Source organism: Schistocerca cancellata, chromosome 3 (assembly GCF_023864275.1).
Source record: "Schistocerca cancellata isolate TAMUIC-IGC-003103 chromosome 3, iqSchCanc2.1, whole genome shotgun sequence".
Lineage (NCBI taxonomy): Eukaryota > Metazoa > Arthropoda > Insecta > Orthoptera > Acrididae > Schistocerca > Schistocerca cancellata.
This window is the reverse complement of record NC_064628.1, coordinates 790,979,685-791,467,271: the sequence shown is the minus strand read 5'-3', so window position 1 is coordinate 791,467,271 and position 487,587 is coordinate 790,979,685. Positions and strand designations below refer to the sequence as shown.

The window sequence follows — 487,587 nt, the reverse complement described above, 5'->3', positions numbered from 1 at the left end:
AAATGGAACATTGTAGTATCTGAGTTTTGGGAAAAGTGGCAGTTCCCTAACTGCATTGGTGCCGTGGATGGAAAGCATGTTACCATTCAAGCTCTGAAGTTATCAGGCACTTTGTACTGGAATTACAAACACTCATGTTCCACTGTACTTCTTGACTTAATTGACCCATGCTACGACTTCATTGCAGTAGACGGAGCCTACGGGAAAAACTCGGATGGAGGTATTTTTTTAAACTCGAATTTTGGAAGAGCTCTGGAGTATGGCCAGCTCAATATTCCCAGGAGTCGAGCACTACCTGGAACAAATTTCTAACTGCCAATGGTAATTGTAGGTGATGAAGGCTTTCCTCTCAAAAGTTATGTGATGAGACCTTATCCTGGAAAAGGTTTGACAGATGACAAGAGGATATTTAACTACCATCTAAGCCGAGCCAGGAGGATTTCTGAAAATGCGTTTGGAATTTTAGTACAGAAATTTCGCATATTCTCCCGACGGTTACAAGGAAATCCGGAAAACATAATGACTTTAATACTAGCTGCATGCATCCTCCACAGTTTCATAAGACAAAATGAAGGAAGTAACATGGCAGCATTAAATGAAAGCTACGATGGTACTGGGAGCACCAAACTCCCTGGCAGGGCCTGCAACCTTCAAGACCTACCCCGTCTACGAGGAGGATCAACACGAGAAGCGTTTGCAGTGCGAGAAATACTCAAGGATTTCTTCAACTCTCCAGTTGAAAGTGTAGAGTAGCAAGCGAAGGCTGCACTGGGAATACAGTGCACCCAAGATTTGACCCCAATTAACTGTGGATTTTAACCTACAAGTAGCGTTAATATTTTGAACTTTTAACTTTCAACTGTGGAAAATTCAACTGTGTTCGTGCGGTAATTCTACGTAAATTCAATTGACAAACACCTGTACATGAACTATACACGGTGTTTTTGAACTCTCTGGACATGCTTTGTAGAAATATAGAAATATTTGTAGAAATATTTATTTTTCAGATAAAAATTATGTATTGAAAAAAACAAAATAGCAACATTTTTACAAAGCATGTCCAGAGAGTTCAGAAACACCCTGTATACGAAATGACATAATATAAAAATGTAACATACCTATGTCTCGGAAATGATTTTCCACACCCTTTGCTTATATTCGACATTCCGATATTTAGAGTAGATCGGGGGAAGATGCCACACTTAAGGTTTGGACACACTTAAGGTTTGGAGTATCAAGAGATTTAGGATCAGCACTGAAATATTGTTCACTGATGAGATTTTTCTATGTAAAGGCCAGTTGGCGTTACGAAACCATTAGTAATTATATGTGTATTTAATTTTTTTATGAACAGTGTCGTTTAGGCATCTCACCCGACGCATCGGGGTGAGATGGCAGTTATATTCCAAGGAGATTTCAGCACTAGTTTTGTACATTTATGATACAACATAACTACATAAGTAATTCAGAAAGCAAATTTATTACGTTTGTAAGGAATAGAATACAAAACAAATTTATAAATACATTTAAGAATAAGCAAATGACAAGAAAGCATCCAAATGAAATCAGAATTCATTTGCACAGTTATTGCACAGGTTTTCGTCCTCTGTACAGGTTTCATGCAACCATTTATTCCAAATGACACACTGAATCAAATCCACCTGTAGTCCATTTTTATCATAGTAATTCTTGGCACACTCAGCACAATAATCACTGGCATTTGCTGAGTTACTTGGTTTGCTAACCTTAGACCGACCTGGAGTTGATTTTTTGCTTTTAATTCGCTGTGACCTAGCTTTTGCTGCTTCTTTTCGACTCCCTTCTGTGAGAACTTCAGCGACTTTCTTTCTGCGCCTAGATGGTAATGGATCCACGATAGGCATAGGACTAATTTCTTCGAACGATGTTCGGGGCAGTGGCTCATTATCAACATGTGCTTCAAGTCTTCTATTGCCTTTCTGTGGGAGAACAACCCGAGCAGATCCTCTACAGTCGGTGTTATATCCTTCATTCTTGTCTGCCACATCAGTAGCAACCAGCTCAGAAATTTGAAATGCCTCCTCTGGAATTTTTTCCGGGTTGTATGGGTACAAGCCACAAGCTTCCAATCCAGATAGAGCATTGGATGGAACTGCTGCTTTCTTCCAGGCTTCGCTGAGGAAGGCGGAATGTGCTCTTGAGACTTTATGTCCAGGATGACACAATGTCCAGTTTCGCATTGTCCTGTAAAGAGCGTGTTTCAGTGATTGGAAAACACACCTGTCAAGAGTCTGAAGGTAGTGTATTGAATGCGGAGGTAAACAAATAATAATCACATCTTTTTCTGTTGCAAGATCAAGCATATCTGAATCAGTAGAATGTGAGATGTGCCCATCGAGAATCAGAACTACTTTTCCTTGTTGTTTTCTGCGAATAAAGTGGTCTTTCATCCAACTCATGAATATATCAAAGTTGACATACCCTGATCTCTCATTCATAAATACAATCGAACCATTCGGAAGTCCATCCTCCCATTCAGACTTCTTTCTTTTACCTTTTAAAATCCACGCTGGAGGAATGAAGTTGCCTTCAGCATTGCAGCAAGTGGTTACCGTTATGGTTTCCCCTTTCTCTTGGGAAATTACTTGATACAAAGAAGGAGAACGTTTTTCTGTTATCACTTTGTCTGGCCTAGGGTTCATCTGAAACCCAGTTTCGTCCATGTTGTACAGGCGGCCAGGCTTAGCCAGTAAAGAATTTGCTGTTAAGACATCCAGAACTAAAGAAAAATATGCTGCAATAGCTTCTCTATTCATTCCCATAGCCCTATCAATAAAGAGACCTTGTAGCTTCTTCGTAGCTAGCTGTGCGTTACGTTTGAGAGAGGACTGTAACCAGTCCCAACCTGCCATTTGATTTTCTTTAGAAAATCTATGAGGAATTCCATTTCTTTCCGCAAACCGGAATATCAGCCTACTAAGAGTTTCTCCAGTTGGTGGAAATCCACACATTTGCAACTGTCTTATGTAAGTGCGCAATTGTTTCTCATTCCCTTCACCAAGGCTACCTATAAATAATAACAATAATTGTGATAGTTATTCATCACTGAGAAAAGTTTGAGGAATTAAAAAAGTTTAATTCAATCATTAATATTTAGGTGAATTAATATTTCAGTTATAAATTATTCTTATTTTGCTCCATAATCAAACAAAACATTATAATTAATAGAATATTGCTTACTTTGTGGGCCCATGCCATGCTTCCTTTCATCTTTCTTCACCAGATGTCGTTTCAGAGTTCTATATGGGATCCCATATTCTTGGGAAGCTCTAAAACAATTCATTCCACCTGTCCTTACATGTTCCATAGCCATTTGTAGGGACTCTTCAGACCACTGACCCCTGTTTGGTGTTCTAACATACGTTCGAGGCATTTCCTATGAAAAGAAAGTCTGTATACCTGAGGGATACCACTCGGCATCTTACCCCGAGAAAACAGTGGCGTCTCTCTTGAGGGTCGGGGTGAGATGTCACTTACCGTGATTGGCACAACATTGTTATTGTGTGGCAACGGCGGATGGTAACTTAAACTGAAGGTATCTTCTACCCTCAACATGTGCAGCATTTGGCTCTGCTATATAATTCAGACGCTCGTACGCTCTTGAAAATAGGTGTACACTATAACCAAGGCGTCAGTTTTAGCTCTTACCTTGTATTTGTTGCTTCCAAAGCGGAGAAACAATTACCACAGCGCCGCGCGGGATTAGCCAAGCGGTCTAGGCGCTGCAGTCGTGGACTGTGCTGCTGGTGCCAGCGGAGGTTCGAGTCCTCCCTCGGGCATGAGTGTGTGTGCATGTCCTTAGGATAATTGAGGTTAAGTACAGGGTTATTACAAATGATTGAAGCGATTTCACAGCTCTACAATAACTTTATTATTTGAGATATTTTCACAATCCTTTGCATACACATACAAAAACTCAAAAAGTTTTTTTAGGCATTCACAAATATTCGATATGTGCCCCTTTAGTGATTCGGCAGACACCAAGCCGATAATCAAGTTCCTCCCACACTCAGTGCAGCATGTCCCCATCAATGAGTTCGAAAGCATCGTTGATGCGAGCTCGCAGTTCTGGTACGTTTCTTGGTAGAGGAGGTTTAAACACTGAATCTTTCACATAACCCCACAGAAAGAAATCGCATGGGCTTAAGTCGGGAGAGCGAGGAGGCCATGACATGAATTGCTGATCATGATCTCCACCACGACCGATCCATCGGTTTTCCAATCTCCTGTTTAAGAAATGCCGAACATCCTGATGGAAGTGCGGTGGAGCACCATCCTGTTGAAAGATGAAGTCGGCGCTGTCGGTCTCCAGTTGTGGCATGAGCCAATTTTCCAGCATGTCCAGATACACGTGTCCTGCAACTTTTTTTTTTTTTTTTTTTTTTTTTTTGCAGAAGAAAAAGGGGCCGTAAACTTTAAACCGTGAGATTGCACAAAACACGTTAACTTTTGGTGAACTGCGAATTTTCTGCACGAATGCGTGAGGATTTTCTACCGCCCAGATTCGCACGTTGTGTCTGTTTACTTCACCATTAAGAAAAAATGTTGCTTCATCACTGAAAACAAGTTTCGCACTGAACGCATCCTCTTCCATGAGCTGTTGCAACCGCGCCGAAAATTCAAAGCGTTTGACTTTGTCATCGGGTGTCAGGGCTTGTAGCAATTGTAAACGGTAAGGCTTCTGCTTTAGCCTTTTCCGTAAGATTTTCCAAACCGTCGGCTATGGTACGTTTAGCTCCCTGCTTGCTTTATTCGTCGACTTCCGCGGGCTACGCGTAAAACTTGCCCACACGCGTTCAACCGTTTCTTCGCTCACTGCAGGCCGACCCGTTGATTTCCCCTTACAGAGGCATCCAGAAGCTTTAAATTGCGCATACCATCGCCGAATGGAGTTAGCAGTTGGTGGATCTTTGTTGAACTTCGTCCTGAAGTGTCGTTGCACTGTTATGACTGACTGATGTGAGTGCATTTCAAGCACGACATACGCTTTCTCGGCTCCTGTCGCCATTTTGTCTCACTGCGCTCTCGAGCGCTCTGGCGGCAGAAACCTGAAGTGCGGCTTCAGCCGAACAAAACTTTATGAGTTTTTCTACGTATCTGTAGTGTGTCGTGACCATATGTGAATGAATGGAGCTACAGTGAATTTATGAAATCGCTTCAATCATTTGTAATAGCCCTGTAGTATGTAAGCTTAGGGACTGATGACCTTAGCAGTTAAGTCTCATAAGATTGCACACACATTTGAACAATTATCACAGCGATACACGGAGCTGCCTTCGCCCCATACTACAGCTAGCGACCGCCGTGCAGCTTGTGTCGCGATCTGTTGAGAGCCGGCGGAAGTGCCAGCTTTAGGCATCTCACCCCGATAGGCATCTCCTCCTGATCTACTTTATCACTTTGATAGTAGAGAACAGGGAATTTCCGCCCTTCTTCAATAACGTTTTCGCTCTCCATGTTGCACAAGCCCTCACCGTTCTCCGTCAAAAAGTAAACTGAACTAGTCCGTGATGGTGCGGCCTTGGCGCGGTCTCCAAGCACCACGACGGTGCTGGCGTGGTGCGGTGGTGTGTGTCCGTACACGTTCGAATGCCTTGTTTTTATTTCTTGCCGTAGTACGTCCAACACTCGGCCATATGTTGGCACGGGCTCGGTGTGGTTATGTGTGTCCCGACCCTAATCCAGTCCTGCGAATTCCTGCTTTGTTGGTCTGATTGTAACAGAAACTTCAGCGTATATATCAATGTTTCTTCATTGCTTCAAGAAGACTTTGGCGTGTCCTCCTTTTCGTTTTATTTTACACTAGATACAGTATCTCACTCCTACGATGCTTGAGCTCTGAATTTCTGCACCCTCTTTACTTTTTTCTCCTCTCTTTTCTTTCACAATTTATTATTGTTCAGCGTGGTTGAGTCAATTCTTCACTGGTACCTAGGTGACTGTTGTGGACCTGCAGGTTGAAGGAAGGTAAGTGCGGGATTTGGGCAGCTCTGCGTCTGAGGCAGCACAAAATTACATGGAGAGCTGATGTGCTATTTCATATGGTTATGAGTGTGTTGCATTGTTCGTTCTGTTTTCTTATGTGATTGAGTAGGTCTCCCATGGTCACACGACTGTTTTGTGCAGATATCACCTTGTCCAGGATAGCCAGAACAGTTGATTGTAATGTGGCATTTAGTCAGGTTTTCCTTGGCCAAGATTTCGAGTGGTAGGCCCAGCAGTCAAGATAATGACTAGCTCGTCTTTGAGGTTCTGATTACGGTAATGGTGGCAAATAGCTGGGAAGTGTGAACTGAAATGTTGCATGGCGTACTACTCATTAGCAATCCCTGACACTGTACCTCTATGCTCTGGGCACTACTGAAATATCTTTGTTCATTGCAGATGGCAACGACCACGATTGGTTTTGGTACTGAGTACATTATGACCCCATCTTCTGGAAAAAAAAATTTTAATGACATCCATGTGGCAGTTAGTTGCAGGCTTCTCAGAGAAAAACAGAATATATTCTGATGACTCAGGTACAGTGTGTATTCGCTTTGTGGGGCAAACAGTGACTTACCTGCTTCTGCACTCTAGTGATTCCATCATGGACAATAGTACTTCCTCAAATCCTTCGTCATCTTAAATGACTGAACTGACCTAGAAAACATCCTTTGTAAAGGACCTTCAACCTTAAAGTTACACACTAAAGGAAGAAAGACTTCTGGTTTCAGGTATTTTTGAATTGTATGCACTCACGACATGTTGTAATAAGGTGTCTTGCTTATTGTGGCTATTATTCTCATAATAACTTATTTTGTTCAATGTCCTACGCAATCTCTCTGTTCTGCCTTTTGCTTGATTGTGCAGTAGTCGACATAGGTGCTTAAACAGTTCTGACACAAAGTTCGTGCCTTGGCCTGTTGTTGCTGCTTCTCGTGTGTCGAGTTTCAGTAGCCAATAGTTAATGAAATCGTGAGCCAGTGTGTCTGCTCCTTGGTTTGGTATGACGATCAAGGCCAAGGAACGTGGAAAATGATCATTTATGGCTAGTACATATGATTCCCACTGGTGTTTGTGCAAAAGGGCCAAGCACGTTGAAGTCAATTAATTGGAAAGGTTTGTCTTCCTCAGCCACTCTTCGCAAAGGTATTTGCTGACGACTTGGCTCGACTCATTGAGCACAAAGGTGCAGTTCTTCACATAGTTCTCAACATATTATTTCCTCTGCTCTCTGTGTAATTTGGTGCTGCCTCAGATGTAGAGCTGCCCAAATCCCGCACTGACCTTCCTCTAACCTGCAGATCCACAGTAGTAACCTACATATCAGTGAAGGTACCGTAAAGTGGCCGTGTGTGGTTCATTGTCCAATGTTCCCCGTCCTGGCCAATAATGTGTCCTAAGTAATGGACATCCCGGAACACAAAGTGACACTTTTCTGAGAGTCAGCCATGCAGCACACAACCATTCAAATACTTCCCACAGATGCACCATGAGCTCCTAGATGTGCTTGGAATGTACTGTTATGTCATCTAAATATAATAGGCATTGCTTTGGTTTCAGAGCTCATAGAACTCCGTCTAATAAACGTTGGAAAATTGCCTATGCATATTACAGACCAAAAGGCATTTGATGATTTTGGAAGAGTCCAAATGGGACAGAAAATGCTGTCTTAATCCAATCCTCTGCTGCTACTTCTAATTGGTCATAGCTGCTGCATAATTCTAACATGGAGTAGCGGCATTGCCTCTGTGATATTGAGCATGGGCTGTGCATCGATGACCATTCGAAGATTTGTAGTATGTAACTGCAGCAGAACCTATAAGCGTTTTTTAGTCTGAGGACCTGTTGGGCACAATTACTACAGGGGCTAACCAGGAGCTAGTACTTTCTTCTATGATTCCATCCCAAAATTATTGGTCTGTTAACTCCTCGCCGGCCAGAATGGCCGAGCGGTTCTAGGTGCTACAGTCTGGAACAGCGCTACCGCTACGGTCGCAGGTTCGAATCCTGCCTCGTGCATGGATGTGTGCAATGTCCTTAGGTTAGTTAGATTTAAGTTGTTCTAAGTTCTAGGGGACTGATGACCTCAGAATTTAAGTCCCATAGTGATCAGAGCCATTTTTGAACCCCTCCCTTACCATCCACAAATAGTGGAGGAGACTATGGTTTATTGTATACTGGCAGCTTGTTGCCAATGGGAATTCTGTGTTGTGCCAGAAGTGTAGTTGATAGTGGATCAAGGTGCGTTAAGCAGTCATGCATATTCTCCGTATCTACTCTCTCATGCTCTTCCAGATGCGACACTGTTTCTCTCAGTGCACTTAAATCGACAGACTGTCCCAGCTTTTGACATTCTACATTGAAATCCCATTCTAATTCATCCTCCAAAACTTTTAAGTTAGGTGTCAGGGTTCCTGTAGACAGCCTAGCCTCCTCTGAACCAAAATTATCTGCACTGATGGGTACTACTCAGCTACCATCTAACTCTTGCACACATGACAAACTTCGTCATACAAAAATTCGCGCCTGATGCAGAACATCGTTGTCTGGCAAGGTTCAAATGGTTCAAATGGCTCTGAGCACTATGGGACTCAACATCTGAGGTCATCAGTCCCCTAGAACTTAGAACTACTTAAACCTAACTAACCTAAGGACATCACACACATCCATGCCCGAGGCAGGATTCGAACCTGCGACCGTAGCAGTCCCGCGGTTCCGGACTGCAGCGCCAGAACCGCACGGCCACCGCGGTCGCCTGTCTGGCAAGGACTCTACCTCATACACGGTATGAACCGGCTGATTAGTACCTACGTTCATCCAGGCCATCCTTCCTGTTCCTTTGGCTATTATATGCCACGAATCGAGTCTAAGAGACCGTGTACGCAATTTAACCAGCTTACACTACGTCTCGGGTGCTCCTCGCGATAATTCAGCTCTTGCAGCCGTAAAATAGACATGGAAGAATGTCCCGTCCATGTTTGTCGTGCGATGCTGCAGATCGACTTCAGCGTGATGATTACACAGTAAATCCAGACCCAGAATGACGTCATAGCTAACGCCTATGAATGGCAGAAAGTCCACACACATTCGGATGTTTCTTCCATCCACTCGGAAACCCAACAACGTGGAACCAAGAGAATTCACACGAGTACCACCCACACCACTCAACACACAGCATGGTGGGTTCAAATCCACTGCCCTCAATACACCCTTGCTACCACGGGTACCTGTAATCCTGTATTCAACAACTTACACGACCTTCCCTATACACAGCCGCATAGACAGATGTCTGCCACTGATTTTGCATCGGTCTGTCCCGTAGTCGAACTTAGTGGGAACGTTGCATAGTGGTCACACCTCCCCCTGTACCGTTTAACGCAGGGCGCGAGTGTTAACGCTAATTCCACCATGTAAGTGCCTGTGGACATTTTTGAACAGAGGTCCCACCTGATTGCACCTCTGACATTGTGGTTTTGTACAGAATGTGGCCCGAATCACCACAATTACAACACAGAATCTCCTCATTAAACACTACCTGCTTCTGCCTTGGTCCAATTACAGTATCAGTTTCCGTCAAAGCTACTGCAGTTGTCACTGGCTCTCCAGTGTTCTCAAAAACTCCAACCATACTTTCCATAACATTTCGGATGGCAGCCTCCGCGAAAGCGGATCAAGCGTCCCTTTTTCTGCCTACTATAAAATGCCTTTACTGGCACGATCATCATTCGTTAAATTACACTTCATTTAGCGACTCCTGGGCGACTTCCACTCGCCGCTGGTCTTGCTTGAAATTGAACACCTGAAAGATGATAATGAAGTGAAAGACCCACGCAGTGGACACCAAGTGAAAACGCTACTCCTTATGTTTCAGATATAGACTGCCATAATAAAATGCGAAGGAACTGTTACTTAGAACTCAGGGAGAAGTTATAGTCTAATTGACAATCGATTTATTGATCTTAAACATGGCAAGACAACAAAATTAACAAAGAAACATCACAAAAACATTTTTATTTAATAAGCGCCTTACTAACATGGGGTCTATGGGGGACAAAGTGATCTGCTGGGGATCGACACACGACATTAAACTTTCTCTATCTGACTTCGTACACGGGAATCCAGGTTATGGCATCAAACTACGCCACCACCAAGCATCTATATTCTACCATACAAAAAAAAAAAGAAAAATATGGTTTGAAAGTACAGGGTGCTGAGAATTATAGTTGTATATCGCAGCAGCGAATACTTTACCATCCTGCTGGTCAAGGCGGCACACCATGATGCGTTTGGAGACTGAAGTCATGGATGGCGGCAGTCTGTTATTAAATGCGCGTTCCCGAAAAATTCAAGTACGTGGTCGCGGTCTTGCGTTCGGTTAATTCAGAATGCAGGTACTTCCCTATGAGCCTCTGAAACCCCAATGGATTCCAGTGTGCAGGTGCACCCATTTGATGGTCTACTAAACCAATTTGACGCTGTGCCATGACTGTGCATGTTGGACTATGTCAAATGTTTACACGGCCGACTCAAGACAAATAAGTACATGCAGGCATCACTTGTTGTGACCATGATGATATAAGCAGTACCTCTGACGCTTGAGAAGGTGACTGGCACAGGTTCTAAGTCGCACAATAGCAAAGGACACAAGTTTAGGTAGAGACCTGCAGTTGTTTACTAACGAAGTGCCAGTACAAGAGACTTGTACAAGAGTGATCTTTCTTCCTTTCTCATCGCTTTCTTGACTTCCCCCCTTTCGCACAAGCCAATCACAAGCTGGAGCCCGGCATTTTAAGCTCAGAGAATGGTCTTTGCACTGCAAACCAATTTGACCAGTCAGAGACTTTAACGCTAATGGGCAGAAAACAGAAAAAAAATTCAGCTTCGCAGCCTCTTTCCCACGTGTTTGCCATGTGTTTTTCTAACACAATACAGGGTGGAAGCACATTCTCCGTAAACAGCTTGTTACCTCTCCTGTTGCGTCCATTTCAAAGTTTCCAAAGAATGGCCATAAACTCATAAAAAGCTTCATGCTCTTACAAACATCTTTCGAAACAGAGTCTGGATGTCTGGACGCCAGTTTTCCTGTCCCGTGGACATTTGCAGAACGTTTACATTTTTTTGGCCGCTTGCTCCATAACAAGGATCCATCCTCTGCTTTATTCCCTGTCTACAATGCGCTGTCAGCGACATTTCGGCGCTAGGCCGTATACCTGGACGTCTGCCTCCTCTCCGGCCCCAAGTTAATGTGTTTTGCACAATGCGACCGTGGCACACAGCCGTCTGGAAATGTCTCCTCATTGTTCCCCAGAAAAACGTGCTTTATTGGCCTACCAGTGTCGTGCTTTTACTGCAGTCATTTAAGTCGGCACTCTGTTCCTTTGAACGCAGGTAAAGCTTACCGTATTTCCTTCCCTAGAGCAAGCAAACAAGGCCATAAACTACTGCCCACCATTTCATCATGATGTAAGAAGTCAAATCGCAGTAGATTGTATTCCATACACCGAATGAGAAGTGAGAGTGCCCTGCAATCTCTCACACCTCTGGCACAAATTTTTCTGTCCAACGTTTCACACCCAAAAGACAAGTCATTCAGAAATTACAATGGGGAACTTATGAATCCAATACAAGGAAACACAACCTACGAACAAGCAAGAAGAAGATCATACCAAACCAAAATACAGTCAGACAAATGTAATACTGTGTCAGGCACAGCTCTCAGAAACGACATATCCAGGGATCAGTCCACTAAATGGACATATACCGCACAGTGGGTACCAATCTCAGTTTAGTATTGGTTCTGCACACAGTATACACACGAGATACTTTCCGGTTGTCCTCTCACAAATGTGGAAACTATTTCCTCATCAGTAAACACTACTCGCGTCATAGTACCAAGACACTCAATCAACCAGATTTCAAACAGTAGTTACATGGTCTTCGTATAAGCTAATACAGCACAACAGTAGGCCAAATTATACGCCACTATCTTTCACATTGTTAAAATAGCACAGACATGTGTCTCATTACTGATGACACGTCACAGCAGAACCACTCCCAGTGGAAGTATAACTGGTTCCCTAACATGCGAACCCAACAAATGAGGAACAAATATCTCGCTGACACTTGCTACAAACCGACCCTGACAACAGCTTGTGGGTACTGATTGTAGGAAGAATTCTAACTGTTGAACTACCAATGCATACCCGACACATGTGTACCTGGTCCCTGCTAGCACGACACAGCAGAACCGCTTCCTATGATGTTACACCCGATTTCCGAACACACGGCACAAAATAGACCAGGAAAACATAAGCCTTTTACTCTCCCGACAAAAGTAAGCTTGCAATTGCATATCAGTTGCCAGCCACTGGCAAAAACTCTAATATCGTGCTGGTAAAAATTAACTGAGGCTAGACAGTACTTCCACAATTCAAAATAATTTAACAAATTACTTACACTTTCAGCTGCATGCTGAAGCACTAACGCATAACTTTCTTGACTAAACAGAACAGACAGTGGGCATAACAGGCAATATAAGCCTAACCTTGCACTTCAAACACTGAAAGATGAATAGCATGACTAGAGTACTGAACAAACAGTTGACCTTTCCTAGTAAAGCGCTGCAGTCTGGAACCGCGAGGCCGCTACGGTCGCAGGTTCGAATCCTGCCTCAGGCATGGATGTGTGTGATGTCCTTAGGTTAGTTAGGTTTAACTAGTTCTAAGTTCTAGGGGACTAATGACCTCAGAAGTTGAGTCCCATGGTGCTCAGAGCCATTTGAACCATTTTCCTAGTAAAACGAATACTAAACGGTACACAAGCTCACTACATTGTCCATAATGTCATGGCACACTGAAGAGGCAAATATCGTGTAAGCCCCCAAGAGCACTCAGAAATGCTGTATCATGACGTAGCATGGACTAATGTCTGAAGTAGAGCTGGAGAGAACTGACACCATGAATCCTGCAGGGCTGTCCATAAATCCATAAGAATACGAGGGGATGGAGATCTCTTCTGAACAACATTTTGCAAGGCATCCCAGATATACTCAATAATGTTCATGTCTGCGGAGCTTGGTGGCCAACGGAAGTGTTTAAACTCAGAAGAGTGTTCCTGAAGCCACTCTGTAGCAACTCTGGACGTGTGGAGTGTCACATTATCCTGCTGGAAATGCACAAGTCCATCGGAGTGCACAATGGACATGAATGCATACAGGTGATCAGACAAGATGCGTACGTACATGTCACCTGTCAGAGTCGTATCTAGACATATCAGGGGTCCACATCACTCCAACTACACACGCCCCATTAACGAGCCTCCATCTGCTTGAACAGTCCCCTGCTGGCATGCAGGGTCCACGGATTCGTGGGTTGTCTCCATACCCGTACACGTCCATCTGCTCAATACAATTTTAAACGTGACTCATTCGACCAGGCAACATGTTTCCAGTCATCAACAGTCCAATGTCTGTGTTCATGGGCCCATTTCGACGATTGTTGCAGATTGTTTGCTTTCAGACATTCTGCGCCATACACGCCAACGGCAGTCACTCCGATGCAGCATAAAATGCGATTCATCTGAAAAGTCCACCTGTCACCAGTGGACATGCAGTCGCGGTACCGACGTGCAAATTCCAGCATCCAGGTGCTTGCTGCGGAGGCCCATACATAGCAACATTCGCAGAACGCTCAGTGAGAAGACACTGTTTGTAGCCTCTTGGTTTATCGGACAGTCAGCTGCTTAACAGTTGCATGTCTATTCACTTGTACATATCTCAGTAGTCATCGTTCACCCTTGTCGTCTGTTGCACGTGGTGTATCACAGTTGCCTCGGCGTCAGTTTTGGATACTATTTTGCCATCCACGGTGTACTGTAACGAGGACGGCACGCAAACGGTTTACAAACTGAGCCGTTTCGGAAATGCGTCCACCCTTGGTCCGAAATCTAATAATGTTCAAATGTTCCTAAGGAACCAAACTGCTGAGGTCATCGGTTACTAGACTTACACAATACTTAAACTAACTTATGCCAAAAACAACACACACACCCGTGCCCGAGGGGGGTCTCGAGCCTCCGGTGGGAGGGGCCACTCGATCCATGACATGGTGCCTGAAACTACCCTGCAACTCCGCTCGGAAAAGCCAATAATCATGCCTTTTAGGAAGTCGGATTAATCTCTTCCCTTCCGTATTGCGACAATGCCTGCTCTGCTTTCCGCATCCCCCAACACACTTTACATACCCTCCACTGCTAGTGCTGCCACCTGCCATCCGTGGGTGCTCACTGCACATCTTCATCATCGTACTGGACAGTTTCCAGCCTCTGGCAGGGTCCGTATGGAACATAGGCCTCTCCATCGTGTTCTGCCTTGCCACCATCTCTCCGTCTTCACCTTGGTCCAGTCTTCTTCTTTCCTCTGGACGCACTCCTCTACTCCTTTCAGCCATCTGTCCCTCGGTCTTCCTCTTGGTCTGTTTCCTTCCAGTTTCATCTCGTATATGCTCCTGGGTATCCTCTTCTCCTCCGTCCTCTTAACGCGTCCATACCATCTCAGCCTTGATTTTTCTTTGTCCTACTGTAATGGTTCCACCTTCATTAACTCTGTGATCATTTCTTAACCTGTCTATCTTTGTCACTCCAATACTGTTTCTCAAGAATTTCATCTCACTAGCTTGTACTTTGCTTTTCTCTCTTCCTTTCATAACCCAGGTTTCTGATGCATATGTCGGGATTGAGACATAGTATGACCGATATATAACCTACCTGATTTGAAGTACATCCTTACTCCATATCAGGCTTCTGACACTCTTCTCAAATGCTTCTGCTTTTGTCTCCCGCTCGTTTAATTCTCTGACGTTTTTTTACATCTTCCTGTATCAGGCTTCCTAGGTACTTGAAACTCTCCACTCTCCTCAATCGTTCTTCAATAATTGTTATTCCAGTTGTTCTTTCCTGTTGTCATAATCAGCTCACTCTTACTTATACTAAATTTCATCCCTTATTCTTGTACTGTTCGTTCCCATACGTCCAACTCCTCTTGTACTTCCTCCTCCTTATTCCCTCAAATCATCAGATCATCTGCAAACACGGTAGCTTTCATCTTCCTTTCACCAACTACTTGTGCTACCATACTCATTATATCATCCATCACTACAATGAAGAGTAATGGTGAAAGTGCACTTCCCTGCCTCAAGCCATTCCTCTGTTTAATCCAAGCTGGTCTCACTCCTCCCTCTTTCATACAGCTCACACTTCCATGGTACATTTCCCTTGTCCTCCAAATAATCTGTTTTGCTACTTCTATGTTCTCCAGGGCTTTCCACACTTTGCTTCTATGTACACTATCATACGCTTTTTCAATGTCCAGGAAGGTCATAGTGCTGCTCCTACAGTTGTCTTACAGCAAGGAACGGTCGAATATAGGCACATTATTGTTACTGGACCGTGTATAACATATGCAACATCTTTCTTTGCCTTATCTTTATAGGCTTTCGATTTAGTGCCGGCCGTGTGGCCGAGCGGTTCTAGGCACTTCAGTCGGGAACCGCGCGCCTGCTACGGTCGCAGGTTCGAATCCTGCCTTGGGCATGAATGTGTGTGATGTCCTTAGGTTAGTTAGGTTTAAGTAGTTCTAAGTTCTAGGGGACTGATGGCCTCAGATGTTAAGTCCCATAGTGCTTAGAGCCATTTGAACTTTCGATTTAGTGCTTCTCAACCAAGCTAGCTTTCGTGTTGTTTAGCAAACGTTTCCAGCCTTTCCAATTAATTTGCATATCTATGGACATAGCGCCGCTACGAAGATTGCGTCACAACTGAGATTTGCTAGTACAAGCATGAACGTTGTCGGTTCACACCATCAAGCATGTGTACGTTGCTATGTTTGCACAGTTAAAAACGATCAAGCCTCAATCAGCTATCGACAAATTACCTCTGCACACATGCATGCACAAGATACATGCAAATAGGTAGTTTTCAGCATGCTAAAACGCAGCATGTGATGTATCACATTATCTGATTCTAAAAAAGAGTACGAGACCATGTGCTCGGAACGTCTTCTCGCGGCATAAGCTGGAGGCTGGAATGTGTCGGAACTGGCAGGTCCCCCTGTACAGGCGTGGCTCCCCTTCTCCCCCCTTCTTCCCCCTCCATCTCGGCCCACTGCACAGAACACACTGTTCGCTGGAGGCCAGCGCATTGAGTCAGCTCAGCTGTGTGTGCCGCTGTGGACGCAGAACCGGAGCGGGAGGAATACACGATCTTTCAGCCACGTTGGTGAGTGTTAATGCAGGCAGCCGCTGCCGGCACGAGCGCACACGTGTGACAGAGGACATCATTTTCCCTGTGTTCGGGTACAGGATCCTCAAATGTGGAAAAATCCCCTGTGTAATTTGTGTTTTTAGCATGTTAGCTGCCTGAACATAGACACACGCCGGTACAAAAAGTGTGGCGAAAAGGGGACAAAATTATGATTTCATTTTGGGCCTGAACACATATAGAATGCTGTCTAAGAAATCAAAACGTAAAAAAAATTACGCTATCTCTCTGTTTTTGGTAATTTAAGGGCTTTATTTCTGATGTTATGTACAGAATAATTTAGCCCTGACCCGCTGCTAAATTCATTTGGAAAGTGTGATACTTGAACGGTTATGTCAAACGTACTGTTTTCGTTGTGCCTTTCCCGTAAGGTAATGTAGAAAACCGGCTAAGATCGAATTAATACTGCTCGGCCGGGGTTCCAAATGAGACTACTGTCAAAGCATAGATTGCTGTAATTGTGTCAGCTCACTCAGTACTGTGGAGCACTCCAACTGGATTTTTTACATATCGGAGTTTTACACAATGCAGAATAACTGCTTCTGGAGAAGTCTGTAGTTGGGCAAATGACGTGTTGTGCATAAAACGTTGAGTTTTGAGCCAGTAACGAAGTGGAACCACGCATATAAAAGAATGTTAACGGCCCTGGTAACCCGAGCCTTCAATCGTATGACTCAAAGAACAGATCCAATAAATAATTAAAATAATTTTACGAGTATGCAGCGGGGGACCTTGTTTAGAAATTACGTTTGTTCTAAATCATGGAATTTTCAGACTTTGTTCGATTTGGATTTATAAATATTGTTGAAGAGCGATGCCATTTTCTTCATATTTCATGTACTACTGAAACTCTCCTCTCGTCCGCGTGAACTTCTACTGTTATCTCTCAAGATAGAACGATCTGTTTTTATTTTTTGTTGTTGTTGACACTAAGGCTGTCTGAGGAGATAAGTATCAGCAATCATTCATCCCACCGGCATTTATTGCCTCAGAGAAAGCATACGACATGGCGCTGTGGAGTTAAACGTTTCCAAATAGTGAGAAAATTTAAATTAAGGATATGCATTTAAACGTATCGTGTTGCACGGTGAACGCACAACAATCCATAGACTTAAAGAAGCACTAAAAACAGAAATGCTCTGACTAAGATTGAGAATTTTTTTCTGTAGCACCTACTATTTAAACAGGTGTTCACAGCTGCTGCTTCTGACCCAGGGGAGCTATGTGCTGCCTCACATCATCTTGTTTTAAAGTGTGCTGCATTAAAGTCCTAGAAGAGGGTCTCACTCTGCGTTCAACTACTGTTGAACATCAAATCTCTCGATTTAGAAGTTCTTATTGACACCATGCCGAGTGAATGCTATAACAAACATTACAGAGTGTTTCATCTGTCACAAATACCAGTCCTATTAACATTGAAGTTAACAGAAATCTGCGGAAAATTTGAGCCCAGTGTCGGTTAAGAGTGTCTATCGTAGCAAGAAGGAAGAAAAGACGACGGCGATATTAGACACGGAGGACAGTCTCGGATTGGCGAAGAAAGTAAGACGTGGTCTTTCGAAGGCAGCATTTCGTCCTACCGATTCCGGTCCCGCATAAATTTTCATCTTTCGTCATTGAATTATTTCAGTGCCCCGTTGCACCAAAACTCTGGCATTTATTTCTTCAAGTATATGCATGGTGTTTCAGAAGTGATTGTCAATATTCGGGGGTATGACAGGAATGATCATTCGAAACAAGAAAGGCAGGCAAACGTGGGCTCTAAAATGCATGTCTTTAAGAGATCGAACAATTCTTGATCTTCGATACTGTGAAAAATTCTCTTCTACAGCAAGCTCTTTGCTTTCCATATTTTGGGAAGGTAAAACAAGGAAAAAATCCAGTAAACATGTGCTCTAAAACGCATACCTTAAGAGCTATGAGCACTTGTTCATCTATGCTACTTTGAAACACAACTCTTCTAACGAACAAGAACTCATAGCTTTTAAGGTATGCACTTTAGAGCACATGTTTACTGGAAATTTTTACTTGTTTTGGTCTATACTACCACTTCTCAAAATATGGAAAGCGAAGAGCTTGTAGTATAAGAGACTTGTTTCATAAGATCAGAGATCCAGAATTGCTCATAGCTCTTAAGGTAGGCGTTTTAGAGTCCATGTTTACTTGACTTATTTGTTTCAAACATAATTCCTGTCATATCCCTCAATATTTACCATCACTTCTGAAATCCCCTGTGTACAGAGCTGCGGACTGACACGATGGTGAGTGTTCTTTTGGACATGCATGCCCGAACGATCAGACACCACACCTATAACAACACACATTGTATCTATATATGAGAAGACTGACCAACAAGAAACCAACCTTCTCTCATAACTGACGAGTTAGGTGTCGTGACTTTTTTCTTTCATCGTGTATTCGAGCTTCTTTGATGCGGCCCTTGCGATTTCTTCTCCCGGGCTAACCTCTTCGTCTGAGATATCACCTATAGTCCTACACCAAGATCCTCAGTTGCTTGTACGTGTATTTCAACCTCTGTCGTTTTCAATTTTCAAGATTCCTCTAGTACCATAGAAGTTGCTCCCTGGTGTCTTGACACATTTCCAATAATTCTATACTATTTTCTAGTTGATGTTTTCAATATATACCATTCGTCGTCGATATTGTGGAGAAGCGTTGCATACCTTACCTTATGTGCCCACTTAATTTCCCATTCTGTAGCACATCCTCCATTCTCTTCTTTTACGGTATTCTCCACAGTCCTAAATTCACTTTCATACAGCGGTGTACTCCAGAGCTAGGTTCACAGAATTGTCTCTCTCAGGTTCAGACTAGTTCACTCTAAGACAAGGAAAACTATGCACCGCGAAGAAATTAGCCGAATGGGACAGAAATAAGTAGATGTACAGTTCAAAATGGCTCTGAGCACTATGGGAGGTCATCAGTTTCCCAGAACTTAGAACTACTTAAACGTAACTAACCTAAGGACATCATACACATCCATGCCCGAGGCAGGATTCGAACCTGCGACCGTAGCGGTCGCGCGGTTCCAGACTGAAGCGCCTAGAACCGCTCGGCTACACCGACCGGCACATGTACAGTACGTATGCATACAAATAATTACAATTTCAGAAAAATTTGGTGATGTATTCAAGTGAAAGAGCTTCACAAATTGAGCAAGTCAATAATGCGGTGGTTCACCTCTGGCACTTACGCATACAGCTATTCGGCTTGGCAATGATTGATAGTTACTGTATATGCTCCAGAGGGACATCGTGCCAAATTCTGTCCAACTGGCGCGTTATATCGTCAAGAGCCCCGAGTTAGTTGGAGGGCCCTGCCCTTAATGCCCCAAACGTTCTTAATTGAGAAGAGATCCTGTGAACTTGCAGGCCAAGGAGGGCTTGACAAGCTGGAAGACAATCAGTAGAAACACTCGCCATGTGCGGGCGGGCGTTGCTGAAATGTAAACCCCGAATGGCTTGCCATGAAGGGCTACAAAATGGAACGTAGAAATTTGTTGATGTACTGCTGCGCTGTAAGGTTGCAGCGGGTGAGAAACAAACAGGTCCTGCCACGAAATGAAATACTTCTCTGGTTGTCAGGTAGTATGGCGCGCGATAGGTTGGTTTCTCACAGCTGTCTACAGCGTCTCCAGACATGTCTCCGTTGGCCATCAGCGCTCAGTTCGAAGCGGGACTCATCAGTGAAGACAATTCCACTGCAGCCAATGTGATTCCAGACCGAAGACAGCGGTGGGATACCTACCTGACTGCCATATAGCCCGACAACCAGGAGTGTTGGTCTGGGGTGCCATGTCTTGTCATAGCTGTACCCCTTGGATGTCATCCGCTCCGCCCTTATAGCACAGAGGTTCGTCCCGTTTTGTTGCCCTTCATAGCAAGCCTCCACGGCAGTTTCTACTGCTTATCTTCATGCTTGCAAAACCCTAACTTGGCCAGCATGTCGACGAATCTCCCCCAAATTGGGAACGTTTGGAGCATTTGGGCAGGGCTCTCCAAGCAGCTTGGGTCAGAATTTAGCACTGTATCACTCACGAGGACTCATCCAACAATTCTGTCAATCAGTGCGAAGCTGAATAACTGATTGCATAAGGGCCAAAGGTGGACCAATGAATTAATGAATTCCTCAATTTCTCTTGAATAAACCATCCAGTTTTTCTGAAATTATAACTATTTATTTGTCAGTTCAAAAATGGTTCAAATGGCTCTGAGCACTATGCGACTTAACTTCTGAGGTCATCAGTCGCCTAGAACTTAGAACTAATTAAACCTAACTAACCTAAGGACATCACACACATCCATGCCCGAGGCAGGATTCGAACCTGCGACCGTAGCGGTCGCTCGGTTCCAGACTGTAGCGCCTAGAACCGCACGGCCACTCCGGCCAGCTATTTGTCAGTGAATGTCGTCGTATCTACCGATTTCCGTCCCATTCGAATAAGTCTTCTGCCGTGCGTCGTTTGTTTGTTTGTCTTTTTTTTTTCTTAGAGTGTATTTCATACTAGTAGAATTCTTCTGGTGAAGAATCTCTCTCTGCATGTGCTATTCTGCTTCACCCTCCTTCCTTCGTCATTCATGCATTCATACATTCCTTCCCTTTGTCTATTGCCGGCCGCGGTGGTCTCGCGGTTAAGGCGCTCAGTCCGGAACCGCGCGACTGCTACGGTCGCAGGTTCGAATCTTGCCTCGGGCATGGTTGTGTGTGATGTCCTTAGGTTAGTTAGGTTTAAGTAGTTCTAAGTTTTAGGGGACTGATGACCACAGAAGTTAAGTCCCATAGTGCTCAGAGCCATTTGAACCTTTGTCTATTACGTTGTCCCGGGTTTTACGTTAAGTTTGTTTTTAATCTCGTTTCTGCTGCTCCTTCATATTTTCACCATTTTTGTGTTTGCTCTCTATCGATATCCTGCTCTCAGTAGACTGTTCATTCCATTCAATAGGTCCTGTAATGTCATCAGTGAAATTTATGACTGGTATCCTTTAACCCTTATTTTAAATACTGATTCTTTATTTCCGTCGTTGCTTCTTCATTGCAGCGGTTGAACAGTAGAAGGCGGCCGCTGTGACTGAGTGGTTCTAGGAGCTTCAGTTCGGAATTGCGCTGCTGCTACGGTCGCAGGTTCGAATTCTGTCTCGGGCATGGATGCGTTTGATGTCCTTAGATTAGTTAGGCTTAAGTGGTGACCTCAGATGTTAAGTCTCATAGTACTTAGAGCCATTTGAACCAATTTTTTTAACAGTAGATGAGAAAAAATGGATCCTTCCTTACGTTTATTTTAATCAGAGGACTTCTCTTACATTAAATTGCCCCTTCAGAGCCAGACTGGTCTGCCGACATACTCGACGACCAGTCGTACTGTGTATGGACACCAGCGTCTGCTTGACGGACACTACCTGACTGCACCGACAGTGTGAGCAAACTGGTCGACCTGTGGATGGGCCTATGGGGGCTTTTATCTGCTAATATAGGAGCAGATTGTAGCGATGGATTCTGAAAAACCGACAGGGCCTGTTTGTGCATTAAACGCCTCCATACACAGGTGGACCAGTCGGCCGAGTCGTCCGCAGACCGTGTCTGCATCGACCAACTCACCTGTGTATGGGCGGTGGGTCTGCGGTCTGTTCTGTGCTCTGGATGCGACGGTTTGACTGCCGAACTGCTACCTGCTGGACTCGACCGCTACCTACCACTTCACACTCCATCAGTGCAGGCAGATAGGATTCGAAGAGCAGTCGTCGTTGTCCACACACAGTTGGATCGGGCGGCGAGCGAGTAGATGGACTAGCCGGGCTGTGAATGGGGGGTTGTTGAGACACTACCTTCACATTGGTTCTCGGAATCGGCGATCCCGCCTCTCTATCTAGACAAACAAAAGCAGTTTTCTGCAACTGGCCACACTGAGAACGTCTGTGAGTTGTCCTGTGGTTTTTAGGTGAAAGCAAGATTTTGTAGTTTAAAATATGATCAAGGAGTGCACCCGTGACCACATCGAAAAACTTACACAGTTGTACTGTGAAATACTATGAAAACTGGCGTTTGAACATTACACATTTAAGAAATAATAGATCGGAAGAGATGGGTGAAACATTTCTAGACCGTATTACAATTGCAAGCAAGAGAGCTTTGAGTGACGGTTTTTAGAAAAAAAAAATAACGGAGAGGCTGACTTCCTAAATTTAGAGAGAAATGATTGAAAGAAACATCGTCCTGTTCATTTAGACGCTCGCATAGTCATGGGCTGCAGACCTGTGTTCACAATCATTGTACTAACTGAAATACCAAGGGCACTATGATACAAGTTTTATAAGCATTGACGTTGTGAAAGTTGTTCAGTATTGTTGATGCTGAACTTCTTAAATCAGTTGCACGTCACATTTACTTCTCAAATTTTCGGAAGAATCAGTCAAGTTCTGCATTTCGAGAACCATAATTTCTTAGAAGTCATCCTTAAACGGTATACTAAAACGCTGATGAAAAGGTATTAAAACTTTTACACATTTTATTTTCATCAGTTTATTATTACATAAATAAGATTGTATATACACTACCAGATAGAGAAAGGTGAAGCAATCAGAAGACATGGTAAAAGGTAAGGTAAACTACCGCGTTCTGGCGCTAGGCGCGGGAATCGTGCGCGAACAACCCCCTTGTCATCCTCCTCCAATGACGTCATTGGTTGCGGTACCGAGAGGCATACGGTCGACACGCCTCTGTTCCAGTCGTTATCGCATTTCTTTACTTTGAAACCGCTACTGCTCGGTCAAGTAGCTCCTCAGTTTGCTTCATGAGACTCAGCGCATTCCATTCCAATCCCCCCCACGCTCAAGAAAAAATTATTGGCAATACCGGGAATCGAAACCCGGCCCCCGGCATGGCAGTCAGCTGTGCTGACCAGTCAGCTGAGTGTATGCTGAGAAGTAGTACCTCCGAATTTTTTACTGCGTTATCAATAACGGTTGAGGTATTGAATGGCATGCAAATTACTCGGTCGACGTTCCCGCTTCGCTGATGCAAGTTGAAACCCTCTACCTCTAGAGGGCTCCGAATTGTAGCCTGTAAGATGGCGCTCCGTAACGTAATTATGCTGGTGCGTGACAAATAGCGTGCTGTAATCGAGTTTCTAATTGCTTCGAATTGAAATCCTTAGACGAATGAAAGGCGTGCAAGGTGGCGGCTGTACGGACATCAGTAATGTGCGACGTTGGGTTGTTCGCGCTCTTCGTGAAGGAAGCGGTGGTGCTAATATCAACGGCTGTGACAAAGTTGGGAATGGACGAGCGCATACGGCGACCGACGAGACTCATCGGAATCGGATTGACGAACTCTTCAGAGAAAATCATAGGATAACAGAAACATAGCTCTGTTAAGTGTGACATATGACAAGAGCATGTAAAGTCATTGCAGAACAGTGGTACAAAAAACTGTATGCACTATTGGTGCGTCAAATGCTCACTCCTGACATAAAACAAAAATCGGCCACCTGTCAACAATTTCTTTTACGTTTTGAGCGTGACGGTGATGGATTCCCTAGCAACAATGTCAGAGGTGACGAAGCTGGGATCACCATTTTGACCCCGAAAACAAAACATCAATGGAGCTCCGCCGTGAGGATCACCGACGCCAAAAAAGTTCAAGACCATGCCATGAATAGGCAAAGTCATGCTCACTGAGTTCTTGGATGTTCAGGGTGTGATGCATTGAAATTCATGCCTAAAGGCACCATCATAAACTCTGCAAGGTACTGCGAGACCCTCATAAAACCGAAAGTGCGAATTCAAGAGTTCGTCCACGTGGAGCACTCTATTCTTCAGCATGGAAATGCCAGACCATATACGAGCGCTGCGACGTCTGCAGCAATCCGACACCTTGGGTTCGCTGTCATCCATCATCCTCCATACAGACCCGACTTGGCCCCACGCGAGTTTCATCTGTTTCCAAAACTTAAAGAACATCTTCACTATGATACTGATGAAGCGGTGCAAGTAGAGATGACCTTGTGGCTTCAACACATCAAGTATTCTACACTGGAGGAATCGACAAACAGGTGTTGCGATGGGAGAATTGTGTTAGTCGCCAGGGTTTATATGTTTTGAAACAAATGCGTAGACATGATGAATAAATATGTAGAATGTTAATGAAGTTCGTTTTTTAAAAAAAAATCTTGGAATTTTTTTATGTGAAAACTTAAGAGTTCTCACATAAAATATACGGAGCTATTACTTTTCAGCACGCGTTTAGGTTCGCAATTCTCTGTGTCAGGTGGTACAGCCACCAGAATGCATTAGTGCTGCCCGTGTTTAGCGTAGGGTGTATAAAAGGCGTGAACAGCGTAAGAAGTAGAGCGATCACTATGAAGTACAGGAACGCGCTGTGTACTCATGTGAGACAGAGTTATCAGCGATCAACAGAGTTCGAAAGGGGCCTCGTTCTGGGTCGCCATTGTTCAGTTGATCGAGTCGTACATTATCCAGATTTTTAGGGCATTCGGATGCGACAGTGGTCGATGTAGGATTGCTTGGGAAAGTGAGGGGAGGCATAATCGTTGTTAAGGTTCCGATCGATGATGGCTGACCACCACAATGGAGGACTGCCTTATTGTGCAGCAAACACATTGTAACCCCTTCACACCTGTGGCAGCCATCCAAGAACAAGTAATGGACTCTCAGTAGCATTATGTGTCATCACTCACCAAGGGTGGGAAACGAGCAGCAAACGAAATAGGGAATTGCCGTCCCATGAGTAGCCTCCCGTTAGCATCACAATACAAACGGCTGTTTTTGGAGTGGTGATTTCACACGGGAAGAATGGACTGCTAATGAACGCTGTCACTTCTCTTTAGTGATTAGTCGGGGTTCTCCTCTACCTCGGATGACCATCGTCAACAAGTATGGCGGCGACCTTATGAGAGGTCCCATTCTTCCAACGTTTTGGCGACACAGCGGTGTTACTTCTGGCGCCAAGATCTCGAGAGCCACGGGGAATTATTTGAGGTCACAACTGGTAGTTGTTGAGGGAACTCTGATGGCTGAACGGTACGTCACGGACGTCCTGCGTCCTCGTGTGTTACCTCTCATGCGACATTACCATGGTGTCATTTTTCAACAGGACAATCCGCATATGGCACGTACTCTATGAAATGTCTGCATGGTGTCGATTTACCTGTGGTCAGGAAGATCTCCAGATCTGTCACTGACAGAACATGTGTGTGTCCAGCTCGGACGTCAACTCTGTCCCAGTGCCATTACCAAAGATATGAAGGACGAGGTAGAACAGTTGGCGAGCTGGGGGGGGGGGGGGGGGGGGGTAGGGATGTGGGAAGCTTGTCTGAGTAGATAATACGATAGATTTGTGACGTCCTTCCCAACCGAATCAGTGCATGCATCTAGACCAGAGGGGTGCAGCATCATATTGGTATGTGAGCTCAAACTGCCATGATATTTGTAAATTCTACTCGATTGCGTAAACACTGAAATCACATTATATACCTTCTTAACCTGTGAAGTTTCATTTCGTCTGCGCGGTGAAGGCGGTGGATCGCTAAGTGGAGGGGCCCGGGTTCGATTATCGGCCAGATAGGAGATTTTCTCCGCTCGGGGCTGTATATAATGTTGTCCTTACGTTAGTATTGAAATAAGTGATATTAACCTGTTGAGCTGGCTAAATGGGGACGGCCTGAAAGCAAAAAAAGAAAAAAAATCATTTCATTTCCTCCTCATCTTCTGGGATCTCAATATTTTTGTCAGTTTATTTATTTTATAGCTGCTATTAAAATCATAGCTGTACATGACAAGTTAAAGGTTAAAGTAGGCATCACGGCAACGTACATTTGGAGAATGTACGGGGTAGGCGTAAGGTGCGGTTGAAGAGAAAGTAATAAACTGTGACTCACTCAGAACCGAACCCCGGATGCGCATCTGTTCCTATTTAGTTACATTTGATTGTTTCATTTTAAATGACTCTTCACGCATACTCCCAAATATTTAATGGACGTAACTGTTTCCAGGGAATAGTCGTCAGTCGTGTTATCAAGCAGTAACGGATCTTTCTGCCTCTTTTTGTTTCTATTGAGACGGAAACGCTAACCCCTGCACCGAGCTTCTTCCACTGTAGGTCTTCTGCATTTCACTACAATTTTCACTTCTGTACAGGGTGTTTCACAATTCGTATTACATGTTTCTGTGAGTGATTGAAAGTAAGTTTCGATATGGAACACCTGTCCGATAAAATACTCAGAAGAGTATCAGCGATGTACGGGACAAAGCACAACATATGTGTGTAGCGGGTGGACTATGTGAGGAGCCTGTAACCTGCACCATATTAATGCTACTAATTGAGAAAAAGTAATTATTGGCAATTTGTATAATCAATATTAGAGTCTTACAAAACTGTGATAATAGTAATGATATTTTTGAAAACAATTTAGTTTCGTGACTGAACCAGAATCGAATCGTTTCGTATTTACCCCCCATAAAATTTCATTTTAACTCTCAGGGGGTAATTATGCCCAGATTGGGAACCACTGCACTAGGTAATATACGTACTGTGAATAGTAACGGTCAAATTACAAGTGCCTTGGGATACGCCCGAAGCTAATTCTATATCTGAAGATTTCTCTCTGTTAAGACCGACGAGCTGTGTTTTAACATTTAAGTGGAGTTTATACACTCCAAGAAGGAGTTGGGCGACATAAACGAAAGTTGGTAGACGTGTTTCTACATTTGAAAGATGATTTAGATCCAGTCTCATTAAGAGTGGCGGTAGTTGCGCCACTATGAGGATGAAAATCAGATTTGCTTTAAATACACGCTGTAATGGTCGTGAGCATGGACATGCAGAGTTGAAGTTAGTCCACAATGCTTTTAAGGCGAGAAAGACGCCATTATTAACATCTCAGTGAGTTTGAACGAGGTCGTGTAATGGGGCTCGAGAAGTCTGCGGTACTGCAGAAAGACGTGACACGAATGTAGTCGCTGTACGTGATCGCTGGCAGCGGAGGTCACGATTCTGGACGGCCACGTTACATTACCGAGAGGGAAAGTTGAGAGTGTAAAATTCTTGGGATTACAACTTGATTATAAATTCAGTTAGGAGCAACATACTAACGAACTGCAAAAGCGCCTAAACATGTCTGTGTTTGCAATGCGAATGATGTCAGACATAGGAGATATAAACATAAAAAAGTGGCATATTTTGCTTATTTTCACTCCATTATGTCATATGGTATCATATTTTGGGGCAACTCCACAAATAGAGTACAGAAGCGTATAATAAGAGTAATGAGTAGTGTAAATCCAAGAACATCATGTCGAAACCTAATCAAAGAATTGGGCATATTAACCACAGCTTCTCAGTATATTTATTCCTTAATGAAGTTTGTTGTAAATAATACTTTTTCCAACTAACTGCTTAGTACACAGTATCAATACTAAGAATATGAACAATATACATAAAGATTTAAAATCACTTACTCTTGCCCAGAAAGAAGTCCAGTATTCAGCAACGCATATTTTCAATAAGATACCAGCAACCATTAAGAGTTTAGTTTCAGACAAGGCACAATTTAGACATAATTTAAAAGAATTTTTGGTGACCAACTCCTTCTATTCCATCCATGAGTTTCTCAACAAGTGCAGGAGACCATTTTAATGAAAATTTATTATACTTTAATTTTTAACAATACTTGGTTGTAACAGCCAAGTAACTACCTACTGTGTGAATGATGGATGTATGGAAAGCAGATGTAAATCTTAAGTCTGTAAATAGTGGAAGTTTAATTTTAAATCTTGTACATAATCTGACTGTTCTTAACTGAGGATCACAGAAATGAATAATCTACTTTAATTTTTTACAATACTTGGTTGTAATAGCCAAGAAACTAGCAAATGTCTGAATGATGGATTTAATGAAAGCAGATGTAAGTATTAAACCTGTAAATATTAGAAGTTTAAATTTAATTCATGTACGTAATTTTACTGTTTATTAAGTGAGAATCATTAAAATTAATGAAACTCAAGTTTTTCTAATTACAATTTTTGTAGTGTGTTTATCTGACATGTTCCACACCCAGGAGGATTCCCTCTTTTATGGGTCTGTGGTATGAATAATTAATCTAATTTAATCTAATCTAAAACCATTATGTTCGGCGCGTGGTTCTGGCGTATCGTCCTGCATCTGCAGCAGAAATTTGAGCAGTTGGCACAATAGTGACACAACTAACTGTTCCAAATTGATAACTTCACGCCCTGTAGTGTGCATTCCACTGACACTCAAACCACCGCCATCTGAGACTTGAGTGGTGTCAAGCGAGAGCTCATTGAAGGGTAGGGTGAAAGTCTGTTGTGTTTTCTGATGATAACGGATTGTGCCTCGGTGCCAGTGATGGCCGTGTGTTTATTAGCAGGAAGCCAACTGAGGCCCTGCAACCAACCTGTCTGCGTACTGGTCTTTCATCTAAAGCTATTGTCTGGGATGTTTCCTATGACAGCATGAGCAGTCTCGTGGCTATCCCACATACTCTAACTGCAATTTTGTACCTCAGACTCGTGATTCGACTTGTTGTGCTGCCATCTATGAACAGTACTCCAGGGGTTTCTCCAACAGTATAACGCTCTCCCACATACCGCTGTTGCAATGCAACATGCTGTGCAGAGTTTCGACATGTTGCCTTGATTTGCGTGATCACCAACTCCGTCTCCAATCGAGCACATACTGGACTTCATCGGACGACAACTCCAGCGTCATCCACAAACAGCATTAACCATCCCTCTATTGACCGACCAAGTGTAACAGGCATGAAACTCAAGCCGGCCGCTGTGGCCGAGCAGTTCTAGGCGCTTCAGTCCGGAACCGCGCTGCTGCTACGGTCGCAGGTTCGAATCCTGCCTCGGGCATGGATGTGCGTGATTTCGTTAAGTTACTTAGGTTTAAGTGCACTACTGGCCATTAAAATTGCTACATCAAGAAGAAATGCAGATGATAAACGGGTATTCATTGGAAAAATATACTATACGAGAACTGACATGTGATTTCATTTTCACGCAATTTTGGTGCATAGATCCTGAGAAATCAGTACCCAGAACAACCACCTCTGGCAGTAATAACGGCCTTGATACGCCTGGGCATTGAGTCAAACATAGCTTCGATGGCGTGTACAGGTACAGCTGCCCATGCAGCTTCAACACGATACCACAGTTCATCAAGAGTAGTGACTGGCGTATTGTGACGAACCAGTTGCTCGGCCAACATTGACCAGACGTTTTCAATTGGTGAGAGATCTGGAGAATGTGCTGGCCAGGGCAGCAGTACAACATTTTCTGTATCCAGAAAGGCCCGTACATGACCTGCAACATGCGGTCGTGCATTATCCTGTTGAAATGTAGGGTTACGCAGGGATCGAATGAAGGGTAGAGCCACGGGTCGTAACACATCTGAAATGTAACGTCCACTGTTGAAAGTGCCGTCAATGCGAACAAGAGGTGACCGAGACGTGTAACCAATGGCACCCCATACCATCACGCCGAGTGATACGCCAGTATGGCGATGGCGAATACTCGCCTCCAATGCGCGTTCACCACGATGTCGCCAAACACGGATGCAACCATCATGAGGCTGTAAACGGAACCTGCATTCATCCGAAAAAATGATGTTTTGCCATTCGTGCACCCAGGTTCGTACACCATCGCAGGCGCTCTGTGATGCAGCGTCAAGGGTAACCGCAGCCACGGTCTCCGAGCTGGTAGTCCATGCTACTGCAAACGCCTTCGAACTGTTCGTGCAGATGGTTGTTGTCTTGCAAACGTCCCCATCTGTTGACTCAGGGATTGAGATGTGGCTGCACGATCCGTTACAGCCATGCGGATAAGATGCCTGTCATCTCGACTGCTAGTGATACGAGGCCGTTGGGATCCAGCACGGCGTTCCGTATTACCCTCTTGAACCCACCGATTCCATATTCTGCTAACAGTCATTGGATCTCGACCAACGTGTGCAGCATTGTCGCGATACGATAAACCGCAATCGCGATAGCCTACAATTCTACCTTTATCAAAGTCGGACACGTGATGGTACGCATTTCTCCTCCTTACACGAGGCATCACAACGATGTTTCACCAGGCAACGCCTGTCAACTGCTGTTTGTGTATGAGAAATCGGTTGGAAAATGGTTCAAATGGCTCTGAGCACTATGGGACTTAACATCTGAGGACATCAGTCCCCTAGAATTTAGAACTACTTAAACCTAACTAACCTAAGGACATCACACACATCCATGCCCGAGGCAGGATTCCAACCTGCGACCGTAGCAGTCGCGCGGTTCCGGACTGCGCGCCTAGAACCGCTAGACCACCGCGGCCGGCAAATCGGTTGGAAACTTTCCTCATGCCAGCACGTTGTAGGTGTCGCCACCGGCGTCAGCCTTGTCTGAATGCTCTGAAAACCTAATCATTTGCATATCACAGCATCTTCTTCCTGTCGGTTAATTTTCGAGTGTAGTGTAATTCTAAGTCCAGGGGACTGATGACCTCAGATTTTAAGTCCCATAGTGCTTAGAGCCATTTGAACCATGGAATTCCAGGACACAAACTAACAGCCGGTACCTGTACAACACAATGCATGTACGTCTTCATGCTTACATTTGCCAGTCTGATGGCTACACCGGTTATTAATGTACCAGCATTTCACATTTGTAATGGCTTATCTCGAGTTTAGGTTAACATGTGACCTGGCAATGTTAATCACTTATATATGTCACCTAGACAAATGTATTCCCGAAATTTCATTACATTGCATTAATTATTTTTTGGTGTTACAATGTTTTTGCCGTCAGTGTATAAACATCTCAGCAAACGTCCTGGAAGAAATCGTGAATACACGTCGGCAGCCATATCCACATTGTTTGCATGGGTTGATTGTGCGGAACCTCTTCACCTGTTGGACAAAGAATGAGGGGAAGAAAGATAGAGATAGAGAGAGCAAGAGAGATAGTGAAGAAGTCGTGACTTCCTGCGCTTTCTCCGCAGACCGGATGCTTGTTTGCAGGTCACGGCACACTCATAGTGGGCGCTCACGTAGGCAAGTGCTGTTCTTTTTAGCGACGTCCGTGAGGAGACAGCCTTTCAACATGTACATGACGAATTTATTGCTCGCTGGAAAGACGTATGAATACAGCAATAAGAAATGTTAAAGCACTGAAAGTGCTATAAGAATTGTGAACAGTAATGTAGAAAGTAAGGTCGTACACTATTGCAATGTGAGGCATCGTTTGATGAAGCTAGAAAGTTTCTATTCTGAAAGATAGAACGGAAAGCATTTGCGAAGCCTGATGCGTGGAAGGACTGGAGGTGGTATCACCCTGAGGTAATGCTGAGGGAAGTTTCCCTATGTTCTCCTAAATTGGTTCAGGCGTTCTGTTTTTGTTGTTTATTCCTTCAGAGTCGGACAAATACAGTACACAGTTCCATATTGTAAAGATGTAGGCCTCTACAGGTATGACGCTAATGGAAGCAACAAGATGGTGTAACCAGAATGAAATTTTCACTCTGCAGCGGAGTGTGCGCTGATATGAAACTTCATGGCAGATTAAAACTGTGTGCCGGACCGACACTCGAACTTGGGACCTTTGCCTTTCGCGGGCAAGTGCTCTACCATCTGAGCTACTCAAGCACTACTCTCGCCCCGTACCTCGTCTCAGTACCTCGTCTCCTACTTCCCAAACTTTACGGGTCCCGAGTTCGAGTCTCGATCCGGCTCACAGTTTTAATCTGCCAGGAAGTTTGTCAGCGCACACTCCGCTGCAGAGTGAAAATCTCATTCTGGAAACATCCCACAGGCTGTGGCTAAGCCATCTCTCCCCAATATCCTTTGTTTCAGGAGTGCTAGTTCTGCTAGTTTCGCAGGAGAGCTTCTGTAAAGTTTGGAAAGTAGGAGACGAGGTACTGGCAGAAGTGAAGCTGTGAGGACGGGGCGAGAGTCGTGCTTGGGTAGCTCAGATGGTAGGGCTCTTGTCCGCGAAAGGCAAAGGTCCCGAGTTCGAGTCACGGTCCGGCACACAGTTTTAATTTGCCAGGAAGTTTCAAGATGGTGTAACTCGGCCGAAACTGGTTATTATTGTTAAGTAAAAGAAACGCGATGTAGACTGTTTTGTGTATTAAATTATAAAATGGGGTCACTGTTATCACCTCACATTCCTCTTTCTGAAATTTTTAGTGCCATTCGGCAACTCGTTCATGCAGACCACTCACAAGCTATACGGAGATTTGCCAGTTTTTTGAAAGCGTCTAATCTCACTAATATTTCTTCGTACCTCATCTTTTCCTGCAGGTGCAATCCTCTTCATATAATAAAACTAAACTCCTCCCGAACAGGCCTTGAAGGCCCAACGGTACCGACCAGCCGCCGTGTCATCCTCAGACCATAGGCGTCACTGGAAGTGGATATGGAGGGCATGTGGTCAGCACACCGCACTCCCGGCACAACGTCAGTTAACATATACAGGATGCTTAAAAAAGTGTGACATACACTCCTGGAAATGGAAAAAAGAACACATTGACACCGGTGTGTCAGACCCACCATACTTGCTCCGGACACTGCGAGAGGGCTGTACAAGCAATGATCACACGCACGGCACAGCGGACACACCAGGAACCGCGGTGTTGGCCGTCGAATGGCGCTAGCTGCGCAGCATTTGTGCACCGCCGCCGTCAGTGTCAGCCAGTTTGCCGTGGCATACGGAGCTCCATCGCAGTCTTTAACACTGATAGCATGCCGCGACAGCGTGGACGTGAACCGTATGTGCAGTTGACGGACTTTGAGCGAGGGCGCATAGTGGGCATGCGGGAGGCCGGGTGGACGTACCGCCGAATTGCTCAACACGTGGGGCGTGAGGTCTCCACAGTACATCGATGTTGTCGCCAGTGGTCGGCGGAAGGTGCACGTGCCCGTCGACCTGGGACCGGACCGCAGCGACGCACGGATGCACGCCAAGACCGTAGGATCCTACGCAGTGCCGTAGGGGACCGCACCGCCACTTCCCTGCAAATTAGGGACACTGTTGCTCCTGGGGTATCGGCGAGGACCATTCGCAACCGTCTCCATGAAGCTGGGCTACGGTCCCGCACACCGTTAGGCCGTCTTCCGCTCACGCCCCAACATCGTGCAGCCCGCCTCCAGTGGTGTCGCGACAGGCGTGAATGGAGGGACGAATGGAGACGTGTCGTCTTCAGCGATGAGAGTCGCTTCTGCCTTGGTGCCAATGATGGTCGTATGCGTGTTTGGCGCCGTGCAGGTGAGCGCCACAATCAGGACTGCATACGACCGAGGCACACAGGGCCAACACCCGGCATCATGGTGTGGGGAGCGATCTCCTACACTGGCCGTACACCAATGGTGATCGTCGAGGGGACACTGAATAGTGCACGGTACATCCAAACCGTCATCGAACCCATCGTTCTACCATTCCTAGACCGGCAAGGGAACTTGCTGTTCCAACAGGACAATGCACGTCCGCATGTATCCCGTGCCACCCAACGTGCTCTAGAAGGTGTAAGTCAACTACCCTGGCCAGCAAGATCTCCGGATCTGTCCCCCATTGAGCATGTTTGGGACTGGATGAAGCGTCGTCTCACGCGGTCTGCACGTCCAGCACGAACGCTGGTCCAACTGAGGCGCCAGGTGGAAATGGCATGGCAAGCCGTTCCACAGGACTACATCCAGCATCTCTACGATCGTCTCCATGGGAGAATAGCAGCCTGCATTGCTGCGAAAGGTGGATATACACTGTACTAGTGCCGACATTGCGCATGCTCTGTAGCCTGTGTCTATGTGCCTGTGGTTCTGTCAGTGTGGTCATGTGATGTATCTGACCCCAGGAATGTGTCAATAAAGTTTCCCCTTCCTGGGACAATGAATTCACGGTGTTCTTATTTCAATTTCCAGGAGTGTATTTCTGCAGGAGGTAATATCGCTCAAACCTAGAAGGAATGTTCCTATAATTATATATCTCAAAACTATTACCTGTTGAGATATGAGCCAATCTGTCCTCTCATTCCCATCATCTGTGATGTAGAAGTAGACGCTAAAGGCAGTTCTCTGTACGGTTACCATGCATCCTGACAAATCCTTCAGCCCTTCTTAGCTGTGGATCACGCAGTCTTTCGAATATACCTGGTTCCATTCGGCTTGCATCGCATGCATTAGTCGCACGCTCCTGTAATGTCTGCATATTGGGAGTGGGCTGGACATACACGAATGCTTTTAAATCTTTCCTGAGTCAGACATCCAACGGATTTAGGTCCGGTGAACAGGAAGACTCTGGTACCGGCCTCCTGACCAATCCATCTACATGTACATACATACTCCGCAAGCTACCGTACAGTGCATGGCAGGGGGTACCACGTACCACTACTAGTCATCTCCTTTCCTGCCCCAGTGCCAGAGCGAAGAAAAAGCAGCTGTCTGAAAGCCTGCGTAAAAGCCCTAATTTATCGCATCTTATCTTCGAGAAACATACGTTCAGGCAGCCTATAGATTCAGCCTTTGCATTTCTCTTTTCAGATTTTGTAGCTTCCCTTCCACGATGAAACTGCTGACATCCCACGCTCGGACCCGTAGAATGTTATCCTTATTCCATCTTTTTCTCGTCGATACCTCTCCCCTTCGCTGTCATCTCCTGGAGACCTGAATGGCCGGCCACTGCGGCCGAGCGGTTCTAGGCGCTTCAGTTCGGACCCGCGCTGCTGCTACGGTCTCAGGTCCGAATCCTGACTCGGGCATAAATGTGTGTGATGTCCTTAGTATAGTTGTCTTTAAGTAGTTCTAAGTCTAGGGGACTGATGACCTGAGATGTTAAGTCCCATAGTGCTTGGAGCCATTTGAATTTAGACATGAATGGGGGACTAATCCGAAATCTTTTGCCAATAGAAAGATCATTACGACACTTTCCATGTAAAGGCCTCATATATGGATAAACATTGTCCTTAATGTGGTAGTTTCCATTGCCTTCTGCATCCTCATGCCGCTGATCATAACTGATTATTACGCCTTTTAGGGGGATTTCCCACACCAAGAGAAAGAGTGTACCCTTCACCTCTGTCTGTTCATGCGCCCGGTTTGAAAAGGTCATTGGCAGAATGAGGGTGACTTCTTATGGTGGAAGTCTGAGGCCGCCATTGCTGGTGGATTTTTTTCTTGATTTAGGCAGTGACTGGATTCGGATACGGAACCCAGGACATTTTGAGTGCTAGGCAAATACTGTAGCATTAGATCAAAAATGGTTCAAATGGTTCAAATGGCTCTGAGCACTATGGGACTCAACATCTTAGGTCATAAGTCCCCTAGAACTTAGAACTACTTAAACCTAACTAACCTAAGGACATCACAGACACCTATGCCCGAGGCAGGATTCGAACCTGCGACCGTAGCAGTCCCGCGGTTCCGGACTGCAGCGCCAGAACCGCTAGACCACCGCGGCCGGCTCAAAAAATGGCTCTGAGCACTATGCGACTTAACTTCTGAGGTCATCAGTCGCCTAGAACTTAGAACTAATTAAACCTAACTAACCTAAGGACATCACACACATCCATGCCCGAGGCAGGATTCGAACCTGCGACCGGAGCGGTCGCTCGGCTCCAGACGGTAGCGCCTATAACCGCACGGCCACTCCGGCCGGCCCTAGCATTAGATCAAAATGGTTCAAATGGCTCTGAGCACTATGGGACTCAACATCTTACGTCATAAGTCCCCTAGAACTTAGAACTACTTAAACCTAACTAACCGAAGGACATCACACACACCCATGCCCGAGGCAGGATTCGAACCTGCGACCGTAGCAGTCCCGCGGATCCGGACTGCAGCGCCAGAACCGCACGGCCACCGCGGCCGGCAGCATTAGATCAGATCACGTGTGCCTCAGTATAACAATATCGCAGTACAGTATAACAGCGGAGCTTGGTGTGTGGAGCTTAGGCGCTGAGGATACTAGGGGACATAGGCTGCAGCTATACTCTATTCGCCGCGTCATGGTCCTGGAGTGCTGGTTTACCAAGTTCTTGCTACCGGCAGTTTGGGCCAACGAGATCGCCGAAGTCGTTGTTACACGGTGATACGTGAGCGTCACAGTCTTCTTTGAAATGGAGATGAAAAACGGCACCTTGATCTCGTGGGTACGTTAATTGGTGGTATCGTCATGTTTGTTTTGGCGGCGGGTTTTCACCAGACGTCATAGCCGCATACATTGTCGTCACTGGCCATGACGTGCGCCAGTGGTAAAAAGAAAAGTGAAGATCAGAGTACGATGGCTGGCTCGTAATCGGTTTCAGTGCGGCTCGCAGAAGAAATTCGTGGGAGAGAGATGCATTTTGGGATAGTCACAGTTCTGTTGTACGAGTTATTTTAGTTTGCCTTCTGTGCAATAAAGCCGATTTATCCTATCTTCAAGAGATTTAAACTTGTAACTTTTTAAAATGAACAAAGAAATGATGGGTTAATACATTTAGTGTTACAGAAACAGCCTATGCTTGTGCGATCAGTCATAAAATTTATTTTAGCACAAATATTTAAAAATGTTTGGTAATTGTGTTTGTGGAGATTAAGACACTAAATTTCAAACACTCTAGTGACCTGCCTGTGGCCAAAAACCTCAAAAGTTCCTCCTAATTGCTAGTCGACTGTGACTGCCTGTCTCATTGGCGTATTTTGTTTTTCTCTTCCTTCTCGTATTAACATTATTAAATAATTCTTGTCCATTGTGGGTGTATTAGAACACAGTAAATGTTGAAACTGAAAGTAATTTATAATGAAGCAGCTGCAAACATTTGGTTTCACAGGTGTTTATTTTTCAGTGACATTTCAAGATGCTTGGTGTCCGATCATACATTTATATTTATTCGCGTGTCATGCACATTGTTCCTTACTGAGGGCGTTACAGAATTTTGCAACTGAAATTTCTAAGACAGCTGTTGTAAAAAGTCGTAAGTAAAGAAACAATGTTCAAGACATGTAGATAAACGTAAACATCTGAAGATAGTGTGAACATACATCTACATCTACATCTACATGGTTACTCTGCAATTCACACTTAAGTGCCTGGCAGAGGGTTCATCGTACCATTTTCATACTACTTCTCTACCATTCCATTCTCGAATGACGCGTGGGAAAAAGGAACACCTAAATCTTTCCGTTCGAGCTCTGATTTCTCTTATATTATTATGATGATAATTTCTTCCTACGTAGGTGGGTGTCAACAAAATATTTTCGCATTCGGAAGAGGGTGATTGAAATTTCGTAAACAGATCTCGCCGCAGAGAAACCAGCCTCTGTTTCAGTGACTGCCACCCCAGCTCGCGTATCATATGAGTGACACTCTCACCCCTATTGCGCGATAACACGAAACGAGCTGCCCTTCTTTGCACTTTTTCGATGTCCTCCGTCAATCCTACCTGGTAAGGATCCACACCGCGCAGCAATATTCCAGCAGAGGACGGACAAGTGTAATGTAGGCTGCCTTTTTAGTGGGTTTGTCGCATCTTCTAAGTGTTCTGCCAACAAAGTGCAGTCTTTGTTTCGCCTTCCCCACAATATTATCTATATGGTCTTTCCAATTTAAGTTGCCCGTAATTGTAATTCCTAGGTATTTAGTCGAATTGACAGCCCTTAGATTTGTGTGATTTATCGTATACCCAAAATCTAACGGATTTCTTTTAGTGCCCATGTGAATGACCTCGCACTTCTCTTTGTTTAGTGCCAATTGCCACTTTTCGCACCATACAGAAATTCTCTCTAGATCATTTCGTAATTGGAATTCATCTGATGATTTTACAGCGTCATCTGCAAACAATGTAAGGGGGCTGCTCAGATTAGCAGCTAGATCATTTAAGTACATTAGGAACAGCAGAGGGCCTATGACACTACATTGCGGAACGCCAGATACCACTTCTGTTCTACTCGATGATTTATCGTCTATCACTACGAACTGTGACCTCTCTGAGAGGAAATCATGAATCCAGTCACACAACTGAGACGATACTCCATATGCAAGCAATTTGATTAATAGTTGCTTGTGAGGAACGGTATCAAAAGCCTTCTGGAAATGTAGGAATATGGAATCGATCTGGTCGTCATGGGAATAAAGATCTAGCTGCGTTGCACAAGAACGATATTTTCTGAATCTGTGTTGGTTATGTATCAATAAGTCATTTTCTTCAAGGTGATTCATAGTGTTAGAGTTCAGTATATGCTCCAAAATCCTACTGCAAATTGAGGTCAGTGATATGGGTCTGTAATTCAATGGGTTACTCCTATTTCCTTTCTTGAATATTGGTGTGCTACTTTCCAGTCTTTAGGAACAGACCTTTCGTCAAGTGAGCGGTTGTATATGATTGCTAAGAAAGGCGCTATTCCGTCAGCATACTCTGAAAGGAACCTGATTGGTATACCATCTGGACCAGGTAAAATGAATGTACTCTCCCAGACCCATGTTTTGAGCCACTATTTGTTGGCGTGGCGTGTCGATAAAGGCGTGCCATTCATATCGAAGCATTACCCCGTAAACATTGTCACAGACGATACAGTGCCGACTTTCGGAGCGCTGCTGTCACGTCACGCGACGAGGCGGTCCTCGAGCTTCAGTAAGTATGTGAATCAGGTCCGCAGTTCGCCAAAGGCGGCTGCCCATGCTGCTCTAAACGATTTAGAGTATAGAATCTCTAGAAAGGAAAATAAGTATTATAGTTTAACGTTTCATCGACAATGAGGTTATCATATATGAGAGAAAGGATGAGATAGAAAATCGGCAATGCCACGGCATTCATCTTAAGCGATTTAGGGAAATTACGCGTAACCTAACTCGGAACTTCCGAACGTGGATTTGAACCGTTGCCCTCACATATGTGAGTTTAGCGTCTTACTTTTGTTATTATTGTTATTATTATTATTAATGACGTACACTGATGAGCCGATTATGAGCATCCGTTCAGCAGTATGTTGGTTCATCTTCGGAAACACAGTGCAGAAGCGATTCTGCGTAGTACTGATTTAATACGTACATCATGATGATGATGATGATGATGATGATGATGATGATCATAGGTTTATAGAGGCACGCGGCACCAGTTATCTAAGCATACGTTACGAACTGACGTTAATTAGCGGACGGTGCAGACAACCTTGTGGGAAGGGCAACCATAGCAATGAGGAGTCATCTTGGGTATCATGTTGTTATTCTAAAGATTGCTTTAAAAAAACGTTTTTGTACTCGTTATCCCAATATTCCATGTTCTCATTCACCATTTGTGCATCTCCAAAAAGACCACCAATCATTCGGTCGAGCCTGCGCATCCTCAGCACGTGCACAAACGGTGGTATATAAAATTCTGTGTACGTGTGGTAAAGTCTACATTGGAACTAAGAAGAGAAGCGTCAGTTCACGGCTGAAGGAATATAAAAATTGTTACCGACTAAGGAAAATAGAAAAAGCAGCGGCAGCAGAGCACATTTTTCGGTCAGAGTAGCTGCTTTTTATCTTTTCGCCACTGTGCCGATAATTTCGGTACACAAGAGCACCAAACGGTCTAGTACTCGAATTCGAGCCCCTGCATTGTTCGGTATGCATTTCAGAAGCGATACCGTTCGGGTCTAGAGAACCGAAGCGCTGTTGTCGGTTCGCGTCGCGCAAGCCAATCAAAAGCAAGCGGTCGCAGATCTGCACATGCGCACAGCAGCGCGCACAGCCCCACGAACACAAAGCGGCTAGCAGAAGACACAGACGCGCTATTCATCCAAGTACCGAAATTGCGTTTATATGTCATAACGCATGACGCCACATTCGATCGAGCTGACGTGCCCGCCTTCATCGCTCTTGCCTCCTCCTTAAAACAGTGTCAGACGCAGTATATCCATTTCCACGATTCTCAGCTGAAATGCATAGAAATTTTTAGTTTCTCTGACCGCAGGTTTTCATGCATGCATTATAACGATAGCGTATTTGACTGTATTCTGCAGATTGTCGTAAATGCCGCATTATGTCACCTTATTCTCATTCACACTGACATCGTGTTTTGGATTTTACGTTTCGGAAAATGAGTTAGGAATAGTGTGTAGTAGCACATTGTACTAATAGATCTATAAAAACACCCGAAAAATTGATTCTGAGAGTTTCAAAAATAAGAAGATAAACAGAATGTGGTTATAAATCGCTCCTAGAGATCCAAATGATTAAGTAGCCCACTTGCCTATATGATACGTCAACGATTTGGGTCTTAAAAACAGAATTTAAAAAACGCCTTTTCGAGAGCTCCTGCAGTTCGTCGTAGTTTATAAAATGCATCTCATGAATGAAAATGTTTCGTTTATGGTACTACAGTCTAAAAATATTACAGCAGAGATCTTTCATCTCTGTCTGCTGTTGTTGAGGATTCGATCGCAGATAAATACTTTTCACAAGCAAGATTGTGAAGATGGCTACTGCTAGTTACATTCCCAGTAATTTAAATTGTGCTCTTAGATTGGTTGGTTGTTTGGGGAAGGAGACCAGACAGCGTGGTCATCGGTCTCATCGGATTAGGGAAGGATGGGGAAGGACGTCGGCCGTGCCCTTTCAGTGGAACCATCCCGGCATCTGCCTGGAGTGATTTAGGGAAATCACGGAAAACCTAAATCAGGATGGCCGGACGCGGGATTGAACCGTCGTCCTCCCGAATGCGAGTCCAGTGTCTAACCGCTGCGCCACCTCGCTCGGTTTGTGCTCTTAGATTCCTGTCTAACGTCATACTCGGAAATCGCAACAATTCAGAAAAAAATGGTGAATTATTTCTGAGAAGAAAAAATATAAAGGTCACTGTCGGTCGTTTCACTCAACAATTTCATCTCCAGCAATTGCATATTTCATTTTCTAAACATACAGAAATCACGAAATCATTACCGAGGAAGTGCGCTCTTACATGTAAGTAATAACGAATATTGCAGAAAAATCTTATCTTACACGAATAACAAAGTCTCAGAACGTGTTGCATGTATGGAGGGAAAAAAAAACATTTTGCGCCCATCCGTGCGCGAACCCGTATCCTTTCATATCGCATCCCCGCGTCTTAACCACTTTTTTTTTTAATCTCATTTTGTTCGTTGATGTTCATTGCCTTTGTCCGGAGCGGACGTCCCACGACACGCGCGGAAGTTCGTTGTTAATCCTTTTTTTTTTTTTTTTTTTTTTTTTAGGGCTGCTAACCCTCTCTTTCTTTTTTGTTCTTTCATTTTGTTCGATATAGTTCGATGAGTTTGGTCTGAGCGGACGTCACAAGACATCCGTTCAAGTTGATCGTTGATTCCTTGACTCAGTTCTTTTGTTGCAGAGAGCACACAGCCCTCCGACCGAACACGCTGAGCTACCGTGGCGGCACAACTTGGCCACGCCAGACAACGGAAACGCAACGCTTAATTTTTGTAGTACTGTATTGCGTAGAGGAACGTAGGCTGACTTCATTGCCAAACGGTGCTGCGTAAGTCATAAATGCATGATAGTTTGGAAGGTTTCCAAATCAAGCTTCACATAAATGCTTTCTATTGTTACTTGAAAGTTGTAAACACGTTTCGATAATCACTAACTAAACCATTTGTGGGAAAAGTACACGAAGTCACTACTAACGCCAGTTCACACTCATGTAATACATGTAAGCAGAGTCGATGTCTTGATACTTAATTATCTTTAAACTCTTATTTTGAGAGAATATTGACCGAAAACGTGTTTTTTTGGATGTAATCATTCACAGTAGCAACTTAACCTAACCTTATTTCTAATAAAGGAAAATAGTCTATTATGAACTCACTTTCCAATCGGATGTGTCCTCTGGTGATTCTCTAGTAACACAATCACTAAATCGAAAGCTAAAACCGCTAAATATGTTTTAAAATAAATTATTGGTGTACATAAACCACAGCTTACCGATCGACAGGGCCACACCGAAATCAAAATCCTCTCGGTACAATTGTCTTAAAATCGGTGGGAGGACCGTTCGGTAACAGGTCTCAGAAGCCTACTGAATAGGATATTTAGATAAAGAACCGAAAATGACGTCACTACCGAGACAAACCTACTACACTGATCGGTATGAACAATACAGAATAGGGCCCCAGGAAATAGTGAAGTTTCCTGAAATCAAAGTTTTATCAGCAATAAGGAGCTATTATCTACGGCCGTACAGAGAAGCCATCGAAATATATAAACATGAGGACAAGTTTAACAGAAAGAAAGAATCCTCTAGTGATATAAGGACAGTAACTCTGCAAAATCGACAGTTAATTTCTATCTCTGAAAAGGGTTATCCCTGCCGATCACACGTAAACGTATATCACGCCACATTTTCACAGTATTTATGTCGCTCTCAGACATCCGACCCATCTGTCAGGACTCAGCGGAATCTGAAGTATCTCTGAAGATCTGCAGCGCAACTCTAGGCGAAACGGTAGGATCAGCAAAGTTCACGGACCACGGCCACTACTTCTCTAGCATAGCGATAATAGATTATATAACAAACTTTCCTCGTGGATCAGTCTATCTGTTAGTGAAAACCGTATAAGAATCCTTATATAGAGACAGAAAAACGCTGCGGGGAACTTTATAATTTGTATAGATTACAGCTCACGTTAAAATGTAAAATCTAGCTTATTGTAAACTTATAAAGTTTAGACTTCTAGTTAAAAGAAAATTTAGCTGTACATTCCTTATTCTGTGCCACACAATAAAACGTCGAGTCACACTGGTTGGAAAAGCCTGATTATTTGCGCTTAGTGGTAAAAACCAGAGACCCTACATTGCGACATTCGGCGGCAGAGAATAAGCACACTAGTACAGTCTAAGGCGTTAACCATTAAAACAAGCATAAAACCTTCACACAGCGTGATACGCAGACATATTGTAAAGATGCCCTGCGTCTGTGCTCAGAATTGTTGAAAGAAACATAAAATAGGGTCGTAAAAACAGTGTTAAATGACTACGTTATCACTAACATTAGTTCAAACGAGTAGCTGTCGACGTTGAGAGTGTACCGGTTCTCCGAATATTTCGTCGAGCGTCTTACGTCTTTTAGAGAGAGAGAGTATATCAACAACGATTTTATGTGCTTTTTTAACCATGTAAAGCAAATCGTTTCCGTCGCTAACATTGTGGCCCAAACTCTTAATAACGCGCAACAGACTACAGGGAAACATTTCAGATAGAGCTCTGGTGCTCGCTCATAAAACGTAAAATGTGACTTCATAAAATAGTATTACGTAGAATTTATTTTTCAAACGTTCGAACGCATACACGATCTGTGTCAATGATGTAACATTTCCAGGGCGTCAAAAGTCCTACTCAATCATGGTAACGCATAAGCGTACGCAGGAGAGAGGAGGAAGAGTGGGGAGGGGGGAGGAGGGGAGGGCGGTAGTGGGAGACGGGCACTTGGCCCCTCCTGACATCTTGGTCAGAGATTCGTTATTCATTATCGGATTCGCACCATTTTTAGACGTGGTTGTATGTTATGTTACTAAATCACAGATTCAGCATTTCCGAGTGCAATGGGAAAGATTGCGGCCGGGCACCATATAAAAAATGGTTCAAATGGCTCTGAGCAAAAAAATGGTTCCAATGGCTCTGAGCACTATGGGACTTAACTTCTAAGGTCATCAGTCCCCTAGAACTTACAACTACTTACACCTAACTAACCTAAGGACATCACACACATCCATGCCCGAGGCAGGATTCGAACCTGCGACCGTAGCGGCCGCGCGGATCCAGACTGTAGCACCTTTAACCGCTTGGCCACCACGGCCGGCTGGCTCTGAGCACTATGGGACTTAACTTCTGAGGTCATCAGTCCCTTAGACTTAGAACTATTTAAACCTAACTAACCTAAGGACATCACACGCATCCATGCCCGAGGCAGGATTCGAACCTGCGACCGCAGCAGCAGCGCGGTTCCGGACTGAAGCGCCTAGAACTGCTCGGCCACAGCGGCCGGCGAGCACTACATAAATCGGGTTTGTTTGGGTATCGGGAAATTCACGGTAAACGACAGCCTTTTCTTGGCGCGGCGGCGGTTTCGGCGCTGTTTTAAAGTTATGGCGCATGCGGACCTTTAGAGAAAATTGCCGAAATTGTCCCCATCTATCCAGCACAGTGCAACATGCAGGCATCGTGTTACCAGTTGTGCAGTTCATTTGACATGACTGCACAACTGCGTTTAAACCGAGGAGACGAAGGCTACCTTAGTTCAGTCCTAGTTTGTTACGAAAATTCGGTTTTACTGCTCACTTTGAGGGTTAATTGGAATGTTTCACACATTCATCTCGTCAAATTCTGGCCCACAGTTACGTTTTAGACAAGCAACCCAACAAACTGTAGCTTTCGAAACGGATTTTATGGAACTTTTATTATTCCAGTCAACACTAAAAAATACACACATCAAAAAAGTTTTGCATCACCCCGGTTCCGAGAGTTCCGAAACCTGTACACGAAATTAGAATAGAGATCAACATAAACATCATTTCCGCCCTTTTTATTGCTGACGGCCGGTGTGGCCAAGCGGTTCTAGGCACTTCAGTCTGGAACCGCGCGAGCGCTACGGTCGCAAGTTCGAATCCTGCCTCGGGCATGGATGTGTGTGACGTCCTTAGGCTAGTTAGGTTTAAGTAGTTCTAAGTTCTAGGGGACTGATGACCTCAGAAGTTAAGTCCCATACTGCTCAGAGCCATTTGAACCATTTTTTGTTGCTCATGAAAATCACACATTGCATATTGTACCACAATACAGCGAGACCTTCAAAGATGGTGGTCCAGATTGCTGTACACACCGATACCTCTAATACCCAGTAGCATGTCTTCTTGCATTGGTTGGTTCAAATGATTCAAATGGCTCGGAGCACTATGGGACTTAACTTCTGTGGTCATCAGTCCCCTAGAACTTGGAGCTACTTAAACCTAACTAACCTAATGACATCACACACATCCATGCCCGAGGCAGGATTCGAACCTGCGACCGTAGCGGTCGCGCGGTTCCAGACTGTAGCGCCTAGAACCGCTCGGCCACTCCGGCCGGCTCTTGCATTGGTGCATGCCTGTATTCGTCGTGGCATGCTATCCACAGGTTCATCAATGCACTGTTGGTCCAGATTGTCCCACTCTTCAATGGCGATATGGCGTAGACCCTTAGAGTGGTTGGTGGATCACGTCGTCCGTAAACGGCCCTTTTCAATCTATCCCAGGCATGGTCGATTAGAGTTCAAGTCTGGAGAACATGCTGGCCACTCTATTCGTGCGATGTCGTTATCCTGAAGGAAGTCATTCACAAGATGTGCATGATGGTGACGCAAATTGTCGTCCATGAAGATGAATGCCTCGCTAATATGCTGCCGATATGGTTGCACTATCGGTCGGAGGATGGCATTCACGTATCGTACAGCCGTTACTGCTCCTTCCATGACTACCAGCGGCGTATGTCGGCCCCACAAAATGCCACCCCAAAACATCAGGGAACCGCTGCACTCGCTGGACAGTATGTCTAAGGCGTTCAGCATGACCGGGTTGCCTCCAAACACGTCTCCGACGATTGTCTGGGTGAAGGCATCTGCGACACATAAGTGAAGAGAAAGTGATGCCAATCCTGAGCGGCCCATTCGGCATGTTGTTGGGCCCATCTGTACCGCGCTGCATGGCGTCGTGGTTGCAAAGATGGACCTCGCTATGGACATCAGCAGTGCATCATGCAGCCTATTGCGTACAGTTTGAGTCGTAACACGACGTCCTGTGGCTGCTCGAAAAGCATTATTCACCATTGTGGCGTTGTTGCCACTGTTCCTCCGAGCCATAATCCGTAGGTAGCGGTCATCCACTGCAGTAGAAGCCCTTGGGCGGTCTGAGCGAGGCATGTCATCGACAGTTCCTGTCTCTCTGTATCTCCTCCACGTCCGAGCAACATCGGTTTGGTTCACTGCGATACGCCTAGGCCTTCCCTTGTTGAGAGCCCTTCCTGGCACAAAGTAACAGTGCGGACCGCGGCATTGACCGTTTAGGCTCGGTTGAACTACAGACAACAAGATCCGTGTACCTCCTTCCTGGTGGAATGACTGGAACTGATCGGCTGTCGGACCCCCTCCGTCTAATAGGTGCCGCTCATGCATGGTTGTTTACATCTTTGGGCGGGTTTAGTGACAACTCTGAACAGTCAAAGGGACTGTGTCTGTGATATAATATCAACAGTCAACGTCTATCTTCAGGAGTTCTCTGATTTGGGGTGATGCAAAACGTTTTGATGTGTGTATACGAAGAACCCACGGAAAAAACGCGATAAGTGACGTTTAGTACATTATTCAGGAGACTAAAGTTAATCTTTTAAGATGACAAATAAATACTTAAAACACTCCAGTAGAGTGTAACCAATATAATTATGGTGTCAAATTTACGATTATGGGGGAAATACATTAGGGAAAAGTAATAATTAAAATTATTTGATAAAAAAAGACAATACGCGCAAATATAATGTAACTTTGCCACGAAAAGAACCTGGTAGGTCCACCACTTTTTGGTTTGCTTTCGTCCCTTCTTTGCATTGTTTAGCTTTGGAAGTTTATTTTTATTGGTCTTGAATTTGGTTCGTTATGTGGTAGATTGGAATAGATATTTCTTGCATCTTGACCACAAAACTGTTTAAATTCTTGAAGGACTGCCTCTTTTTCTTAAGATATTGCAAAACAGTCTTTATTTACCTTACAAAAACTTTCATATTGCAAGACACACGATGAGGCCATAAGAATTCGTCAGGACCCTGCAGTTGATAATCAGGCTAGACGTGTACTTGTAGACTACCAGAACGTTCCAGATCTATTGGTGTCGAGGTTCTCTGAGCGGTCGTGTCTTCAAAGAACACTACAGTTTGTATCATACTAGTAAAAACGTCGTCCAATCTCGTATAATTTCTTGTTGAACGGGAATGCCTTGGATGCCTTGTGTTTCCAAAAGCCTTAATCCAATCTTCTTATAATTCTGCAATAGTTTTCTCTTTTATCAAACCTAAATTTTTATCGTGTTCAATGTAAGAGCGTCCTCATATTGTAAATACTGTTTAGGTACTATCTAATCTCTTAGTGGCGTGAACGACATAGCGAAGGTATAATAACACTGCATACTTCTTGTGCTGCCCTTAGCACGAATCACAGAATATTACGAGAACCCTTACTTTTGCATCGAGGATTTCGTTCACATAACTGTGCAGAAAATTAATAAATTCTGTCACTCATTTGCCGCTACACATTCACTGTAAGGATAAAATGTTGCATCACTCTGGGACATTTGATAAATGTTAAAACTGTAAAACCATAATTGACGCTTTTAATAAACCTCATTGGAGTTGATACTAGGAAATGGTAGTCTTTTCTTATTTTATATAGTTTATGCATACTGCTTCATTTTCCTCTATCTACTGACTTGCTTTTCGCTTTTTTGAATAAAATGTAACAGCCCTTAGCTAATGAACCTGGTTTTCCGTGCTCATTGACTTAACTTGATTTGTAATTTCTAACTTTTCTTTTTCAGAGATATTTTGTGAAATACTTGCATTCAGACCTTTTAATTCTGCTTGAGCTTTGTCACATGTTGAGCAGGAATCAGTACCAGGTACCCCAATGATAAGTTGAATTTGCTGTTAATTATTTTCCGCTATGTCCCATATGCAACATGACGTTCAGGTTATTTTCCTTTATACATAGCATTTTTTATATAATTCTTCTGCACTGCAAGGTAAATTCTGTCTGTCTTTTCCTTGTCGTAGCGGTTCTTTCTCCCCTTGAATGCATCTATGTGGTTTTTGACGGTTGCCAACTTTTCTTTGGATAGTTTCCAAGACCGGCTAACATGCATGCCTCTTTTGTATTTGAGGGATATTCCGGCATCCCTTGGTGGCCGACTATATAGTCTGCACTCTGTGCTTTGTTATTTTATGTAAAACAATGAATGTCTTTCGGCAAATACGAATTTCATTCATCGTATCATTTCGTTTGATTCTTACAATGTGTCAGAAAAAGCAGTTTCTGGCATTGGAATCGTGATTCCTAAGCTTTCTATGAGCAATTAATGTCACAAAAATTAAGCTGGTTAAATAGGAAGAGTGATTATATCACTTTTCTAACAAATTAAAATTCTTCATAAGCAGTTCTTTTTCGTGGGGACTGATTTATGTTAAACACTCAAACAGTGATCATTTGCAGTCACTGCCTAACTCTTGAAACGTTGCCCTAAGGTCTCCACAGACATTACTCATTCTGGCATAACTTTTTCTCTTTTTAACTGATTGATTATCAGATGCTTTCTTACCGTCGTGTGTGGGATTTTCAAAATCCCAAGAGGACCACACTACTATCACACTTCAAACTAAATACTTTTACTACAAGGAAACAACACAGAGTAAGAAACTCAGTCGATCACGTTTGTAGCAGCACCCCAACTGACCTAACAAGTATAATGCGAACAGTGGAAGCAAATCTTGGACTGGCTCCATTCTTTCCGTGAGAAGACTACAAGACTGATTTACAGCGTTATTTCCGTTACCACGGAAAGTGAAATCCGTTGTATCTTGGTGACTTGCCACGTAATTTGAGTCATTTTAGCTGTCTTGTAGTACCGTCGACTATCCATCAAAATGTGCGGTAAACTCAAATCCTAGTTAAACATAGTTCCCCGTTTTTTCCGTGGGTCTTGATATGCCATGAAAATAAATAGACAAGTCGGTTAGCAAAATGAGAAGTGACGTTTTGTAAAACAAAAAAAAAAAAAACAAAAACAAAAAAAGAAAGAAAGAAAAAAAGGTAGTACCGAAGCAGAATTAGCCTTTTTTTACAAGTTTATTTCCTGTTTCTCTAGTTAGAGGAGTATCAAACTGAAGAATTTTTTATTGTTTATTTTTGCTGATATGTAATAGGTCATCTTCAATGGACCGGTTTTTTTATTTTGTAAGTCAGATTTTTAATGTTCATTATCAACTTAACGTTATTGGCATACGATTAAAAATATATTTAGCAAATATTTTGTAGCTTTACTTCCTAGCTCGTTGGATTTAATAACATTAAAATAACAATCTACAGGCAGTAATGAAGAAAAGAGGAATTCGTAAATATGTGATCCAAGTTCCAAGAAGTTTAAATATGAACACCGGAATTAGAACTGACGTGGATAAAAAGATAATACCTAAAATACAAACAAATCAAGGAGTGAAACAAGGATGTAGCTTCTCACCAACATTATATGACATAATCGAGGAATGGAAAAGAGAGAGAATACCATCAATCATAAATGTTGGTTGGATTTAAAATATTAACACGGTGTTATTCGCGGATGATCGAGTTATCATACAGAACAGTTAAGATAAATTACAAAGAGCATTACATAAACTAAACGAGATAAGTGCTAAATACAATCTGACTATTTCTATAAATGAAACAGCCCTCAGTCATAAACCGATAGAACAGGTAGACCATTTCAAGTACTTAGAAAGTGACATGCTGTATGATCAAGGTATGAATAAACAGAAAAAAGCAATACTTACCAGCGCATATGTAGCACAATAAGAAAACTTAAAGAGTCAAAAACGGAAGTAGGCAAAGCTGAAATTTTATAAAGTCTTGGCAATTCCTACTGTTTTATATGGCGCAGAAATTTGGACGCTGAAAAAGAAAGATTTACGACAACTAGAAGCATCAGAAATGAAATATCTAAGATCTGTGAAAGGTTAAGCTAGGGAAGAAAAAATTAGAAACGAAGTAATAAGGAAAGAATTAGGAATCCAACCAATAACCCAAAACGTAATCGAATACAAAGAAAAAGGTAGAGGATATGTACTTCGTATGTCACTACAAAGACTTCCTTAACTACGAATGAATTATGAACCATGTGCAAGCGAAGTGTGGAAAGACCGAAGATGAGATGGTGAGACCGAAACGTCCCCTAGGCCTAACCCTGGAGTGGCAGAAGAAGAAAATAAGTGTACTTTGCAGATACTGATGAAATAACCTAAGGTATGAAAGCAATCTTATCTTCAAAAACATAATAAGTGAATAACCGTCAAACGTCTAAGATAGAACATTCGTTTCAAAACGGATTCCTTGCATTAATGTGTAACGTCCATCTGGCTACGCTATAACTTTCGTAACTACAGAGACAGCGTATGTCACTGTGCAGCAAGTAAATCTCAGCTGGCTGTGCTGGCTTCTGCGCAACCAGTTACCGCTGGCGCCCCCACGTGCAGACGGAGATTACGTAAATTGCGAGACGGAGGCTGTTCTGTGGCATTGCCCTGACCGGCCGCCACGAGCCAGTGGCTTTGCGTCACGGCCAAGGTAACCAGCGGAAAGGCAACAGATGCGTCGCTAACACAGAGCCCAAGCGGAACTGCTCAAGGGCATGGCAGAGAAAACTGACGCGCCATTGAAATGGAAGGAAGAAACTGGAAACGTTGTTCCTTATATGTGGTCCTGGTTTTTGATACTTAAACGATCTGCTTCCACGTGGAAGTTTTTCATAACGAGAAACATAGGCGGTTTTTAGGTGCTTACGGGGGCTGTCTAGAAAGTAAGTTACGATCGGCCGCGAAATGGAAACGACTATAAAATCCTATAAAGCTTTGCAAAGATGTGTTGGGCAGTGTCTCTAGTATGACTCTAGGTAGAATTATGTCGCTCTTTTCATTCCTGAGCTCTTAGTGAGCGCGTAAAGATGTTATAGAAAATAGTGTCTCCCGCCAAGTACGAGGGCCTGGTGAGAATTTTCCCCTGAAGCTATGCAACCAACATTACATAACTGTCGTGCGGTTTCTTCTTCAAGACAATTCTCAGCCTCATTCTGCAGGGGCAATGAAGGTGTTCCTGCATCGTTTCAATTGGAAATGTTTGGTTACCCACAATACAGCCCGTAATTGTCTCCCACTGAGTTTCATCTCTGCTCAAACGAACCGCAGGCTATGAAGACAACATTTTGGCACAGACAACGAGCTTTAGGCCAGCGTAGAGAATTCGCGGAAAGCGCTGGCGGCTGCCTCCTATGATGAGGGTATTGGAAAGTTGGTACAACGCGACGACGAATGTCTGAGTCAGAACGGCGACTACGTAGAGAAGTAGCTGAAAGGTGTAGCTAACTGTTACAAATGAAACATTTCTGATTTTCACTGTGATTTTCATTTCGCGATCAATCGTAACTTACTTTCTGGACAGCCCTCGTGAGATACTCCATCATAGGGTTATACAGATGTCACTATTCTTTATTTCGATCACTTTCAAGATCGTCGTCTTCTTAAATGGGGTCTATCGTATGTTAAAAACTAAAAGGAGTAAAAGTACAGTATAAGGTAATATAAGGAAAAATGTTCCAGTTAAGAGGCCGCTTGCGACATGATTGCAGATGTCTGGTTATGTGCTGCCACTTGCTTCCGTGTGAAATATTGCACTACGTAGTTAATTTTGTATCCCGCCTTGAAGGCGGCGCGTGGGTCTGCTCCTGAAAAATGAAAGGTAGGCCGAATGACGAAAGCGAGTAGTTGCAGGAGAGGTAAAGCACTTCGGTACTGCGTGTAATATTATATATGTTTACTATAGGCAAAAACAAGTTAATAAATGGTTACATAACTTTGCAGCGCATGAGCACGTAGGTGCGAAACCGTATTTCCGTCGTAAGTAGTACAAAGTCTCAATAGCAACCCAACACCCTCTAAAGTTGACGTTTCCAGGCAGTCTGCTCTTGATCGAAATGGGCTGAACCTGGAGCGGAGCTCGTAGATCTGGACAGCGCCGGCTAGAGCGCGCTGTCGTCGGTGTCGGTGTCGTAGTGCCAACCTACGAAATTGCACCTACGCCGTGACATCGTAGCTACTGATTCCACAGTTACTACTCTCCAAGACAAAAAAAAAAGGATGCACCACGAGGAAATTATCCAAATGGGACGGAAAATGGCAGATGGGATGTACATATACGGACAAACAAATTATTAAAGTTCCAAAAAATTCAATGTACTCAGGCCCTTATGTAAGCAGTTATTCGGCTTGGCACTGACTGATACAGTTGTTAGATGTCCTCCTGGAGGATAGCGCACCAAATTTTGTACAATTGGCGCGTTAGATCGTCAAAATCGCGAGCTAGTTGGAGGGTACTGCCTATAATGCTCATAACTTTCTCAGTTGTGAAGAGAACCGGCGACCTTGCTGGCCCAAGATAGCTTGCCATGAAGGGCAACGAAACGGGGCGTAGAACATCGTCGACTTACTACTGTGCTGTATGGACGCTGAGGCTGACAACCAAATGGGTCCTGCAAGGAAAAGAAATTGTGCTCCAGACCATCACTCCTGGTTGTTAGGCCATACGGCGGGGGACAGTCAGGTTGGTGTCCCAGACTCATCTTCGCTGTTGCCCATTCGCGCACGGTGAGAGTTCCCTTTGCTCGTCTTCGTGCTGGTGAAACCCTACCTTGGCCATCAACGTCACCAGATCTCTGCCCAATTGAGAACGTTTGGAGCATTTTTGACGATCTAAAGCACCAATTCGACAGAACTTGCCATGATATCCTTCAGGACGACATCCAACAACTCTGTCAGTGCCAGGGCGAATAACTGATTGCGTAAGGGCCACAGGTAGACGAATGCGTTATTGACTTTTTCAGTTTGTGAAGCTCTTTCTCTTGAACAAATCATTCGACTTTCCTGAAACTGTAATCATTTGTTTGTGTACATGTGCATCACGTCTATCAATTTTCGTCTCATTCGGATAATTCCTTCGTGGAAAGTCGCTTCTTTGTCTTAGATAGTACAAATGTATTTTAAATGTCAGCTTTACTATTAAGTCTTCATATGTTGTTGTTGTTGTTGTTGTTGTGGTTTTCAGTCCAGAGACTGTTTTGATGCAGCTCTCCATACTACTCTATTCTGTGCAAGCCTCTTCATCTCCCAGTACCTACTGCAACCGACATCCTTCTGAATCTGTTTAATGTATTCATCTCTTGGTCTCCCTCTACGATTTTTACCCACCGCGCTGCCCTCCAATACAAAACTGGTGATCCCTTGATGCCTCAGAACATGTCCTATCAACCGATCCCTTCTTCTTGTCAAGTTGTCCCACAAACTCCTCTTCTCCCCAATACTATTCAATACCTCCTCATTAGTTATGTGATCTACCCATCTAATCTTCAGCATTCTTCTGTAGCACTACGTTTCGAAAGCTTCTATTCTCTTCTTGTCCAAACTGTTTATCGTCCATGTTTCACTTCCGTACATGGCTACACTCCATACAAATACTTTCAGAAATAACTTCCTTACGCCTAAATCTATACTCGACGTTAACAAATTTCTCTTCCTCAGAAACGCTTTCCTTGCCATTGCCAGTCTACATTTTATATCCTCCCTACTTCGACCATCATTAGTTATTTTTCTCCCGAAATAGCAAAACTCATTTACTGCTTTAAGTGTCTCATTTCCTAGCATAATCTGATTCTCTTAGCATCATCCGAGTTAATTCGACTACATTCCATTATCCTCGTTTTGCTTTTGTTGATGTTCATCTTATATCCTCCTTTCAAGACACTGTCCATTGCATTCAGCTGTTCTTCCAGGTCGTTTGCTGTCTCTGACAGAATTACAATGTCATCGGCAAACCTAGAAGTTTTTATGTCCTCTCCATGGATTTTAATTCCTACTCCAAATTTTTCTTTTGTTTCCTTTACTGCTTGCTCAATGTACAGATTGAATAACATCGGGGATAGGCTACAACCCTGTCTCACTCCCTTCCCAACCACTGCTTCCCTTTCGTGCCCCTCGATTCTTATAACTGCCATCTGGGTTCTGTACAAATTGTAAATAGCCTTTCGCTCCCTGTATTTTACCCCTGCTACCTTCAGAATTTGAAAGACAGTATTCCAGTCAACTTTGTTAAAAACTTTCTCTAAGTCTACAAATGCTTGAAACGTAGGTTTCGCTTTCCTTAATTTATCTTCTGGGACTGTGGAAAACTGCTGATGTGGTATCGGAACAATTTGCTGCTTATGTAAGACGACATATCATTCACCAATAATGGATCGTTTGAACAGATCCTGTACCTTAGCCTCAAAGATCATCTTCGTCGATTTTCAGGATTTTTCTGCATAGGGTCATCTGAAAAGTGAAATGTATAGTACTTCCTGCTGATCCGGTTGAAGAACTGGAGTAGCTGTCTTTTCAATATTTACGAGACGATCAGGGTCTTTGAGAGGATCTGTAACTCACTGTAGAGGCAAGTGGAACATTGAAGCCAAATACGAGGACAACGCGTGGAGCGCTTTCCTCAGTTGTAAGTGTACACTAAACGTAAAATGTAATGTAATGAAGTAGTATTCTATTTCTTGTTGAGGTAAGTCATGGGTGAAATTTCAGCCATATTACATGGTACTTAGTCGAAAAGTTTAGTCACATTTGTCTTAACTTTTTTTCTGTGCCAGCATCTTCATGTCAGAGTAGGTCTTAGCAGCTAATATACTAAGCCAATATTTCACACTAATGCCAATTGTGGCTCATATCAGCACCTTTGCTGCAATCACCTAACAAATTATCTGAAATGTAAATAGTGATCAATTTGTTGTGGTAATGTGTACGAATAACGTACAAATTTAAAGTGAATGCGCTACACCGTTGCACTACGCAGTGCAAGGGCAAAGGGTAAGGCGCTTGAATCGGCAAAATTTCCAACTCTTGTCGTCGCTTTAAATCAACATTATTGGCTTTGCTAATCCCATCGACACACGTGTGGTGTGGTAAAATTTTGGCGCACGTTGCGGCGGTACACGCTTTCGTGACGCAACCCAAGTATATTTCCAGACCACGTAACCTATTTCCCATGCTCTCCGCTTCGGTGTGTTATGCAATGACCACATTTCCATGACCCTTAAAACGCACGTTCGCCCTTTGTTTTTCCTTCCTGGGATAGCTCACTGTAATATATAGAGTGCAGCAGATACGTCTTTGCTAGTTGCAGATCTGGTGCGTATACCCGAGGTCGCATGCGCTTTCTGCAATTGTCACCTTTCTCCGTAGCCAGTGCCGTCGGTACACAATATCTCGGCAAATCGTGTAAAATCTGTTCTGTTAAAGTAGCGTCGTATGTACGGAAGGAAGCGTAATATGTCCGTTACTGTTAACGATGCATGCATTCTAAAACAAAAGAAAAAGGAAACGCACCACGAAGGAATCAGCTGAACGCGACAGATATCTGTAGATGTGATGGCATGTACATACAATTTCAGAAAAAATAGATGACTTATTTAAGAGAAAGAGCTTCACGAATGAGCAAATAATTACGGCGATGGTCCATCCCTGGCCCTTATGCAAGCAGTTATTAGTCTTGTCATCGATTGGTAGAGTTATTGGATAGCACTAATCATCGGGGCTCGTTTCGAAGCGGGAGTCATCATCGAAAACAATTCTGCTCCAGTGAATGAGATTCCAGGCTGAAGATGTGTTTAGAGACACTCGGGACAGCGGTGGGATATCAGCCGGACTATCGCCCGGCGTACAGCCCGACAACAGGAGTGATGGTCTGAGGTGGCATTTCATTTCATAGCACAACCGCATTGATTTTCATCTGCGGCATCTTTACAGCGCAGCGGTACGTCGCCGATATTCTAAAAATGGTTCAAATGGCTCTAAGCACTATGCGACTCAACATCTGAGGTCATCAGTCCCCTAGACTTAGAATTACGTAAACCTGACTAACCTAAGGACATCACACACATCCATGCCCGAGGCAGGATTCGAACCTGTGACCGTAGCAGCCGCGTGGTTCTGGCCTGAAGCGCCTAGAACCTCTCGGCCACAGCGTCCGGCTGACGATATTTTACTCCCCGTTTTGTTGGCCTTCGTGGCAAGCCGTCCTGGGCTTACATTTCAGCAATGTATTGCCCGCCCGCCCACGGAGAGTTTCTACTGCGTGTCTTCGTGCTTGTCAGACTCTAACTTGGCCACCAATGTCGTCGGAAGTCTCCCCAATTGAGAACGTTTGGAGTACTATGGGCTGCGCCCTGTAAACATCTCGAAATTTTGACGGTCTAAAGCGCCAAATGGACAAAATTTGGCACGCAATCCTTCAGAAGGACGTGCAACAACTCCATCAATCAATGTCAAACCGAATAACTGCTTGCATAAGAGCCAGAGGTCGACCAATGCGTTACTGACTTGCTCAGTTTGTGAGGCTCTTTCTCTTGAATAAATCATCCAATTTTTCTCAAATTGTGATCGTTTGTTTGTCCGTACATTTGTATCAAATCTACCGATTTCCGTTCAATTCGAGTAATTCTTTCGTGGTGCGTAGTTTTTTTTCTTAAAGTTTACATAGGGACTTCATACTTTATACACAATATCAAATGCCACGCTATGACACACTACACAACAAGATCGGCGTGTCGTCAGAAGAGAGTACTATTTTCCAGGTGTACTGTAGAGACAGGTCCAGTGCGCTACTGATAACAGATGCATTACAGTGTGGGAGTGAAATGACACGGAAAAAACCCCCTGAAATACATAGGACAGTACTATTCTTGTGGGCAAAACGTCTAAATTTCATACAGTTATCGTGAAATTCTGGCAGTGTATGGACCAAATGCAATGTCGCGTCACACCAAGACCTCACATATGTGGGTGGTGCTGATCAGGAAGAAATTCTGTTGACATCGACCTCAAAGGACAGTGTTCACGCAATCGAGAAAGGACATCTGGGGAGAAAGAGATTTTCCTACCATGAGGACGTTCACACAGGTGTTCTTGAATGGCTACATGATGAAGAAGAGGATTTCTATGATTGAGGAACTGAACGACTGGTAGAATGTTCCTACCATCCTTTAGAAACTTGGTGACTCTTGGAAAATGTCGTGCATAGCTCGCGCAGGATACGGTGGCCGCTGCGCAGTGACCAATTTTCGTCCAAAGCGCCGTGCGTGTTCATTCGTTTGTTAGGAAGGGATGGCCGATAGTGTCTGAAATCTTTCGTCCGGTCGCGATGGCGGGATCGAGGCGCACGTCCTGCAATCCTTTTCAAACGATTGTACAGAAACCATTTGGGAAAAAAAAAATTTTTTTTGCTTTACTTATAACTTTATGTGTCAGGTTCACGATGACGTGCCCATCATTTCGTTAATCGTCATAGTTACTATGATGTTTACGTGAAAGTAGGACACTGCGCGAAATTCGAAAAAGCTTGCAATAAAAAATATAGGTCGCTATGATTTTGCGTTTGGTGCATATTACATAATATGTTGCAGCGTATTAAACTTAGCTAACATATTGAATTTTTCGTCTGAATTGCGGAGGTATCTGTCACCAATCTCGAGAAATTTCATCTGACATAGCACACTCATATGCGATCGCGCTGCGCCAGCGATAAAGCCAGAGTGAAATATCCAAACGATTCCTCATATTTTATACACGGTTTTAGATATCGAAATGAGATTTTCGCAAATGGTAGCATGCAAAGAGGAGAGTATTTTGCTATGTGGTTATCATGAAGAACTTCATTATCTACGCAGTTATTCCACTCACTACAATGCAATTTTTAAGGGCCATTGATAGCTGTTGTGACTGCTACGGTCACAGGTTCGAATCCTGCCTCGGGCATGGATGTGTGTGATGTCCTTAGGTTAGTTAGGTTTAGGTAGTTCTAAGTTCTAGGGGACTGATGACCTCAGATGTTAAGTCCCATAGTGCTCAGAGCCATTTGAACCATTTGATAGCTAGTGAAACAAGAAATGCTGTGGTTTTTGGATCAACATAATTGAAGACATTAGATGTTCATTTTGTACTGAGAATATGCTTTTTCATAAGCCACTGACCTTACTTTTCCTCAGTTCCTCATTTAACAAACTTAATAAACCACTTTTTCGGAAGTCTTTTGCAGTTGCATCTGCACACCATGTTAGTGAGGTGAGACTGTGGAACTTCGTTTTTTTTTGCCAAAATAAACAGATTTTAACATGACAAACAGAAAATGTGTATGTTTTACTCAAAATTCGCCACTCGTGACGCTTCTCTGAAAGTTACGAATCATTAACAACCTAGGGGAAAATAAATTGCCGCATTTTAGGTGAAATTCTTTTTATACACTAGATCTTTGTGAATGGCCCCCATGTTAAGTGTGGGCGTGGAGGGCCCCCACTTCATATTTACAGAAAATGTGAGTGTAGGCTTCAGTTTAGAATGGCACTTCCTCTCTAGAGCTCAGCATTTCCCCTACAGCACCTACCCACAGCCCCCACCACTAACGCTCTCCCCACGCCTGCCCAAAGGTCTGCACATCTACCAGCCACAGTATTCTGTGTGCAATATATTCGTGTCACTTCGAGGTATTAGTGCAGAATTCAATATAACTGACTTGGTCTGCCATAATAAGGTGTAACTTACTTTTTGAAGTTTCCTCGAATAAATGACCTGCCAGAGGAAATTTAGCTCTCTGAGGCTGTTCACAGATTATGCACTTATATGTCATGAGGTCATGTTGTTAGAAATGGATAAGTAAATGTAGAGAAGGTACAGAAGCAGGACTTGGTGCAAAGTCTGATAGCTGACACTATGTAGATAGATTTAAACCAACGAACATAAATAAGAAAATCAATTTGGTTTGTAGTTTGTCTCATAGGTAAGAATAATTTTTTCTCGTCTTTTGAAACTGATTTTTAGGGTCTGTAAAAACAGAACCCTTAAAGAATCGCTTTGTGGTCCATCTCTCCGTCTGTCCGACTGTTGACAATCATTTTTCTGAGGAGCCGGTAGACATACTAATTTAAAATTTGTCACATATTAAGGTCTATGCTCCCTTGGCAGTGTAAAAATTTTAAGCTTCTAGGTCAACTCAATCAAACGACACAACCATTTATGTCGCATAATTTGATGCTCGAAAACACTCTCGTCGAAACCTATATGGCGCTTCTTGTTGAACTAGAGTCATGGAATTTGGCAAGAAGCTAGGTTTCACAGTGAAGGTAAAGGAAAAAAGAAAAACAAAAATTGTTAATTTGTAATTATATAACACGAAAAACTATTTATTTTAAATTTTCATTCATGTGTCTTTTTGTCAATACAACATTTTCTCTTGAACAGATTGGCGTATCAAATTCATATTTCTCTCACATACTAAGGTCTAATGCCACATGATGATGTAAAAAAATTTAAGCTTCTAAGTCAATGCAATCAAAAGATACGGTCTTTTAAGCCACATATTTTGATACTCGCAGGCCTATTCTTCAAAATCTATAGGGTTCTTCCCGTTGACCTCGAAATATGAAATTCGGCAAGAAGCAAGGTTTCACAGTACAGATAAAAGAAAAACACGAAAATTGTTAATTTGTAACTATACAACACGAACAAATACACTTTTTGTTATTTTTTAAATCCGTCTGGCTGTCTGTGCGTCAGTCAAGATCCCTTTTTGTCGTCAACAGTGCGGCTTATAAAATTCAAATTTGTGTCACTTATTAAGGCCTATGGTTCCTTGGCGGTGTAAAAAGTTTAAGATTCTACATCAATGCAATCAAGAGATTCGGCCATTTATGTCGCAAGCTCACTCATCAGAATCTATAGGGTGCTTCCCATTGACACGCAATCATGAAATATGGGAAGAAATCTGCTATATCTACGTATACATTGAATTTCCCTGTTCTCTTCTTTTTGTATCCGCGTTAGTCTGGGGAAGTACTGTAGGGATTTTGATACAGTCTTGGAACCCCCGGAGCCAATATCTTGCCAGTAACTATACCGAAAACAGGCAAAAATCCTTGATATTCTCGATTCCCAGGAAGGATGAGCTATATATAAGATTCTCTGTATGTCCATCTTGGTTGCGGGACTCGGCTGTTCGATACAGGATGTCAAATTAAACATCTTTAAGCTATCTAGTTTCCAAAGTTTTACCACGCCGTCTTCCTACCAGTTTCGGCGTTTTACTACGGCATCTTCCTACCTGTAGGTTCCTATACGTCGGTCAGGGGCCTGAAGATGGCTGTAACTGGTAGCATTAAACTTCTTCAGCGGTCGACAAGGAACCTATAAACTATGGATTTTATTCCAGGGCGCCTCCCACGCACATGGAGTGGCATTAGTGACCGTCACGTCCTGCCCCCTATAGAGATATAGTACAGTTTTAATCAGTCAGTTTAAAACCGAATCGCAGATTCAAACAGAAAGGGTAATTACGAGTCCAATGACCGCAATTACGGGTCGATTTCGTGCATGCAGAGTAAGCTAAGAAACTGAAAATTCAAATTTTCTCCGTTAAATCAGTTTTACTAGAGAGTGTAGATCCTCCGATGTGTTGCAAATATACTTGATAAACAGACGATAAGGCCAGAACAAATCTGTGATAACTGCATAGCACGTTATCTAACAAAATCTCAAGATGGCGTGGACGGTTAAAAGAAAAGAAAAGCTGTTTGATTGAAGTTTGTTTCGTGGCCACGCTGTCGCGGAAGAATACGTTTAATAATCGGTGCCCTTGAGCTGGCAACGATATGGAATGGCCAGTTTAACAGCTTGGAAGACACTTCCGCCCACCGCAGAGAAGCAGGATGAGAGACCAGCGCAGCTGCTCCTGTAAGGTGGCGCCTCGGCTGTGCGGACTATTTTTTAACAGCGGAGGCATTCATCCTAGGTACTAGAACTAGCGGAGACACGCTCTATAGCCCATTCTTGCGCAAGTCTCCAGCGTTTGATGTTAGTCGTTCATAAGACTGAAGCAGAAGTCTGCCACCATCTTAGCTTACAGCATGTTCTGGCCTCTGTGCGGTGGCGTTTCAATCGCGTAGCGAAAAGATGTACTCAATTACCGCAGATTCAATGACCACGTGCGCCTGCAATTTGCAGTGTGAGCCGACTGCAAACAGAACTCTCAGACAATTTTGGCAAGCATGCCGCACATGCTGCCTTCGCAACGAGTCTCGGCTACTCTCGTGGCCAACCAATGTGTGCCCTCTCTTTCTCAGACTGCTTTTACGGGCCTCGGGTCCAGTTAGCGTTCTCGAGCGGCCGTAACAAAGTTCTTCGTTATCACTGGTACTCTTTGAGCCGTGCATGGCTCGCCGTCCCACCATTTTGTATTTTACACCCTGTTTTAACGTATTTCCATCTCATAACGTTGATTTAAATTACTGGCGTTAGTGAGTTGCTGTTTTGCCTGACCGTCATCGGCGCTAGTAGCGCGTATCGATGTGTCCGCTCTGATAGGATGTTTGGTCGACTGCTATGACTTCCCGGTTGTCATCTGTCGAGGAGTCAGTCAGAACGTGCGAGGAGGCGGGTTCACGGCGGCAGTTCGGGTCGTGAGTTGGGCCCTGCCAGTCAGTTGCAACGCGTCTGGAGCGCAGCCCGGGACAGCCACGCATTACTTTATCCACTTTCGGTGGATTGTTGGTCGGTCGGTTGGTCCGAAGACATCTCTGTGCGGCGTAGACGACTGGGCCGCTGGCGGTCTCTGCGCAGTGTCGGATTCTGTCTGGAGCTGTCCCATCGGTACGAGCGTCGTCGCTATCCGACCCAGGACGTGAAGTTTGAGTGGTTTTGAGCATTACGTTGTTGGTTCCGGCGTTGCTGTTGTGGAGGTTTTCCTGTGAGCAACAACGAGTGAAGTTTTCGAGATAGCCGCCCTCAGGTGGAATTGATTAAATTATCCATAGTTAAGTGCAGAGCGGAATTTTCTGCCTTGTGGCCGTTGGTGTTCTGGTTATCTGCTCTGGCCAGTGTCTTTTCCTCACCTTTTGTTGCTGTAGTTTTGACAGCCAAGTTCACATACGCGTTTGTTTGGGGGTTTAGTGATAGTTGTAATTTTTTTGCGGGGGGGGGGGGGGGGGGGGGGGCGCGCTTGAATTCTCGTGTACTCCGTCGTGGCAAGCAAGCGGTTGGTCGGTCAGTTCGTGACTGTCCCTTGGTTGGGTTCGCTCGCATTAAGTGTAGTTGGACTCACCACCTGTCTCGCCTAAGTGCACGAGGGCAGACCGATCCACTGGAGACTCCTGAGTGCCGTTCTCTTAATTATGCTTTCGACAGTGTTAATGTCGTTGTAATTTAACTGTATTTTATATTTTTAATTTGGCAAGGTTAGTTGTGGGCCTTAAAGTCCAAACATTATCGCCTTATGCTCTTGAAAGGTTATTGTATGTTCCTTTGAAAGATTTTACAAGTTATTGTTTGCCTTCCGCCGCTGGTGTTGCGAAAAGGAAATTTTTAAACTTAATGTATTGTTTTACCGATTGTTGCAATATATATTTCCTTAATTTGCAGAATTCAACTTTGCGGCCTTCGGCCATCTTATTGCGTTTATCTGTTTCTGTGCACCTTGTGGGCCATCAGCCCTGTTAGCATCTTCCTTCTGCATCTGCTTCCGGTAATCATCATAGTGTATTTCGAATTTTGAAGATTTAATCCAGCGGCCTTCAGCCGCTCCACAAGCCGATCTCATATATGTATACGATTTGTCTTATTCGTAAATTTGTGTCATGTCTTTTCAAAACAGAACTTATTCTAAAGCATCTGTTTGGAGGCCTTCAGCCGCGAAGCACTCTCTTTCAAAAGAGTATTTGTAAATTAAATGATAATAAATTACAATTGTGAAATGAATCCGACCGCAACTCCCTTGGCCCTTTCCACAATCATAATTACCTGTTAGCCCTGCGTGATTCAGCGGGCGTTTCACTCTTATTTGCATAAATTTCTTTACCCTCGAAGAGGGGAACCACTGATCCGGAATTGTGTATTGGTGGTTTTCACGCGATGTGAAGGCTGCCTCACATTTCTTTTGTTTTATTGAGTCTGTATACAGAAATTAATTGGATTTCTGTCTGCCTGTTACTTGTCTGACCTTCCAGCCCGTTCTTAGTTCTTCAAATACTTCCGGGCTGAAGCGTCTGGTGTAGGTTCCGGTTCCAATGCTGCCACGATCAAGGAATCAGGAAGATCTTTACAGAAAAGCAAACATTTGTGTGGAGATAGTAAGAAGAAGTAGTTGTTAGAGCAGCAGGTACGATTATCGCCTCCATCAATATGTCATCAGTGGGGTGTCAACATTTCTTTTAGCATCAACTTTTATTTGATCGTACTGAGTAAATCGTACCTGCCCTTCTACGCCAACATTTCTTTTAGCCTCGATTTTCATTTGATCGTAATGAGAAAATCGTACCTCCCCTTCTGTTATTAACCACCATACAAGCGGTGGCGAGTACTTACGAATATACAGCCAGCGATACAGACTTAAATAGAAATATTTTTTCAGATATCGCGTTCCATGGCAGCGTTTTTACCCTACTATTTAAATTCACAAGTACAGGATTGTGATTTAGCACTCACTTTTAGACGGTCGAATCAGAAGTATGGACGTGAATACAGGCGCATCGATTCTTCATCCTTATGTCGGCTTGAACTCGAAAATAATCGTCTCCGCATTTTTCCTCTGCTCTACGCAACATACAATTCTGTAAAAAGTGTTCACATCCTTCTGCGTTTAGCGTTTTCTTATGTAGAGTAAGGTGACCACACCCTAACCACGAAAAGCACCCCCATGCCATAACACCACCTCCTCCGTATTTCACTGTTGACACTATGCGTGATGCCAGGTAACGCCAAAACCAAACCCTACCATCGGATTACCACAGTGTACAGCGTGATTCATGACTCCAAATCACTCGTTCCCAGTCATCCACTGTCAAATGGCGTCGCGCTTTACACCATTTCGAGCATCGCTTAGCAATGAGTACAGAACTCTGGGCTTATGTGGAGATGTTCGACCATTGTACCCCATTCTTTTTAACTTTCCGAGCACAGTCGTTGTGCTATCGAGACTGCTAGTAGCTCTTTGTAACCCGCGAGGGAATCCTTCGGCTGATTTCACGCGACTTTTTGCAACCACCTTCCGCGACGCTCGGCGGTATTTCCCCATCAGTACACGTGGTCTGCCCGTTCTTTGTTTAGCCGTGGCTGTACCACTTCGCAGTCACATCGCCAACAGTCAAATAGGATCGCTTTAGAAGGTTTGAAATGTCCACGATGGATTTGTTATTCAGATGACATCAAACGACTATTGCACGTTCGAAGAAACTGAATTCTCCTGACTTAACCGTTTCTGCTCTTACTGCTTCTCTACTGACAACACCATACTCCACGCCTCGTTTTATACTGGCGGCACCACCTATCGTTACATTTAGTGATCAATTTCGCATTACATAGAGTGCCCTTGATATTTCTAATCAGTTGTGTATTCCTTTCACATGTACGGGGTGTTCAAAAAGTCTCTCCGCAGTGCCGTATGATTGTTAGCCGCGCCTGCCGTATGCCGCAGTGAATATACCGAAATGATGGTTCAAATGGCTCTGAGCACTATGGGACTTAACTTCTGATGTCATCAGTCCCCTAGAACTTAGAACTACTTAAACCGAACTAACCTAAAGACATCACACACACCCACGCCCGAGGCAGGATTCGAACCTGCGACCGTAGCGGTCGCGCGGTTCCAGACTGTAGCGCCTAGAACCGCTCGGCCACTCCGGCCGACCATACCGAAATGAAACTCAGGGAAATACAAGTTATTAATTTATTGAATACTCATTTTTACTTACAAATTTCCGCATAAAATGTTGAAAGTGTCCCTCCTGTTGTTGAATACACAATTCAGTTCGTCTAATCATGTTTCCAAACACAAGCTGTAACATTTCTTCTGTAACAGAAGCAGTGAAAGTGGATATTGCAGTTTTCACTTCATGGATGGACTTTGGACGGTTTTTATAGACAGTTGCTTTCGCTGCATCCCGGAAGAAAAAGTCAGGTGGTGTTGGGTCGGCGATCGTGGAGGCGAAAGTCCCTGTGAAATTACGCGATCACCAAAAACATCAGCAAGCAGTGACATTGAAACGCAAGCTGTGTGCGAGGGTTGCACCATCTTGTTGAAAATAACCTTTCAATGTTTCACTTAACACAAGTTCTCCTATGAATGGATACAGAATATCACTGCAGTATCGTTGTGCGTTTATTGTTCTTTGTAAAATATGGAACCCACAATCCGACGTCTAGAAATTGCAATCCAAACTCCAGAATGAAATGGTTCCTCATGAATACACAATGGATTTGCAGTACTCCACATACGAGAATTTTACGAATTCATGTACCCGGATAAATGAAACCACGCCTTACAATGAAAAACGTTTGATTAAGAAATCCTATTTTGCTGAACGGGAAGTTTTGAACCATTACCAATAATGCAGTCTCTTGCCATGATCAGTATTTTTCAGTTCTTGCACGACTGTCACTTTGTATGGGAAAAGTTCTATTTTTTTCTTTACAGCTGTGTGGGCCGTCCCGACACTAACATAGATTCCCTGGGCGAGTTTTCTTACTGACTTGTTCGGACTCGTGGACAATTTATCGCAAATATCGAGTAGTTTATCCTCAGACGAAAAGCTAGGACGACCACTTCTCGGTGCATCTGTCACTGAACCTGTTCTTCGAAATTTGTTAATCAAATCACGCACAGTATAGCGATGTGGGAGTGTTGTCTCCGGGAAAACTGAATTAAATGTTTGACAACTGAAACTGTGTACTTACCGCCAGCTTCGAACACTTGTTCGACTAAAAACACGCGTTCGTCAATGGTTAGCATTTTAACAGTGACAAAAACGAAACAACGAACAAAGGAACTTCACTTAAACGTCACACGTAACGACACACACCAACGATACTACTGATGCTGTCTGAGATAAACGAAACAGTGGAATGTTGGGAGAGACCACTTGGAGGGAAGCAACCCAGGTACGCGAACAATCAGCCATGCGGCACTGCGGAGAGACTGCTTGAACACCCCGTACCTCGCTAAAACGCAATGAAGATAAAATTAGAGAGATTAAAGCTCACACGAAAGCTTACCAACACTTTCCTCCCCGCGGACCGTTCGGGCGTGGAACAGAAGTGGGGATAGTGACAATGGTACACTTTGTACACTCCCTCACACACTAGGTGGTGTGAGAAGTATGTATGTAGATGTAGACATTGGCACAGACAGATCGTTGCGTATAATAAGTTATCTCGAACAAAACGACTTCCTCCATGCCAAACAACATAGATTTCGAAAACACACATCACGTGAAATCCAATGCACACTTTTCTCACATGACATCCTGAAAGCCATGGATCAAGGCAATCAGATTGCTGCAGCATCCTCGATTTCCGAAAAGCATTTGATTCAGTCCCTCACCTATGCTTCTTATCAAAAGAACGATCATATGGGGTATTAGACGAAACACGTGTCTGGACTGAGGATTTCTTGGTAGGAAGGAGGCAGCATGTTATCTTGGATGGAGAGGCGTCGATAGATGTAGAAGTAACTCTGGGTGTACCCCAGGGAAGTGTTGGGTCCGTTACTCTTCATTTTGTATATTAACGATCTTGCGGACAAAATTAATAGTAACATCACACTGTCCGCAGATGATGCACTTATCTACAGTGAAGAACAGTCTGACCAAAGCTCTGCAAATATTCAGTCATATTTCAAAGTGGTGCAGTGATTAGCAGCTTGCTTTAATTTTTTTTTAATGTAATATTTTGCACGTTACAAAACGAAACAAAACCTAGTATCCTATGAGTATAATATCAGTGGATCACAGTTGGGATTTGTAAACTCATGCAAATACATGGGTGCAACGCTTAGTAGGGATGTGAAGTGAAATGATCACGTAGGCTCACTAGTGGGTAAAGTAGGTAGCAGTCTACAGCTTATTGGTAAAATACCATGGAAAGGTAATCAGTCTACAGAGAAGATTGCTTAAAAAACACTCGTGCGTAGAACATTGCTCAAATGTGTGGGATCCGCATCAGATAGGAGGGAATACACAGAGAAGGGCAGTACGAATGGTGAAGGAAAGAAGGAAGATCGGGTTTAACGTCCCGTCGATATCGACGTCGTTAGGGACGGAGAACAAACTCGATTGGTGTCAAGGATGGGGAAGGAAATCGGCCGTGCCCTTCCAAGGAACGATGCCGGCATATGCCTCGAGCGATTTAAGGAAATCACGGAAAACCTATATCTGGATGACCGGACGTAGTTTTGAATCGTCGTCCCACCGAATAAGACTCCTGCGTGATAACCACTGAGCCACCTCGATCAGTAGCACAATGGTCACAAGATTTTTGACCCGCAGGAGTGTGTTACTGAGATACTGAAGAAACTGAACTGGCAGACTTTTGAAGATAGACGGAAATTACGCCGATAAAATCTGCTGACCAAGTTTCAAGAACCGGCTTTAAATGATGACTCTAGGAATATAGTAAAACCCCGTACATATCGCTCCCATAGGGTTCGTGATGACTAGATTAATTACAGCACAGGCAGAGGAACTTAAACAATCATTTTTCACACGCTCCATGCGTGGATGGGACGGGAAAAATCCCTAATAACTGGTACAGGGGGACGTACCCTCCACCATGCACTTCACAATAATTCAGAGTATAAGAGGTCTGTTCAAAAAATTCCGGGAACATTCGTAGCTTCGAGCCAACGGTGCGTTGGAGCGGTTGCGGTTGACATTCCTGCGCACTCCTGTGTTGAATTCAAATGGCTCTGAGCACTATGGGACTTAACTTCTGAGGTCATCAGTCCCCTAGGACTTAGAACTACTGAACCTAACCAACCTAACGACATCACACACATCCATGCCCGAGGCAGGATTCGAACCTGCGACCGTAGCGGTCGCGCGGTTCCAGACTGTAGCGCCTAGAACCGTTGGGCCACTTCACGCGGCTGAATGTATAACTGCCGGCTGTTTCATTGTTGTATGTCTGTTAGTTATTGTTCAGTGCTGTATTGAGTAGAACGTTGTGTTGCACAATTTGCGAAGTTCGAGGTGGCAGAGTTAGAGGAGCAACGCGTCTGAATTAAATTTTGCGTGAAACTCAAGAAAACCTTTACAGAGACACACCAAATGACGCGGGAAGCCTACGGTGATGAGTGCTTAAACGGTAGTCGGTTCACGCGGAATAGCCGGACGGAAGTTAAAGATGACCCTCGTTTAGGACGCCCTTCGACGTTTACCGACGACGCTCATGTCAGGAACGTGTGTGTCAATCGAAGACTGACTGTCCGAAACATTGCAGAAGAATGGAACATTTCAGTTGGATCATGTTATGAAATCCTGACACGACACCATGGAAAGCTTCGTGTCGCTGTCAAGTTCATCCCACGGCTCACGAGTCCAGAAAGACCTCCTCGGCATCTGTGTAGATAATTTGTATCGCACAAATGGGAACGAGATGTTTCTTAAGAGAATCATAATTGGCGATAAGAAGTGGGTCTATGGTTATGATGTTGGGACCAAGGTCCATCGTCAGGTAAGGTCAAAGGTCAAAACTATGCTGACTGTTTTCTTTGTCTTTGAAGAATTAGTTCATCATGAATTCGTGCCACAGGGCCAAACTGTTAATCGATGGTACTATTGGGACCTGTTGCGACGCCTGCGAGGAAATGTGAGAAGGAAACGGCCTGAAATTTGGCGAGACAATTTATGGCTCTTGCATCATGATAACGCATCCGCATATTCATCCCTGTTGGTGCGTGACTGTTGCACAAGAAACGAAATCACTGTGCTGCCTTATCTTCCGTACTCTCCAGACTGGCCCCTGCGGACTTTTTTTAGTAATAAAGTTGAAAACCCCTTTGAAAGGACGAAGAGTGGCAATGAGAAACGAGATAAAAGAAAATTCGCAGACGGCGCTTCGCGCGATCCAGCAAGAGGCCCACAAAGTCTGCTTCCGGAAGTGGAAATAGCGTTGGGAGCAGTGTGTCAATCGTGGAGAAGAGTAAAAGGTAAGGGCTTTAGTTGTGTGGAAAGTCCCGGACCTTGTAGACATAGATGTTGATGTGTTTGACCGGCCATGTATGCATTGTGAAAATAATGTCCATTCTGCCCAGACTTTACACTGTGCGCAGACGATCCGTTGTCAGGCGTTTCGCTCATCAAGGTACACGGGTCTGCAGCAATTGAGGTGCAGCCGTGCAGCAGGTGCGTGTGCTTACACGCAGGGTCAGCGACCGACGCCGCGCAGCTGAAGGCTGCGGCACGGACGTGGTTGCCGAACCGGTTTTCTCCCGCAGCAACCGTTGCTTCCGCGGCGCCACACTCACCTGTCCCGTCCCTGATGGCCTTGGCTCTCATTTTGTATACCTATGGGATCTCTGGGATAACCACGTAACTGTTCTTCTTCTATTACTGATTGAGTTAGTACGAGCACTTTCTTGTCTCAGTCGATTATTTTTGGCAACTGAGTCTACTTACCTCAGAAAAACATAACTCCAAGTATTGCTTATATGCCTGGTTTTCAGACTGTACCAGCTGGGGTACGACAGGACACTGTACCAGGACCTCTCGACCTCTCTTATTTCCTATTTATACAGGGTGGTCCATTGATCGTGACCGGGCCAAATATCTCACGAAATAAGCATCAAACAAAAAAACTACAAAGAGCGAAACTCGTCTAGTTTGAAGGGGGAAACCAGATGGCGCTATGGTTGGCCCGCTAGATGGCGCTGCCATAGGTCAAACGGATATCAACCACGTTTTTTTTTTTTTAAATAGGAACCCCCATTTTTATTACATATTCGTGTAGTACATAAAGAAATATGAATATTTTAGTTGGACCACTTTTTTCGCCTTGTGATAGATGGCGCTGTAATAGTCACAAACGTATCAGTACGTGGTATCACGTAACATTCCGCCAGTGCGGACGGTATTTGCTTCGTGATACACTGCCCCTGTTAAAATGGACCGTTTACCAACTGCGGAAAAGGTAGATACCGTGTTGATGTATGGCTATTGTGATCAAAATGCCCAACGGGCGTGTGCTACGTATGCTGCTCGGTATCCTGGACGACATCATACAAGTGTCCGGACCGTTCGCCGGATAGTTCCGTTATTTAAGGAAACAGAAAGTGTTCGGCCACATGTGAAACGTCAACCACGACCTGCAACAAATGATGATGCCCAAATAGGTGTTTTAGCTGCTGTCGCGGCTAATTCGCACATCAGTAACAGACAAATTGCGCGAGAATCGGGAATCTCAAAAATGTCGGTGTTGAGAATGCTACATCAACATCGATTGCACCTGTACCATATTTCTATGCACCAGGAGTTGCATGGCGACGACTTTGAACGTCGTGTACAGTTCTGCCACTGGGCACAAGAGAAACTACGGGATGAAGACAGATTTTTTGCACGCGTTCTATTTAGCGACGAAGCGTCATTCACCAACAGCGGTAAGGTAAACCGGCATAATATGCACTATTGGGCAACGGAAAATCGACGATGGCTGCGGCAAGTGGAACATCAGCGACCTTGGCGGGTTAATGTATGGTGCGGCATTATGGGAGGAAGGATAATTGGCCCCCATTTTATCGATGGTAATGTAAATGGTGCAATGATTTCCTACGTAATGTTCTACCGATGTTACTACAAGATGTTTCACTGCATGACAGAATGCCGATGTACTTCCAACATGATGGATGTCCGGCACATAGCTCGTGTGTGGTTGAAGCGGTATTGAATAGCATATTTAATGACAGGTGGATTGGTCGTCGAAGCACCATACCATGGCTCGCACGTTCACCCAATCTCACGTCCCCGGATTTCTTTCTATGGGGAAAGTTGGATATTTGCTATCGTGATCCACCGACAACGCCTGACAACGACAACATGCATCAGCGCATTGTCAATGCATGTGCGAACATTACGGAAGGCGAACTTCTCGCTGTTGAGAGGAATGTCGTTACACGTATTGTCAAATGCATTGAGGTTGACGGACATCATTTTGAGCATTTATTGCATTAATGTGGTATTTACAGGTAATCACACTGTAACAGCATGCGTTCTCAGAAATAAGTTCACAAAGGTACATGTATCACATTGGAACAACCAAAATAAAATGTTCAAACGTACTTACGTTCTGAATTTTAATTTAAAAAAACCTACCTGTTACCAACTGTTCGTCTAAAATTGTGAGCCATATTTGTGACTATTACAGCGCCATCTATCACAAAGCGAAAAAAGTGGTCCAACTAAAACATTCATATTTCTTTACGTACTACACGAATACGTAATAAAAATGGGGGTTCCTATTAAAAAAAAAAAAAAAGAACGCAGTCGATATCCGTTTGACCTATGGCAGCGCCATCTAGCGGGCCAACCATAGCGCCATCTGATTTCCCCCTTCAAGCTAGACTAGTTTCGTTCTTTGTAGTGTAGTCTTTTCGTTTGTTGCTTATTTCGTGAGATATTTGCCCCGGTCATGATCAATGGACTACCCTATATAAATGACATGGAGACCCCCTTTAATGGTGCTCACATAACCCCGTTTGCAGACGATACGAATGTTGTTGAACTGATATAAACCCGATACTGCCTACATCTGCATCTACAGTTTTCAAAAATTAATTATATCAATTACAGGAAAACAGCCACATAATGACCTGGATATTTGAATACAAAATAAATAAATTGAGAGTGTTGCTGCCACCAATTTTTTTAGTTGTCTACATAGATGAAAATTTCAACTGGAAAGCCTTTATCCCGCAAACATCTGAAGTTCTGTTTGCTTTGCACCGAGCGAGGTGGCGCTGTGGTTAGCACACTGGACTCGCATTCTGGTGGACGACGGTTCAAACCCACGTCCGGCCATCCTGATTTAAGTTTCCCGTTATTTCCGTAAATCGCTTCATGATTCCTCTGAAAGGGCACTGCCGACTTCCTTCCATATCCATCCCTAATGCGCTGGGACCGATAACCTTGCTGTTTGGTCCCTTACCGCAAATCAACCTACCATCTGTTTCCTTTGCGTTACGTGTAATTATGTAATTAGTATTGTAGTATTGTGTGTAGTAGAAGTGTAGCAGAACTGTCTGCTTACATCCATTCTGATATTACCTATGGCCTCACTTTCTGGGGTCATAATAAGACAAACCTAAAAATCATGTTCATTTCTACAAAAATGAGCTATTAGAATAATTATCAACACCATCCAAGCAGTTATTTCAACAACTAAATATTCTACCATGCCTCTTTATACAGAAACGTGTAATTAAAATAAATGGGTACACCTAGAATTTCAAAACTAACTTATATCTGCATTGATATAATAACAAGGGTGTGTAACGATACTAAACTGTATAACAAACATTCTGGTAAATGTAAAAGAAATTAAAAAAACTGTCCTTTAAGAAAGCAATATTTAAATTTTATTTTTTTTAATTTTTATGATCAACTGCTATAAGCAAACGAATACATGCAATGAAGAAACGAATACTTGTATGAACATCAAGAGCTCAGATGGAAACCCAGTTCTAAGCAAAGAAGGGAAAGCAGAAAGGTGGAAGGAGTATATAGAGGGTCTATACAAGGGCGATGTACTTGAGGACAATATTATGGAAATGGAAGAGGAGGTAGATGAAGATGATATGGGAGATATGATACTCCTTGAAGAGTTTGACAGAGCACTGAAAGCCCTAAACAAGGCCCCAGGAGTAGACAACATTCCATTAGAACTACTGATAGCCTTGGGAGAGCCAGCCCTGACAAAACTCTACCATCTGGTGAGCAAGATGTATGAGACAGGCGAAATACCCTAAGACTTCAAGAAAAATATAATAATTCCAATCCCGAAGAAAGCAGGTGTTGACAGATGCGAAAATTACCGAACTGTCAGTTTAATAAGTCACGGCTTCAAAATATTAACGGAAATTCTTTACAGACGAATGGAAAAACTAGTAGAAACCGACCTCGGGGAAGATCAGTTTGGATTCCGCAGAAATATTGGAACACGTGAGGCAATACTGACCCTACGACTTACCTTAGAAGCTAGATTAGGGAAAGGCAAACCTACATTTCTAGCATTTGTAGACTTAGAGAAAGCTTTTGACAACGTTGACTGGCATATTCTTTCAAATTCTGAAGGTGGCAGGGGTAAAACACGGGGAGCGAAAGGTTATTTACAATTCGCACAGAAACCAGATGGCAGTTATAAGAGTCGAGGGACACGAAAGGGAAGCAGTGGTTGGGAAGGGAGTGGGACACGGTTGTAGCCTCTCCCCGATGTTATTCAATCTGTATATTGAGCAACCATGGAGAAGAAATAAAAACTTCGAGCTTCGCCGATGACACTGTAATTCTGTCAGAGACAGCAAAGGACTTGGAAGAGCAGTTGAACGGAATGGACAGTGTCTTGAAAAGAGGGTATAAGATGAACAAAAGCAAAACGAGGATAATGGAATGTAGTCGAATTAAGTCGATTGATGCTGAGGGAATTAGATTAGGAAATGAGACACTTAAAATAGTAAAGGAGTTTTGCTATTTGGGGAGCAAAATAACTGATGATGGTCGAAGTAAAGAGGATATAAAATGTAGACTGGCAATGGCAAGGAAAGCGTTTCTGAAGAAGAGAAATTTGTTAACATCGAGTATAGATTTAATTGTCAGGAGGTCTTTTCTGAAAGTATTTGTATGGAGTGTAGCCATGTATGGAAGTGAAACATGGACGATAAATAGTTTGGACAAGAAGAGAATAGAAGCTTTTGAAATGTGTTGCTGCAGAAGAATGCTGAAGATTACATGGGTAGATCACATAACTAATGAGGAGGTATTGAATAGAATTGGGGAGAAGAGGAGTTTGTGGCACAACTTGACAAGAAGAAGGGACCGGTTGGTAGGACATATTCTGAGGCATCAAGGGATCACAAGTTTAGTATTGGAGAGCAGCGCGGAAGGTAAAAATCGTAGAGGGAGACCAAGAGATGAATACATTAAGCAGATTCAGAAGGATGTAGGCTGCAGTAGGTACTGGGAGATGAAGCAGCTTGCACAGGATAGAGTAGCACGGAGAGCTGCATCATAACCAGTCTCAGGACTGAAGACCACAACAACAACAACAACATTTTATACTCTACTGCAATCGCAAATTTTATAGTTTAGTGGTCTCGGGTGAAATAGTGAAACAGCACAGAGGTATTCAGGAACATACTACAACTCGCTAGTATCGCTCCGGCAGCCGCCGTGAAGACGAGATCAGACTAATTATTATGCGCGCACACAGGCAGTTAAGCAATGGCCCTTTTCGCAGTCCAAATGCTATCTAGTGAGTGGTACAGTGGGAAGTAGAGTACCCTCTGCCATTCAGTTCCCTTAAGTATGCGGAGGAAATATTAATGGAGGCAATGAAAACTTCGTAACTCCATTTGTCTGTGAAAACTCGTAATTCCAGTAACCAGAGGTTTTGAAAGTGCGTGGATTTCCATAATATGTCAATAACCTACTTCCACAGTACAGTTACACATCTAGTAACTTTCTATATTACTTTATATTATTTCTTAAGAAACCGCTTTTACTTCATCCTCAAAATTTAACAGAATGGAGTTATGTAATTTTCATTGCCTACCATCTATATTCATGGTTGCGTTCTATGCACCAAGAGGGACGTAGTATTCGTAAGTACGCCGTAGTACGAGGCTTATGATTAACTGCTCGGTCACGGAAACAGTTATCGGTGCCCTATCCGATACTAAAAAAGGACGATTGCTGGCTGCCTGTGTGTCAGAATGGACCCTTTTGTCTTGTAAATGTTCTGTCAGGCCTCTCCTATAAATACGAGTTTTTTTGTTTTGAGGATGGCTGTAAATCTCTGCACCAACGTGCTATTCTGGTGCATCCAACGACACCATCTCGACAAAGTCCGGGATCGCAGCAGGGCAGCACTTTCTGCTGCCTCAAATCACTGGCTGCTGACCATGTCTTAACTTTTTTCCTGCATGCTATATGGAGCATCTTTGTTTTTACCGTGTCCATCTGCTACGATAATCGATGCCGTTAACGCACGCTAATATGATAGCAGTCGCCCTGGCGATACTCTAGCTGTGCAAAAATAATCTTTTTCACTGTTTGACTGGCAGCGGGAGACAATGTCGGTTACAGTTCGTGATAAGTAAACTGTATACCTCTGCCATGGGTTGAAAACTATACCTCTTTTGTGACTCATAGAGTGAGAGCATGTAATATCAGGAGCGAATCTGGAAGTCGGTAAAGAGGGGGGCGGGGCTAATATTTCGGAAGGGGGGGGGGATGAAATATCGCTTAACAAAAGATCGAAGTTTTTGTCTGGTGTCAGCAGCTTAAGTGTTGGTAGGCATACGCTGCATATTTAGCTTTCTTGATTATTGAAAGTTGTACTCGTACATTAATATACATCCAATGTTGATTAATAAATAATAAGACGCCCATTTTAAGTTAAATGATATTTATTGGTTTAGATAGTAAGCTATTTGCCACTCTTGTTCTTTTGTTAAAATGTGTTTGAAATACATTGCAACCTATATTGCTACCTAATTATAAAAAAAAGATTGAATCTGTTAAAGTAATATATTCGCTGATTTCTGAAGTCATTTTATCCAGTGTAATATGATACTCCATTGGGGGGGGGGGGGCTATAGCCCTCATAGCCCCCCCCCCCCCCCTTGCCACCGCCCCTGTGTAATATGATGAACCATTTATGGGACGGTGGCAGTTGCTTCTCTATATTAGAATAAATAAGCCCTCGGTCACAGGGACCGATGACCGTCGCAGTCTGGTCCCTTGAATCCCCAAACCAACCAACCCTCGGTCACAAATATTAAGTCAAAATTGACCACGTTTCGACGCTACTATGAGCGTCGTCTTCAGAATTAAACTAACTGTTCTAAAACATATTCGGTATATAATACGTTAATAAAATTAAAGTTTGTACTGACAGGAAAGAGATGCAGTACTTACATGTCACATTTTTAAAAATTCTAAGCCGGAAAGGCGACGTCATGAATAGTTGTAAATAAGATGGCGAGCCGCTAAGGGCCGCTCGTACTTGTATGAACAAGGGTTGCAACAAGACTGAAACTAACGTGGGCACCTCAGTCTTGTTGCAACTGTTCACTCAAGTACGAGCAGCCCTTAGCGGCTCGCCATCTTATTTACAACTATTCATGACGTCGCCTTTCCGGATAAGATTTTTTTAAAATGTGACTGTCAGTACAAACTTTAATTTTATTAATGTATTATATACCTAATATGTTTTAGAACAGTTAGTTTAATTCTGAAGACGACGCTCATAGTAGCGTCTAAACCTGTTCAATTTTGACTTAATATTTGTGACCGAGGGCTTATTTGTTCTAATATAATTCTGACACGGTCACTGAACCTTTTCAGCTATGTTCAAAGTTTTAAGTTGCTTCTCTGTTTCTGTTTTAGAGAGTGTTATATGTAGTACTTCTCTCTCACCATCGTCATCGTCAACAACAACAACAATACTATGGGAGCACTACATTGTACAAGCTCATATCACAATAACACACACTAAAAGTTAAACTTACTACATAACCCACAGGCTTCGTCAACGAAATGTGGTAATTAGGCAAAGATTTTTTTTTTTTTTGGGACGTGAAACTATTCACTGAAGTCTTTCAACCAATATAACCACACGACACGAATTTCTTGTTGACAATGTGAATGTACTCGTATACGCAGACACACTAATGATGGGATACGTTCCAAATTCGTAATATTAAATGATTCTGTTTTCAGCATCCATCCACCAGTGACACATAAAACATCGACATTAGTAACTCGAACATTATCATACAAAAAATTACCGGTACGTGTAAAAAAATACCGAACGATTGAGAAAAATCTGCGCTTTTAATTACAGATGTACTAGTATTTACAATGGAAACTCTCAAAATATCACAGTTGAATTGATATTTAATGTGAAAACTCTCGAAGCAATGGAAGTTCTATTGTTGCAAAGGTCATTGTAATTTGTAGAATAGCTGGTGGGCGCCATAGGTAATAATTTAAGTAGACTATTTTGTGGCAGGAATTCCTTAATGGTGTTTTGGACTTTTTTCCAGGAATTATCTAGATGCGGTAGTGTTTGTGCAGCAACATCGAAATGGTCAGCACACCCTCAAAACAGAAAGTTTTTTAGGCGTAAGCAGAAATTGTAGCTGTATTAATAAATATGGAATCTTCTGACTTTTGAGAAACATGGAAAAAAGTAAAATAGCGCACTACTTTTATAAAAAAAAATAAAAAAAAATTGATAAACGTAAGCCTAAATCACTCACTAAAAGAAACTTTTCTGAGCCACGTTAATCAAAACAGATCTGACTACCTTGTCACAGCATTAAAACCAAGAAAACATGTTTCTAAAGGCCCGACTTCTGTGCGCATCATCCCGTATTCGAAAATCGATTGTCGGTGACCCGCAACTCTGTACAGCAGGTCAGTGAAGTAGCATCGTGGTGACGTCATGATGTGTGACCGAGACGAGATGAAAACTGTCACACAGCGGCGTTGGTTGTTTATCCATAACAAGTATGTACGAAAGATTTGAAACCTAAATTCTTGGCTGATGACAGATTTTCATCTTTGTCTGACTGGTGAGTGAGAACAAGAAGGGACAAATTTTCACTACAGAATATTGTGTACGATAAAGAGTAGTGACAATACGCTTGATACCATCTCCAAACGATGGTACAACGCGCAAATTTTTTAATTAAACGACACTATTTTAAGTTTGTATGCGAAAGTTGCAGAATTGAGCGAATGTCAGATTAGAAATGAGCTTTACTGTACTGAGGCTGATAGCTTTTATCAAACAAGTGTGCACAGATTTTGAAGAATTTTTCTCTTTTTTCATTTCGCCGTGGCTGGACGCAATTCCTGTCACTTTCAAACACAGGCCACACCATCTGTCTACAAGTTGGATTAATTTTGTTCTGCGTGTTTCTGAGGCTTCGTTACAATTTTTGTATTCCGATTGACAAAGACGTGTAAAGTTTATATCACAAAGCCAAGTCTGCCATCATAAAATGTAATTAGTGTTTATAATATATCGTGGTTGAAAAGTGAGTTTAGTAATTAATAACAATATACAAATGAAATATTACAAAAGTTGTATACTGTATCTAATGATACAAAAGAACCAATTCACAAAGACATCAGACCTACTTAAAAGCCTATAAATCTGCACCCTGTTGTTGTAAGCTCAGAACACATTGTACAAGATTCATTTAAGGTCCTATGCTAAAATGTCTGCAAATCATTGCACCAATGCAAGCAAAAGTTGGTACCCAGTTTTTTGAAACACTCTTAATATGTTGACTTGTAGAACTGTGCAAAAGAAAACAGATGACCTAATGATATGTTTCTGTCAACCATGAGGCTTTGGATTTAAATTGGACACACACATGCCAACAAACATTATAGGATTGTCACATGTAAAACATTGACTTGTATGCTTTGAACACAACAAATCCTGAAAGGTGTTTGTGGTAGTTTCCTCCTCTAATAAAAAGTCTCATTTTTTTAAACACTAATAGTGTAAGTCATGACAGTCTGGCATGTAGTGCAGCTTATCTGAACAGTGGATTCTGAAAACTGACCTGACATTTGGGTCAAAACTACCTGCAAAGTTGAACATATTTTTAAATTAATGTTGCCTTCACTGTTGGTGCTTTGTGAAATTTAATGATTACAAAACGGGGAGGGGAGGGGGGGCTGCAACATCTTTGCCACTGTTTCCCTGATTCTTACAAAATTTTTGTATAATTGTTTTGAGTGTTACTGTCAGTTCTATGTATAAGCCCATTAACAGTAAGTCTTCTTTTCCCTATTAAGTTACATCTGTATTTAATTATTATTCTTTCTTTTCTCTGACATTATGTCTGCTCAAAAATGGAAAGTGACGCGGACCTTGATCAAGCGTGACTTCCTTTTAACTGTACGGTATATGTTACATTGCATTTAGGAACTTTTGGGTAATTGAACATGTATCAATAATTACAGATTTCTGTAGTTGTATATATAAGTTTGGATGTAGCTGTATTGCGTTGTTATACTGGTGGATATTGTGTGGTATGACTCCTGTAGTTGATAGTATAATTGGTATAATGTCAACTTTATCCTGATGCCACATGTCCTTGACTTCCTCAGCCAGTTGGATGTAGTTTTCAATTTTTTCTCCTGTTTTCTTTTGTATATTTGTTGTATTGGGTATGGATATTTCGATTAGTTGTGTTAATTTCTTCTTTTTATTGGTGAGTATGATGTCAGGTTTGTTATGTGGTGTTGTTTTATTTGTTATAATGGTTCTGTTCCAGTATAATTTGTATTCATCATTCTCCAGTACATTTTGTGGTGCATACTTGTATGTGGGAACGTGTTGTTTTATAATTTTATGTTGTAAGGTAAGCTGTTGCTGTATTATTTTTGCTACATTGTCATGTCTTCTGGGGTATTCTGTATTTGCCAGTATTGTACATCCGCTTGTGATTTGATCTAATGTTTCTATTTTTTGTTTGCAAAGTCTGCATTATTTATCTGTTGTGGTATTGGGATCTATAATAATGATGATAATAATAATAATAATAATAATAATAATAATAATTCCCGTGGAGGCCCGGGAAAAGAATAGGCCTCTGGTATGTTCTGCCAGTCATAAAAGCCGACGAAAAGAACAAACCACTAATAGGGCTAACCCCCCTTTTAGTGTGATTACTTGGTTCAGGACAGAACTAAAGAAGCCTCGGACAAGCGCCGTCATGGTCGGGCACGACACTTGAACCCTATGCCCGCCCACAATGGTAACGACACTGCTAGCCAACTAGAAAAAGATTTAAATCCAAATAGAGGTGTTTTGCAGGATATGCTTCCTGCAACCACCCTAGAAGGAAAACAGACAGAGGATGAGATGGTCAGATGAAGTTAATCGACACCTCATGTTCTGTTATTACCAAGCAACAAACCTAGGAACCAACACAACTGGATACAGATCACAAGTATACACAACATTTATTACCAGATACCCGGAATTAAAATTTTTAACAGAACAACGACTAGCTGATCAGATCCGTGTAATAATCAAAAATAACAGGATACCCCAGTCAGAATTAGGAAACATCAAACAACAAGTACAACAAATACTAGAACAAAATAATGTGCAATCAGAAGAAGAAGAAAATACAGTAATGAACTCAATCATCCCAGAGCAAACAAACAAAGAACACGCATCAATTAAACAATCAGAGGAAAACGAAATATTAAGACAGCCACCAGAACAAGCACAAATAGAACACGAAGTGACACACATGTTAGATATAGAAGAAAAATTTCAGCTGACATATATAGAATACAAAGACACAAATACAGACATTAGACCATTCTTGCACAGACCACCAAATAACCCACAAGTAGAAATGACAATAACAACTATCAACACAATCATACACAACAAAATAAATGAAAATACAACTATGGAAGAGTTACAACTACTGGTTTATGTAGGAGCACTCACTACAGTAAATATACACACTAGGCAGAGATCAGAACCAACCAACACACAGAAGAAACCCACAAAACCAGCATGGCAACACAGGCTACAGATCAGAATAGAAAAACTGAGAAGAGACATCGGACAGCTAACACAATTTATAAGAAATGAAATATCAGGCAAAAAACGAAAAAGGTTAGGTAAAATCTCACAACAAGAAGTAAATAGAGCAATTAGATGAAAAGAAGCAGAAATTACGAGCATTGGCCAAACGACTTAGAAGATACAAAAAAAGTGAAAATAGAAGGAAACAAAACCAAACATTCAACACAAACCAAAAGAGATTTTACCAAACAATAGATAACACACACATTAAAATAGATAATCCACCAAACATAACAGACATGGAACACTTCTGGAGCAACATATGGTCAAACCCGGTACAACATAACAGGCATGCACGGTGGATACAAGCAGAAACAGACTCATACAAGATGATACCACAAATGCTTGAAGTGATAATTTTGCAACATGAAGTCACCCGAGCAATTAATTCTACGCACAATTGGAAAGCCCCCGGAAATGATAAAGTAGCAAATTTCTGGCTAAAGTAGTTCACCTCAACACATTCACATCTAACTAAATTATTTAACAGTTACATTGCAGGCCCATACACATTCCCGGATACACTTACACATGGAATAACCTATCTGAAACCTAAAGATCAAGCAGACACAGCAAACCCAGCTAAATATCGCCCCATAACATGCCTACCAACAATATACAAAATATTAACTTCAGTCATTACACAGAAATTAATGACACATACAACACAGAACAAAATTATAAATGAAGAACAAAAAGGCTGCTGCAAAGGAGCACGAGGATGTAAAGAGCAACTGATAATAGATACAGAGGTGACATATCAAGCTAAAACTAAACAAAGGTCACTACACTACGCATACATTGATTACCAAAAAGCTTTTGATAGTGTACCCCACTCATGGTTACTACAGATATTGGAAATATACAAAGTAGATTCTAAATTGATACAGTTCCTAAACATAGTTATGAAAAACTGGAAAACAACACTTAATATCCAAACAAACACTAATAATATCACATCACAACCAATACAGATTAAGTGTGGAATATACCAAGGAGACTCATTAAGTCCTTTCTGGTTCTGTCTTGCTCTGAACGCACTATCCAACATGCTAAATAATACAAATTATGGATATAATATTACTGGAACATACCCACACAAAATCACACATTTGCTATACATGGATGATCTAAAACTACTGGCAGCAACCAATCAACAACTCAACCAATTACTAAAGATAACAGAAGTATTCAGCAATGATATAAATATGGCTTTTGGAACAGACAAATGTAAGAAAAATAGCATAGTCAAGGGAAAACACACTAAACAAGAAGATTACATATTGGATAACCACAGTGACTCCATAGAAGCGATGGAAAAAACAGATGCCTATAAATATCTAGGATACAGACAAAAAATAGGAATAGATAATACAAATATTAAAGAAGAACTAAAAGAAAAATATAGACAAAGACTAACAAAAATACTGAAAACAGAATTGACAGCAAGAAACAAGACAAAAGCTATGAATACTTATGCTATACCAACATTGACCTACTCATTTGGAGTAGTGAAATGGAGTAACACAGACCTAGAAGCACTCAATACACTTACACGTTCACAATGCCACAAATATAGAATACATCACATACATTCAGCAGCAGAAAGATTCACATTAAGCAGAAAGGAAGGAGGAAGGGGATTCATCGACATAAAAAACCTACATTATGGACAGGTAGACAATTTAAGAAAATTCTTTCTAGACCGAGCAGAAACTAGCAAAATACACAAAGCAATCACTCATATAAATACATCGGCTACACCACTGCAATTTCATAACCACTTCTACAACCATCTAGATCACATAACATCAACAGATACGAAGAAAGTAAATTGGAAAAAGAAAACACTACATGGCAAGCACCCGTATCATCTAACACAGCCACACATCGATCAAGACGCATCCAACACATGGCTAAGAAAAGGCAATATATACAGTGAGACGGAAGGATTCATGATTGCAATACAGGATCAAACAATAAACACCAGATATTACAGCAAGATATTATTAAAGATCCCAATACCATAACAGGTAAATGCAGACTTTGCAAACAAAAAATAGAAACAGTAGATCACATCACAAGTGGATGTACAATACTAGCAAACACAGAATACCCTAGAAGACATGACAATGTAGCAAAAATAATACATCAACAGCTTACCTTACAACATAAAATTATAAAACAACACGTTCCCACATACAAGTATGCACCACAAAATGTACTGGAGAATGATGAATACAAATTATACTGGAACAGAACCATTATAACAGATAAAACAACACCACATAACAAACCTGACATCATACTCACCAATAAAAAGAAGAAATTAACACAACTAATCGAAATATACATACCAAATACAACAAATATATGGAAGAAAACAGGAGAAAAAATTGAAAACTACATCCAACTGGCTGCGGAAGTCAAGGACATGTGGCATCAGGGTAAAGTTGACATTATACCAATTATACTATCAACTACCAGGAGTCATACCACACAATATCCACCAGTATATCAACGCAATACAGCTACATCCAAACTTATATTTAGAGCTACAGAAATCTGTAATTATTGATACATGTTCAATTATCCGCAAGTTCCTAAATGCAATGTAACATATACCATACAGTTAAAAGGAAGTCACGCTTGATGAAGGTTCGCGTCACTTTCCATTTTTAACCAGACCTAAGGTCTGAGAAAAATAGAAATAATAATAATAATTATTATTATTTTGCCAATGTGTACCTAATGTGCAATTTTGTTGTCTATATTTGTTCTGCCTTTAACTTGGCCTAATACTTTTCTTAGTATAACCTTCTGGTGGTTTATAATTTTTCCATAATTATTTTATTCAGTTACCAATTTTCTTCAGCATAAAGTGCTTCTGAGTGAGTTCCCATTGCATAGTAATTAAGGACATTAATTTATTTGTTATAGGCCTAGATATCTTTTGTCAAGTGCCACATTACTTTCATGTTCGTAGCTCTGGAGTGGATTCCTTCTGTTTGACATATTCCATATTCAACTTAGAAACACGATAAAAATTAATTATGAGCAAATGAGATTTATTTCTTAAACCTATTCCTGAAGGCCTAATCTAATGTTTTACCAATTTGAAGATCTGTTTGTTGTGCATTAAATTTTATTTTTCATCATCCAATAATTAATGTCTATAGACTGCCTGAATGAGTGACTGACTGGTTATTTGAGTGATGATCATGTTTTTCTTTTGCCAACAGATGTAAAACATGTTCCCTTGTGGTGCCTGTGTGCTGTGCTATATTGTGCTTGGTGGACTTGCTCTGTTGATTCTTGGATTGTTTTTACTGAAAGTATATGTAAAAGTAACATGTGGTGTTTGCACCAGCACAAAACGCATGGAAGGAAAGACAGTGATTATAACAGGAGCCAACTCAGGTAAAATTTAGAAATAGGCCTAGTAAAAGCACTTAATGATAGAGACTGTGTATTTATCAGATTGTTAGCTCTTTGAACCTGTACTAATGTTGAAAAATCTGAAAGAATCCGAATGTGCTCTTCTCATTAACAGTGTACAATAGCAGATATGAAGCACCAAAATTGCCCTTGGCTGCTGTTTACTTGAACATTGGCTGGGGAAAAAAATTGAATCCAAGTAAACAGAAAATTGCTAATTCAATATTTCTCAATTTTATCATCTAAGTTGTTGGTAGATGTTTAGATCTGCCTATCAAAATATGTATCTAAATCATTGAATAATATATCCAAAAAGAAAGATGATGAGACTTACCAAACAAAAGCGCTGGCAGGTCGATACACACAAACAAACACAAACATACACGCAAAATTCAAGCTTTCGCAACAAACGGTTGCTTCGTCAGGAAAGAGGGAAGGAGAGGGAAAGACGAAAGGATGTCGGTTTTAAGGGAGAGGGTAAGGAGTCATTCCAATCCCGGGAATGGAAAGACTTACCTTAGGGGGAAAAAAGGACAGGTATATACTCGCGCGCACACACACACATATCCATCCGCATATACACAGACACAAGCAGACATTTTCCTGCTTGTGTCTGTGTGTATGCGGATGGATGTGTGTGTGTGTGTGTGTGTGTGTATGTGTGTGTGTGTGTGTGTGTGTGTGTGCGAGTGTATACCTGTCCTTTTTTCCCCCTAAGGTAAGTCTTTCCATTCCCGGAATTGGAATGACTCCTTACCCTCTCCCTTAAAACCCACATCCTTTCGTCTTTCCCTCTCCTTCCCTCTTTCCTGACGAAGCAACCGTTTGTTGCGAAAGCTTGAATTTTGTGTGTATGTTTGTGTTTGTTTGTGTGTCTATCGACCTGCCAGCGCTTTTGTTTGGTAAGTCTCATCATCTTTCTTTTTGGATATATTTTTCCCATGTGGAATGTTTCCCTCTATTATATTCATTGAATAATATCATCTATAAGTGAAACAACAATAGAAATTCCTGGATGGAGCAATTCATAAAGTAAGGGAAAGGCAATGACTCTGTTAACTATAGTGGGACATTGTGTGGAGTACAGAAACGCATAACAGTGCGCGCGCACACACACACACACACACACACACACACACACACACACACACACACACTCTCTCTCTCTCTCTCTCTCTCTCTCTCTCTCTCTCTCTCTCTATGCAGGGGTGGAATTGTGAACATTACAGTTATTGACAATGCAAAATAGACGGCTTCCACTGATGGTCCTCTTCTTTCTTGTTCAAGTTCATTGGTTCTAGCTGTTCAGATGGGTTTATGTTGTAACCATTATGCCACATTAACTAGTTTGATCACTGAAATAACTGTAACTTACCTTTGTATTTCCTGCAGGTATTGGCAAAGAGACAGCATTTGAATTGGCAAGAAGAGGGGCAAGAGTAATTATGGCATGTCGCTCTATTGATGTTGCGAAGAAAATCCGTGGTAAGTTGTAGCTGTAATTATGTCACTGGTAGACCTACAAAATAACTGCACATTAGTGTGTACTTTCATTATGCAAAACTTAAACAGCTGTTTGGGCAAATTAATTCTAATTTATGAGAAATGTAACCATATTTCTTTTTTTGTAAGCCTTAGAATTAAAAATGGGACGGGTGGTGGTGGTGGTGGTGGTGGTGGTGGTGGTGGTGATAATTTACACATCACCCTCTTCCTTACAGCCCAAAATCAAGAAGGCTCTTCATAATATGAAATTAACAAAGCGGAACATTAGTACGCAGATGTAACTATTGTAAACTATTTTGCATATTGTGCTAAGCATTAACAGACTGATGACAGGCAACTTTGACACTTCTATGGACAAGCAGCTGATCATAGAACATGACTTAAAACACTAACTTCAGTGTCAATATAACAGATAGATTATGCTGTCTGTATTCTTGGATAATTTGTGCAAAAGTCTTGCCCCCATGCAAATGGTTTAAAATAAAACGTTGGGTGTGTATAATTTATACTCATCTCCCAAAATAATTTTGTTTGGTTCCCTGACATTACATCAGGTATTGCAGTTGGTGCCACAAGTTAACTACATGTACCTTCTCTTTTGCCAATGCACCTGCAGCCTTTTCCCCTTCTCTCTTTCTCCCCTCTCTGCCACCACCTCCCTTTGCACCTAGGAGCCCTATCTTGTCCCCACCACTTCTCTGCTTGCTCTCAGCAGAACATCTTTCTGTACCCCCACCTCGCTATGCGTCTCCCTTCCTGCCCTATGCTGGCTCCTTACCTGCATCACCCATTTAGATTGCTGCTCGTGTCACACACAGTTGCAGATCCCAGTTGGAGTCAGTGGCACATGTGTGCATGTTGTTGTTGTGCTTGTGTGTGTGTGTGCGTGTGTGTGTGTGTGTGTGTGTTTCTATTTCCAAAAAATGACGTTTTTGTACTGAAGCTTAAAAGTTCAGCAGTTTTTTCATTGCGCCTTCTATGACTCGATGTTGCCGCTGCGTGCTGACTAGAATTCTGTCCAACGCTGTTGTTACACCTCAATTTAAATGATGTAATAAATTATATGATTGTGAGACATTGCTGGCCAGTACTTACCTACATGGGAGGTGGAATGCCTGTGCTACCAATAGGTAGAACATAGGAATAGGTTGAAGATTAAAAAGGGAGTGGGACATCCTTCTGTAGGGGTGAGACAGCAGGGAAAAAGAATATCACTGCATTCCTGATATCTACCCACAACTGTTTCAGTTGTTAAAGCTCTTTCAAATGCTACAGTGACTGGTTATTCCACAGTCAGCTGGCATTACACGAAACAATAAAACTAATTAAAGGAAATTCCATGTTGATGGTAGGCAATGAAAACCCCGTAACTCCACCTGTCTCTGAAAGTCTCATCATTCCAGTAACCAGTGACTTCATTATCAAAGAGATTTGAAAGTGCATGGATTTCTCTAATCTATAAATAACTGGGCTTCTGCTATATAATTACACATGTAGCAACGTTTTCTGTATCTCTTCATATATATTTTAAGAAACTGCCTTTGCTTTTCCTATAAAATTTAACAAAATGGAGTTATGAGGTTTTCATTGCCTGCCATCGATATTTTAAATATCTCAAAGACACCTTGCTTAACAAAACATCACAGTTGTAATTTATTAACCCCTCCTAACTGTAATTAATGTCAAGAAAGAGCCAAATTATTGCTGAAAAATTTGTGGTGTTGAAGTTATAAATTTTGAGAATATTTTTTCCCCACTCTGGCCTTTGGGGACAGCATGTTTCAAAAATTGTACAAAGCTAGTAGCTCATTTTTATTTGCAGTGACAATGTTCTCATAAGTGTTCAAAACTCGGCATAAGAAACTTTCTATCATTGACTTGACAAATATTGAAAGTCATTTCTTGTCATTCAGGAACTATACAGTCATGTTAAGATAGTAGCACACAAAAATGGAAATTTAAAAAAATTAGGTATGTTATCTAAAATAATAACAAACCAGCATGTTAGTTGTGAAATTAATGATAACAGCAATTGAAACAAAATCCTAATTGTTTTCCTGGATTACATTTTGTTGCTTTACTGTCTGAATGATACATGTTTGACATATGCCGTATTTTTGTTTGCCATAAACCATGTTTTCTTATACAGATGAAATAATAGCAGCAACTGGCAATGAATCAGTATTCGTGCAGCCTCTTGATCTTAGCAGCCTGGAGTCTGTTCGAAAGTTTGCTACTGCCATTAAGTCTTCAGAGAAACGTCTTGATGTGCTGATACACAATGCAGGTTGTGCACATGCATTTGGACCCAAAGCCACAGAGGATGGACTGGAACTTACTATGGCCACCAATCACTATGGACCGTTTCTACTGACACACTTGCTGATTGGTACTTTTTCTTATTCATTGGTTACTTTTAATTATATTTAAAAGTTTTAACAAAATTGTTAAATATGAGAACTGATGAACCTTTCTTATTCACTTTGTATCAACAGTAGTAGTAGTAGTAGTAGTAGTAGTAGTAGTAGTTGTAGTTGTAGTTGTAGTTGTAGTTGTAGTTGTTGTTGTTGTTGTTGGCGGCCATAATAACTTTACAGTCTTGGACAGTTAGTTTTCAACATTTACAAAAATATCACACTATGCATATAATGAATATGTACAAGTAGCACATTAGATACTATTATATAAATATTTATCACCATTAGTATACTGAGGTATGCAAAACTTGAACTATTCATAACACAGCTCGGAAATCTTTGAGTGACTATAAACATTTTTCAATTAATAAGTTTCAATTTGCCTATAAAAATATTTCCATGGAGTTGCATTATATTATTTGGCAACATAGTACAAAATTTTCTGCCAGCATCAAGTGGACTGTGATCTGTAGTTCTGATAGTTCATCAGATGTTTCAACTGTAGATAGTGATACAGTATGACATTCATTATAATTCAACAAGAACTTGATTATTGTCCTTATTCAGTGTAAGTTCATTCATTGTTAGATATTCTAGATCAGTTCAGAGTTCTCTTTGTTTTGTATTGCTAGCTGATCATTAGGGCCCCGGCCAATGAATGTCTCACAAGTGTTGTTCATTAACTTTGAGCTTTGCGCTTGTGTTAAGTCAGTAATACAGAAAAGAAACAAAATTGAACTGAGAATACTTCCTTGGGGAACTCCATAGTTGACAATTTTGTATGCTGATTTTTACTTCTAGGATTTTTTACTTTCATACTTATCACACAGTTTAGTGCACTGTCTTATCTGTCGGAGATATAAACATATATAAACTTTAGTGCTATTATTCTTATATCATAAATTTATAATTTGGATAATAGTACCTCATGAATCACAGAATCAAATGCCTTAGAAAAGTCCCAGTGACTTTGTTTCTGCTGTGGCCACCCACTTCAGACATTGTAGCACCTACTGCATCGGCATCCCACTTCACATCCAACCTACACAGGATGCCTGCATCACAGTGTGTATATTCACCAGGAAAACCTACATCATCTGTGTTGTCAACACAAATATTTACTGGAGACCACAATACAACACCAGGTCTCCACCAACAGCCGCCAGGGACTGCTACCCATTCATGGAGTGTGCAGAGTAGCTTCACCAGAGGTTGCAGCTAGCCCAGAAACTACTTTGATACACTAGGCAAGTGATCACAAATAGTTCCAGCAGATACATTTGCAAAATGGGCTTTGTAGGCAGCGCACTGCTGGCAAAGGGCAGTTCGACATACCGCTTGGAAGTATACAGTGCTGTCATCCCGGTAACCATAGCCAGACGCCTCTTCTAGCTGGCCGATCTCTTGCAGGTGGACTTGGTATAGTCGACAAACATCTTGACATTGTATAATTGTTTGATTGTGGTCTCTCCCTGTGAAGAGTGGGTCTTTTCTATTATTATTTGTTATTTTATATTTGTAATGATCCACAGTTGGAATAGTCTGTTGTTCTTTTGGAGATGGTATTATTGTTTCGTTTGGGTGAGTCCTATTGTTTTTCAGATTTGGTTTTTCCCCATTTCCATTCTGCTAGTGCAGATACTTCAGTTTCCTTTATCCAGTGTGTTTAGCAGTTTGTGGAAAAAAAGTTGCTGTTGCTGTTGTTGTGGAACCCATGCTGCAAGTTGTTTAATAGGTTGTATATACAAAAGAAAGATTCTATTTGGTGTAGAATTACCCTTTCAAGTTACTTGCCAAGTGTTGAAATAAATGAAATTAGCCTGTAATTATTTTACACCAGTTGTATCTCAGCAATTTTTTAATAGTTTACAAAAGGTCCCCTGGCCAATTGAACTGCTTATTAAATGTGATATTGATTTTATTAATTCAGTTTTGCATACCTTAATTAATGCAGATGATATATCATCCCAACCACTGTACGTTTTTATTTTGAGTTTTGTGATTATTTTCATTACCTCATATTCTGTTGCGCCCCTTAGGAAAAATGAATTACTCATTTTAATGGAGTTAATTTGTTGTGTTTATTCCATTTCTTCTTTGTATTCCTTACTAAAATGTTTTCTGAATACCTCACATACTGTTTTAGACTCACCCACTAACATTCCATTTTCTGCATCTTGGATTCCTTTATTTGTGCATTCTTTGTTTAGTATATTCCATGCTGTTTTACTAACATTATTAGATTTGCTTAACTATTCAGCGTAATAGTGTGTTTTTAGAATCTCCAGGGATTCTTCGTATGTTTCTCTGGTGTTTTTGAATTTTGCCAGGAAGTATTGTAATTTTGTATCTCTGAATAGCACACATAGGTCTTTAGTCTTTCCCTTTAGTTTGTGGCTTTCTGGAGGAATTTTAAGATATTTCATGTACTCTGATTTCTTTAGTTTATTTTGGTTAAGTATCTCATAGAAATGGTTCCATTTTTCATTGATATCATCTCATCTGTATATGTTCTGCCAGTCTGTGTGTGTGAGGTCCTCATTTATAAGTGAGTAAGTAATTTTGTGATCTGTCTTAATCTCTGTGGCTAGAGGTGTATGGTCCAGAGGTACTTTTCAATACCTCATACTAGTAATTCCTTCATATTTAGATTTGTAACAAAATGACCAATGCAAGGTTATGAATCAGATGTTGGTCTGGTTGGTACTAAATTTATACGGATATTGATGTAGCAATGTAACAATTCAGATTACCTAAGAAATTTACATTCTTTGTTAGTCAGTTTTTACATCTCTTATTGTTAGTTTATCCAGAAATTCATCTAGATACATACAGTTTCTGGGTCTTCAAACTCTGTGCCATTGCCTTTTAAATTCCTACCCTCTCTGAACAATTTCATAGAGTGGGAGCATGTGGCACTTTTGATAGTTTATTACCTGTTGGCTGAGGACATTATACTTTTTCGCCAACCTGATACGTACGTTCCACACCAGATTTTGTCCTGTCTTAATTTTCATTTAATCTATTGCAAGGAAAATACAATATCAAACTGAAAAAATGCACGTTGGCATAGCACAGGTTATTATGCTAAAGGTAGGAAGGAGACCATAGCAGCCCGCATCTCGTGGTCGTGCGGTAGCGTTCTCGCTTCCCACGCCCGGGTTCCCGGGTTCGATTCCCGGCGGGGTCAGGGATTTTCTCTGCCTCGTGATGGCTGGGTGTTGTGTGCTGTCCTTAGGTTAGTTAGGTTTAATTAGTTCTAAGCTCTAGGGGACTGATGACCATAGATGTTAAGTCCCATAGTGCTCAGAGCCATTTGAACCATTTTTTGAGACTATAGCAAGTCTAATACCGAGTGTTCTCTAAATCAATGTCTTGTTGTGCACTGTGCAGTTTGAGCCACATTATGAGATTGATATTGTAGCACTGCAGAATACATACATCACCCATGAAGTAACAGTATCTACTCTGTTTGTATGCATTGCTGCCAATTTAAAAGATGAGTAAGAGGGGTCAGTAGCTGATCTTGTGTGGGGCACTAAAGAGGTTCCCAGAATACAACTGCTTTGGATGGAGTGTGCAAAGTATGCATGTATGCATTTTTCTCAATATGGGCATGTTACATGATTTAGAATTCGGTATTGTATCTGGCATCGCCCAGGAAAGTTCCATCTGCCTGCAGTGAATTGCCTCTCTCTCTCTCTCTCTCTCTCTCTCTCTCTCTCTCTTTCCATGCTTTAGATAAATCCCACCAGAAACTGTTGTTTTGATCGAAAACCCTGTACAAAGATGGTGATGCTGGAAAATTTTGAAACTCGCACCTGAAAACTAACAATGAAATATTGAACACATGGCATAGTTGAACGAATAATCTTGGACCTCGGTTCAGTAAACTTTAGCTGAAGACTTAAGAATTAGTGGGTACTGGTAAATCTTTGGTATGAATTCTGACTGATCAGTAAAAAGATCAGAGAATGGAAGCATGCTTTGCTCTGGAAAAAAAAAGCCCCAAGCCGAACCAGAATGTTTTCTTAGTCATTTCTGGTGGGGAGTCATGGTACCATATAGGATCAAGAAAATGCAAGGAAGGAGATACCAGCCATCACTACAGATGGGCATGAAAATGTTTCCAACAATGGATTCACAGATGGGACAAACATATGGTGTGTAATGGAAAATATTTTGGAGGCAATAAGGTTGTTTAAAAGTATTGAGAAACATAGCTTTTAAAAGAATCCTGTACTTCTACTACCTCCCTCGACTTTATTCTTGACCAATATAATCCTTAAGTTTCATATTAGCCACTGGCCAGAGGACAGACACGCAACGTGCCATCAAAAAGTAAAGATTTTCTTAAAGAATCTTTATTTATTCATCAATGCCATCTCCTTCTGAGTAATCCTCCATATATATAATACAGCTGTACTGTTGCTTGTTCAAATCTTGGAAGCACTTCTGGAATTCAGTTTTTGTTGTGGTGCTCAGCTCCTCCAGCAATTCTGTTTTTATCTCATCACTGGTGACAAAATGACGTCCTTTCGTGGTTCTCTTCAGCCTCGGGAATAGAAAGAAGCCAAAGGGGGCCATGTCTGGTGAATATTGTGGCTGAGGCATCATAACAGTTTTGTTTGCCAAAAAATCATGAACAAGCATTGAGGTGTGAGCAAGAGCATTATCCTGATGCAATTTCCATGAGTGACTTTGCCTCAGTTGTGGTTGTTTCCTTCATATTGCTTCACGCAGATGGTGCATAACTTCCAGGCAGTATTCCTTATTGACCATAAGGTAGGAACTCACAATTCACTATCTCATTGTAATCGAAGAAACAGTGAAAATAACCTTCACACATTATTAAACTTGCCGAATTTTTTTCGGTCTTGGCTCTTTAGACAGTTTCCATTGGGATGATTGGGCCTTGTTTTTGATGTCATATCCCTGTGCCCTTGTTTTGTTACCTGTTATAATCTTCTGTAGAAGTTCTGGCTTGTTGTTGATTTCATTAAGCTATTCCTGAGTGATGAGTACATGATGTCGTTATTGATTAAGTTCAATAATTTCAGAACAAACTTTGGTGCTACACATATCATGCCTAAAACATTGCTTAGCATGAGGCACAGGGTGTGCTGATATCATTAGCAACATCTATGATGGGGATTTGGCGGTTTTCTAGTACTGTTTTCCTTACTTCTTCCACATTGTCATAAGTAATTGATGTGTTAGGGCATCCAGGGTTGTCACATCTTCAACATCTTCTCAACTCTCCTTGAGATGTTTGTACCACTCATAAACTCTTGTCTTACACATAGCAGATTCACCAAAAGGCACAGGCAACATTTGAAATGCTGTGCTACACTTTATTCCGCTTTTCAAGCAAAATTTGATCAAAATTATCTGATCCATCTTTTTTGAAAGTAAAAATTCAATGAGCTCTCAAAAACACGTAGAAGCTTTTCATCTGTCAACAATAAACCAAACATTCAAAACAGCTGAAAACACACATACATCAGAAACATGTGTACCATCAAGATAAGAAAAATTAAAAATTGTATCAATAAAGCTTGTGAAATTCAAAAATTCCTGTTACTTTTTCATCACACCTCATATAAATACCAGTTTGGGCTGTGCAAAGCAACTGCGTGGAGATTTCTAAGAGAAAACTACAGAAGAGCTCTCCCCTGCTAAGGACACTTACGCTGAAAAGTCAGCCAGTACAGCTGGAGAGAGACTGCACGTGAAGAACTCATGTTCAGTGGTGGTAATCTCTTGACACTGAAAAAAAACTTCAGTAATAAGACAGTATTGCATCAGTTGCTGTTCTGTTTCTGTAGTTGTAGTCTTCAGATACCAACAGAACCAGCCATTGTACCTTCCAATTATCTGACTATAAAGCACCACTCCTAGTCAACCAATGTTTCTGAGTCATGAAATATCAGTCTTCCTAGTTCTATGTTCCTATTACCTATCATTATTGTCTACCTCTTCACCTACTGGTAGTGCTACTATGAGACAAAGCAATGATCTGAATCCTGGTCTTGCTCACATAAGCCATCCCTCCCACAATTCAGCCACCAGATATAATTATTCTACTGGAAACAAATGGGAAACTTTGTTTGTCAGTGTTTGGTTTCATTCTATGACATATATTTCACCATGGATCAGGATTTTTAATTGTGGCCATCAAAACTTTATCACTAGATTGTGAGTATGGTAAAGTAAAGCTGAAATGGTCTTAAATAACCCTTTATTTTATATTTTAAAGCCAATCTCTCACAACAACTTAATGTTTCATGCTTTTACATGTACATTTGAAATAAAAATGGTGTATGGTAAGAAAAAGCTGTAAGAAGAAAATTATAAAACTGTTATGGTAAACAGTAAATTCTATATTCCAGATCTCCTGAAGCAGTCAGTGCCCAGCCGAATTGTTGTTGTGGCCTCAGAACTCTATAGATTTGCCAAAGTTGATCTACAAAATGTAAATCCACTGAAGACTTTCCCTGGCTACCTTTACTATGTGTCTAAATATGCCAACATCATGTTCACATTAGAACTTGCCCGGAGACTGGAGGGAACAGGTAAGTGGAGCCACAGATAAATTGGAAAAAAATAATGTTGCTCTCAGAAAATGTGTTTTTGGGAGCATACAAAGGAACTGTAATTATTGTCCCAAATTCATCAGAATTGCAAAACTCCATTATAGAAACTGCCTTTCTGAGAGTTTGCAGAAAATTTCTCCCCCTTGACACAAAAATTTGCAAAAATTGAAAGGATACATGTGATAATGAACAGATTAGGAACATGGCAATACACAAATAATTGGGATTATAGAAATGAATACAATCTCCGTGAGAATTCAATATTATGTGAAGCCTTCCATGTGGTGCAATATAACAGTCTCTAAATACAGTGTAACATGAAATTGATGTATGCTAGTGAATTACTCAACCTGCAATGTGTATGAAAGTCCTCAAAGTCAAAATCATGGCTGTTGGAAGACTATGATCAGTGAATTGAACAAATTACTGACTGCATGACCAGGGGAGCAGTAGAAGTCACAGTTCTTTCAAAAAGTATTGCAGATCCCCTGCTACATTTGGCTGGCCGTTGTCTATAATACAGCATGTAAAACAGTGCCAGTACACGAGAGACTTCAGCTGGCTGATAAGTTTGGAGTTCATATTGAACACACGTTTTATCCTACTGTGTCCAAAAACATACTTGATGTTTATCGTAGCTGTCAGTCAGTATTGCAGACTGCCAGACTGTAATCACTATGATGGTTGAGTACAGCCATCGTGGTAGGAAATTTTTAAATGGATGTCACCTGAAAATACTAAATTTTGCCTCACCATGTGTCTGGCTACTGAAAACTGATGCAGTGGTACGAATACCACTAGTCCACCCTATGTTGGATGGTGCTAAACTGTTGACAGACAGTTAGACACCTGGTGCAGTGCTCTGGCTTGGAGCTGACACTGGGTGGAGTTGTGTGGTCCATTGTGGCCATGTGAACAGAATGGCAGCACATGCTGCATTCACATTGCATGGACCTTTATCCAAGCTGCAGTAAATGTACATAATTATGACTTGTGCTGAAAAGTAATGCCTCAGAATTTTTAATGTGAAAATCTTAAAATCTTTTTGAAATAAAACAAACATTATTAACATTCTACATCTGCATTCTTCACGTCTACGTATTTATTTCTCAGTGTAGTCACCCTGGTGACGAACACATTTCTATAGGCAAGAGACCAGTTTGTTGATACTCTCACTGTTACATTTGACTTTTTTGATTGAGCTGCAACCTCACATCAGCTTGCACTGCTTCATCACCATCAAAGTGAAGTCCTCAGACGTTTTCTGTGTTGGAAACAGATGAAAATCTGGTGAGGTCAAGTTAGGACTAATGGAGGATGATCAATAACAGTTTGCCCCAAGAGCCAGAGTGCTGCAGATGTCGTAGGGCTCGTGTGTGGTCTGACATCCTGAAGGAGAGGGTGCTTGATGTGTGTGCAGACTCTTAGAATTTGGAAGTTGATTACTACATTACATATTGCCATGTTACATGGTAAAATTTGGAGCCCTGTTGTAGCAAAAGGCTGCAAATAGGTAGATGTGAAGAATAAAGATGTAGAACATTAATAAGGTTTTTTTTTTTTCAGAAGCTTTGAGTTTTCACATAAAAAAAATTAGAGGCCTTTCTTTTCAATACATCAACATATTGGGTTTATTACAGCTTATATCTTTGCTTTTTCCATCCCCATTGTAAAAGTTAAATTTTCAAAATGATCAAGTGTTATTATCTTATGAACAAGATATTTGTAGTAACACACTGGCTTCCATTGGACTGAGATATTATAACAGTTTTTCAGTATCTATCTACCAGCACACAGCACTTCAGAGTTGTGTATGATGCAAGGTGACAGTTATTGAACTATATAAAAAAAGTGCAAATATGTTACAAACTACAGCATGCACACACTTTATTCAACAAGTAAATGTCACTACAGATATTTGGATATGTTCAATATGTCTGCCATCATTGGCGATGATGTGGCCCAGATGAATAGCGATTTTGCATGACCCACTGAAGTGCAGGACATTGATGCTGTCGAAGACCTCTTGAATGGCTGTTTTGAGCTCAGCAGTAGTTTTGTGGTTATTGCTGTACACCTTGTCTTTAATTTAGCCCCACAAAAAGGAGTCTCATGTGTTCAGATCCTGAGAATATGGCGTACAGTCGAGGCAAGTGTCAATGGCCTGTGGATACCCCAGAGCCAGAATGTGGTCCCCAAAGTGCTCCTCTGGGACATTAAACACTCTACTGCTTCGATGAGGTCGAGCTATGTCTTGCCATGAACCACATCTTGTTGAAATCAGGATCACTTTGGATAATGGGGATGAAATTGTCTTCCAAAACATTCACACACTGTTTGGTAGTCACCGTGCCTTCAAGGAATATCACAAAGATTATTCCGTGACTGGACATTGCATGCCACACAGTCACCCATTGAGGTTGAAAAGGTTTCATGATTGTGAAATGCAGATTCTCAGTCCCCCAAATGTGCTGATTTTGCTTAGTGACGAATCCATCCGAATGAAAGTGGGCTTTTGTTACTAAGCAACCATAATGTGCATACTAATTCCCTTCATGGCCCCCACAGCCAACCATACAGTTTGAACGTCCAAAAGCAAACCGTTCAGAAGTTATGACAATTTTATTTTGTGTAGCTTAATAAGTGTGACCCTGTATCTTTGAAACATTCCTCTGTGTTTTGTGTCAGTTCTTATAATAGAAAATGCAATTCTCTTACAGGAGTCACTGTTAACTGCTTGCATCCAGGCATGATTGACTCGGGAATATTTCGAAATGTGCCTTTCCCACTGAATCTACCCATAAAATTGATTGCAAAACTATATTTCAAGGTAAGACATGTCATTCACGAATATCTTAAATTCAATTTATTTCATTCACTATTTGGTGATGCAGAATGAACAACTTAAAGACACCATTTTGTTGTGTTTTTGAACAATGTGAAATGATAGGAGACTGATGAGGGTATGAAGGTAGGAATTGAAACAATCTGTAGAATATTGACATCATGTGGAGTGTGATATCTATTTAGGTTGAGAGAAACTATTTAGATTGCTCTCTTCTGTTAGTTGTCTGTCCATTACAACTATCCAAATTGATAATTCTGACTGATTACCCACCTTTCCATTTATCTTTATTCTAATTCTATGTATTCGCGTAATGTAGCACCATGTTACTTTTATATATACACGAAGGTCAAATCTGCATCAAAAGAAACAAGATTTCAGTCTTTTGAAGCAATGAAAGAAAAAGCAGCACGTAGCATCAATGGGCTGAAAAAGGAAGACTTCCAACACTGTTTCCATCAATGGCAAATACACATGTAACATTGTAGGGATAGAGGAGGAGAGTATATTGAGGGTTACAATAACTAAATATGTACATTTTTGAAATAAAATGCTTCACAGCAATAGTCCCATTATTTTATATCCCTGCCTCATACAGCTTTATTTTATCACATTTCTCATGTAAGAGAAGCTAGTTTGCACATTAAAATACACTATCCAGTAGCATGTATAAACACGCAGTTCCAGTGTTACACAGTATTTCCATTTCAAAATAAATGGAATGCAATTGGGAAATGAATGCAAATACAAACTCGTGAAATATTATTAATATCTAGACAGAAAAAAGATAAGATTACCATGAATGACACATTAAGTTACAGAAAGGCACTATTAAGAGACACTTACACAGAGCTTTCGGACACAGCCGTTGTCAGAAAAAGAGAAACATACACTGTTCATTCGCACAAGCAAGCACACCTCACTCGCACAAGACCACCAACTCTGGCAGCTCAGGCCAGAGTGATGGTTTCATTCTGGTCCAAGCTGTTGGATTTGGCAGTCATGTGTGAGCAAGGCAGTTTGTTGTGTCTATGAATGGCATGTGTTTCTCCTGATAAAGGCTTTGTGTAAGTATCTCATTAGTTGTTCCTGTCGGCAGCTTAACATGTCATCTTTACTGCTTGTAGCAATCTATCTTTTCCTACATTGTTGATATTCCTACCTGGTGATTTCATTGTTTGACTTCTAGGTGGATAGATGCTCATGTAATTATGTCAGTTGCAAACCTGAAAAATCATAGCAGATAAAATGTAATTATATGTCCAACAAAGGTGATACAAATGAACAACCAATCATGTGAAATGCAGTTGTTTTCAGGGAAAATGGAAGCATTAGAGTGCGAGAAAAAACTTGTAGCTCCTCAGCCAAAATTCGAGAAATTTGGAGATCACTCGATTTACTCCACATATACACTTGCTGTGAAAATGGTAAACCAGTGGGATAATGAAACTAGTTACAGCAAAATGGATTGTTAACTAATGGAATTAGATATGGAGTATCGGGACACAATTTCACCTTCCAGTTACCATCATGGGCGCAAATATTACACTTTCCTACAATTCCTAAACAAATTAAGAACCTAAGGGCAAATTTGTCACTCAAATATTGCAACACGTGTAGCAATGTAATGAGAAACATAGACAAAATAGTTATTTTTGTTGTATCAATGACAAGTTTAATCTCGGTTTATGTGTGCAGCTTACATTTGTTCAGAGCACAAGATGTCTCATTCAAATGAGGCAACCACCCGTCAGATAGCAATAGAGTGGTAATAACTAATGGAAGGGGAAAGTGTAAATAAGGTATATAACTGGGACAAATTGACAAAGTAGATTAGTTAAGCTATGATGCAAGACTTAGAAGCAACCCAGAAAACAGTTCTTTAAAATGTAAGACAGGTATAGACTAATTAGTAATAAGTGAAAAAATGAAAGTCAGGATAGGTTTCTTAAAGAGGAGGGATGTGCTGTGGCACAGGATAGTAAGGGATAGGAAATTAGAAAATTTAATGAAAACTCGTATTCCTACAGGGAATATCAATTTAAGCAGCTGAAGCAGCATGCTTACTGGTATGTCTCAAGTGGGTTGGACTTTTAACACATTACGACACTGTTCACCGAGTGAGAAATACACAGCCAGCAGAAAGAAAAATGTGCCAGAAAACCAGGAGAGGGGAGCCAAGCATATTCATTAGCTCGTAAGACATGGTGCAAGAAACTCTATCGCTTACACAAGAGTTTGTAGTGAGGATCTGATGCAGCAGTTAACAACCTGTTAAGATAATATTGCAGAACGAGGACAACACGTGGTCATTATAAACTGAGCCTCATGTCGTAGCCTCATGCTAGCTCACTTCAAATACTCCAATTTTCCAGCTTCCGTCGGCAGGCCATGGGGACTGAGGGCTTTCACAGTAACAGCTCTCAATTTTGTGTTCATGACACTGTAGTGAATTTATGTCCTAGATGCTCCAGCACAGTCTTTGAATGAGCTGAAGGTCTACTTGTGATGATGATCTCCACCTGATGAACTTCATGCTGCTTGCTGCCTGTCATCTACTGATGGAGACTGACTGTCTCCCGACAACACTATATCACAGAATGCTGCCACCACTGGACCAGAAAATGAAGCCAGTTATGAGGCCTCTTGAGACCCTTGTTTCTGTTAAACACCCAGGTGCTGAAATCTACTAGGCTGGTAGGGAGGAAATCAACTGACCACATGACTACTGACACTAGGTACATCGCTGATGGGTCATCTAGAATTGTTGTCAATTTTTGAGTGGGACTGACGACACTTCAACAGCCAGCGCAAGACCAAACTTTCATGTTGGACATGGCCACCATTTGCCAGACAGCAACCCACCGCTGCACCAAGATCATTGACACCATTGTGAGGGCATGCAAATTCTGAGATGACGTAAACAGACATCAGCCAGAATAAAACGCGCAGCTGTGTGAAGCATCAGTTGGGGCTAGTATGGGAGAGCAACAAATTGTTAACATAGAAATAAATGATTCAACTTTTAATAATGTTCTCAAGGTGTATACAATGTGGGACAACTGGGAGATCTGGGAAAAACCTGGGAATTTTTTCACCCGGTAGAAAACTCGGAAAAACCCAGGAATTTTTTAGAGGTCCGGGAGACTTTTTTTTTTTCCTAGTTTTCAGTCAAATTTTTGCCCTTCTGACTGTTCAGAAACAATATTCTAACAAAGGATATTATAATATTGCAGAAATAAAACATGAACCTACAGGAAAATTAAAGAGACCATTCGGGAAAATAGAACCATTTGCATGAATATCAAGAGCTCAGATAGAAAACCAGTTCTAAACAAAGAAGAGAAAGCAGAAAGGTGGAAGGAGTATATAGAGGGTCAATACAAGGGCAATGTTCTTGAGGACAATATGATGGAAATGGAAGAGGATGTAGAAGAGTTTGATAGAGCACTGAAAGACCCGAGTCAAAACAAGGCCCCGGGAGTAGACAACATTCCATTAGAGCTGCTGACAGCCTTGGGAGAGCCAGTCCTGACAAAACTCTACCATCTGGTGAGCAAGATGTATGAGGCAGACAAAATACCCTCAGACTTCAAAAAGAATATAATTATTCCAATCCCAAAGAAAGCAGGTGTTGTCAGATGTAAAAATTACCAAAATATCAGTTCAATAAGTCACGGCTGCAAAATACTAACATACATTCTTTACAGGTGAATGGAAAAACTAGTAGAAACACCTCAGGGAAGATCAGTTTGGATTCCGTAGAAATATTGGAACACGTGAGGCAATACTGACCCTACGACTTACCTTAGTAGCTAGATTAGGGAAAGGCAAACCTATGTTTCTAGCATTTGTAGACTTAGAGAAAGCTTTTGACAATGTTGACTGGAATACCCTCTTTCAAATTCTGAAGGTGGCAGGGGTAAAATACAGGGAGCGAAAGGCTATCTACAATTTGTACAAAAACCACATGGCAGTTATGAGTCGAAGGATATGAAAGGAAAGCAGTGGTTGGGAAGGGAGTGAGACAGGGTTGTAGCCTATCCCCAATGTTATTCAATCTGTATATTGAGCAAGCAGTTAAGGTAACAAAAGAAAAATTTGGAGTAGGAATTAAAATCCATGGAGAAGAAATAAAAACTTTGAGGTTCACTGATGACATTGTAAATCTGTCAGACAGCAAAGGACCTGGAAGAGCAGCTGAACGGAATGGATAGTGTCTTGAAAGGAGGGTATAAGATGAACATCAACAAAAGCAGAATGAGGATAATGGAATGTAGTTGAATTAAATTGGGTGATGCTGAGGGTATTAGATTAGGAAATAAAATGCTTAAAGTAGTAAAGGAGCTTTGTTATTTGGGGAGCAAAATAACTGATGGTCGAAATAGAGAGGATATAAAATGTAGACTGGCAATGGCAAGGAAAGCGTGTCTAAAGAAGAGAAATTTGTTGACATAGAGTATAGATTTAAGTGTCAGGAGGTCTTTTCAGAAAGTATTTGTATGGAGTGTAGCCATGTATGGAAGTGAAACGTGGATGATAAATAATTTAGACAAAGAGAAAATAGAAGCTTTCAAAATGTGGTGCTACAGAATAATGCTGAAGATTAGATGGGTAGATCACATAACTAATGAGGTGGTACTGAGTAGAATTGGGGAGAAGAGAAATTTGTGGCACAACTTGACTAGATGAAGGGATCAATTTTTAGGACATGTTCTGAGGCATCAAGGGATCACCAATTTAGTATTTGAGGGCAGTGTGGAGGGTAAAAATCGTAGAGGGGGACCAAGAGATGAATACACTAAACAGATTCAGACGGATATAAGTTGCAGTAGTTACTGGGAGATGAAGAAGCTTGCACAGGATAGAGTAGCGTGGAGAGCTGCATCAAACCAGTCTCTGGACTGAAGACTACAACAAAACAAAAAACATGAATGAGAGAGAAAAAAGAAAATAAAACTAAGTTGCAAAAGAAATGTGCCATATACAACAACGAACACAATGCTCATAAGTGTCTGCGAACAGCGAAATGTGTCAAAGGCTTTAGGAAAACTATGCAGTGCTTCATAACAACAAATTGCTTTTGATGTGCATGACGTCATAACTGTTTACGTTAGATTCATTTGAGCATTTGCAAGCGGGCTTATGCATATGCGCAGTTGAGTCATGCATGTGTAGTGCCTTCTCCCACTTCTAGCTACAGAAGTGTAGCTGTTAACTGTATAAGTAGTAGCAGCAAGATGCTACCTGGAAAAATTTTACTGGTGTGTGCAAGGTGTCAATTCACTTGGGGGAAACCAGGGTATCTGCCCCAGGCGGCAGTTTCATCGGGGGAAGGAAACTTTGTTTCACAAAGCGCCTATTATCTAGCGCACGTTGGTCTATTGATTATCCATATGATTTTGAAACACATTCCTGTTGGTTTTTGAACATATGCTATGTTTATTTCTGAATAAATTATAAGTTGATTTTTGAATGCGTGCGTAGTGTATGTCATGTCTCTGCCAGGGGAATCCCCATCGCATGTAGAAATAAACATTCCTGCAGACAGAAGGGGACGGGGCTATACAAGCTGAGCGGAATAAAGCCGAATGGGTGAATACCATTTGCTATCTATGTGGTTGACTGGGTGTTTGGATGATCAGCGTTGTTATAATTACCAGCTAAATCCATAGATTCAGACTACCAGAGTGGAAATAAATGACTGACAGGTAAGAAAGATTACAGATTATCTTCTCGGTGTAACCAAGAAAATGAAATTTAGTTAGAAAACTTGTGGCAAGACCACTACACTAGTAACGGCCAGTTGTACAGACCCTGGTAGCAGCCGCCTAAGTTCTATTCTGGGAGTAGTGTGGAAAATGCGTTGTACGAACACATAATAATACCTAACCGGAGAATAAATGTGGGATAACTAAGCCATTGATTGTGGCAGGGTTAGTGAAGTTAACTGGAGAACAACTTTTGACACTGGCAGGAATATTTACAGAATTGGTGATGACAAGATTGTTTGTTAGAAAGAAAAAGGAGAAGCAACGTGGACATCACGCAAGTTATGGAAAAATATGATGATTCCAAATTTCTATAAAAATTTCTTACTACTGCTTTTTGATCTCATGCTTGAGAAGCTGGAGCGTATGAATGAAATGTGGAACTATTTCCGAACATAAAGCGTTTTGCTCGTAGGAGGCCTAATAGGCATTTCATATTGGTACTTCGTGAATTATATTCTGTCATGTTACAATTGCTCCAATACTAGACAGGCCTATTTCATTTTATCTAACAGACAGTGACAAAACACATGTAATCAGACAGAGAAACCACACCAGTCTTCGGTACTGTTTGTATTAACATCTTTTTCAGTATTAGACTCTGACATTTTGTTTTTTCATGTAGCAAAACGTTTGGTGAAGTATGATGAGATAAGATTCTTTCGCAGAAAGGAAAGCACACCATGTAAAGCAGCAGTAACAAGGCTAGAGAGAAAAAATGTTAGGATTTAAGGATTGAAGAAATGTGTACTGTCTTGCTTGTCACTTGTCTTTATTGGTTTCAAGTAATCATTTCCTTTCCTTTGGGCCTTTGTTCCACTTCAGGTCAATCTTGTTACTATGGATTTGGCAATTTTAGTGGCAGAGCGTGGCCAGATGCCCTTCTTGTTGCCACCCTGTATTATTATTTTTTTGCTTTTGGCATCTTACCTCAAATGCGGCACAACTATCTGGTATTGCCGTGGTTCGAAAATATTGTTGATCTGGTGCTGATGCACAGAGCAGTCTGACTTGTAGTGGGAAGGTGGATACCATATTTACTCGAATCTAAGCCACACCTGAAAAATGAGACTCGAAATCAAGGGAAAAAAAAATTTTCCAGAATCTAAGCCGCACTTGAAATTTGAGACTCGAAATTCAAGGGGAGGGAAAAGTTTTAGGCCGCACTTCCAAATCAAAACAAAGTTGGTCCATTGTAATATGAGACACAATTTAGGTCGAATGAATGATGATACAGCTACAGTAGTTTGGTTAGAGTCGTAAGCTTAGCAGTTAAGCTTTACCAGGTAGCCATTGCTATGCGTCAGGCACTCCGTCCGTATTTGAGTACCCTTCCATTTTCACGTGCCCCCCCAGGGGGTCCACAACCCTTTTGTGGATACGTGCGTAGCGAGCACGGGACCCCGAGCTAATGTGGCCTTCCTTCCTTTCCGGGCTGCATACCTTCCCCTTCCGCATCCTTCCCCATCCCTATCTTCGCCCCTCCTCCCCTCACCTCTGGCTCTTTCCTTCCCTTTCTCCCCATCTGGGAGTATGGTTTGTGCCTACGTCTGGAGACGGACGCTCGTAAATGTACTGCCTTCCTTGCTTTTATGTCTTCTTCCTTCCTTTGTCCTTCTCTTTTCCTTACCTCTTCTCTTTCCCTTTTCTCCGCTGCGGTGTTTGAGACCTCTCTTCTTTCCTTTCCCTTGATCTTTCTTCCTCCCTGTGTGTGTCTGAAGGCCGACCCACGCCTTTTGTGCGTAGCCGGTGACGGGGTAACGCGTAATTCCCCACCCCGGGTAGACAGGTAGGACACGCACGTACCCCCTGGTAACGGCCAGGCCCAGGGAGGGGTGATTACCCGAGCTGATACCTTCCGAAAGTGCCGATTGGTCCCTCCGTCCGTTTGTCGGGAGGTGTGACCTGAGGTGTGAACAATCACCTAAGGCGGGAGTGCCCTCAGAGAGGGCCCCCACAAGGGAGGAGTGCGCCATCGGAGACGCCGGTAATCATGGGGGATTCTTCCGCAATGGTTTCCTCACCTTCCACTATGTCTGCTCACAAACGTAAGTATACTGAGTCTCAGCCACAGACGATTCTTCCATCGTTGCCACAGTTCCTTGTTGTTTCTCGGTCTGATGAAGGTCACGACTTCTCCACGGTCAACCCTTTCATTATTCAGAAAGGTGTCGACGCAATTGCAGGTCCTGTAAAGTCTTGTTCCAGATTACGGAATGGCACCCTGTTGTTAGAAACACACAGTGCCCTCCAGGCACAAAAATTGCTGCGTACTTCTCTGCTCCACACCTTCCCTGTCCGGGTGGAACTGCACCGTACCTTAAATTCGTCGCGTGGAGTCGTTTATACACGCTCCCTCGATGGATTGTCTGACGAAGAAATTCAGCACTATCTGTCTGACCAGGGCGTCACGGCAGTTCATAGAGTTATGAAACGGGTTGACACAAACATCATTCCAACCCGCACTGTCTTCTTGACATTTGATAAAGTTCAACTCCCATCGAAAATCAAAGCAGGCTATGAGATAATTTCCGTTCGCCCTTACGTCCCAAACCCTACGCGTTGCTATCGATGTCAGCGGTTCAATCACACCAGCCAGTCCTGTTCCAATCCGGCCAAATGTGTTACGTGTGGCAAGGAGGCCCATGAGGGTGCTTGTCCACCTCCATCCCCTCGCTGCATCAACTGTATGGGTGACCACCCTGCTTCCTCTCGAGATTGCCCCGTTTTTAAGGACGAAAAGCTCATCCAGGAAATAAGAGTGAAGGAAAAGGTGTCGACCTTTGCTGCTCGAAAATTATTCGCCAGTCGCAAGCCCACCGTGCCTCAGACAGGAAAATACAGCACTGTCCTTGCTTCTCCTCGGCCAACAAAGGAGGCGGCCACGCAGACTTGCGACCTCACCTTTAGTGCCACGGTCGTCAGATCGGCCAGCGCAAAGATCGCTCGTTCAACCTCACCACTTTCGCCTGCCCACTCTATGGCTCACCCTTCGTCGGGTTCTGCTAAATCTCGTGCCCAAAAGTCGGACACCAAGTCTTCGAAAAAAGAGCATACTCGTGAAGAGTTTTTACGTACCGCAACTTCCCAACCATCGGTTCCTCCTTCATCTAAACACCATTCTTCCAAGAAGGCTACAAAGAAACCCAGTTCCTCTCCTTCTCCGTCAAGGCGTGTCCCATCTACAGCACCACCTGGCGGAAATCGCCCTCAGCCGTCTTCTGTGTCGCCGAGGCGCACTGCTGGTGGCCAGTCAACCGGCCGATCGCTGGTGGCAGGAGCTGCTCCTGACCAACCTATGGATCAGGATCTTCTGCCTTCGGCTGACTGCCATTCCATGCTGTCGGTCGCTAGCTCCGAGCAGTCTTTGACTTGACAGCAACTTTGGTCACATTCCTCCATTTTCTGTTCACCCCATGTCCATTATCCACTGGAATATCCGCGGCATTTGAGCCAATAGGGATGAATTGTCGATCCTCTTACGATCCTACTCGCCGGTCATCTTCTGTCTTCAGGAAACAAAGCTGCGTCCCCATGACCGCTTTGTTCTCCCTCATTTTCAGTCCGTCCGATATGATCTCCCCTCTGTTGAAGGCTCTCCAGCCCATGGAGGACTCATGATTCTTCTCCGTGATACTCTCCATTATCACCCAATCCCCTTAAACACTTCCTTCCAAGCTGTCGCCGTCCGTCTTTCACTTTCCGGATACACGCTCTCTCTTTGTACTGTATACATTCCATTGTCCACACCAATGGCACGAGCTGATCTCCTTCATCTTCTTGGTCAGCTTCCACCCCCCTATTTGCTGGTTGGGGACTTCAATGCCCACCACCCGCTTTGGGGATCTCCACATCCTTGTCCACGTGGCTCCATATTGCTAGACGTCTTCCACCAAGCGGATCTAGTTTGTCTCAACACTGGGGTCCCCACATTTTTGTCTGCCTCCACGACAACTTTATCTCATTTGGACCTTGCGGTCGGTACTGTTCCGCTAGCTCGGCGCTTCGAATGGTTCGCCCTTGATGATACACACTCGAGTGACCACTTTCCATGTGTCCTTAGACTGCAGCCTCAACTGCCATATATGCGCCCGCGACGCTGGAAGTTTGCCCAAGCCGATTGGACACTTTTTTCGTCTCTCGCGACATTCGATGACCGTCGCTTTCCCAGCGTCGACGATGAGGTCACACACATTACCGACGTTATCCTTACAGCAGCGGAACGTTCAATACCACGCACCTCCGAATTGCCCCGGCGCCCCCCAGTTCCTTGGTGGAACGAGGCATGCCGTGACGCAATACGTGAGCGGCGACGTGCTCTTCGCATTTTCCGTCACCATCCTACTTTGGCCAACTGTATCCGCTATAAGCAGCTCCGTGCGCGATGCCGTCGTGTCATCCGCGATAGCAAGAAGGCAAGCTGGAAATTCTTTATTAGCTCATTTAACACCTTCACTCCCTCCTCGGAAGTTTGGAGTCGGCTTCGACGGTTCTCAGGCGCGCCTAGTTTCTCCCCAGTCTCTGGGCTCACTGTCACGCATGATACCTTAGTGGACCCCGTCGCAATTTCTAACTCGTTGGGTCAGCACTTTGCTGAGATTTCGAGCTCTTCAAATTACCCGCCAGCGTTTCTCCCGAAGAAACGTGCAGCGGAAGTGCGACCTCTTGCTTTCTCCTCTCAAAATCACGAAAGCTACAATACTGTTTTCTCCATGCGGGAACTCCAACATGCCCTCTCATCTTCTCGCTCCTCCGCCCCAGGACCGGATGGTATCCATGTCCAAATGTTGCTGCATTTATCAACCCATAGTCTGCGTTACCTCCTTCGCCTTTATAATCGAATTTGGACCGACAGTACCTTTCCCAAACGGTGGCGGGAAGCTATTGTCGTTCCCGTTCCGAAACCTGGAAAGGACAAACATCTCCCCTCTAGCTATCGCCCCATTTCTCTCACGAGTAGTGTCTGTAAGGTTTTGGAGCGTATGGTGAATTACCGTTTAGCTTGGTGGCTGGAATCCCGCAGTCTTTTAACACCAGCCCAATGCGGATTCCGAAAGCATCGTTCTGCAGTTGACCATCTTGTTGCTCTCTCCACTTATATCATGAACAATTTTCTCCGGAAACGCCAAACGGTAGCAATATTTTTTGATCTGGAGAGAGCATACGATACCTGTTGGAGGACAGGCATCCTTCGCACACTATTCTCTTGGGGCTTTCGAGGCCGGCTGCCCCTTTTTCTTCGCGCATTTATGGCAGAGCGCACTTTTAGGGTGCGGGTGAACACTACTCTCTCCCGTACTTTCTCCCAAGAAAACGGGGTACCCCAGGGATCCGTGCTGAGTGTTGTACTGTTTGCCATCGTCATAAATCCAATTATGGATTGTCTCCTTCCTGATGTCTCGGGCTCCCTCTTTGTGGACGATTTTGCGATCTACTACAGCTCTCAACGGACCAGCCTTCTTGAACGACGTCTTCAAGGATGTCTTGATCGCCTCCACTCGTGGAGCATCGAAACCGGCTTCCGTTTCTCACCCAGTAAGACCGTTTGTGTCAATTTTTGGCGACGAAAGGAGTTTCTTCCGCCCTCCTTACATCTAGGTCCTGTCAACCTTCAGTTTTCAGACGTCGCTAAATTCTTGGGTCTTATGTTTGACAGAAAACTGTGCTGGTCCTCCCACGTTTCCTATCTTTCGGCTCGCTGTCTGCGATCGCTTAACACCCTCCGTGTCCTGAATGGTACCTCCTGGGGAGCGGACCGAGTGGTCCTTCTCCGCCTCTATCGCGCCTTAGTGCGCTCAAAATTGGATTACGGAAGCATAGTCTACTCCTCTGCTCGGCCGTCTATTCTTCGGCGTCTCGACTCTATCCACCACCGTGGATTACGTTTAGTGTCTGGAGCTTTTTACACTAGCCCTGTGGGAAGCCTTTATGCTGAGACTGCTGAACCTCCGCTGTCCAATCGGCGAGCAGTCCTCCTGAGTCGTTATGCTAGCCATCTGTCTTCCATGCCTGCTAATCCAGCCCATGACCTTTTTTTCGACGCCTCCTTCGATGTAGGGTATGCAGGCCGCTCCTCCTCCCTACTACCCCCGGGAGTCCGCTTCCGTCAATTGCTCCATTCTCTTTCCTGCCGCTTTCCGAAAACCTTCTTGACAACTTGGGGTACAGCACCGCCTTGGCTCCGTCCCGAGATCTGCCTGCTCCGTGACCTTTGTCAATTTCCCAAAGATGGTACCCCTACACTTGTTTATCGTCGGGCATTTGCTGCTCTATGTGCACAAATGACGGACGCCACATTTATTTACACCGACGGCTCGAAAACATCATTAGGTGTAGGGAGTGCCTATATTGTTGGCGACACCCCAAATCGCTTTAGACTTCCCGACCAGTGTTCGGTTTATACTGCGGAGCTTTACGCTGTTCTCCAGGCTGTCCACTACATCCGCCGCCATCAGCGGATACAGTACGTTATCTGCTCCGATTCTCTCAGCTCTCTCCTCAGTCTCCAAGCTCTTTACCCTGTGCACCCTCTGGTCCACCGGATTCAGGACTGTCTGCGCTTGCTCCACCTGGGGGGCGTCTCGGTGGCGTTCCTCTGGCTCCCGGGACACGCTGGTATCTGTGGGAATGAGGCGGCCGATATAGCGGCCAAGGCCGCAGTCTCTCTTCCTCGGCCAGCTATTCGGTCGCTTCCCTTCACCGATCTACGGAGCGGTTTATGTCGCCAAGTTGCTCATTTATGGCATGCGCATTGGTCGGCACTTCCCTGTAATAAATTGCGGGAAGTGAAAGCCCTTCCTTGCGCTTGGACCTCTTCCTCCCGAACGCGTCGTCGGGAGGAGGTAATTTTAGCTAGACTCCGGATAGGGCACTGTCGTTTTAGCCATCGACATCTTTTAAGCGGCGATCCTCCCCCACTCTGTCCCCACTGCTCTCAGCTGTGGACGGTAAGACACCTTTTAATTGAATGCCCCTATTTTAATCCGTTACGCTCCCGTCTACAGCTATCGCCTGATCTATCGTCGATTTTAGCAGATGACACGCGCTCAGCCGACCGCGTTCTCCAGTTTATTAGTGACAGTGAAATGACGTCAGTCATTTGAAGTTTTTTTTTGGGGACAACCATCCCCTGTCTGTAGTGGATTTTTAAGCATTCTTTCTACTTTTAGTTTCTCCAATTTTATGAGTTTGTTCCCATTGCTGCTGGTTTTCAATTTCGGTTTTTTACTGTCTTAAGTCACGGGCTGGGCGCTAATGACCATAGAAGTTTTGCGCCCTAAAACCATAAAAAAAAAAAAAAAAAAAAATATTCACGAGCTTCATCTGGTTTGAATTGATTGCTTATTTTTCTTTGATCTGATAAGTGCCGTTCTCTTTGTTATAAGTGTTTACGTCACTCTAAGCTGAAAATGTATTACTGTACTGTCATGCATTGTTTGTCGCATTCTGATATTGAGTGTTTACGGCCTGTCGCCACTTGCAGCATGGCTTGCTTTTGTGCATGCTGCCATGAGAGGGGGGGGGGGGGGGAGAGAGAGAGAGAGAGAGAGAGAGAGAGAGAGAGAGAGAGAGAGAGGAAGTGTCTCATTAGTGAAGCAATGACAAGAGGCTGCTAATTGTTGTTACTTACACTGCTGCTTTCTTTGATAATGAACCAAATAATACACTGCGTATGATAGATGATGTTATGAATGAGAGTTTAGCGAAAATTTTTCTCCGTTTGAAAATTTTTACAGACACCTCTTTAGTACATTACATTCTGCACAGAAATTAGTCATCTTAGATTTAAAAATCTAGTCAATTGCCGTGCTTCATTTCTGACTGTATCACTATTAAGGCATAAGAATAATACGAATATAAACATGACATGATATGTATATTCTTCCATGTTTGCTGTCGTCTCACTCTAGTTTCGTAGTTTATTAGGCAGACAGGATTTAAATGAGATAGTAACAAACACGAAAGAATACATGGCAAAATGTTTATATTCGTATTATACTTATGATGAAGAGAATACTGCATGTGATTCACAATTCATAAAAGTTCCTATTAGCAATCATCTCTTCTCACAGGTAGGAAAAAATTCAGAACGTAGAGTTGGCCATATTGACAAACATCCCAAACAGTCTTGCCAGTCGAATTTTCATAGTACATTGAAACGCTGCTACATTCGAAGACGAACAATACGGAAGTTGTATTTACTTCATTGGATAATGTATGAAAATGCAGTGTTTGAAACTCTGGGCGGAGACAAAAGCTCGTCTTCCGCCTTTTTTTAAATTTATTTACTGACGCAGAGGTTTTAGCACCAGTATTTATCTTCGTGCCTGCAAAGCATGCCTGTGTAGCACTACATATATTCGAGGGCAGAAATTAGTTGTAGCGACACCTACCAACATTTTTCAGAACTTCCACTTACTTTGATCTTTATTCTAAGCCGCAGGCAGTTTTTTGGGTTACAAAAACCGGAAAAAAGTGCGGCTTAGATTCGAGTAAATACGATAGTCTCCACGTGACCCGTGTTTATGTTTAGTGAGTTTGCTGTTTCCTCTTCATTTATTGCTCTCACGTCAAATGAAAACAAAATGGATTTCTGTGGCTGGGAGCTATCAAGTGAATTAAAATACATTCACATAATTACAGAAGGCTAAAATATGTTATTAGTTTCAGATTTTATTTCCACCTGCCTGACAGTCAAGCATTAATTGCCTTGCAGAACAATGAAGTTATTTTTGTCGGTTTGCTAAAGATAATATTTTCCACTGAGGCAGTCAATTTATTTGAAACAAAATGTTCAATTCCACACTATTGGCTAGTTTCAACTGTTCACTGCATTTCGAAAATGCATCTTTTCATCTTCTAGCATGTATGGCATTATGCCACAATAAAGAACCAAACATGAGATAATACAGCACTGGTACTCCAAGAAAATTTACATCTGAATCTTGACATACGAATGTGCACTGTAAGCCGAATTAAATGTTTTTCACGTACAAAAAAACAGTCTTCCTGCGTCGTCATAGCTGCGCAAGCTCGGTGACGCTGCTATCTGGCGCTCTCTGGCAGCTGCTGAAACGAACCTATTTCTAACAGGTTGCGGGGAAATATTCCGAATGGTTGTTTGAAAAGCATTACTTTCAAAGCAAATTTCCTTCTATGCAAGCTGAACTATGTGCGAGAATGTTCGATGAATTTCTTAAATCACAAAGCGTTTGATTCTCATTCAAAAATCAACTCTTTGAGGACGACCATTTAAGAAAATTTCAAGCTCAGAAGATCAGACACTTATGTCGTTATTAAAAATTTTACTGGTACATTTGTGTGATGTATCTTAATATGTAACATGCGCAAAAAGCTCAATATTATATGTGAAAGCTTAGCTTCTCTTGCAGCTTCTTAATCTTAAGACCAATATTACATGTGAAAGCTTTGCTTTTTGTGTAGCAAAACTATGAATATTAATTTGAACCATTAGCTTTTCCACTTTGTGTATACATACTACTTAACAGTGATATTGTTATTGGCTGACTACATCACGTGTCCTATGCTCTGAATAACAGTTGTCATCTGCTGGCACATGACATGAGCTATGACTGGCTTACAAAAGTGCATCGCAATCTTGATTTCAATGCTACAGAAAGTAACATGCGGTGTTTGGTGGAATCGGAATTTACACTTTTTGATATACAGGACGTAAAATCCCATCTGAGGCCTACGATCATTTTTATGTTAATAATTGGCAACCAATGCTGTACAATCACAATAAAGTCATGAGATGTTCAATTGACTCTCTTATTAGAACATGCTACACGTTTAGGGATTACACCCATCTTCAGACACCACAAACTTCAACTCCTTCCTAACCAACCAGGCATACATCCTTGACAACTCAAAGAAAGTGTCGAATAACATTTGACTGCTGCACAAGCAGTCTTAAAGTATATGCTCTGATTCAAGACTGCCTGTTCCACAGTCATATGTTATTCGACACTTTCTTTGAGTTGTCAAGGCTGTACGCCTGGTTGGTTAGGAAGGAGTTGAAGTTTGTGATGTCTGAAGATGGGTGTAAATTCGAAACGCATAACATGTTCTAATAAGAGTCAATTGAACATGTCACGACTTTATTGCGATTGTACAACATTGGTTGCCAATTGTTATTTATACTTTTGTAATACGAAAATATCCAGCTTACATGTTGCTGCACATCAAAGATCTTTCCAAAACTTTTTTACTTGAGTCTGGTTTTTGAAGGGCCGGGAAATTATACACCAGTGCATAAAACCATAACCGTTCAAAGGATTGATAAGTTTTACTGTTCCAAGGAAATGTATACTGCCACTTAACATGGAAAAAGTATGTTTTCACCCAAGAGAAAATGTATTTTTAACGGGGGAATCCGGGAAAAATCCGGGAATTTTTTTTTCTTTTCTGCGTATGCACCATGTGTTCTACTATTGTTGAAGATGCTACACAGATTCCCAACAGCCATCTTGATGTCACAAAGGGGTGTCCTAGCTCAGTTCCATGCACTTCACAGAAACAAAACAATAGTTGTTAAAAGGTTATTTTCAGAAAAAAGTTCACTATTCTATTACAAGCTACCTTCTCAAATTTTGAGAACACAGGATGATTGGAGGCGTGCTGTCATTACATACCTCTTTCTTAATGTACTTTCATACACAGGAGCTGCTACTGACAATTCAGTCTTTTGGGAAATTCAATGTCACTCATTGACTGATGACAAAGATGATTCAGTGGGTGCATTATCACATCACCACAAAAGTTCAGTACTTCCATTGAAACACTGTCATAACCATAAGTGTTACCATTTTCAGTCGCCTAATGATTCTTTTAAATTCTTCAGGTGTTTAGTTGACAAAACTGATGTCTATTGGTGGAGTTTGAAATGGCAAACTAATTCTAATGGAAATTCTTTCATTGGTCCACCTTTTGTTCTCATTCTCCCAGCTACTATTAGGAAGAATAAATCAGATTTAGTTGAATACTTTTATTATCTGTCTCACAGCTACTGTCTTGTGGGAGTTGAATGTCATTTGGCTTTCCGAATGTGTTCACATCATACGAGGTATCTCCACAAAGTAAGTTCCATTTGGTTGTGTAAAACAAACATGTACAGATACAGAAAAAAAAATTATTATACAAAAATCTATAACTGTTAAACTACTTTTCTACATAGCTTCTGAAATTTTGTAGTTACTTGTCATAGTGTGGCACAAGTTATGGTATGCCTTCTTCATAGAAGGTTACCACCTGTGTATTCAACCAAAACTCTCTAAATTTCTGTTTTTCAGTAACAATTTCATGAATTAGTGATTGTGACATTTGTGGAACTTCCATAGCAAGGGTACTGAGTGTAAACTTAAGATTGTGCTTAATCTTCTCTTCAGTTGTGTGAACCAGTTCATCAGTAACCACAGAGGGGCATCCACTTCGTTCTTCATCATGCACTTGATCACGTCCTTCATTGAACAGTCTGACCCATCTTCTAACCATTGAACCACTCATAGCATTTTGTCCGTAAACCTCACAGATTTGCTGATGAATTTCCTTTGGTTTAACTGTCTTTGCATTTAGAAAATGAATCACAGATCTGATTTCACATGCGGCGGCAGTTTAAATTACGGCTGACATTATAAAGAAGCACCACGAAAAACTTGTCGGCAGCAGTGATCTGAAAATGGTGTACATGTCTTCTCCTTGAGTCAGAGTAACTGCCATGCATGCCTTGGAACTGCAATCGTAGCGCTGCCGTGGGTAGAAATAGAAACGGAACTTACTTTGTGGACGACCCTCGTATCTAATGATGCTACAAATAATCTTTGCTTTATTCTTTGTCTTATGAATTTCTTGACTTCACGATTCAGGTCCACAAGCAGTTTTCTCATGCGGTCACAGCCAGCTTAAGAACTATAGACACCCTAAAGTTGTTTAGCTTCTCTTCTGAACAACCAGTTTCTTGGAAGTGCTGGTAGGATACTATATTATTTCTCATTTTAATGCATTCTTTGATTCATTTGTAAATGGACACCCTTGCTTGTAACTGTTAATGCTATCCTTCCTTCAATATTAAAAATTTCTCCCAAAACTTCATATCTCTAAAACAAAGAAAAGAAATAAGTGTTATAAAATTGTAAACGGTAGACAGCCGTAGATCTTAAGCCTGATATAACATGAAGAATGTTCAGTAACAGTTAAATAATGTATTTCAAATCTGTCTTTTCAATTACTGAAACTTCATATATATTCTACTGCATACATCTCTTTTTATTCGTTTAACACATCATAAGTGATCTGGAATCAAATGTATTTGCAGTTCTGGTTGGTTTCTAAATCTAAAAACAGTCTATTATGCTTATGCATTACAGATATTTTAGAACCCGTGACTGTTCATTGAATGTAAATAAGTTACATAAAACTGCAATGAGTAACTTTTTTGAATAATTATGTTCCGCGAACCAGTTTTCGAACCTTTTCAGGGTCATCTTCAGATGGTTTGTGGAAGTTGCATAATTATTTATAGCAAAATGCTGGGTGCTGGCTCTGTGATAAAAAAGATGGAACGCGCTTTAATGTATTGCCATTACTATTGTTTATCTGTCAATATGGATGTAAATTTAGTTTTTTTACTTACTGCAACAGTATGGGCAGCTTTTTTTCATTAGTGTCCATCTGTCTGCCTCCATTTTGATGGCAAGTTGTTGTATCACTTCACACACTTATACACAATCTGTGTTAATTTACACTCTGGCAGCAAAACTTTGCCAGCATCAAGCATGTGCTATACAACTGTTGCTTGTAACAAAGATCTTGACGAAAGATATGGCATAGGCCTACTTTGCACAGAGATGTAATTTGTTCTTTTTTTACATGTATTAAAGTCAATATAAGGGCAAATATTTTAATCAGATTGGCGATAACATGAGAGCACAAAATAAAATAAATCGATAAATTACTACAAGAACAAACTTCAATGATCTGAGGTCTTATTTCTGTTTGTATATCAATGTATTATACAGTCAGTTTATAGCAAATATTTTAATCATGATTGGCATTAACATGAATGCCCCGGAATCAATAATACAGGGTTATTGTACTTGCGATAAGATATAGCTGTTCATATGACTAGGACCTTTATATTTTAATTTTAAATAATAACAAATGTTCAAATGAACTGTTGATTTATTTCTGTTATGTTAACATGGTCTGGAATATTAGTAAGAGTAGATGATGTTTATTTTAGCTAAAGGTATATGTATAAAAGTTATAGTGTTAGTAATGGACTGAAGCTGTTTGTGTGACTGTACACTTTATATTTAAAAACAAAGAACAAAGAACAAAAGTTCAACTGAACTGTTAACTTATTTTTGTTCTTAGATTAAAGTGATCTGGAATGTTGGCAAAGGCAGCTTCTGTTTGTTCCAGCTAGAAGTAATATGTATAAAAGTACTGATTTATGTTAACAGTAGAGGGCTTTACCATTTAGAAATATAGTACAGGTTTTATTCTGTGGTAGGATATTAAAATTTACACCAGTTTAGTTAGGATGTAAGGAGAGGGATGAGGGGGTTGGGGGCAAGGGGGGGGGGGGGGGAAGATATGGAGGTGGGGTAGAATTGTTTGAGTGGTTACTTGTTTTGAACTAGTAAATCTTCAAAGTTCTGAAGGAAAAACTTGTTTCTCGGTTCAGTTTGGTCATTGAGTAGGTAGTCAGGTGCTGTATTTGTGTAGATAAATATTTAAGTTTTTTCAAGAAGGTCAAGTATTGTGTCTTTGATGGCAAAGTTGTTCTATGTTGTTTGCGTAATGATTGTGTTGGGCAAGGTGTGAGGCAAAGCTGGATTTATTCAGGTTGTTAAGACAGAGTGCATCTGTGTGTTCTTTGAATCTTGTTGTGAAGCTTCTTAAAGTTTGTCAATACAGAAACTTGGACATGAACTGCAAATGAGCTTATGTACACCTGATTTTGATACTGTTGCCTAGTGGGTTTGGTGCTGTGTGTGATTTTATTTTGTATTTTGTTGTTGGTGAAGCAGCTTATTTCTATGTTGTATGTCTTGAAGAGGTTGGCAATTTGGTGAGAAATCTTTCCTAGGAAAGGCTGACTTATAAATGTGGTCGTCTTGTTTGTGGGTGGTTGTTCAGCAGTTGGTTGATTTAATTTTGCTGTATGGATTAATTTATCTATTATTGCAGGGTTGTACCCATTGCTGGAGGCAATTGATTTAGTAATTTCTGTTTCTTTTTGTCTTCTACGTGTGTCCATTGGGATTATAAGTATGCGATAAACCATTGTTCTGAAGAATGCTTTCTTTTGTGGTCTGGATAGTAAGAGGATTTGTGTATCTATTTTATTTTGAGTTCTCATGTTATCGTCAGTCTGATTAAAATATTTGCCCTTATATCAACTTCAATACATGTAAAAAAGAACAAATTACATCTCTGTGCAATGTAGGCCTATGCCATATCTTTTTGTCAAGATCGTTGTTACAAGCAACAGTTGTATAGCACATGCTGGATGCTGGCAAAGTTTTGCTGTCCAAGTGTATATTAATATAGCCTGTGTAAAAGTGTGTGAAGTGATATAACAAATGGCCATCAAAATGGAGGCAGACAGATGGACACTAATGGAAAAAGGCCACCCATACTGTCGCAGTAAGTAAAAAACTAAATTTACATCCATATTGACAGGTAAACAATAGTCATGGTGATACAATAAAGCGTGTTCCATCTTTTCGTCACAGAGCCAGCATCCAGCATTGTGCTAGAAATAATTATGTGATTGCCAGAAACAGTCTGAAGATGAACTGGTTCATGGAATAAAACATAATTATTCAAAAAAGTGACAGTTTTATGTAACTTATTTACATAAAAACCGCCTATTTCAAAAGGTATTAAAAAGTGACTTTTAAATACTATATTTTAGTGTGATTTTCCTTAAATTTGGAAGTGTCATTTGCATGCAAATTTTTCTAGTATTTATCTATCTGGCATTTGTGTACTGTGCCTAACTTTACACTGGCACACAGCACTACACTCTTTTTGAATTGAAATAAGACAAAATTACGTACTATTTAAAACTTGTTTATGTTTGCTGTCTAAACTATATCTGTTTATTTTGTGTGTGTAATGTAGTCAGGAGAATATAAGTAAATACACATTATTGGTGCAATATTTTGTCAGGAATGTGTAGTGCTACAAGTAAGACAAAAGAATGTCACTGCCAAATGTGTTTGCAGTTGACACTTCCAGAATTTGGACAAAAATACAGAAAGTAACAATCACATTTGAACACCTTAAGAGACAAACTGTTTTTAAATCTAGAAACATTTCAGAATTTTAGATATGTTTGGTCCCAGACCATTGATGATATGAAAAATAAATAAAAACAAATGTTTATGGCATTCGGGTCAAAGATGCTGGAGTTGGTCATGTATGCGTGAAGTCTGCTTGCTTGTGTGTGTGAATGGTGTGTGTTTCTCTTATGAAGGCAGTGGCCGAAAGCTTTATGTAAGTGTCTTTTAATTGAACTGGTCTGCAACTTAACATGTCTTCTTTACAGTAAGTAGCAGTCTGTCTTTTTCCCACATAGTTGTATGTATGTGTGTATGTATGTTCCACATCTCCTCTGAAACCATGGGACCAATTCCAACCGAACTTGGTGCACACATCATTTACTGTCTAGACAGAATTTCTGTGGGGGGTAAGAACAACCTACTGATCAAAAAGGTGGTGTGATGAAAATGAAGTTTAGGTCACAGTGCGCAAATACCCAGATTTTACTCGTCCAGTATTTGAGAACGAGAGCACTTAGTGACTTGCAACAAACTTTTACACATAATTTCAAACCTTTATGAAAGTTTTTCTTGCTGACAACTCTGCCCCCCTTCCCATACAGGAAAGGAAAAAAAAAGTTTAGCACTAGTCACATTTTTGCTGTTCATTTTCACATCAGGCATAACATTAAATTTATTACTTCATAATGACTAACTGTATTCTGAGTGTTCACACATACCACTGAATTACCTGCAAAATATTCATTGTACAACACACAGTTCAGAATATGTCATAAACACTGAGATGTGTGAAAACCTGCTGCTTGATGCATGAAGTTTTAAATTTATTATTACTAACCTGCTGAACCAATTCACTGAAATTTGGTAAGGTGGTGGCTATAAAAGGTATGAAACAACATTGTGGATATAATTGAAATCTGTATTCAAAAGTAATCACCAGAGGACTCAGCACAACCATCCCGTGGTTACACACTCTGAAAGATTCCCTGTTCCCAGAATTCCTGTGGCTGCAGCAGGAGCCATTCCTCCGCTCTGTCCTCCAGTTCAGCGTCAGTTGAAGGGGTTCCCTCAGAGATGCTTTTTTAGCAGATCAAACACGTGAGTCCAGGGTGACATGTCTGGGCTGTAGGGCAGATGCTCAGTCTGCTCCCATTTGATCCTGACCAGTACACTTTGTGTGACCTTCCATTATCATGGAGCAGAAGAAGTCCCTCTATGAATAGCCCAGACACTTTGATTGTGATTAACTTCCGTAGGCTATGGAGTGTCTCACAATTTACCATTTTCCGTGCTTAAGCAATTTGATGAGTACCAGACCTCAGACACTGAGAAAGGTGGTGAGCATAACCTTGCCTGCTGAGGGAATAGCTTTGAAATTTGTAGAGGGAGGTGACAATGCATGCTTCATGCCCCCTAGATGTCTCACTAGGCTATCCCAATGAGCATATGCAAATTTCCGCCAGTTTGGTTGTATGACATTTCATGCCTTTTTGCTTGAACTCTCCTTTTATTTTAACCCTTTACATACAGTGAGGACTACCACCTTTTCCCAATCTGCGAATGGTAAATGGTGTCAAATATGCAACTTATTTATATGCTTGCCGAGAGTGACGCTTACTTGATGATGAAACGCACTTGGAGGACACCCTGGGTGAAGCACGCGTTAGTGATAGGCCATATCGCTTGCATCATTTGTTTGCCATTTTGCTGGTGTTTTGTGCCCTTTCTAAAGCTGAGGTGTTGTGGCAGAAATATAAGGATAAGCTGATGGAAGACTTTCATAGGAATATTGAATTAAATATTGAAGGCAAACTGAATCATTGATTGCTTAACAGTGTGCTTAATCGATCCATCTTGGATGTTCAAAGTTTGGTTACATTTTTCAAAGGAAATCCTCCTCCCTCAGTATGACTTGGCAGCACCATTACTAGAAGGTGAATGCATCAGCAGAGAATACACAACATAAGTAAGTTGTACCGAGCGAGGTGGCGCAGTGGTTAGACACTGGACTCGCATTCGGGAGGATGATGGTTCAATCCCGCGTCCGGCCATCCTGATTTAGGTTTTCCGTGATTTCCCTAAATCACTCCAGGCAAATGCCGGGATGGTTCCTTTCAAAGGGCACGGCCGACTTCCTTCCCCGTCCTTCCCTAATTCGATGAGACTGATGACGTCGCTGTCTGGTCTCCTTCCCCAAAACAACCAACCAACCAACCAAGTAAGTTGTAATCCAGCAGAACGTGCAAAAACCTTGCAGAACAGAGTCCAAAAATCTAACAGAAGAAGAATAATGCACTATATTCAAATGTGTTTGTCAGAGTGTTGACAATAATATGGCAAAAATTCTGTTTTAGGATGCACCTGGTGGGATAGGAAAAACATTACTCTCTAAAAATGTATTGGTACAATTAAAAGTGTAAGGAAAAATAGCTCTTGCTGTAACTTCATCAAGATAGCAGTCAGTTTGTTGCCTGGTGGTAAAACTGCTCATATGATGTTTAAACTCTTAATAGATTTGGATATAATTGAAAACAGTGATACTTTCAGGAACAGTGACAAAGCTAGGATTCTAAATGATTGCTGCTTAATAATATGGGATGAGTACACCGTGGCTGATTGATAAGCAGTAGAGGCAGTTGATAGAACCCCCAGACATATTCGACAAAAAGATTAACCCACGGATGATGTTACAATGCTGTTTATGGTAACTTCATGCAGACATTACCAGTTTTACCAAGGGGAAGGAGGGCAGATGAGGAAAGAGCTATATTTGATGAGCTAAAGTCGGCAGTGACTCATCATGCAGACGCACCCAACAGTGAACATGCAATCACAAATAGGAGGCTGCACAAGTGCACAGGAGTTTTCTGATTTATTGTTAAAAATTGGCGAGGACACACATCTGGAAGAAGATGGTCAAATCGTTCTGCCTGCTATTTTGTGCTGTACAGTACTTTCAATTCAATAACTCATTTCTTCCATTTAAGGTGCTAAGATGCAAACAATAACTCATGAAAGCTGTTGGCTCTGTGAAAGAACTATATTGACACATGAAAACAATCAAGCTCTGAGTATTAACTTTGACATACTTACTTATGTTGTGGGAGAAAATGTAGAGTACACCTCTATTAACAGCGATATGATGCTCACAATTACCCAGTCAATTTTTTAAATTCTTTTAGCACACCTGGCCTTCCATCACACAAAATTAATTTCAAAAATGACATCCTGATTATTCTGCTCTGAAATTGGAGCCGACTGAAATTGTGTAATGGTATGAAGCTTAAATTTATTTCTCTCCAACGTAACAAAAGAGAAGTGGAAATTTTGACAGGAAGTGGCACAGTCAAGTGAGTTTTTATACCCTGAGTCCTGCTTTTTCATAACAATTTACCATTTTGCTTTAAATGTGTACAATTGCCAGTGAGCTTATGTTATGCCATGATGATGAAGGAAACCACAAGGCCTGATGCTGATGCTGTGTGTTAACGGATGTGGACCTTGGTGTCAGTTTCTTTTTGCACCATCAGTTCTACATGACTCTCTCCCAAGTAAAGCAAACAAGCTCATCATTCATATTCTTAATCATACTACTTGAAACAATGTACACAAAGAAGCTTTATAATCTGTATCATCTCTTCTGAATCTGTACTAATAATAAAACTGCTGTGTCCATCTGTTTGAACACACTTCTCTATAACTACTGGAAGAATTTTGAAGAGATTTTCATGGGCAACTTAAGCACAACATGGGACACCATATAGGCTTTATTTCATGACAATCAGATTGCAGAAAAAAAATTGTAATTGAAAGTTTTTTCCATATTAATATTATAAATGCAAAAGTAACTCTTGGCTGTTAAATTTTCAGCACTAACGTGGTGAACTGATTTCTATGAAATTTGGTAAGGAGGTAGCTCGATACCTGAGGTAGAGCATACTCTACTTTAGAAACTGTGTTTTACATGATGCTTATTGGCTGGAAGAATATTTGGTGATCTAAGGAAAAATATCTACCTTTTGGAAAAGCTATTTATTCTTGACCTTTGAACTTGGTCATACTTGTGAAAATGGTTGTACTGATATGTGCTATGTGATATGATCCAAAGTAATGAATACAAAGCTTATACAATCTTAATTGTGTTTAATCCACACTTCCACTCTCTTTGCTGCATAATGTACCCATTGTGTAATGTATAGCTGCTTCAGTAGCATGCTTAGATGCACACTCCTGGTCATGCCCCTATGTATGCACTGCTCAGCAGCAGTGCTGCAAATGGCAATGCATTGTGCGTCGAGACAGCTTGGGAGAGGGAGCACAGGGAGCACATCCATAAGCTATGCTTACACAGACAGGCAGACACATAAGAGGAGTTGACCTTAATGCATGTAAAGTAGCTTATTTGCTCACAATCACTCATTGTAACACCACTACAGATGTAAGAGTGCAGCTGCGGGTAACAGCAAATACTTACATAATTATGTGCCATCTCCAGATGCTATAACCATACAAATGAAGACTATTTAAGAACAGTTTACAAATGGGAGTTATATAGTTAACTGTGTACATATTTAAGAGTAAATTCAAAGGGTTGATAATATGAATCTGTACCCATAGTCAGTAATTTAAATTATGCTGTGCCATAAATAAGTTATTAATTTTTATATTAGTTCTTTAAAAATAACAGGATGATGATTGCTCCATTTTATGGGGAGTTTCCTGAAAATGAATGTATGTTTTCAACACTGATTAACATTTTCTAAATACTAAATCATGAACTCATCTGAAAAACATTAGAATTTGTTTTTTGTGTTATAGACATTTTATATCTGCATTACATTAATTAATAAGTAATTGTAACTTGTTCATAGAACTAATTTTGTTTCCAGACTCCGGAACAAGGGGCACAAACAACTCTTCATCTAGCTATATCAGAAGAAGTAGAAGGTGTCTCTGGAAAGTACTACATGGACTGCATGGTAAGTTCCAGAAAATCTTGAATAATATTTTGTAATGTTTATATTTGGCTGTTCACAACAGTGTTCATGAACTGAGCTGGAATTGAAAAATCCTGTACAATACATTGGATTTTTTGAAATCTTGTTAATGTAGATTGCACATTTCTATGTGACATCATATTTGCTAATGATATAAATTTACAGCTTACGGCAATACTCTCTAAAATAACAGTGTTACCAAGCCTGTAGTAACATAGAGAAGCTCTCAGGACCTTTACTTCGTCTCCTTTCTCTTACTGAAAGAATATTGGAAAAAAGAATGATGGAAAATTTATAAAATTTTAGAAAGTCACTTAGAACACCACAAGAAAATGTGTATAAAATGTTAAGGCAGAAGATGGAGTACCAGAAGAGCCCAAATCACATACTGTAGCCACTGGTTCACTTATAGCCCCACAGGAATAAGTATGTAGTTTGTCTTGTTAGTTTGTTTTACTGCAAGTGTTCATAGTAGGTGCCAATTCTTCATATGTAAAAGTTATACACTTCTGTGCAAAACTCATTTTAATATTTTTAATTCTGAAATGTGGCTGCTACATGACTACTGAAGGAAATTCTGACTTTGAAGTGAACAGTCCTTAAATATGAATGTACAAGATGCTTCTAAATTAATATTAGTCTTCAAGGAGTTATTGAGGAGAATTGAGGAAGTTTTTATAAGGAACTTATGTCCACAAATGTGCCAATTAGATGTAAAATAAGATTGAAGATTGCATCACTTTCAAACCTCCCATTTCACTGTGTGTGTTGTGTGCATATTGTGAAATCTGACCTGTGTGCTCTACAGGAGCCCATGGCATGGGTAATATTTCTAGCACTTCTTTGTGACAGACATACTTTTCAAAGTCAAAAGTGCAGCACATTCTTGCAGCACCACATTACACCCTCCTGGTTGGAAGTGTACCAGTTTCTCTCAGCCACTGTTGTAGTCAGATCAGTATGTGATGGAATATGCTATGTTATGTAACAATTACAGTACGGACCAGTGATGACACACACTTCCAGTTTGTGCGCATACCATGAAGTGGGAGATTCGAAAGTGATCTGGTCTTCAAACTTACTTTATTTACAAACTTTTTATTTATGAACATGGGTTCCTTATCAAAACTCTATGTACTAATTACCGCTACAACTCCTAGAAACCTGCAGTAGAAATTGTGAAACACCCTGCACAGCATGATCAATGTAATTGAGTAATAACCTGTTGTTACATCAACTATTATTATTATTATTATTGTATATTTATTTATTCATTTATTTAGTTATATTTTTACTAGTTTATTTACTCATCCAAGGATCATCTCGCAATGATATAGGATTTGTTATCATAATGTAATGAAAATGAGTAGCTCCAGTATACATACATACATACAGAATATTCAGGGTGTTCAACTGTTGTTGGTATGAACAGAAGGGGTGAATAGAGGACAATGAAGCAAGCAGATAATTCTTATAAATATAGCTCCAGAAAACAGTGATTTCACTGATAAGATATATGCACAAGTGCAATCATGCCAATGTCAAAACACTCTTTGCTAGCACATCACTGTAAGTTAGTTAAGTAAGTTTCTTGCATTGGGACGAAAGCAAAGAGTGACCAATCACAGGTCAAGTTTAGGCTGTGCCAGCAATATGTGAACAGTAAGATGTAAGCATAAACACAGCCTTGTGTTCAAAGTACCAGTTCCCACAATGAACAGCAAATGCAGTGTGCATGTGTAGCATTTGATGGTTTTTTGTCATGGCTCCACACACATTTTCAAATGAAGAAATGGCTGAAATGCACTTCACATACAGGTATGTTAGTGGCATTGCAAAGGAGGCAGCATGAAGCATATTCTCAGAGAAGGCAGCTAGACACAAAGATGTTCACTAGGTCCTATCAGCAACTGCATGAGACCACTTCATTTAAAACCAGCATGCCACATTCTAGCCCTATTGATAGTGTCGATGAATTCCAGGAATGCTTGTGGATAGTTTTCGGTGCATTTGAAACATGCTCGAGATTTCTGAACATGTACAGGCATTGACAAGGAGACGTGCTGAAGCCTCCATTCACATGAATGCTGCCAACTGGAATACTTGTTTCAACGTGTTTGCTCTCAGATGCACATCTACAGTCTGGATCCTTAGTGACTCATAGCATCAGGGAAGCCATTAGTTTCAAGCCCTTCATTCACTAGGGTTACTTGCTTGTTTCGTCGTCTTCTTACCCCTTTCATCTGCCCCTATAATAGTGAAACACCCTGTGTGAGTAGCCTACTTTTTATGAGGATAGACCTGTAATCAATGTGGGCTTGCTGGGGAAACCATCCCAGCTTTTGCCTGAAATGACTTGGGAAAATCACAGACAGTATAAATTAGGATGGCGATGCAGAACAAAATTTATTCTCCTGAAAACAGTCAATGTCTTAACAATGGGACTGCTTCATTTATTTGGTCCCTATTATACAATGTTCTTTTTATTATATGCAGTTTGGACCAAAATCTTGCATTGGTGGTTCCTGGACCATGAACATAAAAGCCTCCATGCTTCTTTCAGTCCATCCAGGAAACTGAATCAGCATTCCCCCAGATGAATGAGTGCTGAGCTCATGAGAATGATACATTACCATAATCCATTATAGATCTTGGCACATTTGCTTGTAAAAGCATTATACCAGTAATGTGATTGTGTGCTGTAGCCTGAATGGTGCTGTAGTTTTCCCCTTTGGTTAGAATCCGTACTTTTGTGTCCTCTAAGTAATCTTTGTGTAGCGTGCATTACTTGTGAAGTATGCTGTAGTTGTATTCATAGGTAGATGTATTTTAGTGATGTTTTTCATTTCTGTGGAAATTTTGATACAGTATTATTCCCTTATAGAAAATGAAGTTTTGAGTTTTTGTTGTTTTTCCATGGACAGTACAAGTACAAACTGCCTCATTATGTATAGTACTGGCTGGTTATGTAGTACTCTCTGGTGAACTACTTATTAATGTTTGTGCTGATATGCACAACAGATTGTTAGACGTGCAGTAAAGATAGCTCATTTTTAAAATTGTTCTTACAGTGAACCCAACTACTGCTTTTAGTTGTACTCCTTATGCCCCATTCCTGAAGTTTGAAAATTGTGTCCATGTTTTATTCCTTTGATCCCAAGAAATAAAATCCCATAGATAAGAATTGAGTGTGTGTGGGAATAGGGTGTCACCACAAGACATTGGCTGGTGCAAACCAGTGCTAGTACCCTAAGAACGTAACATGCTAATACAGTATCAATTTGCTGACAGTATAATTGTGTGTTGATTGACAATCAAAATTGAACAGTAAAAACTTGGTGTTTCTTATAAAGTCTACAGGTTTATCATCTATGCTCAGTGTGAAAGAGGTGCTTTCTCTTTTTGTGCTGAAGTGCATGATGTTTCTTTTTTTTATGTTCAGTGTCAATGTATTACTGCCCAATTGTAAACATACTTGAGGGTTTCATTAGCCTTCTCTGTTAGGAGTTCCTGTGTTTTATCCGTGACTTTGATGTTGCTGTCATCAACAAAAAGTACTTTGTCTTCACATGTTATACTGTCTGGGAAGACATTAATATTTATTGTGAACAGAATTAGACCCTGTATACTACCCTTTGGCACATCTATGTTTGTATGTTTCTTGTCTGACTTGTTTTACCACAAATTTTTCAACTGCAGATAGTAATCTATCTCTACCATTTGCAATGTATTTTCCATGCAAGACTGGAACTACTTTGCAATTCCTCTTACACCTATTGCTTCTGTAAGGGGCATTCAAAAAGAAATGAGCTGGAGTCTGGGATGCTCAAACCGGTGACAGGAGGGTAATATCGTGGCATGTATAAAGAGGTGTGGTTCTGACCAGTGCGTGGAAGTTAACAGCCCATCACTGGAGGGCTCGAATGCACGTCACGTGACTATACAGACCTAGCAGCAGCACGCATCAATCGTCCAGCGCTGCCAGTCGCACTGCAGACATGGAGGCGTCAACGAAAGAGCAAATACGTGTTGTTAGTTTTCTGACAGTTAAGGAGTAGGAGGAATGCTCATTCATTGACGAATGTCAGGTGTACAGTGAACAATGCATGTCCCTTCCAAGGGTCAAGGGGTGGCACAAGGAAAGGCCAGATGTCGTTAGTTGATGATGCACGGTTTGGAACACCAAACTGCATTACAGATATCATCCAGCTGGTGGACGCACTGATTATACAGGACTGCTGAGTGACAGTGAAAGCTATAGCCACTGTGGTCAGATTGAGCATCGGAAGTGTTCACACGATTGTGAAGGAACGACTGCACATGTGTGTGTGCCCAGTGGGTGCCCCACAGTCTTCAACCACACTAGGAAGCATGTCGAAAGGCCCACTGTGTTGCTCATCTGCAATGCTATGCTTGGGAAGGGAATGCATTCCTAGCACGAGTGATGGCTGGAGATGACTTCCAACCAGAATCAGAATGACAGTCTCCAGTGGAAGTATCCAGGGTCACCACCACCATAAAAGGCCAAGGCCATCCACATGAGTGCAGGAAAGGTTATGCTGACATTCTTCTTTGACCAAGATGGTCCCCTTCTGATCCACTTCCTGCAGCATGGGACAACAGTGAATGCCCAGTGTTACTCGAAAACCTTGACCACCCATTGCCAAGCAATCAAATCAAAATGATCAGGTAATCTCACCCATGAAGTCACTCTGCTCTACGACAATGCAAAGCCTCATACGGCCAACACAGTCACAGCACTCCTGCAGAAATTCAAACGGGAGGTTCTCAGCCACTGTCTGTACAGTCTGGACCTCTCTCTCTCTCTCTCTCTCTCTCTCTCTCTGTGTCTGTGTGTGTGTGTGTGTGTGTGTGTGTGTGTGTGTGTGTGTGTGTGTGTGTGTGTGTCTGCCATTTTTGTTCCCTTAAAAAGGCTCTGAGGGGCAAACTATTCACCTCAGACAACGACATCCAGCTGTACGTGTGGAACTGGTTAACATTGCAGCCCTGGGAATTTTATGAGAACCATTCACCTCCTTGTGTCACAGTGGGACAAGTGTCTCAACAGATAGGGTCAATACTTCTAACATACAGGTACTGGTTTCTGGAATTACGCCTCCAGCTCTTTTCTTTTTGAATGCCCCTTATAGTTTGTTTGATATCAGTGTTTTATAGTAAATTCTTGCACAAGTATAAGAATGTACTCAGTCATCGTTGTCAAGAGTTTCAAGTGCCACTTCTGTGAACTATATTATGGCTGATGATGTACTTCTCCCACTTTGGAAACAAGACTGTCCTTCATTAAAAGGTTGTATGTAGTCATGTAACTCATTAGTCTATCTTTCTTGATTGATAAAATTATTTTTGATTGCACTGACAGTAGTGAAATTGGTCTGTAGTTTTCTGTACTCCCTGCATTATCATTTTGTACTAAGAGCTCAACTTATGCATGCTTTAGATCCTCTGGGAAAATACCTGAGTTATAGGACACATTTATTACATTTGTTAAGAGGGGGATTCTTTGCTGTTTATTCACCTTTTCAGAGCAGAGACTGGAATCCCATCTATGCTTGCTGAGTTCTTATTTTGTAATTTCTGTATTGTCATGCTCACTTTGATTTCTGTATGTGTTTTGGGCAGTACCAGAGAGATAGTCACTTACAAAACTTAACATTTACTTCTCTCATCTTTGATTTGTATATTGCTGTACTTGTTTAACTTTTCCAGTAGGCAAATATGAAAGGCATTCAATGAGTAATGCAACACATTTTCTTCTGAAAGGAGGTTGGATTCATTCAGGATTCCAATACATCATATTATTCCCCAGTCTTTTGACTAAAAAACGCTACTTTTCAACATAATCTCCATACAGTGCAACAGTTTTATGCCACCTTATTGGGGGGCCTGTATGCCGGCATAATACCACTCTACTGGTTAACGTCAGAGCCAACATCTTGCTGCATCAATAATCTCCCCATCGTCCATTCGATGCTTCCTGCAGAGTGCATCCTTCATTGGGCCAAACAGATGGTAGTCAGAAGGTGCGAGATCTGGAAAGAACAGTCCAGGGTGGATGAGGACGAAAGCCCGATGAATTTTTGTGAGGTCCTTCAGGTACACAGGCTTATGGAGTCTTGCATTGTCATGGAGAAGGATAAATTTGTTTGCATTTTTGTGGTGGGGTCACAGCCAGACAGGTTTGCATGAGCTTTATGTAATGATGACAGATGCCTTGCCCAACAATTTGCCCTGCTTTTCGTTCACTGCCAGGTCTCTGTACACATTCTGCAAGTGCCTAAGAATATCTGTGATGCTTTGGTTATCCACCAAAAGAAACTCAGTGACAGCTCTCTGCTTGGAGCACACCTCCATTAGACTCTCTTTCGAAGGCTGTGTATAGTGTCGCTACCTATCAGAACATCATGAAACTATGGTCGCTGAAGTGGGAATATTCCACGATGTCCCACAACAAATTCTGCTTTTTTGTCAATGGAAATGCCCCTCATAGTATGGAATGTTATTTTATGAATTAGACACTATTTTGTCACTGAATGATTTTTTTTTTTCACTCCCTTCCCCTTCCCCCAGCAAACAGCAGCAGCAGTCAGATCATTATCCATATCTACTTTATCCCAGGTTTGTCAATTCCCTAGAAGAAATATTTATTTTAAATTCCGAGAGGACATGTTTGTAGGCTTGCACAGCTTGAGTTATAACTTAGGTTTAATAGAGACAGCGAGTTTCCGTTGTGACATCTATAGAAACAGTTCAAAAGTTAGAACATTACCAGATCTCAAATAGTAATACAGTGTGTTTTGTAAAAAAAGGAAAGTTTCTTTACTATTATATAGTTTTAAATTTTGAAGTTATTTGTAAATGTGTTCTGCAGCTAAAAGGAAAAATGTTCATATACTAATTGTGGTAATATGATAAGGAGGTATTACATCTAAATTACATGTTCCCTTTTCCAGGAAAGGGGCCTGTCTCAAGGAGTGCAAGACATGGCTGCTGCAAAGAAACTGTGGGAACTGAGTGAAGATCTTGTGAAACTGCAACCTTCAGATCCTCATCTGTAATTTCTCACTGACTGTTTTTTTCATTTTTAAATGTTTCCATTGTTTTCATTTTGACTGAATTCCATAATTGTAAGATCCTACATGAGTTACTCTGCAAGTATTATTTCTTTTGTTTAGAGTATGGTGATGCAAAGAGACTTGTAATGGCCAGTATCTTATTTATGAATAAAAGAATCTCTGTGCCTTTTTGTGAGAATGCCAGTCTATCACAACTGGATGAATTGCAGCAAAAGCAGTAATAAATAAATCTGAAAAGCCAGTGGTGTCTTTTGAAACTTTTACAATTTTCTTAAATTTCCTATAAAGCACACACTTAAATCAGGAACATTCTGTTACTGGGGAGAATCCATCACATTTTAAAAAGCACTCAGTCATCAGGCCACAAGTGGCCCATCGGGATCATCCGACCGCCATGTCATCCTCAGCTGAGGATGCAGATAGGAGGGGCATGTGGTCAGCACACTGCTCTCCCGGTCGTTACGATGGTTTTCTTTGATCGGAGCCGCTACTATTCGGTCGAGTGGCTCCTCAATTAGCATCACGAGGCTGAGTGCACCCCAAAAACTGACAACAGCACATGGCGGCCCGGACGGTGACCCATCCAAGTGCCGGCCACGCCCGACAGCGCTTAACTTCGGTGATCTGATGGGAACTGGTGTATCCACTGCGGCAAGGCCATTGCCCATCACATTTTAAGATATTTGAAAATATGCAGTGTGGTCATAGTGAGTGAATTCTGTTGTAATATCTGCTTGTTATGCAAGCACTCTGTGTCAAAGCCATTGTTAAATCAAAACTTTGTTAGATGGTACGTTTATGCCATCTAATTTGTTCACATAAAGTGTACTCTTTTTGAAACTAGATGTTCCTTTGAGTTTTTCTGTTTTGTTGCAATACCATTGACTTTGGTGTTTATACTTTGATTGAGAAATGAAAATCAGAAACCACCTGACAGTTTGAGATGTGTCTAGAATGAAATTTTCACTCTACAGCGGAGTGTGCGCTGATTTGAAACTTCCTGGCAGATTAAAACTGTGTGCCGGACCGAGACTCGAACTCGGGACCTTTGCCTTTCGCAGGCAAGCGCTCTACCGACTGAGCTACCCAAGCACGACTCACGCCCCGTCCTCACAGCTTTAATTCCGCCAGTACCTCGTCTCCTACCTTCCAAACTTTACAGAAGTTTAGCAGGAAAACTTCTGTAAAGTTTGGAAGGTAGGAGACGAGGTACTGGCGGAATTAAAGCTGTGAGGACGGGGCGTGAGTCGTGCTTGGGTAGCTCAGTCGGTAGAGCGCTTGCCCGCGAAAGGCAAAGATCCCGATTTCGAGTCTCGGTCCGGCACACAGTTTTAATCTGCCAGGAAGTTTCAGTTTGAGATGTGCTCTTGTGAAACTTGAGTAATCCATAACATGTGTTGCGTGAGAGGTCATCTGTGTCTTGGCTTTTATATCAATGTTAGAGATAAAACTAACACTTGATAATAATTCATAATATCTATTCAGTTAACGTTATCATAAGGTCCATTATGTTCTGCAGTTCAGTGCTTGGTTAGAAATCTGCCACTCTTTTTATCACAATCCAGTGTAGTAAAAGGGGGTAGTGTTCACATTTCATGCCCCCCTCCCTCTACAAAAAGCTCAGTGTGAAGTGTGGCAACTTGATTGTAATTAATAGTTGTTCTAATGTGGAATATTTGAGTCCCAGTTCCATTCCTTACAGAAGAACATAATTTTAAAAAAAAGCAATAGATGCAATTTCAATAGATCCAGGTGAAAGGCAACACATTTCTGCTCTGGAATATGTACTGGTATTTACTTTTGTAAGAAAAGAAATAAATAATTGTACATTAAATACGGGCAATACACCAGATGCAGTTACACAGATGTATGTGTGGCATATAATTTTGTTTTTACCCTTAACATGGAACAGTATTCAGTCATGTCAAGGGATTACATAAGAGGACAAAAATGGAGCAGGACAGGAATATGTCCACTCGTGCAAGATACTGAGAATGTTGGCATAGGTGGATATCTGCTTTCCAGAAACTGTAATATGCAAGATATGTGTGAAGACATCACTCAGCTTAGACTAATTATTCATCCATTGGAGTTAAGTGAGAATGGAAGATAGTGTGATACAAAGTACTAGTTTTGACAGAAAAAGATGGCAAGAATAAATTTCTGGATAACTTTATGCAAAATGTCTAACACAGGCATTAGCAGCACCAGAATTTATCAGTCACGGTGTGTATGTGATGAAAAATGTCACAATGGCTGGCCCGAGATACAAAGTAGGGGTAAGAGTCTCTTATGTGGGGCATTGAGGCTCAGCACTGCTTGGCTTGTGGATGACATTGGGACTCACCCGACAGAGATAGAATAGTGGTGTGCAGAGGATGCAGCCAGTCCCATAAGGTATTATGTTTGCCAGTCACTGTAAATTCCCAATATGAATAACCTGTAGGATTTAAATATCTTTCTGAAGTTAAGTTGTTTTTAAGTGAACTGCCAACAGTGAATGATGGATTGCTCATGAAAGATTTTGCTTCTCCTCCAACCAAGTCAATACAGCTACACTATTCACTTGCCTCTTATGCTTTCTGGTTCTCGCGGTGATTGTTATACCACTAGTGACCAGATGTTCAGGGTACACTAGGGGTTCTGCATGTGTGATATTGTTGCAACTTTGTGAAATGAATTTTGTTTTTGTAGGCGCACTATTCGGAATCTTGTACAGTTTGTTTAAAGACCTGCATTGCAGAAAAGGTCTTTAAAGTGTTGTATTTTCATTAGAGTATTGATGCTCTTGAAGTTCATGTATTTCACAGCTGTCATAATATTGCTTACAGCCTGAAAGAAAGGCATCTTCTAAATTTATAGGTATCTATGATAGCCCTTTGTGATAGTGCACCAAGCAAAATGTCAAAATGGCAATCTATCCAGAAAGAGTTTTAGGAGCCAGAGCTTCTCAACAATAAATTGTCTTTGTAGCATATTTGGTTCTGTATTTGCTTGTAGGCTTAAATAAATTACTTTCCCGGTCTCTCTTTATGAACGTTTGACATATTACACTTGGTTCAAGCAGAGAACAACCTGTCACAAATGTTCCTCTCTTAAGATAAGGTCAGTTTAAAGGAATGCTGACATCAGTGGTAGATGACTGTACTTTAAGGTATGTTGGTTGTTATCAGAGTTCAGTTGTGATCCTGACTTCTGTATAATTTTAGAGTGATTATCATTCCCAGTATGGATCAAATGACTCATCACTGGTCATAGGAAGCATCAAATGTCAATGTAGTGGCCAGACAATAGAACCTCAAGCATCATCACTTATCTGAGTGATCTTACACCCCTGATAAGACATTGTGAGGACTCAGATAACAACCTGAGACTGCCACCAGCATTGTCTCTGCCTCCAAGCCTGCTCAGTTCTAGACAGCTGCCCCTCTGTCTCTGTAGGCCCACTAGGGAAAGACCACAGGCACTGGATTTGACGATCCCATGGAGACCTAGCCATTGCCCCCAGCTGTGGAGGGCCCACCAAACATGTGGCAAACACATCACATGTGGGGATAGCTGTTAGCTCCTCTACAGGAAATACTAGCCGGTTCAGCATGTAGACTGGCAGTTTTTTAAATTTTTTTCATTGCAGTCTTTAAGCTGATTCTCATATACAACTGTTATCTTGATTGTCAGGTTCAGGACTTTGATTTCGAACTATGATTATGTGTTGTTCTTTGGTAGTGATTTGGGCTCAAGTTACCTGCAGTCATAATGTTTGCTATTTACAGAATTTTGGCCATTGATTTTGGTTTTCACTCACTACATGATCCACAGCAGTGATTTGCCTGGTTAGTGTCAAGTTGAGACACAAAATATACTGAGAGTTCAGGTAGAAACTCTGCAAAGTTTCACAGATAGAGGAGCATTATAGACGTAAGAATCTCCACCTTTTTAATTTAATTAACGATTAGAGAGATGCTGGGCAGAGGAAAAAACATTGACATTTTTTGTACAACAGCTGTCAGCCTATCAGTGGACCTTCTGCCAGACTGTGTGGTAAATATTTTTTTTTTTTAATTTTTATTTTATTTTTTTTTTTTATTCATGGTTGGGTTCATCAATGCAAAATTGTAGGGTTTCATGCAATTGATGCATGGTCAAAGAAACTCTTTCATCCATCCATTCATTTGCACATTGTTTTTCATCGATCCCACAATTAAGGATAGCCTCAAGGAATGTGGAATGGGTCAAGCTATACAATAACAGGCTACTTCTGCGAAGTATACTGATGACAATTATGACAAGCACTAATCTACTCAAATTGTGGTTATTACTTCTTGATTAGCTGCTGTTATTATCTCCCACTTCAACAAAGTATTTTAACTTTACACAAACCACTATTAGCTGTCTGTAGACTGGCAAAATTCGGAGCTGTTACAAAGATAGTTGAGCACAATTTACATTCCTGCGTCCAAGTATTCAAATATGTGGTAGGAGTGGCTAATGATCCATTCTTTTACATTGCTCTTATCTTGGCTGGATGGACGGATTCATTTACTGTGTTGATGAAGCTAACGTGAAAAGAGTAGGGCAACTCCAGACATATTTACAATACTATGAAAAGGATGGATTGCTACTCAGTGGCAAGATGACTCTTTGAGTTGCAGACAGGCACAAAAAAAAAGATGAACTTCCTGGAAGATTAAAACTGTGTGCCCGACCGAGACTCGAACTTGGGACCTTCGCCTTTCGCGGGCAAGTGCTCTACCATCTGAGCTACCGAAGCACGACTCACGCCTGGTCCTCACAGCTTTACTTCTGCCAGTATCTCATCTCCTACCTTCCAAACTTTACAGAAGCTCTCCTGCGAACCTTGCACTCCTGAAAGAAAGGATACTGTGGAAACATGGCTTAGCCACAGCCTGGGGGATGTTTCCAGAATGAGATTTTCACTCTGCAGCGGAGTGTGCGCTGATATGAAACTTCCTGGCAGATTAAAACTGTGTGCCCAACCGAGAATCGAACTCGGGACCTTTGCCTTTCGTGGGCAAGTGCTCTAGAGATACTGGCAGAAGTAAAGCTGTGAGGACTGGGTGTGAGTCATGCTTCGGTAGCTCAGATGGTAGAGCACTTGCCCGCGAAAGGCAAAGGTCCCGAGTTCGAGTCTCGGTCGGGCACACAGTTTTAATCTGCCAGGAAGTTTCATATCAGCACACACTCCACTGCAGAGTGAAAATCTCATTCTGGAAACAAAAAGACTGTTACACACTGAGTTTTCAGCCAAAGCTTTTTTTCAGGAAACAAAGGAGGCGAAGGCTTTGCCTGAAAGCTCTTTTCATTGTACCTGCAACTCAAGTTGTCATCTTTACAGTGAGTAGCAATCTATCTTTGTTATAGTATTTTTGATATTCCAACCTGGACTTTCCATTGTTTGAGAGAAGTATTTTGTAATTTGCATCCAACAATGTGCTGCTGATGTGAATATGTTTTCAGTTCTGGAAAGATAGATTTTGATATGTGAAACTCAACATTAAATTCACAAAGTATGGCTTCTTTGCTGCAGACTGTGTTTTATGCTGAGTTACTGCCTAATTGGGCTACATGCATTAAGTGCCTCGCATTTGAGCCAGTTACTGGTTTTGAATTGTCTGAACAGCAGGTATTGCTCAGTGGTGAATTATTTCCAGAAAGTCTGTGTTCTTATTTCATCACTAACAAAACAGAATTGATACTGTGGATATAAAAGACTGAGGTGACTGATTACTGTCTTTAAGGCTTCTCTGTAAAGAGCCACTATACTGGAAAACCCGAAGAACTTTCGAAATTGCCTTCTTGACCGAAGATTACTCCTTTCCCATAGTTATGGCATGATTTTAACAGTCCATGGCTAAAATGACATGTTTTTTCCAGTTTGTTTCAATTGTCCATTGTCACTTTCTTGCAGCCTCACGATATTATCCACTGCAACGCATGTTTTCTTCACCACTGTAAGTTTAGAAATCCAATAAGAATTAAGTGGACATGTTTGCTCATTAGGCTACTGTTTGATAAATGCAAATTATACTACCATTTTGCCTGTAAGCAGTGGGAACCATCCATATCATGGTTTCCTTTAGGGTGTTTCTGTAGTGTAAAGCAATGTATGTCACATGATGAATGAGGTATACTGACAATTTATGACATTGCTCTAACACACTGTGCCACAGTAATAACTTTTTCATTTCATTTTTGTTGAATTCCATATATATCATGAAATACATGTCCCTTAGTTAGAGAAGAAAAATACCAATAAAGCTTGTCAAATGCTATGTCTTTCATCTTTAACAACCAAGAAATTTTTGATTTTTGTTTTTTTTGTTTTTTTTGCCTTGGTGTATAATAAAACTGATATAATGTAATTTGATATTCTGTTAAAATATCATGAGAGATGACAAAATCATTGCATCATTACCTGGCTGATACTTATACACCAAAGCTGAATTACCAAACACACTCATAAATAAATGGAAGTATCTTAGTTCCTCCATCAAACATATTACTTAAGTGTGCTCTAAATGGGAGAGTATTAACATCACTGATTCTTCACATTTTAAAGAACTAATAATTAAATTTACTTTAGGAAGATTAAACTGGTTCATTAAATCTGATGATGCCCACAGTTCCTGACTGATAGTTTCAGTTTCTGTACAAGAGTCACAGTTTTCAGTGTTAAAAAATTTAGTGTCCCTTTTGCTATCACTAGGAAATATTTCTGTATGGAGCTGTGATGGTATATCATTTCCTTGGCAAAACTGGAATGTACCTCACCTATACAGAATAGAACTGACAACCATTGTCTAGTGTCAGTACTAAAGAATAGTTCAAAACATAAAGAAATAAACATCAAAATGAGAGCACAGCAAATCTAGACAAATATTGCAACTTGTCAGCTCTAACTTTGAGCAGTTACGGGGAGATCAGGACCAGATATAAGGGTGTACAAGCACAGTACACAGGTGGGTGACTGGCAACATGTATTAAAATGTCCATAGCACCCAGGTGTGTACAAGCTGTTGTGGGCAGACATGTCTACTGCATTGTTGGAGAGGCACACTGATGCACTGTTAGCACTTAGGGAGAGATACAGCACTGTCTCTTCAGGAATGCACACCATTCAAATAGTTAGTGTTATAACACTTAGTTTTGAATTTCTTAGTTATGCTTGTGTCCCTAGGTAGAGAATAATCTAAAACATATGTCAGTATTCATCTAAGATTCATAAACTTTCTTGTTATTTAAAGTTGCAGTTAATGTCAGTTACTCATGAAGCAACACAATGTGGTCTGCTTTATTCCACTGATGCAGGTTCATTCATAAACAATCTTCAGAATATTCTTAGCTCACAGCTTCCATTTAAGAGTATTGCTAAGTAACACTTCCACATCATGCACAATATTTGCTGTGCCACACACAGTGACACTATAAAACTTATTTATAGAACTAATTCAGTTAATATAATTTATTTATGAAACATTTTTCCTTTAAATAACATTGAAATACTTACATGACTAGATATTTTTTTTAAATATACCTACACTCCATAGTTTGAAATGCCAGTTGCCAATTTATGCTTAAAAGTTTGGGAACTATTCCTGGGTATTGAAGACACAATTAAATTGTCGAGTTGTACATGAAGAAGTTGTTTTAAAATATTTTTCAGTAGAACATTAACACTTGCAGATGTTTATAAATTAATGTAATGTAGATCTCAAAATCTGACTGAAAAATTTTGAAATGTGTTGTCAGTCAGAACATCAGACTATGATGGAAGAACAAATACCCAGCTCTCAGCACCTCTCCAGACCTTTTCAACTGTTGATGGTCTGAAATGATATCTCCTACAGTTTACAAGTTCATTCAAGATGTTGATGACATCACAGAATCTTGGAATCTTGCTGACCATAGTTTGCTTGTGAACAGCATAGAGGCAGTACTTGGACTGTTAGTTTTTCACATAAAACAGCGATTGGAGTGAACGAATGTGATGAATTTAGTCTAAGATTAGTAGATGATTCATCTGAGGCAACTCCCATATAATAAAACAATTCAAAATAGAGAGCTTCAATAGTTATGTATGCTTCAGCAAGTATACAATAGTAACTGTTTCCATCTGTTCCTGTTAAAATCAACATTGTACATCATTACTTTTGATAGTAATGTTGGCCACTGGCTTTCACTTCTTCATTTTGAACCTGAAAAATAAATTACAGTCTTTTATAACACAACTGCACAGTCTGCTTACAGATAATTTCATTCATGGAGATGTAGTATTTTCAGATAGCTTTTGTCAATTTTAGAAAGATAACAAAAAATGTTCTGAAATCTCCCTGACTGTTAATGCATCAAATTTAGTGTAAAATCAGTAATAAACAACTATGTAAGTTTCAGCAGTTAAATGGTCTGGGATCAGCAATTAAAACTGAATATAGTAACACAGCACTAAGAATTTGCAGTGGTGAACACAATTACAAAATAAGTTCCAAGGAAGGATCTGGCAACTGTTTAGCTTCTCACTGAAGAAGTGAATTATAGAACAGAATCTTTGCCATGTGTCAACACACACACACACACACACACACACACACACACACACACACACACCATTCATTCTTAAAATTTTTCACACTGTAATAACATTTGCTTTTTAAGTACTTTTCAGTGTTTGCTTCTGTAGATTTTGTTATAGTCCATGAACTTGGACCATATTTTATTGCTAAGCTTCAAAGCCAGGTAAAAAGGGTGTTTTTTTCAAACAAGTGTATCGTTACACATATGTGGGCGAGTTATTCGTCTACTTAGGGCTGATATTGAGGAGAGCTGAATTTGCTTGCTTGGTTGGGTGCAAGTCGGCAGGACAAGGATGTCACACAGCCGCCCCAGGCGAAGCTAAGGTGCAGAGACATGGAACACATCACTGGAAATGGGTAAATCCCAAAGCTCGGAATATGGACAGCTGTTAATTGTGTTGCCTTTATGTAGGACAGACAATGTCCCAAGAAATGGCGGAGAGTCAGACAAGATGTCTTTTTACAGCTCCACAAGAATCTACAATAATTCAGTGTCAAGTATTGAAGGAAATGTGAATATATATGTGATCTCATAAAAATCAGGTGCTTACAATGACACAACACTATTTTCAGTATCTTTAAAACTTTTAACAATTGGTATCCTGGATGCGAGCACTGCACGATAGCTATCATCTCAGAAAGCAACTCACCTGTATCTTATTTATTTATTGACTTATGACATCTTTTATAATTTATTGCCTCAATGTTTTGTCAGAATGTTGTACCCTCCACATTAACACAGCAAAAGAATACAACATGAGTATCTCATATTGTGTCACACATGTGTGTTTATTTAATGAACAGTTTAATTTTTTTGCCAGTAACTTTATTTAAATATTAATTACAACTGATAATACAAAATCATGGTAATTTCAGAAGTGGTCCGTGACGTGTGTTAGCTGATTCCACCTTTGTAAATCACTACCAGAAGTTGCCTCTGACAAGCAGGCCTAAATAATTGTTCAAGCCATGTTTAACAACACTCTGTGATCATTTATCATGCACACACTTGTGAAAGAATGGTGTCTTATTTATTTATGAACCAGCTAATACTTATGTTTAATGTAAATGATCTGATTGTAACTGAATGTTCATGGCATTTCTTTATTTAAATATTGTTGAACATATTAGTTTAATCCACGAAGTGATCACGTTGTATCAAATCATGTCTGTAGAGATTAAGAACAATGAATTTTTGGTGGGGATGGCCTTCAGCCAATGGAAAAGCAGACAGTGGAGGAACACTATGATTCAGTTTTACAGGTGATTGACTTTGGGTGGTGAATGGCTCCTACAGTGCTACAATACTTTTAACTTTTGAAGGGACTTTATATTTTGAGAGGTCTAAATGTTCTCCGGAGTAACTATTACCACATGTTTTATGGAACTGAGGATACACAGAGTATGAGTTACTATTCTTTGTATTGTGTGTGTCAATTTGTAAATCATCATGTTGAACTCCGAACTGTTTTGAGCTGGGTGAATATTTTGTGTATTATGGTTATGAAATTTACTTAGATATCACATATCTTTGATGACTATTTAGCTTGGGGATTTTACTATCATTCTCATACCATTGTCGTAATGCTCTTAACATAACTGCATTTGATAAGGGTATTTTTTACTGTGTTTCAACTGAATATCATATGATCATTTCGTGTTTACTTGAAAGGTCCTTTCTTGAATAATTATTATTGAACATAATTCTTTGTTTTCTACATCATATATATAGACATTAGAATATAATTCTGTTTATTAAATTATTCATTTAGCTTTTATTTTATATTCCTGTGTATTTTATTAACTCACAGCTATAGCAGTCCACAGACTATTTGACTCCAGGATTACAGCTACAGGTTATTGTTTGCAGTAAATTAGCTGTTGGGCGTAAAAGCAGATGTGTGGCTTGACCCTATGACTACATTGAGCTATTCTTTTTAAACAGAGCCATGCATAGCCCACAGGTAAAGATGCAACTGGTTTGCTTGTGTATAATTAGAAGAGCAATTACACTAGCAGTAACCGTTATATACTGCACGCAACTAAGTCTGCACCAGGGCAACATGTAGTCTGATCTGTACCTTATTTTATAACCCTGCATAAAAGAATTTCCTTCAAAAAGTTGTGTCTTTTCTTAGCTCAAAGAGGAGTATTTCGAACATAAAAATACAAGGAATTTTCATTAAGTCAAGGCTTTTGAATAACAGTTTGCACAATTGCCTATTGATTGTTTCCATCATAGGTATGATGACTTTTTTGTGTAACTTGAACACACTATGGTGGTTTGCTTTTTAGACAACCCAGACATTATGCTGTATCTAACTTGATTACAAAGAATTTTCATTGCATACACAAAACTCTTTAATGAGTTCACTAAGTAATCTATGTGATCAGTTCATGACCAGTTTTTGTTTAGAGTAATGCCAAGAAATTTAATGGTCTGCAGTGATTAGTTCTTTGCCCTCATATTTAACTGTGATTTATGTTCAGCAGTTTGTTAGGTCTTGAAATCTACCATTTGTGTTTTTGTGACGTGCAGTTTCATATAGCATTATTATTTATCCAATTTTCAAGTCCTTGAAGAGTTTGTTTAGTATTATTTGCTAGTTCTTCATTGTTTTTGTAGAAACTACTACTATGGAGCCATCTGCATACAGAATTGTTACAAGGTATATTGTTTATGTAACACAGGAACAGTATGGATCCCTGGAATACACTTGCTTGTCTCTCCTTCCAGCTAGAACATGCTCTCTCATGTTTTTGTTGGGTATACACCCTCTGTTTCCTATTTTAGAGATATGATGAGAACCAGCATGAAGATTTTCCATGGAGACCACAAGCTACTTCAATTTTGTAAAGCAACAACTTGTGGTTTACTTGGTCAATTGCTTTAGTGAGGTCACAAGGTCACTTTTGATACTGGATATGCACAGCTTGTTATCAAAAATACTCTACAGGGAGGATCTCTTATATGTCTCAAGCCAAAATGACAAAGCTTTGAAGAAGTTGTGAGAAAAGCTGTGTTTTTGTAATGGTTTTGTTTGGTCACCACAAGAGCCATACAGTTATGCTCTATAAAAGTTTTGTTGTGGTTATGTTAATATGTTCATTAGTATTTACAACTTTTTTTTACACACAAAGTAAAGCAGGCTATGATTGAGTACAGCCCTTCAGTAATGTGTAACTTGAATCATTTCACACATGTGAAAAGTTTACGAAACACGATATGTGAATATTGCTTATGAAGAAACAGTCACAATCACAAAATATCCTGTATTTAAAATGACCAGTTTTGGCACATACAGGAGGCCATTTCTGATTGATTGCACCATTTGAAGGAGCTGGGGATGTACTGATCAGCTGTGTATTGTCAAGATAATAATTTGATCTAGGTGACACGTTTTTGCTCAGCACATCACCAGCTCCAGAAAATGGCGCAATCAATCTGAACAAGGCCTCCTGTATGTGCTAAAACTGGTCATTTTAAATTAATGATATTTATCAATTGTAACTGTTTCTTCATAAGTAAGATCGCTGTTGGTTAAAGTCATGAAATGTGAATGAATGAGTGCTAAAGTTGTGGAAACATGCCTTGACTTTATTTCAGTATGCTGAATCATGTCAAGTTCTCTATGAAAATCTACTGGCCCATTAGGGTTTGGATGCTTTACCCTTGCAGATGTGTCCTCATATGGTGCCACGAAACATATTAGGACAAATAATTTTCAGTAATTATCAAGAAACTCATTAGTTTAAACACCGGAAAATCCGGGAGGGAATGTAACAATATTATGAAGAAGATAGTTGCTACTCACCATATAGCAGAGGTGCCGAGTTGCATATACACTACTGGCCATTAAAATTGCTACACCACGAAGATAATGTGCTACAGATGCGAAATTTAACCGACAGGAAGAAGATGCTGTGATACGCAAATGATTAGCTTTTCAGAGCATTCACACAAGGTTGGCACTGGTGGCGACACCTACAACGTGCTGACATGAGGAAAGTTTCCAACTGATTTCTCATACACAAACAGCAGTTGACCGGCATTGCCTGGTGAAACGTTGTTGTGATGCCTCATGTAAGGAGGAGAAATACGTACCATCACATTTCCGACTTTGATAAAGGTCGGATTGTAGCCTAGCGTGATTGCGGTTTATCGTATCGCGACATTGCTGCTCACACTGGTCGAGACCCAATGACTGTTAGCAGAATATGGGATCGGTGGGTTCAGGAGGGTCATACAGAACGCCATGCTGGATCCCAACGGCCTCGCATCACTAGCAGTCAAGATGACAGGCATCTTATCCACATGGCTGTAATGGATCATCCAGCCACGTCTCGATCCCTAAGTCGACAGATGGGGATGTTTGCAAGACAACAACCATATGCGCAAACAGTTTGATGACGTTTACAGCAGCATGGACTATCAGCTGTGGTTACCCTTGACGCTGTGTCACAGACAGGAGCACCTGTGATGGTGTACTCAATGACGAACCTAGGTGCACGAATGGCAAAACGTCATTTTTTCGGATGAATCCAGGTTCTGTTTACAGCATCATGATGGTCGCATCCGTGTTTGGCGACATCGCAGTGAACGCACATTGGAATCATGTATTCGTCATCACCATACTGGCGTATCACCCGGCGTGATAGTATGGGTTACATGTCTCGGTCACCTCTTGTTCGCATTTACGACACTTTGAACAGTAGACGTTACATTTCAGATGTGTTATGACCCGTGGCTCTACCCTTCATTCAATCCCTGCAAAATCCTACATTTCAGCAGGATAATGCACGACTGCATGTTGCAGGTCCTGTACGGGCCTTTCTGGATACAGAAAATGTTCGACTACTGCCCTGGCCAGCACATTCTCCAGATCTCTAACTAATTGAATACATCTGGTCAATGGTGGCCGAGCAACTGGCTCGTCACAATACGCCAGTCTTGATGAACTGTGGTATCATGTTGAAGCTGCATGGGCAGCTGTACCTGTACATGCCATCCAAGCTCTTTTGACTCAATGCCCAGGCGTATCAAGGTCGTTATTACGGCCAGAGGTGGTTGTTCTGGGTACTGATTTCTCAGGATCTATGCACCCAAATTGCATGAAAATGTAATCACATGTCAGTTCTAGTATAATATAGACTCCTGGAAATGGAAAAAAGAACACATTGACACCGGTGTGTCAGACCCACCATACTTGCTCCGGACACTGCGAGAGGGCTGTACAAGCAATGATCACACGCACGGCACAGCGGACACACCAGGAACCGCGGTGTTGGCCATCGAATGGTGCTAGCTGTGCAGCATTTGTGCACCGCCGCCGTCAGTGTCAGCCAGTTTGCCATGGCATACGGAGCTCCATCGCAGTCTTTAACACTGGTAGCATGCCGCGACAGCGTGGACGTGAACCGTATGTGCAGTTGACGGACTTTGAGCGAGGGCGTATAGTGGGCATGCGGGAGGCCAGGTGGACGTATCGCCGAATTGCTCAACACGTGGGGCGTGAGGTCTCCACAGTACATCAATGTTGTCGCCAGTGGTCGGCGGAAGGTGCACGTGCCCGTCGACCTGGGACCGGACCGCAGCGACGCACGGATGCACGCCAAGACCGTAGGATCCTACGCAGTGCCGTAGGGGACCGCACCGCCACTTCCCAGCAAATTAGGGACACTGTTGCTCCTGGGGTATCGGCGAGGACCATTCGCAACCGACTCCATGAAGCTGGGCTACGGTCCCGCACACCGTTAGGACGTCTTCCGCTCACGCCCCAACATCGTGCAGCCCGCCTCCAGTGGTGTCGCGACAGGCGTGAATGGAGGGACGAATGGAGACGTGTCGTCTTCAGCGATGAGAGTCGCTTCTGCCTTGGTGCCAATGATGGTCGTATGCGTGTTTGGCGCCGTGCAGGTGAGCGCCACAATCAGGACTGCATATGACCGAGGCACACAGGGCCAACACCCGGCATCATGGTGTGGGGAGCGATCTCCTACACTGGCCGTACACCACTGGTGATCGTCGAGGGGACACTGAATAGCGCACGGTACATCCAAACCGTCATCGAACCCATCGTTCTACCATTCCTAGACCGGCAAGGGAACTTGCTGTTCCAACAGGACAATGCACGTCCGCATGTATCCCGTGCCACCCAACGTGCTCTAGAAGGTGTAAGTCAACTACCCTGGCCAGCAAGATCTCCGGATCTGTCCCCCATTGAGCATGTTTGGGACTGGATGAAGCGTCGTCTCACGCGGTCTGCACGTCCAGCACGAACGCTGGTCCAACTGAGGCGCCAGGTGGAAATGGCATGGCAAGCCGTTCCACAGGACTACATCCAGCATCTCTACGATCGTCTCCATGGGAGAATAGCAGCCTGCATTGCTGCGAAAGGTGGATATACACTGTACTAGTGCCGACATTGTGCATGCTCTGTTGCCTGTGTCTATGTGCCTGTGGTTCTGTCAGTGTGATCATGTGATGTATCTGACCCCAGGAATGTGTCAATAAAGTTTCCCCTTCCTGGGACAATGAATTCACGGTGTTCTTATTTCAATTTCCAGGAGTGTATTTGTCCAATGAATACCCGTTTATCATACGCATTTCTTCTTGGTGTAGCAATTTTAATGGCCTGTAATGTAGGTACAACAAAAAGACTGTCACAAAATAAGAGTTTGGTCAACAAGGCCTTTGTCAAAAATAGATGACATATAACCGCAGTCTGGCAGCCAAAGCCAGACTATGAGCAGCAGCAGCAGTGCATGATGGGTGTGGCAACTGATTTTTTTTTTTGGGGGGGGGGGGGGGGGTAAGGAGGTGGCTGGAGCGAGGAGGGAGAAGGGTAGCAGGATAGGGATGGGCAACGGTCGGTGAAGTGCTGCTGGGGAGTGTTCAGGGAGGAGGTGCAGAGAGGGTAGGACAGCTAGGTGCAGTAGGAAGGGTAGATGGAAGGCTGGGGAGAGGAGGGGGGAGGGGGGTTAGCAGAAAAGGAGAGAAGTAAAAAGACTAGGTGCATTGGTGGAATAGAGGGGTGTGTGGTGCTGGAATGGGAACAGAGAAGGGGCTAGATGGGTGAGGCTAATGACTAATGACTAATGAAGGTTGAGTCAGGAGGATTACAGGTGTGTAGGATATATTGCAGAGAGAGTTCTCAACTATGCAGTTCAGAAGAGCTTGTGTTAATGGGAAGGATCCATATGGTACAGGCTGTGAAGCAGTCATTGAAATGAAGAATGTTGTGTTGGGTGGCATGCTCAGCAACAGGGTGGTCCAGATGTTTCTTGTCTACAGTTTATCGGTGGCAATTCATGCGGACAGAAAGTTGTTGATTGTCAAGCCCACGTAGAATGCAGCAGTGTGGTTTTAATGTAGCTTGTAGATCACATGACTGGTTTTACAGGTAGCCCTGCCTTTCATGGGCTAGGTGATGTCTGTGATCGGACTGGAATATGTGGTGGTGGGAGGATGCATAGGACAGGCCTTGCATCTAGATCTATGACAGGTGTATGAGCCAAGAGTTAAGGGGTTGGGAGCAGAGGTTGTGTAGCGAGGAATGAGTATGTTATATAGATTCGGTGGATGGCAGAATGCCACTGTGGGAGGGTTGGGAAGGATAGTGGGCAGGTCATATCTGATTTTAGGGCACGGAGAGAGGTAGTCGAAACCAGTCCTGGATGGTACTGAATTACAAGGGGAATGCTTCTCTGTGGCCAGACAGTAAAGCCTCAGTGAGACCCTCAATATATTTTGAGAGCAACCACTCATCACTGCAGATGTGACGGCCATGGCTGGCTAGGCTTTATGGAAGAGGCTTTAGGTATGGAATGGGTGGCAGCTACTGAAGTGGAGGCATTGCTGGTGGTTAGTAGATTCGATATGGACAGAGGTACTGATGTAGTCATGTGCGAGGTGGAAGTCAACATTTAGGAAGGCAGTGTGTTGGGTTGAGTAGGACCAGGTAAAGCAAATGGGGGAGGTGTTCAGGTTCTGGAGGAATGTGGATAGGGTGTTCTCACCCTCGACCCAGATCCCAATCATGTCATCAGTGATTCTGAACCAGGTGAGGGGTTTAGGATTTTGGGTGTTTAAGAAGGATTCCTCTAGATGGTCCGTGAGTATTTCGTCATAGGATGGTGCCATGTGATTGCCCATAGGTGAAACCCGGATTTGTTTGTAGGTTATACCTTCAAAGGAGAAGTAATTGTGGGTGAGAACTAGGAAGGAGGTTGTTGGTTTGAAATCCATCAGGCGTTGGGAAAGGTAGTGTGCAATAGCAGAAAGGCTATGGGTGTTAGGGATGTTAGTGTAAAGGGAAGTGGCATCAGTAGTGAAAAGCGGGGCATCATGTGGCAATGGATCGGGGACTGGGGGAGTCGGTGGAGGAAGTGGTTGGTATTTTTTCTATAGAAAGGTACGTGCTGGGTAATAGGCTGAAGGTGTTGGTCTATGAGAGTAGATATTCTCTCAGTGGGGGCCCAGTAATGCCACAATGGACGTCCTGGGTGGTTGGGTTTATGGACTTTAGGAAGCATGTGGATGGTAGGAGTGTGGGGAGTGGTAGGGGTGAGGAGAGAGATGGAGTGCGGGGGAGAGGTTCTGGGTTGGTCTGCAGATTTGAGGAGAGAATGGAGATGCTGCTGGATTTCTGGAATGGAGTCACTGTGACAAGGTTTGTAGGTGGATGTATCCGACAGCTGACGGAGTCCTGTCAGGTAATCCTTGCAGTTCAAAACAACAGTGGTGGAGCCTTTGTCTGCAGGTAGGATTACGAGGTTGGGATCAGTTTTTAGGTGATGGACTGTGGTTCTTTCTGTGGATGTAAGGTTAGTTTGCATGATGAGGGATTTGGGGAATGGGGAGGCAAGGTTTGAGGTTGAGAAATTCTGGAAAGATAACAGGGGGGTGATTTTAGGGCAGTGGGTATGGATCACAGTTGGATGGAGGAGTGAACTGAGTCAGGCAGGGTTCAACATAGGTCTTTGGTTGAGTGTGATTGGTAGGGTTGGTGAAAAACCATTTCCACAGTAGGGACCAGGAGGAGGAGGAGGCAAGGTCTTTAACAAGTCCTACATGATTGAATTTGGCAGTGGGGCAAAAGGTGAGGCCTTTGGAAAGGAGTGATATTTCTGTGGGGTAAGCCTTTTGGATAAGAGGTTTATGACTGTGTTTTGGATCTGTTCAGGTTCTGGATTCTGTGTGGTGGTGAGAGGAAGTTTTGGAGGATGGGGTAAATGTAGTAGGTCTGTGATACAGGGGATGACAGCTATGAGAGGATGTGGCAGAGGTTTGGAGGTTGTTGTAGAGGTGTTGGACAGTGGTATTCCAAGGCAAGAGTAGAAAGTGGGTAGGGTGGAGAGTTTTTTTGAGGTAGCATGCATGTTGCTCTAGTTCCTGGAGGACAAGATTTTCAATGTGTTTTATGAGTTCCAGGAATTTGGGACTGCAAAGCAGGAGAATTTTATGGATGGAGAGAAGGTACTGCAAGGAGGTTTGGGCTTCATTGATATGGTTTTGCAGGACTATGTTGTGAGGGATGGTGGAATCTGAACAGATGGTGGTCATTGTGGAAGGAAGAATGGTAGCCAGAGATGGGTAATTTGATAATAAGACCATTTGGGGGGATTCCATGAGCCAAGCAACAACGCCGGAACAATGTGTGGCACTGGATTCTGGCTAGGGTAAAGGAAAATTTTTCTGTATTGATATAGATGGAAGGAACAAGTATCCATGGTGGTGGGAAAAAATTCAAAAAAATATGCAAGTGATGTAGAATTACATCCGAAAAAATTCTCAGAAACAGACCCAAATATATGGAAAAATCATGAAAATGGTGAAACAGACGAAATGGGGGGACACTAGATGAAATCTGAGTGAGTACAATGATAGCAAAAGGCAAAAACCTACTAGAATTGGCACCTCACTATAATTGGTGTGAATTCACAATGAGATCAAAGAAAAGATATAAATAAAAAATATCTTACTGTGGTTTGCAGGTCAGAGGGTGAATAAGATCGATGAATGGGGACACGAGATGTGATTGGATAAGGTGAAATTAGTAGGTGTGAACTGGGATAGAACGGAGGAGAGGGGAGTGAGGTGCGGAGGCGTTGGCAGGATGAGATACAAGATCCTGTGGCACTGGAAAGGTGCAGGAAATAACACGCACAAATTCAGGAGAGTGATCATTTTGAAGGTGTAGAATTAATGATATAGGTGGGAGTAAAGTGGGACATCAGATGCTGCATCAAGAGTCAGCATGGTCATGTAGCCATCTGTTGTGTGCGGCTGAGATGGTTGACACAGTGTGGCTCCGAGTACCACCCTTCCTTCCACAATGACCACCACCTGTCCAGATTCCACCAATCCTTAGTCCTCACCAACATAATCCTGCAAATCCATATCAATCAAGCCCAAACCTCCTTGCAGTACCTTCTCTCCATCTGTAAAATTCTGATGCTGTGCAGTCCCAAATTCCTGGAACATTGAAACTCTTGCCCTCCAGGAACTAGAGCAACATGCATGCAACCTCAATAAACTCTACACCCTGCTCACTTCCTACTCCCGCCTCGGAGTACCATTGTCCAACAATTCTAAAACAATCTCCAAACCTCTGCCACATCTCCTCATAGCTGACAAACTCTGTCTCACAGATCTACTACATTTACCCCACCTTCCAAAACTCCCTCCCAGCTCCAGACAGAATCCAGACCCTGAACAGACCCAAAACACAGTCATAAACCTTTTCTCCTAAAGACTTAGCCCCACATAAATATCAGTCCTTTCCAAAGGCCTCACGTTTTGCCCCATTGCCAAATTAAATCATGCAGAACTTTTTCACCACCAACCCTACCAATCACACTCAATCAGAGACCTGTGTTGAACCCTGCCTGACTCAGTTAACTCCTCCATCCAACTGTGATCCACACCCACTGCCCTCAAATCACCCCCTCTTAACTTTCCAGAATTTCTCAATCTCAAACCTTGCCTCACCATCATTCCCCAAATCCCTCAACATTCAAACTAACCTTACATCCGCAGAAAGAACCAGTCTGCCACCTAAAAACTGATCCCGGCCTTGTAATCCTACCTGCTGACAAAAGCTCCATCGATGTTGTTTTGAACTGCAAGGATTACCTGACAGAAGGACTCTGTCAGCTGTCAGATACATCCACCTACATACCTTGCCACAGTGACTCCATTCCAGAAATCCAGCAGCATCTCCATTCTCTCCTAAAATCCATAGACCAAACCCAGAACTTCTCCCCCGCAGTCCATCTCTCTCCTCACCCCTACCACTCCCTGCAATCCTATTGTCTACATGCTCCCTAAAGTCCATAAACCCAACTACCCATGACACCCCATTGTGGCCTCACTGAGAGAATATCTGCTCTTGTAGACCAACACTTTCAGCTTATTACCAGAACATACCCTTCTATATAAAAGATACCACTCATTTCCTCCACCAACTCTCCACAGTTCCTGTTCCATTATCTCACAGTGCCCTCCTTTTCACTATTGATGCCACCTCCCTTTACACTAACACCCATGGCCTTTCTGCTATTGAACACTATCTTTACCAGTGCCTGACGGGTTCCAAACCAACAACCTCCTTCCTAGTCACCATGGCCAACTATATCCTCACCCACAATTACTCCTCCTTTGAAGGTATTACCTACAAACAAATCCAGGTTTTAGCAATGGGCAATCACATGGCACCATCCTACACTAACCTATTCATGTGCCAGCTAGAGGAATCCTTCCTAAACACCCAAAATCCTAAACACCTCATCTGGTTCAGAATCACTGATGACATCATTGGGATCTGGGTCTAGGGTGAGAACACCCTATCCACATTCCTGCAGAACCTGAACACCTTCTCCCTCATTCGCTTCACCTGGTCCTACTCAACCCAAAAGCCACAATTCTCGATGTTGACCTCCACCTCAAACATGGCTACAGCAGTACCTCTGTCCACATTAGACCTACTAACCTCCACTTCGACAGCTGCCACCCGTTCCATACCAAAAGCCTCTTCCAACCTAGCCAGCCATGGCCTTCACTTCTGCAGTGATGAGCAGTTGCTCTCAAAATAAACTGAGGGTGTCTCTGAGGCCTTTAGTGACCATAATTATCCTCCCAAACTTGTAGAAAATCAAATTTCCCATGCCTTATCTTTTCAATCACTCACCGTCCAACCATAGAGGAGCATTCCCTTTGTAACTCAGTACAATCCAGGACTGGAGCAAATGAATTACATTCAGCACCAGGGTTTCAACTGCCTCTCATCATGCCCTGAAATCAGAAATGTCCTGTCCACTATCCTTCCCACCCCTCCTATAGTTGTATTCTGCCATCCACCATATCTATACAATATACTCATCCATCCCTACACAACCTCTGCTCCCAACCCCCTTACCTCTTGGCTCATATTCCTTTAATAAACCTACAGGCAAGACCTGTCCTATACATCCTCTCACCACTACATACTCCAGTCCGGTCACAAACATCACCTACCTCATCAAAGGCAGGGCTACCTGTGAAACCAGTCAAGTGATTTTCAAGTTAAGCTGTAACCACTCTGCTGCATTCTATGTGGCCAAGACAACTAACAACTGTCTGTCTGCCATGAATGGCTACCGACAAACTGTAGACAAGAAACAATTGGACCACAGTGTTGCTGAGCATGCCACCCAACACAACATTCTTCATTTCAATGACTACTTCTCAGCCTTTGCCATATGGATCCTTCCCACTGGCACCAGCTTTTCTGAATTATACAGGTGGGAACTCTCTCTGCAAGATATCCTACACTCCTGTAATCCCCATGGTTCAACCTTCATTAGTCATTAGCCTCACCCATCTAATCCCTTCCCTGTTCCCATTTCAGCACTACACAGCCCTCTATTCCACCAATGCACCCAATCTTTTTACATCTCTCTTTTTCTGCTAACCCCCCCCCCCACCCCTTTCTCCACTGCCCTCCTTCTAATTTCCCTACTGCACCTAGCTATCCTACCCTTTCTTCACATTGCCCCTGTACACTCCCCAGCATCACTGCACTGTCTGCCACCCCTACCCTGCTATCCCTCCCCATCGCAGCTGCCTTGTTACCCCCACTTAGTTGCTTCTTGCATCATGCACTGCTGCTGCTGCTGCTTGTATTGATAAAGGTCTTGTTGACTGAAAGCTTATTTTGTGACAGTCATTTTGTTGTGCCTATCTGCACTCAGCATCTGTGCCGTGTGATGAGTAGCAACTATCCTTTTCATAATAATGTTACAACTCATTAGTTTAGTGTCATAGGCAGAGTTAAGGATTAGGGATGCAGCATAATTCATTGTCAGTATCACTAAAATTTTGTGTTTAGAAACATCTCCATAAATAGGTATTTTTTATGATATTGTCTTTCAGCAATACCTAGAATGCAAAACACTTTCTTCGGTTCACAGAGTAACATAATTAGCTTGATATTAATTCTGCCCCATATACACCATTATTCAGTTCTGTACACTTACTTGCACTGAAGAAGATTCTGCCAGTAATGGTGAAGGTGTGCATTCTATATTTGACAGTTATAATAATAATAATAATAATAATAATAAAATTTCTAATTTTTTACAGATTAAAACACATAAAGTTGCCTGAGGTAGATGACAATCACATGTCGGTATTGCAATGAGAAACCCAGTCTATCTGATTTAATTATCAAAGCCTTTGTTGAGACTTACTATTTGGGCATTTTCGGCACTGAATTCATTGTAACTAAATTAGTATACTCAAATGTCCTTACTTGTTCCTGAAAAAGTTCTTAAGAGATGTTTCTTCAGATTTCTTCATTTTAATAGTATCATCAGTTTTTACGCTGCTGTTACAGTCTTGAGCAAGCTAAAACAAGAAGACAGATTGTTTGAAGTTTATGTAGATGACCCTGATTAAATAACTGCCTACTCAAACGTGATATTATTGCACTTGGCCATTACAAATAACATGTGAAGACATTGCGTTAAACAAATACAGTGGTAACTGTTAATGCTTGCAGGTCAGTTGTGCATATACTATCAGTGCCAATTACACGCTGCCTCATGATAAGGAGATCAAAATGCCATCCTCCCAATTGCAATAATATCATGGTTGACTAATGCTTCAAATTAAAAATAAAAATTTTGATTCACTTGATGAAGTATGAATGATCATGTAAACAAAAATACGTTAGTGTCCCCAAACTGAAGTGACAGTAAGAGTCACAAATAAGGTATGTAAGTTGTAATAGTAAAGAAATACAGATAATAAATCACAGAATTCAGATAATTAGAAAACTGTAAAATTATTTGCTTTAATTAACTTACTGACTGCAATGCTTCACATGCATTGCACCATTTTTCATACTCTTCATTTGGTGCTTGCATATATTTTAACACTGCTTCGGCAAGTAGATTGAAACGAGTTGCTCTTTGCATGGGCAACATTAAAAATGAATATAAAGGAAATTTTTCACATTTCTCATCATCCTCAATTTTTTTCAGCGCTGCAGCGAATCTCTTGTTTTTCATCCTTAAACAATAAAGAATCTCTTGTAAAGATAATTAATTTGGATTTCAAACATAGGTAAATCTATTTATTCTGCATTTCATCTAGTGTTTGTTTAACAACTGTATCTGGACTTCCTGTACTTACAGTTGCCGTAAGCGTTTTTCAATGATCTGCAGATTCTCACAGTACTTCACATATACTCCAAAATATTGATTTGCATGATGTATAATTGTATCTGCCATTTTTGTGAGCTGGAGATCTCTTTCCCAAACAGTTACCAAGTCCTTTAGGAAGTTTTGGGAACAGTTTTTTACTAAAAAAAAAAAAACATTTAATTGTTTGAATTTTGACTTTTGAAACTATGAAAAAGAAAGAAAAATCCAAACAGAAACTGAATTTAAGCCTGACCTACGTATTTTTCAGTCATATTTTACAGTGAGACTGTGATAACATTTTAGATTGGTCATGTCAGGCGCAATATGATATTAAGTTTGACAACAACAAGTTAGGCAAATCAGTGCTTATTACTCACATCATCAGTTCTGGATTGTTTGTTGCCTGTTTATTACACATTTCAATGTTCTTAACAATGGTGTCTGAGTACAAGTGAGAGTGCTATTACATATCTGTATGGTCAAGGCTGTTGTCATTCTTTTTATTGTTATATATATCTGTTAGAGGTAATAATATTTACAGTGCTTTTGTTGTCAGGGTTCAAGCTGGGTGACGTATCATTAGGCTGTGAAGGGATGACTACCAGTGTTAGACTTACCATAAAGCAATACACACACGTGTTCACCTAATAGCACCCAAGGCAATGCTTCCATCCAGCAACTGTCATGACACACAATGGTGACTTTAAGTGTACAGTGCTGCTGTTCCATGAGACCATTGCTTTGTGGATGGTAGGCTGTTGTGTGGTAACGTCATACACCACAGAGGTTGCATAGTTCATTAAATATGACTGCTTCAAACTATTGTCCTTAGTCAGTTGTTACAGAGATCAGGCAGCAGAAACATCATATCCATGTGTCGACAAATGCTCTTTCTGTTATCTCTGCTATAATATCCAGAGGGGAATGGTTTCCACCCAGCACATCACGCAGCCGAGGACAGAGAATATATAATGATAGCTCTCAGACTCAGAAGAGACCCTACCATGTCAAGTCGGACATGCTGAAACTGACCTTTTGGAATCTCAAAATAAGTGAATGTTGGCTGTGCGTGATGACACACTTTTGCTGTGCTGACATGCTGTTGACATACATGTCCAGCCTTGGCAATCCTCTTCGGCATTGGGCCATACAAACAGGTTCATGAAAAGCCATGTTGACAGGCATATGTCAGGGAGCAAAGGATTGTGGAGTTGGTCGATTTTGTGAAACATAAGACAGTACTTGCTTGATAGATCCAGGGATGGAACAAAGTTCTGTATGTAAATTCACTGTAGAATATTGAGGTAGGTCCATAATTTGTTGTTCTTGCAACTGCAACTCTGTTAATTTATTGCAGCTAACACAGGTGTAGAAGACTTTTATTCTTGACAGATAGTCTGGGATGATGATGTACACTCCTTGGGGATTTCTGACATCAGATGTAAATTGCACTATATTGATGAGGTGACAGAACTGAGGGTAGGAATCTTTTGAAGGGTTGCATATCAAGTCCACTAAAGATCGGTGGTCTGACCTCTACATCATATTTAAACTGATGAGCCACTTCCTATGCCGCCAATATTCACAATCATAGGTGGACCACTTGCACTGAGAATCTGTCAGTTTACAAGGGGCAAAAGAGACACACCCCAATGGCACAGTCGCTCATGTCTATTATAATCCTCAATTGGTCGTTATGTGGTGGGTGCACTAAACTCAAGGCATGTATGAGAGAGACTTTAATTTTGTCAAAGTCGTACTTCATATATGGAGTCCACTCGACCATGCACTTACCACTCAAGTTCTTGTCAGCTAGAACTTTTGTGAGCAATGCCCGTATGGCAGCAACATTAAGGAGGTGTCAATGATACAAGTTAATTGTGCCAATAAAGTGGCACACTTCATGGTAAACTTGTGGTTGAAGTATTTGCTTAATGGACACTGTTCATTGTGGAATAGCATGGATACCAGCAGCATTGTCCAGGTAGCCAAGGAAGACTACTTCAGTTTGTTAATGATGACACCGTTGTCAGTAAGTGCATTGAGAATTTGTTTGAGATGCAGTTCATGCTCATCTTGTGAAGGGGAGAAAATTAGAATGTCACCCAAATATGCATAGCAAAAATGGAGCTTAAACAGGATGCTATCAATAAACTGTTGCCAGGTCTGGGCCATGTTTTTGAGGCCACAAGACATGTACAGAGATTTATATAAACCAAAGGGCACGATGATGCCAGTTTTTTTAATGTCTTATCTGCAAGTGTACCTTATTGCAGTGTAAGACACTGAAAACCAAGGTGTCCTTGTCATAGTGAGTGAAGTCTTTAACGTTGGGGATCAGGTAGCTATTAATGATGGTGCAAGCATTTGAGACCTGCAGCATTCACATAGCCTAACTGTGCCACTAATTTGATAGGGGAAGCTCATGAACTACCAGAACGTTGCATGATTCTGGCTTGTAGTAGTTCATCAGCTGTTTTGGCCATGTGGAGCTTGTCTGGTGGTAACTGCCATGGTCTGCGGTGGACAGGAGAGTGTGGGGTGGTGGTAACCTTGTGGACAATCCTGTTGCACATAGCATTTTGTATAAATTGTAATCATGGCTGTGTGGTGAGCAAGGTAAACACCTGAGTCAACATGGAAGGCATATTAACAGGATACGCATTACTAACATTGGTTGTATGTGGAGGCAGCATCGTCATGTGTGGTGTGGTGGTAGGTGTCCCTGCTGTACGGCATTTCAGCTGAGAAGCTGCAGTGGAGTTGGTGGGAACAGATGGATGAGAATTTGCATCAGAACAGAAGCCAGATGGTGACGTATGGTAGTGATCTCATCTGACAATGTACAACTGGTTCATCATGATTCATTTTCATACTGTAGGCATGACCTTGTGTCAAAGTAACATTGTTAGATTATTGCTGTTGGGCCAGTGATGTGATGCAGTTGTGCAGTATCATTGAAATCCATCACTCATACCAATGTACTGCATGCCTTCCCAGAGAAAAGTAACAGAAGCCCTCCCTGACAACAAGGGCATGCAACTGACAACACGAGGAATGAAGTGACCCACTGTCTTAGGTTGTAATGTGCTGTGTGCTAAATTCAATGTTGGCCGGAAGTCCAGGGGGCGAGATGCTAATGTCCAAACCCACATAAAGAAAATATTGTCTATGTATATGGTCAATGACATAGGCTTCCACTCTGCAGAAGGTGCAGCATATGGCATTTCATTGATATGTTGCAAGGTGAGGTGATTTTATTTACAGCTGTGATCCTATTTGCCGGTAGCAGATCACGCAATACTTTTCGGTAATAACATTGTGGTTGGCAATTGTGTGCCATGTCACCAAACTGCTTGTGGAACCAGAAGAGTTGTTGCTGTACAGGAATGTCACTATGCAAGGCACGATTGCTAATTGCATGAATGTCTGTTGTGGTTGGCTGAAAGTCACCGTTCCCTGTAGTGAAATTGACATAATGCTCAGTGCTGGTCATGTGTGGTCAGTCTGGTTTGGCTGTGTCTAGGTGTTTGGTACGGCATAGCTGCTGTGAGTCATGGTCAGAGGCATTGTTATCTGTGTTGTTCATACAGTGTCACTGTTGCAAAACAGTAAAATATAATATCAACATCCTTTACGGCGATCCTCATTTTTGTGAAATCATCACAAGATTTACTTGAGGTGAGAGCTTGATGATCCAGAGACTCCAAATTGTGTGGTCATGGATGAGGTTAATATCCACCAGTGTATGAACTCAGTGTCAAAGTTATGAAGTAATCCTGTTCCTCAGGTGTTCTCATAGGTGACTTGTTTTAACTGCTGCTCTGGTTGTCTGTGAAAGGTGTTGAAGTAGTGCAGCCATTGTGGTGTTGTATTTATTGTTATCCAGGAGAGCCAGAATAATATTACTGATTATGTCAGCACGTTCACCGAAATGGCTGAGCAAAACGACGGACTGTACTTTGTCGTCTGAGAGGCCATGGGTGGGCAGCATGCACTCAGCATCAGAAACCACATTGCAGGTTGGTCTGGGTAAAATGGAGGCAGCTGAAGTTGTGAACAAAAATGAGTGGTAAAGTTTTTGGTGCACGGTGCACTAATTACCGTAGCAATGTCAAGAGGCACAACAGAAGAGTTCACAGTATACATATACAGTGCAGGTGTAAGTTTGGTAGTATTGTCTAGAAACAGCCCAACTGGTTGGACCACATAATCTGGTGCAAATGGGTCGAGTGAGGTTGGACATGACACAGTAGGGACTTCATCATTGGCAAACATTCAAGAATTTTCAAGTCCAAGAGTCTGGTGCACAATACTGGAATGATATGCATGGAAAGTGAAGTCTGGAATGAAACCACTCAATATATTGTCTGTAGGGATACACTGTTCGATACTATACGTAGCATTGTTAACACTTGTGACAATGCACTGAGGGTGATTGTTTTCCTGCTTGAACAACATTGGTTGCTGAGTATTTCTCTGTGAATCATTAAACACCCTCTGTATGAAAATCACTGTCTTGTCATAGTAATTTCACTGCTCAAACGTTACAAAATGGCTATATTTTCAACGCACAGTACCCAAAATGGGAATGTAGAAGCATTCAAATGAGCCATATGCAGTTGTTGCAGTTCAACAATGTGGATTTTACCCCAGGATGGGATAAATGTAATGTGTAGCAATGACACAGTTACGTATAGCATGCACTTTATTTCATAACCGACACAGGACAAATATACATCTAAGTTCACAGCAGGAATAAAGCACACTGAATCATAGGTTTTCAGATATTTCACACCAGGTCACTGTCAGTAGCCTGACAGTTTGTTCTCTGCAGCAGCCACTGTCATTGGTGGAGTCCTCCCATTTACATATTATATCTTTTCATCTGTTTTCAAAACAAAAGAAGACATACAGCACTGTAACCTGATAATATGTACAGACAAACCCAAAAATTAAAAATTCATCACTCTTGCTAACATATTTTCTTGCTTTTCAATTACATTTGACAATTTCAAATGCACTCAATGGTTGCTCTCTGTGATCAACACACCTAGAATGTCTTTTGATTCATGGACATTTACAGTATGTGATCAAAAGTACCCATACATCACCAAAAACATACGTTTTTGATATTAGGTGCATTGTGCTGCCACTTACTGCCAGGAACTCCATATCAGCAACTTCAGTACTCATTAGATATCATGAGAAAGCAAATGGGGCACTCTGTGGAACTCACGGACTTCAAACATGGTCAGGTGATTGGGTGTCACTTGTGTCATATGTCTGTATGTGAGTTTTCTACACTCCAAAACATCCCTAGATCCACTATTTCTGATGTGATAGTGAAGTGGAAACATGAAGGGACATGTACAGCACAAAAGTGTACAGGCCAACCTTGACTGCTGACTGACAGAGACCGCCGACAGCTGAAGAGGGTCATAATGTGTAATAGGCAGATATCTATCCAGACCATCACAAATGAATTCCAAATTGCATCAGGATCCACTGGAAATACTATGACAATTAGGCGGGAAGTGAGATTTCATGGTCGAGCGGCTGCTCATAAGCTACACATCATGCCAGTAAATGGCAAATGACACCTTGCTTGGTGAAAGGAGTGTAAACATTGAATGGTTGAACAGTGGAAAAATGTTGTGTGGAGTGACAAATCATGATACATGATGTGGCGATCTGATGGCAGGGCGTGGGTATGGCAAATGCCCGGTGAATGTCTTCTGCCAGCGTGTGTAGTGCCAACAGTGAAATTCGGATGCAGTGGTGTTATGGTGTTGTGTTTTTCATGGAGGAAACTTGCACCTCTTGTTGTTTTGCGTGGCACTATCACAACACAGGCCTATATTGATGTTTTAAGCACCTTCTTGCTTCCCACTGTTGAAGAGCAATTCAGGGATGGCGATTGCATCTTTCAACATGATTGAGCATCTGTTCATAGTGCACAGCCTGTGGCAGAGTGGTTACACTACAATAACATCCCTGTAATGGACTGGCCTGCACAGAGTCCTGACCTGAATCCTAATAGAACACTTTTGGGATGTTTTGGAACGCTGACTTCATACCAGGACTCACCGACCGACATCGATACCTCTCCTCAGTGCAGCACTCCATGAAGAATGGGCTGCCATTCCCCAAGAAAGCTTCCAGCATGTGATGGAACATATGCCTGCAAGAGTGGATTTCCAGCATTACCAATGGAGAGCCCCACGAACTTGTATGTCATTTTCAGCCAGGTGTCCGGATACTTTTGATCAAGAGCCAGAGTAAATTGCCTTCTGCTGCTTACTGGAAATAGCAGAATGATTCTCAATGCAATAAGCGAATTAAAAATATTATGTCAACTTATTTTCTTTCATGTAGGATAAGATTCCCAATGGATTCAGCAGTCTGTAATTCAATTACTAAAATCTTTATACATTTTCAGCTCATTAGAGAGGTCAAGGTGGGAAGTGTCCATAAAAATTTCCTTCTTTTCTCAGTTAAACTGGAAATATCTAAATTCAAATGAATTTTTAAAATATTCCCATATTTGGGGATTTAGATAGGAATTGAAATACACTGCTTAGCAAAAAAAAAAAAAAAAAAAAAAAAAAAATGAAGCGCCCAGAAAACATGGTCAAATGTGGGTATGTAAGTGATTTAGAGCCATTAGACAGATAGAACATCTACCAGAACACATTATTATTGTTCATGTTTAGTGTTGTTACCAGGCTTGTTATAGTACATGAGGATGATGATAGCATCAGATGTTGAATGATCACCATGAAGGACATGACGAAGCCATACATTGCCCATGGAAGTTCTTTGCTGGATTCAAAGAGATAAGGAAATATTAAGATGGCAACTTGTTTGTCATTTACCTTCTGAACAGAGCACAATTAGCAACTTCTTAGCTCAACCAATTAAAAGATAATCAGCAGGCCTAATTAAAAGTTATTTGTTCACTGCCTTGTAACACACCGCACCAGCCAAAATGCAGCCCCATTGTGAATGAACGGGATAAGTTGGTCGATGTTCGTAAGCAGCTGGAAGCCACCATGACTACTGACAAACAATTGGCAGCTGCTACAAATTGGTATATTGGATAAGCTCCCAAGAGTTGTGTGGCTGTGATACCTGTACCAGACATATCTCAACTACTATCCTTTCCTGTGGATCCGGCCCCCTCTGCAGAAAGTACAGAATCTGTCTTTACCCGTCCACTTGACTGAGAGTGTTGTGTCAGTGGTAGATCTAGGCATCCTGTACAGGGTGGACAGAGACCAGAGAGGGCTCAGGGTGTTGTACCAATTCCCCTAACCAAAAAGGTTTGAGGCGCTGTCTTCCACTGAAACTGAAACTGAGCCAGTGGGAGTCACTTCACCTGTTTTGGGGAAACCTGTTTTGTCTGGTGCCAAGAGGAGGCAAATGTAAAATAGTACAGGTCTATTAATCATTGACAGTTCAAATGTACAGTGAATAATGGTACCCCTTAGGAAACTGACAGCAAGAAGAAAGGACACCAGGTGCACTCAGTGTGTATGTGTGGGGGCCTCATTCAACATATTGAAGAGGCTATTCTGGCAGCCATTGAGGGAACAGGGTGCAACCAAATGCAGATTGTGGTGCACATTGAAAAAAATGATGCCTGTTGTCTGGGCTCCAAGGTCATTCTTGGGTCATTCCAGCAACTGTCAGAGAAGGTTGAGAAGACTAGCCTTGCGCATGGACTTTCATCAAAGCTCACAATTTGTGGCATTGTCCCCAGAACTGATCGTGGCCCTTTGGTTGTGAGTCAAGTGGAAGGACTGAACCAGAGGCTTCAAAGGTTTTGTGACAAGCTAGGCTGTGACTTCCTAGATTTGCGCCACAGGGTTGAGAACTGTAGGGTCCCCCTAAATAGGTCAGGTGTGCACTACACATCAGAAGCTGCTACTCAGGTAGATGACTGTGTGTGGGGTGCTCTCAAAGGTTTTTTAGATTAGGCAACTCTCCATCCAATCCAGATAATTATAGCTGTGAGGAAACCCAGAAGTATCAGTGTAAGATCGAAATAAATACCTCCCACATGTGAGATTATTAAAATTCAAATGGTAAACTGCCAAAGAGTTCACAACTAACCGCTAGAATTTGAAGCTCTCATGAAAAGTAGTGAAGCTCACGTAATACTAGGTATAGAAAGCTGGTTGAAGCCTGAAACTGATAGCAGTGAGATTTTTGGGGAAAATTTAAGTGCATATTGAAAGGATAGGCAAATGGAAAATGAAGGCTGTGTATTTGTTGCAGTAAACAAGAAACCCAAATCCAACGAGGTAGAGATTGAAGCTGCATGTGAGATTCTTGGGGCAAGTCTCAGTATCAGGGGTAGGCATAAAATAATGATTGGGTCCTTCTATTGCCAATCAGACTCATCTCCTGATGTAACCAAAAGCTTTAGAGAAAACCTGAGTTCACTGTTCGTAAGTCCCAATGTCATACTGTAATTATTGGAGGAGACTTTAATCACCCAACAATTAACTGGGAAATTTACAATTTTGTTAGTGGTGGGCATGATAAGACATCCTGTGAAACTTTACTAAATGCCTTCTCTGAATACTACCTAGAACAGATAGTTAGGAACCCCAATCATGATGGGAATATCCTGGATCTAATGGAAACAAATGGACCTGATGTCTTTGAGGAGGTCCACATTGAAACTGGTATCACTGACAATGACGCAGTTGTGGCAACACTGATTACCAAAATACATAGGACAACTAAAAACAAGCAGAAAGATATATATGTTCAGTAAACTAGATAAAAAATCAGTAGTGTCATATCTCAGTGAGGAATTTTAAACTTTTAGCACAGTTCAGGAGAATGCAGAGGAACTGGTTAGATATGTACTCATTACAACAGTTCATAATGGGAGGGAACCTCAGTTGTATTCAGTCACTGTAAAGAAACAGAGATTACCGCATAAGAGATGTGAAACAAAACATAGGGCTATAGATAGATAGATGCTGAATGAAATGCTTTTGGTTGTCAAGAGAGCAATGCATGACACCTCCAGTGACTACCGTAGCAGAATATTGTCAAATGATGTTTCACAAAATCCAAAGAAATTCTGGTCATATGTGAAGGTTGTTAGTGACACCAAAGTTAGTGAGGAGTCCCTAGGGAATAAGACAGTGAATGAAATGGAGGACAGCAAAGCAAAAGTTGAAATGCTTAACTCTATTTTCAAATGTTCCTTTGCAAAGGAAAACCCAGGAGAGTTGCCCCAGTTAAATACTTGTACCACTGAAAAGATAAATGCAATAAGTATGAGTGTCGGTGTTGTTGAGAAACAGTTGAAAGCATTAAAACTGAACAAAGCTCCAGGCTCTGGTGGAATCCCTGTCAGATTCTATACTGAATTTGTGGCTGAGTTAGCCTGACACCTAACTATAATCTATTGTAGATCCCTCAAACAAAAAGCTGTGCTCAGTTCTTGGAAAAGAGCACAGGTCACATGCATCTACAAGGAGTGTAGTAGAAGTGATCCACAAAACTACCATCCAATATCCTTAACATCAAATTGTTGTGGAATCTTAGAGCATATTCTGAGCTCAAACATAATGAAGTATCTTTAGCAGAATGACCTCCTCAATGTCAGTCAGCATAGATTTTGAAAACATCAATTGTACGAGGGTGGTTTGAAAAGTTCTCAGAATAGAGAATAGAATAGAAAAGAAATACTTACATCACTGAAACTTTTTTTATTTTTCAATGTAGTCTTCTTGTAGATTAATGCACTTGGTCCAATGATGTTCCAGTGCGTTGATCCCATCTTGAAAATGGGTTTCCTCTAGGCCTGCAAAATAGTTGTCAACTCAGGCTATCAATTCTTCATTTGAAGTGAATTTTTGTCCACCAAGAAAAATTTTCAGTTTTGGGAAGAGATGGAAGTCTGATGGAGCCATATCAGGTGAATAAGGCAGGTGTGGCAACAATTCATACCTTAGTTCATGTAATTTTGCCATGGCGACGGCATGCGTTTTTGATCCAGCATCAAGAGCACCCTTCTTGCAGATAATTTTTTCATTTTTAATTCTTCATTTAAAATGTGATATACTCTTTCAGATGACATTCAGCAAGCATCAGAAATTTCATGCACTTTCAATCGGCTATCCTCCATGACCATTTTGTGCATTTTTGCAATGATTTCTGGAGTAGTGACACATCTTGGCCAACCACATATAAGCTCTCCCGACCAAATTCAAATGCATATGTCCCCATGGCAACAGTTGAATATGAAGGAGCAGAGTCCCCCAATGTATTCTGGAAATAGGCATGAATGTCCTTTGCTTTCATACCTTTCCTTACGACGTATTAATCACTGCTCGAATCTCGATTTTTTTCCACCTTCGCAAATTCGTTACATGGGAACAACAACAGAACCACATCACTGCCACAACTCTCTTCCAAAAGCACTGATGTGGCACATGTTTACAGCCAACAGTCCAATGAATATCATGTGGAAACTTGTTGTGTTAGCACTGACTTCTTGTGGTGATTCTGAGAACTTTTCAAACCATCCTCATATGAAACCATGCTAGCACCTTTCTCATATTACATACTGAAAGCTTTGGATCGAGGCAACCAGGTAGATGCATTGTTTCTTGACTTCAAAAAAGGATTTTAATCAGTGCCACAACTAAGCTTATTGTCAAAAGTATGATCATATGGGTTATTAAGTGAAATTTGTGACTGGATGATGACTTTTTGGTAAGGAGGACACAGCATGTCTTCTTGGATGGAGAGTCATCATCAGATGTAGAAGTGACTTCAGGTGTGCCTAGGGAAGTGTGTTGGGACCCTTGATGTTCATGTTGTATATTAATGACATTTCAGACAATATTAATAGTAAAATCAGACTTTTTGCAGATGATGCAGTTATCTATAATGAAGTACTACCTGAGAGAAGCTGCATAAATATTCACTCAGATCTTGATAGTATTTCAACATGGTGCAGAGTTGGCAACTTGCGCTAAATGTTCATAAATGTAAAATTGTGCACTTTATGGTACAAAAAAGTGTAGTATCCTATGACTATGATGTCAACAAGTCACTGTTGGTATCGACCAGCACATACAAATACCTGGGCATAACACTTTGTAGGGATATGAAATGTAATGATCACATAGGTTCAGTTGTGGCTAAAGCAGGTGGTAGACTTCAGTTTATTGGTAGAATATCGGGTAAGTGCAATAAGTCTACAAAAGAGGTTGCTTACAAGTCACTCAGGAGGCCAGTTCTAGAATATCGCTTAAGTGTATGGGACCCACACCAGATATGGCTAAGAGGGGATATTGAATGTATTCAGAGAAGGGCAGTGCGAATGGTCACAGGTTTGTTTAATCCATGGGACAATGTCACACAAATACGAGGTGCATTCAAGTTCTAAGGCCTCCGATTTTTTTTCTCCGGACTGGAAAGAGATAGAAACATGCGCATTGTTTTAAAATGAGGCCGCGTTCATTGTTAATACATCCCAGAGATGGCAGCACCGTATGGCAGATGGAATTTTACCACCAGCAGCGAGAATGAGAACTGTTTTAAATACTTAAAATGACGACGTTTTCCTTACTTGAACAGCATGCAATCATTCGTTTCCTGAATTTGCATGGTGTGAAACCAATTGAAATTCATCGACAGTTGAAGGAGACATGTGGTGATGGAGTTATGGATGTGTCAAAAGTGTGTTCGTGGGTGCGACAGTTTAATGAAGGCAGAACATCGTGTGACAACAAACTGAAACAACCTCAGGCTCGAACAAGCCGGTCTGATGACATGATCGAGAAAGTGGAGAGAATTGTTTTGGGGGATCGCCGAATGACTGTTGAACAGATCGCCTCCAGAGTTGGCATTTCTGTGGGTTCTGTGCACACAATCCTGCATGACGACCTGAAAATGCGAAGAAAAGTGTCATCCAGGTGGGTGCCACGAATGCTGACGGACGACCACATGGCTGCCCGTGTGGCATGTTGCCAAGCAATGTTGACGCACAACGACAGCATGAATGGGACTTTCTTTTCGTCGGTTGTGACAATGGATGAGACGTGGATGCCATTTTTCAATCCAGAAACAAAGCCTCCGCCACCAAAAAAATTTCGGGTAACCACCAGTGCTGAAAAAATGATGGTGTCCATGTTCTGGGACAGCGAGGGCATAATCCTTACCCATTGCATTCCAAAGGGCACTACGGTAACAGGTGCATCCTACGAAAATGTTTTGAAGAACAAATTCCTTCCTGCACTGCAACAAAAACATCCGGGAAGGGCTGCGCGTGTGCTGTTTCACCAAGACAACGCACACGCACATCGAGCTAACGTTACGCAACAGTTTCTTTGTGATAACAACTTTGAAGTGATTCCTCATGCTCCCTACTCACCTGACCTGGCTCCTAGTGACTTTTGGCTTTCTCCAACAATGAAAGACACTCTCCGTGGCCGCACATTCACCAGCCATGCTGCTATTGCCTCAGCGATTTTCCAGTGGTCAAAACAGACTCCTAAAGAAGCCTTCGCCGCTGCCATGGAATCATGGCATCAGCGTTGTGAAAAATGTGTATGTCTGCAGGGCGATTACATCAAGAAGTAACGCCAGTTTCATCAATTTCGGTTGAGTAGTTAATTAGAAAAAAAAATCGTAGGCCTTAGAACTTGAATGCACCTCATACTGAAGGAACTGAACGGACAGAGTCTTGAAGACAGATGTAAACTATTCCAAGAAAGTCTGTTAAGGAAGTTTCAAGAACAGGTTTTAAATTATTACTCTGGGGATATACTACAACCCCCTACATATCGCTCACAAAGGGAACATGAGGATAAGATTAGAATAATTACTGCACGCACAGAGGCTTCAATCAATCATTCTTCCCGCACTCCATATGTGAATGGAACAGGAAGAAAACCTGATAACTGGTACAATGGGATGTACACTCTGCCATGCACCTGGCAGTAGTTTGCATGATGTAGATGTAGAAGTAGATGTAAACTGAAATTAAGCCTATCTTCTGGCAGAGGGTTTCTGGACTCTACCTCTAGGGAAGATGTATGTGTGGGAATGGGTTTTTCTGTTATTTAAAAGTAGCAGGTGGCCATACAGGTTGAAACAAAAAAAAATTAGAAGAAGCCCATTCAGAGATTTTATTCAGTCAAGAGCCAATTAGTCATGTCAGAAGCTCTAAAAATTAAGCTTTAGTGAACCTTTTTAACTTTTTATTTGAGTCCTGTACTACAGCCGGCCGGGGTGGCCATGCGGTTCTAGGCGCTACAGTCTGGAACTGCAGGACCGCTACGATCGCATGTTCGAATCCTGCCTCGCGTATGGATGTGTGTGATGTCCTTAGGTTGGTTAGGTTTAATTAGTTGTAAGTCCTAGGGGACTAATGACCTCAGAAGTTAAGTCCCATAGTGCTCAGAGCCATTTGAACCATTTTGAACCTATACTACATCTGAGATGACTAGATGTTTTTATTTACAGTGGAAGATGCATAGCAGCCTTATAAAAAAGTGAGTTAAACCTGATTTAAATTATTGGTCACTGTTGAGAACGCAAATAGTTTAAGGGGTCAAGATAAAAGTGTTTCTAACATCAGTTTCCTCAGGGGAACCTGTTAACCCCTAGGGACACAGGTGACATATAGGGAGACACTACCATTCAGTAGAATTGTTTGGAAATAAAAGTTCTGTACCAGGTAATGGATGGAATTGCTTGGAATGCTCAGTACAATCTGTGGCCCAACATATGCCCATTTCCTGGGAGCTTTAAACTACTGACAAGGGAACCTCCCCATCGCACCCCCCTCAGATTTAGTTATAAGTTGGCACAGTGGATAGGCCTTGAAAAACTGAACACAAATCAATCGAGAAAACAGGAAGAAGTTGTATGGAACTACGAAAAAATAAGCAAAATATACAAACTGAGTTGTCTATGCACAAGATAGGCAACATCTAGGATAGTCTGGGTTAAAGAGCGCCGTTGTCCCGTGGTTAGCGTGAGCAGCTACGGAACGAAAGGTCAACGGTTCAAGTCCGCCCTCGAGTTAAAATTTTAATTTCTTATTTTCGCAAAGCTATGATCTGTCTGTTCGTTCATTGACGTCTCTGTTCACTGTAATAAGTTTAGTGTCTGTATTTTGCGACCGCACCGCAAAACAGTGCGATTAGTAGACGAAAGGACGTGCCTCTCCAATGGGAACCGAAAACATTTGATCGCAAGGTCTTAGGTCAACCGATTCCTCCACAGGAAAACACATCTGATATATTCTATACGACACTGGTGATGGCATGTGTGTCACATGACAGTAATATGTTGTCGACCCACCTAACTTGTACACTTGGCAAATGGGTAAAAAGATTCTTCTACCTTGCCCGATTTAGGTTTTCTTGTGGATGTGATAATCACTCCCAAAAAAGTGATGAATACATAAGAGTTTGTCACATAAACTGAAAGTAAAATATTAAACTTTTCACTGGAGGCAGGACTAGAACCTAGGATCTCCCGTTCCACAGCTGCTCACGCTAACCACGGGACCACTGCGCTCCTGAGATCGTGCCCTCCTTGATGTTGCCTATCTTGCGTATGTTGTTGTTGTTGTTGTTGTTGTTGTGGTCTTCAGTCCTGAGACTGGTTTGATGCAGCTCTCCATGCTACTCTATCTTGTGCAAGCTTCTTCATCTCCCAGTACCTACTGCAACCTACATCCTTCTGAATCTGCTTAGTGTATTCATCTCTTGGTCTCCCCCTACGATTTTTACCCTCCACACTGCCCTCCAATACTAAATTGGTGATCTCTTGATGCCTCAGAACATGTCCTACCAACCGATCCCTTATTCTGGTCAAGTTGTGCCACAAACTTCTCTTCTCCCCAATTCTATTCAATACTTCCTCATTAGTTATGTGATCTACCCATCTAATCTTCAGCATTCTTCTGTAGCACCACATTTCGAAAGCTTCTATTCTCTTCTTGTCCAAACTACACTCCTGGAAATGGAAAAAAGAACACATTGACACCGGTGTGTCAGACCCACCATACTTGCTCCGGACACTGCGAGAGGGCTGTACAAGCAATGATCACACGCACGGCACAGCGGACACACCAGGAACCACGGTGTTGGCCGTCGAATGGTGCTAGCTGCGCAGCATTTGTGCACCGTCACCGTCAGTGTCAGCCAGTTTGCCGTGGCATACGGAGCTCCATCGCAGTCTTTAACACTGGTAGCACGCCGTGACAGCGTCGACGTGAACCGTATGTGCAGTTGACGGACTTTGAGCGAGGGCGTATAGTGGGCATGCGGGAGGCCGGGTGGACGTACCGCCGAATTGCTCAACACGTGGGGCATGAGGTCTCCACAGTACATTGATGTTGTCGCCAGTGGTCGGCGGAAGGTGCACGTGCCCGTTGACCTGGGACCGGACCGCAGCGACGCACGGATGCACGCCAAGACCGTAGGATTCTCCGCAGTGCCGTAGGGGACCGCACCGCCACTTCCCAGCAAATTAGGGACACTGTTGCTCCTGGGGTATCGGCGAGGACCATTCGCAACCGTCTCCATGAAGCTGGGCTACGGTCCCGCACACCGTTAGGCCGTCTTCTGCTCACGCCCCAACATCGTGCAGCCCACCTTCAGTGGTGTCGCGACAGGCGTGAATGGAGGGACGAATGGAGACGTGTCGTCTTCAGCGATGAGAGTCGCTTCTGCCTTGTTGCCAATGATGGTCGTATGCGTGTTTGGCGCCGTGCAGGTGAGCGCCACAATCAGGACTGCATACGACCGAGGCACACAGGGCCAACACCCGGCATCATGGTGTGGGGAGCAATCTCCTACACTGGCCGTACACCACTGGTGATCGTCGAGGGGACACTGAATAGTGCACGGTACATCCAAACCGTCATCGAACCCATCGTTCTACCATTCCTAGACCGGCAAGGGAACTTGCTGTTCCAACAGGACAATGCACGTCCGCATGTATCCCGTGCCACCCAACGTGCTCTAGAAGGTGTAAGTCAACTACCCTGGCCAGCAAGATCTCCGGATCTGTCCCCCATTGAGCATGTTTGGGACTGGATGAAGCGTCATCTCACGCGGTCTGCACGTCCAGCACGAATGCTGGTCCAACTGAGGTGCCAGGTGGAAATGGCATGGCAAGCCGTTCCACAGGACTACATCCAGCATCTCTACGATTGTCTCCATGGGAGAATAGCAGCCTGCATTGCTGCGAAAGGTGGATATACACTGTATTAGTGCCGACATTGTGCATGCTCTGTTGCCTGTGTCTATGTGCCTGTGGTTCTGTCAGTGTGATCATGTGATGTATCTGACCCCAGGAATGTGTCAATAAAGTTTCCCCTTCCTGGGACAATGAATTCATGGTGTTCTTATTTCAATTTCCAGGAGTGTATTTACCGTCCATGTTTCACTTCCATACATGGCTACACTCCATACAAATACTTTCAGAAATGACTTCCTAACACTTAAATCTATACTCGATGTTAACAAATTTCTCTTCTTCAGAAACGCTTTCCTTGCCATTGCCAGTCAACATTTTATATCCTCTCTACTTCGACCATCATCAGTTATTCTGCTCCCCAAATAGCAAAACTCCTTTACTACTTTAAGTGTCTCATTTCCTAATCTAATACCCTCAACATCACACGACTTAATTCGACTACATTCCATTATCCTCATTTTGCTTTTGTTGATGTTCATCTTATATCCTCCTTCCAAGGCAATGTCCATTCCGTTCAACTGCTCTTCCAAGTCCTTTGCTGTCTCTGACAGAATTACAATGTCATCAGCGAACCTCAAAAGTTTTTATTTCTTCTCCATGGATTTTAATACCTACTCCGAATTTTTCTTTAGTTTCCTTTACTGCTTGTACAATATACAGATTGAATAACATCGGGGAGAGGCTACAACCCTGTCTTACTCCCTTCCCAACCACTGCTTCCCTTTCATGTCCCTTGACTCTTATAACTGCCATCTGGTTTCTGTACAAATTGTAAATAGCCATTCGCTCCCTGTATTTTACCCCTGCCACCTTTAGAATTTGAAAGAGAGTATTCCAGTCAACATTGTCAAAAACTTTCTCTAAGTCTACAAATGCTAGAAACGTAGGTTTGCCTTTCCTTAATCTTTCTTCTAAGATAAGTCGTAAGGTCAGTATTTCCTCACGTGTTCCAATATTTCTACGGAATCCAAACTGATCTTCCCCGAGGTCGGCTTCTACTAGTTTTTCCATTCGTCTGTAAAGAATTCGTGTTAGTATTTTGCAGCTGTGGCTTATTAAACTGATTGTTTGGTAATTTTCACATCTGTCAACACCTGCTTTCTTTGGGATTGGAATTATTATATTCTTCTTGAAGTCTGAGGGTACTTCGCCTGTTTAATACATCTTGCTCACCAGGTGGTAGAGTTTTGTCAGGACTGGCTCTCCCAAGGCCGCCAGTAGTTCCAATGGAATGTTGTCTAATCCGGGGGCCTTGATTCGACTCAGGTCTTTCAGTGCTCTGTCAAACTCTTCACGCAGTATCGTATCTCCCATTTCATCTTCATCTACATCCTCTTCCATTTCCATAATATTGTCCTCAAGTACATCGCCCTTCCACCTTTCTGCTTTCCCTTCTTTGCTTAGAACTGGGTTTCCATCTGAGCTCTTGATGTTCATACAAGTGGTTCTCTTATCTCCAAAGGTCTCTTTAATTTTCCATCTTGCGTATGGACTACTCAAACTGTATATTTTACTTATTTTTTCATAGTTCCACACAACTTCTTCCTGTTTTCTCGATTGATCTGTGTTCAGTTTCTCAAGGCCTATCCACTGTGCCAACTTATAAATAAATTTGAGGGGGGTGCGATGGGGAGGTTCCCTTGTGATGATGATGATGTTTGGTTTGTGGGGCGCTCAACTGCGTGGTTATCAGTGCCCGTACAATTACCCAATCTTTGCTCAGTCCAATTTCGCCACTTTTCTGGATGATGATGAAATGATGAGGACAACACAAACACCCAGTCATCTCGAGGCAGGTGAAAATCCCTGACCCCACCGGGAATCGAACCCAGGACCCCGTGCTCGAGAAGCGAGAACGCTACCGCGAGACCACGAGCGGCGGACGTTCCCTTGTGAGACACCATATCTCTAGGATCATAATTATAGAGGGCTCAAACTCATGGTTTGGCAGATGAAGTACTCTCACTTTTGGGAGTTACTATAGAAAGAAACCATGACTTTCCATGAAGAGGGATCTTCAAAGGCTATCAGAAAAATCTCAGAATCATTACTCTTGGCAAGCCAGCTGAAGATATATTGTTTTCAATCATAGAATGAGTCTTGGGTGGAAAAACATCCCATCTTATTGTGCTCTGAGAATGAACAAAGATCTTCTGGAGTTTAATGAAAATCTGGAGATTGCAAGAAGAAATATTAGTAAAAGAGACAGTTCTTGATCTGAACATTAACAAAATTACAAACCAAAAGTGGGAATCCTAAATGTGATTTGATGGAGAGGAGGAAAATCCATTTACTTTCCTTCTCGTATGATCCAGTAAGTCTCCCCGGACCTGCAGTTCTTAACGTTTTTCCAAACTCTCTTCATTTCCTAAACGTAGCCACTTCTTTTCCTTCAGCCCTCTACCATCCCTTCAATCCTGCCAGAAAAAGGAGTCATTGGCTTCAAAAGTGCATACATTCCTTTGGCCTATTTGTGTTTTCTCCTGCTGAATTTTTTTTATGTATCCAATTACATTATATTTTCAAAAATTGATTATTTTTGTTGATATTATTTTAGAAAGACATATTGTTGAGATTAGTTAAACTGCCTTTCAGTTACTTAAAAATAGCTTAAACAAATATCATATTATCTGGAATTCTGAAAAATTTTCTAACCAACAGATGGCCATCACTGGCACTGAGACAGAGCCAGTTTTCATAAGAAAATACAACAGACCTCCAGCCTACTCTCCAATGAGCTCCCACTTGACACCAATGAAGTCACAAATGACAGTGGTTTGGGGTCTCTTCAGGATATGAGGTGGGTGAAATCAGAAGCAGATCTATTTCTCTAACAACTTACAAACTGAGTTTCAACATATGGGACACACTATTTACTATGCTAAAATTACAAAATAAATTCTATGGTTCAAGTCTCTCATTGTAATAAAATAGATATATTAATGCTGTTGAAAGATTGCATCCACCCTATAAGTAAAGGAATAGTTCCAAAATGTTGATCCAGTGAACACAGTTTCTGGTCTTCAAATAGAATCATGTTGTTCTGGTATTGTCATTGCTGATCAGTATATTTCAGGGAAGTAAATACATTGATGGTAAAAAATTGCAACACCAAAAAATAAATAATGTAGAGTAATAAAATTTTTCGAATACATATCTAGGTAACATTTGTAAATGATTATTATTGCAAGAACACTGGTTAATGTAGGCATTAGATAATCCATTGCAAATGGGAAATGCTGGTACATTAATAACCAGTGTAACTGCCCAAGTTTTGAATGCAAGTATGCAAAGGTCCATGCATTGTGTTGTGCAGGCGCCAGATGTCAGTATGTGGGATGGAGTTCCACGCCTGCTGCACTTGGTCAGTCAATAAAGGGACTGTTAATGCTGTTTGTGGATGGTACTGGAGTTTTCTGATGATGTCCTGTATGTGCTCAATTGGAGACAGGTCAGCACTCTGTAGAGCATGTTGCATTACAACAGCAGTATGTGGGCAACCATTACCCTATTGGGAGAAACTCCCTGGAATGCTGTTAGTGAATGGCAGCACAGCAGGTTGAATCACCAGACTGACACACAAATCTGCAGTCAGGGTGCAAGGGATAACAATGAGAGTGCTCCTGCAGTCATACAAAACTGCACCCCAGACCATAGCTCCAGGTGTAGGTCAATTGTGTGTAGCATGCTTCCAGGTTAGGTGCAGGTCCTCAACCAACTGCCTTCTAACCAACACATGGCCATCACTGGCACTGAGACAGAGCCAGTTTTGATAAGAAAATACAACAGACCTCCAGTGTACTCTCCAATGTGCTCCCACTTGACACCAATGAAGTTACAAATGGCGTCGGTTTGGGGTCAGCGGAATGCATGCTACAGGGTGTCCGGCTTGGAGTCCTTGAAGTAACTGATTTGTATCTATACCATTACTTAAATTTATGGCTTGACTTGTTTTGGTTCATAAACACCATATTTTATTTGTTACTACTTTTATGTTGTAATTTCATGTATTGACACATTCCATGACCTTAGAGATTTGCTCCTCAGTTTGGTACTATGGAACTAATTGTGTAAATAACATAAACTAATAAAGCCACTGTGATGCCAACTACTGCTCAAATTGCTGCTGCAGATGCAGTACAATGCACCAGAACCATGCACTGAACACTACGGTCGTCCCTCTCAGTAGTGCCATATAGCTGTCCAGAGCCTGGTCTTGTGACCATATATTCTCATGACATCTGCTGCCAGCAGTCGTGTATAGTGGCTACATTCCTGCCAAGTCTTCCTGTAGCATCACAGAAGCAACATCCAGTCATTCTTGTGGCTCTTTTACATGATCTTGCTCAAACTCAGTGACGTATTGATAATGGCATCTTTGTTGCCTTGAAGGCATTCTTGACTAACATCAACTCACCATGAACAATCTCAAGGTAACTAATGCTCTTGATCATTACAGTGTGTATTAAAAGCGAACCTGATTTACACTCTCATAGTGGTTGTCGCTAAAACATCCAGTTTTTGGTTGTATCAGCTGGCTTCCATGCCAGTTTAACCTGGCTCTGAAAACCACTCAAAATAACCAATTTCTGAAATAACCAATTTTTTGTTTTTATTTCTGTTATTTGCTGTAATAAATGTAGAAATTGTACTAAGATTGAAAAACTTTGACCCTGTTGGTTTTGAGACACATAGAATCAAAGTATTAAATTAAGTAGGCAAATAAATAAAACTTAGCCCCTCCACCACTTGCTGCTTCACTTGAGAAGTGGTAAGTCATGGAATATTACAAAAAAATCATCAGTACTCTGCTGCTAATTCTAATTTTTTGAAACTCTGCTCAAAATCATGTTGTAATGGGGGTGTCATATGAGGTTAAAAACTGAGGTTAAAGAATTGTGTTTTCCAGGTTAATTTGTCCATATTCAAGGGCTAAAAGCAAGTAAAGGTATATTATGTAGATGCAGACAGCAGATCAGCTACTTTCTATTTTCATTGTATACTGTGAATGAATTGTTCTTAAGTTTTTAATTTATTACTGTTACCATAATTTCCTTCCTCTTCTATTGTTTCACAGAAATGGCAAAAAAACCTTTTATCTTTTAAAGCAAATGAAGTATTGTATTTCATTGTTATGTCACTTCATAAAAACTTTTCCAGATTAGAATTGGTGCCATTCTGTCACACAACAATTGTCCAGCGGTGACAGCGAGAAACTACTGTACAGACCAGGTGGGGGCAAGTCTTGCACACTGTCCATGTAGGCATACCTTAAGCCATGAAACATGGCACTGGACATAACAGTTTCAGCAATGTTGTACCAATTCTTATCACATGTGTTTTTTGCTCATTTCTGTTGACATTGTTATTAAAACAGCACTCATTTCTTTTCCAATTTTCTATGATAATGCAATATTTCACACCAATGCACTTTTTGTAATAAGAATTACTCTTTCTTTCTACAAAAGATTTATTTAAAAATGAAAATTTTAAAAACTACTGCTATGGCTAGATATTTTGTACCCTCTCTCTGTTATCGGTAAAAAATAAAAAATGCCTGATATAGTCAAGACTGAGCAAATACTGAAAAGTACCGGTTATTCAGAACAAAAATACTGGTGTCAGTTTCATCTGGTCAGTTTGTCACATCCCTAGCTACTAGTGCGACTCTTACGTGACTAGCACAAAATTTGAATGGACACCATCTTTTAGATGTAGAAACTCACATACCAGCTTTCATTTATGGTGCATAACTACTCTTTGGTGTTGCAATTTTTTTCTGTTTGAGTAAATACCAGAGATGATGGTACTGTAGTTTTGACGCAAGAATTAAGTACTATTTTCAAATTATAATGATTAGAACATCGTCATATCAGTTTCAAAGTACATATCCATGCAGTTATGGCTTTTCCCATATAGAAAGATGCTCCTGGAGAAGAAGGAAATGCTGGAATATGTGTCACAATAACCCCAAAAGGCACATATGAAAATTAGTACCAGATAATAATAGTTTGTTACTACAGAGTGCTTATTTCAAAAGTAGACAGAAAAATAAATAAATGGGAAAGTGTGAGAAATTTCAAGATGAATGACATTGCTCAGAACCCATAAATGGCATAATCCCACAAGCCTCAGAAATAAAAGGATTTATGAACTGTAATAAAGCCACTTAATGTCTTACACTGAGATGAGTTACATTCATATGCATAAGATGCACACTAAAAACAGAGTAGGAAATAAAATACAACCCTTAAACAGCCCTTCTGAATTTAGAATTTAATCTTATGGTCTGGTTGGAATCTCAGCCAACTACTGTTGTCTTCTGGTTAGTGAGACATTGCATGATCAACAAGAACTGCATTCATTGACACACCACAGTAAGCACAGTGATATGTGTAGGGAACAAACTGATTAAGCCATGTTGTTATTAGAAATTCCATCTCACAGATATTTTAAGGGTAATGTGTTAGCAAAGAACAATCTGTATACATGCAGTATTTCAGCAAAAAGTTGTTCATAATCTTACCATTTGGTGTTCCTCACATACACCATTTTCTGGATCCTTACACCAATTCATTGATGCAAAAGGTGGAGAAAGGTGCAACCATTGTTGCCTTTTAAAGATTCTGTGAGAAGAGAATTTCTGAAGACTTCAGTTTCATGTTCAGACAAATGAATAGCAAAATATACAATAAATTCAGTGTACTTCAGAGTTTACATATATCTCATATTCATATCTGGTATTTCAAGGAGGCAGTCATAAATACACTTTATAATTCCCTCCCCCCTCTCTCTGTTTCACACACACACACACACACACACACACACACACACATTGTATTTCATACATTTCTTCATGGGGAAGAAGTTTTAGGGATGTGGTACTAACCAAATGAATTTACTATGAGAACAAAAGTCAAGAGAGTAGGAGGCCTACTAATATGGCATTGTCTACGTTGTTGAAGAGCAACAACATAATGTGACTTCACATTAACATTTGCACAGAATATCTCTGGAAAAGGGTGGGTAATGCAGTTTCTTTAGTCACTTGCAAAACTTTCTTGAACAGCCAAAACGTAACCTTTTACAACCAACGTTTCCACCAAGTCATCCATCCCTGAGGAAAATGCATTGCATTGAAGGGTTAATGTGAAGAGACTGACTAATGCCATCACTATAGCAGCATGATTTTTTTGAGGTGGCAGTTAAAACTGTATGACTATTTCTCATAAGCCATGATTGTATAATATCAACATGTATCATCTACAGAAGACTGGTAGAAGCTAATCTGGAAAAGAGCAGCTTGGGTTCTGAAGAAATGTAGGTGTGAGACAGTACTGACATTATGATCTATCTACAAGACAGATTGAAGATTTATATAATTTGAAGATTTAGAAAAAATTTCCAGTAACATTAACTGGAATACAGTTCAAAATGCTGAATTTATCAGGGATAAAATACATGGAGCAAAAAATTATATTAATTAAGATATCTTGCTGCTGACAACATGGAGGAAACAACGAGCAATGAGGGTGCATGACAGGCAGGTGGAAAACATGTGGAAGTAAAAAGGAAACACATGAAAGTAGACAAAGAAAAGGATGGACTCTAAATAATGTTATAGGAAAGAGAACACTAACAAAAGAAATCAGCACTGGACTGTAGGATGGAAGGCAAAATCAAACAGTGGAGGATCCGGAATGAAATAACAGTATGCATTAGGATGGATTGCTAATCACCACATAGGGGACGCTTTTAGCAGCAGTGCAAAGTGTGTGGGGCGGTAGGCAAAATTGAAACACAGTAAAATAGAAAAAGGACAGAATGGAAACTAGTAAGTAAGGTAATGTGATAGATAACAGTAATAAAGGGAAATAGCACTGGGTTGTAGTATATTTAGTATCAAAGAGAATCCACTTAAATCAAACAATGGAAAATATAGGATGGAATAACACTATGAATTAGGATGGATTGATACTCACCACATAGAGGAAGTATTGAGCAGTGTTGAGTAGTGCTTTCTGTATTTGGAGAGTGGTAATCTATTCTAGTTCATACTGTTATTCCATCTGGGATTTTCTATTGTCAGAAATAGCAAAATGTTGTATATAACTCATATAGAAATGTGGCTGCAAGTTTACAGAGTCAAAAGATGTGAAAGAAAGGTAGTAGTTATGAAAGTAGTGAGACAGAGCTGTAGCCTATTCCCAAAGTTCATTCAGTCTGTACACTGAGCAAACTGTAAAGCAGCACTGGGCATGGCATGCCAAGCTTCATGTGTGCAGCATTTGCAGACCAAGGCTTTGCTCACTCCTTCCAGAACAGAGGGACATTTCATTTAACACTGTGGTGCAGCATTTTGCAGTTGGCACAACTCTCTGAGTTCAGCAGAATCATGGTGTCAGCACTATTTACCCTTTGCTATTTGTTCTTGGTATGGAGGACATTCACAGGTCCAATAGCTGTTTGCAGAAAATGAGGCACTCTAGTGATCTATCATCACAGTCCTTTAAAATGAATGTAAATGACAGACGAGAAGGATGACAATTCTCAATTTGCCTAAGCAACGTGTACTACTTATTTGCTACAAACCAACATTATAGTACTGTGTAGAAAAAATTTAAACTTTTGGATGACAATGAAGGAGCAAAAAATTACAATGATCAAAATATGGGATTCACTGTTCTGTACATCAAGAAGCACTTTGTCCTAAATTTGCAGGCAAGGAAAACTTCAAGAAATTGCTGGTGCTGCAGTAAAATTTCTAAAGTTGCACCCATTATACCATTTTCAGTGGAAATGAACAAAGAGTATGGAGGTCTCATATATTACTGCAAAGTTCATTCGTTAAGTCAAGGAGCATGCCTACACATTTTTTTAAAATTTAAATCTCACTATTGTTGAATTTATGAAGGCAAAAGAAGTACCAGAATGTAAATTAGAACATCTGGAATGAATTGCAGACTTTGCATTTCAAGTGGGCTTGACTGCATCCAGCCCACAGTAAGACACTGCAAGTTCACTTCTTTCTGATTTGTTGGGGTTGCATTTAAGAAAAAAAACCACATTGCAGAAGAGACACATTCTGACAAACACAATCCGGTTCACTAATCTCACTGGCATTAAAGAAAACATGAGGTCTGAAGAATTCGCTGTGACCTTGCAAGAATTACAATGGTTGTTTCATAAAGGTTTTGAGAACACTGTCAATCTTACATCTGTTTTCAAGCTGTTTTTGAGACAGTTTGACATTTCAGTGGAAAGCACCCCTGTGCATGTGCAGATGTAACTGACTGACCTACAAGGTAATTCCAATTTTCATTACAAATATTTTGTATGTTATAATTGTCCAGGACATTTACATTGATTTTCTCAGATAGATTTTCCATGTCTCCATAATGAGGTTGCAAAACTGCTACAATATTTTGATTGGCATATATGTGTAAAAGACCTTTTTTCAATTATGAAACTAAATAAGTCACAATTACATGGCACTTTGAGTGCAAAACTACAGTAAGCAGGTTCAAGCAGTTGCAGCATTGATGCAGAAATGAAGAGTCTTGCACAGGATAGACAAGTGTGGAGAGTTACATTAAACCAGCCTCCAGACTGAACAGATAACACCGGTACTCTTCATGACATACTTAAAAAGTGCTCACTGTCTTGACCCAAAGCAGATTGTGCACCTCTGTAATGCTCCTTTCAGAAGTGCTGCTCTGCATGTCTGGTCATTTTGGTTCTTTATGCATGAAATCTATCTTGTAAGTGTACTGAAATCTGTTTCATTGCAGAATTACTGTGAAAACATTAATTCAAAATATTTTTGTCAATGTAAGAGAAAAGTATTGAGAGGTGTGTGTCCATATAAGATAATACTGAGTGGCAAAAACCTTTATTACTGATCCTTTGGGGCTAATGAACAGTTGAATAACAGTTCCAAAGAAACTGAGAAATACATAGAAATGCTGCAAGCCATGTGAATGTAGACTGAAATATTGTAGTTATGATTTCACTTCCCTACAACATATTGCACATGGTAGGTCATGCAGCTAGTGTTGGGTAACAACAGTAAAGAAGGATAGCACTAATGTTGCTGACAATTCACTCCATCTTGGAACCTCATCTCACTTGGCCAATGTTACCAGTGCTCCCTGTTAGTGATGTATGCCGGTCGAAGTGGCCGAGCGGTTCTAGGCGCTACACTCTGGAACCACGCGGCTGCTATGGTCGCAGGTTCGAATCCTGCCTCGGGCAGTTAGGTTTAATTAGTTCTAAGTTCTAGGGGACTAATGACCTCAGTAGTTAAGTCCCATAGTGCTCAGAGCCATTTTTGTTAGTGATGTATCTTTGACAACACAAACTGTGCACCAGCTCCACAGTGACGCAGTAACATTACCTCTGGATGCAGTTGCATAGATGACAGTCCTACAACAGCTGGTATGTTAAACATTCAGTGAAACCTTAATGGTGAGACAACTATAAAAGGAGTTCTGTATGCTAGCAATGACATTACTGAACTTTTGTACATCTGTACTAGTCATTTAAATGAGAACCTAGGCGACAAATTACAATAATAACTGCAGTCGTCATGTTGCGGGAATCAAAAAATGAGAACGGCGTAATACAATACAATTGATATGAATAAATTAATATCTTGATGAAATCAGGCAACATATTGGACTTCAACTACAATGAAAAGAGATGTTATGCAAAATTTTACGTAAAAATTAAACAATAGTGCACTACTATAAGCAAGGATAATGAGATAAAGGGAGAATGTCTATTTACTAAATGAAATAGCAAAACTAAGTTCTCCTTGCCTGCTGAGTAAAACTGAATTCCTAAAAGATAAAAATCGAAAGCTGATTCAGGAGATGATGAACATATTCACATTGTGTCAACTGATAAAAGCAAGACTGGAACTAGAGGGGGGAAATAGCTATCAAAATTCAACAATAAATTGCAGTAGTGAGCTGTGCATACATACAGCAAAATATAAATTGCTCAAATTGACTGTCAGAAACTGGCATTGTGTGATTACATAAGTCACTGAGAACACAACAGAAACCTTAGGAGGTAACAATACCATCAGAATAGCAGCACAGCCAGGTTATCAAAAAGTATTTTATAGGTCCAGCTGTACATTGATTTGAATAAATGCACTTTGGAGCTATTCAAGGGTTGAAGTGAAAATTATTTAACTGGTTCACATTTCAGGTGCAGTTCTCAACAGCTTACAAGAAATGAATATGACTTACTAAATACAACATACAATGAATCCAGCCTTTTGTGAAGCATCATCTGAAACTGAACAAGTTAATGCAACTTACAAAACCTAAGTTTGGAAGGTAGGAGACGAGGTACTGGCAGAAGTAAAGCTGTGAGTACCGGGCGTGAGTCGTGCTTCGGTAGCTCAGTTGGTAGAGCACTTGCCCGCGAAAGGCAAAGGTCCCGAGTTCGAGTCTCGGTCGGGCACACAGTTTTAATCTGCCAGGAAGTTTCATATCAGCGCACACTCCGCTGCAGAGTGAAAATCTCATTCTTGAAACCTAAGTTGTTAGCCACTGTGTGTGTGTGTGTGTGTGTGTGTGTGTGTGTGTGTGTGTGTGTGTGTGTGTGTGCGCGCGTGTGTGTGTGTATGTATTAAATTGGGGACCTAGACAAAATGGAGAGGCTTCGTCCCTCCATAGCCCTCAGTGGTTCGCAACCCCACAACAGGCCACAGTGGTCCACCCACCCTGCTGCTACCCCATACCAAATCCAGGGTTATTGTACAGTTCGGCTCCCAGTGGACCCGCCCCCGCCCCCCCCCCCCTGACCCCCCTCCTCTCCCCTGAGAATGTCTCATACCAGACAAGTGTAACTGCAGATGTTTGTGTTGTAGAGTATTTATGGTGTATGCGCATGTGGAGACAGTGTTTGCGCAGCAATCACCGACATAGTATAACTGAGGTGGAATAAGGGGCACCAGCCTGCATTCGATGAGGTAGATGGAAAACCACCTTAAAAACCATCCACAGGCTGGCCAGCACACTGGACCTCGACACTAATCCACTGGGCGGATTCGTGCCAGGGACCTGCATGCCTCCTGCTCGGGAAGCAGCACGTTAGACCACGCGGATAGCCAGGTTTTATTAGCCATGGTAATAACATCCACAAAATGACAAAACTCCAGAAATATGCAAACTAAATTAAAACAATGCCTTTCATACTGATGTACTCTTAAACTTTTTCTACTAGGATGGAGGGAACCCAAAACCTAAAAAGGAAGGAAAACCTAAGCAGTCTGAAGTTGGTTGCTCTCAGTTAACTCTGTTGGAATCAGAATGAAGTGAAGAGGCAGAGTCCATATAATCAAACACCACAGAGTTTATCTCTCAAATCTACAATTTCAGCACAGTACATAAAGAAAGTACTATGACAGAAAATTGCTGTACATGAAAGTTGTGTGCAGGTATTGAGAACATAGATTAAGATATATCTTTTGACCCTGGACTAATGTACAAAACATATGGTTGTGGTCATTAAATGGGAGAGATTGGAAGACAATGCTCCACTGAAAATGGTGCTACAATATGTTATGTAGTTAGTGCATCAAAAAGGTGGCACCAATACCTCTGCAGTCCTAGAGAGCACAGATAAAATTCATTTACAAACATATGACATATTAACAAATGTTAAGGACTCCATAAGGTTTATACAAGTTATAGAGAAACTTCAGACTTGAACATTATGTACAAAAACCTGGTTAAGGCTTGTGATTGGACACTGTTTGGCTGCAAACAACCCTCACCGCTGTGTTATGTTTTCATCAGATGCCAGTAGCACACTAAAATTTCTACACTTAAAAGCTACGAGGCTCATTCTGGAAATGGCAGAACTAGAGAAAGAGTCAAAGGAAATGAGTATGAATGTTGTACGAATCTAGGAGGTGTACACAAGATAAAGGCCCTGTTTCTCATCTGATTACATGGTAACTGTAGGGAATAAGGCAGCTGAAATTGCAGTGATAGTGTTTGATTGTAGTTAAATCACAAAAAAAGTGTTATAAATCTGTGATGCACACTTGGTTTCAACTGAGGCAAGAATCCACTTAGGAATAAGCATCATTACATCAGTCCAATGCAACAGTCACACAGCACAAAGCCCTAAGTTAACAGATGCATGTGGCTCAAATCTAATAGAGAGAATGAATGCAAATGCTAAATCACAAGTCTGTCATATCCATATAAGAGACATAATACTGACGAAATTCTGAAAGACAAAAGTGGAAATAGACCTCATAGCATTAAACAAACAGGAGAAGTCTCCTCTTTTCAAAAAGTAACTGGTGCTCAAAGGAATATAGATGTTACTATCTCTAAAAAGAAAACCTCATGCTACATTTTCTTACTATAATGGACCACAAAACCATTCTACCCTTTGTTCGTTGTACTATTAGAGCAAGAGAATTAAAAGCAAAATAAAACAACAACAAAATATCATGTGTAAGTTGAGACACATTGTGTCTACTTTCCCATTGTATCAGTTTCCTGACAATGTATCCTTTAACACACAAACTCTATAAGAGTACACACAACATTACCACAAATGGTCATCCCCATCAAAATATTACAAAATGCCAAAATACTATCTTGTCACTAGAACTGGTTCACCTGAGAATTGTAACCAGAGGTACAAGGAGGCTGTATGAAGGGGCCACTATGTGGCACAATATATACAAGTTTAATAGTATAGAGAAACAAAAGACAAATACAAAAAGAAGCTAAATGGGAAACCCCTTTTGGGACAACAGTGATGAAAATCATACCAATTGTTGTCTGACAAAATTAAATCAACATTAATTGTTAACAATGCAGAAGAGTGACCAGATGTTAGAGCACTGCATTTGTGTGGAAAAGCTGAGTGACTGGCATCTGTTCTCCACCACTTACTATCCAAACTTTACGAGCTGACTCACTTTCAGCATTTGAGCAACTTTTGAGCACAATAAAACAGGCACATGGCCTCTTTTATGCAACTAACGAAACACAGTTCACTGTGCCACAACTCAGAGCAAGGCCTACAGGCAAATGTCAAGCATACACACACTGCAACTTTGAGGTCATGTGCAGCCACATGACATGTACAACTCTATGCAAGCCACTGTATCATTAGGCAACTTCCTCCATGTGATGTGAAGTTTATTCACACCATATCTATCATGCACAGCAGCTGAGTGAACTCCACACAGATACGGCACTCACTTGCAGTTCTTTACTAGGTACAGAAATCTGGTTGAAACCTGAAATTGATAGCAGTCAAATTTTTGGGGAAAATTTAAGAGTATATCAAAAGGTTAGGCAAATGGGAAATGGAGGTGGTGTATTTGTCCCAGTAGACAAGAAACTCAGATCCACTGAGATGTAAACTGAAGCTGCATGTGAGATGTAGGGATATGAAATGGAATGATCACACAGGCTCAGTTATGGATAAAGCAGGTGGCAGGCTTAAGTTTACTGGTAAAATACCAGGGAAGAGCAATCAGTCTACCAGGAGATTGCTTAAAAATCACTTCTGTGACCTGCTCTGGAATATTGCTCAAGTGGGTGGGGCCCATACCAGATAGGACTAATACAGGCTGTTGAACATATACAGAGAAGGGCAGAATGAATAGTCACAGATCTGTTTGATCTGTGGGAGAGTGTCACACAGATACTGAAGGAACTGAACTGGTAGACTCTTGAAGATAGATGTAAACTACCCCAAAAAAGTCTATTAACGAAGTTTCCAGAACTGGGTTTAAATGATGATTCTAGAAATAAAATACAATTCCCCAAGTATCACTCACATAGGAATTGTGAGGATAAGATTAGTATAATTACTGCATGCAAAAAGGCCTTCAGAAAAATCATTCTTCCTGTGCTCCATTCTGAATGGAATGGGAAGAAACCCTGATAACTAGTATGCAATTTGCCATGCACATCACAGTGATTTGCAGAGTACAGATGTAGATGTAGATGTAAAAATCAGTGGCGAAGATTGAAAATGTGTGCTGGACTGGGATCTCCTACATACTGGGCAGAGGCATTAACCACTATGCCATCCAGTCACAGTGCTTACCACAATTGCTCAGGCTGTCTCAGCACACTCCCTGCCAATCCACATTCACACTCAACACCACCTATCCACAGTCCCTGTCCATGTTTGCTACTTTGAGATTCCCTCAGGAGGTCAAAAGCAATTGTGCTTCTACACTGAAGGTGGTGGTTTCATTGCCTATCAGGGCAAATCAATTACATGAATGCATGGCGCCTGTTCTTTCATATATTTCCAAAAGAACAGACACCACGACACACATGGAATCCACAGCTGTAGGTTGGCAAGGAAGCATGCCAAGATAGTGTGTGCAATTGCGATAACTACTGTGTCTGGATCACACAATGGTTAACACAACTGCCTAGCAAGCGGTAGATCCTGGGTTTGAAACCTGGTTAGGCAGACATTTTCATTCACTGCTGCTGATTCTGCATAAAGTCCCAATGCAGATGACATCAAAAGTTCCTTATTTTTCCTTTAGTTTCTCCCCACCACCTTCCACTTATACAATATATATCACAGCTGCGGATACTGCATGGTGTCTGTTCTTTCAGACATGTCCAAAGGAATAGACACCATGCATCCATATAACTGATTCATCTTGATGGACAATGAATCCATTGCAGATGTACAATTACATTCAATGTACTGCAGGGATCTCAAAGTATCAAGCATAATGTAACTGGATAGATAAAAAATCTACTTGCCAAGCAGTGGCAGAAGAATGCAAATATTAAAAAAAATGTTTCACTCATGGACACTTTCAAAGCCAGTAGCTCCTTCTTCTGGCAGAAGGGTTGAAGAGGAAGGAAGAAGGGTGAAGGGAAAGGAACTGGACATATTTCAGAAAAGAGGTAGAGTTCAGAAAAATCACCCAGAACCCTGGGTCAGGGGAGACTTACTGGACGGAATGAGAAGGATAGACTGATTGTTGGGGACTGCACTGGATGAGATTTGAAAACCTGAGAGCTTAGAGGTGGAAAACAAGGTAATATGCAAGATGGAGATTACTGCTAAAACATCATACATGAGTTAATAAAAGTAAAAAACCAAGTGCATTGTATGTAACAGAGGAGGGAGGGAGACAGCAAAAAATAGACAGGTCAGAAAATGGAAGCTGTAGAAAACTAAAATGGAGTGAAGAAAGGAGTAGTTACTGTGAAGGAATAGTTACTGAGAAAAAAGAAATTAATGTAAATTAAGGCTAGATGGGTAGCAAGAACCAAGGACATGTTGTAGCTCTAGTTCCCACCTGCATAGTTCTGAGATATTGGTCTCTGGGGGAAGACTCTAGATGGCATGTGTGGTAAAACAGGAAGCAAGGTCATGACTGTCATGTTGTAGAGCATGCTCTGCCATAGGATATTGTATGTTGCTGGTACACACCCTCTGCCTGTGCCCATTCATCATAACTGATAACTTGGTGCTAGTCATGCCAATATAAAAGGTGGAACAGTGTTTACATAGCAGATGGTATACGATATGTGCCATTTCACAAGTGGCTCTACCTTTAATAATGTATGGTTTGCCAGTTACAAGGCGAGTATGGGTGGTGTAGTAGGAGGGTGCATAGGGCAAGTCTTGCAGCAGGTTGAGTCACACAGGTAGGAGCCATAGGGCAGGGAGATGGGTGCAGAAGGAGCATAGGGTCTGACAAGGATATTGCAGAGATTGGGAGGATGACAAAAAGTTATTCTAGGGGTGGTGGACAAAATCGCAGACTGAATGGTTCTCATTTCAGGGTATGATTGTAGGATGTCATGGCCTTGTCAAAGTAGCTTACTGACACACACAAGACCAGGATAATACTGAGTGACAAGTGATGTACTCTGAAATTGTTTTTTGGATGTATCAACAGTACCAGGATTGGATATGACGGCCTGGGAGACCTGCTTTTGAACTAGGCTGGTGGAGTACTTATGTCCAGTGTAGGCTCAGATAAGAACGATGGTCTGTTTCTGTAATGAGTCTGCATCTGAATGAATATTTATGTCTTGAATGTCTTCACAGTTGAAGCAGCAAGCATGGAAGACATGGTGGGGCTGCATGGGAATGTTGGCCAGCAGGAAGGTGTGCTGAGAGTCTATGCAACTGTGATAAACACTGTGTGATGCAGTGGTTAATGCAGTGGCCTCGTAAGCAGGAGATCCCAGGTTCAAATCCCAGTCTGGCACACATTTTCACACATTGCACCTGATAATGCATAAAGTCCCAATGCAGCTGAAATCAATAGTTTCTTTCCTCTCTCCCCTCCAGGGGTTTCAATTGAAAGAATGAATACATGGTTCAACTGACAGAAAACTAGACCTGTTTCACACAAAAAGAAAGAATGAATAACTCAGTCAGTATGCAACACTTCAATGGATTGTCAATTGTTTTCATGCAGATGCTCCCACAGAATGGTTTCTCTCAAAAGAAATGAATGAATAATAATTTAACTGATACATAAAACTACAATTAGCTGAATCATTTGTTTTCATTCACTTGTTCCCATAATTAGAAAAACAATTATGTGGCTGTGGAACAATCTTTTCATTTATATTGTTCTAGAAATGACAATAAAATAAAACAAATAGCTGTAGCACAAGCTATATTAAAATTTTATTATTGGCACTAGCACTACCAAGGTCTGCTATCAAAATATGTGGAAAAAAGGAATCATTAACCCAGCAGAACATTGTCCTGTATTGTTTTAACATTTTTAATAAGACTGAACTGATCTGTTTCCTTGACCTCATAGTTCAGAGCAGTATATGTAGGACTGGTACATGGGCCTATGGTGCAGAAGGCAAATGTCAAATTATAGTTTATTAACAGAACTCTGAGAAAGTATGACAGACTGAACAAGGAAATAAAAATAAAATACTGATGTAATCCACGTTGGTATATAAGTAAAGTGGACAAACCTTACTTGCTGTGAATAATTTATGAAATTTAAAATATTTTATAATGAGCTGCATGATTTTTGATTTATCTTATTGTCAGAACTTGAGAACAGTAGACAAGCCAAACAAAATACTGCGAGAGAAATGATAAGAGAACCAACCACAATTAAAATTTACAAAGGATTCTAACAACAAACTGCTCCAATTCTTTTTAATCTCACCCTTCCCTTATTCGAAGAGTGAGTCATTCAGGACATTTGCTGATGAGGTGAGTTCATGAGTCAGGTTTGGTTTTGTCTCACATGGCAGAGTGTCAAACATCTATTTAATGAACCATTTAGTATGAATACTGAAACAGGCCAGTCAAGGTCAATTGAAGCCTTATTCTCATTTACACTTCAGATATCTAAAATGCAAGCAGATAAAATATGAAAACATGTGGAACAAAATTAAAAGTATTCATGGATGCTTGATGTACAGTATGTGATCAAAACTATCCACACACCTGGCTGGAAATGACTTACAACTTCGTGGCACCCTCCATTGGTAATGCTGGAATTCAATATAGTGTTGGTCCAACCTTAGCCTTGATGACAGCTTCCACTCTCGCAGGCATACATTCAATCAGATGCTGGAAGGTTTCTTGTGGAATGACAGCCCTTTCTTCACGGAGTGCTGTACTGAAGAGAGGTATCGATGTTGGTTGGTGAGGCCTGCTAAGAAGTTGGCATTCCAAAACAACCCTAAGGTGTTCTATAGGATTCAGGTCAGGACTCTGTGCAGGCCAGTCCATTACAGGGATGTTATTGTCGTGTAACCACACCACCACAGGCCGTGCATTATGAACAGGTGCTCGATCATGTTGAAAGATGCAATCACCATCCCTGAATTGCTCTTCAACAGTGGGAAGCAAGAACGTGCTTAAAACATCGATATAGGCCCGTGCTGTGATAGTGCCACACAAAACAACAAGGGGTACAAGCCACCTCCATGAAAAACATGACCACACCGTAACACCACCGCCTACGAATTTTACTGTTGGCACTACACACACTGGCAGAAGATGTTCACTGGGCATTTACCATACCCACACCCTGCCATCGGATTGCCACATTGTCACTTCACACAACATTTTTCCTGTTCAATTGTCCAATGTTAACGCTTCTTATACCAAATGAGGCATTGTTTGGCATTTACTGGCGTGATGTGTGGCTTATGAGCAGCCACCCAACCATGAAATGCAAGTTTTCTCACCTCCTGCCTAACTGTTATAGTACTTGCAGTGGATCCTGATGCAGTTAGGAATTCCTGTGTGATGGTCTGGATAGATGTCTGCCTATTACACATTATGACCCTCTTCAACTGTCGGCGGTCTCTGTGAGTCAACAGACAAGGTCAGCCTGTACACTTTTGTGCTGTATGTGTCCCTTCACATTTCGACTTCACTTTAACATTGGAAACAGTAAACCTAGGGATGTTTAGGAGTGTGGAAATCTCGTGTGCATACGTATGACACAAGTGATACCCAATCACCTGACCATGTTTGAAGTCTGTGAGTTCCGTGGAGTGCCCCATTCTGCTCACTCACGATGTCTAATGACTACTGAGGTTGCTGTTATGGAGTACCTAGCAGTAGGTGGCAGCACAATGCACCTAATATGAAAAACATATGTTTTTTGGGGTGTCTGGATACTTTTGATCACATAGTGTATTTATGTTCTTCTCCCCTCTGATTATGATGACACTATGGCAGTGAGGAGATCCCTGAACACAAAAAAATGTAAAATTTAAAATGACTAAAGAAAAAAAAACACTACTGAGAACCAAAAAGGATCAATAATAATGTTGTTAACCTATACACACTGCATACAATGGTGAAATAAAATAAAGTAAGGCACATCACAAAACACAAAAAAGTGAATTTACTGTATGGTGTTTAGACAAAAATGAGTGCAAGGTACTCTTCACTGAATGCTACATCATCTTATGGGATATAACTACAATTTATTGTATTTAATATAGTAATAGCATGAAATTCTCCCTTACCTGGTTTTACTTGTGAGAATAGAATTTCTCTGTCCTTATGAGGCAGAATTTCTATCTTATTCAGAGTGGGATTTTCTGCAAACATGCGCTCAAGTATACACAAAGACTTATAGTACGAAAGCTCTGAAGTAATAATTTCAAATTTTGCTTCCTGTAGCTTTACTTGTTGTGGTGTCATAGAATCTGCAAGAAATGCATGCATTAACTGTTAAAAGCAAAATGGAGAGAATAATATCAATGATATAATATATTCCTTAGAAACAAACAGTTTAAAACAAAAAGCTCTTGTTTCACAATTTGCTTCATCAAACTAATTTTTTACAAAAACTGTCATTCCAACAAAAAGTTTATCCCCTTACACAGCTCCTTTGTTACTCTAACTTTACTTTACAGTTTTTAAGGTATTTCTGAACTATGATATACCGGTATGTATCTTTAAGCTGTAATTGCTTTTTGGGTTTTCAGGAAAGTTATTCACTGCATTCCATTTTTTTCCTGCAAAAATCGAATATAAAACAATTCTCAGCAGAACTTTAGTTACCTTCATGATAGATTTACAAGATCCTGACACTCTCCTTTTTATTTTATTGTTTTGTTCTTCTGTAATGTGATTACAAAACAGCACTTGCAACTAATTGTTGTTCTGAAGCCAATGAACACAAATTTACTATTAATATAAGTAACAGTTTCTTCCTTACAATTGTTGGCGGGTTAAGTAAGTTGGAAATTATAATACTTCAAACAAAGTATAACTGAATTTTTCTAGTAAACAAAAAATATGGAAACATAACACAATGAGGTTAGTATGAAAAGTTTACAACCTCAACATGAAGACAGCAGCACTTGTCAAAAAAATTGGGGAACTTGTTTGTGCCTGTGTAATTAGGCACTGACAAAAATTTCATCCCTTTTTGATGCACAGTTGTTTTCTGAAAGCTGTTGATTACAAACATCAGTGACACAAAGTTTTTAAGTATGTGTAAGCTGAAATATATATATTTTTTAATTTTATATGCTTTGGTTCAAGTTGAAGCCATGACTAAGTTACATTCGTTAAATGTGGAAGGAGCTTGTTTTTCTTTAAAATGTATACTGGATAACTTTCATTCATTTCCTTGAAGTTTGTGAATGGTCTTGTTTAACATTCCAACACTAAATTCATTTCTACTTCTTTCTGTTTCATTTGTGAATGGTTCACAGGAAGAATGAAAGCCAGTAAACCTCAGTGTTAGGTCAGTCTTTTGCAAATGAATCATAATGAGCTTATTTGAGATGTATGTGAGATGAAGTAACATACAGTTTGACCTTTCTCAGAATATACGCTCATTGAATTTTTACAGTACACCTTTCCTTGAAGTACGGTCCTCTTGCAGTGTTACCCACTAGAGTTATATGAGCATCTCTGTGATGATCTGATAAATAATTATTTAATCACAAAACTGTAAGGTGGGACTGAAGAGAGAAAGAAAGAAGAGAGAAAGAGAAAGAGAGAGAGAGAGAGAGAGAGAGAGAGAGAGAGAGAGAAAGAGAGAGAGAGGCTATGTCTGTCCGAATGTTTATTAGAGCATCATGTAAAAATCCAAAGTAAATTGGTCCAGAAATTTTCAGGTTCATCTTGATATATATAAAAGTATGTTGCGTATGTCTATACAAATGTTTGTTAGAGTAATGTATGAAAAAAAGTAAATCAGTCAAGAACTTTTTGAGATTTTTGTAAACAATGATGGACAGCATCTTGTCTTTATATAGTAATATAGATTTTCTAGAAATTGATGGATTGTTGTTATCTGATTTCCAGATGTCACTTCAGTGAAGTAAATATAATGGCACTGCAGTAAAAGCAATATGTACCACACTTCATTGCTTTTTCTTTGTGAAAGCCTGGAACCTGGCAGATTTTTTAATTCCCAACTCACTTGGATTTATTTATGCTTATCATGTGGTCACTAATTTGTCCAAGATTGCAGGTCTGTGTGTCATGTAATATTTGAGGCGATTTTAAATAATTAAAAAACAAACAAAAATTTTATGTTAAGTTTGTTTATTATCATTCAGCACAAAAAAGACATTAACTCCACTGAGCATGATGTAGTCACTGTTGCCATCATACTACACTGACAGAAAAGAAATCACAACACTAAATAATAATTTATATAAAGTAATGAAATTTCAGGAATACGTTTGCCTAGGTAATATATTTAAGTGATTAACACTGCAAGATCATAGGTTAATGTAAGTGTGAGATAAGCCATTGTAAATGTGAAATGCTGGTACATTAATAACAGGTGTAATCACCAGAATGTTCAGTGCATGCATACATATGTACATGCATTGTGTTGTGCAGGTGTCAAATGTCAGTTTCTGGGATGAAGTTCTATGCCTGTTGCATCTGGTTGGTCAATAGAGGGATGGTTAATGCTGGTTGTATGAGGGTTGCCCCGAAAGTGATGCATCACATTTTTTTTCTCTGCTAAAAACAATTATACGAATGCAAAACGTTATGTATGTATTCGTTTGAAGTCTCCTGAGTGAGTGCATCTCTTATGACAGATATTGCAGCAGCAGGACAGTTTCAAAATGGCATGTATAGGTGATGTACATTACAAGCAACATTCTGTCATTGAATTTCTGACTGCAGAGAAAGACACTGACGGGAATATTTACAACCACTTGTGCAAAGTCTATAGCGCATCTGCTGTCGACAGAAATACAGTTAGTCACTGGGCACAGAGGGTGAGGTCATCAGAATGCAGTTCAGAGGAGCTCCATGATTTGCAGCGGTCGGGGAGATCATCGATAGCTGTCACACCTGACAAGTTGCAGTGAGCTTCCACTTGCTCAGGCCATTAAAGGATCCATTCATGGGAGACATTTTGAGGATGAGGAGGAGGTGATTCACTCAGAGAAGCACTGGCTCCGCCACCAAGACAAGGAGAGGTACCGCCAGAGCTCACACACACCTTTGTTTAGTGCTGGAGGAAGACCATAAAACAGGATGCATATTATGTGGAAAAATAGGGCGTGTAGATAAAACACCATTATTTCATATGTGTAACTCTCATTATGTTCGATAAATAATTGTTGAAGACAAAAATGCAGTGATTTACTTTCTGGGCAACCCTTGTAGATGATGCTGGAGTTGGCATCCATGATCTCCCATATATGCTTAAATAGAGACATATCTGGTGATTAAGCAGGCCAAGGCAACACGTGTCTTGTAGAGCATGTTGGGTTACGATAGCAGTATGTGGGTGACTGTTATCCTGTTGGAAAACACCCTATGGAATGATGTTCATTAATGGCAGCACAACAGGTCGAACTGCCAGACTGACCTACAAATTTGCAATCAGGGTGTGTGGGGTAACCACAAGAGTACTCTTGCTGTAATATGAAATTGCACTCCAGAGCATATCTTGAGATGTAGGTCCAGTGTGTCTAACACACAAACAGGTTGGTTGCAGGCTTGAACTGTCCACCTCCTAACCAACACACAGCCATTACTGGCACTGAGGCAGAACCAGCTTTCATCAGAAAACACAACAGACCTCCACACTGCCCTCCAATGATCTCCTGCTTGACACCACTGATGTCGCAAATTGTGGTGGTTTGGGGGTCATCAGAATGCATGCTACAGGGCATCTGGCTTGGAGCTGTCCATGGAGTAACCGATTTGTAAAAGACTGTTGTGTAATTGTGGTGCCAACTGCTGCTCATATTGCTGCTGCAGATGTAATACAATGTACCAGAAACATATGCCAAACACAATGGTCATCCCTTTTGGTAGTGCTACGTGGCTGTACAGAGCCCCTGGCCTTGTGACCGTACATTCTCATGACCTCTTATGCCAGCAGTCACGTACAGTGACTATATTCCTACCAAGTTTTTCTGAAGGATCATGGAAGGAACATCCAGCTTCTTGTAACCTTATTACATGACTTTGCTCAAACTCTGTGAGATGTTGATAATGGCATCTTTGTCACCTTGAAGGCAATCTTGACCCTCATCAACTCACCACATCCAGCCTCAAAGGTAACAAATGCTCATGACCATTACAGCATGTATTTAAAGTAAACATGATTTGCATCCTCATAGTGGTGCTAGTAGGGCTACTCTTATGCATCTGGGGCAAAATCTAAAAGAGAAGTAAAAACACACCAACCAACCTTTGTTTATGTAACATAACTTTTTCTTCGTGTTCTGATTTTTTTTCTGTCAGGGTATTTGACAGAACTGAATCATACCAATCATTCTACTAGTAACTGGCTTAACCAACTGAACACTCCTTAGAACTGTCCACAACCGTCCACCTTCAACTTAGATGGCTTCTTTTGTTATGGTGGCTTGTGACACCATTCATATGGCGTCAGACAAACCCTATACCAGAATTACAAACTGGCTTATGAATCAAATGAATATTTCTACAAGAGTATCAATATCCGTTGACTAGTTACTTCCTAATTTGTTAAGGGAGCAGACATAGTTTGCTTAAAAAAGGTTATTACATTAACTAAAGCAAAAATGTTTTTCACCAGAAGAAAAGTAAACTGGCAACATCATACTACACTAATGTAGCTCAGTAACATGTCATCTGATTTCAAATATTAAATACTCACATGAAATATGTTGTTATACCTACCAAGAAGACCACTATTTATTACTTCTTCAGTATCTTGCCATTTGGTTCGAAAACCATGATGCCGCCTTTTGGTTGGCAGTTTATTGCCTGGTTGAAGTCTTGTCTTCCAACGCATTGTGAATGTCATACTTTCATAAGGAATTTCATCCACCTCTTTTTGTACAGTGTCACAAGGTTCTGCTTCATCCACTATGAACTGGTGTCCATCATCCACCTATGAAACAAAATCAATATTGTGTTCATGTGTGATTTACAGATGATATATAATTTGTATACAAGTGCCTGAAAATCATTAAGAACTGTAATGTCTTCTGTAATATGTGTCTCATTTCACAGTACTAATAAAAAAACGCAACTCACACACACGACTGCAGTCTCAGGCAACTGAAACCACACTGCGAGCAGCAGCACCAGTACATGATGAGAGTGGTGACTGGGTGGGGGAAAGGAGGAGGCTGAGGATGGTGGACAGTGAAGTGCTGCAGATTGGGCAGTGGGCAGGCGGGAGGGGGGGGGGGGAGTAGCGGAAAAGGAGCGAAATAGAGAGAAATAAATAAATAAAATAAATTTAAAAAAAGAGACTGGGTATGGTGGTGGAATGATGTCTGCGTAGTGCCGGGAATGGGTGCAGGGAAGGGGTTAGATGGGTGAGGACAACGACTAACAACGGTTGAGGTGAGGAGGGTTACAGGAATGTAGGATGTATTGCAGAGAAAGTTCCCTACTGCGCAGTTCAGAAAAGCTGGTGTTGGTGGGAAGGATCCATACAGCACAGGCTGTGAAGCAGTCATTGAAAAGAAGAGTATCATGGTTGGCAGTGTGTTCAGCAACAGAGTGGTCCACTTGTTTCTTGGCCACAGGTTGTCGGTGGCCATTCATGCAGACAGACGGCTTGTTGGTTGTCATGCCTACATAGAATGCAGCACAGTGGTTGCAGCTTAGTTTGTACACCACATGACTGGTTTCACATTACATCCTGGATTTTCCATTGCTTGATTTAACAGTACTAAAAAGATGTGTAATTTTATGCAAAAAGACATTGTGTCTACATGTGAGCCATGATCACTTCTTGTTGCAAACTACAATAGTAATAGGTCTAATGAATAAGCATACCACACAGAATGTTATCTTTTATGTCCCATACAGTACATTTATCAATCAGACCTACTGCTGTCATACTGAGTGATCAGGAGATGGTGTGTTAAATAAATCAAAACCAGTAATCACAAAAGAACTGTAATTGTGATATTGACTGATAATGAATATCTGTTTAAACATGTATGGCTCATGTTACTAATAAAATGTTATTTGTTTGCCCACAAAAGTGCAGTACTATGTGGTAAAAGAAAGATATACTGAACTTTTCTTTTTAATTTTTGAGTTGGTAATACAAATATATATCTGAATAAGACCACCTCAGATTTTACAAATGTAGTATGAAAAATAGTTTGCAAGTTTCACAACTGGAAAAAAGACAAGTTAGTCTGAAGTTCTTATATATCTGAAGTATTAAAAGATGACTTCAGTTATTTGCTGACTTTATATTTCAGAACTTATGAGCCAACATTATATGTGTGTAAGCCTTATATTTAAAAAACATGGAATAATGAAAGTTTTTCTATACATATCTGTCTGTGTGTGAACAAAAAGTTAAAAAAAAACATTAAGTTTTGGAGATCTCAAACTCTATAACTATAGTATCCTCTACGAATTTCACTTGATTTGATCTGATTTTTATTGATCCCAGAAATCCTGTCGTGTGGTCTTATACTTACTGTAGATATGGGAAAAAAGACAATTACAATTTGTATAAATATTATAATTAGCTCATAATAAGAAAAACTATGATTATGGGACAACTCACAATTACAGTTGCATTATAATAATTACTTGGTTCCAAACCACAAGGAGGTGTACTGCCCCATGTCAGCTCCACCTCACACATTAATGATGGGGGCCAGTATGCTTCCCAGCTTGGATATGGTTTGTAGACAGTTTTCCACCTCCGTTTTCTGCCTTAGACAGATGATGTGCAAGCACTTTGGAAAATGATGAATGATGTTACATTTGACCAGATGATTACACTGAATACAGACAAAAGGGGGACAACACAGATTCCTCTATAAGGGAAAGGGAGCAGAGGGGAGGAGGGGAAACTGGCAATAGTTGCAAAATGCCTTTGAAAGTGACAACCCCATCATAACAATAGTGCCACAAGCTCTTATACATTTGGTTAGCATCGCTGCGTGATGTGCTGTGGGTAGCTGGTTCAAACCCGACCACCAGCAATCATTACTTGTTATTTCATACTTATAGTCTCTGGAAGGTTCTTGAAATATCTTGTGTTTTTAACGTTTGTGGGATATTCAATGGCTGCATAAATACTAGCATCCTGGAATATTTGATGTTTGTACTGGACTCTCCATGCAGGAGATCAGTTCTGTTCTGGCTGTATGTTGGTGTCAGTAATAAATGTGGTTTCAGTCCTAAGTGTTGAACTTCACTGATGACTCTACCTACACATTTGGACTTGATTGTGGTTTAAATGTGGATGCAACAGATACTTCAAAACATCTATATTGCCATGGCTCCAAGTAGATAATGTAAAAGCCTAAAAGGAACACACAAAACAAGTTTTGGGATCTGTGTCCAATTTCTGGTGCATGCAAAATTTGAGTCTATATAAAGTAAATAACAGAGGTTAAATTAGTTTAAAATAAAGTACCACTGGTACATAGCATGAAACAGGAGACCCTCTATGTTCCTAGGGCTGCCAGAAAGTCTCCAGTAGAGCAGGACAAAGGTCTGGGCTTAAGGGCATGCTAAACATGAATCTGCATAAAGTTAGCTGAGCAGTCTATCAAACACAGTGCTGCATACACACTATAATGCCTGTGTCAGCAATGATCATAAACATTGTGGGTGATTAAGGGGAACTTTGGATCACTAACTTTGTTGAGCAGCCACAACTCATACCTACATATATGTGCATAGGTACAGATAAACCATTCCAGAAAGGACAGCTTAGTGTCATCAACAAAGAATCTTGCACTACTACTACCACAGACAATGCAGGGAGGAAGCTAGTACTGAACTGAAAATATTATCTAATGTGACTGAGGAACAACATAGTCAAGTAATAGTCATTCTGAATCAATTTTTAGATGCTTTCATATCCAGAGTGGAGAAATGACAGACTAAGCAGCCCACGATAAAACACCACATCAACACTGGGATCATACACTAATTACCCAGCAGTCATATAGAGTATCACTAGCTGAATGACGAATAATTGTGGAGGAAGTGGAGAAGATGGTGCAAGATGACATTGTTGACTTTTCAGAGAGTCCTTGGCTCTCTCCTGTGTTTCTGTTGAAGGAAGAGGTTACCACATTGTGTTTCTGTGTTGACTACTGATGGCCAAACGAAATCATGAAGAAAAATGTCTACACATTGCCACATGTTTATGACACCATGGACCACTTGAAAGAAGCAAATTATTTCTCTACTTTTGAGATTCCGATAGGTTACTGGCAAATTGAGGTTGATGAGGCTGACTGAGAAAAGACTGCCTTCAAAATTCTTGATGGGCTGTATGAGTTCACAGTGATATAGTTTGGATTATGTAATGCTCCAGGCACCTTCAAATTTACGATGGACAACCTGCTTTGACACTTTGAATAGACGATTTGCCTTTGCTATCTGGATGACACTGTCATTTTACAAAGACATTTCAAGAATATCTAAGCTCACTGACAACTGTGCTGAAATGTGTTCAGATGGCAGGTGTCCATCTAAATCCAAAAAGCACCTCTTTGTCACACAATAAATAAGAATCATGTGGCACTTATTGAATGGTGATGGAGTCCATTATAAGAGCAATCACAGATTTTCCAACTCCTTGGCACATTCATGAGAAGTTTTCTCAAAATTTGCTTGTACTACTGGAAATTCATAGAGGACTTCTGTATGTCTCTTGCAGGAAATACTGCAGAAAGATGCCAAATTTTACTGCAACTAGGCACAAGAAAGATCTTTTCTTGTCCTCAAGGAAGTGCTAACATCTTCCCCAGATCTATCATTGTATGATGTGAATGCCAAGTCAGAATCTTTCACTGATGCTGTTCTGTGATAGGTGCAGTTTTAATACAAGTTCAGGAAGGTGCTGAAAGGTGACATATTTACAGAGTGTCTCCAAGTCAAAGAAGAACTACTCTACAATCAAGAAAGAGTGTCTTGCTGTTGTTTGGGTCATCAACATGTTCCAGCCATACTTTTGCTATTCTGATGGATAGCTATTCTCTTTGCTGACTGACTAGTCTGAAGGATCCATTAGCTCAACTGCCAAGATGGACACTGAGGCTTCAGGAGTACAATGTCACAATCATATATAAAAATGGACGCAGACATGACATTGCTGCTGAACAGAATGAAGATGCACTTTAGAAACTTTTTCAGATGGGGAACCAACCAGAAAAAGATTCCAATTAATAAATAGAACATTGTATAAGAGAAACTATGATCCGATGGGGCAGGAAAGATTGCTTGTCACCTCAGCTTATCTGTGGCCAGCAATCCTGAATTATTTTCATAATGCTCCACATGTTAAAATTACCTCCAGGACATCTGATACCATCCCATCTGCAGCAGCACCATTCCACCAAATTGGAATTGACCTCTTGTGGAGGTTCTCAAAATCGACGAACAAGAAGTAATTGATCACAGTCTGCACTGACTACTTCAGTTGCTATGCTGTCACCAAAGCTATGCCAACTTCTTAAATTCTGGAGACTGCATATTCTTTGTAGAAGATATCATTTTGAAGCACTGAACACCCCATATGATGATCTCTGATTGTGAAAAAGTTTCCAATAAAGATCAGAGATAATTTCACATTGTGACATTACCCACAGGATGATAATTGCCTCCCTTCCACAGACAATGGCCCCACAAATTTTTTTTAATAAGATGTTGACAGATATGCCCTCAGTGTATGCTGATGTGAAACAGAGACACTGGGCTACAAAATTGCTGTCACGATATTTGCATACAACACAGTGGAGCAAGATACTACAGGCATCACATTGTTCTTTCTCCTCCACTGTCATGAGGCTGAAATGACAATGAATACACACTCTGTCCTGTTGAACCAGATTATAATTAAGATGATTATGTAAAACACTCATCACCAGGACTGAAGAAGCAAGGCAACTGGCTTACATATAGAGCCTGGACACTCAGGGTTAAGACTGAGAATGCTTTAACATCAACCACTGGCCAGTAAGATACAGCCTTGGAGACTTGGTATGGATTTTTATACCATGTGGAACATGGAACTATCAGGAAAGGTACGAAAGTGCTACAAGGCGTACAACTTTGCTTCCGCCATTTTTTCCCCAACATTTGAGGCTTTAATGAAACAAATTGGTTACACATGCACCATTCAAAGTATTTTTCATCGCTGGCCACTACTTTCTCCATCTTTCAGTCAGTGTACAAATCCTGAGTTGAAAAAATTGTTCATCTTTTGAAGCGATCCATGAATCGATCCAATTTGTGACTTCTTCATGAGATCGGAAGTGTTGGTCAGCCAGGCCATGCGCCATTGATCTAAACAGGTAATAGTCAGAGGGAGCAATGTCTGGAGAATATGGTAGGTGGGGTAGAACTTCCCATTTTAACATTTCCAAGTACATTTTGACCTCTTTTGCAATTTGGGGTCAAGCATTGTCGTGCTGCAAAATCACTTTATTGTGACTCTCGCTGTATTGCTGCCGTTTGTCTTTTAATGCTCTGCTCAAATGCATTAATTGCATTTGATAATGAGCACTTGTGATTGTTTCACTTGGATTTTAACACCTGGTCCTACCAAATCCAGAGCATGAACTTGGAGCCGTGAATATTCGGTTTGGCCGTTGACGTGGAAGCATGGCCGGGATATCCCCATGATTTTTTGCATTTAGGGTTATCGTAATGAACCCATTTTTCGTCCCCAGCCACAATGCACTGCAGAAATCCCTTCCATTTTTGCCTCTGAACGCAACTGTTCACAAACACACAAATGCCATTTAACGTCTCTTGGTTTCAGTTCACATGGGACCCAAGTTCCTTCTTTCTGAATCATACCCATAGCCTTGAAACATTTTGAAATGGCTTTCTGTGTCACTCCCACTAATCGTGCCAAATATTATTGATGCAAGTATTCACTCAGCAATGTTTCCAATTCTGCATCTTCAAAAACATTCTCTCTTCCACCACTGTGCCAGTCTACGACATTAAAATCACCATTCTTGAAGCATTGAAACCACTCACAACACGTTCCTTCACTAACAGCATCCTTACCATATGTACTTGAGAGCATTTGATGAGACTCAGCCACTGTTTTCTTCATACTGAAACAAAACAGAAACATCTCCCGCAAATGACGAGAATTAGGCTTGTAAACTGACATTTTCAATCAAGAACAACTTTATGACACAGACAAAAATTGACTAATGTTTGAATGAGGTTCTGTTGACTGAGGTACAAGCTAACTGCCTGACATCTGCAATCTGTTTCTTTCAACCACTAATTATCATTGTCGCCACCTATCAGCAAACGGCGGAAGCAAATTTGTACACCTTGTACTTTGTGCTGTATTGTATCCTTGATGACACTTCACACAGAAAACAAAAGGGCAGAGGCATCATCCATGCCCTTCTTATGGAGCTCTACTGTAATCCACAGGCACACATTAACAATAGGTGACTCAAGGAAACTATGTCCCACTCAGTGATCATGAAGTTTCGACAGGAGAAGCTACCTCTGATGCTCTTCATAGTGAAGAGGATGTAACAACATGACCAGAATGTGAGGATCCACCTGTGCCGCTGTACAGAGGTCCAGTGACAAGATCTAGATCCAGGGTGCTGCAGTCAGCTACAATGAGAGCTTCTGAAGCACCAGGTTGCTGTTTCTCCTGGAGAGGGAGCAATGCCATGAGCTCTGGTGCCACCAGTGTGGTGAAATGGTTAGCATCATTTCCTGTGTGCTGCAGCTTGCTGGTTTCAGCCTGGCAATCAGCAATTATTTGTTATTTGATATTTTTCATTTCTGGAAGTTTCTTGAAATATCTTATGTTTCTAATGTTTGTGAATCTGAAATATGCAATGGCTGTGCAAATACTGTCATTCTGGAATATTCAGTTTTTGTCTAAATAACTGAACTCTCTGTACAGGAGATCTGTTTTGGCTGTATGTTGGAGTTAATAATAAACCTGCTTTCAGTATTAAGTGTTGAACTTTGTAGGTGACCCTGCCTTTGGACTTGTACTTGATTGTGGTTTAAATGAGGCAACAGCATATATGAGAGTATTATTAGTTATCTGTAGATAGATTGGTGAAATCACTATCACTATATCAGTCCTGATGTGCTGTTGGCTAGATAAAGGACACCAGAAAGGAAGGAAGAAAGAAATGAAAAAAATGGGCATGGGACAAGTCACAATTACAGTTACATTATAAAAATCTTGTGGTGTCACCGCCAGACACCACACTTGCTAGGTGGTAGCCTTTAAATTGGCCGTGGTCCGTTAGTATATGTCGGACCTGCATGTCGCCACTATCAGTGATTGCAGACCGAGCGCCGCCACACGGCAGGTCTAGAGACACTTCCTGGCACTCGCCTCAGTTGTACAGCCGACTTTGCTAGCGATGGTTCACTGACAAAATACGCTCTCATTTGCCGAGACGATAGTTAGCATAGCCTTCAGCTACGTCATTTGCTACGACCTAGCAAGGCGCCATTACCAGTTACTATTGGTACTGTAATCATGTATCGTCAAGAGCGACGCTCATCATTAATGGATTAAAGTTAAGTATTCCACCCGCTACATCCGTTTTTCTAAAGTCTAATTTCCTTGTCCTGTTCCAGACCTCACGCCAGACTGTGCGAGCTAAAACGCGTGCCTTTCGGCTTCCTCTAGTACCCGGTGTTGGCTCTCCTGTCAACCGACAACATTGGCGACAAGGCCACACCACGTTCGTAACTATACTGCCCTGATTTACTTGTGTAATGGCTTCGCCACCATCTCCCGACGTATTGTGCGAATTTTATCGCTTACAGAATCAGCAGACGCAGGTCTTACTGGATGCCCTTGGACAGCTCGTCCAGGGTCAACGTGTGCTGCAACACGATGCGGCAGCTGCCGCTCCACCGCTAACGCAGCCACAAAACGCAGTTGCACCACCTTTTCGTCCTTTTGATGTGGCACTGGAAAGCTGGACAGAGTGGTCACGCCAATGTGGATTCCATCTCGCTGCCTACAGAATTCAAGGTAACGAGCGGCAGCCTTTTTTGTTATCCTACGTAGGGGTGCACACGTACCGTGTGATAGTCAAATTATTTCCCCGACGCGACATAGCAACTCTGTCCTATGACGAAATTTTGTCTGCATTAGATGCATATTTCAAAGAATCAGTCAATGCAGTTGCCAAATGGTATACCTTCTTTCGTACAAAACGTATGGCAGGTCAGACTAATCGGGAGTGGGTTGCAACCTTGCAAGGCCTTACTAGGGATTGTGCTTTTGAGTGTCAATGTGGACTCCCTTATTCAGATACTATGGTGCGTGATGCAATTGCACAGAACGTTTCTGATGTTCGTATAAGGGAACAGATTTTGAAACTAGTCAATCCCTTCCTTCAACAACTGATGGACATATTGGATCGGTAGGACACACTTGACTTTGCTCAGGAATCATTTGAAACTTCGCCACCCGTGTGTCAGGTTAACCGGCCCACTGGGCGAGCTGCACGGAACAGTAAACAGTCTACGCGCCCGACCACGCTGCTGCCTCCAGGCTCTCAGCCACGTGTACCGCGCCGGCAAGCAAATGCAGTGCTAAAATCATGCCCGCAGTTGCTACTAGACATTCGCGTGAGAATTGCCTGTCACACCAGGCTATTTACTTTTTCTGTAATAAAAAAGGACATGTTCAGAGTGTTTGCCAGTAAAAGCTCTGATCGGAAGCTCAAAACCATTCCAGGCCCTTTGCTTCACACCGGAATCGGAATCGAACCAAGGATACTCAGGCTCGCGACACTTCGCCCATGGAAATTCATATAGTTCATGCCACTCCGCCCAGTTCCACTCCCTCTAACAGTGACTGTGTTTGTCCCACACATAGTGTGCGTTGACATCGCAGGAACTCCTGTCAAGTCGCAAGTGATTTTGTAACAGTGTCAGTTCACGCTGCATGAGACAGTCGCTCTTGTCGTCAGCAGGACAATAAACTTTTTGTGGACTTGGACATTAACGGCAAAGTGATACCATTCCAGCTCGATACTGGGGCTGCAGTTTCACTGATCAATCAAGACACTTACAAACTGCAGGGCACACCTCCGTAGCGTGCTGCAACTGTTAATTACCTATTCAGGTCACAAGATCCCTGTGTTAGGACAGTGCAGCCTTATTGCAACATACAAGGGACAAACAAAACTTGTGTCATTTTACATCCTTTGTTCTTCTTCTGCAGTGAACTTGTTTGGTTTCGATTTATTTCAGTTGTTTAACTTGTCTATAGTAAATCAGGTCCTATCAGTGAACCAGACTGTGCCTTCCGACAGTGTTTCTCGTCTATGTGAAGAACTTGCAGACATTTTTGCACCGGGCCTCGGTTGCACTAAGAACTATAAAGCACATTTGGAACTGAAAGTAAATGCGCAACCAAAATTTTTCAGAGTACGCAATGTTCCCCACGCATTGCATGATGAGGTCACAAAAACATTACACGATTTGGAATCACAAGGTGTAATTGAACGTGTGCAGGCTTCTCTCTGGGCATCACCCTTAGTAATTTTGCCAAAAACCTTCCAGAAAATTGAGACTTTGTGTGGACTTCAAGGCAACAGTGAATCCACAACTAGTGACTGCAACTTTTCCTTTACCCCTCCCGGAAGATCTTTTTGACAAACTGTGCCCGGGTAAATATTTTTCGAAGTTGGACCTAGCAGCTGCATACTTGCAAATACCGGTGGATGAAGAATCCCAGTGCGTTTTGGTAGTTAACATGCATCTTGGTTTGTATCGATTCAAGCGACTGCCATTTGGGTGTGCATCCGCCCCTGCATTGTTTCAGCAATATCTACAAACTGTTTGTGCATCGGTCCCTACTGCAGCAAACTATCTGGACGATATTGTGATCTCTGGAATGATGGAAGAAGAACATTTAGCCAATCTCAGAACATTATTTCAGGTCTTGCGACAAAATGGTCTTCGCTTGCAGAAGGACAAATGTGTGTTTTTTGCTTGTGACTTACCCTATCTGGGACATGTACTCAATGCCCAAGACATACATCCCAGTCCCGAGCACCTCCGTGCCATACAAGACTTGCCTTCACCGCAGAATTTGGAGCAGCTACAGAGTGTGCTGGGAAAAATAAATTACTATAATAGTTATATCCCACACGCCTCTTCCATTTCAGCTCCGCTTCATCGCTTACGCCGTAAAGGTGTTCCGTTCATCTGGACGACGGAATGCGAACGCGCCTTTCGCCAGTTGAAATCGGCGTTGATTTCCAATACTTGCCTTATGCCATTCGATCCCCGGAAGCCACTTTTGTTGATGGTGGATGCATCGGATTTTGGGATCGGTGCTGTGCTGGCACACAAAGCTGGTTCGCACAATCGCCCTATTGCCTTTGCATCCAAATTGCTCTCGTCTGCGCAACAAAATTATTCACAGATCGAGAAAGAAGCATTGGCTCTCGTATCTGGTGTTACAAAGTTTCATGATTTCCTGTATGGTCGTCACTTTACCATCATCACAGACCACAAACCTTTGACATCGCTTTTTCATCTGGCCAAGCCTGTACCTCCACGTACAGTGCAGAAATTCATTTGCTGGTCTATTTTGCTCTCGCAGTACCACTACGATATCTTGTATCAGTCCACTGCTAAGCATGGAAACGCCGATGCGTTGTCCCATTTGCCTGTTGCTAAGGATAGAGCATTCGATTCCTCCGAACTTGCTTGCATGTTCATTGATTCGGAAACCGATGACGTGGTCGAATCGTTTCCGATTGATTTTCGTCATGTAGCTACAGCCACAGCTGCCGACCCTGTCCTTGCTACCATTCTGCGTTTTGTTGCTACGCAATGGCCCATGTCAAAGTCATGGATCGGGGATCCGTTGGTTTGCCAATTTTTTGCTCACAAGCAGAGACTTCTTGTACAATGTGGTGTTTTGCTGTTGCGTTCAGATAATGATCAGTCCTGGGTCGTGGTCTCACGTTCATTACAGTCCTCTGTCTTACAGCTTCTCCACCAAGGACATTGGGGTATAGTGAGAACGAAACAACTTGCTCGTCAGCACTGTACTTGGTTCGGAATCGATGCCGCGATTACGAATATGTGCTCTCCTTGCATGGTGGGTGCCGAACAACAATCAGCACCACCGCGGAAATTCTTTGCATGGCCAAAAGCCACTTCCCCTTGGCAACGCTTACACATCGATTTTGCTGGTCCATTCTGGAATGCTTGATGGTTGGTTGTGGTAGATTCATTCAGTAATTTTCCTTTTGTTGTCCGGATGCCTTCCATGACGTCATCTGCCACCATCCAAGCATTATCCGCTATCTTTTGCATTGAAGGTCTTCCACAGACTATTGTTTCTGTCAATGGCCCACAATTCGTGTCCGCAGGATTTCAGTCATTCTGCAAGGCCAATGGTATTCAACATCTGACGTCCGCGCCATTTTTGCCACAGTCAAACGGTGCCGCTGATTGGTCAGGACTTTCAAGTCACAGATGTTGAAATTGAAAGAGTCGCATTCTTGGGAGGGCATGTTATTGCTCTTTTTGTCCTCGTATCGCTCTCAGCCCCGAGATGGTCACTCGCCGGCTGAGTTGCTTCACGGTCGCCCTCATCGCACCTTGACGTCTTTGCTACATCTGCCGCATCGGGTTCCTGTGCAGTGGCAGAAACCTGCTTTTGTCCCAGGCGAGGTTGTCTACTACCACCACTGTCGAGGTTCACGGCGTTGGCTCGAAGGGCGCATCCTTCACTGCCTCGGCCGCGATATGTATCTGGTTTTCGGGGCCTCTGGTGAGGTGCGTCGGCATCTCAATCAGCTGCACCTCTGTCGTCACACGGGATCTGCCGCTCCCCGTCTGCTTTCAGCGATGGTGCCGTCTGGTCAGTGCCCTGGGGACCCATCTACTGGCTCGCCTCAGCCCCAGGTGTTACCGACGCTGCCTTCTATTTTGCCCCATGGCGACGCGACGCTGCCACCTGTTCTCCCGCCAGCGATGTCCGCAGTGGACACGTCGCTGCAACCGCCGGGCGTCTTCCTGGGTCACGCGCCGCCGATCACTTCCCGTGACCAGTTGTCCTCCGACATGGAACTCTTGCCCGCTCCGGACCATATGTCGTCTTCGCCCGTCGGGTGCCCCGGCCCGATGGAGGTCGACCCTTCGGCCCCTCCTGTCTCTCTACGGGCACATACACCGCATGTTGGTGTGCACCCTGGAGCAGGTTTTCAGGCGTTTCCTAGCTCCCCATGGTCCGAATGGCAGGGTGCGGGTGGCACAGCCTCGCCTGTTGTTAGGCTCCCCACCTCGTCGCATATGTCAACATGGGGTCCTCCCCACAGCGGGCGGAAGCCTTATGCCACAACCGTACACCGATTTGTGGGGGAGGAATGTGGTGTCACTGCCAGACACCACACTTGCTAGGTGGTAGCCTTTAAATCAGCCGCGGTCCATTAGTATACGTCGGACCCACATGTCGCCACTATCAGTGATTGCAGACCGAGCGCCACCACACGGCAGGTCTAGAGAGACTTCCTAGCACTCGTCCCAGTTGTACAGCCAACTTTGCTAGCGATGGGTCACTGACAAAATACGCTCTCATTTGCCGAGATGATAGTTAGGATAGCTTTCAGCTACGTCATTTGCTATGACCTAGCAAGGCGCCATTACCAGTTACTATTGATACTGTAATCACGTACTGTCAAGAGCAAGGCTCATCATTAATGGATTAAAGTTAAGTATTCCACCCACTACATCTGTTTTTCTAAAGTCTAATTTCCTTGTCCTGTTCCAGACCTCACGCCAGCCTGCGCGAGCTAAAACACGTGCCTTTCGGCTTCCTCTAGTACCTGGTGTTGGCTCTCTTGCCAACCCACAACAAATCTCATAACAGGAATAAAAGAGTTACATCTCGGAAATTAATCAGATAAAACTAATGGTATTTAAGAAACTATTTCACTTGGTTATATTAGACTTATAATACAGAAAATAGCTGTAACATCTGTAGAATGAGCTAATCAGCTATAAATTTATGGTAAACAAATATTCAGTTTGATTATTTTAGGCTGTCATTTATAAATTGTTCTGGTGTTTAAAGGCAGTTTTTCTAAAGTAACATTTTTACTTTTCTTCTGAGTCCTTCTGTATTTCAGTTTAAGCTTTCATGTAGCTTATTGCATAGAACTTCCTTTGCTGTGTCCTTAACATAGGCAATGGCTAATTATAGATACATCATTAGAATGATTGGTTGAATGACAGTGGATTTCTTTTTTCTTTTCTTTTCTTTTTTTTTTTTTTGTAAAAATATGTACATTTTCTTGAACAAACCACACTGCTTTATGAATACCCAAATAGAATGCAGAACCATGGTTGCAGCTTAACTTGTACATCACATGACTGGTTTCACAGGTAGCCCTGCCTTTGATGGGATAGGTGATGTTTGTGACTGGACTGGAGTAGGTGGTGGTGGAAGGATGTATGGGACAGGCCTTGCATCTAGGTCTATTACAGGGATATGAGCCATGAGGTAAGGGGTTGGGAGCAGGGGTTGTGTAGGGTGGACGAGTATATTGTGTAGGTTTGTGGGTCAGCAGAATACCACTGTGGGAGGGGTGGGAAGAATGGTGGGCAGGTCATTTCGTGTTTCAAGGCACAACAAGAGGTAGTCCACCAAGGCTTTGACTGCTACAAATCAGGTATCAATGTTACAAAATAATGTGGTTATTTACAAAGTTGTGGTAGCTGCTCTGTTGCCATATTAAAAATATCTTTCGTTGTTTCTTTTAAATGACCTTATTTTCTTACACAGTTGCTGCTACTATATACAAATTTAGTATTCTTGATTTGTTCTATACTGTCTGTAAGAGTCATGTACAGAATTATATTTTACCAGATCTACAGGTTAATAACTAATGATAAGAATATAATTGTATGAGTGGGCTATTGTTCAGGAGAACGCAAACTACATCCACTGTTTGGTTCAAATTATAATTAGAAGAGATCATAGGATATTACCAAGGCTGTTTCAGGATCACTGAGAAATAGTATAGATGGGCATGAAATAGTTAGAAAGTCCATAGATACATACTTTTTTAAATCTATAGAGATATAAACAATTTTTTTCTTCATTTGTCAGTAATGCAGTATAAGTAATTCATCACTGTCAACACTAAGACAGATATGGGCATTACCCAAGTATAAAGTGAAATGAAATGACTATAACCAAGCAGTAGCAGTGGAGTGCTTTACATAGAAATCACTTCCATGAACTAATAAAATTTTTATTAGAAACAAATCATTATCAGCTTGTATATACAAATACTTAGGTTGTGAAGGAATACACAATATCAACTCATCAAGACTGCACGACAGTGTTCTGGGGAAACAATGACAACTTATGGACTGCAATCTATTTGTTGAACTTTGACAAGTATGCATCCTAAACTACTGTTAGGAAAACAGTAGAATAGGAAAAGACAAAAACAGAATTTCCGTAAGAGCAACATGTGCTAGAGGTATATGTGTACTGTCACATGCAAGCAAAGAAGTAGGCCTATACAATGTAGTAAAACTTACGATAGGATTGAAGGCATAGTAAAAATAGTTATATTATAAAGTAAGTTGTAATTACTTACAAAGACTGGTAAGCTGGAGAAACTGAAGTTCTGATAAAGCGAAATCTGGGACAATTGCTCAAACTCATCATTACTATATCTCTCTTCTTCTAAATTTCTTTGTTTATTGCTTCTGAATGATTCTCTGAGTTTCTGAAGTTTTCTTAGGCTGAGGCTAGATTTGTAGCTTTGTCCTCTCAGTGCAAATTCATTGTGTATATCACCATTTTCCAAAGTGTTTTTATAAGCATCTGCTACAGAAAATGAATAATCATCCTTTGGGAGTATCTCATGATTTTCTACAGTCATATTTTCATAATAATGTTCCTCTGAATCTATGCATTCATTATCACTTGACATTTCAGCAGTTCCTCCACTGTAAGTATATTGTCTGCAGTTAGATGTTTCTGACATATTTTCATAATCATGAGACATTGAATCTTCACACATTTCTGAATCATTTTCAGAATTATCATCATATTCCTGGAGAACAGCTTCTTCACCATTAAAAGAATCCACAGTTAAATCATTGATTGCTTCACAAATTTCATGAGGATTTATGAAAGTTGTTTCAATGACTGCTGCTCTAATGACAGGCATGTTTATTGCTTGCACCAAGTCAAATGTATCACAATCAAAATCAGTTTCAAGATATTGTTTTTTAATACCATATTTACTATTACAATCTCTGTCTTTAATAAGGATAATATTTAGCGCCTGAATCAGTTTAAATGAGTCAGATTCCCCAGTTTCAGACCCACTGCCAGTGTCATTAGAGATCACTGGAGTTTGCTGTTGTACTGTGGTTTTGACATCACACTGTTCTTTACTACCATGTGAGCTAATGGCTATACTGCTCTCTTTAGTCTGTGTGGCTACAGATTTCTGTTGCTCATGATTACTGCCTGTTTCATCTTCTTCATTTCTGTTTATGGCTGGCTGTAGATCTTCATTGTGATGCTTGGAAAGTTCAAGCACGCAGTCCAACAAATGATACGTGCTAAGAAAACTCATATTTGAAACTTCTCTAAAACTTTTTTTTGTGTGCCCCACTCTTTCAGTGTTTTGGCTCAAATTTTCTTGTTTTTTGTATACTTCACTATATCGTGGATAGAACTGAGAGGTATCTAAGAAATCTCCAAAAATTTTTACATGCCTATGATTATCTGCATGAGTTTGTGACATGGTGTGAGCACACTGTCTGTCTGTTATAACATGTTGATTTTCATATTGGCTCAACGTTGCACCTCTATTTGACAGAGAAGAAAATATATTTAGTCTAGATCTTTCAGACATTCCAGGGTTACTCAAATTTTTCACATTTAATTGTATATCACCAGAGATCTTGGATGTTGTGGATAGTTCCTTAAGCTTCAAGTTGTTCCTGGAATTGTTTGAGGTAAATTTACCATTTTGGAAACTTTTTGTTGGAGTTTTAGGCACAGCAATGGTGCTGCTATTTTCAGAATACCCTTGAGTATCACGTTCACCCATACGGGTGTGTTCCTGTGTAACAGAGTTTGCATCAGGTGCTACAGATTCCTGTGGTGGCTCTTGCAGATTTCTGGAACAAAAAAATAGCATTCTTGTTATTCGAAGTAGTACTTCAACAATGACACAGTGAAAACATGATGTTAATCTGGTTATTTGTTCTACAAATTATGGACACGACCACAATGTATAATGTTTTTTACATTTTATTTGGTGCTGGAGTCCTACTGTTTTTATGGTCCTGGTATACTGGAAGTATAATAATTACTTACTTTACTTTACATATGGCAAGGGCCTTATCAACCATACACCTGCTCTATGAGCCTCTTCCACTTCTACCTATCCAATGCGCTGTTTGTCCAGTTGCTGTTGCTGTTCATCCTAGTTGTGCCCTCCCGAATGTTATCCTGCCGTCTGATTCCGACTCTCCCTCCTCTTGTTCCATTTATTGTTCTGCTGAATGCCATTTTAGGTAGTCTGTTCTCTGTCATTCTTGCTATATGGCCTGTCCAATTCAACCTTCTCCTCTTGTGCACTTTGACGATGCTACGGTGTTTGTACAGCCCTTGTAATTCTTCATTTCTTCTTATTCTCCATTCCATGTTATTTTCGTCGTATACAGGTCCAAAAATTTTCCTTAGCACTTTTCTTTCGAATATTAACAGTTTTTCTTCATCTTTCTTTCTAAATATTAATGTTTCACATCCCTATAACATCACAGGTGTAATAGTCGATTGATATAAGTGGATTTTGAAGTTACTGCTAAGTGATCTTTTTCTTAGAATTTTGATGAAACTAAAAAGTGTATTGTTTGCTGTTGATAAACGGGCACCTTTGATATAACTGTTCTGTTGTTATTACTAAAAAGACTTCCTAGGTACTTGAAGTGGTCAACAGTCTTGAAATAGAATCCATCTACAGTCAGAGGTGCATCTTTTCTGGTTTTCATACTTATGGGCAGGTATTCTGTCTTTTATTCATTAACATGTAATCCTGTTTTCTCAGCAATTTTGTGGTAATTTTGTATCATTCTGATTAATTCTCTTTTGGAACTACTTATTAGTGCTACATCATCTGCATAGTCAAGTCTTGTAATGTTCACATCCTGTATCTGGATATCTTGTGCGCTGGTTTTAGAAAATTCTCTATTGATCTTCTCTAGGACAAGGTTAAATAAAATAGGTGAAATGGCATCCCCTTGTCTCAGTCCAGTGTACACCTTAAAATCTTCAGTTTCTCCTACTGGTGTCTTTATGTGACATAAAGTTTCATCTATACACATTTAACTAATCTGATTAATTTTGATGGTATTTTAAATTCCTTCATTATATTTAGGAGTGTCTGTTGGTGTATGCTATCATAGGCCTTTTTAAAATCTACGAATAATATGTGGACATCTACAGTGAATTCCCATGCCTTCTCAGTTACTTGTCTTAGGGTGAATAAGGGATCTTATGTGGATCTGTTTCTGTGGAATCCGCATTGGTAGTTCCCAATCAGTTCTTCTGTTATTAGCATCAGCCTGTTTAATAGGCAGCTCGATAAGATTTTGTAGGTGACATCCAGTAAGACAATTCCTCTGTAGTTATCACAAACAAGTGGATCATTCTTCTTAAATATGGGGCACACAACTGCAGTTTTCCAATCTGCAGGAATGGTTTCTGTCTCCCAAATTGTTTCTATTAAAGCCTGTATTTCTAATACCAGCTGTGGGCCTCCATTCTTTAATAACTCAGCATATACACTCCTGGAAATTGAAATAAGAACACCGTGAAATCATTGTCCCAGGAAGGGGAAACTTCATTGACACATTCCTGGGGTCAGATACATCACATGATCACACTGACAGAACCACAGGTACATAGACACAGGCAACAGAGCATGCACAATGTCGGCACTAGTACAGTGTATATCCACCTTTCGCAGCAATGCAGGCTGCTATTCTCCCATGGAGACGATCGTAGAGATGCTGGATGTAGTCCTGTGGAACGGCTTGCCATGCCATTTCCACCTGGCACCTCAGTTGGACCAGCGTTCGTGCTGGACGTGCAGACCGCGTGAGACGACGCTTCATCCAGTCCCAAACATGCTCAATGGGGGACAGATCCGGAGATCTTGCTGGCCAGGGTAGTTGACTTACACCTTCTAGAGCACGTTGGGTGGCACGGGATACATGCGGACGTGCATTGTCCTGTTGGAACAGCAAGTTCCCTTGCGGGTCTAGGAATGGTAGAACGATGGGTTCAATGACGGTTTGGATGTACCGTGCACTATTCAGTGTCCCCTCGACGATCACCAGTGGTGTACGGCCAGAGTAGGAGATCGCTCCCCACACCATGATGTCGGGTGTTGGCCCTGTGTGCCTCGGTCGTATGCAGTCCTGATTGTTGCGCTCACCTGCACGGCGCCAAACATGCATACGATCATCATTGGCACCAAGGCAGAAGCGACTCTCATCGCTGAAGACGACACGTCTCCATTCGTCCCTCCATTCACGCCTGTCGCGACACCACTGGAGGCGGGCTGCACCATGTTGGGGCGTGAGCGGAAGACGGCCTAACGGTGTGCGGGACCGTAGCCCAGCTTCATGGAGACGGTTGCGAGTGATCCTCGCCGATACCCCAGGAGCAACAGTGTCCCTAATTTGCTGGGAAGTGGCAGTGCGGTCCCCTACGGCACTGCGTAGGATCCTACGGTCTTGGCGTGCATCCGTGCGTCACTGCGGTCCGGTCCCAGGTCGACGGGCACGTGCACCTTCCGCCGACCACTGGCGACAACATCGATGTACTGTGGAGACCTCACACCCCACGTGTTGAGCAATTCGGCGGTACGTCCACCCGGCCTCCCGCATGCCCACTATATGCCCTCGCTCAAAGTCCGTCAACTGCACATACGGTTCACGTCCACACTGTCGCGGCATGCTACCAGTGTTAAAGACTGCGATGGAGCTCCGTATGCCACGACAAACTGGCTGACACTGACGGCGGCGGTGCGCAAATGCTGCGCAGCTAGCGCCATTCGACGGCCAACACCGCGGTTCCTGGTGTGTCCGCTGTGCCACGCGTGTGATCATTGCTTGTACAGCCCCCTCGCAGTGTCCGGAGCAAGTATGGTGGGTCTGACACACCGGTGTCAATGTGTTCTTTTTTCCATTTCCAGGAGTGTATCTTGTCCTCGCCACAAGCCTTGTTATTCTTCAATTTCTTTATTGCTTGCTGTATTTTGTTTACTGATGGATTAGTAACTGCATCATCTGTATCAATTGTATCAGGTTCTTCCAGTTTAAAGTAAGAGTGTGGGTCATTGCAGTTGAGAAGTTGTGAAAAGCATGTCTTCCATCTTTTTTGTATGGTACTTTTGTTGGTCAATATTTTCCCATACTGATCCTTTACAAACTGTTCCCTTTTATTGAATTTACCAAAGGATTTTTTATATTTTGATACATCTGCCTTGTCCTGTGATGTTGGAAATCATCCTCTGCTTCTCTGATCATATTGTTATAGTATTCCCTTTTCTCTTGTCTTGCATTGCATCCTGCATGACAATTAATATGACTAGGAGACCATAATAACAGCAGTGAAAGTGTAAGTTCCTTACATGTTCCCTAAGTGATTGTTTGAGCATAACACATTGTTTGTCAATGGTGACCAATTTTATATCATAGTAAAATTATTGTCTGGAAAGGAGTATCAGTATCAGTTGCCTAAACCTGCCAATGACTAACTTGCAACAACATAAAAATGTTTCTGAATAAATATGTGAACTTATGTTCAATTTATTTATTCGGCAGAAATATGTTTATTGTGAATATGATTATATGAGATCTGTAACTAACAAGTTTCTTCTAAAATGTTTAGACTCAGTTACTTGCCAACAATGAGGACATTGAACTGAGTAACATAGTATGTTATGTACATTTTTATTGACTGATATCCTACACAACAATACATTGAAGTATATCCTCATTAATGGGTAAAGCCATTAGATATGGTCAGTGTAAAATCAACATGATGGAGCAGTTAGTGCATAGGATTTTGTGAGATTATGTGTTTTGTGGCTGGTAGTGTCATAAGGTTTCATTTATTTGAAATTTTAGTGAACACAAAACTTTGTTCTCAGTCTATAATGTCACAGAATTTGGTTCCATGGTAATTTTAATTTGTACTCATAAACGGTCAGGATCTATGAAAGTATATCATAACTACTACACTTCACTCACATTATGAAAATTTTCATTTCAAAATGGCTTAGTGCCAAAATCAAACAAACATCAATAAATTCATGTTTATTAATAAACACAGTCAAATATCTGACTGTCAAATATGAAATGCAAAATTTTTAAAAATGTCAGATTAAAACTACCAGCCAACATAGTCACAGATGGAATGTTCAAAACTTTTTCACCTGTGAAGTTAATTCAGACTGCACATATTCAAAGAGAATATTCTAATGACAAGCAAAATTTCAAAACAGAAGTTCTTAGTGTAAGGAGACAAGGCCACAGAGATGTTATAACATCATCAGGGAATGTAAGGCTCACTTCCTGGAAGCTCAGTAACAGATACCATAAACCACCTGTAGATGTGAAACAGTAAGCTGTGAATAACACATGAAGATCAACTAATATAACATTCAAGACAATGTGCAATATTTCCAAGATATATGCAGTTCCCTCAACCACCACCAAACTCTCAGGCACACATCTGCATTATTTATTTATTATTAAGTGGAGCATAGGGCTTCAACAAGGGATTGTCATCTTCTTCTGTCTCCTGCTAGTATTTTCACTTCCTCCCAGCCTATTCCTTGCTGTTGGCCTTCTGCTTCAGCTAAAAATCCTGCCACTGCCATGCCTCTATATATTGGAACTAGCTTGTTTTACAGTACAGCACTTGGACGCCCTCGACAGAAATGCAGACCGCCACACACGACACCAGAAACAAAACACAGTTACAAATTATAGCCCACAACACAAAATTATATGCGAATGGGGTTAAATGTCTGGGCATTAAAATATACAACCACCTCCCAACAGACATAAAAACAAGCAAAAACCCAAAAATAATTAGATATAATTAAAGGAATTGTTACTAAATCACTGTTACTATTCTGTACATGAATTTCTTGAAACAAAATTTTAATTACTTGCAATAAGCTGTTTATTCAGTTGTAGATGTTTCTACTTAGTAAGATAATTTAATTATTGTATCTTATATATATTCTGTCTGTATCTCATATATGTATTCTACTATGTGAACTATGTACCACAATATTTTAATTACTTGTTATAAGCTGTATATTCACTTGTAGATATTTCCACTTAGTAAGATAATTTAATTATTGTTTGTTACTCATATTCTGTCCGTATTCTCTTATATGTATTCTGCTATGTGCAGTATGCACCACTGCCATCTCTCATCACACACCACCTTTTTATATTTTGTCTATATATCCTATATGTATTCTGCTATGTGAGTTATGTGCCACTACTGTCATCTCTCATCATATATCATCTTAACATAATTTCTCAAATTGACTTGTCCTATATCATGATGTGCTTTGCTGTACAAATTGTATGATCTACAGGACCAATAATAAATCAGATCAAATCAAATCTCCACATCATTTTGGGCCTGCCTAGTCTCCGTCGTTTCTGCAGGATCCAATAACGTGCTTCCTTCGCGATATGTTCATTTGGTCTCCTAAGTGTATGTCCTAATCATCTCCATTTCCTGCTTCTTATTTGGAGCTCAGTTGGCTTCTGGCCAGTTCTTTCCCGGAGTATTTTGTTTGGCCATCATACTAAAAGGATGTTCCTCAGACATCTGTTACTGAATGTCCTCAGCTTATAGATTAGCTGCTTTATCACTTTCCATGTCTCACATTCATATAGAAGTGCAGATTTTACATTACTTTCAAATATCTGCAAGTTGGTCTTCATTGTTATTTCCTTCAATTGTCAGGTAGAGTGGAGGTTTGTAAAAGTACCTTTGGCTTTGCTGATGTGGCTGTTAACGTCCTCTGTAGCCCCACTATATAGTGTTATCATGCTTCCATGGTAACAAAACTTACCCACCCTTTCGATTAACTGGCTCCCAAGTTTAAGCTCTGCGGTGTTGTTATCATTTACCCACATGTCTTTTGTTTTTTGGGCATTAATTTTCAAACCGACTTTCTTCATTACACCTTTCAGTTTCTCTTTCATGTTGTAGAGGCTGTGGGCTAGACGGCAAAGGTCATCTGCAAAATCTAGGTCTTCTAGATGTGTTCCATGGCTCCATTTTATTCCTCTCACTTTATCCATTGTTTGCATCATTACCAGATTCAGATTAAATAGTATCAATGAGAGCACGCACCCTTACTTAACTCCTGCTTTCACTGCTATTAGATCTGAAAGCAGAGACTGATGTTAAAGCTGGCACATATTTTCGTACATACGTTTGACAAGAGCAATTATTTTCTTATGAAATCCAAAAGTTTGCAGTGAGTTCCATATTTTTGTTCTAATTATACTGTCAAAGGCCTTTTCAGAGTTTACAAACAGCATCTAAAGCAGTGACTGGTATTCATATGAATGTTCAGCTACTACTGTATTCTCAAGTTATGTATCTGGTCAATGCAGGAGTGACCTTCCCTGAATCCTGGTTGTTCTCTTCTTATTTTCTTGTGTACAAGTGTTTTTATCCTATTTAGGATTATTCATGAGAGGATCTTGCTTGAGACTGACAGCAGTGTGATGTCTCTCCAACTATCCAATTATCACAAACCGATAGGTCTCCTTTCTTGGGGAGCTTGAAGAGCATGCCTCTGTTGCAGTCATTTGCTACTTTTTCATTCATCCATATGGCTGTTAGGAGTGGACTAGCATAGTGAGACAGAAAGATGAGTAAGTCACTCATCAGTTTCAAAGTAAACACAACACAAAATTGTATGGGCATCATTGTGCACATGTAGAAAACTATCTTCACATACCTTTTACCAGAAGATAAATATGGATTTCCATTTTCATCATCCATTAATTTGTCAGAAAGACATTTGTTTTCTTGAAATACTCTGTCAGCATACATCTTGCACTTTTTTATCAGTTCTTTGTTGAAACCATATGCTGTAGAATGCATTGCAGTTATTTTTGAAACTAGCTTGCAACACTCTTCTTCCACCTGTAATACAAGACATATTTTCTGTTTAATTCAAGAGATTTATGTTATGTATTTCATATGAAATGTTTCCTTCATTATTATGATTTTCAATGTTTATGCAAGCAATATTATATTTTGCTCAAAAGATACTTCTGTTTGTAACATTTATTGGTAAGTAATTAATTTGAGTACACATTCACACTATAATAAGATCATTAATACAGTGTACATCACATTTTATGTATACTTATTGATTATGATGTTTCTTGCTTGCAGAGATAGTTAACTAAAGCATTATTGGTAGCAATAAAAAGGCCTTATATCTAAAGCCTGATTGATATCAGAATTTTTTCTGGCATGTAACGTTGACTTTACCTCTAAAATGGTTTTGTTTATGTGAAAAATAAGCTAAGTTTTCCTTTAGTTCAGGCTCTATATTAAGCTGTAGGTGACCTCCTGAAACTAACAAATGTAAAGCAAGAAAGAAGTACATCCAACAAGTTCATGCCAGCTAATTTGAATAAAAAACACAAACATGTGAGAGAGGGGGAGGGGGGAGGAGAAGAAGGAAGAAAAGAAAGAGGAGTAATTACAACTAGTAACTCCAGTTCATGAATAAGTTTCTAATGAGTATAGACTGAAATATCTGTTATTGAGCTGAATTTTCATTAATATTTATCTCCAGAACTTTGATTGATGACAAATGCCAGTGCAAATACTGATGATGACAGACACGGATAGTGTAGGCAGTCTGTTTAGTAGACCTGTTGAAATTTCTAAGTGTATGGCCAATGAAACACAGTCTCCAGTTTACATTCCTCACAGCATTATCTGTGTAATTGTTGCAATTTAAGTTGTTTGTAATTGTAATTCCTAGGTACTCAGCTGAATTGAGAGCCTTTAGATTTGAATTATTTCTATTGAAACTGAAATTTTACGGATTCCTTTTAGTACTCATGTGGATGCTCTCACACTTTTTTTTGTTCAGCCTCAATTCTCAGTTTTCACACCATACAGAAATCTTATCTAAATCATTTTGCATTTGGTTTTGATCTTCTGATTGGTTGCTTGGAAGATTTGGAAGAGGGAACAAAACAGTGGGGTCATCTTTCCTTTCAAAGGAACCATCCCAGCATTTGCCTGAAGCGTTTTAGGGAAATAACAGAAAACCTAAATCAGGGTGGCCAGATGCGGGTTTCAGCTGTCGTCCTCCTGAATGCATGTCCAGTGTGCTAATCGCTGTGCCACCTTGCTCTGTTTTTGATCTTCTGATGGCTTTGCTAGATGGTAAACGACAGCAACATCTGCCAATAATTTTCTCTTAAATTATTTACATAGATTAGAAACAGCTGAGGGCCTCTAACACTTCCTTGGCTAATGCCAGCTATCACTTCTGTTATACTCTATGACTTTTCATCAGTTCTTACAAACTACAGTAACATAGTTTTGAATATTGTAACTAAGTTCCCATGCTCACATTACCTTCTTTGCCCGAGGGCAGTGGAGTGGTGGCAGTAATAGTATAGTAGCTTGTGTTTGTCTTCTTAAAAAGTTCTGTAGCACAAATCCTTGTCTAAAACACAACAGGGCTCATTTTCTTTATTTTTATCTGTTTTTTCCATTCTAATTTTGGTAGAGCAATGGATTGCTGTGTGCAGATGTAAGAGGAGATGCACTTTGTGGAAAAGATGCTGTCGGCCACAGTCATCCATATGCAGGCTGCCACGTTGAGGTGCAATAGTGGTAGAGAAACAAGTGAGTTTTATAGGACATCTGAAGTTCGCACATGAGCTCCGCTGCTGGGGCTCTTTCCAGCAGGCAATTCGCACTCTCCACAGGGTAAGTGTTATGTTATAACCTGTTTGCAACACTTGAGGTGGATTGGGGACAGGCTATCCCACCTCTTCCATTCACCCTACGTTTGGACAGATGGCAGCTCCTTCAACACCATCTGGGCAGGCATATGGGGGAATGGGTTTACTATGAATCGGGGGCTCCAATGTTCAGAGCATTATGGTGTCCCTTAAGGAAATAGCATCCAATACTGGACAGAAGTCCAATGTGCACTTTATATTTCTGCTAGGTTGGAGGGGGGGGGGGGGTGGCGACAGGGTTTCATCCATGTGGAGAAGACCCTTCTGACAGCTATTGAGGATACAGTGTGCAGCCATCTGTAAGTTTTGGCTCATGCCAGCACCAATGACACCTGTTGCTGGGTTCTGAGGCCATCCTCATTTCATACTGGTGGCTGGTAGAAGTGGTGAAGACAGATGGTCTTGCTTGTGGGGCACAAGCAGAGCTTATAAATTTGCAGCATCAAGCCAGTATTGACTGATATCCATAGGTCTGGAGATGAACAGAGGATCACACCCAGAGCTCCATCGATTCTATATGGTCTTGTCTGTGGATTTCTGTACCTGCTCTAGATAGTATACAAGGGTCATTCAATAATTAAAGAGGCAAACTGGTCTGAAGAAAAAAGTGTTTATTTTTACAAAAACAAAATTTTTCTACTTTTCAACATAATCCACCTGAACATTTATGAACTTGTTCCAGTGGGCTACAGAACTCTTTTATCTTGATGTGTGAACCAATATCTAGCAAAATTTTTTCATGTCCTCATTGTCCTGGAACCTCTTCCCATGCAATGCCTCCCTCAGTGCACCAAATGGAAATCACGAGGTGCTAAATCAGGACTGTAAGGGGGCTGAGTCAGTACTTCCCAGCCCATTTTGTCGATGGTTTCATGGGCTACTTGAGCAATATGAGGACATGCATAGTCTTGCTGGAGAATCACACCTCTCTCCTGACATCCACAACGTCCCTCTCTCAGGCTAGCTTCAGCTCATTTAAAAGCAAATCTGAGTAGTAGTGGTTGTTCATTGTACACTGCTCTTTGAGATAATCACCAAAAACTGGACCTTCAGCATCCCAAAACACTGTCAACATGACTTTTCCTGCTGATGCTTGGGTTTTGAATTTTTTTCTTGACAGATGAGTTGGTGTGCTTCCACTCCATGCTTTGTGTTTTTTGATTCTGGCTCATGATAGTGAACACAAGTTTAATAACAAGTTAAAATTTTGTTGAGGAAGTGCTCACTTTCTCTTGCATAACATTGCTTTGTGCACACTCTCAACCTTGTTTCGTTGGAAGCCACGTCAATTCCTTTGGGATCCATCTTGTACATGTTTTGCGGTACTTCAGCTTGTTATAGATACAGGGTTATTACAAATGATTGAAGCGATTTCACAGGTCTACAATAACTTTATTATTTGAGATGTTTTCAAAACGCTTTGTACACACATACAAAAACTCAAAAAGTATTTTTAGGCATTCACAAATGTTCGATATGTGCCTCTTTAGTGATTCGGCAGACATCAAGCCGATAATCAAGTTCCTCCCACACTCGGCGCAGCATGTCCCCATCAATGAGTTAGAAAGCATCGTTGATGCAAGCTCGCAGTTCTGGCACGTTTCTTGGTAGAGGAGGTTTAAACACTGAATCTTTCACATAACCCCACAGAAAGAAATCGCATGGGGTTAAGTCGGGAGAGTGTGGAGGCCATGACATGAATTGCTGATCATGATCTCCACCACGACCGATCCATCGGTTTTCCAATCTCCTGTTTAAGAAATGCCGAACATCATGATGGAAGTGCGGTGGAGCACCATCCTGTTGAAAGATGAAGTCGGCGCTGTCGGTCTCCAGTTGTGGCATGGGCCAATTTTCCGCGGGCTAACCTACAGATATAGATTGGGACATCTATGGAGAAAATCTTGTGAAGTAGTTCTGAACACATTTGTCGAAAACTGTCTTGAGCAGCTATTTCGACAATCCACATGCAATGGAAATGTTTTAGACCTTGGAGCTACAAACAGACCTGAGCTTATCGACAGCGTCAGTATAGAGGTAGGGATTAGTAATCATGAGGTCATGATAGTGCGGATGGTAACTTAATAAATCTATCAAGAAGGGTAGGAGGGTTTATATGCTGGGCAGCGCAGGCAAGCAGTTGTTAGCATCCTACTCAGACAATGAATTGACATCATTTAGTTCCAATATTATGGACGTAGAGAAATTATGAGCAACAAAATTTAAACTGATTGCAAATCTGGAAAAGTGTGTGCCAAGTAACTATTTTGAAGAGGGAAAACATCGAAAAAGCTTCTGTCTGCAAATCAACACGGACTTAACACGCTTTGCTTGAGCAAATTTGAGCTTGCCCTTTCCTCACATAACATTGTGCGAATCATTGATAAGAGGAACAGGCAGATTCCTTATTCCTACTCTGTTTAAACATATGAAATAGGCTTTTAGATTTGCGAATAGCTGGAAACATTTCTATGAGTAAGCAATAGAACCTAGGTGTTGTCCTCGACTGCTAAAATTCATCAGAGGCGGGGATATTGTTAGGAAGGCCCTACGTAAGCGTGATAGGATCAATCTTGTTCCCCGTATACATAAACGACCTGATGGATATGATGAGCAGCAATCTGCAACTGTTTGCTAATGACGCTATAGTGTTTGGGAAAGTTATCATTGAGTGATTGTAGGGGGATAAAAGATGAATTGGATAGAATTTTTATTTGGTGTGATGAATGACATCTTCCTCTGAAACTTGAAAAATATAAATTAATGAAGATGAGTAGGAAAAACAATCCTCTGATGTTCGAATACAGTGTAAGTGATGTGCTACTTGACACAGTCTCGTCTATTAAATATCTAAGCATAACGTTGCAAAGAAAGAGCATGTGAGGTCGGTTATAGGGGAGGCGAATGGTTGACTTCAGTTAATTGAGAGAATTCTAGGAAAGTATAGCTCATCTATAAAGCAGACCTTGTAAAGAATATTGGTAAGACCCAACCTTGAGTACTGCTCAAGTGTTTGGTATTCCCATCATATCGGATTAAAGGAAGAAATTGAAGCAGTTCAGGAGCATTCTGCTAGTTTTGGTACTGGTAGGTTCAGTCAACATGCGAGTATTATGGAAATGCTCGGTGAACTCTAATGGCAATCCCTTGAGGGAAGAAGGTGTTCTTTTCGCAAAACACTATTGACAAAATTTAGAGAAAAGGCATTTGGAACTGATTGCAGAACAACTGTACTGACGCCAAAGAAGATTTAGTGTAAGGGCCGCGAAGACAAGTTAAGAGAAATTAAGTCTCGTATGGTGGCATAGAGAGAGTCGTATTTCCTACACTCCATTTGTGTGTGGAACATAAATAGCAGTGGTACAAGGAACCCCTCGTCCATGTACCGTATGGTGGCTTGCAGAGTATGGACATGTAGAAGTATCATACAAGCTACAGTTAACAATGACATCTCAGTACATATACTCCCTTGTATGTTTTATTGATAAAAACCACTCTCTCTTCAAAACCTATAGGGAATATCATGTTCACAACACAAGGTCGCAAGAGGACTTTCATAGTAACCAGTCAAACTACAGCCTTGCACAGAAAGGAGTAAATTATACAGGCATCAAAATTTACAATGCTCTACGCAGTGTCATCGAAAGTCTTTCTCCTGAAACACCAACGTTCAAGAGCAAACTGAAATGATACCTAATACAAAAGCCATTCTATTCTATTAGTGAATTTTTTAGTGCATAGGAGCATTTTTTTATTATACAACTGAGTTAGCCATTCAATGTAAGCATAAATGTAAACTACTTGTTACTGTAGTGTTATATTGTTTCTCCAATACTTTACTTTGTTACTTTGAATGTGCACACATGTGTTAATTCTGATGTATGTAACATGTTTTTATTTCTTTTAGTGTTCCATGTTGTTACTATGAGTCTTGTCATGAATTAACCATATTTTGTGCTGCTGTATTGTTAACGTTGTAAAAATATTGACTCATTCCACAGCCTCGAAATTCCATTGCTATCATGATCAACGTAACTTGCAATAAAATAAATAATAAATAAACGTATCCTGTCTCTTTCAGTTCGATTTTCATTGCAAAGCCTTAATTTCTTTCAGTCCACTTTGTTTCCCAGTCCATTTGTTTTCCTCTCCTAGTAATTGCCATCAAGCATTTCTCCACTGGTCACTTAGCAACTTTCAGTTACAGACTTGTTTCGACTTTCAAACAGAATTTTTCATTGCCATAAGTGAAAAGTGGTAAATCACACTGAATTCACCTTCCATTTCAGGGGCATCAGAGGCTTTCTGTTGGTGACTACTTGGATTGCCAAAAACTCTTCAGATCATTGTTACCCTTCTAGTCATGAGTTTTGCTGCTCACCCAATCGTTCTCTTCAGCTGTCCTAAATACATGAACCCAATGACTTCTGTGACTTTATTATTTATTTATACTATTTTCTTCCCAATACTTTAATTGCACATAATTTTAGTGTTGGTGCATGAGTGTGCAATAAAGTTACGTACTATGTAGTCACTATATCCGCAATTTATATGGGAATTATTTCTTGTCATTGAAATATCCATAGCTGTGACCCTGACTTGATGCCTTGGTGAGGAGATTCGAAACTGATTTTTTTTTCTTTTTTGAAAATTACAGAGGCAATATCACAATCGCCAGAGATTGAGGTTAAAGTGGAGCAGCCCATGTCTCCAACTACACCGCAACTTGCAGCCACAACATACACCAAAGCGACAAAAGTCATGGTATAGCGATATCACAGTCTAACATAACAGTCTCGACACTCACTGCTGTAAAAGTTGCCGTTTGACAGATGGAGCGACACTAGCGCTCCAAGCGGCAGGTATGGTGAACGTCAGACGCGTTGTAAGTATAATGTTTGTTTACATCCATTTCCTACGTAATTCCCGAATTATTCGAGTTATTTTCTTGCCTCCAAGAGTTTGTTTAGTATCGGAAGGCATATATGTTTCTATTAATGATTCTAAAATAAGCGCAAGTATGGACAAAAACCATGAATAGAGTGGCAAGCTACAACACATTCGCGAAGAAACACTTGTGACATTGGACAGAATTGCAGCTTACCACGTTGATATCAAAAGAATATAAACACGTAGATTCACATGTAAGAAGCACAGACATGAACCTCTACATGCAAAAGCGATCGACAGCTCGTTTATCGTTCTGTAGGCCTACTGTGTGTGTCATTGTTGCCTGTTTCCACAAGTACGACCTTAATCTTTATATTATTCAAAGTGGGTAAAGCAACTGCCAAATAGTGGCAGAAATATGCTGAAAACGTTATAATGAGCTGATTACATTACATTTCACGAAAAACCAAATATTTGAATAATTTTCAAACAATGTCTGTAGGCACTTTCCTTGCCCCGTAATAATTTCGCTCGATCTGCACATTCTGGCACTTCACACGCTTTTGTAAGACATGAACAGCTGCACTTAATCTAACCACTTTATCGTCAAAGCACGTCTGTGGTGACGATTCGCACGAATCTGGCACTGATACATGGAGAGCTGAACTGGCTGCTTCTGTGTCATACGACTGTTTTACAGCTTTACATTGACTGTCGAATCTTTGTGGCAGTTTCCTCTTCATCGTCCGTTAAGGTGGCTTATTTAGGATGTCAAATAGTGTGGGTACTGCATTCCACACGAGTTTGTTACTGTCTGCGTACATGAACTGGGTTTCTTCGAAATGTAGCGGACAAAACCTAATAGTATTATACAGGTAAACTGGGTCTTTCTTCATAAGGTCTTCTCGTCTGCTATTAACAAGCCATTTTCTGCTCCTAAAACGATACATTCATCATTTATACACACATAGTTTTCAAGTGAATCCTGACGATACAGTTTAGTAACATGATGGTATATACCTCTCAGGATCCTTAGGAAACCTAAAGAGAGACAGCTGTGGTGTCTTCTTCTTGTTGTTGCTGCAATTTATTGCGCTACAAACGCTCCCTATGGTAAAAACCATTGTATAAATCAAAATAATCAATCACTATTCGTTTTCACGATCGCGCCGAACTCACAGTTCAACCTACCAGCCGCTTGAGGCGCTGCTGGCGCTGTAGGCAACAAAATTGAGGCGAAGTGTCACGACTGTTATGTTAGACTGTGGCGATATGCACAAGTACAGAAGGCGGTAGTATCGCGTACACAAGGCATAAAAGGGCAGTGCACTGGTGGAGGTAACATTTGCACTCAGGTGATTAATGTCTTCGGCGTGATTGTGGCTGCACGACGGGAAGTAACGGACTTTGAATGCAGAATGATAGTTGGAGCTAAAAGCATGGGACAGTCCATTTAGGAAATCGTTAAGGATTTCAATATGCCGAGATCCACAGTGTCAAGAATGTGCTGAGAAACCCTCATTTCAGGCATCATCTCTCACAGTGGACAACGCTGTGGCGAATGTCCTTCATGTAACGAACGAGAGAGCACCAGCGTCGCGTAGATTGTCAGTGCTAAGAGAGAAGCAACACTGCGTGAAATAACTGCAGAAATCATTGTGGGACGTATGACGAACGTATCCTTCAGGGTAGCGAAGCGAACTTGGGCGTTAATGGGCTATGACAGCAGACGACTGACGCGAGTGCCTTTGCTAACACCACGACATCACCTGCAGCTCCTCTCCTGAGTTCTTTAGCACATCGGTTGGACCCTAGACGACTGGAAAACCATGGTCTGGTCGAATGAGTTCCGATTTCAATGGTAAGATGTGATGGTAGGGTTCGCAGACACCACAAAGCCATGGACCGGAGTTATCAATAAGGAACTGTGCAAGTTGGTGGTGGCTTCGTAATGGTGTGGACTGTGTTTTCATGGAATGGACTGGGTCCTCTGGTCTAACTGAACCGATCACTGACTGAAAATGGTTATGATCAGTTACTGGGTGACCGTTTGCAGCCGCTCAGAGGTGGAATTTTTATGGATGACAATGCGCTATGTCACTGGGTCATAATTGTGGTTTAGAAAAAGTAATGTACAGGCAGCTTCTCAACCATCTGACCACAAATAACATATTATCAACAACACAGTTTTGATTTCTGAAGGGTTCTGATATCGCGAATGCTAGTTGCACCTACAGTGAAAATGTTCTTAATTCATTAAATAACAAGTTACAAGCAGCAGGTATTTTCTGTGATTTGTCAAAGGCATTCGATTTTGTAACCCACAACATCCTTTTAAATAAATTAGAATTCTATGGTGTCCCGGGCAGTGCTGCAAAATGGTTCAAGTCATACCTCGCTAACAGGAAACAAAGGGTGTCAGTGCAAGGGACTAGTGAATTAAGTCATCAGTCAGCATCAGAATGGGAAGAAATTACATATGGTGTCCCACAAGGATCCATCTTAGGGCCATTGCTTTTTCTTGTGAACATTAATGATCTCTCATCAGTTACACTGCCAGAAGCAGAGTTCGTTTTGTTTGCAGATGACACAAGTATTGCAATAAATAGTATGCCGAGTGTAGTTCTAGAAAGCTCTGCTAATGATATTTTCATGGATATTAATAAATGGTTTAAAGCCAACTCACTGACATTAAACTTCGAAAAGACTCAGTATATGCAATTCAGAACCAATAAGGGGTTTCCACCCAGCATATGCATAAAGTATGAAGAAGAGCAGATAGAAGAGGTTGACAGTCTTAAATTCCTGAGATTACAACTTGATAATAAATTCAGTTGGGAGGAGCACACCAAAGAACTGCAGAAACGCCTTAACAAATCTGTATTTGCAATTCGAGTGTTAGCAGACATAGGCGACATAAAAATGAAAAAGCTTGCATACTTTGCCTACTTTCATTCCATTATGTCATATGGTACAATATTTTGGGGTAACTCTTCAAGCCAAACAAAAGTTTTCAGAGTCCAAAAATGTGTAATATGTATTATTTGTGGAGTAAATTCACGGACGTCCTGTAGAAACCTCTTCAAAGAACTGGGTAGATTAACTACTGCCTCTCAGTATATTTACTCCTTAATGAAATTTGTCCTAAATAATATATCTCTTTTTCCAGCAAACAGTTCACCTCATACATACAATACCAGGAACAAAAATGATCTGCACCCGGATTTAAAAGCACTTACTTTAGTTCCGCTACTCAGGAACGCTCATCTTCAATCATTTGCCAGCAAACATAAAAAATTTAGTTACAAATAAAGATCAGTTTAAAAGGTGCCTGAAAGACTTACTAGTGGCCAACACTTCTACTCCATTGACGAATTTTTTAATAGAAACAAATTATGTACTGTACATATTCATACTATTAGTATTGTTATTTCAGCCTGAAAAAAAAAATTGACATGTTCCACATCCACGACGATCTCCTCAGCACAGATCTATGGAAGGAAAAACTAATCTAATCTAACATTCTGGACAATTCGAAGGAATGATTTGGTCACCAAGATCGCCTGACACGAATTCCATCGATGGGACATAATCGAGACGTCAGTTAGTCGATAAAATCCTGCACTGGCGACACTTTCGGAACAACAGACGGCTCAATATTTCGGCAGGGGATTTCCAACGACTTGTTGAGTCCATGCAACGTCAAGCTGCTGCACTACACCGACCAACAGGAGGTCGTATACGATATTAGTCTCACCTGTTTGGTCGTCAGACTTAAATACTGTAGCTGGCTTTGATCTGCTGCCTGAACACTCATCTATGCTTCATAAGTTACCAGTTGGTATTTCCCCAATTGTTGTAAGGTAACACATCAAGACTTATCGTTGCAGGCGTTAGCAGGGAAGGCTGGCAGAGTTTCGATGTGTCTGAAGTGCCAGTAGGCGATAAAATGACATCACGGAACGATTGTTGAAGCAGCAAGCGCCGCCATCAGTATCAAAGCGTATGACGAGTCTAGATGCGTCAATGCAGGAGCGAAGAGTGGAACAGTTAAAAGACCAAACGGCGCGTCTGATCTTGAAGCTATCAGCACAGCAATGTACATTCCGACGCCACTCTGAGCGAACTCCTGCGCATCGGGCAGAACGCCAGAAAGATGACTGGTGGAGAATTGAAACGACTGCCGACCAACGGTGCTGGTGGAGTCTGCGCAGAATACCGTGGCCAGTAGATGCGCTGTCGGTTGAGCATGCGTGGGGAGAGCAGTATGGTGGGTGTAGGAGAAATGCCGAGGATGGAGGAGAAGCGCCATTCTACATTGAAGCCTACACTCACATTTTTGTATATATTAAGTGGAGCTCACCCATGCCAACATGTGCATGGTGACTATTCAAAAAGATCTGTCGTCACCTATGCTTTGGTTAGTACCTAGAACAAAAATTCCGCTGAAAATGCAGCGATTTATTATCGCTTGACTTGTTAACCTGTTGTAACTTTCAGAGGAGCGTCACGAATGGCGAATTTTGAGTAAAACCTACACATTTCTCTTGTTGATATGTTAAAATTTGCTTCTTTTGCCAAAACACAGCAGAGTTTACACTGTGCCACTTCACTAACATGTTGTGCAGACGCAATTGCGAAAGCATTCTGGAACAGTGATTTATGAAGTTGATTGAGTGAGGAGCTGAGGAAAAGTAACGTCAGTAGTTTATGATAAAGCGCATTCTCAGTACAAAATAACCGTTTAATGTCTCCAGTTTTGTTGTTCCCAAACCCAGAGCGTTTCTCGTTTCACCAGCTATCGATGATTACTAAAAATCACATTACGAGAATTCGGCATGAGTTTTCGACTATATCGAGAACGAATTGCGATCGAAAATTTTTAGGCTCTCGTTCAGCTCATCACGAGGTCTAAATTAACTTACCTTCTTCAACTGCGTCAAAGTGCGGCAACAATGGTATTGATCAAGTTGTTTGAGTGTCGATTCATTCTTTATTTCTTCCAGCACACAGCACAGTAAACCAATGTGAAACACAGGCAGTAAATCTCTCTCAATTTTAAATATTTCGCTCATTTTCACTTCAGAAACTTGTGGCCGACTTCTGAAAAAGTAAAACAAAATATAATGAAGTAAACAGAGGCCTGCAAATTGAGGTTTGAAAAGCATGTTGATATCTAAGCAAGAAAATAAGCTCTGCTGATGTCACTGTATGAGATATTTCTTGCGTGGCGAGCAGCATGCTGTTACCACAAATCGATGTTTATCTTCTATGGAAGTGTCCCATGAGAATGCCTTACCTAATTGTTATTGTCTTTCAATAAGGGCCTCTGTAAGACACCAGGTCACGAGAAACGCTCGCCGGTGAAGTTCGCGGAAACCAGAGGGAACCTATTTGTAACGAGTTAACCTGCTGCGACCGTAGATACAAACACAGCTTTCGCTAAGACACGAGGCTGGAGTGCAAAATGTGAACAGAGTCATGCACGCAAAAATGTATGTTTATACACTATCCTCCGTAAGTTTGGAAACACCATGCTGCGTATGGGAGCAATATGGGAGTGATCGTTGTGAGATATCGGTTAGAAGTCAGAATAGTATGCTCAGATAACGATTAATAATGACACGGTATTGTACAGATAATTATTGTACATTTTGGTACATATTGGTATTGCTCAGTTTTATGTGAAATTACTTTACCTGTTCAAGGAGTTCTACTAAACGCGCAAGGTGGCACGAGTAGACGGTGCGACTGTGTAAAGATAAGGTGGTAGTTCCGTTTGTATGAAGGTATGACATGCCGCGAAAGTAATCTAAAATGGCCCCAAAGTGCCAGATTCTTATGATTCACGGGTAAAGATAATCATTTTGCACCAAGAAGGCAACAGTGTCCGACAAATACGAATTAAATTGAAGATTTCCATCAATGGGAGTTGTCATAAACCTCACCGGCATCGAGATACTAGTTCCTACAGTATGATGATCATCCTCGCTCAGGAGCACCCAAGAAAATGTCAGAACGCCAGGAAAAGTGTTTGGTAGTGACTAGTAAACCTAAAAGATTCAAAACTGTCCGCTATCGAACTATACACAACTAGGGATACACCAGTGAGTGTGTCAACAGTGACACCGCACCTGGAAAAAAAACAACCTCCAGGATTATACAGGGTGACTCACGAATATATGCAAATATTGTAATATGTTATTCTACAAGTAAAACTAAAGTAAAAGTTCATATAAACTTAGGTCTGTAAATGTTTAGTTATGGCTAACGAAAGATTTTGCCTGAAATTCAGCAACTTCGCTAATATGAAGCCATCGCAAAACTGTACGAGGTTACAGTAAAGCACGACTTCCATTTATTTTGTTGTTATTGGTCTAGTGAATCTAATAAAACATGTCCCAGACCTGTATCTGCAGTAGTTTCCCAGAAAATCCAGAGAAGTAAAGATTATTATACAAGTAAAACTGTTTACTTTCCATTAAGAATGTAGAAACGTTTTTGTCATTGTTGGCAATCGTTAGTGAGTTGTTTTAGTCGTTTCCTAACCTTGAAACGAGTTAGTTTTCTCTATTGGTAAGTGAAAGAACATAATGACAACAGTGTACTTAAGTGAAACCACATAGTAATTGTTGTAGTTTGTAGATCATTTATGAAATAGGGATGCCTTTCAAATTTACGACTGAGGAATACGCCGATATGGTGTTTATTTATGGCAAATGTATTGTGAAATTGTATGTACACTGGACAACTTCCTTAACAGTGAGCTTTGTTTTTTCCGGTTTAAGATGAATTCGCGTGTGCTATGGTATTAACAAAAGCAGATCATCTGACACGTTCATACGGTTTCAGATAACGTTATTACTATCAATTTTTTCAAAATTAAATTCTCTACTACTTCTGTTAAAAACTTTGTGCAATTGTCTGGAATTTAAAAAACAGATTGGGCCAAATACTTAATAAAGTAAGACTTTTACAGGATTACTTCTTTGCTTCTCTGGATGTTCTGGAAAATTACTGCAAATATACGTCTGGGACATGTATTAGATTCGTCAAATCGACAACAACAAATTACATGGAAATCGTGCTTTACTTTAACCTCGTACAGTTTTGTGATGGCTTCATATTAGAGAAGTTGCTAAATTTCAGGCAAAATCTTTTTATTAGCCGTAACTCCATAACCAAACATTTGCGGACCTATGTTTATATGGACTTTTTTCTTTAGAATAACGTATTAAAATATTTGCATATCTTCGTGAATCACTCTGTATAGCATCAAAGAAACTGTTGTTGCGCCCTGTTAACAAGAGGAAAAGGTTTCAGGGGGCTACGTCACATTAACATTGGACGGCAGGGGATTGGGAAAAGGTCTTATTCACTGACGGATCCGGGTTCTAAATATCTGGAAGTAAACGCCTTCAATTCGTACGCCGTTTACTCCATGAACACTTGAAACCTCAGTTCATAATTCCAACTGTGATGAATGGAACGGGTTCTGTGATGGTATGGGGATCATTTGGAGGGAATAAAGTCCGAGATTAGGTGAAAGAAGTTGGAAAAATGAATCGAAAGGATTATAATGCCATTCTCCAGCGACATGTCAAGACTGGTTTGCGGCTGATTGGGAAACAAAAACAACAAGACAACGACCCGAAACATACATTCCACTTGTGTCAGAACTACGTGGGGTCTTTGGAGGTTCATAAAATCTTGAAAACCTTGGAATGACATCCCCGACGCCCTGATTGCAACCCAGTCGAGCTACTATGGGATGAGTTGGATGGTAGGATCCTAAAACAGGGAATCGTGAGTGGGACACACTTGTGGAAGGACCTGCAGCAAGAATGTACACTAATTCCAACTGAAACCCTTGGCCAAACTGACTCATCGCATGCTGAGTTATGCAAAGCATTGTTTAAAGCAAAGGCTGGCTATTTTGAGGAATCTGAAATTCAATAGTTGCGTTTACTCATGTATTGTTTGAGATTAATAAACATTTAGAAAGCAATAAAATGCAATTTTATAATGCATTTCCATTCCATTGTCTATAACCGCTTGGTGTTTCCAAACTTACGGAAGGTAGTGTACATTCTTGGCCATGTAAATAGCAGCAGAATGTAGGCGACATGTAATGAATATGAAAGTGTCAAGACTGGATATGCAAATGTTTTAACAGTTCAGTGCTAGTGCACAAAGTAGACATGAGTAACGACATCTACAGTTTGTGTACAAGGAAAGATTATTCAAGGAGACCACACAGCAATCGGATTTTTGTGTTTTTTATATTTACGGTACGGTACGTGAAGTTAAGAAGTCAAATATCAATATTCCAAAGCAGTTCTAGGCAAAACTGAAAAAAATCTCGAAAGAGTCGACTTTGAGCTTCCCAAGCGCCTTGAATATTCCAAAAGAAAAAAAAAAAGATACACATAATTAATACAGTAATTTTTCAGTAAGCCTTATATTTGTTTATAAAATTATTGTTGCTGTAATTACTATGCAAACTTATCATTATAGATGAAAAAATAGATATCACGTTTCAATAGGGTTCCATGCACAATAATATCAGTTGCGATGAGAGAATTCAATAGCAGTTGTAAGACTGGCGCTAACAACTACAAAACAACTTATCCGGTTTGTCTCTTCCTTTTTTAATTCGCTATAAAAAATTAAATCAAACTCATTGGAACACTTTAATTATGCAAAGACTGGCAGCCACATAGTTACTACTTCTTTCACAACGCAGATTTACACATGAGCAATGGGCGTAACGATGCAGAAATTCGTTTAAAAGAAAAACAAACAAAAATTTGTTCAGACCGTACAGTCTAAACGAGCAAAACAGTGGGTCCTAAGCTAGTTAGTGTTATACAGGGTGTTCGGAAATTCCCGTTACAAACCTCTAGAACTTGTAGAGGGAGTGAGTATATAATATCCTGAATAGGAACCCATGTCCGGAAACATACCGTTTCCATTCTAAGACAGTCTCAATTTTGATGTTTAACTCATCCACCTCTGCTTGAGGATTTACATTAGGCGTAACGCAGTATAGTAATCAAGTAACAATTCGAAGGGAAACGTAACGGTATATCCATTTATCACTTAAGCACATTTTTTTGTTGTGGTGTGCGTACTGTAAGACCTTCGGTACACACCATCAGATTATTTGACTTGTCGCTCTAACGAAGTAGGCGAGTGTCAGCAATACGTCTCTTGGTCTTATCGTGGTGTGTTTATCTTCTGCCGTTAGGTCAGACGATAGAAATGCCACTTGCATGCTTAGAGTAGCAGATTGACAGTGACCAACTTTAAACAGAACTTGATTAATTTTCACACACATTTATTAAAATAATAAAAAGCATAGATATTACGTAACTTGATTCTGGATGCTGTTTACAACTGACAATCTGAAGTTCCCTTGGTCTTGGTACGTTAATCTTATTCTCACATATCTCTGATACTTGACAAGGTGTCTATACATTTCTCTTCATAGCTATGTACACGAATATGATACTCTTATTAGGCGCAGACTGAAACTTGACTATAGACTGGTGCAGACTAAAGCAGACTGACTAATCGGAGGTCCGTACACTCGTTATAATACCTCGAGCATTCAGGTATCACTGTGCAAGTGTGATCCGCGAGGAGAAAAGGTTCTACGTTAGCAGCAATCTCATTGGCTGCGTTACACATTAATACGCGGATCAGCGGAAGCAGAATTTGGTCCGTCTCTAGGACAGCGCCATCTCGTAGTGCGGAGATGGACGAGCGCTGCGCCTGCGCTGTTGTGCTTAGCAGGGCGCGCTCTAGTGGGAAAGTTGTGTACGTGCTGACTACGCGGAACTATGTACACAACATTTGTATTAACACTTAAACATTATGTGAGTCGTGTGTGATATGTGTTTGTGCCATATCTCATTTGGCATCCTGTTTTTACTGTACTACCACATCGTTATGTTAATTTCAATTACTGGTGTCACTGAGTTGCCGCCTTGCCTGCCCGTGAGCGGCAGCAGCGGCGCTTATCGATATAAGCGCTGGCTTCTTATCTTTGCTGACTGCTATTACTTCCCAGTTGTTGTGTTTTCAGAGTTAGTTCGGATCTGCCAGTGAGTTGGGAGGCGCTAGCAGTGCAGTTGGGACCTGGCAGAAGTTCAATTGGGGCGAAGCTGCAGTGAGGTCCGGACTGCCATGCCTTGCCCAACGGTTGCCGAGACATATCACTTGAGTGCGGACCACCTTGGTTGGTCATCTTGTCGGACGACGTGTATGTTGGCCGGTGATTGCTTATGGGTTGCCTGCGTGTGCCGACTCGTGATTCGTCCTTCTTATTGCACAGTTGCTGCCGTTAGTATTGTCTAGTCCTTCGTGCAAGTGTGCGTGAAACTGTGTGTAGTTTGTGATGTTGACTGCTCAGTTATTTTAGGGCTGTTTTCGTGCTGATGTGTGGCAGTCGGTTGGTTGGTGTGGATCAGCCAGGAAATCTCCACGCGGCACAGTGGGCCGGGCCCGCTGGCGGTCTCTATGCAGTGTCAGAGTGTGTGGGAGCTGTTCCGACTGCTACAAGGTTCGTGGCACACCGACCCAGGACATCAAAGTTGAGTGGTGATTTAATTACCGAAGCCAGACTGTTCACATTGTGCTGTTGGTTTTCATGGTTGGCTGTTGGGGGTGTTCCGGTGAGCAACAGCTAGTGTTCGAGTTGGTGAAAGTTTGGCCAGCATCTGGTGGAGTTTAACTGTATTTTGTTTATTTGAAGTCCAAGTGCACTAGTGGAATTTTCTGCCTTGTGGCCGTTAGCGTTCCGGTTACCTGCCCTGGTATTGACGTAAAATTCAGGCAGTGTCCTTTCCTCACTGTGTTGTCACTGTCCAACACGTGTGTGTAGTTTTGACAGCTTGTGTATACTTGGTTGTGGGCGGCTACGCCTTTTACGTTTTGGCTTTGGAGTTCCTTGTGGAGTGGTCGGGTGGAAGGTAAGTCGTCTTGTCGGTGGGTCCGTTGACTGTCTCATGGTTGGGTTGCCGGCAAATCGGATATAGTTGGGCCGACTACTTGTCTCCCCTAAGTGAATGTTAATATTTCAAGTGCAGACCTACCCCCGGAAACTACTGAGCGCCGCTGTCTGTATTGCCTTTTCTTATTGGTGTTTGATTGTGTATTTTAATGGCTTATAGCCAATGGTTTGAATTTGTATGCTTTTAGTTGGATTTTAAATAATGCGCCTTAGCTGCTTTAAAATTTAAATTCCCTACTTGTTAAATCTTAGATTGTTTGGGCCTTCAGCCCATGTAAAATATTGATTAAAGATAAAGCTTTGGCCGTTCTGCCTACTAAAAATTATTTAGTTGTTTTAAGTAATCGGCCTTCAGCCGTTTTTAAATTCTTGTTTTTCAAGTATCAGACTGTGTGGGGCCTTCAGCCTAATTGAAGATAAGGCCTTCTGCCTTGTGGTTTTTTTTTTTTTTTTTAGATTAATTTTACCTGCAGTCTTAAATCATGGGCCTTCAGCTATCTTTAAATTAAACTTGTTTGCCTTTCAAGTGTTAGATTTGTTGGGCCTTCAGCCAAGTTACAGAACTTACTTACGTGATGCCTTCTGCCTTCTAAATATTCTGTTTTGAGTCTGAATTTTAAGTTAATGGCTTTCAGCCGTTTTTAAATTTAAGGGGTTGTGCCCTTAAGGCACAAGTTAGTGTGGCCTATTCTGCCGATAACTAAGTTCAAAAATTTTTGCTGTGTTATTTTGACAACCAAATAAAGGTACATGTTTGAGTGTAACTGACAGCCCCTTTTTGGCCCCTTTCCACAATTCCAACTACCTGTTCTGTCCTGCGGACTTAAGCAGGGCGTTTCATTACGTGTTTACGTTATTCCAAAAAAAAAAAAAAAAAAAAAAAGAATCCAGCATACTGTACGTACAGAACAGTACTGATGCATTACAACAGCGGCTCGATGTGGCGACCACCAACGTTGTTAGTGTACCTACAAAGCGGTGGTGTATACATATGGGTCGGGGGGGGGGGGGGCGCTCGCACTGCTACCCAGGCCCCCCCCTCCCCTCCCCCCCCTCAGTCAGCCCGCATGATGTTCGTTAGTTTCGTCAGTCGACTCGACTGAATCGAGTAGTTGTACTTTCCTATGAAGCACGTACGTCCGCGCCATCGCATTTTATACATTTCTGTCTGGGACATAGAACAACGTATGGAGATCACTAGAATGGCCGCGACTTTTCTCTTAGGTATGTGTTAGCTATCTGTCTGGCATTTGTTCCAGAAAAATCGCGAATATTCAACTGCTTTCTTGTACAGAGTACCTTCGATACGTAGCGCTATAAAAATGGACTATTCGCCGAACAGGAAGTTATTTTATATTCATAAGCAGAAATATTAAGACAGATGGATGAATAAGTAAAAAGTCCTAGTTGTAGCAAAAGCAAGTGTGAAGATTAGTCAAGAGTGACGAGTGATCAGTTGATTGTGAAATATTAATAATAGTAATTCATAGTAACTTCTCAGAAAAAATATTGTTACGAGACTCGTAACAATATTTTTACTAATAGCGTAACTCGTATTACGAGTTAGATATAGAAAACTATTGATGCGTATATCTCCGGTAATAGTGACTTTCGCCGCCGGAGTGGTCGTGCGGTTCTAGGCGCTATTGTCTGGAGCCGAGCGACCGTTACGGACTCAGGTTCGAATCCTGCCTCGAGCATGGATATGCGAGATGTCCTTAGGTTAGTTAGGTTTAATTAGTTCTAAGTTCTAGGCGACTGATGACGTCAGAAGTTAAGTCGCATAGTGCTCAAAACCATTTGAACCATTTTTGAGTAGTGACTTTCGAGAAGATTCCTATAAACACATTGTTACTATATAGGCCCTCTATCGAATGCACTAGAAGGGAACAGCTTAGCTCCGTTGAACACTCAACCTGGCACTGATTGTCCTATTGACGATGTAATTAACCAATTTGCCAGTAAGAATAGGCGCACAGAATTCATCATTTAAGGAAGACCACCACAATTGTAACTTTTTTGTACCATACGATGGCATTGTCTTGTATATGTGTATAATCAGTTTAAATAAAACTTTCTTAAACTTTGCATGTGAGTTGATTATTTTTCTTTTTAATACGGTAAAAGTACAGGTAGCTCAAGATATCTTTAGTGCCACCTCCTTGAGGTTTTTCTGTATCCGCCACTGCTACGAAGCATTCCATCTGGTGTCTCTTCAACTTCTAGTGCAGCGACCAGAACTCGTGCCAGCAGATCTTACTCTTTTTTCGTTATGTTTCCTTCCGAACTGTTGCCTAATACTCGTAATTGTACTGCGTCACGCCTAATTCAATTCCTCAAACAACAGTGTAGGAGTTAAAAATCTGAATTGAAACCGTCGTAGAAAGGAAACGGTACGTTTCTGGACATTGGTTCCTAATCAAAATATTATGTACGCACCCCCACCTACAAGACCTAGAAGTTTGTAACGGGAATTTACGAGCTCACTGTATACATATGCAGGGTATCCCACAAATGTTGCGACAAACTTGGAGGGTTTGTAGATCGTATCTTGAGGAATAAATCCAGAATAAGAATCCCGGAAACGTCATCCAACGACACTACAGAGCGTCGAAGTTTTAGCCGCCAGCATCTGCCACTATGCCACCACTTGGAGAGAAAACGTGACTTTGGACGTTGACGGACCGCAGGCGGAATGATTCGCAATGTTTGTTACTCAGTGATCGCGATTGATCGTCAGTGGAGAAGATGGGGCTAGCTGCTGCGTAGCCACGTCTTGTCTCCTATGAATGTGATGTTCAGTTGCCTCGGTGGGTATTGGTTCCAGGAGAAAAATAAACTACGCTTGGAAACCTGTGTCTGAATCTGTCATCCACATAGGCGAGAGAGTATGGCATTCATAGGAGACAAGGCCTGTCTATACAGCAGCTGTCACTATCTTCTCCGCTGGCGATCGTGGCGATCAGTAGTGATCTCTGAACACCAAACGACATTGCGAGACGCTACGCCTACGTTCCGTCGGCGTACAAAGTCATGTTTGCAGCCGAAGGGGTGGTCTAGTACAAGGCGCTGACGCCTGTATCTTTGACGCTCCGTAGTGTCGCTGTATGGCATTCCGGACATGGGTACCTATACTCAGGACGCCCTCTACAACCTACTGAAGTTCGTCGTAACATTTCTGGAACACGTTGTATAGTACATAAGATTCTACTGTGACATACAAATGTTTATTTTATATATTTGTGATGGTAATGCTTCCTGCTTTTAGGATGCTGTATTTTATCCGTATCACATACACTTAGCACTAACTTCTCACAAAATTGGTTGCAAATAATTTCGATGGGATGATTGGGGGAGGTCACACAGAAAACAGGTTTGGAATCTAGTAGTTGCAGGGGCGCGAAACATTTCGCTTCCAAGACGTGCTAAAGCGTTCTTTAAAAGCTGACCAATGTCTGTATCGTTGTCGCCGATTTATAGTGAAGGTTGGCATGCAATAGGGATAATTTACTCTGATATCTTATGAAGCATGTTGATCGTTTCTATGGAAACGACATATCTGGTGAGTGCAATGGGAAAGAGCGGAATGTTACAGGTGCTTTAGAAGAACAAAGCATGTTACTGTGTGTACGGGCGCGAGAGTCGATATCAGACACTACAGAGTCGTTTTCTGTTCACTCAGATCCAGAATCTTACAGTATTTTAAAACTTACATCTTCTGTCTGGACTGTCAATGGTTTCATTTACCTCACAATCGCTATTTCGACGTTTGTGCCATTTCCAAATGACAAATAAATCATCATGAACTTCGTCAATACATATTTTTTGCAATTAAGACGACACCGTCGCCGTGAATATGATTATAACGTCACTGTTTCTGAGGCTTATTGAAGCCCATGGCCGGCCGCTGTGGCCGAGCGGTTCTAGACGCTTCAGTCCGGAACCACGCAGCTGCTGCGGTCACAAGTTCGAATGCTGCCCCGGGAATGGATGTGTGTGATGTCCTTAGTTAGGTTTAAGTAGTTCTAAATCTGGGGGACTGATGACCTCAGATGTTAAGTCCCACAGTGCTTAGAGCCATTCATTCGAAGCCCATGTAAACATCCACCACGAAAGAGCATCGCTAACACATGCTTGTCGTTGCCCAGTTAGCTAATGAGAAACATAGCCTCATGTGGTTTTCAACATAAACTTTCTCTGCCACTGGTGTGCACCGACTTGTATCTCGAGTCACCAGACGAGGTGACCTTTTCCCTTGGTTTGGTCTAGTGGTGGTGTTCCTGGGCCCAAACTATTATTCGTCCCCTATGAGGTGGGTAAGATGAAGAGTAAAAATAAATTGTTTCTGTACGCAATAGGGAAGTGGATCTGAAAGGAATAGCTGCGCACCAGTCATTGCCCAGCACTGATTGGTGTACTGCACTCTCTGCCTCATCTATCCGTTGTTGCATTCCGAGGTAGTCGATTGCGACGTCTGCTGCCAAAACGTGTTTGCCAATGGAACCTGACACTGTGTTTTTCCGGTTCCTTGTTCTTCACTTGAGATAGCGGTACACGGAAATCCCAGTGCCTGCACATACTATTGTGCACCACGGGTCGGGTGCCATTTTATATATACATAGCGGGCGAAGAAAAATTCGCGCACTCGAACTTGCTCACATATTGGCGATACAAAAATGTTTTACAAAATGTCGTCCTGCGCGTATTTCGGGCAGTAAATGGACGTTAAAGGTTGGCAATCTGGCAACACTGCAATCACATGTACAGTAACTACCTCTGTGAGCAAACAGAGCAGTGCTGTGCGGTTGGTGCAGTGGGCAGTGTTTCGGGTTGGTATGCAGGAGGTCGAGGTTTCGATTCTGAGTCGAGACATATTTGTTATTATTTGCTAAAAGTAGTCTGCGTGGTACGGTATCTGGCATCTTAATCGACACACAGTGATTACAGTGGGTCTTCTACAAAACATTTGCGGTTACGTACTACGAACACAGAAATGGAAGTATAATCGTTTTCATTGGTCAGCTTTTAAAGAACACTTTTGCACGTCTTGGACGCGAATTGCTTTGTGCCCCTGCAACTACTAGATTCCAAACCTGTTTTCTGTGTACCCTCCCCCAATCGTCCCATCGAAATTATTTGCAAAGCACGTTGCTCCGGCGTATCTTAAACGTGAGATGGCCAGATATAATGACAAATGAAGATCTTTAGAGGGAGACAAATCAGCAACCAGTCAATATACAAATTAAGGTAAGAAAATGGAACTGGATTGGGCATACATTGAGGAAACTAGATGGAGCTGTTGAAAGGATGGCGTTGGATTGGTACCCTCAAGGAGTTAGAAAACGTGGTCGTCCCAAACAGACCTGGAAAAGGACGATCGAGAGAGAAGCTGCAGAGGATGGGAAAACTTGGAGTGAAGTGACGATACTTGCTAGAAATCGTACCAGGTGGAGGAATTTCGTCACGGCCCTATGTTCCAGAAGGAACGACCGGAACTAAGTCAGTCAAGTCACGTTGCTAGCCCTGGTGACGTAAGGCGTTAACGGATTGAAATGGACCTGAACGTGGCAGGAATAACAGTCGGTATTAATCGGTAATACTGTTTACTGTTGGAAACATGCCAATATTCTTAAGTACCTTGCTCAGTTTTTCGATGTTACCAAAATGTTTAACAGATGTAGGTTAATTTTCATGTGTTTATAAAAATTTCCGGTTATTTAATAAATGTAAAGTCACTTACACATTTCTCTGGAAAATCATTTCTCTTAGTTTCTGGAGATCTCTGCAGTATGTAATGTAAACTTCATATTTATCCATATATTTCTGATAGGTGATATATATGCCGCTGAAGTTTTTCTTTTCCTTCCAAAGACAATTCAGCTCGTGCAACAGGACATCAGAGTTCTTCTTGACTGAAAAAAAAAGCGTTTTGTGTTGATTACATAGAACAAGCAACTTGTTATAAATAAAGTAGCTCTAAATAACAAGAACGATATTAAATCTGTGCAAGATATATGGGGCTAATTTAGTACTGATTTTATAGCAACATTTTCAGTTTTTTAAGCCTCTCCTTGCTTGTCTGAAACCAGTAGTATTTTTGTTTATTAATGATGAAACGTCTGTGCTGGAAGCTCTGTGTATAACGTAGTAGTCTCATATCTGGGCGAGCATAGTGATCATATTTTTTTATCGAAGATATGTTTATTATTTACTCTATGTACAATTTTTCTACGAAAAATAAAATAAGACACCACTTACACGAAATGCATTTGGAGTAGCGAATACACACAACCGTCAGTTGTATAAGGGAATGACGACAGTGAAAATTTGTGCCAGACCGGGAGTCGAACCCGGATTTCCCGCTTTACGCGATCGCCTTAACCGCCTTTTTCTTTTTTTCTTTTCTAAGTCTTGTTTTGTTTGCTTTCTTTCGTTGTGTCTGCTCGGGGCGGACGTCGTATGACACCCATTTTAGTTCGTTGTTGATCGGTGAACTCAGTTTTTTTTTATTACAGAGGGCAGCTAACCCTCTGACCGAACACACTGAGCTATCGTGCTGGCACCATTAGGCTATGCGTGCACGACCCACGGTCGGACCCAAACTTCATATGCCGTCGTTGTGCGTAACAACCTGTACTCGTGCACTCATTGTGTAATTCCTGTACAGGCGAGACATTTTAATCGAAAATCGCAATGCTCCTTCCGACATGCAGGCCCTCGACTCTCAACAAATATGTCCTTCCTGGACCGAAATATACGTAACGTACGAGTGCAGGTTGTGCCACACGGACGACGAGAAATCTGGGTCTGGCCGCGATTCGTGCTCTGATAGCCGAAGCTGTTGAGGGGACCGCTCACGTAAAGTGGGACATCTGGGTTCGAGTCCCGTTCCGGCACAGGTTTCCGCTATCGTCATTCCCCTATACAGCTGATGGTTGTTCGTTTTCGCAACTGCGAATACATTTCATAACAGCTGTAGTCGCCGCAGTCCCCGTCCCGACGGCCAAGCATGCGTGTCCTAAGGAACATTACATCGAAATTTTGAACAACACAGGCACTGCAGTATCATAACACATTATTTATTTTTCGCAAAAGAGCATTCTGCTCGTTTTCCTTCCACATGTAATTCTGTTCCTTACATATACTTACATAAATTTCTAAGGATAAGGATTATAATCCCCTCCCCCATGAACCATGGCCCTTGCCGTTGGTGGGGAGGCTTGCGTGCCTCAGCGATACAGATAGCCGTACCGTAGGTGCAACCACAACGGAGGGGTATCTGTTGAGAGACCAGACAAACGTGTGGTTCCTGAAGAGGGGCAGCAGCCTTTTCAGTAGTTGTAGGGGCAACAGTCTGGATGATTGACTGATCTAGCCTTGTAACACTAACCAAAACGGCCTTGCTGAGCTGGTACTGCGAACGGCTGAAAGCAAGGGGAAACTACAGCCGTAATTTTTTCCGAGAGCATGCAGCTACATTGTATGCCATGGAGAGCTGCATCAAACCAGTCTCTGGACTGAAGACCACAACACAAGGATTATAATATGACGCAACGGTAACCATATCCTGATTTACCGAAGCATTATGATCGTCTGCTTAATAGCGTGTTGACCCACCATTGCCGGCCAGGGTGGCCGGGCGGTTCTAGGCGCTACAGTCTGGAACCGCGCGATCGCTACGGTCGCAAGTTCGAATCCTGCCTCAGGCATGGATGTGTGTGATGTCCTTAGGTTAGTTAGGTTTAAGTAGTTTTAAGTTCTAGGGGACTGATGACCTCAGAAGTTAAGTCCCATAGTGCTTAGAGCCATTTGAACCATTTTTGATCCACCTTTGGAATTGAATACAGCAGCGATTCTGCGCAGCATGGAAACGACAAAACCTTGGTAGGTTTCCGGAGGTATGTGGCGCCAGATGTCTCCGCACGGATCACCCAGTTCCTGTGAACTTACCGGTTGGTGGTTCCAGGGCACAGAGCGGGCGCCTGGTAGCGTCTCATCTGATATGGTGGCCAAGACATTAAAGTGAATTCACTACCATGCTGCTCAAACAACTGTGGCACCATTCTGGCCTTGTGACATGCGAAGTTATACTCTGCTGGAATAAGCTCTCGCCGTCGGAGAAAACATCAAGCGTGAACTGGGTAAGTGGTTATCAGTTTCTTGTCCGCCTGAAACGTTTCGGACCAGGGGGTTTCTAATTATGGTTTGACTGCAGCGCAGTGGCCTTTATGGCAGACTGAAACGCACCAATCCTCTTCTTCGCCAACTGGGCCACCTATTAATAAACTCGGTCCACATGAACAGAAGTCTACAGAAAGGAGATATTTTCGTTATGTGGCGTTTTTCGTGAAATTTCCAAAAAATGGTTCATTTTATTAAACTACCTCGCGTATTTTAAGGACTGTAATGCAGATTTTGAATCCAGTGGCATAGAAAGGTTATAGAATCGATAATGGCAGCCAAATTTGAGAGCGTTTCGTATCACTATCATCTCCGCTGTAAAAACAGAACAATCTAGGGGGATCAAATTTACACTTCTGCTTGGGGGCTAAGAATGCACACTCTTTTTCTAACGAGATTTTTTTTATCGAGAACCATCAGTATACAACAAAAAGTAATGTAAGCTGTGAATTTAGTGACAAATAAATATTTTCGCCAAGTAAAAAAAAAAAGTGATGTCGGACGTACAATGGAATTTCAGTAGTCACGCATTAGTGGGTGCCGACTGCATTGTCCCAACACATACAAGCAGGCAGGCAGCAGAACTGTGCCGTCAAGTTTCTGCTGCGCATGTTTAGCACCTTTGTGACGTATGACGCATCCGTAATCTTCGTATGAGCGGACTGGGCCCTGGTATACATGATCAAAAGAATGTAAAGCACCGCACCCCACAAAGTTCTAACGACAGTTCTCATTACGTTAATATTGCTTTCCATTTTATTGTTAATGTGAAACATACGAAGTGTGATCAAAAAGTAACGGGAATTTTTGTTTTTCTTAAAGAATCTTTATTTATTCATCTACGTCAACTTTGTCCCCTTCAAAATAAACCCGCTAAATATAACCCAATGGTGCCAGCAGTATTTTCCAATCTTGGAAGCATTTCTGGAATTTACTTTTCGTTATCGTGTTCAACTTCTTGAGCAGTTCTGTTTTTGTATCATCAATGGTGGCTAAACGACATCCTTTCATGATTCTCTTCAGCCTCGGGAATAGAAAGAAGTCATAGGGGACCACGTCCGGCGAACACGGTGGCTGTGGCAGCATAACAGTTTTGTTTTTGCCAAAAAATCACGAACAAGCATTGAGGCGTGAGCGAGGGCATTATCGTGATGCAATTTACGCGAGTGGTTTTGCCACAATTCTGGTCGTTTTCATCGGATGGCCTCACGGAAATGGCGCATAGCTTCCAGGTATATTCCTTATTAGCCGAACGACCATAAGGAAGGAAATCATGATGCACTATGCCAGTTTAAACGAAGTAAACAGTGAGAACCTTCACGTGTGATCGAATGCGTCGAATTCTTTTCGGTTTTGGCTCTTCAAGCAGAATAAGTAAAGTGAGAAACGTCTGAGTACGTTCAGTACTGCTCAGCTGTTCGAAAATCAAATAACGTAAGAGATTTATCAGCACAGTCATTCATTAATTTTTCTAAGGGGACGTTACAACCCTAAACATCGCAAAAAATTGCTTGGCATGAACCAAGGAATACGCCGCCATCATGAGCAACCTCTCTGATGGAGATTAGCGGTTGTTCAGAACCATTTTCTTTACTTCTTCCACAATGCTTTTTAGCAAGTGTTGTGCTAGTGCGTCCAAGGAGGTCGTCGCTTTCACGTCTTCTCGACGCTCTTTGAAACGTTTATACCACTCATAAACTCTTGGCTTATTGATAGTAGTTTCGCCAAAAGCCACAATCAACATTTTGAGTGCGGTGCTGCACTTTATTCCACTTCCAAGCAAAACTTAATGCAAATTATTTGATCCGTCTTTACCGAAAGTAAAAATTCGCCGAGCACTCGAAAATACACACTACCTCGTCGACTGTCAACAATAAACTAAATATTCGTAACAGCTAAAAATGCAAACATACATCAAGAACATGTGTACCAGCAAGACAAAAAAATTGAAAATCGGATGCGTAAGGCCCGCGAAATTAAAAAAATTCCCATTACTTTTAGAGCACATTTCGTATGATCAGACCACGCAGGTTTGTAACTCGCTGTAGTGAAACCAACACTTACCCGCATTCATTTTCGGAATCTTACAGTGTAAGGAGGCTGTTTTATGTTTTCTTATTGGCAACGTTACGTAGCGCTCTATGAAAATCACTGGCTGTGCTGTGTGCAGTCTGTGGCTAGTTTGCATTGTTGTCTGCCATTGTAGTGTTGGGCAGCTGGATGTGAACAGCGCGTAGCGTTGCGCAGTTGGAGGTGAGCCGCCAGCAGTGGTGGATGTGGGGAGAGAGATGGCGGAGTTTTGAAATTTGTAAGACTGGATGTCATGAACTGCTATATACATTATGACTATTAACGTAAATACATTGTGTTGTGGCGTAGCAAGAGCCACGCCACTCGGAGGTAGCCGAAAGGCACGCGATTTAATGCAGACGGGCGTGAATTCTGGAACAGGATAACTATTGAATGGTAGCAAGAAAAGTACGTAGCGGCGTTATACTTAACTTTTATTCTCTGATGAATACAGCGTTCTTCTTGAGACATTTATACTATAACTCTCAAAGTAGGTAAGGCTAATGGCGCCTTGCTAGGTCGTAGTCATGTGCTTAGCTGAAGGCTATTCTAACTGTCTCTCGGCAAATGAGAGGAAGACCTCGTACGTCTAGTCGCTAGCAATGTCGTCCGTACAACTGGGGCGAGTGCTGGTCCGTCTTCTAGACCTGCCATGTGGTGGCGCTAGGTCTGCTAGTACTGACAGTGGCGACACACGGGTCCGACATGTACTACTGGACCGCGGCCGATTTAAGCTACCACCTAGCAAGTGTGGTGTCTGGCGGTGACACCACACATTGTTTGTTCTCTATTAAAATCTTTCATTTGCTAACTATCCCTATCAGTAGTTAGTGCCTTCCGTACTTTGAATCTTTTATTTAGCTGGCAGTAATGGCGCTCGCTGTATTGCAGTAGTTCGAGTAATGAAGATTTTTGTAAGTGATTTGTGAAAGGTATAGGTTAATGTTAGTCAGGGCCATTCTTTTGTAGGGATTTTTGAAAGTCTAAAAAAAATATTGTGTGTCAGTTTAAGCACAGTCTTGTATAATTGTTCAAAGGGGACGTTTCAACAGTTTCACAGAATAGTGGTCTGCGTGGTCTTTGGGCGGAATGCGGAGGAATTTTATGGTCACAGAAGTACATCCATCACACTGTATTCTAAAGACCAAGTTGTTACCCCATTTGGCCCATTTTTGCTTCCTATTGTGTAACGGAATCATCTTCTGGGGAATATAAACAACGTGTAGAGAAGTTTAACAGTATATCTTGCAGAGCTCTTTCTAAAGGAATCTGGATTTATCACTCTGACTTCTCAGTATTTTAACCTCTTAATGTTTTTTGTTGTCGACAGAAAAATTCACTTTCATTTGAACCGCGATTCCCAAAGTATACAGGCACAATAACAGTTCTCTGGTTGGCATTGCCTTCTTGTCTATGGCTCAAATCAATGTTTTATTGCACAGAGGTATTCAGTAGGTACCAAATTGTTATGGCTTTCGTGGCCTCTTGTTGACGAATTGCCTATTGGCTTCTCTCTCGGTTTTTCCGGTCGACGTTTTTTTTATGATTTTTTTCTGGCGTTTCACCAGACTGGAATCGATCTCGCGGCCGTATGTGCCTGGCGCGTCAAGGTCCGAAGACTTTTCTGTGGTCATTACCGCTGCGGTTATCCCCTTGCTAGCTGCAACGGTCGTTCGCTGCACAATAATCCAGGATCGGTTCATCTTGAGTCTTTCCTCTTTCTTGTTGAAGCTATTGACATATTTGAGTATTTCTGTAGCTCTCCTGAACAAGCGGGAATGATAGCCCTTCTCTACAGCAAGAACTTCCGTGTAGGCGAATTTTACCATGTCGTCGGCATGACTGAAACGTTCGTAACGCGAGTAAGACAAATATGTGAGCCACAGCACCTCACCTCAGACTCGAGATGCAACACCTGGAAAGCGTTCTGAGGAGCACTGGGTGCTCCACTAATTACATAACAAGTGTCACAGAATCAAACAGTCAGAAAAAGAAATATCGGAAGCAGCCTTTCTGCCATACATTCCCATAGTGACAGACAGAATCGGCCGCATATTGCATGGAGTATTTACAAACCTATAAAGAAGACCAAAAAGTGTCTCAGATCGGCAAAGGAGAAAAGGGACCCACTTGTAATGTTGGGAACACACCGTATAACATGAACATGTGGAAAACTCTATGTTGGAATCACTGGACTATCACTGAACACCGGGATCACTGAACACAGGGCCATTGTAGCTGGAGAAGGTGGAGAAATCGGCCGTGGCAGAGCACGCGCTTTGTGAGACCGACCACATAGCGAAATTCGCCAATACGGAAGTTCTTGCTGTAGAGAAGAGCTATCACACCCGCTTTTTCAGGGGAGCTATGGAAATACACAAACATGGCAATGGCTTCAGCAAGAAAGAGGATAGCTTCAAGATGAACGCAACATGGATTCCCGTCATGCAGCGAACAACCGTTGCAGGTATCAATGGGAGAACCGTAGCGGTAATAACCACGGTAAAACCCGTGGACGTTGGCGCACCAGGACACAATCTGCGGCCGTGAGCTCGACTCTAGTCCACCACCAGTAAGCGAAGCTTTGACAATGGCAGCCACTCGTGCTGGTGAAACGTCTGAAAAATCATGACACCAACGTCGGCTGAAGAAATCGAGACAGAAGCCAGCAGGCAGTTTGTCGTATTCAATATAAAGAAATTGGAAATAAGTACCAATCGAAAATAAAATTTAAAACATGTCACCAGCCAGTCTTTCTGCAAATTATCTGATTATTTAGACTCAAGGATTGAAAATTTCAGTTATTTGTATGGCAAGTATCATTGTTTATTTTAAAGTTGCTTGGTAAGTTGAATGTATTGTAAACAGGATTCTATCGTTTCAGATGTAGGTAATTACTTTGTTAGATAAATGCCAATATAATCAAGACACAGAACGTGTTTGTACTTTGACGAGTTACTGACTGTAACGACATTTTTAATCATATAAACAGGACTGCTTGAGCAATCAAAACCGGTCATCAGTTTATAGATCTGCGATCGAGAAAGTAAATTTTACACTGAAAATGAAGATCGCTTACTCCACAAACTAAAAAAGTAAATATTAAGCCACTAATAGAAGAAAAACAACAGCTGATTAATATAACTAAGGAAGCTGCAGTTTGTTGTTTCAGAATAACATGTTGACTGCTAATTTCGTAGGTTTCATTTACCCGACAGGCGCGCAACTAGTACACTGTCCAGACGCGTTAATGTGATCACGCAGCGAGATGTGCAAAAAGAGAGTCAGTGAGGTTGTAGAAGGTCCCGACAGGGACATGGAGACACGCCAACTCCAATGCCGTGGTCAGTGCTCCATGTTGTGGATCCGTGGCCCGAATATCCCGATCGAGGGGGTCCCATGTATTCTCCACTGGGTTTAAATCCGAGAGTTTGGTGACCAGGGCAGTACGGTAAACTCATGGAAGTCGGAAGGTGCGAGATACAGGCTGTAGGCTGGATGAGGTAGAAGATCCAAATGAAGTTTTGTGAGTTCTTCCCGGGTGCGCAGAGTTATGTGAGGCTTTGCGTTGTCATGGAGGAGGAGGAGGAGAAGTTCGTTTGCATTTATGTGGCGACGAAGACGCTAAAGTCGTTGCTTCAGTTTCCTAAGTGTAACACAATACACTTCAGAGTGACCGTTGAACCATGAAAGAGGATTTCAAATAGAATAAAGCATTCTGAGTCCAAGAAGGCGGTCGCCATGACTTCACCGACTGAGGGTGCAGCTTTGAAATTTTTCTTCGGAGGGGAGGTGGCGTTATGCCACTCCATAGAGTGCCGTTTTGTTTCAGTTCGAAGTGATGAACCCATGTTTCATCGTTTGTAACGATTATTTTTTTTTGGTCATCAGTCTACTGACTGGTTTGATGCGGCCCGCCACGAATTCCTTTCCTGTGCTAACCTCTTCATCTCAGAGTAGCACTTGCAACCTACGTCCTCAATTATTTGCTTGACGTATTCCGGTCTCTGTCTTCCTCTACAGTTTTTGCCCTCTACAGCTCCCTCTAGTCCCATGGAAGTCATTCCCTCATGTCTTAGCAGATGTCCTATCATCCTGTCCCTTCTCCTTATCAGTGTTTTCCACATATTCCTTTCCTCTCCGATTCTGCGTAGAACTTCCTCGTTCCTTACCTTATCAGTCCACCTAATTTTCAACATTCGTCTATAGCACCGCATCTCAAATGCTTCGATTCTCTTCTGTTCCGGTTTTCCCACAGTCCATGTTTCACTACCGTACAATGTTGTACTCCAGACGTAGATCCTCAGAAATTTCTTCCACAAATTAAGGCCGGTATTTGATATTAGTAGACTTCTCTTGGCCAGAAATGCCTTTTTTGCCATAGCGAGTCTGCTTTTGATGTCCTCCTTGCTCCGACCGTCATTGGTTATTTTACTGCCTAGGTAGCAGAATGCCTTAACTTCATTGACTTCGTGACCATCAATCCTGATGTTAAGTTTCTCGCTGTTCTCATTCCTACTACTTCTCATTACCTTCGTCTTTCTCCGATTTACTCTCAAACCGTACTGTGTACTCATTAGACTGTTCATTCCGTTCAGCAGATCATTTAATTCTTCTTCACTTTCACTCAGGATAGCAATGTCATCAGCGAATCGTATCATTGATATCCTTTCACCTTGTATTTTAATTCCACTCCTGAACCTTTCTTTTATTTCCATCATGCTTCCTCGATGTACAGATTGAAGAGTAGGGGCGAAGAGCTACAGCCTTGCCTTACACCCTTCTTAATACGAGCACTTCGTTCTTGATCGTCCACTCTTATTATTCCCTCTTGGTTGTTGTACATATTGTATATAACCCGTCTCTCCCTATAGCTTACCCCTACTTTTTTCAGAATCTCGAACAGCTTGCACCATTTTATATTGTCGAACGCTTTTTCCAGGTCGACAAATCCTATGAAAGTGTCTTGATTTTTCTTTAGCCTTGCTTCCATTATTAGCCGTAACGTCAGAATTGCTTCTCTCGTCCCTTTACTTTTCCTAAAGCCAAACTGATCGTCACCTAGTGCATTCTCAATTTTCTTTTCCATTCTTCTGTATATTATTCTTGTAAGCAGCTTCGATGCATGAGCTGTTAAACTGATTGTGCGGTAATTCTCGCACTTGTCAGCTCTTGCCGTCTTCGGAATTGTGTGGATGAAGCTTTTCCGAAAGTCAGATGGTATATCGCCAGACTCATATATTCTACACACCAACGTGATATTCGACACAAAAACTGCCACGATCAGTCTCGTTATTCGCAAGCAAGCCTGCATAAATGGTCCTTCGTTGTTCTTTGTGGTCTTCTGTTAAGCAGAGAGGAGCCAAGTGGGTACACACCTTTGAGTACCCCAACTGGTGGACGAGTGCATCAGCAATATCAACAGAAGCATCCAGTTGACAGACGAGGCGTCTGTCAGCATCGCAACAAGGTCGCGCAAACCTGTTCCATGTCCCGCGTACCGGCCGGCCGCACACAGCTGTGACTCCTGTAATGGTGGAAGGTGCGGACACTCTCATTAGAAGTGATGGACGGATCACAGTTAGACACCTCGCTGTTCAACTGGATGCTTCTGTTGATATTGCTGATGCACTCGTCCACCAGTTGGGGTACTCAAAGGTGTGTACCCACTTGGCTCAACGACTCATCGTGGTTTTGTTCACTGCCAGGTCTCCAAAGACATTTCGCACGCATCTCTGCTGACAATCTGCAATGCTCTGGTTTCCCGCAAAAAAAAAAAAAAAAAAAAATGAAACGCACCTCCGTTATAAAAGCCTCTTTGAAGGCTATGTATAGCATCGCCACCTATCACAGTTTCATCAAACTAAAGGGGCTGAAGGGGGAAGATTCCACGATGTCCCACAGCAAATTCCGCATTTTTTCTGCCGAAACTGGGCGAGAAAAAAATGTGTTGCATTACTTGTTGAAAGCCCCTTATAGTTGAAACTTGCTGGCAGATTAAAACTGTGTGCCCGACCGAGACTCTAACTCGGGACCAAAGAGCACTTGCCCGCGAAAGGCAAAGGTCCCGAGTTCGAGTCTCGGTCGGGCACACAGTTTTAATCTGCCAGGAAGTTTCATATCAGCGCACACTCCGCTGCAGAGTGAAAAATCTCATTCCCCTTATAGTTGTTTCTAACAGTACCTTGTATTTCACTAACAGCTCGTTCCACATCGTAGAAGGTTCACCTTCCTGAAGAGATGTACGGAATGTCACGAATGAATGCATTTAGTTAGCCCCTGTGCCGTACACGCCAGTCTCAATCGGGAAAAAATACTCCCGCAAAAGGCAGTTACCAGAATATGGGTTCAAGTGAAGCACATAGTTTTTGCTTATCACAGAAGTGTGATGCAGCGTATATACTGGCAGCACAAAAAAGACTTCCATCCTAGACTCAAGAACGTTATGTGTCTGCAAGACTGTTGTACAGTTGTCTACTGAATGAGTCTTTGCCTTTGCAATGGTGTCATACCTGTGCTCCATCCAGTCCACAAAACGACAGCTGTAGGAAGCCCAGACGTATCAGTGCAAGATAGAAAGAAATGCCTTCCACAGGTGGGAGTGTTAAAATGCTACAGGTTATCTGCCGAAGTATTCGCAACAAAGTACCAGAGCACAAAGTGCTCTTGAAAATCAGTGAAGCTAACATAACACTTGGTACAGAAATCTGGTTGAAACCTGGAATTGTCAGCAGTGACATTTTAGGGAAAAGGATAGGCTAATGGGAAATGGAGGTGGTACATTTGTAGCAGTAGATAAAAAAAAACCCTCATATCCACAGGGATAGAAACTGAAGCTGCATGTGAGATTGTTGAGGCAAGATTCGGTATCAGGGGTGGGTTTGTACGTAAGCTCCCAATTATTATGTGATCATCGGTAGAAACTTTAATGATCCAACGATCAACTGGGAAAATTTCAGTGAGCGTTATAAGGCATGCTATGAAACATTACTAAATGCCATCTCTGAAAATTATCTAGACTAGACAGTGCAGAGTCCCACTTATGGTAGTAATATATTGTACCTAATGGCAATAAATATACCTGACCTCTTTGAGGATGTCCACATCGAAACTGGTATCAGTGACTATGATGCGGTTGTGGCAACATTGATTACCATAGTACAAACGACAACTAAAAGAAGCAGAAAGATGTATATGTTCAGTAAACTTGATAAAAAATCAGTAGTGTAGTATCTCAGTGAGGAACCTTAAACCTTCAGCACAGACAGGAGCATGGAGAGGACTGTGGTTCAAATGGCTCTGAGCACTATGGGACTTAACTACTGAGGTCATCAGTCCCCTAGAACTTAGAACTACTTAAACCTAACTAACCTAAGGACATCACACACATCCATGCCCTAGGCAGGATTCGAACCTGCGACCGTAGCGGTCACGCGGTTCCAGACTGTAGCGCCTAGAACCGCACGGCCACTCCGGCCGGCAGAGGACTGTGGCTCAAGTTTAAAAGAGTAGTTGACCATGCACTTGACAGATATGTACCCAACAAAGTAGTTCATAATGGGAGGGTTCCTTCATGGTATATAGTCACTCTACGGAAACTTCTAAAGAAATAGACTACTGCATAATAAGTGTAAAACAAAGCATACGACTGTGATAGAGAGGTACTGAATGAAACGCGTTTGGCTGTCATGAGAGCAATGCGTGAAGCCTTCAGTGACTATCTTAGCAGAATATTGTCAAATGATCTTTGACAAAACCCAAAGAAATTCTGGTTGTTTGTAAAGGCTGTTAGTGGCACCAAAGTTAGTGTCCAGTCATTCATGGACGAGAGTAGAACCGAAACTCAGAGAACCAAAGCAAAAGCAGAAATGCTTAACTCTGCTTACAAATGTTTTTTTACAAAGGAAAAAACCAGGGGTATTGGCGCATGTTAATTCTCGTACCAATGATAACCTGAGTGAAATAGATATTACTGTCAGTGGTACTGAGAAACAGCTGAAATCGTTAAAATTGAACAAAGCTCCAGAGCCCGATGGAATATCTGTCAGATCATATGTTGTGGGTTGGCAGGAGAGCCCGCACCGGTATGAGGGAAGCCGAAAGGCACGCGTTTTAGCTCACGCAGGCTGGCGTGAGATCTGGAACAGGACAAGGAAATTAGACTGTAGAAAAAACTGACGTAGCTGGTGGAATACTTAACTTTAATCCATAAATGGTGAACGTCGCTCTTGACGGTACATGTTTTACAGTATCAATAGTAACTGGTAATGACGCCTTGCTAGGTCGTAGCAAATGACGTAGCGGAAGGCTATGCTAACTATCGTCTCGGCAAATGAGAGCGCAATTTGTCAGTGAACCATCGCTAGCAAAGTCGGTTGTACCACTGGGGCGAGTGCTAGGAAGTCTCTCTAGACCTGCTGTGTGGCGGCGCTCGGCCTGCAATCACTGATAGTGGCGACACGCGGGTCCGACGTATACTAACGGACCGCGGCCGATTTAAAGGCTACCACCTAGCAAGTGTGGTGTCTGGCGGTGACAGCACATCATATAAATACTGAATTCCAGCTGACTGTTATCGACCCTAGACCCCTCGAACTAGGCACTGTCTCCAGTAGTTGGAAGGAAGCGAAGGTCACATCCGTCTACAAGAAGGGTAGTACGGTCCGATATCATTGACATCGAATTGTTGTAGAATCTTAGAACATATTCTGAACTCAAACACAATGAAGTATCTTGAACAGAACGACCTCTCCATGCCAACCAGCATGGATTCGAAGATATCGATCATGTGAAATCCAACTATTACTTTCCTCACATGACATACTAAAAGATTTTGATCACGGCACTCAGGAAGATGCAATATTTCTTGATTTCCGAAAAGCATTTGAATCAGCACCACACCTACGCCTATGGCCAAAGTTCGATCATATGGGGTATCGAGTGAAATTTGTGACTGGACAGGGGACTTTTAGGAAGGGGGGGGGGGGCGTAGTACGTTATCTTGGATGGAGAGAGATTCTCAGACATAGAAGTAACTTTGAGTGTGCCCAGGGAAGTGTGTGGGACCCTTGCTGTTAATGTTGCAGACAATATTAATACTAACCACAGACTTTCTGCAGGTGATGCACGTATCTATAATGAAGTACTGTCTGAAAGAAGAGTGTTACAGAGATGCTGAAGAAACTGAACTGGCATGCTCTTGAAGATAGACGTAACTATTCCGATAAAGTCTACTAACAAAGTTTCAAGAATCGGCTTGAAATGATGACTCTAGGAATATACTACAACCCACTACGTATCGCTCACATAGTAATTGTGAGGACTATATTATAATAATTATAGCACACACAAAGGCATTCAGACAGTCATTCTTCCCGCGCTCCAAACGTGAATGGAACGGGAAGAAACCATGATAATTGATACAAGGAGACGCACCTCCTTGGTGGTGGTTTGCAGATTACGGATATGGATGTAAATGTAGATAATACTGTCAATTGATACATCAAATGCGAGACACTTATTTGAATGACATTCTATTAAAACGTAAGTAAATTAAATTTTCAAAGTTAATTTTGACATGAATCAACGCTATCATGTGGTTCTAAACCATCACAACACTGTTGTGCGTTGAACTGTACAGAATTTGAAACAGATAATGACGTGTTATGTAATGGAAAAATTACTTACTGCTGTCAACTGTCGAAGCAATATTTCTTTTCAGGTACTTAGGCATGTCAACGTTATTCCAGCTGACTGATCGCTTCGCTATGTTAACGAGGTCAGCTATCTCCATGTTGAAGGCCACTTCAAATTGTACCAGCTGAAATTGCAGAATCTCCTTTCTTCTGATTTTTCTCACTGCGTCACCTAAAGAGACATTGAAATGTGTATTTTAGCCTTTTAGGTAAACAAATTGACGTATCGCATTTGCACTGCCTGACAAAAAGGTCCGGCACCCAGAAGACGAGGTCGGATGTTAGTATAACTTTGTACATGTACACGCCATCGGCGGGTATGTATGTGAGAAGAGTTGCAATTGTGTTCTCGGAGTTGCAGTTCTCTGTGATGAGTAGAATGGCCACCGCATTACATTGGTGTTGTCGATGTTTCGTGTTGTTACCAAGCCTGGTAGGGAATGTACAGGCCGTGAACAGCGTCAGAAGCTGAGTGATTGCTGTGAAGGACATGGGGATTCTGCGTACTCGTCTGAGACAGCGTTATCAGCACCTGACAGAGTTTGAAAGGGGCATTATTGTGGGTCACCATTTGGCCTGTAGGTCGAATCGAACAATATTTGTGGGGTATTCGGATGTGACTGTGGACAGATGTTAGACTCCATGAGGAAGTCCAGAACAGACATCCTCGTCCTGCTGCTGCTACAGTCGCAGGTTCGAATCCTGCCTCGGGCATGGATGTGTGTGATGTCCTTAGGTTAGTTAGGTTTAAGTAATTCTAAGTCTAGGGGACTGATGACCTCCGATATTGTCCCACAGTGTTTAGAGCCATTTGAACCATTCTCGTCCTCAAGGTTCCTATCCACCACGTCTGAACACCACAAGGGAAATCGCTGTATTGTTCATCAAGTGCATTGTAACCCTTTAACATCTCCCTCTGCCATCCGACAACAAGTAATAAACTTCCCCCAACGTTCTGTGTCATCCTGCTCCATAGGTCGGACACTAGTGGCAGCCGGAGTAGTGATTACCTTCGCATGCGTAGGCTGCCGTCAACCCAACAGAAACGCCTGTTCTACATTCGTAGGCTTCCATGGCCGGTGGCTATTTGGATAACATAATTTTGGGTATTGTTCCGCCTCATTGTAAACTACAAAACAACTAAGTTGCTAACGTTTCGACCGACTTGCTACGGCCCTCTTCAGGCCCCAAAACCTAAAATTACGAGGGTCGTTTGAAAGGTCTGTGCAAAAATAAAAACTAGTTACGTGTTTGGGCTAAACATTTTTTATTTTTCGACATAGTCTCCTTTTAGTCTTATACACTTCGTCCAACGCTGTTCTAATTTGTTGATCCCTTTCGAATAATAGGAATTGTTCAAGTCTGAAAATAGCTATTAGTTGCTGCAATCACCTCCTCGTTTGAATAAAATCTTTGTCCTGCTAGCTATTTCTTCAAATTGGGGAACACATAGTAGTCCAAGGGAGCCAAGTCTGGAGAATAGGAGGGATGTGAAACAAGTTGGCATCCTATTTCCATTAATTTTGCGACCACAGCTGCTGTGTGCTGGTGCATTGTCGACATGGAAAAGGACTTTTTTGCGGTCCAATCGCCGGCGTTTATCTTACAGCTCGGTTTTCAAACGGTCCAATAACGATGAATAATATGCACCTGTAATAGTTTTACCCTTTTCCAGATAGTTGATGAGGATTATCCCTTGCGAATCCCTAAAGACACTCGCCATAACCTTTCCGGCCGAAGGAATGGTCTTCGCTTTTTGTGGTGCAGATTATCCCTTGGTAACCCATTGTTTAGATTGTTTTTTGGTCTCAGGAGTATAGTAATGTATCGATGTTTTATCCACAGTGACGAAACGACGCTTAGTCCTGCGGATTCTTCCTGAACAGCTGCCAATCATTCTTGCAACACTTCACACTATTCCGATTTTAGTCAATCGCGGAACCCATCTTGCGGATAGCTTTCTCATGCCCAAATGTTTATGCAAAACATTATGTACCCGTTCATTCAAGATGCCCACAGCACTGGCAATCTCACGCACCTTAACTCTTCTGTCATCCATCACGACATCATGGATTTTATCAATGATTTCTGGAGTCGTAACCTCCTCAGGGCGTTCAGAACGTTCAGCATGACTTGTGCCCATATGGCCACTCCGAAAATTTGGAACCACTTATAAACTGTTCTAATCGAAGGTGCAGAGTTACCGTAGTGTTTATCAAGCTTCTGTTTAGTCTCCTGAGGCGTTTTTCCTTTCATAAAGTAACGTTTGATCACCACACGAAATTCTTTTTTGTCCTCTTTTTGACAATCACTCGACTTCCTTGATTCACACAAATGCCAAACACAAAGAAATAGGCCAATATGGCTGAAACTTGGTGTGCTTCTTTCCAAAGATGCTACTAACGAAACATGACCTCGATACGCGCCGATGGTGCCAACTCTCGGACTTTGTACGGACTTTTCAAACGCCCCTCGTATTTTATCAAGAAAGAAACGGGTGTGTTTGGAGCGGTACCGTGACTGGAAACATGGACTGCTGATGAATGGTGTCGCAGTGTGTTCGGCGATGAATCGCGGTTATAAATTACTCCGGATGACCACCGTATGCGAGTCTGGAGGCGACTTGGGAAAAGGTTCCCTTCATTTAATGTTTTGGAGAGGCACAGCGGTGGTACCCAGACGTCATGGTGTGGGCAGCCATCGGGTATGCCTTTAGGTTACTGCTGGTAGTGACTGAGCGACTCCATCAGTACACCGGTGCGCCACGGGCATCCTAGATCCTCATGAGTTACCTCTCATGTGACAGTGCCGTTATCCCATTTTTCAACTTGTCAATGCGCGTCCGCACACGACACATGTCTTTACGAGCTACCTGTGTAATATTGAGGTATTCCCGTGTCCATCTAAAAGCCACAAATACATCTCCGACAGAAGATGTGTGGCACCAGCTTGGACGTCAACTGCGTCCCATTGCCAGTATCCTTGATATCAAAGGCCAGTTAGAACACTTGTGGACCAGCTTGCCTCAGGAGAGGGTATAACGGATTTGTGACACCCTTAACAATAGAATTAGCGCTCGCATCCAGGCCAGAGCAGGTCATACTGATATGTGGGAGCATGCTACCAAGTACCTTGTGAGTTTGACTCGATTTTGTTAATAACTGAAATAACATCACATAACCCTTCAACCCGTGAAGTTTCGCCCGGTTTCCTCCTCTCGTTCTGGGAGCTCCACTTTTCTGTCGGGCAGTATATTTTATCGATCGCTGATGTATCACAAAAATAAAAAAAGTATATTTGGGTAGCTTTGTTAGCAGAGGTGGTACGCCATGCTAAGCACTGGAAGCAAATATTACATAACTACTCACCTGACATACTTGTATGAAAGATGACCAATAAAAAGTAGGCAACTCACGTCTCTAAGAACCACTGATCGCAACATACCAGCGTGACACTTAAACTGTAACTAGTTTCATCTTGCTCGATCTGTTCAGTTGCAGTGCAAAAATAGTTTACTATAGAAGTGTTTGTATGAGTATATTTTTATAAAGTTACCAAAAAACAAGTGCACTACTGGCCATTAAAATTGCTACACCAAGAAGAAATGCAGATGATAAACGGGTATTCATTGGACAAATATATTATACTAGAACTGACATGTGATTACATTTTCACGCAATTTGGGTGCATAGATCCGGAGAAATCAGTACCCAGAACAACCACCTCCGGCCGTAATAACGGCCTTGATACGCCTAGGCACTGAGTCAAATAGAGCTTGGATGGCGTGTACAGGTACAGGTGCCCATGCAGCTTCAACATGATACCACAGTTCATCAAGAATGTGACTGGCTTATTGTGACGAGTCAGTTGCTCGGCCACCATTGACCAGACGTTTTCAATTGATGAGAGATCTGGAGAATGTGCTGACCAGGGCAGCAGTCGAACATTTTCTGTATCCAGAAAGGCCCGTACAGGACCTGCAACATGCGGTTGTGCATTATCCTGGTGAAATGTTGGGTTCCGCAGGGATCGAATGAAGGGTAGAGCCATGGGTCGTAACACATCTGAAATGGAACGTCCACTGTTCAAAGTGCCGTCAATGTGAACAAGAGATGACCGAGACGTGTAACCAATGGCACCCCATACCACCACGCCGGGTGATACGCTAGTATGGCGATGACGAATACACGCTTACAATGTGCATTCACCGCGATGTCGCCAAACACGGATGCGATCATCATGATGCTGTAAACAGAACCTGTATTCATCCGAAAAAATGACGTTTTGCCATTCGTGCATCCAGGTTCGTCGTTGAGTACACCATCGCAGGCCCTCCTGTCTGTGATGCAGCGTCAGGGGTAATCGCAGCCGTGGTCTCCGAGCTGATAGTCCATGCTGCTGCAAAACGTCGTCGAACTGTTCGTGCGGATGGTTGTTGTCTTGCAAACGTCCCCATCTGTTGACTCAGGGATCGAGACGTGGCTGCACGATCCGTACAGCCATACGGATAAGATGCCTGGCATCTCGACTGCTAGTGATACGAGGCCGTTGGGATCCAGCACGGCGTTCCGTATTACCCTCCTGAACCCACCGATTCCATATTCTGCTAACAGTCATTGGATCTCGACCAACGCGAGCTGTAATGTCGCGATACGATAAACCGCAATCGCGATAGGCTACAATCTGACCTTTATCAAAGTCGGAAACGTGATGGTACTCATTTCTCCTCCTTACAGGAGGCATCACAACAACATTTCACCAGGCAACGCCGGTCAGCTGCTGTTTGTGTATGAGAAATCGGTTGGAAACTTTCCTCATGTCAGCACGTTGTAGGAGTCGCCACCGGCGCCAACCTTGTGTGAATGCTCTGAAAAGCTAATCATTTGCATATCACAGCATCTTCTTTCTGTTGGTTAAATTTCGTGTCTGTAGCACGTCATCTTCGTGGTGTAGCAATTTTAATGTCCAGTAGTGCATTTGGGCCCAAAGGAAGTGTTATACATACAATAAAAAGTGCAGGGTAATGTTTGTACAGCTTGATCTGCTTTAATTTCATACTTAGCAATTAGAACCACAGCATGTTCTGATGAGAGCCAAAGCCGACGTGTGGCTTTGTAGGCACGTGACGGGGTAAGGATAGTACATGCCACGGTCCAAACAGTGTCTAGAATGGATCAGTAAAAAATAGAGAAACATAAAGTCTCCCCTCATTTGAGTACAACGCACAGAACCTTCATAGACTGCAGGGGAAAAAATGCAGCACCCTCAAGGTCTGTGTCCAGTGACACCAGGGTATAACATGTGCAGCTTCAGGTGTTGCAGTTTCAGTGATTCATTTGACACGCGCATCAACGATCAGATGGCGCCCAGGAGGCCTGTCTATGCATCCTCTTTTTTGACTCTGCAGGCAGTAGCTATGCTGAGCTTAGAGATGAATGGCGTTTACGACATTCTTTCAGGATACAACCATGCACCATCGACTACGTACTCCTTTTGAACAGCTTCGCGATTTGAACGGGTCGAATTGTGCACCTGCGGATGGATGTATCGACGGACTGTTACAAATGCTGGGCACAATCTATAGGTCTCGTGCCGCTCAAGACAGTGCTCTGTGGAACATTCTCACACCTGTAGACCACGTTCTGGACGTCAGTGTATGACAGACACATGCCAAAATCGACGCACTGTGCGAGAAGCAGTGACCGACCGAACAACATCCAGGGACGGAATCCGGGAACATGTAGCACCTGCTGCGTCATCAGGGCCACTGGGAACCGTCTGCTTACATCGGGACTAAGAACACCTGTGCTCTTGGTCAGACTACAACTGGCACCACAACACCGCCAAGCATGGCCACTCTGGTGTCGCAAAAGAATTGACTGCAGCGTGGAATAACGCTGTCTTCAGTGATGAGAGTAGGTTCTGTCTGTATGTGAGTGATGAACGTATACGTGTAAAGCGTAGACTTGGTGAGCTGACTATTGCAGCTTCCATTTCCCCACGACACATACGTCCTTCCCGTGCTTAATCTATCAGTTTCGACTCGCATCACATTTGGCGTTACCACAGGATAAAGTAACCAGTGGCCGCTTCATTGCACAGACTGTTTTCCTCGTGCTAATGTGCTCTCCGTGATGTACAACTACCCTGGCCAGAAGGATCACCAGATCTCTCGCCATTTCAACGCGTATAGGGCATGATGAAATGTGAACATATTCGTTCCTCGGAGCGAGGGGGAGGGGTGCTGAAAAAACCATTGCTGAATTGCAAGAAATGGTGCAAAACGCTTGGGACAGTATCACAAGATGGCACTTTGCACCTTTACGAACATTTGCATATGATAATACACACACTCTTGGTCGCTATAGGCGGGGGGGGGGGGGGGGGGGGGGTGCACTATGTATTGATGGAACGGTTTGGGCATCCTTTACTGTGGCATGTGTGTTTACTGGTTCAAATGGCTCTCAGCACTAACTTCTGAGGTCATCAGTCCCCTAGAACTACGTAAACCTAACTAACCTAAGGACATTACACACATCCATGCACGAGGCAGGATTCGAATCTGCGACCGTAGCGGTCTCGCGGTTTCAGACTGTAGCGCCTAGAACCGCACGGCCACACCGGCCGGCAGTGTGGTCTGGATTTACTATCAAATACTCATACAATGATGAACAACCTGTCACCTAACTTTTCAGTAAAATGAGCTTACCCTTGAGGTGTTGTGTTTCTTTCCCAGCAGTGTACAACCAGGTGAAACTCTCAGAAAATTCGCTCTTTGAGATGTTGTTCAACACACACGTCACACTGTCTTGAATGTCGGTTAACTCGTCAAAGCGTTGACCCTTCGTGAGAATTTCGAAACCATGTCGTTTTGAGGCAGGTTCGTATGACAAAACGAAATCTCGTCTCCCGTTATTATTTTTTCCAGAAAATAATTGTCCGTGGTTTGCTTTTCAATCAAGTCACGGCGAGCGTCTATGCTTCTTCGTTTTGGTTGGGTATCAAAGTTTCCTGGACAAACTTTGCACACGGTTTTCGCTTCTTCAAAACATTTTGTGGAATGTCTTGTACACTTGACTTAGTGACACAAATACGTTGGCACATTACCGTCGCACGTAAACTAATTAACACCACCTGCTCACAACTGAGTGGTCAAACGCACATCTTTGGCTTACAGTTGTTCATTCAAGCTGTCCCTGCGCTGACGTCGTTCATACACCAGGAATAAAATAAGTCGCGGAACATTTTGGACGGACACTGTATAAGGACAGCAGAGGCGAATAGGAAATCTTTAAATGCGGACCAGAAACGGGGAAATTCGCAGCCATAAGCTGTATAACTAAAAGGCCAATTGTTATGTCCTGTAGCCTGGGAACGAGTATCTCGGAAGCTGGTGTCGCGAGCATGCATGGAAAGTGGTTGGTGGACGGTGGAACCACGAGTAGGCGACACAGTGTTGGACGTCCACTGCTCATCACAGAACGAGGAGGTCAGGCGCGTGGCCGTTCTGTAAAGCAGAGTAGGTGGCGGTCTGTGAACTCGGGATCATCGTGATTGGATCGTGGATTGGTTGGTTGGTTTGGGGAAGGAGACCAGACAGCGTGGTCATCGGTCGCATCGGATTAGGGAAGGATTGGGAAGGAAGTCGGCCGTGCCCTTTCAGAGGAACCATCCCGGCATTTGCCTGGAGTGATTTAGGGAAATCACGGAAAACCTAAATCAGGATGGCCGGACGCGGGATTGAACCGTCGTCCTCCCGAATGCGAGTCCAGTGTCGAACCACTGCGCCACCCCGCTCGGTGATTGGATCGTGGATCAGTGGAGACGTGTCGCCTGGTCCGACGAATCACATATCTTGTAACACTAGGTCGAAGGTCGCGCCTGGATTCGCCGTCACCAAGGTGAACGGTTGCTCGAAACACGCACCCCGTTACAGAACAAGGCGGTGGGTGCAGTATTGTGCCATATCGAGTATTTACCCGTTGTCCCACGGGACCTCTGATAGTATTAGAACACACCATGACGGCTGCTACCTGCGTGTACATTATTGCAGTTTACTTGACTCCCTTAATTTTTGATGCCTTTCCCCACAGCGATGGCGTCTTTCAGCAGTATAGCTGTCCGTCTCTCAAGGTCGAAATCGAACTACAGATGTTTGAGGAGCTTGATAGCGAGCTCATGTTGATGTCTCCGCCAACAAATTTACCTGGTCTGAGCCCGAACACATCTGAGACGCTACCATGCGCCATCTTTGCTTCAACAATCCACCAGCCCATAAACTGCGTGATCTGTGTGCAGACACCTGATGCCACATACCTCCGGAATCCCCCCCCCTTCTCCCAAAGACTTAATGAAACATGCTAAGCAGCAGAGATGGGAAGAACCGACCGGTTAAAACCGACACCCTTATTTTAGTTCTGAATAACCGATATTTTTCGGCACCTGCTAGGTCTCGGTTTTAATAGATTTTTTTTTTTACCGATAACTGGGTATAAAACAGATGCACCAATTTGCCCTAGCAGTGGTGCTAAAACTTTACGTTTTAGATAAAACCTTTTAAAAAAACTAGTTTGGTAGGGCGTTTTGTTTTCTCTGAAAAACTGGTATCGTTTTTAAATTATGTTGTTCCTAATGAAAGGTGACAAATTAAAGATCAACACATTACAGGACGAATATTTATGAACAGAGTATAGTTGGAGCCACAAACGATGGCGGTCGAGTTTACGCTTGTTCTGCGCATCTACGTCACGTATGCTGCGACAGCCAAAGGGCGTTCAGTAGTGTTCTGAATTCTCTGCTGTGAGTGCCGTAGCTAATGCGAGAATTAAACGTGATCGTAGCGAATTGTTTAGTGAATTTCGTTTCTATTTGTTCCGAGTTGTCATCGCTGATTGCTGTGGTGAGTAAAAATTCTGCATAAGCAAGCGAGAGGTATAATTTTCTGGTTATGCGCTTTCTTCAAGCGAAAACGATGCCGTCGCTTGGAATCGTCAACAATGCAATCGCCATCCGTTCCTCGATATGGGTAAACCGGCATTGTTCGTGCATCGGCGTATCACGTAATTTTTCCTGGTAAATGTTCTATTTTGTCCACGATCTGAGTTGATCATTTCAATTTTTTGAAAACGAATTTTTTTTTCAAGAGAAAATCAGTTATATTCAAATTCCCGTAAAAAAAGTGAAAATATATACACTCCTGGAAATTGAAATAAGAACACCGTGAATTCATTGTCCCAGGAAGGGGAAACTTTATTGACACATTCCTGGGGTCAGATACATCACATGGTCACACTGACAGAACCACAAGAACATAGACACAGGCAACAGAGCATGCACAATGTCGGCACTAGTACAGTGTATATCCACCTTTCGCAGCAATGCAGGCTGCTATTCTCCCATGGAGACGATCGTAGAGATGCTGGATGTAGTCCTGTGGAACGGCTTGCCATGCCATTTCCACCTGGCGCCTCAGTTGGACCAGCGTTCGTGCTGGACGTGCAGACCGCGTGAGACGACGCTTCATCCAGTCCCAAACATGCTCAATGGGGGACAGATCCGGAGATCTTGCTGGCCAGGGTAGTTGACTTACACCTTCTAGAGCACGTTGGGTGGCACGGGATACATGCGGACGTGCATTGTCCTGTTGGAACAGCAAGTTCACTTGCCGGTCTAGGAATGGTAGAACGATGGGTTCGATGACGGTTTGGATGTACCGTGCACTATTCAGTGTCCCCTCGACGATCACCAGTGGTGTACGGCCAGTGTAGGAGATCGCTCCCCACACCATGATGCCGGGTGTTGGCCCTGTGTGCCTCGGTCGTATGCAGTCCTGATTGTGGCGCTCACCTGCACGGCGCCAAACACGCATACGACCATCATTGGCACCAAGGCAGAAGCGACTCTCATCGCTGAAGACGACACGTCTCCATTCGTCCCTCCATTCACGCCTGTCGCGACACCACTGGAGGCGGGCTGCACGATGTTGGGGCGTGAGCGGAAGACGGCCTAACGGTGTGCGGGACCGTAGCCCAGCTTCATGGAGACGGTTGCGAATGGTCCTCGCCGATACCCCAGGAGCAACAGTGTCCCTAGTTTGCTGGGAAGTGGCGGTGCGGTCCCCTACGGCACTGCGTAGGATCCTACGGTCTTGGCGTGCATCCGTGCGTCGCTGCGGTCCGGTCCCAGGTCGACGGGCACGTGCACCTTCCGCCGACCACTGGCGACAACATCGATGTACTGTGGAGACCTCACGCCCCACGTGTTGAGCAATTCGGTGGTACGTCCACCCGGCCTCCCGCATGCCCACTATACGCCCTCGCTCAAAGTCCGTCAACTGCACATACGGTTCACGTCCACGCTGTCGCGGCATGCTACCAGTGTTAAAGACTGCGATGGAGCTCCGTATGCCACGGCAAACTGGCTGACACTGACGGCGGCGGTGCACAAATGCTGCGCAGCTAGCGCCATTCGACGGCCAACACCGCGGTTCCTGGTGTGTCCGCTGTGCCGTGCGTGTGATCATTGCTTGTACAGCCCTCTCGCAGTGTCCGGAGCAAGTATGGTGGGTCTGACACACCGGTGTCAATGTGTTCTTTTTTCCATTTCCAGGAGTGTATTTGAGAAGAAACCAGCCTCCTCATTAGAAGCAGTTAAAGAGAAACAACGCTGCAAATTTTGCACAAAAAGCTTATTGTTCGTCTGACACTTCTATGAAATAATAAAAGAGAAAGGAAGTAATGTTAACACTAATAAATCAAAAACTTAACTATTCGGTCGTGGTTTATAATACATAAAGAAAATAGCTCATCAGCAGCCTGTGTCTACATAATATGCCTTTATCTGCTTCTAGCCGTCGGAAAAGGGCAACTTAACACAAAAAACAGAGCTCTCCTAGCTCAGTTGACGCCCTTTAGCATTAACTATTTATAAAGCCCAAATACTGATATGATCCCCGATTGTAATGTGATTTTTGCAACACACATTTAAAACAGTAGAAAGAGTAGGGAATACTGGTGAATTCTTTGTGGTATTGAAGCCACATTACTTTTCGAGGAAAGCAGCAGACGGTGGATGGACCACGTTTTCTTTTGTTAATCTCTTTTATTTGAAATTTTGATTCTATGTACCTTGAAAGGTATAATGCGAAAATGTGCGCAATTCGTAGCATTTTTCCATCTTTATTGCGATGCTACGTTTATTGTTGTAAATAATGGTAATAAAAAATTGAAAATCGGTTATTTTGGGCGGTTTTAACAGGCAGGTTAAACTGGAGGTGGAATAAAAACGATGTAGCCGAAAACGGGTTTTTGCAGCGATAAGCGCCATTTCTACTAAGCACAATCGCTGTTGTACTGCCTTCCCAACGAGGACAAACGTGGTATTAAGGAGGTCGTAATGTTTTGGCTCATGAATGTAGTTCAAGGTCTAAGAAGCCGCATGCCACTAAACTCCGATAGACAGTACCGTAGCAAAGCGAACTGGATTGGTTCTTTTGAGTCAAGCTAGCACAAGTAGTAGTCAAAGTTTTAATTACCTAGAAAAAATAATGTTACATAATTAATTTTGTCTCTGTTTCCAGGTATGTGTCAGCAGTACTGGTATATATTGAAATCCCTGCACCATAGGCCCATGGCACGCCGCATGAGGAAGCAAAACAAAATGCCACAGACCATTGTAAAAGTGGAGTAAAGAAAATGTTCCACGCTCTGGACCCAATTGGACTCGATCGACCGCCATGCCATACTCTGACAATGACGTCATATAATGCGCTACGCCGGCCATGTCGTCAGCGCACCGCTCTCCCCGCCGTTATCGAGTTTCTTAACTTTGGAACCTCCATTAATCGATCAAGTAGCTCTTCAGTTGGCCTCACGAGGGTGAGTAAATCTCGTGCCAGTTCTCCCACCAACAAAATATCCCTGATAGTACCAGGAATCGAATCGGAGTCCTTCACATGGCAGCCAGCCACGCTGACCACACAGTTACGGAGGCGGACGAACGAGATGTCTATCGTGAAGTAATGTGGTTTTGTGTATTTGAAGGGGAACCACGTTGAATCACCCATGCTGATCTGGCAGAACTGTACAACAGTGCACCATCATACATTGAAGTGACAAAAAGTCATGGGATAGCGATATGCACATATGTTATTGTTGTTTAGTCTTCAGTCCTGAGACTGGTTTGATGCAGCTCTCCATGCTGCCCTATCCCTATCCTGTGCAAGCTTCTTCATCTCCCAATACCTACTGCAACCTACATCCTTCTGAATCTTCTTACTGTTTTCATCTCTTGGTCTCCCACTACGATTTTTACCCTCCACGCTGCCCTCCAATGCTAAATTTGTGATCCCTTGATGCCTCAGAACATGTCCTACCAACCGATCCCTTCTTCTGGTCAAGTTGTGCCACAAACTCCGCTTCTCCCCAATTATATTCAATACCTCCTCATTAGTTATGTGATCTACCCATCTAACCTTCAGCATTCTTCTGTAGCACCACATTTCGAAAGCTTCTATTCTCTTCTTGTCCAAACTATTTATCGTCCATGTTTCACTTCAATACATGGCTACACTCCATACAAATACTTTCAGAAACGACTTCCTCCTGACACTTAAATCTATACTCGATGTTAACGAATTTCTCTTCTTCGGATTTGCTTTCCTTGCCATTGCCAGTCTACATTTTATATCCTCTCTACTTCGACCATCATCAGTTATTTTGCTCCCCAAATAGCAAAACACATTTACTACTTTAAGTGTCTCATTTCCTAATCTAATTCCCTCAGCATCACCCGACTTAATTCGAATACAGTCCATTATCCTCGTTTTGCTTTTGTTGATGTTCATCTTATATCCTCCTTTTAAGACACTGTCCATTCCGTTCAATAACTCTTCCAAGTCCTTTCCTGTCTCTGACAGAATTACAATGTCATCGGCGAACCTCAACGTTTTTATTTCTTCTCCATGGATTTTAATACCTACTCCGAATTTTTCTTTTGTTGCCTTTACTGCTTGCTCAATATACAGATTGAATAACATCGGGGAGAGGCTACAACCCTGTCTTACTCCCTTCCCAACCACTGCTTCCCTTTCATGCCCCTCCTCTCTTATAACCGCCATCTGGTTTCTGTACAAATTGCAAATAGCCTTTCGATCCCTGTATTTTACCCCTGCCACCTTTAGAATTTGAAAGAGAGTATTCCAGTCAACAGCTTTCTTCTAAGCTTTCTTCTAAGATAACTCGTAAGGTCAGTATTGCCTCACGTGTTCCAATATTTCTATGGAATCCAAACTGATCTTCCCCGAGGTCGGCTTCTACCAGTTTTTCTATTCGTCTGTAAATAATTCGTGTTAGTATTTTGCAGCTGTGACTTATTAAACTGATAGTTCGGTAATTTTCACATCTGTCAACACCTGCTTTCTTTAAGATTGGAATATACATATACAAATACATATCGCGTACACAACGTGTAAAAGGGCAGTGCATTGGCGGAACAGTCATTTGTACTCAGTTGAGTCATGTGAAAAGTTTTCCGACGCGATTATGGCCTCACGACGGGAATTAACAGACTCTGAACGCAGAGTGGTAGCTGTAGACCGAGATCCACTGTTTCAAGAGTGACGAGAATACCAAATTCCTGACATTGCCTCTCAGCACGGACGACGCAGTGGCCGACGGCGTTCACTTAACGACCGAGGGCGGCGGATTTTATGTGGAGTTGATAGCGCTAACAGACAAGCAACACTATATGAAATAACCGCAGAAGTTAATGTGCGATGTACTACGAACGTAGCCTATCCGTTAGGCGTTAATGCGCTATAGGAGCAGATGACCGATGCGAATGCCTTTGCCAAAAGCGCAACATCGCCTGCAGCGCGTCTCCTGCGATCGTGACCATATTAGTTGGTCACTAGACGACTGGAAAATCGTGGCGCTGTCAAATGAGTCCCGATTTCAGCTGTTAAGAGCTGATGGTAGGGTTCGAGTGAGGTGCAGACCCCACGAAGCCGTGGACCCAAGTTGTCAACAAAGCACTGTGCAAGCTGGTGGTTGCTTCATAATGGTGTGGGCTGTGTTTACAAGGAATGGGCTGGGTCCTCTGGATGTTCGGCTACTTGCAGACCATTTGCAGCCATTCATGTGCGTAATGTTTCCAAACAACAACAGAAGTTTTATGGATGACAATGTGCCAGCCCACAACTGTTCGGGACTGGTTTGAACAATTCTGGATAATTCGAACGAATGATTTGACCACCCAGACGTCCCGACATGAATCCCATCGAATACTCATGAGACATAATCGAGAGTTCAGTTCATGCAGAAAATCCTGACCCAGCAGCTCTTTCGCATTTATGGACGACTTTAGAGGCATTGTGGCTCAATATTTCTGCAGGGCTACTTGCAGAACATTTGTAGCCATTCAACGACCTGTTGAATCCATGCCACTTCGAGTTGCTGCACTAGGCTGGGCAAAATGAGGTTCGACACGGTATTATGAGATATAAAAAAAATAAATGTGTGTGAAATCTTATGGGACTTGACTGCTAAGGTCATCAGTCCCTAAGCTTACACACTACTTATCCTAAATTATCCTAAGGACAAACGCACACACCCATGCCCGAGATGAGATATTCCATGACTTTTGGCACCTCAGTGTATGGCACACTGGTTAATCTGCGCCAACAGTTCGAGTGTGGCCAGACAAGTCGGAATATTAATGAACGAAGTGGCCGACCATCTGCCTGTGAAGGAATGGCAGTCGTAACAGAAGTGTGGGGCCTGGTGCTCGAAGATCAGCGTATTGAAGTCGAAGAGATAACGTAAAAAATGAATCCATCTCTTGAATCAATTTTCAGCGTCTTGTACGACTTTTTCAAGGTGACAAAGGCCACCACTTCGCTGGGTTAAGCTACTGCTCACTTATATTCAAAAAGTCCGTAAACGGAGGAGCCAGTGGTTATGATGCAACGGTGTCAAGCCAATCCGGACGACTTCTGCAGCTGACTAATCACTATCGATGATTTTTGGGTGTGTCATTATGACGCCAAGACAAAAGCGTGTAGCAAACAGTTGAGAAATGTGGATTTTGGAAAAATCGATGATCCAATCATCACAGGGTAAGGTGACGCTGCGTTTCTTGCGGCTAGCTTGGTAAAGTGCTAAGATTTTGCCCGCAAGAAGCAAAACGTCACGGGAACATACTACCGAAATCTACTGATGAGTTTAGAATAGGCTGCGAAGACGAAGCGTCGTGAAATGGTTTCCAATGGGATGATTTTGATCGACGACTATGTCCCAGCTCACTTTGCGCAGGATACGGTCAGAGGAGTTGCTTTTTTGAAGTATCAATTTTTACCTCTCCCACCTCAACCCTCCCCCCTCCCCCCATAGTCGGTGTTCTCCTGACATGTCACTTCTTGACTTCTTCCATTGCGCGGTAGGAAGAATATCTCCAGAATAACCAACAGGACCAACACCATAAACAAGTTTCACAGTCGCAGCTTGATATTTTTAGATGGTAAAATTTTATTTCATTTTATAAAAGAGACATTCAATAATTAAAGAGACAAATTGATGTAGAAATGAAACAGTTTGCCGGAAGAGTTTCCTAGTTTCACGACTTTAGGTTGGCATCACTGAGATGAACTGAGAACAGCTGACGGATAAAAACTGGTTTGATTATAACCACAATATTACATTTAAAGGTGAGTGTCTGCTTGAATTACCATATTAGTTGAACAACGTTCAGTGATCCGGTGTATTTTACATTCTGAAGTTGAAAAACCGGCTTAAATCTTTTATCGAATGATTTTACAGTATGATGAACGTTGTATGAACTGTGGAAATCTTTATAAGTGGGTAGAACAGTTCAAAAACGGCCGAACCTCAATAACTGACGAGCCACGACCTGACCGGACACTTGAAATTAGCTTGAAACGCGCACTGACTACATTATTCGTGAAGACCGACGTGTTACAGTTCATATACACTCCTGGAAATTGAAATAAGAACACCGTGAATTCATTGTCCCAGGAAGGGGAAACTTTATTGACACATTCCTGGGGTCAGATACATCACATGATCACACTGACAGAACCACAGGCACATAGACACAGGCAACAGAGCATGCACAATGTCGGCACTAGTACAGTGTATATCCACCTTTCGCAGCAATGCAGGCTGCTATTCTCCCATGGAGACGATCGTAGAGATGCTGGATGTAGTCCTGTGGAACGGCTTGCCATGCCATTTCCACCTGGCGCCTCAGTTGGACCAGCGTTCGTGCTGGACGTGCAGACCGCGTGAGACGACGCTTCATCCAGTCCCAAACATGCTCAATGGGGGACAGATCCGGAGATCTTGCTGGCCAGGGTAGTTGACTTACACCTTCTAGAGCACGTTGGGTGGCACGGGATACATGCGGACGTGCATTGTCCTGTTGGAACAGCAAGTTCCCTTGCCGGTCTAGGAATGGTAGAACGATGGGTTCGATGACGGTTTGGATGTACCGTGCACTATTCAGTGTCCCCTCGACGATCACCAGTGGTGTACGGCCAGTGTAGGAGATCGCTCCCCACACCATGATGCCGGGTGTTGGCCCTGTGTGCCTCGGTCGTATGCAGTCCTGATTGTGGCGCTCACCTGCACGGCGCCAAACACGCATACGACCATCATTGGCACCAAGGCAGAAGCGACTCTCATCGCTGAAGACGACATATCTCCATTCGTCCCTCCATTCACGCCTGTCGCGACACCACTGGAGGCGGGCTGCACGATGTTGGGGCGTGAGCGGAAGACGGCCTAACGGTGTGCGGGACCGTAGCCCAGCTTCATGGAGACGGTTGCGAATGGTCCTCGCCGATACCCCAGGAGCAACAGTGTCCCTAATTTGCTGGGAAGTGGCGGTGCGGCCCCCTACGGCACTGCGTAGGATCCTACGGTCTTGGCGTGCATCCGTGCGTCGCTGCGGTCCGGTCCCAGGTCGACGGGCACGTGCACCTTCCGCCGACCACTGGCGACAACATCGATGTACTGTGAAGACCTCACGCCACACGTGTTGAGCAAATCGGCGGTACGTCCACCCGGCCTCCCGCATGCCTACTATACGCCCTCCCTCAAAGTCCATCAACTGCACATACGGTTCACGTCCACGCTGTCGCGGCATGCTACCAGTGTTAAAGACTGCGATGGAGCTCCGTATGCCACGGCAAACTGGCTGACACTGACGGCGGCGGTGCACAAATGCTGCGCAGCTAGCGCCATTCGACGGCCAACACCGCGGTTCCTGGTGTGTCCGCTGTGCCGTGCGTGTGATCATTGCTTGTACAGCCCTCTCGCAGTGTCCGGAGCAAGTATGGTGGGTCTGACACACCGGTGTCAATGTGTTCTTTTTTCCATTTCCAGGGGTGTATATAGCAAAAATCAGTTGTAATAAGTCTTGGCACAGTTCACAGCATTATCAATAACAAGCTCAACTACAGCAAAACAAGTGCAAAATGGGTCCCGAAAGAGTTAATGCAAAACACAGAAAATTACATTGAAGTTATGTTCAGACAAGAAAGATCAGTATGAAAGTGAAGATTGCGGTGCTCTAAACAAGATTTTAGCGCGTAATGAAACTTGGGTTACCACTGTGAATCGGAGTCCAAAAGGCGAAACGTGGAATGGAAGTACACCAGCTCACTGTCCGAAAGAAATTCAGAAGGCTAGCATCAGCGCGAAAAGCCATGTCGACCGTCTTTTGGGATGCCCATGTATCGTCTTTTGTGATTATTTCGAAAGTCAGTGCATAATAAACATTGCTTACTATTTAGACATGGTGATGAACAAAGTAAAGACAGCAATGATGGGAAAAAGGTCGCAAATCTCAAAGGAACGGCTCGATATTGCTGCACGACAACGCTCGACCTTACACCGCCACCGGACCCAAGAAATCTTTGAAAAAATGAATTGGGAGCACTGCCTCATTCTGTACAGTCCAGATGTGGCTCTCTCTGATTTTCATTTGTTTGGTCCAATCAAGAAGGCATTACATGGAAGAAAGTTCAATAACAACTAGGAGGTCAAAACGTTAATGGGAAGGTGGCTCAAACTACAAGACAAAGACTTCTTTGTATCAATTATTAAAAAAAGCTAGTTCATATGCGGGACAAGTCTATTAATATTGATGGGGATTATTTTGATACGTAGTAAAAGTCTCATTTAAAAAAAAATAGTTTTTTTTTCTACATCAGTCTGTCTCTTTTTGTTATTGACTGTCCCCCATATATTATACGTGAAAAGATAGAACCCTATTCAGTAAGATTAAATTAATCCTGTCTTTGCTACATACCACAATGGCCATCTTCTGGGTTCAGCAAATCATGCCAGCACAACCATTTACCTTCCAAGACAGATTTCTTAATAAGGTCTCTCAAGTTCTGCTCTGAACTTAAATGCCTAGTGTATGTGATCTGTCTCTTTTTCCTAAGGTTCAAAGAGTTGTAATACGTGTTATTGACATTAGGAAAACTCTTTGTTTTTAAAAAAACAGATGATGATCTTGCCATTCGCCAGTTTTCCGAGGGGATAGAAGCTCTTTTGTCTTCATAATCTTCATCGTAAAATGTACTTTTGCCACATCTTTTATCTGATTCTCCTTCTTCATCCGCGTGGCTTGACGACTGCGCGGAATCCATTATTGGCACTTGAAGTCTTTATACTGCCAACTTGTTATAGTTATCCGATTTCCATCATTATTCTTCTTTGTTTTCCCCTCAACAACTCACATTCTGTCTGTATGGTCTGTTAGTATCCCTCTACGAAAGTTCCTCCATTCGCTGAAACAAAAAATTAAAGATTGTTAATAATTCCGAAAGAACAAAAAAAAAAGTTAGAATATGAAAAGAGGGTATACTCAGATACAAAGAAAACATAGACTACTACCATTACTAATTTGTTTGAATGTAAAGAAAATTTCTGTCCAGTACCCCCAGAAAAAATTCAGTAGAAGGAATTTTATTTGTATTTGTTGAATGCCTGTAAATGAATTTTATGCTAATAAATGGGTGTGGTTACTTAGCAACATGCCTCCTATTCAAATATAGCCGCTTATAAAAGCGTATTGAGGACGATGTTGTACCGGATGGTTATAATTAAAGTGGACCTACTAACAGAAGTCCAATGTGGGCTGTGTTTATCATATGGCAGCGAACTTGGAAGATATTCTGATGCGGTAATGGGGAGCCGATTTACGGTGGAACGAAAATTAGTTCCAAAATTTCGCGCTGTGAATACAAGACACGCATATAAAAATGTCTCCATACGTAATTGATTAGGAACAGGATGTGGGCAGAAAAGGTAAGACAAGTAAGAAAAGCATAACGTAGATTTTATTATTAACCACCGCTTACACAATTTGTTCAATATGAGCACCGGTAACATAGACGAGATGCTGCATCCGTAGCATCCGTAATATGACCTGACAGTTGCTCGCAGCAGGTCCGGTGGAATCTGAGCAACGTGTTCCTGTACATTGGCCTTCAGATCAAGTAGAGACAGAATATGTGCCTGGTAAACGCGTTCTTTCACATATCAGAGCCAAAAGTAGTCATACGGATTGAGATCAAATGATCTTGCAGTCAATGCACCTGGAGATAACCCGTTCGTGGAAGGTTACATCAAGCAGATTTTTCACTGGGCGATAAACATTGCCGTATCTTGCATGAAAACAACGGGTTCCACATAACTGCAGTCTTTCAAAGCAGGAATCATAGGCTGTACAAGGAGGGCTCGTTAACGTGCAGACGTCACAGTACACCTGAAAGGCACTCTCTTCAAAGATAAAGGACCAACAATAAAGGTGCTTCTGAGTCCACACCACACAGTCACATACGGCGAAAGCAATGGCTCTTCGTGCACAACAGGCAGTTTAACGGCATCCCAAATTCGGCAGTTCTGGTATTCGCTGGACCCTGTAGGGTAAAATGTGCCTCGTCACTCCATAGAATATCGCCTGGCCATGTCATCTACTTCGATCCGTGTCAGAAACCGTAGCGCAAATTCAGAATGTAGCCGCAGAAAATGAGGTTTTAGTCGCTGCACTGCCTGGATCTGTGTACAACAGGCCGCAAAACGCACCATGGAATGGACAGTTCTGGTGACACTGCGCAAGCAGTAGCACTACCTGGGGCGCGGGAGTGCAAGGGCAGTTACAGCAACGGTAATTTCGTCAATAACTTTCACAAGGATAGGACACCTTCCTCTTCCAGGTGTAACACCACACTCATCCATGTTTTAGAATTTCATTATCATCTTCTTTAAATGATTTAATGACCTCAAGTCTCTCCTCAGACCTTTCAGTTGGCGATACTCTCTCAATGCAACATTATAGCTGTCATTCACATAAACAGTTTCAACAAAAGGGCACGGTCTCTTCTCGACAGCGATACTGTTCCCTCACCTTATAGGTTGTCAAATGACAGCGTGGTGTCAGACTGTCTTACAGTGTACAGCGCCAGATTTGTACCTGGTGGCCACACACGGAACTAATTTTTTCCCCCATGTAAATCGGTTCGGCATTAATGCAGCCACACAATAATTACAGCCCACACTGGACCTCTGTGAAGCTGCGCTTTAATTACAACCACCTGGTGGCTGCAAATATGAGCGAGGGAAAGTGTATGACATTTATCAGCAGTTTTCTTTCTTTATTGTAGTACTTGTATCTACTGGCTCAAAGTTATGAAAGTGAAACATCAACACTTTCAAAAATTATTACCAAGAGATACATGCAGTATTTGCAGAAATGCATGGTACAAAAAGGCACTTTTTATAAATAACGACATAAATTATTGCAAGGATTCAATAAGTAGTCGGTTTTAATCATCGCCTCGAAATAATAAGATTACATAATTAACTTTTTGTTTGTTTTGAGGTACGAGGGCAGTTCAATAAGTAATGCAACACATTTTTTTTCTCGGCCAATTTTGGTTGAAAAAACCGGAAATTTCTTGTGGAATATTTTCAAACATTCCCGCTTCGTCTCGTATAGTTTCATTGACTTCCGACAGGTGGCAGCGCTGTACGGAGCTGTTAAAATGGCGTCTGTAACGGATGTGCGTTGCAAACAACGGGCAGTGATCGAGTTTCTTTTGGCGGAAAACCAGGGCATCTCAGATATTCATAGGCGCTTGCAGAATGTCTACGGTGATCTGGCAGTGGACAAAAGCACGGTGAGTCGTTGGGCAAAGCGTGTGTCATCATCGCCGCAAGGTCAAGCAAAACTGTCTGATCTCCCGCGTGCGGGCCGGCCGTGCACAGCTGTGACTCCTGCTATGGCGGAGCGTGCGAACACACTCGTTCGAGATGATCGACAGATCACCATCAAACAACTCAGTGCTCAACTTGACATCTCTGTTGGTAGTGCTGTCACAATTGTTCACCAGTTGGGATATTCGAAGGTTTGTTCCCGCTGGGTCCCTCGTTGTCTACCCGAACACCATAAAGAGCAAAGGAGAACCATCTGTGCGGAATTGCTTGCTCGTCATGTGGCTGAGGGTGACAATTTCTTGTCAAAGATTGTTACAGACGATGAAACATGGGTTCATCACTTCGAACCTGAAACAAAACGGCAAGCAATGGAGTGGCGCCACACCCACTCCCCTACCAAGAAAAAGTTTAAAGCCATACCCTCAGCCGGTAAAGTCACGGTTACAGTCTTCTGGGACGCTGAAGGGGTTATTCTGTTCGATGTCCTTCCCCATGGTCAAACGATCAACTCTGAAGTTTATTGTGCTACTCTTCAGAAATTGAAGAAACGACTTCAGCGTGTTCGTAGGCACAAAAATCTGAACGAACTTCTCCTTCTTCATGACAACGCAAGACCACACACAAGTCTTCGCACCCGAGAGGAGCTCACAAAACTTCAGTGGACTGTTCTTCCTAATGCACCCTACAGCTCCGATCTCGCACCGTCGGATTTCCATATGTTTGGCCCAATGAAGGACGCAATCCGTGGGAGGCACTACGCGGATGATGAAGAAGTTATTGATGCAGTACGACGTTGGCTCCGACATCGACCAGTGGAATGGTACCGTGCAGGCATACAGGCCCTCATTTCAAGGTGGCGTAAGGCCGTAGCATTGAATGGAGATTACGTTGAAAAATAGTGTTGTGTAGCTAAAAGATTGGGGAATAACCTGGTGTATTTCAATGCTGAATAAAACAACCCCTGTTTCAGAAAAAAAAGTGTTGCATTACTTATTGAACTGCCCTCGTACAAGTTTGCAGTCCTGAGACATACTGAAATCCCCATGCCACAGTAATGCAGCATACCACTACAAGAGCCAAAATAAGATGGTGCAATGCAAGGTTTACATAGATCTTGGCGCAGCTCTGTGGTAAAGTGGAGTGTATGTGATAATTCTATTTTGCAAACACCCAGTATTGTGTTTTTTATGTATCTATGGTATATGATGGTTAAAAGGACTTCGTCCAGTTTTAGTGATTTCAGCTGTTGTTCCTCATCACCACTGGCACTAATGTCTACACCACTCATCTTTGCATTGGTGGAAGAGTTAAACTAGGATTTTCATTTCTAAAGAAGCATTTCAAGACGGAGTTCATCGTTTCTGCTTTTGCTTTGTTTCTCCATATCTTCATTTTTAGTCCCTGACTCGTCAAGAGTGTCTGGACACTAACTTTGGTACCACTAATAGCTTTAAATACGAACAGAATTTATTTAGATATTGTGAGTGATGTTTCGGAGTGGCAGTGCGTTTCTAGGCGCTACAGCCTGGAACCGCGTGAACGCTACGGTCGCAGGTTCGAATCCTGCCTCGGGCATGGATGTGTGTGATGTCCTTAGGTTAGTTAGGTTTAATTAGTTCTAAGTTCTAGGCGACTCATGACCTCAGAAGTTAAGTCGCATAGTGCTCAGAGCCATTTGAATCATTTTTTTGTGGGTGAAGTTTCGATAACATTCTGCTGCGGTATTTGTTGAAGATTTCACACAATGCTCTCTCGATAGCCAAACACGCTTCATTCAGCATATGCCTACCTATAATCCGATACTTTTTTCAGATCTGTTACCAATAACATATGTTTCTTTACAAGCTTCTTTACAGTGACTGTATACTATGGAGGGCCCCTCCCTTCATGAAGTGTAGTTACGTATCTATCAAGTGAAACACCAAATATTCTTCAAAATCTGAGCCACAGTTCTCCTGCATGCTCCTCCCCAGAGCTAAATGTTTCGCTTCCCTATTGAGGTGCCAGAGACACTCATGCTGCATTATTTAGAGATGACTGATTGGCAACTACTACTGACAGTTTCGACGGTTACGAGACCGTGAAAATGAGAAAACTGGTTGTAGTAAACGAAATAACTTTGTAGAATAATCTCGATGTTTAATATCGTGTATTTGAGAGAAACTTGTTATCTCGAATTCCCCAGGCTGGCTTTCATAAACTCTTAGGTTTCTCCTGGCTATTATGGTCTTCTGGCAAATTTCGTTTTCCTGCACGTGTAGTAACATTTTGGACTTTAGCAGTAAACGTTTCACGCTTATTGTATGCGTCTTTTTTCAGGTTTTTGAATTCAGTAAATCTGCTGAAGTGAGCCAGTCTACACGGTTTCTTTCTTTAGAAGTGCGTATGAAGTCCTGATTTGTTCACCCTTAAATAGCCATCACATGCAAAATTAATTTGTTTCAGAACATTAAATAGCAGTTCCATAGATAAACAACAGACTCGACTCAAAAATTCTATACATATGACGTGTTCTCTTACTGTAAATGTACTACTAACAATAATGACTGACGATAGGTCTGTATGCCGGCCGGAGTGGCCGAGCGGTTCTAAGCGCTTCAGTCTGGAACCGCGCGACCGCTGCGGTCGTAGGTTCGACTCCTGCCTCGGGCATTGATGTGTGTGATGTCCTTAGATTAGTTAGGTTTAAGTAGTTCTAAGTTCTAGAGGACTGATGACCTCAGAAGTTAAGTCCCATAGTGCTCAGAGCCATTTTTTTTTGATAGGTCTGTATAATAAACTTTACACAAGGTATGGATCAAAATTATATTGGAGATAGACGTTCATAATCTGAGTATTCTGAGATAAGCAGCCAATGGACGTAAATGACTGTTTTAAGTGCTTCAATTAGCAAAGCGTGTGAGGCATAGTATGCTCGTTTATTTTTTTTATATTTATTTCCTTTTAGTCACTTGAGGACTTCACAATGTCCCTCTGGACAAGCCACTGGTCGTCTTCAGTAAATGCCCAGTACACGATCAAACTCATTTGTCAAATTCGTACTTTTATATCCGCGGCATCGCCAAAATAGCTAATACACGATCCAGCAAGTTTGTCAGTTTAACATCACTTTTGAAGCAGATGCTGTTCGTGGAAGCTGTATTTTGACGCTGGTGGGAATGGTTACCAATGCACGTAAGGCATTTCTAACATTGACTCTGGCCCCGTGTTTAAAGAAGAAGAAAGAAACAAGAAATGTACACATTAAAACCTGTTAAAGGAACTGTTACACTTGGAATCTGGTGATTACATTAATTTTCTTCGAATGAACAGTAGAATTAAAGGAACTGTTACACTTGGAATCTGGTGATTACATTAATTTTCTTCGAATGAACAGTAAAAGTTTTACTAAGCTGTTTAACTACTTCGCCCTCACATTAAAAAACAAGCCGCACACAGGCTACGTGAAAATTTAATTTCTTCTACTTGGTCCTCTAATGACAGTTCATTAAAATACCACATCGTGGGAACAAGTAGCCTATATTGTGCATGGAGGAAGAGGAGAACGATTTTTTTTGTTCTATTGCGCTCCCTCTACTATGTTGTGCGTAGAATATTGATTTTCTTCTTAACCCCTTCCTCCGTAATGTTTGGTTGAGAAGGACACGACACTTCCATCATTTTGGTAATTTCCAGTGCTATTTTGTTTCTATCCTCGATCATAGTTTTCGTAGTTGTGGAAACTCACGATACAGTGGGATAAAAACATCAGCACAAATAACGTCCGCTATCTTTTCAAATTTTCCGTCAATCAAAGTTTCTATTAGACACGTCAAACACGCTCTGTGTTTGACAAAAACACGTTCAAATAGTTGGCAACCATAACAAAGTTTGACCGTTTGTTTGATTTTGTACGTATAGGGTTGCTATACCTAACTGGGACCTCGTCGGAACACTCTAACATGGGGGTGTAGAATTGAAGTAAAAAATTTATTTAATATAATTACTTTTTGTTTCGAACACAATCAGACGGAACTGTTGCGGCAGACGTGGATGGTACAATATTTTTTTCGGAAGATTTCACCTTTTTCAGCAAGTCTTTTTTCCCTTTTACGTATTTATAAAACACCATGCAAATCAGCCTGTAGTTAAACCGGCATTGTAAGATTGATTGCACAGTGCCTGGCAACAGTCGATATCGTTCATCAGTCCACGGGGCCAACGTAAGCGAAAATACTCTTTCCATAGTGGCGTTGCATGCGGGAATAGAAAACAAATACTCGCATAATTTTAGCAGTTGTCATTTGCGTTCAGGATTTTCGGTTTCCTCAAGAAAGTAAATCCACTTTTCTTCCACGGAGTGTTTCGACTTCCATTCTTCCGATTCACGCTTAGTTTCTAAAAAGCTCTTCAGATACATATATTCCTGAAAACGACAGTCGCCTGAAAACTTCACACCATCTTTAGTCAGGTATATAATAGGGTTTTCAATCATCACCCAATCTGGAGTTTCAGATATGGTCAAATACCAGCCTTTTATTAAAAGAAATAGCCATTTCTCTAAGTAATGAAATGATATGGTATAGAAAGCCATCGTCTCTTCCTCAAATTTCGAAATCAAATTAATTATTTCTTGGTTAGGGTCACCAACCATCAATTTGTTAAAATTCGTTTTGGTTTGCATGCCAATAAAATTGGCTGTCTTCCTTTCATTCAAAAGTCTTTGAGTGTCGACTAATATATTCTTTATTTCAGTTATCGAGACTTTTTTCTTCTCCACGCTTTTTATATCTTTTTCAAGCAGAGCCAAGTTTGACTGCAGAAACATGAAGTAAATTTCACTAATAGGACTACAGAAAAAATCTGGAATTATTTTAGGTGGCCTGTCTTCGACGTCAAACAATTGTTCTAATGGAATTCAAAGCATTCTCTGAACTGCGGGCATTAGCGGCAGCCACCTTGTTTTTGAGTGAGGTAGAAGAGTCTGATGACTGACATCAACGCATAAGCAGAACTTTTTCAGCTTCGCTGTTCTTACCAGGAGCGATTGATATAGTATCGTGGAGAATATGGGCAGGGCATAAAATTCCTTCTACATCTTGGTGAAACACATTCCACTGGCCGTGTTGATGAAGCCCTCCAAAGTTGGTACTGGTATTGTCTCCACAAAAAGCGATTAATACATCTAATGGAATTTGCAGTTGTGTTAAAGTGTTAGACAAAATTTTGCAATTGTCTCAGATGTTACGTTATTCAGTGAATCAAATTTCGGCGGCTTCTGTTGGATGCAGTCAGTTTCAGCAAAGTAATGAACAACTAAAAAAAAAATCTTTTCAGCCATGTGGTCCGATGCGTCAGTGCGTATGCCATACAATAAAACTTCTTGCAATTGTTTTACGCATTCGGACGGGGAGTGAAGTGCGAGAATATTTTTAATAATCGCTTTAGCTTTGGTCCTGGCTGTAGACTGCTTTGCGGCGACCTTGGATTCAGGACCCATTACGCCATTCACTTTTATGTCAGAGTCAAGAAAACTGAAGGATTTATGACGCTTGACAACTTTATAAGCTGTTGTTTAGCGACGAGCAATTCTTCCTGGGTATCTTCTGTAATCATGAATGTAGAAATAGGCTTTGCTGTCGATGCTATCGCGAATTTATTTGTATGATCCTTCGTTGAAATCTGATGCCTTACATCTGCCTTACTGAGTTGAAACAGCTAAAAACCTCACACAGTGCCAGCCTGGGTGGCCGAGCGGTTCTAGGCGCTACAGTCTGGAACCGCGCTACCGCTGCGGTCTCAGGTTCGAATCCTGCCTCGGACATGGATGTGAGTGATGTCCTTAGGTTAGTTAGGTTAAGTAGTTCGAAGTTCTAGGGGACTGATGACCTCAGATGTTAAGTACCATAGTGCTCAGAGCCATTTACAATAATAAAGGTAAGTTTTTTGCTGTGTGGTAGAGGGCCGGCCACGGCGTGCTAAACTTCACGCGTGCGGACCGCGGGCGGGCCAAGGCCCTGATTGTGACTCGGATTTGCTCGGTCATTCTCGGAAGTACTCGGTACAGCGGGACATTCCATTTGGAAATACGGTGCGGCACTTTGCGGTCGGCACAACTCTCTGAGTTCGGAAGAATCGTGGTGTCAGCAAGGTAATTCCAGCTTTAATTTCAAATCTTTTTACGTTAAAACTGTCCATGACGTCTATATTACTTTTCTCAGGTAGATTTTCCAAGTCTTTATAATGAGGTTTCAAAAGCGCTACAATATTTCGATAATTTGTGTGAAAGACATTTTGTCTATTATAAAACTCTCTGAAATTGTCTGAATTGGTCTGTATGCTGACAGTTTTTACCAGATGAAAATTATATTATGTCTTCAGCACTCCAAAGACAATTAATTAATACTGAAAACTTGTCTGTTTGTATGAGAAAAAGTACTACCACAGCTGTATCTTGAGAATGTCTTTATTCTATCACACGACTAGTTTAGGCCGCACATTACCGCCATCCTCAGGCACCACCACTACCAAAATAGTATTTAATTTCCTTGGCGCATTGGACCCAACACCGTGTTGCTTCCAACACCCACATTGGGCACTTGAGACGAGAGGGTGTTTAGTCTAGACTCCTGATGAAAGCTAGCTCACGTGGGCTAGTAACAAGGATCCCACAGTAAATGAGTCAAGGAAATCAAATACCCTTTTGGCAGTGGTGGGACCTGAAGATGGCAGTAATGTGCCGCCGAAACTAGTCGTATGATACAATAAAGACATTCTCAAGATACAGTTGTGTTAGTAATTTTTCTCACATATATCATCAGCAGAAGTCCCTCGCCCATGCAATGGGACAGACATGGATAAATTGTTTATTTGTGATCTACATTATTGAGAAATGCGAAATACAAAGCCAAATCATATGCAGTACGGCTGTACTGTCATTTGAATGCGGAGCATTCGCCCGTTTTCTCCTCTTCATCGCGCTCAAACAGTGCTGCATGGCGGTGGGGGAAATGTGAAACGAGGCTGAGTACTTTGGCACGCTGGCCCGAGCATGAACCGCGAGTCTAAATCTTGGCCACCTTTGATCCAGAAGGTGCTTGCATCATCGATGCAGGATACGCAACATGCAATTCCATCTGTGAGACGACCTTGTCAACATAAACTTGTTGAGATAAATAAACTGACGCTGTAGTTAAATGTTGCGCTAACAGAAGGAGTTACTTCAGTGCTTGAGTCAAGCTCGTAACAGTATTTTGCAAAATCGGGACACAACTGGGTCTTGTTGGAATGTCGGGACAAGAAGGTCTATAACAGTGACGGTCTCGATATGTGGGGATGTATGTATGGGGGGGGGTCTTAGAGAAATCTGCTGCGAATGGCTTTCGCTGTTTTGTCAACTATACTGACACTTTTCTTTTCTCTAAAACAGAGTTTGTGAGCTGTTTATGTTTTATAACAAACAGCAAATTGTCACAATAAAAATAGTAGCTCTGCCTTCAATTATAATAAAGAACCGTCTGTGATGGATCCATTGCGACTATTACCACTGCCGGCCGCGGTGGTCTCGCGGTTCTAGGCGCGCAGTCCGGAACCGCGTGACTGCTACGGTCGCAGGTTCGAATCCTGCCTCGGGCACGGATGTGTGTGATGTCCTTAGGTTAGTTAGGTTTAAGTAGTTCTAAGTTCTAGGGGACTGATGACCACAGCTGTTAAGTCCCATAGTGCTCAGAGCCATTTTTGACTATTACCACTGTTTACAGTTAATGCGTGGTTGTTGAAGATGGAGCACCATACGTTACAGGACTTGCAGACATGTGATGAATGTATTGTGCAGCAGGACGTGGTGATCAGAAAGCTGAATACACGTACAAAGGGAAATGTTTCGAAGTAGGCTTGATCTTAACTGGGAGAAAACTGACGAGCAACTATAGCAGAGTCTATGAAGAAGATCCCTGACATTTACTGCTTTCGCGCGTCTCCCTCAATCAATCAGGTAACGCTATTATACACTGAAGAGCCAAAGAAATTTGTACACCTGACTAATATCGTGTAGGGCCCTCGCGAGCGCGCAGAAGTGCCACAACACGACGTGGCATGGACTAAATGTCTGAAGTAGTGCTGGAGGGAAATGACACCATGAATTCTGCAGGGCTGTCCGTAAAACCGTAAGAGTACGAGGAGTTGGAGATCTCTCCTGAACAACACAGTGCAAGGCATCTCAGATATGCTCAGTGATGTTCGTGTCTTGGGAGTTTGGTGGCCAGCGGAAGTATTTAAACTCAGAGAAGTGTTCCTGGAGCCACTCTGTAGCAACTCTGGACTTGTGGGGTGTAGCATTGCCCTGCTGGAATTGCCCAAGTCCGTCAGAATGCACAACGGACATGAACGAATGCAGGTGATCAAACAGGATGCTTACATACGTGTCACTTGTCACAGTCATATCTAGACGTATCAGGGGTCCCATATCACTCCAACTGCACATGCCGCACACCATTACAGAGCCTCCACCAGCTTTAACAGTACCCTGCTGACATGCATGGTCCAGGTATTCATGAGGTTGTCTCCGTGCACCCGTGCACGTCCATCCGCTCGATACAATTTGAAACGAGACTCGTCCGACCAGGTAACATATTAGCAGTCATCGATAGTACAATGTCGGTGTTGACGGACCCAGGCGAGGTGTAAAGCTTTGTGTCGTGCAGTCATCAAGGGTACACAAGTGGGTCTTCGGCTCCGAAAGCCCATATCGATGTTTCGTCGAAAGGATCGCACGCTGACACGTGTTGACGTTTTTTTTTTTTTTTTTTTTTTGTCATCAGTCTACTGACTGGTTTGATGCGGCCCGCCACGAATTCCTTTCCTGTGCTAACCTCTTCATCTCAGAGTAGCACTTGCAACCTACGTCCTCAATTACTTGCTTGACGTATTCCAATCTCTGTCTTCCTCTACAGTTTTTGCCCTCTACAGCTCCCTCTAGTACCATGGAAGTCATTCCCTCATGTCTTAGCAGATGTCCTATCATCCTGTCCCTTCTCCTTATCAGTGTTTTCCACATATTCCTTTCCTCTCCGATTCTGCGTAGAACCTCCTCATTCCTTACCTTATCAGTCCACCTAATTTTCAACATTCGTCTATAGCACCACATCTCAAATGCTTCGATTCTCTTCTGTTCCGGTTTTCCCACAGTCCATGTTTCACTACCATACAATGCTGTATTCCAGACGTACATCCTCAGAAATTTCTTCCTCAAGGCCGGTATTTGATATTAGTAGACTTCTCTTGGCCAGAAATGCCTTTTTTGCCATAGCGAGTCTGCTTTTGATGTCCTCCTTGCTCCGACCGTCATTGGTTATTTTACTGCCTAGGTAGCGGATTTCCTTAACTTCATTGACTTCGTGACCATCAATCCTGATGTCAAGTTTTTCGCTGTTCTCATTTCTACTACTTCTCATTACCTTCGTCTTTCTCCGATTCACTCTCAAACCATACTGTGTACTCATTAGACTGTTCATTCCGTTCAGCAGATCATTTAATTCTTCTTCACTTTCACTCAGGATAGCAATGTCATCAGCGAATCGTATCATTGATATCCTTTCACCTTGTATTTTAATTCCACTCCTGAACCTTTCCTTTATTTCCATCATTGCTTCCTCGACGTACAGATTGAAGAGTAGGGGCGAAAGGCTACAGCCTTGTCTTACACCTTTCTTAATACGAGCACTTCGTTGTTGATCGTCCACTCTTATTATTCCCTCTTGGTTGTTGTACATATTGTATATGACACGTCTCTCCCTATAGCTTACCCCTACTTCTTTCAGAATCTCGAACAGCTTGCACCATTTTATATTGTCGAACGCTTTTTCCAGGTCGACAAATCCTATGAAAGTGTCTTGATTTTTCTTTAGCCTTGCTTCCATTATTATCCGTAACGTCAGAATTGCCTCTCTCGTCCCTTTACTTTTCCTAAAGCCAAACTGATCGTCACTTAGCGCATTCTCAATTTTCTTTTCCATTCTTCTGTATATTATTCTTGTAAGCAGCTTCGATGCATGAGCTGTTAAGCTGATTGTGCGATAATTCTCGCACTTGTCAGCTCTTGCCGTCTTCGGAATTGTGTGGATGATGCTTTTCCGAAAGTCAGATGGTATATCGCCAGACTCATATATTCTACACACCAACGTGAATAGTCGTTTTGTTGCCACTTCCGCCAATGATTTTAGAAATTCTGATGGAATGTTATCTATCCCTTCTGCCTTATTTGACCGTGAGTCCTCCAAAGCTCTTTTAAATTCCGATTCTAATACTGGATCCCCTGTCTCTTCTAAATCGACTCCTGTTTCTTCTTCTATCTCATCAGACAAATCTTCACCCTCATAGAGGCTTTCAATGTATTCTTTCCACCTATCTGCTCTCTCCTCTGCATTTAACAGTGGAATTCCCGTTGCACTCTTAATGTTACCACCGTTGCTTTTAATGTCACCAAAGGTTGTTTTGACTTTCCTGTATGCTGAGTCTGTCCTTCCGACAATCATATCTTTTTCGATGTCTTCACATTTTTCCTGCAGCCATTTCGTCTTAGCTTCCCTGCACTTCCTATTTATTTCATTCCTCAGCGACTTGTATTTCTGTATTCCTGATTTTCCCGGAACATGTTTGTACTTCCTCCTTTCATCAATCAACTGAAGTATTTCTTCTGTTACCCATGGTTTCTTCGCAGCTACCTTCTTTGTGCCTATGTTTTCCTTCCCAACTTCTGTGATGGCCCTTTTTAGAGATGTCCATTCCTCTTCAACTGTACTGCCTACTGCGCTATTCCTTATTGCTGTATCTATAGCGTTAGAGAACTTCAAACGTATCTCGTCATTCCTTAGTACTTCCGTATCCCACTTCTTTGCGTATTGATTCTTCCTGACTAATGTCTTGAACTTCAGCCTACTCTTCATCACTACTATATTGTGATCTGAGTCTATATCTGCTCCTGGGTACGCCTTACAATCCAGTATCTGATTTCGGAATCGCTGTCTGACCATGATGTAATCTAATTGAAATCTTCCCGTATCTCCCGGCCTTTTCCAACTATACCTCCTCCTCTTGTGGTTCTTGAACAGGGTATTCGCTATTACTAGCTGAAACTTGTTACAGAACTCAATTAGTCTTTCTCCTCTTTCATTCCTTGTCCCAAGCCCATATTCTCCTGTAACCTTTTCTTCTACTCCTTCCCCTACAACTGCATTCCAGTCGCCCGTAACTATTAGATTTTCGTCCCCCTTTACATACTGCATTACCCTTTCAATATCCTCATACACTTTCTCTACCTGTTCATCTTCAGCTTGCGACGTCGGCATGTATACCTGAACTATCGTTGTCGGTGTTGGTCTACTGTCGATTCTGATTAGAACAACCCAGTCACTGAACTGTTCACAGTAACACACCCTCTGCCCTTCCTTCCTATTCGTAACGAATCCTACACCTGTTATACCATTTTCTGCTGCTGTTGATATTACCCGATACTCATCTGACCAGAAATCCTTGTCTTCCTTCCACTTCACTTCACTGACCCCTACTATATCTAGATTGAGCCTTTGCATTTCCCTTTTCAGATTTTCTAGTTTCCCTACCACGTTCAAGCTTCTGACATTCCACGCCCCGACTCGTAGAATGTTGGAAGTCGCTAAGTGCTCTCATTCTCAAATAAGGACAGACACTTATTTGACTTATTGTGTTAAAGCTGTAAAATAAAGTTATAGGTCTTAATAAGTATACTATGACAGGATTAAAATTTTTAAATTCCGTCAATAACTGTATGAAATATTGAAACTCAACTGTAAGGAAAGAGCCAGACGCATCATGAAGGAATTATCCTATTGGGACGGAAATTAGTAGATTAAATTTACTCGTAGAAGTGAACAACTTTTGCAATTTCAGAAAAAGCGGAGATTTTATTCAAAAGGAAGAGCGTCACAAATTGAGTAAGTCAATGAAGCATTATGTAAGTTGTTATTCGCCTTAGCATTGATTGATTAAGTTGTTTGATATCTTCCTGAGGGATATTGTGGCAAATTATGTCCAACTGGCCCTTTAGATCAACAAAATCAAGTGACGATTGGAGGGCCCTGCCCATAATGCTCCAGACGTTCTTAGTTGGGGAGAGATGCTGGCCGAGATAGCGTTTGGCAAGCACGAAGATAGGCAGTAGAAACTTTCACTGTGTCCGGGCGGGCATTATATTCTGAAATGCAACCCAAGGATTGCTTGCCATGATGGGCAACAAAACAAGCTGTAGAATATAGTCGATACACCGGGTCTCGTGGATGAGAACCAAAGAGGTCTTGCTGTGAAAAGAATGCCTGGCTGTCGGGCCTTATGACAGGCGACAGTCAGGTTGGCAATCCACTGCTGTCCGGGGCGTCTGCGGAGATCTCTTCGATGGTCATCAGAGTTTATTTCGAAGTGGGACTCATCGCAAAAGACAGTTCTACTCCAGTCAATGTGGTACCAGGCCGAAGATGCATCTGGAGACGTCCCAGACAGTAGGGATGATATCAACCTGACCGGCGGCCGTCATACGGCCCGACAGGTGGGAGTGGTGGTCTGGGGTGGCATTACTTTTCATAGCAGAACCCCTTTGGTTGTCATCCGAGGCACTCTTACAGCACAGCGGTACGTCGACGATATTCTATGACCCGTTTTGTTGCCCTTCATGGGAAGCCATCCTAGGCGTACGTTTCAGCAAGGTAATGCCTGTCGGTAGACGGTGAGAGTTTCTGTTGTCTGTCTTCGTTCTTGCCAAACATTACCTTGACCAGAAGGGTCGCCAGATTCCCCTCCCGCCCGACCCCCCCCCCACCCCCCCACCCCAAATGGTGAATGCTTGAAACATTACAGGCAAGGCCGTCCAATCAACTAGGGATTTTGTCGATCTAACGCGCCAGTTCCATACAATTTCGCACGATATCCTCTCAGGAGGATGTCCAACAACTCTTCCAATCGATACCAAAGCGAATAATAGCCAGAGGTGGACCAACGCTTTATTGACTTACTCAATTTATGAAGCTGTCTTGAATAAATCATCCAGTTTTTCTGAAATTGTAATACACTCCTGGAAATGGAAAAAAGAACACATTGACACCGGTGTGTCAGACCCACCATACTTGCTCCGGACACTGCGAGAGGGCTGTACAAGCAATGATCACACGCACGGCACAGCGGACACACCAGGAACCGCGGTGTTGGCCGTCGAATGGCGCTAGCTGCGCAGCATTTGTGCACCGCCGCCGTCAGTGTCAGCCAGTTTGCCGTGGCATACGGAGCTCCATCGCAGTCTTTAACACTGGTAGCATGCCGCGACAGCGTGGACGTGAACCGTATGTGCAGTTGACGGACTTTGAGCGAGGGCGTATAGTGGGCATGCGGGAGGCCGGGTGGACGTACCGCCGAATTGCTCAACACGTGGGGCGTGAGGTCTCCACAGTACATCGATGTTGTCGCCAGTGGTCGGCGGAAGGTGCACGTGCCCGTCGACCTGGGACCGGACCGCAGCGACGCACGGATGCACAAGACCGTAGGATCCTACGCAGTGCCGTAGGGGACCGCACCGCCACTTCCCAGCAAATTAGGGACACTGTTGCTCCTGGGGTATCGGCGAGGACCATTCGCAACCGTCTCCATGAAGCTGGGCTACGGTCCCGCACACCGTTAGGCCGTCTTCCGCTCACGCCCCAACATCGTGCAGCCCGCCTCCAGTGGTGTCGCGACAGGCGTGAATGGAGGGACGAATGGAGACGTGTCGTCTTCAGCGATGAGAGTCGCTTCTGCCTTGGTGCCAATGATGGTCGTATGCGTGTTTGGCGCCGTGCAGGTGAGCGCCACAATCAGGACTGCATACGACCGAGGCACACAGGGCCAACACCCGGCATCATGGTGTGGGGAGCGATCTCCTACACTGGCCGTACACCACTGGTGATCGTCGAGGGGACACTGAATAGTGCACGGTACATCCAAACCGTCATCGAACCCATCGTTCTACCATTCCTAGACCGGCAAGGGAACTTGCTGTTCCAACAGGACAATACACGTCCGCATGTATCCCGTGCCACCCAACGTGCTCTAGAAGGTGTAAGTCAACTACCCTGGCCAGCAAGATCTCCGGATCTGTCCCCCATTGAGCATGTTTGGGACTGGATGAAGCGTCTTCTCACGCGGTCTGCACGTCCAGCACGAACGCTGGTCCAACTGAGGCGCCAGGTGGAAATGGCATGGCAAGCCGTTCCACAGGACTACATCCAGCATCTCTACGATCGTCTCCATGGGAGAATAGCAGCCTGCATTGCTGCGAAAGGTGGATGTACACTGTACTAGTGCCGACATTGTGCATGCTCTGTTGCCTGTGTCTATGTGCCTGTGGTTCTGTCAGTGTGATCATGTGATGTATCTGACCCCAGGAATGTGTCAATAAAGTTTCCCCTTCCTGGGACAATGAATTCACGGTGTTCTTATTTCAATTTCCAGGGGTGTAGCTTGTTTGTCTGTGCATGTACATCACATCTACCGATTTCCGTTCCATTCGGATAATTCCTTCATAATGCGATGTTTTTCTTTTGTTTTGTCATAAAGTTTATTTGTTGCCTCCTCGAAGCCGTCTGAAACTGGGACAGTGCCCTGGGTTAGTTGTTTAATAACATAGATCGTTCAGTGAGTAGACTGCTTTGAACTGCGATCGTGTTCAAACGACCCCAACGGCCATGAAAATCCACATGCAACACTGTTTCAGACTATCAGCAACGATTCTCTGCCAACTTACGGACTGGAACTATATTAAGATCAAATAAGTAGCACCTTACACGCTGCCACTCCGTTTCTGTGGTGTACGTTACTTGGTTTTCACTCGAGATGTGCTGCCACAGTTATTGAAAACTCTGCCTGTTGCCTGCGAGAGAAAGTGGTTTGGTCACGATGGTGCAGCACCCCAACTGTCCATGATATCCTGAACAACAGACACCTCATTGTAGGATTGTCAGACGAAGGCGGTAGATTGACTAGTGTGCTTGCCCACGTCACTTCTATAGATATTGTGATGTGGGGTTATGTGAAGGTATTGGTGTAAGAACCCCAGCATAAACTAAGGAAGAACTGGTTCTTAGGCTCCTAGCTGCCTACTCCATTGTTCAACCCCTACTGAGATAGATAAGAAAGAGTGGCAAAATCTTTTCCTTCGCTGTAATTCATGCATTAATATGCAATTGTTACTTTGAACCGTTGTTATACGCTTATGTTATTTCAAGCAAAATGTAGTATTCATCCCAGAATGAATCCTTCACTCTGCAGCGGAGAGTGCGCTGTTTTAAAATTTCCTGGCAGATTATAACTGTGTGTCGGCCCCGGGCTCGAACATGGGACCTTCGTATTTTGCGAGGAATGCTCTTACCGACTAAGCTAACCAGACACGCTTTCACGACCTGCGCTGATTACTTGCGTCAGAACCCCTCTCGCACTTCTCAGAGGTTTCTCTGGCGCCTTGGTGAACTATAACGAATTAAGGATATTGCCAAAAATGATTTAGCCACCGTCTACGTGATCGTTTCCAGAATTAATCTTTCACTCATTCATGTTCATTTTCCGACCATTACTTCTCTGCCCTAGAGCACTTAAGGCCCCTGTAAACGATCAAACTTGTTTGTCAGATTCGCTCCTTTTTAACTACAGGTTTGACAAACAAGCGTGCGGGGTATCAATTTAACCTAACTTTTGAAGTAGTTGTGCCGCTGCGTGTATCGTGTCACGAATTGTTCTGATACCAATGGACAATGTACTAGATATAGAACAGGATTCTAACTTTAAATCTTCGGAATCTACTTTCCAGCTATCTCAAAGTTATAGATACAGTACAGCAAGCACCTGGCTGTTGTTTGACAAACACGTGTCTTATCGTCATACTTGTATGTCAAATTGGCTGTCAACCAAAATTTTCCTCAAACACGTCAAATATAGTATAAGACTGACCATCACATAAAACAAAGCCGCACATTACCAAATAATTTGACAAACACTTTAGAATCCCGTAACATTCGCATAGTTCTGACTCTGAAGGTGTAGGACACACTATAATTCGGTGGTATCTCTCTATTAATTTCTTGGATCCACCACATTTTTATTGAGTGAAATGCTTGGCCGGCATTTTTATTTCGCAACCACATCACGGTTATTTGACATGGCCAATTTCACTGGCAGTACGTCCAAACTTGCGGGCTTTTCTTAACTCAGTCAATTCTCACATTTTGCCTCAGGGTGGCGGGAGGTTATCCTTGGCTCTGAACATTGTCATTAAAAACTTACCATAGCCTGAACCCACACAGAATGCATTATTTTCGGAAACTTTAGAGATTTTTGGAGGCATGTACGTACTAAATTTCGTCTTTCTACCCTCCAATTATCCAAATTTACGTTTCTCGTAGTTTCCCTAACCCACTTGAGTGTAAAACTTCCTGGCAGATTAAAACTGTGTGCAGGACCGAGACTCGAACACGGTACCTTTGCTTTCGCGGGCAAGTGCTCTACCATCTGAGCTACCCAAGTAAGACTCACGCCCCGTCCTCACAGCTTACTTCTGCCAGTACCTCGTCTCCTACCTTCCAAGGAGCGCTTCTGTAAAGTTTGGAAGGTAGGAGGTGAGGTACTGGCAGAAGTAAGGCTGTGAGGACGGGGCGTGAGTCGTGCTTGGGTAGCTCAGATGGTAGAGCACTTGCCAGCGAAAGGCAAAGTTTCCGAGTTCGAGTCTCGGTCCGGCACACAGTTTTAATCTGCCAGGAAGTTTCATATCAGCGCACACTCCCCTGCAGAGTGAAAATCTCATTCGCTTGAGTGTAGTTGTGATATGTTTTCCGTTTTGCAAAGTAAATGGTCCATTTCCTTCCTTATCCTTGTATTCGGAGTTTCAGTGTTTGTCAGTGCACATGTGCTGCACAGCACATCATGAAAATGGTTTGAGAGGTGATGCTCTATACATTTGTTGGCACACATCCGCCTTGACTCACATTTAAAAATAGCCGCGGTGATAAAATATATCTTTTTATCGAAACTTAGAACTACGTAAACCTAACTAACCTAAGGACATCACACACATCCATGCCCGAGGCAGGATTCGCGCCTGCGACCGTAGCAGTCGCGCGGTTCCGGACTGAGCGCCTGAACCGCTAGACCACCGCGGCCGGCTTTTAATTATCACCTCAAAAACATATTCATTTTTTCGTGAACACGGCAATCCCTAAATCGCTCAGCCAAATTTATATCCGAGCTGCAGTCTACTGCTTCATCGGTACACGATTCTCCTCTACATAATTTTATGAAACGTGAACACAAGCAACAAACAGCTCTGTTTTGTAGCTGTTTCAGAATGTGAACCAAGCGGGCGCAAAATCTTTCTTGTCAATAGTCATATCGCTTAAAAAAATTTTCCGACATTTCGTCGAAATTTGTGATTTACCTGTTCACACTCGTACGTAGCATCTCCAAACTAATCAGCCGACTAGTAACGGGGGTTCGGTCTTTCTCTGTAGCGCATAGTAGCTTCATTTCTTCGTGCTCAGGTACCTGATACGCCAACAAAGGTGCCGCTGCATGAGTCATGCAATTCATATACATTACAAAGAAGTGCTCTGTGAGCTCTAATGTTGCACTCGATGACAGGTGACATGTGTTCGATAGGGTTCTTATCTTCAGAAATTTGATGGTAGAACATTATACGTAATTCAACGTCCGGCTTCTTGATATCGCAGTGGCCTTATTATGGGCATCCGACGCAGCCCATTTTCTTGCTTGAGAACGCCACTTCCGAAAAGAAAGACGCCAGCCACTTTCAGGTCATCAATTCGCAGTGCTTTCTCAAACAGCTATAGGTGAGTGCATGTTCTGGCACCGTGGGCGTGCCAGCGTCCCGAGATACTTATATCGAGCAATTCTAGAAGAAGATAATTTATTTCGTCACGGCTATCGATGCCGGAGAAGACATGATTCATCCGATCAGGAATGTCAACTCCATTCTTTCACGACCCAGGCGCAAAGTTCCGTACCCACTGCATTCATAACTAATTCTATTATTGTTGTGTGTAAAAGGTGATTTGTAGGGATTACTGACTCACATCTGTGTATTTAAAAAACAACAAAAATAAAATAAAACAAAGTAAAAAAAATCTGTAAAAGTACAGCTTCTAGCCATATTTACAAATTAATTTGCGAGGTGTATGTGATGACTCATTCCACATCATTACGATTTATCGTGCAGAAGTATCCATGGATCATGAAACTACCTATCTGACTAATGACATCGACGATGATGCTCTGCGGTTCTTTCGAAACGGTTAGGGAAAGGTGCGATATGAAACACTTGTGCCTTCCCACCAGTATAATCAGCCTGTTATACAATAAACGGCTCCGAACATTTTAGGTAAGGCTTGACCGTGACCGTTATTAAAACATGCATTGTGTTAAGGTAATACGGACCAAAACAAGAAAAAAACGTCAGGTAAACATGGGCTCCAAAAACCGTATCTTATTGAGTATGAACACTTGTTCATCTTCGATCCTGTAAAACACGTCTTAACCACTGCGAACTCTCTGCTCACGAATGTCGGACATTAGAAAGGGAAATTCTTTGTACTGGGTTGGTGCATAAGTTCGTAGCGTTTTTACTTAACTTCAACAAACAACAGATATACATACCAGGGACTTCAGTCATTAATAACATATTCTCCTTCACTATTTGCAGTGACATGCCAACGGTGGGGTGGCTTTTTGATTCCACCACTGTAGAAGTGGCGTGATTTTGAGGCGCAGAACTCGTCGAGTCATTTTCGGAAGGCATTTTCATCCGGATAGGAAGTTCCTTGAAGGGAGCGGTAAAGGTGAAAATCCGAGGGCGCGAGATCAGGTGACTAACGTGGGTAGCGAAATGACTTCCAAACTCGATCCATGTACAGTGTTTTGTGAGTCCAGCAGAATGTGGGCGGGCATTATCGTTGAGTAACATCAGTTCACGCAGTCTTCTTGGTCTTTGTTCTTGGACTGCGTCTGCAAGGCGTCTCAGTTGTTGACACTAATGTCAGCAGTGATGGTTACACCACCCAGCAGTACACCACACAGTCGCTGTTCTATCAGATGCATAACATTATCTTTTGCAGATGCGCGTAGGTTTTTATACAGCGAGTTGCTGCTTTGTTTGGACGAAACCATTCCTTCATTTTCCATATGTCAGCATAAAGACACCATTTCTCGTAACCAGTAACGATACAAGTCAGTGTTGTTCATGAGCCAACTAATGACGAGCAATCACAGATGCACATATAACCACCTGCTGATTTTTTTTTGGTTTTGGCCTAGAGCATGCGGTAGCCATACACCCGATTTTTGAACTTTCCCCATTGCATGCAAATGTCACACAATGGTTGAATGATCACATTTCACCACATTTGCCATTTCTCGAGTACACTGAAGTGGATGATTGTGGATTAATGCGTTCGAACGATCTTCATCAAACCCCGAAGGACTTCCTGGATGGGGAGAGTCACTAATGTCGAAACAATTCTCCTTGAAACGAGAAAACCATTTTCCTTGCCGTGCTGTGTCTAGTGACGTTCTCCCCGTACATGGTGCTAATGTTTCTGGCAGCCTCCTCTGCTGTCACCCTTCAACTGATCTCAAACAGAAGAATATGTCGGAAATATTCCGATTTCTCCACTCGGCACTCCATTTTATAGCGTCCACAGCTCCACTTACTATGTCCAAATGACAAAATCTGAACTCAAACAGCAACAATGAACTTCAAATAAAAATTACAATCGATATATAAACCTACAACAACCGGTATACCAACATGCAAAACAAAAAACGCTACGAGCCTCTGAACCAATCTAATAGTTGTAATTATATGTGATTCTGCTCCTAAAAAGGCCAGGAAATAGTTATGTCGCACCACCTAAAATTATCAATAATTGATTGATTGTGAAACCGACGAGGTAAATGATTAACCTTTTTATCTGTGCAAAAGTACGTAATAAGAGTTTCCACCAGTGACTCCCCAAGATAGAAAGAGCATGATTTTTTTTTTTTTTTTAATAACGAAGTACAAAGCGTCGTACGTAATTATTTATGGTGAATGGAAGGTTTAGGTAGCGAGAATAGCCAGCAGGCTTACAACCTCGTGCTGCAAGACGGAACGAGTCATCAGAGACTCATTAGAGGAATTAGAACTTCTCAGCGGCTGGATGCGAGCAGCGCTCGAACGTCGCCATGAGTATAAGTGACGGCCAGGTAACTGATTCCGCACCTGTCACTCGCTACGAGGAACACTGCAGTCACACAGTCACTATGAAGCACGAATGATTCGACAAATGACGTCATGAATTACAATACTAAGGTCATCAAATAACTAATGCAACACTTTCCTTTTCCGAAAGCAGGTTCGTTTTATTCCGGATTTCAGTACACAATATTCTTTTGACTGCAGAACCCTATATTTCAGTGTAACATTCGTTCAATGCGACGGCCTTACTCCACCTTACTGGGAGGACATGTATACCTGCAAGGTGAGGCCTTCCGTTGCCATGAAGAAGAAGTTCTTTCGCATTTTTGTAGTGATGAACACGCTGAAGTCGTTACTTTAATTTTTCTGAGGGTAGCACAACACACTTCAGAGCACCATGAGGGAGGACATCAAACAGAACAGCCCCCGGAGCGTGCCAGAAGACCATCGCCAGGACTTTACCGACTCAGGGCGCGGCTTTGAAGTTTTTCTTCGGAGGAGAGATGGTGTGGCGCCACTCTTATGGATTGCCGTTTTGTTTCCTGTTTGGAGCGCTAAACTCATACTTCATCACCTCTGACAACGTTGGCCGAAAAATTGTCACGTTCAGCATAGCAACGCGCAAGCAATTCTACACAGATGGTCCTTCGTTGCTCTTAATGGTCTTCTGTTAGGTGGCGAGGAACCCACCGGGCGGCGCACACTTTGGAGTACCCCAACTAGCAGACGAGTGTTTCAGTATCCCAGGAGAGACTTCCAGTTGCGCAGCGACGTGTTTGATTCTAATCCGTCGATCACTTAGAAGGAAAGCATCCGCACGTGACCTTGTTGCGAGGAAGAAAGACTCCTCGCCCAACGAATCACCGTATTCCTGTTCACCGCTCCTGTTCACTGCCAGACTTTCTGAAAGCGCCCATGAATGTCTGTGGTGCTCTGGTTTTCCGCCAAAAGAAACTCAGTGACAACTCTCTGCTTGGAACATACCTTCGTTACAGAAGCCATTTTGAAGGCTACGTATAGCGCCGTAACCTACTGAAACTTCATGGAACTATGGGGGCTGAAGCGGGAACATTTCTCGAAGTTCCACAACAAATTCCGCATTTTTCAACAGAAACTTGCCAAGAAAAAAATGTATTGCATTAATTTTTGGACGTCCCTAGTTTCTTCCTCTAAGACGGTCAGAGTTGATGCCTTATTCTGGTTGAGACGTGCTGTTACCGAGAAAAGGGACTTACAGTATCTTTTGAGCTTTTTCAACAGATTATAAATCCGTACCTTTTTTCCGTAGCTATAGACGAATGTCGGCTTGAAGGATGCCTGCCATACAGTTGCTATCTAGCCAGGAAGATCCATTTCAGAGTGCACACCGCTGCAGATGCAGACATCTTCTTCCTCCACATTTGTTGTTAAATAATAAGAGCCAATATTAGCAACTGATTACTAGTCCCTTTTATCTCGAAACATGTTTTAGTTATTTTTCTAGAAATTACTCAAAAACATTTCTTCCTATTGCTGCTGCTGCTGTTGTTGTTGTTGCTGCGGTCTGTAATTCACTTGACGGGGAAGCTGTTGTGGCAAACATTCAGCACAGTTTTCGCTACAAGATCTCTCGCATATATTCCTCTACACACGCCATCACACCACCTAGGGTGTGTTCTACTGGAGGATGTGTGATAATCTGATTTCCTTTTTGTTGCGTACAGTTCTTGCTGCCAAATTACAAACAACAAAATTGTAAAATTAATGGAGGAAGAAAGAAAACTATGCAGACCATTGTCAGTCAACATTAATATGGAGTGTGTCCAGCCTTCACCTTCCTGACACCTTGCAACCTGCTAGAGACATTTTCAGTGAGTTATCTGAAAGTCGCCGGCCGCTGTGGTATAGCGGTTCGAGGCGCTTCAGTCTGGGACCGCGCTGCTGCTACGGTCGCAGGTTCGAATCCTGCCTCGGGCATGTCCTTAGGTTAGTTAGGTTTAAGTAGTTCTAGGGGACTGATGATTCAAATGTTGTCCCATAGTGCTTAGAGCCATTTGAACCATTTGAGCCGCTTAAAGCTGACTGAATCACTATTGTGCTGGCTCAAGCGCTGTATGAGAGCGTTCGGCGACTGGCGGTAAAGAGCACGCGGAACAGCAGAAGATTTCCTCTGCGTGTCGTCGGCGTGCTGCTTCCACGTGGGCTGGCGATCGAAGGTGACTCCCAAATACTTCGCCATCGTCGCCGGGGTATCGGGGTGTCAAAGAGAGTGATATCTTTTCGTGAGGTGGTGCGCCAGATTTTTGGCGGCGTTGAACTTCATCCACCAGTTCGACACCCACATTTCACTGTTCCTACAGCATCCTGATGGCAGCCTCGAATTGCTTGTGGTCTCCGGTTCCTGCACAGCAATGCAGTGTCATCCGCACAGATGTATTTGTGATTTAATTGCAGGAGGTGGGGGCAGAAAGGAACGGAAAGGGGGGGTATTAATGATATCAGCTGCATCAGGACTTTGTGCGGCATCAGCGGCGAGAAGTGAAAATGTGTACCGGACCAGGATTCGAACCCAGGATCACCTGCTTATGAGGCAGTTGAGTTCACTAATACGTCACATGAGAGACAGTGTGTATGGCAGCACGGACTACTTCGCTATGCCTCACGGCCTACCCACACTCCTACCGAGCGACACCTATCCTCAATCCTTGTGCATTTCCCCCATGCTCGCTACTGTGAGATTATCGCAGAAGATCAGACGTATTTGTGCATCCCCACTGAAGAAGGCGGATCCATTGCCCATGTCTGAAGGAACAGATTCCACCTATTCATATAATTGATTCCCTTAGAGAGGCAATGGATCCACCTTCTTCAGTGCTGATGCGGAAGTTAAGTCCGATGTCCTGCGGTAATCTCAGAGTAGCGAGCATGGGGGAAATGGACTGAGGGTAGGTGGCTCTCGGTGGGAGTGTGGGCCGGCCGTCAGGCGCGCTGAGATAGTCCGTGCAGTTGCCACAAACACTGTGTCCCAGATGGCGCAGTGGTCAGTGCAGGTTCCTGATCAGCAGGAGATCCCGGGTTCGAATCCTGGTCCGGAACTCATTTTCACTCGTTGCTGCTGATGCCACACAAAATCCCGATGCAGCTGATATCATTAGTCCCTTCCCTTTCCGTTCGTTTCTCCTCCCTCCTCCTTCAATTAAATCATATGTTTCACATCTGCGGATTCCACGTGGTCTCTGCTCTTGTGGACATGTCCGAAAGAACAGACACCAATTATTCATAAAATAGATGTACTTTCTGACAAGAGACAACGAAGGGGTTCTGCAGGGTAGTCGCTGTACAGTACGGGCCCCGGACACCGAGCCTTGAGGGTCTGCAGCTACAACACCTCTGCTCGATGACGTGAAATCGTCGAGCCACACGACGACGGAGGAGGGGGAATGCGAAGAAATTCGGCATATTTTGCGTGAAATGTTTGTAGGTCAGGACCTGATGCAGTAGCTGTCTGAAATACGGGAAACATCAAGGAGTATCGTGTCAAAGATCTTTCTATCACTGAAGCCTTCGATAACGTGTTCAACCAGCTGCAGCAGCTGGACTCTCCCTAAACCTAAATTGCTCATCAGGATATACCACTTCAATGGTCAGCTGTATAGTGAGCCAAGACAGCAAAATCCGCTCGAAGGTCTAGTTTAGAGTACCAAGAAGCCTGATGGGCCTGTAACTTGCAGGATCAGCACGATTCTTCCCTGGCTTCGACACCGTAATGGCCATTGCCTTCTTCCACATCGTGGGAAATGTCTTATGCGTCAGTATTCTGATGATCGTGCGAGTGATGAATTTGACGCCACTGGGTGCAGTTCCTTGAGCATCGAAGCAGTGATGAAACCTTGACCTGGCGGTTTCCGTAAGGGAGGAGTTGAAAGGTACGTCGGACTTCCTCTTCGCCAGGGTCGGCCACGGCGTGCGAAACCGCATGCGAGCCAGATGTGCGGGCAACATGCGGGCTGAGCCTTGGCCTGTGTCGGCTTTCCTCGGTCCTTCTCGGAAGGACTCGGTACAGTGCGACATCCCATTTAGTATTGCGTTGTAGCATTTTTCGTACGGCACAGTTCTCTTCAGTTCGGCTGAATCGTGGAGTCGGCGACGTTTACCCTTCACTCTTTGTTCGCCGACCGGTGTGGCCGAGCGGTTCTAGGCGCTACAGTCTGGAACCGCGCGACCGCTACGGTCGCAGGTTCGAATCCGGCCTCGGGCATGGATGTGTGTGATGTCCTTAGGTTACTTAGGTTTAAGTAGTTCTAAGTTCTAGGGGACTGATGACCTAAGAAGTTGTTCCTAAAGATATATATTAACAATTTTCTAAGCAGAAAACTAAAGCATTATAGTGACATTTGACGTGGATTGTAATCGGAATGAGACAACGTGTGGTCACTATGGCGCATATGGGTTCATTGCATACGTTCAGACGACTTCGCAACGTATGCGCTTTTATTTCCTTGTGTCTACACTAGTGCTCAAGAAAAGGCATTGTGCAGGCGTATCTGAATATGAACAGCGAAAAATAGTACCGAAACTCATTAGCAGTACTTTGCACGTTTCTCACAGCAGCGGATTCGGGCAACCAACGCTGTTTTTCTCACTGTTTTGCTTTACTGTGCATACTATGGTCTCGGTAAGCTGAGTAGGACAAAGAACCGCAGGTCCATCGCCAGACACTCCAACATAATCGTGGCAGTTTCAGGAATACTTACTCGTATTGTCTGCAGATCTTTTTGTGAGAGTTTCCGTTCCATTTTACACTTGTCCACATCTATAGCTGAGTGGTATCGCCCTTAAGGTTTGGCGCTCGAACGACTGGCCCTTTGAGCTCTCCTAGTTTATTTTCATTAGGTAGAGGGGGAAGAGGGGTGTAGTTAGGATAGCAAAGCCTTAAGACGGGTCACTTTGTTTTTGTTTGGTAGGGTCACGAGAGCAGTGGCCCGTACGGTTAATACTGCTTTTTGCCTTCTTTTGCTAGACACCCTCAACGCGCCAATTAAAAATAAGGGAAAAGAAATAATAATAATGATATATTTTTTAAAAGCGGTCATTGTGGCTGTCTGACATATGAGGGGCCCTGGTTCGATTCCCTACTGGATTGGAGCTTTTATTCACTTAGGAACTAGGTGTTGAGTTCTCCTTATCCTTTCATCAGCGTCGATGCAGATTTTACTAAAGTGATGTCACATAAGCAGACCACCAGGTGACCTAATAACTCCAGAAGGGGTCTCATGGCCAATAATGCCATATGATCATTTTAGTACTTTACATTTTGCAATTTGGAATAAAAATAATCCAGTACTCTCTCTCTCTCTCTCTCTCTCTCTCTCTGTCTCTCTCTCTCTCTCTGTGTGTGTGTGTGTGTGTGTGTGTGTGTGTGTGTTGACTTACCCAGGAACTGTAAGCCAACAATGAAGAGTGGAGGTGGCAGAGAACTCGCCGGGATAGCCTTGCCCACGCTCATCTGTCTTAGGCCTCATCCTGGCTGCACACTTCCCCCACCGCCAACACCACGCTGTCTGAGTGACAGGAGAGGGAAGAGGAGGAAACTGTATTTTGATGGCAATGCAGTCACACTGTAATAGTTTGGTTTCGTATTTCACTTGACACAACAACATAGGTCACAAACAAAACAAATTTTCAGTACTATTTAATTATTTTTGGAGCCCCAAAGATATAGTGTTATTTTTATCTGGTACAATTTGTGGTGTAAAACCAGAGACAGAGAATTTCACAGATTTTCACACTCGAGTTGCCATGTAATTTAGTTGAAAGAAGATTTTTCACGTACATTTTAATTGTATTGAACCACTTTTGCAGCTTCATTATGGAGAAGCAGAAATTCTAGTTGAGGACGACGACGTAGATTTTCTCGACAGCTTTAAAATAGAAGGATTTGTCTTTGAAAGGGGAATAACACTGCAGAGCAATCAGTTACATCTGCACATGTACAGCGGCTCTTTCCGCTGAAACGGCAAAAGGTCTCCGAAACAGCTCTAAAACAGGTGTACAATTGACAGTGTCCTCAAAACGTTCAGAAAACTATCTCTATAATTCTTTCAAGATCACTATGAATTCTTCAAATCTCAAATTTTCTTTAATGCCAGTGAGCTTATGAAACTGGACTGTATTTGTCGTAGTTTGTCCCTTCTACTATGCCATTTTCTTTTTAAATGCATCCCCATCAAATTAGAAGTGAGCTACAAGAATGAGATTTTCGCTCTGCAGCGGAGTGTGCGCTGTTATGAAACTTTCGTGGCAGATTAAAACTGTGTGCCGGACCGAGACTGGAACTCGAGGCATTGCCTTTCGCGGGCAACTCCTCTACCAACTGAGCTACTTAAGAACGACTCATGCCCCATGCTCACAGGGTAGGATATGAGGTACTGGCGGAAGTAAAGCTGTGAGGACGGGGCGTGAGTCGTGCTTGGGTAGCTCAGATGGTGGAGCACTTGTCCGCTACGGCAGTGGCCCCGAGTTCGAGTCTCGGTGCGGCACACAGTTTTAATCTGCCAGGAAAGTTTTAGAAGTGAGTTGTTTCTCACCCTGCGATGTCTTACGGTGTGCAGCATGGAGTGAAGTCCACTTAAAATGTCAGGTCTGCAATCCATTCTGGATGTTATTACTTTCGTTCCTGCACTCCTTTTTATTTCATAAATTCAACAGAAGCCGGTTTTAAATCGAAAAGTCGTTCCAGGTATGCTCCTTGACTTAACCAACGTACTTGGCAGTGGTACATAAAGTCTCCATACTCTTCGTTCAATTTCATCGAAAACCGTCGCAACCCACTGTAGAAAAATGCCTATGAGAACAGAAATTTTTCTATTTGTACGGCCAATTTCTTCACGGGCTCAATGCTGTTAAGTTCAGCACGAAGTGCTTCTTGATGTACGGAGAAGTGAATCCCATCTGTCGATCTTTGTAATTTTTCGCTCTTTCATTTTGAACTAAATTTTTAAATTGTTTCTGCATGGTATTGTAATGCCGTTTCATACCAAATATGCAGTACCCGTCGGTTATGAGACTCCAATGTAGATACTGAGAATTCACATTCTTCTCTCCTGTCATTCCCATAGAGTTTTAGAGGCTTGTGACAACAGATCGCTAGACTGCCTCTTTTTGTGCAGACAGACGAACTGTGACCTTTCTTCACCCCCCCCCCCCCCCCCGAACAAAGAGTTTAAAATGGTTCAAATGGCTCTGAGCACTATGTTCCCCTAGAACTTAGAACTACTTAAACATAACTAACCTAAGGACATAACACGACACCCAGTCATCACGAGGCAGAGAAAATCCCTGACCCCGCCGGGAATCGAACCCGGGAACCCGGGCGCGGGAAGCGAGAACGCTACCCTACGACCACGACCTGCGGACCCAAAGGAAGAATGGAAGCAGCACAGTCGCCAGCTGATGTGGTCTCAGGGGCGATTCTAGAAGTCGGTCAAGATGGAGGGGGGGGGGGGGGGGGTTTGGGGGAATAGAATACGGCTTAACAAAAGGAGAGTTCGGGTGCGCTGACGAAAATCGGTAAAATTTGGTGTCACTTAAAGTAGTTTTTGGTAACTGCTTTGGAGTTCAGGGTAAAAAAAATGTGTATTAATAAATAATAAGACGCCTATTTTAAGTTAAATTATATTTATTGGTATAGGTAGTAAGCTATTTGCCGCCCTTTTGTTAAAATTTGTTTGGAATACATTGCAACCTATACTGCTACATAATTATAAAAAAATGAATCTGTTGGAGTAATATATTCGCTGATTTCTGAAGTCATTTTATCCAGTGTAATATGATACTCCATGGGGGTGGGGGGGGGGGCTATAGCCCCCATAGCCCCCCCCCCCTCCCCCTTACCACAGCCGATGTCTGGCCTTAAGGCTTAATGTGAACCGGTCTGTTGTTTATCGGAAGTGGTGACAGTTTAGAGAGACCAGGGCAAGGCATCAGAAAGAGAGGACTGTAAGAACACGACGGTGCTGCCTTAGTACTGCACGGCAACTGGTATCCGATCTCGCAGCACCCACCGGACGTGTAGTATCGAGGCAAATGGTGTATAGAAGGCTTCGGCAGAGTGGCTGTTATTGTTGGAGACCTGCTGTACGTGTACCTCTGACGCGTTTCCACAGAAGGAACGTCTAGAGTGTAGTCGTCAAATGCCAGCTGGACGGTCCAACAGTGAGCCAATGTTCTTTTCACAGAAACGTCCCGATTTGGTCTGGAGAATGAGTCTCAAGGGAAACGCATCTGGAGGGAACGCGGAATACGATTTCGGGAAAAAGACCGATATGGAGGAGGACCCATAATGGTGTGGGCAAGGATTACGCTGATCACTTGAACAGCTCTTCGTGAAATTGTACTAGTGAATGGACAAGGTTTAACTGGTGTCAGGTATCGTGACAAGATCTTGGGACGTCGTGTGTGGTTGCTGCGAGACGCTGTTTGCCCAGACTTCATACTGATGGACGATAATACTTGACTCCATAGAGCACGGGTTGTTGATGTGTTCTTGGAAACGGAAGATACTACACGCACGGCGTGCCTGATCGCTCTCCCGATTTGAGTCCCATAGAGCATGTCTGGGATGCATTAGGGAGACGGGTTGCATCACGTCAGCATCCTCCAATCACTCTCCAAGACTTGCGGACAGTTTTACAGGAAGAATGGGCATTATTGCCTCAACGTGTGACTGATGACATCATGACATCATTCACAGCATGCCCCGTCATTGTCAGGCCTGTATTGCTGCCAGAGGTGGTTAAACCCCAAACTGAGTACGTTAACCAGTTGTCGGAATGTGTGTGTAAATCCGTTAAACTAGAAAAAACGAAAAACATGTTTTTTTACTGTTATACAGTTGCAGTCGTTTAGATTTTGCATTCTTTACATTGTTTCTATTGTACTATCAGCTGTTTATACTGTTTTGTGGCAAACGCAACCTTGCAAAATTTACGTTTCTTGCTTTAATTTTGGACACAGGTGTCTATAACTAGATAATTACATTAAAGATAGCAGTACAACCAATATATATAATACATAAGACCTTGTTGAGTCTGCTGTAGTTACTATATTATTTCGTGTAAATTAAAATTCAAATTTACAAGTTTCTTCTATCTCCTTAACTAGGTCCCTGATTAATTTGTACCAATTTCTTTCCATACATGTTAATCATGCACTAATTTACTGAATTAAACTCTTAGAAGAAAGAATCAACGACGGACCACGGAGGAATTTTCAAAATGGGACGGAAATCGGGAGATATGACATATACATGTAGACAAACAAATGATTACAATTTCAGAAAAATTAGATGATTTATTCAAGAGAAAGAGCTTCAAAAAACTGGACAAGTCAGTAACATGTTGGTCCACTTCTGGCCTTTACGAAAGCAGTTATTCGGCTTGGCATTGATTGACGAAGCTGTTCGATGTCCTCCTGAGGGATATCGTGCCAAATTCTGGCCAACTGGCGCGTTTGGTGGTCAAAATTCCGTGGTGGTTGGAGGGCCCTCCCCATACTGCTCTAACGTTCTCAGTTAGACACAGATCTGACGACCTTACTGGCCAATACAGGGTTTGGCAACCACTAAAAGAAGCAGGAGAAACTCTCGCCGTATGCGGGCGGGCATTATGTTGCTGACATGTAAGCCCAGGACAGCTTGCCATAAAGGGCAACAACACAGGGCGTAAAATATCGTCGACGTACCGCTGTGCTGTAAGGGTGCTGCAGAATACAACCAAAGGGGTCCTGCTGTGAAATGAAATGGCACCCCGGACTATAACTCTGGTTGGCGAACTGTATTACGGGTGACAGTTTGGTATCCCACCACTGTCCGTGGCGTCTCCAGACACGTCTTCGCTGGTCATCCAGACCTGGCATCTCATTGACTGTCCGCCCCAGTAGCTGAGTGGTCAGCGTGACGGATTGCCGTCCTCCGGGCCCGGGTTCGATTCCCGGCTGGGTCGGAGATTTTCTCCGCTCAGGGACTGGGTGCTGTGCTGTGTTCATCATCATTTCATCCCCATCCGGCGTGCAGGTCGCCCAATGTGGCGCCGAATGTAATAAGACCTGCGCCAAGGCGGCCGGACCTGCCCCGCGAGGGGCCTCCCGGCCAATGACGCCAAACGCTCATTTCCATTTTCCATCTCATTGACTGGAGTAGAGTTGTCTTCAGTTATGAATCCCGCTTCGAACTGAGTCCCGACGACCAGCAAAGATATATCTAGAGACACCACGGACACCGGTGGGATACCAATCTGCCTCTCACCCGCCATATGGCCCGACGAACAGAAGTGATGGTCAGGGGTTGTCATCCGCGGCGACCTTACAGCACAGCGGTACGGAAAAACGCCCTGGGCTTCCATTTCAACAAGATAATACCCACCCTCACACAGCAAATTTCTTCTTCGCACTTGCCAAATCTGCCTTGGCCAGCAAGGTCGCCGGATCTACATCTACATCCATACTCCGCAAGCCACCTGACGGTGTATGGCGGAGGGTACCTTGGGTACCTCTATCGGTTCTCCCTTCTATTCAAGTCTCGTATTGTTCCTGGAAAGAAGGATTGTCGGTATGCCTCTGTGTGGGCTCTAATCTCTCTGATTTTATCCTCATGGTCTCTTCGCGAGATATACGTAGGAGGGAGCAATATACTGCTTGACTCCTCGGTGAAGGTATGTTCTCGAAACTTCAACAAAAGCCCGTACCGAGCTACTGAGCGTCTCTCCTGCAGAGTCTTCCACTGAAGTTTATCCATCATCTCCGTAGCGCTTTCGCGATTACTAAATGATTCTGTAACGAATTATCTTCCATTTGTCCGCCTTAACAGAGAGTTGTCTTGCATTACACCAAGTGGAGATACTGTCTAAGTATTCCTGCATTTCTTTGCAATCGCTCAGCGACGATAATGTCCTGCAGACAACAGCCTGTCAGCGACCACCTGATAGCGCTGCTGATGCTATCTGATAAAGCGTTCAGATATACTGAGTATATCAGCTGTTCTCTTACTTTTCCTTGTAGCACAAAGAATGTTAATTTCGTTTCTGTTGAACTTTCTACGTCAAGTAAGATGTACTAGGTGCTAGTAATAAAAATGTTGTTTACCCAGTCACACATCTGCAACGAGGAGGAGGAGATTAGTGTTTAACGTCCCGTCGACAACGAGGTCATTAGAGACGGAGCACAAGCTCGGATTAGAGAAGGATGGGGAAGGAAATCGGTCATGTCCTTTCAAAGGAACCATTCCAGAATTTACCTGAGTCGATTTACGGAAATCACGGAAAAGTTAAATCAGGATGGCCAGAATCGGATTTGAACCGTCGTCCTCCGGAATGCGAGTGCAGTAACCACTGTGCCACCTCAATCGGTGAGAAGAAGGAAGAACAAGAAACTAATGACGTGGGAACCAGTCTTTGTCGATAAAAGAAAAGTGTGAAGAGTTCGGTATGCAAAACGTACAGTTTGTATTCCTGTGCACCGTAGCGCCAAAGCAGTGGTCGTGGGGAGACCGGAAAGAACACGTCCGCTTAGCAGACCGTGGAAACTATAGGCTGAATAAAACTGGATGCAAAACGCTCAGGAAGGCAGGTTTCTTTATGCCGGCGCATGAGCTGGAAGGCCAACAGTGTGTGAATAAAGTAAGCAGTGTTTCACACGCGTGGTGTTTTTTTTCCGGAGGTACTGACAAAACTGAACTGGCGGACCTCGGACGCTTGAAGATAGAATCAAACAATCCCTTGAATGCCCACTTTAAAATTTTCAAGACCAACGAGTGAACTTCAAAAAGTGCATTAGTCGTTATTATGGCATGCCAAGTAACTTGAGAGTAACGCAGATACATGGCACTATTTTTCAACATACCCACCAAGTCTCTGTGAACAACGGTCGCGAGGTTCTACCAAATCGTTCGTTCAATTCCACGACGACAGCAATCCGCTCCTTGGTTATGGCTCCATTCCAGAACCGCTGTGTGAATGTCCTCATTGCTGGAAACTCATTGTTGGGAAATGAGCAACGAAACGAAACTTCAGAGCATCCTTCAATCGACGACTTAAAGAGCGCAGCTCTCCTTTTCTTCTTTGCAGAGTTTTCGATCTTTCAGAGTTGTAGTATTCTTTTTGAATCATACAGTATTACTTCTCTACTACTAACACATTCTGCAGATTGTATCTGTATATACCACTGAATGGTCCGAAAAAATTATATAATTCTGTGACAGATAGTTCAGGAGATACGACGCCATAAACATTGAGATACGTGAAAAACTACAGAGGATGCACAAAAATGTGGAAACATCAAAAGACAACTCATTATCACCTGTTTTTCGAGGGAGCCTTATACCTTTCTTACTTGGAAGAGCAGTTGAACGGAATGGACAGTGTCCTGAAAGGAGGATATAAGATGAACATCAACAAAAGCAAAACGAGGATAATGGAATGTACTCAAATTAGGTCGGGTGATGCTGAGGGAATTAGATTAGGAAATGAGACACTTAAAGTAGTAAAGGAGTTTTGCTATTTGGGGAGCAAAATAACTGATGATGGTCGAAAATAGAGAAATTTGATAACATCGGGTATAGATTTAAGTGTCAGGAAGTCGTCTCTGAAAGTATTTGTATGGAGTGTAGCCATGTATGGAAATGAAACATGTATGGAGGAGGAGATTAGCGTTTAACGTCCCGTCGACAACGAGGTCATTAGAGACGGGGCACAAGCTCGGGTTAGGGAAGGATGTGGAAGGAAATCGGCCGTGCCCTTTCAAAGGAAACATCCCGGTATTTACCTGAAACGATTTAGTGAAATCACGGAAAACCTAAATCAGGATGGCCGGAGACGGGATTGAACCATCTCCTCCCGAATGCGAGTCCAGTGTGCTAACCACTGCGCCACCTCACTCGGTGAACATGGATGATAAATAGTTTGGAAAAGAAGAGAATAGAATCTTTAGAAATGTGGTGCTACAGGAGAATGCTGAAGATTAGATGGGTAGATCACATCGCTAATGAGGAGGTATTGAATAGAATTGGGGAGAAGAGGAGTTTGTGGCACAACTTGAAGAAGGGGTCGGTTGGTAGGATATGTTCTGAGGCATCAAGGGATCACCAATTTAGTATTGGAGGGCAGCGTGGAGGGTAAAAATCCTAGAGGGAGACCAAGAGATGAATACACTAAGCAGATTCAGAAGGATGCAGTAGTTACTGGGAGATGAAGAAGCTTGCACAGGATAGAGTAGCATGGAGAGCTGCATCAAACCAGTCTCAGGACTGAAGACCACAACAACAACAACAGTAAAATAGTGGCAAGTTGATGACGGAAGTGGACAGCGATCACGTACCCTTCTCTCCAAAGTACACCACAAAGATTCAATAGTATTGAGATGTGCTGAATGTCTTGGCTAGAGGAGATGTGAAACTCATCCTTATGCTCACGAAATCAGTCCTGGACTATACGAGCTGCGTGAACAGACGCAGTCTCGTCTCGGAACACAGCGACAACCACTGGGAAACAAACATTGTACCATGGCAGGGACTTACTCAGTCCAAATGGTCGCATAATCCTTGGCAGTGAAGTGAAATGTCCCTGCTGAGTAATCATGTGGCCCCTGGAATACCAAGATACGTCTGCCCAAATCATCACCGAACGCCCACAATGGTTCACTCTTGCAATATACACTCGGCCAGAAGTCGGAAATAGTGAGCATTAAGACTTATCCGACCAAGTGACTTTCTTCTGTTGCTCTATAGTCCAGGTTTACCACATCAGCATCACGTTTACGGGCATTTGCATCCCTGATGAGCAGCTTTGCAATTCCATCTCGCCCTGAAATTCACAGCTTATGGAGCTCCCTTCGTCTTGTATTGGTGCTCACGGGGCTCGCGAGTGAGATATTCATTTCTGCAGTAATCTTTGCATCTGTCGTCCCCTAATTTATCGTCACAATCCTCTTCAATGACCGTCTGTCACGATCACTCAGCACATGTTTTTCCCCGTGTTATGACTCAGCGGATGATGTTTTCCCGCTTTCCCTGTATGCAGTATAAATCTTTGATACGGAACCTCTTTAAACACCAAACGTTTCGGCTACCTTAGTTGTGGAAACACCCGCCATACGAGAACCAACAGTTTGCTCACGTTCGATAATTTAGCTCTGTCGCAATACTCACAACACAGAACACTGTTCTGTTCACGACTAATACTTGCAACACACTGACTACGTTCCACAGGTGCTGATCATGGTCGAATGCATCAGCGCAACCCGCAAGCTTGTCTAACATATGCATTATGTTCAAAAATGCATTTATCGCGGAGTTTTCATATTTTTGATCAAACACTATCGCTTTTGCTTAAATGGTTCAAATGGCTTTGAGCACTATGGGACTTAACATCTATGGTCATCAGTCCCATAGATCTTAGAACTACGTAAACCTAACTAACCTAAGGACATCACACAACACCCAGTCATCACGAAGCAGAGAAAATACCTGACCCCGCCGGGAATCTAACCCGGGAACCCGGGCGCGGGAAGTGAGAACGCTACCGCACGACCACGAGCTGCGAACGCTTTTGCTTAAAACGGAGATCATATTACTCACACTGTACTCATACAGTGATTGATAATGAGAGAACTTAGCGATTTCCAACAAACTTTAAACAGTATTTCAGATCTTTTCGAAACTTCATTTCGCTTACATCCTTAACGTCAAATATTTAACACATTAACTCTTTTGTAGAGTAATCCGAAGTTTGTAGCTGTTTATACTTGGGAATTCTATTTATAAAACAAATCGTGGTTTTCTGGTATACAACAACCCCCTACGTATCGCGCCGGCAGCAACTACGACGAGAGTAGACTAACTTATTACAGCGCGCACAAACACACATAAGGAATGGTTCAAATGGCTCTAAGCACTATGAGACTTAACATCTGACGTCATCAGTCCCCTAGACTTAGAACTACTTAAACCTAACTAACCTAAGGACATCACACACATCCATGACCCAGACAGGATTCGAACCTGCGACCGTAGCAGCAGCGCGGTTCCGGACTGAAGCGCCTATAACCGCTCGGCCACAGCGGCCGGCATATAAGGAATAATTCTTCCCGAGCTCCATATGCGAATGCAATGTGATGAAGCGCTAAGAACTGTATTAATGGAGTAGCACCCTTCGACATGCACTTCACAGTAGTTCGCTGAGTATGGATGTAGATGTAATTCTCTAATGTTATATACCTGCTCTTTCATCCCTTTCATAAACAGGTGTGTCCTGAGATCTGTGGCTGCCATGCTGGTCTATTTGCTGTAGAAAAATGTGGGGGTAGGAATCACATACCTACGTATTTAAGAGGTGCGGATGGGGTGAAAAGAAGCGTACCTCATGACGCGCAAGTAGCCAGACTTTATTCATCCAGTTTTTGAGAAAGAGAGGACTTAGAGACTTGCAACAAAGTTTACACTCAATTTCAAACCTTTAAGAAACTCTTCCTTGCTGACACCCCATAAAAAGAAAGGAAAGACGTTTATAGCTTACTGCATTTTCAAATTCATACAGTAAAACTGCCGTCTTAAACATGTTGTTTTTAATTTATTACTTCTTTACTACTAACACTCCGCAATTCATTTTGCAGACCAGATATACCACTGAGTGAACCTGTCGTTATAATTAAAGTACAACTACTCAGAGAGATCCAGTGTGGCCTGTAATCATCGCTAATTATCGTATGGCACCAGAACTTGGTAAATATTCTAATGCGTTAATGCGGCACCGATTAAGCAGGGAAAAAAAATTAGATCCAATTTTGACCACCAGGTGCAAATCTGGCTCTGTGAATGCAAGAAAGATGTACATAAATGTTTCCACATGTAGTAGATTAGGAACGGCAAGTGGGAAGAAAATGTCAGACAAGTGAGAAAGGCATAATGATTTTATTATTAAGCGCCGCTTACATCAGTAGAGTGATCCCTGTGTGGTCAGGAGGCTGCAACCAACAGGGTTCATTCCAGCCCCACCACAACGGACTGGCTACCATGCTGGATATCAGGTGCAAAGAGGTCCATGGTTATGGTCGACACAGAAATCGACACTGCATAGTGCATGGTTGAAAACGCAGCCAGGAAGGTGTCCTCGCCCAAGAGATGGAGAATGAGCGGGACTAAAAAGCGACGACGACAAAGTGTGCTAGAATGCACGATGGACACGATGCACCATGTAAGGCGCCATTCCCCAATTGACTCCGGTAAAATTTTGAAGAATGGTGGTCAAACCCTACAGGGGACCATCACATAAATTCCGAAACGTGTGAAACTCCTTTTAGTCGCCTCTTACGACAGGCAGGAATACCTCGGGCCTATTCTTACCCCCTGACCTGCAGGGGGCGATTGACTTTGTGCCCCATTGCAGGCTACTAACGAAGATACGAGAATATGGAATAAGTTCACAGATATGTGAGTGGCTCGAAGGCTTCTTAAGTAATAGAACCTAGTATGTTGTCCTTGATGGCGAGTGTTCATCAGAGACAACGATATCGTGAGGTGTGCCCCAAGTAAGTGTGATAGGATCGCTGTTGTTCTCTGTACACATAAACGGTTTGGCGGAAAAGGTGGGCAGCAATCTGCAGTTGTTTGCTGGTGATACTGTGGTGTACGGTACGGTGCCGATGTTGAGCGACTATAGGAAGATACGACTTAGACAAAATTTCTAGTTGGTGTGATGAATGGCAGCCAGCTCTAAATGTGGAGTCCACAGCTCGTGGACTAGTGGCTAGCGTTGCTGTCTCTGGATCATGGGGTCCCGTATTTGATTCCTGGCCGGGTCGGGGATTTTCTTCGCTCGGGGCCTGGGTGTTTGTGACTTCTGCATCATTTCATCATCATTCGTGAAAGTAAGTCTGGATTGTGTAAAGATTGATAATTTGTTCAGGCGTTAATAACCACGCAGTTGAGCGCCCCACAAACCAAATATCATCATCATCATCGTCATCTAATTTGGGAAAATGTAAGTTAAAGAGAATGAGTAGGAAGAACAAACCTGTAATGTTTAGATACAGTATTATTAGTGTCCTTCTTGACACAGTCATGTCGTTTAAATATCTGGGCGTAACGTTGCGAAGCGATATGAATAGAAACGAGCGTGTGAGAACTATGTTAGGGAAGGTGAATGGTAGACTTCAGTTTATTGGGAGAATTTTAGGAAAGAGTGGCTCACCTGTAAAGGACACGGCATATAAGATGCTGGTGCGACCTATTCTTTAGTAGTGGTACAGGCTAACCTCTGCCACGCACCGTATGGTGGGTTGCGGAGTATCTATGTAGCTGTAGAGGAGGTGATGGACAGTGGGGGAAGTGGAGGAGATGAACAGAGTGGGGGAGAGGGAGGAGATGGACTAATAGAAGACTGGAATAAATACGACCCCGAGGAACGTCAGTTACTCAGCTAATTCTTGATAAATGTCAGCCAGGAAAGATGCTCATTCCCTAATACAAATTCTGTCGGATCAGTATCAGTTATGAAGAGGTGATAGGATTCTAATTGTCTGGTAAGAAACTGTACTCCGCAACAGAACAATCGAAGGCGTGATGACTACAAACAAAACAAAGAAAAACTTCCTGCTAGATCAAAACTCATTTCTAAGGGTATATAGACGTATTCAGATTATTAAAGACATTTTTTTCCAAAACTTTACATCTATTACACATTTATTTCCGCATACAGATTACATTTGTACATTCAATACTTTGTATGCATGCCTTTGTTCTTAATCAACATTTTTATACTGTTAGGCATAGTTTTTATTAACTTTTCACATTAAATTCTAATAACATTGTCATGGTACCAGATTTCCTCTAGTTTCTCCATGAGATCTTGTTTGGTGGTTATTTTAAACTTCCTTATCCTCTGTTTCACAATAGCCCATAAATTTTCAATTGGGTTCATATCAGGGCTACTCCCTGGCCAGAGCAACACTTTCAGTTGCTTTTTTTCCAAGTTCTTGAAAATACTTTTGGCTTTGTGGCAAGGTGCCCCATCATGCATAAAAATAGCGTCTTTATTAGGAAACCACTCATTTATTTGGGGGAAAAATTCCTTTTCAAGGATTTCTTTATATTGTTTTTGCCTCATTGTCCCTTCAACAATGTGTAATCTGCCAGGATCTTTCATGGACATCACACTCACAGACCATAACAGAAGTTGGATGCTTCACACATTGCAGCACACAACTTTGAACTGTTCTCCAGACCTGCTTTCTTCCATCACAGTGAATACAGATTCACCACTGAAGCATACCTGAAGCTTGTGTACAAAATTGAAAGTTATAAAAATTGGGAATAGTAGCATAGGAGACCTCAACAGTTTCAAAATTCAAATGTGCATTTCTTCACTATCAATACATCACAATTTCAAGCCAAAACTCATAACTTTAGAGATCAGAACCATTTAATTTATCATATCATTGCAAATCCCTTAGCCCAGTCCTCACTTGTCCACTCCAGAAGTTGTTTGGCAATCTTTTTTTTCATGTCAAGTGTGATTTTCTGATTTTTCCTTGGTCGGCATGACTTTAAACCACATTCAAATAGCCTCCTCTTCACTGCCACAGGTGAAACTTCAAGATCCAAACCTTTCAGCTGATGGCTCATGTCTGTAGACGTAATATACAGTTCATTGTTGCCACGTTTGTTAAGTCTTCTCATTGTTCTAGCACTGATTTTTCTTTTACGTCTACATTTTCCTTTCCTGTTTGGCTTGTATTCACCACCTTTCTGCACTGAAAGTTTGATTCTGCTGACAGTTTTCTGTGATATTCTCATTCTGTCAGGAGTATCGTACTGTGATAACGATTTTCAGCAAGAAGTGCTACCACGGCCAAGTCTTACCAAGGTGAAACATATTTTGTCTTCCCCATAACCTCACTTGCTTTGGAAACTCCACGATTAATTCTTATAGATACAAACATGCAAGTTTACAAGCTATACAATGTCTTGTTAGTGTAGCAAGAAGTAGATAGAATAAATAACAACCTGAAGTACACCACAGAAACATACAACATTACTGCAAACACAGTTTCAATATATGTACACAGACAACTAACGCCAACATGAACAGGAGTGAAAATGACAAATGTTACCAACTGTAAAAAATTCAGTGATCTGTGAATTGCTTGGACGGGAAATTTCTTGGCATCAATCAAACCATTAAAACAAAGCTATTATTACACATTTCTTTCTTATTTTTACACCAGAAACTTAAGAATATCAAAAATAATCCTTTAGTCTAATAATTTGAATATGTCTGTAGTACGATGTGGACATAACAACAGGACTTAATCCTAGAACATTAAAGGGGTAGACAATGTGACATTGTTATTACACCATCGTAAGTTTTATTACACCATATTTTATTCAAAGGAAGGGTCATTCCATGTCAAATCAACCAATTGTGCTACATGATTTGAACCATGACCTCTCAGATTTGGACGAATTTTTTTTCAGGTAATGTATCCACCAACAATAGTTTGAATTTGAGATTTCAAATTTTTCTGATCTATGGTTTTTGAGTTTCAAGGGTTTAATAATCGAAAAAACCTCCGTTTTTGATTAATCTATGATTGTTTTAAAATGCTGTAGCTCAAAAACTATACAACCTAGAGAGCTCAAACTTGCACCATTGTTTTCCTCTATAAAATCCCTACAATTTGATATGTAACATTACTATGCTACCTAAATATGAAAATTTTAAACTATTCCAAAAAACATTTTTTGAAATTTCCATAATACGTACTCTCAGACTTTTTTATAAAACTTATATGTGTTGTCCAGTCTAACTGACTAAATACACGCAAAATTTCAAGATGGGATCTCAATGGGTTCTTGTATAAGATAATATTTTACTACTGCAATACACACTAGTGAGGTGCAAAGCAGACTATTTCTACGCTATGAATACTAAGGTAGGCCTATGTAATTCTAACAAACTTAAATTATTATGTTAGCCTTTTTATGCAACATTACCCTCTTATTGTTTGTTAATTCATTAAATGATATAGTGTTGTTTTAATGTAATGATCATGGTTCTTTTAACTATGCATCATAAGGAAGTGAACACATTTTAATTGGTAATATACGTGCTACAAGTTAAAATTTTGAATAAAGCCACTCACCTTCATCCTTAGTTGTAAATGGCAGAGATTATCTTTTTCTTGGTTTTCCAGGTGTTATTTGTAATCATTTACAACAAGTTCCTTATATTAGAAATTGGCATGTAAGTAATTTCACTTGGGAAAAATATTAACTTGTTGGTATCCGCATGGATAGAAGTGTATTTCTAATACCAATTGGTATTTACAAAGTTAATACACATTGTATTTATACAACGTAGGGTTTAGTGATGGTAAGTGTAACATAATTTAAATGCGCTTCTTTTATGATCTTTTAAGATATTTTTCCAAAGCAAGAGAAGACAACTTCATTTCTTTAGCACTTAAAGTGTAGGTTCTTCCAGTAGCTGTTGTCGGATTCGATGTTTGTAAAAGAGTGTTTCCTGGGACATCTAATATATCTCTTGGTTGTGGATAGTAAACAGAATGGGCTGGACCCTTTGGGTGTAACAAATTTATTCGGAACATGTCATTGTATTTTTCTTCAGTGCATCCTAGCCACCAAGAGTCGTCATATGCTACTGTCACAAAACCAGCAGTAATATTTTCCATATGTGACGGTGTTATTTGGTTCAGTGTTGTCACATATTCAAGAGACTCATCCAGACTAAAATGATAAGGCTTGACAGTAATTTGACTCTCTGTGCAGGGTTTATATGAGTGAAACTTTTGTGTTCCCACAATCGCTTTTGAGTCACTAAACCGAGGAAGTAAGTATTCTTTGGTCAGTTCATAGTCCTCTGTTGTGCAATATTCAAAGTCAATGTTTTTTATGTTTTCTATGGCAAATACATAAATTGATTTGGGTGTTAAGATTCGTTGGTCATATGGCCTTTGTATGCTGGATTTAGCAGCTAGCCGCTTAACAGTTCCGCCAAGGGAAGCATGCGCTCTTGCCATGGGATGCTGCAAAGAACTCCCACTCTGCCTCAACTTCAAAATCAGTTTTATGCAAACACAAATTAAGGAAGTTTTTCTTATTTTTATATTGTGCAGTGCTGCCATCAGAAAAGTATCCTTTTTAAGTGCAAAAGGCAAGTTTTGCTTTATGATTTCTAGCAGTTTTTTTCTGGAATACATAGAAAGCGACTGCATTATGTTTCAGGCAATCTGATATGAAGACATACTGCAGATGTTTTAGTTTTCCCTCCCATTTATAATATCTGATGAAAGGATGCAGTGTAGCTTCCCCGTTACATCAAGGTAGCCATAAGTCGGGTAGTGGCCAAAACTAGAGCATTGACCCTATATGAAAATCTCACGTTTTTTTATAATAACAAGTGAATGTCGTACAAAATCGTAAGATTCTTAAGTTATTATTATTTTTTATATATTTTATTCTCGCATTAAAATATCATTTATTCCGGCCGCGGTGGCTGTGCGGTTCTAGGCGCTGCAGTCCCGAACCGCGGGACTGCTACGGTCGCAGGTTCGAATCCTGCCTCGGGCATGGATGTGTGTGATGTCCTTAGGTTAGTTAGGTTTAAGTATTTCTAAGTTCTAGGGGACTGATGACCTAAGATGTTAAGTCTCATAGTGCTCAGAGCCTTTTGAAAATATCATTTAATGAATTAACAAACAATAAGAGGGTAATGTTGCATAGAAAGGCTAACATAATAATTTAAGTTTGTTAGAATTACATAGGCCTACCTTAGTATTCATAGCGTAGAAATAGTCTGCTTTTCACCTCACTTGTGTGTATTGCAGTAGTAAAATATTATCTTATACAAGAACCCATTGAGATCCCATCTTGAAATTTTGCGTGTATTTAGTCAGTTAGACTGGACAACACATATAAGTTTTATAAAAAAGTCTGAGGGTACGTATTATGGAAATTTCAAAAAATGTTTTGGGAATAGTTTAAAATTTTCAGATTTAGGTAGCACAGTCATGTTACATATCAAATTGAAGGGAATTTATAGAGGAAAACAATGGTGCAAGTTTGAGCTCTCTAGGTTGTATAGTTTTTGAGCTACAGCATTTTAAATCAATCATCGCTTGATCAAAAACGGAGGTTTTTTTGATTTTTAAACCCTTGAAACTCAAAAACCAAAGGTCAGAAAAATTTGAAATTTCAAATTTAAACTAGTGTTAGTGGGTACATTACCTGAAAAAAATTCACCCAAATCTGTGATATCAAGGTTCAGACTGTTAGTTGATGACCCGGAAGTCATTATTTATGGTATATGCACTAGTTAATTACAATTATAAGGTTTCCAGTGGCTTTTCACATAAACGATAAGTACAAAATGTCCTGTTTTACACACTATGCTGACAACTGTACTGCTCAAAATTTTAGTGGGTACCAATAATTGGTCCAGTGTGCAATCGTTAATTTTAGGAGTATTTAGCGATTTGGGGTTAAATTGTTCAGAGCGAAGCAGTGACTTATGTTCTTTGTTGTTATAAGTACTTGGCTGTTATTCTACGAACTGGTCGCGGTGTCCAGGAGTGTGGTTAAGCTGTTTTTGGCTGAATTTTCGGAATATCTTGCGATTTTCTACGATGTTATTAGGTTGGGACATAAGGACACAGCTTGAATTGGCAGAAAAAATCTGGTTGTGGTGACAGACTGATTTGTAGCGTAGCCAGAAGTGTAGGTTAGGTTGGAATGCAACAGTTTGGTTGTCAGATGGCGAAGCGAAATTTGGGAAAAGGAAACACAACAAAGGTCGTGAAATAGTAGGAAAGTGGGTGTTGGGATCAATATAGCGATGGCCGAAAAATGGTTCCTTGAGCCCTTTGAATTTCGGACCAACGAAGTGTTGTTCAGAATAATGAAAGAAGAGATCCTCCCTGGGACGATGATCGTTAATGACTGCTTCAGTTCATACAACATTCAAGGTGCTGAAAGTTTTCTGCACTTTAAAGTGAACCATAATCTGAACTTCGTTGATACGGAAGATTGTTCAGTTCACGCAGAGAACATGGACAAAATGTGGTGGGACGTCAGATGTGCCATCCCGCGATGTGGCAGAAAGAACGAAAACTTTACGGGTTACTAGCTGAGTATATGTTCCGTCGAGCACAGCGTCAGAAAGAAATATTACATTACCTTTTTGTTGAAGCGGGTGAACTTTGCCCGCCCTGTGGAATTGTAATGCATAGTTCTTTCGAAAAATATTGTAAGCACGACTAACGACTACTGTACCATGCCTTTCGAGGAAATTTTTCTCAAAAATACCAGTATGTTACAACATCACTTTGCTTGGTACTGTACATTTTGTAGTTTACAATGGAATATCTACTTTATTCGTGTTTCATTCTAAAAAATTTTTCGTCGTTTTTGTATTCACGCAATGAAAATGCGAAGATACGATTAGCTGATTACATAACGTGCAATGTGCTCCCATTTTTTGCTCTGATCGGCTGAGGAGATCACGTTCATGTATGCTGGTTGTGTAAGAAAAGCACATGGTAGAGCGCAATCTCGATTTCACGGTTTCCGAAACTATGGTGCCATATTTGATGATTTAGTGTTTACACTTGATTTTTCCGCAAATACGTAGTTTCAGTACCACAGCGCATTAAAGATGTATACGAGAGATGTCCTTTTCTCAGTTCGTTGTGCTACAGTGCCGGAAAGTGCGATATCGATATACAAAAATTCTACAGCCCAAACAAATGCCCGGGTTGGGGATTTTCTCCGCTCGGGGACTGGGTGCCTGTGTTGTCCTCATCGTTTCATCATTATTCATAAAAGTGGTGAGATTGGACTGAGCAAAGATTGGAAATACAGGCGCTGATACGCACGCAGTTAAGCGTCCCACAACCCAAACATCATCATCACCACCACCAAACAAATGCTGCTCATCACGTCTTTCATACGAAACTCAGTGTCCATGGGAACCATTGGTTTACAAAAAAAAATGATTTTTAAAGAGAAATTTTACATGTTCTTTAGGTCTCAAATTATCCTAATGCCGCAGTACCACAACAGCGAGAGCACCGCCCTTGCCTGCGCTGACTGCTATCGCCATACAGGAGCGCTGCCCAGTCGCTGCTGGCGTACTGGTTATTCTTCGTGTTCTACCTGTCCCTTTTGACACAAACCGATAAAATTAATATCACACTAGAAGAATTTGGGTCCGCGCTATGGAATGAGCACGCAGAATTACACTTTAAAAATCATTTTGTTTGTAAAGGGAAACAAACCGGAGCTTTTCGTCGGCTCTGGAAGTTGTGACGAGCAGCTGACTCCAGCTGCACGTTGCAAAAACGGAACTGCAGATATCTGCCCAAATACCAAAGAAAATGCACTTGACGACTCTTAGGAGAGGCACCCTATATACAAAGTGTCCAGAAAAAAGTAGACAATTTTGATAATCATTATTAATGGAACAAAATGACATACCGTTACAAATCTTGCACTGGGGGAATGTTATTTTATGTGTTCAAAGTGATCCCCATTTCCATCCAAAGAACTTTTATACCGCTGAACTGCTGAACGAACAACGGTTGTCACTGTTGCCGGCGTGATAGCCGCTCAGGACGCATCGTGATTTCTCGTAGCTCGTTCAGTGTAGCTGGCTGCTGTTGATAAACTATATTTGTCTAGGTCCCCCATAGGTAGAAGTCAAGAGGTGTAAGACGTGAAGACTGTGCTGGGTACTCAACAGTTCCTCTTCGATCTATTCGTCGTCCAGGTAGATTTTCATCCAAGTAGGTTCTGACATCTCTATGACAGTGAGGCGGAGCGCCATCTTGTTGTTGGTAAAATCTTTCATTTCCATACACCTCTCGGATGCGAGTTAAAATCGATGCTTGCAGCATATAAAGATCACCAGTTACGGTACCGTCAAAGAAGAATGGGTCAATCAAACCATGCAATGAAAGACCACATCACACAGTAACTTCAGGTAGATTAACTTGTTTGTCCACGTGAACGTCAGGATTTTCAGGAGCCAGTACACGCATTTCTGGTGGTTTATAGTATCGTTCTGTTTGAATTGCGGCTCGTCACACCAGATAATCATATCTGCAAACCGTTCATTCTCGCAATACTTACTTCTAAACAACTCGCAGTACTTTACCCTTCGCTCCCTGTCGTCCACGTTCATTGCGTGCAGCGATCTTGATATGTACACTTTGCTGTCTTCAGAATTCGTCGTACGCTTGGTCGGCTTACTCCGCTTTCATGTGCACCTTGCTTCACAGATTTTTGAGGTGACCTAGTAAAATGTTGCATCACAGCAAAGCTGGAATCTGGACTTGTTGATGTTTCTGGTCGGCCAGACCTTTCCTTACGTACATCTTGAACAGTACCATCGCTTCAAATTTATACAGGATGCGATAAATTGTTGTACATGTTGGTGGCTGAGTTTCGTACACATTACGCCATTGCCGTTGTACCTTCATCATGTTTTCGTACTTCCAGTACCACTTGAATGCGGCCTTGCGTTGCTCAAACGACAATATTACTTCATTCATTGGTGCACTCTCATCTGCCGGAAAACGACGGCCAAGATCTATTGAGAAAACAATCGACTACACTACTGCGCAAAACTGCAAAGATATGTCACTTTGTTCCAAAGATATTAACTGCCAAAGAGTGTCTACGTTTTTCCGGACCCCTCTGTATATATACAAAGTACAACGCGTTAGTCTAACTGGGCTGCCTCCATAAGCTTACATGAGCCAAATGGACTTACTGTAGTAATCTGTATATCAGCTTCTTTTCGGTACTGCGCTCTTAAATCATACTTATCAAATATGTAGAGTAAGGAGATAACACATGCAGCTAGGGGAAGACGTGTTACAACCACTTTCCTGAACAGTCCTTCTTGTGCTTCCATGTACTTATTGAACGCCAGTATTTCACGATTCAGATCGGCCACGTCAGTTTGACCCCGATCACAGCGTCCAGAACGGAGAATTTCTATTCGGTATAAATGTGTGGGCTAACATTCGTGTCCCAGCCACATAGACGTCACTTGATGTTTACTTAGCTTCACATAGTGGAACGGTAGTCGAGGTTTGACGTCCACTTGTATGACCGCTAGGTGCCTGTCCTTATGTTGCTGAGATGCATGCCATTCGCGGTTCCAGCCATGGTAAGCAGCTTTCTTGATCGTAGGTGTGAAATCAGTTAGAGGTATTGGAGTTAGATGGAACTGTCCCCTAGTATGTGGTCGACTATTTCGTTATTAAAAATCCCATGATGTCCTTTTCTACATGGCAAGTTAAATTTATGTAGTTTTTCCTTGCTTCTTTGAGGGTCTCCAATATATCAAAAATATATCTGTTAGTCTGCTTGTCGAATTTTGGGTTCTGTAATTTCTGCATAAATCTTTCGGAGCCTGTGAGTATCAATATTTGCTTCAATGTCTTTATCCACACATATTACAAAAATGTATGTATGTATGTATGTTCCACATAATTTTGTAAACCACTGAACCGATTTCAATCAAACACGGTACACATATCGCTTACTGTCTGAAGAGAATCGCTGTGGAGGTAATAACCACCTACCTATGAAAGGCGTGGGGATGATATTGAAAAATTAGTGTAGCTCAGGACGCGCGAATACCCAGACTTCATTCGTCCATTATTTCAGAATGACAGCACTTAGTATTTCCAACAAACTTGACACATAATTTCAAACCTTTACGAGACTTTCTCTCACTGACAACCCCCACAAACTGTTGAAGGGAAACAGCTTATCGCTTACTACATTTTCGCTGTTCATGCACTAAAACCGCCGAATCAGGCACGACGTTTTAATTTATTACTTGTTTAGTACAAACTGTATTCGTAACAAATTTTGCAGACAATGTTCACGTACACCACTAAATGTACCTGCAAAATTATATCATTGTACGACACATAATTCAGGAGGTAAACATTGAGATGCGTGGAAAACTGCCGCATCATGCGTGATGTTTAAATTTTTTACTTCTGTGCTACAAATTTTATTCGCAACAAATTTCGCAGACGCTGTCCAAGTGTGCCGCTGAATGCACTTACAATATTATGTCATTATGCAACACATATTTCTGGGTATGTGATGTCACAAACATTAAGCTGCGTGAAAACGAAACAACAGTGCGAAATCCGCTATTTACAGGTGAACTGTGAATACAAATATATGTGAAATATGGTAAACATACGAGAAATATGTGTGACATGTGCGGACGTGGGCAAGGCGACGGGTAAAGAGCTCCTCCTAAGCCTCTGAATCGATTTCAGCCTAATTTGGTATACATACTAGAGAGGTGCAACAACCTCCTCTTGGAGTAGGGATGATAAGGTGGTGAGAGAAAGGGAGGTGGAGGAGATGGACAGACAGAGAGGGGGAATGAGGAGATGGAACAAATAGGAGAGAGGAGGATGTGGAACATAAAGGGGAAGCAGGAGGTGGTCAGAGAAAGGGAAGAGGAGGGGCTGGACAGAGAGATGTAAGAGGACGAGCTGGGGAGGAGGAGAGACTTACAAGGGATAGGAGCAGATGGACAGAGGGGGAGCACCAGGTGGACAGAGGAAGGAAAGAGGAGGAGAAGGATGGAAAAAGGAAAGATGAGGAGGTGGACAGGCGAAGGAGTAGATGGGAAGGAAGAGAGAGTGAGAGTGAGAGTGAGAGTGAGAGAGAGAGAGAGAGAGAGAGAGAGAGAGAGAGAGAGAGAGGAAAGGAGGAGGTGACAGAGAGAGAGCAGGAGGAAATATACAGAGAAAGGGAAGGGGTGGTAATGGACAGAGAGAGGGGAGGGAAAGAGATGGACAGAGAAAGCCCAGAGAAGGAGATGGACAGAGATGGACAGGGAGTGGGGGGGGGGGAGGGGGCAGAAGAGATAAAGGTGAGATGGAAATGAGCAGAGAAAGGGAAGAGGAGAAATGAACAGAGAGGGGAGAGGAGGACATGGACAGAGAAAGGAAAGAGCAGAAGATGGACAGAAAGAAGGGGAGGAGGGGCTGAACAGAGAGAGAGTATAAGAAGGATGGAGAAAGGAAAAAGCAGGACAGAGAGTGGGGAAGAAGGAAATGGACAGAGAAAGGGAAGAGCAAGAGATGGAGAGAGAGGGGGGAGAGGAGTAGACAGACTGACAGAAAGGAAGTGGTAGGCAGTGGACAGAGGGAGGAGGAGAAGAAGATGGAGAATTTGAAGGAGTAGATGGACAGAGAGAGGGGTAGAAGGAAACAGACAGAGGAGGAGAAGGACAGAGAAAGGAAAAAGCAGGAAATGGGGAGAGAAGGAGGATGAGGAGATGGGCAGACAGAAGGGGAGGAGAAGATGGACAGAGAAAGGGGGAAGGAGGAGATGGACTAGTAGAAGATTGGAATAAATACGTATCCAGGCAATGCCTGATGCTCAGCTAGTTCCATAATAAAAGGCCTTCGTTATGGCCAATAGCTCTGCTGTACAGATATAAGTTTCAGGTGGTGCAATCATTCGATTGGTGCCATTGGAGAGACTGAATAAGGCGTACCCCATTCCCTCTTCTGATTTAGAGGCATTTGTCTAGATGCAACGTAATGGCCAGTATCATTCAGTAAGTTGTTCTAGTTATTGATACATGTCTTTCCCTTTCCTTAGGAAGTGCAAGGGTGATGATGATATTTGGTTTATGCTGTGCTCAACTGCGCAGTCATCAGCGTCCGTACAAAGTCCCAATTTTTACACAGTCCCATTTTTAACACAGTCCAATCTGGCCACTGTTACGAATGATGATGATGATGATGATGATGATGATGAAATGATGAGGACAACACAAATACCCAGTCCCCGGGTACAGAAAATAACTCGGCCGGGAATCGAACCCCCTGATCCAGAGGCAGCAACGCTAGCCAATAGACGACGAGCTGCGGAGAAGTGCAAGTATGACACTGGGTCTGTATTACAGAAGATTATTCGTAACGCAAGTTTCTTCGAGGCCACGACTCTAAAGAGTCACGTCCGGATCGAGCGACGCCGCTGTAGCGTGATTTGCTGACCCCATCTGCGGAGGCGAGGCGGAGCAATTCAGGAATATACAAAACGTGATGAAGTGCAGGTGTTGGTGTTCGCTCTAGTGAGTGAGTAGGCGCATATAAGGATGTGTGCTTCATGCCGTAACAAATACTCTGTTGTCTTCTTTCTTTCTCCCTATCGAGTCAGATGACTCACGTGTAGGCCGCACGTTCCGTGCTTACTGCCTGCTCTTGGCGAGTGCGATTGTCTCGCCAGTCACTGCAGTATCACGTGCAGCTGCTCTCGGGACGAAAGGCCGTTATCAGTAAATCGATGGGAGTGGCGGACTGCGTTATCGCCTCTTTCGAAGGACTCGAGCAATACAAAACAGTTGCAGCACACTGTTTGCGCTACTTCCTACCACATCTATGAACGCTGCCTGCCGTTACATCTCTTTTCACGAGACGCTATGCTACCATCGCATAGTTTCCAAAACAGGCCGGTCTAACGTGTGCTGGAATCTGAAGAAGACATGACAGGTTCCTGATTGAAAAAAATTGAGGCACTGGCAATAATAAGGGACCAAAGTACAAAAACAAAGTCCTGAGAATAAACTAATATATTTGTGAAAATCAAATTTTGAAAGCGAACCACCGTTCTTCTAGATTTGACTGGTTTTTTAACCAAGTCTCAGTATCCTATATTATCTATGAAAAAATACTTTATCTATTTTATATTAAGACATTTTAGTTAATATTTAGGATTATTATTATTAACGTTAATCCGTAAAATTTTCAGACATAAGCTAGTGGCAATAGTGTCTTTCTGACTTTAGTGTAGTTTGCAATTAATGTGAAGCTACAATTAGAACATAAATAACAGATATTAAATGCACCACCCACATTATTACGACCCATACCCACACTTCATGGTCGTCATTGTCATAATTTCCATGGAGCACATTCTGTGGCTTGAGGCTCAGATAAAAATGTCTGTCCACAACAGGCATTAAATCTAGCCTTTGTGTTTCAAATCGGGTCTAGTCGTTTTGTGGCTGATATTTGCCTTTCACGTAAGTATTTGGGCACTAGATTTTGCAAGGAATCTACAAACTGTGGGGAAACGACAAATTGTGGTCTCCCACGATGTGACTGGAAGAAGATGATAGCCTCCCACGACTCCAATAAAGAACGGAGAGATTGGGTTTAACGTCCCGTCGACATCGAGGTCCTAAATCTGGATGGCCGGACACGGGTTTGAATCGTCGTCCTCCCGAATGCGAATCCAGTGTGCTAACCATTGCACCACCTGGTTTGGTGACACCAATGAAGAATACGTTAGTTTAAACACCAAATTATGGCAACCTGTTGAAAACTTAGTCTTCGTAAAATTTCTGAAATGTACATTCTTGCCAGGACATCAACTTCTGGTTTGGTAGGGGGGTCGATAAAAAGTTCTGAAATCCTCAGCGTACATTTTACAAACTGGAATACTGTAACCATGGAACGCGAGGGCATTCCTTCAAGAGCTTACAGCTTTTATGAAGAAATTGGCGTCAGAATAGCCAGTGAACGTTCCTAAAGCATTGAAAATTTGTGCTTTGGGCCTTTATGGAAGTGAATATCAGAGAAGTCGGCGAGATAGCTTTTCGCAAATGTTTATATAGCACTCATACAACTGGTTCACCACAAGATCAACACATGTCATGCATGCATTAGTGATACAATCTCAAAATCGACGATATTATCCTTCACACCTTATGGTCCTCAGCGCCTCAGTTTTTTTTTTTTCAACTGTTCAGGTTGGCATAAATCGCTTACTAAAGGACTGTAACACAATCACCCAGTTTATAGAGTAGCAGACAGAGAAATACTGGAATGAATGGGTCATCGTAAGCATGTTATATGCTTTTCCGTTGGAAATTTACATATGTTTGTTTACTCAGCTGTTCGGCGATCGAACTTTTAAGGGACCGACTTACAACAGATCTCGTCCTACACATAAATAAACCGTCTACATGTTTTATTCATGACGTATCTGTAGTTAATACTTCCCACATTCACACTTTTGTAATCCACACTGATAATTTTTCGTTCCGGAGAACTCAAATTGATCTTTATTCTTTCATCGACAACTAGGTTCAGCTTTGAGTCGCCTCTAAAGTGTTAATTTTCACGTCAATTCTCACCAGTTACTTCCGTTTTACTCACGCTAGAAAGGCTAACACTCTCTCCTTCTCCTTAACTTTTCTATATTTGATTATTAATTAATAACTACTCGATTTCTTAAAACAGTTCTTCTTCTCAACACTATGTTTAGCTTTTACTACAATCTATCCCCATCTTTACTATCCGACCAATACTTCTAACTCCATACGCCGACCTACTAGCATGCCTGGTCCTCCCGTACTGGAACAATACAGGTGCGACTCGACAACCATCCAGAGGCCGAGAAAGGTGGCTAGCGTACCGAAAGTTCCAGAATGTCAGACTCTCCGGCTAGTGCATGCTAATCAAAGGGTGCGAAAGTAGCAGACACATTGTCCTTACAATGTCTCGCTAATAAATGAAAAAAACTCGATAAATCGATCCAATGACAGTGTATCTTATCCAACATACGTAGGCTGAAAAATTCTTCAAAAAAAACTGCTAAAGAAATGACATCCATGACATACTGCCAGCTTGACTACAAATGTTATAACTGAGAATACACTGACGGAGAAAAATCGCACCACCAAAAATAGTTAATGTAGAATAATTATATTTCGGGAATACATTTGTCTAGGTAACGTATGTAAGTGATTAACATTTCAAAAGCACGGATTACTGTTTAAGTGCGAAAAATCCATTGCAAACGTGAAATGCTGGTACATTAATAAACGGTGTAACCAGATAAATGTTGAATGCAAGCATTCAGACGTGCATACTTGTGTTGCACGGATGCTGGAACTCAGTTTGTGGGATGGAGTTCCATGCCTGTTGCACGAATACAGGGACGCTTAATGCTGTTTGTGGATGACACTGGAAGTGTCGTCCAATGATGTCCCATATGTGCTCGATTGAAGACAGATATGGTGATCGGGCAGGCCAGGGCAACATGTCCATAAGACGAGCGTTATCCTGTTGGAAAAGGCGCTCTGGAATGCTATCATGAATGACAGCACAGCATGTCAAATCACCAGAATGACGTACAGTTTTACAGTCAGGGTGCGTAAAGAAGCACGAGAGTGGTCCTGGTTCCATACGAAATCACACCCCAGACCATAACTCCAGTTGTAGGTGCAGTGTGTCTAGCACGCAGACAGATTGGTTGCAGGTCTTCAACTGGCCTCGTTCAAGCTAACACACGGCCTCACTGGCACCGAGGCAGAACCAGCTTTCATCAGAAAACACAACGGACGTCCACCCTGCCCTCTAATGTGCTCTCGCCTGACACCACTGAAGTCGCAAATAGCGGTGGTTTGGGGTCAGTGGAATGCACGCTACAAGGCGTCTGGCTCGGAGATGCCCTTGAAGTAACCGATTTGTAACAGGTCGTTGTGCCAATTGCTGCTCAAATTGCTGCTGCATATGCAGTACTATGCGCCAGAGCCATACGCCAAGTCTTTTTGTAATATCGCAGAAGGAACATCCAGTTTCTCGTAGCCCTTTTACACGACTTTGTTCAAACTAAGTGAGGTGTTGAAAATGGCGTCTTTGTCACGTTAAATGGATTCTTGACTATCATCAACTCAACATGTCCTATCTCAACGATAATTAACACTCACTACCGAACAGTGTATATCTAAAGCAAACCTGATTTGCATCCTCGTAATAACGCTACCAGCGCCACTCTGATGCGAATGGCGCGAAATGTGAACAGACATCATCTTTCAGACGTAGAAACATGCCTACCAACTTTCGTTTATGTCCCATAGCCCCTTCTTGGCACCGTAATTTTTTTCCAGTCAGTGTAGAATTTTAGGAAGCATATTTGAGCTTATAGTTCAAAAAAATGGCTCTAAGCACTATGGGACTTAACATCTATGGTCATCAGTCCCCTAGAACTTAGAACTACTTAAACCTAACTAACCTAAGGACAGCACACAACACGCAGCCATCACGAGGCAGAGAAAATCCCTGACCCCGCCGGGAATCGAACCCGGGAACCCGGGCGTGGGAAGCGAGAACGCTACCGCACGACCACGAGATGCGGGCGAGATTATAGTAACTAATTGTATACTGACTAATCATTTCTAACGTCAAGATTGTGCACACTAGGGCTGCTAAGGCCATGGTATCTGCTATAGAGAGAAACGAAATAAAATGATACAGCTCACAAGCTGTCGGTGTTTCCAACCTCATTCTTTGGATAAGAGAAAGCGGTTTTGATGGAATTATTCCTAAGTAACACAACTAAAATGATAGTTTTACCAAGTGTACATTGCGCTCGGACGTCCGCAGATTCAATGTATTTTTTCTAGGTTTTATAAACTGATTTCATAGATTAATATGCTTTGTGTTATTTTCTTCTGTCACGAAAGCGAAATGCGTCTACTGCAAAACAGACACACTTCTTACGTTAGTGACCCATGTGGGCATTCTCACTTCATTCAATGACGCAAAACACGTATACCGTGAAGGACCTGAAAATTATACACGATGTTCAAAAATGTGTCCCATGTTCTCGCCGATACTGTACTTGTTAAAACAAGAAAAAAGTGCTACAAACGTATGTCCATAAACAATGCTTGCGAGGTAGGGACCATTTTGTCTTACAATTACCATGTGTGTGTTGACACTACAAAAGGTTACTATACACTTGTTCTGGCACATTCCTCAGCCCTTCTTCTCAAAGAATCTGGAATTCACACGACTACACCTGTCGCTACATGTCTGAGAAACACGCCCCTGTGACGTCTGTATGTTGTCGATGAATGTGCGATAAAGTCAGGTGAACGAGGAGGCCATGTTACTGGGCCTTCCCAACCAAACCATCACATACCATATATTACACTCCCGTGTTGGTACAATCGCACCGTCCTCATAAAAGTAAAATGGCCCGTATCTCAACATGTATTAATCTCTAGATATACACTGGTATGCGAAAGTTAAGGACGAAATAATTTTCGCATGATCTATTAGTGCCAAGTAATGGCTTGGTAACACCACTAGCGCAATTGAAAATATATCACTGTATCGATATTCTCTTCCGGAAACAATCGATATAAATCGACTCCTGATGAATCGAATGCCGATATTTTTATTTCATATCATATCTTTTTCGCAATTTTCGATAAATATTTGAAGTTGTTCTTTTGAAGTTGTAGTAGGACACAATTTTACTTTCACTGTGTGAAGGAGTCTTACTAGTTTTTGAGCTTTCATCACGCCCAGTCTTTCTCTTTGAGTGTGCGAAGCAAGTATATAGGTGGCACAAAGACGAAATCCTATTGCACTGGGGCGGGGGGAGGGGGGGGGGCGATGTGAAAGCAATAACAAGATTTCGATGTGAAGAAATAGCACACCAGTTACATTAAATAACAGTTTCTAACGCAACTAGTAGTGTGCTATTTCTCGATATCGGCATTCTTCAAAAACAGTTGATGAAAGTGATGAACAAAAATCTAAATGACAAAATTAGTGTTTGCGGTGTGCGAGGACGTGTGAGGGGCAATATAGACGCAATCGGCTCTCGGCTCTACCAATAGAAACTGCAACTTTTGACTTCACCATACAATTTTGATACTACAGCTGCTAGATCGCTGGCGCTTGCAGAAATGAAAAAAAAAAAAAAAAAAAAAAACAGGGAAGTCGACATGAAGTGTTCCGGACAAATCTGATATGTGACGAAATTGAACGACGAAACCATCGAACACCTTTTATTGTGCCACTTACATGCAGTTGCCATTGTTTGCAAAGTCGTTATCGCCAAGAGTGCAAGTGCATAGTTTTCCTTTCAATTCTTGATCTGCGGGGGATAAGCAGGATGCTAGCTTGTTAATGTACACAATATCTAATAATACATCAGTACTTAAATATACAGCTCTAAAACCGGCAGTATATTTACATACGAGGGTCATCCACAAAGTTGTTATTGTTTTGTGGTCTTCAGTCATGAGACTGGTTTGATGAAAAAAATGGTTCAAATGGTTCTGGGCACTATGGGACTTAACTGTTGTGGTCATCAGTCCCCTAGAACTTAGAACTACTTAAACCTAACTAACCTAAGGACATCACACACAACCATGCCCGAGGCAGGATTCGAACCTGCGAACGTAGCGGTCACGCGGTTCCAGACTGTAGCGCCTAGAACCTCACGGCCACTCCGGCCGGCCGTTTGATGCAGCTCTCCATGCTACTCTATCCTGTGCAAGCTTCTTAATCTCCCAGTACCTAAGGCAACCTACAGTCTTCTGAATCTGCTTAGTGTATTCACCTCTTGGTCTCCCTCTACAATTTTTACCCTCCACGATGCCTTCCAATACTAAATTGGTGATCCCTTGATGCCTCAGAACATGTCCTACCCACCGGTCCCTTCTTCTAGTCAAGTTGTGCCACAAACTCCCCTTCCCCCCAATTCTATTCAATGCCTCCTCATTAATTATGTGATCTACCCATCTAATCTTCAGCATTCTTCTGTAGCACCACATTTGGAAAGCTTCTATTCTCTTCTTGTCCAAACTATTTATCGTCCATGTTTCACTTCCATACATGGCTACACTCCACACAAATACTTTCAGAAACGACTTCCTGACACTTAAATCTATACTCGATGTTAACAAATTTCTCTTCTTCAGAAACGCTCTCCTTGCCATTGCCAGTCTACATTTTATATCCTCTCTACTTCGACCATCATCAGTTATTTTGCTCCCCAAATAGCAAAACTACTTTACTACTTTAAGTATTTCATTTCCTAATCTAATTCTCTCAGCATCACCCGACTTAATTCGACTACATTCCATTATCCTCATTTTGCTTTTGTTGATGTTCTTCTTATATCCTCCTTTCAAGACACTGTCGATTCCGTTCAACTGGTCTTCCAAGTCCTTTGCTGTCTCTGACTGAATTACAATGTCATCGGCGAACCTCAAAGATTTTATTTCTTATCCAAGGATTTTAATACCTACTACAAATTTTTCTTTTGTTTCCTTTACTGCTTGCTCAATATACAGATTGAATAACGTCGTGGAGAGGCTACAACCCTGTCTCACTCCCTTCCCAACCACTGCTTCCCTTTCATGTCCCTCGACTCTTATAACTGCCATCTGGTTTCTATACAAATTGTAAATAGCCTTTCGCTCCCAGTATTTTAACCCTGCCACCTTCAGAATTTGAGAGCATTCCAGACAACACTGTCAAAAGCTTTCTCTAAGTCTACAAATGCTAGAAACGTAGGTTTGCCTTTCCTTAATCTATATTCTAAGTCGTAGGGTCAGTATTGCCTCACGTGTTCTAACATTTCTGCGAAATCCAAACTGATCTTCCCTGAGGTCGGCTTCTACCAGTTTTTCCATTCGTCTGTAAAGAATTCCCGTTAGTATTTTGCAGCCGTGACTTATTAAACTGATAGTTCGGTAATTTTCACATCTGCCAACACGTGCTTTCTTTGTGATTGGAATTATTATATTCTTCTTGAAGTCTGAGGGTATTTCGCCTGTCTCATACATCTTGCTCAGCAGATGGTAGAGTTTTGTCAGGACTGGCTCTCCCAAGGCTATCAGTAGTTCTAATGGAATGTTGTCTATCCTGGAGCCTTGTTTCTACTTAGGTCTTTCAGTGCTCTGTCAAACTCTTCACGCAGTATTACATCTCCCATTTCATCTTCATCTACCTCCTCTTCCATTTCCATAATATTGTTCTCAAGTACATCGCCCTTGTATAGAGCCTCTATATACTCCTTCCACCTTTCTGCTTTCCCTTCTTTGCTTAGAACTGCGTTTCCATTTGAGCTCTTGATATTCATACAAGTGGTTCTCTTTTCTCCAAAGGTGTCTTTAATTTTCCTATAGGCAGTATCTGTCTTACCCCTAGTGAGATAAGCCTCTACATCCTTACATTTGCCCTCTAGCCATCCCTGCTTAGCCATTTTGCACTTCCTGTCGATCTCATTTTTGAGACGTTTGTATTACTTTTTGCCTACTTCATTTCCTGCATTTTTATATCTTCTCCTTTCATCAATTAAATTCAATATTTCTTCTGTTACCCAAGGATTTCTACTAGCCCTCGTCTTTTTCGTACTTGATCCTTTGCTACCTTCACTACTTCATCTCAAAGCTACCCATTGTTCTTCTACTGTATTTCTTTCCCTCATTCCTGTCAATTGTTCCCTTATGCTCTCCCTGAAACTCTGTACAACCCCTGTTTTAGTCTGTTTATCCAGGTCCCATCTCCTTAAATTCCCACCTTTTTGCAGTTTCTTCAGTTTTAATCTACAGTTCATAACCAATAGATTGTGGTCAGAGTTCACATTTGCCCCTGGAAATGTCTTACAATTTAAAACCTGGTTCCTAAATCTCTGTCTTACCAGTATATAATCTATCTGATACCTTCTAGTATCTCCAGGTTTCTTCCATGTGTACAACCTTCTTTCATGATTCTCGAACCAAGTGTTAGCTATGATTAATTTATGCCCTGTCATGCTCTTTCATTTCTTACCCCCAATCCATGTTCACCTACTACGTTTTCTTCTCTTCCTTTTCCTAATGTCGAATTCCAGTCACCCATGACTATTAAATTTTCGTCTCCCTTCACTATCTGAATAATTTCTTTTTTCTCATCATACATTTCTTCCATGTTTTCGTCATCTGCAGAGCTAGTTGGCATATAAACTTGTACTACTGTAGTAGTCGTGGGGTTCGTGTCTATCATAGCCACAATAAGGTTTACTATGCTGTTTGTAGTTGCTTACCCGCATTCCCATTTTTTTTTATTCATTATTAAACCTATTCCTGCATTTCCGCTGTATTCACCTGACCAAAAGTCTTGTTCCTCCTGCCAACGAACTTCACTAATTCCCACTATATCTAACTTTAACCTATCCATTTCCCTTTTTAAATTTTCTAACCTACCTACCCTATTAAGGGATCTGACATTCCACGTTCCGATCTGTAGAACGCCAGTTTTCTTCCTCCTCATAACGACGTCCTCTTGAGTAGTCCCCGCCCGGAGAGCCGAGTGGGGGATCATTTTACCTCCAGAATATTTTACCGAAGAGGACACCATCATCATTTAACCATACAGTAAAGCTGCATGCCCTCGGGAAAAATTACGGCTGTAGTTTCCCCTTGCTTTCAGCCGTTTGCAGTACCAGCACGGCAAGGCCGTTTTGGTTAGTGTTACAAGGCCAGATCAGTCAATCATCCAGACTGTTGGCCCTGCAACTACTGAAAAAGGCTGCTGCCTCTCTTCAGGAACCACTTGTTTGGCTGGCCTCTCAACAGATACCCCTCCGTTGTAGTTGCACCTACGGTATGGCTATGTGTATCGCTGAGGCACACAAGCCTCCACACCAACGGCAAAGTCCATGGTTCATGAAAGGGGGGGGGGTCCACAAAGTAAGTTCCGTTTATATTTCTATCCGCAGCAGCGCTACTATCGCAGTTCCGAGCATGTGCGGCAGTTTGTTCCGAGCATGCGCGGCAGTTACTCTGACTCGAGGGAAAGACATATACGCCATTTTGAGATCGCTGCTGCCGACTTGTGCTTTGTAGTGCTTCTTTATAATGTCAGCCATATTTGAAAATGCCGCCGCGCGTGAAATCAGATCTGTGATTCGTTTTCTAAATGCAAAGAAAGTTAAACCAAAGGAAATTCATCGGCAAATCTGTGATGTTTACAGACAAAATGCTATGAGTGATTCGATGGTTAGAAGATGGGTCAGACTGTTCAATGAAGGACGTGATCAAGTGCACGATGAAGAACGATGTGGATGCCCGTCTGTGGTTACTGATGAACTAGTTCACACAATTGAAGAGAAGATTAAGCACAACTGTAAGTTTCCTAGCGACTTTCATCTCTTCTTACACCTAAAATATGTCCATAGTGGTCAACACTTCAACGATGAGGACGAGCTGAAAGAACATGTTACCACATAGTTGAATACACAGGTGGCAACTTTCCATGAAGAAAGCATACAAAAACTTGTGGCACGCTATGCCAGGTGCCTACAGAATTTCGGAAGCTATCTAGAAAAGTAGTTTAACAGTTGTAGATTTTTGTACAATAAATATTTTTTTCTGTATCTGTACACGTTTGTTTTATATAACCAAACGGAACTTACTTTGTGGACGACCTTCGTATTTTTATAGGCCTATAGGTCGATACCTTTTCTGTCGATAAAGTATCCAATATATCGATACAGTTTTGTTACGTCTTGGGCTGATAATATCCTTTTATATATCGATGTATCGGATTTCTGATATTTTTCAAAATATCAACAGTCTTAATCACCACAGATGGCAGTGCATTCTCTGCAACCTGGTCCCATGCTGACCAAAAGGTTGGTACAGAGTTCTTCTGGTAGGGCGCTCCATTCCTCCAGCAGCTGGTGGATGGTCGTTGGTGCATGTGGGGGCGTGCTTATCTTTAACGCAAAGCACACGTGCTCAATGGGATTTAAGTCTGGCGACTGGGGAACTGGCAGGCCAGTCTGTTCGCCGAGCTCCTCCACTTGCAGTGTTCGGCGCGGTCGCACATGGTCATCCATAAAAATGAAGTCAGGGCCGAATTCGCCCCTGAAAAGACGCACATGGGGAGGGGGTATAGTGTGACAATAACGTTGACCGATGAGTGAACTGCGTTCGAAGATTTGGAGATCAGTACGCCCACACAACATTATGCTTTCCAGACCATAACACCTGAACCACCAGAATGACCATGTTCGACAATGTTCCTGGGTGCATTACGTGTTCTCATCCCTCGTCATGTGAGAGTGCGCACATCATAGTATACTTGGTGGTCCACGTAATATGGTGTGGGGCGATATAATGTTGCATGGGCGTAGTGACCTCTAAATCTTTGAACACGGTACACTCAACGGTCAACTTTATGTGACACTATATCCCTGCTCCATTTGGCCCTTCGTCATTTTTATGGATGACAGTGCGCGACCGCATCGAACTGTTAAGATGGAAGAGCACTTTGAACGAGAAAATTTCGGCGGATTGACTAGCTTGTTCGTTCCCCTGACTTACACTTGATGGAACACGTGTGGGATGAGTTGAAGAGGCGTATTGCAAGACATCCTCGCGCACCGAAGACCATTCATCAGTTGTGGGTGTTGGAGGCATGGAACTTCCTACTACAAGAATTCCTTACCAACCCTCTGTCCACCTTGGGAGAACGTTGTGGGGCACGTACAGTCATCTGTGGCAATCACACAACGGTATTAAGAACGATGTCCCGCATTTCCTAATTTCAAATGGACCATAATGAATCGCGATGACGTCGGTGTAATATTGTCTTTGAATAAAAGTGTCATTTCTGTTCGTCTCATTACGTATTTCTTTCAGTAACCTTCTGTGCTATACTGTAGCAGTTTTAGTCCAAGTTTCGTTGAGCTATATATCACTTGGCAATGACATCATGCGAAAGTTCCTTTCGTCATTAAGTTTTGCACACCAGTGTATATTTGCAGGGCTTTCTTTTCGTTTTGACCAGTACTATCCATTGGAAGAATATGGGGCACTTTCTTTATACACCGTTTCTAATGTAGCGCTTGGATATTTTGACCGATAAGGCCTGAGCATAAGTAAAAATTTTTACGTGTACGACAGATAATCAAAATTAACGTTTATCTGTCCGGCCCGATAGCTGAGTGGTCAGCGTGACGGATTGCCGCCCTACGGGCCCGGGTTCGATTCCCGACTGGGTCGCGGAATTTTCTCCGCTCAGGGACTGGGTGTTGTGTTGTCTTCATCATCATCATCATTTCATCCCCATCCGGCGCGCAGGTCGCCCAATGTGGCGTCGAGTGTAATAAGACCTGCACCACGGCGGCCGGACCTGCTCTCGTAAGGGGCCTCCCGGCCAATGACGCCAAACGCTTATTTCCATTTCCAATGTTTATAATTTAATTAGTGAAGTCTGACTTTGACTCTGGTGTCTGAAAGTGGGCGAAGTAAACACTGACGTATTTTCCAGAGACGCCAGCAATCTGTGTTTAATGTTTTCTTTCTATACGCTACAGGTGTGTTGAAGTTTTTATGGCTTACATTCTGAGGCCTCTTCCAAGAGTACGGAGGCTCACCGATTCTTACTATTCAAAAGTAAAAGTATACAGTTCACAGAGTGTGATTTCGAATTTTTTTTGAGAGAGGTATCTGCGCTTGCTATATACTCGTAATTGTAACGCAGTTGTGGTCTATTGCATCCATTTTATAACTGAAGCTGCCTTTCAAAAAACTGACCAAGACAAAATAATCGACAAGGAAATATCTTACGACAGATCCTAGGGTGAGATTAACACTTACTTGGAATGTTATGTCTCCGTAACTGTTTCAGCCATCTGACTCGAGATTTTCGTATCTTACGAATCATAACGGTAACAGCCTTATCAAGATTTTCTTTGTATAGATATGTGATTCCCAGTCTGTTTACTGCATCGCAATAATGTTTTTTCTGTCAGTTATACACTGTGGGAGATTCGTTGGAGATAAAATTGCAGTTTAAACTGTAATTATCTTCAAGAATTCTAGGTACTTCACCCAAACTGCACCTGCAGGGAAAAACTGATGTATCTTATCTTAGTTGTGAGTTGTCTTAGCAATGATTGTAAATATTTCCGTCTCATGTTTTGAATATTTGAAGCAATAACTATTGCCTAGGAATTTGTTCTCATGACAAAAAAAAGAAGTCTGGAACATTCTAATAGTTTCGGGTAACAAGCACGTTTACTTTTTTTTAGTGATTATGTTGTATATTCGTATTCTCCTCAGTGCAAGTTTTGTGCAGGAACGGGCAAACTTTATCCTAGAAAAGAAGGAAATTCAGTGTTTACAGTCAGTTGATGGGGAGCACAAGCTTAGTTTGGGAGAGGAAATTGGCTGAGTCCTTTTCAAATGGACCATCCTGGAATTCGACAAAAATGATTTAGCGAAGTGATGGAAAACCTAAATCTGGATGCCCAGATGAAACTTTGAAGGAAAGTTCTCTCGAATGTGAGTCCACTGTCTTAACCACTACATCATTCAACTGACTTGGATGTAATAGTTATTTTTGATTACTGCTTTTGTTATATCTCTCAGTTAATGAATAAAATCAGTATTGGAATAAGTATTTGACGTTTCTCGCTTATGAATATTTAACAATGAATCAATTTAAATTTAAATTAGATAAGAGTAATTGTTCCTTCAAGCCATGCTGGACATGCCTCCACTACACCTTTGTGTCAAGATGGAGGCAGCAGCTGGGGCATACAGACTTAAAACTGGCTAAAACTGGGTCTCATTCGGGCATACACAATCACACACTAACATAGTGAGTGAGGGAAATATAGTAATGGCTGGTGAAATTCCTGCCGACTATAAAATAACTCCCAACTGCTTCAACAAGCCTTACAATATAATAATTGGAAGCAGGAAGTAGTGGGAAAAAAAGTTCGACACCGTTCTGGGGATATCGTTTGGTTCACTGATGGGTCGAAATTAGACCAAGGAGTTGGGACAGGGGTGTACGGGGTTCAGCCAAGACTGGACGGCATCATCTCTCAAGGAAAACTGGCCTCTGTGTTCAAAGCTGAAATTACTGCAATCAGGGCATGTGTGGAGGAGAATATGCGTAGGTGGTACAATGACCGTAGCGTCTACATCTATTCAGACAACCAGGCAGCCCTGAAATCATTAGCAGCTCCTGCAACAAGGCCTAATATTGATGCTGAATGCTACAGGGCTCTGGTGGAGCTAGGGGGAAGCCATAGGCTAAACCTAGTGTGTTCCCTGGCCACTTAGGAATCTGTGGCAATGAACAAGCCGACAGCTTGCCAGGATGAGGGCAATTACTCCATTTACTGCACCGGAACCTGCCCTGACAGTCACCAAGGCTATGCTCAAACTAGAACTACGGAACTGGCTTAGGAAACAGCACATAGAATATTGGACCAAGGACCATAAACAAAAACATGGTATGGTAATTATGCCCAAGCCATGTATTAAAAGAAGCTCCGTAATCCTGAGATTGAACAGGAAAGAGATCAAACTCATGACTGGACTGATGACAGGCCATGGGAATTTCAAGGAACACCTACACACAGTGGGTATAATGGACGAGTACCCAAAATGTAGGATCTGTGATGAGGGTGAAGAAACCGCATCACACCTAATCTTCGAATGCACGGCACTGGAGAGCAAAATATACAGAATCTTCTGGGCAACTAGACCAGAAGAAATTGTGTCTAACAAAAAACTGGTAAAGGGACTCCTTGCGCTATTTGAGGGCATTGGTTGGCTTTATTAGATATACAGGGAGCGATACCGCGCAATAAACTAAGTTTCGGTGCGGGCAATGGTGGGTTAGGCCTAAGCTGTTTTAGCTTCCCTGTTAAAATCAAATCGAATCAATTGTTCCTTTCATAGACTCACACAGAGATGATCTTATGAGTGTAAATCTTGTTAGATAATCATTATAACATACACATTTTGCGCATGAATTAATACGCCAAGCTTTAGTTTTAATTTCACAGGTGCTTAGAGAAATGGTCCTGAAATGTGTGAAGCAAGGAAAAAAGATACCCTTGTCACTTTTACAAATTAGTATAATCATTGACTTTCTAACATACACTCATAAAGCAAAAACGCATTGATAATTAATCAATAGTTAATACTTCCATTTCTTTGAATAGATTTTTACGAGTCGTTTTACAACTGAAGCTACGAATAATTCATATATCACACGTTTTTATTCGAAAAATTTTACGTTGCATTGAACCCCAACCTATGATGCCGTGTAACGTTCTGGAACGAAAGTAAGAGAAGTGTGCAAGAAATTTTGTTTTTATTCAGCCTTCGCCTCATATCTTTCACATTAAAAATAACGATTTCCTTACACTTTTCAGTCCTTAAGCGATACTTTCTTCACACCAGAGTATTTAAGGCACTCGATGACTTCTGCCTCGGTGTTACTATACTTTATGTTTCAGGGGGTTGAAACTACACGCGGTTCCTGAACAACAACGTGTTTTCAATATGTGATGACAGTAAATTGCAAGAAATGTTGATTAATATCCAAAAAAGGCTCATTAAAAGACTTTCATTAACAGACTTTTCTAAACCTTGACCGATATATATAGCAATATTTGTGTCAGCTGCAAACACACTACACACCAATGCATCATTTACTCTTACAGCCACAAGTATCTATTTTTCTTTCTGTAATATAAAAAAAAGCTACCATAACTAAAAATTCTGCGACGAGAAAGTCGAGGTTCGAATCATACCGTGAAAAAATAAACAAAAAAAACAAGTGAAGAGCATAAATGGTAGTGTAAATAGCGCCGGAACGGTCTATTGAATTTATTTCCATGCTCAGAGAATCGGCGAGGGGTTGAGTAATCATTTGCACGCACTATACCTACAGAGTTTTGGAAATGTGACATGTTTTTCTACAGCTGCAGTCACACTCTGAAAACCATTGTGATGCGCATGACAGATGGTATTTCTACCTTCAACACACATAGTTTCCTCCCAATCAATTCGTGTACGGAGGGCGGTAACAAAAAACTACTTTAAAAAGTTATTAAGTGAGTTAATCAGTTATTTGCACGTACCGTTGATCATAATTACTCTTATGATATGGGACGAGTCAGTTTTAAAGTAATAGTACATCTTCAGGCGAAAAATATGGCGAACTACTGACCATTTACATGAATCCTTAAATCATTTTTAATTTCTTTCTAACCGGCATACAGTTAGATTAGATCAGATTAGGGTAGATTAGACTCAGTTTCCGTTCCACAAACCCAAAAATGATATGATTCTCGTGGGTATGCAACACGTCAGAAAGTATAACACAAAAACATAGAACATCTGCAATACAATACTTACTTCACTGATTATTTGTCCGGAGATTGTCAATATATATTAATATATTACAGTAAACTGGAAATCATAATATGTACAGAATTAATACACTGTCAGAATGATATAATAATATGCTTTTAATTAATTTATAATACACAAAATACCTAGTCTTGACTGTTGTGACCAAGTGCTGTCAAAACTGAAATCTAACAGACATTTTTACTTAAGCTGGTTTAACAGTCTCTATTAAGATGTGCATCTAAAGAATAGGAGTTGCCTATCAAAAAGTCTTTCAAACTCAGTTTAAACTATGCTTTATCTGAAGCCAAGTTTTTAATAGTTGCTGGCAAATAATGAAAACGTTTGTTACTGAATATTGGACCCCTTTCTTGACCAAGGTAAGTGATTTTAGGTTTTCATGTAGATTATTCTTATTCCTGGCATTGAGACCATATACTGAGCTATTGACTGGAAACAGAGGTATATTATTTGCAACAAATTTCATTAAGGAATAAATTTATTGAGAAGCAATGGTTAGAATACTCAATTCCTTGAACAAGTTTCTACATGATGTTCTTGAATTTATACCCCAAATTAGTTTTATTACACTCTTTAGCACTCTAAAAACATTTGCTCGGTTTGACGAGTTACCCCTGAATATGATCCCATATGACACAATAGAATGAAAATAAGCAAAGTATTCAAGTTTTTCTATATTCATATCTCATACATCTGACATCATTCGCATTGCAAATACAGACTTGTTTAGGCCCTTCAGCAATTCTGCGATATGCCCTTCGCAACTGAATTTATTGTCAAGTAGTAATCCCAGCAATTTAACATTGTCAACATTTTTTATCTGCGTGTCTTCATATCTTACACACATGTTGGAAGGTATTCTCTTATAGGTTCTGAATTACATAGAGAGGCTATTTTCAAAGTTTAATGACAATGGATTAGTTTTGAACCGTGATTAGTGAGTATGTATTATTAGTTAGTGATTAAGGAATGCAACCTCTCTCTCTCTCTCTCTCTCTCTCTCTCTCTCTCTCTTTTTCTCTCTCTTTACACACACACACACACACACACACAGTCAAAAAATCATATTACTACACATTCAGAAAGCCTTCTACGAAGTAGAAGGGTTTGTCAAACAGATATGATTTCAGTTTATGTTTGAAGTAAATTTTATTATCCGCTAAATTCTTTACTTCACTCGGCAGGTTATCCAAGATTTGAACAGCTGAATACATCACTTCATTATGAGCAACACTACTGCCTAGTGGTAGGTGTTATGTCATTTCTCTTTCTGTACTCTGTTCAATACAAGAATAAATCTTATTTAAACAAACACAAATGCGATGAGTGATCAGGAGCCGTAGCACACGTACACTAGTGTTGTACACTCTTGGGAGTAGGTCCTGCTTATGTATAACATATATTATTACTAAGTTACGTTAAGTGGAACTTTAATATATTCTGATGTATTAACAGACATCAACGTTTTTCTTAATCACGCTTTAGCTTCGTAGTTTTTATTTCAAAAGTAGTGTACAGTCACACACTCTGTACTTTTGCGCTCTGATTGTCGCGCTGTTAATACGCAGTATGAAAATGGCTTACGCTACTTCCTGTTCCGAAGTGAAAACACGAGTGGTACACGGTTGAAAAGTGCCTACAAGTAGGTTGTACTTAATGTTTTCCGTAAATTTACAGATAAATCGGATTTGAAGTTTTCGTGGGACTGTATTTCATACAGTTGAGCTACAGATACGCATTGTATGTGTAGCGGACGCAGTAGCGTAGTAGATAGATAACTTAGTGCAATTCATGGATCGCTGGTTCAAGTCTTGCGTCAGTCACTTTTTTTTCGTTCAATTTGAAATACCTACATCCCGTAACAGTAAAATTCACAGTCATTTTTTATGAATAATGCACGTCTTCTTGTTGGTAATTACATGTTTTACGTGAAATTCCGATTTTCGTTTCAAATACAAATTCTTAATAATCGATACTTTATGAAAGATTGTTAATAAAATCAAAACCTTCTGCCCGGCGTTCGACATGTACTCAGGTCACTAAATGTCAGAAGTGGCGTTCGCTTTAAGCGGATGGCGTTGCTAATAAAGACTGCTCAATTTAAGAAAACATAACAATTTAATTTTTTTGGCCAAAAATGAAAAACGAAATACTCTTTATTTGGACTATGTCCATTGTTTTACCCCACAGATGTAGTTTCACACGAACCAGAGTGGTAAGTCTCGTAGAAACATGAAAACAATCATTTTCACAGCATCGAACACACCACACAAATGCTGCATTTTTACATTTGCCACTGTACCATTACAATATGAACCCAACAGAACTGCTCTGGAGCCAAGTTAAGGGATTTGGCCCGAGAAATAACTAGACTGTTAAGCTGCCCGACGTACTGGAACTAACGCGCGCAGCTTTTTCACACGTCACTGCCGAACGCTGGCGGCATATAAAACGGCACGTCATAAAAGAAGAAAAAATGCGGCGCCTGGGTGGCTTCGTGGATTCTGTTGTTGATCGACTCGTTATCAACGTAGCAGATGATAGTTGCAGAACTGAAATGTATTTCTTGGATTCGTATAAGGAAGGAGCTGAAGGATTACCAGAGACTGGCTGTATTTATTACCTTCAGTGGCTTCCATATTCAACAGAACGGTGAAATCCCTGCAGTATGCTTTTGCATCACACATAGCTCGCTCAGAAAAATTACCCTGTGGTGAAGTCAAGAATTTCGTCACTCTTGTTTGTAATTAGAATACTGCGTTAGGTGAGAACGAGAACATTTTATGTTTTCCGTCTGGCTACCTACGATACGTAGCGTTCGTTAGTGCTGGAGTTTTGCCGAATATTATTTCATTCCCTTTAAAAATTAAATGGCATTCGAGGCTATACTGTTTCTTTTATGGTCTCTTTTTACAACTGCTCACATCATTTCAGGTTACTTGGGTCAGCTGGCTGTCCAGCGCAGTCCTAGTTTAATGCGCGGTTAAAGCTGCTGTCCCATATTATCACTCAGTCTATGTGCATGTAGCACAGTATGAAACATATCTTTATAATCGTACTTGACTGTATTGGACACAGCTTGGTTTACGCTCCACGTGAAACGAAACCCATTGAGATTCAAGCAAACGCGGAAGAATATTTGGGGAGTGTCGTAGGACCGTTGCTATTCACAATATATATAAATGACCTTGTGGATAACATCGGAAGTTCACTGAGAATTTTTGCGGATGATGCTGTAGTATATCGAGAGGTTGTAGCAATGGAAAATTGTACTGAAATGCAGGAGGATCTGCAACGAATTGACGCATGGTGCAGGGAATGGCAATTGAATCTCAATGTAGACAAGTGTAATGTGCTGCGAAGACATAGAAAGAAAGATCCTTTATCATTTAGCTACAATATATCAGGTCAGCAACTGGAAGCAGTTAATTCCATAAATTATCTGGGTGTAGGCATTAGAAGTGATTTAAAATGGAATGACCATATAAAATTAATCATCGGTAAAGCAGATGCCAGACTGAGATTCATTGGTAGAATCCTAAGGAAATACCGTCAGAAAACAAAGGATGTAGGTTACAGTACACTTGTTCGCCCACTGCTTGAATACTGCTCACCGGAGTGGGATCCGTACCAGATAAGGTTGATAGAAGAGAGAGTGAAGATCCATTGGAGAACAGCGCGCTTCGTTACAGGATCATTTAGTAATCGCGAAATCGTTACGGAGATGATAAATAAACTCCAGCGGAAGACTCTGCAAGAGAGACGCTCAGTAGCTAGGTACGGGCTTTTGTTGAAGTTTCGAGAACATACCTTCACCGAGGAGTCAAGCAGTATATTGCTCCCTACTACGTATATCTCGCGAAGAGACCAGGAGGATAAAATCAGAGAGATCAGAGCCCACACAGAGGCATACCGACAATCTTCCTTTCCACGAACAATACGAGACTGGAATAGAAGGGAGAACCGATAGAGGTACTCAGGGTACCCTCCGCCACACACCGTCTGGTGGCTTGCGGAGTATGGATGTAGGATTAGAAGTAAAATGTTTATAACAGGTTTACTCTTATGATGAACAGAGTATGGTACTGTATTTACGAATGTTACTGTTGAACGGTGATTTATTGTTAACGACAAAAATGATTAGGGAGTAACTGTACCAGTGAGGCTGATTTCAGTAAATCGAACTCTACAAGAGTTCCTATACTGAGATGACAAAAGTCATTAGATAGCGTTATGCACATGTACAGATGGCGGCAGTGTCGCGTTTACAAAGTATAAAAGGGCAGTGCATTAATAGAGCTGTCATTTGTACTCAGGTGATTCATGTAAAAAGGCTTCGGATGCGATTACGGCCGCTCGACGCGCGGAGTGGTGGTTGGAGGTAAACGCATGGACAATTACATTTCGGAAATCGTTAGGGAATTCAAAATTCCGTGATCCACAGTGTCAAGAGTGTAGCAAGAATACCAAATTTCAGTCATTACCTCTCACCACGGACAACGCACTGATCAACGGCCTTCACTTAACGCCCGAGAGAAGCAGCGTTTGCACAGAGTTGTCACAATGCGTTAAATAACTTACATTTCAATATCACGTGAATCAAATTAGGGTCTCGTGTTTGACGTATCAGTTGACAGCATTATCTACTTCTAGGTCTGTATCTATACCCTGCAAACCACCGCGAGGTACATGGCAGAGGGTACGTCCCATAGTCACAGTTATAAGGGTTTCTTCCTGCTCCATTCACATATGGTGCCCGGGATGAATGATTGTTTGAATGTTTCTGTGCGTGCAGTAATTATTCTAATCTTACCCTCACGAGCCCTATATGAGCAATACGTAGGCGGTTGTAGCATATCCCTAGACTAATCGTTTAAAGCCAGTTCTTAAAACTTTGTTAATAGACTTTTTCCGGTTAGTTTACGTCTGTCTTCAAGAGTTTGCCAGTTCAGTTTCTTCAGTGCCTCTGTGACACTCTCCCACGGATTAACCAAATCTGTGACGATGCGTGCTGCCATTCTCTGTAGACATTCAATATCCCCTGTTAGTCAAAAATGGTTCAAATGGCTCTGAGCACTATGGGACTTAACATCTATGGTCATCAGTCCCCTAGAACTTAGAACTACTTAAACCTAACTAACCTAAGGACAGCACACAACACCCAGCCATCACGAGGCAGAGAAAATCCCTGACCCCGCCGGGAATCGAACCCGGGACCCTGTTAGTCCTATCTGGTACGGATCCCAGACAATTGAGCAATATTCTAGAACTGGTCGAACGAGTTATTTGTAACCAACCTCTTTTGTAGACTGACGGCACTTCTCCAGGTTTCTATCAATTAACAGAAGTTTGCCACCTGCCTTTACCCACGATTGTGTGAAATAATCGCAGAAATCAATGTAGAACGTACAATGAACGTATTCGTTGGTAATGGTACGACATCGCCTGCAGCGCCTCTCTAGACTAGTGGAAAACAGTGGCCTGCTCAGATGAGTCCCGATTTCAGTTGGTAAGAGCAGATGATAGGGTTCGAAGGTGGTGGGAGACCCCACGGAGTCATGAACCCTGGTTGTTAACAAGGCACTGTTGGTGTTTCCAGAATGGTGTGGGTTGTGTTTACATGGAGGGGACTGGGTCTCTGGTCCAGCTGAACCTATCATTGAGTGGAAATGGTTGTGTTCGACTGCTGCGAGACCATCTGAAGCCATTCATTGGTTTCGTGTCTCCAAACAAGGATGGGCAATCTCAACGGGGGACAGTTGTTGGCTATTGGTTTGAAGAACATTCTGAACGATTCGAGCGAATTATTGGAAACCCAGATCGCCCGGTATGAATCCCGTCGAACATTTACGGCATGTAATCGAGAAGTCAGTTCGTGCACAAACTCCTGTACTACCAACAGTTTCACAATCATAGACGGCTATAGAGGAAGAATGGCTCAACATTTCTGCAGGGGACTTCCAGTGACTTGTTGAGTACATGGCACGTCTAGTCAGGGCGCTACAGGGCACTACGCCATGCAAATGGAGGTCCGACACGATGTTAAGGACGTATCCCATGACTTTGGTCAGCTCCGTGTAGAGTGTGCATTATACTTTATCCTAACTGGATGCTTCTATGCAACAAGTGGTTTTTTCCCCAATGACGACATATCTCTCCTTATGATGCTACAAGGCATTAGTGAATAAAAACAGGAAAGTAAATCAACTTTTCTAAGTTTTCATCTCCAAAATCTGATATTATCCATAATGCAAAAGTTTCAGAGATAAGACGTTAAACATTATCTGTAAAACTTGATTTCACGTTCAGGTTATCAGTAATATGAACATTTAAGGAGTTACAACGTTCTGTTTCCTTAGCTGATTGTCCCTCCTGCAGTATTTCTAATGATATGGCCATGTCTCGTGCAATACTGAATTACATGCATTATGTTTTATCTCAATTCAGTGACTGTCCATTTGCAGAGAACCAGTCACTAGTTTTCAAGAAAATGTTATTTATATTTACAAGGGCGGGAGTTACTCGATCACGCTTGATTATAATACTTGTATCGTCAGCAAAGAGAACTATTTGCATCATGGGCGTATGATGGAAGATCATGTATGTATAACATGAACAGATCAAATGTCGATCCCTATGGTACACCTGTAGTGATTGTTCCCATTCTGAAATCGCAGTTGCATTGAGACAGATTTAGTATCTTCTTTTGAGAGGGGTGTGTCATGGTTGTTGCATACGTAATTCTTAGCATTATCTTCTAGATGGAGGTAAATAGTAGGACTGGTCGGTAATTTTTAATATCTGTTTTACTACCTTTTTTGTGAAGAGGTCTCACAATTGCATATTTCAGTCTGTCTCGAAATATCCCCATTGATAGTGATGTGTTCTGCTTATGTGATTAAAAACATCGTATAAATGTGAATAATATGATGTTGGTACTTTACCCAAGATATTACCATTTTCGGAATTGTTGGTTTTGGAGTTAAATACATTCTTATATCTTCGGCAGAGCATCGAGTAATTGTAATTTGTCTTATATATGAAGCATGGCTCCTTGCACACGAGATAATTTTACTGCTTCATCCCTTCAGCTGTCCGTGCCATTATTCTGAGCTACTTCAAGGAACTAATTGTTAAATACATTGATACCTGGCTGTTATCATTTATTATATGACTGATTTCTTTAATAACGAAGTCCTCAATTCCTTAACAAAGAAACCGAAACGTAAAAATAAATAAAGTCTCCTTCCTCCGGCGACAGTTCTATCTGGGGAAAACTGAAACAACGATTTTGGCGTACGTCTGCAGAGAAAAAAATCGAAAATAAATTTTGCTTGCACTAAAATAACGGCTGCTGAAAATATTTTCATGTGTTATTGATGTAATTAGTTCTCTAAGAAGTAGGTTCATTTTATAATCTGTTTGTACAACGAAAGTTGCGAAGTTGCCAGATTGTTTGCGCTATTTGGAAAAGTATTATCAGTGGGAGGAAAACTCATTACAATTACTTGCGTGAAAAGCTGTCTCTAGTTTCTGTAACATGTTGCGAACTTGCGCGAACGTTTCGGGGCTTGAGAACTAACGCGAAAATATCGTTGGTATTCAAGATTATCTGCAGGCGCCGATATTTTCTCAAAGGAGAGACGGAATATTGTTCCAGTGGAGAAGCTGCTTATTGTATTTTTCCGACGCACACAGGTGCAATATTCGCAGCACATCGATGCAGTTTTTATTCATTCTCGTGATAAGAAATTTCACAGAAATTTTGTACGTGCACAGACAAACGTTGACACAGTGGATGCGGTAACAGTTTAAGATAACTGTTGATTTTAGAAATGCGAGCGGTTCGTATATTTAGAAACGACTTAAAGTCGCTATATGTACTCATATTTTTTTAAATTTTATATTTCACTTCCATATAATGCGTGAAGGTAACGTCTGATTAAATGTATCCACGTGCGCAATTTAAGCACTAGCAGATGCTGCTGCTGTTGTGGTCTTCAGTCCGAAAACTGGTTTCATGCAGCTCTCCACGCTACTCCATCCAGTGCAAGTCTCTTTACGTAACTGCTGCAGCCTTCATCCATTTGAACCAGCTTACTGGATTTGGTCTCCTCCTACAATTTTTATTCCCACACATCCTTCCATTACCGAATTGACCATTCTTTGATGCCCCAGTATGCGTCCTATCAACCAGTCACTTCCTTTAGTCACACTATGTCATAAATTTCTTTTTTCTCCAATTCGTTTCAGTACCTTCTCATGTGTTATCTGACCTATCCATCTAATTTACAGCGCTTTTCTACAGCATCACAGCTAAAAAGCTTCTATCTTCTTCTTGTCTGAACTGCCTATGGTCCACTTTTCTCTTCCACACAATGCTACATTCCAAATAAATACACACATCAAAAAATGTTTTGTATCACCCCGCGTCTCAAAACTCCTGAAGACAGACGTTGACTGTGGATATTGTATCACAGACACAGTCCCTTTGACTGTTCAGAGATGTCACTAAACTCGCCCAAAAATGTAGACAACCATGCATGAGCAGCGCCTATTAGACGGAGGGGTCCGACAGCCGATCAGTTCCAGTCATTCCACCAGGAAGGAGGTACATGGCACGTGTTTTCTGTAGTTCAACCATACCTAGACGGTCAATACCGCGGTTCGATCGCGTCCGCATTGTTACTTTGTGCCAGGAAGGGCTCTCAACAAGGGAAGTGTCCAGGCGTCTCGGAGTGAACCAAGGCGATGTTCGGACATGGAGGAGATACAGAGAGACAGGAACTGTCGATGACATGCCTCGCTCAGGCCGCCCAAGTGCTACTACTGCAGTCGATGACCACTACCTACGGATTATGGCTCGGAGGAACCCTGACAGCAACCCCACCATGTTGAATATTACTTTTCATGCAGCCACAAGACGTCGCGTTACGACTCCAACTGAGCGCAATAGGCTGCATGATGCGCAACTTCACTCCCAACGTCCATGGCGAGGTCCATCCCGCAACCACATCATGCAGCGCGGTGCGGATGGGCCCAACAACATGCCGAATGGACCACTCACGTTCTCTTTACCGATGAGTGTCGCATATGCCTTCAACCAGACAATCGTCGGGGACGTGTTTGGAGGCAACCCGGTCAAGCTGAACGCCTTAGACACACTGTCCAGCGAGTGCAGCAAGGTGTAGGGTCCCTGCTTTTTTGGGGTGGCATTATATGGGGCCGACGTACGCCGCTGGTACTCATGGAAGGCGCCGTAACGGCTGTACGCTACGTGAATGCCATTCTCCGACCGATAGTGCAACCGTATCGGCAACATAATGGCGAGCATTCGTCTTCATGAGCGACAATTCGCGCCCCCATCGTGCACATCTTGTGAATGACTTCCTCCAGGATAACATCCCTCGACTAGAGTGGCTATCATGTTCTCAAGACATGAACCGTATCGAAAATGCATGGGATAGACTGAAAAGGTCTGTTTATGGACGACGTGACCCACCAACCACTCTGAGGGATCTACGCCGAATCGCCGTTGAGGAGTGGGACAACCTGGACCAACAGTGCCTTGATGAAGTTGTAGATAGTATGCCACGACGAATACAGGCATGCGTCAAAGCAAGAGGACTTGCTACTGTGTGTGTGTGGTTTTCATGAGCAAAAATAAGGGAGGAAATGATGTTTATGTTGATCTCTATTCCAATTTTCTGTAGGTTCCGGAACTGTCGGAACCGAGGTGATGCAAAACTTTTTTGATGTGTGTGCCTTCAGGAAAGAGTTCCTAGCACTTAAATTAATATTAGAGGTTAATAAATTCCTGTTTTTCAGTATAGCTAATGTTTGAACCATTCACTCAACAACGTAATCAACATTCCTGAAGTCATTAAAGCTACCCATCACAGGTGACGTTTATTGGCTTCACAGATACGTGACGAAAGAAAACCGTTGTTCACTAAGTCTTACCACTCACAACTTGAAATGAAACTTTTAGACGCCTACCTACTTGAGGTTTGCATACAATGATACTGCACAGGGCGCTCATCTCTTGTTTCACTTCGTGGAGAGTGCAAGGCAACCACTGTTCCCGATTTTTACCATCCCCATAATTACCGACACGCAGAGCGGGCATTGACTCCTGCAGACTGTCTTGAAATTGATTACATGGTGACAGGTCACATTAAAAAGATAAATGGGTAGTATTACAACATTACAAAGAATTCTAGACAGACCAAAATTTCAAGACGCAATAAGACAATAGCGAACATTAAAACGTGACTCAACAAAATTTCACGGCAAAATAAGACAATAGTGTACAGAAAAACATGACACACCAACTAAGACAGTCTAACCTACGTTGCGCTTGTGTAATTCTGATGTATCCGAGTGGCGTTACCATAAAAGTATGTATGAAAGGCTTACAGAAATGTCTTGGAACATGGTAAACAAACATTGAGTAAAGACACTTTGTGCTCAAATTCAAAATTGGTGAAAGATACACAGAACAGCAGTGAGCAGGAGTCTCAGTAATTTTAACTCTAACGAATGGCTGTCGGAATTGGAAGTATTCTGGCTGTCCGACCGTCCTGCGTCGTTTAGTATGATCGATATACTATGATTGATATTCTATCGACAGACGATTTTTAGGCGAGGGTTGGTGACACTGTAAAGCAAACAATGTCTGCCGATAATATTGCGGTGTAGTGCATGCGCAGCAGACCATAGTGCAACGGAACATGTAAACGAAAGTCATATGCTAATTTGTAATACGTAAAATTTGGATTAATAAAAATAGAATGACGTCGATTGTATTCTTAAAACATTCGAAACGGTACATAATTTTATGTCACAAATTTATTATTTTCAGTGCTTTAAGATGCTACGCAGCCAATTGCACATACGGGGGAGGGTGTGATAAAACTATGGAAACACCAAAATACAACACATTACCACGCCTAATATGGTGTAGGAATCTTGTTGGCATTCAAAACAACTTCCAGTCGTTGTGGTTTTCAAAACAATCTTATACCTTAACGATGATGGAGGTGGAGAGCCATCAAGCACCCTTCTCTCCAAAGTAGGCCTCGAAGCAATAATATTGAAATTTCGTAACTGTGGTGGCCAGGGAAGATCCAACAATGCATTCTCGTGCTCACAAAACCAGTCCTGGACGATAAGTGCTGCATGAACAGGGGGCCCTCTATCGTTCTGGAATACATCATCACCATCGTGCATCAAACACTGTACCATGGGACGAACCAGATCAGCCAAAAGGGTCACATAATTCTTGGCAGTAATGCGGCCTTGCTGAGTAACCGTAGCGTCCAAGGAATACCACAACAGCCGGCCGAGGTGGTCTCGCGGCTCTAGGCGCTCAGTCCGGAACGGCGCGACTGCTACGGTCGCAGGTTCGAATCCTGCCTCGGGCATGGATGTGTGTGATGTCCTTAGGTTAGTTAGGTTTAAGTAGTTCTAAGTTCTAGGGGACTGATGACCAGAGATGTTAAGTCCCATAGTGCTCAGAGCCATTTGAACCATTTTTGAATACCACAACATGGCTGCCCAAACCATCACCAAACCCCCGCCAAGTTTCACTCTTGAGACGTGCACTCGGCTGGAAACTGTATACAGGGTGAAAGTAGACTCTTCCGACCAATGACGTTCTTCCATTGCTCCATAGGCCAGATTTTTGGGCTTCGACACCACGTTTACCTGTTTCGGACATCTGCATCTCTGGAATTCCGGTTCGCCCCTCAATTGCCTGTTTTCGGAACTCCCTCCGTGTTGTTTTGGTGCTGACTGTTCGCGAGTGCGACATTCAGTTCTGCATTGACTTCTGAGCTCTCGTTCTCATATCTTCGTTCACGGTCTTCATGATTGAGTGCCACGGTCACTAAACACATATTGCGTCCGCGTTGTGGCATAGCAGATGATGTTTTTCCGCCTTCCCTATATGCTGCATGAATCTTCGAAACGGTGGTTCTTGAAACACCAACACTTCGTTCCTTCGGTTAGAAGCACCCACCATACGAACACCAACAATGTGCCGAGGTTCGAATTCACTTGGCTCCTACATAACGCACTCTCAACTACACCGAAGACTGTTCTGATCTCGACGACGCTTACAACGTATTGAGGACTTTGCACAGGCGCTGTTCGTGGTCAAACACAACAGCGCAACCAGGAGTCTTGGCTAGCATCTGTGCTTATGTTCAAGCATGGATTTCTCGAGGTGTTTCCACATTTTTGTGCAACCCCTGTAATCCTAAACAGTGTCATTTTTTCATCTCAAAACTGCGACTTGATTTTCGGTTTCTTAGTTACTGGTGTCCTCAACACCGCTCTCACTTAACAAATAGCTATTGTTTCACAACTGCATTACAAGGTCTGATACGTCCGTTATCTTGGTTGTACCAGTCCATAACACTAAATCTTTGTCTTTCTCTTTCTCGAATGGTTCAAATGGCTCTAAGCACTATGGGACTTACCCATCTGAGGTCATCAGTCCCCTAGGCTTAGACTACTTAAACCTAACGAACCTAAGAACATCACACACATCCATGCCAGAGGCAGGATTCGAACCTGCGACCGTAGCAGCAGCGCTGTTCCGGACTAAAGCGCCTAGAACCGCTCGGCCACTGCGGCCGGCTGTCTTTCTCCTTCTCCATTTCAGCCACACGGGCTTGCGAAAAGTTACCCTAACAGTTGTGTCTTATCCAAAACCCCTCTGCCTTCAGCAGCAAATGGAAGCTTTATCTGTTATCGCTGGCACGGCTTCCTCTCGGCATGTTCCAGCTGTTTTCTTTCTGTTACACTGTAAACTGTCGAAGCTTTTCTCATCCCTTTCTATTTCTGTAGTTTTCCCTCCACTTCAGGTAATAATCTTACCCTATTATTTCGTTCTTGCTCTGTTCAGACGAATTCCTTTTGTACTGCTAACACCATTTTGTGTTAGATGTCATTACTCACATTCGACAAGAAAGTAATTAGGAAATTCTTAAAGACAATGTTAACTTTCATGTATGCGTCACTACACATATCATTATTATTATTGTTATCATCATCATTAGGCTATATGTTGTTCATGTACTTTAAAAATTTTATTGATGACTCACCAAGGATGTTTAATTAGATGTAAGAGTTGACACGAAGTCCCTAATCTTGCTAGGTGAAATAAAGGCACATATAAATAAATAGATAATGGTTAATTTCTCCAAAAAATGCGTGACACCCGTAACAGCGCGGGGCTCTTAGCATCTGCTACATGCATAAACAGCATCTGCGTGTATGGCGTAAATACATAACACTGTGTTTAATTGCACAACAGACAATAACAGTGACGAGCTATTTACTTTGTCTCCCCTATATCGCTATACCACACTCAACACAGAGCTTTCGAATAAAATGAGCGTCCTTTTAGTTTCCTATACGTTAGATTTCATTCAAAACACACACAGCGCGTCGAAGCTTCAAGGTTGTTTCTACTAGGAGTACGAATACTTTCTGAAGCTTGGTGTAATATTGAGTGAGAGCGAGCAACTGCGTTAAAGAGGTTTTCTGTTGGAACTGCGCTGTTGCCTGTGTTGTGAACTCGCCTCCGGGGTTCGCACTGGTCCCTTACCTTTGCTCCGACTCCCACGCGCCCTCCTGAAAGCGCGTCTGGCTAGTCCGAGCACAAACGCATTCACACACACACACTGAGCACTGGGTGCGCGACACGGCCGGGACTACGTTATCGCCGAACACTGCGTTACGGGCCCAGGTGACTGTTATCACAGGCTTAGCGCTGCCTGCTAATACCTACTGCCGCGACACCTGTTGTGCCGAAAGCCGCACCACGGCCGGCCGTGAGTCAGAAGCCGGTACCGATGTCTGCGTGCGATGATCGCGTGCAGCGTCCTCTGTTACGCTGCAGGGCGTTCAAGGTGATGAACTGCGTAAGCTGCTCTCCACTAAGGGAGTCGTACGAGGAGATGTTACAGTCACTTTCCTTCTCCTTCCATTGAGTCCACTTCGTTCCAATCCCTATCCAGAGAAGCGTTTTGTTACACTGGTGTCCAAAACTTGAAGACAAAAGTAGCTACATCTACATCTACATTTATACTCCGCAAGCCACCCAACGGTGTGTGGCGGAGGGCACTTTACGTGCCGCTGTCATTACCTCCCTATCCTGTTCCAGTCGTGTATGGTTCGCGGGAAGAACGACTGCCGGAAAGCTTCCGTGTGCGCTCGAATCTCTCTAATTTTACATTCGTGATATCCTCGGGAGGTATAAGTAGGGGGAAGCAATATATTCCTCATCCAGAAACGCACCCTCTCGAAACCTGGACAGCAAGCTACACCGCGATGCAGAGCGCCTCTCTTGCAGAGTCTGCCACTTGAGTTTGCTAAAAATCTCAGTAACGCTATCACGCTTACCAAATAACGCTGTGACGAAACGCGCCGCTCTTCTTTGGGTCTTCTCTATCTCCTCTGTCAGTCCGACCTGGTACGGATCCCACACTGATGAGCAATACTCAAGTATAGTGTGGTGTCACCGCCAGACACCACACTTTCTACGTGGTAGCCTTTAAATCGGCCGCGGTCCGTTAGTATACGTCGGACCCGCGTGTCGCCACTATCAGTGATTGCAGACCGAGCGCCGCCACACGGCAGGTCTAGAGAGACTCCCTAGCACTCGCCCCAGTTTTACAGTCGACTTTGCTAGCGACGGAACACCGACTACAGACGCTCTCAATTGCAGAGACGACAGTTTAGCATAGCCTTCAGCTACGTCATTTGCTACGACCTAGCAAGGCGCCATATTGTTACTACGAATGTATTCTGAACAGATAATATTGTGAATCATGTACCGTCAAGACCGACGTTCATCATTAATGGATTAAAGTTAAGTATCAAACTAGCTACGTCCGCTTTCTGAATTCTAATTCCTTGTCATGTTCCAGACCTCACTTCAGTATAGTTCTTCCTTCCTCACGCCAGTCTGCGTGAGCTAAACGCGTGCATTTCGGCCTCCTCTAGTAACACGGTGTTGGCTCTCCTGCCAACCCAACATATAGGTCGAAAGAGTGTTTTTAAGCCACCTCCTTTGTTGATGGACTACATTTTCTAAGGACTCTCCTAATCAATCTCAACCTAGCACTCACCTTACCAACAATTAATTTTATATGATCATTCCACTTCAAATCGTTCCGTTCGCATACTCCCAGATATTTTACAGAAGTAACTGCTACCAGTGTTTGTTCCGCTATCATGTAATCATACAATAAAGGATCCTTCTTTCTATGTATTCGCAATACATTACATTTGTCTATGTTAAGGTCAGTTGCCACTCCCTGCACCAAGTGCCTATCCGCTGCAGATCTTCCTGCATTTCGTTGCAATTTTCTAATGCTGCAACTCCTCTGTATACTATAGCATCATCCGCGAAAAGCTGCATGGAACTTCCGACACTATCTACTAGGTCATTTATATATATTGTGAAAAGCAATGGTCCCATGACACTCCCCTGTGGCACGCCAGAGGTTACTTTAACGTCTGTAGACGTCTCTCCATTGAGAACAACATGCTGCGTTCTGTTTGCTAAAAGCTCTTCAATCCAACCACACAGCTGGTCTGATATTCCGCAGGCTCTTACTTTGTTTATCAGGCGACATCTACCTGGGAACCTGTATCTAATATTTTCTGGGTCTCATGAACAAATAAAGCGACTTGGGTCCTTCATGATCGCTATTTCCGGAATCCATGTTGATTCCTACAGAGTAGATTCTGGGTTACCAGAAATGACACGATTCGCGAGCAAAAAACATGTTCTAAAATTCTACAACAGATCGATGTCAGAGATATAGGCCTATAGTTTTGTGCATCTGTTCGACGACCCCTCTTGAACACTGGAACTACCTGTGCCCTTTTCCAATCATTTGAAACCTTCCGTTCCTCTAGGGACTTGCGGTACACGGCTGTTAGAAGGGGGGGCAAGTTCTTTCGCGTACTCTGTGAGGATTTAGAGAAGGAACTACAGTGCGGTCTTCCTCTGTGAAACAGTTTTAGAAAAAGGTGTTTAGTATTTCAGCTTTACGCGTGTCATCCTCTGTTTCAATGCCATTATCATCCCAGAGTATCTGGATATGCTGTTTCGATCCACTTACTGATTTAACGTCAGTGTCAGTGTCGTCGTAACTGCCGTCTGCTTCACGTCTGCTGTGCAGCGAGCTACCTTAATTTAAGTATTAACTGTATTTTTCTTACTTGTCACTTCTTCTTCCGTGTGTATTTGCTTTTAGGAAGCTTTAATTGTCGGGTGCTATTAATAGTGTTCCATAGATTTTGTGTTTGTTTTGAATACAGTCAGAGAGAGTCCCTTTAGTCAGCCATAGTCAGTGTCAGTGTCGTCGTAACTGCCGTCTGCTTCACGTCTGCTGTGCAGCGAGCTACCTTAATTTAAGTATTAACTGTATTTTTCTTACTTGTCACTTCTTCTTCCGTGTGTATTTGCTTTTAGGAAGCTTTAATTGTCGGGTGCTATTAATAGTGTTCAATAGATTTCGTCTTTGTTTTGAATACAGTCAGAGAGAGTCCCTTTAGTCAACCATAGTGCCAGTAGTGCTAGTGTTTGTTTTCAATACAGTCCAGAGACAGGTAGTGCAATTTTCATTGTTTTCTACAAGAAGTGGCTAGCAACCGCAGTTTAGTGAATAAACAGCCGCCTTTAGTGAATTAGCAGTCTAGTTAAAGGTTGAACAACTCTCTTCAGTAAATTGATTCCTTAGGATGGATAGGATGTGTGACTGCTGTGTACGGACGCAGGAGGAGCTGGCCACTGTTCGCGAACAGCTGAGCGTGTTGATGGCCGCGGTCAGCCGTCTTCAGGCTGCTGCCTCGGAGTGTAGCGACAGTGGGGAGTCTTGTGCGTCGCAGGGTACACCCCAGGTGTTACATGCTTCACACACTGTCCCTGCTGTCGAGACATCTTCGCGGGTACCGGGCGCGGTTGGGCCACCCTCTCCCCAAGGGGAGTGGCGGGTTCAGCGGCGTTCGCGGCGCACGAGGCGGAGGGTCAATGTGGAGGCTGGCCGTGTGGCATCGCCCGCTCTGCCTGTGAGTGGACATGTGGCTGCTCCTTCAGCAAGGTCCGAGCAGGCACACGGGGGGAGGGGTTTATTAGTTATTGGGAGCTCCAACGTTAGGCGGGCGATGGAGCCCCTTAGGGAAATAGCGGGAAGGTCGGGGAAGAAGGCCAGTGTTCACTCTGTCTGCTTGCCGGGGGGCCTCATCCGAGATGTGGAGGAGGCCCTACCGGCGGCGATAGAGAGCACTGGGTGCACCCGACTGCAAATTGTTGCTCATGTCGGCACCAATGACTCCTGCCGTCTGGGTTCAGAGGTCATCCTCAGTTCGTACAGGCGGTTGGCTGAATTGGTGAAGGCGGAAAGCCTCGCTCGCGGGGTGGAATCAGAGCTAACAATTTGTAGTATCGTTCCCAGAACCGATCGCGGTCCTCTGGTTTGGAGCCGAGTGGAAGGCTTAAACCAGAGGCTCAGACGATTCTGCGGAGATCTGTGGTGCAAATTTCTCGACCTCCGCTATCGGGTGGAGAAATGTAGGGTCCCCCTGAATAGGTCAGGCGTGCACTACACGCCGGAAGCGGCTACAAGGGTAGCGGAGTACGTGTGGAGTGCACATGGGGTTTTTTTAGGTTATAGAATCCCCTCCCTAGGCCCGACAAGACGCCTCCTGAGACGCGGCAAGGTAGGAGTAGGCAAAATGCAACAGGGAATAACAATATTAATGTGCTAATAGTAAACTGCAGGAGCGTGTATAGAAAGGTCCCAGAACTGCTCTCATTAATAAACGGTCACAATGCCCATATAGTACTAGGGACAGAAAGTTGGCTGAAACCAGACGTAAACAGTAATGAAATTCTAAACTCAGATTGGAATATATACCGTAGAGACAGGCTGAACAGTGAAGGGGGAGGCGTGTTTATAGCGATAAGAAGTGCAATAGTATCGAAGGAAATTGACGGAGATCCGAAATGTGAAATGATTTGGGTGAAGGTCACGGTTAGAGCAGGCTCAGACATGGTAATTGGATGTCTCTACAGGCCCCCTGGCTCAACAGCTGTTGTGGCTGAGCACCTGAAGGATAATTTGGAAAATATTTCGAGTAGATTTCCCCACCATGTTATAGTTCTGGGTGGAGATTTTAATTTGCCAGATATAGACTGGGAGACTCAAACGTTCATAACGGGTGGCAGGGACAAAGAATCCTGTGAAATTTTTTTAAGTGCTTTATCTGAAAACTACCTTGAGCAGTTAAACAGAGAACCGACTCGTGGGGATAACATATTAGACCTTCTGGTGACAAACAGACCCGAACTATTTGAAAAAGTTAACGCAGAACAGGGAATCAGCGATCATAAAGCGGTTACGGCATCGATGATTTCAGCCGTAAATAGGAATATTAAAAAGGGTAGGAAGATTTTTCTGTTTAGAAAAAGTGACAAAAAGCAGATATCAGAGTACCTGTTGGCTCAACACAAAAGTTTTGTCTCAAGTACAGATAGTGTTGAGGATCAGTGGACAAAGTTCAAAACCGTCGTACATTATGCGTTAGATGAGCATGTGCCAAGCAAGATCGTAAGAGATGGAAAAGAGCCACCGTGGTACAACAACCGAGTTAGAAAACTGCTGCGGAAGCAAAGGGAACTTCACAGCAAACATAAACATAGCCAAAGCCTTGCAGACAAACAAAAATTACGCGAAGCGAAATGTAGTGTGAGGAGGGCTATGCGAGAGGCGTTCAATGATTTAGAAAGTAAAGTTCTATGTACTGACTTGGCAGAAAATCCTAAGAAATTTTGGTCTTATGTCAAAGCGGTAGGTGGATCAAAACAAAATGTCCAGACACTCTGTGACCAAAATGGTACTGAAACAGAGGATGACAGACTAAAGGCCGAAATACTAAATGTCTTTTTCCAAAGTTGTTTCACAGAGGAAGATTGCACTGTAGTTCCTTCTCTAGATTGTCGCACAGATGACAAAATGGTAGATATCGAAATAGACGACAGAGGGATAGAGAAACAATTAAAATCGCTCAAAAGAGGAAAGGCCTCTGGACCTGATGGGATACCAGTTCAATTTTACACAGAGTACGCGAAGGAACTTGCCCCCCTTCTTGCAGCGGTGTACCGTAGGTCTCTAGAAGAGCGTAGCGTTCCAAAGGATTGGAAAAGGGCACAGGTCATCCCCGTTTTCAAGAAGGGACGTCGAACAGATGTGCAGAACTATAGACCTATATCTCTAACGTCGATCAGTTGTAGAATTTTGGAACACGTATTGTGTTCGAGTATAATGACTTTTCTGGAGACTAGAAATCTACTCTGTAGGAATCAGCATGGGTTTCGAAAAAGACGGTCATGTGAAACCCAGCTCGCGCTATTCGTCCACGAGACTCAGAGGGCCATAGACACGGGTTCACAGGTAGATGCCGTGTTTCTTGACTTCCGCAAGGCGTTCGATACAGTTCCCCACAGTCGTTTAATGAACAAAGTAAGAGCATATGGACTATCAGACCAATTGTGTGATTGGATTGAGGAGTTCCTAGATAACAGGACGCAGCATGTCATTCTCAATGGAGAGAAGTCCTCCGAAGTAAGAGTGATTTCAGGTGTGCCGCAGGGGAGTGTCATAGGACCGTTGCTATTCACAATATACATAAATGACCTGGTGGATGACATCGGAAGTTCACTGAGGCTTTTTGCAGATGATGCTGTGGTGTACCGAGAGGTTGTAACAATGGAAAATTGTACTGAAATGCAGGAGGATCTGCAGCGAATTGACGCATGGTGCAGGGAATGGCAATTGAATCTCAATGTAGACAAGTGTAATGTGCTGCGAATATACAGAAAGATAGATCCTTTATCATTTAGCTACAAAATAGCAGGTCAGCAACTGGAAGCAGTTAATACCATAAATTATCTGGGAGTACGCATTAGGAGTGATTTAAAATGGAATGATCATATAATGTTGATCGTCGGTAAAGCAGATGCCAGACTGAGATTCATTGGAAGAATTCTAAGGAAATGCAATCCGAAAACAAAGGAAGTAGGTTACAGTACGCTTGTTCGCCCACTGCTTGAATACTGCTCAGCAGTGTGGGATCCGTACCAGATAGGGTTGATAGAAGATATAGAGAAGATCCAACGGAGAGCAGCGCGCATCGTTACAGGATCATTTAGTAATCGCGAAAGCGTTACGGAGATGATAGATAAACTCCAGTGGAAGACTCTGCAGGAGAGACGCTCAGTAGCTCGGTACGGGCTTTTATTGAAGTTTCGAGAACATACCTTCACCGAAGAGTCAAGCAGTATATTGCTCCCTCCTACGTATATCTCGCGAAGAGACCACGAGGATAAAATCAGAGAGATTAGAGCCCACACGGAGGCATACCGACAATCCTTCTTTCCACGAACAATACGAGACTGGAATACAAGGGAGAACCGATAGAGGTACTCAAGGTACCCTCCGCCACACACCGTCAGGTGGCTTGCGGAGTATGGATGTAGATGTAGATGTAGACCACAACTTTCTAGGATTTTCTGTCAAGTCGGTACGTAGAATATTACTTTCGAATTCACTGAACGCTTCACGCATAGCCCTCCTTACGCTAACTTTGACATCCTTTAGCTTCTGTTTGCCTGAGAAGTTTTGGCTGCATTTAAATTTGCAGTGAAGCTCTCTTTGATTTCGCATGCTAAGTAACACAGCGCGATGAAACTTGACATGTACACAGAAGGAACTGCTACAGTATGGTACAGAAGATAACTGGAAGAAATACGCAATGAGCCTAACAGGAATGACACATTCAGAGATAACAATGGCAGAGGTCATCGTGATTCATGATGGTCCCCAGGACAGTACCAAAGGCACGACATGATTCTTACCAGGTACGTCTGTTGTCTGAAACTGATAATCTGCATTGCTGTTTATACATTTCTTCTACCTCTGCGTCATCCTATGAATGCCACGCCAAGAAATCGGTTCTTCTTTTGAAGCGAATCAGTCAGCGATCCATTTTCGTACATTTCCATACTAATTGAAGCGTTTGTAATGTTATGTCAGCCTCACTGTCCCTTTTTTAACTAATTTGTGCCTGATTTTATTCTGAGAAGCTCAGTAATGTACGTAAATACTGTAAATGTAAATGTGATTCAAAAAGTACTTGAAGTGAAGTGAAGTGCAGCTGGACAACAAGAAACTCTTTAGCGCGCAATCCCCGCAACGATAGTAGTTGTGAATGTTTGAGTATGGACTCTAAAAAAAAAAGACATTTGATTTATTAAAAAAAAAGAGGACTATTAATCTGTATCTCGTGTAAGGAGGGTGTGTTGCTAGGGTGTCGCTCAAAACGTATTGTTACATTTAATGAAAATAGCTGTTTCAGTGATAAAACCGGGTAAAGTGTGTTTAATAGTTGCCAGACATTTATGTATACAAATTTTCTGGAAGTGAAGAATAGAATTATCTAGCTTTTGCGAAAGGAGATTGCTTAGCACACAAACTTCCTTCAAACTACACGTCCTGGTGCATCAAAACTGGTCAGTGGAGTTCAGCACCATACTATTATACAAGAACATAATCCAATTACTGCAGTTAAGAAATTATGAGAGGTTGTTACGTATTGAATGAAAACTATAGAGAATGCATTTCCTTTCCTGTATTTTAGCGAACTTTGTACACTTACAGTTCTGTCGAACGATAGCCCGCGACGACAATGAAGTTCACCTCCTTCCCTGACCCGTTTTGCTGTGTGTATGGGGAGTTATCATGGAGCAATATGACTTCGTGTTGCCTTTTTCCATATTCTGATCGTTTTCCACGTAATGCTCGGTTTAAATCGATCATTTGCTGTTGGTAGCGATCAGTGTTAACTGTTTCACCAGGTTTTAGCAGATCATAATAGATCACACATTTCTGATCCCACCAAACATAGAGCGTTGTCTTCTATCCAAAGCGATTTGGTCTTGCACGGGATATCGATGGCTTGCCTGGATTCACCCAAGGCTTACGACGCTTAGGATTCTCAGAATATATCCATTTTTCATCACCTGTCACTATCCGATGGAGAAACGTCTTTCTTTTGTATCGGGCGAGCAGCATTTCACAAGTGGTATTTCGATTTGCTTGCTGTCTTTCATTCAGTTCACGTGGAACCCATTTCCCCACTTCTGGCCCCTTTATCGTAGCTTTCAACCGAAGAGAAACGGCTTTCTGCATCACATTCAATTGCTCCGCTAGTTCCTGTTGAGTCTGAGTATCATCTTCATCTAATAAGGCCTACAATTCGCTGTCTTCGAACTTTTTCGGTAGTTTCCCACGCTCGTCGATTCTCACGTCAAAATCACTACTTTTGAGTTTTTTGAACCACTCCAAACACTGTGTTGTCCAAAGAGCATGTTCGCCGAAAGCTTCGAGAAGCATTCGATGCCATTCTGCAGCAAATTTCTTCAAATGACAACAGAAAACCAGTGCTGTCTGCGAATCGTAATTCGTAGGCACAAAACTCGACATATTTACGGATTTGAAACAGATATCGATGTATGGAACTTGGGTTACTGTGTGTTGGCATTCGTCGTCAGCCATTACAGGAAGCAAATGGCGCTGCAGTCGCGGTCTCAGGGGTCCTACAGTGACGGCTAGCACCATCTATATGGAACTTCCGGTTTCATACTTCTACACCTGGTACTGAGGTGCATGAACAACACGGGCGACAATACGTGCTCAGCAAAGTGCTCCCATACTTGTGGCAGGGTTGGTAAGGAATTCTTGTGGTAGGGCGTTCCATTGCTCCACCCGCGCAATTGCAAACTGCTGGATGGTTACTGGTGCATGCGGACTTGTTGCGACACGTCACTTAAATGAAGTGTGGGCCGAATGCACCTCTGAAACGATGCACGTGAGGAAAAATTGGAAATTTGTGGTAAGTACCTATGGGACCAAACTGCTCAGGTTATCGGTCCCTAGGCTTACACACTACTTCATCTAAATTAAACTAACTTACGCCAAGGACAACACACACCCCCATGCTCGAGGGAGGACTCGAACCTCCGCGCGGCCTAGGGCGCCTTGCTACCGTTCGCGCGTCCCGCACATGAGGATGGAGGACGACGTCACAATAATGTTGACGGATGAGTGTACCGTGTTCAAAGATTTAAAGGGCATTACGCTAGAGCAACATTGGGCCTCTATACACCGTAACATCTGGAGCACCAACACTGTCATGTTCACTCACAAAGGAAAATCGTCGAACATTACTGTTTTGGTACTTCAAGAGTCATAGTGTGGAAATTTATAATGCGTGGGCGTACTGACCTCGAAATCTATGATGACTGGTCAATGTTATTGTCATACTTTACTCCTTCCCCGTGAGTCTTTTCAGTGGTCGTTCCCTCATGACTTCATTTTTATGGCCGGCCGCGGTGGTCTAGCGGTTCTAGGCGCTCAGTCCGGAACCGCGCGACTGCTACGGTCGCAGGTTCGAATCCTGCCTCGGGCATGGATGTGTGTGATGTCCTTAGGTTAGTTAGGTTTAAGTAGTTCTAAGTTCTAGGGGACTGATGACCACAGATGTTAAGTCCCATAGTGCTCAGAGCCATTTTCATTTTTATGGATTACAATGCGCAGCCGCATCGAAGTGCGCAGGTAGTGGAGTTCTTGAAACGAGAGTACATTCAGTGAATGGACTGGCCTGCACGTTTCCCGTCTAACAACCCTACCACAGCAAAGGTCAAAAATTAATTATGATTGTAGTGTTGCTCACGCTGCTAAATATTGCATTTTCGGTCATCAACAAAGTTATATTATGTGGCAGGTGTCATTAGAGCACAGTTAATAAAGTAATTTCTTGAAATAATGGATAAACTAGGCACTCATTATTTCGTGTTTCCCACGCTGGTCTCGTTGTGAACTCATGGCTCAATCGTCGAAAATCTAGGTAGTGATGATCCCAAGCTCGGATGCAAAGAGGCCTAGGTGTTATTCTGCGATATTCAAAAGTTTTATACATGTGTTTCATAAACCATTCTTGAAGATTAAACTTTTGTAAGTAAGGACTATGGTGATGTAAAAAAGTAATCAGCACTCCGAATTTAAGTCACACTTCTTTTTTATTACTTTTGTTGCAATATCACGTAACTCGTTCCAAAACATCACTTCACAATATAAAACATACTTGAAAATATCTTCCTCACTGTTAATGTTCACATTTCATGAAGTGACTACAATTTGCGTCTTTTTAGCATGACGACCAAAGCTTGGCTCTCTAATAACCGCTTACGCGCCCAAAAATCAGAGTTAAAAGTACGTCAAAGATTATAGTGACAAAAGAGAGAATACACATAAGAATAGTATCATTGCAATATATACATATCGATGTAACGAGGTACCTCTACATTAATGAAATCAAATCTGAATGTTGTCACAGAAACATGTTAACTATTTTACAGAAACACAGTAGAATATTGCTGGTATCGAGAGGTTGAAGTGAGGTGCCGTAATGGTTACGTAATTCAAGTACCATTACACCCGGATTTAACGCCCAGTATTTCAGTACGTCCACGTGCACCAACGACCTCGCTGCAGTCATCAATGACGGTGGGGGAGGAATGAAACGCCCTGCCACTAGAACTCTTTGCGTACCTTGTTGCCAACGCTGGAGTACGTTGTAGAGCATGCACTGCCGTCCATGGTGATCACACCCCGTCTTAAGAACCATATTACGCCTTTTGTAGTGTCCAGAGAACCGTCATCAATTGCGGTGATCTCACTGTAATTATTGTCTTTGAATAAAAGTATCATTGCTGTTCGTCTCAATGCGTATTTCTTTCACTTACCTTTTGTACTATACTGTAGCAGCTCATTCTATATATGGTTCAAGTTTCAACGAGTTGTATTACTTGGCAGTGACAAAACATGTGAAAATTACCTTCGTCCACAAGTTTTGCGCAACAGTGTAGGCTTACGCACTGAAGCACCAAGGACACTAGCATAGGTGTGCGTATTTAAATACAAAGATACGTAAACAGGCAGAATACGGCGCTGCGATCGGCAAGGCCTTTATAAGACAACAAGTGCTGGTGCAGTAGTTAGATCGGTTACTGCTGTTACAATGGCAGGTTATTAAGATTTAAGTGAGTTTCAAAGTGATGTTGTAGTCGGCACGCGAGCGATGGGACACAGCTCTCCGAGGTAGCGATGAAGTGGAGATTTTCCTGTAGGATCAGTTCACGAGTGCACTGTGAATATCAGGAATCCGGTAAAACATCAAACCTTCGACATCGCTGCGACGGAAAAAGATCCTGCAAGAACGGGACCAATGACGACTAAAGAGCAACGTGACAGAAGCGCAACACTTCCGCAAATTTCTGCAGATTTCAAAGCTGGGTCATCAACAAGTGTCAGCGTGCGAAACATTCAATGAAACATAATCGATATGGGGTTTTGGAGTTGAAGGCCCACTCGTGTACCCTTGATGACTGCATGACGCAAAGCTTTACTCCTCGCCTGGGCCTGTCAACGCCGACACTGGACTCTTGATGACTGGAAACATGTTGCCTGCTCGGACGAGTCTCGTTTCATATGGTATCGAGCGGATGGGCATGTACGAGTATGGAGATAACCTCATGAATCCATGGACCCTGCAGGTCAGCAGGGGACTATCCAAACTTGCGAAGCCTCTGTAATGGTTTGGGGTGTGTGTAGCTGAGAATGATACGCGATGCCTGATATTTCTGAATACGACTCTGAAAGGTGACGCGTAGGTATGCATCCTGTCTGATCACCTGCATTCCTTCGTGTCCACTGGGCATTTCGACTGACTTGGGAATTTTCAGCAGAGCACTGTGACATCCCACAGATCCAGAACTGTTGCAGAGTGCCTCCAGGAACACCTTTCTGAGTTTAAACACTTCCGCTGGTCACCAAACCCCCTAGACATGAACATTACCGAGCATATCTAAGGTCCCTTGAAACGTGCTGTTCAGAAGAGATCTCCACCCCTCGTACTCTTACGGATTTATGGACAGTCCTGCAGGATTCATGGTGTCTGTTCCCTCCAGCACTACTTCAGACATTAGTTGAGTCCATTCCATGTCGTGTTGCGGCACTTCTGCATGCTCGCGGGGGTCCCACACGATATTAAGCATGTGTACCAGTTACTTTGGCTCTTCAGTGTATATGGCACATGTACACAAGCTGCGGGCCCCATGTAGTCATTTGTAGTGTTTGCTGTGTATGGGCCATTCACCCTCTCTACCAGCAACCCCTCTCACTCCAACATCATGCAGCTGGCCTGCATAGCGCATCCACAGGTGCCAAACGTGCTGGTGTGCAGTATGCAGACATCACTGCGGCAGACCTTCCAGTGGGACACAAGACCTCATACACTCGCCGGTCCGGCAGGCAGCAACATGATCGCCACCAGAGGTCGTTGTCCCCGCGGACCTGCTTGCTTCATTTATATGGCCGCAAATAGATCCAGCAGTATACTGGTGCCATCAGGATATTTAGACTGGTGCCATGCTATACTTCGGCAGTTCAGATACCATGTTAGCACCGACCGATGCCTCAGTGTGGAGCCTCCAGTGACTGCTGCAGGCATCGCCAGAAAGTGGCCTTTATACCGTATACTGCAGTGAACCTTGATATTGGTCGTAGTGATTACTCTGTGTTATAACTTTTCAACTCCAAAGTCAACTCAGATTTTAACTTTGTCATTCATTGAGGCCTACTGTCCAGCTACGGAACTGTATCGATCAAGTGATAGTCAAAACATTACCACAAACTATTCTTGGAAAATCTAGCTCCCAGACGGAGAATCCTTCTTAATGCTGCTGTATAAGCTGCCGTCCATCGCATCATCCACGATCTGAAATCTCTTTCTCCCTCACGCTCTATTTGTATAAACCCTTCCTTCTTTCATAATACGGGGTGTTCAAAAAGTCTGTCCCCCGTGCCGTATCATTGTTAGCCACGCGTGTCGTATGCCGCAGTGAATATACCGAAATGAATCTCAGTGAAATACAAGCTATTAATTTATTGAATATTCATTTTTACTAACAAATTTTCACACTAAATGTTGAAAGTGTCCCCTCCCCCCCTGTAGCCTCTGTGACTGAGCGGTTCTAGGCGCTTCAGTCAGGAACCGCGCTGCTGCTACGGTCGCAGGTTAGAATCCTGCCTCGGGAATGGATGTGTGTGATGTCTTTATGTTAGTTAGGTTTATGTAGTTCTATGTCTAGGGAACTGATGACCTCAGATGTTAAGTCCCATTGTGCTCAGAGCCATTTGAACCATTTTTGTCTTCCCTGTTGTTGAATACACAATTCAATTCGTCTAATCATGTTTCCAAACACAAGCTGTAACATTTCTTCTGTAACAGAACCAGTGAAAGTGGATATTGCAGTTTTCAATTCACCGATGGATTTTGGACTGTTTTTATTGACAGTCACTTTCGCTGTACCCCAGAAGAAAAAATCAGGTGGTGTTAGGTCAGGCGATCGCGTAGGCCAAAGTCCCTGTGAAATTATGCGATTACCAAAAACATCAGCAAACAGTGACATTGAGACGGGGACTGTATGCGCGGTTTCACCATCTTGTTGAAAATAGCCATTCAGGATTTCACTTAACACAAGTTCTCCTATGAATGGGTACAGAACATCGTTGCAGTGTCGTTGTGCGTTTATTGTTTCGTTGAAAAATATGGGACCGACAATCCGACGTCTAGAAATTGCAATCCAAACTCCTGTTATTACAGAATGAAGTGGTTCCTCATTAATACACAATGGATTTGCAGTACTCCACATACGAGAATTTTGCGAGTTCATGTACCCGGATAAATGAAACCACGCCTCATCAGCAAAAAAAGTTTCATTAAGAATATCCCTTCCACTTGGTTGAAGGAAATTTTTGAACCATTGACAATAATGCAGTCTCTTGCCATGATCAGTATTTTCCAGTTCTTGCACGACTGTCACTTTGTATGGGAAAAGTTTTAATTTTTTCTTTACAGCTGTGTGGGCCGTTCCGACACTAACATCGATATCCTGGACGAGTTTTCTTACTGACTTCTTCGAACCCATGGACATTTTATCGGAAATATCGAGTAGTTTATCCTCAGACAAAACACTAGGACGACCACTTCTCGGTGCATCTGTCACTGAACCCGTACTTCGAAATTTGTTAATCAAATCTCGCACAGTATTGTGATGTGGGAGTGTTGTCTTCGGGAAAACTGAATTAAATGTTTGACGAACTGAAACTGTGTATTTACCGCCAGCTAACACTTGTTCGGCTAAAAACACACGTTCTTCAATGGTTAGCATTTTAACAGTGACAAAAACGAAACAAACGAACAAAGGAATTAAACGTTCACGTCAACACGTAACGACACACACCAACGATACTACTGACGCTGGCTGAGGTAAACGAAACAGTAGTATGTTGGGAGAGCCCACTTGACGGGAAGTAACCCAGGCAGCGCTCCGGTCGCAGGTTCGATTCCTGCCTCGGGCATGGATGTGTGTGATGTCCTTAGGTTAGTTAGGTTTAATTAGTTCTAAGTTCTAGGCGACTGATGACCTCAGAGGTTAAGTCGCATAGTGCTCAGAGCCATTTGAACCATTTGAACCCAGGCAGGCGAACAATCATACGGCACGCGCGGCTAACAATCATACGGCACTGCGGAGAGACTTCTTGAACACCCCGTATATGTCCACTCAAGTTTCTTTTCCTTCTTATTACATTCAGGAATTGTCTTTGATCTCCCATTCTTCAAGTAGCTCTCCTTTTACCACTCTAGCCATCTCACTTATTCTTTCCATCTTCCGCCACGGTCACATCTCAAAAGCCTTCTGTCTTGCTCTGTCTTTCTTTCTTGTGGTCCACGATTCATCACCATAGAGGTCCACACACCATGCAAACCTTTTTATTTATTTTTTTCTCAAATCTTTGTCAATGTTAATAGCAGAAAATGCATCCTTTTTTTTTGCATGCCTCTTTGACCGTTGATATCCACCAGCTGTGTGGCTGGATTGAAGAGTTTTTATCAAACAGAACACAGCATGTTGTTCTCAATGGTGAGACGTCCACAGACATTAAAGTAACCTCTGGCGTGCCACAGGGGAGTGTTATGGGACCATTTCTTTTCACAATATATATAAATGACTAACTAGATAGTGTCGGAAGTTCCATGCGGCTTTTCGCGGATGATGCTGTAGTGTACAAAGGTGTTGCAGCATTAGAAAATTGTAGCGAAATGCAGGAAGATCTGCAGCGGATAGGCACTTGGTGCAGTGATTGGCAACTGACCTTAACATAGACAAATGTAATGTATTGCGAATACATAAAAAGAAGGATCCTTTATTGTATGATTAAAAGATAGCGGAACAAACACTGGTAGCAGTTACTGCTGTAAAATATCTGGGAGTATGCGCACAGAACGATTTGAAGTTGAATGATCATATAAAATTAATTGTTGGTAAGGCAGGTGCCAGGTTGAGATTCATTGGGAGAGTCCTTAGAAAATGTAGTCCATCAACAAAGGACGTGGCTTACAAAACACTCGTCCGACGTATACTTGAGTATTGCTCATCAGTGTGGGACCCGTACCAGGCCGGGTTGACAGAGGAGATAGAGAAGATCCAAAGAAGAGCGGCGCGTTTCGTCACAGGGTTATTTGGTAAGCGTGATAGCGTTACGGAGATGTTTAGCAAACTCAAGTGGCAGACTCTGTAAGAGAGGCGCTCTGCATCGCGGTGTAGCTTGCTGTCCAGGTTTCGAGAGAGTGCGTTTCTGGATGAGGTATCGAATATATTGCTTCCCCCTACTTATACCTCCCGAGATCACGAATGTAAAATTAGAGAAATTCAAGCGCTCACGGAGGCTTTCCGGCAGTCGTTCTTGCCACGGACCATACGTGAGTGAAACAGGAAAGGGAGGTAACGACAGTGGCATGTAAAGTGCCCTCCGCCACAAACCGTTGGGTGGCTTGCGGAGTATAAATGTAGATGTAGATGCTTTTTGATTCATACATAAAGAGCTTATAAGTCGTCTGGTTTTCCAGCCCAGTCTGTTTTCCCTCATTATAATTGCAAACTTATCCCAAACCACATATCAAATTCCATTTCCAGGTCTATAAGAAACATTTATCGATATGTTCACTTTTCAGTTAACCTCTCTCCCAAAATTCGCAAGAGTGCTACTGCATCTCTTGTTCCTGTATTCCAAATTGCTCCTCAGCCAGAGCCTCTTCCATTGAATTTCCACTCTTTTATTAATGATGCTTAACGTAACTCTGGCTGTGTATGAAAGAGGCCAATTGTCCTGCGGTTACTGCGTATCATGGTTCCTTTTTTTTTGTTTTCTTTTGTTTTTTTTTTTTTTTTTTTGGTATTGAGATCACTACTGTTGCCAGAGGCCCTCTCGCCATCCACCACTGTCATCAATTTTGTTACATAACCTCAATATTTCTATTACTCTTTCTTGATTCAAGCATTTTAGTATTTCTCCTGGTATCGTGCCTGTAAGTAATGCTTTAGCATTTTTCATTGTAGCTGCTGCACTCTTTACTTCTTCCATTCTCATCATCATTTATACCGTCCGAAAATTGAAGATTCTGAGTTGTTGGTTTGTGATCTGTGTCATATAGCTCTTTTAATCAGTCTTCCTAGCTCTATAGGACGTCCTCACTATCTTTATTCAATACATTTTCATCTTTACTAAGAATTTCCACGGAACCGCTTTCTGGTCTCTTTTCATCCTATGTTGTAGTTTTCACTCTTCTGTACAGCAAATCATATCCCACCTTCCTCTCCAGATCTTCAGTTGTGTCGCACTCCCCTTTTAGCCATTTTCTCATAGCGTGTTCTGCTTCTGTCTGCAGTTCGTCTTCCAGCCTTCGGTACATATTTCTTACATCTTTTTGTTCTTGCTTTTGAACCTCCACCTTTTAAATCATTTCCTGTGTAACTCATGTCTTTTAGATCTTTTCCCATTCACATATCCTATACTTCTCTGCCGTGCATTTGTGATTCCATCTTTCAGCGTATTCCTGTACTCGATGACATTGTCGGGTGGTTCTTTGTCTTGTAATATGTTAGTAAGTTCAAGTGAGAACATTTCCGTAGTATTTCTTTCTTCCACGGAACTTATCTTCTCTAGGATCCACTTCTTCACCGTGGTAGACTTCCTCAGTTTTTTTTTTCATTTTTATTTCATTTTCTGCCATAAGAAGATTATGGTCGTTATTAATATTTGAATGCACCTTCTTGATTCTATTTCTGTACATCTCTTCCACTAGTAACAAATTAATTTATTTTCTACGTGTTTTTCTGGTGATTCCCAAATGTAGAACCTCCTGCAGTGTTTTTCGAACAATGTATTTGCCCTACCAGCTTTATTTCCCTGTACAAGCCAATAAGCTGTTCACCTCTGTCATTCCTTCTTTAAAGACCATAAATGCCTACTATGGTTTCCTCTTTTTCTTTTCCATTTTTACTGTAGTCCATGTTTCACTACTGTACAATGAAGTGCTCCAAACGCATTCTCAGCAATTTCTTCCTCAAATTAAGGCCTATGTTTGATACCACCAAACTTCTTTTAGCCAGGAATCCCTTCTTTGTCTGTGCTAGTCTGCTTTTTTGTCCTTGTTTCGTCCGTGATGTGTTATTTTCCTTCCAAAGTAGCAGAGTTCTTAACTTCGTCTTCTTCATGGTCACCAGTTTTGATGTTACGTTTGTCACTATCTCATTTCTGCTACTCCTCATTACTTTTGTCTACTTCCGTTTGCTCTAATTCAGTGTTCTGTACTCGTTAGTCTGTGCATTCCATTTAAAAGATCCTGTAATTCTTCTTCACTTTCACTGAGATAGCAATGTCATCAGCGAATCTTCGCAGTGACATACTTCCACCATGACTTTTAATGTCATTCTTTAACCTTTCTTTTACTTCAACCACTGCTTCTTCGATGTATAGATTGAACAGCAGGGGCGATGGCTGCCTTGAAATTGACTGAAGTTGTGCTGGAATGTAGATTAAGAAGTACGCTTTCATTTAATAATAATATTACTTTAAAATTCACTTGTGATTTTTTTTAATATTAAACGGTACTACAGTAAAAAGCATGATTCATATTTTAATGTCCTAGACTAGATGGATGTGCTAAATCAGGCTATCCGTATAGCAGTGATAGAATATCCTGTGCTGGATGGCTTAACGTTAATATTTGACAGAGGCTTTCGAAGAGGCGGCTGAGTTACATTATATGATCAAAAGTATCCGATCACCTGGCTGAAAATGACTTACAAGTTCGTGGCGCCCTCCATCGGTTATGCTGGAATTCAAAATGGTATTGGTCCACCCTTAGCCTTGATGACAGCTTCCACTCTCTCCAGCATACGTTCAATCAGGTGCTGGAAGGTTTCTTGGGGAATGGCGGCCCATTCTTCACGGAGTGCTGCACTGAGGAGAGGTATCGAGGTCGCTTGGCGAGGCATGACACGCAGTCGGCATTCCAAAACGTCCCAAAGTTGTTCTATAGGATCCAGGTCAGGACTCTGTGCAGGTCAGTCTATTACAGGGATGTTACTGTCGTGTAACCACTCCGCCACAGGACGTGCATTATGAACAGGTGCTCGATCGTGCTGAAAGATGCAGTCGCCATCCCCGAATTGCTCTTCAACAGTGGGAAGCAACAACGTGCTTAAAACATCAATGTAGGCCTGTGCTGTGATAGTGCCACGCAAAATAAAAAGCGGTGCAAGGTCCCTTCCATGAAAAACACGACCACACCATAACACCACCGCCTCCGAATTTTACTGTTGACACTACACACTCTGGCAGATGGAATTCGCCATACCCACACCCGGCCATCGGAACGTCACATTGTGTACCGCACACAACGTTTTTCCACTGTTCAATCGTCCAATGTTTACGCTCCTTACACCAAGCAAGGCGTCGTTTGGCATTTACCGGCGTGATGTGTGGCTTATGAATAGCCGCTCGACCATGAAATCCATGTTTTCTCACCTCTCACCTAACTGTCATAGTACTTGCAGTATGTCCTGATGCGCCTTGGAATTCCTGTGTGATGGTCTGGATAAATGTCTGTCTATCACACATTATGATCCTCTTCAACTGTCGGCAGTCTCTGTCAGTCAACAGACGAGGCCGGCCTGTACGCTTTTGTGCTGTACGTGTCCCTTCACGTTTTCATTTCACTATCACATCGGAAACAGTGGACCTAGGGATGTTTAGGAGTGTGGAAATCTTGGGTACAGACGTACGACATCCAATCACCTGACCACGTTCGAATTCCATGAGTTCCGCAGAGCGCCCCATTCTGCTCTCTCACGATATCTAATGATTACTGAGGTCGCTGATATGGAATATCTGGCAGTAGGTGGCAGCACAATGCAACTAGTACGAAAAACTATTTTTAGTGGGTGTCCGGAAATTTTTGATCACATAGTGTAAATACGTAAAAATGCAAGGAAGACGTAGTAGCAGACACTGCAAAAAAATGGACTTTCCATAAAAAGAAACTGCTGCTAATAGCTAAAAAATGTAAACTGTGAAACCAGTAAAAAAATTATGGAAATATGTATATGGAGCGTAGATCAGGGTGGGTGGGAAACCCGCACAATGGAGAACGCACATAGGAAAGAATTAGGATCTTATGAAATGTGGTGGTAAAGGGGACTGTTGAAGATTAAAATGGATTAACCAAGAAATAAAAAAAGAAATTCTCAGTTGTATCAACAAGAAAAAAATTTGACAACGAGCATAATGAAAAGATAGAATGGTTGGGCACTTACGACGTTAGTCGTGTCCGAGAACTGTATTTGAGGAGACAGTGTAAGGAAAGAATCGCAAGCGTAGGCTTACAAGGACTCCGCACCTACTCGTCATTCTGATTTCGTCCAGTTTCATGGTACAAGCGGGGCTTGGCTAAAAACGAAAGTGGCAGAAGTGGGAACTCCAGACGGCCAAGCGTTTAGAAAAAAGAATAGCATTTTTGACGATGATCGGACGAAGCATGAACCATGTATGTTAGCGCAGTTTCCAGCCAATGGTTGACGTAGTGGGCATGAGTGCAGAATAGTTTAACAAGTTATAAAAGCCATATTCATACAATTAAATGGTTGCTTCAAAGTTTCTAGAGAAAAATAAACTTGGTTTACGTCCATGAAAGGTTCGCTCTTATCGCACAGCTAGGCAACAAACCACGCAAACACATCATTTCAGTGATGTACAACTGAATATATTTCGGTGTAGTCTCCTCGTATGGGATTTATTTTTCTCTCTCGATGAGCAAAGGGTAGTTTTGAAGCTTTTTGATCAAATTCTTTACCTGGCGATAAAAATAGACATCGCAGTGTTGCACTAGCGGACTACGTGTGGTGGGAATCATTTAAATCCGCACGATAGCAATCCTTCGTCTTGAGATATCTCGTCGTATAGTTGTGGATTTGTTTGTCTCCCCCGCGAGTCAGTGAACAGAACAAATTTGTTCTCTTGCTTCATCGCACGATTAAAAAAGTGTTTGAGTAAGCCTGTTGTAAATTTCCCAGATACTGGCGAAGTAATGACGACATTCCTATATTTTGCCACCTATATTTTGAATCGAATCCTCTGTCTAAAATACCCAGTACTATCTGAAGCATTACGTGGACAGACCCACGTAATTTTACGTAAGGTTTACGACACAAAAAAGACAGAAAGCACAAAAATGTGCACTTATCTATCTATATACTGTAAATAAATTAAAATCTAAATAGTTTATGTACATTAATTTTGTGAAATGTAATTATTATTACGTAAATCAAATTTCAAATATATAGCGATAGTCAGCCTGTGGCTCATTGCAGCCGGTTGTAATACGCTTTTTTGTTTTCCAAGTAAGTGAAAGCGTTCCTGCTCGGATCTCTCTCTCTTGTCTGTTAGTCTTTTTATAGTGTATGATATTATTGTATTTCAGACATTTTGCATATGAGAAAAGGATAGCCATCGAGCTGCAGTTTGTAATGACACTAAGCATGACAACGCGAGAGTAAAGAAACAAAATCTCTTTATAATGTGCGCCTATACCAAGACGCGCGGCCAGCGTTTAAAAGGTACTTTTAAACACTATGACTCGCTGGGCGCAGATATTTAAAATCATTGCCGCAGCGCTTGATAGCAAGAAGCTGCGAAACAGAAGAAAGAACAATTTATCATTTGTTAGGAAAATTCTAGAGTCTTTATAGTTGGTTGTACTTCTGGTCGCCGATATGTGAACATGTACTTCATTACCTTTGATGTTTGGTTGCCGACTAGTTAAGACGTGTTGTGTAGCACCGCTACAAGTTATATTTCTTTTGGTGTGAAAAACCACGTTATCACCAAGAAAACAAAAACGCTTTTGTAAACTTTGTGACAATAAAAAATACTTACGCGCACGCCAGGACATTTAATTTTTACAAAATATCACATATACAGAAGCAGCGATTGTTGGACTGCTCCATGTACGAGAAAAACGTAAAAATGTAAGTTTTGTATACATTGTAAATTTGTTAATGTTTATAGTTTAACGCCTTTGTTCTTTACGAATATATTGAAGCTTCACTATACAGAAAATCTATGCTTATTCTTTTCTTTAAATCAACCACAAATAATGTTTATGTTTAAATGAACTTTGTTACAGGTTCGCTCTTTATCGCGGTGTCTCGATTGTATTTGGGAGACCATTAACGTGTTCAATTTCCGATCTGACAACTTTTTATACAAAATTTCACTGTTTTGCATTCATTCCCAATTTTTTTTTATTATTCAAATAGGTCCCTTAGGTAATTTCATTGAAGAGTCTGATTGCGTGAAAGCAATCCGGGTTAAGAGGTCATTTGAGAAACCATTTTCACGCAATCAATCCGTACGTCTCCTAAACACAATCGAGAACCGACGCATCATCGATCATTCATTAATTTTTCTCTTTTTCCAAGTCGTACCAAGAAACGGCCAAGGAGAACTGCCGTGAGTACGCAATCTAGTGTTAAAAGGTTGCATTCTTTATCTTGTCGGCAAACATTGCCATGAATTATCAACATCAATGTTATATTTGGTAAAATGTGAAAAGCAAAAAAAAACCTTTTAACGCTAGATGTGGCGCCCGAACAGGGACTTGACTAAAAAACTAATTTGTTCTTTTTATTTTCATGCTACCATCTGGAGAAAATTGGAAGCCAAAACCAGTGATAAAAAAAGGACGCATATGCAGAAAATCGCAGCAAGAATCCACAACAGCAATAAATAGCAGCGCGCAAGACAACTAATGTGAGTACGATTACGTTTGAAGCTTTGCGTACCGAGCATTCAGTCGGCTCGTGACATTCACTCTCTACGCTTTTTTCCTTTTCCTCAAGCAATTTAATTTCCAAATTTCTGTTTCCTTTTGCTATTACATCCGCCTGTATCACATCATTTCGCTTACAATAGTTAGAAATAGTTAGCACGAATTTCCATTGTTGTGCATTTTAGTAAATCACAATGGCCGCCAGTTTCAGTGCTCTATAAGTGTTTTTCATTTATTTTATCTCTCTCGTTGCCATATTGACATTTTCGTGTGTCAGAGTTTCAAATGTTTATAACGCGCAAGCAATATCTGTGAAATCAGGACGCGAAATCCTTGGCGCACCTGACAAGTGAAAATCATAATTAAAAAAAAAAAATTATCTTTTCTAGCTCGTGCAGTGTAACTACTTTAAATTTACGATGGCTGATGAGCAACCAAGGCAACTTAGACCGCGCGCGGGTGTAAACAAACCTGAATCTCGTAGTGAGGGAACAACAGACGACGAAGCGACACGTGAGCTGTCGGCGCCACAGACCGCGTCGCAGTCACGTGAATGCTCGCTGTCAGATATACTAAAATTGTTTGCTGATATGAAAACCAGTTTTGAAGCAAACATGGGTAATCTTGACACTCGAATGGCACAGTTAACAAACCAAAGTGACAATATTGAAACGCAAATCAGTCAGTTAGCAAATCAAAGTGACAGCAGGTTCAGCAGTTTAGAATCAAGGATAGAGGACATCCAAGCACAAATCAAAAATTCGAATGACACCATGGAGGAAAAAATTAAAGCCATTACCACTGCTTACGCAAGCGAGCTAAACGCAAGCGTACACGCAAAAATTGATAGTGTTCTTTCGATGGTGGAATCCGCCGAGACCAATATTGGTAGCAAGTTCATAGATATGCAGGCCCAAATAGATGTGTGTAAATCAACTGCGAGTGACTCTTTGAAACATTACAGTGATGTTTCAAAGAGAGTAAGCCAATTGACAGAAAGTGTCAACCACGTTGGCGAGCGAGTCGAAGACCTTGCTCAGCAAATATCCGATGTCAATATTGACAAAAAGATCGCAGATGTAAACACCGGTATAAGCAATACACTTAATAGGGAATTTGAAGAGTGGATGCAATCCAAAGAACAGTACATTGTCAGCAAGGTACACGCTGAACTAAAGGGTACGGTTAAATCTGCTACAGCAGAAATCTTAACCGCTCCCGGTACTTCTGGTGACACTTTAACCAGTGAATTAGGTGAAATCAGACGAGCATTTAGCCACGATCTTCCGGAATGGAAACGTCAGCTAAGCAATGATATAGATCAACTAAAACGACAAGTTACGGAATTGCAAGGTGACAATCAAAGTGAGTATTCGCTACCGCCAGAACACGATAATCGTCAATATCCCGAGTGTCAGGTACAATTCTCACCAACAGTAAATAATTCGCGTTGCGAAACTTCTACGTCACGTAGTCATGCCGATCAACTAACATTCGTTGAACTAATGCGAGACGAGAGTGTGCTAAAACACAGAGTTTTTCAGCCTTTTATACCTGAAAAACGAAATATACATCCAATAGTATTTCTAAAATCATTCACAGGTGCTTTTCCGGAATCATGGAACGACAGGCAGCGGATACAGTTCATCTTAGGCTATGTACACGGTGAAGGATCAATTTGGGGTACAGAAATAATAGACAAATGTCACACCTATGCAGATTTTGAAAAGCATTTTTTGAATAAATTCTGGAGTTCAGGTATACAACAAAGACTCCGAAAAGAGGTTTACAACGCCGAACCTTTCAACACCAAAGGAGGAGGTTTGAGACGTTATTTTGAAAAATATCTACGTAAAATTCAGTATTGGGACACGCCCATTTCAACCAAAGATGTAATCATGATCTTAAAGTCAAAACTTCCTGTGTCAATAAGAGAAAAACTAGTTAATGTGAGTGAAGAAGACCTAGAAGCCTTTCTTTCTGTTCTTGACAATTTGGATATGATCTATGAGGATGTGCGTGCGAGCGCGCGGAATAATTATAATAATGGACCGCCCGCTCCGCAGCAGCACATAACAAATTGCGTCAATGAAATGTCGTACCAACATAACACGGGACAACCAAACGCTCAGCCTTACGGCAATCATAACAGTTTCAACCGCCGTAATGGAAAACAATATAACAAACATCCACACCAGAATAGGTACAATCCGATTTATCAAAACACACAGCAACAATACGGTAATTCACTGATAAATCATAACGGTAATTACCAGTACCAGAACAACAAGACGAATAATGGAAATCGTCACAAGGGAAAGAAATGGAACAATTATAACAGACCACAACAGTACAGTCAGCCGAGTCACTTCACTCCCTCTCAGCAAATAAATTTTTCACAGCCGAAAAATGCGACATTTTCTCACCAACGCAACCAACAGTTCAGGAAAAATAGTCAGGACAATTCGTCGGATGCTTTTCCTGACACCGCCGGTTATAATAGCCAAGGAAATCCGACTATTTTTTACACACAGGCGAGCCAAGCACCAAACGCGATGTCAAATAACACGCAATCAACAGATGCACAAGTCGTATGGGATACGAACGCAAATTTTCGACCTGGTAGGTCGCAAAATACTAGTCAAGTAAAAAATAACTGACATTTCAGCTCCACCCCAGTCGGAAAACCATTAGCAGCTTCTTTAGGCCTCCACGGGGAAGCTGCGGAACCGACAAGCTCTCATATCTTTAACAACTCATGCCAACCTAAGAAAAAAAGGCGCATGACAAACACATTAGCAAAGTCTTATCGTATCGTATAAATGAACGAGTGCTATTAAAGACCCACTTCAAACCATCTTTGATTCATCATAAGAATCGCAAGTGGCAGCACTTGTATGAAGGACCATATATTATCTTAAGAAAGCCGCACATTGGTTGCTATCTATTAGCTGACCCTGTATCTGGACGAATAAGAGGATTGTTTCATCACGCAGACTTGAAGAAATACCGAGTCAACCATTGAAAATATCTGTTAAGTTAAGCTGCTAAAAGAAAATATACACACACACTATAAGTTGTCATACTATGTGTGAAGTACCAACGTATGTAAGAGTAGTGCACAGGACTAACACCCTGTCGACCTGCCACAACAAGATAAGTAATTTATATGAGCACCTTAAGTAAAACACATTTATTGTAGGAGAGCAAGATTTGCCTTAGATGTAAGTTAGTTTTAAGTTAATTGAGCCATGAACGGCCACAGCCGAAAGAGCTGACATATATTATAGTAGGGACGTGCTAAGTGCCACCTGCTACCACTAGTTTTAAGTATAGCAAAGCTCTCTCCTCTTGAATGAAATAAATTAAAATGATCATTCAGACCAGAATGATTGCTCGTAGGTAAAAAAAAAAATAAATAAATAAATAAATAAAAATTATCAAGGTCGCTTACTCTAATGAGGTAAATGTTATGTTATGCATAGGGAGTGTGTGACAACAAATTTTATGAGACCACCTATGAAACGCAGCAGGCAAAAAGCAGCAGCTTAGCATATAAGAATCAAGTAAGTCAATAAGGATCCAGGTAGCAGGAAAGAAGTGCGCAACTCAATTATTTTATTATAATACGGAGAAAACCGTATACGCTCATAACAATTTTACGGCACAGAGCAGCTGAAATACAAAGATCATTTATAAATAAATTAGTTTAGTACTAGAAATATCTATTTCAGGTCCTCGATATACGACGATTTTTTTTAGAAAACAATTTTACGATACATGGAACAGAAGATAGTTAACAGACACAGTTCACTGCTAATGCATGGTTTAAGTAATTTTAGATATGCATAGAAAATTGTTTAGAGAGCTGGATCAGACGACACTGAAACTACTGTATCGATTTAATTATACTATTTGTTATGAAAAACTAAGGTGATAATAATTTATGTGAAGCTCATCATATCATACGTCATTAACACTGTGCCTTCAAATCTCTTCACTCCATAAAAGTCTTTTGTGTTTTCCTCTAACCAGTATCCTTACCATCCTACCTTATCCAGTAGAGAAGTGAATTTTACGAGCTGGTTGCATGATTGATACATACAGGCTATACGAATGGATAGTCGTGACACATTGGTTGTCGACGGGCTATGCTTATTCTCCGCAAATTGCGAGTTCAATTAAGATTTGTTATGTGCAATTGCACGACAGGGAACACCAAGCTTCCCAATTACCCTAATGGTAGTCTGAACACGAACTGTTCATCACGTAAACGAAGCCACATTGACTATGTCTTCAAACTAACGACGTAATAGAGAGAAAATAAAAGAGCTGAACTTGCGAAAAGAGTAACTATTGTAAAAAGAAAAGAATAACAAGATTTCGAACAAAGTGTAAACCTAAAGTGCCTTGGAAGCACAAACTACGAACAAGAGACACGCTTTTCGTCAGGCCTTGTAGTCACAGAGACTAAATCTTTCTTTGTAAATAATTTTTAGACATGATATGTATACTATATGTTAACATTACTTTGTAGTAATAATGCAGTCAGTAATAAATGGACACGTATGTGCTGCTGCGTGTGAGCCGACTATAGACAAGTAATTAATGGACACGTATAAAAGTGGTGCGTGTGAACCTTAACATGACGACCAAATAAATGTGAACACGAATTAATAATAAAGTGTGAACTGAAAAGGTGATAACTCCAAGGGCACGTGTGAAATACCGCGTGTGAAGTAATGTTATAAGTACTTGTACCACGAAACCACGATGTAGAAAGCCGAAGATTGAAAGTGAATAAGTGTTGTACTTATCACAAACGGTACTGTACGCCTTTCCACGGACACATTCTTCGAAACAGCTGCGGGAGTCGCCGCATCTGGCTGCTTCCGTAATCCAGAGTCGATGAAAAACTGTGTAAAAACTCACACCACGGCTAGTAGACACCTAACGCTCTGCTTCTCGCAGAATACTGCTGCTAGCGTTGTGGAACTGTCAAGTTATTATCACGTGATTGTGACCAACGGACGTAACACTGTGTACGCTGAGCGCTCAACAATCAATTTTTCTTTGCACAACGAGCGCGGATGCCAAATGTGTTTGAAATGCATTCAAAATAAAATATGATAAAGCAATGAATTAAGCACTCATGTACCTTGTGAAATTATAAAGACACTAATCGGAAGAGTCTTAAGCTCGATTTTCACAATTGCTACCGAATTTACTGACCAGGCCGAGTAATGACGAAAACGTGTCGAACCAAATAAAACCAGAAAGATAGATAAATATGAGAACTGAGCATTCCTAAGAGAATGAGACCTTATGTACATAAACAATTGTTATCCTTACCTAATCCAATTTTCTTTTACACTAAGTTATTAGTAAGTAAGCACATTCTAATACAAATTTTTTTCTGTATTTTTCATGTACGAAAACATAAATGGAAGCACGGACAAGTGCCAAGTGAAATAGAGACCGCCACCATACGGCGCAACATGTTGCAGAACCAGTCTTCCAGTTCCTGACTCACGACGTATTTCCAACGCAACATCACACCCCGACAACTACTCCAACTTCACAGTGAAAGTGATGCCCTACTTTTCCTCCACTGTGAAAGTGTAATCAATTTCCCCACTCAAGTGCAGTGCTATCATTTATACCCGAAGTTCTACCACTCCCAGTGCAACTCATACCTACCCAAGTGTAGTGAAACATTTTTTTTTTTGCAGGTCATAAAAGCCACAAATAAGTAAAGTGCTTCGTATTTACTGCAAGAAATCTTCGACGAAACAACGACAAAAATATTCCTGTAGTATGTCACTGTAAAACAAGAATGTCAATTTTTTGTAACATATTTTTTCCACGAGTGCACACAGCACCCAGACTTCCTGCGAAGTCAAGTAATTTATTTCTTCGTTTTTTTTTTATATTTATTATGCCATGTATAATGTATCTATGTATGTGTATCTTTATCTTAATTTCATTATCTTTTTCCGAGAAATGAACATTTGTTATCCTTGTACAATACATTAGAAAGAGCACAGTTCAATTGTCATGTAGTTACCCTATGGACAAATTACTATCAATTTCAGTCGTACGAATATACTTACCTGATACTCTGTATGTTAACCACTTTGCCTGATGTAGCGTGTAAAATCTATTGTAAAGAATTTTTGCAAGTAATACTAACTTGTTTCACGAAAGCAATAATATCACGACTACGCGTGAGTCGCGATGATCCTGACGGAGTCATCGCTCCTCACGCGGGAAGCAATATGATATTATTGTATTTCAGACATTTTGCATATGAGAAAAGGATAGCCATCGAGCTGCAGTTTGTAATGACACTAAGCATGACAACGCGAGAGTAAAGAAACAAAATCTCTTTATAATGTGCGCCTATACCAAGACGCGCGGCCAGCGTTTAAAAGGTACTTTTAAACACTATGACTCGCTGGGCGCAGATATTTAAAATCATTGCCGCAGCGCTTGATAGCAAGAAGCTGCGAAACAGAAGAAAGAACAATTTATCATTTGTTAGGAAAATTCTAGAGTCTTTATAGTTGGTTGTACTTCTGGTCGCCGATATGTGAACATGTACTTCATTACCTTTGATGTTTGGTTGCCGACTAGTTAAGACGTGTTGTGTAGCACCGCTACAAGTTATATTTCTTTTGGTGTGAAAAACCACGTTATCACCAAGAAAACAAAAACGCTTTTGTAAACTTTGTGACAATAAAAAATACTTACGCGCACGCCAGGACATTTAATTTTTACAAAATATCACATATACAGAAGCAGAGATTGTTGGACTGCTCCATGTACGAGAAAAACGTAAAAATGTAAGTTTTGTATACATTGTAAATTTGTTAATGTTTATAGTTTAACGCCTTTGTTCTTTACGAATATATTGAAGCTTCACTATACAGAAAATCTATGCTTATTCTTTTCTTTAAATCAACCACAAATAATGTTTATGTTTAAATGAACTTTGTTACAGGTTCGCTCTTTATCGCGGTGTCTCGATTGTATTTGGGAGACCATTAACGTGTTCAATTTCCGATCTGACAACTTTTTATACAAAATTTCACTGTTTTGCATTCATTCCCAATTTTTTTTTATTATTCAAATAGGTCCCTTAGGTAATTTCATTGAAGAGTCTGATTGCGTGAAAGCAATCCGGGTTAAGAGGTCATTTGAGAAACCATTTTCACGCAATCAATCCGTACGTCTCCTAAACACAATCGAGAACCGACGCATCATCGATCATTCATTAATTTTTCTCTTTTTCCAAGTCGTACCAAGAAACGGCCAAGGAGAACTGCCGTGAGTACGCAATCTAGTGTTAAAAGGTTGCATTCTTTATCTTGTCGGCAAACATTGCCATGAATTATCAACATCAATGTTATATTTGGTAAAATGTGAAAAGCAAAAAAAAACCTTTTAACGCTAGAAGTGACAGAACGCACTAGAGTTGCGTTCCTTGCGTGTCGGTAATTTATCTTTCTTTTGTGTAGACAAATCTGATGTAAGTGTCATGTATTAGCTTTAGAACCATTTGCAATTAAATTAATGTAAATTACACTGAAGCACTAAAAAAAAATTGGCATAGGCACGCGCATTCAAATACAGAGATATGTAAACAGGCAGAATACGGGGCTCCGGTCGGCAACGCATATGTAAGACAAGTGTCTGGCGCAGTTCCTAGATCGGTTACTGCTGCTAATATGGCAGGTAATCAAGATTTAAGTGAGTTTGAACGTGGTGTTATAGTCGGCGCACGAGCGATGGGACACAGCGTCTCCGAGGTAGCGATGAAGTGGCGATTTTCCCGTACGACCATTTCCCGAGAGTACCGTGAATATCAGGAATTCGGTAAAACATCAAATCCCCGACAACGCAGCGGCCGGGAAAGGATTCTTCACGAGCGGGAGCAACAAAGACTGAAGAGAATTGTTCAGCGTGACTGAAGTGCAACCCTTCCGCAAACCTGCGCGAGGTAGCCGCGCGGTCGGGGGCCGGGGCGCCTTTTCACGGCCTGTGTGGCTCCTCCCTTCGTAGGTTCGAGTCCTCCCTCGGGCATGGGTGTGTGTGTTGTCCATAGCGTAAGTTAGTTTAAGTTAGATTAAGTAGTGTACAGGCTTAGGGACCGAGGACCTCAGCAGTTTGGTCCCATAAGACCTCACCGCAAATTTCCAATTTCCTTCCTCAGACTGCCGCAGGTACAGTGCTGGGCCATCAACAAGTGTCAGCGTGTGAACCATTCAATGAAATATCATTGATATGGGCTCTCAGAGCCGAAGGCCCACGTGTGTACCCATGATGACTGCACGACACAAAGCTTTACCCGTCGCCTGGGCCCGTCGACACTGACACTGGACTGATGATGACTGGAAACATGTTGCCTGGTCGGACGAGTCTCGTTTCAAATTGTATCGAGCGGATGGACGTGTACGAGTTTGGAGACAACCACATAATCCGTGGACCCTGCATGTCAGCAGGGGCTGTTCAACCTGGTGGAGGCACTGTAATGGTGAGGGGCGTGTGCAGTTGGAGTGATATGCGACCCCTGATACGTCTAAATACGACTCTGACAGGTGACACGTACGTAAGCATCCTGTATGATCACCCGCATCCATTCATGTCCATTGTGCATTCCGATGGACTTGGGCAATTCCAGCAGGACAGTGCGACATCCTTAACGTCTAGAATTTCTACAGAGTGACTCCAGGAACACTCTTCTAGGTTTAAACACTTCCACTGGCCACCAAGCTCCCCAGACATGAACATTATTGAGCATATCTGGGATGCCTTGTGACGTGCTGTTCAGGAGAGATCTCTACCGCCCCCCCCCCCCCCCCCCCGTAGTTTTATGGATTTATGGTTGGTTGGTTGGTTTGGGGAAGGAGACCAGACAGCGAGGTCATCGGTCTCATCGGATGAGGGAAGGAAGTCGGCCGTGCCCTTTTGAAAGGAACCATCCCGGCATTTGCCTGGAGCGATTTAGGGAAATCACGGAAAACCTAAATCAGGATGGCCGGCCGCGGGATTGAACCGTCGTCCTCCCGAATGCGAGTCCAGTGTCTAACCACTGCGCCACCTCGCTCGGTATGGATTTATGGACAGGCCTGCAGGATTCATGGTGTCAGTTCCCTCCAGCACTACTTCAGACATTAGTCGAGTCCTTGCCACGTCGTGTTGTTCACTCGTGCGTGCTCGCGGGGCCCTACACGATATTAGGCAGGCGTACCTGTTTTTTTGGCTCTTCAGTATAGCTAAATCTCGTGAGTTCTCATTTTAACAGTTCTCCTAATAGACATACGATACATGAAATGTTTTAATGTTTTATTGTTACAGCCAACGACAACGACGAGCTTAGCGGATCGTGGCGTGAAGACGCAATGTCGGAATACAATTAGTATTCTGCTACTTATTCGTCGGCAACTTGCTACAGCGTCCCTGAGATTAATTGCCGATCATCACGAAGCGTTTTGCAAACGTGAATGCAAGCGCGAAACCTTAAATGATCTGGCTACAGTCTCCAAGTTATGATTCCGTTTCGCCCGTAAATAACAGATATCGGCCTCGCATAACCGATGGTGGTATTGAAAGGTGTATCTTTTCTAAATTTTATAGCATTCTTGTAGAAGTCAATTTGGCCACTAACTAAGCTGCACCCACCTTCAACAATGGCCGTCTGCTCCAGTTAATTTTAACAGTTTTCTTTCTAGTGATTAGTTTCAGTTTCTATTTAAAGTCAAGTTATCACAATTTTAGTGATCTTCCGTCAGCAGACGCGTCGTCTCTTGCAGGCATACGTAGATTGCTGGCACTAATTTTCCAGAAACTGCTAAGAGCATATTGCCCTCTATACGATTAGCTTGCTTTGTTCAAACTTCAGTTTATTTCATTGTAATTAACTTGAAAGTTAAAATAAAAAAAAGAAAGTTTCTGCATAGCAGTGGTACCCTCGGATTACCGTGCTGTACTCTTTCCCCTGCGACAACCGCAGTCTTGAAACTTCGCTAACATAAATGTCTGATGCCTCGCCCAAACCGCGCCAAAAATGCTGTTTTTCTCAATGCGTAGCCATCTGAAGCTCCCACTGCTTTCCTTCTCATTTTTGGACGACCCCTGCCTATACCATAAATTTGGACGTATTCTGTTATGACGAGTAGGCGCGTTTCCCCAGTTAGATAAGGCTATAGGAGACTCGTCAGCAATGACTTAACAAAATGTCGCCCACACATGGTTTCTCACCGCTGTAGCATGCTGAGACCAAAAAAGTTCAGATTTTCCCATGTCTTTCGAAATACTTGGCTCTTTCTTGATTAGCATCTTAGCATCTAGAGCGTCTTAAAGGACTAGACTAAAATTGTGAGTCACGTATTGTATGCACACCACAGTATATACCACTCAAGATGGACGCTTCAATATAGCTTCCAGCGAAACACTTGCTCATTCTTCGCCCCTTTTATACTATAGACTGAGATTGTTATATATCAAATTTGATCTTTGAGCTAGATGAAGGTGGTAAATGATGCTCATATGTTAACATCACACAGTGATTTCCAAAACAGTGTACGATTATTTTAACATAGTTAAAGATTTGTCCTGACTGATCGACTTTACAAACTTTCCTACTGATTCGGTAAGTCTGGAAAAGTGTTGTGCCCCAAGCATTCATTACCTTTGACAGAAATACACAAAACTTATTGTGTCTCGAAATATCGGTAGTTATCTGCTTTGTATTTTTAACATAGGATACTTTGCTACCTAAACGGTATGCATATTTCAGCAGAATACGCAAAACATATATTCTTGCGTTATTAATATGAATATCGATACCAAACTTTTTGTTAAACGATCTGTAATTATATTTAACGGCAGGGTATCTAATGAGTTATTTAATCAAGCCAGAAAATATTCACAAAAATAATATTTTCATAATGTTATGAGGGTCACTCCAAAAGAAATGCACACTGTTTTTGTAAAAATACAGTTTTCATTCTGCACGTGTGAAAGTTTTACAGTGTGGAGCTACATCCTTCCCACTTGTTTTCAAACTTAGTTCAACCTGTTTCCGTGAGTGGCGCCGTCACAGCATGTCTTTAAGATGGCTGCTACACTTGACGTTCGTCAGAAGCAATGTGCTGTCATAGAATTCCTGTGCTGTGAAAACGAGACAGTGAGAAACATCCACAAGAGGTTGAAAAAGTTGTATGGAGATGCTGCTGTCGATCGCAGTGCAGTTAGTCGGTGGGCAAGCAGGTTACGTGATGAAAACGGGCACAACAACGTTGAGGATTGTCCTCGCAGCGGCAGGCCTCGTACTGCACACACTCCAGACAATGTGCAGAGAGTTAAAGAATTGGTGACTGATGACAGACGCGTCACAGTGAACGAATTGTCACGCTACGTTGGTATAGGGTAAGGAAGTGTTTGCAGAATACTGAAAGTGTTGGCGTTAAAAAAGGTTTGCGCCAGGTGGCATCCCAGGAAGTTGACAGTGGCTCACAAAGAAACAAGAAAAACGGCATGCAGCGAACTTTTGGAACAGTACGACAATGGTGGAGATAAATTTCTTGGAAGAATTGTGACAGGTAATGAAACATGGCTCCATCATATTTCACCAGAGATGAAGAGGCAATCAATGGAGGGGCATCATCCCAATTCATCCAAGAAAAAAAAATTAAAAACCACACCTTCTGCTGGAAAAGTTATGGCTATGGTGTTTTTCGATTCCGAAGGACTCTTGCTTCTGGACATCATGCCAAGTGGAACCACCATAAATTCTAATGCATATGTGACGACACTGAAGAAACTTAAGCTCGACTGAGTCGTGTTCGACCACATCGGCAAAAGCAGGATGTTTTGCTGTTACACGACAATTCACGGCCACATGTCAGTCAAAAAACCATGAGAGCGATCACAAAACTCGGATGGACAACACTGAAACACCTGCCTTACAGTCCTGACCTGGCTCCATGTGACTATCATCTCTTTCGGAAACTGAAAGACTCTCTTCGTGGAACAAGGTTTGTAGATGATGACTCCCTTGTGCACGCTGTCAAACAATGGCTCCAACAGGTTGCTCCAGAATTTTACCGTGCGGGTATACAGGTGCTGGTTCCAAGATGGCGTAAGGCAGTTGAGAAGGATGGAAATTATGTAGAGAAACGAAAATATTGTTCCTAAAACTATTGTTGCAAAACTTTCAAACATGTAGAATAAAAGATGGATTAAAAAAATAGTGTACATTTCTTTTGGAGTGATCCTCATAGATTGAAACTGAAAATTAAAAATCTGAAATTGGAAAAAAATCAGTATTATTGGGAAAATCCTACTACACATCATCAAAAATGGCATATTAGTATCCCTCAACGTGGAGAAACAGGAATAAAGTTTTAAAAAGAGTTATTCAACTTGATGCCATCTATAACACTTTGATTATAAAACCTCACAGCTGTTCACGTTATTAGATTTATTGCATTACTTTCATGGTTTCTGTTTTTTAGTGTCGACTGGTAGAATCCAGATTGATTAAAATTGAATGAAGACATGATTTCGATACGGTTATGTAAAGGTTCCCATCAATCTTTACTGCAGAATAGCGCCGAAACCGCTACCCCACCAAGGAGCTGCTATAATTTCCTTTGGCCACAGCGATAACCAAGAAAACGTGATATATAGCGACTGCTGAAGCTGTTCTGTTTCCCGTCAAGGTCGGTAATGTTGCAGTTAAGTAGAGTCGCAGACAATGATTGTTAGAAATTAGAGAGAATTCTATCGTGAATAAAAATGGCTGCACCCAGGTGCCAGGAGGTGTCCAGTGCACCCTCTTGCTCCCACCCATCCCGTCCCTTTCGAAAGCCTACGGAAGATGTGAGGCTGCTTCTCAACAATGTAGGCGTCTCTACGGCGGCCCACGCCGTTCCTTAGCAACAGTTCGAGACGATAGCGAGCAACACGAATGCTTCTGCCTCCATTCAGCAAAATCGTAAGAACACCGAGAAACACAGTAAGAGCACAGAGCAGCGACAGCAGTCAGAAGGTAAGCCAGAAACAAGCATCTTAGTTCCACCAGTCCTTATCATTAGAACACAGGTGTCCAATACACTGTACCTTTCTGTGAAAGTGCTAAATAAATTCTCGCAGACATGTATCTTTAATGGTGACAGCTAAAGAATGGGATACAATTAGTCGGCATTGACCAATGACGTCATATTTAAGTATAAAGGATAATTTATTTCCGACCCATGGAATTTGTTATGTTGGGAAAAGAAGTGTCAAATCGTACATGGTTAAATTCTAGTGTCCGATTCCACTCGTCGGCTTTGAGCAATGACGTCATAAGTAAGGCAAAGACGCTACGTATAGGCAATCTATGAAAGCAACGGATCATGTTCGCAAACAAACGAATGTAGCATGCGATAAATTACAATCACATTCTCGCAGTTATTTACTTAGTCATGAATTATATTGAAACGAACTGAAGATAACGAAAATAATTAAGAACAAGAATGAAAAACAAATTTTCATGTCTGGTCAGAAGTATTCTTGTGATTTATGCGACTAGAAAAGCACAGAGAACCTTTAAATTGCATCACAGTAAAGTGCATCGTGAAGTCATACTGTTATAAAATAGTGTTAATTTTAATGAATCTAACGGGAGAAGCACAGGAAAGTGGGAGTTCTGAGCGGGGAGAATCCAAAATGTGTCAGAAAAACGGGAAGATTAAATTAATTACAGCATATAAGAAACAGTAGCACAAAATGTGGAGAAGCGACATACTAAATTCTAAAAGAAAAGAGAGTACATGATAAACGAATATCTACAAAAAATAAAGAACATTGGGATCGATAACTAGAATTGATATTTTTGCAGTTGTATGCACTGAAACGTATTACCATTTCTACATTTGTAACTGCTCTCTAAAACTACTGCGGTGTATAACAAAAATTGGAATCGTTAACTAGAACTGACCTAATACATTTGTCAATTCTAGTCACCAATTCCAATGTTACTAAATTTTTTGCAATTGTTCAGAGAGCAATTAAAAATGCAGAAATCATATTGCCTACATTTTAGTGCGGATTCGTGCTGAAGAAACGATGTACTTAGTGAAGCATCGAATGGCTGGAATCGGAAACCAGAATTGACCTATATTGGAGGTCAGTTCTAGTTGCCGATTTTAACTTTTGGATGGTTCGTAATTTTGGACATTTTTGCAGTAAATCTGTGGACTATGTTTTTGTAGGATTTCTAAATTTCTTGTTGATCTCAGAACTACTATGAAAAACTAATGAATATTGTGGGTATAGTTTCCAAATTTTTCTCTTTTTCGTACTTATGAAGGTAGTAATACCATACGTAGAAACCCTGTAACATTTTAGTGCACACTTGTTAAAAGATCTAAATAATGAACCGTGGACTATTTGGACTCCGTAAGTAGAATTAACCCACATAGGTCAGTTCCAGTTACCGATTCCAGTAATTGTTAGACCTACTTTTTGTCAATTTTCGTTACTTCTGTACTCGTCACGTTAGGTTTAACAATTAGTATTAAAAGTTAACGCTAATTCATAATATTAATGACTTCACGATGCGCTATATTGTGCTGGATTTAAAAGTTCTCTGTGCTTTTCTTACTCGCATAAATTACGATAATAATTTATTTCAGACATGTATATCTCTCTTTTTTCGTTCTTATTTCTTTTCGTTACCTTTAATTCTTGTCGGTATAATTTGTGGCCAAGTAATTAATCACGTGAACTGTGTTTGTAACTTTATTGTATGCTACATTCGTTTCAGTTGCTTTCAAAGATTGCACCTATGTAGCGTCTCTGTCTTAGGTACGACGTCATTGCTCAAAGCCGACGAGTGGAATCGGACAGTTGACCCTCGTAAATTATAAATGAAAGTAGCATTAAAAGAATGAAACTGTGTACGCACTTCGTCGTTGGTCGTCGTTTTAAAGAAACTGTGTGTTGCAGAGCCATGAATTTTATGTTACATAGTTACGGGAAAATCGGAATACTACAACTTATACATTCTCCAACTAAGTTACTATACCAAGTGCTTTCTGTATTTAGTCGTAAGATATCATGTTCAACAAGTTGCGTACATCACAAGGGCGTTTCGAAACACACGTTTTCCACGGAAATATCGCAAGAAATAGCATATTTTTGTAAGAATTTGTATCGCATTAAAGAGGATTTCATGCAGTAAGCTATATTTTTTGTCAGAAAACTAATTTGCTTTTCAAACCATAGGTGACTTACGTATTACTGGAAGAAAGTATTGTTAGTAATCATAGTTTCTGTTTACACGTAATTAAATAAGATGACTCAGCTTTCATCTTATCAGAGTAGTTCGTATCCTCAGTCACAGTACAGCGCTTTCACACTGTCTTGGCTTCTCGTTTTCCAATTACGGTACTGAATCGGTCCAGGTCGTTGGAATTCGAGGTATTAATGTTGATCCCTTAAGACATTGGGGATCAAGTGATTTTATGTGCCAAAGGCCTGAGATGTAGTCGTCATTGTTTCATGCTGTGCTTAATCTCAGAAATAAGTAATTTATAGCAGAGGATGTCATATATACATGACATCCTACGTCACTGTGTAGCCCTGATCAGACACAACGGGCGTTAGACGCCATCGCCAGAAGTCGCCCGATAACATCGGACGACAACTTGTCATGGCGTGTCCGATCTCATTCGTCAGATTTGGCGAGGTCGAGCATACTTCTATGTATGAAGTAGTTTAGATTTTAGCCTCCATGGGTGGGAGGGACACCACAACGCCTCTGTGTGTGGAGATGAGTGCTACAATGCGGCGTTTGCTATTAAAAAGATGCCGAATGAGCAGTATCTGTCTCGAAAAGACCGTTTCGAGAACTATACACTCTGTCTTCAGTTATTGGAATTACCAGACAAGTTTTACGAAGTACCCATGTGTTATGAAAATATGTAGTTTCAATGATACACTGCACTGTTCAGAGTATGGTTTGTTATGCCACAGTGGCGACTTCGCTGTATACAAGTTTTGCCAATGAGGTTATGAGCACACAATGGTTAATATACAGGGTTATTACAAATGATTGAAGCGATTTCACAGCTCTACAATAACTTTATTATTTGAAACATTTTCACAATGCTTTGCACACACATACAAAAACTCAAAAAGTTTTTTTAGGCATTCACAAATGTTCGATATGTGCCCCTTTAGTGATTCGGCAGACATCAAGTCGATAATGAAGTTCCTCCCACACTCGGCGCAGCATGTCTCCATCAATGAGTTCGAAAGCATCGTTGATGCGAGCTCGCAGTTCTGGCACGTTTCTTGGTAGAGGAGGTTTAAACACTGAATCTTTCACATAACCCGACAGAAAGAAATCACATGGTGTTAAGTCGGGAGAGCGTGGAGGCCATGACATGAATTGCTGATCATGATCTCCACCACGACCAATCCATCGGTTTTCCAATCTCCTGTTTAAGAAATGCTGAACATCATGATGGAAGTGCGGTGGAGCACCATCCTGTTGAAAGATGAAGTCGGCGCTGTCGGTCTCCATTTGTGGCATGAACCAATTTTCCAGCATGTCCAGATACACGTATCCTGTAACGTTTTTTTCGCAGAAGAAAAAGGGGCTGTAAACTTTAAACCGTGAGACTGCACAAAACACGTTAACTTTTGGTGAATTGCGAATTTGCTGCACGAATGCGTGAGGGTTCCCTACCGCCCAGATTTGCACATTGTGTCTGTTCACTTCACCGTTTAGAAAAAATGTTGCTTCATCACTGAAAACAAGTTTCGCACTGAACGCATCCTCTTCCATGAGCTGTTGCAACCGCACCGAAAATTCAAAGCGTTTGATTTTGTCATCGGGTGTCAGGGCTTGTAGCAATTGTAAACGGTAAGGCTTCTGCTTTAGCCTTTTCCGTAAGATTTTCCAAACCGTCGGCTGTGGTACGTTTAGCTCCGTGCTTGCTTTATTCGTCGACTTCCACGGGCTACGCATGAAACTTGCCCGCACGCCTACAACCGTTTCTTCGCTCACTGCAGGCCGACCCGTTGATTTCCCCTTACAGAGGCATCCAGAAGCTTTAAACTGCGCATACCATCGCCGAATGGAGTTAGCAGTTGGTGGATCTTGGTTGAACTTCTTCCTGAAGTGTCATTGCACTGTTATGACTGACTGATGTGAGTGCATTTCAAGCACGACATACGCTTTCTCGGCTCCTGTCGCCATTTTGTCTCACTGCGCCCTCGAGCGCTCTGGCGGCAGGAACCTGAAGTGCGGCTTCAGCCGAACAAAACTTTATGAGTTTTTCTATGTATCTGTAGCGTGTCGTGACCATATGTCAATGAATGGAGCTGCAGTGAATTTATGAAATCGCTTCTATCATTTATAATAGCCCTGTACATAGTGAAGGTAGATGTTTCTATTATATGATGAATGGATGAAATTTGTGTGTGAGAAAGCAAATATTATTTAATTAACTAGAAGTAGATATTCAGTTTCACAGCAGCTCACTTTATCCGAATACACCAACTTCAATAATATACACTGTTTTCAGAATAATCAGATTCTAGTAGTGGAAACTTCACTGCTCTTTTGAACACCAGTCCAGTGGATTTGAGAAAAGACGTAACAGGATTTCTGATGGCAGTAGGGGAAGGTGGGGGAATTACACGCATGTCGGTAATCCGATGCAGGCTGATTTACTCACAAGCACAAGCTGTTCCTAGAGCTAGCTATTCCTAGAGAGCCTGTATTCTAGGAACAGCTAGAGAGCCTGTATAGGGAGAGAGTGGCCAACCGGACAATATGGCGGACATTTTTCTGCCAAACTGCGGGCGGAACTTTTGAATGGCCAGTAGTGGAGTACACACTCACCGAATCAAAAGCACAAGACAATATGGCGAAATCAATCGTTAAATGCCTTTGTTTATAAGAATAATGTGTTATAATAATTTTCACACAGTCAATTTACAGATCTGTTTTCAAATTTAACTATGTATATTGCAAGTTGTTTTATATGTAGTAAAAAGTAAAAACGACTCACTTCGCATAGATAAGAGTACTTGGTTGGTTTCCACAAGGCTCGTGTTTGATTTATGTGAGCCCTGTTGACTGTGACTGTCCACTGCTTTCGTCTTTCTTCATTGAGTGGAAATGCTAACATGCGAAATCCACCTTCGCCTCTATTGGAACAACCAAATGCAGCACAACTTGGCATCGTTTACGAACGTCTGCAGAACGAATTACAGATGTCAAAAACAATACTGTACAATTACTAACGTGTTTACTTCAAACATGTAGGCCTACCGACTTCATCACAAAACGCTTCGTTATTTCAACTCGTATTTAAGATCGCAAACGCTAATTACGTACTAAAAGCGATATACAACTAAATCGAACATGCATGCACAACACATAACAAGTGTCTAATAATTCAAATACCTTTTAATCGCTTCCAAAAGTCCTCTGAACTTCAATTCAACTCAAAAGCACGGCGTACATAGGAAGCGCGAGAGACGTTTGGCGCCATTTTTCTGCCAAAGCTAATCAACCAATCACGGGCAACTTCACCTATGGCCACTCTCCCTAGCTGTTCCCAGTTGGTGCTACACCCTGCCGGCAGGAGTAACAACTACTAGCGGCTTACGAAAGCCATTTTCCAGTGGCATTGTTGGAGCAGTGAAGTATTGTTTATTTTCGGCGTGTTTCGTGTAATTTTGTTCAGCTGTATTTTGCAAGGTAAGTGCTACTATAAGTTGCTTTAATGTAATTCTTGCGTATCAACTACTAACCCTAGATGAAAACTTTAATTTAATTGTAGATTTGTCCCACTATTTGAATTAGGTGCCAAGTTATGCTTAGGTTAGTCATCGAACTTACATTGGGGTAATGCCATGCAGCTGTTGAAGTGCGTGGTATTCCCCCTTGCAGGTTATATTTTCAATACTAACGAGTTTTTTTTATTAACTTTCAGATGGGTAGATATTATAAAAGAAAAACCCAGAAAGCAAAATGGACGCAAGAGGAACTTTGTAAAGCTCTTGATGCCATCATATCTCGAAGAAAAATAAGAGAAGTATCAAGAGCTTTCGGGATTCATGAAGCTACTCTGCGAACTAGAATGAACGTTAAAAATACCGAGGGTCCGAAACTTGGAAGAAACCCAGCATTTTCGACAGAACAGGAAAATGAGATTAGGGATCATGTTATTACAATGGCCAAGATGTTCTATGGCATTACATGCATTCATCTGCGAAAGATTGCATTTGAGTATGCAAAGGCTAACAACATTGCAAACAAGTCATCTAGGTTAGCTGGAAAGGATTGGCTAGCTCTATTTTTTAAAAGAAACCCAAGTATTAGCATGAGAAAACCTGAAGCAACTAGCATTAATAGAATACAGGCATTTAATGAAGGAGAGATTAACGCATATTTTAAAAACTTAGAACATCTCTTTGAAAAACATAAATTTAAAGAGGGGCGAGTGTTCAACGTCGATGAAATGGGCATAAATAACGTACGAAAGCCCGAGAGAATTTTGGCCCGTGAAGGTGTTAAACAAATACGTGGGGCCACGTCTTGGGAAAGGGGGGAAAAACGTGACTGTGATATGTTGTTTCAGTGCTGCTGGTACCTACACCTCCCCCCCCCCCCCCTATATTTATCTTCCCCAGGAAGAGGATGTCAAATCTCTTAAGTAAAGGTGGAGCAGTTGGAGCAATATATAGTTGTTTCGTCAATGGCTGGTCCAATGAGTTATTATTTTTCGAATGGATCCAACATTTTCAGAACAATGTAAAATCAACTATTGATGACCCTGTGCTGCTGATTTTAGATAATCACAGCAGCCACATTTCACATGATATTTTTGAATTTTGTAAAAAACATGCTATTGTCATGGTAACCATACCTCCACACACTTCTCACAAGCTTCAACCACTAGATGTTAATTCTTTTCTTCTTTGAAATCAGCCTTCAATCATGAATGTGACATGTATATGAAGTCACAGGTGTATCAAAAAATTACACCATGTGAGTTAGCAGAACTTTTTAATAAGGCATATATTAAGGTCGCTACCATGGAAAAAGGGCAGTCAGGGTTTAAGGCATGTGGGATTTGCCCTTTCAATCCAAACAAATTTCAGCATGACGACTTACAACAATGTGAGATCTTCAGAGATGTTGTCCTTGAAGGTGAAGAGGTTCAGAATGCATCAAATGGAAATGAAGTGGTTGCATCTACAAACAATCCACATATCCCCAAAAGGAGTCAAGAACAGATTCATGGATCTTCAGCCGAAGATGTTCCACTTCTAGTAGGCCTATAAGAGGTCACAACAACCTCAAATAAAAGTGCATGTGTCAAGCACGTTAGTGTATTTGACATATCTCCTGTTCCAAAACAAAAGCAAGTTCTTACTAAGACGAAACAAGCCAAGGGAAAGCCTAAGGGAAAGTCAGTGATCCTTACAGGAACTCAAATGTTCAAATGTGTGTGAAATCTTATGAGACTTAACTGCTAAGGTCATCAGTCCTTAAGCGTACACACTACTTAACGTAAAGAATCCTAAGGACAAACACACACACACACACCCATGCCCGAGGGAGGACTCGAAACTCCGCCGGGACCAGCCGCACAGTCCATGACTGCAGCGCCTAAGACCGCTCGGCTAATCCCGTGCGGCCTTACAGCAACTCCAGAGAAGAATAAACTGCTAACGGAGTTATCAATAAAGAAACAAAAAGAAGCCATGAAAAAGAAAGCTGAAAGAAACAAGAAAAGAAATCTTAAGGATAAAGCCGATAAGTGCAGAAATCTGCAACTTAAAGAAGTCTCGAAGAAGAAACAGACATTATATAAGAAGAAACACCACCAAGAAAGTGAAAGTAGCAGCGGGGATGACCTAGATCTGGACTTGCAGAACATTTGTGTTGAAGATGAAATGGATGATATTGATTCATTGGCAATTTCAGAAGATGTCTGTTTAGTTTGTAGAGAGTCTGGGAAAGATGGAGAACTATAATACCGATGTATTTCTTGTAGCAGATGGAGTCATCAAGAATGTAGTGGCTGGAACACACCAAAAGGTTACAAGTTTGATCTTTGCTGTATGAGAAAATGAGCTCTTTTCACATCAATAAAAATGTAAAAAACCAAAATTATGAGAGATGTTTGTAGAATTACATTATTTCGTTCTTAAATATACTATTTACTATTTGTAGTAACTAATAAGCAAATAAAATAGCAAGTATTGTACATTTTTATGGTTTGTTTGTTTTACGTGTTATTACCCAGTACTTTGCGTGTCATTACCCTCAGGGGTGGGGAATACCACGCATTTGCACTTTTTTTGTTTTAATGTTCAAAATTAAGGTACTGTTTATAACTATTTACAGACGATTGGAATATGTGGAGAAATGTCCATTGTATGGTATGTACTTATTTTCGTAGGTTTTAATGACGTAATGAATGGTTCACATCGATTTTTCCTTAGGTGCGTGTATTTCCCCCACTCTTCCCTATTGTTTCAGATCCATTGTAACATAAAAAAATCAACTATATTACAATGTGTTTTAGGGCATTTGCACGAAGCGTAGCTCTAAAATTCAGTATGGAATAAATTAAAAATTTCGAAGTATTTGGGGTACAAAGTGAAAATATTAGCATTTAAATTAGTATTTAGGGCATGGTAAATAACATCCAACATATCTCACAGAAAATCTGAAACTGTACTTTCCAGAACGCGGTATAGGCCCGATCACTGGATAGGTATAATCGCCAGACATCAAATATCAAAGTGTCACTTTTAGTTCTATTGGAGCCAGAATTACATCTTAAATGTCGGTATCGGATACTTTAATAGAACCCAAATCACACCTCTAGGCAAACACAAGAAATCTGTTTTGCTGAATTTTTTTGATGTGCAGACATGTCAGTTAACCTTCAATTACTGTCATTCAGCATATGTGTGAAAGAAAAACATGATGTCTGGAATAAGATGCTCTGAACACTAAGGGCACTGTAAAGTGGAAAAACATATTTGCTTCATATTTACAAACCACTTCATGTAACAGAATAATCAGCCCGTTGGCATAAAAAACGCCAGTAAGCGGTATCGTTAATTTGTGCACAGGTAATGTCCACCTATCACAGCCCAAAAAGATCCACTACAGTAACTTTAATCATAAAATACACCATCCTTGCCACTTGAATAAATTATTCTTCGAGATTGTAACTAGACCTAAAATTTCCCATAAGGATTTTGCCTACTTGTGGTTTCGAATAAACCTGTGATTTCAGTCCATAGATTCCGAGATATATCGCAATTACGGTACTTTTCATCCTCAGGATGCTGCAAACTACTCCTTTAACTAACTCATCAGTTTCCTACAATCCATGTCTCGTGTCGTGTCGGCCATTATGATCGAAAAAAAAAAGATTTTAATTTCACCGATTGTCTTCCGAAATCTGTACGTTCGGGCGATGCGATCTGCTGCATTGTGACCATACGTGTAGAGGCTTTCTAATCTGGAAAGATATGCTGTCTTCAGGCTATTTCAATCGTCGGCGGAATCCACTGATATTGGTGCCACTGACTGCAGCCTAAGAGCCCCATTCATGAGCACTGTACCACTGGGAATTTTGGAAGAAATTATCGCCGACAATCAGCTACGAAGAATGATTTTCCAAGCAACTGCAACCTATATTTCGATTGCCCTCTCCCCCACTACCTAGCCCCCACTCACCCACTCCCATGAACCGCGAACCATGGACCTTGTTGAGGTGCAGTTTGGTTTGCGTGCCGCAGTGCAGCCACAATGGAAGAAACCAGACAAATCTGTGATTCCTGGAGGAGTACAGCACTTTTTTCAATAGTCGGAAGGGTGACTGACTATTATGGCTTTGTAAGATTGGCCAACATAGTTTTGCAATCAAACAAAAGAAATTATTCAGACAGTTAAGAGAAGTGAAAGTTTAATTGTGCTAGGAGAATGGAAATTGATAGAAGGAAAAGAATAAAAGAAAAAAATATTAGCAGAACATGGTAAAGAAATGAATGGGGAAGCCATCTGGTAGAATTTTGCCACACAGCACAATTTAATTATTGCGAAAACTAGATTTTAGAGTTATGAAAAGAAGGTGTATATATGTGAGACATCTGGGGACACCATAAAGCTTCAGGTAAATTATTGAATGGTAACAGAGGGATTTTGAAATCATATTTTAAACTGAAAAAGGCTTAAGCAGGTATGGCTAGACATCATATGCAAGGCTGCAAAAACTGTGTGTAAATAAAGGAAAGATAGATGCTGCCTATAAGAAAATTAAAGAGATCTTTGTAGAAAAGAGAAGCAGCTATATAAATGTCAAGAGCTCAAATGGTAAGCTGGTACAAAGTAAAGAAGGAAAAGTTGGAAGTTAGAAGGTAGAAGAAATACGTAGAAGGGCTGTACAAGGGAATGAAGCTGAAGGCAATACTATAAAAAGGGGAAAGAAAGTAAATGAAGGTGAGATGAGATAAAATGAGCTTGTAATGAGGATTTGATGGAGCACTGAAAAACCCAAATCGAAAAAAGATATTATTGACATCATTATCTGTGACAAAACAGTTCCACCTAATGTGCAAGTTATTTGAGACAGGTTAAATACACTCTGACTTGAAGAAGATATAATAATTCCAAATACAAAAAGGCAAATTCTGACAGGTATCAATATTACTGAGCTATCAGTTTAATAAATCATTGTTACAAAATAATGATGCAAATTACTTTAATCCAATCTCAGAGAAGATCAGTTTGGATTCTGAAGAAATGTACAAACACATGAGACTCACTGTGATAAATATAACTAGTTTTGATAAGAATAATATATATTTTTTGATGATTTCAAATGTTTCATTAGTTGTCTTTTCAGTAATGTTACCAGTATTTTCAGTTCCTACACTTGCATCATTTGCAAAAAATATAAAACCTTGATCTACTAAAACTGCTAGCAATGGATCCTTTATGTGCATTAGAAACAACAAAGGAATCAAAATCAAGCCTTGTGGTACACCATGTCTGATTGCTTCAAATGCTTCGCACGGAATTGATACACATTCCTTTCTGTCATTCAGGTAAGGTAAAAACGATGACCTGCTGTGTCTTCTACTCTGTAATAATTTAACTTTTGCAGAAGGATGATACAGTTCACAAAATCACAAGCCTTAACCAAATCACAAAGCATTTATCATGGTAGTAATTTCTGAGTTATTTGTTGTAGTATATAATCTGTCAAAGCAAATATATCCTGTTCTGTAGACAGTCCTTCTCAAAATCCAGAATGTTTGCTACTGAGTATGTTTTCCAGTATTGTGTGTTATAATGTCTTTTGTGTGTACATTATCATCTCTCAAAATTTTTGAAAATGCTGGCAATAATAAGATGAGTTGGCCGTTCTTCACTGGTGCCTGTCTCCTTTCTTCTAGGGGTTTGGTAAATGCTCCCTGGGGAAGTACAACTGTGAAAATGTTTGTTACACAAGTAATTAATTGTACTGTGACTTCAGCTGAACAATATTTCAATATTTTATTACTGATTTCATGACAACCATCTGAATATTTATTTTTAAAAGAGTTGATAACATTGAAAACTTTTGATTAAATTGCATTTTATCAAACTTATTTTGGAAAGCTCTTCTTAGGAACTGTAGGCTACCTACTAGGTAATTGCCCAAACCTAAATTATGTGCTACAGACAGCAAAAAAGTTTTTGAAACCATTTGTAATTTTAGGGCTATCTTTGATCAGGTCATTATTTATCTATAAAGGAATTCCCTCATTTTTTTGATTTCATTTTTATGTATTCCAAATATTTCTAATCTTGTTGCTTGAGGAGCTCACCATTTGTTGCGAGTATATACATTTTGATGATCTGATGTCTTTAGCATAAAATTCTGGAGTGCAGTTTGTAATGTGACTGGACACAATCATCAATTGTATCCCTTGATGCCAAGAACAGTCTTTTCTTAATTTTGAATGACATTCTAATCCCATTTTTAATCCATGATTTAGCTACTTTTAATCTGATTCCACCACCTAAGTTCTTAAGAAAACATGTAGATCATGGATGCTGTGTGCATCTATCTAGCGTGTATCAGGGAGTTTCTTCATGAATTCCTCAATTCCTTTTTCATTTATTATCCTTATAGTTTTTCAAATTATTTTTATTCATGTAATGCACTCTGAAATTGAATGCTAGCAGTTGACTATTGTGGTCTGAGAGGCCATTAATGACACTATGTCTTTAGAGTCTTGATGTTTCTATAAGGAAGTTGCCAACAGTAGTGTAGCTGATTCCTGTAACGTATGGTCTACACTACAAAGAAACCTATGTGACTGCTCTGAGGGTTCATTACACCACCTACAGACTAATTCTCTACTGTTCCATTCCTTAACAATGCATGGGAAAAATGAACACAAATCTTTCTGTGAATGCTCTGATTTATTTTATTTTATTATGATAATCAATTCTACCTATTTAGGTGGACATCAACATAATATTTTTGCATTGAAAGTCTGTGATTGAAATTTTGCAAAAAAAAATCTTACCACAGCAAAAACCGCCATCCTTTTAATGATTTCCACCTCAACTTGAATATCGTACCTGTGATACTCTCTCTCCTATTTCACAATAATGAGCTGTCCTCCTTTGACCTGTTTTGATATCCTCCATCAATTGTATCTGATAAGAATCACATACTGCACAGAAATACTCCAGAAGAGGATGGACAAGTAAATGTAGGCAGTCTCTTCAGTATATCTGTATCATCTTCTAAATGTTCTCTTAAAAAAACCAGTCTTTGGTTTGCCTTTTAAACAATATTCTCTATGTGACTGTTCCAATTTAAGTTGCATGTAATTGTAATTGCCAGGTGTATAGTTGAAATGACAGCCTTTAGATCTGTCTGATTTATTGTGTAACCATTGCAAATTGTATGAGGGAACTGGATTATATGAAATGCAAAGAAGCCCAAGTATGGTTGTGGAATGGGCGTGATCAAATATATTTAAATTAAAATCTTGACTTGATATTACCTCATTTTGCTTGGTGGTGAAGAAGTTTGGCCAATGGCCTTGCCACAGCAGTAACACCAGTTCCCAGCAGATCACCAAAGTTTAGCACTGTGAGGCTTTGGTAGCACTTGGGTAGGAGACCATCTGGGTCTGTCAGCATGTTGGCAAGTGGGGTGCACTCATCCTGAGTGAGGCCAATTCAGGAGCTACTTGATTGAGACAATGTGGCCTCAGTCATGAAAGCTGACAAGGTCAATAAGAGTGGTGTGTTGACAACATTCCCTTCCATGAGGATGACACAATGGTCAGTCATTACCATTGGGTCTTCCAAGGCCCATTTGCACAGAGTTTGGTTTTAGTTTAGTAGTCAAGAAGCTTAATAATGTATCAAATTATTTCATAAATAATTCAGTTACCAGATGGAGCCCTGTGTATTGTGACTATTATTAACTTTTCATAAAACTTTGCTTCTACAGCACAAGCTTTAAAATACTGATCATTACAAAATCAATGGGTATCAATGTTTTTATATTGGTATTCCTTTTTTTATGTAAGGTACAACTTCTTTCTCCACCATTAATCTGCAGTAACTTGATGCTAAACTGGAAACACTTGAAGCATCTACATTATTTGCAGACTACATTTCATCTAAACATACCAGAAGTTCATTGATTTTACTTTTTAGCTGTCTAATTGTTTCATGCAGTATGTTCATTTTAAGTTCTGTAACTTTGTCGATAAAATTTTTCTACATCTACCTTTTCTGTATATGCATGGTCTCTTTCGAAATATTCTCTTCCACTGTTGATAAACTGCTCCCAATGTCGTTTCCACTTCTGGAAACAGTCTTGGTATGGCTCTTGCTGGATCATGCAAAGCACTATCTGCAAATTTTCTTTTATCTCGTCTATTGTTGCAAATCTTCATCCTTTCAATGGGGTTTTCAACTTTAGTCATGCACCAGCAGAGATGAATGTGTGGGTACATTATCGTGATGCAAGAGCCACGAATTGTTGTGCCACATTTCAGGCCGTTTCTTTCTCACATTTTCTCACAGATGTCACAATACATCCCAACACAATGATTGATTAATAGTTTGAAGGATTAGTTCATCCTGAATTTGTGCCACAGGGGCAAAGTCAAAGAAAACTAACAGAAAAGCTTCAACATTTGGTCTGATCTGACAAGCTTTTTTTGGTCTTGGAGATCCTTTCCCAACTTGTTGTGAATATTGAACCTTGGTCTCAACATCATAACAGTAGACCCACATTTCATCACTAGTTATGATTCTCTTAAGGAACATCTCATTCTCATTTGCACGATTCAGAAACTCTTCACAGATTGCAAGGCGAAGATCTTTCTGGTCTTGACTCATGAGCCGTGGGACAAACTTGGCAGCAAACCTATGCATTACAAGGTACTGTCTCAGGATTTCATGACATGATCCAACTGAAATGTTACATTCTCCTGCAATTTCTCAGACAATCAGTCTTTGATCATCACACACAATTTTGTTGACCTTCCAGACATGAGTATTGTCGGTAGCCGTTGAAGGCCGTACTGAATGAGGATTATCTTTAACTTCTGGTCTGCCATTTTCAAACCGTGTTAACAATTCATAACAGAGTATGGTTCAATCACTTATCACTGTAGGCTTCCTGCATCATTTGGTGTGTCTCTGTAAAGGTTTTCTTGAGTTTCACACAGAATTTAATGCATGTGTGGTGCTCCTCTAACTCTTGACATCTCGAAATTCTCAAACTGTGCGACACAACGTTCTACTCAATACAGCACTGAACAGTAACTAACAGACTACAATAATGAAATTTCCAGCAGTTAGACACTAAACACAGCTATGTGCAGGGACTGCAACTGCATTTTGCTTGAACACATTATTGGCGCAAAATTGTGAATGTTCCGGAATGTTTTGAAAAGACCTCGTATTTACATCTTTTAATTATAATAGCTTGAAATCCAAGTTTTCCTTACAAAAGGTGCTGTTCTCACCCCAGTGATTACTGTGAAATGTCCATGGGTGTCAGTGTCCCTCCTTAAAGATTCTGCTATTAATCCAACCAATTTTCCTTTCCCATTCATATTGAGATGCAGTTACCACATTTGCAGCAGTTTTTTTTTTATATCAGTCACTTTTGACAGTTACTTATACTCAGTCATCAATGCTCTCATTCTCCCTTCCTCCTCAGTCTTACTTATTATGGATAATATGATTGTCTTATAAACAGTTTTCTCCTGAGATGTCCATTTTATTTGACAATGTGGCCAGCATCACTCATCACATCATCTAACAATCCTGCTCTTGGCCTCATTCATTTTGATGTTACTTATTTTCCTTCTGTTATGGCAATGTATCAAAATGAGTGATGAAATAAATGACTGATTCAACTATTGCATGGTTTTGCAGTCACCATGCTGTATTGGTCCGGATTCAATGAAAATGTGCTCTCTATAAAAGTGAGAGGAAACAATGAAAACATAAAATTTCTGTTAGTTTTTATTTTAATAATGGAATTTTTAATTCTGTAATTTACAAATTATTTCACTTTCCACCAGAAAAATGTGACAAATACAAAAAATATTATCCTGCGTCCGACCATCCTGATTTAGGTTTTCCGTGATTTCCCTAAATCGCTCCAGGCAAATGCCGGGATGGTTCCTTTCAAAGGGCACGGCCGACTTCCTTCCCTGTCCTCTCCTAATCCGATGAGACTGATGACCTTGCTGTCTGGTCTCCTTCCCCAAACAACCCAACCCAACAAAAAATATTATCTAATTTCATATTGATGTGGTTAACTTATTCAGTTGCTAAAGTTATATGTCACATATTTGGGAGGGGGGAGGGGGGGGGGGTGCAACTCAAAAACAAGCTAGTAGAAATGAGCTGTGATAGTCGCCTGGCTAGTTGAGAGCATTAAAGTGCCCAATTCCAGGAAAAGGACAGATGCTCTGGTTTTAGACCAATCCACATGGTTGATTAACAACAAGGTTGGTTGTGGTAGCCAGCTCAGCCATTGAATATTGCTAATGCAAGGCAAGATTCCAGGCTTGTGTTTCAATATGTCACATACTTTTAATCTGTCAGGAAGTCAAAAACAGTTGACAGGCCATCGGTGTAAACAATACACTTATTAATTTATTTTAGAGGTAAAATGTAAATCAGTTTAGAAAAAAAGCTTCATTGATGCTTTATTGATTGGTAGGCAGTACTGATGGAGAGGTGTTAAACATGTTGTGAGTATCTTGCTTTTCTTTTCAGTGTTTAATTCTTTGTATTTTTCCATTTCTGGAATGTTTGTGTATCCAATGCAGTATTTTCCTGATAAGAATGGGGTAATCATGGTGTGTGCAGCCTTTTGTATTCTCACAGTGTCATTATAAGTGTGTTTCTTCCTAAAAATTAGACATTTTTTTCAAATTTTCAACTGACACAAAGTCTTGCTAGGCCATTTGTTTCACATGAAAAGCCTGTTTCTTCTTGCATGTTTCTGATAATCTGTACCAACCTTTTGATATATATAAGGGAGGCATTTTCCTTTTCTTGTTTTCTATAATACCGCAGTCACAGTCACAGGATAAAAATGCATGCCCAGGGATAGGAAATTTGTGTTCCACTGTATGGAATAATTTCCATACATGAACAACATAGTACCAAAAAGATAGCAAATTCACATTTTTGTTTTGACCTCCATATGAGACCAACCAAGCAATCAAGTGCTTGGCTTCTGTTGACCCTTGTAGTTATTTTAGGTGTGCATATAAATATCACAGTACTTCTTATGATCTCTGACCAGGTATATCCTCTGACCACACATGCATGTGAGATTCTCCTTTAGAGTCATGGACTCCAAGATTTTGTATCCACAATTACCTGGAATCAAATGTGACATTGGTTTGTATGTGTGGAGTTGGTAACCTTTGCTGTGTATCAAATGCTACTGTGAAAGGTATTTCACTCCCAGCAGCATTCTGAAAATCTGTTTTCATTTGTGTCTGGGCTTTTACAGCTTTCTGAATGTGCACCTCTTTGTCTCTTAGGATACTCCTTTCCTCTATTTCTGATTTAGTACTTCCTACAGTCATTTCTAGAATGTCACACTGCTTATATGTGTCCAAACTTGTTTGCTCAACATGTAAATTAAATTCTGTTCTGAAAGTATGTGTGAAGAAAGTGCATGTTGTTGGTCCTTGTGTGTTGCACTCAATATGTAAGTAACATAGAGTCTTGGAGATAAGTATTTTCTATTATGGTTATGTCTCCTTGTGAAATGACTCTTGTATCTGGGTATTCTGTTAATAAAGTCTTGAATAATATTCCTCTTTTTTTTTCTTTTTTGATCTTGATTGGTGTTTTGTCATTGTTCCATTCATTTTCATCACATTGATTACATAATTAATTTTAATTACAAGATCACTGGGTAGTGCTTGTTTACAAATTATAATGTTTTCTTTACTTACAAATAGGCTGTATTGTACACTGACACCTCTGTTTTTTTTTTTTTCAATAGAATAATGTATATGGAGAGAAATAATCTCGGAGCAATGGCACCGAGAAGGCTGTAATATTGATTTGGACCTCACATGCTCTTGAATGTTCTGGAAGTATATCTTCAAGGAGTTGCATGGTTTACCTTCTTTAATTTTAGCAACTTGTCTGAATTTGTACTATATGTACTTCTTTCCTTCTCTAAAATTCATCGCTTGTTTGATCCTGTGCAAGGGTGATTTGTCATGCTTATGATTCCTTTCTCTTTCTTTAGATGTTGTCTCACCTGAAATTAATATGGAAAATAGAATGTTATCAACACTAATATTTAAATTTCACTAGTTCATTCTCTTTTGCTACTAGTGATGACATGGTACCCACCCTCTGTTATGTTAAATTGAATCAGTAGATTTAACTAATAAGTTCATATTTTTATCCAGTTAATAATATATTTCAATAATTTAAATCCAAAATACATCAGCTGGTTCATTTGACTCTACTAACATTGGAAAGCCAAGCTTTCTAGCAGCAGAAAACCTGTTGTTACTTTGTTCAGCCGTTTCCCAAGGGTTACCAGGCTCTTGCACAAAATAACGATTAATTAAAAATAAACGCTACCACTAGTGGCCTCTGTGGAGTGAAAATGCAAACAGATATGAACTCTATTATTTAGCAAATGATAATAGATGGTATTAGCAGTAACTCAGTTTATTAATTCATTTTTTAGCAAAAATGTTGGTGATGTTCATGCAACATTCCACAGAATTCAGTAGCACTTAATGTATATTTTGATCTAGTTGCTCAAAAAGACTTACATAAATTTGCCAGATATTGTTTTATCATTTACAGAGTAATCCATGAGAAGGCTCATTTTATGTATTACAAGAATTCAGCCAAAAACTTTTCAATAGATGAAATCAAGCTTAGCTTTTTTGATGGAGAGCCACTGGCTTTTGCCCATTGATTTGATCACTTTTTTTTTATTTCTGACTTGCAGTTGTGGACCAAAAGCTCATCTCTAGTAACAATTTGGCTTGCTAAATAATTTGAATTCTTATCAAAATAATACTCATACAAATATTTGTTTTTACCCTTGTTTTTGGTCAGCATTTGACAAAAGCTGTACCCAACTTACACAAAGCTTTCTTTTAATTAATCCATCATCATTACTCTGATATACCAGTGGCATAAACTCTGTAGCCACCTGATAATTAGATTTTTTTCTATCTCTATTGCAATTATGTCAGCTAGTTCTGGTTCTGATATTCAGTCTCAAGTCTGGCTTGATGCAGCACTCCATGCTAGTCTGTTCTGTGCAAGTATCTTCATCTCTGCTTAACTACTGCAACCTACATCCATTTGGAACTGCTTACTGTACTCATGCCTAGGATTTCTTCTACAGCTTTTACCCCCTTCTCTTAGTCAAGTTGTGCCATAAAATTTTGTTATCCAATTTGGGTCTGTACCACCTCATCAGTTACGCAATCCACCCATCTAATCTTCAGCATTCTTTTGTAGCATCAGATTCGTGAAGCTTCTAGTTTCTTCTTGTCTAAACTGCTTATCATCCATATTTTGCTTCTGTACAAGGCTAAAGCCCAAACAAATACTTTCAGAAAAGACACTTAGATTTATAGTAGATGTTGACAAATTCTTCTTTTTCAGAAATGCCTTTCTTGCTATTGCAAGTGGGCAATTTATATTCTCTCTACTTTGACCATCATTGATTATTTTGCTGTATGAGTAGCAAAACCAATCTACTATTTTTACTGTCTCATTTTCCAATCTAATTTCTAAGCATCACCAGATCTGTTTAAACTGCTTTTCATTTCCCTATTTTTATGTTTGTTGATACTCTTTTTAGAGCCTTTTTTCATGATACTATTCATTCCATTCAAACTGATCTCCTAACTTCTTAGCCATCTCCAACAGAATTACAATGTCATCAGCAAACCTCAAAGCTTTTATTTCTTCTCATTGAACTTTGATTCCCTTTACGAATTTCTCCTTGATTTCTTTACCAGTTACTCAATGTACGACATTTGAGATAGGCTACATCCCTGTCTCACTCCCTACTGCTTCTCTGTCAGGTCCTTCAACACTTATGTGTTTCTGTACAAGTTGTAAATAATATTTGAATTCCTGCATTTTATCTCTGATACTTTCAAAATTTCGGAGAGTGTTGTACAGTCAATATTGCCAAAAGCTTTTATAAATCTAAACATGTTATAAATGTAAGACTGCCAATCTTCAAACCTATCTTATAAGAGTTCCCATTATTCTGTAAATAATTTATGTCAGAATTTCCCAAATACATTCGCCCATTTCTGGTTTATGAGGTGCTACACAAAATATCCAAGAATTTTATTGTGCTGGGCAAAGCAGCAGCAGTACAACATTCTGTCACTAGATGTCTTGAGGTACATGTCTTAGCTACTGTGGCATAAAGCTGTGTTATCTTTGGTGCATAAACTCATTAGTTGTAGTGATACTTGTCAGGACATATTTCAGTGCTTCTGTGAGCTGTAGAAGGGATAAGAAGAAGGAGCAATGGATTTTCGTTAGATCCTGTTCCAAGTTGAAGAAAAAAACTGCAGCTGAGAGTGCAATGAGTCAAGTAAGAACATTTGAGTGCTTCAGGCACTTCAAGGAGGACTAAGAGTCTGTGGAAGATGAACTTTCTGCTTAACTGTCAACATGCACAACATGGAAATGATCTTGGAAGTGCATGACGTGATTCACAAAGGCAGATGGCAGAAAATTCATGATGTTTCTAACAGACTGGTGCTGTTGTATGGTAGATGTCAATGAATTCTAGCTGATGAACTGAACATGAGATGAATTGCAAAATTAGGTTTTTCTCTCATTCCTGAAATGATTATTCTATTGGAAAAAACCTGTGTTTCTCAGGAATGAAACAGACTGAAGGATGTAATGCACATAAGGTGCAGCCAATGAGAAGAGCAACATCTTTCCATCTATCTGCTGAAGCAGTGTTAAAATACCTGCAGAAAACTGACCATGAAATACTACAGTCAGTGAACTAATAAAAGAGGAACATTGACTTATTTCCCAAAAAATTGCATTTTGTGGGCTGCTTCATCTGTGTCACTGCTGTAATTAAATAATCATTTCTGAGATGTTACACTATGTCATGAACAGTTTTGCAACAGATTCAAAAATTTTGCAACTGATTCTATCTCCTTTCCCAATTTTCATTCAGCAATGACAGCTGATAGTTTTGTTTGCTTCTGTTTCTGCAAATACACAAATTTTCATATTCCACCAACTTAAATCAAAATATCTGCTTATAATCTGCTTTAAACTGTGTATTGGGGTATTGCTATGTAATATTCAATATTTAAATCAGTTTTTCTGGGGCAGGAAGAAAGTATACACAGATATTGATTTATTGACCTATTGCTGTGCTGCCTTAATTGTATACACAATAAAGTCTTAATAGAATTAAAAAACAGAAAATTTTGTAACAAATCATGAGAAAAACTACAATATTCTGACAACATATACTACAAAAATATAAAACTTGAGAGAGTAAATGTTCAGAAAGCAAAAAGAGTAAATAATTGAGTGGGAGATGCAAAATGGCAGAAAGCAGAAAGTAGAAAATAATTCCCTTAAGGATGGACACAGACACAGCCTCAACTATGAAGGGTAGCAGTGGTTCATGTCATTGTGTTTATGTGCTTCCTGTCAAATCAGTAGAATTGTGTGTATAACTGATGTTGAATATGATTTTTTTCATGTATTCAAACATGTTAGGCAGATCCAGTCATGAAGGACAGCCCTCAGTAATGTTGAATGAGTGAAGTTAAAGGGCAGAACCAGCCACTGTTGGCTACTTCAGTAAAGTATACCAACAATAATTTATAGCCATTGTAGATCTAATCTCATTGATAACTATGGGAATTTTTGTAGATCATACTTACAAGAAACAATCAGTTACTATGAAAACACCACTGCAATAAAAACTGTTGACAATTCAACATACAGCTACAAAGAACTATGTACTTTACACATGCTGCTGCTACACGCCACTGGACAGAAAATCAGTGGAACTATGCATAAATTTAAAAATAAAATGTGAACAGGTCTAGATGAGGGTCTAATGCATATACTAAAAGATCACATTAGCAGCATAAAAGCACTTTTAACAGACATTACAATTGAGTCATTCACATATAGTTGCTTCCCTGACTACCTAAGCACGTAAAAGTTCTTCCCATTCTTGAGAAAGATGATACAGAAAATACAGAGAATTACAGACCAGTTTCAATACAGTCCTCTTTTAAAAAAATAATAAACATCTATTATGAAAAACAGACTTACAGATTATTTAAATAAATTTCAACTTCTGTGCAAAGAATAGTTTGGTTTCAGATCTGGGAAGGGTGCAGAAACTGCAGTAGCAGTTGTTGCAAAAGTAGTTTTAGAAGCCTTGGATAAAGGAGAACATGTAACAGATGTTTTCCTAGATCTCAGTAAAATATTTGATACTGTTGGTTACAAAATATTTTTAAGATAAACTTGAAGCACTAGGAATAATAAAGGGTGGTAAATAAATGGTTTCGGTATTACTTAGGAAACGCCCAAATTTGAAATGGCTCAAAATATGTGGTGAAATATCTTTCAGGTGCAGAATATTTGAACACTGGAGTCCCTAAAGGCAGTGTGTTAGGCCCAGTTCTGTTTCTCATTTACATTAATGACTTCCCACGAAGGGTCACACACAGTGAACCACTATTATTTGCTGATGACAGCAAAATAATAACTACAGATAGGACACCAGAAATGTTAGGAGTAAAAGCTGAGTAGGTAGTATAAAAACTAATAAGATGAACTTCTACATAAGTAAAAACCTGGATGCAACAAGACTTAAAGTACATAATGAGCCCACAGATTGGTAAGTATCAGAAAATTTTTAGGCATGTATATTGATCAGCAATTAAATGAGATGTTCATACAAAAGTAATTTGCAAATGAATTAGCACACTGAATATTAACCATAGTGTGTAATAGTTCATTCCTAAGAATAATATGCTTTGCACACATACATTCTACTATTAGTAATGGTATAACTTTGTGTGGTACAAATGCTCATAATATGGAAATGGAAAAAATGGGCAATCGGAATAATTGAGCAAGGCTCACAACAGTGTGCACTGCATCAAGCTGTTTAAAAAAATAGGAAATTTTGACAGTAGCAAGTGAATATATCTTTCAAACTACAGTTTTTATATGGGAAAACATTGAGCTATATTTCCTAGTTGATCAAAACCTGCTTCTTGAGAACAAGTATGAAACACCACCAATATTATTAACAACACACACAACAGAAATTTGACTGAAAACAGTTTCAAATTTTTCTCATTCATTTGTTGTTTTACACATTCATATAGTAATCTATGGACATGGGTTAGACAGATGAAAAATAAAATAAAATAAAGGAATAATTGGGTTTCAAACATGGGGTGCAAAAAAGGGTAACCACGATGCTAGCCATAGTTGCATGCTGAATCGGATATGAAATAACTCAAACATTTTGACTGGCATTTTCTTAGAAACTGTCGAGCATCTATGGATGAGCCGAGACATGTGAGGGAAGTTTTACAGAAGCTGGGTTATGGTACTTGCCATGTTTTCCTCATTGGTTAAAGAGTCCATGCAATAAAATTTTATTACAAATAAATAGTCAGGTTGAACATAACAAAATAGCCAGAGAGGATGGAATATGTAAGCAACACAATAGGCCTACATGTCTAGTATGTAAATTATTCCATGTACTCTAAAAACAAGGTGTATTTTTAGAGGGGTGTTATGAGTCATTTCTCTTGTTTGTATCAGGTTCTTTCTGTTCCTTTAATCTTGTCATAGATAATTCAGTGATAAACAGTGTATATATGCCTGTATCACAAATTTCTTATATCATGGTAGTTCATAATATTATCTTTTGCACCTTTGTTAGAAAAAATGCATATATGTATGTATAATGACGGCATCCACACAGAGAAATTTGTCTGTGAATGAATGAATAAATGAATAAATAAATGTATTGCTTTATACTAAGCACTTACACCGACGAGCTAAAACGTTATGACCATCTGTTTAATAGCATGTTGTTCCACTTTTCAAACACAGTACTACAGAGATTCTGCTTTGTATGGATTCTACAAGTTCTTTAAAGGATTCCAGGGCACAAGGTGTCTATGCACAGGTCAAACAATTCATGCAAATTACGGTATTGTGGTTTACGATCATGCAGCTGGCGTTCAATGTGTGTTCCAATGGTTACAGTTCAGGTACATATGCTGGCCAAGACATCAATGTTAGCTCACTAGAATGCCCCAGAGACCACTCTAGCACAATTCTGATTTTGCAACATGGACAGTTATTCTGCTGAAAGGTGTCATTGCAGCAGTGTGAACTTAAAGCATGAAGCGATGCAGGTGGTCCACAATAATGTTCACATAGTCCACTGCAGTCATGATGCCTTTGATTACCACCACAGATCTGGTGGATGCCCAACTCAAAGGGCCCCATGGCATAATTGTGTCCTCACCAGTCAGCACCTGTGGTGAGGTGCATGTTTCATGCAGCCATTTGTCTGGATGATGGTGTGTAAGGACCCAACCATCAACCTGCTGTGACAAGAAATGAAATTCATTCAAGATGTGACACATTTCTGCTGAAACCTCAGTGATGCTGTGCCCACTGGGATCATAACTGATGATATCGATGGGTCAACACAGGAATACTTAGGGGTCATGTGATGTGGAGCTCCATGTTCAACAATGGCCTTTGACGGCATGCTCCAAAACACTTGTGCCTGCACAAGCATTGCACCCTGTTGTTAAATCTGCCACAGATCACTACCTATCTTGGATTACAGAGAGAGGGATCCTCCAACTTCTTCACTTTGTGGTGAGTCATGTTCACTCAATACCATACAGCCCACTCCGTATTTCACATCCTTTAGATACTTTCCATAGGTGCTCATGACAGTACTACACCATTTCACACATTCTCATTTCTAGTCACATCACAACAACAATGTGCTCTTTGTGAAAGCCACTTATATCAGTGGATTTCTACATTTGCGTCCCATATCTCTGCTATAATGACTGTCCAATCATCTCTCTTCCACTTACTTCCTTTCCTTACTACATTATCTGCCTGCAACATCATGAGGAGGTATACAACATCATGGTGGGGAGCATTCATAATGTTTTTGTTCATTGGTTTACACATAACATGAGCTGTCTGTACACAGAAAAAGTTAAGACCTGTTTAATACAGACGTTAGAGTTAAGTGGAATTTCATTCATTCATTACATGTTGTTTGCTGTAAATGCTATCACAAAGGTGAGCAGGTGAGCATTAAGGAATATGGTATGAATCTAGTTATAAATTAACAAACAGAAGCTACCACAGCTGGATACTTCTGTAAATTACAATAACAGCAAATTATAGCTAGTTCTATTTTACTTAAGGTGGCAACTGTTGTTATTATTTATACATTACTTTATATGCATATGTTAGGAGAAAAATAGCTACTTTGAAAGAAAGGCGCTGCTTCTCTTCCTATACTACTCAGCTAACAATTTTATTTAATATTTAAGCAAATCTGTTGTCCAACTTTACGCGCATAACTATCAGCTGTCTGTGTACTGGCAAAATCAGGATTTCTCTAATAGAAATTTTAGAGTTATGGTTAATGAGGTACAATATTATTTTACTTTATTTTTAAATATGTTTGGCTTTTCAGTTTCTCACCTGATGAGCATTGGCACCTGTTTGTTGCCTGGTTGATTTGGGGAAGAGACCAAACAGCAAGGTCATCAGTCCCAACACCTGTTACAGACACTTGCATGAGGGTATAAACTTCCATTCTGACCCTAAGTAGGGATACTTAGTCTATATGAAAATTCCTGCCTCTTATAGTACTGTGGTTGTGAACTGCTGAGTTCATTCCAAATACACTCCTGTTATTAGTGTGCAAGCCTAAGAATCTCTAGGTCCTTATAGAGGATTCAGTAAGATGGTCAGTATCAACCTTACTCAATATTCTTATTGCACACTTCACTGCAATGCCCCAGAAGATCACACAATGAGACAGAACTGACTGGAAGCATACTAGTAATCTTCTCTGCAGCTCAACACAGTGAGAGATTTCTGAATGCAAAGCAGGCAGAAATGAGCCATTTGATTAATTTACATGGGGTGTTCAATAAGTAATGCAACACATTTATTTCTCATCCAGTTTTGGTTGAAAAAATGCGGATTTTTTTGTGGAACATGGTGGTACATTCCCACTTCAGCTCCTGTAGTTTTATGAAGCTGCAGTTGGTAGTAGCACTATGCATCACCTTCAAAATGGCATCTGTAATGGAGGTGCATTCCAAGCAAAAAGGTGTCATTGAGTTTCTTTTGGCAGAAAACCAGAGCATTGCAGATATTCATAATCACATGCAGAAGGTCTGTGGAAATGTGGCAGTGAACAAATGCGTGATGAGACATTAGGCGAGGCATCTGTCATCATTGCAATGAGGTCTTGCAAACCTGTCTGATCTCCTGCATGCTGACTGGCTGCACATGGCTGTGACTCTTTGTGTTGGAACTTGTGCACACTCTCATTTGCCTAACAGAAGACCATAAATAGCTACACAGGGCTATCTGTGCAGAATTTATTGCGCGTTAAAAGACTGTTCATTACATTTTTTGTCAAACTTTGTCACAAGTGACGAAACCTGGGTTCATCATTTCAACCAGAAAGAAAATGGTAATCCATGAACTAGTGCCACATCATTTCTCCTCCAAAGAAAAAGATCAAAACTGCACCCTCAGCCAGTAAAGTCATGGCAACAGTCTTCTGGGACTCAGAATGTATTATGTTTGATGTCCCCCCTCATGATGCAATGATCAACTTTGAATTGTATTGTGCTACACTCAGGAAATTGAAGAAATAACTTTAGTATGTTTGTCACCACAAAAATGCAAATGAAATTTTCTTTCTACATGACAACACAAGCCTGTGCACCTGAAAGGAACTCATAAAACTTCGTTTGTCTGTTATGCCTCATCCACCTGGCAGCTCAGATTTCACACCTTCAGACTTCAAGCTGTTCACTCAATCAAGGAAGCACTTCATGGGAAGCAGTATGTGGATGTTGCGGATGTTATTGATACAGCAATACATTGGCTCCAGTGTCAAGCAGTAGAGCAGTATCATGTAGATGTCCAGGCCCTCACAATAAGGTGGCGTAAGTCCATCATACTGAATGGCGATTATGTTGAAAAAAAAATTGGGTTTTGTAGCTAAAAGAGTGGGGAATAATTCTGGATAAAACAAACTTGCTTTCAGAAAAAAAATATTGCATTACGTATTGAATGCCACTGATATCAACATGCTGGAGTCCCCCAAGCTCATTACGCATATGAATGCCCAGCAGCCTCACCCTTTGGAACATCATCCAGGGTATGCTCATTTCTGAATCCAAATATTCTGAAAAATTATAGAGGGACAGACTAATGAAGTTCTCTTTACATTGTCTCTGAATATTTTGAACTGTCGATATCCTGTGTGTCTACTTGCAACCTGTCATAGACTACCACATCACAATATAAAACTTATTATTAATCCAAATACCATTAGAGAGTAAATGTTTTGGCATATTAGTGTAAGTACCTAAAGGCTTCTGAAGAGGCTTCTGCAAAATCTTTTGGCTGAAGTACGAAATGTGACACTCTCATACAAGAACAATTCTTAATACTTTGTTCACACATGCACAGGAAGGCAAATCTTGTTGAGAAAGAATACAACTTTGATAACTTACTTTACAGTAGAATTATCACTAAAAAGACTGACAAGTCAACTGATCAGTTACTAAGAATTATTTATCAAGAAAGGTAAAAGGCTCAGTCTAAGAGCAAGTGTGATGTCATTGTGTGCAGCCCCTCTGTTGGCTTCCATGAAAATATTTTGACAGCCCAATATAAATAAGCACTTGTGGCACCATACAACACTGCACTACACTAAGGAGTGGTGATCTCAGCTGCTACATCAGGCACTCAGAGAAGTGGGCACGTCAACCCAATCTTCTTGTACATGCTGGAGGTCTGTCTGCACTAGCTTGTGAAGGTTTTGGTGTTGGTATTGGTGTTTCAGTATGTGAGCATCATGGTACACCAGTAGGCAGCTCCTATTGAAAAACATCTCATCAAGAGAGACAGTAGGGGGCTTGTTGTTAACAAGTACATTGATAGTGCACGCTCCCCGTCTTGTGACTTTATGTGGGCTTGCATATGGTGGTTGTAGTGTAGGCTTAACAACATTGGTATGAAGCACGATGTGCATGCACTTATCTAGATCCTGGTCTAGTAGCTGGAAATCATGTTGTGTCTTCATGCTCGTTGAGGACAAATGCGAGAAATGTGTTCCATCAGTTAATTAATAAAGTTGCGCTTGTTATGGTTGGGTAGCTGTAGGGAATTTGCATCCAGAAACTCTTTTAGGTGTAATGCTCTGCCATTTACTAATTGAGCTACTGAAGAATCTAAAACTGGTTTGTAGGTATTTCTCATGCCAAGTAAAGTATCATCCCATTACTGGCTGAGTGGTTACTTGTGGACTTATTGTGTACTGTGGCACAAAATTTAGTAAACTGGGTGGGCAGGAAGGACTTGAAATAGCATCCAAGTCATTTGTGATGTGCAGAGGATGACAGACAAAATGCAACATCCAGGTGGAAACAGAGGTGGAAACTAAAGTCTCTCCTGAAATGTTACCCACTGGTGCTGCTTATGGTCGGTGAGTGAAGTGGTTGATCACTGTCAATAGGTAATGCTGGCCACCGAATGGAGGTAAAGGGCCTACAACATCAATATGGATATGTCCAGAAAGACTCCCACTGGTGTACGCACATGGTGGTTAAGTTGCCGTGTTGACATTTGATTCATGTTTGTGTCCATTCTTGGCAACCTTTTTGGATGCCTGGTCACAAAAAGCAGGGTGAAACTAGGCTAGTTGTTGTTCAGGCTCCAGGTTTGCATAGATTATGTAGCCTATTGAATGCACATCTTCAGAATGTGGTTGACAGGAAAGGACAAGTTTTAATGTTTGATATGTCACAATATAACTTGATGTCAACCCCAGGAACATCAACTAATTGGAAGTCCAATTTTGTAGCTCTTGTTTAGTGTGTTGTGCTTTGGCAAGTTGGGCAATGTCAGTTGAATGTGAGATGATGCTGACATAGGACAGGCAGTTGGCTACTGTGTTCTCTATCTCAGAAATGTGTCAAACACCCATGATGAACTGGGCTTTCTGTACAAGTTGACTGTGCTACCGAGGGGAGCAATATAAGCATATGTAAGTGGCTTATTGCTAGTGTAAATGGTGACCTACCAGGCTTCTGGTTGTGACCAAAAGTATTTAAAAGCCTCATAGATAGTCAGAAGCTGTCTGTCATAAGCACTCTATTTACAATGTGACGGCAGCTGCTTCGGGGAGAAGAAAGTTAGTAAACACCACGTGCCATCCCACAGTTGTTGTAGCATCATGCTAGTCATTGTTTGGCTCACATTGACCACTAACACCAAGTGTGCATTCAGCTTGGGGTGCACAAGTAATGCAGCATCCACTGCACTGTGCTTGGCTACCTCAAAAGGGGACATGATGTTGTCTGTCGAAGAAACTGGCAAGTTGCTTTTGTTCTTGGGGCCAGTTAGTGTGGCTGTTAATGATTCTTGCAATTTTGCCACATGTGTCAAGTGTCAGTGATAGAAATTAAGCACACTGAGGAAACAACACAATTCTTTAAAGGTTCTTGGTTGTGTGATTTGCAAGATGCTTTCAACTTTCTCAGGTCTAGGTAGAGATCCAGATGGTGAGATCTTATGGCCAAGGAAGTTAATCTGCAACCGACCAAAGATACATTTGACATTGTTCAAAACTATGCTGTACTGTTATAACCATTCAAATATCTAAGTCAGGTGCCATGTCATGAATTGCGCAGCCCCTACCACCAGAGGGTTGGGCCACCTGGTGCAAATGTGTAATTGTGAATGCAAGACAGATGTATAGATATGTTTCCATATAGAAGGATTAGCGGCATAATTTAATTTTTATTATCAACTGCCCCTTACAATAAAAGCACCAGAGATGTTGATGGGATGCTGCACCTCTAAAACAACATGATCAACAGTTGCTCGCAGCCATTCCAGTGGAATTCAAGCAATGTGTCTCTGTATATTGGCCTTCAGATCAGGTAGAGACTGAAAGTGTTGCAGATAAACATGTTCTTTAGATATCCCTTCAGCCAAAAGTCACATGGATTCAGATCACCTGACCTTGTAGGCCACGCATCTGGAAAACTTTTGGAGACAATATGTTTGTGAAAGGTTGCATTAAGCAGATCTGTCACTGGGTGAGTGAAATGAGGTGTTGCCCCTTCTTGCATGAAAACAGAGGTTCCTACATAGCTCTGCTCTTCCAAAGCAGGAATCATATATCATACACAGCAACCTTATCAATAACTTGCATGGGGATAGGATACCTCCATCTTCTAGGAGCCACACCAAGTCCATCCATGTTTTTGAATTTCATTATCTTCTTAACATGCAGTCATCACAGTACACATGACAGGCCCTCTGGGTGTATTCTCTTCAAAGAAGAACAGATCAAGAATAAACGTTCTAGTGGATCTGCACCACACAGTCACATAAGGCGAGTGCAATGGCTCTCTGTCCACAACATGTAGTTTAACAGTAGCCCAAATTCAGCAGTTCTGTGTATTTGATGCAGCCAATAGTGTAAAATGTGACTCATCATCCCATAGAATATTGTCTGATCACATATCATGAACTTTTCTATGCTAGAAACTGAAGAGCAAATTCAGAATGTTGTTGCAGATTACAAGATTCCAGTTGCTGCATTGTCTGGATCTTGTACAGACACCAGAGTGAAATAGGCCACAAAACTTTCTGTATTGCTGACCATGAGATGGACAATTTTTTTGACACTGTATGAACACTAGCATTACCTGAGGCACATGCTGCATGGTTATTTACAGCAACAGCAACTTGTCTTTAAGTTGCTCTTCCTGGTGCTACACCAACCTCACCCATGTTTTCAAATTTCATTATGACTTCTTTATACCATTTAATTATGTTCGGCCTCTCCTCAGATCTTTTAATTGGTGGTGCACTGCAACATTGTAATTGCTGCTGTTTGCATAAAACAGTTTCATTATCAGTGCACCTTCTCCCTTCCCAATAACCATGCTGTTCACACTTATTATAGCTTGTCAAATGACATTGTGACTGTCATACAAATAGTGTGCAGTGCCAGTTTTGCACCTGGTGGTCCTACTTGGAAGGAATTTGTTTTCCATTGTAAATCAGTTCTGCATTAACAGATTAGCATACCTTCCAAGTTTCACTGCCGTATGATAATTACAGCACACGCTGGACCCCCATGACTAGCTGCACTTTAATTATAACCACCCCACACATTTAAAAGCCTGGTCTCCAAATCTCTTGTGGTACTAATGGACAATGTAGGCCTGTCCCAGCATTGAGGAGATAGTTGAGGCAACAGTCTCTGTCTTTGCTGTGATCCCAATGAATTAAAATTTACCATTCTGTTTAGTCAACAAATCAACTTTGGCAGCCAGAATGTCATAATTGGCACATGTCACCACAGGCATCGACAAATTGTTGCATGATGCCGTCACTGCAGTTACCAGTGTGGGCATTATTGCATCAAATGTTTTATCGCCCAATTCAGCCACTGCATGCAAGGCCAGGTTGGACCGAGATGCTATAATAACTTTCATTAAATGCAGCAGACGGCTACTCCAGAATTTACACAGAAGACTATCATGTATGGTGCCAGTGTCAACCTTATTTCATAAGTGTCTCAAGTATTGCATTGGTCCCCAGTTGCCAATGTCTTCTTGCATCAAAACTAGCTCGATGCATTCTTCTTTCAACACAGATACCCTAAGGTTCAGTTCCATCTTCAGTTTTTTGTAAGTGTCCATCACAGGTGGAGCATTGATCACATCTTCAATCTCTGTGGCATATTTATGGTCCAGATGACTTACCATGATCACAAATTTGGTGGAATCCATTGTAATGCTACATAGAGAAAACTGGCTTCCACTTGCATGAACCACAATGCCAGATTATGTGGCCAGAAGGATGGTGAAATATGCTCACTATTTTTATTTACTTATATTTGGCATATTTCGTGACAGTACATTTTCTGTGAAATGGTTACAAGATGATATTTGTCTTGGCTTCAGTCGTCTAGTGGAAGTATGATTCCACAATGCAGTTTTGTCGGCTGCAGAAATGACCTGGTTCAATGCGTTTGCCTCATTTTTGGTGCTTCAAATACCATTTCTTCGAATGTGGTTTCTTCTTAAAGTTTATATAAAAAATAGTAACATAATTCATTTTTTCCTGTTCACTAGCAAATTATTTATAATGGTGACCTGCACATTGTTCTACCATCAACACACACCAACAGTTCACTGCCGACTGACTACAGTCAAAGACAACTCCAGCGTCAAAGACATTTTACACAACACACAAGCTTCCACTTGTAATCAGTCTCTTTGATATTCTTCGTCACATTTACTAATAGTAATCAATATGCTGTCACTCTCAAAAATATAAGTAAATTAGCATATTATAAGGCAAATTACAATAAAAAAATTCTGACAAAAATATAAGAAAACATTTACAATTATGTTATTTTCTACTGGATTTGTTGATACCATTCTCCCAGATCCATTACAATGGTAAGCATGCAGTGAGCATAGAGACAACAGGTACAGGCTTAGTGGTTCTATCATGTTATGAACTTGTCCTTCCAGTTTTCATCATGTTGGGATCACCTGTTTTGGAGTGGCTGTGAGTGAGAGACTGTCTGATCAATTTACCATTCATGTTTCAATATAGTCAGCTGGCATTCGAATTGTGACACTCTCGAACAAGAACAATTCTTAATATTTTGTTCATCTGTGTACAGGAAGGCAAGTCTTGTTGACAGAGAATACAGCTTTGAGAAGTTTTAGTTTATGGTAGAATTATCCCTAAAAAGAACTGACAATGCAATTAGCCTGTTACTAAGATTTATTAAAAGGAAGGTAAAAGGTTTCTTGTTTCTTCATAGGCACACAATGTCTCTGGTGGCTGACACAAAGATATTTTGACAGTGCAATGTAAATAAGCATTCACAGCCCAACACAACACTACACTACACTGAGGAGCAGAGATCTTAGCTGCTACCCTGTGAACTATTTGTGAGCCTTCGATGTTTGGTACCCTGTTACCTGTTGTTGCTGCTGTTGAGCTCGTTTTCATGAATCTTGAAGTATCAGATTGTGATGTATTGAAAAGACGTTGTATGAACTGCTAACTGTGAAGGAAGTGCCAAATGATGTAACGAGATAACAGGTGAATTTTAAAAGTGGCTCATTGTATTTTATTAGCTCTGTAACATTGTTGATGGCCATTTCCAGTTTTGCAGAATCCCATTTGTAAAGAGACACACATCTCTTCCTTTGACTAATACTTGACTGAGTTCTCCTCTGAATATGTTTACAGAGACACAGTACTTGTTGACCTTCACAGTGGCATAATACACAGTGGTAAACACATGAAAATAGTAGAAATTACTTGAAATGTAATCACCAAAATTAATCACACTGTTCATTACATATGGTATGTGGTTCATTAGCACTTTTGGGTTACATATTTACTCACTTGCCCAAAATTTTAAGACATGAAGATATTACAATGTTTCATACTCTTTACAATACATATTTGTTGTACCTATGAGGTGGGGGCTCATATTGTCATTTTAACTGACATTGTTTTTGTGTGTTCACTTACTCAACCAAATCACTAATATGAACTGACATAGAGATATCCATCTGTTTGCTCAGTGGTCGTAGACTGGCAATTTTGGGGAAGATGTGACTATTTAAAGACAGGCTTAAGAATATGATGTGATTTCTGAAACTACTTAATGTTTTGATATTTGGCTAAGTTAGATTGTACTATTCTGCATGAACTATTAAGACTTTGCTATTATCTGGCTTAAGAAAAATGTTTCAGGTTAGTGAATCATAAAAGTACATGGAACATTATTATTCGTCCCTACTCTGAAACCCTTTATTTACAGGTGTGGCATCCTTATTGATACAAATCTGCTATGATCCTAAGTTAGTCAAAATCTTAATTACTAACTGAATTAATTAGAGAAATGTGTTATCCAACTACAAAAAATTATTAATAAAAATATATTGTCAGAGTTCAGAACATTGAAGGCATTAACACAAAATAAGCAATTGAATTTTTTAGGGTCTGAACTTTTAATCTCCATTATTTCACAAGTTAATTAATTTCAGATAATTCAAAATATGTTCTTAAAAAGTTGGGAATGTCTACTTTTGAATGAGTGGTAACAATACATCCTATGCCATCTATTAGCTCAAAATTTTTCTCATCATAAGACGATCTTGTAACTTCAGTTAGCCATAACTCTTAAGGCTTCTAGTGAAACCAGTTGTAATCAAGGAGATAAGCATAAACAATTGGACTGTAGATTTAATGGAATTTCACATAAATAACAATTCAAAATACACTCCTGGAAATGGAAAAAAGAACACATTGACACCGATGTGTCAGACCCACCATACTTGCTCCGGACACTGCAAGAGGGCTGTACAAGCAATGATCACACACACGGCACAGCGGACACACCAGGAACCGCGGTGTTGGCCGTCGAATGGCGCTAGCTGCGCAGCATTTGTGCACCGCCGCCGTCAGTGTCAGCCAGTTTGCCGTGGCATACGGAGCTCCATCGCAGTCTTTAACACTGGTAGCATGCCGCGACAGCGTGGACGTGAACCGTATGTGCAGTTGACGGACTTTGAGCGAGGGTGCATAGTGGGCATGCGGGAGGCCGGGTGGACGTACCGCCGAATTGCTCAACACGTGGGGCGTGAGGTCTCCACAGTACATCGATGTTGTCGCCAGTGGTCGGCGGAAGGTGCACGTGCCCGTCGACCTGGGACCGGACCGCAGCGACGCACGGATGCACGCCAAGACCGTAGGATCCTACGCAGTGCCGTAGGGGACCGCACCGCCACTTCCCAGCAAATTAGGGACACTGTTGCTCCTGGGGTATCGGCGAGGACCATTCGCAACCGTCTCCATGAAGCTGGGCTACGGTCCCGCACACCGTTAGGCCATCTTCCGCTCACGCCCCAACATCGTGCAGCCCACCTCCAGTGGTGTCGCGACAGGCGTGAATGGAGGGACGAATGGAGACGTGTCGTCTTCAGCGATGAGAGTCGCTTCTGCCTTGGTGCCAATGATGGTCGTATGCGTGTTTGGCGCCGTGCAGGTGAGCGCCACAATCAGGACTGCATACGACCGAGGCACACAGGGCCAACACCCGGCATCATGGTGTGGGGAGCGATCTCCTACACTGGCCGTACACCACTGGTGATCGTCGAGGGGACACTGAATAGTGCACGGTACATCCAAACCGTCATCGAACCCATCATTCTACCATTCCTAGACCGGCAAGGGAACTTGCTGTTCCAACAGGACAATGCACGTCCGCATGTATCCCGTGCCACCCAACGTGCTCTAGAAGGTGTAAGTCAACTACCCTGGCCAGCAAGATCTCCGGATCCGTCCCCCATTGAGCATGTTTGGGACTGGATGAAGCGTCGTCTCACGCGGTCTGCACGTCCAGCACGAACGCTGGTCCAACTGAGGCGCCAGGTGGAAATGGCATGGCAAGCCGTTCCACAGGACTACATCCAGCATCTCTACGATCGTCTCCATGGGAGGATAGCAGCCTGCATTGCTGCGAAAGGTGGATATACACTGTACTAGTGCCGACATTGTGCATGCTCTGTTGCCTGTGTCTATGTGCCTGTGGTTCTGTCAGTGTGATCATGTGATGTATTTGACCCCAGGACCATGTCAATAAAGTTTCCCCTTCCTGGGACAATGAATTCACGGTGTTCTTATTTCAATTTCCAGGAGTGTATTTGTAAAGCAAACCACCAGATGGCAGTACCGAACAGAGAAGACTAACCCTAATATTTAAAGACATATTGACGTGTCATTTTACCTGTTGTGCCAAATTCCCCCACTCTTCTCTATAGCTCCCAGTTTCTGGACAAATTCTCTTAATACGCATTTTGCTTCTATTTAGCTTTATGTCTCTTTTTACACTCCCTGTTAAAAGTATATTTTAATTTCCAATTTTGACGTGATTTGAGATTATCACATGTTTTACAGTTTCATTATTATTTGATTATAAATTAACGAATTATGGTTTTTCTTTCTTTCCTTTGTAGTTCCATTTTCTCACTATCTCATTCAATGAGGATGTGTAAAGGGCAAACATGTTTATCTTTTCAGCAATTTCTATTGAAGCTGTCATTTCTGGAAGCACATTTGATGTTTAACACTCGAGGACCACTGTTCAGTGTTTATTGTACCTTATTAGTCAAATGTTTCATTATGATCTTATAACAGGGTTTATACCATTTGTCAGCTTTTAATTTATTTCTCCTCACTCATCATAAGAATGTGAGCCTGAAAAGATACTGATCCTATTACATCGCATTAAGCAGTTCACGCCACGCGAAGTTATCTCCTACTTGCCAGCGACTTCACTGCACAATAAGTTTGAATGATCACTATTTCGAAACCGCATTGCAATGCCAAAGTTTGTATCCACATTTGCGCCAAATTTCAAACTTGCTCAGTAATGGTGCAAAAGCGCGTCGCCCTGTGACCTTATCCTCGGGCTCGGCGGTGCTTCAAACAGCAAAGTGCTGACACATGCAGAGAGAATGTTAGGGTTATTTTGGGGGAAGAGACCAAACAGCGAGGCCATCCGGTCTCATCGTGCGAGGGAAGGATGGGGAAGGAAGTCGGCCGTGCCCTTTCAAAGGAACCATCCCGGAATTTGCCTGGAGAGATTTAGGGAAATCACGGAAAACCTAAATAAGGATGGCCGGACGCGGGATTGAACCGCCGTCCTCCCGAATGCGAGTCCAGTGCAGAAAGAAGGCCGCAGCTGAGATGTTCCAGTGACCTGCCAGTTGGATTAATGATGTAGCGTTGGCACCGTATTTCACCACAATTTTGCCCAATGCCACCACGAGGAAGGCGACACACCCTCTCTCACCCACAAATGTTCTCCTATTGGCGAGTCTGCGACACCCAGAACTGAAATCTCCCGGTTTCCTAAAGAGTGGCCGGCAAAACATTTCACACACACCGACACTCAGAATCCCCACAAAAACACCCCAGTGTGTGGCATAAAGGCGTCAATAAAACCACCCCTTTGTTCTGTGACTTACCGGGGTGACTTGCCGAGATGAGGGGCAACGTTACTACTCTCTGCCTGCCTGTATTGGGGATCAGTTAGGTCTCAGTGAAGAACTGCCAGGACCGTTACATCCCCGGCAGCAACGTTACGATCGACGAGAAACTGTAGAGTTTCCGTGGGCGATGCTCTTTCATTCAATACATTCCGACAAAGCCGGCCAAGAACGGCAAGGAGACCTTCGCCATGTGCGACTCCGAGGTGCTCTACACTTCTTGCATGGAGGTGTACGCTGGAAAGCAACCTGGCGGAGCTTTCCGCAAGACCAACTCCCCATCTGATGTGATTGCATGCCTCATAGCCAAGTTATGTGGATCGGGAAGAAACCTAACGACGTACAACTGGTACATTTGCGTTCCACTGGCCACTACGTTCCTACACAAGCACGAGATGACCCTGATTAGAACGGTTAGGGAGAACAAGAAAGAAATCCCTTAGGCATTCACTGGGACCACAGGCCGCCCAGTCTCCAGCAGCATGATCGGATTCAGTGCCCAGACCACACTGGCGTCCTACTCTCCAAAAATCTGCTTCTTCTCTTCACCTTTATCCGTGATAATCATACAGACGAATCGACTGTGGGCAAGAAGAAGCCTTAGGTGATTACCAGCTACAATTAGGCCAAAGCGGTGACGACACAGTCTTTCAGTTGTGCGGAACTTCCGACGTGAGCCGCACGTGCAGAAGACGGTCACTCACGATCTTCTTCTCGCTACTTAATGGGCAAGTGGTACACTTCTGCAACTAGCATCAGGAAACCCTTACACGACGACAATTCCTCAAAATCCACGCCCTCGCCCTCTTTCATTGTAAAATGTTATCAAGATACTAAATTTTTACATTGTAAATCAGAGGTTCCCAAACTGGTGGGCGCGCCCCCTCGGGGTGGCGTGATGATGATGCAAGGGGGAGCGGGTGGAGTTAGCAGTATAAACCTAATATTTCTTTTTAATATCGATATTTTAATAAAAATGAATATGCAGGTATTAATGATAGGACTGCAGGAAGTGGGACGCCAAACGATTGCATTTAGCACCATAATCTATCTCAATAACCTATCCTAGAACATACATCATTTGTGTGACATTCTAAACGTGATCTTCACAGAAACTCTCAAAATTACGAAGGCGATATGCGTTAATTCTAATATATCAGATTTGTAAACAACTTACTTCTGACAACTGGAAAACATAAAAGGCAGGTATTAACTATTCCGTACATTTGTACACATGAACAGAACGTAATCATGTTATAAGTTTTAGCCGTAGTAGGCTATGTCCATCAGAGTAATAATCACTTATACTGCGCAACTGCAAAAATGCCGTTTTATTACCCTGTCAACCCGCGGATCCCCATGTGATGCGATTACAGTGACTTTAACAGACTGTATACGCTTCAAATAAACTGGCGGATTCGTAATTTGGACGCCAGGATTATGCCCTTAGTCACCAGAAAAATGTGCACGACGTGAAAGCGAAACTAGAACAAGTGTTCGTTCTAAGCGGAGTACTTCACGCCGTTCTGGAACCATTGTCGTGAGTGCTAACAATGAAACATAACCCAGCTAGGTAGACAATGAAGTCCATTAGTGAGGCTATTTTTTTTCCGAACGGTCAGTACTACAGCTCTTTCATTCGGATTACTTATTTGACAAAACAGTTATTTTTCTTCTGCCTTTTTGAAATACGGCATAATTTCGTTTGAAATTAGTGTACGTTCTTTGCTGCGACAATGGCTTCTTTTGGTACGAGTACAAAGGTAACTGCTTGGCACTGTGCACAGTTTCCGCGATTTCTGAGGTGTATCCATGACCTTTCTTAATTACTGTGAAATTTGACAACCAATTCATTGGTGTTCTCTCAAAACATATAACGTTTCGTTTATAAGTAACGAAGGATAGAGGCACGAAAACGATTTTCGCATAAAACCCCAGGCTGCACTGCTCAGAACAGCTCCACAGAATAGGTAGCAAATTCTTACGGTGCCTGTCGGCTGTTTCCGCCCTAATCCGGGAAAAGCCCTTTTCTCCCAGCAAGAGCCCTGCTCGGCTACCAGGTCGCAGACAGTGCGCTGACTACCTGCGCTGCGGCTGGGCTTCCACGTTCTTCGCCCCACTCATCAAACGGATGAAGTTGGACACTGCTGGATCCTTCACTCAGACATTAGAAAAGGTACTGGAAGCCTCGTATGAGTTATCGCTACTTATTTCAAGGACCAAGAAAAGTCATATAATCGGAGAGACACTAGTCAAACCCTGTTTGTTGAAAGCTGCTGATATTGTTCTTGGGTCATAAAGTAAATAAAAACTTTCACAAATACCGCTTTCTGACAATACTGTGAAACGTCGGATTGATGATAAGGCCGAAGACATACAAAATCAATTAGTTGCGGCCGCCAAACAATCGCAGTTTTTCTCAATACAGTTAGAAGAGAGTGCCGACGTTGCGAAGTGTTGCCAACTGCTAGGTTTCGTTCGCTTTATTGAAAATGAAGCAATTAAAGAAGAGTTGCTTTTGAAGCTGTCTCTAACTCTGTAGAAAACAGCAATTCATATATGGCAGCCGTCTCTGAATTCTTTTGTAAAAATGAGTTATAAAGGCAGAAACTGATAGGCGTATGCACAGACGGCGCCCCATCAATGCTTGGATGTTGCTCAGGATTCGTGCAGATGATCAGAAAAAAAACCTAGTGTTACTGCTATCCACTGTGGAAGTGTCTTAGCTGCTTAGCGGTGTATTAAAAAGGAACTCAATGATGTCTTGAAATTATGCATCAGAATCGTGAATCATATTAAAAAGAGTGCTTTAAATTCCACGTTATTTACGGCTCTTTGTGAAGACTTTGGAGCAGAGTATAAAACACTTATTTCATACAGAACTACGCTGGCTCTCCAAATTCAAATAATCTTCCTAGCATATTGCATTTTGAGACGAAGTGATGCAGTTTTTGGAAAATAACAAACAAACTGAATTGTATGTGGAAATTAGAAAGCGCGGTGTTCATGTTGCATTGGCTTATCTGTCAGATATTTTAGAATCTTTAAACACATTGACTCTCCACCTTGTAATTTCAAATTCAAACATAATTTTTCATCGGTATGCAATCAAAGCAAACTGATAAGTTGCAACTATGGAAACGTAAAATTTTAGCCTGCGATTATTCCTGCTTTCCCAGATTGTTTGGAATCCTGGAAGAAGTCCGATTTCAAAACGATTTTAAGGATACTGATACTAAGGGAAGTATTGTTCGAATTCATCAATGAGGTGCTGCAAATGGTTCGATATTTTACTCTAACAGTTGTGATGATAAAATTTATTATTGGTTAGCGACGGATCCATTTCACGTTGACGTGGATGTGTTGCCAGACAGACTACAAGAGGAAGTCTTAGAAATTAAAAATGATTGTGCAGCAAAGTATGACTTTGAGAAGATGGATACGCCTTTATTGTGGGTGAAATATCTCATGGTGTATCCCAGCACAGCAGAACAAGCACTGAAACTGTATTTACCATTTTCAAGCACTTATTTGGGCGAAAGAGCATTTTCAGCGGTAGTGGTGATAAAAAATAAGCTTAGAAGCAAACTCAGTATTGCCAATGATTTACGTTGCGCAGTTTCTACTATTCAGCCAATAATTCAAAATCTTGCAAAAAATATGCAAGCTGATCCTTCACATTGATTTATTTGTTTGTTACTTGCCATATGTGTGTGGAAATAAGTTCTCTTATAATGTGACGTATTTATTATAAAAGTATTGTTATTTTCCTCCTAACTATCCTTACATGTAGGTAATACTGTAAAATTATAAGAAACTATTTCGAAGAAACAATATAAAATAAACATAGTGAATGTGATTTAAATATAAATACTGCGTGTGATCCCTATGGATTCTGATGTTAAGTGTGGTATGTTATTTCAACTAATAATAGTATTTCTTCTGGATGAAAACACAGCGAAAGTTTATCCTAGATATGGCAAGCGAAGAGTAGTCCTAAAATCGTATACTGGTGAAGAAATGGCGAGCAGCAAGGGAATGTAATCAAGGTAAGGAAGTTGTTTTATTCATATTTTTTAAAGTTCTGTTTAGTTTGAAAAATTATTTCGTAAAACTTATTTTGTATTTTTTGTCTGGTTCTGGGAACTGGGCCTTTGCGCATAGGTTGGCATTTGTCAATGACGACAGTTACCGAACCGCGACAATGACAATGGGGAGCGCTATAGGCGTACAAATCAGTGATGTTCGTTAACACCGTGACTGAGTGACTATTTTTGATAATGAGTGAAAGTAATAAGCTACACTCAACTTAAAATAATGGCCCGCATCCACTAATCTGCAAAGGTCGCTAATATTTTTCCTTGTTTACCAAGGACTTTCTTTACTTTAGGAGTGGCTTCTAATCACTAGACTGATGACGTAATAATTGCGACTCGATACATTAACAGCCCACCATGTTACATGACGTCACCATCACAAATTTTTCAATAGTTTCTTGATAATTAATAAAAATCTCTATATTTTTTTAGGGGAGGCACGGAAGTTTTGTTTGTCACGCCTCCCTTCTGCCGAAAAGAAAAGTTTGGGAACCTCTGTTGTAAATTGTTCTAAAGCTGTAATAAAGCTTAACAAGAAACGAAACGTAAAGCAAAAATGTAGTAGAGGTCTTACACGGAAAATCAGTGAGGCAGGACAGTTGTAGGCATAGAGGTGTACTGCGCCCACCCTTTCTGTTTTTGTTTTAGGATGCACCTTTCTAACGGAGGATACAACAGAATTATCGATCTGTGTTTCTTGTTTTCCCAGCCTCATAACCTAGCTAGTTGTACATTACAAAATTCCCTTGTGAGTATAATTCACCTTTTCTGTACAATCTCAGTTCTCACGCCAACGCGTACTTATCATTTAATACCTTACTTCCGATTCACACAATCGTTCAGATTAATAAACAAATTAACAATAATTAATGACAGTCATAATAAGCATAATAATAACAGGTTTTTTCCAAATTATTTTTAAACTACTTGCTAGTTTCGTAGTCCACAAGAAGCTGACGTCTTTCGGCGACGGGAGGACGACGATTCAATCCCGCGCCCGGCCATCCTGATTTAGGTTTTCCGTGATTTCCCTAAGTCGCTCCAGGCAAATGCCGGGATGGTTCCTTTCAAAGGGCACGGCTGACTTCCTTCCCCGTCCTTCCCTAATCCGATGAGACCGATGACCTCGCCTGTCTGGTCTCCTTCCCCAAAACAGCAGCAGCAGCAGCAGCAGCAGCAGCAGCTATCGGCGACAGTCGTAACCACTTGCATCTAGCTACTGCGTCAGAGTGTATCTGTCATGCGGTAACCGTGACTCATGGTCTGAAGCTGTCTTCTCGCTACCATCACGTACTTAACAAGGTTGTGGTACAAAGTACTAAGTCTCATAGTCATTATAGTTTTCTTTATTTTTCTTTTTTAAGTAGAACTGCTCCTACAGAGCATGATGATTCAGTTAATTGTGCAACTGGCGAAAATAACAGGATACAGGTAGCGATACCTTCAATGTAAATGACGACGTTCCTAGAGAATTCATATAAAAATTTACCCTGATGGCTTCAGCGTATAGTAAAATATTGGCATCAGAATGAAAAAGTAACTGAGTGAAGCTAGTTTAGCTTCATTACCCCAGTATTGCATAATCACGATAGATCTAATCATAAATTACTGAAAGACATTACCGAGATGTCGCTTACACTCTACCAATTAGTGTATGAAAGCTATTAATCATGTGGACAAATACACAGGATGCACATTCAGTAACAAAAAGTGTCTGGCCAATAATACTATCACCGTTGTAGTTCAGCTGCAATTTAAGTGAATCATAGCAACAAGAAGTGGCGCTGTACAATTACCAACACTTTTCTGTATTCTGATCTGCTACGAAACTTGTGGAAAGATTACTACATAAATTTTCGTACACAATTTTTCATAACTTGGCACAGCAGTTTTCGTTTAGAAATTTCTACTTGCCTGGGGCGACATGAAACAACAATCATAAAAGATTACCGTTTCTATATATACCTTCCACTTTTTCTCCTGCAAGACGACAGCAGAAATTGTTATGAAAATTTTGCACTTGATGTTTTGCCAATCAACTGCAGTAAACTATTTTGCCGTTATGTAGTCAGAAGACAATACAGTCACTTGTACCGACTATCTTATGCGTTTGTTACAAGCATTCAGCTCAATATTTCCGAAATGCAAATTCTAATGGGAATAGCTGTAATTAAGGCTACCTTCATTTCCAGTCGTCGTTTGTGGATTGATTAGTGCAAATTTTGGAGTAAGGTACGTTTTTTACGTGAAAGGGAAATTGGCGGTGACACCACAAAAAGCAACAATTCCAGACACCACACTTGCTAGGTGGTAGCCTTTAAATCGGCCGCGGTCCGTTAGTATACGTCGGACCCGCGTGTCGCCACTATCAGTGATTGCAGACCGAGCGCCGCCACACGGCAGGTCTAGAGAGACTTCCTAGCACTCGCCCCAGTTGTACAGCCGACTTTGCTAGCGATGGTTCACTGACAAATTACGCTCTCATTTGCCGAGACGACAGTTAGCATAGCCTTCAGCTACGTCATTTGCTACGACCTAGCAAGGCGCCATTACCAGTTACTATTGATGCTGTAAAACATGTACCGTCAAGAGCGGTGTTCACCAATTATGGCCGGCCGGAGTGGCCGTGCGGTTCTAGGCGCTACAGTCCGGAACCGAACGACCGCTACGGTCGCAGGTTCGAATCCTGCCTCGGGCATGGATGTTTGTGATGTCCTTAGGTTAGTTAGGTTTAATTAGTTCTAAGTTCTAGGCGACTGATGACCTCAGAAGTTAAGTCGCATAGTGCTCAGAGCCATTTCACCAATTATGGATTAAAGTTAAGTGTTCCAGAAGATACGTACGTTTTTTGCTAGTCTCAATTCCTTGTCCTGTTCCAGACCTCACGCAAGCCTGCGTGAGTTTAAACGCGTGCCTTTCGGCTTCCTTATAGTGGGTTGGTTGTCTTGCCAATCCACAACACTTTTAATCAGAAATTGCAATATATTTAAAATGTATGTATGTCTGACTCTTACTGATCACATAAAGTTCCGAACAAAAATATTAAGTTTGATGACTTTACCTCACACTATTCCTAACCCGTGACGTCAGCTCCTAGGTGACGATGTAGGCGTATAGCATTCTCAAAGGAAGCACATCGGGTAAGTGAGATGAAACACGTGGTTACCACACAAAAATGAAGTTTCCGAATCAAAAGCTCCTGACATCCAGCGCCTACTTGATTACATGTAAAGATCGAATAGAAAGTCATTTACATTGCAGAAGCCACGGCACACGCAACAATGAAAGACAGTTGACGATCGCTAAGTTCATATCCGCGGAAACGCATCCCTTCAGTCGCTTTAAGATGACAGAGCGTGTCGGAAGTAATCATGTCGCTGTGCCCGAGGTAAAGAGGAAGCCGTAGTACGTGCCGTGGCTCGAGTACGGAAAGGTAAGTGATGTGTTGCACACGGTTTCAGTAAATACCTAGGAGTGGAAAGCGCACAGTTTAGAAGCTACAGAATTCGGATGCGGTGTCCACCGCTCCGCTTCCAAAAACGACTTTAGTATGGACTCAGCGACTTTGGAACTTACATTCAACGATATTACTTATAATGAGAGACATGCAAAGATGCTGAGACACTGAGTAGTTATTATTTCTTTGCTGGAAATGAGGATCGATATTGTGTGGATTTGTGTGCTACGCAGTTCGTAAATAGATGAAATGAAAACGACGCGACTTGTCATTCTCAAAATTCCTTCATGACCGATACACATTTCGAACTGCAACGGTTTAATCACTGTAGCTACCATTTTGTATCCATATTGCGTTTCATTAAGAATCTGTTGAGCTGATGTGGCCTTAAAGCGTGTGCGACTCACCCGTTGGATGTTCCTGTTGGTAATTCGTTGCCGTACGTCGTAGTAAGCCTGGTGATAGTACGCAGTATCAACTGAAAATCTATCTGATGTTGGTATTTTCCGACAGTATCTTAATTTCCGTATTTTGGATAAAAATTGCCGCGAGTGAAAGAAAATACCCGCCAACTTCATTTATGAAGCACAGGAAGTTAGGAAGTGGACACGGTGAATAATTAATCGGATGTGGATAAAGAACCACATTGCTTTTTCCTATCATTCATCATGGGAACCCTTACCAATAAAAAGGCCTTGGACAGAGTAAGTGCACGTTTATCTTTTGTTGTGCATCTCTCACGTCACACTACCATTGCCTATGTGTATGACTTGTAATCTTTGTTTATGTTTATGTCAGCAAACGCTGGTTGTATGCGATATCATTTGCCTAACATTAGTAATATTACAATGTGCGCAGCAAATATGAGCTAGAAAAAAGTGAAACCCTAAAAAATATTTCTCAACTTCAGTTTTATAGTTAAAGTCAAGAACGTGATACTTCCAAAAACACGCGATACTACCAAAAACACGCAATACCATAAAATCTGAACGTAATGGTTATCCATGACCACACACTTAACCATTCGAATTTTAGTTCACGATTTGCTGGAGAATTCTACGATCTGGCATTCTGATGAGGTTTCTTGTCAATTTTCCACATAACCTGATTTAAATGTTGAACAGAATTAAATATTTTCGAGTATCTTCATTTCCAATCACACGTCAGTTTTTTTTTCGTGGTAACCGAAATTTCACTTCCAAAAAGTAACAAAGCAACCATCATCACTTTGTAAAAATTCGAGGTGGTTTCGTTTTGCAGTTTAGGGGCCAATGTTCTGTTATAGACGGTTCGAATATTTATTTTATTTTCAACATCATTTTCGATATCGTCGCCTAAGTAAAAGATACATTTCCATTAAGTGTTTATAGCAGTTGTATATTACTCTGATGTGTATGGGATGTTATATTTTGAGTAGTTTGTAGGAAGTTTCCTATATGGAGAGAAATAAGTAATTACATGCAGTCGAGAGGATAGTATATGATAAATTTCAATTGATTTCCTTTTTAACCCTATCTTCTTTTATCAAAGACAGGGCTAATATTTTTCTGCACTTCGCAGAATTAGTGTAGCCTACATACAAACAGGTGGTGTACATATTCCCCTGATTTCAGCTCTTGTCCAGAAGTTTTATCATCATTCTTATCTCTCTTACATTTATGCAGTTATGGTGTGGATTGGGCTAGGAAACTATCGTATTCACTGCAATTACATCGTCATTTGCGTAGTTAACGTAATTGATAACAAATTTTCTGTACATTTTGAGTGTCTAATGTTAGACTTATTGCCAGTTTTCGTGACAATTATTTTGCATAATACAGAGCATAATGTTACGGGATAATCGGTCTTAAACATATATAGTGCTGAAACACTCCTCAATGTTGCGGGCATCTTTGCTTCATATCCCCAAACTTGTACGTCAGTCTCAGGACAAGTCATGTTGTGAAGGAGAGATCAACAATTTAGAAAAATAGTAGCACGGAACGATTAGAAAACGTGCAGAAACAGAAATACCGCAGGTGCTTATGAGTTGCCGCTGAAACTAGTTTGGAAGTAGTAAGCCAATACGTCTGCATTCAGGTAGATCCATAAATCGTTAACTGTGTTTAAAGTGACGTCAATACGTTTGTCGAATATCGACTATTAGTTTCGTACCACATAGTACCAATTTTAGGATCTTTCATCCGTTGTATAACAATGACTTAAGGTTTGGGTCAACATGTGGAAGCGAGCAGTGGTACTCAACACCAACTAAGATAAGTTACAAAATTACAAAGCAAACTTTCTATAGAGTATGCGAACTAAGGTGACAGTGTGAATACATTTTAGTTTCCTGTCAGCAGCGATTTGAATTGTGTGTGTAGAAGGTGAAGTAGTTAAGGAAGGAGACCCAAAATACGAACTCCTGAATCCGAATTTGTGAAGTTCTTCGTGTGCAGTTTATGAGTATTCCAGAATAAGGGTTTCGTGATCACCAGCCGTTCGTTATAGAATAATAATGTAATGATGATTTTTTCAACTTTTTACAACATTTACCTACGTTTCTTTGCGTATCACACGATTATTTACTGTTGTGAAGATACTTTCAATCAACAGAAGATCCGAAACACAACAGTGTTACGCAAAAACCCTCAGACGGCGCCAGAGTACAGTGACGTGTTCCCTGTGGCTGCGGGAACAGTCAGCACGGAGTAGTCGTGGCCGTCTGCCACCGCACTCATTCAGCCCAGACACCAGGGGAAAGTCGGCCTGTTCTTCGTCAGTGCTCTTGTATACACCGCTGTGTATCACTGTGAAGATACACCTATCACTACTGCAATATCTGTAATACAGCTCTCGTAACTGTTAACCAACATCTGTGAAAAGAGACATCATGAAGTTAGAATGCATGCGTTCCGATATAGACGCCCTTAGTTTCCTCATCTCGATATATTACATAAATTCTATTGAAAACAGAAATATTATTACACAGGAACTATTGAGAGCTGCGAACATGAATATAAATCAGCTGTATAGGGGAATGACGACAGCGAAAGTTTGTGCCGGGCCGGGACTCTTGTCACACATCCTCCAACCGTACGCACGATATGTAATTCCTGCGCAGGGGAGAACGTTTTAATTAAAGTCGCTTCCTAGTATTAGAGAACGATGCAATATTCCTCCGAGCATGCACCGAAGGAACATTAGCTTCAATAATATTTCTGAGATATCGCAGTACCTGTGATCTGATGAATAACGATGCAAAGCTCATCCTAGTTAACAGGCGATCTCATACGTCCATGACAGTCACAGCAGTCTTCATACTGGTGACTCAAGAAAACAGCATGAGAGACATGTAACGTTGGCCTGAATGTGGGAGAGATTAGCCACAAAGAATAACTGACTCTCCTGTTTGTCAGACGAGTGTAATACCAAGGTTTTATATCTGTTCAACATGACAGGCGAGTACAGTCATCCATAAGCCATATCGTACCGAGCGAGGTGGCGCAGTGGTTAGCACACTGGACTCGCATTCGGGAGGACGACGGTTCAATCCCGTCTCCGGCCATCCTGATTTGGGTTTTGCGTGATTTCCCTAAATCGTTTCAGGCAAACGCCGGGATGATTCCTTTGAAAGGGCACGGCCGATTTCCTTCCCAGTCCTTCCCTAACCCGAGCTTGCGCTCCGTCTCTAATGACCTCGTTGTCGACGGGACGTTAAACCCTAACCACCACCCCATAAGCCATATCACGTGCAACAATAATTGATTACATTTCACGATCGCTAAGTTCGTAGCTGCAGAGACGTCTCTCATCAGTTCGTTCACAATGGCTGAGCGAAGCGATAGTGTTCCAACTGCTGTTCCAGATGTGAAGAAGCAGGAGTCAGTATGGAAAGGTAAAGAACACGCCCCATGCAGTATTACAAGTAATTACTGTAGCTACGCACTTTATGTATCAGAAGTAAACATAAAATTTCGCGCACAATGATACTCAGTTCGATCGTGACACATTCAGCGTCAGGAGGAGTTATATTATTTACTACAAGACCAATACAAAGACGCAGAATTGAGCTTGCTATAGTAAGCCTCTCTGCTTCCGTTGAAAATCGATGTAGTACTTGCGTCTGTGTGTCTGGACTGAAAATGCGTGTGGGAGCTAGTGTTAGTTCGTGTTCCTGGCCAGCATCCAAAAAGTTCGTATCTACTGTTAAGTTAACCGAACTAAAAATACAGTAACTCTAATCGTATTAATGTTAGCTGGGAAGACCTTTAGTCGAGTGACAATAAATTGTTAAACTCTAGCAACCTTACCGGAATCCGTGTCTGCTTTGCTCGTCAGCAGATGATGGGTTTGCGTTTATTATCGCGACGCGAATAATGATTCATATTTTACACACATCAAAAAAAAGTTTTGCATCACCTGGGTTCCAATTTTCTGTATGGGTTCCCGAACTCTCAGAATAGAGATCAACATAAACATTGATGTGTATGGGCGGTACGAGGAATATAAAGGGCAGAAACAATGTGTGGTTTTCATGACATGCAGAGTAATATTCAACTGCTATAAACACTTAATGAAATGCATCTTTTACTTAGGCGATGATACCGAAAATGATGTTGAAAATAAAATAAATATTCGAACCGTCTGTAACAGAACATTGGCCCCTAAACTGCAAAACTAACCATCATCACTTTGTAAAAATTCGTGGTGGTTTCCTTTGTTACTTTTTATCGTGGTAACCGAAATTACACTTCCAAAAACAACTGACGTGTGATTGTAAATGATGATACTGGGACCCCTCATGCTTCCCTCCAGTATTAAATTGGTGATCAACTGATGCCTCAGAATATGTCCTACACAACGATCCCTTCCTCTAGTAAAGTTGTACCACAAATTTCTCTTCTCCCCAGTTGTATTCAGTACCCTTCTCATTAATTACGTGATCCACCCATCTAATCTTCAGCATTCTTCTGTAGCACCACATTTCAAAGGGCTCTATTCTCTTCGTGTGTAAACTGTTTATCGTCCATGTTTCATTTCCATACATGGCAACACTCAATACAAATAAATTTTTCAGGAAGTCTTTTCTGAAAGTGTTACCATGGAGTAAGGATTTCTCTTCTTCAGAAACGTTTTACATCCTCTCTGTCTCGACCATTATCAGGTATTTTGCTGCCCAAATAGCAAAACTCATCTGCTACTTCAAGTGTCTCATTTCCTAATTTAATTCCCTCAGCGTCGCCTGATTTAATTCGGCTACATTCCATTACCCTCGTTTTGCTTTTGTTGGTGTTCATCTTGTATCCTTCTTCCAAGACACTGTCCATTCCAATTTTGTTTATCGAAAAGGATATTCCTTTTCAGGTTGCACGGGCTAGAAACCCACAAATGTTGTGATGCACCACACTAAATGGTGTCGGTAGACAAATCACGATTAGAAACGTTTACTTCGTTTGGGTGTTAAAATACTTTTGTATCTCAAAACGCAAGGAAATTCAACGAAGGTGACAAGAAGTGTCGGTTAATGGTAATGGCAGCGTATGACACGTAATCAGAGATTAAATGGCGAGAACACAAATATCAAACACAGTGGAAGAGCAGACCGACGACGGAGGTTCCCCTTTGGGTCGGCCTCCTCATCTGCTGGTCACTTTCAGTAAAACAATTTTCCGTCTTCAATTACGTATTATTGTAATGTTACAAAATGATAGTTAGAAAAGCAAAAGAAATTAATTCATACACCTGAGTTATGGTGTTTGCGAGCTACAATTTTTCTTAATTTTGGTTCGTAAAGTAATATGAATAAAGGATAGTCTCCTAGTAGATGTTTGGTGTTGCAAACCGTGTTTAAATAATCGATCGCGATTACCGCTTAACTCTTCCTATAGTTTCGTGGTCCTGTTGCGTTTCTTCATACAGCTTGGTCTCCGATAAATAGTCTGCAGCTTTGCTGGTACAGAAATAAAAATATATGACGTTACTTCAGAAAACCTTTCCGTGATATTATTTGGTAATTTAATAGGAGGTAGGGACATAACTAGATATATGACTAATAATCATTCATTCGATGTTCTTTATACGTAATTTACAGAATAATCTTCAAAGTTTCACTTAGCACGGCCCTGCAAGACGCTTTATCTTGTTCTTATTAATGATGGTGCGTGATGAAATACTTTTTATAATAATTACTAAACTGAATGTTGACAAATTTCGATTTGAGTTTTACAATACGTTGAATACTAGTGAGAAAATACCGTCGCTTTTGATACAGCATAATACCCCACAGCCATTGCATTCTGTGTCTCTGTTCCAGGTCGTAAGTACTGCTGCCGAATGTAGGTACATTCCACCGACATGCCCTACTCGGAAACTATCGTCATGATTTACAAATGGCTAAAATAATTCCTTTTATATCGATGCAAGCAGGCGTTTTTTTCTATTTTTCGCATTAACAATATTACATATCAGTTTGTCCTAATATCACTGTATTGGATTGAATATCGGTCAAAAGTTTTTGCTGAGGGTTTTAGGAACATTTACTGCTATTCGTAAAATTCCGTGTCTTCTAATTTAGCGTAACAACAATTACTTCATTCCGTATCTCTGTTACAGGTGGCGAGTAGTGATGTAGAGTGTAGGCCCGTTCCACCTCTACGGCCTGTACGGGAGAAAGACGTGGAGGTGTTGTTCCAATACCGTGAGTACCTTTTGGTGTGCCGAGGATACGAGTAGTAATGATTCAAGTAGTGTAATGGTTTTGATGAAGTGGCTTTGTTACACAACTTACGTTTAATATCAAAAACTTGTTTCCCTATCCCATCTGCGTCTGCTCAAGTAAACACAAAATGAATGTAGCGTTGGAACTTATTTGTTACTTTATTGTAGTCTGCTTTATACGTAACGTGATCTGGGGATTCTGTGACATTAGCACAACTGAATATCCTTCCCATAGCTAGTCTTACAGCAAAAAGCACTGTACCGACCGCCGGCCGGTGTGGCCGTGCGGTTCTAAGCGCGTCAGTTTGGAACCGCGTGACCGCTACGGTCGCAGGTTCGAATCCTGCCTCGGGCATGGATGTGTGTGATGTCCTTAGAACTACTTAAACCTAACTAACCTAAGTTCTAGGGGACTGATGACCTCAGTAGTTAAGTCCCATAGTGCTCAGAGCCATTTGAACCATTTTGAGCCACTGTACCGACCACTTGTATTTGAGTATCAACTTTTTACAGGCCGTATTCTCTTCATTAGGCTGACAGACGCAATTCGTGGACTTTGTTACTACCACATGGATCTAGCTGATAGTTCCATCAGGAAGGAGTGCACTCACTGACAGCTGAGTAGCTAGACAGAGTTAGAGAAAACGATGAGGAGATCTTAACAACCCACCGTAGTAGAACCACAGTAGTGTATGTCATATTTCCACTAAACACTGTACTGCTAATGGGCAGTACAGTGTCCTCTGAGATGGTCATCACTGGTGTTTCATAATTATTTGATCATGTCAAATAAATTTCTGTTAACAGACGGTACTAACTTCATTATTATTCGTCTGCCTACTGTGTCAACAACGATGGATAGCAGTAAGTACCAGAAGATGTATTCACTTTTTCTGACATGCAAGAGCAGTAATATTAAGTATTCTCGTTGTCGAAACCTCCTGACAGATTAAAAGCGTGTACCAGAACACAGTTTTAATCTGTCAGGAAGTTTCTTATCAGCGCACACTCCGCTGCAGAGAGAAAATCTCATTCTGGATTATTGCTGTCTATGTACATACTGCAATGATGACACATTATTAGTCTGTAGCAGTGGATGACAGTGAGCTTTGGCGGATAGATGTTGTTTATACCAATGGTGAACATTTATTTTACAGGCCACTTCTACCGCCACGACATGCAGTCTGAGCCATCCCCGAGACCTGCGCCCACGTATGTGGTACCAAACGTGGCAGCAGGTAAGGTGCAAGAGAGGCAAGGTGGAGGCGAAACAGCCCAGCAGCAGCAGCAGCAGCAGCAGCAGCAGCCGCCGCAGCAGCAGCACCGTGATGTGGTTGAGGCAGAGTGAGGAGGAGGTGAGGGAGGCCAAGTCCAGCCGCGGCCTGCTACGGCGGCTGCTGGCCTGCCTCTGCATTAGGCAGCCACGAGGCCGCAATTCCAGGACCAGCAGGTGAGTCTCGCCTGTTGTGCTATGTGTACAGAATTTTTCAGCGTGGAACTTACCACGTAGCGCAGCTCAGTTTGTGAATATGCCGTCAATACCGTCCCACACAGTGACCTCTAGGGTAGTGGGTGGGGGGGGGAGGGGGGGGGGCGTTTCGGCTTATACAAATTTATGATCTGAAGCTGCGTGCTGGGACTTGAGAGTTAGTTATCATTCTCCAGAATTCTGATTGTAGGGAAATAGCTCAATCAAGTTCAAAGAGTGCCTATGAAGAATGTGCAAAATCCAAATTGTAACAGTAACTCAAGTATCAACGAGTTTGGGTTATTTATGTGAGATAATCATGTATGTGTTTTAATCAAATTAAAGTAAACATAATTATACAACAGTTTTTGATGGCAGCTACATGCGTAGTTTCTTGTATGAATAATGTGTGTAAAAACGATTTAAAATTGAAATAAATTAAATATTTTTAATTTTATTCATAAGAGTTCATCCTGAAGAAACGCCGACACCAGGTAGTCAGGCTAAGGAAGTGAGCGCAGCCAACAAAATCCCAGTATGTATTGAAAGAAACACATACAAAACTTGTAACGTCTTACATGTCTTTACAAAGATGTCATTACTTGTTCACTAGCCATTTCTTTAGTTTGATTAGTAGTTATCTGAGTAATGATAGAAGGTACTCGGCATCATTTCACCTGAAGGAAAATATATGGTTAATTGTACTCATCACAACGGAAGCCTAGCGAAGCTTAATTTAAATAAGACTAGCAGTAAATAGTACCTCAGTCTGTGTATGCGGTCTAATCTATGAGTCACGATGTAACCATGGCTCTACCTGTAAAAGAAATATTTTGCAGTTAAGGAAATGGGACAAAGTGAAAATTTGAAATTATCGTCTATTTATAATTTTTATTCCTTACCACAGAAAGAAGTGTTGATAGTTTGAGGTAGGATCCACAGCCACAGTCAGTTAAATGGCAGCTGACATGGTAGTAATCAGATGGTTCCCCATCTGGAAATATTTAGCGAAGTTTTCCAGATTGGAATATGTTTTTGAATTAAGGTCAACTTTTGGAAATACTTGTTTCGAACTGGGGAATAGGAATAATTTTTAATTCGAAATACTTGTTTGCAACTGGGGAATAGGAATAATTTTTAATTTATTTTACTGAATGTGACATTTTCTTAGACAAAGTAACACTCGTCAGGAAAAACACCGACTCTGCCTTGTTACACATGCTTAGGAATATGCCCTTGGTAATTCCTGCTGGGTCATGTTTCTATCTAATCAAAATTAAAGAGGTTACAATTTCCTGGTTCTGTCCACTGTTTTCGGAGATCTGTCTTGTTCGTAAGCTATTGAAATCACCTCTCCGATATTCGAAATCAAGAAATCCCCTGGCTACATTGAACCTTCTGGGTATCACATAGGTCAAATTGTACCTGCGTTAGCTGCTGGCTGGTAACATCCAAATCGATGTGTTCTCATATGTCAACCAGAAATGCTACATATTTAAGGACACAAGGACTTGAGTTAGACGTTGGGATTTCCTGCAGATAACGACGGACTGGTATGTTACATACTAGTATACAATCTGAATAATTCCTGTCTTTATCGTTTGACGACTGTTCTGTATGTATCAACGTACGATATAGACGAATAATGAGCTACGTAATTTGCTACGACCTAGCAAGGCGCCATTACCAGTTACTATTGATGTTGTAAAACATGTACCGTCAAGAGCGATGTTCACCAATTATGGATTAAAGTTAAGTATTCCACCACCTACGTCCGTTTTTTCTAAAGTCTAATTTCCTTGTCCTGTTCCAGACCTCACGCCAGAATGCGTGAGCTAAAACGCGTACCTTTCGGCTTCCTGTAATAATACAGTGTCGGCTCTCCTGCCAACCCACAATAGTTCGAATGCATAACATGCTAAGTATTCGTCTATAAATTACGCTACCAGGGATGTGCAGTCTGTAGGTTTGGGGAAGGGAAACTCTCGTGGTATAGGACGCTACGTGCAGTCGACGCATTGTCAACTACCGAATAACTTATTACTAGGATAAAAAAATACCCGAAACCTATAGTTTGGAGATGTTCTGACACGGTTGTGGGGGCCTGTCAGAGTTGGGCGGTGTAAACAAAAGTAGCGATGCTCATATGGTAAGCGATAAGAGCACATAAACATGGAAAGAAAGAATATCAGTGGCAGCAGAAATCACTTCTGTACACTTGTCCGCTCCCTGTTGCAGATCCCTACAAGATACAGGGGAAGTCAGATGAACGTATAGAACTGTGGCAGACTTCGAGTTTCCATCAATTGTGTGGCTACATGAGTCTGCAGACAAGCTCTCGCATGTGTCACAGCAGTACACGGATTTGTTTCCAGACTACGAGTTTCTAATCTGCATCACTCTCTCGGTCTCATCAAGGTATGAGTCGAGTGTTACTATACTTTTCATGACCTTTCTATGCAAATGCGTGCATGTAGAACATCAGGAGGAGGGGAATTCTTAGGGTTTTTGTTTAAGAGGCATGTGTATAGGGGAGGCAGATATCCTCGTATAAAGTCTTACAAGACATGGGCATGCCGGCAATATGACTATATATACAATATATTTTAAAATTTGTCACCATAGCGAATGGGGTAACATACTTGCGGGGTGGTTGTCATGTCGGATGTTGGAAAAATATATACTCCGTTACAGTATTAAGAGCATTGCATTCTACGTGACTAATACTTCTGATAATGCATGGCTTTAACAGTATAGCAGTTTTAGGTGCAGAACCGCGTAATCATTAAAGTGTGCTTTTATGCTCTCTGATCATTTCTCTCATGCCGGTAACTCCTGGGTACTGACTCCAGATGGTGGAATAATTCTTCAGAAACGATTGCACAGTTGATTTACATGAAATGTTTCGAACTCCATGTGTCTGGACCGCATAGCAATGCAACACTTTCAAGTCTATTATACACGAATAAGAGGTGCGACCCTCCATAATACGCACACATACGGGGAGATCTTGTGCTTTTGTATGGGTGCCGTGGGTAAGACCAGTGTTGCAGGAAGGATTGGTCAAGGACAATGTGGGAGGGAATTGTCAATCTCAGACTTTATCCTACGAAGGCGACAATACTCTGTGGCGCCCATACACACAGGGAAAGATCACCAGTCATAACCGTAAATTGTGCACTATGATTGATGTGCTGGAAATATGTAGATAACCTATTTTTATCGGTATAGGACGCTGCTTTGTATTCTTTGGTGTATGTCGTCGACGGGATGCACTGTAGTCATCTAGCTGCATTCGCTACCTAGTATATGGCACTTGCAACATAGTAGTGGAGGGGTGATGTAGCGATGATGCATAAACTTGGAAGTGCTCTACCGTGTCATTGACTGGAACTGCTCTCACTATCAACTGCAGTGTGTATTACAGTACATCGTCCTATATCAATGGTCTCTTTTCCATCCTGACCATCCACTGGGTATGCTTTGATCACCGCATAATGATCGGCTGACATCACTGGATATCTGCTACTTGTCGCTGTGGAGCATGCGATTAAATGTAGAGGTCATTACCTTGAACCAGTTGTTTGGAAGCGTTCCGCAATGCTGCAGACTACTCCTATTTCCATACGCTGCTGCGATGCTTTTATTTTTACTACCTCACGCGTGTTGTTTGTGAACAGCACCTTCCGGCGATGGTCAACACTGGAAAAGTAATCAAGTACATGACTGCAAAATGAAGGAACACTGCTCTTCGAAATGGAATACCCTGTCGATGGGGAAGATGAGAGTGACTGTACAGGTCATGCATGACCTTCGAATAGCTGTTGGAAGTGCTCTAAAATACTGCAAACTCTTCCAGTTTCCATATGTTGCGATATCTTCCACATTTTTGTCAATGAGAAACATCACCTCTGTGTTTTATTTCTTCCAGCCTGTTGTGGCAGCTGTATGGTTTACCCCATGCGATCCTCGGTCTTCTTTGAGAGCCAAAGGATCGAAACATGTTAGAGGTCTGTTTCAGCTGCTGCTAAGCTGACATTAAGTCTTGGTAGAAAAAACGAAGTGTATGGCGGTGTCCACTGATTGGATGTGTTACAACTGGAAAAAAAAGAACAATGTATTAAACTGGTTATGGAGGAAGAATACAAGAGCCATCTCATGTGATAGTCTGTTGGATGTGATCCTTCTACAGTACAAGTGATGCAATTTTACACTGGTCTTTGCAAGTATTGGTTGATTGGAGCACGAGGTTCGTGATCGAAGTTGCTTCCATTTTCAATAGGATTGCCACATATGATCAATGCTGGAAAGCAGACTGTATTTGTTTCATATGTATCAGGAGACAGAGAAATCGATAAGATATTACCAGGGCCCTAACAGATGATATAAAATAGCGATGATAGAAAACCTAGAAACTTTGTTGGATGGTACCAAATACTGAGGTGGGAGAGAAAGTTTCGGTATAGACGTGAATGCTCCCCGAGAGACGCAGATCTCTTCAGACTTCTGTACCTGTATGTAGTTTAGAGTTGTATCGCAATGCACTCGCAAAATTCTCGTCCTCCTCCAACGCCGTGTGATGTGTACTCTTCCTTATTTTCCCAACAAGAAACACCACCATAACTGCTCGTAATAATTATGTTTTCTGCTACCTCGTGTTGCAGGGGAAAGCTTCGTTCGATGCTGGCCTTACACATTGTACACGACTGGTGGAGCTATGACAACATGTTCCCATTTCCACCGAGGGGTCAAAACGTGGTCCTGACGCATTAACTCAGTCCCTCTTCTGTGCGGCTGGTCCCGGCGGAGGTTCGAGTCCTCCCTCGTGTGTGTGTGTGTGTGTGTGTGTGTGTGTGTGTGTGTGTGTGTGTGTGTGTGTGTGTTTTCATCCTTAGGATAATTTAGGCTAAGTAGTGTGTAAGCTTATTGGACGTAACTGCTAAGGTCATCAGTCCCTAAGATTTCACACAAATTTTTTACAGTCAGTCAGTCATGTTTCTCCACGGGATGCAGAATGTAAGTCTGACTGAACGGAAGTCAGACAGCATTAAACTGGAACGATCACATGGACAAAGCTGCAGCGAGACGGCAGAGATTGAGGAACAGTTACAAGATGCACAGTATCGTCTAAAAAAAAAAAAATAACATATGCTAAGGATCCCACACAGCAAAAACTCCAGCGCTAAGTTCCAGAAAGGTGACTCGTTTCGAGACATGAGTAGGCCACGAGTACAATTCAACCGTGCCATAATCATTAAACGATGTTTCTACAGCTCAAGTACGTGGTTGAATGGATACAGTTGATTCCAAATGGTGAACAGCATTTCTACCAAAAACCTTAGTCCTATCAGCGAACCATGTGTGCCTGTAGACTCGAAAGTACTTTTATGCAGAGTGACAGTAACATAGTCTTCATGCTTGTGTTTTTAATAGTGCTGACCATACGTGACATGTATGTTGTTTCTCAAAAGGTGACACTCGCGGTGACACTCGCGGTGACACTCGCGGTGACACTCGCGGTGACACTCGCGGTGACACTCGCGGTGACACTCGCGGTGACACTCGCGGTGACACTCGCGGTGACACTCGCGGTGACACTCGCGGTGACACTCGCGGTGACACTCGCGGTGACACTCGCGGTGACACTCGCGGTGACACTCGCGGTGACACTCGCGGTGACACTCGCGGTGACACTCGCGGTGACACTCGCGGTGACACTCGCGGTGACACTCGCGGTGACACTCGCGGTGACACTCGCGGTGACACTCGCGGTGACACTCGCGGTGACACTCGCGGTGACACTCGCGGTGACACTCGCGGTGACACTCGCGGTGACACTCGCGGTGACACTCGCGGTGACACTCGCGGTGACACTCGCGGTGACACTCGCGGTGACACTCGCGGTGACACTCGCGGTGACACTCGCGGTGACACTCGCGGTGACACTCGCGGTGACACTCGCGGTGACACTCGCGGTGACACTCGCGGTGACACTCGCGGTGACACTCGCGGTGACACTCGCGGTGACACTCGCGGTGACACTCGCGGTGACACTCGCGGTGACACTCGCGGTGACACTCGCGGTGACACTCGCGGTGACACTCGCGGTGACACTCGCGGTGACACTCGCGGTGACACTCGCGGTGACACTCGCGGTGACACTCGCGGTGACACTCGCGGTGACACTCGCGGTGACACTCGCGGTGACACTCGCGGTGACACTCGCGGTGACACTCGCGGTGACACTCGCGGTGACACTCGCGGTGACACTCGCGGTGACACTCGCGGTGACACTCGCGGTGACACTCGCGGTGACACTCGCGGTGACACTCGCGGTGACACTCGCGGTGACACTCGCGGTGACACTCGCGGTGACACTCGCGGTGACACTCGCGGTGACACTCGCGGTGACACTCGCGGTGACACTCGCGGTGACACTCGCGGTGACACTCGCGGTGACACTCGCGGTGACACTCGCGGTGACACTCGCGGTGACACTCGCGGTGACACTCGCGGTGACACTCGCGGTGACACTCGCGGTGACACTCGCGGTGACACTCGCGGTGACACTCGCGGTGACACTCGCGGTGACACTCGCGGTGACACTCGCGGTGACACTCGCGGTGACACTCGCGGTGACACTCGCGGTGACACTCGCGGTGACACTCGCGGTGACACTCGCGGTGACACTCGCGGTGACACTCGCGGTGACACTCGCGGTGACACTCGCGGTGACACTCGCGGTGACACTCGCGGTGACACTCGCGGTGACACTCGCGGTGACACTCGCGGTGACACTCGCGGTGACACTCGCGGTGACACTCGCGGTGACACTCGCGGTGACACTCGCGGTGACACTCGCGGTGACACTCGCGGTGACACTCGCGGTGACACTCGCGGTGACACTCGCGGTGACACTCGCGGTGACACTCGCGGTGACACTCGCGGTGACACTCGCGGTGACACTCGCGGTGACACTCGCGGTGACACTCGCGGTGACACTCGCGGTGACACTCGCGGTGACACTCGCGGTGACACTCGCGGTGACACTCGCGGTGACACTCGCGGTGACACTCGCGGTGACACTCGCGGTGACACTCGCGGTGACACTCGCGGTGACACTCGCGGTGACACTCGCGGTGACACTCGCGGTGACACTCGCGGTGACACTCGCGGTGACACTCGCGGTGACACTCGCGGTGACACTCGCGGTGACACTCGCGGTGACACTCGCGGTGACACTCGCGGTGACACTCGCGGTGACACTCGCGGTGACACTCGCGGTGACACTCGCGGTGACACTCGCGGTGACACTCGCGGTGACACTCGCGGTGACACTCGCGGTGACACTCGCGGTGACACTCGCGGTGACACTCGCGGTGACACTCGCGGTGACACTCGCGGTGACACTCGCGGTGACACTCGCGGTGACACTCGCGGTGACACTCGCGGTGACACTCGCGGTGACACTCGCGGTGACACTCGCGGTGACACTCGCGGTGACACTCGCGGTGACACTCCCGGTGACACTCGCGGTGACACTCGCGGTGACACTCGCGGTGACACTCCCGGTGACACTCGCGGTGACACTCGCGGTGACACTCGCGGTGACACTCGCGGTGACACTCGCGGTGACACTCGCGGTGACACTCCCGGTGACACTCCCGGTGACACTCCCGGTGACACTCCCGGTGACACTCCCGGTGACACTCCCGGTGACACTCCCGGTGACACTCCCGGTGACACTCGCGGTGACACTCCCGGTGACACTCCCGGTGACACTCGCGGTGACACTCGCGGTGACACTCGCGGTGACACTCCCGGTGACACTCCCGGTGACACTCCCGGTGACACTCCCGGTGACACTCCCGGTGACACTCCCGGTGACACTCCCGGTGACACTCCCGGTGACACTCCCGGTGACACTCGCGGTGACACTCGCGGTGACACTCGCGGTGACACTCCCGGTGACACTCGCGGTGACACTCGCGGTGACACTCCCGGTGACACTCCCGGTGACACTCCCGGTGACACTCCCGGTGACACTCCCGGTGACACTCGCGGTGACACTCCCGGTGACACTCCCGGTGACACTCCCGGTGACACTCCCGGTGACACTCCCGGTGACACTCCCGGTGACACTCCCGGTGACACTCCCGGTGACACTCCCGGTGACACTCCCGGTGACACTCCCGGTGACACTCCCGGTGACACTCCCGGTGACACTCCCGGTGACACTCCCGGTGACACTCCCGGTGACACTCCCGGTGACACTCCCGGTGACACTCCCGGTGACACTCCCGGTGACACTCCCGGTGACACTCCCGGTGACACTCCCGGTGACACTCCCGGTGACACTCCCGGTGACACTCCCGGTGACACTCCCGGTGACACTCCCGGTGACACTCCCGGTGACACTCCCGGTGACACTCCCGGTGACACTCCCGGTGACACTCCCGGTGACACTCCCGGTGACACTCCCGGTGACACTCCCGGTGACACTCCCGGTGACACTCCCGGTGACACTCCCGGTGACACTCCCGGTGACACTCCCGGTGACACTCCCGGTGACACTCCCGGTGACACTCCCGGTGACACTCCCGGTGACACTCCCGGTGACACTCCCGGTGACACTCCCGGTGACACTCCCGGTGACACTCCCGGTGACACTCCCGGTGACACTCCCGGTGACACTCCCGGTGACACTCCCGGTGACACTCCCGGTGACACTCCCGGTGACACTCCCGGTGACACTCCCGGTGACACTCCCGGTGACACTCCCGGTGACACTCCCGGTGACACTCCCGGTGACACTCCCGGTGACACTCCCGGTGACACTCCCGGTGACACTCCCGGTGACACTCCCGGTGACACTCCCGGTGACACTCCCGGTGACACTCCCGGTGACACTCCCGGTGACACTCCCGGTGACACTCCCGGTGACACTCCCGGTGACACTCCCGGTGACACTCCCGGTGACACTCCCGGTGACACTCCCGGTGACACTCCCGGTGACACTCCCGGTGACACTCCCGGTGACACTCCCGGTGACACTCCCGGTGACACTCCCGGTGACACTCCCGGTGACACTCCCGGTGACACTCCCGGTGACACTCCCGGTGACACTCCCGGTGACACTCCCGGTGACACTCCCGGTGACACTCCCGGTGACACTCCCGGTGACACTCCCGGTGACACTCCCGGTGACACTCCCGGTGACACTCCCGGTGACACTCCCGGTGACACTCCCGGTGACACTCCCGGTGACACTCCCGGTGACACTCCCGGTGACACTCCCGGTGACACTCCCGGTGACACTCCCGGTGACACTCCCGGTGACACTCCCGGTGACACTCCCGGTGACACTCCCGGTGACACTCCCGGTGACACTCCCGGTGACACTCCCGGTGACACTCCCGGTGACACTCCCGGTGACACTCCCGGTGACACTCCCGGTGACACTCCCGGTGACACTCCCGGTGACACTCCCGGTGACACTCCCGGTGACACTCCCGGTGACACTCCCGGTGACACTCCCGGTGACACTCCCGGTGACACTCCCGGTGACACTCCCGGTGACACTCCCGGTGACACTCCCGGTGACACTCCCGGTGACACTCCCGGTGACACTCCCGGTGACACTCCCGGTGACACTCCCGGTGACACTCCCGGTGACACTCCCGGTGACACTCCCGGTGACACTCCCGGTGACACTCCCGGTGACACTCCCGGTGACACTCCCGGTGACACTCCCGGTGACACTCCCGGTGACACTCCCGGTGACACTCCCGGTGACACTCCCGGTGACACTCCCGGTGACACTCCCGGTGACACTCCCGGTGACACTCCCGGTGACACTCCCGGTGACACTCCCGGTGACACTCCCGGTGACACTCCCGGTGACACTCCCGGTGACACTCCCGGTGACACTCCCGGTGACACTCCCGGTGACACTCCCGGTGACACTCCCGGTGACACTCCCGGTGACACTCCCGGTGACACTCCCGGTGACACTCCCGGTGACACTCCCGGTGACACTCCCGGTGACACTCCCGGTGACACTCCCGGTGACACTCCCGGTGACACTCCCGGTGACACTCCCGGTGACACTCCCGGTGACACTCCCGGTGACACTCCCGGTGACACTCCCGGTGACACTCCCGGTGACACTCCCGGTGACACTCCCGGTGACACTCCCGGTGACACTCCCGGTGACACTCCCGGTGACACTCCCGGTGACACTCCCGGTGACACTCCCGGTGACACTCCCGGTGACACTCCCGGTGACACTCCCGGTGACACTCCCGGTGACACTCCCGGTGACACTCCCGGTGACACTCCCGGTGAGACTCCCGGTGACACTCCCGGTGACACTCCCGGTGACACTCCCGGTGACACTCCCGGTGACACTCCCGGTGACACTCCCGGTGACACTCCCGGTGACACTCCCGGTGACACTCCCGGTGACACTCCCGGTGACACTCCCGGTGACACTCCCGGTGACACTCCCGGTGACACTCCCGGTGACACAATAGCACTGTTTACACCAGCAATGTCCAATATTGCGAAGAAAATAGCCATAGGTCATCTCCTTGTGCGTCTCGAAGTGGTGTATGTACCAGACAGCTGGTCAGGGGTATCTGGCCCACCCTTCGTCTCATTGTAATTGATTATCATTTTAATTTTTCTATAGTCTGCAATCTTATGGTCTTGATGCATGCTGGACAATAAAGTAACTGCTTTGTTGCTCTTTGGAACACGTGAACAATGCGTGATGTCTGCATTATGTCCAAAGACAGTAGATCCAATTTGTCTAGGCCAGCTAGTTTTGAATTTTTGTGGAATTTCAGGTTTGTTGGCTCTCACTGTTCCTAGGATAGTGAGCTGTGTTTTCTATTTCTCAGAAAGTTCAATGGAGGTGAACTAATTGTCGACAGTCACATTACGATTTGTCCCTTTGATGGTTTCAATTATTCACAGCACTGTTTGAAGTTTGCAGAAATATGTCAGTGCGAAAGCACTTTCTGGACCAATATAGATGAAAGCGTTATTGATATAAAAGTCACTGGAATCTGCGAGGCGTAGAACTTTTAAAATGTACATTCCTAAAAAAACCTAATAAATGTGGAATAAAAGGGTACCAGCATTTCGTCAACAGTCACAAAGCTTCCAACAACAAAATACTGAATACAATTATGGATGAATGCATCCCGAATTTCACTAATAGGAGCAAGTTTATTTCTCTCCCTTCGCTCTACTCTTGTCTGGGCACACTGAAACGGCAAGGCTGCAAGATTGAACAAGTATCTCGTGACACTCATAGTGCCCCAGAAGATCTCTCTACCTGTACTATCTGAAGCAAAAGACTAGAAACATCTTCGTTTCCTGATTTCAATACACCTGCCAAGTATAACAGACCTAAAACTGCTTTGATTACAATCATACAGAATACCAAAACCGCCAGCGCCATCTGTTGCCTAGATAGAGAGGTACGTGTAGAAAAAGTGCTGGGGTCTGTGAGACCCCCACTAGACCAGTTAAGGGTTAAGTCTGCTTACAACTTACTACAGATAAAGAAGTGTTGGATTAGCTTTTGATGTTTCCACGTTCTGATGTTGAGATTGTCGTTGCAGACCCATAAGATTAAAACCCACCTGAAATCTAATCTGTAATTGTTAAGCCTGAAGTCCATGCCAGTCAAAAAAGCTTGTACATGTTATTCTGCAGTTTCGAAGTAGCATTCGATGTCTATTAGTAAATCTCTTACTGTTTATAGCAAGTGTCCTATCCTTGTTATATTAGCAGTTTTAGTACTGCAGTAGTCTCCATATAATTAAAAGCTTTCCTTAACTTGTAACGTTTGCTAAGCAATTACTTAAGTTACTTTGAGTCTTAAAAGACGTGAAGATCTTGTTGCCGACGCTCTCGACTTTAGTGTCTTAATGTGTATGGTATATGCAGGCAGCCTCGGCTTCTGTAATTCACGCGGCGCTTGCCTGCGTGCACGTACCCGTGTACTTGGGCCTGCGCTTGTATCCGGACGTCGTCTCCGTTGACTGTTAGCTCTCACTGAAGTTTTGATTACTGCTGCTGCTGCTAAACAAGTTAAAATCTCCCACCAGGCAGCATATCGGGAAAGCTTAAGTGACTGCCTTTTCGAGCTTGCTCTGTCTTGTCTTCTAACGTAACGAACCCTAGAGTCTATTTTTGTATCTGAGTGTACGAACGTTTACCATACTTAAGTTTTGAACGTTTAAATTCCATCCGTAACTAACTGCTCTCTATGGTCAGCTTGGCCTAACTTGCTTACATACTTCTTGAAACTCATTGGAAGATTACCAGAACATAAGGTTGTATATTTTCTCTCTGCCTCTGAGGACTGATTCTTGTTCTTGGTTGTTGTGTAAATTAAATTACGAATCTTTGCTTAATTCGACTGTTATACCTGTGTGGGTGTTATTTAAGGGCCTTGTTGTCTACTGAGTTCTAAGAGAGGCCCCTGCAGGGGTAAGCGTGGCTTCGGCCTACTTATTGTGATAAACAGTAATCATTTCAATTATTGTTTCTTTTTTAAACTTACATATGTAAGTGAAGGTTGTTGTTTAACTGAAATTTCTCTTGTCTTACAGACTGCTTATGTAGGAGAAAACTTGCTGTTCATTATTATGTATGACGTGCAATAGAAGATCGCGGTTTTATTTATCGCTCTGTTGGCATATTCTGAGATACATTTGTTATTTCTTAAAGGAAAAAAATGTGCCCAGCCTGCGTTCGCCGTTCCAAGTCTCCTATCCTTCGTCCATCCTATGTTTGGACATTTCACTACTCTTCAGGAAAAGCTGGTGAGTAATTGTCCATCGTTGTCCTGAGTGCTCATCATATTTGGGGTGAAATATGTGTGTGTGTGTGTGTGTGTGTGTGTGTGTGTGTGTGTGTGTGTGTGTGTGTGTGTGTGTGTGTTTGTTTGTTTGTTTGTTTGTGTGTGTGTGTGTGTGTGTGTGTGTGTGTGTGTGTGTGTGTGTGTGTTTGTTTGTTTGTTTGTTTGTTTGTTTGTTTTTGGGCATAGTTTTATTGTGCCTCCTGACCTGTAAGTGAGGAAGATTTTGTCTTATTCGTTGTTTGAAAATACAGTCAAAAATTTGGCCTCGCCTTAGTGAAACGGTACGGATAGGAGCTTTCCAACGCTTATGGTTTGTGACGTGCTTAAGATCTGGGTGTGATTAAGTTTTTGTGAAGATTTTCGGACACAGTTGTTTTATTACGCAAATGTATGATTGACATCCCTCTGCCTTCCCCGTAACATAAATGACAGTTATTGCACAATGTACACAACATCCTTTACATTGAATTTCATCCAGCATTTGTGAGGAGAAGAGTTTATTTTACTTTTTGAAGAGTGTGGTGGAGTTTGTTGCTGCGCTGAGTAAATAGATCGTGACGACGTCTCAGGCAGCGGAAACGTCCCACATTCATCTTCACTGCTATTTATTAGCATTCAGGCACTTCTCCTTGATTGTCTCCAGAAGGCAAATGAAAATCTCAAGAGGGTAGTCGAAAAGGCAGACTAAATATTCGTCCAACTTTCTCAATGTTAGAGAAGGCAGAGGAGCGCTACGGTAAGACTCAATTTCTTTCTCGTCTTGTTCAATGACGCCATAGTCATATCTTTTTGAAACTATTATCTGTATTTTTAAGAAGTCGGAAGAGATAACGAAATTCATTATTGAAGATCAAATCAGTAATTGCGAAAAGAAGTAAGGTGCGACAGCACGGTCGGTGAGAGAAATAATCGTTCGATTAGAACTGCTAAAGTTTGACCTGTTTTAGTAAAAGACCAGAAAGCTGTTCTTGGGGAAAATTAACAGTCCAGATTAGTCGAGGCTAACGCTCGGTAACTGGAATTACCGTAAAAGAGACAAGATGAACGAAAGAACAGCTGCTCAAGAAGTCGCAATCCAGATTAAAGAGCATACTGAAATGCACGATGCTACACATGATAGAGACGAGGTTGTTTCTGTGTCTGGTGAGCATGAAGTGCAGGTTAACCAGATGACAGAGGATACAGTTAACGAAGCAAATTACGGAGCACATTGAACTGCAGGATGTTACTGACGATCTAGAGAAGACTATTTCTGCACCTGAAGAACGTTCAGACAGGTTACCGAGAAATTAGAAGATGTAGCTCCCTTCGTGTTTATTAATAACTTATCAGAAGTAAGACAGCAATGCCAGTTCTAGCACATGTAACTATCATCACATGTGGTGACGTGTTACACACCTGGCGTCAGTCACCTACCCACCAGGAATCGATCGAGGTCCCACAGGGGGATCACCCAGGCAATTGTGCTACTCCTATTCTAGGATCAAGCTGCTGCTCCTCCTGATCCCCTCACCCCAAGCCCTCTTTCTGGACCGATGGGGATCATGCAGCTTTCTGCTTCCCCTCCTCCTCCGCCACCCCAGTCGTCTTTTATAACGACCTATTGTGGGAAGGGGGTGTCAGTTTGGAGCTGGGCGACAGACACATTTTCTCCCTATTTCTTAATACAAATATTATGCGACACCAGCAGACACCACACTGATTTTGAGATATTTTTCCGCATTCTCCTGAACTGTACACACATTTCACACACTTTCCCATTTTATAACTGGAGGAACTCTGTTTGTTTATAACAGCCTACCACCTCTCCCTATGCTTCAAATTACGTCACATGATGTCAGAGTTTAGTATTACGTGGCACCAGCCAAGACTACACCCAGGCTGATACGTAAGCACTCATCCGTCACCCGTTTTATGTATCTTTACCGGATTTTTCACAGTTTTAAATATTTTGTACAATTATGCAGGACTGTTCCCGACATCGCGTCGACGTTATGATCCAATGCAGTATGTGGCGGAATTAGATTTCACTGATACTGAAACACGCCTCCCAACACCATCTTTTATAACTGGGCACATAAATGGGCGCAACAGGCATAGAAAATCTGTTTGTTAATAACGAATTACGTCACATGAGAACTATTTGTTGATAAATTAATATTTCGAGGGACCAGCAGAAGCCACTACCGATTTTTAACCAAAGATGTTGTGTAAGAAATACCACACTACATTACTATATTGTGTAACGTCATAATAAAATTCTGATCCCTCCAGCCGAAGACACTGTATTCGTAGCGCAGCACAACAAAAATACTTCTCTAGAGAGTCGTTCAGCATTCGCAACAACCGCATCGAAAATCATGTGGCCTGCAGGGTGGACCGCCCACCTCAGACTGACGTGGGCGTGCGTAGGCGGGGACGCCGATGGAGGTGGGTAAGTTGGTACGGTACGGAACTTCTCTCTTTCGCGACCTGATGGCCACAATCGTACGAGTTCTCCACATTGCGGCAGACCATCTGCCCAGTAGTGGTCAGCCGCTGTGGCGGATCGGTTCTAGGCACTTTGGTCCGAAAGCACGCTGCTGCTATGGTCGCAGGTTCGAATCCTGCCTCGGGCATGGATATGTGTGCTGTCCTTAGAACTACGTAAACCTAAGTCTAGTGGACTGATGATCTCAGATGTTAAATCCCTTAGTGCTTAGTGCCGTTTCAACCCAATAGTGGCAAAGGTATTTGCACAACATGTGTGTTTTTTTTTTGGTTGGGTTTAAGGGCGCTCAACTGCTGAGGTCATTAGCGCCCAGTCACTGTTGTTAGAGCACATGGAATCTAGTAAAACTCAAGGGGATGGAGGGGACACCAGAAGGGCCTGACAAAGATGCAGACAAAATTAGTAAAAAGATTAAATGTCTTTGGACAAGCCAGTTAAAGTTATAAAACGCAGAATACGAGCAGCTGCTCGAGCGTCATCAGCTAAAACATCCGGTAAAGTAGATGGCAGGGACAGGACAACACGGAATTGACTAAAACGGGGACACGACAATAAAACATGGCGCACTGTTAATGCCTGACCACAAGGGCACTGCGGGGCTGTGTCACCAGAGAGCAGGTAGCGGTGGCTAAACCGGCAATGCCCAATCCGCAACCTGGTCAGAAGGACCTCCTCGCGCCGAGATGGTCGGGAGGATGTTGTCCAAGCAGTTGGGAGCGGTACAACATGTGTGTAATCACCTCCAGTATGGTAGCTGTCACAAACGATGCTCAGTCATTCAGCGGAGGTCACCGCGCTACAGAAGAACCTGTCGCAACTCGCGGACGTCTTTGCAGAGAAACGTTGCTGACAGAGAAAGGACGGAAGGGCGGGGAGTGGACTGCTTAGTGCTCACACTCTCTGGACATCCAAGACAACTGTCGTAACTCTGAGACAGCTATATGCTCAGCAGATAACCAATGCTAACAATTTAAGGGCTAAGAGCATCTGTAACCACCACACTTTGTTGCACCAGTCCTGCTGATGAAAGAGACATACCCCCCATTAGACGTGAACCATACCGTTAAGTCGGGGAAAATGTTACCGAACAAACATAGTCGTAGGACCAGATCTGCCAGGTGTAACTGTCGCAGTATTATAGTGCAGCCTTATTGTAACTCTCGCAAATGGACGCGGAAGCAGTCAGGAGTGTGTGCGACGCCGCCACATGCAAACGAGTCAGATGTGCTCAATGTGAAGCGAACCACTTCGTTTAACCATTAACATTTAATTTTAGGATGAAAACTCTTTAATAATCACAATTTTTCCATGCCTTGCAATGTGAAAGCTATTAGTGACAGACGGAAAATGGATACACATTTTAGTGGGAAATTCGATTTAATTTAGTTTTGCATCGGGAAACATTTTCGTTAGAAGTTGCAGTGTGTGTTATTCGAGAAAAACAACGTGACGTTCAACAGCCCGGCCCACCCCCATGCTCAAACCCCACCTGTGACGACTTTCGGTGTGTGGTTCGTGACACACCCTGCTGCCAATGTAGCAAATTTCGCGACTACAAGAATTTTGCCCGATCGACCTTATTCGGTCGTCCTTGACTGGGCTGTACTGTATATCGGCGTCACCTAGCTGCTCAAACCTCGGCTGACAGAAATCACTGTAGATGACCGAAACATCCGCGAGAGTGTAAACAAATCTGGTATTCGTATTCTAAACGAAAGTATTCATTGTAATTGCGAAAGAATATTGCAAAAGAATATTGCAGGCTTCAGTTTCACAAAGCGCCGACGTCCACACAGATAATGCGATCCCATTAATAGGAATTTGGTGTACTTTTAATTGTAACTAAACATGTGGAACGTAACTTACATTTCAGGCAGAACAATCTGCACTTTTTCTCTTGCACCCCACGGGCTCCACTCCTGTGCCGCCCCCCGCCGCCGCCCCCCCCCTCCCATACCTGCTGCTGCTGCTGCTGCTGCTGCTGCTGCTGCTGCTGCCAGCGCCCTCAAGACCCTCCCCCTGCCTCTGCCTCTGTGCGCAGCTTTCAGCCTCTGCACCACTCGAGTCATTCCTCGATGTCTTAACCCTGTCCCCCCACCGTCCCGTCCCGTATTATCAGCATGTCCCACATGTTCCTCTCCTCAACGATTCTGAGGAGAACCTCGTCATTCCTTATTTTATCACCTCTCAACATTGATTTGTAGCAGCGCATCTTCGATTCTCCCTGTTCCGGTTTTTCCAGAGGCCGTAGTTAACTTCTCTACAATGTTGTGTGATGTGTACATAGTTCCGCATAGTCAGCACGTACACAACTTTCCCACTAGAGCGCACCCCGCTAAGCACAATAGCGCAGGCGCAGCGCTCGTCCGTCTCCACACTAAGAGATGGCGCTGCCTTAGAGACGGACCAAATTCTGCTTCCGCCGATCCGCGTATAAATATGTAACGCAGCCAATGAGAGTGCTGCAAACGTAGAACCTTTTCTCCTCGTGGACCACATTCACGCAGTGATACCTGAACGCGCGAGGTATTATAACGAGTGTACAGACCTCCGATTAGTCAGTCTGCATTAGTCTATAGTCAAGTTTCAGTCTAATAAGATTATTCATTTATCTTCATGGCTATGGACAGGAATATGGTAGACACTTTGTGAAGTATCAGAGATATGTGAGAATAAGATTGAAGTTCCTTTGGTCTTGGTACGTTAGATTGTCAATTGTAAACAGCATCCAGAATCAAGTTGAAGTTCCTTTGGTCTTGGTACGTTAGATTGTCAATTGTAAACAGCATCCAGAATCAAGTGTATGCTTTTTTATTTTAATAAATGTGTGTGAAAATTAATCAAGTTCTGTTTAAAGTTGGTCACCGTCAATCTGCTACTCTAAGCGTGCAAGTGGCATTTCTATCGTCTGACCTAACGGCAGAAGATAAACACGCCACGATAAGATCACGAGACATATTGCTGACACTCCCCTACTTCGTTATAGCGACAAGTCAAATAATCGGATGGTGTGTGTACCGAAGGTCTTACAGTACGCACACCACATTGTGCTTCATTCGTACGGTCTCAGAAAATTCACCTGCAAATTAAGGCCAGCCTTTGCTACTACCAGACTTCTTTCGGCCAGGAATGGCACCTTTGCCACTGCCAGTTTACTTGTCACGAACGACAGTAGCTTCAACGGCGTGCTAGTTTCTGCCGATTAAACATACTGGCCTCACGACGAGGGCGTGGTGAAAAGTAATGACTCCACATTTTTGTGCGAAAACTGTTAAAGCTACTTAAATGAAACAAATTTTATGAGCATTCTACATATTTGTTCTTCACGTCTACGTATTTATTTCTCGACACAGTCATCCTGGCGATGCCCATATTTCTCCCGATGAGGACCAATTTGATACAGTTACTGTAGAGTGGTTGACTTTTGTAGTGGTGAAGCAGTACAAGCAGACTTAAGGTTGTTAACAAAGTTAAGTTCTCGAAGGTGTTCTCCCAGTTCTGGAAAGAGAGAAACTCGTATGTGGCCAAGACGGGATTATATGGCAGATGGTCGATGACGGTGAGCACGAGACGCCGGGCTGTTGCAGATGCAGCAGTGCCCGTGCGTCGTCTGGCACTGTCATGCTGAAGAAGGGGATTTACAACACAGAGCGCAACGTTACTCAGATGAACATAACTAGAAACTGATGCAGTTGTCGAATGGATGGCCGATAGCCTTTGTTAGATTGTGGGTATGTCAGGCGAATAAATACTAGTAATCATAATACGTCTATTACTCTGCTCTATCAAGTGTCAGACAATCCACAATTAATGCAAATGAGCCTTTAAATACTTAATGCTACATACGTAATTATGACAACCAGTGGCAACTTCTAAATAAACATTCAATAATGAGGACCTGTGGCAACGCAAATCTGATAAATCTTACGTGAGAGTCGGGAGGGGGAAATCGAGTATAATCGTGTAAGTATGTAGTGACTGTCATTAAAGTAATCCATACACAAGAAAATCTCTTAAAGTAATACATAGGACTACAGAAGGTAATACGTCACAGTTCTATATTTTGCAGGCAAATTGTTTACGGTGTCACACGGCAGATGTTCAGAGTGAGGCTCTGACACCGTAATATTATAAATTGGCTCAAAATTCCCTACGCCTCACACGGTAGCAGCTGTGGGCGACGGAAGTGCTGCGACGTCAGCGGCTCTCGCCCGCGGCTGAGTGTCGGACGCCCCAACATTTTCTACGATCAGCTGCTGGCTGAAGGTCGCGAATCAGCAGTCGAGGTTATGAAGTAGAAGTTATGAGACGAAGGTACGAAATTTAGTTAATAGATGTGATTTCTTTCCAACAAGGAATGCTAAATCTGATTGGCTGGGCTCTTAAGGGTCTGAGTTCTGAATGATCACAATTCTCCTCAGAGAGCTCGCGTCCGCTTCTCTGGGCTATGTTTCGCTCGGTTAAGCTTGCGAAGCTCGAGGCTCCGTTTCCACTTGCAAGATACGGTTCTTCAGCGCCCGTCCCCACGTTTGGCGGACGATAGCGCCGCTCGGCAAAGCTTCTGCCTCACTGCCGCTCGTGAGACCCTCCCCACGCGCTAACCTCCCACCCTCTCTGAAGGACGCTGCAGGCTGGCCGCCTGTGTTGGCCACTGTGGCTCCAAAACGTTTCTCTAGTTCCCTAGTGTCATCTCCATGTGTTTTAGTCTCCTCATTCTGCTTCTGCACAGAGACAAGTAACAAGTAGGAAAGTTACTAAACCTTTTGGATACTTGTACGACCGTCAGCCGAATACACTTACACCATACTACCGCAGAGTACGGGTGACTGACTGAAGAAAAATCAGCTACACACTGGCTAAAGAAAACTCTGCAGGTGAATGGGACCTCATGCTCTTCCAGATGTTCTGGTCGTGCAAGGATTTTCTAGTTATTGCATGTCCGGGCTTGTTGCAGTTGTTATCACGAATCATTTTGTAACATCGCTGTGTTGAGAATTAATTTCAAATACAGGGTGTTTCCATGTGTGAATTATTCACCATCACTTCTCAAAGCACAAGCAAAAACTAGTCAGACGTCCCAATACACATGGGTACATAAATCAACCGTTGTAGACATACAGCACATTGCCTCTTCCAGTTCATCAGTGTCAAGGAACACACGGCATCTCTAAACGTTAAAGTAAGTGTTCAAAATGTGGTCCATGCGTCTGAATGAAACAATGAACTCGTCTCTAAAATGAGTTACGAATCCTCTCAGGCAGTTCTAGGATATCCCGTACATGCTGGAGTGCTGCTTCAATCCGCAAGTTGGTTGGTTGGTTGGTTTGGGGGATGAAAGGGACCAGACTGCTACGGTCATCAGTCCCTTTTTCCAAAGACAAAGAACATCCACAGAGAATAAAAACGAGGAACAGAATAGACACAGACGATACAGAACAAAAGAAACGGAGACAAGGACAAGACAAAACGAACTAAAACCACACAGAGTGTGACAGTGATTGGCCGACCATAGAAATAAAAAAGGAAAAGCCAACCACTTAGAAACACATTAAAAGATCAGTGTAAAATCATAGGCCAAAGGCCAGAATCAAAACAAAAAATAAAATAAAACAGAAACACTCAGAGGAAAGAATAAAAACTCCCTGCCCGAATAAAACGTAAAACTAAGGCAGCCATAACAGGGTCATCGGATAAAACGGCAGGGAGCGTATCAGGCAGCGCAAATGTCTGCCTGACCACAGCTAAAAGGGGGCAGGCCAACAGAATGTGGGCCACCGTCAAAGCCGCCCCGCAGCGACATACAGGAGGGTCCTCCTGGCGCAGTAAATAACTGTGTGTTAGCCAGGAGTGGCCAATGCGGAGCCGACAAAGGACGACTGAGTCCCGGCGGTTGGCTCGCATGGAGGACCGCCACACAGTCGTCGTCTCCTTAATGGCACGGAGTTTATTGGGTGTAATCCGATCGCGCCATTCAGCGTCCCAAAGCGCAAAAACTTTTCGGCGGAGGACTGCCCGCAAATCAGCCTCTGGGAGGCCAACATCCAGAGATGGTTTATTCGTGGCCTCTTTCGCCAGGCGGTCAACATGTTCATTGCCCGGGATACCGACATGACCGGGGGTCCACACAAAGACCACAGAGCGGCCGCAACGCGCAAGAGTATGCAGGGACTCATGGATAGCCATCACCAGACGAGAACGAGGAAAACACTGGTCGAGAGCTCGTAAACTGCTCAGGGAATCGCTACAGATAACGAAGGACTCACCTGAGCAGGAGCGGATATACTCTAGGGCTCTGAAGATGGCGACTAGCTCAGCAGTGTAAACGCTGCAGCCAGCCGCCAAGGACCGTTGTTCGGAATGGTCCCCTAGAGTTAGCGCATACCCGACACGACCAGCAACCATCGAACCGTCGGTGTAAACAATTCCAGAGCCCTGATACGTGGCCAGGATGGAATAAAAGCGGCGGCGGAAGGTCTCTGGAGGGACCGAGTCCTTCGAGCCCTGTGCCAAGTCGAGCCGAAGGCAAGGGCGAGGAACACACCACGGGGGTGTACGCAGAGGCGCCCGGAAAGGAGGTGGAACAGGGAAAAACCCAAGCCCACAGAGAAGCTCCTTGACGCGTACGGCGATCGGACAACCCGACCGGGGCCGACGGTCTGGCAGATGGACGACTGACTGCGGGAACAGGACACGATAATTTGGATGCCCGGGCAAGCTTAGAACATGGGCAGCATAAGCGGCCAGCAAACGTTGGCGCCGGAACCGCAGTGGGGGTACACCTGCCTCCACTAGCACACTGTCCACAGGGCTGGTGCGGAAAGCACCAGTGGCAAGGCGTATCCCGCTGTGGAGAATTGGGTCCAGCACCCGTAACGCAGATGGGGATGCTGAGCCATAAGCCAGGCTCCCATAATCCAGACGGGACTGGATTAACGCCTGGTAGAGCCGCAACAGGGTAGAGCGGTCGGCGCCCCAGCGGGTGTGGCTCAAGCATCTCACAGCGTTGAGATGCCGCCAACACGTCTGTTTAAGCTGCCGGATATGAGGCAGCCAAGTCAACCGGGCATCGAAAACCACCCCCAAAAACCTGTGGGTTTCCACCACAGCAAGGAGTTCGTCGCCAAGATAAAGCCGCGGCTCAGGATGGACTGTTCGGCGCCGGCAGAAATGCATAACGCGGGTCTTGGCTGCCGAAAACTGAAACCCATGCGCTACAGCCCAAGACTGCGCCGTACGGATAGCGCCCTGTAGCTGACGTTCAACAGCTGCAATGCCAGTAGAGCTGTAATAAAGGCAGAAGTCGTCAGCATACAGGGAAGCAGAGACAGAATTTCCCACGGATGCAGCGAGCCCGTTAATGGCTATTAAAAACAGACAGACACTTAAAACAGAACCCTGTGGCACACCGTTCTCCTGGACGTGGGTGGAACTATAGGAGGCTGCGACTTGCACGCGGAAGGTACGATACGACAGGAAATTGCGGATAAAGATCGGCAGAGGGCCCCGAAGACCCCATCCATGAAGCGTAGAAAGGATGTGATGACGCCATGTCGTATCGTACGCCTTCCGCATGTCGAAAAAGACAGCGACCAGGTGCTGACGGCGGGCAAAGGCAGTACGGATGGCCGACTCCAGGCTCACCAGATTGTCGGCGGCGGAGCGGCCTTTCCGGAACCCACCCTGAGACGGAGCCAGAAGGCCCCGAGACTCCAGTACCCAATTTAAGCGCCGGCTCACCATCCGTTCGAGAAGCTTACAAAGAACGTTGGTGAGGCTAATGGGGCGGTAGCTGTCCACCTCCAGAGGGTTCTTTCCAGGTTTCAAAATGGGGATGACAATACTTTCCCGCCATTGCGATGGAAACTCACCCTCGACCCAGAGACGGTTGTAAAGGTCGAGGAGGCGTCGCTTGCAGTCCACTGAAAGGTGTTTCAGCATCTGACAGTGGATGCGATCTGGCCCGGGAGCGGTATCAGGGCAAGCGGCAAGGGCACTCTGAAATTCCCACTCACTGAATGGAGCGTTGTAGGGTTCAGAAGCGTTGGTGCGAAAAGAAAGGCTCCGACGTTCCATCCGCTCTTTAATGGAGCGGAAGGCCTGGGGGTAATTCGCAGAAGCGGAACTCATAGCAAAATGCTCTGCTAAGCGGTTTGCAATGACGTCGGAGTCAGTACAAACTGCTCCATTCAGTGAGAGCGCAGGGACGCTGGCAGGGGTCCGATAGCCGAAGACCCGTCGAATCTTGGCCCAGACCTGCGATGGAGTGACATGGAGTCCAATGGTGGACACATACCGCTCCCAGCACTCCTTCTTGCCTTGGCAGATAAGGAGGCGGGCCCGCGCACGCAGCCGTTTAAAGGCGATAAGGTGGTCCATGGAGGGATGTCGCTTGTGACGCTGGAGTGCCCGCCGGCGATCCTTAATCGCTTCAGCGATCTCAGGCGACCACCAAGGCACAGCCCTCCGCCGAGGGGACCCAGAAGAACGGGGAATGGCAGACTCGGCGGCAGTGACGATGCCGGCGGTGACCGATGTAACCACCACATCAATGTCATCAGTTGAGAGAGGCTCAATAGCGGCAGTGGAGGAGAACAAGTCCCAGTCAGCCTTATTCATAGCCCATCTGCTAGGGCGCCCAGAAGAGTGACGCTGTGGTAGTGACAGAAAAATCGGAAAGTGGTCACTACCACACAGGTCGTCATGCACACTCCAGTGGACAGATGGTAAGAGGCTAGGGCTACAGATTGAAAGGTCAATGGCGGAGTAGGTGCCATGCGCCACACTGAAGTGTGTGGAGGCACCATCATTCAAAATCGAGAGATCGAGCTGCGACAATAAATGCTCAACGGTGGCGCCTCGACCTGTTGCCACTGACCCACCCCACAGAGGGTTATGGGCGTTAAAGTCGCCCAGTAATAAAAAAGGTGGCGGCAATTGGGCTATCAGCGCAGCCAGGACATGCTGCGCGACATCACCCTCCGGTGGAAGGTAAAGACTGCAGATGGTAAGAGCCTGCGGCGTCCACACCCTAACAGCGACAGCCTCTAAAGCTGTTTGGAGAGGGACAGACTCGCTGTGAAGTGAGTTAAGGACATAGATGCAGACGCCACCAGACACCCTTTCATAAGCTGCTCGGTTCTTATAATAACCCCGATAGCCACGGAGGGCGGGGGTGCGCATTGCTGGAAACCAAGTTTCCTGCAGAGCAATGCAGAGGAAAGGGTGAAGGCAGATAAGTTGGCGGAGCTCAGCTAGATGGTGGAAGAAACCGCTGCAGTTCCACTGGAGGATGGTTTTGTCCATGGCTGAGAAAGGCGTGCCGGGACTGGGACGGCAGATTACGCCGCTGGGTCACCTGCTGCCTCCGATTGAGCACCCGTGCTAGTGCTATTGCTATTCACGGCGTCTGAGGGACCGGCGAGATCGAGGTCCTCAGCGGACGCCAGAATCTCCACCGCGTCCTCAGACGCAGAGCTAGAAGGTTGCGATGGGGTGGCTACCACCGCGCGTTCCTTGGGCTTAGAGCTGCTCTTCTTTGATTTCTCACGCTGCTCCTTGGGTTTAACTGGCTGGGAGGGCTTCACCGATTCAGTCTCCGGGACTGAGGAGGATCAGGAAGCCCTTCGACCTGCAGATTGTGGGCACTTACGCCACTGTCTATCGTCAGCCTTCCCGCCGGTGGAAACCTGGGAAGGGAGGGACCCAAGGGACCCCTTGCGAGCGTGAGAAGCCGAAGAAGTTGGACACTTCTCCGGCGTAGAAGCGGGGACCGACGTCCCCGATGGGGGGGATGGTGTTGCTCCTGAGGTAGGTGGCACAGGAGCAATCGGGTGGGTAGAGCCCCCCACTGGCAAGGGGGCAGGAGGAGTTGTACCACTCGTCGATCCGGCCGAAAGGCGCGAAACTGATGGGGCTAGCACAGGTGTTGTAACAGCGGCGTAGGAAGTTGTCATTCTCACTGGATGTAATCGGTCGTATTTCCGTTTGGCCTCAGTATAAGTCAGTCGGTCCAGGGTCTTATATTCCATGATTTTGCGCTCTTTCTGGAATATTCTGCAGTCTGGCGAGCAAGGTGAATGGTGCTCCCCGCAGTTGACGCAGATGGGAGGCGGGGCACATGGAGTATCGGGATGAGATGGGCGTCCGCAATCTCGACATGTGAGGCTGGAAGTGCAACGGGAAGACATATGGCCGAACTTCCAGCACTTGAAGCACCGCATCGGGGGAGGGATATAGGGCTTGACGTCACATCGGTAGACCATCACCTTGACCTTTTCCGGTAACGTATCACCCTCGAAGGCCAAGATGAAGGCACCGGTAGCAACCTGATTGTCCCTCGGACCCCGATGAACGCGCCGGACGAAATGAACACCTCTACGTTCTAAGTTGGCGCGCAGCTCGTCATCAGACTGCAAAAGGAGGTCCCTATGGAAAATAACACCCTGGACCATATTTAAACTCTTATGTGGAGTAATAGTAACGTTAACATCCCCCAACTTGTCACAAGCAAGTAACCTGCGTGACTGGGCGGAGGATGCCGTTTGTATCAGGACCGATCCAGAGCGCATTTTTGACAAGCCCTCCACCTCCCCAAACTTGTCCTCTAAATGCTCGACGAAGAACTGAGGCTTTGTGGAGAGAAAAGACTCCCCATCAGCTCTCGTGCAAACTAAGAATCGGGGCGAATAACTGTTACCTCCATCCTGGGACTTACGCTCTTCCCACGGCGTGGCCAGGGAGGGGAACGTTTTCGGATCGTACTTCTGAGCATTAAATTGAGCCCGAGAACGCTTAGAGACTGCTGGCGGCTGGCCGCCAGCGAGAGATGATGTACCACGCTTCATTGCGGGTCATCCGCCCTGATGCCACCTACTCCGACCAAGGGCCCTCCCCACGGGCGCCACCCAGCCACAGCAAAGGCCACCTGGCAGGATGGCCGTTGCCGGGAGTCCTGATACCCCAGGAGGATAGGCATCTACTCCTTGGCATACGTGGGGAGTTAACGGCGCAGGCATCAGTAGAGCGATCCCTGTGTTGTCAGGGGGCTACAACCAAGAGGGTACATGGCGGCCCCACCACAACGGACTGGCTACCGTGCTGGATCTTAGGTGCAAAACTGTCCAAGGTCGTCGCCGCAGTTAAAAGAAACACTGCAGAGGGCAGCGTGGTAATCGCACCCAGGGACGTATCCCCGCCCTAAAGATCGAAAACGAGCGGGACACCATGGCAACGACGTGAAAGCCGGCTAAAGGTCTAATTGCACGACGGATACAGTGCACCACGTAAGGCGCCCTTCCCCAATTGGCTCGCTCTTCGGAATAATTTAGAAAGATGGAGGTCAAACCCGAGAGGGGACCATCACATAAGGCCAAAACATGTGAGACTCCTTTTAGTCGCCTCTTACGACAGGCAGGAATACCGCGGGCCTATTCTAACCCCCGAACCCGCAGGGGGCCAATCCGCAAGTCTAGTTCCTCAAGAGAGCTGATCTCGGTAGCTTAGACCTGGCTTTAGACATGACCCCACCACAGCAATCCGTGAGATTTATATCCGGAGACTGGATAGGCAGAGCAATGCCTATGCTGTGGCCTCCACAATGTTGACCGTACGTCCAAATTAGAAGCAGGCGCACTCTTAGATGAAAATGTGCTTTAGTGCCGTCATGCATCAGCCACATGTTCAGGCGTTGGTTCAGTGGGACATCATCGTGTAAGTCTGGAAGTATAGTCCGCAGAAACCGCATGCACTGCTGTCCGGTTAGTCTTTGTGGTATGAAAAGTGGTCCAGTTACATGGTGTCCGAGCAGTACTGCCTTGAACTTCATCGAATAATGCTGCTGATGTTGTCATACATGTGTTCCGTTAGGACTGAAATCGGCCGAAATGTGACACTTATCGTAATTAAAAATACCCTCACGGGTAAATCCAGCCTCATCTTTGAACAAAATACTGCTTGTAGGCAGGGATTCAGGATGCACTGTTGTTTCACCCATTGGCAGAAATTCGCTCTAAAAGGGAAGTCTGCATTGTTGAGGACTTACACTCGCTGGAGATGATATGGATAGATGTAAAATCCGCCACACACTGCTACGGCTCAGGACACACTCTTGGGTAGCAATCCTCCTCGTTGAAGTACGCATTGTACACGAACATCAGAGTACCACCCTTTTCTCAGCATCGGGTGTTATGGATGTGGGTCGACCTTCTCGTACATGTGCGAAACTCGCGGTTTCTTTAAGGCGTTGATATAGCCAGATTAATGTACGCCTACTGGGCTGCCTGCAGAGAGAGAAAGCTTCTTCATAGTATACCGTGACGTCCGTTGTGTTGTATTTTAAGGTGCCACGTATACCGTTTGTACATGTATACGCGTATGTCGTCGTTGTCGTCTCTTCTTTCCCTCTTCCATGTCAGAGCATGAGAAATTTTTATGTTTGAGTGTACCTATTTGTTGTCGACAACACACAACTACACGGTCACGGTATCACCTGATTCCGGAATAGCTAGCTTAAGATATTATTCTTCACTTAACCTTTGAGACTTTAACGAGTAGCTGGTTGTTAATCAGGCCCAATAATTGACTTTTAACGACAGCACTTGTGACAGACTGATCGTAATATTAATAATACGTAAGGCTCTACACCACCATAAGAAAATATCACTGTTCATGAAATAAAATATTCGAATAAACTCCTTCATATTTTCCTTTTATTTAATCAAATGCTTTCAAATGTTTATATCGAGGTGTGCATGATTTGTGGGCGCGAAATATAGTGTTGCATGAAAAATAGTACACTGTTTCTGCTGATCACCACTTATGAGCTTTTGGGTTGATAGGCTACTTCAATCAACAGCATTTATATTGGATTTTGAAAATGATCTTTGTATCGAAACTTACGTCCCCCACAATGGCTCATCGAATATTCTACCCTTTCGCGATAACTAAGAATTCGCGTAAATTGTATATTCGCGAGTTTAAAGCAAACCATCGGCCGCGACACACTCGGGACGCTTACCAGCCTGTCACGAAATTGACCTGCACACATCTACAACCAATTTTCAAGGTCACAGTTCGCCCTACACGACTGTGTGCAATTGAACTTCGACCAATCAATTATTTCTGGAATTGTAATCACTGATCCCGACACTGACCGTCCATAAACGCACAATTAAAACTCGTTTTTCTTCTAAGAGTAAACAATGACGTCATCTACATAGAGATCATTTGGAATAATATTTTAACAATTAACATTTATCGTCATATGTTGATGGTAATCAGAAAAAATTTGATTATCGGAAAGTAACACATAACAGATAGCAAATCACAGGTAACTAATTGACGGCTTTCCATAGCGTCAGGACTTAATCACGCAAAACTATATAAAGAAATCCCCAAATTTCTCCATACCAACTGACAGATACAAGTAAGATATTCAACACGTCACAGATCAATCCCATGAACATCAACAAAAGCAAAACGAGGATAATGGAATGTAGTCGAATTAAATCGGATGATGCTGAGGGAATTAGATTAGGAAATGAGACACTTAAAGTAGTAAAGGAGTTTTGCTATTTGGGGACCAAAATAACTGATGATCGAAGTAGAGAGGATGTAAAATGTAGACTGGCAATGGCAAGGAAAGCGTTTCTGAAGAAGAGAAATTTGTTAACATCGAGTATAGATTTAAGTATCAGGAAGTCATTTCTGAAAGTATTTGTATGGAGTGTAGCCATGTACGGAAGTGAAACATGGACGATAAATAGTTTGGACAAGAAGAGAATAGAAGCTTTCGAAACGTGGTGCTACAGAAGAATGCTGAAGATTAGATGTTCTGAGGCATCAAGGGATCATAAATTTAGCATTGGAGGGCAGCGTGGAGGGTAAAAATCGTAGAGGGAGACCAAGAGATGAATACACTAAGCAGATTCAGAAGGATGTAGGCTGCAGTAGGTACTGGGAGATGATGAAACTTGCACAAGATAAAATAGCATGGAGAGCTGCATCAAACCAGTCTCAGGACTGAAGATTACAACAACAGATCAATCCCGACCTGTAATAATGTAATAGGATCGTGCAGTCTCAAGGGTACAGCCATCCGCTTTGCCACACATGAAGGTCATTCCAGCGTATTCTTCATTGGTGTAACCTCTCTCTCCATGATGTCTTCATATTCGTAACTGATTGTGAGGCCAGAGTGCACGGGGAGGGAGGGGGGTGGGTGGGTGGGTGGGAGGAGAGGGGAGGGAATTAGTGGGGGGATGCGTAAACGATTAGTCGATTCCAAACTTTAGGATACAAATGTAAATACCGTGGCAGCCATCGGCATTTATAGTTTGTTGCCATCTATAATTAATATGATAACCTGGCAAGCGACGATATGCGCACCCGCGTTTACTGGATCTCTTTAGCTACTTTTGGCCCGTACTTTCCATGTGCACTACTGAAACACCCTGTATATTGGTATGATGTAATATCGCTGTTGTGCACAACAGTGATCCTTGACGAGTATGTTTATCGTTCTACATGAATCTTTATCCCTTTTGAAGCGTTTTCAATGGCAGTATCGCTTTACTCTTTTTATTGTTACTATGAAAGTCGAAAACTGAGGTGGTTTATGAGACAGTGCCGCTTGTTACTTGAGGATAGAAACGTAGGGTTCCCTGCACGTCCCAGTACAAACACGCATGCGTGCCCTTCCACTTTACTTCAGCTGGTGGTTTTGGGTACGATCCTCACGACTATCCCCTCAGGGCTCGCCGCTCTTTGGCGAGTTGGTGCATGGCTACCACAGGGCCTCAGCCTTGGCAGCATCTTTTTCCTTCCCTGCTACGTGTCTATCCTCTTGCTTTTCTTTTTCCCATCCCTTGGGGAACATGTTTGGGATCTTTTTGGGAATATGCTCTGCATTTTCAGTAGCCTGACATCGCCACTTATTTTCGTTCCTTTCTTCTTTATTTGTTCCCCTTGCCTCATCCTTCCTCTGCTTCGGCGTTTGAGGTTCCTCTTTTCGTTCTTCCACCCTCTCCGCTCCCGAAGGCCGGCCCACTCATCTGATGCATAACAGGTGATGTGTAACGCGTAATTCCCAGCCCCAGGTGGAAAGGTAGAGTTTGCACATACCCCTGGTACAGGCCAGACCCTGGGAGGGGTGAGTGCCTGAGATGTTACCTTCTCAAATTGCCAATTGGTCCCCCTGTCAGGTGTTCGCGAGGTATGATCTGAGGTGTGAACAATCACCTAAGGCGGGTAAGCCCCTACTGAGGGGTGGCCCCACAGTTGGAAAGAGCGCGCCGTCAGAGACATTGGCAATCATTGGCGATTTTCTCACAATGAGTCAATCATCTTCTTCGGTCTACACCTACAACACACAAACGAAATATGGCTAACGATTCAAAGACCCTACCAGCTGCACCACGGTTCATTGTGGTTTCACGTGAAATCCTGCTCTACTTTACGATATGGCACTTGTGCTTGAGAATCAGTAGTAGTCTCCAAAAGCAAACAACTGCTTGCTGCTTTGCTCCTCCATTGCGATCATATTCGTGTCAAGGCCCATCGAATGCTCAGTTCTTCACGTTGTGGTATTTACTATAGGCTTTTTTTTGTTTTTTGTTTTGTTTTTGGTTTTTAGGGCGCAAAACTTCTATGGTCATTAGCGCCCAGCCCGTGACTTAAGACAGTAAAAAACCGAAATTGAAAACCAGCAGCAATGGGAACAAAGTCATAAAATTGGAGAAACTAAAAATAGAAGGAATGCTTAAAAATCCACTACAGAAAGGGGGTGGTTGTCCCCAAAAAAAGCTTCAAATGACTTACGTCATTTCACTGTCACTAATAAACTGGAGAACGCGGTCGGCTGAGCGCGTGTAATCTGCTAAAATCGATGATAGATCAGGCGAGAGCTGTAGACGGGAGCGTAACAGATTAAAATAGGGGCACTCAATTAAAAGGTGTCTAACCGTCCACAGCTGAGAGCAGTGGGGACAGAGTGGGGGAGGATCGCCGCTTAAAAGATGTCGATGGCTAAAACGACAGTGCCCTATCCGGAGTCTAGCTAAAATTACCTCCTCCCGACGACGCGTTCGGGAGGAAGAGGTCCAAGCGCAAGGAAGGGCTTTCACTTCCCGCAATTTATTACGGGAAAGTGTTGACCAATGCGCATGCCATAAATGAGCAACTTGGCGACATAAACCGCTCCGTAGATCGGTAAAGGGAAGCGACTGAATAGCTGGCCGAGGAAGAGAGACTGCAGCCTTGGCCGCTATATCGGCCGCCTCATTCCCACTGATACCAGCGTGTCCCGGGAGCCAGAGGAACGCCACCGAGACGCCCCCCAGGTGGAGCAAGCGCAGACAGTCCTGAATCCGGTGGACCAGAGGGTGCACAGGGCAAAGAGCTTGGAGACTGAGGAGAGAGCTGAGAGAATCTGAGCAGATAACGTACTGTATCCGCTGATGGCGGCGGATGTAGTGGACAGCCTGGAGAACAGCGTAAAGCTCCGCAGTATAAACCGAACATTGGTCGGGAAGCCGAAAGCGATTTGGGGTGTCGCCAACAATATAGGCACTCCCTACACCTAACGATGTTTTCGAGCCGTCGGTGTAAATAAATGTGGCGTCTGTCAGTTGTGCACATAGAGCAGCAAATGCCCGACGATAAACAAGTGTAGGGGTACCATCCTTGAGAAATTGACAAAGGTCACGGAGCAGGCAGATCCGGGGACGGAGCCAAGGCGGTACTGTACCCCAAGTTCTCCAGAAGGTTTTAGGAAAGCGGAAGGAAAGAGAATGGAGCAGTTGACGGAAGCGGACTCCCGGGGGTAGTAGGGAGGAGGAGCGGCCTGCATGCCCTACATCAAAGGAGGCGTCGAAAAAAAAGGTCATGGGCTGGATTAGCAGGCATGGAAGACAGATGGCTGAGATGGCTGGCATAACGGCTCAGAAGGACTGCTCGCCGATTGGACAGCGGAGCTTCAGCAGTCTCAGCATAAAGGCTTTCCACAGGGCTAGTGTAAAAAGCTCCAGACACTAAACGTAATCCACGGTGGTGGATAGAGTCGAGACGCCGAAGAATAGACGGCCGAGCAGAGGAGTAGACTATGCTTCCATAATCCAATTTCGAGCGCACTAAGGCGCGATAGAGGCGGAGAAGGACCACTCGGTCCGCTCTCCAGGAGGTACCATTCACGACACGGAGGGTGTTGAGGGATCGCAGACAGCGAGCCGAAAGATACGAAATGTGGGAGGACCAGCATAGTTTTCCGTCAAACATAAGACCCAAGAATTTAGCGACGTCTGAAAACGGAAGATTGACAGGACCTAGATGTAAGAAGGGCGGAAGAAACTCCTTACGTCGCCAAAAATTGACACAAACGGTCTTACTGGGTGAGAACCGGAAGCCGGATTCGATGCTCCACGAGTGGAGGCGATCGAGACATCCTTGAAGACGTCGTTCAAGAAGGCTGGTCCATTGAGAGCTGTAGTAGATCGCAAAATCGTCCACAAAGAGGGAGCCCGAGACATCAGGAAGGAGACAATCCATAATTGGATTTATGGCGATGGCAAACAGTACAACACTCAGCACTGATCCCTGGGGTACCCCGTTTTCTTGGGAGAAAGTACGGGAGAGAGTAGTGTTCACCCGCACCCTAAAAGTGCGCTCTGCCATAAATTCGCGAAGAAAAAGGGGCAGCCGGCCTCGAAAGCCCCAAGAGAACAGTGTGCGGAGGATGCCTGTCCTCCAACAGGTATCGTATGCTCTCTCCAGATCGAAAAATATTGCTACCGTTTGGCGTTTCCGGAGAAAATTGTTCATGATATAAGTGGAGAGAGCAACAAGATGGTCAACTGCAGAACGATGCTTCCGAAATCCGCATTGGGCTGGTGTTAAAAGACTGCGGGATTCCAGCCACCAAGCTTAACGGTAATTCACCATACGCTCTAAAACCTTACAGGCACTACTCTTGAGAGAAATGGGGCGATAGCTAGAGGGGAGATGTTTGTCCTTTCCAGGTTTCGGAACGGGAACGACGATAGCTTCCCGCCATCGTCTGGGAAAAGTACTGTCGGTCCAAATTCGGTTATAAAGGCGAAGGAGATAACGTAGGCTATGGGTTGATAAATGCAGCAACATTTGGACGTGGATACCATCCGGTCCTGGGGCGGAGGAGCGAGAAGAAGAGAGGGCATGTTGGAGTTCCCGCATGGAGACAACAGTATTGTAGCTTTCGTGATTTTGAGAGGAGAAAGCAAGATGTCGCACTTCCGCTGCACGTTTCTTCGGGAGAAACGCTGGCGGGTAATTTGAAGAGCTCGAAATCTCAGCAAAGTGCTGACCCAACGAGTTAGAAATTGCGACGGGGCCCACTAAGGTATCATGCGCGGCATTCGAGCCAAACTTCCGAGGAGGGAGTGAAGGTGTTAAATGAGCTAATAAAGAATTTCCAGCTTGCCTTCTTGCTATCGCGGATGACGTGACGGCATCGCGCACGGAGCTGCTTATAGCAAATAAAGTTGGCCAAAGTAGGATGGTGACGGAAAATGCGAAGAGCACGTCGCCGCTCACGTAGTGCGTCACGGCATGCCTCGTTCCACCAAGGAACTGGGGGGCGCCGGGGCAATTCGGAGGTGCGTGGTATTGAACGTTCCGCAGCTGTAAGAATAACGTCGGTAATATGCGTGACCTCATCGTCGACGCTGGGAAAGCGACGGTCATCGAATGTCGCTAGAGACGAAAAAAGTGTCCAATCGGCTTGGGCAAATTTCCAGCGTCGCGAGCGCATATATGGCAGTGGAGGCTGCCGTCTAAGGACACATGGAAAGTGGTCACTCGAGTGTGTATCATCAAGGGCGAACCATTCTAAGCGCCGAGCTAGCGGAACAGTACCGACCGCAAGGTCCAAATGAGATAAATTTGTCGTGGAGGCAGACAAAAATGTGGGGACCCCAGTGTTGAGGCAAACTAGATCCGCTTGGTGGAAGACGTCTAGCAATAGAGAGCCACGTGGACAAGGATGTGGAGATCCCCAAAGCGGATGGTGGGCATTGAAGTCACCAACCAGCAAATAGGGGGGTGGAAGCTGACCAAGAAGGTGAAAGAGATCAGCTCGTGCCATTGGTGTGGATGATGGAATGTATACAGTACAAAGAGAGAACGTGTATCCAGAAAGGGAAAGACGGACGGCGACAGCTTGGAAGGCACTGTTTAAGGGGATTGGGTGATAATGGAGAGTATCATGGAGAAGAATCATGAGTCCTCCATGGGCGGGAGTGCCTTCAACAGAGGGGAGGTCATATCGGACGGACTGAAAGTGAGGAAGAGCAAAGCGGTCATGGGGACGCAGCTTTGTTTCCTGAAGACAGAAGATGACCGGCGAGTAGGATCGTAAGAGGACCGACAATTCATCCCGATTGGCTCGAATGCCGCGGATATTCCAGTGGATAATGGACATAGGGTGAACAGAAAATGGAGGAATGTGACCAAGGGTGCTGTCAACTCAACGACTGCTCAGAGCTTGCGACCGACAGCATGGAATGGCATTCAGCCGAAGGCAGAAGATCCTGATCCATAGGTTGGTCAGGAGCAGCCCCTGCCACCAGCGATCGGCCGGTTGACCGGCCACCAGCAGTGCGCCTCGGCGACACAGAAGATGGTCGAGGGCGATTTCCGCCAGGTGGTGCTGTAGATGGGACACGCCTTGGCGGAGAAGGAGAGGAACTGGGTTTCTTTGTAGCCTTCTTAGAAGTATGATGTTTAGATGAAGGAGGAACCGATGGTTGTGAAGTTGCGGTACGTAAAAACTCTTCACGAGTATGCTCTTTTTTCGAAGACTTGGCGTCTGACTTTTGGGCTCGAGATTTAGCAGAACCCGACGAAGGGTGAGCCATAGAGTGGGCAGGCGAAAGTGGTGAGGTTGAACGGGCGATCTTTGCGCTGGCCGATCTGACGACCGTGGTACTAAAGGTGAGGTCGCAAGTCTGCGTGGCCGCCTCCTTTGTTGACCGAGGAGAAGCAAGGACAGTGCTGTATTTTCCTGTCTGAGGCACGGTGGGCTTGCGACTGGCGAATAATTTTCGAGCAGCAAAGGTCGACACCTTTTCCTTCACTCTTATTTCCTGGATGAGCTTTTCGTCCTTAAAAACGGGGCAATCTCGAGAGGACGCAGGGTGGTCACCCATACAGTTGATGCAGCGAGGGGATGGAGGTGGACAAGCACCCTCATGGGCATCCTTGCCACACGTAACACATTTGGCCGGATTGGACCAGGACTGGCTGGTGTGATTGAACCGCTGACATTGATAGCAACGCGTAGGGTTTGGGATGTAAGGGCGAACGGAAATTATCTCATAGCCTGCTTTGATTTTCGATGGAAGTTGAACTGTGTCAAATGTCAAGAAGACAGTGCGGGTTGGAATGATGTTCGTGTCAACCCTTTTCATAACTCTATGAACAGCCGTTACGCCCTGGTCAGACAGATAGTGCTGAATTTCTTCGTCAGACAATCCATCGAGGGAGCGTGTATAAACGACTCCACACGAGGAATTTAAGGTACGGTGCAGTTCCACCCGGACAGGGAAGGTGTGGAGCAGAGAAGTACGCAGCAAATTTTGTGCCTGGAGGGCACTGACTGTTTCTAACAACAGGGTGCCATTCCGTAATCTGGAAGAAGACTTTACAGGACCTGCAATTGCGTCGACACCTTTCTGAATAATGAAAGGGTTGACCGTGGAGAAGTCGTGACCTTCGTCAGACCGAGAAACAACAAGGAACTGTGGCAACGATGGAAGAATCGTCTGTGGCTTAGACTCAGTATACTTACGTTTGTGAGCAGACATAGTGGAAGGTGAGGAAACCATTGCAGAAGAATCCCCCATGATTACCGGCGTCTCCGATGGCGCGCTCCTCCCTTGTGGGGGCCCTCTCTGAGGGCACTCCCGCCTTAGGTGATTGTTCACACCTCAGGTCACACCTCCCGACAAACGGACGGAGGGACCAATCGGCACTTTCGGAAGGTATCAGCTCGGGTAATCACCCCTCCCTGGGCCTGGCCGTTACCAGGGGGTACGTACGTGTCCTACCTGTCTACCTGGGGCGGGGAATTACGCGTTACCCCGTCACCGGCTACGCACAAAAGGCGTGGGTTGGCCTTCAGACACGCACAGGGAGGAAGAAAGAGAAAGGGAAAGGAAAGAAGAGAGGTCTCAAACGCCGCAGCGGAGAAAAGGGTAAAGAGAAGAGGTAAGGAAAAGAGAAGGACAAAGGAAGGAAGAAGACATAAAAGCAAGGAAGGCGATGAATGCAGTACATTTTACGAGCGTCCGTCTCCGGACGTAGGCACAAACCATACTCCCAGATGGGGAGAAAGGGAAGGAAAGAGCCAGAGGTGAGGGGAGGAGGGGGCGAAGATAGGGATGGGGAAGGATGCGGAAAGGGAAGGTATGCAGCCCGGAAAGGAAGGAAGGCCACATTAGCTCAGGGTCCCGTGCTCCCTACGCACGTATCCACAAAAGAGTTGTGGTCCCCCTGGGGGGTTACTATAGGCTGCTCGATGGTCTAACCGAGGTAAAAATCCGAAGATACATCTCTGAGAAGGGCGTCAATGCAGTACATCGAATGATGGAAAAGGTAGATGCATCCTTAGTGCCCATAGGCTCTCTTTTCTCACTTTGATGGAAGTACTACTCTAACAAAAGATCAAAGCAGGCTATGAAGTTATCGCAGTCCATCTGTACAATCTGAAGCTGACGTGCTGCTACCAATGTCATCGTTACAACACTCTACCCATATGACCAGGAGTTGGCAGGATGTTGACCTGTCGTTGGGGTGCTCATGAGGACGATTGTCCACCTCCTCCTCTTCACTGTATCAATTGCTATGGCGACTTTGCAACCTCCTCCCGAAATTGTCCCATGTATCTCAATGAGCAGGCCGTCCAGGAGCTCCAGGTGAAGGTTAAACGCCTGACTAGCCAACAACTTGCGAGCGACAGGGTAAGGCACTTTTTCCATCTGGCACTTACAGTACTCTTTTTGCCACACCTCGCTCCATGAAGGACATGGCCACAGAGACATGCAACCTCAAATTCAGCACCATAGTTGTAAATGGCAGCATCCCCGTCTCCTCCTCCTCCTCCTCCTCCTCCTCCTCCTCCTCCTCCTCCAGCTGTGCAGAAAGCCACGAAACTTTCGCCTCATGGGGCGAAGTCACATGCTACACAACCAGCAGGCCGAAAAGGACAGAAGTAATACTCCTGCAAAAACTTTTTACGTCCCTCCAGCCAACAAACATCTGAATCGTCATCTGCCACCCGCAAAGGTTTCAAAAAGTCGAAGACAAATGGTCATCGTCTTCGCCGAATCAGAGCCACCACATGATACCCTCACCCAGCCGACCACCTTGTCGCCGGTGCGCACTGCCAACAGATTTTCTTCCATCGACTCTGCAGACCAATGGAGAGAGAATGCCAACGCCTCTGTAGATCTAATGGAGCAGGATCTTCGAGCCTCCTTGCTCTGTAGCAGTGAGTCTCAAGTTTGACTCTCAGCAGCCAATGAAAGTGTAATGTCCCCACAGAAAATAGCCTCTACCACGCACCAATTAATCATTGTCAATCAAACCATCCACATTCATTCACTTTGGAAAAGTATCTGATCTGATTTTCTTGTAATATATGCGGCGACAGCTCGTCTACACCCAAGTATTTTCTAGTACGTTTATTCTTTGGAATAACAGATGCATATATGGATTCTCCATGGTTGTTAGAGTGGTAACTAGGACAGCTTCTGTAGTATCTGTTGAGGGATTGACGTGTTTCTGAGAGATACATATTTTGCTTTTCTTCTCGCTAAAGCGAGCCATTAACATTTGTGCCGCTAGCGGTTTGGTTGAAGAGAGAGAGACTGTAAACGGAAAATAATTAAGACTTGGAATCACCGGAGATCTGGACATGTAATGGAGATGGATTGAATACACAATTTCCTTCATAAATGAGGTTTGTGACTTTTGTTCTGGAGAGAATGAACGAATGAGTTTTTTTCTGAATCATTTGATGATCACGTTGGCCCTGTAATTAGTGGGGAAGTTTCAGCTGTGTCGAAGAAAGCCTGCAATCACTGAGTCTGTGTTAAATCGTCCAAAAAGGCTTCGTACACATCTGGAATTCGCAATCTCTCGTAAAAGGAACAAATTGTCCACACGATTGATTCTCCCGACTGAATGCAGTGCTCAACAGTAATAATAAATGTAAAGATCTCTTACAGCAAGCCAGCCGCTGAATACCAAGACGAAGGACTCCACCAAAGATTCTATTTGGCTGATTTCACGTAATGAAATATTATATTAAAAACTGTACATAGATAAAGGAGACACACACACACACACACACACACACACACACACACACACACACACACACACACAGAGAGAGAGAGAGAGAGAGAGAGAGAGAGAGAGAGAGAGAGCGAGAGAGAGAGAGCGAGAGAGAGAGAGAGAGAGAGAGAGAGAGAGAGAGAGAGAGCGAGAGAGAGAGCGAGAGAGAGAGAGAGAGAGAGAGAGAGAGAGAGAGAGCGAGAGAGAGAGCGAGAGAGAGAGAGAGAGAGAGCGAGAGAGAGAGCGAGAGAGAGAGAGAGAGAGAGCGAGAGAGAGAGCGAGAGAGAGAGAGAGAGAGAGAGAGAGAGAGAGAGAGCGAGCGCGAATGGAAATAGAGAAAATACTAATAATCCTCCATTAGTCTAGCTTTTCGCCTGTCTTATCACGGATCAGCCGATGAAAGGGGAGGCTTTTACTTTACTGTATAGATTTGTGTGTGAAGTGTGAAGGTGAAGGGATCTTAAAGGCAACAGATACACGTCTATACAGACAAGACATTACACAAAGTTAGCGGCTAGCTGCATTCATCATCTATTCTTACATGAAGAGACGTCAACTTATTATCCTTAACATTTTAAAAAAATGTTAAAAAAATGACGCCTCTTCATTCTTTCCCTCTTCTCCTATCCTCGTCATGACTCTCCTCGAGTGGAATGTTTGCGGTGTTGTATCCAGCAAAGAGGACTTAGAATGGCAGCGTTCTCTGAGTAACAGTATGTCTCCAGAAAACAAAATTGCGTCTTCACGACTGCTTTGAGCTCTCGCATTTCTTCCTGGTATGCTTCAAACTTCCCCCCGAGGACGGCATTCCATCTCATGGGGGCGTCATGCTACTCTTCCCGAATGACGTTCATAGTCAACCCATCTCCCTGACTACCCACCTTCAAATTGTCGCAGTTTGTATGTTCCTTCCTCACTTCAGCTTTCCCTTTGTACCGTTTACATCCCTCTGTCATTCGTTGTCACAAGGGCGGATTCATGCAGCTTATTGGGCACTCCCCTCACCCCTTTCTGCTGCTCGGTGACTTTAATGAGCACCATGTCGTTTGGGGGCTCTCCCAGAACCTGTCCGAGAGGTGCCTTCTTGGCTGACCCTCTCAATCAATTTAAGCACCCACGTTTCCGTCCAACTCCTCATACACCAATTCCCATTTGGACCTCTTCTTCACTGTTCAGATTGCCCGTCGTCTCGAGGTCCGTTCTCTGACACGTACTCAAGCGATCGTTTCCCCATCTATACGTTTGGTGACTCAGCCTTATATCCACGTCCAAATGGCGGCTTTGTAAGTGGGATGTGAGAGGAGACTTTACTTCTCCCTAGCGCCTTTTGACGAACAGTATCTCCCAAGACCAGGCAGAATACCTTACGAATGCTGTCATTACCACCACAGAATGTTCCATTCCTCGCACTTCATCTTTACCACGCTGTGTTCTGGTCCCTTGGTGGACTGAGGTATGCCACGACACAATTTGCGCGTGAAGACGTGCTCTCTGCGTTTTAACCGTCATCCTACAATCGTTAACTGTATTCGTTATAAACAGTGGTGTGTGCCGTGTCTTCTCGTTTTTGGGATAGCAAAAAAGCTAGCTGAATTTCATTTACTAGTTCTTTCAACAGTTCCGCTCCCTCTTCCGTCATGTGGGCCTACCTCCCACGGCTCTCCGTGACCAAGGTCCATTCCCCAATATCCATCCTGACAGGAGCAGATGATAATACTGCTATCACCAAGAACTGGGATCGCTATTTTAACCAATATTAAGAACGCTGCTAGCTTCAAGCTTCCATCCACTATCACCAAGCCTTCCTCCATCGGAAACGAGTGGAGGCGGCTCAGATGATACCCCACTCTTCTCAGAATCTTGAGTGCTAGGACGCCGCTTTCACCACGACTGAGCTAGGTCATCCCAATCCTCCACGGCAGGTCCAGAAGATGTTAACATTCAGATGTTACAGCACCTTTCTCTTGCAGGCAAGAACTTTCACCGCCATACGTACAATCGCATCTGGGCAGAGGGCACATTTCGCAGATGTTGACGTGAAGCCACTACCATCCCTGTACGTAAGCCAGGTAAGGCTTATCCCTTTTCTCTCACCAGCTGTGTTTGCAAGGTGCTGGAATGTATGGTTCATGAGCGGCTGGTATGGTCGTTCAAGTCCCGCAATTTACTAACCACTGCACTATGTGGATTTTGAGCATGCCGTTCTGCAGTTGACCATTTCGTCACTTTGTAGAAAAACGTTCAGAGGGGGCCGTTTGACAGAGATACCAGACTGACGCCTTGTTTTTTTTATTTGGAGCAAGCCTGGAAAACTCGGTAGAGAACTGGAATCCTATGTGGAATTTTTTAAGGACAAAGAAACGGGGCAGGCGACTTCGAAAGCCCCACATTTACTACAAAGTTTTCAACCTTCGTGTGCTTTCTGCCTTGTCCGACATTACCCAGGGTGCCGCCCTGAGCGTCGTCCTCTTTGCTATCGCCATTAATCACATAATGGTCTTGCGTCCCGCCGGGCATCTCCAGCTCCCTTTTCGTTTGAAGATTTTGCCTTCTATTGCTGTTCTCCACGGACCTGTCTCATTAAGCAGCGTGATCAGTGCTTTCTCGATCGTCTTTACACATGGAGCATCGACAATGGCTTTCGTTTTTCCGCTGACAAAACCGTTTGTATGAATTTCTGGTGGCCCAATTGGTTTCTTCCACTGTATTTACATCTTGAAGCTGTCGCTCTTCCGTTCGTCGAAACTACAAAATTCCTGCGGCTCATGCTCGATAGGAAACGTTCTTGGTCCTCCCACGTTTGTTATCTGGCCGCCTACTGTACGCAGTCCCTGAACGTCCTAGGTGTCCTCTACGCTACATCCAGAGGAGCGGAACGGACCACCTTACTCCGTTTGTACCTGTCCCTTGTCCATTCGAAACTAGACTATAAGTTGGTGGTTTATGTATCTGCACGTTCGTCCATCTTATGCTGCCTCAATAGATTCTGTCACCATGGCATTTGTTTGGCCACTGGCGCCTTGTACACTACCCCAGTTGAGTGTCTGGACAGTAGTAGTTTGGACAACTGCTGCTGTCCAAACTGCTGCTGTGGTTTTTCTCCTCAGCAGATATGCATACTGTTTGATATTCCTAGCCACCCAGCCTATGCCTCCTTCGATGACTCCTTTGATTACAAGTACTGGATGCATCCCTCTTCTCTGTTACCTCCTGGTGTTTGCTTTTGGCTATTGCTCCAGGACCTTAACTCCACACTGCCTGTCACTTTCCCAGTTGGTGTGAGCCCTTCTCCACCATGGCTTCATGCAGTGACCCGTGTTCACCTTTGACTTCATTTGCTTCCTAAGGACACTGCCGCAGACTCGCTTTATCGCCGTAAGTTTCTTGACCTTTGCACGGAACTTCGCAATATTGCCTTTGTTTACATTGATCGGACTGACCGTTTTGTTCGGTGTGCCTTCGTCATTGGCTCTGACGATATGCCGTATCGGCTTTCGAAACACTACTCAGTATTTACAGCAGAGCTCTTTGCCCCATGTTAAGCCATGCAGTACGTCTGGCAACACGGAGCAAATGACAATCAAAAAGCCTAACTGTCTTAGTGGCCTTCAAAGCCGATATGTGCTGTACACCATCCCAGGTCCAGGAATGCTTTCACTCGGTCACTCTCGATGGGGCCACTGCGATGCTAGCGTGAGTTCCTGGTCACATCGGTCTGACGGGAAACGAGGCCTCCGACGCTGCTGTCCTCGTGCCTCAACCCGCTAGTTCTTCCGTTCCCTCCAGTGAACTGTGTGT

At 42.5% G+C, this 487,587-nt stretch overlaps 2 protein-coding genes and 1 pseudogene across 5 annotated transcripts; 1 reads left to right on the top strand and 2 right to left on the bottom strand.

The window, feature by feature from the left end:
- Window positions 1–16,187: 16,187 nt before the first annotated feature.
- On the top strand, window positions 16,188–131,112 carry LOC126175845 (retinol dehydrogenase 14). Of its 3 annotated transcripts, none has more exons than XM_049922849.1 (8): window positions 16,188–16,296; window positions 84,136–84,313; window positions 85,724–85,816; window positions 87,987–88,226; window positions 94,647–94,829; window positions 97,571–97,680; window positions 123,670–123,759; window positions 130,749–131,112. In XM_049922849.1, exons 2-8 carry the CDS (start codon window positions 84,145–84,147, stop codon window positions 130,851–130,853), a joined length of 990 nt encoding a protein of 329 aa, XP_049778806.1. In that variant the 5' UTR covers window positions 16,188–16,296; window positions 84,136–84,144; the 3' UTR covers window positions 130,854–131,112. The 3 variants fall into 3 exon arrangements, with proteins under 3 accessions (XP_049778806.1, XP_049778809.1, XP_049778808.1); XM_049922852.1 differs by lacking the exon at window positions 16,188–16,296 and adding an exon at window positions 77,735–77,772; XM_049922851.1 differs by lacking the exon at window positions 16,188–16,296 and adding an exon at window positions 77,736–77,837.
- Window positions 131,113–131,418: 306 nt separating this feature from the next.
- Window positions 131,419–131,536, bottom strand: LOC126177360 (5S ribosomal RNA; annotated as a pseudogene).
- Window positions 131,537–137,491: 5,955 nt separating this feature from the next.
- On the bottom strand, window positions 137,492–356,650 carry LOC126177062 (uncharacterized). Of its 2 annotated transcripts, XM_049924298.1 has the most exons (13): window positions 356,534–356,650; window positions 274,643–275,129; window positions 256,305–256,484; window positions 242,107–242,278; window positions 230,275–230,452; window positions 218,419–218,606; window positions 209,977–211,519; window positions 195,053–195,266; window positions 190,417–190,599; window positions 154,140–154,308; window positions 153,812–154,016; window positions 153,256–153,350; window positions 137,492–139,087 (listed from the first exon to the last, which is right to left on the bottom strand). In XM_049924298.1, the coding sequence occupies exons 2-13, from the start codon at window positions 274,986–274,988 to the stop codon at window positions 139,069–139,071; spliced, it is 3,492 nt and encodes a 1,163-aa protein (XP_049780255.1). In that variant the 5' UTR covers window positions 274,989–275,129; window positions 356,534–356,650; the 3' UTR covers window positions 137,492–139,068. The 2 variants fall into 2 exon arrangements, with proteins under 2 accessions (XP_049780255.1, XP_049780256.1); XM_049924299.1 differs by lacking the exon at window positions 256,305–256,484.
- Between the last annotated feature and the right edge of the window lie 130,937 nt (window positions 356,651–487,587).

Bases quoted from the DNA above. Each gene is read 5' to 3' on its own strand.
- LOC126175845 (XM_049922849.1), top strand. From the start codon at position 84,145: ATGTTCCCTTGTGGTGCCTGTGTGCTGTGCTATATTGTGCTTGGTGGA. The intron at 84,314-85,723 runs GTAAAATTTAGA...TATTTCCTGCAG, and splicing joins TATAACAGGAGCCAACTCAG to GTATTGGCAAAGAGACAGCA. The intron at 94,830-97,570 runs GTAAGTGGAGCC...ATTCTCTTACAG, and splicing joins CCGGAGACTGGAGGGAACAG to GAGTCACTGTTAACTGCTTG.
- LOC126177062 (XM_049924298.1), bottom strand. From the start codon at position 274,988: ATGGATTCCGCGCAGTCGTCAAGCCACGCGGATGAAGAAGGAGAATCA. The intron at 190,600-195,052 runs GTAGGTATAACA...CATTTCTTGCAG, and splicing joins AATAAATAGTGGTCTTCTTG to ATTCTATGACACCACAACAA. The intron at 154,017-154,139 runs GTAAGTACAGGA...TTATTGTTTAAG, and splicing joins GAAAAACGCTTACGGCAACT to GATGAAAAACAAGAGATTCG.